This window comes from Paralichthys olivaceus, chromosome 22 (genome assembly GCF_024713975.1).
Source record: "Paralichthys olivaceus isolate ysfri-2021 chromosome 22, ASM2471397v2, whole genome shotgun sequence".
In the NCBI taxonomy this organism is placed as follows: domain Eukaryota; kingdom Metazoa; phylum Chordata; class Actinopteri; order Pleuronectiformes; family Paralichthyidae; genus Paralichthys; species Paralichthys olivaceus.
This window is the reverse complement of record NC_091114.1, coordinates 8,837,453-9,397,292: the sequence shown is the minus strand read 5'-3', so window position 1 is coordinate 9,397,292 and position 559,840 is coordinate 8,837,453. Positions and strand designations below refer to the sequence as shown.

The 559,840-nt window shown below is 42.8% G+C and overlaps 6 protein-coding genes and 1 long non-coding RNA gene across 24 annotated transcripts; 2 read left to right on the top strand and 5 right to left on the bottom strand.

The window, feature by feature from the left end:
• The first annotated feature begins 1,346 nt into the window (after nucleotides 1–1,346).
• sec24d (SEC24 homolog D, COPII coat complex component) lies at nucleotides 1,347–17,205 on the top strand. Of its 2 annotated transcripts, none has more exons than XM_020095523.2 (23): nucleotides 1,347–1,491; nucleotides 2,394–2,600; nucleotides 3,035–3,137; nucleotides 3,427–3,563; nucleotides 3,738–4,022; nucleotides 4,401–4,522; nucleotides 4,854–4,965; nucleotides 5,987–6,114; nucleotides 7,271–7,409; nucleotides 7,556–7,671; nucleotides 8,357–8,481; nucleotides 10,250–10,441; nucleotides 10,639–10,732; nucleotides 11,529–11,645; nucleotides 11,764–11,934; nucleotides 12,509–12,605; nucleotides 12,709–12,854; nucleotides 12,944–13,082; nucleotides 13,585–13,703; nucleotides 13,853–14,032; nucleotides 14,233–14,424; nucleotides 14,932–15,021; nucleotides 15,350–17,205. In XM_020095523.2, exons 2-23 carry the CDS (start codon nucleotides 2,450–2,452, stop codon nucleotides 15,488–15,490), a joined length of 3,096 nt encoding a protein of 1,031 aa, XP_019951082.2. In that variant the 5' UTR covers nucleotides 1,347–1,491; nucleotides 2,394–2,449; the 3' UTR covers nucleotides 15,491–17,205. The 2 variants fall into 2 exon arrangements, with proteins under 2 accessions (XP_019951082.2, XP_069374799.1); XM_069518698.1 differs by lacking the exon at nucleotides 1,347–1,491 and adding an exon at nucleotides 1,637–1,787.
• On the bottom strand, nucleotides 14,486–136,105 carry kcnip4a (potassium voltage-gated channel interacting protein 4a). 7 transcript variants are annotated; one of them, XR_011239890.1, is made up of 10 exons: nucleotides 44,131–44,436; nucleotides 28,176–28,300; nucleotides 22,526–22,595; nucleotides 22,032–22,102; nucleotides 20,770–20,877; nucleotides 20,035–20,139; nucleotides 19,845–19,907; nucleotides 18,433–19,743; nucleotides 14,912–14,991; nucleotides 14,486–14,534 (listed from the first exon to the last, which is right to left on the bottom strand). XR_011239890.1 is itself a non-coding variant. In XM_069518699.1 (10 exons), exons 3-10 carry the CDS (start codon nucleotides 121,891–121,893, stop codon nucleotides 19,696–19,698), a joined length of 729 nt encoding a protein of 242 aa, XP_069374800.1. In that variant the 5' UTR covers nucleotides 121,894–121,909; nucleotides 122,653–122,824; nucleotides 135,872–136,065; the 3' UTR covers nucleotides 17,486–19,695. The 7 variants fall into 7 exon arrangements, 6 of the variants coding, with proteins under 6 accessions (XP_069374800.1, XP_019951087.1, XP_019951086.1 ...); XM_069518699.1 differs by lacking the exons at nucleotides 14,486–14,534; nucleotides 14,912–14,991; nucleotides 44,131–44,436 and adding exons at nucleotides 121,755–121,909; nucleotides 122,653–122,824; nucleotides 135,872–136,065 and having other exon boundaries at nucleotides 17,486–19,743; XM_020095528.2 differs by lacking the exons at nucleotides 14,486–14,534; nucleotides 14,912–14,991; nucleotides 44,131–44,436 and adding an exon at nucleotides 135,872–136,105 and having other exon boundaries at nucleotides 17,486–19,743.
• A 6,399-nt stretch (nucleotides 136,106–142,504) lies between these two features.
• Nucleotides 142,505–171,034, bottom strand: adgra3 (adhesion G protein-coupled receptor A3). The gene is made up of 19 exons (XM_020095733.2): nucleotides 170,049–171,034; nucleotides 161,599–161,670; nucleotides 155,818–155,889; nucleotides 151,510–151,581; nucleotides 151,350–151,421; nucleotides 150,940–151,100; nucleotides 150,155–150,368; nucleotides 149,837–150,001; nucleotides 148,843–149,044; nucleotides 148,539–148,688; nucleotides 147,863–148,021; nucleotides 147,608–147,775; nucleotides 147,253–147,457; nucleotides 146,905–147,113; nucleotides 146,598–146,722; nucleotides 146,178–146,301; nucleotides 145,370–145,515; nucleotides 144,997–145,092; nucleotides 142,505–144,310 (listed from the first exon to the last, which is right to left on the bottom strand). Exons 1-19 carry the CDS (start codon nucleotides 170,261–170,263, stop codon nucleotides 142,858–142,860), a joined length of 4,080 nt encoding a protein of 1,359 aa, XP_019951292.2. The 5' UTR covers nucleotides 170,264–171,034; the 3' UTR covers nucleotides 142,505–142,857.
• Nucleotides 171,035–172,388: 1,354 nt separating this feature from the next.
• LOC109634777 (cytosolic beta-glucosidase) lies at nucleotides 172,389–176,519 on the top strand. The gene is made up of 5 exons (XM_020095468.2): nucleotides 172,389–172,594; nucleotides 173,275–173,499; nucleotides 173,614–174,413; nucleotides 175,164–175,287; nucleotides 176,243–176,519. The coding sequence occupies exons 1-5, from the start codon at nucleotides 172,540–172,542 to the stop codon at nucleotides 176,446–176,448; spliced, it is 1,410 nt and encodes a 469-aa protein (XP_019951027.2). The 5' UTR covers nucleotides 172,389–172,539; the 3' UTR covers nucleotides 176,449–176,519.
• Nucleotides 176,520–216,981: 40,462 nt separating this feature from the next.
• LOC109644083 (uncharacterized) lies at nucleotides 216,982–268,800 on the bottom strand. Its single transcript, XR_011239926.1, has 4 exons — nucleotides 268,555–268,800; nucleotides 266,818–266,923; nucleotides 226,294–226,354; nucleotides 216,982–219,474 (listed from the first exon to the last, which is right to left on the bottom strand). It is a non-coding gene; the product is annotated as an uncharacterized lncRNA (long non-coding RNA).
• Nucleotides 268,801–278,664: 9,864 nt separating this feature from the next.
• Nucleotides 278,665–527,798, bottom strand: ppargc1a (peroxisome proliferator-activated receptor gamma, coactivator 1 alpha). 11 transcript variants are annotated; one of them, XM_069518839.1, is made up of 13 exons: nucleotides 527,311–527,798; nucleotides 311,154–311,333; nucleotides 298,001–298,192; nucleotides 296,892–297,017; nucleotides 294,447–295,782; nucleotides 293,493–293,538; nucleotides 293,224–293,297; nucleotides 288,598–289,819; nucleotides 286,177–286,269; nucleotides 285,103–285,223; nucleotides 283,214–283,335; nucleotides 282,720–282,871; nucleotides 278,665–280,289 (listed from the first exon to the last, which is right to left on the bottom strand). In XM_069518839.1, the coding sequence occupies exons 1-13, from the start codon at nucleotides 527,389–527,391 to the stop codon at nucleotides 280,186–280,188; spliced, it is 3,849 nt and encodes a 1,282-aa protein (XP_069374940.1). In that variant the 5' UTR covers nucleotides 527,392–527,798; the 3' UTR covers nucleotides 278,665–280,185. The 11 variants fall into 11 exon arrangements, with proteins under 11 accessions (XP_069374940.1, XP_069374939.1, XP_069374947.1 ...); XM_069518838.1 differs by having other exon boundaries at nucleotides 298,001–298,195; nucleotides 527,311–527,797; XM_069518846.1 differs by having other exon boundaries at nucleotides 295,428–295,782; nucleotides 527,311–527,791.
• Nucleotides 527,799–533,860: 6,062 nt separating this feature from the next.
• On the bottom strand, nucleotides 533,861–558,065 carry LOC109634901 (ATP-dependent RNA helicase DHX15-like). The gene is made up of 14 exons (XM_020095713.2): nucleotides 557,874–558,065; nucleotides 556,195–556,531; nucleotides 554,974–555,167; nucleotides 554,634–554,793; nucleotides 552,966–553,184; nucleotides 549,153–549,320; nucleotides 542,941–543,027; nucleotides 542,393–542,542; nucleotides 541,795–541,903; nucleotides 538,005–538,196; nucleotides 536,862–536,984; nucleotides 536,586–536,776; nucleotides 535,111–535,280; nucleotides 533,861–534,484 (listed from the first exon to the last, which is right to left on the bottom strand). Exons 1-14 carry the CDS (start codon nucleotides 557,876–557,878, stop codon nucleotides 534,367–534,369), a joined length of 2,223 nt encoding a protein of 740 aa, XP_019951272.2. The 5' UTR covers nucleotides 557,879–558,065; the 3' UTR covers nucleotides 533,861–534,366.
• Between the last annotated feature and the right edge of the window lie 1,775 nt (nucleotides 558,066–559,840).

Genomic DNA, 559,840 nt, shown 5'->3' with positions numbered 1-559,840 from the left:
ACTTTAACTTCAACAACTTCCACAGTCCTGCATTTAAAGAATTTGATACTGATTCTGTTCTGATGTTGTCACCCATGTTTTATTTTATTTATAAAATTGTTATATGTTTTTATGATAACAGAGAGTGTGGGCTGCTCAGGTGAACAGAGAAGACATGCAACTGCTTGGGGCCTCAAGCCAAGAGGGGGCCCTCGAGGGCTGACACACTTTTACTCCACAGCAATGTCTCATGACGTGGCCAGTGACTACACCCCCCTCTCTCTTAAACAACCAATGGCGTATTCACAATGACATCTCAGTAGGAAACCTCCCTATAGGGGCCCCGGTGTCATTCTGAAAGTTTGAAATAAAAATGAAAGCAAAGGAAAATGTCGGCAAGAATGTTGTATATATTTAGTACTATATTTGATATATACTTTATTTGACTGCATACTATGTCGTACTGTGTACTATGTTTTGAGTAATTATTGTGTTGCGTACATATATGTTCAGTTTTTACATATTAATATGTTCGGTCTACTTATATGTTTACACCAGGGATCAGAGGGCAACAGCATTTATTTCGATTTTGGAAAATCCACAGGTTTTTATGCTACATGTTTGTTTTTTTGAAAAATGTACTTATGTGATCTGGAAAAAAAAAAAAAGTCACACTTCTTAACCTTCTTTGGTGTAAGATACATTACGCTTATGATATTTGTATTGTCGATATCTCCATTAGCACATACTTCTTTAGAGTGACAGCTTTGTAGTGGTTCTGGTGGCTGGACTTTCATCTCACTGCAACTTGTTCTTAACTCATTTTTACCTTTTATTATTCTTATGCCCTTGTGTTTGGCTTGGATACATACTTCTGTTTAGTCTTATATATAGACTTGTACACAGACTTGCATACAGACTTTATAGACTTTGTATACAGACATATACAGTCTTATATACAGTCTTACATATAGACTTATATATAGACTTATATACAGACTTACATATAGATTTATATACAGACATATATAGACTTATATACAGTCTTATATACAGTCTTTCATATAGAATTATATACAGTCTATCTATGGTTATAGATCAGTGACATGTGCTGACGTGTATGGGATCCCTTTGCTTCACGCATGCGCACAGCGACATGTACAACTCAGTGTCCTGTGAAGCTGCTTAGAAACAGATCGCCATAGGGACCTTAATATCAACTCTTCAAAATAAAAGCACAAGGTAACATTTAAACGAGATCTTTTGATGCACAAAACGTTAAACCGTTTTTTCTAGAGATGTAAAAACTCCACGTTAAAGTTTAAAGATTCTTGTTGTCTCGTTTTATAGCGTCCGAGAAGGTTTATTCGCCTGTAGGGACTTTATTTTGAAATACGCCGCCGGAAACTCCGGGTGTCTCGGTTCCCTCGTAACGTAGCGACCGGCGCTTCGGTGGAGTTTGACGTGGCACTCCGCTTCTTCCACCGAGGAGAGGACCGCTGAAACATTCAGGTAAATAACGCTGCGACACTATTTACAACACGAAGCGCACACACGCGCACACGTGGACCCAGCACCCCGTTCAGCTCCACTAACAACTTCCCAGTGATTATTCTGCTTCCGGTGCGGAGTTAAAAGAAAAGAGAAGTAAAGTTTGTGGTGATTTCCGCGCTGCTAGCAAGATGTGTCCTGTGATTAATGTCGGCTAATAGACACGTCACGTCAGTGCACTCCTCTGATGTGAAGTTTAAGGTGAAATAGGAATCTGGTGAGGGTGAGGATACGAGGGTAAAGCTGGATGTGAATCGGTAAAGAAATCACGCAGGGATGCTTCATAACGGTCCCTTGACGTGGCAGAATGTGGGAAGTGGCAGAACGACTTTACCATTGAGCTGTAAACAGTAAACAACGATTGTCTATTTATCTCTTTCTCTTTCTCTTAGGGGGATGTGTATCGGGTGATTGGTTTATTGAGTTGTAATAAAGGGCGTCAGTGGTGTTGAGCACAGCTGTTGTTGTTGTTGTTGACCCAGCTGCGCCTAGAAGTTTGTAAAAGACTTGACATATTGGAGAAATGAAAGTTTTGCTGTCATTTAGGAGCCAGGACATTAAGACCCATAATCCACAACAAGTGTTTTTCAATGGCTGGCAGCAAAACAGAGAAGGTGACTCCTGCTGAAGATAATCTTCCTTATCTGTCAATAAGAAGCACCAAAGGTCCATGTTACACCAGAAATGGAGATTGCACGAGGTCAAACATTAGCTGTTGCTTATTTGGCTTGTAAACATACTGGATTCATTCAACAAATACATAAATAGAAACGCCTGATGCAAACTGTGCATGGTTTGTGTGATTTTTGTTCTACTGCAAACGATGAATTCTTGTCTTTAATGTCATCTTTTCAACTTCACAGAGCCTCAAAGCTCATGCATCTTGGAATGAGAAGGAAGTAAGGGTCGTTTCATCGAGATGAGTCAGCAGGGTTATGTCGCCGCACCCCCGTACTCCCAGGCCCAGCCAGGGATGGGGGGCTACCAAGGTGGATTCGGGAGTGGTCCTGCACAGCCCCTCTATGGACACTACGGCGGGCCACCTCAGGCCTTCACCGCTCCACCGACAGGTAGATGTCGTTTGCCCGCACATTTGGAATGGTTCTCAAATATCATGGTTGTCAGGCTTTCAATTAACAGGTCTGCTCTTGCCAGTGGAAGCTCTGCATTTCAGCTCATCAGTTGTAGTAAATGATGCGTTTTTCTCCATAATAGCAATAGAACCTTATAATTTCCCAGCTCTCCGAGATCACATTTGTTGTTTTGTGTGCAGGAAAGAAACCAAATTATATGTTTAGCAGAATATGAGAAATGGCTCATAAGATGTCTTAGTTTGCAGCTTGTAATTCATCTGCTATTCCACTGTGATACCCACATATTTAGAACCAACGGCACGAGCAAAGATACGGTCAATTTCTTGACCATATTTCATAACTACACACTGAAACAAGCTCGAAGTGAAGTGCAAACAAGCACTGAAATTATGTCATTTTACTCACTGCAGGTATGATGAAATCCCCAGTTTCCTCTGCCGCCGGGATGCCTCCGCCTCCAGCGTGCAGTTCGTACAATCCAAATGTCCAGCAGAATGGCGCTCATCCACAAAGGTAACGATGAATCTTCTCTGATATCAACACAAATAGGTGAAGAATGCGTAAAGGAACTCTGAGAAGTTGTTAGTTTACTTTGCTCAACTGCATAAGGAAAAAGTAAAGGTGATGATATCCCTTATCTTCTTATTGATAAAATTGTCTGAACAGATTATTTCAAAACAGCAAAGTTTACAGGCAGCTGTGCTGCTCATTCTACTGACATCATGCAGCTTGAATAAAATGTTATTAGCAGCTTTTATATATGAGACCACTACCTGCTGTAACTGTCCTTGTACCACCTCAGGTACCCTGCTCCACCAGCTGTATCTACTGCTTATGGACAACCCCCACAGCTCCCATACAACAGCATGGCCTCACCTGCCCCGCCTTCAGCACAACAGCTCACCAATCAGATGAGTGCTATGAATATGGGCGGCTATGGTAAGTTTGCTTTTTACAAATTTACACTGCTTCTCATCCTACAGCAACATATGTTCAATTTCTGGAGGATTATGGATTTCTACATGATCCATCAATGGCTACATAACTAAATTATTACCTTTACTATAGCAGTTCTACAATTAATATATTGTTGCAACTTTCCTCTTTTCGTAGCCCCAGGGCCCATGCAGAGCCCTCCTCCACCAACAGGCTCTGTAGCCCCACAGCCTTTCCAGGTGCCTCCTCCACCAGCGATGGGCCATCCGCAGATGCCTCCTGGCCCGCAGTTAGTCCACTCATCCCAGCAAATGCCCCCTCACATGGCTCCACCGCAGTCACCCCCAGGGAGCATGGCAGGCATGGGCAGACCTTTTCCCGGCCCGCCGCCTCCAGGCCCAGGAGGTTTTCAGCAGCCTGGTCCTGGACCCACTGGTCCACCAGGATACCCACAGCAAGCTGGTAACTCAGACTCTGCCACCAAACAAGAAATGTGTCCTTGTTTATTATAGTCAGATTGTTTTAGTTACTTGTTAAATTAGTTGCAGGGCTGTTGATACATGGTCAAAGTAGTAGTGTGTCATGATGTGTATTTTTTTTTTTCAGGTTGCTCTGCACAATAGAAAGTTTTTGTTTGTCAAATAGTTCTATAAACCAAAAGGATGACAGGAGAATAAATATTTGTCTTTCTGGTGAAGATGAAAACATTATCTCATGGGTGGTATTTGAGCGGTCAGATCAGAACTTATTCTACAGCTTACAAACAAAGCTTCATACTTCATCTTCATACTTTACAGTTAAACTTCTCTAATAGCCTGGATGTCTTGTGTCAATGTGCAGGTCAGTTTGGGGGTCACATGGCTGGGCCCCAGCAGGGCATGCCAGGGGCCTTCCCTGGAACACCGGGCGCACTGGCTGGCCCACCGCAAAAGAAACTGGACCCTGACTCGATCCCAAGCATAGTGAGTTGACAGCTAATCCTCCGGGGACCTCCTTCACATACCAACATACCACATATGTCATACTACATGTTCTGTCCTAAGCTAGTGGCTTATAAAATCTTCAAAAGATGCTTGACAAAGGCATGTACTGTACATATTGTCTTTTGTTAACATTATGGGTTGTTTTCAATCATTTTTATTAACTATATTTCAGGTAATGGGATAATAATAAAGGAAATGATCTAGATTTACAGAAAAATGGTTGGTGATCAAAGAATGTCATGGAGCTGCATTAATTACATTTTCATTTAGAAATATGGTATTTACATATTTTACATAAAATTTGTTTTAGACCCAGATCATTCAGGACGACCAGGCCAACCAAGGAGGACAGGTCTTCAGCACAAACATCAGAGGACAGGTTCCACCTCTGGTCACCACTGACTTCACAGCACAGGACCAGGGTAACCAAAATAACACTTCAAACCTCTCTAACTTTGTTTCACTACACATTATTAGGATAAAATTTAGCACAGACAATGATCAGATGTTGTGATATAGATTTCTATACGTTTTGGGCTACAACTGTTTGATTTCATAGGGAATATTCACTCTAAATTTGTATTCTTGTCTTTCATTTATGTTGCATTCCCAACTTCATTTAATCTGACCTACCAACATCTATGCTCATGCTTACACCTTTGCAGAAACCTCACTAGTATAACAGTAGACATATTGACCATGTTGCTGCAGAGATATACTCTTCTAAAGATTCAGGATAGGATTGTAATGTAGGATTTAGTGACATCTAGTGGTGGAGTTGCATTTTGCAGCTGCATACCTGTCACCTCACCCTCCCCCTTCCAAACATGAGAGAACCTGAGGAATCCTTCAGTTGTCATAAAAACTCAAAAGCTGTTTAGTTCGTCCAGGTTGACCTCCTGTAGGAAAACATGGTGGCCTCTGTAAAGAGGACCCGCTCCCTATATAAATATAAAGGGCTCATTCAAGGGTAAAGAAAACAACAATTTGTACAATTTAGGAGATAACACTCAAGTGAAAACATTATTATGATTATTTTTATATTCAGTTTCCACCAAGAGCCCTTTAACCTAAATCTTACACACTGGACCTTTATTGGTCTGGAATTTTAGTCATGTAATTTTCGATTTTTAAAGCACTGGATATTTGTAAATGATGGTAATCTGTTGCAAATGTAGGTGAAAATCCTTTCATTTCTATTGATACTTAAAATGTCTGTGTTTTTGATAAAAGTTGAGCACATCAGGTTCAATTGTTTTCATGTTGAATGTGGTAAATACTTTTCAAGTTCAAGGCTTTTACTTATATCTCCTTGAGGATTATAAATATTAACTATTTATTTTTACAATACATTTTAAATGCAGAACTAGGTGAAAGGACTCATTCAACTATGTGCTCAGTGATAATATCAAGGCCATTGACCGTTGTTTTTGCTAATCCCAGGCAATGCCAGTCCCAGGTTCATACGCTGCACCACCTACTCTCTCCCCTGCACGGCCGATCTGGCCAAGCAGTGCCAAGTGCCCCTGGCTTGCGTCATTAAACCCTTTGCCACTTTGCCAAAGAATGAGGTAAGTTGTGGATTTATATATATATAACTTGTATAACTCTATATATAGCATCTCCAATCACATGTTCAATTAGATCAACAATACATAATCACTTTCTAATAAAATCATATTGACCTCATGCCACATTGTCCTCCATGTTCAACTCTTGCAGGGAATGATAAATTCTAATATATGCCAGTGTCTCGACAACAGATGGAGATTTGTGGTGGTCAACCTTGTGTTAGAAGTGTCCACTAAATTAAGCTCTTTGATAGATGTCTCTTGGTACTACAAAAGTTAATTTGTCCGATGAATGACCCTGCTGTTGGATCATGTGTGGTCCAAGAATCCTGTCTTAGATACTTTCCCCCTACACTCACCATGTCCCAGGAACCAACTGGCCTTTTTAGGTAATGTTGGCTTTCTCTCATCTGGCTTGAGGCTAATTAGCTAATGTCAGATCTGCAGGGACCACTAGAGAAGAAAGGAGGTTTTATACAAAAGCAATCAAATGTAAGTGTATCGTACTTTTTTGATTTGCTTCCAGCCATGGAGCAGATTCCCACCAGAAATATAAGAGTGAAACTAAATCCCAACTGAGTTTGTTATACTCAAAGGAGCATGATTTTGTGTTTGGATGTTCAATTGATTGATTTATCATCCACCATATTTTGTTTACTGCACCGAGTAAACAGCTCTTAGATACTGTAGTGGTTCTACATGTGTGTTATGGTATTTCATTTCGGTTGAAGCAAATATTTTCAATTTATATTGTGTCAAACCACGCAGGGAACTTTAAATAAAAAGTCTTACACAGTGTTTGGTTGGCAAACTGGACTGTGGTATACATTAAACAGCTTCATGCTCAACATTCTTACTCCATAAGAGACAAATGTTGTGTATATGAAAGTGCAGTGTGTATGGTTTGGGTGCCATGGAATCAGCGATGCTTGAGACAGAGCAGAATTTAGTATGGTCCATGTATGGTAAATGTTGCATTGCTGAAAACACGGGCAGCATCACAAGAAATAAACCATTCAATATAATCTGTGTATCTGACTTGGTTTTCTGTACACGCTGAAGTATTTTGTTAAGTCATCGATTTCCTTTTAAAAAACACAGAATTAATTTGGTTGAGTACTTGATTAGAACTTATTGTGTACCTGTCTGTGTGTAGACTCCTCTTTATGTTGTGGACCACGGTGAGACAGGCCCCATCCGCTGCAACCGATGCAAGGCCTACATGTGTCCCTACATGCAGTTTATCGATGGCGGTCGTCGCTACCAGTGCTCTTTCTGCAACTGTGTCAACGAAGGTACAGTACTACGCAAAAATGGTATTTCGTCCTAAAGATTTAGGCAGAAAAAGAAGATAAAAATGTAGTAAATTTAAATAAAAACTCTATGAATACTGTATATTATGCAAACGTCGTGATTCATGTATTTTGTTGTCTTACCCCAGTGCCAGTCTTCTTCTTCCAACATCTTGACCACATGGGCCGTAGGGTGGACTTCTACGAGAGGCCTGAGTTGTCCTTGGGATCCTATGAGTTTACAGCCACCATGGACTACTGCAAGGTACAGCACTTCTCAATTGCCATTATAGAGTGCATTAAATAAACAGTAGAGACACAAGTACATGAATTCAGGCTGTGTTTGATGATTTCACACAGAGAGCGCCATATAAAACTTTCCTCAGAAGTTTGTCTTTTATGCACTGACACAAACTAAAAAAAGACAGACACAAATCAACTGTGTCCCCATGGAGGCTGCGGCTGTTGAGAACAACATCAGAGGGTCAGAGTACATTGGCAAAGCTGAGTCACTCGACTGGCCTACTTTTTGCTCTGTTTATTAAGACTTATAAACACTCTCTGTAGGCCAGTGATTAAACAAAAGCCTGCAAGGTGAGTGTCTTGTCATGGCTCGTAACTGTGGAAACATAACAGGGTCTTACTGACACACACACACACCACTGCCATTAACCTCTGTTGAGGAGTTCATACCGAGCACAGCCTTCTTACAGCTACACCATATAATTAGCAAACATAAATGAAAGCACCTCTGGTTTTTAGGGAACTAATTACAGAAACTTAAGGTGGAAGACTCCAGACCCTTAAAAACAGAATTCAGGAATAAAAAGAGTAATAATTTGTTTGTACCAGACACATTTTGTTCCTCATTTCATTTTGAAATAAGGTTTTTTATCCTGCATGCCTGTCAAGTCAAAATTAACTTCACCCTCTACCTTCATCTCCCGCAGAACAACAAGCGTCCAAATCCTCCTGCCTACATCTTCATGATTGACGTGTCCTACAGCAACATCAAAAGTGGCCTGGTCAAACTGATATGTGATGAGCTGAAGACTCTACTAGACAAGCTGCCCAGGTACACGATAACTCAGAAAAGCACACACTCATTCACACAGCACAGGGAAAAAAACTATATGTGCTTTATACTTATACCTCTTTTACACCAAAATGAGTGGGTATACAGGGTTTTAAAAACACGCTTAAAGGGCGATTAACTCCTTAACTTATCTTTTCCCTCCGTGAGTCATGTTTGATTTTTTGAATGCACTGAAAGCTGAGAATTCTTGTCACCTCCCTGTTTTTCCAGAATTAGCACAATCACCATATTCTCAAGAAACTGCACCATGATCTGTTTAAAATGCAGAACCGTATGCCGTTCACTCTCAACACCCACCTTGCCAAAATAGGACATCCCTCAAGTCCTAAACATCAAGCCAACTATTTGTTCTCATCAGCTGAATATTCCTGCATGACGTTTAGCAGATGGTCGGTATCGGTTGAGGAGGGCGCCACGGCTGCCAAGAACGGAAAATATTATAGTGCAGGCATGAGATAGAAAAACAAAACAAAACAAAAAAGAAATTGCTGTACAGATGGCTCCGCTATTTGTGGTAACAGTTGTTCCGGAAGTGAGATTTTTGATTGATCGTGGCAGGAGAAGATGATTTACTCCACCTGGTTCTTTCTCTTTGCTTTATTAACACCGGCAACAATATTTCTATATTTGTGTGATACCATGACATCATCTCTTCAGCTGCATTTGAATCTTCTCTTTTGTTTTTACAGGCCCTAAATTAAAGACGCTGCATTTTTATATGCTTCGTACAATTCTGCAGTGTTTGGCAGGTTCACTCAAAATAAAGTAAATGCAGGTTAAAGTAAATGCAGATGTAGAACAAGGCATGTAGACTTTTTTTTTTTCATTGTTGGTATTTCTAATCTCTATCTGGCATTAGAAAGGATAACATAAAATCTGAGTCTATTATTTCCAACAGCACCCATGACTAATGTTCACATAGGGGTCTGGGATCACAGTTAACCAGTGGCATACGTTCCACTCCGAACCACATTACATGTTCCCTGGTGCGTCTGCATGATTTAAGTAGAGCGGCTGACAAACTGCAGTTGGCAGTGTCAGCGAGGAATGCTTTTAAATGACTGTGATGGTGAAGAGTTTTGATGTGTGGAGCTGGTTCAGCGTAGCTACCAGTTCCACACCCGGATCCAGAGAGTTCTGGTAAACATCACAGTTTTTATTCTTACTGTTCATTATTGTTTGCGTTATATGTAGCACCGATACACAAAAGCCAAAATGAAGCGTACTATAGATCATATGCTGTATCTTTATATACAGTTTATATAAAGATAGTATGTATAATGATAAATCTATCGCAAGTTGTAATAGTGAGAAACAGAAAGAGCAAAAGAAAATAGCAGGCATGGGTCAATGGGCATAGTTGTTTTCTTAATAAACCAAAAATTACTTGGACATGGAAACACACTAATAAACAAGTCCATATGAGATGTTCTTTATATCCTGGAAGGATGTTTATACTTGACAATGTACCATGGCTGGGAAGTTGATTTTTTTAATAGCTGAAATGGTGCTTGAAAGTCATGTGCAAACCAGATTTTTATCTTGTGTCTTCTCTTGCTTTAAAGTGCCAGTTTCACCACATTATTCAGCTTCTATTTTTACTGTTAAGTTGCATTATTGCAGGAGGAATGACAGTAGATTCTTACCTCGGACTAAAGTGAATTTATACATAAATAGAATAAACATTTCAAATGATGTTCTAGAAAACACTCTGAAGTTCAGACGCTTGTCTCTTCTCCCTTACCAGAGAGGAAGGATTGGATAGCTCGGCGATTAAAGTGGGCTTCGTCACTTACAACAAGGTCCTCCACTTCTACAACGTGAAGAGCGCTTTGGCCCAGCCCCAGATGATGGTGGTTTCAGACACGGAGGAAGTGTTCGTCCCGCTACTTGACGGCTTCCTCGTCAACTTCCAGGAATCGAGGGCTGTTATCTGCAAGTGAGATGCAACTCATTGTTAGTCTGTGGAAAAACTGTTTATTTTCATGTTGAGAAGTTGACATGTTAGGCCCAAAAGTTTGATCCAGTTTATTTCTATACAAGTTTTACTTTTTGCTTCAAGGTTTTCTTTTAAATACTATGAATTTCAGGCGAATTGCTGAACAAGCCATAATAACCCTGTCCCTTTGTCTGCAGCCTCCTGGACCAGATCCCTGACATGTTTGCAGACACCAACGAGAGTGAAACGGTCTTTGCTCCTGTCATCCAGGCCGGCGTGGAGGCATTTAAGGTCAGCCACACTGTGACATCTGTCAGCATGAAGTGGAAGATTGGGAGGCTACAGCAACCTCCTTGAACTATGAGAGGCTGCTGTAGGTTTAGATGTGGAAGAATTCTATTAAGTTGAAAATCTTTTGTTAATTGTGTCTCTTTGCTCATTGATCCCCATAAAATGTACCAAAGCTAGAACAGGTAATGGTGTGTTTTTCCTGAAAAGGTCATTTTAAATCTGAACAAAAGACAAAAATACACTGAAACCACCCCCACAAGATTGTTTCAATTTGTCAAAATATATCAGATATTGTATTGTAGACAATGCCAACATCGGCACTTTTGTCTGAACTCGATTCAGCAAGTTTCTTTTTCCTGATGTTTGTGTTTACTTTCAAGTCCAGTAAACTTTCCCAGTGATATGAGGTCAGTGTTTGGCGCACACCAAAGGAAACATTCTCACAGCTTTTAATTGGAAACAGTTGTGATATTACACACTAGCAAATAGACTTATTTATTTTGTTATGCCTCTAGTTGTTCACATTTTAATAATAAACAGTCAGAGTAATGCACACGTCTTTATCTTCTCTATCAGTTTATTTGGCAAGCACAAGGTAATGCTCTAAAAATAACTGATTTTCATTATTAGAATAATGTGATCTTTTGAAGGATTTCAGTTCTGCTTCTCCTGACTTCATGATTTCACTCTATTGCTACAAACAACCCATCAGGAGAGAACACACTACACACCTTAGTTCGACCTCCTTTTGGAGATCTTTTATCTTATCCCTCTCTCGTCACTCTGCCACCTCCAGGCTGCAGAATGTAGCGGAAAGATCTTCATCTTCCACTCCTCCATGCCCACCGCTGAGGCTCCTGGTAAACTCAAGAACAGGGATGACAAGAAGCTGGTCAACACAGACAAAGAGAAAGTGAGTAGTTTTGATTTTTGTGTTGAGTGAACTTGACTGGAGGAACGTTTTACTATAACCTACAAAAAATCTGAGGGGACTGCTGACTTACCCAGCAGAATCGTCTGTTTTCTCATAGACCCTGTTCCAGCCTCAGAAAGGAGTGTATGAGCAACTGTCGAAGGACTGTGTGGCACAGGGCTGCTGCGTGGATCTCTTCCTCTTCCCCAGCCAGTACCTCGACTTGGCAACCATGGCTGACGTGCCCTCGCACACCGGAGGCTCCGTGTACAAGTACAACAGCTTTCAGGTACTGGATATGGGAGGCACTTTGCAGAATACAGTATATGGACAAACATTTTTTTCAGTTACTTCTTGAAAGTACCATACAAATCGATTATTTCACAGACAGGCAAAGGCATCTGCAGCTTAATAAAATCTTTCTGTGTTCACATAATAACTGGCAGTCTAATATAACTGCCCCAAAGGAATAGTGAACTAAGCATGGGAAACCACTTCAAACTGTACAACCACTCCACAGCCTCAAGCAATACTGTTCTGTTGAACACACATAGTCTAAACAAACACTGACATGCTTCATTAATAACACTGCAGTGTATGCATTAGACATAAAACACTCTTACTAAGAGCAACAGGATTTTAACACCTGACAAATTTATATTCATTTATATTTCTTACTTTTGTCCAGAATGACGTTTCAGTAAAGCTTTTCTTGGTATTAAATTAAATTACTTGTACTGAGGTTAATTTATGAGTCAGCATGGTCATGCTTGTTATTTGACAATACTGCCATCTGCTGGTTAGAGCTTATGCACGTCACATGGAAGACTTGCTGCTCACCCAGGTGCACTTCCTCTTTCCAGGTGGAGACAGATGGGGAGCATTTCCTGAGAGACCTAAGAAAAGACGTGCAGAAGAATATTGGATTTGACGCCATCATGCGTGTTCGTACCAGTACAGGTAAGGAACAGTGCAGGATTTTCCATCAGGTGTTTAATAAGACAAGATAATCCTTGTACTTTAAAGTTTGTCTTTCCTGTACTTTACATGTTTCTGCCTTCAGGCTTCAGAGCCACAGACTTCTTTGGTGCCATCCACATGAACAACACCACAGATGTAGAAATGGCGGCTGTGGACTGTGACAAGGCCTTGACTGTGGAGTTCAAGCACGACGATACGCTCAGTGAGGAGACCGGAGCACTCATGCAGGTATGTTATGTGTCTTTTTCCTTCAGTCTGTCAGAAATGAACTCTCCAGGGTCTGCTTCTATCTTCGGTCTGCCTTCCATTTCCCCCAGTGTGCCTTGCTGTACACCACCATCGGCGGCCAGCGACGCCTGCGCATCCACAACCTCAGTCTGAACTGCAGCTCGCAGTTGTCGGAGCTGTTCAAGAGCTGCGAGACTGACTCGCTCATCAACTTCTTTGCCAAATCAGGTGACTGTCCTTTTACATTTCATGACAAAAAGGAACTAAGATAGTTTCCCCCAAACAAATAACATCATTTTGTCTTTCAGTTCAAGTTTGGATTTAAAGCACAGATTTTTTTTTACGCTAAGGCCAAATGCTCTAATTTCCATCTTATGATCTATGAACAGTCGTTCCTATAGAGTGAGGGGTGTAATGTAGTGCAGACGTAGCCCGCTGATGCACAGCTAATGCGCACTGACTTCCGAGGAGAATGAATGAGCTGTGAAAGTAAGGAACACATGTTTCAGATTAGGAACAGATAACACATAGCCCGCCATAAAACCATAATCCTCACGTTCTGTTGCCTCCTTTCACTCGTCCTGCTACTCTTCACCTCCCTCTGCACCTCTTCCACTGCCCAGTGTTTTTTCCATAAAATCCTCCTTTTGCGTTTTATTCCACTTTCTTACTTTTTTTCTTCCCCATTCCCCCTCTCTCGTATTTGAACTGTTTTTCCGTGCCCACTCAGCTTACCGTGCCATCTTGAACCAGCCTCTAAAGAATGTGAGGGAGATCCTGGTCAACCAGACAGCCCACATGTTGGCCTGTTACAGGAAGAACTGCGCCACCCCTTCCGCCGCCAGCCAGGTCAGAGCAGAACCTGTAATGCAGGTTTCTTTTTAAGTCAGGCTTTGATTTAACGTCACAACAAGACATGTTTAGGTTTGATCTGTGTGTAATTGTAATTTTATCAACTATGTGATAGAAACTCACTAAATATATGTGTCCATATTTAGCTGATCCTGCCTAACACCATGAAGGTGTTCCCAGTCTACATGAACAGCCTGATGAAAACAGCCCCCCTGGTGGGCAGCACAGAGCTCTCCACAGACGACAGAGCCCATCTGAGGCTGTCGGTCATGGCCATGGGAGTGGAGGACACACAGCTGCTGCTCTACCCACGCCTCATCCCACTGGTGAGGGTACCATACATATTTAGAGACACTAACTTTGGTTTCCTGCTTGTTTATCAGTCATACTTTCGAGATAAGGCCATGCATATTCATTTATCTCAACCTGAATATTCTCTTAAATAAGTAATTTAATGCTTTTTTAATTTTTTAAAATGTCAGACGCTGTTGAAATCTAATAATCGGTGTTTTTTCTTTTTTAAAAGCACAACGTGGACATTGGAAGTGATGCTCTGCCCGCTCCGGTGCGCTGTTCAGAGGAGTCTCTTGCCGACTCTGGCATGTTCCTGCTGGAGAACGGCCACTCCATGTTTCTGTGGTTCGGCCAAGCAAGCCCCCCTGACCACGTCCAGAGCATCTTCAACCTGCCCTCCCTCGCCCACCTGCAAGGAAACATGGTCAGAATGAATTTAAATAGCACTTAGATCTCATACATACTTATAAACCAAATAAAACAGTACCTGCATTTAGAGGTATTGGATGAGACATGTTCTTCGCTCCGTGGTGCCTGGAGGTATTTAAGTATAGTGAGATAATGTCTGGATGTTCAGGGCAGTGTGCCTCGGAATTACAATCTTAGTTTTGACAAAATCCACCCGTCATATCTCAGCAAGTTGAATTCATACAATAAAAAACATTTGATGTACTGAACTGCTTCACATGTGTAACCTGTAAAGTGTTCCACACTGATGAAGTCACCAATAATTCAAAAATATGTAAACCTCGTGCAGAGTTCAAACAGAGACATTCATTGCCCAGACTAAAGTAAAACATGTTTTGGTCCACGGGGGAAAGGAGGTGGAAAATCATTAACAGTGTTTGAAGTTAAGTCAAAACTTATTTTCCATCCTCAAATTTAAGATATTTGAAATTTTGTGAACAAACCTTGAGTTTGTGTTTTTCAGGTTTCGCTGCCAGAGCTGGACAACCCACTGTCAAAGAAGGTCCGATCTATCATCAATGACCTGCTTGAAAAGAGGCCAAACTCCATGAAGGTAAGAAAACGACTATTGTCCAATAATTGTAAACCAGCAATTGAGTTATTAAGATTTCATCACTCAGTTAAAGACAAAACACTTTGATCGAGGAAAAAGATAAATACTATAGAGCTTTTCCATGACCTCTGCCTCCCTCTAGTGGAGTTAGTATGGAAATACATAAATAGCCTCAAGGACCCATTCTTTACCCAAAGCACAATTTAAGGATCCATATTTGAACCACATCAAGTTTGTCAGATGTCAACAATGCATCTTATATTTTCTTATGTCCATACTGTCCACTTGTGACTGCATTTTAATTGGAATCTATTTCCTCCTCACTCAGCTCCTCATCGTGAGGCAGAAGGACAAGCCAGAGGTGATGTTCCGTCAGTTCCTCGTGGAGGACAAGGGTCTGCACGGCGGCGCCTCCTACATGGACTTCCTTTGCCACGTTTACCGGGAGATCAGGCAGCTGCTCACTTAATCTTTCCTCCTCAAGCGTTCCCATCCAGACTGACCGGGCAGAAACACAGGATCTAATGGACCGTGCACAGATCTCACAGGGTCAGTCCGTTTGAAATTGTCAGGACAGTGCTTTCTAAGCATTTTATAAAAAAGACCGAAGAGGGAACAAGGATCCAGGAGATTCAACCTCCAGTGTCCACAGCTGCCTTTCCTATACACGGTATGATCTCCAAATAACGACTTGTCGCTTAAGGAGCTTCCAAGTAAATCTGTCAGAATTAAATGGACAACACATCTAGTGTTTCCCGCATGGATACTTGGCGTGATGGACAGTGGAGAATATAATATCAGTGCCTGCGGCTGAAATGCATTTTGGCAGAAGGCCCATTGGCATAAGCAATAGAGCATACATCTCCACTGTGTGTTCAAGTTGATTTCAGCCTGTTTTCATTTCACTATGTAGAATTTCAGCATCTGGATAAAATAAGGGTTTATTTGTAGGTGTTCGCCAGTATTCGTTACCGTCAGATAAAGACTAAATATTTAAAGAATTCTAAGAGCCTCATTTTAAAATATTAATTTCATTTAAACAATTTCGATTTTGTCCTGCATTTTTATCATTTCTTGTTTAAAATCAACTTTCAGTCGCAGTTATTTCATCATGAAGCAGAAACATTGGCAGAATAAAGTGTTTTTCCCGTCATCACACCATGAGTAATGAAAAGCATTTGATTCGCACATGCCCCCAACCAAAGAAAAAAAGAAAAAAAAGATTCTTTGACCTTTTATGGCCGACTTGATCTTCTCAATGTGCAGTGACGCAGAAACTGTTGATGTGGTGTTCTGAGATTACAGGGAAATGAACGCAGCTGTTCCTCGACAAAGGAAACAGAGAACTACACTTTTCACTGTAGAAGAGTCAGAATTGGTTGTTAAAAACTAAAACCATTTCAAATTGTATCGGGTTAAAGGACTTAACACGATGCCCAGGGGCCCAGGGGGGTGACAGGGGCCTGATATCTAGCTTTTCCCTCAAACTGCCACATCAAACTGTTATTTATTCTTGTTGAAAAGATTTATTTTGACAAACACTCACAAGCAACTTACAATAATATGAAAAAACAGAGTCAGCAATCTAAAATCTTCTGTCTGGACCGACAATCAGACTTCAGCTCATGGTTCAACCTCCCAAATGTAGTCACTTAGATTTATCACCCTAATAAACATGTAAGATTTTATAGTAAATGAGTTTCAGTAGTTATATCATAGTTAATTGCCTTGCTTGTTTTTTTTTTTATACCGGTTAATTATTTCTTTGTAATGCAGATTCTTCATTTGATAAATATCGGACCACCTTGTGTATGTGTGTGGCCCACGAGGCCTTTTTGTACATTAATTGCGCAACTTGTGTTGTCAAAGATATTCCTATCTGCCTTAAGTTCGTATAATACATGTAGTTTGACAAATCTATGTTAAAATGTATATGTCCTTTTGACGTCCACGGCTGATTTAAATCCATCATCAGTATTTGGTTTTATATGCAAACGTATCTCAGGTAATTTCAGTACCTTTCCATTTTTAGCTGGAAGCAGTGATTTGAGTTTAACTGGAAAGATGAATGTCCTGAGTTTTGTTGGAGTGGAATTGTGGGAAATGATGGATTGGCCTACCCTGTGCATTCATTCCAAACCCGAAAGAAAACTTTGTCTTATTAAATCTTTGCTGTTGCACAAACTGTTGCTCACATTTTCTCAACATTGACACCTGTAGTTTGAGATCAATGATAAAAGCTATGGATCTCGAGGTAAGAATAAGTTCTCCTGACGTCATCGGATGAGCTCTATGACCATAATTTAAACATGCAAATTGCTGACTGGTGGACATTTAAAATTAAAAACCCATTGCACACTATCCAATAAACATATAAAAGTAAAACTACAAAGACCTGATCTTCAATGAGCAATAATCTTGATGTTTTCTTTAATTTCTCCAAATACAGCAAACATACACAAAACATCTTTAGTTGTAGAATTTATTTTGTCTGTTAAATCCAGTCCAATTGGCAAAAACGATTTTGCCTCAGCATGTGTTATCTTCTTGTCAACACAAGGGGGCGCCAGACAACTGCTCTTCAGTCAGACCCATTAAAAGAACACATCCTCACACATGCTCTGCTCTTATTGGGTAATAAACTACTTCTAGGTTCATGGACGAGCATACAAAAACATTTCTGATAATACAGTCGAGGAACCGTTTCAATCAAACCCACCAACTCCACATGCACTATCATAAGAAATGCACAGCCGAGGAAAAGCTGCTGCCAGATCGTTGTGGTCTCGTGAGATCTTAATGTTTTGTCTATTTGTATGAATAAATACTGTGTTTGGACCTATCACAGTACTACAAAATACTCTCTAAGTCAAACACCGAAGTGTGTGATCAGCGACTCGGATGCTTTGGATCCTATTTACAGAAGAAATGTAAAAATGTCTTACAATTATCTTTTTCAGAAAATAGTATCTGCATCCGCTGGGATGTTTTAAAAGTGAGTTGTATCGTATAGGGATTCCCCCCCTCCCCTATTTTTAATACAGTAACGTACCGAGAATAAAAACATGAACTTACAGTTTTACAAACAGCAAGGCACACAAACACAAATAAACAGAAAGTCAGGTGGAGGTTATTTCGTGATGGAAATATACACATCATCTCCAGAAACACAAGTGAAGAGAATACAGTCGGGTAGAATGTGCCGTTTTCTTTTGAATTAATGAGCCAACATGACTTTTCTTTAAGTTTGTCACCTTGATTTCTGCTCATACAGAGGAATGATATTCTGTGTTAATCCTCTAAATGAAAGACAACATGATGAATCAAAACATCGACTACGTAAAAACCGATCATCAAGTGTACCTCAGATTTGCGGCTGCAGAAAGAAACGCCAGAAACACTTTTACTTACATAACTTGTCAGTGATTCAGTAGTTTCCAATGAGCGAGACGCAGTCAGTGAACTCCTACCCAGCTTGCCTTGTGTTTTGCACACATTTGCGGCCAATCAATGCTTTAATCAAAGGCAGCAGAGACCAATCAGGCTGAGTGGACGCGGGGCAGCTGGACTCGAGAGTTGGAAAGCAGCAGGAACCCGAACATGACGAGTATAATCCAAAGTTTGTACCGACGAACCAAACCACCTGCAGTTTTTCTAACAGTGAATTTTATGAACAGGTCTAAAAGTGAATGTTCATTTTAATTCTGTACAACTGACAGTGTTTTTATACAACTACCAAAACACCATATAAATAACCGAACACTCCTTAGTGTTAACTCCTCAACAGTGCTTCCAAAACTAAAAAGAAAAAAACCTACTGATAGATGGTTTACTTTACAGATCATATACATACACAGGGTTCAATGAAATACACTGAAAGCAGCATTTATTTCATGATCAGAGAGAAACGCCTAATGCAGCTACCTGTGTGCTTCTGTGGACAAACCGTCCGTGTCATGGTCCGATTTTGACATCAATATCCTTGTGTTGTCTCATCCTCGTTGGCAAGTAAACATGAACTAAGTTTCTCATAGAGTTCGTGTATATATATATATATATATTTAACTTCACCTGTAGTATATACAATTTGAAATGGTACATGGTGTGTGTTTTTTCTCTAAATGCGTCCTTCAAAAGAGCAAAAGAAACGAGACCACAAAGGAACACTCTGGAATCAAACACCAGTCTGGAATGTTGAAATATGATTTCCTGTGTGTTTTCTTTTGTTTTTCTCGTGATGCTGTTAAAAGTCACAGTGATTTCACTTGGCAGGACATAAAACAAGTCAAAGCTGCGAAGGATGAAAAAAACAAAAACCCCAGACCCTCCTTATTCCCAGTGTGTTTATAATATTGAAGGCTAACACAGTTTACAGACGCCGGTGAATAGAAAGAAAAAGACGACTCCGGAGACAGATGGTGGAAATAAACCTTGAAGTTGAATTTTAACCGTAGCTGCAGAAGACTTTATTTTTCGTCTTGAATTTTTCCAATATCGCGTTGGAAAGGCAACTGATTCCAGAGTGTTCACGAGCTCCTGCCCGTGGCCCACCGCGACGAACAATAGTTTAGTCTATGATCAAAAGTCTGCATAGCACACTGTACACAGTACGAGTCCAAGTCAGTTATTGGGCCGAGCTAAAGATGGTGTTCTTCTCCGACGCTCGGCCGAAAGCTAGAGAACATTTTCAAAGAGGTGCATTGATCTCATGATGTTTTCATCCTGCAGACAGACGGACACAAAGAGAGAGAGAGAGAGAGACATTGTAATGAGAAGCGTGCCAGCAGCAGTGGGAGCAGACGTGTCGGGGGCATCCAGCTTACATTTTGGCAGCAGTCGATGAACTCGTCTATGGTTACCACTCCGTCTTTATTCTTATCCATCTTCTGTTGTCAGAGAGAGGGAGAGAGAGGGAGATGAAAAGTGAGTTAAGCTCTGCTAAAGCCTCTTTACTGTGACAGACGTGGTGTATCCCTGCTCTGAGCTGCAGCAGGCTGCCGGTGCCGCACTCGCCTGAAAGAAAACTTCCACATGCTGACGAGGCGTCTCCTCCTTGAGGATGGGGTATGTGCATTTTCCCATCATGTCGTAGATGGCCTTCATGATGTCCAGCATTTCCTGCGACGCACAGAGGAGGGTCAGTGCACGCACATGTGGTGTTCGAAAAAATCACAGGGTGAGATTGTGAGCAGGTGTAAACAGGAAGTGAAACCAAGATTTACCTTTGACCTTTACGTCACTAAAATTCAACCTGAATCGTTTTTTATTATTCCCGTCATCGTTTGTGGACGTCGCTCCTCTTTTTCAAATGTCATTTTTACATTTCTGTTACCAGCAATTTGTTGGTCAGTCCATCGCTTTAGACTGAAATATCACAACAGTCATTGGATGGATCACCATGACAACGCACGACATAAAAGCTACAGCATAGACTACAAAAAATAGACCGCTCCTCTTTCTACCGCTATCCAGAAATGAAGCCCAAATATCCAAGATACAAACGCCACCATGCTGCACATTTGGAGCCAGTAAACTTTACACTCAATAAATAAAAAGGTAATTAAGAATCATCAAGAATGATCAAATATACACATCTGTCATTGATTGATTTTTCAAATATCAGTTTTCGAAGGCAGAGATCTGTGCATCTGCTACAAACCACCAGTGTGAAATCTAATTGCATGGCTGGCTCTTATCAGGGCTGTGTAGAAGAGCTACCTCTTATCATCAGTGTTTGAAGGGTCGTACCTCTTTGGTGATATATCCGTCTTTATTGATATCATAGAGGTTGAAAGCCCAGTTGAGTTTTTCTTGGACGGTGCCTCGCAAAAGGATAGAGAGGCCCATGACAAAATCCTGCAGCGACGACAAGAGCGGATGTTAGTGTGAAATATACACATTTATCACATAAACAATACAATACAATAAATAAAATCAATGAGTCCCAATAATATGTGGAATCTCGTGTGATTTCATTACATTTTGCAGCGATATGATGTCGAGTATTAATTAGGGCCGAATGACGAAACAGCAAGAGAGCAGACGCTGTAAATTAGAACAACTCATTATTCACATTATTAGCCGTCTCGTAATCTGCGTTCGCCTTCGGGGAAATCCTCGGCACTTTTCAACAGACGTTAGTTTGTGAAGCTCTGGTTTGGGGTAACGACCGGTTTTCTGTTCGTATAAGCAAATACATGCCCTTCATGAATATTCATCACGTGTTGACGGCATCTCGAGTGGAAACGCTCGGGTTGAATTAACATGATTGCGGTTGCAGGTTATGTAAGGCGGCAGTGGAATGCATTAAGGGGCTTGCATTGGGAAACTGTCGCGTTTGATGTGGAGTTTGAGACGCTGGACAGAGTTGACCTCTTGAAATTGGTGACATGTCCAACAAAGACGCTAATTCTGGACAATTCGAGGGTCGGTTTCTTTCTCACTGTCTTTCCCTGAAGTGATTTTACACATACACACTCACACTATATGAAAACTAAAGCCGTACTTGGTTATACAGGCGCAGGGTTATTGAAGATATTATTAAAAACTATGAATCGCTTGTTTCTGTCAGTTATTTATCTTAACGTAATTTTGCTTTAAGTCATTTTATATCTTTTACAATCGATGGTTCTTATGGCACAGTTGTGTCGCACAAATAACGCTGTCGGTTATAATGTTACTGATGAAGTGGATCCATGATCTGCATCGCTACTTTCTCATCTCCGAAGTGTTGGTGGGTCAGAGTTAGCGTACGAGTGTAGTGACGTACACACAGAGCAGTTCTGACCAGCGGGCCCCCCACCACAGCGTTGACTCATCCCAGGACGTAGAAAATGTGTTTATTTGGATTTTATTAACATTTAGGTGCATCATGTGACCAAATTCGCCACCGCACTTCCTCGAAACCACAAACTAAACACTTCCTAAAGGTTCTCGAGATATGTGTTCCACATACAGACAGACATTTTGTGGAACTATAAACACGGAGAACATGAAAATCCTCCACTTACCTCAAAACTAACAGAGCCGTTGTGATCCGTGTCAAATGCATTGAACAGGAAATGTGCGTACGTTGAAGCATCTATGAGGAGGAGAAACACACGTCACACTGATGTTCCAACTGCACAGCTGCAAGGACATTTTTTGGAGCTTTTCTAAACAACTTGAGACAGAAACTCATTTTTCTTCTATCATTGTGTGTGCTGAACCATTACACTGGTCTGCCTCCTCTCTTTCCTGACAGATGTATCAAAGCCTCCTAATGTTTTCTGTCCGGCTCCTCGGGTGGAATCTTTGCATAGTGATGAGAACCAACAGTGAGCGAATCACTCTTTCCCCTGTGTCTCCCGCTGTCCCTGCATTTTCTTAGATGGCACTTCAACTTCAAGTACTTCGGCACTTGATGTGAAAGCGTGTGTCAGTCCAGCACCCAGAGGAGATGTGAATTCTGGACCTTTTTAAAAAAAAAAAAAAAAAATAAAAAGACAAAGCAACGGGCACAAACCTCCTTGTGGGAAGAACTGCGAGTAGATGTCTTTGAACGTGTCTTCGTTGACGACTCCGCTGGGACATTCCTGCAAGACAGAACAGAATAACACAGGTCATCAGCATCTGTGTTGACGCTTCCCTCAAGTCTTTACATTGGATCGGAGTTTAAGATGTGCCAATCATGCTCCAGTATACAACTTACACAAACTTTAGTTTCAGTGAAGAAGGAGACATCTTGAGGTCTGTAGCCAAAATGTTAAATAATTTAATTTATATATTCTTGATAAGGGGATTGAAATTGATATTTCACTCGAGCTGTTACTGTTATTGTAGATGAAATAAATTCAGTATATATCTGTAACTGAATCCTGCTCGGGTCGGTGTTATTAAAACTGCCTCGACGGATGTCTTGTCCACAGCTATTCAAAGTCACCCACTTGTGGTTGCCTGGCAGCATTGAGTGGAAATGACTAGATGCTCTTATGCAACACTTTGAAGAAAAATGCTTTGTGTCTTTTCAGAGTAAAGTGCCATCCAAGCACACGGTGGACGACCTCGCTCAGACCGGCGTGGAGCTGGAGGCAGGTCGTCGTGCAGGTTGAAGTTCTGTGTGGTGCGAGGCTGCAGACATGATACTGAATCTCGAAGAAGAGGGAAACGTTCCTATCACATTTCTGAACCAGCGAGTTTGTGGCTGATGAGAACCAGAGCTGAAGGTGTGAGAAAACAAAGAGGAAACCTTGTTGTCTTGCTTCAAACAGGCAGCTTATGTTTCCTGCCAAGAGGAAGCAAGAGTCTCCTGACGATTCTGTTGTCTCGCACACAGAGTCGCACGTATTGTCGGGTGAGGAGAGGTCAAGAATTTCGGGGAAGTTACAAAAAGATAAGTGATTAGATAAGTTTAAAGGTTTTCTTCATAATTCATAACGGACACAAGTGAGCTGACTCTTCTGGTTTGAACTATGCAATCTGTTTTAAATTCGGATTTTAACATTTTGTGTATCACCACTGTCATGTCTGTATATCAAATACAAAGCTCCTGCTTGTCTTTTTAAATGATAAATGAATCAAACTCTCGACTCATAAAGCTATAATTGAGAAAAACAGAGCAGATCTTTTTTCCGAATTGAACGAGATAATATCCACTATGTTTTCCCGAATTAACAACTTAATTATCTTTTATTCAGAAAAAACAAAAACACTGTATAAAGCATTGCAACACACTCGTGACATTCTTTCTGCAACGTGAATTGAAAAAAGTTTTCTCAAACACTGAAGTTCCTGCATTTCACTTTGCTTTCACCTTCTGTGCAGTTCCTCTCAAACCAGCACCACCAGGTTAATCACCATGATGAAAGCAACATACAGTACTGATTCTGCAGTGTGGTATTGTTCTAATGCAGGAGAGGGTGTAGTGACACATTAACACTTTAAAGGTGGAATTAATTGACATTTCAGAAGTAAAATAAAACTGTTTTTGGTGATCTAATAATTTTCCTATGTATAAAAATTACTATGAAGTCAGAAAGTGACACGTTGTCTTCATGAATTAGCTTTTGCAACCAATAAATTAAAGACGTGATCAATAGAGATCAACCAATAATTTGTCAAGTATAAATGATAGATAAATGATGCATTGCCAGACTGGGGAACACAATACTAAAGCCTGTGCAGGGTGTTCATTGCCCCTCTGATGCTTTATATTTTAGCATCCTCTCATTTGCTAATTAGACTCACTCTCCATTTTACTTCAGTGTGTTTGGATCTTATCACTGGGTAATTGGGAATAAACACAAACCTCAGCTGAGTCTGATGGAAATGTCCCAAGGTTCCATTGTTTCTAATTATTGAACATTTGTTTAATCTGTGCACGGAAGTTTGAATATTACACAATTTACAGGGGGGGGGGGGGGGGGTATGTGCTGGATTTAGGGCAGAGTCTCCTTTACTGAATGCTAAACTAAGCGAATCACGTCCCGCCTGAAGCTTTGCATTCATCAAACAGATAGTAGAACTTTCAAATATGATATTCGAGCAGACAGTGCAGAGATGTCAGCACTGGGAGGAAATATCAAATTACATCGCTTCTCAAAGAATAAAGTTTCTCCGCAGAATCTTTGTACATGTGAAACACGACTTTTTGTTTTTGTTTAGCAGAGCTTCTGTTAATTAGAACGCTGTTTACACGGCTGCAGTCAACACACCGTCAGTTCAACACCTTGTGTTAAAGCAGCGCGAGGAGAGTCACGTAACAAAGCAGGGAAAATGAGGAGAGATGTGTGGTTTATACACAGATGGGCAATTACAGCTGTCAGCCCTAATACCCCACTGATGAAGTGGGACAGCAATAAACCAATGGCTTTGTTCCAAGCGGTCTTCTAACCTTGTTAAGTCATCGTCACAAATTTGAAGGAAAAATTAAAGGTCAGTAAAATTTTGCGATTGTTGAAGCAGGCCTCACACCGACAGCACAATTCATCTAATTGCAGTTTATCTCCTCTTGTCAGCCTCATGGTGACATTGGCGCCCGAGGCTGTTTTTCAACTGAGAGTGAAGCCAACGCATAAAACACACTTGATAAACGTCTCATGCTCGAACCAGCAAAAACAGGAAAAGCTTGGAATCAGGACCTCAGTCAAACACTGTTCATTCACATCCAGCTTTTGTTAACATGTTTTGTTGATGAGTAAAATGATCTTATTAAGGACATATAATCATTTAGGCAAAGTGACACGATCACCCCCTGGTGGCTGGCTGCAGCATAGGACATAAATCCCACCTCCTAAATGTCCTAAATGTCATGACAGCTGAAACTGGCTCACGATGGGTCGAGCTCGTGTATCGGAGGGACCTCTGTATCGTGGCTCCACTCCATGATACCATGATCTGGCGCCAAATGAGCAAGATGGCGGCATTTGTGTCCAGAATATTTTGGCTTCATTTCTGGACAGCGGTGGGGGAAGGCTCAGAGGCTCTGCAAAACCCTGACCGAGGTAAAAACAGCAGGCATCCTGCGGTCATGTTGAAATGAAAACTAAAAATTGGAATCAACTGGAATAATATATTGTTATGAGGAAATATGTTTGTTGTGCAAAGATAACAAATGAAGCTGCAGTCTTCCACTTGCCTCTGTATGATATTCACTTTTCTAATGTCATCGCCAGGGGCCAGAAAAAATATTTGTATTCATCTGATGTGCTTTTAATATTAGCTCACCCATTTAAATAATATCACACATACAATCTGTGAAATGCAAAACCAGTCGGACGTAAAATTTCTTCATGAGACTTCACGAGGGCGATGCAGCAATAAGCAGAGTGGGGGGGTGAAATAAACCTGTGAGCAGTGGTATCACCACTGAGAGAAAGTGTGTGAGATCTTAATCTTCATGCCTGAAGCAATGCCCCGCTCTGTGAACTGTGAAAGCCCAGCAGATTTAGCCAGACAGGAAGATATTGCCGTGTTATTTCCTGTAGTCGAGGTTCAAGGACTTTATGAAACAATAGATCCTCTCATACCTTTGGTCTGACCTTTGCTCTAATATCACCATAAGAGCAACACGCAGAGGTCTTGTTCTGGACGTATTGCGGATCTCAGGCAAAGCTCCGCCTGCGCTACAAGCAAATGACTCGTAAAGTTTGTTGTCAAGACAAACAACCTCGGCCTGCCACCTTCGTTCGAGCCATGTGATTTGAATAGAAAACCTTGGACATGAAGGACGAAGGAGCAGGTTTGTCATCACGGGACCGATGCCAGCTTCAATTAGTCTGGCTGGCCTTAAAAGCCTGCCTTTATTCCGTCAATGTCACTGGGTTGGGCTGTTTGACCCTGGCAGGAAAAAAAATGAGCTGCACTACGGACGTCTGATGGACAAAAGCTTTTTTAGTAGCTGCAACTTAAGCACTATTACTCTTTCTTTGTCCAATTTGGACCTCTGGCTCTTCAGCATCCGTCTAATTACACAGAGGAGACAAGTAACTTTGAATTGAACCAAAGTTTCGCACAATTCATCCTGAGGAGAACTCGGAACGCCTGCAACCAACTTCACTGAAGTCCAATGAAAGCAAATTGCGGTCCAATCAAAAAGTTGTGGGGCGAAGCATCTGGTCGACACAGCTCCCGGCTACATTGCTGAATTGCTCCTCCGCTATGAGCCTGGACGCAGCCTCAGATCCTCATCCGACTTTTAAATCTCCTCTCAACATCCGTCTTTTTACGAAAGCCTTTCACCAATTCTAGCACACGGTTTAATTGCAAGCGTGTCCTTGGTTTTTTACCTCCGCAGGGATGTTTTCCCCTCTTGTTTGTTAGTTGGCAAGATTACACAAAAACTCTTCCACAGATTTCCATGAAATGTTGTAAAGGAGTGGGGCATGACCCAAAGAAGAACGGCTTAATTTTTTTGGCAGATCTGGATCAGGACGAGGATCCAGGAACCTTAATCCCCAGTTTTTTTTTTTTTACGTTGAATCTTAAATATGGTTGCATGAGATGATGGGAATGTTGGGCCTTGGTAAAGGTACGCACTCTACTGAGAGCTATTCTAGTTTAGTATTTATCATTTATCTTAATTGTCCTATTTATTCATTTTCATATGTCCCTTGTATCTTAATTGCTCGTTCTACCCTTTTTCAGACCTATTAAGCACTTATTCATTTTCTTTTAAGAAATAATCCACAAATTAGCTCTATTACTATTATTATTTTTGAGGTATTTCAGTGGATAAGTTAAAAGTTTGACCTGCTGGTGGCGCTACAGTCATTAGGCTTCATCCTCTCACGAAGTGGGAAGTTTCATGTAAATCCATCCTGTAGTTGTTGAGTAGTTCTGGCTGCACCAAAGCGATGAAGATCCCCAGAGCTGCACGTGCGTCTGGCTAAAAATAAAATCCCAAATCTCTACTGTAAAAAAAAAATTAAAAATGGAAGCGTGTACATAAACATGTGAACTAACCACTCCCTCATCGTTAGGAGACAGGCAAAGTGTGTCTGGCAGGAAGTAAAGCCCTCATTAGTGCACCTCTTACTTCTTCGTCTCAAGTGGATGCAGACTAATGGGCAGGCTTTGCAGGGACGTGGCTGGAGCACAGTGCAGGCTCAACAGGAAACTGAGGCCTCATGGGAGTTTCCCTATCACAGGACTCTCGCTGCGCTCCTTTCTTTCTTTCATCGGCACACAATTTGGGTTGAGTTAATTCTGGGTCAGCTCATTACAGCGGGGTGACGACGGAGCGAAGGGATTTTCTCGAGGAGCGTGAACCCGATCGCTCGTCACTTATCTTCCTGAATCGGTCCGAGGTGCCGTATGACCTAATTACCCCTGGCACGGTGAACAATGTGCAGAAATTCCTGTTTTGCTGAGGTGAGCACGATTCGCCTTGATAACATTTTTTGCGCAAGATGCAGATGACTCAGCAAAATAGCATTTTATCTTATTGCTACACGAGGAGCAGAGTGGAAGTGGAATAGCAATGAGAGCTGGAGGGAAGGGGAGTTGTTTGAGGGGGCTCGAGTGGAAACACCCCTGCTGTAAAGGAATAAATCAAATAAAATCAAAGCCAAACAGGAATTCTTTATGTCCAGGAGGGAGAGTGGTATCCAGCGAAGAACAACACCCACAGAGGTGTACATTATATATGGTGCTGAGGCCGTGTGTGTGTGACTTACGTTCTTGAAGCCGCGGTAAAGGATCTGCAGCTCCTTGCGGGAGAAACGTGTCTGGGCTTCGAGCTGCTCCAGGCCCTCGGGACGATGGCGAACTGCGGATAGTTCAAGCTCATCTTCAACGCTATCTGGAGAAGAGGAGGAGGAAGGTCAGGTGTGAGCAGATGCTTCAAGCTTCAGCATTCTTTTTCAAGGCTAGAATTGGAGAAATCCTTCTATTTGCATATGTCACCACACAAAACTGAACAAAACTCAGTGTGGCCCGTTCCTCTAAACACTGAATACAACAGTTGGTATTTTTGAGACCGCAGACAGAGCCTCGTCTTGAAGGAGGGCAGCTGAACCCTGTGTGACACCGTAGAGCCAAGAGACCACGATTCACCTGCTGCTGTCGAGCTAATGCTTTCAATTCCACAAAAGTTAAGAGATATGTTGAGATATGTTGTGAAATATACAAATATGTTTTTTTAGTTTTGCAAAATGACAAAAGAAATGATCTTTGTATAATAACCCATTGTTTCACATTTTCAGAAAACAATTACAAGAGCTAAATTCTCTTTTACATGCAAAAAATGTATCATTCTGCTCGTGCTCGTTTGATGAAATCCTATATTGAGTGTATTCCCTCCCCTGGTACCAGGAAATGCAACAGAAAGTAAAAGCATCTTAGATAAGAACCAAAGTCATCACCACTTGCTTTCAGTAGTGGACGACAGCTTTTTGGACGTGGAGAATGGAAAGAGCCTCATGAGTCGAGCTCTCACGCCGCGCTTGTGGACAATCTGAGGGTAACCTGGGAAATACAGCATTAGGTCTTACCCAGACAGCTAAGTCAAGCCTCAGTGCATTCTGGGAAAAAATCATGCAAGAGGGGAGGGTTGATTAAATATAGACATGAGGCTACAGCTCGTGGTTTGTTCTTCAGGACAACAACAAAGTATTCCGTGCTGCAAGTGAAAATCTGCATCCGGCAGCTCCGAGAGGCAGCAGGAGATGAAATACGTAAAACTGGAAGTAACTAACTTAAAAGTTAAAGTATTCAGTAACTTGAATGCAAGCATACGCGTCTGGGGTGCAAGTGCTACAACATCTGTGCTACATTTACAGTAAGTATTTCTACAAATAGAGTCAGAAAACAATATTTGTCTACATAACTAGCATTGAATAGTTTTACTACATTTATGTTATCAGATCTGTAACAGTAGCCTGCTACACTAACAAGCTCACAATGACAGTGTTGGTGTTAGCTGATAAAGTTTAGAGTTCAATAACTGAGAATGGATTTTTAGGGAGAGATGCGGATACTGATATTAGGGAGTAAGACGCATTTTAATACTGATTATAGATAATTATATCAATATTATATCTACTAAAAATAATATAATATGATTCAACCATATGACAAAGAAATATTTGAAGCTTTCCGCTCTATAGTTTAACCATAAACTTTATCTTAAAAAAACATGCAAGTCATGTAAAAGTAGTGCAGTGGGTTACATGACTTATTAACAAGTGTCCTTATCCGTCATGGTCATCAGTGTCAAAGACGGGCTCTGAATACGATACGGCGCCTGTGACCTCACTTCAGGGTGTAATTTAACGCCTCATCAGGTGTCAGCTCCTTTGAACACATCCTGTCCCGCCCCTGTACTAAAGGTGACCCAATCAGAGGTCGGATTAGATGACCACAACACAGGAAGACCCCTCTTATGGTACATACTGTAAGTAGCACAGCCGTTGAGATGAGAGCTATTAACTGAAACACTTCACAGGCTCGCCTCGGAGCACGCAAGACCATTTCCCTTCTCACTCCCGGCTATTCTAAAAAATTCAGTGTGAGGTTTGATTGCAGTGGCCGGCGTTCAGATGGGCCCCCGAGTGCTGGAAACCATTTGTCAATCAAACCAGCACTAATTTTTTTAAAGCCACGGCTGCAGGTAAAAATACTAACAGAGCAAGAGCAAGCCATTTTTTCTGAGGAGTAATCGTAACGTCAAAACAGCCTTAATAAACCTGGGCCATAAAGGGAACGAGTGGTAACAATTACATCACTGAATAGAGAAGCTGTGAAAAGTGCCTCGTTTATCTGCAGCCCGGGCCTGGCAACGTTCGGGAGGTCCAGCAGGAAACTGGCTGTGAGCGGGAGAATAGCTCAGTGTGAGACGACTGAGCAGGAGAAAAATGATCCTTGGAAGTGCATTGAGCGAGAAGATTGAGTTCACGCAGCGGGGCGAGTAACGAGGCTGCAAAAAGAAAACACACACGCAGCACAGCAAGTTCTTGAGCGGGTACAGATTCTGTCATCTTAGTTCAGCGTGTTAGGAGGCAAATAATTGCTCACGTGAAAACGATTAGTGGATTATTATTTAGATTATCGATAAATGTATCAACTCTGTCCTTGTTTCTTTAAAAGTACATTTATCATAAACTGTCTGAATCAAGGTGCTGCATCCTTTAGAGAATGCAAATGCGTTCTTCTATCCCCGAGAAACGAAGGCTCCAATGGGTGGATCCTTCCCATACCAGCTTGTATCAGCAGGAGCTTAATACCATGGCTCCATCCGTCAATCGCTTTTTTGGCTTCATTTATAGATAATGGGAGTCTTGGGAGAATTTACATTGTCTATGGTTTTTATAAGATGATAACAAATGTATAACTTAAACTAAAAGTTTTAAGGCTGAAGGAAGCTTTAACATATTTATCCTAAAGCAGGATTTCTTGTTTTGCAGTCAAATATTTTTTTGTCAGCAAGCCCGCAAAGACCCCTGAAAAAAAAAGTTTCAAAGTCAACATCTACTGTAGTTCCAGCTTTCTTTTGTTTCCCCTCAATCACAGTCTGGAGTTAAATTCTGCACAGACAAAGAGCAGATGGTTAAAAGCTCTTGGCTCCAAACTGGCACCGTGGACACAATGACCAACATTATGGTTCAGAAAGAAGCTATAAAAGACACTGTTGACTCATATAATGACACAATAACTTGAGGATGAAGAGGTTCAGCGAAGCTCTCATCTGTTCTTGTTACCGCCCTGACACACACACACACCCTCCTGAAGAAGTGCCCTCGCTCAGGTTAAATTAGACAGATGCTGCTTTTGTTACCGAGCTTCATTAGTCCTGACAGCAGGCTGGCTTTATTTAGAAGTGTTACTGTACGACGGTGACATGCCTCGTAGCTCAAGGGCAGCGCGGTGAGCTTAGGTGCATTTCTTCAGCACGTGAGCGAAGAGTTTGGCAGCGTGGACTCTGATTGAGAGACAAACCATCGACGTCGCTGATCGGACTGGAAGCACGGCCGTCGGTGAAAAGCGAAGCATCGTGGAGGCGATAAAATTTGAAATGGAATCAAGAAGAATGAGTGACACGGCTCTTAATCAAAGAGGAAAAGAGCAGCAGTCATGCCTGGCTGATTAATGTTTGCCCTTTTAGTTCATTGACAAAATCGATCTTATGCTGCAGCGTGTGTGTTTGTGTCTTTGACCCCCCCCCCCCGCACCCTGTGCCACAAGATCACTGTTTTGCTCTTGTTGCATCACTTGTATTCAAATTTTTGAAAACCCTGGGGGTTGTTGTCCTGAAGAATCAAAGCAAAGGGGGTTCCGTAAACAGGTTACTGATTCAGTCATCACATGCACACACACACACACATAAACATTGCCATGCCATACTTTTGCCTTCTTCGAAAACACACAAAAAACACAGCTTGTGGATTGACTCCGACTATAATGGCAGGTTGTAGCTGGAGGAACAGCTCATCAGAAATGTAATTCCTCGCCACCAGAGCCATTTTTACCCTGCAGCCTTACAAGAGAATGAAATTGAACGCCGACAAACACCTCAGCAAAATATAATTACCAAGGGGACAGGGTACGACTTGTAGGCTTGAACAATAAAATGCTCGACTGCACGGTGTCGTCTTTAACAATGAGCTCGCGCAGCCAAACACTTGAACCCTTAAAAATGAATGTGAGATGATAAACCCTCAAAAAAATGAGGGTGGACTGATCAATCTGAGCACAACTGCAACATCTCCTCAGGGTTTGAGACTCAGGAGTCATTTTTCTCAAAGGTAAAGTCAAGCCAGAGGCTAAAAACCTATGGCCCTGAATCAATTGGTTCCATGAACTGAAAAAAGTGGTTAATAAATATTTGATAAACCTGTTACGTGCCCAAACTACAATGTTTTCATTTAAGCGCAGATGGCTGCGTAAAAAATCAATAAATCTCAGGTCAATTCTTGTGCCGAAGCGCACAGTTTGATGAACGGCGCCGCAGAGCTCGCTGCTTCTTTGTTGTATTGCGGGGGTGTGTGTACAGAAAGTGTTGACGGCCCCGGGGACCGCATGGGATCTGTGGATTTAATAGGGTATAAGTACGAAAGCCCCGTACTTGAAATGAGAATCGTTAAAACAGATTTATGACGGGGGAACGTCTAAGTTTAATCTTTGTGATATTGGCTGAGATCGTTTCTGATTTCTAGCTGTGAGAAGCCCAATGTTATTCTGTGTGCTACTGTGTGTTTCTGTGTGTCTGAGATGAGGTCTTGACTCTGAACCTTCGGCAGCACAGGGCCGAGGAGGCGGGGCTCGCAAAAGTAGGCCACGACTCTAGCGGAGCACAGCTTATCTTACCTTACAGTCGCCGGGCGGGGGCACCCAGCCTGTGAGCGTGCACAGCTGATCTAAAGAGCTTCAGCCACAATTAGCTCCGTGTTACATTTCGTGTACTTGACTGGAGTGTCAGTGAACTTGATGCTCGGACTAGAAAGGTATTTTTCCAAACAGGTAACATGAAAACCCCTTTACACGATAAAAACAGCATTTGGTGTTGAAAACTGCTTGTGACACCAAAACCCTGAAAGACACTAACACACTTATTATTCTCTCTCACTCTGTGCTGCTACTGTATTTCACCACTAGTGTGAACAAATTGATCCCAACACTAAAGATGCAACTCCTCAGTTTGGGAGGATAGATTTACACATAGAGGTACAGCGATCATTGGCGGTTCAAGGATTTTTCTAAATCTGGGGCCATAAAGGGGCCACAATTTACACAGAGGGGACAATTATATGTTATATGTATTTTTTACATGTATTGATCCGTCATCCTGATTCAAGGTGCACATTTACTCCTTGTTCACTGTTAGCACTAAAGCTTTGAGCAAAAAGCCACACATTATAATATATATCTAAAAAATTGTTCCTTGTTCGAAAAAAGCTCAGAAAATAAAAAAATGTATAGTTAAATAGTTATTGTTAGTATTTTTTAGTAAATGTCGAGTTTAGTAAAAAGATGCCAGAGGCCAGTGCACCCACATGTGTAACGAGACATCACTTATGCTGAAACACTGCTGTTAAAAGTTAGTGGGACATATGTGTCAAATAAGTCACCGCTGACCTGAACGTTTCTCGTCCATAATTTGTAGCTGATCGGTAAAACATTCCTCTTTGCCACCGCTTCCCATCAATAATCTCTCGCAGCTGATGACACGTCAGCCTGACTTCAAAAACTTCTAACCTGATCTTATCTCAGCCTGAGCTCTCTCCTAATATAGACTGTTTTCAGTCCTGGCCAAACAAATCAAACACCAATCTGTGGGTATCAAGTTCATCAGGAGGCCGCTCTGTGTCCCCTGCTGTCCATGTACGGGCAAAACATGTACACATCCGTCAGGTGTGGATGACTCAAGCATGCATTTGTTAGAAATGGTCAGAGAGCTACTTCCAGGGAGCTTTAAAGTGGATTTGAATATTTTTTATCATAGGGAGAATCAAATTGGAATTTAAACTCTTGGGTTCATCATTGCTTGAGGCACATTATGATAAGTTCACATTTTCTGGGACATTTCCCATATATGAGTGATATGATCTGGAAGTGGGCACCAGCATTGCTCTCCTATCACTCTGCTTCTTCATATGTCTCTTTGGTTCCAAATAGAAACTGTCCGACTCCATTTGAAATTCCCTCCCCACTATACGAGCACTATCCGTACAAATGTATAAATTAAAAAACTGATTAATAAATGAATTCAACACAGATTTCTTAGTGTCTTTCAGACTTCCTTCTGATTGATTAATGGAAGAGTGAGGGGGGGGTGACGTGTACAGCGTCCTCACACCAGGTATCAGAGACAGTGGCGGCCAAGTGTTAATCTCTTAACACCTTAATCTGTCTCCTGCAGATGTTGACACAGATGGTATCAAAGTAAAAAATGGGGGATTACTGTGTCTCAGAACGGCACCGAAAAGAAACGCACAATTTCAATGAGACATCCGGATTAAACCGATGAATCGATACTTTTAAATTCTACTGATAAGTAAGAATAAGTTAAAACATATCTTAAACTATCAATTAATATTTTACACAACTATATGTCTGTGTGAAGGCAAAAATATGATTCCATTAAAAATAAATGATGTCTGTAGAAAGAGAGGGCTTGTTTAATTGATTGATATTTAGTGCAAGTCAAAGCCAATGATTTGCCTCCTGCTATGTGGTCAATGCCTCTTTCGTGTTTGGATTTTAAACTCTCCCATTTCTAAAGGTCACCTCAGTATCAGGAGCAGTAAACACAAAGAACATTTACAGAAGGTCATATAGTGTCAGATGGTCAGTTACACCAGTGCAAATGCAAAATTCAATCTGAGCCAATCAGAGAAAGAGCCAGGAGGCAGCTTTTAAGCCCAATATTTATTGTGTCAACGTGCAAACAGCGGATCCGCTGCAACACCTCAGTCCAGTGTTTGGGCCCCGAGGCTGTGTGTTGTTTTTCAGCACAAACAGGGACAAATGTGGCAACTCGCGATTAACTGAAATTACAGCCGGCGAGCCAGAGGGCGGCAGACAATGAGGGTCCGACAGCCTCGGCCCGGTCGTAGATTTTCACCAAACCGACTGGCTCACCTGAAGTTTGGCACTAGTCACCTCCAAGCAGAATACTAACTTGGAAAACTGTTGCTCTGCTGCTGCTTTTTTTATTTATTGCTCCAATAATGTTACAGTCTGTTTGCAGTTGAGGTCTCTGGAAATTCAAAACATCAGGAAAATGAATTACTGCGATGTTTACATACATTGTTAAGACTTGGGGCGATTTGATAGAAATGCTGCAGTTGACTTAAAATGCATTTCATATATGGTCAAATATGACATATATAATATATACACATATTATTTAGGGCTGTGTCCGAAACAGTAATCACTGTATAGCCCACTATATTGTGAATCTGCCATTTTGTAGTGCTGCTAAAATATTCAGCGGAATGTTTTATTGCAAACGTTGATAGTGCAGACTAATTTTTCCCATAATGCATCATGCAAATAACATTACAACCACTGGTCATAAACCACACAATAAATTATGATGTGCTTCAATGTGCTTTATACCTAAAAGTCTCAATACTGAAGAGTCGAAGAAACATTTGAAATTTCTTTTATGGGATTTTACACTAGCTGGCGGACGTCATAATCTTTTGACAATGATGTAGTTACCAGAACAGAGAAAATACACTGAGTAGTGTTCGATTCCCTGTATAGCGAGTCGCGGTTCATGAATGAGGGGAAGTCAGTTGAATGTGAACTTTTAGAATCTCAAACTCGGTCTTAGCTGGAAGGCAATTAGCAAAACTGTGAGCTCAGCATCTTTTACCTCCAAGTTTTCAGTCTTGTTTGTTTACATGAAGTTTAGACATGTGGAGTTGCCTCCTCCTCCTCCTCCAGAAGTAAAAACTCTACAGAAATAATATCACATAAGTGAACCGTGAAGGTGAGTGGAAGTGCAACAGGATACTATGTAAAGTCTGCATATCCAGATTCGCCTGAATCATTAGATAAATCATCTTTGCAAATGCCAGCTTTGCCTTCCTTGAGGTGTAATAAATTCCCCTTTGTAGCACAGAATATTTTCTGATGCTCCCAAACAAATTATAGCCGACGTCCAGAATACCAGAGCTGCCAGCACTGGACATCTGCAGGTTGCTACTCAGCCCCGTGCGGTTCTTAGATCTGCAGATCCCAGTCAATAAAAGAAAAGTAATTCAAACACTGTCCCCACTGCGTGATGAGAAATCCTCATTTCATATCAGACAAATCATGAGGGAGGTGGATACAGATCCGCCATTCGTTCCCATTTAGCGGGCACGGCTACAAAGAAAGCCCTAAGATTGAAGCCGAGGAGAGTGATGTGTCAGTCCTGTTATTTAATAAAAACAGCCTCCAGTTCCCTGTGGCGGGCAGTGAAACCCACTTAAGAACAGAAAAGGAAAGACAGGTCACTGCATGGCCTGTGTTCAAACAAAAACCAATTGGGCGCATCACTGAGACCACAAACACCAACTGCCTGTGAGATAGAGCTGAGCGAAAACACTGATTTGCATTTTAAATCTTTTTCGTTATGAGTTTACTTTTGCTGGGACCTGATAAGTTTTGGGATCGACTGCTCATGATGGAAGACAGATCCAAATAAATCTGAGACAGGGAGTAGACGATGTGGAAACAGATTTTTGGAGACAGTGGAATTCAATTTCATAACTGGGATTGTGACTATTGGCAAGAGCAAGAACTGGAGAGAGTGTGTGTGTGTGTGATGAATTAATTATTACAGAGATATCGCTGTGACGCAAGGCAGGATGGGGATTCCTCTGTGATCCCATAAACGTGTGGACACTTTGCAGGTTCTCTCGCTCTTGATCAGCCTTTTTGGAACAAAATATAAATTCTTTTTTCAAAATAAAAGCTCATTCGGATGCTCCTTCTCTACTATGTTCCCAAATTTCTATCAATATAAGCCAACGTAAGTTCAAGTCAGTGAAGCCAAACACAATCAACTGATGAGCTCGATGCGAGGAATCAGCAGGTGACCTCATGTCGAAGACGGCAAAGACGCCATGTTTTCTACGTGCTGCTCTTTGTGTGGCCCAGTGTTTCGACTCTAAGGTTTAAAAATGAAACATTAACAGCACAACACCAGCATGAGGCCTAAGACTGTACAGACTGAATTCAACTGGTACTTAAGACTAGTACTAGTACATTTGCTGCAGTATCTTTAACGCAAAATACAAAGCTAGTCAGTTTAACCTGAGGAAGCACAGCAGCTGCAGGTTAGCAAGCCTGAAGCCAGCGCACATTAAGAGAGGTATCACATCTTTTACTCTAAAAAAAAAAAAAAATGGATTAATTAATTTTTTTGCCTTATGCACAGTAATTATTCACAGTTTTAACAAATCAACTTTGAATAATAGAAATATTAAGTGTTTTTAAGTTCAAGAGGCAACATTTTTCAGCCTGAAGAATAACATCAAATAGACATTTTTCATGTTCTTCATAAGGGAGAGTACGCTCCCCTTCACACTGGCCATAATGACACACCATCAGAGGACTGAGGCTTTTATTGGAATGTGAAAGAGAAGGAAAGACCACTCTGTTCTGTTAATTGCAATCATTTGTCACTTTCAAGTGTTTCAACACGTCTGTTTCCAAGAAAAAAATCACTCTGCTCTGCACTGGACAGAAAACCTCTGGCCTTTCTCATCGTATAATTTAAAAAAAATGATATGGTGGAACAAAGGAAGGGAGTTTTATCAGGATTTGGCCTAAAAAAAAATGATTGAGAGGCAGCAAGTTTTACTGATTCGTAATCAGTATTCAGAACAATGTTACCTCAGAAAATTGCATTGATGGATTGATCGATTTTATTCTGACAAGATACTTACAATTATCTCTCGCCACACCAGCGTTCTGGCTCTGTATCGGTTTTAATCCCCGTCCATACAAAAATATGCATATATCACATCAAAACTAATAGCTAACGGCACAACACCTGTTAGCAAAGACAATGAGCTCAGAAATGCTTGTTATCCACGTTTTTTGTTTTTCCAGCAATTGGTTGTGGTTTACAAAAAATGCAGCCTCTAACTTTTCAAACTAAAATGTGGCCAGCAGCGTTTTCAAACGTTTTTAGCTGCTCTAGAACTTCGGAGAAGTTTTGTGCCAGATGCCACGAAATCTGTGTGGAAACATTAGTCACCAGTATGTGCTTAAAAAATGCTTATGTGACAATAAGGCTTTTATATGTAATTAAAAGGTCATTGTGAGCCAGATTTGTGATTTATGGTCTACAACCATATCCAATTTCATTAAAACCAGTGGAGTGGTGTCTCTTTATGCTTTTCAGACTGAATTCTGTGCATCTTTTTGTGCATCCATTACTTGTTAGTTCATCATCTTTGATTACTCAGCAGAGGCTAATTATCATTTCATGAGATGAGACTCTTAACCTTTGTCGCTAAGCTCCGGCTTCACTGCTGATGATGGATGATATTTTATCAGACTCATCGCAAATTAAAACCCATCCCTGCGCGGCAAATGGTTCCACTGCACCATTCAAGTCGCTGGTAATGAGATCGGTTTACTATAGCGACGTGTCAGCGTTTTCTACTGCGATGGCTTTACATGAGTTCGTCCAAGTAAAGTTTCACACACAATGAGAGTCAGACACAAAGTAGCCAAAGGAGAAAAAAGTCAGTGTGCAGACTTCACAAGAGAAACACTCAAACATCCTTTTCAGCCGTGGAAATTAGAGGCGACTATAAAGCCTGGTAGTCAGTCCGTCTTAAAAAAAAAAGAATTTAAAAAGCTATACTGCTGGAAAGGATCTCCTGCATTATGCATGAGAACCTTTGTCCCTGGCTTAATTATGGAAAATATTGTTACTGGCTTCGTGTGGCAACATGGATATTCATTTTGTTGACTAATTAAAGTCCCGAACATGCAGAACGAGCTGAAATAGCCTTGATTGAAAATAAGCACCACGTGTGCAGCGTCAAAGCTCCCGAGACGGTCGAAGGTTTATGAAAGACTCCCAGTTCTTTCTTTTCATAACGACACTTAAGCTTTCAACCGCGGGTTATTTTATTTTAATAAGACGAACAATCACATTTGGCTGTGCGAGATTTGAATTAATGACGATCACAAAACCCAACGAGCTTATATTCACGTTTCATAATAGTGGAAAATATCACAAGCTGGCTGCTTTAGAGACACTGTGCATTATACTGCATCCCTGCACAGAGCTCATAATTAAATACATCTTTAAGAATACAACCTGCCTGCAGCTGTTTTCTTCCACCTTTAAGCAGCGCAATCATCCGTATCATGTTCTGGGCTCTGAAGCATCTGAAGTCCCTCCACCTACCAGGATTTTATTACCTGTGATGTTTTCATCAGAAGTGATTGCTCGAGTGATAGTTGACCTTGCTCTCCTGACTCAAATTGACAGGTCAAGTCCTTTTACTTCTAAAAGCTCCCCCCCCCCCCCTTCTTGAAAAGACACCAGAGAGACCAATAACTTAGGGCGCCCAGGCAAAGGTTAAGTCAATCATGTCACCGCTTTAAATAGGCATCATGGAAAATAGCCAAAGGGTAATTGGACCAGTTGATTGTTGTCCCTTATATGTAAGTTACAGCTCGCAGAGGCTCTGCTCGTAAAATATCTCCCACTTCACTACCTGGAACCGAGTCAGTGTTTCCATATTTAAATCTTTTAAACCCGGTGACTTGCTCGAGTATTAATGAGATTTATTTCCACTGGAAGTGTCGCCAATTAAATTAAAGTGGTCGGAATGTTAAATTATATTATCTTAAGCAATGAAAACGATGCTAACACTGAAACTGACTTCCATAATGGATGTTTGTCTCGACAAAGAAAACAAACCTGTGAAGATGCAGTTTATACTGTGTGTGTGTGTGTGTGTGTGGTGGGGAAGAATGTACACACTTCTGCACTTAACAAAATGAGGAACACACTTTTTACTGCATCACACTACACCGGATGAACAGCACCATAATGCAGGACTTTATGAGCAAAGATGGCTCAGAGTAAAGCAGTATTTCTCCGGCTGCAGGTCAGCTGTGTACCCACTCGATGGGATTATTATGACAGGCACGTCACAACTGCTGGATCACAACTAAATGCCACAAAACAACAGTGGCAGAAAGGTCATTTATCATTTCGTATCAGAAAGATTCAACAGGCTTCTGATTGTTTAAAAGTCTCAAGTTTTGCCCCCCCCCCCTGGTTCCTGCAGGGCTGGGTGAGGTTTCCTGCATCTGATACTGATCAACAGGTCGAGCTCGATCATGGCTGACACTCAACACCAAACTAAAAATGGGAAATCATAAAACAATGTCGCCAAAGCAGCACAGTTGTGAAAGACGACTTATTACCATGACAACAATCTGGAGGCCTAGCCTTGAATAAACAAGAAAATGAGTCTTAAAGGGATAGTTCACTGAAAAAATGAAAATTCATTCATTATCTACTCACCAATATGCTGATGGAGGGGTGGGTAACATGTCTGAGTCCACAAAACACTGATAGAGGACTTTCACTAAAATCCTATATAAATATATATGTATGAGGTTCGGTTTATCAGTAGTCGTCTCTGCGTGTACATCAATCACATTTCGGGGGCTCGGCTCAGCCCTGACCTCATCACTGCAGATACTACAGACACTTTACCAGCGAGTGAAAACAGACACAAAAAAAAAAAGTTAAATAAATAATGATGCTGCCTAGTGCAGACGCCAACTCTCTCTGTTGCCAGGTCATAAATCCCCATCAAGGACACAGAGAACATAAGAACATTGTTAGATGAATATCAGCCACTAAGACGCTCCCTGGGCTCCAACGCGATAATAACAAATGACGTGTCTGAAGTGACGCGCCGTTCCATTGTGGTTGGGGTAATGGTGTAATTGTGAAAATATGTGTGTGTGATTTACGGGGGTATGGGGCTGAAACAGAGGATTACTTGCAGATGATTAGTCTGTACCCGATGAGTCTTTGCTCAGCACTTTGCACTAATGACAGTTTTGTGTCAGTGTAAGTAGAAATGTGTGTGTGTGTGTGTGTGTGTGTGTGTGTGCATGTGTGTCTTTAGGACTTTTTCCAGTATCAACACTAACTTTGTCAGGAACATTGGACCTAATGGGGCCAAAGCCTAATCAGGCAAAACGTCATTTCTGAGGTTTGCTGTCCACAATGAATATTAGTCAATGCAAAGTCCTAATAAGGATAAATGCAAAAACCTGTGTGAACCAAAATGAGATGATAAATTCTGCCAGAGACAAAATTTCAACAAACGTAATCAGAACTCTAATGTAATAGTTGTGCAGCTGCAGTGAAACTGTAAAACCACCCTTGGCATAGTTACATAGTTAGCAGGAATACATGCAGACATCAGTCCAATGACATTCATAATTAAACTGGAAGCGGCCACTCTTATGCTTCTTGCCAAGGCTTGGCACACAACAATGCCCTGCAATGCAATGATCTGTATTTTCTCCAACAGGGAATCCTGCGAGTGTCAGGGAGGAGCTGCTAACAAACTACCTCCAGGTCTGAAGTCTTTACAGTCTGTGCAGTAAATCAGAGGATGCAGTCCCTGGAGAAGAGAGGGGACAGAATCTTTACAATGCTCACAGCTTACTTGTCCTGCCAGTAGACTCCACAGTCAAAAAAAACAACCTCCAGACAAACTTCAAATCTGCAGCCCAGCTGAGAAGCTCCCTCAGCTTAGAAGCTTCTAAAGGGAGACCTTTATCCCCCAGATGCCCTCAGTGGGGCTGCTCAGGTGGCTGGCGGCGGAGGGATGTGATCCTACTGGGCAGCTCTCAGCTGCGAACACGTCAGACGGTGTGAATGTGAAGCAGAGCGTGCACGCTCAGTGAAACACTTTCCCGAGAGGTTTTTATTTACAAAAAATTCAAACGCAGGAAACAAACATTTTTAGTTATTGCAGAAGACAACAGTCGCAGAAAGGGATTTGTGTTACAAAAATGGAAACACAAAATGACTGCTGGGTTTATGTGTGAATGAAGCAGTGGCTCAGGGGTCAGGACTGAGTCTTTGAAGCTAGAAGGCCCCAGATTCAACTGCGACCCTTTGACCTTCATCTTTTCCTATAATGGGTTGAAATGATTAGTTTAACAGAATAAAGGATGAGTTGAGAATTAATTGCCAACAGTTTATGATCTATCTATCTATCTATCTTTCAGTCTTTCTATCTATTTATCTATCTATCCATAGGTAGATTAAAGCTTAAACAAATCATCTGATCATTTCAGTCATTTTTCAAAAAATTAATATCTTTGACTTTGGTCATTTATGACATTTCTCACTATTTTCCATAATTTTATGGACAAATTCTTTCAAATTTTAATCAAGAAAATAATCAACTCATTAAATTGTCAGGTGTGCACTATAGTTGGAATTCAGGTGAATATGGGTTTTTCAAATATATGAAATTGACTGAATGATCGATCTGCTTTTGCACGGCTTTACTCTAAGAGTAACAACACAACTGCAATCTGTCATTTTCAAATCAATTCCCATCATCGTAAAAAAAATACTTATTCTTAACTCTGCTCATCTTTTTCTCTCTATGCCTCTGTTCTTCTCCTGGACGTGAAATCAAATGCAGTGAATCAATCTCTGTATCAACTGCTCGTCAGGAGCCACGAGCTCCGAGCGCGTCCCTCTGTAAACAATGACGCCGCCAGACACCTGAGTGGCATACTGATCATATCAAAACTCCTCTGACATCTCTACCGTCTCATCACGTAAAAAACAATCAACATCACGTCGTCGGCTGCTTTAGGGAAAAACGTGGCCAGACTTGCCCCCCCCACCCCATCGCACTGCGCTGTTTACTGAAGCATGTAAACTGTTAAAAAAAGGAAAACACTGCTCCCATGTGCCTTTTGAAATAACACAGTCACGGCCGACACACTGACACCTCCACCCTCCGTGTAAACACTCCTCTCGGGGTCAGGTCAGCTTTTTCCAGCTACTTGCTTTTACACATGGCCACTATTTTTATTTTTTTACTGAAGATGGACACAGCTTTGGAGACGTTTGACGGATGATCCTAATTAGAAGATAAGGCGTGTTTACTAAACAGTGATCTGATGAATGGGCTGGTTTTTTGCTCAAACTGCTCACTGTGCTGCTCGGCTTTATTTAATGAGACAACCGCAGAGGATCCAAACCAAACAGTTTATTTAGGCCCCAACTCAATCTGCGCTCCGTGAGCCAGACGGTGCCCTGAATTTCCCCCCGGGTGCATAAAGAAGATGTATACATGTGAAGACGCTGTGAGATGAGCGACTAATCACGCCGGTACACACGTACTCTTAAAGGTCCAGGGTGTAAGATTCAGGTGAAAGGGATTTTTGGCAGAAATTAAATATAAAATAATCCTAGTGATGTTTTCACTGATGTGTTTCATCTAAATTGTATGAATTGTTGTTTTCTTTACCCTCGAATGGGCCCTTTATATTTAAATACTTTATATTTACATGGAGGGGGTCCTCTCTGCCATGTTTTTTACTGTCATCCAAACTGGACAAACTAAAACCTTTTGAGTTTTCATGACAACTACAGTTCACCACAGATTCTCTTTCATGTTGGGAAGGGTGAGATGAGGAGTGTTCAGCCACAACATGCACCTTCACCACTAGATGTCACTAAACTCTACACACTTAACCTTTAAAACATATGCACAAAAAAAAGAGATGGAATTGACCTCAGAAGCTTTAAAATGACAAACGTATCTTTCATTCCTCATCTTTCCGAACCCAGGAAATTCAAAGACCTCCAAAAGCTTTTTCAATCTTTCTGACCTGACACATTTCTCCGACTCAACATCTTCCTGCCTCCAGTCACATCTCAAGCTCACACACACTTCAACTCAAAAAATGAAGACACTTCCTCATTCACAGAGTCTTTCTATAACCTAGATTAACATTCTCAAATAGCTGTTTTAAAAAAACCTCAGGTCTGTTTCATAGGAGTTAAAGCAACCAAAGAGAAACTTGAGTCAAGAGAACAGAAGTTGGATATTCTCTATTTCTGTCCTCCTTCTGTCCCTTCATTCCCCCATCTCTCCATCAACGTCTTACCCTCCGAGAAGCTGATGAGCCCCAGCAGGTGCAGCAGCTTGATCGAAGCAAACACCAGCACCACGATTCCCACCGTTTGCAGCCCCTCCGTCTCCCAGATTGCATTCATCATCGCTCCGCCCTCGGTCCACTCCGTGCCACCATATCCTGACCCGGACCCAGAGCCTGAGCCGGCCTCCTCACCTTCGGGACCCCCGCCAGGACCAGCTCTGTCACCTGGCCCCGCACTCCAGTTCCCCTGTACCCACTCCAGCGCTGCACCGGCCCACACGTCGGGGCCGGGCGCCTTCCGGCACCCGCCTGCTGCTGTTTAAATACGACAAGGTCAAGAATCAGAAAAAGGAAAGCCGGCCTTGGGTTTGTGAGAAGCCTGAAGTCATTTAGGGTCTCAAGGGGGACGGGGGTCAATGAGAATTTAGAAAAGCCGGCTCCAAGTGGAATTAAGTCCAGGCGTGCTGATCTCAAAGATTCCTCCTTTTTTCTTTTCCAACAGATGAGGAGACAGGTGAAAAAGCTGAGAGAAAATAAAACTCTGCTCCTGATAGTTTGTGGCTCCCTCTCGCTCTGACTGCCTCGCTGCAAAGTAAAGGGAGGGAGGATGAGAGGGAGTGGATATGTGTGAGGGAGTGGGGAGGGTGGAGGATGGTGAGACAGAGGCGGAGGGGACATGAGGCGCTGGAGGACGCACAGCCTCTCTTGAGCTATACATGTTCACATTAATTGCAAACACAAATACTGGAATGCAAATTCAGCAGTGAAACAATCACAAAAATGTGTCAGTGAATGGTCCTAGTGTGTCATCGTTGAGTTTCTGTGTTTCCTTTATGATTAAATCATGAAAATGACACAGTTTTCAAGCTGCAGAAAGAACTGAAGTTGCAGATGAGGAGAAAAAAGAGGGAACTAAAGCAGGATGGATGGAAAACAAAAGCTGTATCATAATACACTGGCTGTAATCTACTTTTCATACAGACAATATCAAACTACTGTTTCATAGGCAATATGCAGATTTTCGCCAAAAAAGGCTGAAGATCTGAGCAAACTCCATTGTTTTCATGCATGAAACCAGATTAGGAAGAAATAAAAATTCAGAATCAACCACGTGACTGTTAATTCTGCCCCTTCCAAGCTTTTATATAAGAGGGTTTCATGGGTAAATGGAATGTGGGAATGAGAGGAGTCAATGTCTTCGGTGGTTTTTATACATATCAATGTAAGTGTACGGTATTGATCACACAGCTTCATTTAATGTAACCAACTCCTTTCCAAAGGGATGTGAATGTGGCTGAGATGTAGTGAAGTAATGTGTGTGTGTGGATGATTGTTAGGAGCAAATGAGTGAAGACACCACCACCTACTGGTTTTGTGCAGACTGTCATAATCATAATCATCCACCTCGAGCCTAATTAATGATCTATAGGAAAGAAACAAAATGAATTTTACTTGAAAAGAAATATTATTCGATCGATGCATTACTGCGCTCAACATTACAGATTTTAATACTCAATATATTCAAGCTGGAAATATACAAAAACCACAATTTAAGACAGTTCCAATATTCAAACTGTTTATAAATCTAAAGCTTTTATTCATCTGCATTGAAATGAACTCCATCATTGCCACCTTGATTACAATCATCGCAGCGCTCGATTATTTTGAATGAAATTGGCGACTCGCCACTTACTCTACAGCCCATATGCTCAATAAGGAGCTCTCGCATTTACAATTACTCCACCGCTCGTCTCTGAACGGGCAACAAAATTCAGAAAGAAGAGATCTACCGTGAAAAAGTGAATAATTTAGTGCTGTGCAGTTTGAAAAAGAAAATATTATTCAGCAGACACATCCGACTTAATCTGACTCCCCCCCTGGATATGTAGGGACTCATTGGTATGTGAGGCTCACCCATAGAGGATGAGAAATACCCACCGACAATATGACTGTATGAATCAGTGCGATATATATGATGGGGTGGGCTCATCTCTATAAGGACAGATTGTGCTTGTAAATTTAAGAGTGTTTTTGTTCAAATAGAATTCAATCTATTATACAGTGATTCCTCCTTGGGGGAATTATATTGTTTATGAATGGACGAGTAATGTAAACCAGGAAAACATCCTTCGGAGACTTAAAATTGCAATTGTCCGAGAATTTCCATTAAATATTAAAGCAGCTTTAACAAGTATTTTGATATTAATAATGGAACATATTATCATCATTTAACTCACTTTCTTATGTCCTGCAGCATTTCTGTTGAAATTCATTCTCACTGATCTCTACTGTGAGATTTCCAGCTACAGCAGTCGAGCATATTCAGAGAAAAGCTTTAAAAACACACGTTATGGTACCTGCCCAGCTCCGAAAAGACAAAGTTAGCAGGTAGATAGTGAAATTCTCAGGAAATTAACCAGATATTTTACAATTATTTTGCTGGAATTTAGCAGGAAAAGAACCAAATATGTTCCTTTGAGAACATTTGTTTGCTTCTGCATATCTGCTGAATGTGTAAATAAGCAACAGTTTGCTAGCATCAATGAATAAGTCGACATTCCAGCTTGTATCTGCTGCCCCTATATCGTTACTGCAGATTGAACTCCTTTAATACGGCTCAAAAAGCACCAAAAGCATCGAAATGCCGAATAGAACTCATATAAGCAAAGAATTACCCAGCTGTCACGCACAGTGGAGTGTACAGAATATCAGCTGACTGCCTCAGTGTATCATGGGTGACAGCATCATTGCCAACATGTGGGCAACTGGCACGACATCAGTGAGGCCGCGGCCATCATCACACGTCCGTTCGAGCCACATGTACGGTGGCCAGCGGAGGCTTCGTTTTTCCCGAACCCAGCCAAGTTTTCCCAGAGCCACAGGGATCCATGCCCTCAGGCCTCACTCTGCCCTGGCTCTCCACATGGTCCCTGGGAGCCTGATGGGGATGATTGACCAATCATAACCTCTTCCCCAGCCTAGTGATACGATATCCAACCAATGAATTATTGAAGGGAAAAGGGTGGAGGTGAGAGGGTGAGACATAAGAAGAAACAGAGTGGGGGTGGGGTTTCTGTGCCATGGCTTTTCCATAACTAGAGGAGGCATTATTCCATAAACACTGCTGACAGGTAAACTTTACATCACACATCCTGCTCCATTAACACTATTACAGCTCGGCAGGTCTGACAGATGGACAGCCTAAAAAATGTTTGCATTGGTTGACCTGACAGGGCTTTTTTATTCTGGATGATTGTAATTACAAGATGGTTTCATGGTCAAATCAGAAAAGAAGAAGAAGATGTAGAGAGTTGCTATTGTGTGAAAGAGATTTGAGTAAGAGTGGCCCTTATCTATATCGCCCTGAAATCACATCAAATCTGTTTTAGAAACACACAAATACTGACTAGCCAGAGCTCATGATACTGTAATACAAAAAATAAAACACAAACTAATAAATAATAATGAAATAAGAAAATAAATATAAAATCCAAAATAATAAAATAAAATGCTTTACCTTGACTTAAACACTGGACTTTGATATTATATATATATATTATATGATAAAAAAAACAAGAGTAGATCTCTACTGTGATCCTGTGGAACTCTTGTTTTCAACCAGATAAATATCTTTAATAACATGGAAAAGACAATATAACTGGTATTTGTACAAAATAGAGAAAAAGAAAAGCATCTTTGCAACGTTGAAAGCAAAGTAATTTCATCATCTTGTGACATTTCTCTAAATTTCGCAACATAAAAAGACGTTTGAGCTTTTAAAGATATATATTGGTAATACATGTTTGACTTTTCAACATGGTTTTATTTATTTATATTTTATTAATTGTGAACTCTTATATATTTAATGGGTAAAAATAAATTTGGGGAACTTTTCATAATTATACAAAATCCAATCACTCCATGACAGTTTGCACCTCCCAAATCACTTCACACCATCATGTCTCCACTGAAGCGTTTCAAAAACTCCCTCCTCCGTCACCTCTGCTGGACGACGTCTCTGATTGATCAGAGTCTGAAATGTCAGGCGGCAGCTGTGTCACCATCTCTGTCGTTTCTTATCTGTGTAATGAACTAGTCTGGGTGACAAAACTCCAGCCTTTTTGTTCGTGTGCCTGTGTCGACAGACAGACACCGATCTCGGGAGAGATTACACCTTTTTTCTCACTCGTCACTGGCACCTGTCTCACCACTTTCCGTCCTCGGTATTCACAAGGAGAGGATCTTATCCCGTATGGTCTGAGGAGAGTTGACGCAGAGGACATGACCAACAGCAGAGGTCGATGAATCTGCCTCACCAACCGTAGGTATGTTAGATATAATGTATGCAGACAAAGAAAGGAGTTTGCCTCTTCTCCCCGTGTCTGCGTGTGTTTTCTCCGGCTACTCCGGCTTCCTCCCACAGTTCACACACATGCAGGCTGAGGTAAATAAGAGACTCTAAACTTCCTGAAGGTGTGATGACCGATGTCTCAAGTCAGGGGCTACAGCCATCTGTGGACGCATGAAGACTGAATCCTTCTTGGGCCACATAGACCGCGAAGGATGAACAGAAATGAGACGGTCTGGTCTACAGAGGATTTCCTTGATCAGCGTCACCAGCTTGTCCAGAGAAAGTTTCAATGCCCCAGAGAACCCTCAGCTGTTCAGTTGACTTGAAGCGTGATATGTGTCTTTGCTTCCTGGCGCCATTACTTCTTTGAAAAAACGGTACGTCACTGAACCGCAGTGAATCCTGGGATAAGTTGGGCTGGGAAGGATCCTCCTGTTGGGGCCTTTGTTTCTTGCGGAGGAAAGGATGCATTCGAAAAAGCCTTTCAAAATGGTTCAGCTTCATTTTCTCTGCTGTGATGCAATCAGTCTACAAACGCAGCCTCCGAGGGTTTTACTGGATATCTGTTATATCCTGACGAGCCTTGACGATGCTTTACTAATTTCCACTTCCACACACTTCAGAAACACTGTACAGCAACAAATTGTGATCAAACTAAATTAAACACCACGGGTGCAGGAGTGATCTAAATCAAACTGTGGCTGTGAATCTGAAACTCTTATGTTCTAAGCAAAGAACCCATGAGAGTATTGGACAAGTGTTCTCAATCTCTCTGGAGTTTCTGTGAGAGTAGAGGACCAGGAGAGGGGGAGCTGGTTTCCGATGCCGCCATCATCAATCACGAAGATGAGATCGTCCCGCTGTTTACACATCAGCTCCGTGTACAAGTGGGTGATATAATTAGGCGACACCTGCAGCGATCTGCTCAGGCATGCAAAGCGGCATCAGCGTTCTGCTTGTGTTTTCCGAGGCACATTAAAACAAGGCCGTCGTATTTACTGAAGCGGCGCCTGCGAAGGGGAAAGGCAATTACGAGCCGTGAACCGGGGCGACCCTCGGCGAAACAGCATGAGCAATCAACCGCAGAGTGCCACAGGGTGATTCTCATACTCGGGACTAACTTTGCGGACTCGGGATAATGCGGGGCTCGCTCCGCCAGGTGCGTTGGCATACATGCATACACAGGATTTTGCAGTCGTCAGCCCTTCATCACTACGTATCGACAGGTATGAGTCAACAGTTTCAGTTTGTTTTAACTCCTCAGTCTATTTCATGTCATTATAACAAATATATGTTTGAGCATTCCTGAATGCGCATCATTTAAGGTTGGATGGTCGTAAACACATGAACGTGCCCTCATTGTGTGGATCGATTTTGCACCTGAATTACTCCTCTTCCACTGTGAGAGCGTCAAAATAATAATTATTAGTCAAATCAATCAGAAAAAATGTTGATTCATCATTTCGGTCAATTTTCAGCAAAACAATTGTAAAAATGTTGCTGTGCTGACAGACTCTGACTCATCGTTTGTGGTGATTGGAAACGTGACCTTTAAATAATTGAGAAAGGCATTTTATATGTCACGGTTGAAAAAGTGCAGGTGGAAATAGCGAAGAGAATAATGGCTGAATTCCATTTAGCTGTCTCAGTCTTTACCTAGCTCCATATTTAGCAATCGTGTAAACCAATTCAACGAAATGTGTATTTCTTCCCCCAGCTCAGGCCTCATTGCATGTACATCCTTGTGTGAACATCTCTGCAATAGAAAGAGAAAAATCGGTGCAACATTACTGGAGAAAACATAGAAAAGAGACTGTGGTGTTCTATTTTCTCCAAAGGTACAAATACAACAGCACCCATAATGCACTGGGCTTTGGATGCTTGACCTGAGCTTTGTTGTGTTTACCAATACTAGCAGCAGAGTATATTCTACTTGTAAAAGTAAGAACGGACCTTTGGAACTCCACTGTGGATATTTCAGCCTTGGTAATATAACTGCACCATGTATAATGCACTGCAGGAGGCGAAATAAAATCTAGTAAACAGACTTGAGGTGAATAATTAAACTGCTTTTGACGTTTGTAAAAACATGTATCTTGTCAAACATGGCTTCTCTAAAGAATGTCAGTAAAAGCCGTACGTTCAGCACGAGACACGCCAGCCTTCACTCTTCAGCAGGACCCCGAGATTTTATCAACACCCCAATTCTTTCTGTACGATTAGTTGTGGCATAAAAGGGGAACGTCAATGGCATTGTCTGCAAATGGACAGTACCACAAAGCTGAGGGCAGCGTGCTCCAGCTGATAACATCGATCGGCTTTCCTGCTCGTCTTCTCCATATTAGCCGCGGCGTGACGGCTCACCATGGAGACAACATGTAGAGGACACGGGCTGCCTTGTGCAGCGCCGGCCTGTCATCTGATTTATGGCAGCGGGGTGCCTGTCAAACTGAACTTCAAGTGCAAAGGTCAATGGGCAATATGCATTAGTAGGAAGAATAAAAGGAGAGAAGACAAGCGGGGACATAAAATGGCAGACGGAACACAAGACGGCTGGAGCCACTGTCCGCAGGATGAGATACGGCAGAGAGGGCAAAAAAAAATCGATACAGGTGTTTATTTCTTAAAGGAATCGTGGATGTGGAAATGAAACGATGGAGAAGAAGGTTCTTCCCTAAAGCAACCTTTTGGTCCAGGTGTAAATAATCTTTTATTTACGTGGAGACGTCTATGAAGCAGAAATGACTAAGCAGCAGAGCAGGCACCAATTTTTAATGACCCTGAAGGGAAACACCGAGAATTCAAAGCAAATCTGACACCAGCATTTCATATCAGAGATTAAAGTTCAGTAAAAAGCATTAAATCCAATGGCAGAAAAAAACAACTTTTTATACTCAAAGAAAGGTTGAAATGAATATATATAGCTCTGTATGCATTGTAGACTTAATTAACCTATGTCATATAGTATGTTGGTACATATGTTGGTACATAATGGCCCCTTTCTAAATAAGGTGATCTCCAGTCTAATAGCAGGCATCTATAGTTTGGTAACAAAGGGGATAATCATGCCAACTACTGCAGTAATAAATAGCACCATATTTTTCGTGTGGCACACACTCAGGAAGTGCATTATATTGGGAGGTGGCAAAATTAGGTGTGAGGATTTTGAACAAATACAGAAATTGAGAGTGGAAGAAGCAAAGAAAGTTTAGTTCGTCGACTTTTTCCATGAGCTCGTTTTTCGTCGCGGACAAATCATTTCTGCGAGAGATCACCTGACCCAGACAATCCGAATGTTAATCGGAGCAGGAAAACAAAGGCTCGATACTTTATCAAATGCTCGATACGTAAAAAGTTTGAGTTTGTTAAATAATAAAAGCACAAGGTCAAAGCTGGTTGCTTTTGGTTTGAAGTGTTCACTTCAAAAGATGCACCACACAGAGCTTTGTTTCACCACGGCTCACATAAAGCTTTGTTCCGTATTCAGTCGCCTTGAAAATGATCTTCACCAAATGCAAATCAACAGCGCTGCTTTACTGTGTAAAGCTCGACGGCTCCGGCTCGAGTGATTCTCAATCAAGCTGCAAAACAATTTGCCCTCTTACAAGTGGATTTCTGCAGCGAGCAGCTAAAACGAATCACAGCTGTGCAGACGGGGATGCTGGGAAACACTCGCCGGTGGCTCCCTTGTTACTGCAGTGATTGATGACGGAGAGAAGCAAATGCCTGCGGAGACGCCACTGACTGTTTTTAATTCAGTGGAAAGCTGTGAATGTGCCTGTAATACCTGTCTGAGACCCAATTATCAAAAACTGTGTTAAAGTGTAGTTTTTAATACTTCATTGAAGGACATGTGACTATTTGTTTTTAAGTGTACAAAAGACAGTAGCCTGGGAGGATCATAAATCTCACAGCCCATCTGTGAAATTATGAGAAATTCGCCTCTGGGGGAAACTACCAATATTTTAGGGCGTCTAGTGTAGACAGCAGGTATCAGGGCCAAGACTCCATCATGGCTGAACACTTTTCAAAGTCTGATGAGTCCACAGGAGTCAAACTTTTCTCCCCACAAAACACGAACAGTTTTACATCCAGATGACATTCTTGGCTAATTTATCTGTGTATAATTGCAAATTAATCAATTAATCTCCTCTCCACAAGCCTGCTGAAACATAATTGGTCAAACTAGAAACCAGAAGGCTTAAGGCCCCAAAAATCATGCCCCCCCCCACCTACAGATTCTGCATATTCAGAATAGAGATTATGTTTTATCCCTAATCTGTGTATTTCTGGACAAAACAGGAAGCAGGATCACCTGAAGGGACCAAGCTCATCTTGGTAGACGATTTATTAATTTGCTAATTTTAACTGTCAGTGGAAAAAAAACCCTGTTGACTTCTCCTCTCCACACCCAGACTGGCAGCTGGTGTTGCTGGTTGATTCTGACAGAAAGCTTTGGTTCCCTCTGCTGGTAACTTTCATATGTTCCCCAGTGAAACAGTGTCTGGACAGTTCATGATTCAATGTTATATCTTTATAGTCAAGTAGGCAACACTTTGCTATGACCCCTGGGAGTCAGTGCCACCCCGCCTGGGGGCCCACAAAAAACGTTTCCAGATTCATTCAGTGTCATCCATTAAAATGACCATGATGTGGATATTCTTTGAGAAGGACGTCATGTTTTTTGAATGTACTCTGACACATGCTGGTATTGTTTATGCGTATTTTCATAAAATCTTTTGTTGGCGATATGAATCACATGATGGAGTAAAAGCTCCCAGCTATGCATTCATTTTTGATAGGATTTCCAAACTATTGTATTGTACAAGTAACAGAACTCCACAAAGTGTCATAAAAAAGCATCATCAAACACCAGAAGCCACCTCATGTCAGCACTTCACCAGATTTCTTTCATCTACTGCTGCTCTGACTGTACAGTACGCCTCTCTTACTCCAGGAAACCATGCGTCGTAGAAGCACCTATGCATGTGCATCAAGTCATCCTCTTAGAAGATATTATTATGATGCAAACTACATGTTTCATCTATTGTGCACGCCCACTGGAATATATTGAGAATCCTTTATGCATCCAGGACATGTGCTGTGTGTGATAAACGGTGCACGGCTTAGGCCTTTCTGCAAAACATCACATATGTATTTCAACTGGATCCATTCACTTACAGCTCAGCGCTTAATAACAGAAACATTTAGCATGTTGAATGAAGGCTCCGTATCTCTCTCTCTCTCACACACACACACACACACACACACACACACAATGTATAGCCTGATCCCTAAACACAGCCAAGTCGCTTCAGCTGAGATTTACTGTAAAGTACGTAAAACCTGCAACAATTGGAGGAGTCGCATGTTGCAGTCATGTCTTTGGATATGGTACAAACACAATAATATACAGTCAGGGACCATATGTGCACTGTATTTGAAGCAGTTGGATGCAAATGTTCTGTTAAAAAGTAAATGCTAATTTGTCTCATCTGAGAATAACACAAAAAACTATGAACGTCTGATGTGTGATTGGACTCATTAGCAAAAGCTGATCCCGTCAGCCGCCACGTGCCCGAGCACTGGTGCTACACCACTGTCACTCACTGTCACGGAGACACAGAGCCTGAAAAGAGCCATTTGCGTCCGGCTGTGTTGCAAGTCTATTTTTAATCAGAAACCATCCAGTGGGAGAGGACACCACAGAGCAGCTCAACAAATGTCTGTGTTACTTCAAGTCTGATTAGATTTTGGGAGAGACAGATTTTTATTCATCTGCAATCTGAAGAAAAACATCCACATTTCACGACATTGAACATGGAACCTATTTTTTTCTTTAATTGTCCCTTTAAAAAGAAACAGATTTTCCATTTTGCATCTCAAAATACCTGATCTGACTAAAACTGAATATGTTTGCATTCTTATAAACAGTTAAAGTCACTGCTATTGCATTTTTTTAAGGAATATAAGCAGAAAAACTTATTTCTTTGGTCACATCTGAAAAGGCCTCTACAGATGACTTCAACAAATACAGAACTGTACATGCAAACAACAATAAACCTGCAAAATCTCACTTTAATAACTTGCCAAGCCATATAGACCATCACTTTCCTCATAAAAATCCACAAATTTGTCACAATAATTAAGCCTTCTCCTCTTATTTGAAGTATTCAAATAGTTCTGGTTAAAATTAATTGGAACATGGAATAAGCATGACATTTATCAAAATGGTGATTAAAATGGAGCTGATTTAAAAATGAGGAGGTGAAACTCCTAAATGCCAGACATCAATCATCATGTTTTTTAACATTAACACAATTAAGGATTTAATCGAGATTTTTTTCCCCCTCATGAGTGATTTGTTTTAACTTCTTGTAGCTATTTCACTTGAACTTTTCCAAAAGCTGAGAACTGGAATCTTTAAAAAAATATATTGCGTGTAGTCAAAAAAATCTTAAAGGATTTGCAAGTTTAAATTTATAAGACAGTAACTTCAAATATAGATGTTCAGTCTCAGACACAAGCAGATCCTCACCACCACAAACAAACTGCATGAATATCTCAGCAGAGACCGAGCTGAGGGAAAGGGGCGTTTGTGGAACTCTCACAATCCCACGTGTGAATGTGATTGTTGCCGTTTGCGTCCTTTAAGTGGGCGTTCATTTCAACATATTGTGGAAAACAGAAATATATCGCTTCAGTAAAAACAAAGAGGAGGTTGGTTGTAAAAAAACAAAACCAAAAAACGATCCTAACTTTTTATTGAGTAAATATTAATAAATGACCAAAGAAGCACCATTAGGAGTTTACTCTAGAATGAATCTAAAGACATGTGTTTGCCTCTCACTTGTGGAAGCACAACCATAAGGCAAACAGCTTATAAACAACAGGTGGTCTCTGGTGCCAGAGAGACCCAAGTCCTGAATATTAGATTCACACTTTGGTGGGAGTGAATCGCTTTATGGCACCTTGACAAACCTCCAGTGGGTGCAGCTTCGACCTTTATTCTCTTCTAAGCTACAAAAACATGAGAAAGAAAGAGAACCCCCCCAAAAAAGTTCCACAATGGAGGAGAAGACGTCTTTCAGTGTCTTCAGTCAAAATCCACTTTTCATCATTTCTACACTGTTCCATTGCAACCAACTTATTAACTCATGATCAAAAGGTTAATTTCCAGAGGGGCAGCATATTTAATATTTCAATCTGCTTTTAATTTCACCCGTTTCATGCCAAACGTCACCATGGCAACACTCTCCGACTCTGAAGCTGCAGGATCTCCCCGGTTCCAGCTGCTGCATTCGATCCTCAACCGTCCCACTCTCATTTGGATAAATAAGTTAGCCAACCCACAGACGCTGCAAGCTTTCCCATCCAATCTAATTCCATTAAAATCTAATAACCATCAAAGAATAGAAGCAAAGTGTCGAAGATGCAACAGAGGCGACTGGAGAGTGAGATGGAGGGAACATTTCAAAACAAAAGAAGCATTAGATTTCATAATTCGGACAATTGTGGAGCTGTGGAGCCAATCAGCAGCAGAGTCCAGTGAATCATGCAAAGAGGGAACCTATTAGAATAAAAGACAGGACAGATGCAGAAGCTGACGACTGCCTGACACGTGACACACTGAAAGTTCTATGCAAAGACAAAGTGCAAAAAGTTCAAAAAACAATCTCCATAATTGGATTAGGATCTATGACTCATCTATTCTAATGTTTACATATCTTGTGATCCCAGAATATTATATAAAATAAATCAGATTCTTAGTTTTTCTTGCACTTTTCTTGGTGCACACTGTAAATTATTTTCACCAGCAACATCCAAAGAGATGCAACAGATGGAATCCCTGAATCTACACACTTTGAGAACCACATCATCTTCACACATCTGTACCACAGGGACGCACAGACAACTCTTAACTGCAGATGCCTCATAGACCAAATAAACCAGCTGCTTTTGAACTCAGTTGTAGATTGCTACTAAACCAAAAGAAAAAAGAAAACACGAATGGATTCAGCTGTTTCCTTACCGTCATAGCTGTCTTCTAACAAACCAAACTGCTCGAGCACCTTAACAAACAGGACCACGACCACCAGCACGGCAATCATCTCCAGCCCCTCCAAGTTCATAGTCGACATGTCAGACGGGTCATACGCTGCCCATGGCCAAAGACGTGTACGGAGCTCAGCATGCACCGCCGTCAGCGGGCCATTAAATGCCACTTAAGAGCCCCCTGCATCTCCTGCTCGTGATGAGGAGACCGGCGACAAGTCACAGAGAGAGAGAGAGAGAGGCAGGGAAAGGAGGGGGGAAAGTGTGGAAGAGAAAGGAGAGGGAGGTAGGTGGGGAGGAGGGTGGAATGGTGAGGATAAAGACGAGGGGGGCGTGAGGAGAGGAAACAGGCGAGGAGGAGAAAGAGGGCAAGAGGAGGGAGGATGAACCTGAACGTGGTGGGAGATGATGGACAGACTGCTGGAAACATAACAGGAGGATAAGAGATGCAGGTCATCCACCGGTTGCTGTGAGCTACCGAGTACTGAGGTGTGTGAAAAGGTCAAACCCATGGAAGTGGTGGTTTTCACCACAGCAACGATCAAAACACAAAATCTTCCTTAAAGTTTATCCATTTCAGTGCAATCCTGCTCTGTTGCCACAATCATGGTCAAGACTAAAATGTCTCATCTCTCACAAAGATGGTCATCTGAGCAAGCTAAAGGATTTTGACAGTCCCTGACGACCCTTGTCCTCGGCTGAGACCCTGTAACATTACACACCTGCTCCACTGGATCCTCTGAAAAGATGGATTTCAGATTTCAAAGGAATTGATTGATCAGGTGCTTTTATATGAGTTGATCGTCACTTATCTTAAACTTATCTTGCCAGTCAGCATAAGTTACCATGGTGATTTATCCTAATTATAGGAAAACGGACTAAACCTGAAGTTACCCCGATCACCATAAATCCTGCTTCATAGTCCAGGTCACTGGAGTCATTTGGTTATTCATTGCATGCTAACATCTATAATAACTCTAAAACCTTTCAAACACAATTTTTAATTCTTCACAAACTATGCAAACAAAAATCAACACTTTTTTAAATTAATATCCTAATTATATCAGGGTGCCAACTTCAAAGAGGTACAAACTTAGACTAAACAGTTGCAACTTTGACGTGTAATTGTCATATTTGATATTTTAGATGTTTTAAAAGAATGACACTTAAAGTTTCTATTATTTCTTTCTATCTATGTGCACTAAAATTTGTATTCTTCATTTGCATTCTTTGATTTTTAACTTTTTTGCTCAATAACCTGTCAAGTGTCGAAAAGCATTTCTCCAGATCCTCTCTGTGATGTAACGAGTTTCTCCTGAGGTCATGGAAAGTAGTTTTTTTTTAGTAATGCTGCAAACTAACAAATGGCAATGGAAACGTAATATTATTTCAACGGTTCTTTCAGGCGATTGAAGCACACAACTAAAAATGCACTTTGTGTCGCACCACTGCTAAAAATGTCCTCAGGGGAAGCACTGACCTGTTTACCTGCATTTTCTCTCAATTACATCACATTTAGCTTCAGCCGGCCTGTTCTTAAAAGGAACTGTAATAATATTCGTGTTAGCAAGAGGTTGACTTAGCATACGCTGCAATAAATCATGGAAGGTTTTCATTTCACCAAAGATTTCCTATCACATTAGAAAATAGAATTAATTTCACACACTAAATTGTATATACACAATTGAAAGACGGATAAAATGTTTGCAGGTGTGAATTAAAATGTCTATGGATGAATTCTATGATGAAATACAGTGTGTAAGGAAACAGTGTTTATAATCTTTGTGATCCCAAGAGAGCAAAATGGAAAATGGCTCAAAACAGAAACACAAATGCAGATTTTTGTTTGAATAACAGCAAAAATAATGATCCCACAATTGCTGTGATAATTTCACTGACAGGAATAACTCATGTCAAATATTTCCACCCTTCCGATATTAAATCTTGAATGATGGTTGTGACTCTAGAGTCCAGACTCAACAAAGAAGCTGTGGGAGGACAGATCAGTGTAAAAAAAATAAAAAAATCACAGCTGGAGCCATCACCTGCATTCGCGACCTCGCCGTCACCCGGACTTAAAATAAAGCGTGACACCTTAATGGTGAGGTGGCGAGGGAGAGGTCAGGGAGAAAGGCAACATGGCAGAGAAGAAAGGACTTGGAGGGAGCGGGCTGAAAACGTGGCTGCAGCCGGCAGCAGGTGGCTGCTGGAGACAAAGGATATGTTCATGTGGTGGCTCCTGGTTCTCAGCAGCAAACAGTGTATACATCAACGATAAGGTTTTATCATAACGTCTATTCCACCTTCAGGGATCCCTCACTGCCTCGCTCACATCCTATAGATACAGAAGCTGGCGTTTACAAAATTTATAGCCTGACCTGAAAGCGTCTTCAAAATGGGCCATGTAAACTTATGACATGTGTCTGCCAGAAACAGATGAAAGGCGCTGGTAGCTTCTATCAGATTTTTAAAATGAGCCAAAGAAAAGCAAACCGCAGCCCTTTGATGAAGGGCAACGATCCTTCCAGGACGCTCTTTGCATGCTTATCAAGAAAAAAATAAAGTGACATTGTAGCTTATAATTAAAAAAGCTGCCCCAGAGATAAAGCTCCCTTTTCAGATCCTCTCAGGGATGGAAGTGATCCCACACTCATCTTCACAGTCCGTCGGCTCAAAGAGAATTTTTAGGACAGTGAATTTACCATGGAAACAACCTCTGCGCTGTGAACGCGACTGGGCAGCTCATTTAGCCCACTATCAGTTACTTTTCTTTATTTGTGGCAGCTGAGCAGGAGCCAAATATAGCTCCTGAGCCCCCAGGAGAGAGTGTGTGAGAGTGTGAGTGTGTGTGTGTGTGTATGTGTGTGTGTGTGTGTGTGTTTGGACAAGACAGGACAGACAGCTGTGTAGGCAGCTCTGAGGGAACAGGGTTTAAAAAGGTGACAAGAAGGTGTAATGGAAGTTTCTCCGGAAAAAAACGCAGACGGTGAAAGAACCCCCAGGTGCAGTTTTGATTTCAAGCGATTTCGCGATGTGTTTCTATTTTAACGCCAATGTGACCTAATCGCGCAGAAATTTCAAACATCTGCTCTTCAATCACCTCAGAACTTTGCATAGGGTGTAATCAACCCTCCTGGCTAATGTCATTGAAGACAATCAAGGTGTCGTGCGTGTCATCAGCACTCAGTATGTCGTATCAATCAGTGCGTGATTGGGGATGAAGGTAATTGCCAGTTTGGAAGCATTGTGGCGCGTCGGGTAAAGCTCACGTTGGATTGTAGGTGCCAGAGGACGTTTGCAGCGACTATAAACATGGATTCTTCCATTCAGAAGGATAAGACTGAGTATTTTTTTATTTTTCTCTTTGTCGATTTCCCAATACCAGCAAGGGAAATGCCTCTATATTCGACTGCCTTTTTGAGTATCACAGTCGAAAATGCCGTGACAGGCATTAGCAAGTATGCAAATCTAAGACTGATCCAATACCTCGTCGTTTACCGTAGTTTTCTTTTGTCAGAAATTACTAGTGTCAACAAGGGCAACAGAAAAACTTCGGAAATTGCTTTCAAACTATAATAAAGTGACAATCACAGCCTTGAAGCAAAAGAGTATTGGAGCCATCGGGAAGAGAACATTTTCCTTCTCAGTCCTCCCAAAAATAATCAAATTAAATGAATTTGAATCAATCCACAGTTTACAATACATCCAAGAATCACTCAGTTGATGCCAGTTCGAGTAACATCTGTTGAAAACTAGTGAAAGGGAAAAGATGAGGTTATGTATGATTACTCAACAAGGGATTATCCACTTCATTAGCCCCCCTTCTCCCTATATATAGATTTATTTCAATTATCGTGATTGCAAGTGTGATTAGTGCACCTGCAGGTCCAGTAAAAATCTCCCCTTATCGTAAATGAACAACCACAGCCAGTGGAAGAGTGGAAGTTTCCTTTCAGGTAAATGAAGTTACTATTGAATTTCCATCTCCAGATAAAACAACAAAGCTGCAACGTGGCGTTTAAACAAGACGGCCCCCGTGGCCTGCAACCTTCAAACAACGTGGTTAATTGCAAATTAATGTGATTGGGGCCTTGTTAAATGTCCAGTAATGGATTGCGGTACAATGAGTCTGCAGTCAAATTTGTTGCGCGAGACATTTTCCTGGAAGAACGTAACCTAATATAAAACACTCACATGCAATGAAAGCAAACATTGTCTTTGTTGTAATGAAAGCGATAGTGGAGGGAAGGCAGGGTCCTGTTCCTGAATGAAGACTGAAATATGGAATTAATATAAGACAATAGATCTGCTTTGCTAAAGTATTTGTTTGAGATGATCTAAATCCTGACTCTGATCCTGGTTTTCATCACTGACGAGACCCAAATATAAGTACAGCTATTATGAGATTGGCAGTTGGAGAAAAAAAAAAAAAGAATCCATCAATATACACCAGTGTTGTTTAACCTTTTCTCAGTGTTTCTTTGATTTTGCTGCCATCAAGTGGCGACGACGAGAACGAACAAGTCAAAGCTCTGACGCAGGTGAACAAGAGCCAGGAAGTGATGAATGGTCAAAAAAAATGTAAAAGGTTTTACATTTGTCACCAGATTCAAATAATGTCATGTATAATATGTTTTATAATATCTTGTTATTATTTTACAATAAAGCTCTAGTGAGAAACAGAAAAACATATGGCTCTTTTTGATACATAGGAATTATTAAGGTATATTCTTTATGAATCAATTGTCTTTGATCAAAACGTCAACCTTTTCTGTCATGTGATTCACATAAATATACAGTACAAACATTATCCTGACATTAAATCAACTGTGTCATTGGGTATTATGATGGATTCAAACACTCTTACATCATGGTTATGAGTGAACCAGGCCTGCACCCTGGGGCATCAGTAAATCACTTGATTCGCTCTCAGTGTGAGCTGCCATGATTCACAATGAGCCGCACCGGTGTCCGTGCACGCTGGAGCCCACTTCTCTGCACCTATGGAGCGTTCCCCGAGCAGGACCCCGGTCATTCACTCAAGTTCTGAGTGAGCCCCTCTTAATACCTGGTCACCCTGTGGGCATGAGGTGATTAATTTCACAGAGCAAAGAGTGGAAACCAAAAAATGAGCTCGCAGCTCCAAAATCCAACGGATGTGCCTTTGCTTTTCCATTTAAATGCTAATTTAGAGATCTGAAAAACCAACAGAGGATAATGACACGGTGACTTTGAGCAGGGCTGAGATACATGTTTTCAGATAAAAGAAAGAATAAAAAGACACTAAGAGGGGAAGTGGAGGCTGCATAGGTGACCACTCCTTGTTCCCTCATGTACGAGTGGCCTTTGCACATCTGCACAACAGAGAATAGAGACATCAGGAGTATTTCTATGTTGTTAACTTTGATTTCAAATCAATGATATTTTACTGCTGTTGGTAGAATAAACGTGTTTCCAGAGGGAGACTTACATTCAGAAATCCACCTTTTTAAAATGCAAACTGAGCCTGAACATGAACATGTTGGAAAGTGCTTCTCGGCAGATTCAGGCAGTTCACGATTATTCATAAAAGACAATTATGTTCTGAATGTCATCTCCCCTGTAGTAATGACCACTGGGCATTTCCCAGAGTCCTTGGAGGACTTGTCACTGGCTGCTGGTTAACACTGTGATACGGTTCACTACTCGTACCTAAGGTGAGATGAACAGTGCTTCAGAAGCATGAAAGCTCTAAATGTTCCCTCGAATCTCCATCACACTGAAACGTCCGCCCGACACTTCTCAACAACTGAGTGAGAAATGCTTCAAGTGACAGATGGGCTGGGCAAAATGATGAGATTTATTTTTAAGCAGATGGGTCAGTTTTCACAGCAGAAACGGTTATTCTTTATATTTTAGAGGCTCAAGAAGATCAGCATTCATCAAGGGTTTTAATTAAAAACTGTTTTCACAGCCTACAGAGACATTTCACTTCAGCTTCACTGCATTTTCTGTCTTTAACTCTCAGTCAGTGAATCCGAAGCTCGGAGTTTGCTCAAGCCTGGACATGTGGCTTGTGAAAATTACTGCCCTATTTCAAGATGACATTTCATCACCTAAATACTTGAAGAAAAATCGTTTCCAAGCAACCCCCCACCCCCCACCCTGCTGCTGTGGGAGAACCATTCTTCTTCTTTTAAGGACCTATGATGCTGGCATGTGCTCTGTTCTTACACTGCTTGAGTCGAGAGATGCTTTTGATGCAATCATGGCATTTTATGAGACGTACTCGAGAAATGTGTGGGTGGGTATTTCCGGCACTGCACTCTGTTAGATCCATGGACAGTAAATAAAGATGGAAGAAATGACAGCTCCTGAAAAGTACTGGTCATAAATCCTGCCTCATCATGTTGGACCAAAAAAGTCAAAGTATGCAACAAATAAATGTTTACTAAAGACGGTTTGTGTAATTTTAGGTAGTTCTTGTCTCACTGTTTGCTCAAGTGTTAATTTTTTCTGGTAAGTTTGGGTTTAAATAGTTTTTTGACGTATAAATACGTCCATCTTTAGATACAGGCCACGGTCGGATCAAATCCGATCTTCCTGAAATAGGATTCCATAAAAATACTTGTATCCATTAACCACCATTTTTCTTTTTTTTGCTACAATCCAGAATGGGGTGTCTCAAGGGTCAATTACTGTTTTTTATGCGTTCCTATGTGGTCATCTTATTTGTGCACACACAGTTTGAGTATGCTGGGCTCTCTATGGGTTGATGCAAGAACCTGGATGTATATGTGTATGTATATGTAAAAGAAATTGTTGTTATTGGCTACAGCAACACTGACATTTAAATACTGCCATCTACTGGGCACTTGTTTTAACATTGTAAGCCTGTTGCTAGAAATCTTGACTTTAACTTAAGCTTTGACCAGCAAAGTGTTTTAAAATATTTTTTACATCATTTAAGGTGCCAGAATTCAACCTATGCTCAAATTTAAATAAAAATCTCATCATGCTTTGATTACTGGAACAGCTTATTTAGCTGCATATTTTAGACTTTATATATATCTCAGATCTTTCATCCCAGCAATAAGGGACTACTTTAGGTTCAAGATCTGTCTCAGCTGAAGACAAAGAGGGACAGAGCTTTTCCAAATCAGCCCTCAGGCTCTGGAATATCCTGCTTTTTGATCATCAGATTCTAGTTTTCTGTTTAGTAATTTTTAATGTTTGGTACTTTATGGACCTACTGCTGTGTTTTATGGGTTTCTGTTATTCATGTGGTCTCAAAGTGCTTCACATAGCAAGTAAGTGAGATAAGCTCCAAAGGTTTGCTTTTCCACACAATATTTTATTTTTCATGTGGTCAGATTTGGCTGAAGGTGAGCATGGTGATTGGCGTCATGGCTACACCCAAAAATGACAGCTGCTCTCCCTGTGGTCGACCGCAGTCTCCACTCAGGTTTGTAAACACCAGAAGGCCTGGACGGAGACGGGGCCAGAACTACTTGCGCTAATGTGACGATAAAACAGCTTCCATCTCAACTTAGTTTGCATTAGTTATAATTCTAAGCCGGCAACTGATTTAAAGTTTTTTGTACAAGTTTGAACACCAACATTAATTTACCAGTTGGAAGCCTGAGTCATAGTTAATGTTTTGCTGTTTTCCAGCTGCTCTACTTCTAAATGATCCTAACTCCTACACAAATCCACTCATCAACTCCCCACGCACACGACACAAACAGGCGACATGTTTGAAATGATACTGACACACGGCACGAGGCCAAACATATCTGCAGGCATCACGACAATGAAGCCGGCACATCTTTTCTCCCGGGTGACATTTAGAAACACTGTGGGGACACTCGAAGCCGGAGTTCGGCAACTAAGTTCCTCTGGGTGTTTGTTGCACCGTCACCTCTTGTCATGTAGATGAGTGCGGCTATGAAAATTAATGGAAAGCATTAGAGTGGGTAGTGGAGTAGCACTAAGATCTCTTTGACAAAGCATGTTTTATTATTCTATCCTCATCTAAAGAACCCTACATGCTGTGAGTCAGTGTGTTGCATAATTTGATAAAATATCAGGAGGGAATTTGATATAAAATCTGTTCTGACATGAATTCGCAATTTAATATGATTGAATTTGATCCTCGACAACGATGTTACAGTCACTGCTGCAGGTCTATATGAGCATCACAAAGAATTCATCAACCAACAGGAAGAACAACAACTGTCATTATCATTTCTTTTATTTTATATGCCATCTTAACCTCAATCTATTAATATTATTGGTCTATAAACTGAACTAAAACGTTTAATTTCAATTCATACGAAAGATTTTTTGGGGGGTTTTGACATTGATTGACAAAATATCTTGTTAAAGTAGATAACCAGCTACAATAATAAGCTTAACCAGGGATTCTTTGCTTTTCCACCGTAGAGCTGCAGGTTATCGTAATTATCCATATTTATTGATTTTATCTTGATACCATTGTTGGTCACATCCCCACAGCTCTAGGCTTTTCACAAAATCTCATCCACTGTATGGATGCAAAGTGTAGGCAAACCATAGCAGCTCGGCTCAGCTCTTTATTGGATTTAATCACAATCCAGCAACTCCTGCCAAACTCTATCTGACGCAACATGGTGTTCGCCTAACACATTTGTCAGCTGCCCAGACACTCAAGCGTAGCAACAGTAACCGAGAGGACGAGATTGTGGAGAAACGTGAAGAAATGACACCATTCTTTGGCTCCCATCAAACACTAAATGAAGTGATGTCACAATCTGTTTCAACATGAACAAAAAAAAACAACGCTACTATACCGTTTCAAATTACACACACTGTAGTACTTTGTAGAGTACATGTACACAACCTGGTGTATCTGATCCCATGTTCTGCTTTCTAGGTCCCTGTGAAAAGTGCTTACAGTGCACATGACTGGCTGCTCTATGATCTATTGCCTGAGAGAGTCGCACAGAGCCCCTCATTCATTTTTCTCTCGAGCTCTCTCAAAGTACCTGAGTGAAATATGACTTTTTGTTCTTCGTGTGTCACCCATTCTGTCTCTCTCCCACCACACACCACTAAATATAACCCCACGACAGTCCGCCAGCCACCCACTAAATATTTCACCGTCCTTTAATAAAAGTCGGTCGTCTTTTTTTGTTACAAGTTGCGACACCGGGGCTGATCTGCACATTATCACGGGGGTGGGGGGACACTGAGATGCAACATATGCGAGTCCTTTGGCAGAGAGTCCATATTGGCATGCTGTGTGTGCGCGTGTGTGTGTGTTGCCACTGTAAAATAAATCAATGCAGGGAAAAGCAAATGGAAGCAGTTTAGACGGAAACGTTCAGCCAAAAGGTGACTGAACTCCAGTCAATTTCATGGACTAGTGAGGTGGCGACGTGAACTCAGATGAGATAAAACTGCAGATTAATCAGGAAAGAAGTGAAAGTCCATAACACACACACACACAGAATAACTCACAAACACAGAATTGATCAGAATCTCATCAATAAGATGACATAAACAAAACTATCTCACTTTCAACCTTTCCACTTAAATAAGTTCAGCTGCTAACTTGCCAAACAGTTGTTAAAAACATATCAAATTCAATTTCCTCTCCGTCCCATATTGCCCTCATACCTGTCGTCTTGCGTCTCTGTTTCGGCTGCAGGGAGAAGATGACCATTAAAGCCCCCATGATCCAGACTTTCTCGCTCAGTGATCTGGAAGTCCTGCTAGATTTCACACACGCTCGCACTCCCACACGCTTGAGAGTGAAGAGGATGGAGAACCAATGAAAGGAGAAGAAGAAGAGGTTGCTGGGAGCTGCCTCTCTTGAAGAATATCAAGTCTCCTGTCTAAACTTCTCCTTTATATTCACCCCATCTGAGGTGGGCAGCACGGCGATCAGTGACGGGGGTGGGAGTACAACGTGCGCGCCTCTGTTGGGTTTTGAATTTTGACGCGCACCCTCTGCAGCCCCCTCCCTTCCCTCGTTCTCCCCGGAAAAAGCTCGTTGGCTGGAGAGAAAAAAAATATGCTACTTTGCACCAGTTGAGCACCAAGATTAATTGAGTGCTTGCAGAAGGAAGCCAGCAGCATGCTGGTTTTTAACCGACCTCTCTCCTCACACGGGGAGGGAGAGAGTAAGGGATGCAGAAGAGAGCTCATGCTGTACATCACCATCACTCCCTCGCTAGCTTTGCCTTTTAAGTGCTTATCCTGCAGGGAAAATCACGCGGTGTCCGAGAGTAAGAGCCGAGGAGTGAGGCGGTTAGTGGCTGCTTTAATATTCAAGTTACAAATGAGAGGTGAGCATCTTCACTGATCCTCCTGTTTTACCAGCTCACATGCATTCAAATACATCAGGGAAAAACTTCAGCGAGCAGTTTTCATACTCCACAAGAACTGCAGGTCTGCTGCCACTCAGGTCTTTGAAATCAGACTTTCCCATTTACCTTTTAATTAAATCAAATAACTACTCATTTCTCTATGCAACTCTTTCTTTTTTGTATCCTCTTGTGTTGCCTCTACAATTTCAATATTTCATGTAAAGGACTTGGAATTGTTGTTGACATGTGCCGTACAGATACAACACATTTGGCTCCATAACAACCTCATGGATGAAGTTTGACCCCTGCACCCTTCAAAATAAATAAAACACTGATTCCGTATTCATAACCATGCACAGAATCTCCTTCTCCCACAGGAAGGTTATTTTCCCATCATACACCCCATGAAGAAATAGTGATTGCCTCTTCAGAGTTGATCCTGCAGCTACTTATGTTGCAGACTATCTCTGACCGACTTAGAAGAAGATCCTGGGATTAATGGAGTGGAGGTCAGAATCACTCACACACCCTTTTTCCATCTTTTGCTCAAACCTTGTGAACTGCTCGCCTGATGTGACACATCTGAAAAATACTCCCCACGCCACCTACGGGCAATTCATTCATTTCATGAACTGTGTGACGGCAGCGCCATTCAGAAACGGAACGGCCGCAATCAAGCAGCAATTTGCAGCCATTCCATTAAACCACTTCCAGTTGGTGGCCGGGCTCTGAGGTGAAATGACGACCAGCGTGAACTCTCCAACTCTGTGGGGCAGAAGCAGTAAACGGTACACCTGCACACTCTGTAACAACAAAACACACACACACACACACACACACACACAAAGACGTTGCCATGTGAAGGTCAAGCACCTTAGAATCACCGACTCCCCGTTTCTGCTGTAATTGGGTTCTTATGGAGGAACCTGACCAAGCATGGATGCAATTACTGCAGGGTGACACCTGCATTATAATTCAAACTACCTCCTAGAAAAAAGGAGACTGTTGCACCATCAGTTTCCTGCATTTTATAAATCATGAACTGTTTAATTTTCACTAGTTGGCTTCTGACCCCAATATATCTATGAGCCTTTCATGGAAATATGCATATTAGTGTTCATGTTTCCCGATATGAGTCAATGTATAATAAATTAAATAATGCAGAAAATGATCTTCATATTTTACTTATAGTTTATTTTCCAAATGCAAGCTCTATATATTTACTTGTATTTGTGTTTTCTTTTCATTTGTAGTAATTTATTATTAAGTTAATTGATTCGATTTCTTTGTCACACTGGTTTATCAACAACATATTAGAAATCAAGGCTGCTTCTTTAAACATCTTTATCAGCTGATATAGCTCCACTACTACTATTTCTACTTTCCTACTAAAACGGTGTTGGTATCAGCCACTAAGAATTCTTATTGCTTGTGCTCTACTTTGGACATCAAGCTTCCACACCAACAAACAAGTTCTGATGATATCCTACTTAAAATAGGTGTTTTTAAAATAAGCGCAATATTGTAATTCCAAAAGTTGATACTTATTATCTCCATAATGTTTAATAACCATTAACCTTCCCTAGACCTTCACTTTGTCCACGATGCAAACAAGCTATAAATGATTTTACTAATGTTCTGATGCTTCTATACTATTCTGTGATACTTACCATGACCATCTACTATGTTTGCATGCAAATATTTGCTAACTAGCAATAAACACAAGGCTCAGCAGAGTCAAGGGGTGTTACACTACAGATATTTACTCTTAAACCAATGTATTCCACAAATTCAGATTCTGACCTGAAGATGGCACTAGATGTTAATTATGGGATCAACAAAGGGACTGAAATTGAACGTGAATTGGAAACAGATTTCTGTTCCACATCTCATGGAAACTGATCTATAGATTAAAAAGGTAACAGCACAAAGAAATGCAGCTGGAATATTAGGAGAATATTATATATAATATAAGAGAATATTAACTCTGGACTTTCAAAATATAACAGGTCAATTAAATATGCTTTGATTTCAACACCTTGAAATGTTAACTATCAAAACCAGAATTGCAGATGCATTTTATCGATGCATGGTTGAAGCTACAGGTCATAAAAGTTCAGGACTTTTGAGAAGGAACTTCTCACTCCATCTTCCTCTTGTTCATTAATTTATTTAACTGGCTCCACATGTTTTCTTAACTCACGTGGAAAACTGAGCTCAATTTAAACATTACAGATATACAAAACTCAGTTGTGGTTGGAAACACCATCGTCAACATACGTGAGAAAGTACAGCCGCTTAGCGTGAACCCTTAATCTGCGGCCCCGCTTCGAGAATCGGTCCAAATCAGCCGAGCATGTCTTTTCAAAGCGTAGCCTCATTATAACGGTGAAGTAGCGACTTTCCATTCAATTAGACACGCCGCAGAACATGGTGGAATAATCAAACATCTCTGGGGCAAATCATGTCTGTACATGCTGAGGATTATTCCACACGCCTTGAAGGAAACCATCTGATTAACTCTGGGATTGGAAGGAGGAGTCGCAACAGCAGCGCAAGTGTTTTATATAAGTGACATGAAGAATTTGAGAGCTTGCACTTGAACATGGAAATGCTCGGACGTCTCAAGTATGTTGAGATGTTCATTATCCTAAGTGGTGGGCTTCTGGCTCTTTCTTTTTTAACTTCCCATCACATATAACCTCTCGTTTTCCTTCTGTTCATCAATTCAATGCCACATACGCCACTTTAATAAAAGGAATTCTATTAGCTTAAGTAACTCAGTCCTACGTACTTGAGCACCATCACCACAGGAAGCCCACAAACTGCAGTCACCGCACACGTCTGGAGGTGACGACATGGTGCTGACGGTTCTATTCTTGAACTCGACTGAACTCCAGCCTCAGAAAAGCTGATTTAAAAGTTTGCGGCTTTTCTGCTTTCGTAAGGTCTCTGTTGACTTTCTCACAGACAGGGGGAAAAAGTTGTAAAAACTAAAATGCATCTGACCACAACTGTAAACTGCACGATCAGATACTTCTTTGTTAAATTATTGTTTTGAGTTGTTTTCTAGTGTTGACAGGACGAAACAAGTGGAAGATAAAACCTTAATTTACGAGGTAGACACTAATTATTAATTAATGCCCCTATATTGTTGTTGCAAATAATTAATGCAATGAGAAACTGATTTATTTTATTTTTTGTACCACAATAACTTAACTATTATTTACATATTCAAGTGCACACAAGTCAACTTCATCAAACCCTCCTGCAGAAGATTCTGTGCATCTTACCATTGACGGTACATTCATTAATTCTTCTTTTAAGGAATCGTAGGAACTTATTTTTTTGCACATTCCGCACATCCATGGTCTGATACTCTCTCCTTCCTCACATCACATCCACATTCCAACCCCAGAATTCTGTACATTGGAAGCCACACTACCTATTGTGGATATTGAAAACTACTATATTTATTTGTCCGTGATTTGAACTAGTTTCCCAACAGGGATCCTGAGTTTTCCTGCTCAACATGCACTGAATTTATTGTCCACTAAGTGGCAGCAAAGCAGTGTAAGAACATGTATCTTAATCAGCTTGTGCCTTGAGGAACGTCAACACCATCGCTTCTTCTGCACACTTGTACAGAGCAGATGTGAGTTGTCAAGCAATTCTTTCGGTACAACAGTCCACTGGTGTATTTCAGAGTGACACATACGAGCCACGGAGCCGACATCTGATCGATAAAACTCTTGTAGGGACGTGTCCTTTGAAAAACAGAGGAGGAGGCCCTGTCAGATAATTCATTAAGAGCCAGGACCTAAACTGACACAGCTGGTTCGATGTATTTATGTCACATTAACCTCGAGAAGCACGACAACGACGACCATATGAAATGAATCCAAGCTAGAGACACAAAGAGGACACACACAGAGACATTTGTCACTTAAAAATCCTTCTCAAAAATCAAATCAATTCAGTTTAGTCTTGAAAAGCTGCTTTTTGACTTCACTGATAATGACACCAAGAGCCAAAACACACATTATAAAGAAATATATTCATACACGTGTCCTACAGAGTGGCCTTTATTCTTTATTTGCCAGATGTGAGGCCCAATACTCAAGGGCACACACTCTTTACCTTGTATGTACATTACATCTGACACATATTTGAGCTGTGCTGCTCTAATCATGTGACACGCCTCATCCTCCACAATCCTTGAACATACACACCCTCCCAATGTGTGCAAAGATTTCCCATGTCTGCCTTTGCCTGTCAGCTCTTTCACTGCCCTGCATCTGCATTGCTGCCTGTTGAGATTTGCTCGACACTATATTAACAATGTCATTTCTACAGGACACTGACTGCGCTCTGCTGCTGCGATTAACATTTCAAACACGAGTTGTCGGACTGAAATGTTATTTATATGCTCAAGCCTATTTAAATCCTTTTTTCATTGTTCTAAAGACAAAGAGGAAGAAATGGCCTTGAATACCCTGCAAGTTGAAACATTGACTGTTAAACTATGATCAATGTATCAGTGAACAAAACTGAAAGTGTATACACATGACAAGAATTACAAAATATGAATTAAAAATATATATAATATAAATATAAAAGGTTTATATTTTTTTCTACCATGATCCATCGCTTTACAAACTTTTCTTAAACACAATATTAATATTTGTTTAACAAATTTTAAACAATTTACATTTCCTGTAATAGCTGTATTTTTCCATCAAATGGCAGTAGACAGAATATGGAACGTGCAATGTCACGTTTTGGACAGTAGAGGGTACAATTGATTTATCTTGAAAAACTAGCCAGTTCTCTGCAGCCTCCTCCATCTCCAAATACACATGTGAGGTAAACTTGAGTTTACAACAATCTCCAGTTATCTCGCTAAAAGCAACCGTGCAATTCTTCCATTTCCCCAAAACTAAACAGTTTTCGCAACAACACCACTCTGCCTTTCACCATGTGCACACAGACTTTACAACAAAGATTAGGGGCCCTTGACAAAAAGAGAAATGTAAATACTAGAGAGCAGACGTCCCCCCCCCTTTTTTTTCCATGACGTAGCACAAAGCAAAGCCAGAAACACACAGTGAGGTGTCAGAGCTCTTTCTAAAACAAACTATAAATCCTTCATTTTACAATATACATTAGAGTTTATTTCTGTGATCGTCAGAGAGCAGAGGAAAACCTGGGCAGCAGGCAGTGATGTCCTGAAACATTTCCAGAAGTGCAAGCAAAGCAGTGCTGCTTAAAGGGAGAAATTAAACGGGGAGGGTGCAGGAGCGTGGTGCAAAATTAAGCCTTTGCAGTAGCAAATCATCAGCAGAAGAAAGAAAGAAAATTGCTAATGAAGACTTCTCTTGTTCCTGCTTAGGGAGGAGGAGAGTGGACGCAGCAATGCAGGAAATGGAATTGTCTGGTTGGGAATAAAACAGAAATGCAGCCTTGTGGTCATCCTCTAATGCTATAGGCACTTCTCTGAATATTAATAATAATAAAAGCAGTCACTGATCCTGGTTTAATCACCTAACAAGAAAAACAAAAACAAATAAAAATGTACAAAATATACAAACGTTCACTACCGATGGAAATGTTACTGTACAGTGTAAAGTGCAGTGGCGCATGATGATTGCACGTGGACGTAAACTGTATTGTGCAATAGTGTAAGTAGACATTGAAACAGACATTTAATTTAATTTAGAAATTAACTATATTATACATAGTACAACAAGAAATGTAAAATAGGTATATAAATATAATATATAATATCTACAATAAGAGTTATACAAAGCAAACCCACCATCCAGACGGATGGATTGGAAAGAACCTGCTGTTTGTAATTAGGGATCATTTAAGATTGAGACAACATGAGAAGCACAGTGTGCACAGAGGCTGTCAAGAGGCGTATTTTCAAAGTCGCACTGCAGCAGGAGGGGACACAGAGAGAGAGAAAGAGAGAGAGAGGGTGTGTGCACATCCATGCTTTACCGTTTAGTTAACCACATACAGCATGAAGGATGGCGGCTCGCAATTAGGAGAATAAAAATGTCAGCACAGTCAGCACTTTCTTTACAAAGCCCCTGCCGCCAATATCTCCTACAGCACCGTCGTCCTGGGACCGGTGGCTTAATCCTAACACGTCAACGCACTACCTGCCCAGATGGTCTGAAACGATGGGCAGCGGGGCCTCGTGGCGCTCACGCACCTTGCTGCCATCAAACAACGCACAAGCCAAAAAGGTTACTTGCTTCCAAAGAGGTGGCACAAAAACAAAAGCCTCATATGCAAAGTGTGTCCAAGTTGTTTTCCTCTTTCCTCACATGAATTCTTTCCTTTTTTTATTCCCCTCCTTTCTAGGTGTACAAATCAGCACCACCTTTAGCCTGGAGCCACAATAAAAAGCTCAGGAGTTGGCCAGTCGTGATTTTAATCATGTTGTCCTTGTGCACCACCCAGAAAACTCACAGAGAAACAAATAACTCGTCTCTACTGCAGTCGGACTGCATCTCACGTCCTGCACCAGTGGTTACACAGGGCTCTCCAACATGGACACCGGCCAAGCGGTTACAGTCGGGTGCGAGTCTCGGTGGCGCCCACTCGAGTCGATCTGTCATTAGCCCCACCTGCTGCCATGTGCGCCCTGTAGGCCCGGTTCTTGTCACATTCTTTTATCACACGCTGACATGTGGCTGCTGTCGGCGTGCCACAGAGCCCGCAGTTACAGATCAGCACTCGCTGTGGCGCGCACGACGCGGACAAAGAGCAAGAAATTACAAGTGAAGCTGCAAGATCTGTGTTTTTCTACTCAGGTGCGAATCAGGATCGAACTTCTCACAGAGAGAGAGACGAATAAAAATCGGCACAGACGCTCGCGAAGACATCAAAATGCAAACCCCCTTCATCTCCTCTTATTGCGTTACAGAAAGTGCTCACTGAATCATAACTCCTCATTCCCGATTCCTCTCCAAACAAAAAACTATGAAGCTCACGGTGAGTTGTGAAGAGGATCACAATAACACCTGCAGTGGTGTGGTTGCCGCAGATATTCGCAGAGCACAAATATTGCCAAATAAGCAATCCAGATGCGAGATGAAAACATAATTCAATTCCCTGTTTAATCCCAGGACGTCCCGAAACCTCGACAGCAATAAATCCAGCTCCTGGGCCCTCCACATTTTAGCAATACTGTATAATGGATATTATCATTCAACACACTTCTATCTGTCCCAGTTGAGACAGAGAGGGAGCAGTTAAGTCCTCTGCACGAGGAGTGATACTATATACGCACAGTTTAATCAGCATGCTCTGTTTCAGTTTTGTTCAGTTGAGAGGAAGGGAGGGGGGGGGGGGTTATCCAGAAATTATACCGGGGAATTAGGAGAGCAGCGAGGGCTGAAATGTTACCTCTGCACCACTGGACGACAAAATGATTGAGTCCTGATGATTGTTTTGGTTGGATTGATTCAAAACATGAGCTGGCAACTTGCTGGTGCTGTGTCAATATGCTAATTGCAACTGGTGGAAATTATTTTTTTTTCTCAGTTGTGACCATTTCATATTTTGGTGTAAAAGCAACGAGGAGCAACGTGAAAAAAAGAAAATGCATAGAAATTTGAAGGATTATTTCATTTTTGAAATCTACGTCACAAAGACAGAGGAGGGATTCAAACAATGACACAGCTTTACAGAAGAAACAGGTAATGCAGCTGTATTAATAGCATGTCTTCTTTCAAAGTGTCTCCATCGCAATCTGGTGGCTGGATGCAGAATAGGTCACAGATCCCACCTCCTCCATGTTAATGGATGGGACACGGACCAAACTAGAGTAAAAGTGCACTTATAATCCTCTTTAATTAGGTCACTGATCCTATACAAACAGGAATAAAGCATCATGATTGACATGTGGGACTGACACTTGTGATTGGCAAGATGGCAGCGGTTCAGTGCTGAAAACAACACGCCCATTGGTAAGTGATAAGCTTGAACAATAAAAGAAAATCAAGGGTTGAAGTATAGTCACATACAGTGGAACATATGCAAAGTGGTAAATTCAAGTACATCATCCAGCTCTTCAAATATAACGTGATCTACAGTCTATAGTCAATAAGTGTTTTGTGGAACAGTCTGAGACTTATAAATGTTAAATCCTGAAGTGTTTCATCGGTGGACAGTGTGCGAGCGTGTGTCCCTGTGTGAACACTGGTTTTTTCATTGTTCCGTATAAAGACAAACTCAAAAACCAGCTGAGAATTGTGCATCCTTGGATTCGACGACCTTGACTTGGCTGCACCAGGGTCACAGACAGAACCATGAATGATGCATCCATCAACTACCTCGGGCCATGACCTCATCTCAAATCTATTCCGGCTGCCTCTGATGACAGCTCATCAGCAGCAGTGACAGGTGAAACACAAACCGTGGCAAAGATGGTCACACTGCGGTGATGTCCTGACGCCCGGGCGACGTACGTCAGCTCATCAATAATAAACCATAAAGTGGAGGGGAAGCCCTTTTTCCACGGGTAAAACAGAAGATGTGTTGCGAGTCAGACGTGTGCCCTGTAACCTCTGTCTGTGCCAGCGGCTATACGGTGACACTCAGGTATCACTGTCTCTCTTATGTTTCCCACATCAGGGACAGATTACACGTCAGCGCTGGGAAGATGCGGTGTGAGCTTCATCACCATATGGCAGCTTTCATTTTGCCGAGGAAAAAGTGCGATGATGTTTGGAGGAAACAGTCGATTTACTTTGGTATCATCATAAGTCTGATCTGATGAACTGTTGGAAGGCAGGGGAATGATTCAAATGTAAATAGCAGCAGTTTAAAATGAGATTAGAGGCGGATTCCTTGAAAACATGCGCAGACGGTTTAATTTTCAAGCCGAAGCCGAGCCAACAGCCTTTGGTCATTAATCCTCGTAGATCGAGAGGGGGGGATACTCGACTAGGTGTGTCTCATGCCTCTCCAAATCACTAAAGTCTGCTCGCATTAAAATACTTGGATCCTGATTGTGGATCATCAGTGGTTCCCCGCGTCTTTGAGCTAAAACTGGAGGACAATCAATATGGACATTCTACAAATATCCACCACAAAGTGCTCAGCTCACATGGACATGCAATTTCATGTTAAGGGCCTAAGACATTATACACCACTGCATTGACTCCTAATGCTTTCTATCGCACTTATGTGCTTTTTCTGCAGAGACAGGAACAAAGGCTGAACACTGAGTGCATCCTACCATACACGTCCTGTCAGGATAATTCAGCTACGCACATGTTGCACCGACAGCGAGGAACAAACGCCGCGATTAATGTTGTTAGTGTCTCTTCACAAGCTGAGACCGAAGGAAGAACATTTGCTTCACCAACAAATACATACAAATACGTTTTTAATATGCGGCATTCTTCTACGAGACAAAATTCAACATGGAGAAAACTTTAATTTATGATAGTTATCGATAAATTATAGTTTCCCCCATGTTGAATTTTTTTTGTCTTGTAGAAGAATGCTGCATATTTAAAACTAATTTTTAGAAACCATAGAAACCATTGTCTCAATTAAGGGGTTGCATCCTTTGGAGGACGCGCTCTACCCGAAGGAGGTGGTCTTCTTTGTTTCTGGGGGATGGAAGGGTACATTTGAACAACCCTAATAAATGAAAGAAAATATTGAATCTCAAGCTGTGCAGCCGAAACAATGTTTGAACTCACATACGTTTTGAAATTACCTTTCTGCTGGGAAACTGAAAGTTTACAAAGACGCCAAACATGTTGGTGAAACTTTGGAGAATTTTGCGCAATACATGCTGAATATTTCCGTTTCATGAAATGGTGCAGGCATATGAAAACATGGAGTCTTGAATATTTTATTTTAACACTGCAGCATTGAGTAGTTGGAGTAAGTTGATAAAGAATAAGATTATTTTAGAATAGTAGGAAAGTCAAATATTTCCAACTTTAAATCAGCTTGAAGTGAAAAGAATAGGAGACAGTGGATATGGCAGATACCAAAAATCCAATTACTTCTCCTGATGCTTGATGTACTTAGATCCCTATGGTGTGCAACATGAAACAGTAAACCACCTATGCATCCTTTACACTGTGAGCCATGCATAACCAAACTGAATTAATCACACAGCAATCCTCTGTTGTGTAACCGCTAACGTACACAGTTTCCAACATCTAACGCTGACCTCGGCATCTTCAGCTCACGCTCAAAGTCAAGATAATACGATAACCTTTACGTCTGCACGGGATAGACACCACCTTTAACCCCGTCGAGTTAACTTGACTGGCAGAAACGTCTGTTTGAATTATGCATCGCACGGTAAACACTGCGCTCTAACAGTGCACTCCTTTCCCCGAGACGTTTCGGTTCAATACAACGTGAACATAAAACGCGGGGCTTTCCCTCAGGGACGGCAGTTAATGGCACAGAAATCACTCTGTGACTTAAGGTGGACAACGGCGTTTGGATATCGACGCTGGCAGCTGTGGTTGTTAAAGGGATGTTATGAGTGGGATCTGTCTGTAAGTTATGCAGTCACGGCTCATTGATGATCCATATGGGGATGTGAGGGAGCATGCGGTGGGTGGGATTATTACAGTGCAAAGGGTTGTCAAATTGTAGATTATGGATTACTTAATGGGCCCTTTGGGCACAGACTCCAGTATTCAAGGGGTCAGGAGGGGCCTTGGTCAGAATATAGAGCAGTAATATCTTGATTGTGCACATTTGTTTATAGTTAAATGCGTTTTTGTTAAGGTTGAGTGCCAAAAAAATCTAATTAAATGTTTGGCTCAGTCCATTTTTTCCTTTGTTTTACAGCTGCACTGCAAACTGAGGCTGAAGTTACATTTGCAGGCAGACTGGCAGCGACTAATTATTTCCAGCGTGAACTGAATACTAAAGTACAGCTACAGTTCTTCAACTCAACAGCAGCAACTGTGAAATGTTACTGGTGAAGACACAAAAAACTGCAAAGAGACAATTATGGTAAAGACACAAACTGAGGACAATCAAAATGATGTCACAGACACAAAACCACTACGGAGAGACACAAAATGGTAAATAAAAGAAATAGAAAACTAAGAACTATATAGAGGTTTAAAATGACTAGAGAGACATGTCACCAAGAAAGAAACAGAGACAAATATGCTTACACTGAGGCGTAAAAAGACTAAAACAGATGCAACACCTACACGGTGTGATAATGAACACTAGGAGACCTTCAGTGGCCTCATCAAGATGCAAAAAGACTATTTACTACTTAAACTTCTCACTTTTTCCCCTCTCTTCGACTTTGTAAGAGGGTTTATGGGCCTTTTACATGTCAATGCCTCTGAGCCACTTAAATCATGTGCTCGGCTATCAAATGAATGCAGCATCGCACACACACCACTCCTCCACTCACCCCCACCAACTCTGTGACAGATACAGTAGGTAAATACATTCCAGTGTGTCTCCACTCTCCTGAGGGATGGATTCATTTTCCCAGCCAGGCACCAGAACATTGTGGGCTGTGGCGACACTTGCACAGTCGTTGGCTTTACACGCTTTTTCAGTTTTAAATTAGAGCACAACGTTGGAAACCATCCCGATTCTGTTGCAATTATGCAACCGAATTGGATTATGCTGTTCGCAGGAGTCAATTACTGGGGCCTGTTCTGCAGGTTTACAAGCCTCGGCGCATTCCTACAGAGTCGAGCGTGCGCGAGTCTCAGCGGCTGCTCGAGTATTAACATGATAATAATTTTCAGGGAACAGGCACATTTGGTTCAGGGAAAATTTCCCACTGTGGTGAGCAGCAGAATAAACATGGATGTCAAGGGACCATAATACAAACATACACCAAGAACTCAGTTTTATATGGGGTATGAGGAAAGACGTTTTATAATAATAATATAATGTAATTTGGGGCTGGGTTGTGAAAACTGTTTTAGCATCAGTCAAAGTTATTTTGCAGAATTTTTGTTGATGATGTCGTTTTATTCACGAAAGGTAAACAGGCATTTAAGTGAAACAAGTTGGAAAAAGATTATAAAACATAAAACACTTTTCTTGCAGAAGAGTACCGAGGTACTCTGACTCAGAATTAGTACTAATGTGGACAACTTTGTTCACTTGCAACTTGTGTAACCTCTTTCACATCTTCTTTGGTATTTTCTTTTCTTCAAGTAATCATTTCTTTATATCCTCATTTCTAAGATTACCTATTTTGAAATGGTCTCTTTTGTGATGGCATTTTGGATTCACCTGAGTGCACAGGCACAGTGTCCCTTCACTTCATACTTAAAACCAAAAACTCCTAGCCCCCCTTCCCTGTCTGGTGCGTATGTCAGGAAAAATGAGTGCAGCGCGAGTATTGAGACATTTGCTCAACCTCAATCTCCACAAGTTCCATGTCGCTCTTCTCGTCTATTGAGTCCCTGTTACGGCAGGTGTCTGAGGCTGCAGTAACATTGCACAACTACTGTGCAGACATCCATAAAGCATCGCAGCAACTCCTGCTCCAGACTGCAATTAACATCCTCATCATTTCTCCATCGCCCTGCCTTAGCTGGAACAGTGCAGAGAGGGTTAAAGTCTGCATCCGCAGTGCAGCCGCCTACAAGCATCATAAAATCCCATTTCATGGTCAAGCTGTGGCGTCACAGCACTGTTCTTTATCTGGGCTCGGGGTCATCAGACAATCGATGATTTTCATTTTCCATCTTCATAGCTCAGCAACAGAAATTGAGAACATACAGAGACTCTGGAGAGAGTGTGTGTGTGTGTGTGTGTATAGCAGGCATTTAGGCACGACTACATGGAGGGGGGGGGTGAGCACCAATTATTTCAGATTACAACTTTTCAATTAGCACGTTTGGATGTGTTAACAAAGAATAGTGTGAACAAGGAGAGAGAAATGTGCACAGAGATATTTCTGTGCGAGTGGATAATGTTACAGCATCTCTGAGCGCAGCTTTAAATTATTAGATGCACGTAGCATATCCAAATATCTTTCTTTTTACATCCCTCAAGGAGGTTTTCACACTTGTCCGTTTGTTTGTTGGACTGTATGTTTGGTTGTAAGCATCCAGGGATTTGTTTTTGCTTTCTGAGATGTGAAATCTATTGAATACCATGTTTTTTATTTTTTGAAATGTTCTTTGTCTCCATAAAATTAATTTATAACAATACAAAGAATAATTAATTTGCTGACTTTTGTCTCCTAAATTTTTTACAACTGATCTTGACACTATAAGATTTTAAAAGAAGCTAGACAATGAAATGTAAAGCTAAAACAGAGCCAAGCCATCTCACAAGAAGCCAGGATTTACACCAAACTGCCACCTCTGAAAGAATCTTGCACAGCGAGATCTCCTTTACCACCCGCAGGACTGTAAACCTTTAAGCTGCAGCCAAGACCATCTTTTATTCTTGCTCAGACATGGCTTACGCATCAATTATTCACATCATACCGTTTGCCCGAAGTGGGGGAATTGAATTTAAACCCAATAAGATCCAGGCGCGAACACAGATCGCCAGTGATTCATGGCTGAAGTTACTCAGTGTGTCAACGGAAGAAGGCGAGGGCCGAGTTTCGCCCACATTCTAATATTTCTATGAAGTAATAATGAGAACACAACTGTCATGCTGAGGTCATGAATGAGGAATCAGCAGAGGCACTTTCTATGGTCTCATACATAAATCTAACAAAATAATCACAAATCACAACTGCATGGACTGTAAAAACATTATGGACTAATCTCAGCAAATAGCACTGCAAATAATGTCTTATGTAATAATGAGAAGTGTAAATATATTTTGGTTTATTATGAAACTGTCTTAGGGGCAAATTACAATTTGTCTTTCTCATTTACTTGTTTTTTTCTCACAACACCCGAATGCAACAGTTTCCATCTGTATATAAATAACCCATCATCCCCTGTGCTGGTGGTGCGGCAGGCAGATACAGTGCGACAGCCCACACATGCACAAGTCCCCTTGAAATGTACAAGTATTTTTGCACCGTTCTGACAAAGCAGATGCCCCAACAACCACCAGCAGAAGCAACAGAAGCAGCAGCAGCCTCCCTGCCACAGTGACATGAACTGAACCCACTTAGAATCCCAGTGAAAGGCACTGTGAAGCCTCTGCACCGTCCACCTGCTGAAAAAAGATGCACCCTGACAGTTCTGGGTTAACGGAGGAAATAAGCCACAATGCACTGGGATAACGGAAAATGACACCAGGGAAACCCACTCCGGTCAACATACATACATGCATTCATGCACACGGACGTAAACATAAATCAACTTTGAGCGCTTTTCTCAGCACATATTTTGATAGTCCATTATATCACTATATGGTTGACTGATCAGACTTGCAAAGCAAGGGCAATCAGCATTACCATAGGTTACACCATGCACGCAGAGATAAGCAATCAGAGCAGCAGCATGTTAAGTGACTCCATAGTGAAACTGCTGGAAAGTCTCCCGATTAAAACTACATTTACAGTTTGGTTTAATTTTCCAAATTCAACGAATCCAATTAAGGCAATGTGTGTGATTGGTGTTTCTTTTTAATTTTGTTCCTATTTTTACCCAAGAAATCAGTTTAGGTGAATAAGCAAAAAGGAAAAGGGAATAACACCTTACCTGCATTTATTTTATTCAGCTAAAGAAATACAAATTTAGCCCGAGGACATTTCGAGCACCAAGGAGGCGACTTCTTCTTCCGACTACTTTTTCTCTTTCTGATTATTTATCATTATTCCAGAGCAGCGCCCAAACAGAGTCTATTTCAGAACGTCCCAGCCTGAGTCAGAGCACATTGATCGTTTTGTTTAAAGGACAAGTAATTGTGGGCGAGTGGTGTGCTCTGATTGCCTCTGGGCTTCTTCAACACACATTCGTCTGCTTGTCAGTTGAGGGCAGGGACCAGAAGTCGGTGTGTGGGGCGGGGAGGGAAGCCTGACAGGAAATGTGATCTCGTTGTGGCGTGGCGAGTGCTTCCTCCTTGTCTCTTTTGTGCGAATTTGCTTGGTGATGAGTGAGTGAATTTTCTCACCGTAACGCAACACTGGGGATCGATAACGAGGCCTCCATTGTGTTTGAGTTTGTAGCGTAGCGGGCTGTCACCGCATGAGACTCCTTTGTCGATTTCCTGGTCACAAAACGTTTTTTCTTTTTCTTTTATTATTCTTTGTCTGCTGTAGAAATGTTAAGTTGTACTCTTGTAGAGTAAATGTTAAAATCCCTGAAGAAAATGTTTTTATTAAAATAAGTTACATTATTTATTCAATGTTCACTAACACAACAGGTTTGAGAGTCTCACAATTTCAATACTACATATGTCCTGTACATTTGCAGAATTGACAATAAAGCAAACCTTGAACTTTTATTACTATTATTATTGTTAATATTATTGATTAGGTAATGATGATATTGGTAATCATTATTTATGGTATTGTACATATATATGTATGTATATTATGTATTAATAAACTTTTTGTATTTTTCTTTTCTGTTTTATCCATCCACCATTTTTTCATTTATGGTTTTATCAAACTGGCTCGTATTCACTGTTGTCCTTGTATTGCTTTGTCAATGTCTTGTCTCCCAGAGTAAATAACAAAAGACTTGAACAATCTAAGAGGTCGATTTCCTACTTTCAACAGAAATACAAATCAAATAAATAATCTGATTTCTATAGCTTTATTTATCCTCTTTGTTTTAGGGAGAATTAACAACTCTACTTGCCAAAGCAAATCACTTTTTAATCAGCATGAATGACAGTAGGGATCATTCAACACCATCCTTTCATCTGACGTACTGACGACGTGAACAATCCATAACAAACCCATCTGTTTCAGCCTGAGTGGAATTTCACACATCCTATCGCTGTCTTTCTCCACATGCTGTGAGTGTATTATTCGCCTGCAAACACAAAACTCTAGGTAGGTTCTACTACAGGAGATATGGCCTATATGAGACACAGTGACAAAGAAAGTAAAATAAGCTTCAGAGGAAAATATCAGCAGAACAAAGGCACCGTTTTCAAGCTGCTCACATTCCACCTCCAGTGTCCTGCAGCGACAAGGCTGAGTTTACCACAGGGGAACCTAATTATACTCGCCCATGGTTTTCTCAAGGTGAGATGTTGGGACACTTTTCCTCAAGGCTTCAAATACCCAGAATCATGAAGGTTTTTTTTATAGCTTCCATTTTTAAACCCTAACATTTTCCAGGCCTCAAAACACATATTGGATCAAGAATCTAACCCATTTTTCATGCACAACACACTTGTGTGCAGAGATTAGCACATCAAAATCTATCCCATCTCACCATGATATCTTGAAATAGAACATGGAAAGATATTTCTGGTATTTACTTAATCATTTTTAGAGCAATATTATGTTATGAGGGCTGCTGCTCTCAGTTAAAACGTTCAGACAAAACATCTCTGTGCTGCCTGCCCAGACCTTATCTCTATAAACAGATTTTTTTGGGGTCAGAAGCTGTCTGGTTTCTGTTTCCAGTTTGACCAACCACATTTAAGCAGGCTTTGGTTGTCTGCAGGTAAAGGGCCCGGGCACACATACTCAAATTAATCTTAATCTTATATATTCACCCCCAGTTAACTTCTAATCTGTGAGAGCAAGGAGGCAAATAAAACATTTGCTTCTGGTGGCAAATCGCAAGGTGGAGGGTGGAGTTCAACTGGTGAACTCGCAATATTGCATTCGTGCATGTGTGACCGGGCCCAAACAATCCATTTGAAGTGCAAAAGAACCCAAAACTTTTTTAAAAAGTATTGCCTTTTGTGTTTTGTGTGTAGAAACATCAGTCAGAGGCCCCAAAACAGAGTTAACAAGAGAGTGGGTGTCAGAATGAATGGATGTTTAAGAGTTAAATGATTAGTGAGTTAGTTAAAAAATATATTTAAGCAAAGTTCACAGATATCCCATCGATTATCCCGGTAGATTAGATTGAATACATATCTGTAGCTCAGGTGTAACATATCAGATAATTCAGAAGAACCGGTTCCAAGCGACTCACCTTTTTCATTGAACCTTATCAAAACGCATGAGTGTCTGATTACACAGACAACAGCAGTGTGAAACATGGAAGAGAAATCCTACTGCACCACACTGAAACCCCACACCGCTGCCCCGGCAGGAGAGACAATACCAGCCTCCCAGAGAGGGCCTTGTCTTTGATGGCACTTTCCATCAGCACATTGTGGAGTACACTGCTTCAGTTGCAGCCACTCAGAGTACACTGGCACTATAGTGTCTGCCGCTCATGCACTAAGTCATTCCTCATCGGTCGCACCGAGTGAAGTGACAGCCTCTAAATCAGGGAGCTAATGAAAAGTTAAAGAGGAACTCTAATACAAATTCATAAAGGGTAATCTGAGGTGGGAGAAGTTAAAGTGGGCAAGAATGTTAATTTGATTGGATTTGAATTCTAACTTACACAATTAAAGATCTCAGAATAAGGCATAATACATTATCCCCAAACTGATATAATTCCAGCTGGGCTAATACTTGCACAGCAGACACATGCATAAATGCATGCAATACTCTCGAATGCAGACAGCTGTTATAAAGTTGCCTCAGGCAGGAGGTTCTATATTCAAAAAAGGAAGATGATCATCCATCGCATGGTGAGTTGAACGTCATCTCAAAGACAGATGGGTGAAACTACATGCTGTGACATGATAGTAAAGCGGAATAAAGTTGGTTTGATAAAATTCTAATTGCTACTTGCTTGAGTATCCTGCTGCTCAGGCCTATAATTCAAAGAACTTTAATTTCCCATCATGTAAACAACACAGTGGACCACATGTTGGCCTCTCTCCATGATCATGGGTTATAATTATTTTATGGCAGGCCAATCAGCTGCTATGGGCACACACACATGTTAATAATACATCTAAAAATACAGTCGTTCAACTGATGCATATACAATTACACTTTATTTCAAAACATGCTGGGGAAGCTTAATTTACTTTATGAACCTGGTTTGTGTAGAATAGCACTTTGCAATTAAGTTTAGTTATAAGTTCAACAAGTAATTATACATGGAAGCTTCATACTCACAAATTCAATTCAAGCAGTGAAGTGATGAGGAGTATCAATTATCATTGGACTACTTTCTCATTAAAGCCAATTCTAATATTATTTATATTATGCAAGTATATAACACACATCACTTGCTGATCACTGTACAAAAATGGGAATCAGGGGTTTTAACATATCCTCATACATGTCTCCTTTCCTTAAAACATAATGTCAACTTATAAATTTCACAGCACCCACAGTCAAACATTTTGCTGCACAAATTAAATAATTTAGACAAACTGGATCAATAAAAAACCTGTATACTTATATTGCACCTTAGAAAAACAGCCTTGTGTGTAGTATTTTCATTTTTGATTGTTTTTAGAATCACTATTTCTAGTCTTACATTATAACTTTCCTTGTGCTGCTGTGTTAACTGTGAATTTTCTTCACGTAGGAAAAATACAGGTACATTTTATCTATGAACTGACCACTATGACTAAGAGAAGATGGACTATATGTGTTTCTCCAGTCTGTTTGAGGGGAGTCACAGTCATATAACATGATTAAAAAAGAAAACATCTTGAACTGACCCTCAGGGCCTGTTTATGCCAAAGCTCTAATTTTAGGCCGTCACAGAAGTCTGAGCTCAAACTCCTCTTCTGCCTCAGTAAATAAACTGTTTCATCTGAAGTGGGGACAAATTTTTATTGGAATGATGAATCAGCACAAAGATCTAGGAAAGTTTATTTTAGGAATGTTTATTTTGTATTAAGGTGCAATTCTAATTTAATATGGCTATTTTCTTTCTTCCATGTCTGTTAGCACTGGCATGGTTGAACGGTTGGCTTCTCCAGTGAACAGTCACCTCAGAGAATAGTTTTTCTGGCTCATTCCTTCGCATCACGACAAAGAGGAACATAGGAAGCAAATATTGCTTTGTGTGCATCTCTCTTTACTCCTGCAGCTTTTCCATCTCCGCTCCACAGACTCCACTCAATTCACTTGTGCAAAGCTCAGATTACACTCCCCCCCCGCTCAAACAGGAAGCTGTTTTTTTATTGTCTGCAGGAGATTAAAACTGTACACCAGGAATCGCCAGGATGAATGAGTGTAATGCAAAAAGACCACAATGGGATAACCTTACAGAGGTGTGTAACCTTTCCTCCTGGTATCATAAACTGGTTTTAGACTTAAAATTCAAGTTTATGTTACACATAATTGGCAGCATGCTTAAATATAACCACCTGTGGCAATGTTCTGATATCATTCTTCCCTTCCCGACACCGATTCCAATATTTGAATTTATCAAATCGGTACCAATGACGATCCAATAGCATTGCATTTAAAAAATAACAACTTATCTAACATATTTCTACAGCTGTTTACTCCTTATAATTTATGGAAATGATGATTGCTATCATTGTTGTATGATACACACAGAGAATGAATGACGTACAGCTTCTTTCATCTAGTTTGACTGTCATAACTGTAAAACAACACAGATAAATAAATTGAGGAATACACGACAGTGCTAGCTCTGTCTAATGCTACAGTACCGGAAATCACTTCTTCTGCGCCTGTTTTGGAAAAAGAGAGTTGCAATTTTATCTGGGTGAAACTAAACCTAAAAATCAGACTGTTACATGGATTTACGTACTCGCAGATGCCCGACCTGGCACTTTTGGGATTTCTGAGGCTGGGATCTGAATCAGGACATCTGTTATCTGCTGGGATGATTGTTCTGGCCTGAATGCCTGATAAAACTACAGCAAAGCATCAATGCAGAATTGTCACAGGCTGAGCCACAAATATCTCCCTGTGTCTCCACTGTCCTCAGGCTGTCTGACATGACCTGGTTATTACGGGCTGTCGACATTCTCAACAATGTTATTAAAACTGTCAATGATAGAAACAAAATAACGTTCTAGACACTAGCATTTGTCCTTATGACGAGACAAATCAGAATTTATTTTCAATTGGCCTTCAAAAACATAGAGATACTACCATTGCTGTGCCAGGTAAAAAAAATCTAATCCAACAATCTAAACTTTACCATCCCAACCATCTATTTTTCAATAAGTTAAATAGCAATTACTCATTGCTCGATAACATATAAGAATCAGGCGAGAGAGATTCACAGATCGAAGGAGAAGGCACAGATTTCCTTTGGGGCCACAGTTTATTTTTTAGGAGAAGAAAAATGACAGCAGGAGGAAAAATAGGCCAGGTGACCTAGAGGAGGGGCAGGAGCAAAAGGGTGATTCATTCTTATTAGGTACAATTTTAAAGTATCAAGGAGCCTGTCAGAGGCAATAGAATGGTCAGTGTGATCTATGGAGTAGTGCGCATGAGGAGATACGGGCCTCATAACCACACTGGCTGGAGCTCAGTGACTGCTGAGGCAGAAGTACTGTAAATGGAAAGAACACAAATATCTTTTCCTCCGTTGCTTTGCATTTAAATTGAATCTGCGATGCTTCCAGCGGAGTGAGGACGATTTTAAATGACGCAGCGGTTCCACGGAGGATGCTCCGTTGCCCGACGTGTCGTACATCAACTCACTGCTGCGTTCACACGTCGAGCTGCAGCTGTTTTATCAGTTTTAACGCGTTGTATGTGTTCTCAGCAACCTGCCTCCCCCCTCTGACAATCAGGTGATCTGTAAGGAACTCTCCGAGAGCTTAGGAGTAGATTAAAAATCATGAAACACGTTGCTCTCTCTGCGGGACCTGGCACAGATGAGATAAGATACAGATAAGATCAGAACTGGCTGCTGTTCATCACACAAGTCGTAAATCAGAAAAGATGATCTAATTAATCATGTGTCTGAGGCTTCAGTTTCTTTCCAACAACATATTCATCATACAATATGCAACAAATGTGGGATCATGTTTTTGTTTTAAGGTCCAGTAAATACACCAGATGTCTGACAAGAGATGAAAAAATGGCAGCTGAGAATATGATTTAGTCATTTAGGCTGTGATTATTCAAAGAGACATGCAGGGGGAGGGGGCCTGGTCGAGAAATGTGATGAGCGTGGAAATGCTTGTTTTGAGGAGTGTGAATCAGTGAGGTCATGGAAATTGATTGTAAGGGTTTTAAAATGAGTGACAGCTAGGATTTATTCAAGAGCGAGGCTTTTTAGTTTGAGAACAGGAATGGATTGATTGATTTCACGTTCGGAATTCTTCATGCTTTCACTCAAAACCCCTGCGCTGGCACTTTAATACAACCTGCTTGCGCTTGGATTTGCTCTGCTTGTGGTCAAATGTGCACTGGCACTCAGATATTTTGTAGCCTGGACAGATTTCCAGTGCTCCAGCTGCTTCTGTGCATAAAAGAAAAAACGGATCTCAGATTTTTTCTTCTTGCGCTTGGTTTTATTTTTTTCCGCAACAACTCTGTCAAAGATCCTAAACCAAAAGAACTTCAGGTGTAGTGTTGACAAATGAAATTCTTCCGCTCTAGTTGTGCTCTCTAACTGTAAGACAAAGGTCTTGAGTAAATATAGAAAAAGCCACAGGGGGAGCCAAGAGACAAACAACCTTTTAGAGTTTCCAATCAAACTATTAGAACTGTGGGGATAAACATGGAACCAGAATTTTCCTTTATGGCTATAGGAATCATAAATAAAAATGTCTGACAGGGATTCTCACAATGGACAAGACACAACTATCAAAACGAAAGCAGATCTCAGCCCTGATACAATGTTGAAATATGAACACTGTATCTGACCCAGCGTCATAAGGGTAAATGCATGCTGAAACACTAAAATGACCATTAAACAGAGCAGTAAACACAACAGACAACACATTACACTCCCTGCATTTATCAATTAACACGTGTATTCTAATGGAAGAATGCGCTCCCCTTCGTAGTGCTTTTATCAGAGCGGAGAGCCTGTTTACACCTGCCAGGTGTTGACACAAGGTTAGCCAGGTAAGTAACGAGGCCAAGGGTGGATCTGGCTGCAGAATGATGGAGAGGGAGCTCCATTTTCTGCATGGCTGTCCATGACTGGCTGCCCCGGAGAGTGAGCGATTACCCCGGTTAGCAACAGAGGTGTGGAGAGATGATGATGACGGTGTGTGTGTCTGTCTCTGTGTGTGTGTGTGTGTGTATCTGGGATAAATCTTGCCATGAAAACAGCCACACACACCTCTGCCAGACCAACCATGTCCCTCTCAGACCAGGCTGTGTGTCTTTAGGTTGTCTTGTCCTTGACGTACAGCTTGTAGTCATTTTTTTCTAGGTTGAGGTGCCGAGGATGGGCTGACACAACAACAGCAATTCATACTCACACACGTACATTTCTACAACCACAAACTAGAGCTGGGTCACTGTCGTGATAACACTGAGGTTTTACAAACTGGAAACATGCCAACCCCTTATGCATGCAATATACCAGGACAGTATACACTGCGAATTAAATCAACTTTTTTGATAATAACATAAAACACTGATGCCACACTGCAGCTATGTAACACTGCCCCATTGAACTGTAGTTTGTGTGTGTGTGTGTGTTTGTGTTCAGCTCATTCCTGGAAATTAAAGGACACAAGGGCTTGACTTTTACTCAATGACATGTGAGAAACAAGGCTTGGCCACAGTGACAGAAACTAAAAGTAATTAACAAGTAAAACACACACACATTTCTCCTGACACACTGCACTTTATCTACTTAGTTGCAAAATCTCACTAGAAATAATAGGTTTTTTACAACCCTATTAATACCCGTCCAAAACTACAGGAAAAAGCACTGAAGTGGAAAACCATTTTAAGTAATACTCAAACCATTATACCCTTACCGCAGATTTGATCATAAGTCACCCTGAGAAAGCTGCTGCATTGTGAAAATGTCAAAAACTACAGTTTACGGGAATAATACGTTGTCATTTACCTCCTGCCTCATGCCCATCTTTTCATGCCCCCCCACCACCGTTTCTCGCAAACCTCCGCTTTCGGTTAGGGAGATTGATCTGTTTGAAATTTCAATCAAATAAAGACACGGGAAACCATCTGGGGGACGGCCAGTTTTGTTTTCAACAGGGGATCCACACATCCCCTGAGTAAAATGAATAATGAAAAGGAAAAGGTAAAGCAAAGATTCCTGTTGGACTGCAGGAGAAAAGTCTCTTAATAAAGCATCGATAAGTTCTACACTTACTTTCATCACTTCTTTGGGCATTACCCTACAACACCAGCGACATGATTCCTGCATGATGAAAAGGTTTATAGCTAAAAGCATATTAATGGTACTAAGCTTCTCGTGTTTCCCTCGAGTCTCCACTCTGACCCTCAAAGAGGTATTGATTCTCTCTTTGTTGGCAGGGAGCTGGAGCTGCGCTGAAGCCCCAGTAATTGCCAGTTAACGGTGCGTGGAGAGGACATCGTCTCTCGTATCATGGGGCGACTGGGGCAGAGGGTTCGCTTTTTGTGAATACGTGGCTAAGTCGAGCGACGGCGGACAACGCTTGAAACAAAGCGCCTCGAGGGGACCTTCAAACGAAGTGATAGCCAGTGTGAGAGAGGAGGTTGAGAAACAGGGACACAAAGCTGGAGAGAGCGAAGGGAAGATGTGATATCAGACAGGAAGGGAAACTTTTTAATTTAAGTTAACAATAGTAATGATCACTTGAGGGAGAAGATAAAAAAAAAAAAAGTGCTGGGGTAATAGAACAATTCTCCGAGGTGATAACAACAATGGGCAATGAAAACAAATCCACACAAAACAAATTAAGACTCCTGTGAATATTCTGTCGTCTTAAATGGCCACAACCTCGTTTTAGCAGTTCTTTAGTGTTGAACCAGTGGTAAAGGGTAAATTGACTGTACTTAAATAGCACTTTTCAAGTCTTGTCAATGGTTTCTGTCGCTCTATTGTTTCTTTTTTGGGACTTTTTCTTCACTGACACCAACACACTGACTTTCCTGCTGAATTCAGTGAGCGTGGAGATACACAGAAGCTCAACCAACCCAACTAAAAATAACCCGGCCATTCTTTCCACTTACAAGGACTCTCGTGGACGTTGTGGTGGTGGACGTAGCAAGCACAAAGCCGCACCTTTTGCTAATGTGTCAGTGTGCATGTGGTTGGCAATAAATGGATTATTTGCATGCAAGTTTTTCTACACCTAATTATCAGATTGATCAGTTTCATCATCATATCGATTACTATTCCCTTTGAAAAGTCTAACAAAATAACCCTGATGATGTCGTCAGGGGTATTTGGCTTTGTAATGTCTCTGCCAAATCATCCTTAAGGTGAAAAATGCATATGAAACAAAAAACAACAATCCTTGTGAGAGAGTGTGAGAGCACAGTACACAGAAAACCTTAATTCGAGTCGTCCCTTGACAGACAAAGCTTTAATCACTTTGTGACAAGTTCATCATCACTTAATGTTTTATCTTACATCTTGTAATTAATAACAAGGAATCCAACCGCAGGGGCGGTGACGCACAGAGGGAACTCTCTGCAACCGCAGCACTGCAGAAGTGGTGACAGTTTAACCTTGTAATATTTCATGTGCAACCAGTCAAGCCGATCCTGACCTCAACAATAGAAAGGTTGAAGAACATTTCCGCGATGGGTTTTACAAAGAGTTACTCGCTGAACTAGATGGTGACATTATTTTCCACTACAGTAAGCACACTCTCGCCTTTTCCTCTTTTAAATAACACTGGGCCACATTGTCTAGCAGCATATAAAAAAGGCATTGACAGGCTGCCACTAGTTTTCAGTCAGGCAGAGGCAGCCTGACCGGACAAGGCTGTGGTTTAGCTACTGTAGGACGCCAAGCACTGCGTGTATTTCCCCACTGACCAGAGGAATTTGTGCTGCTCTGGTGTTGGACAGCAGCACAGCAGCAAAACCAGAAACCATAAAGCAGAAGAAAGCTGGGACACTGTGAAACAAAGACATTGAACTAAGCCTGCTGGGAAACCTGATATGCACACAGAGATCACAAGCGTCTTTTTCTGCTCTGGCTACGGGCAGTGAACCTTGGGAAAGGGGTCATGTTGTAAGGTCACACTGCAAGGTTAAATGAGACCTGTTACCAGATGACACTGATACTTGCTGGATCAATACAGCATCCTGTCCTGTTTCTCCAAGTTTGGCTGTGTTACACGTCAACAACACCATTTTTTTGGTCTTGAGTCCACACAGTAGTAGCAAATATATACCACGGGATGTTGGTAGTAGTAGTAGGTAGTTGTGTATTCCAAGATGTATTTATTTTCTTTTTCAGTAATGACTGTCAAACTAGAAAATAAAAGAAGTTCTAAGTATTCAATACTAGTCATTTTAGATTTTTAAAGATTTCTCCACCAGATGGGCCTTTAGAAGATAAGGGAGCATCCAACAGCAAGTAAGAAACCTCTTGCAGAGCATGAACACGAGCATTAAACTACAGATTGTGATCCACACAGATGCTTGTCAGGCGAATCAAACAGATTCCATGTTAGTTCACTGGGTGTGAAAAGGAAACATTGCGCAACTTGGACGGACCATCTGTTATTGTTGCACCTGTCCAATTGTGACATGGGAGACATCTATCATCTGCAAATAGATTCATGATTTAATTAAGAATAGTAAAGATGCCTTTTGGTATTTTAGAAAAAAGAAAACAGCACCAAAGCAGCTGCAGAAAAAACATTAAAATAAAATTGTAGATGTTCCCTTGGTCCATTAAACTTTGTAGAAAATCTGTGTCCATTTCTACGTCACATCTGCATCGTCTTATCTAAACCACAGCTGATCTATTGCTGTTAAGACTTGGGACACTGTCGCACAGACATGATGCCAATTGAACCTGCCTGCAGGTATCAAATATTCAGTGTTTGGTCAGGGATTATGGGCTTTGAACGTGCTGTCCTCAGGGGACAGGTGGAACATGACCTGCCGATTGCCATCAGGACACCAAAGAGAGGGAAACAAAGACGGGCCCTCGTGTCATCGGTCATGCCTACGCACATGTGCTCAGTAAGTACATTCTGAAAAGTCGCAGAGTGCATCGCTTCTCCCAAACAAACATCACCGGTGAACTTGAATTGTCAAGAAACAAAATCCCATTTAGCTGATTTAGCAATAAAAATGACTTGAGGGGAGAGGGGAAAAATGCTTTGTCAGCATTTCCTGCAGCCTCACACACTCGAGCTCGTAGACATTGCAATCATTCAGCTTTGATCCATTATAAAGAACACAGGGAAATATTCATCCTCTCCGGACTCAAAATAACTGCATTAACGAGCTGCATCTAAATACTCGAAATCAATGAACACTGCTTGAAATATTTATAGGCTCATCAAAGCACGACTTTTACCAGTCTTGCAAGAAAAGTCGAGAGGAGAGGTTGAGTCGTGATAGCAAACGATATGCTGGGAATCAGTTACCAGCATGTGAGCCTGTCCCCATGTGAAAAAAAAGGATGATGCATTACCCAAGTTGAAAAGCCTGACAGCCAAACACTCGGGGAGGAAACCGACTGTGACGATGTGGGGGAAAGATTCCAAAAAGGGTTTTAAGAGCGAGTGGCAGATTTGAGAGGGCGCTGCAGTGCGAATCAGCTGAACAGAGGTTGAAAAAGACATGTTTAAAGTAATCTAACTGCACAAAGAGGATATTTACTGGATAATGAGTGGGCATTGAAAATGTGTCTTTTCAAAAGAAGCAGCTAAATCAAAGAGGTTCAGGACGACTCAATGACCCCTAATGGATACTTTGGTGGACTGGAGGCTCAGAGGAAGTTGGAGGAGGTGAAGATTTCCCCCGGTGTGACCATAGACTGCATTTAAAGCTGGACGACGCGTCTCTACTTCCTCCCACTATCTGAAACGAAGCCTTCTTGCGCATCTGGAGCCAGAGTCTGCACTCGAGGGACGGAGCCACGGTAGCGATTTCCCGTTGATACAGTACATGTCAGTCTCAGCTGTCAATCAAGACATGTCACCCTGTGTGTATAGCAAAAACATCAGTGTGACTTTAACTACCTAAATTGACAAACCATTTTTAAGAAGAATTTATTTGATGTGTACTTTGCCTATTTAGTTGGGTCCATGCCCTATCCATTAACATGGAGGAGGCAGGATTTATGTTGTGATCCAGGTGCTTTGGCTTCACTTTTGGGGACCACGTCGAGTCGCCTATCTTTATTAACAACTATGGGTGCAAACCATGTTTTCAATATTTGCTGAAATTGTTGTTACAACGTTGAAGCCTGTGTGTCAGTGATTTGTTTCCCCTTCCGTTTCAATTCAAGGCCTCCTGTTCACGCAGCAGTGTTAGCATGGATGTGAATGATGGCTAAAGGTTTCACATATGTCTCTGAGACAGCCGTGCAAGTGCAGTAAATCTGTTTTGATCAATAAGCGACTGCCCTCGCTCACCAAAGACATTAAATTTGTTTATTACAATAGCACACATAGCCTGGCTAGCATTAGTGTTGTGTGAACAAGAATAATGACTCTGAATTGGCCCTTTAACATACAGCACAGCTTGTTCATAGATCTATATGAAGAATAAGCATGTGGAGAAAAATCATCCATGACATTACAGTACATCACATGGGTAATATCTGCCGAGGCCTGCTCTTACATCACACACATTACCCTCGACCTACGCGCTATGTTTGTGCTGATCTTGGGGACTAAGCGATCAATGAAGCAATGACCGCAAGGCTGTGTTACGACAATGAACATCTCAATTAAAATCACATGGTCTGCTAACTGACTCCATCCATCACTCTCTTCCCCCGGTAACCTAAATAAGGCTGAGCCAGCTCCACTCTGGTCAAACGCAATTTATATTCATCTGCGGCACAAGCTGTGTAAGATAACTTCATACGCTGTGTTTATGGAGAAATGGATCCATTGAAGTGGAAATTGTCAAATGAATGACTGGTAATTGGTTTTATAATTATGCCTCCGCAGCGAGGACGATGACGTTATGTTTCAGGGTTGTCCATCTGTCTGTCCCAGTATCAAGAATGCAATATCTTGATACTGTGACTGTAAAAAAATAAATAAAACGACTTTCTTCAAATTTGGCATATGCGTGCATTTGGAGGCAATGAGCTGATTTTGGTGGTGAAAGTCTCTGTGGCCTTGTGTCATGCTCTTCCTACCATAACTCGTCAATTACTGTGAACCTGGAGACCAATTTATACAATAATTGTGACTAAATATCATATGAAAAAATGATTTAGAGATATTTTAATTTCAATAAGTAAGTAAGTCTTCACTACATATTATTACATCATAGGTGCACATTAGTCTGGACAGATTTAATTTAAACAGCAGCTTGGTAGACACTGCTCGTACAACTACAAGTTGGGAATTCTAGTTAAATACAGTATCATGCTTTTTTGCTGACATGGTCAATATAGGTCAGATGAGCGAAACAATATTTAGCTTATCGGAACTGAAATTGGATTGTTGTGTGCCTTCCCCCAACCAGTGCAGTTTCCGTGATTTTTTTTGTACAGATTCATCTGAGGTCACCGCAACCTTTACTTTTGACCATTGTGATCAAATCAGGTAATCTTGTGTGACAACTGATCAAAAGTTGAAGAAATTCCCCCAAGGCGGTCATAAGATGTCACATTCCACTGTGGCTTTGCCCCTTCACTCAGCCCTCCATCTTAATAAATAATGAATTCAACTTTTTTTTTTTTTTTGAGTCCAGGTGAACATGTGTGGCAAATTCGAAAGAACTGCCTTATTGAGGTATCGCGTTCACAAAAATGGTGAAGTCCGACAACCTGCAAACATAAATAAAGCCACTTTTAATCACTGAACTTATATACTTATATATTTACTGTATAATCAACATACTGTTGCTACAACCATGTTTACTTCTATATTCCATTCATCTAGTTTCCAAGCTTCAGGCGTCAAACTAATATTATTCTAACAATGTGGTCAATAATAAAGACTCTGTTTCTCAACCTCAGCACATGTACAGTAATTGACCTCGGTCCAAAGGGAAATATGTCCAGCCTTGTATTTAACGTGTTCAATAATAAATGGGGACTGACATGGACATTAAACATCCTAATTTTGCACACAAGGCTACAACGCGCCATAAGGCAATACAACATTTATTTTTTAATCAATCATGGCTTTGAGGGCACTAAAGGACAAAAATCCCTACTGAATGTTCACTAATCATGTTATCACCGTGTGGGACCTGCAACGCGACGTAAACGACCCATCCGTCGCTATGGAAACAAAGGGTATACTTCCTCTGGCACATACAGTAGATGGATTTCTCCAAGCTTGGTATCTCCCAAGAGCATATATTTGTAAGTATGATTGGAGAGCTGAATCTATGTAGCTTTAAAAAGGGCAGTGACTTCTATAGCCGTCTCCCATCCTCCCCACTTGTTCTCTCTGTGTTTAAGGTCAAGGAGAATGTGGCAAAGTAGGCCATTGCTTTCCAGAGACCATCCTTTCCTTTAACTGATAAGTCCTTTCTTACAAAACGCGAGAAGGAGAGAAAAATAATGTACGTCTCGCATGTGCAAAAGTACGTTGGAAATCATTAGCGTGTTCATGTCGCACCTCTCTGGGGCTCGACACCATCTCACTCACACACGGCGTGACAATCAACAAGCTCCTCGAAAGCGAAGCTCAGCTAAGGCAGGAAAGAGAGGGGAGCCGCTGGAGGCAGGGGTGTCGATGTGCGCTGCCAGTGGAGTCACATCATCGCTGCAGCTCACCAGTATAAACAAGCCATGCGGGAACGAGAATAAACCATCACAACACAGTCCGCATGGCATAAGTAAGTAATGCTTATCACCAGTGTGATGCATACCAGTGATGTTTGCCAGTGATCAGAGCTCCAGCCACTGCTCTTAACCCTTTATCCCTTGGTGAGCCCTTCATGGAGTAATCTGTCAGTAATCCACTATAATCCACGATTAATCTCGTTAAACCCTTTGATTGACTATCTGCCTTATCAAGCTCTTGGTGCATGCACACTGAACAAGAGGGAAAACTAAATCTATTATCCACTTGCAGCATGATACAGGTTGTATTGCAGCGTGTGCGTTCACTGTGTGCAACAACCTCCACTTATTCTTTTCTTTAATTGGAGGGGGGGTTGTTCAGGAAGACTTTGCATCTGCATACAGCTCCACATCATTACCCTGTGTGGTGGCAGAGCGTGAAGCAAGATATTGTTTTTACCCCTGTCCGTGTGTGTGTACAAAATAAAAGCGCAAGGATGGATTTTCAACAAACTTGGTGGGAATATTACTTGGGAGGGTATCACACATTTTCCACCATATATCTGCGATTAATAGAGCTAGAGAGTCGAGCTGAAGCTTATATTGACCAGAAAAATATTTCTAATCAAATGGTGTCATGTTTAAAAGGGATGAGAAAACACAAGGAAGTCAGAAAATGATATCATGCATAATTCTAATGCATTTTTTAGATATATCTGCATCCTACTGGACTACAGAAATGAAATATATATGTAGATAGAAAAAAATATAGATAGAAAAATAATTGCTGCTCATATGGTAGGAATGATCTCACCATGAAGTCAGAAAATGACATCATATAGTGCAGTAATGCAACCATAACAGAGACGAGATCTACAGCTTTAGTATATTAACCAACCATTAATCTTCATATGGTCTAAATTACATATTGATATCATTATGAAATGGCACACAATGGAATATAAAACAATCTTTTTATATATATATACAAGTAGCACTGTCTGATTTGTATATACAGTTCACACAAGGTGTATTGTTCCTTAAATGCTTTTCATTTCTGACTGTTTTTTACTGTCTGATACAAATAATCAATCATCAATCAAGCTTTACTTGTATAGTCCATATTCACAAATCACAATTTCCCGCATAGGGCTCAACAAGTTGCAACACTGACTGCAAATTCTGTGCTGAAACAGAACTGACCTCAAGACAAAGCTGTTTTTTTTTTACAGCCGTTGCAGAGGAAGATTCATGAGTCAAGAGTCATGATTTCACTCTGCTTCCAGTCAGTCTGTCCCTGTTCGATATCATCCAAACATGCAAAAAATGACAATAAATAATTCAAGCCCTACTGGAGAACTTCACAATTCTCAAGCGAGGTCTGCAGGCGTCAATGTACACGAAAGTTAAATACAGCGAGGCAGTGAGGGTGTGCGAGTGCTCCAACAGATGATGATGGAGCATTTTATCCAAACATGAGTAAAGTGGAGAACTTTGCTGCTGAACTCCCGAGAGGGTAAAACAAACAGCTCAGCAGATTAAAGAGAACCAACCGCACGTGGAAAGTGAAATCTGCATCTGAAAGTCCGACCGGGAGTCTTACCGGTGTTGAGCGTGCCCGTGATGAGTCTGAACAGGTACTGTGCGAACTTGAAGATCTCTCGCTTGCACCTTTTCCTGCAGCTCATCTTTGCTCCTTGGGGAGAGGGGGGGCTTGAAAAGGTCAGGACTCTGATTTCAGGGTTTTCAAAGAAAACAAAAAAGAAATCCAGTGATGCCTTTTATTTCAAAAAGGGAAAATCCCCGCTGGTGCAATTGTCCTCTTGTTCTCTCCTCCGCTCCCTCTGGCTGTCACAGCGTGGCCCTCACGTCTGGCAGGAGTGATGAGCATGTGCGGCTGAATGTGTATCCGTGGATCCAGGATAAGCTCTATCTGATCAACGCAGGGATGGTGCTATTAATATTTGCTTACCGGCCGTTCACCTCCTGCTCTTTGAGGAAAGGTGGTGAGGGGCTTCTCTCAGTCCCTTTAACCTTCCTCCCAACACTCTTTCTTCTTCTCAGGACTTTTCCTGTCACTCCTCTGGAGCCAACACTCTCCTCTTCCTCCCTCTGCGTTACTACAGATCACACACGCTGGCTTCACAATACAGTGGTGATCCAGCGAGCCTCTCCCCCCTCTCCCTAAGACACACAAACAAACACACACACTCCCACACTTGATCTCATAGTGCGCCTGCTGCTCGCTCTACTCAGCACCATCTGTGGATGTTTTACCCTCGCTTACGGTTGCCATGGAGGTGTGGCCTGATTGGCCCAAGAGGAGGAGGAAGAGGAGGAGAAGAGAGATAGATAACACATACACATGAGGAGGAGGAGGAGGAGGAGAAACAAAGGGGAATTAAGGGGAAAGTGCCCACCTCTATGAATCAGAAGTGACAGTACATTATGGCTCATGTGTAATTGAATGTTATAACAATGGGGGACGTTAACGACCTGTGGTAACGCTCCACTGTTGGGTCATGACACACACATGAGGACGTGACAAATGTGCTGTATAGATTTTTGAAAACAGAAGGAAGACGGAGTGAAAAAGCGACGGAGTGAGTGAGATTTTCTCTGAAGAAATGTCAAGGTCGGTGTTAATAATGACTGACGGGCTTCTCCCGGTATCTGCGATGACGTGAGGATGAGCCAAGTGCATCATCTTCACCGCTAATTAGCCGGCGCAGCGCCTCGATTGCACTCATCTATCAATGCCAAAGTCGTCCCGAATGAAAAGCCGGTCATTAACTCAAACCTTAGGCCGCTTCCATTCGTAGTGCTGCGGTGTATCTGCTGGGGAAACATTGATAGGGTTTTTTTTTCCTCCCTTCTCATTATTACACATCCATCAGGCCGACAGGTGCAAGGTATGAAATGAGATTGGACTTGTATAAATCGGCTCTGAAAGCCGGGCTGAGATTCTACAGGTCACTCCGCAGAGAGGCAGGTCTATTTTGGTGAATCCTGCTCAGTGTAGAGTATCTGCAGACTCTGACCTTGGAGTTCTTGTCAGTGTGTTATACGCACACACACTCTCTCTCTCTCTCTTGACGGGAAAGAGCAGCGAGGGGATTGTTCAACGGGCGGGAATAAAAAAAAAAAAAAAAGGAGTTGTCTTGAAGGTAAGATAAAGATTTCAAGGACTTGACGTGTTGTGAGAAACTTCTTTCTGGGTCAGAGTAGAGAACTAGTGCAGTGTCTCAATTGGGTGAATAATTTACAAGGTACCTGTGGGGCGCAGCAGTGTCTCTGCGACCTGAGTTGCTTTCACAGATACTGGAAGGGGACGAGTCACAAGCATTTAAAAGAACAAGCTTGGAAAAGATAAAATATAAAAGCCCTGCTCCCCCTTGGACCATGTAGTTTTTAATGAATAACTGAGGAGTTAACTTTGCAGTTTTTTCATACATATTGGTTTTAGCCAGGGGCAGTAGAGTTTGTTGGCTGAAATGATGACTATCACTATCACAGACATCAATAACAGCATTTATGTTTGCCAATATTTTGCGATATGATTTTTCTTTTACATAATAAACAATGTAGAAAAAGATTATTTGTATCTACATTTCACATGGACCAAATGTCTATTTTCTGAACTCAAGTCTTCAGTACATATATTGGCTGTGTTTGCAATTCATTTATAATAGGGGTTATGGGTGAACTGTATAATATCAGGGTTTGATTATGACATCTAAGGAGTTATAGCAAATATTTTGGCGTTGTAAATACTAAAAACAGAGCTTAAATACAAAACTAAAAGGGCAAAGCTACGGCTGGAAAATTAGAATCTTCAATAAGATAATGCATGCATGAAGCTGTTTTGCATTTCCTGCCGTTTCAAGCTTGTTAGCCCCAATATTACTTTTTACAAAAGTAAAATGTGAAGATAAGACAGTTATTTTGTACTGATATAGCCATTTGTAGATTATGAAACACAGCTTGGCTTTGTGAAGCAATGCAGCAACAGCTTTAAGAAGCTGTGAAGCTTCTTTAGCCATGATCACATGTTCAAGTCTTTCTTTTAAAGGAATGGCAGCTCCAGTTGTTGCCACAGACAGCTCTACAGACTGTATCAGGATACACATGCAATCCCCAAGTGTGCACTTGAGTCAGTGCACAAATGCATGCACACTTACATTTAGTCCAGTACCACCCACTCTCTGACCCCCGAGAACACTTAACATCTGTGCAACTCCATCGCCTGTCACCTAGACCCTTGTTTCCATTTCTGCTCATGTTTCCGATAAACAAACGCACCCCTCAAGTCTCTGCGACTTCCATAGAGGCTCCTGGGAGCAGCGTCATCATGAGTTAAATGAGGTTTGTCACCTCACTACCTCTGAGGTGAGCAGATGGCCTGCTGCTCACTTGAGCGAATGACAAGTGAGCAGCAGGACACTGACCGAACACCGCGTACACGCCGCTGCAGGTAAACACTGCACTTGAACTAAAAGTCGTATTTTTTTTTTTCTTCCAACAAGTAAGTCAGGCCTTCCCCGACCACTCGTGAGCGGGAAGTGTGATGTGCGAGACAAATCGCCACATTCCAAGTCCATATACAGTCAGGAAAAACTCCTGACACGAGTCATGTTTACCTTGATGAGTATGGTCAAGGCAAAAAGCAGTATGGAGGCTGAGGTCACATCAGGGTACAAGACAAAACATGTCTGTCATGTTTGTATGACAGTGTAGAGAGTAGCTCCTTAAACATTTTACAGGGAGTAAACCAGGTAGGATGAACATAAAGTGGAGGACTCACTAATGACAGGGACTAATCCTGAATTTGCTCCAGTGACACAGGAGAAGCAAACATACATTCCAAACAGGCAGGTAAAGAACAGGAACTGCACTAACTGAATCAATACTGTGGAAATGTTTTTTATTCATATAAAAAAACTTAGTAAAAGTAGCTCATTTTGAAGTTACACCCTTATATCTGCTGTCTATAGGGTCCTATTCAAACACTTTCAAACACACAATCATTATTTCGACATCAGAGACAGACGCGGCCGATGACCATCAAAGTGTTGTCCAAGTACTCGTAGCCTTGACGCACAATGATTTGGCGAGACACTCGGTTGTTAAGTACCCTTGAGTCAACCAGACGAGTTTACTGGATGAAGTGTGAACTGGTTTCACCTCCACTCCTGTCAGCTAAAATCAAACTTATATAATATTAACACCATCGACTTAGCTTTACAGCCTCCTTTAAAAGTTGGGTTCAGTTGAAGGGAACAGACACAAAGTGAGTGGGAGCTTCAGGTGCTTTGGATGTTTTTTAAATTTTACAAGCAGAAAACAACAGAGAGCAAATTATGCATCATGTTTCGCTTGAGCACAAATGTTTCAAATCAGAGTCCGAGACAGACCTTGAGTTTGTGTATCCCCAAAGCTTTTCCAGAATTTGATGGAACATGAGCTTTTTGTGTAGCACCCAGCAGCAATGACATGAAAAAGGCTCCACTGAGGGAGAGGTTGACAGATATATTGATCCATCTAGAAAACAATGACTGCAGGTGCCTAAGGCTGAGAGCCACCATTTCCACCTGGAGCTGTTTTCCCCCTACTGCGTTAAATCAGCTTGGTCGACCGGAAAGCAGCAGAGAGGAGCTTGTCATCAAATATTGTCGAGGACAATTTACAACCAAAGACATCTCTTGCAAGATTTATGCATGCAAAACAGCCGTAAAACGTCTGCCATTACACACAGGCTGCGAGATAGAAAGTACCAGCTAGATCTGCTGTCACACAAACCACATCATGAGGAGACAAATGTAAACCACTCTCAGGATCTTTCAAGTCCCCGATACGTCTCCGTCAGGGAAGCAGGTCAGAAAGCAGGAGCTTGTGGGAGAGTGGCCACTACATTGAACATTAAGAGCTGAGCCACAATCCATAAAGTGCCCATCTGCAGTGAAGTGTACTTCACCGTGTCTGATAACTGCTGAACGCATTACACATTATAGGCTGCTGACGATATCCAGAAAAAGGTCCTGACAAAAATCTGATATCCCTACATTGGCAGATTAAAAGTGCAAATGATTTCTGCAGTGGTTCCTTGTTTTTATCAGCATCATGTTATTTCCATGAAACTTTGTGGAGGGGTGTGACACGAGTCAAGGTATAAAAGCCATTATATTCCGGAGTGGAATATGCAAACATATCCAGGAATTTCTCTTTCCCAAAAGACTGAAAGACAGGTATTGGTACATGCTCTCTTAGTTTAACATGTAAAATAAATTTTTCATATCAGCGAATATCAGCAGACATAAATGCCGATACTGATAAGTCTACAAAAGACTCATATCAGCTGAAAGGGGTCGGGCTTGGCTACAAGAAATAAAGGATAAATTGTTTAAACTTTTGGATTTTTTTTGTCGCCCAGAGGACAGGACGTGCTAATAGTTTGTGCTGGTATTGCGTGAATGTGAAAAAATAATCTTTATCCACTCATTAACCCACCGCAAAAAATAATTTGTGTAGGTTATTGCTGTGTCATGAATTATTAAGTCTTGATATTGCTGACACTGATTCTACTTTCTAATTAATATAAATGAGTTGCCGTAAATTAACACTTCTGCGATTTGCATCTTGGGTGAAACAGACATGAAGGATCAATGGAGATGATTAAACTGTTGTTTCCACAAAATAACAAACCTCATTAACAGCAGAGGAACAGTGGACCTCTTTAAACTCTACAGGTGCGGTATCTGCCGGCCGCGGTTTGACGAGCTGCGAGCAGAATGTCTTAAAGTACCTGATCACTGAACAACAGCGTGCACAGAGATTAGCCATATCTGCGGTGTTCAGCACCTGCAGCCGGCTGAGCCGAGTCTTGGTAAATGGAGCAAACGCCAACATGCCGTCAGCGAAGAATGACGACTTCTGAGGGAATGGACGTCAAAGTGCAGAAGATACAGGTGTTTTTACTTCATATGTGGCGTTAAATATATACTATACTATACTACTCTGAACATGCAATACTAGACTTAATGAGGGAGCAAATCAGGATTCTTTTAATAGGCAATTATTTTCTATAAAGTATCAGAAATTAGTAAAATGGTTTTGTCTAACCAATTATTCAGACCGAATAGATTAAAGAAAAAGATAATTAAAAAGATTAAAGAGAAACCATGACGTCCACAGACAAATTCCCACATTTGCTTCATCAGCATTCCTGAGCAAACCACAAAAGAAATAAGCTCTTGTTAAACAATCAAGCACCGTTTACTAAAAAAAACCCAATAAAACAGAAGCTCATCAACATGAGTCATTCCACTGCAACACTCTGCTGAGTACACAGAAAGCTGGGAGGAGGCTCTGACTGCAGCATCAGTTGTGTTTACTGGTTTGTACACAGATAAATCCTCACAGACGTCCTGCATTAACATTTCCACTGCAGCAGTGAGAGGAGCAGTGACTGGGAGCCATAGATATACTGTAGATTCAGTGTGTTGCATTGAATTACACATTGAACAGGCTCTCTGCCCGGAGGTGCTTACTGAATACACAATTTTATGAGCCTCAGAAAAGAAGGTGGTAATGTGATGCGTCGCTGCCAAACACGCACAGTGACAGCAGAAATAATACATAAATAACTAGACATATTAAAAGGATTTCAGGATCTGCTTCAGCAATGTTGCCAGTAAAAACCTGGATCAAAAGCTGCCAACGCAGTTTTCAGCCCTTTAATTAGTGTATTATAGTGACTATATCAACATTTGTGTGACCTCATAAAACACTGCTTTAATTCTCTGATAGAATTGAAAGGAGTATTTGTTACCGTACAGTCACTAAATAAATATCACTGCACTAAAAATATGCATTTTGATACACAAAATCCAGATGACCACATAATATTCCCTGTACATAAACACTAGCAGTCCATTTTGTTCATCAAGAGCGTTTGTTAGCAGGATTACACCAAAAATACAAGAATACATGAAATTACGTGGAGGACCCGAAGAAGGACCAATAACATTTTGTTGCAACTCTGGATCAGGGCATCAGACCCAGGATTTGTTTTTCTGACTCCACAATGAGATTTTTAGTTTCTAACCCGAAAGTAAAACATGGGTCTGCAGTGCAGTTTTAAAGACATGATGTGGCTGCAGAAGTCCACAAACACTTGTCAAACCTAATAAGTCATCAGAAGAATAGTTTGGGCTTCAGTATCAAATGTAAAGTTTTGTAGGGTGCATTTCTTCAAACACTGAGTCTGGATTGCATGAGCAACAAAAGAAGAGCCCTGCAGGACAAAAAAAAAAAAAAAGCCATCGAGCCAAACAGCTGCTGGAGCAACCTTTATGAAGAGCACAGCTGATGTCATTAGGAAAAAGGTTAGCTCATTTGTTAATTATATTTGGAAGAAAGAAAACTACTTTTTTGACCTTAGATAGATAAAGATAAAGAATTCATGAGGGGGCTGGACGCGCGTCAAAGCTAAGTGGGGTCTTATTGGATCCCGCGCTGCACAAAATACGAGCACCAGCTAATAATCAATACACAGTGATAGATAATCGTTCCTCCCTAATGAACAAGACCCACTGAGGAGCTCGGACAGAGTTAACATGGTCACGCATCATTGCAGAATCCACATTCTTTTGTATAAATTATAAATACCATTGAAATATTTGATGCAATACAAAACCAGATCAACCTAATATTCATCTTGTGAATAAACATTTGTGGTGATTTTGTCTGTTGTAAAAAAAAAATAAAACTAATCACGAAAAAAATACATGAAATTAATAAATTAAAGACAGATCTAAATTTCTTGATTAATCTTGTCTTCTGTAAAATTTCTGGAAATTGTCGGTGAAACAATTAGGATTTCCTGGACGAGGAGACATTTCCAAATTGCTTGTTTTGTACAAAAGTCTGAAACTTAATATCGTCGGATAATTACTACACGCACACAAAAAGAGCAAATCCTCATGAGGAACCAGCAAATTGAGTAAATTTACAGCATGACAATTAAGTTTCTTTCTACTAATGCATAAACACAAAAAGATGATAATATCTCAAGTGTAATGTTTCAAGCAATTAAATATTGAAGCATCATTCAAAATAAAGAAGGGAGGGAATTGAATTCAATAAAAGTGGAGTTGACACTGCCAATCTATAGTTCAGACTATAAGTCTCAGGAGTAGCAGATGATGCTGGCGTGATTAAATCACATGGCTGGTGAAAGACGTCACAGTGTAAACACAGAGAATTAGCTAATTCTGCTCTACAGGTTGTATTTACAAAGGAGGGGCAGGAGAGGGAGAGTAGCGGAAAAAAAACAACTCCATTTTCCATTTTTTGGTGTATTATGTATTTATTACTTATGCATGTCTCAGCTCCACGTGTCACCTTTTGACAGACGACACTGATAACACAGTCAGAGTCCTGAACCAGGTGATAAATGAGGCCGTCCGCCTGTTTTTTGCTGGTACGAACCCTTCTCTGAAACATCGTTGACAGTAGCCTCGACAACGAAAGGTATCAATGCAGATAAGAGCCGAGTCGATATCCGAACACAGCGATGAATTGCTTATGACTTCAGTTTACTTATATCAGTGCAACAGCTCCCTTGGGAGGCTGCATGGAAACATACTGGATGTCTCCACATACTAAAAATCAATTTCCCTGCTTTGTATGCATTTTACAGAGAACTGAAACACGGTGTGTTCATCACAGTGCCGTGATGGATCATCAAACCGAACATATGGCAGGGTGAAAATGGAGCTAAACACATATGGAGATGCCCACTGCATTCAGTCTTTACTCATACTCATTACCAGCGTTAAGAATGAGGTAGAGCTTGTATTGAACAGGTCATTAAGGGAAAACTGATTTAATCCCCTTCATTATAGATCTACTGATGGGATGCGAAGGCACAGTACGACGTAAAAAAGACAACACACCACTGTATATCTTTATCATTACTCCTCCACAGGGGAAAAGACATTTTATCTACGCTCGGGTATACGACCGAGGGGATTAAGGTCGATGAAGGCTCTCAAACAAGATGCAGATAGCGGTGGCTTGCTTTATGTGTGCAGCTGAGCAGGGGCCTGAAATGGAAACTGCTTATTTCCAGAGAAACTCTTGCCCCCAAACAGGATGAGCCTCGGCTTCCAAGATGAACGCTTTAATTCTTCTAGAGTGGATTTTAATTGAAGGCTCTGAAATGATAAAATTGACTTTCAGCTCTTTTTCCAATGGGGCATTAGTATTAATGTTTGCTGGCAAAAGCTTTCACACTGCAAGACTTAAACGCTCAATTCTGAGATACTCATCACCCTTTTTTCTGTTAACACACACATTATGATTTTCACTTTTGTTGAAACTCTTCAGAACCAGTCCCGAAGGCTCTTAAGCCATTTATCGAAATCCTTATGAGGTCTAACATCTCATTACTCCTCCATTGAACAATGATTACTCACGAGTGCAGCCAATGTTTTGGGCCTTTTCACACCTGAAAGTCCAGCTCAATCAAGGGTCATGTCTCGGTAATCTCAATAAACACATTCTGTATGTGTAATATATTGAATCTGTAGCTCGGGACAAGATTTTGCAGCCTGAAGCTTTCTGGGGGGAACTTGACACCACGGCTCCATCCCTCAATTGCTAAAGACTCGAAATATGCAAGATGGTGGCGTTTATATCTGGTATATTTTAGCTTAATTTCTGAACTTGGGGACTTAGTGACCCATTGTCCCTCTTTATTTACAGCCTATGATCCAGACCCAGTGAGGTCTACACATAGCTTCACCCCCTTTCAACCTTGATCACTTCATCTTCTTATTGTACACGACAATAACTTAGTTCACTTTTCAATTTGAAGTCTCCCCTGATTGAAATGGTCATTTTTAGACTAATGTTCAGTTTTTGTTGGTTCCATCATAGATTTCCTTGCTGCATTTCCATCTAACTTGAGCGTGTATCCGACAGTGAGGGCTGGCGACGGCAGGAGGGAATGAAAAATGAGAGAGGGAGGAGGAAATCACAATGTACCAAACGAACCCATCAAGCCCAGGGACAGTAATGAACTTCTTCCGCTCTACCTCAGCCTCATCACTCAGCGTGATTGAGTGAGCGGTCAGCGTTGGATCTCACAGAGAGCAAAAGCAACAATGATCAGGAGAGTGTCACTCCGACATATTTACTGTCCCTCAGGCCGGCCGGGTGTTTGAATATGATGTCACAGCGAACACACAGACATCATGAATCTCCAGATATATTCTGCAGGCGACTGAATGGAGGGAAAAGGGGGCAGAGTATGTCACCAGGGAAAGGTAGATGTCATTTAAATGATGGTATATACTGTAGAGTGCTGCTGCTGCTTGAAATTGAGTTGGTCCAGGATTGAATGTGAAGGTGATATCTCACAATATCAGTTTTTTATTTATTTTATTTACTCACTTCTGAGACCATTCCGGTTCCAGATATCAATTTCGGGAACTCTGTTTATCTGCCAATTCATTTTAAAGCTGCAAAATGTGCCTTCACATATACACATACTACACACACTTTCACAAAAACATATGAAGTAGAGGGCTTCTCGCCTCCGGAGATTTCTGAGGGCCAACAACTCGGAGGATAGACAGAGAGAGAAAGAGAGATGGATGGATGAATGGATAGAGATGGAGAGAGAGAGATAGGTAGGAAGATAGATAGAACATAGTTTGGAAGATAGAAGATGAGAAGAGAGAGAGAAGAGAGATTGAAAGACAGAGAGATAAAGTGAGCGATAAAAAGAGAAAGACAGATGAAGAGATTGAGAGAGATAGATAGATAGTGAGAGATAGCTGCAAGGTCCAAGAGGGTCTAAAACGCTAGGTGGCATTTTGAATTGAGTTCAACCCATATATTTACATTTCTTTTTATGGTTTAAAAATGTATTTCATCAAAGAATAGTCATGTAATTTAGTTCAGATTAAGTGTGCAGTATAAATACATTGTAATAGCTGAACATAATGTATAATCTATAAGGGCAGTGCACTGACTTGCATCATGTCTGGGCTGCACAACACAATAATGCATTTACAACGTGATGAGCTGTGAGCTGAGGTCCTCAGATTTATCCTCAGATTCTCATTCCCAGCTCGGGAAACGCTCAAAATGTTCTGGAATTATAGATGCAAATCTTGGGTTTGAAAAAAATCACACATTTTGTGGAGCATCGATCTTGCCGACCAGACACCTGGCTTAGATATCAGTCTGTTTAGAAAGCTGCACAAAGCACAGTATCTTCTCCACAGATTTGGGCATGCTTGTTTTAAATACTGGGTTACTTTGATACATTTTAAATAAATTCACACAATAAATACACAAGCGCACACATCCAGTTGTATATGGTAATCTTATGGGAGTGGGTTATGTAAATCTGCGTGAGTAGGAGCCAAACGTCTTTCAATCTCTCAGGAGCAGTGAATGTGAGGCTAAGCAGAGCCAATGAGGGGGTAGAGTGCGTGTTAACAAGATGATGAAAGCCAGGAGAGACCACTGTACATGCACACGATTCATATCATCTCCAGCACAGCCAGGAAAATATTGTCGCTGTTTTATTTTGACTTCTTTCCCCTTGTAAAGTCCTTGAAAACTGAATTTTTTTCCCCCCTGGACAAAACCTGAAAGCACAGAAACAAAGGACACACTGAGCATCTGGGTGTATCTGGAGTGTGAACATTAATACTGGCACACTAAATCATTGATAGTGTGCCGGAGCAAATTCACCAAGGCCACCTTAAGTTGGCCGGCTAATAATGTGGCAGAAGTAGCCCTGAGCTTTGATGGAGAGGAGAGAGAGAAATATGAGAGGAGAGCGGGTTTACTGCTGTGTGGCTGCTTTTTATGACATGATTCAGTGCTCAACCACAAAGGTCCAGTAACTGCCATTGTTATGGAGCATGCAGAGACTATAGCAAGTGACGGAGCACTTTAAGGACTGTGGGGTTTAAGCACGGTGAGCATGCCATGAGCAGTGGCAGTGTGGAATAACATTTACTACCACGCGTGAAGCCACCTTTGGACAAACCTGTGTTTATTTAAAACTCATGGTGCCACGATAGGAAAGGTCTGTCACCTGTCCTGAGATGTGGCAGGAAAGAAATATATTCCAGTTAAATTATGACATGCTCATCGTGTCTACAACTTGTAATGCTCTAATTCTTTTACACACGACACAACTCTATTCTCTCTTGCAAAAAGCTATTTACTTAATCACTGCCTTGAAGAGGAGAAAAATAAAAACTTAGTCGCTGCCGTGGGAATGGGCAAATTACACCCACCGCCATGCAGTACAAATGATCATTAGTACTGTAATTACTGGGAGGCCATCAACTTTGAAATTCATCAGGAGAAGTGGATTGCCAGAAAGCCCTCCAAGAAATAACAGGAAGTGCATCACATGGGGATTTCGTGGTGGGTTAATTCGTTCGACAAAAATGTGGCACTCCCTCAATTGGGGAAGAGTCCGTGCCTCTTTGGAAACAATTGCAGATCACTCAGCACCGTTTGCATGAGTTGGGATACATGGATGATGTACTGAATGTTTTTTATAAACCAACTACTTTAATGCTCTAACAGTCTCTTTCAATAATGTAAAGATGCAGTGCCAGTCCAGCCCCGCGTACAAAAGTCTGACTGCGCAATGAACAAAAACCGTCACTCCAAAATAGGAGTTACTTAAGCAGGTTCCACAATGTCAAACAAACACACAGCAAGAACTCACGCCGACAATTTATTCTGGTGAGTGAGTCTGTTAGTGTTGAGATGGAGTTAACTGTCATAACAAATCGTATATTGTGCCATGCTAAAAAGCTCTGCAGGCCGGCCGAGAGCCTTCCCTTTTCCATGACCTCATTTTATTTGGTTTCTTGCGCGAGGCCTGGTCTGGTTTGTTGACCTAATTTTCTGGAGGGTCGCGCCTGCCGATGGACCGACATCCACAAACTGCAGCAGTTACTTATGAAGGAGAGGCGTCGTCCGCCGGGAGCGCCGACACTCTCTGCCCCCCCCTCACACCCCCTACCCCCAGTGAGAACAAGTGGGACTGGTGCAATTAGCCGTGCTGCAGATATAGAGGTTGCCCTTAATGTGTTGCTGCTCAGGTGAGACATCCTCTGCCTTGTTTTCCTGTGAAAGTGAGAAAATCCTAGAAGTGTCATTTAAAAAGAATGCTCTGGATTGTGTGGGTGCTGACGAGGGACTAAAAAGACACTGATTTACCCGCTGTGCGGCAAGAGAGGGAGCGTCACTATGACACAAGAATAACAGTGAGCTTTCTGTCTTATCAATGTTATTCTCCAAGGTCAAAGCAAACAAATTTAAATGAATTTAAAACGTATCACCTTTGCGCTCGCCGTCCGAAAAACTCCAGACTTTTCAAATGCCGATAATGGAAAACTTAGGAAAGGCTGCTGGTCCTGATTTAATCTGACAACTTTGAGGAAACAGATGTTTGAAGACGTCCTTGGTCCAAGAAAAGAAATGCCTGCTCTTGCTTTACGCCATTGTCGTTTATCATTGTCTGCAACTCCACAACCGACTGCAGAGAAGCGGCTGCACATGCATGCCCAGAGCGTGTGGAAGGTCAAGTGAGTTTTCATTGGTTTTAATATGGACGTAGATTCCGTCTTATTAGCAGTTAGAACGATCTTAAGATTTAAACTACATACTATAAAATACACAAAGTAAAGTTAATCTGTATCTAACAGTGTTGTTGAATCTCTTTTTGATAATGTGGCAAATAATTTCAAGGTATGCATTTTAATACTTGTGTCATCATCAGATTAAAATTTCTATTTGTACAACACTTAAGTTAATGACCAATAACCTGCAAAACAAATGACATTCACATCAGCCCCTGTTGTGCTTTGTGTTTAAGGCTCATGAGCAAATATTGACATGTTGATGTTGAAGGTCTTTATATAATGAATTTCACATCGGAAACACAGACTTTCTTCTTGTTAATGTTTCGGTAAAAATGAACATGAATGGTTATTGTCATAGTTTTAGAGACGGACACATCAGAACAGCTGCAGCAGATTGTTCAAACAGATTTGTGCTGGAGACTCAGAGGAGCTGGTGTTTCGTTCTGTTGCAGTTTGCCAGTTTCAAGCTATAAAATGTGACTTCCTCTGCCATTTTGGATGGAGCCTCCACCTTCAGCCATCTGTCTCTACAGTGCACTGTCCTTATCTATCCCGTCCACCGCTTCCCCTGCTAATTACTCCACGCTTTCTCTCTCGTCTTTACCCTCGTCTCAAACGTCTCCTCTTCACCTTCTGCCATGTATCGGCTCACAGATACCCCTCTCGGCCATGTTTCTCTGCACTGCCGGGCTTGAAACGTTGTTTCCACTTCCACAGCATGTAATCTTGCTCGCCATTCTTCGGCTCAACTGCAGGATATTGGCAACACTGGCACATAAACAGAAAACTTGGAGAGTTTTCAAATGGCAGAAAGCATTAAAATCCCCCTGGAAGGTGGGAATTACTCCCTCAGAGCCTCCCGGAGTGAGATTTTTATTTTAATAGCATTTCTGACTGAAAACATTTGCTGTTTCACATAATGACACAACTCGTTCTTCAGTTTCTCCGGAGTAATATGAGTCTGACTTAACTTTTTCCAATTTTACATCCAGAAAACAATAAAGCAAAAAAGAAAAACAGAAACAAGGCAATACGATATGAACCACTCCATCTCATGTTCATGTGTAATGACTAAAGCAGACCTTTTACTTCCTAATGGATTGTTTGTGCTGCAGTTATTGCTCCTCATTTATCATCACCATCTATTTGAGCAAAGCAGTAAATGTCAAACATCTCCCTCTCTTATAACCACTTCTGGCTGGTGTCTTAACACAAGCAAATATGGAGCAAATTAAACCTCTCACAACCAGAGAGTTAATTCTGTGTTTTTATTTTCAAGAAGTGCACCATGACAAATAAGTCCAATAAATCAAATGGAAACTGAACTTTCATTTGAACCGTGCTGCTTGTTTAACATGATGTGTTAAACCTAAGTTCCTTCACAGCTTTGTCATGTCTGTCTAAAATACACGTATGAACTTTATGACTATATGAGGTCACAATCAGGGGAAGAACTACTGCTCTAACAGTTGTCAGATCTATTCACAATAATATGAGGTCACCGTGACCTTTGACCTCTAAAATCTAATCAATTCATCATTGAGTCCATTTTCGAAAAAAACCCTGAAGGCCGACTCTAGAAGTCACGTTTAAGAGTCAAAAAACATATTTTGTGAGGCCAACTGTCGTCCATAAAGTTGTCACCGTCCACGCAGACAGTCAGAACTCATAGTTTTAACTTACATGCAGGTGGCTTGCAATGCACACAAGGAAAAGCATTTGAAAGCTAATGCATCCCCCGATCCGAACATTACATTGAATTGTTTCTGTGGCAAACGCTGCAAACAAAGTTAAAATGCCCTACCCCTCCACAGAATTTCATGGGAATCAGTTCAGTAGTTTTTGCGTAATCCTGCTGACAAATAAACAAACGCGGATAAAAACATAACCTCCATGGCAGAGGTGAAAATGTATTTTGTTAATATTCTGTCAAAAGACAATTAAACTGAATCTCTATCGCACTTAATGCTTCAAACTCTCCAAATAAAATTACAATCTGCTTGCAAATAAATTGTCACATCCACAGTTGCGGAACCCTACTGTCTCATCCAATCACAGGCAGACAGGTGCACTGTGGGACGGCAGCTTCACCGAGACGCTCCCAGTAGGACTTCTCAAAGTGACAGGTTGTTTCAGCCATCTGGGACTGTACCGACACCTCGCATTGGACTTGTCACCAACAGGGCATGCGACATGTTTGTCCTGCCAAAATGCAGCATCGGAGTCATGGTAAAGTTCCCTAATAGATTGTGTTTGGGACGTCTTGAGTTGATCTTTCAGTACTACTTGTCACATAAAAGTTTGTATATGAGCAAACCCAACTTCCCTGCACCAGCTGTCAGAAAAACTTTGCATTATGGTTTTTGCTTTCCTCAGATTTCCAAGTGATAAGAGTTTGAATTTCTGTCGCCTGCTACTGCGGTTTATGGTAACTACTGTTCTTCGATTGACTCCAAACAGCTGTTCCTGCTGCAGTAAAGATAACATTTTATTTCCCATGTGACAGATGTTCCAGTAAAGACACAAACAAAGCCAAATCATTAGAAAAACCAAGGGAAGAAAAATCATGGGCAATGGGGGGGTTGTAAAAAACACTGAATAAAGCAGTTTGACAGAAAATAAAAATAAAGCAAAGCTGCAAGCGGCGTTGAACGGGCACTAACATCCACATGCATTTTGGGGGTATGAGCAGTATGCAGGCTGACGCTACCACAAGACACTGTGCAAATTAGAAATTCATGTTAATCAATTCACTGGGTGGCGATGGAGAGCATGCACCCAACATGCATTTTGTTGCTGTGTAAACGCAAAGATGACAGCGACATGAGGTGTGCTTCCTGTTGCCGGTAGGTGGCACTGTGACTGAATATTGGCAAAGAGATTGAGGTGCAACACAACTTGGTCTACTGGGGGCAGTGAGATTGGACTTGTATTCCATACAATGGGAAAAAGAAGGTTTTGCATGTTGCCCTCTCTTCAACCATAAATATCCATAAATACCTAATAACAGTCGGCCTGAAAAACTTACATCATGGTTTTATTAGATGCTATCTCAGGGGGGAAATATACACAATAAGTAACATGGTTTTTTAGGCTTGGCAACGCTGCTAAGATTCTGCTTGACAAAGTGGAACGGGAGATAAATGAGACCAGGACAGAGACAGGTGTGTGAAAGCCGACTGACACATAAGCAGGAAAGTCGTCTCTGCCCTAAAGCATCCAAAGTCTCACAAGGTTTCACTGCACCGGGTATCAATCAGGAGGGCCTATTTATAGTGGGCCCAGGCCACCGCCACAATACAAACACTTAACTGAAGTAGGTTACCGCAAACAACGGCATCACCTGTCGACATGAAGAGAAAGGACGACGTGAAGAAAGGAAGGCGGCCGGGTGAAGGGGAAACAGCTTCACAAATTTGGCTAAATTAATCTGAAGCTAGTGTCGGAGCATTTTCGTATTCTGCTCCACTAAACTGGAAGTATTGTTCAGACTTTCTTGGCCACAACCATTTTTGGTTCAGTTTATAAAACGTGAGACGGTCGAGAAAATCCTCAAAGTTGTTCATGAGCTTCAATAATATGATGATCAGCAAAGATATTCCCTTGCAATAAACAACAGGGAACAGGGTTTGTTTTTCAGAGCTGAAAGAACAGCTATCAGTGGGTTGCATTATGGGAAATGAAGGATCAGTCATTTTAGTTGCAGCCTTTACTGATTTGATTTGGATCAATTTGACTTTCAAATTTCCCCAATTTTGTGAAAAATAAATCCACTGATTTGTCCGTGAACAGAAATGTATTCACCATCAAGTTTCATAATTTATCAATCATTATTGTAGGGCTGCAACTAACAGATGATATTCTATGAAACGTTAAAAAGAAATCAAAATATCCCCTAAATATTCGGTTCGCAATGATACTTGTACTTGAATCACGTGATTGTTCAAAAAGTAATTGATCACTCAGCTAATCGTTTCAGGGGCTGAAGCAGGTCACAGGCCCACACGTGGCTCCCTCTCAGAACAGACAGTTCCCACGTCTGTGGAAAAACACCTGCATGCGGCAACAGATGCATCTTTAATGGCCGGTATAGAATGGGTTCCTGGTATAGCTCTGACAAAAGGACGCGGCTTGGTTGCAGCAGTGACCAGTCACATGTTGAACCACCCGCGCTGTGTCCAATTAGGGGGATGGAGTGTGAGTGTTATTGACTGTCAACGGGCTACTTTAGGGCTGTTGTACAAACAACACAGTTCGCTGGGGGTTGCCTATTGTCCAACTAATCCCTCGCTGTTAGCCGCTAATCCCTGTTTATCAACACATGGGTGTGGGCTTTAGCCAAGTCTGAGAAAGAGAATGCCGGGGGTCACCGATGTGTGACATAATGGAAAGTGCTTCTTCAGTCATGTGTGCTTGGGCTGAGTGATATTTGAGCCATTTATAGAACTGTTATGGAGAGTATTAACTCTCTGTTGCATGAATTATGATTATTGTATTGACTTAAAAGTGCTTAAATAGTGGAAATATAACAAAAAGTGTAATCGTGGATAGTGGGCTACGTTAAAAAATATCCTTTTATTGAAATGAAGACATAACAAATCAATTGTATGCTTAGTCAAATGCAGTGCCCAGACTTTATTTCTAATTTCTCACTGGTATTTTGAATATATGACATTAATAGCATTGTAAAAAAAGATGGCTACATACAGATACCCCCCCCAGCTTGTCAAAGTAAACAAAAACGTCTAGTGAAGCAGATGAACATGTCAGTGCTCCTCTTAATGCATCTCCCCTTCTCATTTACTGATATAGGACATCATCTATATATAGATGTAAGATTGTGAAAACATATATCAATGGAGAAGAAGGTGTAAATAGGATTTCCGGGTCATCAAAGAATGTTTGTGATATGGCAGCACTATGCAATAGAGGGTTAACTGCAGTGCACAGTCAGTGCAGACCTTTTGTGCTGTTAACAAAGTATTGACAGCTACAAACATATTCTCTGCGCTGACAAAATATTAACCTGATCACTGGAAAAACTACACGAACGACTTATCGGAAACTCCAACAGAAGACGATCCAGCTTGTGTGACAACAGTCGCTCTCCACAAGAATGCAGACAGGCAATATGAGAAACATGCCGGCCGATGCACCTCTACACATTAGCTGTAAACAGTGTGTAGTGTTCTCTCTCTGGCTGTCACCAGAGCAGTGAATAAGATTAATGCGAGGGAGAAGCATCCCTGTTGGATCCATTCTGCAGCAGCCATTTCAACCACATATGAATCAAATGCATGGGGGACATGTCTGCGTCACAGCCAGCCGCCGGTCCCTGTTGGATCGCTCCTCTTGCTCTATCTTCCACAGTGAGAGGCCGCACGCTGCCTCGCCTTCCCCATTAATCCATCATTGCCTTTTCCCATTTCCAACGTAGCCCTACAGAGGCCTGCACTTTTGACCGAGGGGGAAATAGATTAAAATAGATTCAAGTTGGTTTACTGATGATACACGCCAGATACATGTCAACATGGGTTTTATGTCTGTAGAAAAAATTTTAAAGAAGACGTAGGGGGCCGAGGGGGGCAAGTTATGTAACCGATGTGCGCCTGAATAATGCTGGAAGCACCTACGACAGCTGCAGCCCCGGGAAGGAGAGGCTCTGGGACTCAGCCCGTTAAGTAGCATTTTGCGAATGTTCTTGGAGACTATGGCTGCAGTCAAAATAATCTCCTTTCCTGAGCACTGTTCCTTGACCCGGAGGGAAAACATCAAGGAAATCTGACTCCACTTAAAAACAGACTGTTGTGCACAGACTGTACAGACACTACAGTTACGTCCCCTGCCCTCAACAGAACGACACCTCGCTGAGAAAAAGTGTTTTTAGTTCATAGACATGGAACATTTTACCATCACTTACTCACAGGAATCAACAACTCAAAAGGTTTTATTTGAAAAATAATAAAACGAACAGAGCTTAAATGTTGAAATAATATAATAACTTGAGGTAAGGGGTATATATGGACATACATCAGTTCTGTCAGGAGAATAACAGCAGAGTTTCAGTTTCATTTAGAGAATTAAGCTCTTATTATGGTGGCCGCTCAAATTTCTGATGAAGACAATTCAGACGACCGATAAGAAGGTGACACCGTGAATAAGATTCTCCAGGTGTTGCTCTGCTCGATACTTGAGGAGAGGGCAAACTTTAAAAATAAAACCCTCATTAAGCTACAACAGCACGGAGCATAAACTATGCAGGGACAGATGCACTGATGGGATTGGAGAGTCTCTGCCAGCAGCACTTCTGTCTGCAGAGGAGGCTTAAAGAACAATAAGATTCAATACAGCCCATCGTACTATGAAGAGCTGCTATTCACTACTTTTTACACGTATTGATTGGTGTCTGCATTTAAAAACAATACTATTCATCTCAATGGTTACTCCGCTTCAAGCACTACTTCACTTCTTCAAAATAAAATGCTGGCATTCATGAGTAAAACATATTTTATGGTGATCCTAAAAGAGATTTAAATTAAAGGAGAAAAGGGGAGAATGGAGCCTTGGACACAAAATCCATTTGAACTTGAGTCAATTTTGAGACGCTTGAGTTTTTAGTCTTACAACAAACAAAGCCTATTGAATTTTCAGTATTCTGGATGTTTCTGTGCTCTTTGAAGGACGAGACCCTGAAACGCTGAAAAACTCAAGGTGATGAGATTCTGCTGCTTTGTCTCCAGTCGGTATCAGGCCAAGCAGAGCAGTGGGGCATGTAAGTGGATATGCAGAGAGAGAGAGAGGTGGGAAACAGCATGTCCAGATTGCATGTCTAAAGATATGTTGATCTGGCGGAGCTGAAGAAAGTATCGACTGGAGAGCATAAAGGTGTAGCGGCTTGAATCGGAAATAAATGGAAATACATATGTTTTATACAGGTGACATACCGACAAAACGCAGTATAAATACATGTACTGTGATATGTAACAAGTGGTATTTGCTTATATACTTTGTCACATGTCAGTACTGTGCCACCATCAGCAAAGATCCACATCCAAGCAAAGCGGGTGCATATGGGGACGTTGAATTACTACTGCAGTGCAGACACTCAGAGGATTTATGACAGTGTTGAGAGACATGTGACGTATCCATGGCGACTGCATAGCTTGCCTTTTGTATTGCGTTGTATATAACAGTCACATTTAAATATGATAAAGCCTGGTGCACATCCACAGCATGCTGCATCATTACCAACACACATTTGTCATCTTTAAAGTGCCTCCAGGCTGCAGTTTGACGCTGCTGCAGAAAAAGTGATATTCTTATCATGCGACGTTCTTCTATACAAATAAAAGGAGTCGTTTATCATTTAGCACTGATTGTTGCAGATCCAGGATTGGGGCTGCGTCCACATTGGTGAGTCACGGAGACAGCTGATTGTGGATTACATACAATATGGTTACTCACATATACCATTATCATAACAACTGCCACTGCTGTTACCTTCATCTCTCTCAGACATTTTCTTCTGTATAACTAAGCTACTTTAAACACTGATACAGATTTCACCAGTACAAAGGTGGTTTTTAGTAGTTTTTCCACTTGTTGAGCCCCATGAGGCAAATTCTGATTCATGAATATGGGACATACAAATAAAACTGGAATTATTAAAGTTACTTTAGATTTAAATTGGCAAAATTCAACATTATATTCAAGGCCCTGCTGCTGAACTGATCCACATGTAACGAACTGGAGATCATCTTGTTATTCTGTAGCTTGCTGCCCTCTGCTGGTGGTAGAAATAAGGTGCAGTGGATATGTCAAAAGCAAAAGCGTCACAATTCCTGGAGAGTAATTTTAACAACAGCATCACAACTGCAAATTGCAAAGCTTTATCAGGCAATAAAAAACAAAACTTACTCATCAGATGAATGTAACAGTTGTATGAGAGTAAGATGCACATGAAAAATCTCTCGTATTGAGTAAAAAGTCTGCTTTCCCCTCTGAAATCTTTATTAATAAACTTGTTACGTACAAATTTATCTCCAACAGCTCTATGTCATCAATCTCCTCCGTGGGTAAATCAAGTGACCCATTTGAGTGCGTCACAGAGACAGCAAGGATATGCAAAACACTCTCAGAGCAGCCGTCTGTCCCGGGGACACAACACAGGAGCTTGTGTATTTCGAGAAACACCTGCTCTAGTGAGCACGCTAATTTTCTGGAGGCTGCTCCAATATCCGGAGGGTGCTTATTGCCACCTGGCAGGTTTATAGTGTGATTATCTGCACACTGGGAGGTTATTCTAAGCGACGCCAGAGAATTTGATTATTAGTTTGGGACGCCCCCTAAGAAAAAGAGGCATCAAACCAAAATTATGTAAAATTATCATTAACGTGTGCACTTAAATCCACATTTTTCTTAATGTATGTTGTAAAAATAGACAATAAAATGAGGAAAAATGAAGAAAAGTTGGTAAAAAGTTATTGGCCCCGTTAGTGCTATATATTCCTGTGTTTCTGTTTTACCCATCTTGATTTAAAGTGGTATGAAAATGCAGGAAAAAGAGGCTTCAAATGCAAATAATCTCTTAATTAATGCACTTTCTTGACGTCTGTTGCAAATACAGACATTACACAGAGAAAAACTTCTTTCCTTGCGGTTCCTGCAGCCACGCCCCAGGACAAGGGAGTAAAAAAAGAGTAGAAAAAAGAACGAAAGCCCACACAAACGCTCCGACACAAACACCTGGGTCCAGCTGCGGCCGCCAGCTTGCATGTTATTAGTGGGACGGGTTCAAGTGACAGCTGTGATAAAGGCCAATCAGAGGCAAAGTAAGAGAAACGACACTGATTACGTGATGTAAAAGCCACATCTGCCCTAATGACTCCGGCCTAATCAATACAAAATGAGAAAATCTTTCTTTTTTTTAATGCTTCTTCTCTTATTCATGAAGAGAGCAGCGTTTTTGGGGAGTTGCTGTTTTTCCCCCTGCAGGAGAATCTTCGCTGCAGACGTCATTTAGGGATCCCTACAGCGAGACTCATGACTGTTTAATAGCCTCCTAAATCATGACGCAACACAAACCCATTTGCCTGCACGGCTGGCGGGCCACATCAGTGCGGGACAGCACCTGACATTTTACACAAAGCTTCGGGTTTGACGGTTCTGCTCGACACGCGATTTAACACACTCGTGGGGATTAAGGACGTGGAACCGATAAAGGGCAACAATTGCGGAAAGAAACTGAAATCTCAATCTGCATCTCTTTTAAAGTACAAGAAACATGATGATACAAGAAAAAGTGAAAGAACAAGAAAGAGTTAAGAGTTAAAATGAGCACTGATATAATTCTACAAGGGTTTAACTCCTGCTCGAATGTATCTAAATGTGATTTAACGAATGTTTTCTCTCCCTACAACACTTTACCTTCTCTTTCAGTGGCTGAGACACTGAGCTGTAAATCCTATTCTATTAGGCTATATGGCCATTGTGAATATATTGTATAACTGGAGAAGTAATCAATAGATCTGGGTTTAAAGTGGATTCATTTCCTCAAGCTGCAGACTGTGACTCACGTTCCAACCATGGTTCCAACGCATTCTGGACATTTTTCACAGCAGTAAAATCATAAATTGCTGTTTTCCTATCGGGTGAAAGGCAGAATGATCCATACAATGTTAATGTGTTAGTCTCTGGGTGGGTGTGTGTGTGTGTGTGTGGGGTCAAAGGTCAGGGTAAAAAGTGCAGTTAACGCGAGGAATGCAGATTCTGTGCAGCGGTTTTTCACACGCACACGATTTAAACGCAATTTGGTGTTCTGTGTTTTATCCAAGGACGCTTCGGAATGCAGAGTTGAGGAGCCGGGGATCGAACCAACCCTCTGGGGTGACCCACTCTACCTGCTGAACCACTGCCACACCCAGTGATGAATGGGTGCAAGCATGTGATAAATATCGACCCTACATTCAAGGTTTGCCCCTAGTAATTCACCCAGGGCTGAAATCCACCGACAGGTATGTTAATAATGAATTTATCTGTTAAATATTTTTCTCTTCTTCTGTTAAATGCTGATATTTGATGAGTAGCTGCTTTACAAAAGCCTCGGCTGTTACCGTAAATCTATGATTATAGATTAGTTGTCGAAGGGACACTCGGTCATCTTGCTTCATACATATCAATAATTAATCTAAATGTCAAGGGACCCTACTTTTCATTATTTAACAGACACCAGATCTAATCTCCGTCCAAAACACTTCCTCTCAACTTCTATCTCATATTATCAGGCAGGTACAGACTGGATCAAGTGTCTATCAAACAGGAGCACAATGCAAACTCATGGAAGAAATCGCCTTCGGTCTGCTCACTTCTGCAGCCGCTAATCTGTGTGGTTGTTTTGTACCTTTGGCGTTCGGGGAGGCCCAGGTGATGAGGCGCCGCACGAGGCAGCAGTTGAGCAGGACCTTCTTGGAGAAGCGGTGGTCTTTACGGAAGTGCTGCAGGTCCTCCCTCCACTGGGTCCTCTTGGACGGTGAACACATGGCTGGGAGCTCACTACTGTGAAATATATTGTGGCGTCACTAAATAAAGTCTGTGCACAGCGAGGCCAAATAACTTAGGCTGTAAGACTGCAGTGAATGTAATTCTACATCGTAAACACAGACGTGATGATTATTATTAACCCCATTATTCAAATGTTGACCTCTTAACATCCAAATACCTACAGCCACTGTGGCGCAGAACAACGTGTCACAAGTTGGTGCACTTGAGAACCAAGATATGCTAATTTGGAGTGTGTGTTTTGCCTCGAGTTATGCACTATGATAATGAAATGCGAGACATTTCACCTTGCCCTTTTGGGAATGCTTGTCTAATGTGTCCCGAGCTGCTGTGTCTAAAATGACTGGATGGAGAAAACTAAATACTCCACAAAAAAGCAAAGCACCCTGAAATGATCCTTTTGCTTACAACCAGCCACACTAATAGATTTCTAAATGAAAACTGCAAACGTCCCGGACTGTGTCCAGATGATCGAGAACAAAAAGAGGATTTTATGACACTGGTAAATAAACCATGACAGACTCATAACCTTCCTCAGTCCTGCAGGTCAGTGGTATAATTACAACCCCCCGCCCCCCGAAGGTCCCGTTTCAAGAGCAAAAGTTTCAGACGTCAACAGATCACAAATCATTCAGCTGCTCTGACTGGAGAGTTCTTTTTAAAAAGCACAATTTCACATCCTTCCATGTGCACAGATACAAGTGCTACCAACACCCCCCCCCCGATGACCATCATCTTACCTTTCAGGCTAAAACACGACGTGCACGCTTCCTCTCCGTTCCTCAGTCTGCCAGTGATCCTCAGGTTTCACACAAGCACTTTCCCTATTCCTGGGCTGATCAACAGAGTGTGAAAGGGGGTGGGAAGAGGAGGAAGAGGAGGAAGAGGAGGAAGAAAAGAGCGAGGACCGCTCTGTGTGAGAGAGAGAGAGAGAGAGAGGAGGAGTGAGGGAGGGGATCTCTGGGGGACAAGCAGGCGTTTAAGTTTCAAGATAAAGGACCGCACGTATGTTTTATTCAAATATGAAAGGAGGAGTCAAGGATGCCGGTGGCTGTGTGTTCACAGAGAGGCCCTTTGATCGTCCTTCATCAGCCTCTTTGGACCAATGACATCCTTCAACACACAAACACACTGTGCCTGCTCCCTCCATTAGAGCCAAGAGAAAAATCTATAGGAACACACCTCTGTAAGACTAGAGCTGGGTATCAAACAAAAAACCCTGTCAAGTACTGAAACAGGTCAAATTGGAGCACATGTCACTTAGAATCAACTAATTCCGTTTCAAATAATCACATTTCTGAACCTGAAATTGTTTTGAGGGTGAAAATGCTCTTAGCACTATAAACTTGAGTAATGAGCATATTCATTATATCATTTATATCCTCTAGATGCTCCAAGATGGCAGCAGGGAACCCATTGGTTGACTAAACCATAGACTGTGTACAAAGATGGACGACTAGTCTCTCTCCACTTCCTCCCACTACCCGGGAATGAAGCCAAAATATCCCGGATACGAAGGCCGACATCTTGCACATTTGGACCCCGAGTCTGCGCAGCAGCAACCGCGGGATGGAGCAGAGGTCGTGAGATCCCTTATAAAATAATTTAAAAGGACAAACTCAAATTATTTTGTTATTCTTTTTCATCAGCGAGCGTAAACTCCAGCTGAACCTGCCCTCTGATCCGTATGTGCACTAAATGTTTAATATAATAATTAACAAGACAGTTATTCATGGCAGATACTTAAAAGATAGCTAAAGTAATTACAGACAGAATTGATGAGGCACATGAGACTCAAACTGGAAGACATTTGTAAGACATATGTCTACAGAAACTACTTAGATGTTTGGTGTAAGATGATGCACACCATACCACAGCCATTACCACATGCACTTTACTGCCATGGATTTATTACTGCACTGTTAACATCTTCCAGAGTATGCTGGTCATCAGCGCTGCTTCCAGCAATCTTTTTATTTATGTTACACCGTGCAGCACAGTAAAGTGTCATAAATTTATGTACATCATATGCAAATGATTTGTTCCGGGTCATCAGCCAAATGGGCTTCGGCTTACATTTAAATGCACATACCATTAATTACTGCACGGTGATGGATGGCTATGCTTGAGGGGAGGACAGCACTCCGAAAATCTAATGACTTCCCTCGAGATGAGCAAGGCATCTTCTGTACCCGAGGAGACAAAGGGGAGCTGGGACAGTGCCCTGAGTACAGCCATCCTTTTTTTTTTTCCTGCTTGCCGAGATGCACGGCTGATTGAGACGGGTGAACAGATCGGTCGCAGTGTTACGGGATGTTATGGTTTCTGTGGAGACACTTGTTAGGTGAGCACATCCCGAGGGAGAGGGCTTGAATTATTTATGTTATATTCATGTCACTCGAGTACAAGTCAGCTCTAGGACAATGTAGCAGCTGACTTTTGAGTCAAGAGCAGGTTTAAGGGCAATCAATACAAATCAGTGCTTTAAAGCAAAACTTTACAAACACACAAACCACCAACGACATCCACAAACGCCTGCGTCCGCGTGTGAACCGTTTAACTTATCGGTTTCACGCTTGGCAAGTGTCTTGTTAAGGGCACAAGGAAGTGCAGAGTGGGATTTGGTGCTGGTAGCTCATCTGGTCCTCTGCAGGTTTGCTGCTTGCTTGTCCCTCTCCTACTGAAGCTGGCGTATCAATAAAAGGCAAAAAGAACACGGCTAAAATATACTGAATATATATGCAGCAGCTAAGAAAGCAATTTCACAAAACCAGAGCATAGTCTCAACAGGAATAAATGGCAACAATACATGTGCAGACATTAGCTTATGCACACAAGCAGCCTCACAAGTAACTGATACCACCAAGCATTCACCGATTAAAGGAAGCCAAGACGTCGCACACACAATCGGATCATTTACACAAGCAGCAAACGCTTTGCTTTGCTTGTGTCAAAGCAAAGACGTGATAACAAAGAATCTCGGCGAGCTTGGGAGATATTTGTCCGGCTTGTTGTGGTACGGTGCCTTCAGAGCACACACAGGAACGGTCACTCCAAGAAGCATTTAATATATCATCAGTAAACAGCACAGAAACAATTGTATTCCTCTGAGGTGACGATGCAGCTGCTGGCAGATGAGGCCGCTTGGAGCAGCAGCAGCAAAACAGAGGAAACAAATAAAAAAGCAGGCACAGTACTGACGACTAAATATAGACATGAAGTTGATCGTAGGGAACCGATACAATTAATTGTTACTCTATAAATCTATTAAAGACGTGCACTGATTAAAGTCAGTTCATGGATTCATAAAGTTATTGTGGTTTGGAAAGCTGCTGTGCATAAATAAAAATGCAGAAAACAACTTCCCATTGCATGCATCATTACATCATGCATATGTAAACTAAGCAACACGTGTACAGCCTGTGGGCAAACACATAAATACTAGATCTCACCTTTTACTGAATCATTTAAAGCATTATGTCCATTTACCACTAGTTGTAACTCTTGATATCACAACATGGATCTTATTTTCTTAATCTCACTTAACCACCTTTTTCACATTTGAGTTTCTTGCCTCATTGGACTTGGTGTTGGATGTGTTTCTAGATTATTCTGGTGAGTACAATGCTGGTGTAAGCAGCAGAAATCATCCAGATCTGTAAAAATGATATGATTTACGACACTTCTGTGATATTTTAAAGGAGTCAATTTTGAGTTTCGTTCCTCTAGTGTGTTTCATTTTGATTTCCGTGTATGTAAGAGGACTACAAAGTAAAAAAATCCTCAGAAAAAGGGAGCTCCTCTCCTCAACAGGAAACTCTGAAGCTCCGCTACTTCCATTGTGATGTCACATGACGTCTTAAAGCCATAATGACACAGGAGCTAAAGAGAAGTGTGAAATGTTGCAATGGACAGTTTGAGGAAAGTGATGCGTTTGCATTGTGTTTTCTGTTGATGTGCTTTTGTGAGACTGCGGTACCAAAGAGCAAAAGTTGTATTAAATTGGGTAGAGACTATTTTTAGCAAACTTTCAACACAGTGGGAACTGGCACAGCTACACACAATCTTGTCCCCTTAAAGGCCGACCGTTCCCCTCGGCTTTTCACCTCAGTGCTGCTGGAGGTTTCGGAAAAAGCTGAATTTTCAGAACCCAGCTGTCTCGGTATAAAATGATGGAAGACACACGTCGGACACAACCTCCTCATTTGAACCGAGCTCTGTGATTCCACCGAGCCGTGCGAGGATAATGCAATAGGCCATTAGAGCAGCCATTACCGATATCCAAGGAAGTGGCTGCACCGCGGCATCAGCAACATAACATGACATCAGCACTTTTACATCTCAAATGTTCTCCACCACATTAATAAGTAACGTTCACTAACTGTCCTTATGACTCGTGTGGAGTGTAAGTGCTTGGACACACAGCAGAGGAGTGGAGATTCCTATATGTTTAATCTTTTGGAAAATTAAATATAATAATTATTGATACAGGTTGTAATAAAACCCACATGAGAATATAAGACTGTCACTTTCTATTCAAAATTAAATCAATGTGAACGTTCATATTCAACTGTAGTGTTCAAATTCAAAATATATAGTCTAGAAATGAATCAGACCAATCAATCACGTCACCAAAGCATCTAAGAAGCAGCGTGTGGAAAATTAACAAACTGGATGAGGCCGTTTGTCGTCTTTGTGTCATGCAAATGCAAATCTGCAGGATCTCCATCTTTCTTGGAACTTGTTTGACATAAGAATTATTTACGAGATGAGAAATAAAGATTTTTAATATCTAGATTGAGGGAAAGGTTGTTTTTTTTCCATTGAATATATTTTTTTAAGTACACTAGCCCTGTTTACTTGTAGTATAAATGACACAGTACTAATACAGATTATTATGTTATCTGCAATTACACTCAAAACCTAGGGATTCATAATTATAACTTTTTCATCTTCATCACTTTCAGAGAAACTTTTATTTTTTTCCTTTTAACATTCCTGAACTTCAAATCATTACCTCATCCTGGCCCGTCTGTAAAACTTTAAACATACACACAGCTACAGCCACTGAACGCTATCAGATCCACTGTCATGGGTTGGAGACATAAACCGAGAGTGCTCATTATTCTCTGTTGCAATAGCTTGCAACAATCTCCTGCTTTCCGCGCCGCCGTTCCTTTCCCCGGCTGAGATGTCACGGTGGTCAGGAACCCTGTGGTTCAGTGTTAGCGGGTCAGCCGCAGCAAGGGCCTGACAGAAGACACACTGAGCAGGGTGCATCTAGGCTGTCTCTATGCCCCATGTCCAACACACACACACACTTCCTCACACACCCACTGCGACCTTGTCCTCCAAAAGTGGCTGCTAAAATTAGCAGAGTGCATGAGGGGGAAACATCCCTGTGGATTAAATAAACTGCACTGCAGTATTTACAAATAGATGGAGGGATGTTGGCTCATCGTGGTGAAGCACTGCATTTATCACACCTCAAGTTCTCATTTTTGAAACACAAGATATCCATGATGGCCTTCTTGCGGAAGCGGCTGTCGTTCCCTTATTTATTTCAGATGACCTGAAATCGATACAACCCACCTCTTGACCCTCGTCCACGTAATGTGAGAGGGGGGAGATGACCGTGGCCATGAGAAAGCTAAGATCAGATCAGATTTACAAGAAGAAAAAAAAAAGGGGAGAAGCTTCTTTCCGAGTCTGGTTAAAGAGCACCGCAGCCCCAGAATGCAACTGGTTTGTTGGAATTACGAGCGAGCACCATTAGCCTCAGGTGGTAAGTCAAATCGAAAAGGTCACACCAGATAATAAAAAAAAAGTCAACCTTACTATCTTGCTGATACAGTTACATGTCAATCACATCATTTGTTCATTATCTTGTTTTAATTATGCACCAGTATTAATTATTGCATTAATACGTGTTCAGCACTTTCTAAAAACGGGTAATCGACGGAGCTCCTGAGAGACGGCAACTCAGCGGAATGAAAACCAATCATGCGGACAGTCCGTCAGTTCCCATTTTTCCCGGCCTCTCTCACACTCGCTCCCTCCTGCTCTTGTTAAATGGGCTGTGGCTTTATGGCCAATGTGGCATCCTGATTTAAAAAAAAAAAAATCTGACGAGAAAAGAACTTAACCAGAATCTGATCCAACACACAAGTCGGACCCGTCACCATTTCCCTGAACCTCCGTGGGTGTGTGCCGTGTGTCAGTGTGTCGGAATGGCCACGTAAATTCCTCAGCTGCAGCACCTGCTATCTGAAGATAACGGACGCTCTCTTATCGGTCAGTGTGTGCAGAGACACTGCGTTGGTGACTAAACAAGCACCTGGAGGGATTCGGAGGTGTCGGAGGATGCGTGTAGTGGCAGTAACCAAGCATACAGCCTTTATCAGCAGCCTTATGGTGTCAGGTCCCTTTTCCATACTCTCATGTTCAGCTCATCTGACAAAAGACAAGTGCATAACTAATGTAGACTCAGGATCAGGAAAGTTTGCTGCCATCTAATCGATACTTTAAGCCTTTTCCTAAATAAATAATATCAATCAATTCATCTATTAAGGCCGGGCAGGTTTTCAATATCAATAATTATCACAATATAATTATCATTGACAGCATCATCGCAAAGGAGTCTTTAATCTTAACACAAATAATAATATTGTATTTATCGTGATAATTATCGATTAATATGAAAATATCTATCCTGATCTAGTTTTTGGCCATTCTACTAACTATCTATGGAAAATACTTGTTGGATGCCTGAAACTCAGTCAATCCAATTAAATGATTACTAATAATAATAATGATACAAAATCTCTACAGTTTGGACTGTTTTTTGTTTTTTGAAAATTATCATGATAAATTCAATAAATAAATAAAAATCACTGATAAGAAATCCCCAAAACTAGAGGATTGGCAGTATAAAATACAAGCCACGTATTTTGTTATTTTATATCAACTTAATATATATCAAATACGTTAATATCACTTCCAACAAACAAATCACTTTATGCTTGTTCTCCTTGTTGCCTCAAAATCCAATATAATTACGTCATCTGCACTAAACTATGCACAAATATCTTGATCTAAAAATAGGATCACTTTTAAAAGCAAAAAATATAGTGAACACTTACAATCCTGAATTACTCTATACAACCACTGGGTGTCAGCATTGCACGGTGCACAGCTGCCACACAGTTGACAGATTCTTTCCATGATTCATTCAGTGTTGAATTTTAATTTGACATCAGAGAAAAATCTTCAGATAATTATTTGATCCATTAACAGTCATTGTATTTATATGCAAACCAATACTATCGGTCCGGTCTATTTTCAGGTCGAACTAAATGAACAGGACGGACTCAGGCTGGCTCATATCTGTGTGCTTTGCGTGTCACAATCTCCCGTTGGGACTGGATATGTTTCATATTGTTGTGGAGTCTATATTAAGTGCTGGCAGCACCATATAGGACAAAGGCTTTTTTGGAGGGACTTAAGCCCAGAATAGCCTTGTGAGCCCACCCACTGGGACTCGAAGGAAGACAGGCGGACCCTCCAGTTGGCCACTTGTGCCCCGCCTGCCTCCACATATGGCCCGTGTGATGTGCGGCTCTGACACCATTTCATCTCGGAGTCCTTGGAAAGACTCACCCGCCATACGGTTGATTCCTCGACGCAGCTTTATCATCAGTTTTGTTTTTTTTGCTTTTACAAGGCAGCTCAGAGCAGAGAGTAAAGTGGGGATGTGATAAAGTTCACAAGCTGGAAATGAGCTCAAAAGCATATTTGTTTGTGGCTATTTGTTGAATGAGACACAGGCACAGTGAACACATACCCATGATTACTACAGTAATTAGTGCAGGTAAGAGTTGAAGGCCCAGGATCTCTTACCTTATAGAAACAAAGCAGAAAGAGATGACGAGTAAAATAAGAACAGGACAAAAAGATTTTAAAGTAAAATTGACAACGCACTAAACACGACTTTCATTCTGACTGTGACATGAACAGGGGACTACTACCAGCATTACTTCAGGTGCAGGCTCAGGATGAAGAGCGAGTCATCCTCTAAACAGAAGGTCAGCGGTTTGATCCCAATCTTATTCCACGCATATCAATAATCCATTTATCATTTACTCAGCACTTGTCACCAATGGAACTTCCTGTTTACACTTTATATCATCAGACTGCAATCAATCCAGACAGAGAACTCTTTTTTTTTTCCAGACAAAACTTCACTTAATTGGTCCAGACACCAAAGCACCTTTCACACATTCTGAAACTAAATGGACCCGTCTCAATCAAGTAGGTGTGAAGGTGCTCTACATCCTAGAGAAAGAGAAAACTAACAGGACTCCATCCATCTATCTCTGGTTCGGATAATGTAGAGTCATGAGGCGCTGGCACACATCCCAGGATGCACTGGAAAACAGCCAGGTTACACCTTAAACAGGTCGGCAGACTATCACAGGACCTCAGTTTGTTTTTCTTTTCACAAAGCTATAGATGATTACACTTATTGGTACAATAATACAGACGGTCCGCGGTCAGAAAGCAGATCACACCCTGCCTACAGGGCTTTAATCGACTAATACTCCTTTGTGGTTAGTGTGATGAGAGATAACAATAAATGGTTCATGAGCTTTATGAACTATGACAAAATGAAGCATGTCAGATGAAACCAAAGTTTCTTTCTTCTTGGAAAAGAGGTTTACCCTCAGCATGACCTGGACACAAACAAAGGAAGAGACAGGTTTGCAGGCTGAGGCCAAAGGTTCCCGCCCGGTTGGCTTCGGCGGGTTTGGCTCTCGGTCCGAGGAAGTCAAACAGAGTGAATCTGTGGCACAAACAAGCCTGCAGGTGGATGTAAAGACATGAAGGACGACAGCCCACTTCTTTTAGCCTCCAGCCATCATCAACAAGCACCTTATGCTACACCACCAGCCACAGAGCGCCTCCTCTCACAATCGCTCACCCTCTGTTTATCCATCTCTCTCTCTGTTTCCTCACTTCACTCTCTTTTTATTTCCACATCTCCTTCCCGACAGTCTTCTCTGGCCCGAACTCCACAAGGCAGATGGTCCGTGTGAAAATACGCTCCCCCACCCAGCCCCCCCGAAAGGAAAAACAAACGGCCGGTCCAAAGCAAACAAAATCTGTCGGGGGACGAGAGGGAAAGTTCACTCCGCAGTTAATCCTGGTTTGGCCAGAGGGCGGCTTTTTATCGACAGGAAGAGGAGAAGCCCACAGGTGGTTTAAAGAAGAGGGGACATTTCTTCTTGTTAAGTAATCCATTGACTCATTTTCAGTTTGCTGCCAATTCCATCTGATGAGCCAGATCTGACTGTTTAGTCCAATTGTTCAACTGTTGATCTATTTTTAAAGGCAAATTAAAGCTGGAGAAAAGATCCCAAATAAATGTCATTCTTGTTGATTTCTTGGTTTGTGTATTTTAAAGTTATATTAATTTTTGAACTTACATTTTGTTTCGGCCTTTTTTCCCTTTACCGTAAGACCATGAATAGACAGGCATCAATTTTAAAGCTGCGGCTGGACGGAACAAAATGATAAATATATCCCGCTCAAATTAAAAATTCAAAAATAGATCCAAAGCTTGGCTAAAACCGTCTCTCCATAAAAAAGTATTTTTTAATTTGCATCTAAATATGTTTTTGTATAAGCTTTCCTTCATACTCTGAAATCATCATATTCAAATCAAACATCACACCTTTTGCAGGAGAATAAAAATAATAAAGTTTAGGTGGGTGACACGTAGCTGGGTTCAGTCGAGATTTGCTCTGAAAAGCTAAGCACAGCCTTTAGCTGTGTGACAGATTTGGAGCAGTGATAACTGATCTCAGGACGCCTGGCTGACGGAGACAACACGCACGCGTCACATACGAGTCTCGATGCCATAAAAAGCAAAACTGATATTTAAGAGCAGACAAAATACACTGGGGTTGTTACTGGACCAACTTCAAACATGCGCATTGGCTTTTTGCATAGCCTGGGGTTTTCTAATTAATTAATTCCATAAAGTAATAAGTATATTTTAACCCCATTTTAGAAAAGTAAAAGACATAATTCCCCAAAATGTATAATGTTAAAGTGTTGCCCTTATCAATAATCTATGAAGCAACTATGGAATTCTCTACAATCCACGCTGAGATATTAATGACTCAGTGGAAACATGAATAAACGCTGCAGATGCTGTTGCATCAAAGCCAAAGTGCATAACTCACTGTCTCAAACATTAAAATCCTGACTCAGCACTGACATCCTCATAATGGATCATTTCAGGAAAGTCTGCTTGTTTTCTGTGTCGTTTGTTAAGTCACGCATATGTGAGCGTGACCTTAAAGAGTTGTCACCCTCCAGCTTACGCTTGCAATCACCAGTCACTGTATTATTCATCATTGCTCTCGAAACAGCCTCAGTCGTTTGTGGTATGGACTCAACGTGGAAAACATTTCTTTGAGTTTCTGACCATATTGATTTCATCACATTTCACACATCATTACAGCAGCAGCAACCCTGACTGACTAAATTCTCATCCCTCCACCTCGTCATCAGACCAGGCTTTGTTCTTTTCAGTCATCAACTATCACATATGTGAGTCTGCTTTCTCCTTGGAATGATCTTAAAGCCTATTTTAATCATCGCATAACATTTTGTTTCTATTTATATCCAGTTTTTTTTCTCAGGTGTAACAATACAGATGTATTTTTGTGTGATCTTCAAATAGCTTTTAGTTGTTTTCTTTGGCTTGTCTTCAATTTCTAACTTGTGACTGGCTTCTGATCGGTATTGGTCTTTTGGTTGTTGTAGATCATCACCTCAAAGTTGCAACAGAAATATTGTTTTCCTCTGCGTTTTTCTGTTATTTAGCAACATTACGAAAAAAAATACTGGACCGATTGCCGCAAATCTTGAAAGATGAGGTATAGGGCAGGGTGCGGATCCAAGAATCTTTATTTTTTTTCTAAGTCATTGGCGTTTTCCCCAAGTTCCAAGGGAATAATTCATAGATCTAGATAAAAATCAGGCATATTGATGGTTTTCTGCTCACTACAGAAGTAAAAGGTGGTTATTGTAACCTTTCTGTCACCTCCAACCAGTCTGCTCATCCTTCTCTGAGCTCTCTAATCAAACAAAGCATTTATGGACACGCAGTAACGCTCAGTAGACATTTGAATTCATCTTTGGCATCATTCTGAGGAAACTGTTCTGCATTAAAATCCCTGGAGATCAGCAATTTCAGAAACCCACAAAACAATCAACAATCGTGGGTCAGAGGCTCCGAGATCACGTTGTCTTCACGATACTGATGTTTGATGTGAACATGTATTAAAGCTCATGACCTGTATTTGCATGCACACATACTGCTAACTGCAGTAATAACCAGGTGCACCTGAACACATCTTCTACGAAGTGTGTCTTAAAGTCCAAAACTTGGAGCTAGCCATGGTGCTGAAAAGCAGCTCAGTCAGAATAACAAACCTTCGGGGCTGTTTTCATACGTCCTCCATCTGAATCTCAGGGACGTGGTAGTAAAGGAGGGAAATGTCTTGGGGAGCCTCTGGCAGGCACCGACAGAAGTTACGAGCCGAGAGAGCTTCGAGCTCAAGCTACTGATGCAAAGAATCGCTCCATCAAGGAAGCAGCTCTTGGGAGGATCCACTCACGGCTGGGTGAATGTAGCATTTTTGAAGGCGATCGGTATTATTTATAAGATTCTTTCCCCCAGGAGGGACCAGGATGTGGTAGCCCCCTGGTGGCAAAGTGGTGGGGGGGCTTTAGAGATTGAGAAATGAAGCATGTAAGGTAAAAAGGAAACGTGCGAGTGACAGGATTTGTTTGTCTCTACAAGGAAACGGACACAGGGCAATGCGTCCAAAGAACTGACTCTCTGTGGGTCAAGTGGAATTAAAGCCACTTGAATAATGAGGTACGTAATTTAAGGCACAAATTACAGAGAGGAATGGAGACAATGACCTTTCTGCTCGGGGTAAACTATTTAAATTCCAAACTTTTCATGTAAAAATACAACAGGCATCCATGTTTTTTACAGCAAAGTAATTAATATCAAAATTAAAAAGAGAACACCTCAGTGTTTACACCCAATTACTGCAATATCCTACAAGAACATCATGGGAAATAAGAGGGAACGGCAACTACAACAGTCAGATATCTCAACCACAACTAATTACTTATTCTGGTCAAAATCATTTTGTCAATGATGCATCTGCCAGATGTCACTGCTGTGTGTTGAGTTTTTAAGGGTAAATTATCCAGATGTTTCGAGAATGTAGAAAACTACGACACCTCTGGAAGGAGGCACACAACATAATACAGAACTGGACTGATCACCAGACCCTATATCTACAGAGCAGAGAAATACATCCTGCTCAACTGGAAGCAGCAAAATCCTGAATGAAAGATTACAACTGGAACAACACACCTACAAACCTACACTGACTAAAAGAAAGAGTGGCCTCTCTGTGAGAATGTTGAAAATTGATAAAGACAACATTTTGTCCTCTATGACTATATCCACAATATTAATTCTCCCCTGTGCCATCTATCAACGTCTACCTCTGTATGTATGACAATATTGATTCCCATTCTTTATGCAAATGGGTAAGAATTCAAAATAAAACATTTGCTGACGGAATATTAAGTTTTACCTCCCGTTCACATCTGTTTAAAATCCTGAAGGTATGACTCCTCTGCTTAATTAGTAGTCGATTAGTTTTGAGCAAATGAACATGTACCTGAGCCAGGACTGATGAGCAGTTAATCGCTCCTCTGGCAGAGAGGAAGTGAGCAGCCTGAGGGGAAAACTGTGGACTGTAAGTGAGAGATCATTACTGTGGATGCTGGCCAAGTCGTGTGGAGGTGGGGGACTCAGGAGAGGATTTGTAAGACTGAATCCATCACACTCGTTTTCCTTGATGCATATTTCCACATGGGGGCTACAGCTGCAGATAAACATGAGCCCTATCTTCACTGCAACAATATCATACACAAAAAAAAGTTTCATGCCCAGTTGATCAAAATCATTGATAATGACATGAACAAAAAACTGATGTCAAACTGACCAAAAGCCAAAACCATGTGTCCCTTTCAGAAGAAGGCAAAAGTCCGGACACGACTCTTCAGGTACACAAGCATGCGAAGCTACACGTTGAACATGTGAACAAAAATAACACCAAACTCCATTCAATAAAATATCAATTTAATGTTGCCTTGTAACAAACAGAGACCACATGTCTGCTGTGATTGGATTTAGTGAAGAAAGATGAGCAGTGACGATCACGGCCTGTCACTCATCAAATCTTTACTTTTTAAACGTATTCATTGAATTGCCAATGTCAAGTAAATATTGGTCTGAGTCAATGTTAGGCATCAGTGTTGAATCAGCCATTTAGAGCCGGACCGATACATATACTGATAATATCAGCGGATATGAGTATGTTAGAGAAATATCGATATCTGTGTTTATGTTTGCTGATTTGAAAAGTTTTATTTAACTGAGTGAACAATGCAGGGAAATGTACAAATGTCTATTTTCTTTATCTACAGTTCATAACGATTCCGCTTTAACTGTAAAATATCAAGCCTCAACTTCAGACGATATTTTTTACTGCTTTATATCGGTATCTGCCCACAAAAATCCATATCGGTCTGGCTCTGAAGCTATTTGCGTAATATTTTAAAAGTTTATCGCAATTGCGTGTTTGTTGTTGCATCAATTAGAAGCCGAATCAAGGAGCAGTGCCACGACAACGCTCACTACAATGTCAAACTGGACCACGTGTGTATTAAGCGAGGCAACACTCAATTGGCATTTTTACGCACGGTGTTTTACGCGCGTTTTATTTTTTTTCCTCCAATGCTAATAATTAGCTAAATTAGCGGCGGACGCGACAAAGCGTGCGACCACCGTCCTACCAGGTGAGGAGACAGCCGCGTCCACCCGGGCAGAGACGGTCTCCACTCTGCGATCAGACATGGTTTCCTCCGGAGATTCACTTTCCTGGCGGATGGAGACACTTTGCAGGCGGATGCGACTTGTTGTGGCTCCTCCGACTCCCAAGTTTGTAAGCGAGTGTGTGTGAGTGTGAGAGAGCGAGAGAGAGAGAGACTCAGCAGCGAGGGAGGGAGGCTGCTGTTCGTGCACACGGCTGTGTGTCGGGAGCGAGCACACGTGGGTCAGTGCTGCAGGTGTGTGTGTGAGATTCTAGATTGGTCACATGCCATTGGTTGTTCATGTTTACTGACGTATGACGTGTTTTTATGTTATTTCACCTTTGTTCGGTATTTGCTGCACATTAGCTCAACTCTTTTTTATTTTACTCTGTTTTATTCTTTTACTTCTCTTCTGTTTTTATTATTTTTATTTAATTGTGTTCTTCTTTTTGTATCTTTTTTATAAACATATTATATTTTAATCTATATTGTATAAAAAGCACCTTGAGCTGCATGAAATGTGCTATACAAATAAAGCTGATATTATTATTAGCTTTTCTTTTTATTGCACATCAGCTTAGCAATTGTTTATTTTTTTCTTTTACTTCTCATCTGTTTCATTTTACAGCAGCACAACTCTTGTTTCAGTTTGCGTCATGTTATTTTGTTCATCCTCTTCTCTTCCGTTTGAAGTATACAAGTATACAATATTTATTTTATTAGTTGTTACTTTATGATTTCCCAGTGTTAAGAGACAAATTTGGATTTATGATTTGTCCCACAATGGATCATCCCCACATTTTATACAAGAGGCACAAACTGGAGCAAGGTCCGGGGCAGTTCAGTTGATTTATGGTGAATATTAAACGGTCTTGTTATTGTTTTCTGTCAGTTTATGGTACAGAAGAGCTTTTGACCAAAACCCCATCTGACCCAACCAACATCCTTGCCCGACCTTCTGTGGATTAGTGGGAAGACATTTCCGCAGCCAGCTTTCAGAAACTTGCGGACATCTTTTCCCAGAAAAGCGGAGGGGATATAAATGTGCACAGTTCACCAATCGCATATCATAAAACCTTCTGGTTTCCACATTCTTCCTCATATAATAAATTCCATCATCTCAGATCTGCACTTTACACACAACAACACTTCCAAGCTCATAATGTAGCATTTCCATCTACTGAAATAATGGTGTCTCCTTTATAATGTGGTTTGTTTGGCAGGCCCCAGGCAGCAGTAAAACTTTTACACAGCGGATCCCAAAGTGGGCTTCAGAGATCACCGACGGCCCTCCAGTGTTTTCATCATAAATGATTCCACTTGACAACTCGCCACAAACAGTTTAAACAATTCTGCACCAAGTCAAAGTCTTTTCTTTCCCTCTTACTTGCACAAGCTGCTGTGTGAACAGTTTTTCATTTCAGATCGTCTGTAAACACCTCGGAAAGAATTGATTTTCCGCACATGCCGTGGCTGCACAATGAAACAAGCCCATAATAGCCAACAATAAAAGCCAGGATGAAAAGATGAACCCAAAAATAAACCAGTCGGCTTCTTAGCAAGTCAGGACGACTGTCGGCTGTTCTGAAGATGAGAACATTTTTAACAACAGAGCGAGTTTTCAAACGTTTCCTTTGACTGTCTCCCAAGAACATAATGAGATTGGAGTTTTCCTTCCCACACTTTAGTGACAGCGTCAGACAAATCATCAGACAAGAGGCCATTTACACAGCTGGTATAAAAAGACATTAGTGACACTTCTCAAAAACAGAAGCGTCTCGTTAAACAATTCTGAAGAGCGAGTGTCATCATTGAACTTTGGTGGGATGTGTATTTTTAGACATATCTATGTATGGAGTATATGACAAGCAGCTGATTGAAGTTCTGGTGCTCACATTTCTCACACATGGATTTCAGCAGATTTATGAAAATAAAAGGGAATCAAGATTTAAAAACCATCAGTAATTCATTAAGAGTTGAGGTGATGGTTGTTAACGTCTTTCTAATAAGATTTACTGCACTGAAACAAAACATGGGTGGCCCTGAATCAATCAGTCAATCAATCAATCAGAACTAACTTGTAGAGCATGTTTCATTTAAACAGTGTTATGCAAAGTGCTTTACAATTTAAAAGCCATAAAAATAGCAAAACGCTTGTACATGTCCTAAATTATATTGAAGAAACAACAAAGAAAGAGAAAATGATGAATAATAAAATACAAAGAGACTAAATTTCCAACTGATGTTGTGTGCAGAATTAACAGAAATGTGCAGTATTCATTTGAGAGTTTCAGAGAAGCCAGCAAAGTGGATTTTGTCGCAGTCAAACAGAATAAGACACAGTTGATAAAATAATATCAAATAATGATATTTTTGTAATAATTCAGCAGAAAAAACTTCTATTTGCATTGACTCATTGTTTGAAAAGCTCATCCACACGTCCTGAGAGCCTCATTTCGAGCCCAACGGTGCACAGGCAAGACGAATGCCCTCCAATCGACAGCTCTCACTTTCCCAGTTGTGCATGTGTGTGTCAGTGTGTGCGTTTTGTGTGAGTGAGGGCCACTGTCTGCATCTGTCACCGCGAACAATGACGGATGCCATTTTTTTGAGGCGCCTATAAATAACGGAGCGCCTGGACAGAGGGATGAAGCCAAAATGTGCTCAGACAGACTGGCACAGGTAGACGGATTGCAATGTGAGGGCATTAATGAGAGGACCGGTCCGACAGCACATGGGGATGAGAGCTCTGCAGATGGCTTGATGTCATCATTATGTGGCAGAGTGTGGTTGTGTGACTCTGTGGGAAAAGATGGGAAGCAGCATTGAGAGAGTGACAGAAAATCCCTCTTCCTGATAATTATAGGAGTTTTTAAGTTGAAAGATCAGAAACTGCAACATGTCCAAGTGGGTCAGATGTGAACTTTGCTTTCACAGTTGCAGAAAATAAATCTATTTCTGTCCTCTCTGTCAAGTGTATTATATATATTTAGGATTGCACAAGGTCCCGACGGTGAGTTGAATGACGAGACAGTGCCAGTATCCCTTGCATTCATTTACAGGCACATTCTGGTTCCACAGTGGGTTGAGGCATCATTTCATAGTACGACATGTGAACTCTTTCGGACACCTCATCGGTTTGAGCGAAATAAGACAGAGAGGTGAAGAATTCAACCTTTTCAGGACTGAGCACTAAAAAAAGGCAATATCAGAACCCATGTATTGAAATAGAACAGGAACAGGCCCAGTGTCTGTCTGGTTCTGAGCTTAAACTTAAAGGAGAAATATGACGAACATGCAGTAGAGATAGAAAAGACATTTTCTCACTCATTATCTGGTCACCCCTATGCAGTGTGAAGTGTTTGAGTCCACTGAACACTTCAGGAGTTTCAGGTAAACAGAGTTGCAGCTGCAATTGAAGTAAATGGCGACCAATTCTTCAAACGTAAAAAAACAGAACAGAAAGAAACATAAAATGCCTCCATGCTGCTGCTGTGGTGTCGTCCAAGTGTCCTGACATTCAAATTAGGAAGGAGACAAGGTCATTGACACTGTGTTTTTAGCCAAATGTTCTCTGTGATCGACACACAAACGCAGCTTCAGAGGAAGATATCAGAGAATTTAATTATCATCATTAAAGACACAGCCCCGTACGAAGGCATTTCTTTTTCAGGTAATATGTTCCACCAACCATAAGGACGCTTTGGATGTAAAGTAGAAATCAAACTTGAATCCGACATGTCCTGTGTTCGCCCCCTGAAAACAAACTGAAATCTGACTGGAACATTTGAAACAACCTCAGCTCTCTTTAGAATAAACAGTATTTTTTTAAACTTTAAATCAGATCCATAACGTTGGATGCATAAAATCTCTGCTGCATCAAGAAAATTTGAAAAATTGCAAAAGATCATGTGCTTTGGCTTCAGTGAAGATGTGATTAAGGCATTTTAGAGAAAAAGTGCAAACTTCAGTGTGCAATGCAAACATTAGCAAATTCCCTGACCTTAGCACAAACATAACTTTCATACTGATTGGACTTTACCTCATGTTTAAATAAAGTCCAAGCAAATTTACCAGATGACATCAATTGAGCATTTATCTCTGCAGACAGCTGCTGGACAGTGATCATCACAAAGTCGGCTGCTAATTCTGCTCAAATCTATAACTGTCAGGCCTGGGAAGTTTATTTTGGACGATAAGCACAGGTAAAAAAAAAAAAAAAGAAGAGATTTCTTTCCCTGGACAGCCAGAGCCACATAATTACAGTCGGCACAGTCAGATGGTTTCACTCTCGAGAAAGTATCAATCTTCATTCCAGTGGCAAGTTTTCACAACAGAGCCAGATGCTTCCTCCGGGCGCCACGAGCAGCGATTGGAAAATGTAAACAACACATCATTCGTCTGAGGCCGCTCGTCCCTGGGCCTCCCGGAGAGGAATTGTGCTCACATATGCTCCGCAGAGCACACAAAGTGGAAATTGGGCGGAAAAGTATGAGAGAAATTGAGGAAGGATCATCTCGGTATCTGAAAACAGACACTTTGGCTTTGGGCGCCTGAGTGATTCTCTCATCACCGATTGAGACGTGTGATCTGACCCCAAGACTCCTGAATGAGCCTTTGAGAAAAGATTTAAATGGCTTGATTTGTTTTATCTTAATTCATTATCGATTTCTGCCCAAGGTGTCCCTGTCATCTTAAAGCAGGAGATACCATCACTCCATCTGCCTTCGACGAGCTCCCCCCGACACACACACTGCACAAACACCCTCCCACCGATTGTCCTCCGCGCCTCGCTGACAGCCCCAGATGAACTTTATAACAGATGGCGCTGCTGAAGAACCTTGGCTATTATTTGAGGCTCACTCTTTCGCGCCTCGAGGGAATCGGAGAGGCTGCCACCGATCAGGGCGTAACTGCTCTCTACATAATTCAAAAGTCTTATTATAATTTGTCACATCCAAGATGGCTCTGCGATATATATATATCTTTGCCCGAGTGAAATATGTCTTTTACTAATATGCCATTAATGAGAAATTGGAGCGTTCGGAGCGGAGCTGTCTGTGCCCGGGATGAGCAGAAGGCCACTGCTGCTGATCAAGTGTCGAAATGTATTTACTGCGTGACCTTCGAAATTCAAGATGGTGGTTGGTGGCATGTGGTTAAGATGGCGTGATTATATGATCACAACAATAGTCAGTATTTAATAAAGCTAATTAAGAATTTCCCCGCTGAGTAAGCGAACATAGAAATACTCGGTTAAACGGCTACTTTCTCGTTGTGCGTTGACATAAAATTCCCCAACCAGAGTGACTTAGTACAATTCCTCAACTACTGTATTCAAGTACTGTGCTTGAGTACATTTACTCATCAGAAGCTAAAGTTTATTTTTCTCCATGTTGTTGTGTAATAACAGTTGTGAGTAAAGTATTTCATATCACAGCTTCCCCACTTCAACAGAACCTCTTTTTAATAGATATTCACTGACACTAAAAAGATGAAATAAAACAATCAGACTTAATGAATCTAACTTATTGAGCTTGGTCTTGTTCTTTCAAACTATAACTGTAATCTGTATTTGCCTAAAGTCTGATTGTTACCATTACAGACATCCAGTGCTGTTTATTGATTAAATAAAGTGCTTTATTACCTACATTGCAGTAACATCTAGTGGTTTTATGCTGCACTGATTAAATACTAAAAGGAGACGGCACGTTATGTGAACTTAAATAAATATTTCATTTCATGTTCGTATCAAAGTTTATATTCTTATCAGTCTACATCTTTGCTGAAGTCAATAAAACGGTAAAAGGAGTCTGGTCAGCTCAACAGACTCTACATTTGATCTGTGTTAAACCTCATCTACTGTATATTAATTGTTGGTGATCGGTTTTAAGTCACGCTCTTGCATTGTGTGTGATTTAATTTTCTTGTGCTGATTATCTTCACTCTGTAATGTTTGTTTTGAAGAGATCCACATATGAATAAATCTTCACGTCCTTACGTCAAACTTGAACCGTCTGAGGCTGTTGACACAATCGCATCTTCAGATACGCGGCACTCACGCAGCAAAAAGTGATGCTAATCCATCTCCAGAGCACTTAGCAGTCAAAGCGTCCTGTGAGTCTGTTATATTCTCGCTCCCCGGCAGCGATGTCAAGCTGTGAGTGGGACTTGAGTTCGGCTGTCAGCTGTGGAGGAAAAAACTCAGACTGGAAGGAGGTGGAATAGCTGGTAGACACACTTCTCTCATTATCCCTTCTTCTAGTGGTAGCTTCAACTTGCCCCTAAGAGTCAGCTGTCAATCACAAACTGGGCATCAAGTCGGCAGGAGCCCACATTGAACGCAGCGCTCATCAAATCTGCCTGCGGGTGTGCAGAAAACGCCTATAGAGCCTGCAGCCACAGCCAGCCGCAATTAAAGTGCTGCTCCGGAGTGGGAACAGCAACTCGAGGCCACCTGAAGGTCAGTGAAAAAGCCAATTACCAGCTTGTCATACAGTATATTGTCAGCTAGAATAATTCTTGGAAACACAAGGGCTCTGACTCACCTTTGCACTCACAGCACAGACCCCAGTGAGGAGGCTGGCGTGTTCTCACAAGAACAAAAACTTTCAATTGGTAACTTCTGTTTTATTATTGTCGGGACAAACTAGAAAATGGAGGAAAAAAACAGCCCCGAGGTAAAACGTATGCACGGGGCCACAGCTCAGACCATGCAGTTTCATTTACACAACTCTCAAATGGAATAAAAGAGATTGATTAAAACTTACAAAAATAGAGCATTTACAAAAACATATCTACAGAGACAGTTCAGTGGCAAAAATGTGACTAGTTATTTTTTTTCCATTAATTAATTTCAAATCGACTCTTTCCAAGAAAGAAATGTACAATCAAAAAACAAAAAGAGACATTTCACAGTTTAAAGACGAGAGCGTGTCAGTTTGCAGTCTTTGGGACGGAAACCGTCGCTACACAGTAGTTTCATGTTTCCACAAACCAGTCTTAATACTGGCCTCACTCTCCGTGTTTATTAAAGGCACCGCTTGTCCATTTTCTTTGAGTGTGCCGCCATTTTGTGTGATGAGGTTGAGTCCGTATGACTTGGGTTGGCTTTCTAGTTCAGCGCCGCTCGGCTGGTTTACAGTACCAGAGTCTTTACTTGAGCATGACGCTGCAACAGAAGCGACGTGCTCAGTCTCTACTGTCACCACTGTCCCGTTCCCCAAGGTGTCGCTGCCGCCGCCGCTGCCTCCTTTGTCGGAGTAGCGGGAACGCCGCGGCAGGCTCGCACTGTCACTGCTGTCCTGCTGCATCTGGCTCTGATGCCTCTCCCTGTACGCCATGTAGGCCGCCCGTCGGCTGTTGCGTGCTGCTAAGTCATAGTGGTGGTGCCGCCTGTGGGACACACTCTGCACGCTGCCGTCCACGCTGGTGGGCACGTCGTAGGCGTACTCTCGCAGCACGGTGAGACGACTCGCTCTGTGTGCTCGCGCTCTGTTTTTGTGATGTCTGCTCGTGTGTCCGTTGGGGGCAGCTGTTGGGTTGTTGATGTTGTTCATTGGGCAGAACTGCACCTCAACTGGCGCCACGTGCATTTTAATTTCATTGTCTACTGAATGCTCGGTAAGGCTGTTGTCCAAAATGGCTGCACCGTTGGCTGTCACCGGGGCCGAGGTGGACTTGCACTGAGCTGCCTCTGCGTGAAGATTGGTCAGCTTGCTGCCGTGGGTGGAGTTGCGCACGCTCGGTGCGCTCTTATTCGTGTAGGAGGAGTCTGCACTGCTGTGGCCGCCCTTTGTTGACTCCCCGTCTGCCTTATTAGCGGATCCTGCAGTGGATGTCATCGCCACATCTGGCTGAGACAGAAGGACATCCTCCTGAGCAGAGTAGGCCCGCCTCCCAGAGCAACAGGCCTGGGACCAATAGCGACGCATATCCTGTCTGTTTGCGCAGTGATGTGCCAACATGAACGCCCCAAGTGCCAGAGCAGCCACGCCAAACAAGCAGGTAAAAGCCAAGTCATAGGGGTGGTCCTGCGATACAGCCATGGCGCCAAACACCCAGAGGGCTGCATACAGCCCTAACGCCCCCGCTGCACCCATGAGCTGGGCAGAAAAGGTGTGCTCGTTCTCCAGGGCGGACAGCGGCACGGCGTGGGGAGCAGACATCAAAGAGGACAATGCCTCGTGAGGGTGGAGCTGGAGAGCGAGTGGGTGGCAGTGGCCGCGTTCTGGCGTAGACTCGGCGTTGGCCGGAGTGAGATGCTGCTGCTCTTCGGTCGGCTCTTTGAGCTCGTAGCGGCGCTCTGGGTGGCGCCGCAACTGGAGCAGGATGCTGAGGAAGTACATGCAGTCCACAAAAATGATGAATCCGACTGGGCCGTAAAAAGCCCCGATGCTTGGCTCCCATGCCATCCAGCAACTGGAGAGGGAAAAACAAACAAGACAAATTAAACATTTTAAGATTCTTGAAGAGTTTTATTCTCATTATATCAAGATCTTTGAATTCTTAAATGTCAGCAGGGCTCATTAAAACAATACTTTGCCTCTTCATCTTAATTTGTCACTTTCATTATTTACTTCACAAACTTATGGTCTGCCTGTGAAAAACTTTTGCCTCTCATCTTTACAGTGACCGTCCCGTTATGTTTAATAACACAGGCTGGATTCATCCTGCTTGCGAGAGAAATTAATTAAAACTCAGAAGACTTCAGACAGACACAGGTCCAGATTTCTCAATTAGTCAGCCACATTGCACAGTCCAAACAGCTGCCACAGTAGAGAGCGGGCGGGGGGAGCTCGCTCTAAACTGGCAGCAGTTGCTCGTTGCTTGGATGCACATACCATTAATAGGCCTCCGTAATCAGAACTTCAGGGAATACATCTTTTCAACCCCCGTGAAAATATCCATTATTTACTAAAACAACGCGGTCTGGCCGGTCGATAACGGAGCCACTCTGTCCTCCTGAGGGAAGAACGTAAAAGTGCCCATGGGCTCGGATGCTGCCTTATTAAGAGCCATCGTCTTGATAAAAATGACGAAGCATTTCCATGAGCACAAACTGAGAAAAGGGAACTTTAATTGCTTCTTAAACAGAGACTACTTACTATGGCGCATTGGTCCGGCTTCCATAGTTTTTGATGTTAGCTGCTGCTGTGATGCCACACACAATGATGGGTATCCCTCCACCGATTAAGTAGAACCTTGCAGAGAAAGCACAGAGTTATTTCTGTGTGACTTATTGAAGGACAAGTTGATATGAACTGGACACAGAGGTTCAATACTGTGTAAGGCCTCTATACTGACACCATGTGGCCAAATAAATAATACATTCAAAATAAAATTACATATTACAGATTGACTGGGAATTGTTTGTCCATTAGTTTGTCTGTACCAGTGGTCAGATCTGTCTTCCTGTATCTTATAAAGTACTTGATGTGAAATTCAGGAAGTCCAGAGTCAGTGGTGGTGGTGTCATACCTCAACATAGGCCGCGGTGGCGGTGGAGGCTCATCCAGCTCCTCGTAGCGCTTGGCCTTGCGTGTCACCTGTTTGTAGATGTTGCGTGCGGTCACGCCGACCCACAGCGCTGTCGCCAGAGTAGAATAGTGCAGCAAGATGCCAACCTACAAGAGACCACACCATTGTATGTATGACGTTTACTGCAACAAATGAAATGTTATCAGACACCTACAATAGAGTTGTTTACGCTCCTGCTGTGTTGTGTGATTTTTTTAACAATAAAACCCTGGAGAAATTTAAATGGTCGTTCCTTGAGCATTTTCCAATCAGCCATATTCAAACCTGATATCAACTTGTGTGTCTTAGGTGATCCGATCACAAGTGGACGGCTCAAATTCGTCCTGGGCCACATTTCAAGACCCCCGACTCCACAACAAACATCCTCTGACCTGCTACGTATTTATAATGACTGAAAATATTTTCACATTCATGTCCCAGACATTGATTCACTTGTGGAAGCCCACTACAATTTCAGCATTGATTTTTTTTCATCCAGGTACTTAAAAAATGAACAAGTAATGTGTCTCATTGCACCACACACCATGAGAGGTGGTGTACAACTGCCTCTAGCTATGGAAATGGTAGCCTGTATCTTTCCTTGTATCTTTTACTGAGTTTCCCCCACTTTTATGAGTGGAGTGAACTTAGCCGAGGGCAACTTCTGCAACTTTTTTTCCCCCTTGAAAACATCCAAAGCGCTTGTTCACTTTCAACTGAGAGCAGACGTAGCAGGGGTGTTGAGCTTGTGCAGGCGGTGTACACTCACTGCTTGGCAGACGCTTGCGTGGCGCGTCTGATTGATGCCGCCTACAAAGACCCCACAGGTGAGGGAGATGTGGAAGCAGAGGTTGACCAGCATGTGCCAAAACTTGCGGCTCACGCGGACAGACCTGGAGATTAACAGACATACAATACATCACAGGATTAACAGAAAATTGTTGGTTCTATCAAGTTATTTTGAATGATTTTATAATTTTTATACATCTGAGTCTGGAAAAACTAAATATTCTCAAACTGTATTTAATTATTCTGCTTGTTTAGAATATTTGCTCCCATATTTTATGGGAACAGGTCAACTTCATTTTTGCTATTCACATTAATTACTAGTTACAGTAAATCTTGTGTACTAGGTATGAGTAACTAGCAAAACATGAATAATCAAACAGCAGTGGGCAGAAACTCTTACCTGTGGTGATAGATGTAACTAACAATGATGGTGAACAGACAGAGGAGGAGGATAATAGTGGTGGCGTAGATGACTGGGTGAAGGGGCTGGATACTTGGAGAGAAATGCTCCACACTGCTGAGGTCCTGCAACAGAGAAGAATATTTATTACACCATGATAAGACTCAAAATTCATTCATTAGTTCTTTATATAAACACACCATTGTTTTGGTTATTATGATTAAAATTATTTCAATACACCATCTAATGCTGCTTTGCTGTTCTCTTAATGAACACATGATCCCGAGGAAGAACGGCCCGGTCTTACCATGAGCAGGCCGTAGTTGCCAATGGAGTTGCAGGATATGGTTGTGAAATTGTCGTGGTGGCTCAGGATGTGGCAGCCGTCGCTCTGCCATCCTCCCTGTCCTCCCACCAGGCTCACGTTCCAGTTAGCGGACATGGGATCTGAGCCACGGGCGAACCGCCGCAGGGTGACGTTAACAGGGGTCCGCAGAGCATGCAGGGACATGCCGTCTACATGCCAACACAGACAGGGGGCATCAGTATAGACACAAAAACGTATATCTTATCTTATAGTGAAATGTTCTATTTCACCTGAATAGCTATTTGGTTTCAGTGGCTCTATGTGTCAGTGATTTCTCGGATTACTCACCTATTTTGGCCATGATGACAGGGGTCGCCACACTCCTCTTCCCTCCATCCTCCAGTTGGGAGGAGTTACCAGTAGAGGGGAAGAACTTGCCATTGCGGAAGGCGAGTAGGTGGAGCTTGTAGACTGTGTCCTCTGCCTGCCCGGGGACTGCAGCCTCGGTAAAGAGAGACTGAGGAAGCTGCAGGGAAGCCTCTACAACCGTGCTCTATAGAAACAGTGAAGTAAGAAATAATATAATAACATATTTACAATTTCTTGATATGTTTTGCAGTTAAGGAATTTGGGATTATATGATCCTATCAAACAATCTAAATAAAGTGCTAACAAGGCGTAATTATCTCTGGTGGGAGCTGACCTTGTGAAGGATGCTCGAGAAGGAGCTGGTGGTGTTACATTTGAAGGTGAGCTGGCTATCCTGGTTGGGCGTCCGCTCAGGGCTCGGCCTCTGGAACAACATGCAGGTCATGCCGTTCCAGTCGTTGGCCCTGACTGTGTGGGCCTCGAGTGCTATGTTGGGCGATGGCTGCGAGGACAAAAGGAAAAAAGTGGATTATGACACAAACCCTCGTAAAACTAAACATTCAAGTGCAATCCCATCGACGAGACTAACCAGGGAGAAGGCTTGTGCTGTTGCCAGACGGTAGACGGCGATCTTCTGGAGACAGGCAACGATGCGGGAGCAGGCCATGGCTTCACGCTGAGCCATCCACAGCACCCTCTCGTCGGCCAGCATCACGTTACTGGCCATGCTCAGCATCACCTCACCAAGCTGGGATACAACAGAGAAACTTAGCAGAAGCTCAACACGACACACTGGAGCAGAAACACAAGACATGTGAATGTGTTCAGCCGGCATCTTGTTTGAATCAAACAGCACTAAACACATGCTTGAGGGAGATGCTCGACACGGCTCTTGAGACGATTGGAAACACACGTCGAGACTGGTGCCGCCCGACTAAACTTTAAAATCTCAGCGTGACTTGCCTGCGGCACTTACAACGTGCTAGCTCCTCGCTTCTTCATTAAAAAGATGTTACTTTGTTTGAATTTGTTGACCTCCAGCTGTGCCGCAAGTCATCAAAAGACATCCTTTCTCATTAAACAACATGACATCAAACAGATGTCGAGCATTAATCTGTTCGTCTTTCGACAGGGTAAGACATGAAATAAATGCGTCACATTCCAACGTCAACGTAGGCTCGTAAAAAAAAAAAGTGTGTTACACAAGTTTTGTAACTTAACTCTGATATTAGTTTTACAGTGAACAAGACCACTGCAGTACTTACATCTTTAAACTTCTCAACAAACTTGCCAAACTTCTCAATCATCTCGGCCACAAAGATAATGTCCATCTTGTCGGAGAAGTTGGCGGCATCGATTGTGTAAACCAGCAGACGTTGAGCCCTGTGAACCACATTGGTCTCATTCAGAGGCATCTAAAGGAGGATATAGGAAAAAATATATATTAGGTTTGAATGTCGGCTGTGCAGTTAAGGGCAGCTCTTATGTTCAAAGACAAGCAAAAGATAAGACAGAAAGCTGAGGAGTGCAGGAGACAATTAACACATGTCATATTGGAGAATAATGGACCTGGTTGATGACGTAGAGAAATCTAGTGACATCTTTCTGGAACTGGCAGCGGGAGTAATCGTCCTCCGCCCACAGCCCCTCTCGATCACAGAAGCGCCATGCCCGCTGCTCTTCGCCTGAGCTGCCCGAGTAGGTGCCTGCACTCGATGAGAGTTTGTTGCAGGGGAGGTAGGCTCTGATCCCCGCCAGGGTGCGAGGCCACCTGGAAAGAGTCAAACACAATCAGTCCTGCTGTTTCTGATCCACTTATTTTCTGCTGCTGTCAGGCTTGCATTGAATGTCCCATGTGAGAACAAAGCAGGAATGTGCGTGTTGATGATGTTTGGTTAAATCCCAGGGTGAAAAAATACACAATGCAAAACACATCGAAGACACTGACAAAGATGTGAAGAGATCTTTTGGTGATAAGGCCAAAGATGTGCTGTAAACAAAAACCCTCTATCTCTGCGGTGGAATCAATACGTTATGTCCTGCCTCCCTGCATGGTGCTCCACCCCTCACCTGAACGCTCCGCAGATTTCTGTGTTGTTGGGAACGTGTCTGGGAATCTCCTGCTACGTTTTTTGTATGTGAAAGTCAAACCCCAGAGAAAGTCTGCAACCAAATTGGCAGAAATTATCTGGAGTACATGTCGAAGAGCGCCTAAAAGGCGTGAAGATATATTACAAACAGCAGTGTAATGTTATACTTATAGCTGAAGCCATGAAGAAATTCTCATGTTCAACCACAAGGGGGAGCCACAGTGCTTGATATGACAGCAAAGGAACATTCAGCGGTAAATGCATTAAATAAACTTGCACTCTCACTTTTTTGAGAATGGATGAGTGTATCCTTTTAGTTATTCAGTTTGGAAAAACATGAGCTCAAATGAATAAATAGAGAGTTATTGAAGGAGTCGACAATATTACATTTTATATAAAATACAGGCTTTTACAAAGGATGCAGTTACACTCAGTTCTAAGATATTAAACCAGGAGCTCTTTTTCTGACTGACCTGAACTCTCCCTTGTTGTTGGAGACACGTTCCGGATCACAGTACTTGGCAGAACTCTCCAGCACCACAATGTGGACGGTCCTGGTTGTGTTGCCCCTGCTTGTTCGAATGCGGCACTCCCAGTTCCCGGTGAAACCAGGCTGGATGTTTGAGATGTTCAACACACTGATGTGAAAAGATAAAAATACAAAGATAAAGATACAAATCAGACTAACTTTAGAAATGTTTGCCAACCTAACAGAGATTTTATATCATGGAGCAAAATCTACCTGTTTATAAAGCCTTACAGGAAATGAAGACAGATTTAACAAATCATACCTAGCAATCAATGAGCAGTTCTGCACCATGCGCTTTTCGATGAAGATGCCCTGGGCAGCGTCTGGCTTGACAATGCGGCCGTTCTGGTACCACAGCACCTGCATGTCCTCGGCCACGAAGGAGGCCTGACACTGGAACGGCAGGCTGTCACCCTGGAAAACCACCTGATGCTGGGACGGAGTCAGCTGGAAGGAGGGCAGCTCAAGCGGAGCATCTGAGGAAACGAGGGAAAGAGTCACATTTTGTTCATATTTGTCACAAGTCATTTTCAACGCCATTAATTCTGGATGTGATGCCATTTCATTTCACAGTTGGCCCCTTTTGGACACATGGGGAAGCAAAAGCAGCATGTTGAATTCTCAAGTGCTATTTGTCATTCATGTCAGGCCACTGGCTCCCGCTAGATCTATGCAATGTATTTCATAATTCCTCAGTGTGGCGAGTGCCAAACTGATAAGACGTGAGCAAGTACAAACAAAGGCCTGGGCAGCCCTTCCCTTATCACTCGTGTCATTGCACAAGCCCCGGTTCCCCAGACACCAGCCTCACTGATACCAAAAGAGAGAAATTAAAGAGACAGTGCAACATTTCTGACAATGCAATCCGTGGAACTACTCAACATGAATTATTTCAGCCTTTTAAAATGTCTGCGATTGGACAAGCGGCACAGAGATCTGATGAAAGATAACATTTCAGAGGGGTGTATTTAGGCTGCGTTACATCTTTGTATGCAGATTTAAGTTTAGCTCAGGTGTGTGTGTGTGTGTGTGTGTGTATGTCCGTACCACAGGTAAGGAGCTCCGGTCTGACGGAGGTAATCAGCTGACCCTGAAGAGACTGCGGGTAGGAGCACTTGGTGTTCTTGACGGCAATGTTCTTCTCTTTGATCCAAGGGAGCAGCCACAGAAGGTTGCAGTCGCACAGCAGGTAAGGTGTCTGAAACTCCCTGTGGATAAATGTAAAGAAACACACACACACACACACACGAACAAGGGGGATGTCAGTTTGTGATTGGGCGCTAACTAATATCAATGTAGGTTATTAGTTTCCTTGATGGATAACCCTAATTTTCCTGTCATGTTTTATGGCTTAATCACAGTTTTATTTGCATTGCTGACAGATGTTAAATATACAGATGTCACATACACACTGACGCCTGCGTGTGATTTAAGTGCAGAGCGAAACTGGAACTTACAGTGACTTGAGAGACACCAGGCTGTCAAAGGTCCCCTGAGCCAACGAAGAGAACATGTTCCCAGAAAGGTTCCTGAAAATACAAAAAGAAAGAAATGTTGTTTCTTTCAAACCAGAACACGACAAAGACATTATTATATTACATCCATAACATGACTTACAGTCTGATGAGACTGGGGAGGCCCTTGAAGATATCTATGTTCAGACAGCCGATGCTGTTGTTGGACAGGTCTCTGAAACGCACACAGAAAAAACGATTTCCTGGTTTATTTCTTATTTCAGAAATAACACATGATAACTATAACCTTTAAAATACCAACAATCAGTGAGCAATAATAAGGCTGAATATGTTTTAGAGGAAACAGCAAAATGTGGCAAAAGTTGCCTGGACACGAAAATGTTTATTTCTTCTAAAGCCAAGTTTAACAGAAGCATGTTGAGGCAAAGAGCCTGAATATTCAGCTGACAGGTTTACAGCGTTCAAGGTGATTCTCAATAATGTGTGTGGGTGGGCCTCAAGGGGATCCTCCGCATCAAAGACAGAGAAACACTTTGGGAGGCGATTAATCACTTATTATTAATGTCAAACACGTCAAAAAGTGTGTGTTTCTCCTCTGGTTGTGACCTGACATGATGTCTCTGGCAAACATCAGACACAAGAGTCAGAGGCTCCTGACGCCTCGCGAAAGGACCGAACATGGAAAAGACTGATCCTTCGTCTGTGAATTACACCCGGTGTGCAAACATGAAGTGAAACGGCTGCAGAGAATATTTACAGGCAGCTTTGATACAGTGGTTCACCCAGCTAAGGGGCCAGGAACACTCAAAACCCACAAGCAGAAATGTACAAGTCCAATAACTGAGTAGTGTTTGGATATCTTATGATTGACACGATGAAAATAATGATATGATTAACACAAAAAAGAAGAAACGTTTCAGAAACACATATAGCTGATTCTTTCACGTTTTGGTTTTTAATTTGTAAAATGTCTCTTTCGGCCTGTACATAACAATCAGTAAAAGACCTTTAAATGTAAATTTTCCAGCAAGGTTGCTGCTGCATTCTCACATGAGCTAACTGGAATATCATCTGGGCATTTTATCAGGCAAGAAAAGTTCTGCAAAATGTCTTGGACTTAAGTTTAGGTCTGAAAGCAGCAATGACAGTTCAAGGTGGAAGAAGCTTGACAGTAGCTCCAGCACACGACCCTCCGTGATCCAACAACTGAAAAGTGCCAAGAAAGAGCCTGGGAGAAAAGACAGAGCTTCACCTCAAACCACCACATGAACTGTATCCCGCGGTGTTTCAGGAATGTGATACTGACAGAAAGTGTTACCAGGAAAATCCAAATCACTGCCTGGCATATGCTAACATTCGAGCATTTATGTAATTATTGGTGTTGGTCCTCAAGGTACCAGCTGCGGACTTTACAGTGTGAGGTTATTAGTTCCACTTGGAAGAAAAGAGAAAGACGTTTCTTTGCAGGCTCGCCAATTTGTGCAAGCGCTGTGTTTCAGATGAAGGATAACACAGGGAGAAGTGAAGGGTGGAGGGGGCTCCCCTAGCAAGAGACATACTTTTATCTCACTTTATCGCCTGGATTCAAATACTAGAGTTACAGCTACATCAAGGGACTATGGTCAATACTTAATAACATTTGTGAACAAATATCATATATTTCCCCTGTATGGCTTTAGAGCTATTACCCACAGTGCTATCCTCTTTCCATCTGCTTTTACTAGTCGATGAGTGTTCATGACCAAAGACTCATCCCAAAAGTGTCTTTTATCCGCGGGCATGTGGCAAGTTAACAGCACAGAGGACTGCTTCACTGCAGTGCTTCGGTTGTTGTGGAGGATACGAGGAGCAGAAGCAAAAATAGCCCCAATGTGATTAGGCTCCAGTCTCAACTGTTCAGCTGTTGGTGGAATGCAGAGTAAAGACGGCAGAGGCCTGCGGGATCCATTGGATTTGAGTGTTCTGTGTTTTACATCTCAAACTGTGTGTGAGGCGAGTTACAGGAGACACAGGTGTGTCTTTTCCCTGAGGGTGGAAGTACACCTTATACTCACAGCTGATGATTTCTACATGTTTTAGATTTTAACTGGATGTGGATATCTTTTTAATATTGATCAATGAGGGCTGCGCAAAAAAATGATCAAAAAAAGAAATATCTTAAAATATATTATGTGGCATTTGTTATTAAAGGTACCACCCAGCCTTTGGAAACAGTCTCTTCTCAGGGTCTGGACCGAGGTTTCTCTACAGGAGTCATAGTGATGTCATCAGGGTTACCGCAGTTTGGGATCAAGGCTTCCAATTTCAGAAAGCACTGCACATGACACTGAGATTAAAAACTGGAGATGGTTTGGGAAAAGCTGGAATTTAGGTGCCAACAAAGGTCAAATAAAACAGGCTATCCAGTTGCATTATGGGAGATGTAGAATGCAGTGTCTCTGGAGTTTTTCTAATACTAGAGAATTAAAATTTAAAATATCTTGACCACTGTTTTTTCTCGGTTTGGCAGATATTTCGGATATCTGAAATTTTTTACTACCCAAAACATCTTTATCTATTGCTCTAGTTTGCATATAAACTAGAATTAATTGTTTTCTTTCTGTATGTATCTTGCTCAGTCAGTCGAGAGGTGAGGAATCTGAATAACAGACGTCCCCCTAAAAAGCTGTTTAATTCAACAAGATTAATGTCTGATGTGTGGAGCCCCTTTTATCCCAAACTTCTGAAGCCTTCTTTTTAAAGTGCCCCCTGTCACCGCTCCCTGACAACACACAGAAGATAAATAGGTTCTCCAAATGGCATATCTTGAAAGGAGAAGAAAACTAATTAGGCAACGCTGAGGAGGGAGGCGGACGCACAGATGGAGGAAAATTAGCTTGGCCAGAGTGGAGTCCAGGATAAAGACAAAAAAAGAGAAAGGTAGAGGAGCATGAGCCAAAGATGTGTCAAATTAATGTGAAAACACGCAAATGTGTACTTTTTATTCATTCCATTCCAATTTTCCAAAAAGTTGAAAAAAAAATAGGGTGGATGTGTTGCTGCAGATGCCAGCGCCTGATGTAGAGCTTCTGTGTTTACATTCCCATGGTCCGGCACTACCTCATCATCCCCTTTGCTCGTCTTCTTCACTCCGCGCTCCCTCCCTTTCACGGCCGGGTGAGTGACTACCCTTTGAAATGAACTGAGCTGGGTGGGGCCAATTAAACTTTAGCCTGTAGGCAAAAACCAAACCCTGCTCTGGAACGAGTGCCGAGGAGTCGCAGATCAGCGTGCGGCAGTATAGACTTACTGTACCAGGCTATTCATGATGAGTTTAATATGCAGAGGACACACAGGCAGGCAGGGATCCAGAGTGTGGAATGAATATGCATTGAGGGGGAGAAGGAGGGTGGGGGAGAACGAGGCCGGGCCTGAGCCAAGAAGCTGACTGCCTTCCTGTCTCGCTCGTACTGCTCCACAGCAGCAGCCAAGCTCAAGTTTGTGTTGGCAGTGACCGGGTGCTGTCGGGTGATTCCAATTCATGCTGTGTTCCTGCTCTCTCTCACAAACACACACACACATACATACATACATACATACACACACAACTGTACACTTAAGCACACAATCTCTGACCTCCCACACTGACACACCACATATCTCAGATGGACTCGAGCTTTATGTATTTTCTACAAATCAAAATTATTCTCGCATGATATTCATGGTCGCCACACACACACGCGGTTACATATGACCCTCCTAACACAGTTTTTCCAACTGTGTGAAAGTATATAAGGCCTCATAGTGTCTGCAATGGTCTCTGGCAGAGCTCCAGACAAAACAGGGCTGTAGAAATAGACTGCTGCTCCAGCGTGATCCCTTATGGACACTGGATACACTCTCGACCTGCTCCATCATGCAGAGCACATTGCATGGATAAAAAAACAACAGCTGAGTCAAACACATTATCTGCAAAGCAAAGTCTTTTCTGAAAGCGGCAACTTGGGCTCCGACCAAATCCTATGAAAAACAAATTGTACACATACTGCCCACAAAGCCCAGACACTATTTTGACTGTTTAACTGTGGAATCTTGTAAAACCTTTTAAATTACTGCAATGTTTTGCAAAACAACAGTTCTACCAGTGTAGAATACCAAAAGGAAATGGCTCTAACCACATTTCCACATGACAAACAACAAGTCGAACAGAAGAAACAAATTAACATGGATCCATTGAGTCGCAGCTTACAGAAACCAATATTCTCTCATGGCAAATAATTAAAGCAAGAACTACAAACTAAACTAACTTTTGGATGCAATAATAGTAAAAAAGCAAAACTACTCTGTGAAGTCCCAGAGGAGCTAAATGTGTGAAAGTGGAGCACACACATACACACATACATATATACACACACACTTGCAGAAACCACATTAAAGAGAGCGAAGCTGCAGAAGCTTCAACACTACTCACAGTCTTTTTAGTGCCTGCAATCCAAGAAAAGCGCCTGGTTCAACACGACTGATAATGTTACTCCGCAGGTCTCTGTGGGGGAAAAAACAGAAAGAGAATTGTAGGTCATGAGCAGTTCAAGCAGCAAGAAAACTGAAACTGCAACAATTTAGCTTTAATGTAGATTCATCATTAGAGAAAGTTTCCACCAAAAATGTTTCTCTTTTCTCACTCTTACTCGTTGGTTGTCGGGCTGCCAATCAGATTAAACAAGTCATTTGTAACAATACACTGTACTCTGGGAAATGTATGATCTGCATTTTTTCACTATTTCCTGTCAAAACAGTAGAAATAGAATATAGCTGCTGTCAGACATGCACTGATCACTGCACGTTTTCCTGACAATTTCCAGAAGTGCTGTATGTGAGCACACAAAGTTAGTTGCTCTGGAGATAAGCTTTCCCTGCCAGTCCCCTGGATAGATATCCAGAAAATGTCTAAGGGTGAGCCCATGTGAGCAGCATAACAGCAGGGAAATATCCCAACAAATCCCAGCGAGCAGGTGGGTGTGATCCGATTCTATAACACGACGGGCACAAAAGAACTCTCAGGATAAAAAAACAGGAGCCATACATGAAGAAGACAATGATAAAGATGTCAGTTTGAGAAGATGTTAAGATTCAAGAGCTTGTGGTGATTTGTATGTCTTTGCATGATTTCAGCCAGATTAGGACCTCAAGCTATTATCATGACTTTAACGAAACAGACTCCCAATTAGAAGGTAATGTAACCCTTGAATGTGCCAGCCATGTTTTGAAAGTAACATTTCAGTTTGCAAATATGAGACGTGAGAGTGGCAAAGAGGGATTTGCATTACCATGTACAATAATACAAATGCTCTGACACTCACAATACGGTGAATACAAAGGTGAGTGTATCTTGCAAATGCACATTTTTATCCAATGATAACATCCACCCACCCATCATTACTAGTTGATGTCACTGACAACCTGGCCCTTAAAACAGCTTCCTAGCACACGCACACACACACGTGCCTTGAGGTTCAAAGGCTTGCGGTCGAAGAATTCCTGCAGCTCTCACCTGCGCTGGCACTGACTAGTCACTCATTACTGCGGAGGTTCAGGAGGCTTTCCAGTCGCCACCTGAACCCACACAAAAGGCCTCTGGGCAACTCTGACCGTTTGATGTCGAGAGGCTGTCATCTGAAGGTGGGTAGGTGGCCACAGATAAGTCATAGACAAAAAATGTTTTAAAGCTTTTGATGTGAGGGAGCGGAGTCTGGCCTCTCTGTGCAGGAGTGGTGAAAGAAAGATGAGAAGGCAACAAGAGCTTCATAACCAGTTAGAGGCACTTTTAGAGAAACTAAAATTTGAGCCTGATATTTTCCTGAAATTTTCTGAAGGGGCTGTATGTGGCGACGCAAATGTCCCAGTCACTTGCACTGGACCTTTTCTGGAATGTTTCCTGTAATCCCCCTGGTGAAATATCTGAGTGAGCCCATGTGAGAATAGTCAGTGATTGCGCATGATGATGAGGTTTCTAACACGCAACAGATGGAAAACTGGGGATAAAACTATTTTTGGATTAAAAACAGAGATGTGCAAATGCCCCGGCAATCTTCCTGTTGTTAGGAACGCATCTGACCCGGATGATCTCCTGCAGCTTTCTTGATATATGAGAGGCAAACACCGGATGATGTCCAGACTTCATATATGAAAATGGCTTTATGGAGATGCAGATGTTACAGGTGAAGCACTTTCCCTGTGTCCAACTTCAGCAAGCTCCTGGCTGATGAGTCAAGAGAAAACTCTTATGTTGCATCATTGTTTGAATCACTGGTCAGATGTGCACACAAAACTTTGACCAACAGCAAACAATGCTGCTAGTGATGAAACTCTCATCATCAAAACTAATTTCACCAAAACTTTTGCATTTGTCTAATTTGAACTTGAATGCTATTGTTACTTTAAAAAACAACTCGTTTCCAACAAGAAGCTTTAAACAATTTTAACAGATATGTGTGGGTGGTCTTCACATATCAGAAGTCAGTAACAGTGGTAAAAATGAAAAATAGCCTTAAATACCCACTAATACTAACAACGCAAACACTAGTGAATAAAATATGGGGAGTCAGAGAAGGCCAGTCCATGCTTAACCATCCACAACTGCACCTCAGGATCCAAAGACCGCTGACCACACATGACTTGGCACCTTTTAAATCTGTTTGCAGAGAAAAATGCCAGGTTTCCCCCAACATGCACGAATTGAAATAGTTGGCTGAATATTTCCAAATGCTTTCCAGAACTGCTCTTGAACTGGTACCAAACCGAAGGGTGGTTTTGTAGCTGCTGCCATTTTTGAGGGAACACACTGTCTTCCAAAAGGTGTTGTTCATATTAAACTTCAAACACGTGGCACAGGATAAAGTTTAATTGAACTCCTCCATTCCAGGTTTGGGATCCATATATATAAACTAAAAGATCTTTTGGAACATTGAAAATTATAGACTCTTGCTATGTCTCAGATTGTAAATACTACACTTTTGTACAAGAATTCTTTTAAAGTTTTATTTTGCTTTGTGACCGAGGGCAAGCGTTTACAAGACTTATGTAATTTAATGCAAACTGGCACTTACATCCTTAACTTGTGGTCAAACCAGATAAAGTTAAGCTGCAGCAGCAAAATAACCAAATGTGTTTAATTGAGGAAAGATGCAATCTGCTGTTTACGACTTTAAATTTCATTTGTAAAAAGGTTGTGTTAAAAAAGTTGCATAGCCTTGCTTTAATCCCACTGGTAATGTCCATTAGAGCCTTGTCAACAAAGTCCATCTTTCAAACTTAGTCTGTCTCCAAGAACTACTGTAAAAACTTGCATTATATCTATGTATAACTTGCTTAAACACTTACTTCGACAAGTAATGTGCCATTCATGAATTGACAATCAGTTCTTCAGAAAACAGTACACACTAGTGCCGTTATCCCTGCTCTGTTTTCCACAATAGGCATTCCTCCACAGCAGCGGATTTAGCGGGGAATTAGCATGTGATGGTGGCCTAGCTTGGCTCCTATTTCTATGAGCTGAGTGATAATGGGGATTCTGTGTGGCTCATTTCCAAGCAGGGACACCTTTGGCCCCCGACAAAATTTAGCGGTCTCTGCAGTTACTTTGCAATTTCACACAGAGTTCCAAATAGGTGTAATCGATTCTCTACCCCCCTCTCTGGCACCCACAGCCTCTGTCTCTGTCCAAATGAGGAAGAGTTTCTTTGTGGACCGAGAAAAGAAAACTGAAAAGCTGAGAAGGCGGTAGGAAGGAGGGGTTGAAGATGCAGAGCCTCGGCACATTCAAACAGACTCATGTTTTTTTCTCCTCTTTCAGAGTTTGAGGGGGAAAGTGGGGGAAGTGTGATTGAAGGTGGGAGGGAGGCTATAGGAACATTTGAAAAACAGGGAGCCTTCAGCATGCAATGTGTGTGTGGGAATCCTGGTGTTGACACCTCTGGCCTTGGCTTGGTCTCATTACAATGACAAAAGCAAGCAAGCCATCTAGCAACCTCGCTTCACTGGTCGAGGGTGGACTGGAGAGGGGTGGGGTCTGTGTGAGGCACAATGGGAGCTGCTTTCGGAGGTAAACTTGCCTGTGGATTGATGCAACGACAGGCAAGGCCCATTTTACAACCAAATCGACTGGCCGTTCACAGACAAAGCGCATAAGTGCCTTAAAGGCTTTCTTGGTGGGGGGAGATCAAAGCTTTTTTTTTTTTTTTTTAAGTACATTCAGCACACAGCCTCTTGTTTATCCTGCAGGCCTGGGCTTTAACAACATCTGAGCCTACAGGGGACTTTCTAACAAATCTATAAACAATCTAGGCTTATCTGGCCATATCAATGTGGGCGTCAACTTGGGAAAACTCATGCAGGACAATTTTACGAAACAAATTGTGAACACAATAGGCTAAGAGGAGGAAATGCTTCAAACGCTTTTTACTGATAAGGTACAGAAATCAAAGTATGTTCAAGAGATCAAAGTTATCTTCATTATAGCACCTCGATAACATACCTCAAAATTTGACTACACTCTGGCACACTGTGAATTTTTTCTTTTCTTATACAACTTATAGGTCCTTGTCTGTCTGTATATGTTGTGTCCATTGTTGTTGTTGTTTGCACTATTTGTTGTATGTTATATGTTGTGTGTTATATATTACTTGTTGCATTGTTTGGTTGACAATAAAGTTCACTAAGACTAAGTATGGCTGCAAGTAAAGAAAAGCTGGCTCCAAGGAGAATGACGGCTGTAGAGTTGATGAGGTGTGTTTGTCATGTTTTCTAGCCGGAACTCTGGTTGATGAATAATTTATCTTTCTAATAATCAATTTAATAATTCTATTTATCATGACAGTGGATTGTTCACCACAACAGGTGGTGAACTACCGATTCTCCAGTTCTGGCTTCTGAGTCAAGCTTCTCTGAACTTTGAATAACCAGGTGAACAGCTGTTTGTGCAGCAGTGGTGGTTTAGCTTCAGGGTTTTGTGACTCCCTTTCAGCCAGTCTTTACTTGTTAATTTACTGTAGGTCACTTCCACAGTTTCAGAAAAAAGGCTAAAACCAACATTCCCACAGGCCACGCAAACAGCCCAACATTGCACTTGACAAGTAAGTACAAAAATCTTCTTTCTAAATTACTACCACAAGGCTAAAGAGCCAACATGGCCTCATATACCGTGAAGATTTCTGGTCTTCTGAACCAAGAGAACGACAGGGAAAACATGCCCTTAGAATTCCATATCAGTGTAGTCATGTGTTATTGTAGCCTTGGGTAAAAGCACGGCCATTAACGGTCTGGTTATTTTATCTGCATGAAGCCATTCCAAAGTGATAAATCACCCATGGCCCATATGTGCAGGGCCCAGAGCCACTCTCTCAAATTCTCGGCAGGAAGGAAACACGAGTGCTGACAACCCAATCTCCAAAGGAAAAAATCCCATGACATGAACAACATCTCTCCATTGTTTAAGGGAAGCCCAGAGAACATACAAATATATACCAATAAATGTCGTCACTGTGTACTAATTATTTCCCTTTCCGCTCACTTGCTTCTTCCATCAATGGTTTCTACAAGTGACATGACTTCACAGATTTGTTAAATGCAAGCGTCACTTAATTCTGGAGACACAGTCAAGTTGTCTGTATGTTACTCCCTGTGAAGACAGTGGGCCCCAGCCCCAGAATACCCAAGCAGCTGTATGTTGAGTATGTCACCAGGCAGACAACAACAAACCCTGGGGGCTATACCTATAATTAGCCTTTTCTCATACCACCTCCAGTCTTCCAACACAGACCAATGCACTAGGCTAAGGGGAAGTGCTGTTTGGACATCTACTCATTTTCTATGACCTGGATGTTCATGGCATGAAGCCAAAGTGTGTTTTACAAATGTCTTGCAGAAGCCGAAGTAGAGTGATAGATGGCTCCTGCTAATGCACTGGTGGATATAATGTGAAATACGGAGACTGTAACATCAAGCCCACGAAATGGTGATTTTTCATAGATACATACAGTCTAAATATCTGCTTTGCAATTTGTAAACAAGAACTTTTTGAAGCTAAGATTAATCATTTTAAATTCAAGCACCAACGTCAAATGTGAAGGTTTGTTTTATTAATATAAAAGTGCTGTAAACAAATAGCTAAGAGATTACACTTGGCACAGGCATGGCTGAAAACACAAACACATATGTGCTTTTAGCAGGAAAAAAGGAAAGTATTTTTACTTACAATTTTTCCAATGTAGACAATCCAAAGAAGGATCCATTTCTGAGCTCTTGAATCTTATTGTTGTTCAAAATTCTGTGGAGAGAGAAAAAAAAAGTCAAGCTACAGAAAACAAATACAGCCACTGAATTTTTAGTTCAAGGATAAGGAATAACATTCACAAAATATATTCTCAGTGGTTGTAAGATATGAATGTATTACGGCCGACATTCACTGTCTGATACAAACTGCTTTGTGCCACAGCTCTAAAAACAGCAGCCAGGAATGCGTGTTAATTAAATTGTGAAGGTGGATTCAAAAGGATCTAGTGTCTTTTTCAACAAGTGGAACAGGGCCACGCTGTTTCTTGTTGACAGATAACAATATTAATTCTCACTGTGTGTCCTCTATAGCCACACTCAGCTTTTCAGCCACAGAAAGTTCCCCGCTGCCAGGAAAAGATCAGAAGAGGGGGAAAAAAACAACTTAAAGTTCAACCCAGCGTTCTCTTTTCAAGTGAAATCAGTGCAATCAGTGCAGTCTTGAGACAGGTAGCCAAAATGAGATCGAGTGATCTTTCTGTGAAGCCTGTTTTACTTTAAATGAAGTATAATGTTCTGTAGCAGCAGTGACTCACCAATGATATCCCCCCCAGCCTTTTTTTTTTTTTTTACACATAAACCACCACATTAAGTTTATTTATTTTCACAATAAAGCCCTTTTCCACGGGTTAACTAACCCACTTGGACATATTCTAACATCTGGCTTTTTGTGGGGATGGATGAAATCTGTATTCACTCCCGGGTGAAATGACTCTGCAGTGGACACTGGTTTTTTCTGCTCTGGCACAGATTAGTGATGGAAACAGGACACCCAGGTGAACACAGTAATTTGACAAGATAGCGAATTGAAAGAGCTTCTTGGTTTTCTGTGACACTTGTGACGTCAAACATGAGGCACTGGGGGACAAAGAAAAATCTTGACATATCCCTGACAGTATAATACAAATACCTATTTTCTACTTTTCACTATAAAAACAAGAATTGAGAAAACCTTCAAGTCCAAGTGTGAATTCTGGATTGCTTCCTCCCTGGGTAATAAACCCGATTTTATTATCCAGTTGATTCCTGGTGCACAGCGTGAGTCTTTTCACAAAGTAAAGCTCCACTTTCTATGCCCATGTCCCTCAGAGTTCAAGACTTTCTCCCAAACTAGTCCCACAGGAGCTGGAAAATCAATGGCACTGTTAACTCCCAGCAGAAAACCCAAGCAGGGACTTGTGGTTAGCATGTTTCTGGCCAGCAGGGGAGGGGATGTGGTGGGTGACATACATGCTAGTGGCACCCACAACCCAGGGCCAGATTGGAGTCATTATGGGGTGTTGAGGGGTTGTTTTATTACAGGGTTGGACAGAGGAGACTCGCTGGAGATTTGCTGCTTGGCTCCCTGCCGCTCAGAGAGGGAGAAAGACAGACTGCGTACACAAACACTTCCTGTGTTTCGCTGCTTGTGTTTTGCAGCCTTCTGGATGCTGAAACGGCAGATGTTAAAACAAGACGATGTACAAGACTGCAAATTCTATCACTGCCTGTGTGCAGACATGATCTGATAAGGGCAGAAATACAGAGCTTTCCCGAAACTGGTCGCAAAAGTCTAATTTGTGTAGAAGAATATTTGGCATACCACATGGATGCATTTATCATGAGGGCTCGCTGAATTCAGGAATGTACGGATATAGGGGGTGGGCAATAACATTCATGCAGTTCCTCTGTTTTGTTGCTGCATGGACTGCTCATGATCTACAATTATTTTCTTTTTACAATACAACAGCAATACAAACATGTAATTTGTGCTGCTGATGGTGTTCAGGAACTGATGCACAAGACATTAAAGTAGCATCTTGAGTTCAACACATAAATAAAATGCATCTATAAAGGCAACTCTTCCTGTTCGACGAACAAACTTTTATTAAGGCAAAAAAAGACAGAGCAATGACAGAATCCTCATTACTGAAATTAAGTCATTTGAAGTTGCACGCAGCAACAGACCTACCGTCTTCACAGGAAGTTGTATAATTAAGTCTACAGACTCGAAAACTAATTGACAATAACATGTCTTTGGAATCATTTTAGTCTGGCTTCATAAATTCCCATTTCTGGCCCCGTGACTCGTAGGCTTGTGAAAATAAATCTGCGAAAGAGAGTTCTCTTGAGAATCATGAGCCCCTTTCCTGCCCTCCCTGTCCCTCCCTCTTCCTCATGACAGGAGTGTGACCTCTGCATGTTGGAAACTGCTCTCGCTCCACAGCTGAGTCTTCTTTACACCCACTGCTTCAGCGAGAAAGCAACACCACAGCTAGTAATTTGCATATAGAAAAGCCTCAAATCAGCATGGATCATGGCCATTTTACTATCAGTATCTCCACTGCCCTCAGGGCGTCTACAGCTAGACCGTCTGCTTCCTAACCGCCTGTCTCTGGATGGCGGCCTGAGGACTCCTAGACTAGAGAATGGTCAGGAATTTCTTTAGCAAGGCCTCAAACGACGCAGGAGAGGAGTCTCCATTATCTTGACGCATAGATAAGACCTGCTTGAGCTCGGGCCAGGGACGTGGTGCAGCAGGGGGCTCCTCCAGAATCTCACATTCTGTCTCCTGATACAGATGCTATAAATCTCTGTGACATTCAGGGGAAACGCTGCCTCTGAAAAACTGGAATTTCGAGTAATGTAAAATGAATTGGCCTAGATTTCATTTTGCCTTCAAAGTGAGTAAATATGACACCATTGGAGATAGAGTTCTTTTTCACTTGAGAAAATACAGCTGCAAACAGGTATGCCTCTGGCTGAAGGAACATTATCCAGAGGATGACTGCAAATGGCCAACACTGGCACTTAGTATTTTAAAGGACAAAGCTGACTGGTGCGCTCTCAACACCTGCTTTGTGCTCAGGAGGCTTTCAGACAAAGAACTCCCGAGAGCCGAGAGCTGTAAGCCTTCAACAGGTTTCCAAATAAGTTTCAGGCTGCAGTTGAGCTCATAAAAAATCCTTCTAGAGTGACGTCCTCTGAATATAGTGGATGGAAAAGTGGGCCTCGGCTCAGGTGGAAAAGGGAAACGATCCAGTGGCTGAGGTGGTGCAACTTGCCATTGTGATTCATGCGGTGATCTAACACTTTACTGTTCCACAAATGATGAGTATGAAGAGATTTCTGTAAAATATTGGGATTTGGGAACTATTACATATGAAGGCAATATCATAATTTCAAGTAATTCACCAAAACTGCCATATATTCTCTTTTGGACCGTTCATCTTTGGAAGTCGTAGGCATTGCAATTTCTCCTTCACCATCAAACAGGCAAAGCTTTAAGCAATATATGCACCTTATAGCTCTCTGGCTGAAAGAGCAAATGATCCCACCATGCAAACACTAGGATAAAAGAAGATTAGTGATAAAATGAACAAAGACCAGACTACAAGGTATCACCCTGCCTGAGCTCATGTCAAACAAATTAAAATGAATTGCTCGTGTGGGAATCACTGACACTCGGGGCAACTTGGCAAAGTCAGAGCTCAACAGGTCTGTGAAATGAAAGGTTATGAAGAGACTAAATCTGCAGCTGTCAGTGCCTCGCCTTTGGGATTTTGCTTTCTTCCACAAAGCACCGCAGAACTCCTGTGAAAAACACGGGAGCATTCCTTCAGACCAACTGAAAGCAACAAAGACACGTCCTCTTAGGACATGCATGACAGCAGACACCTGCGTTCTAGTTACACAAGCACTTCAAAATGGCTCCCAGCATGACATAGTTGCTTCTCAATGCTGGGGAGAATAAACAAATGGGATGATTGACAGAGGTACTGATCGCACATTCCAAACTCATGTATCTATGTCAACTGACTTCTCAGATCTGACATCCACAGAGAAACTGTGTCTCACGGAAGCAAAGTCTCACGGAAACCAGATGAGAATGTAACCTCAACTCCCAGTTTGCACTGCCGTTAAACAAGACACTTTACTGCACTCCGACGTGTCATCAAACTCAGCGAGCTTTTCCTGCAGCGAGGGAGGAAATCCCAGCTTTCTTCCTGAAATTAATCCTGTGCTTCTCTGTAAAGGCAAAAGCCAGGTGTGCTTATTTGCACTGTCCAACCCAGGTGCTCCTGTGAATGAATCCTGGCTACACTAAACAAGCCCTTCAAAGAAATATGAGCTGCGTGAGCACAGAAAGCTTAAATGTGGACAGTTCCTGTCCTATGTGGGTATGTAGGATAAAACTTTGACAGACTTACACGCATTTACACACTCGCACAGACTGCTCACACAACCTGATTTATCTCTCCATGTGAGGGAAAGGTTAAATTCAACTCCCTTTTTATTTTAGCCATGGCCTACACTGACATAGGAGGGCAGGTCAGCTGTAAACACATTTGTGTCATTTCCTCTCGGATTACTTAGGCATGTGGTATCATTCGGAGAGCACAAATGCAGGAATGCATCACTCATTTTTCCCCCTACAGAGAGGCATTCAGAGCAGAATTGAACTGAATAACTACATGTATTCAATCCCAGGGTATGCTAATACCAGGCATCATTTAGTTGTGGTGAAATAATAGCCCCTCAGCTGTGTGACTGCTCATGTATAGACAAGCATGGTTAAAATAGAAGATGCGGTAACGGCAAGACCCACCATGTGACAGAATTTGGGGTAAATCGTCTGGCATGTAGTCAAAACAATTATCCCCCGGTTCAATGAGTTCCCCATAATAGTTGAGAAAACTCTCAAAGACGTGTGCTTGTGGTTCACATCTTTTTTTAACTCATCTAAAAAGCCTGGGCTTCATGTTTAATTTGTTCTTAAAGCCCCGAAGAAGGAAAACAGGAAATCTCCAGTACAAAGAAGGAGGTTAAGTGTGATGAATGGAATGGGCCTGTAATCACATCTAGCGTCTACTGCCATTTCTGCTGAAGGCCTTTAATTAACAAGCACAACAAGGTGTGTCAGCACACAAATTGGAAAACAGCCAGATGGAAATATGTGAAATAACATTACCCCAAAACTGAATAGTGGAAAAGGATCCAAATCTGGTTAGATACAGGGGTATGTGTTAATCATGTTCATAGCCACAGAAACCCAAAGGACTTGTTTCAAGCATTCAACACAATTTCAACACTCTTGGGTTGCGCTTTAAATGTCTTGAAATTTGACTAAATTACAGCATCCTTAAGTGTTGCATAATTCAATATTGAGAAAAGTAGTCAGTGCCAAATATGGTGGATGTACTTTGGCTTAACTAGGATAACTAATGTTCCACTGCAGTCCAGACCTGCTACAGAATATCCAGACCTGCTACAGAATATCCAGACCACAGTCAACCCCACGGCCACCACACTGACTGAGGAGGCTCCTAAATTCAACCCAAAATGGCTGTTTGATTGCCACTATTGTCAACCAGGAGATGTGACGAATGTGCATCCTCAAGTTTGTTTTGTTGTTTTCCTCCAGTCGATGACAAACAAGAATTTCAAAAGTGGAAACTTGAAGGAGTTGCACTCTTTGTCATTTGTGCTCTCTAATTACATCCATGGTCGTCTTTGGAGGCTATCCTCCACGTTACAGTGCTTAAAGCTCAATGCTACATCATGCGGTTCCATGCTCGTCCTCCAATCCATCACTGTCAGAACAATGTGGATGACTGAAAACACGCAGACAAGGCGAAGAGCGGGACCAGAGGGAAGGCTAACAAAATGACCACAGGAGAGATTATGACTAAAAGAGAAATTCCAGAAATATCACAGAGGACATTGAGGTTATTAAAGACACCACAAAGAGGAAGGAAATGGGATGAGGATAAAATAAATTCAACACTTCACATCCACGTGTCTTTCATGCAAATTCATATTATTTAAGGTAAGTAAAAACTGATTTGCAAGCACATGATACTTGGGTGATCCAGGTAGAGGGTGTCTACAGTTAAATTTGACAAAGTCAGAAAGACATGAAGCAGTGTTTGCTTCATAACCACTTCCAGGCACTGGCCTTAACCACCATAAGTACTCATCGCTCACCAGCCACGTATTGTTAACTAACTACTTATCCACCCAGCAGGGCATTACTTTAGCACATAAACTTAACCAGATGACAAGCACAAATAATTTGTCTCATTCAGTCTGGCAGAGTATAGAATTTGTCATGGTGATCGTTGATGTTGACGAGCCCAAAAAGAATTTCAGATACATTTGTTTTAGGTTAAATTGAATCTAAGACTTTTTAAAGGATCCACAGCAACCCTGCAGGTCCTCAACCCAGTTAGCTTCTGTTTATTTTAGTGGCAATGCAGATTGGTAAGTCTTCTTCTTTTAAGTTTTACCACTCAGCTGAGGGCTTACCTGGGAATGGACGCACGGTAAAGTGAAAAATCTCGTAAACCCATGACTTTGGACAATGCTTCAAAGTGGTCTACATGTGATTTGTGGTTAACAGGTCAAAACATGCAAACGCACTGCAATGCGTTTCTAGCTCGTAACTTGCTAGTCAATCCTCCCCCTTTCTGTCTTCCTCTCACTCCCTGGAGTCTATTATTTGCTTTCTACTCCTGCACTGAGCCCTAGTATTCTCATATTCCCCCCCATCACTCACCACCACCACAAAGCACAAGTGCTCTGTGTGCACAGCTTTGAATTTCTGGCCTTTTTACTAGCTTTTTGTATCGATTGTTGTGTTCTGTGGGACGCTATGATACGTCTAAATCACAGTGGAATTTAATCAAATCAGGCTGAAAGCTTTAGAAATCTGCAGTAACATTTGCCGAATGAGGTCATGAAATAGTTTGCGAGGAAAATCTGCCAACCACTTGAGTCAGAATGTGTTTTGTCCTTTTTGGAGGCCACACACAGACTAACAACTGACAGCAGGTAAGGCTCACAGAAGCACATTATCAATAACAGCACTGGTGAAAACTAACTCTAACCCCATCCAACTGTGTATAGCCCAGCCAGGGGGGGAAGCAGCACAAGGGGTAATTCATAGCGTTCTAATCTATTACAATGCCTTGGAGATATGGCAAGAGATTTCATGTCGTAGCAGCCAAAATATCTTCCTGTGTATGAATCACGACACTACAGAGAGACGGACGGTTAGAGTTACATAGGGTTTACATTTACACTGTTTCAGTATGCACCTGTGAAAGAATGATATACGGCTGACACATATAGCTTTGGTGTACTACTTGTCATGGCATATATATCTTTTAAGAGATTTACACGTGTGGTGATAAGGAATTTCCCCTAAATCATGAATCACTCGATGTGTGGCGGTGAAACTAAATCTTTTTAGTTTGTAATTAGGAATGAATGATGTGGCCAAAAATGATATCCAGATGACAATTTAAAACTCTTTACACTGTGTTTGCACATAAGCAATGTATAGATATTTATTTGTCATATTCAATATATCAATGCATTGCCTTTGTTGTATGTCCAAGCACATTGAGGACAGGCTGGAAAGTCAAATAATGATCTACCTTAGATTTGTCAGATGTTTCATCAAGTTTAAAACCACAACCTTTACACTTTATAGCAAAAATGTGACATTTATCGCGATCCCTACCAATATGGACGGAACTACTATCTTGATATAAACTGCATAGTCCCTATGTTTAGGTGATTATGCACTTTTACCAGTGCAAGATGATGCACCTCTGGTACACTCACCATGACTGTCCTGCTAGGGACGCAGCCCTGAACGATTATCACGATAATTACCAATCGACTGATACGAAACTTTTTATCTTTTTAATTTTTGGCCATATTGTCCCTGTGGTTAGGTGATATTTTTCACAGAGTAAGATGATGCATCTCCTATATACCCATGATGACCATCTTCTTGGGGAAGGAGTGCGGGACATTTAATGCGATAATTCCCTAAGTGAAACTTTATGTCAATATAATTTTCAGCTAAATCTTCCAGCCTTAAATTTAGGTGAGTGGGTGTTTGTACTAGCGTAAGATGATGCACCTCCTTGTCCTGTATACTCACCATGCTGTCGATATTTCCCATCAATCGACATCGGTAATTATTGCGATAAATGTCCCAGACTCCTTCCTAAGTTTTGGCAAACTCCTCCAGCCTTAGTTTAGGTAATCAGGTGTTTGTATACTGTGAGACGATGCATCTCCTGTACACTCGTCATGATTGGTGAAGGAGTCCTGGACATTAATCCCAAAATTTACCCATATTAAACTTTTTATGTCAGTATCATTTTTGGCTAAATCGTCCAGCCTAAAGTTTAGGTGATTGGGTGTGTGTACTGGTGTTGAGATGACACACCTCCTGTCCTCTTGAGGAAGGAGTCCTGGACATTTATCCCAACAATTCCCTTTATTTAACTTTTTATATCAGTGTAACCCTCCATCCCTAAGGTTTGGGTGTTTGTACAAATACAAGATGATGCCCCCACCCCCCTGTATACTCACAGTGTGACTGTCCTGTTGGGGAAGGAGTCAGGGGGCAGCACCTGATGGAGCTCCATGTTGCTGCACACCACCTTCCTGTCGCTGCTCGGGCTCTTCCCTGCGCCTTTCGAGCGTTCATAATATGATTTACAATCAGATGCGAGCAGCACCGAGCCTCCACCTCCTCTGCTGCCACCACCCAGCAGCAACATCACAAACAACACCTCCACCCTCATGTTCGCACACGACCGGGTCGAAGCCTGGGATCGTTTCGATATTAAACACAGATTAGCGGGTCAAACTGTGGAGGGAAAGGTTGCTCGGCTCCACTGAACCTTCCTCCTCCATTTCTCGCAAGGCTGTTTTTCCCTTTCGCTCGGCGGCGTTCACTCGTCCTTTGTTCGCCGAATCACTCGTCTATAATCCCCGTCCCATTGTGGGGAGGTGTTCCCTCCCTCCAGGTTTTTAATAATCCACGTTTTTAAACCTGCTCGAAGACTCCTAGAGAACTCGCCCGGGAGCGGAGAGGGTTTCTTTGTTGCCCGGAGCGTGGGTCCCGGTCACGGTGTTGTGTTTCCCTCGGTGGGAGGCGGCGGCGGCGTCGGAGGTCGTCATCCCAGGTTATCCGCATTAACTTCACTTTTTCCCCGTATGAACACGTACTCTCACGTCCATTACTCCAGACTGTATCCTGAACCCGAGCGAGTGAACTTTCCACTCTCCGGTTTTCCACAGGCGCCGACAGGAAATTAATCTGGAGGAGGAAAAGGAAAAAGTGCCAAAACAACAACCTCTTCAGCTGAAACTGGGCTGAAAATGCTCCCAAACACTAAATAAAACTTCGCCCGTAAGTTTCAGAAGAGTCCCCGCCGCGGCTGTGTCTCTTTCGGCTCCTCCGTGTCTTTGGAAAGTGTCCATAAAAACTCCGGTCCATTGAGAAAAGTCCTCCTCTGCTCCCATGGTCCTGCCCCGGGCTCAGACTCGTCAAGTCCGCCGGAGCGAGGAGCACATCCGGGCCGAGCTCCAAAATAAAAGCCCCCCCCCTGGACCTGCTTTGACACTTTATATATTTTCACCTATACCTAAAAACATTGATCTCTAGGGGTTTTTAAGCTTTTACTGAACAAACACCAATCACAAATAATCTAAGAGTAAGGATCAAATGAATAAAGTTTGCAGAACAAGACACAAAACTGCAGTTCACAAGCTTATATACAACTTGATTCATCGCAAATAATTGAGAAACATTCAATCACATCAGTTTTTATACTTTATACTCCACAGATGCTGTCTTTTGATACTTTAACTGCTGTATTTTACGTGCACTGTTAAATACAGGAATCCTGAAAGTAACTTTTGAGTGCTATTATGCTTTTGTATTGTATTGCTGCTATTACTTAAGTAAACGGTCAGAATTCTTCCTTCACCTCTGGTCTCAGTCTTGTTTTTCTTTACACATACAATAGCCATGATTTGTTTACCCGTCCCATTCATTTTCTTGTGTTGTGACCAGGTCGAGTGAGTCACTTTATCCTTTAGTAAACTGGACCAAAGGAAAGCATTGAAGTGAGCGATCACAGGTCATGGAACACCTCCAGGCTAAATGCATTCACCTCCACTTGTCTTATTGTGTTCAGGATATGTGAGGCTTGACATTCATTGAAAAGCAACCTTTGACCTTTTTTGTCAGCGTGCAGGATGTAACATTGTTGTAACAGCTGAATGGACTATATTTAGAAAGTTGAATGTGTATAGATTTTTATTTCAAACCTGAAACTCACCAAGGGACATCATCATAACCCATTAGAAGCTATTAATAAAATCCATTATGAGTTAAATTTCAAATCAAATCAAATATTCAGGATTTTTTTTACTGATATTCATCAGTTAAGTAAAGAAGAGGAATAAAGATGAAGAAGACGACAACGCATAAAGAAGAGGAATAAAAACAAAATTAAGAAAAGGGAAAATAAAGAAGAAGACGACGAATAAAGACAAAGAAGAAAATATGAGATTAGAATAAAAAAGACGATGGATATAATAACTCAGGCAGGGATTAAAATTATTTTATAAGATTATTTTAAGTGAAGAAATAAAAGTGGACGTCCACGACGTGGTGGTGACGTGACCACGCAGCAGTGATGATGATACGTTCAGTGCTCCTCAGTAGAGTTGTAATATCGAGACGTAACAACAACTTTTAAGCACAATTAAATGTCCAAGCGTTGTAAATAAAAGTAGTTGTAGCTTATTGTTAGCAGCTGCAGAATAAATGGCTACACTGAGGGTCTAGCAATCACACAGATATTGTATATGGTCTGAGTTAGTTGGCACCTAATATCAATTTGTCCGAGGTGAAGTAAACACCACATCCCGGAGCGGTTGCTGGTCGGAGCATGTTTACGGAAGAAGAGCGTTTAAAATCCAACGTGATTGAATGTTTCTGATGTAAACCGAACATAACACGATTAGACATTCGAGCAACTTTGATTTAATGTTGTGATTCTGGAAAATGTTCCCACGTGGCTTTGCGTGGGGAGCGGCCACCGCTGCGTATCAAATAGAAGGTACGGTGAAGTAAACACAAACAACAACACGTGGTCAGTCTGGATGCAGTAAACAGCTCTGTAATACTGATATAAGACAACAAGTATTGAATTTGTTGAGGTAATAACTCGTTTCAGGTCTATTTTTAATACTTCAACACTTAAGATTTTAAGGATCTTAACGTGTGCTGTTATATTTTAAGTATTTTCTATCGCGTTGTTGTCTAACATGAACTTTTAGTGTATTTATTCGAAACATGTTGTATTTAATGGCATTAGACTGCACAGGTTTGCATTCACTCCCTATAAATGTTGTACACCAGGAAAAAAAAATAGCATAAATGATCTCAAACCAGAGACTTCATGCCTGAATATCATGTGATTTTCAATTATGACCAATACAGTATTAGTATTGTTAACTACATTACCTCTGATATATTATTATGCGACTCACAAGTCGCAAATGTCATAAAAATACGAGTCAAAATATAAGGCAGCTGATTTAATAGGAATTCACTGGAAAAAAAATTAAAGCAATATAGACTGACTGGGACATCACAGGATAATGATGCTCCTGGAGACAAGCTGCAATAAATTCACAGACGTACTCAAAGTCCCTGCAGAAACATTAGTCATTTTTCTTTCTGTCAATATCCTTTCTACGTTTATGAAACCCTTTGTGTGTGTGTGTGTGTTTTCAGGTGGCTGGCAGGCCGACGGCAAGGGACCAAGTATCTGGGACACATTTTGTCACAAGGAAGGCAGAGTGTTTCAGGAGCAGGATGGAGATTTGGCGTGTAACAGCTACGAGCTGTGGGAAAAAGACCTGGAGTGTATCCAGCAGCTTGGACTGACGCACTATCGCCTGTCCCTCTCCTGGGCCCGCCTCCTGCCTGACGGGACCACCCTGCGTGTCAATCAAAAAGGTATTTCCATATTCCTGTCACACCTAAATCGAAAACGACATTATGGAAACAGCTTATGTGTTGGTTCTGGTTATGTTTTATCATTAACAACAGTGCTGCCTCACTGTCTGACAGGTGTACAGTACTACAACAAGGTGATTGATGACCTGCTGGCCTGTAATGTGTCACCTATGGTCACGCTTTACCACTTTGACCTGCCTCAAGCTCTCCAAGATCAGGGTGGCTGGAAATCAGCGGGTATAGCGACCATCTTCGACAGCTACGCCAAGTTCTGTTTCCAGACATTCGGCGACCGTGTCAAACTCTGGATCACTATTAACGAACCACGCGTGTGCGCCAAACTGGGCCACGAAGACGGTGTCCATGCTCCAGGGTTAAAAGAGCCGGGGACTGCTGCCTACCTGGTCGGCCATAACATGCTGCGCGCCCACGCCATGGCCTGGCACAGCTACAACTCCCTCTTTAGGCCAAAGCAGAAGGGTGCGGTGTCCCTGGCCATCAACAGCGATTGGCTCGAGCCGCTCCGCCCCGGCTGTGAGGAGGATGAGGCTGCTACTGGACGTGACCTTGCATTTACGCTAGGATGGTTTGCCTGGCCCTTGTTTGTCACTGGAGATTATCCAGAAATAATGAGATCTGCCATCGACTCTCAGAGTGAGAAGTTGGGATACAGTGGCAGCTCAAGGCTGCCCAGGTTCTCAGAGGACGAACCTGCCATTTTAGGCACTGCAGACTTCTTTGCATTGAACTACTACACATCCCGTAAAGTCAAGGCTGGAGGAGGTCGTGTACAGATGTGTATGAAGAGCGATCAAGATGCAGAGGAGGTTATGGATCCATCTTGGTTTATCTGTGGGGTGTCCTGGCTGGCTGTGGTGCCTGGTGGCCTAAGGAAACTTCTTAAGTACATTAAGGTAAAATTACAACCCAAACTCAGGTTAATTTTACTGAAGTTAGTCTAAGACATGCACTGAACTCTGTATAATCTCCAGGATTTTTTTCATACAGCCGTATGTGAGAATGCAAATGTCTGAGTCAGTTGCTCCTGACATTCTCCGGAGTTTCTTCTGCCAGGCGCCTCATAAAAAATGTCTAGACAGTGTACGAGTGAGCCTGCGTGAGCTGCAGGATAATACAAATATCGAAAAAGAGGACCCATGCATGCGTTCTTCATATGTTAAAGGGAAACTTGTGTCTGCAAAGAGATTAAGTCCACATCTCTAAAAAAAAAGTGCCCTCACAAGGCTCATCCACATTCACACATATTCAGTTGAAAAATTGAGGAGTCATTTTTCTCTGCTCTCTTAGCATCAAACCGAATTGACCGACAAGACAAATCACCTTCAACCAAACAAGGAGAACACTCTGACATTTGTTTAGTGTCTTGCTATTGATTTCGTATGCAGTAATCTCCTTTTAACACCTCCAGAAACACACTGATGCTTCATTAGTGCTGTCACATTGAATGAAACAGTTACTTTGCTGAAAAGTGTTTGCAAACGAGCAATTTCCTGCTGTTGTGACTTGTCACAGGCCATTAGTTTGAGCTTGGCACCGTCGAAACGCAGCTAAACGGCACACTGTAGACCAATCTGTCTCTCCCTGGAACGTCTGACAGCTGTGATGCCTTGTTTGACAATAATATTGGCCCTGTGACTTCACAGGACACGTTCAACAACCCAGCGGTCTACATCACGGAGAATGGCTTCTCTCAGGTGGGGCCGGTGCAAATCGAGGACGTCCAGCGCGGTGAGCTTTTTAAAGACACCATCTTGGAAGTGGCTAAAGGTAATGTCTGCTAAATCCACACGGGAGAAATAAAATAAAACAAGCAAATTGCCGTTAGCAAACAGTAGTTAAATGTCAGTCCTGCAGCTGCCAATAAAAATACTCGGCAATTTGCTCCTGTAAAACGAATGATATTTAGCAGGACCAAAGGTAATGTGATGCACCACCAACCCTCTTATGATCAGGGGTGTAAATTCAGATCTTCAAGCCCCATCTCACAAGTTCAGAATGCAGAGATTGGTTTCTGTATCGTCAAGGTTTTTTGATTATACCTCACTTTTCTAGACACCTTGAGGGAGAGAAATGAGCTGAAATGTGCTTATTGCAAGCTCATTTATTCAAGGGTATATTCATATATATGCAATATTCACCCATCCACAGGTTGGTGATCCTGTCAGTGTTTGCAAAGATATTGTTGATATAAAATTAGTTCGATTTCAGATGTCCCTGAGCAGGTTTTGCTTAAAAATTAAAAAAGGGTTAATTGCAACTTTGAATATCAAACCATGGATGTGCAATACTTTTTTCTTCAGCTAAGACAACAGAAGAAAATATTTGTATTGTTTGTTTTGGCGCCACCATCTGGCCAGACTGTGTATTCTTTATTGCTAGAGATATGAAAATGCTGGCTCTTAAAAAGGCCATGATAAATAAAGCTAAATAAAATAAAGCCCATAGTTCATGTTATTAGTTGACATTGTCTGACGAAAATCCCTTAATTTAAGAATTTTTCCCTTCCAATAATAGAAACCACAATTAATGCACGGCTTGCTGAGGTGATAAAAACAAGCTTTTAACCCTGCTCTTGATTTAGAATACTTAATAATGATGCTTATCTTGTCACGTGTCATGTTTGTAGTCGTGGTTTAATTAGATTGCCGTAGCTATCTGAGCAGAGAGTGGGAGCGTGCACAAAATTACAACTCATTCTCCGTGTTTACACTTTCTTTTGCAGCTATAGAGGAAGACGGGGTCGTCGTGCGTGGATATTTTGCATGGTCGCTGCTGGACAACTTTGAATGGGCCGACGGATTCAGTGTCCGCTTTGGATTGTTTCACGTGGACTTCTCAGACGCAGAGCTGAGGAGAACCTTGTACCGGTCTGGACGGGAATACGCCAAGATTATCATGAAACACAAGACAGAGACTGATGTACAATGACTATGGAAGAAAAGGACTGAATATGCTGGACTTTTTTTTTTAACACAATCTTAATAAACGAGCAATGTTTGCATGGTTGTTTTTTTTCTGAACCAATCAGGACCAAACCTGAAAGCACCATCATCGTCTCTGAATGGTTTTTCAGTTTACTCAGAGAAATTGGCAAAGGAACAGTCAGAGTGAGCTCACTCTGCTGTCTTTGTAGGAAATCTGACTTCAGGTTGTGAAGTAAAGACATGCATTGAGTGTTGGACTGATTCAATGCAATGTAAATTAGTATTATATTTCATATAATGCCCAATTTCCTGTCGATCTGCACAAGGCAGCTGCTGTACATTCAAGTCACATTCGCACACATTTATACACTGTCTGTACAGCCGTCGGGGGCAATTTGCAGTTCTCTATCTTGCTGGAGGAGCTGGGGATCGAACCAGCGACCCTTTGGTTAGTGGACAACCCAGTCTCTACCTCAAACCATATCACCCCCACTAATAGCCAATTTAATTTGTGAATTTAAACATGCCAATAACAGTACCTGAGGGAGGTGCCTGACATGAAAGAATCTCCCCTATTTAAAACTAAAAAAAAGGAAAAGTTCCAGAACAAAGAAGCATAAGCTAAAAAAGTATTTTTTCACCAAATAACCAAAAAATCAGTTCTATATTTGGATTAATGCTTCTGATTAATCAGAATCATTATTTCTTTGATTGTAGATTCTGATCCTATTTGAAATCAGGGGGGAAATCAAATCACATAATCCAGCACATTTCGTCATCCTTATTGTCATTCAACACAACGTCTCAACCGCTGCACCTATCACATGGGAACGGACCCATAATAAGATAAACTACAACAGTCAGCTCAGTTATTATGATGCTGCCAGGCTGCACAGAGCACACTTGAGTTGACTAAGAAGGGGTGCCAGCTGAAAGCAACAGATGTCCTGCCACAGGAAGAGAGCGGGGCGCCATTTGTGCTTCCCCGCGGACAGCTGTGCAAACTCTCCACTTGAAGGGAGAATAGAGGGGAACAAGCCGAAAAGCCTCCTGCAGGATTTCTCTTGATTCCTCTGTGCATACTGCGGCTGAGGTGGGATTATTTATATTGAGTGCTGAACAATGCACCGTGGATGTGCACGGCAGGCAGAGCCATACTCATTACGCTGTAGCACAGTTGTGTACAGATGATGAAGAGGAGGATGTTGACAGATGTTTGAGTTTGATGGAAAACCAGTAGAACATGAGTAAACAGAAAGAGGATCAGACTCAGTGAGGAGTTTGGAAGCATGTTTGTGAGCCTACAGTGTCACCCTGTGGTGTCTTGCAGAGCTGCACTGTTGTACTGTACCACTCCTCAACAATGTGCCCTCACGTGCTGCATTGCTTTGATTAATAAAACGGACACTGTTGGCCTAACAACAAACAACTAAAGCAACTCCCTAACCACAATACATCACAGATTTAACACAATTAATATTTATGCTCCGATGTGAAGGAAAGTGTCATTTATATTCTGCGTTGGGAGACTTTGTATGCATTAATAAGCATGGTGTATCGTGACATCCAGTTGGCTGTGCATACTGTTTTCAACAGATGTGAATAATACCCTCGTGGCCCTCCTCCATCTATGTCAAACCGAGTGAGATTCTCCTTTGTCTTATGATGAATAACAAGCTATTGTGAAAGCATGAATAATGCTGCTGCTTGCATTAGAACTTCTTCTTCTTCTGCTTTGAACACAAAGTTGAACCACATCTCACACTATAAACACTACATTAAAGGGACAGTTCACCCAAAAATGAAACTCACTAATTATCTACTCACCACTATGCCGATGGAGGGGAGGGTGAAGTGGTTGAGTCCATGAAACACTTTCTGAGTCTCAGGGGTAAACAGTGTCGCAGCCAAATCCAATACAGTTGAAGTAAATGCTGACCGAATCTTCAAACGAATAAAAATGACAGAAAAAAACATAAAATGCCTCCTTACTATTCCTGTGGATGCATCCAAGCGTTCGTAAGCCCTGGCGGTCAAATCCAACTCGCAACTGTATCATTTACATCATGTTTTTAGCCTAATTGTCAGAATTTTAATGTTGAGGTTTATAGACACTTGGATGAAACAACAGGAGCAAGAAGGAGGAGCATGTTTTTATAAACGCTGTTTACCCCTGAAACTCCAAAAGTGTTTTGTGGACTCAAACACTTCACCCACCCCTTCATCAGCATAGTGGTGAGTAGATAATGAGTGAATTTTCCTTTATTTGGGTGAACTATCCCTTAAATGAACATTTAATATTTGTAGCTCTGTGGGAAAAGGTGCTGTTGGTCTTTGAGTCTCTGGAGAGTGACTGAAACACAATAAAATTCCTGAACAGATGTAACTTGTCAGGGACATTTGTGCAAAAGGATAAAAATCAAATATGTAAAACTCAAAAGAGCACAGATCGAATACTGGGACAAAAAATGTTTTGAGCGAAAGCAGGTTTTGAAGCGTGTTTCCCATGATTCATCAGTGCAGCCTATGGGCAGCTGAATTCCCAGCTAAGAGTTGATTAGTAATTCCACCGACTGTCTCCCAGTATTGATGGATTCCATCCTCCTCCATCAGTGGCTCGGTGTAGCTGCATGGGTGAGAGAAGCACCGTTGCTGCCGAATTGATTGAATGAAATATGAGCGGGAAGTTGCAGTGCACTAAAGCGAATGTTGAAATTAGCCACTTGTGGGGACCTGAGGAATAATGCCTATTGCAGGTTACGAAAGCTTAAAACATTAATTAGCATTTAAATAATTCACTCTTCCCGTCGCTTTAATAACACAGACGTCGAATATTCTAAATGTTTTATTTTTTCCTGATTGGTTCGTGATGTAGGGAGTCGCAGAAGAAACCATTTCTAAATGTGCTTTCCAATTAAGCGCCAAATATATCATGTGTATAGATAAGTTGCTTTTGACAATGAATTAGCACTTTTAATTGTAACATTCAATCACACCCACTGGCGGAGATTTACCCCGAGGAACAGTGTGGCAAATTACCAAGAGGGGCCCATTTGTATTTCACCAAACTTAACTCATTATATTTTGACCGCCGATATGAAATATTCAATAACCAGGAAATTAATCGACTTATTACAAATTAACTAAATAATTCAGCTGATAATAAAGTATCTCCATTGTGAATTATAGAGAAATAACTATCTTCTGTGTCGTGCGGTGCTTACAGGTGCAAAGGGTATAACTTCTGGCAAATAATTACCTTATTCTATTTACTGATTACACTCACACGCATATTCCCTGGAGAAAAGGTATAATTAGATTGTTGCTTCGGTATCGAGATGAAGAGACACCAGCCACTCCCTGCCTCTGGAGCGCAGATACAAATCTCTCTTCCCTTTTTCGCTCGCTCTCTCCGTCTTTGTCTGGGTCTCTCAGTCAGCTGGCGAGGGACCCGCGAGAGGCCCGAGCCACCACTCAGCCAGTCCTCTGTAGTTTTCTTTCTTTCGTTCTTTCCCCTTGCTCTTTCCCCCTCGCTCACTCTCTCTAACTCATCATCTTCTCCTTCTCCTAATCGCATTGCTCATTCTCCATTGACAAGAGAGTATGAAGAGAGAGGAAGAGAAGAGAAAAAAAAAACACACACACCACAAACTTTCTAAATCCCATTGACCTACTTAGGCAGACATTTCACTGGGAATTCATATTAGTGCAAAAGAGTTAGAAGAAGAAATGTTTTCTCATTTTTTCCCTCCGTCTTCCTCGCAACCCCCCCTCATCCTTTTTCTCTTTCAGCTGGAAGCCATTTTCCTCACATCCCATATTTGATCCTGTGTGAGCACTACAGTGTATTATACAAGTGGATAAACGCCTTACCATGGCATAACCAGCGGTTTGGAGCTCTGGCACCACTTTTGACAGTGGCGTAAGAAAGCGTGACATCGCAGTTCTAAAAAAGCACTTTGCGAGGCCTCGTCTTTTGATTGACGGATTTTGGCGGCGGAGAAGAGATTGAAAGGGAGGAATATTGCCGGGGCCTTGAAGACAGGAAGTGGAATTATGACAGCCCCACACAGAGAACTAAAGCGGGGGAGACGAAAAGAGAATAAAAAGAGGTGAAAGCAATTCAAATGTTTTATTTTAAGTCCCTCCCTGAGGGACTGTGGGTGACCCCGCTAACGACTGTTGAAATTCTGACTCCCTTGAGTGTGATGGCACCACGTGATGGGAGGGGGTTCGTGGACCTGTCTGAAAAATTGAAAGCTCCTAGAATATTCAGCTAACCCTGTGCGCTCAGCTGGGTGTCGTGATTGGAGGAGGAGAGGTGGTGGGGGGGCATGCAGAGATTGGTATTCAGGCGCTATATGTGTGTGCTGGGTAAGCCCAGCGGTGGCGGCGGGAGAGAACCCCCTCTGCGTGCGTGTGTGTGGTGGCCAATGAGCCGAGCGCAGTGTCTCATGGGAACGGTGGCAGGAGCGCGAGCGAACAGAAGTGAGGATGGGGAAAGAGACAATTTATGGAACCTTTAGAACCGAAGTGAATAACTGTGATGGCGGAGCAGTTATCAGGCCTGGATCCAAGCAGAGAGACTAATGATGTGAATATAACCTCGTGCTCCCAATATGCAAACACAATGTCATCAACAAAGAAAGAGGGAAAAATCCATCTTCTCTAAATCTCCTCGGAAACTTTAGAGACAAAATGGTTCCTTGTGGGTTCTTATCTGTCCGAAAATTATCAAAAGAGGGCGAGTTACAGTTTAAGTTTCATTCTACATTTACCTCAGCCTTTAATGTTAAACTTCAATCCAATATTTCAGGCAGGATTCCTTCATACTCATGTATTTTCATAGTGCGGACCATCATTCCCATTGGTAGCAACTTAAATGGCATTTAGGAGAGCGCATACCCCCGTCCCTTTAAATTCAATCAAGCGGCAGTTAAATGATCACACTCATCACAATCACTCGTCTAATATTGTCTGATCGTGGTTTTATTTCTTTAGTAATCCAGAAAAAAGCTGAAACAATATTTTGCAATGTTAAAAATAAGAGGGAAAAAAAATCCTGCATCCGCCCCCTGATCCAGACCTGCACCAAAAACTAAATGTGTTCTTCCCTGAGCCATCCCACATCCTTCCAACACATTTCATGGTAATCCCCCTTGACGGAGGAAGTTAAATAACTTTTAAAATAACTATTTGTTACTTTGAAATTGGAGTGATTGCTATATTTTCATTGTGCTATAACATATTGCGATAGTTTGAGAGTATGTTTGAGGGGTTTTTGCTGTAATATTCGAAAATTGGTTTGGAGAATTCCTGGTTTACTGCCAGTTTTGAGTTTTTGTTAGTTTATCCAGTATCTGAATAGACTAAACTTTAAGCTTGTTTACAGTCCAAACAGACAAACTTTATTCTTACTATTTTGACGTGTTCCCACATGGTTTGGTGAATTTTATCCAAACAAAATTGATGGGCGAATCAATGAAAACACACTCCACACTGCAATTCATCCCACTGTTCCAAAAATGCACTTTTTTTGGGGGAAAAAATAGGCGGTCTGTTTTCAGATATTCCCTGAAACAACAAGTGGTTCCTTTGCAAAACTCCACAGCTCGTCTTTGTTTAACTGCAGATGCTTTCAGTTCAGGCCATTTCAAGAGGAAGAGGAAAGAGAGAGCGTATACGCACGGGGCGCGGAGCAACAGTGCACGCGGACTAATTAACTCTAAGTGTTGTACGACATGCTCCCTCCTCACCCGCGTTGTCACTCAGGGTTTGAGTGGCGCTAATGAGAGAATTATCTAGCCTCGGACCCTCGTAATGCATTCAAATGAACACCAGCTGACCTGACCTATGAGATGGCTTTTTAATCTCACCACTTAATACCAATCAGACCTGCTTTCTCATGTGCCCACACTGGGAGGGCCCTCTGCTCCAAACGCTGCCATCCAATTTTTTTTCCTTCTCCTCACTGTTGATCTAAGGGAGAGTATTTAATTGTGTGTGATGACTCGAGGGCCTCTGCTGGTATTATGCACGGAACCTCAGGTGTGCCGGATAAATCAGGTGCATATGGCTCCCGAAGTGTTTGCCTGGCATCAAAGTGAAAGTGTTTTGGGTGCATGTGCGTGCTTGTGTGAGTGTAAGCCCCTTATCATGAGAACCCAGTTGAGGATTAAAAAGGTTAATAAGGTCACGAGTTTGCAACAAAGTCTGCGACATACAATGGGGCTCTGGCATTGTTAGATTTCCATAATCATCATCCTTTGCTGCCCAAACCTGTGACTCAATTGTTGTGCTCATGGTGTTTCTAGATGCTACACAAATGTTCTGCAGGGGGGCGGATGGGGGAATTTAATAATTACCTGCTGGTGTTACCAATTTAAGCATTTATACTTGAGCAAATAAGAAAGTGTTTCTAATTGGATCAAGGTATTTTCAGTGTGTCGTCTTGCAAGCTGAACTGCGATGGTTTTGTTTCAGCAGCACGGCGCTGAACTTGTGGGCAACATGAGCAATAAGTCCTCTCAAGTGTTTGGGCCGCAGCCGTTTTTTGTTTTCGCCAAGCGCTCGAGGCAACAAATAGCGGATCAGTCGGAGTTCAAGGCTGCTCGTGAAATGGTTGTTAGCGTTTCAATGTCTTTTGGGTAGACTGTTATTGTTTTAAATCTTGCGGCGCGCCAGGGAGTCAAACGCAAGCTCAGGTGCAACATCTGCAACCCTCCCACACTTGCAGCATGCACGAGTGTGTCAGGAAACGAGGGAGAAAGCCATTGATGAGTCTAATATGCAGCGGTTTTCCACTTCCCTGAAGTCATTAGAATCTATATTTTTATATTGTTCACAAGCAGTCAGGATTTGCCTGAATGGGGCCCAATTAAAGGGGATTTAATGGGATTTGCTTATTGCTGATTCAAAGGGGTGGTTGTGATAGCGTTGGTAGCAATTTCACTCTGCAATAAATATTTTAGTTGTAGTTGAAGCATTAACTGGGGAATAATCCTGTTGGAGAATGCTGTCATCTTAAAGGAAGCGTTGGAAGATGTTATGCTGAAACTGCAAAAAAGGCTGTATATAATCATTACGATGCTGCTTCCCTTTGTTCCCTGCTATATGGATTTACTTTACCTTGATTTTAACTTGTTCGGATCAATGCAGACGGTATTTTGATTGTGCGATCAAACCTTACGTCAAGAATTTTCCTTTAATTACAGTGAGTGAAAAGTTGTTGTAGTGCTGACTTGTGTATAACGCACACAGAATTCAGCGATGTCCTACCAGGCTGGGCGCGTGTTGCCCGCCGATAGCTAATTGTAACAGTGGACAATAAAGACCAGATGCTGCGTTGTGTCCGGCCTGTGTGTGGCAGAGCTGCAGCTTTTGTCTCTCTATCACAACTCAGAGGCCCATTGTCATGCAGGCGCTCAGGTAACGGGGCCCACTCGTCGCTCATCCGCCTGACGGCCACTGCTATCTGCCCTGACTGTGACTGATGACGGGAGTGGGTACGCGGTCCATGGCAGACAGGCAGGAAGGAAGGCAGTGTGAGGCTGGTGTGATTGATACCACCCTGACTGACTGAGGGCTGGGTTAAAGGCCAGTGGGCAGCGCTGCATCCACTGACCGTGCCTGCTTGCAATGCGGGGGCTATTGGGTGGAGCGGCCAAGCAAGCAGAGCAGTGTGAGGGAGATGGATCAGTCATCACCTGGACGGCATGACAGTGAGAAGAAAGTTAGGGTTCATAGACTGGCACTGTGTGAATATATGCAACGGAGGGCTGACAAAAAGATGCGGTGGGGTGCAAATTCAGAAGTAGATTTGAAGACTTGTTATGAAGAGCTTTACTGTGACTCTGAAACAGCTGTAAAAACTGTGTAGAGGTCCACTTGGGGCAACTGAGGAGTTGCAGGAGGGGAATGTGAAGGAGAACGAAAATAGAAATTCATCTTGAAATCATTCACGTTGGAGCAATAAACAGATTGGTGCGGAAGACGACAAGATTCAGGCAGCAACAAGAAATGAAATACAGAAGTGAAAGTTGAGTGGTAATATTTTTCACAGGTAGAACAAGAAAAAGTGTAAGGCTCATTAAGCAAACAGCAATTAAAGAATTTTAGCTCACAGGTTCATTTGAGGAGTGTTCAGTGTTCCATTTCCAAAAACAATACGACAGCTTGGATAAATTCAACTTGCCTGGTGACAAAAAGTCAGTTTACATAACAAAAAATGAATGAAAGAAATAGGGAGTTGTTTTCAGACATTAACTCTGGAAAATGTGAGAAAAACTGGGTCGCTGACAGTTTGCCTTTCAGACAAGAGCAGGAAATTGTCTGGTACATTCCGGTGAGAGGTTGGGGCATTTTCCTGCTGTATTCTCACACAGGCTCACTCTGATATTTTCTGGACATTTTACTTTAGGGCTGGCAGCAAAAGTTTGCATTCTCACATCCAGCAAATCAGGAATCTATCCAGAGTTCAGTGCATGTCTGAAAGCAGATGTAAGCGACAGCATTTAGAATAAAATCATGGAAGCTCGAAAGGTTAAAAGGATTTCTCAGGTGAACATTTGAAAAAGTTTAAGGAAGTCTCAGACACCCTGAATGTCGATTGGTGGTCGCATGTACGTTCCATCTGTGTATCCTTAATGCACAGAGGAATGTATGTCCTCATGCGTCTACTGTCGGAGGAAGATCAATGCGTCCTCATTGATGTTGTCTTGCCCTCTGCACGTGAAGTGAATGGAGGGGGGAGGAGGAGGGGGGTGGCGGCGGGTGGGACAGTGGGACGAGAGGTGCGCACTAAATGGATGCGATGCAAATGGCACCAGAGGACATAAGAATCAATTTAGCTTATTGAAACAAATGAGACCAAGTCAGCCTTGCCATGGCGTGGGTTTTTTCCCCCCCTATTTTTTTGGCCGCCCCCATTGTTATTGTAATTAACCCACCCAACCCAAATCCCTGACCCTCCCTTTCACATACAGAGCCAACCCCTCACCAGCCATGTCTATGTCTGCCTGGGGTCCTTTTACCCTAATGAAAAAGCCTCAGAGGTGCCCAGGTAAAAATGTAGGCGCTGTAATGGTGATTCATGGCCCTGGGTGACATGTTAAAAGGCATGGGAGATCTGCCTCGGAAAGCATTTAGAAAAGGGTATTCCACATATAAGCACCAACCACACACACACACACACACACACACACACATACACACACACACACACACACACAGAACCCCCCATACCTCTAATGACCTACAGTCATTCCCCACCCCCTTAGCATGCTCTCATGTATATAAACTCCCCTCTACCCACATTCAAGAAATCCCAATAACCAAAATGGACTCCACGTATCGCTGGAATGACCTCAGGGGTAAGTGGCTAGCAGAATGCCTATTTCATATAGTGATGTGTGACGTCCTATTGAAAATTTGCCATTCTTTCCTGTAAGGGTAGGCCACTTTCCTGCCTGAGCTCTAATTCCCCAGTGTGGTGTGGGCATTGTATAGGGGTCTTGGGGGATGGATCAATAGTTAGAGAGAGCGATGGGGTCACAGTGGAATCAATGCACTGGACAAACGACCTCCAGCTGCCGCCTGCACCTTCCAAGCTGCTTGACACCTGAGGTGATCTTTACTGAAATGTCCTCTGCTGAAATGCCACAGGGCCATGGGCTGCTGAGCAGTCACTCATGCAGGGCTCCCAAATCAAGTGGTGTATGCAGACCGGGTCTGCTGTCATCCACGGTGAAAGGCCTTGGCTCAGCGTTACTACATAAACAAAACTCATGCACCTGAGAATGTCAATTACTTGCCGCCTGCCCCTTTGGACGGCCCTGTGCATGATGGCCAAATTGGGATTAATTTGGGGAGGATGGGGGCCGGCGTGGAGGTGACACCATGTCGTTCCACCCCAAAGCGAGAGAAGTGGCTGTGCCGTGGAGAACAGGAGCAGCGGGCCGGCTTGATTGTTCCCCTATTACCCTGCACATCGTTTTGCATAAGTGGCAAAAGGCGCTGATGAAAACAAGTGGTGGTTTCAGGTCGGATGCAGACACCCAGAAAATGAGCTTTTTTCCCCCCTTTCCCTTCTTACCCTTCCGCTGGGCCGCATAATTCAGTAGAGCCATCTTGTGGAAATGTCATCGTGTGGCGGCGATGGAGCAAACAGTGTGACAGAATGCCGTAACGCCTCTCGGGCCGGGGCCTTCGCCACGCTTGCCACGCCCGAGTCGGCCTGACCTTGCAGGTGGCTGATATATGCAGCCACATTGGCGTCAAAAAATGGACAACGGGTGCCTCTTCCTTCTGGAAGGTTGTAGCCGCTGCCAGCATTACTTTTTCTTGTCTGATTTGGGTTCATACAGAGGTGGTGCATATTTCAAAGAGAGGCCGTATATGTTTATTTGCTTGAGGATATGGATTTATTCTCATTTTTTTCTGCTTTTCTTTTTTGAATAGAGGTCAGTTCCCCACCGTGCTTTCCCTTTTATGCACCCACTCCCTATTCTTCATTCATCTTACCTGCTGACACATCTGACAACACGCTGCTGTATTATCATCCCCCAACCCCCTGCTCTATACCTTCCACAGCAACACGGGGCCGGCTCGACTCTTCCACCCCTTCTCTTTCTCCTTTAGAAAACTGATTATAAATGGTCAATTTGAAAATAGACTGGAAAGTCCCCAAGGCTGCTTGCCTTGTCAAATTGAAAAGGGACAAGGACAAGTCAGCCGACTTGCCCCCTGTCCGCCGTCCTGATGTTTCTGAGGCAGGTGTTCGAGCGGGAACATAACAAATTCTCCCCATGAGGCGGGCGAGGTGATGACGAGGGAGGGTGGGGCAGCAGCGAGCTGAGGATCTTCAACATCTAGCCCTCAGCATTTATATCACAAGTCCCCACAAAGAGTCTATGGATCACTCCAGTGGGCTGGTGTTGGCAGTATCAGGAAAAGCCATAGGCTGTCAGGGAGTATGTGCCTTTCATATTTCACTGTAGACAGCCTTCCATTCTCCCGGCCTCACTCACAGCAGCCTTTGAGGATAATATCTTCAAATCTTTCCTTGCCATGCTGAGAGGCTATTTTTAAATAGATATTTATTTCATTCTCTCAATTTCTCTTCCTCTCTCTCCCCTCTGACCTGCAGGTATCGCTTTACTGCTTGTGACCAGTAGAGAAAACCTGCACAAAATGGAGAAAACGCTTGTGGCGAGGAAGGGATTTCTGTCAGCACAAATCTAAGAGTCTTTTTCTCTTTTCATTTTCCTCTTCCATTCAGCTGTCGAACAGGGTCCTTTTTTTATCCCTTTGTTACAAACCAATCTCACCATTCTACCTTTAATTTATAGACCAAGATAAAATAAAGAAAAAAGAAGTACACTGAGGATGAACTTGGCAAAAATTAGCTTTGGCCCGTCACCCCATTAGTCTCATCTCATCACCTGACACAGTGACTAAAGACTTGATTTTATGAGTGTGGAGTCTTGCTGTGATCTGCCGTGACTTTTCTGTGTTAACAATAAAGTCCCCGTCCGATTAATCTAACCAGCGAGATGGAAAGCACTCTTTGATATAGCCGCGATGTCCACTGCGGCATGATTCATCAGAGGAGACCTTGTAATCAGATGGGACGTGTGCCTTCTCCCCAACACGTATCTCCTCTCTCTCCAGAATACATTAGAGGAGTGTGAGCGACGGAATCATCAGATACCGGGAGGTGAATTGAAGTGGTCATGAACCCAGTGTCAAACTCAAATAGCTGAATGGCGATAGATAAAACAAACAAGGAACGTGGGCTGCTTGCAGAGGGAGGCGGGGAGCCTTGCGTCCAGGCTGTGGAGAACTTTTAACAGATAAGGCCCTGGCTATAGCGCTGCATCGCAACTGCGCTATTATCGAGCGTGACCCCTGCTGGAACTGTAACACATGACCCCAAATTTATGTATTGCATGAACTTTCTCCCCACGTAGCGTGACATGAGTTATATTTCATGTTGAGTTGTGAGCCTGCTTTCCCACAGGATGCACTGTCCTCCTGACCCACTGCAAAATAAAAAAAGGTGGATGGAAATTTATGTGGGGCAACGCTCCCTTTAGGCTGAATGTTGCTATTAGCAATGTGACCATGCTTCAGGTTGAATACTGTGGGGATGGAATACACAGTGATAGAATACACAATAAAGCTTGTCCACTCAACAGCCTTTTATTCTGCATCCTTCAAAGTAGGCTGCACAAATTGATGGCTCTTCTGTCTCAAGCAATATCAATATATTAGATAAACACATGATGCTTCATCGTACCCTCTCTCCTTTTTCCCTGACAATTGTCTCTTGCACAGTAAGCACGTTGGAATTTGTTGTCTGTTATGCTTTATCTTATTTCATCCTCTCTAACCACGGCTAATAACAGTTTTTTCCTATCTTCCTCTATTTCAGGGCTAAGCCGGGTCTTAGAGCTAGCCCACCGTTTTCACAGAGGCAAAAAAAAACTGCTTGGGTAAGCAGGGGAAGGATTCCTCTGTTGCTACTTCAGGTTGTCCCCTCTCTCCCTTTAGCTGAGATTTCTATCCCAGGCCCTTATTATCACCAAACAAGCACTTTTTGATGATGATAAGTAATAGCTACATCCCTGTGTGTAGGACTCGGCTTCTCAGGGGAGTAAGGAGAGCATGCTGGTCATTTTTCTTGCCCGTTTTGGCGTCCAGCGATCCTGGGAAATAAACAGGGGGCTGCGTGGAAGAGTAAAGGGTGGGGTGGGGGTTGATTGTGTGTTTGTGCAGCAGTATTCAGGAGGATTGAGCAGGCGATTGTGTGAGAGTAATGCTTTTTGATGTTTTTACAGTGGATTTAACTGGTTTCCGGGAAAAAAATACAGAACAAACAACAGACTTATTACAAGGCTGAACCAAAAGAGTCCATATCTCTTAAGCTCCTTCTCCACTGGTCAAAAAACCCACTAACACCCACTAACATCTGGCTTTTTTCCGCAGTGGGAGAGAATACAATCGGCATTTACTCCAGGGTCACATGACTCCGCAGAGGTTTTTTCCAGCTCCAGCTCTGATCAGCAATGATGGAAACATAGCACCTGGGTAAACACGCTAATTTCTTCTCCTTCTTTATTTTGGCAGTCACACGACACGCTGCAGCTTTTCTGGCACCATGTTATGAGTTGCATTGAACTTCCAGGCGTTGGTGCTCAAATAGCCGTGGAAGTTTGTGTACTTTTTTACATCCCGGGAGCATCAGCGGACACTGGCAAGACAGGGAGGTGTCCACCGTGTTTGTGACATTGAATGTAATGGGAAAAAAGACTCCTCTACTGCCAATTGGAAAGACATAATCACCTTTTTGGTGAGTTAAAAAAAAAAACATATCGGCTAATTAGAAATTAGAAAAAGTTAAGCAAAGTGGAGTATTTGTAAATTTACCCTTCATGATCTCTGGTAAAATAAAATTAGATATTTCAACATGATCCAACTTTACAGCATGGCTGTCAAGCGGTATGGATAATCTCTGTGATAAATCCCCAACTTGATTGTTTGGAGCCACAATGACAGAGGAGGATCACATCAAAAGAGGGGATGACTTAAGGGTCACTGCTTCCTGACAGGACTTCTTTAGCCACTAATAGCGTGGTCGGGTGACAGGGATAGCACAAGAAGGAGGATGATAAGCTGCGGACAAAAGTGAAGATGCACTGCGAGAGAGCGGACACAAATAAACTGCATCTCGGGGCCTTCTAATCCCGCAGACGAGCTCGACAGTGGCCTGTCAGACTTTGCCGACCAATTTGAATGCATAGCGGGGGGGAACATCCCCCCCTCCTTTCAATTCGGTGGGCATCTTGTTTATTTCCTGCTATAACTGCCAAACACACCCCTTCACACAAAAAATCTATAATTCAGTCGGATTTGTGAGGCAGTTTTATATTATGGACTGCTAAAAGAGGAAAATAAGGGGTGATGGAGGGAATGAAAGAGACGGAGGATGGAACTGAATGAAAGAGAGGCATGTCTATAGAGGGTATAGCAAAAACAACACAGGCATGTGGACAGGACGGCCCTTTGTTGGTTTGACCGCTATAAAATCTGTGGCCTTGGGTGTGGTCTGCCAAGTACGCCACTCAACAGAAGTGGTATTCAAAGCAGGAGGGTCTGGACCTTCCAGACCGTTATATATGAGCGGCTCTATCCTCAAGCCAATGATGCCTGTGAGGGAACTACTGAAAATGTGGGCATGCTTTTACTTTGACAAATGTTTAATATTTTCTAAGCGGTTATATTCAATGGGACTGAGAAGCCTTTGGCCACCAACAGATGTCCTTGTTTGACAACAAAATGTTAACTGTCTAACTGTTTGATAGCACTTTAATTTACACTTGTACATCCATGTTTAATGTGTTTTAGAAGCTCTTTCAAAAACATAAAAGCTTGGCTGTACATGAACACCAGTGTCAGGTCGAAATATACAGCTATAGCTCTGGAGTGTGTGGTCACTTGAAGGTGGTGGCTCTCCACCATCCTGGTGACTGTCACTGTGAATCCCTGAGCTGCCACTGAGCAGCCTGACCTTTGGCTCTGCCTTTTAAGTGCATTGATCCACCGGTCACTTTGAGCCAAGATGGCTACCCCCCTTCTCTTGCTTGCTCCCACCCAGTTAACCTGAGTGGACACTGTGACTGTGGCCCCTGATGTGTGGTCGCCCCCATAATATAGAGTTCTGTGCACGGCTCAAAAATGTCTTAAATAATAATGTATTCAGAAAAAAAGGGGTGGAGGAAAAGGTTAGGCCAGATGCAAGGGGGTAATGCTGTCTAATTTTAGATGGTGTTAATTGTGGCCCTCTCAAGTGTCTTCACTGCCACCTTTGACAAAAGCACCATTCATAGGCAGAGCAGCTATGCAGGCTGGCAGGGCTCCTGCTTTGCCAGTTGTTGCTGACACCTCCTTGGCACAGCCGGGCAGCGGCTGTGGCTGAGGTGTCTGCCTCCCCAGTGAGCATACCTCAGAGTTCACGTTTCTATAAGCAGAGATTTAACATGCTCTTGTCTGCGTATGTCATACATGTTGGTTTCATGTACTGGATTTCAAAAATGGCAGCAGGGGCAGATGCTGAGAGGCGTGCCGTCATTTCTCTATAAAACTGATGCGGTAAAGGCAGTGCGTTAAACATTGTGGTCTTTATCTAAGTGAGGTGCATTTTGTCACTTAAAGGCCTGGGAGTTTGCCTCTTGGATCGGCCCCAGTAAACATGTTCCCCTGCAAAAGGCAAAAGAGGTGTGGCACGTGCAGCACAAAGCAATTCAGCACTCTAACACCCTGTCACAGGGCTCACATTTGAACTATTCTTTAGTCTCGGCAACAGTTCCAGCGGGGTGTAAATTGTGTGCTGCTGTAATTAATCCACATCAGGTCACAGAAGAAGGAAAAACGAAGGAAACGAGTTGAAATATGAGGGGCCTTTGATGATAACACCCCCCACACACTCACACACACACACACACACACACACTCACTCACGCTCACACAGACACACACACCCCTGCACTATATTGTTTTGCATTCCTGAAAGAAATCTGGGACCCCCAAGGAGCTGTGGCCCTCCTACAGCACTTTCATGCTTCTATAGCCCTATTTGTCCCATTGTACTCTTTCTCCACTATAGGACAGAGACAGCCTTCAAGCGGGGGCGGAACAAAATATATATATATCTTCAAAAGATAATTCATGCTGGGCTCATATATGTGACCACAATATAACCCCAATTTCAACTTGCACCATCAAATCAGTAGGGTAGAAATAACTGAAATTAAAATGTGCGATCCATATAAAATATATAAAGCGCTATAAAAAAAAAAATCCTCTCCCCGGCTACAAAAAAGTTCCAGCAAAGTTATGATGTTTGGAGAATAAAAGGCTCTATCACCAATTTTCAGGTTTAATGGAGGTGAAAAGGTTCATTACACTCCCACCTTTGGTGATAGTTTCGTCTAATTCTGCAGCTTTTTGAATCAGAAGGATCTGGTGTCAATCATGTCGACAAATATGAGGATGTAAAAACAGGAGTGGTCGCATCTGACCAAATCTTTTTAGCATTCAAATGAAATCAACACAAAAACTTGACTACAAACTAAATACCGAATATCGAAAGTGCAAAGGATGGAAAAAATATCCCAAATCTCATTTTGCCATGGTAGCTCTGTGTGGCTCTCAGGCAGGGGTCACCAACCCGCTGCCTCCGAGCTGCTTCCTCTCGGGTGGCTTCCTCGCTTTGTCAACATCATTCATCTTTATCCAACTGTAAAAGAATTGCAGCCCATGAATCGAGCAGAAAGAAAAAGTGTTTTTAGTTGACACTATGTCAACTAAAAAGTGCGTCATATGCTACATCACGGCCTGATGCTTCTTCGCCAAACTCAATCGTAGTGGCTTGAATGGGTGTAGCTATAGATTCAAAATCTCCCAAAAAAGCAAACTCTCAGCGGAAAACAGAGAAGTTAATAGTGTGTGGACACATTTGTTTGCTTTCAGCGCCACTGCTGCTGGCTTATCGGGATGTTTGATCTGCAGCGAGAAGCTAGCAAACAACAAAAAATCTAATGTTGTAATGTAAAGACGGTTCCGGAATAAGCAAACGGCATTTACCGAAAAAAGTATCAGGCTGGGGAGTGGTTTGAGAAGTGCTGCGAAAGCAGAGCAAAGGCAGTTTTCATTCAGAAAATTAAAGATTCGCCCCTCACTGCAAAGATCGTCAAAGTGTGCGGCCGTAGAAGTGGCAACAAACACTGCAGCAAATCGAGGTCATAAACCCAGCTCCTCACACTCTGTCACCTGGAATGAGACATGGGATGAGGACAATATTGAGCAGAAGGCACCGCTAAACAGGTATGTAAACTCTGAGGAGATACCATCAAAAGGCCAAACTGAATTGTTTAGCGACATAGTGTCCGTGGCTACAGATGGAGAACTGAGTACGAGAGGAAGAACAGAAGTGATTGGATTAAAAGCTCCTTAGTTCATTGCAACTTCCACAGTCTCAAACATTCTTCTGCAAGTTTATGATGGTGATGAACCTTGTCGTCCAGACGGGGAAGAAAGAAACAGCAAAAGGCTAAAAACACCTCCAGTTCTGTGCAGTGACACGAGGTCCAGATCTAAGAAGCTCTACAGGTCTATAAACATGTGTGTCCAGTCGAGACGTCCTAAACAATTTGCTGCTTGTGTAGAACATGTGAAAACTTTCCTGCAAAACAAAGGCCACACGGATCCAGAAGTGGAGGATCCCGATGAACAGAAACCTGACAAACATCCCCTCCGCCTCAGCTTTATGTGAAGACGCACCTGACTAAATGATCTGCAGTGATGTTCAGAAACATAAATCCTATCAAACCACTGCGAACAGTCGCCTTCATGAGGTTATTATTTTGCAAGACATTATCTCTCCTGGGAACGAGTTGAGATTTTCTCAGTGAAGTGAATGACACAGAGCTGATATCATTGTGTGACGTGTTTATCAGACCCAGACCGTTGATCGCTGATGAATTGCCTTGTACAGAACTGGACTTCTCTCAAAATGTAATTGTTGAGAATGTTTTTACTTTAACCATTTTAATGCTGTGTTTATCATATTTTTTTATAAAGTAGGCCATTTATTTACGACCTTTGTTCATCATTTCAATTGCACTAACATAGGGAGGACTCAAACTAGGCATGCACAGCTATAAAGTCTAAGTAACCCTACCCATGGTGGATTTTTCTCCATCACAAAATGTATCCGTTTTGTGTTTTGAGAACATATAGCATTCTCACCCAGTAAAGTAGTATCAACTATTTTCTTTAGTTCCATTGTTTAGCTCCAGACAGATATTGTTTTTCTCTATGGTAAAAATGGCTCTTCAGACAGCAAAGGTTTCTGACCCCCTGCTCCAGGGATACCAGTGTCAGTGCGAGGGTCCAGCACAGCTCCCACACAGTGAATCCTAATCACGTCAGTGATTGCCCGACTTTTTTCTGTAGCACGTCCAAGTCATTTATCTTGTGAAATATCTCAACATCTACCAAATGGGCTGACATTAAATTTTGCACAGACATTTATGGTTCTGATACAGTGAATTCTAATGACTTGAATTCATGTCCTGACAACTGTCGGATAGGTTGCCATAAAATCTGGCATAGACTTTCTCGTCTCTCAAGATGAATTTTAGGAACTTGGGTGATCCCTTGACTTTTTATCATCATGTCAGAACTTAAGGGAGAAATATCATGCTTTTTAATATTTCTTTCCTACAGTGTGTTATATATGATTTTTGTGTTTTGTTAAAGGTCTGCTTGATTAGACTCTGCCTTGTTGTACAGAGAAGAAATGTGCTCCCTTGGCTTTCCTTGTGAGTGAATATGTGCATTCACTATTGTTGGCCCATATGTTTTAATAAATAAACCTTTAGGTACGAAAGGAATCTATATAATAGACTATTGTTACTACCTGAATCAAAGATAATCTGACAAGAAACTTGTGCAGCCAAAGATTGAATAGAGTTAAGTAATCCTGAAGGGCCTCATTTTATCTACTTCTTTTTTCCCCAACCTTACAGAGCTTCTCTAGATTTGCTTCATTATTACTTCTGCTGAACATCTCCTTCTTAGTCTGGTGAACAGAGAGAAGAGCAGTGGGGGAATTCGAAGTCTGTCAGGGGGGAGAAATGAGCGGAGGAACCACGGCGTAGAAACTTTTTTCAGGCTCCATTTAAACTTTGAACAGACACGATAATGTGTTTCGCTCCAGACTCTCAAAGGATGAGGGATTTTGGGTTTCAGCTCCTGGCCCGGTGCTCATTTGGGCCTTATTAATCTAATTACTTGCCCAATTGTACATGTTTAACATCGCCCTGGTCCTCTCTGAACTCCACTAAGAGACGATGCCTGAACTCAGTTGGATATACCTTTATAAGGAAAATTGCTGAAGCCTGCAGATAGTTTTGGGGGGAGAAAACGCTAAATGGCTGCAATTCATCACGCGATTACACCAATTATGTTGCTGGAATTTGGACGGGCTCAGATCACAGTACTCTCCGTCTGGGATCCCTGGCAGCCAATCGCATGAGCTTATGAGATACTAAGACCCATTTATCTACCTTTTGAGGAGTCTTAGCCAATATTAATGCCCCCGACCGTGATTCCCCATCATCTGCCCCACCCGGTTGGTGACACCAGCGGTTTACACGTGGGTTATTAATGGTCAATAAATATTCACTCAGTGTTTAGCGGGACTTTGTGAAGCATTAGCAACATACGTTCGTGTCGGGCGGGGAGGCAGCCGGGAGTTTTTTATTTCTTAACGTGACAGCGCAATGGTGTGGCTAACCTTGAAGGATGTGGCCTGATGGGGAATTGGACCTTGGTTCGAGGCACTACTTTTATTCCCCGGCTTTTCATGACTAGCGAGGCAGTGAATGATGAGGCGCTCGCGTCAGACCCCCTCGTTCTTATCTTCTCAAAATGCAAGGGGAGGGGAGGGGAGGGAATCCCGCTCCCCTCCATGCGAGCAAGTGCACTCGCTTTTTGTCATCAAAACTTAAATAAACATCCCTCTCCAAACAAATTTAGAAGAAATAAATCTAAGAGAAATGAAAGTACATTGTGACAAATGACTCAGCTGTCTCTTTCTGTATAATTTTTCCTTTTTTTTCCCACAAGTGAGCAGCAACCAGATCTGCACAAATCCAAATATAATCAGACAGCTTCCTGGAACACGAGCAGCATTACATACACCTCGCTCACCGTGGATTAAATTGCCATTGACAAAGTCTTGTTGTTGCTCTCTCTCTCTCTTCTGGATATGATTTGAATTGGATTCATGTGGACACTTCTGACACGGTGAAATGGAGAGAGGAAGAGAGGGAGGAAGGAAGGAAGGGAGGAAGGATGGAAGGAAAACCGAGCTCCGAAAGACACGGGGGCAATCAGAGATAGAAGGGGGGGGGTTTTGACAAATCAGAGAAGGGAGTTGAGCCATCGAGAACCAGAAGAAGAGAAAGGGGGTAAAAGAGAAAAGAGAGCGTGTCTGAGTGTTTCACAGGTTCATTCTGATGCATGGAGACAGACAGGAGAATAGATTGGTAGCCTTGGGTGGATAAGGACAGAACCATTCCCCAGAGAGATGGATTAGACGAGGGAGTGGAAATAAATGATCGCAGATTTTAATGGCCTTTTGGCTTGCTGCGCCCTCGTCCTCCCTCCCCCGTTACCATTTCCTGCGTGGGGGGAAGTTTTACAGTGATGACATTTCCACATGCCAACTGTCTACTTTGTGCAGTTTAACTCTCGAAAACAATCATCACAACAATGTTCGGCGGCAGCGTAGGGGCTCAGGGGACGCAGGGGACGCGTGTGTCCTCCTCCAGTCACAGATGCAGGACGTTTTTTTCTAAACTAGAGCACAGGTATGGGAAGACAAAGCCAAAGGAAGCTTTCTCTGGCTTATGACAACACTGTAAATAAAGTAAGTAACAGAAAATGACAGTTCAGTTTTCTCTTTCACACGAGTTTTGTCCCAAATCTTTGTAGTTCACAGAGACTTTTTCTTTTGAGTTTTACGGTCCCAAACTTTATTATCTTTTATTCATTCTTAATGCGTTCCTCTGGTGACCTGTTCAGCATGCACCCTGCCTCTTGCCCAATGTCAACTTGGATTTTATTTTCATTCTTTTTACTCATCCTCTATTTTTCCAGGAAGGTTCCACCAAGATACATTATCTCCTGTGTCAGGGAGTTCTGGCCAATATGGGCAGCAATGAAGTAAAAATATAATATGTCAATATATTAAATATAAATAAGTAGGGACAAATTACAAAAACACACACAAAACATAAAAAAAAACATTGCCAGTAGAGGAGTTTACCTCAGTTTGTCCCCGGGACATCATATTCAACGTCATGAACACATCAAGAACTAAGCTGCTCTCTCTCACATCTACTGTTAAAATCGTATCTCCAGTAGACGATGGATGGATGCAGTCTCAAACACATTTCCAGCAGTTTTCAGAAAAAAAAAGTACTGATAAACTCACTGATGTAAATAATAACTGACTGCATGTAAATAATAAAATAAATAAATAAGCAAGAACATTAATTTAATGCAGTTTTAACTTCAGTGGGCACAACGATATTATTACCCGGCTGTGTGAAACGGAAAATTGGAAAGATCTGGAATTCCTAATCACGTCTTTTTCTTTTTTATAAATTACCAACTTGCCTTAAGCTGAACCATCAATGGAGCCACTACCCAACATAAAAATAGCAGCTGGTCAATGGACTTAGTCTCAGCGAGGGATGACAAGCTCCACCTATATTCCATTCACAGACAATGCTGTATACGTATATCTGCTCATACAGTCATGTCCCCCTAAGAGTGAGGACACATGCGGCGACGATTATTCCCGTCTCTCGCCTTCTCTTCTCCTGTGCCAAGAGGTGCGAAGGGCATTGCACATTAATGACATACTGTTCATATTACCCTGCTCCACTTTATCTCAGAATTCAGCACCACATTAATCTTGGCAATTTTAAGATTATATATATATTTATATGTATATTTAAAATACAGGCGAGCCGGCACATAAGTCAGTATAGCAGAATAATATACTTGGCCATTAGTTTTTATGGAAATATAGCCTTGGGTTGAGGAATAAAAATGGGTCTCACTCCTAATTTCTGTTATGATAAGTTCCATACCTGATTGCCTCCATAAGAGCCAGATCTGTCTTCATAAGGCCTTGTGAGGCTCCTGACAACTATTTAGCCCTGCTAATCCATTTGTTTGATTTATTTCTTACAGTATGTGGCTAATGTCTTTTAAAGATCTCATAGCTACAGTACAGGGAGATGAAAGGAAACCGATTGCTGACAGATAGCATCAGATTTTTGAGCATCTAATCATTCTTGCATATCACCCTCTCTTCCTCAGAATTCTTTTTGGTTAATAAATGAGACGCCTTGATGAGCACGAGCGATAAGGATGCCATTCTGCGCCAGTCTCGACGAGATAGTGATTCCGAGGGCGAGATAAGCATCATCTAAATAATGCAATGCACTACTCAAAAATAAATTGATGACATGAAACAAATCGCAACACTCCGGCTGCTTAAACTCTGCTCGAGAAGAGGAAACAAAGCCTGGTGAGAGCTCTGAAGGAGGCTTTGGTAAACTTTGCTTCCTCACTCAAACACTTGTCTCTCACTTCCTCTTCCACCTTTCTGACTCCAAAGCTGCTTTCAGATGTGCACTGAACTCCAGACATTATCTTGAAATAATCTGCAGGGGCTGCATGTGAGGATGCAAATGTTAGTGTCAGTTATTCCTGACAGTTTCTGGGACTCTTGCTGCCAGCGTCATAGGAAAATGCCTGGAAAATTAGAGATTTGAGAGGTTTTGGTGGTTAGACCTGACAGAGGTGTCGATGTGCTGCCAACAAACACACAGGATTTCCACAGCAGAGCAGAAACATCATGTCCTGCCTCCTGGAAGTTCAGGATATCGTCATGCTGCGTTCTTCATATGTGAAAGGCACACTCTGTAAAATGTCTGGACCTCATTTTCCATGGCTCAAATTAGAGTTCCTGTGGAGGCCTAGCTAGAAGGACCTAGCTTGCAGGTTGAAGCCAAATCTCAGATGACTTTGGGTTGGGGGTGAGGGGAGGGGGTCTCCAGCCCTGTCTGATCGGGAACATCCGTCACCGTCACTGACCAACGACCAGAGCTCAGCGTAGCATATGGAAGGTGGTGGTGGTAGGGAAGGGATTGGTGTGTGGGGGTGCAAAAGGGAGCGATAAAGACTGATGGGTGAGGGGCTTGCGCTCCTCTATCATCATTTCACAGGTCTGGGACTTTGAGACAGCAGCGTCTCACAGTGGGGATCACCGCAGGTTCGGGAATGGATGGGAGATGGTGGAAGAAGAAGAGTGGGATGCTACAGGAAAGAGGAAAGCAATCAGTTTGGTGGACGAGACTGAAGTCGGCAGAGAAGCACCTCAATGGAAATGTAATGGGGATTCTTAGTGACATGCCACACTGCTTTTCCTCAACTTCCGCGCAAATACAGCTCGGTGCAGGCATGCGGATACATCGAGCACAATGTCAGGGTTTATCCTCCGAGAAACATAAGGTGGGGCAAAATATATATACACATGCACACATGCAAATGCACTCAAAGCCACACACGACTGACTGTCCCTACAGTAAATACACAGCTACGGGTTTGGAGTGCACACGCCGTCTTGCACATACACAGGTGCTTTCACTGCTCGTGTGCACTCACACACCTACGCACAGATTAGGCTACTGCTGGGACTGAGGAAAATGGCTTTAGGGAAGCCATGGCAGTGGCTGTGGTTTCCCGTCTCTGGCTTAGACACAGCCACGTCGATAACTAATCCTGACCTTTCCCCAGCCGCCAAATTGAAAAATAAGAATAAGAAAAAATAAAATAGATGGCGGATGCTATCGAGACGGCCTCTGCTGCTTCCTGCGGGTGTAAGACGTGGCCCATCTATGGATCAAGAGGAGGGGGAGGGGAGGGACAGAGGACAGAGGATGGGTGTTGGGTTGGTCTTATCTACTTTTCACAAGGTCCCTTCACATGAGCTGAGAGTAATTCTATCCTTGGTTAGCCCCACTGGGCCAATCTGTACCTGGAGAGCCAGTCAGGAGGTAGATTTCATGTCCGTCTTTGAATCACAGACACAAAGCAACATTTTGACACAGACAGCTGACAATTAGCTTATACTGTATATTATAGGTAATGTAAATAAATTCAGATGTTCCCCCCTGGTTCTCTATATGAGTAGACTAACCACACACACACATCCCTGCACTGTCATACCTGTTAGAGCTCTAAATTACCTTTGCCACAAGCATGGCGAGTGTTGCCGAGCATCTCACCGTCGTGAATATATTTAGTTACATGACCCAACCGCCCATGGTGCGGCACCAAGGAAGTGATGTGCTCCCATTGGACTATGAAGATATTTGATTTCATCACATACACCCTGACCCCCCCCCCCCCGGGAGGATGGGTCCAGCCATGTGTGTCCACCATCGGAATAATTGACACATAAACTCCATTACTGTTAAAGGCCATTACTATCGAGTGCATGTGGGAAAGTATCAGCAGAGAGACACAGATGAAATTCTCATTGCTCCTAAACAATCAGTGATTGTGCACAAGTGAAATCGAGGGGACGGGATGCAAACGTATTGCATGTGGAAATGACTAAGCCATATTAGTTAACGATAACAAGAAAATGAAGCAGAAACAAAGCACTTGGAAATGCTGCAAGAATAAAACGAGAGGGGGAAGCTCGTTTGAAAACAGGAATGAAATCACTGCACTCACTTGCTCAAATGGAGCCGTTTTTTCCTTCTCTGCCCACACAAAAGGAGAAAGTGTGATGTGTGAGGAGCCTCTGTGCCGAAATGTGCTGCGCTGATTCATTCCCTGCAAGTGCACACAGACACACACAGAGAAAACAAGAGCATGCTCGTGTGGATGTACAAGGAAAGTTTGCACAAAGATACAGACTCACTTCTAGCTCTTTATATCTTTTGCACACATGTAGACAAACATCTGATAGATTAAAGAGCCCTTTGCTCCACCTTGCACAACACATATGCACATACTGTAGATTCACTTCCAGCTTGGTACAGTTTGCTGATATTTCCACAGCATCCACCAGGGGGAGTGGTTGTTTTCAGGCTGTTTCAAGTCTACTCAAAGTGAACCTTCTTTCAGCACCTATGTTGCTGTGTTGAGGCCTCAATTCAGGTCACTGCAGCAAGGCCAGTAGTTGATGCAAAATAGAGATGGTAAGTTTTACAATCATTGGCCAATCCCAAACTACCTCTAGGATGAAATGTGACTGGAAAGGAGGCTGGGAAATAAAAGGAATGTTGCCTGTGAGCATTTAGATTACATGTAAATTCAGATTTTATACACACAGATGGAAGTAGATAAGACAAGAAGCAGCAAAATGCATATTTTTAACATGCAGATCCATATAATATGCAGCGAACTGAAACTCAAAACAATTCAGTGCACGGAAGTAGAGAGAAAACTTTATGAGATAAAGAATTTGTTCTGCATAGAACATGTGTAACTATTCTTCCTTTTCTTCTTTCTGTTGGCAGATCAACAGGCCCTGCCTCTCATTGCAAATGTATCGGTGTGTCACGCCGCAGAAATCAGTCCCCATCTTTTGATGCAAATAATACACATTTGTAAGACTCATTAGTCTCTCAGTGGGTAATGGTGCCAGACGGCAGTAAGAAAAAAACCACAAGGGCAGGTAAAAAGAATGGGAGAGATTAGAGTCTTAACTTCTCTAACACACACACACACACACACACACACACACAGTTGAACATGCAAAAACTAAATGCTAAACTGTTCCCGCTGCAGATGCTGTGCATACACAATCACCTGCAGATTTATGTGGAATATAAAATATAAATAGCCGAGCTTTTCAGTTGTTAAATTACAGAAGGCACCGAATGGTAAATAACTACTGGGCAAATAACTTAAATACTCCCTTTGGACAATGTGGCGGCCACACTTTCGACTCAGTATATTAAAAAAGTAATGATTGCAGTTCCTTAAAATAAAACCACGCAGACGTTTAGCATTTTATTTTTCTATTTTAGGTGCAAACGCTTTAGTTGAGTTCAGTTTTGTGTTCAAAGTAAGAAATTATGAAAATTTCCTGTCAGTGTCCGTGGAGCCAACCTCTTCCTGGCAACCTGGCTAAAGGCCGAGACTGGCCGATTGGACTGTACCATCGAACTACAGCCAGGAAACGCTGGAAAATAGCCAGACTTTGCCTTTCACATATGAAGAATGCAGCAGGAGACTGTTAGGGATTCTTTAGCTGCTAAATACTCCACTTTTTTAAGCAGGGAGTCCCTAACTTTGTCCATGGTTTGGTGACAGACTGGTTTGTACTGTGGGTGCATCAGCTTTTTAGCTAAAACAGCTGAATGCTGTGATAGGAAACAAGATTAATGAGAGCAGGGAGACTGAGCCGGGCACAGTAAAGTTAGCTGGGGCTGTAAAAACAAAAAAAACAAAAAAACAATGAGCTGAAAGATGCTTCACTGAAAGGAACCACAGATTTGGGCTTTGGTTCTTAGGGTCTGTCTCTCCAAGCAGCAGCTTTCACAGTATTTTCATGACATCTGTACAGCTGGTGGAAAGTTGGAGGTGACATAAACCTTAGTTCCACTTGGAGCTGAAAGAACAAGGCAAGAGAAAAGATCTGTCTGTATATATACAGCTGACATGAGCCCTGTTCACAAGTAGAAGAGGCAACAAGTCAAATGAAAGAGAATGTAAAGAGCCTGACGTCCAAGCAGGAAGCTCATCCCATACATCATCCAGCTTCCCAGGCTTTGTCAGAGAAGGTCACTGGAGTAGCACCCTCCAGTGGTGACATTACAGCAATTTTATGCTGTGTTTTACCTCTTTTTTAATCGAATGTTTGCCTCCAGCAATCCACAGCATGGCTAATTAATTGGAGTAATTATTTGCTTAGGCAGACAAAGTGAGCGTTTTGTCTGTGTTCGGCAGTTTTCGACAGGAGAACATTGTGTCCGGATGAGGGCAACGGGGATTGGAGCCGGATAGCCGGAGGAGAAAAGTCAGGATGACGACTCGTTGATGCAAGAGCTTATTTTTCCTTATATTATTATTATTATTATTCTTTTGGTGTCTGTGTGTAGGAGTGTGTGCTGGGCCATTGTGTCACCTTCACAAGGATTTGGGAATGTGGAGCCGGGCAAGTCTGAGGCGATTTGATTTCGCTGATCCTTTGGACTGGTCAAGGTTCAAGAAGAAACAGTAAGAATAGAATGTGAACCATCGGAATCCTGGAAAAGGTTAAGACAGACACAGTGAATGTAACTTTAACTCACAGGTAAACCCACCACTAAAGCACATATGATATATTAAACACCCTCTTACATTGATTAAAATTGTGGATTTCTCAGGGTTTGAACATTATTGCAAACATTTTGGAAAATGTAAGTACATGAGTCAAGAAGATAACATAACATTAGATAACATAAGATAACATTAGGCTAATCGTTTTAATGAAGAATTGTTACATATTATAGCTTTAAGTTTGGACGTTCCTAGACAGGTTTTTGGAAATGTTACCATGGTGGAAAAGAGTCAGAGAAACAAATGAGATAAGCAGGAGTATGTAGTGAATGATGCAAGGCTTGTATAAAGACAGCACTTATAATTGGAGCGAGTTCGGTCGGAGGTTGTCCCCGACACACGCTCCATCGGCCTGCAGACGGCCCTGCCGCTCACTACCAGTGCATTTCCTTTGGCTCAGCCACAGCGGTAAACGTTACTGACACGACCGTATATCCCTACCCATTACACAACTTCATGTGCCAATGAGCAGAAATAAAAGTGGAATGAACTGTACATTTAGCAAATCTTAGCGGGTCACACATAAACAAGCAGTCTCACACACACACACAAACACACACACACACTCGCACTTCTGCCTATATTGAATGAGCTGGATCCTTTCGAGCACTCTAAATCTGTTCATCTGTCAAAGTGTCAGAGTCTATGCATCATCCCTGAGTCTCACGGAGCGACACAAACACACACATGCACACACACACACACACGCGCACACACACACGAGACGGAGAACATCTCTCGGCAGCAAAGCAGAGGGCTTTACCATATTTTAAATAGAGCAGGCTTGCTGAGATATCAGATTGCTCTCCATCTTATGGGAGACGGTCGCTGCTCTTGTGTACGTGGGAGTAACAAAACATAAACTATTTTCAGGGAGCCTGTAGAGCCGTACAACACCAGCCTCTTAATACCGAACAAAAAAAATCAAAGGAATAAAACAGATTCATGCTTCCAGAGTAGTCAAAGTCATACCGATGATGCTGCGCCAAAGAAATTTATTTACCTTGTTCATAGACTCACAACAAACAAGACAAACAAGGCAGAGATATTATTCAGCCTCAGTTTTTTCTTGTTGAGGTGAATCCTCACAAGCAAGTAAATGTGTCAAAAAATACATCGAAAAATGTTATTTGAGGACAAAGAAATACTCGTCTCTGCCAAGGAACTTAAAACATAATTTTGGTTTATGACAACTTGGGTCTTATCTTTATATTTTTGGCTGTTGTTTCCATTGGATACAAGAACATTGTTCACCAGGTACATTTCTGAGAAGCGGGAACGTGGCGTTGCTATAACTCAACAAGGCAAAAGGCAGGAGGAATCAGATGATTTGCAACAGTTTAGCACGTAATCTATCCACGTTGTTTTATTTGGAGTTAGACCAGAAGTGAGCACAAAGGAAACTAAAATTGCACACAGCACAGCTTATACCTCTGCCCACTTTTAGAACAGCTCTGGTTCTGGAACTAAATTTCCCATTCATAATCTCCATTGACATTTCAGAAAATCGTAGTTTTAAGCCTCGAGCAGTTGTGACAAGAAAACATTGGATAGTGAACAAAAGAAATATTGGAAAATGGAAGAAAAAGCAAAGGCACAAGACCTGTCTACATAATTTTTTAAGAATGAAGGGACTACACATCCCATAAACCATTGTGTATAATCCATTTCCAATGACTTCCAGAATGTCTCTTTTTAAATTTGACCTTGTTGTAGTGAATTTCATCCCCTTTCCTCATCTCTTAAAAGTTGCAGAATGTAAAACTGTTAAACAGCACTCTCCACGTCTTTCTTAAAACACAGCTGATATCATATAGATTTTTAGTTTCTACAGGAGCACATAACTTTGTTTCGCAATCTCATAACAGGTGGTTAGTCTACCTTGGATGGTTATAATATTATGGTTCATAATCAAAATCTCAATTTTTATTTCCAATAGAAATAAAAGGATCGTAGTTAGCAAAGTCCATTTCCTGCAGAGGATCATGGGATATAATTTTATTTGCATCATTCCCATCTTCAGGACTTCGCTCAATATCTTACTATGTTATAATTTCCAATAGGCTTTTTGCACGCTACCTAAATGATCATGTTGCTGTTCTTTAAGTAACTCTACTTGTGAAGCACATGAATGTTACGAAGAGATGCTCAGTCACCCCAATTGGTATTCCTCCGAGGCCTGGATGTAAATGAGAACAGTACTCGGTGTGCGAACGTTGAGAAAAGGGCACGAGCCTCTGCGCAGGTAAGGGCAGCCATACTGTCGAACCAGCTATAAACAAAACTGATTCTCATGCTAGTTAGAGGGAAAAAGTAATTTGCAATATAACACTGTCAGTGGAATCAGGAAAACACAAACGCCTTCTGTTTCTTTCGGCCCCTTTGTCTCTCACTCCCCACGCACACACACACACACACAAACATACAGTTTCTGACGGCCATAACTCAAAGGTCACGGGCGCCCTGGAGCGTGTAGTATCTTACCACACCTCAGTGGTCCAACACAGCTCCCAGGTGAGAAGGGATGCTGTGGGCTCAGCATGCTGATGCAAGCAGGACTCCTAAAAGAACAGAGCGGAGCAAAGTAATTTGTTTGTGTGTCATTGTCTTTGATTGTTGGCAACTGTATGTGTGTGTGTTTCAAAAATACAAGCTTTCCTACACCAGGTGCTTTTATAGGTGGATATTGTCACGACCAACAAAAACACAAAGCGCTGCCATCACTCTAATTGATTAAGCTGTTGTGTATCGCCACAACACCTCAGAGTCACAAGGTTTTGGCGTTTTGACAGGCTCCATCTTTCGCCACAAAAAGTCAGCTACGAGATTACGAATGGTGTCGGTGCACGTTGGGAGAATTTGCAGTCGTCTCTCTGAGGATTTAAAGGAACAGTATGTAACTTTTTGTCAGCAACAGCGCCATCTGCAGCCACATATGGCGATTAATTTCATCAGGCTTTGTGTCCGAGCGATTAAGTTGTTTTAACGCAGAGCAAAATCAAAGTCTATCAATCTCTTGACCAGAGCTCTGACTGCGTAGTCGCACTCACTGAACTGAAACACAACTGAACTGTGGGTATTTCCCATGAGCCCCAACTTCCTGAACTGATACATATAGCAAGATCAGGCATTCAGGGTGAGGAGTGAGAATGAGAGCGACACCATTCTCCCTGTAAGTGAATCATCAAAAAAGTCTCATCATGTGACTTGAACGTTATATTATCGATTTGATCAAAATGGACTTAAATTGTAAACCTGATGTCAAATTCCTGACCCAGGTTTCGTGCATGTGTTATCTGTATAAATAATAAAGCAAACAGTAAATCTAATGTCTCGCTTTTCCATGTAAGCAAGGCAATCAGTTTGAAGTTTTTCTCATAGCTGTACCACTGGGACACATTTTATTTGCAATAAAAGAACAATGCTGTTCCTTTATTTGCATGCCTCCCAAATAGACACATCTTCAGCTAGGAAGGATGTTGACTTTTTGCCTGGGACATGCAGCTTTAACCTCAGTCTTTAAGTATGATATCATGTATGTATCCATCAAATGAATGGATATTAATGGAGAAATGGAGAGCCTATTGCATGGTTACAATTTTAAAGTTAGGGGCTTTCAACATTAAAGGGACACACAGACACACACCAACTATATCTGTCCATCCATACATCCATGTGTTGCTCCTTTGAGGGTTGCGGGCAGAGCTAGAGCCGGGCGGGAGGTGGGGTACCACCTGGACAGGTCAGCCAGCGCATCGCAGGGCTGACATAGAGACAATCATTCACACATATGGTCATTTTAAAGTCTCCCATTAACCTAACTCCAATCTGCATGTGGGAGGAAGCCAAGAGTACCAGGAGTGAATGATCAAAAAATGATTGACGACCCGCTGTTTTGAAAACCTCTGAGAACTGCAAGTGGTAAATCTGCCATAGTTATCACTGTAAACTGCCATGCAACACCACAGAGCTTGGCAGGAGAAGCAACAGAAACAAAGGGGTGCAGGGCTTAGTGGGCATTCAACTTGGGCTGTAATAGGCCATTGGAAAATGTCCAATAAGTTTTTCACAACCTTAATCTCTCCCAGTCTGTCCTCTCTGTTCTTGCATAGCACTTCATTTCCCTGCATCTTTGTCTCACTCGCTTACTTCACTCTTACTCTGTTAACCCTCTCTTTGGCTCCATCCACGTTGTCATAATCACCCCCCCTCGGCTTGCTACCTCTCCCTCCTTCTCCATCTCCTCTCCCCTTGTGCGTAGTAAGATGAAAATGTGTGTTTGGGGTGTGGGGCGGTGTTTAATGTCAGCCTGGGCCATGATCCGCTCTGAGGAGTTGATTTGCTGTGGCTCAGCGCCCCTGAGGCCGATTAGCATTCCGCCGCTAACTCTCCCAACTCCCTCGTACTGTATTGCAAGCACAGCCGCGCGCAACACACACCTCCACTGTCCTTTCTCACTTCATTTTTACAGTGGTTCCTGCCACCCCACGCCAATAATGAGCCCAACAAATATCAGTGTTGCACTCACTCCCAGCTATCCCGGAGCAACTCTACTGGAATAATTTTCTGCACAGAGAAATGCACTTTTTTCCTTCCACTTCTGTGTGCATGGTTTTCTTATTGCAACCATTTGGTGACTGTTGGCTCAACGCCACTGCCCCCTTCCCCAGCACAATAAGCTCCAACAGGGGCCTGAACTTGCCAAGCTCCCGGTGTTGAGGCCCTGCACGCGGCTACTGATATCTACCTTTCTCTTCTCCTTTCTCATTCTTCTGAGACGGCCTTAATGACAGGTGTGCCAGGACAGCGCTGCAGCATCGATCAGGGAGAAATGACCAGATTAGTCCCTTGATGGGTCTGGGACTACGGATAAACTGCAGAACTGGGTGTCAAGATGCAATGGACCAAATAGCGTAAGATAAATCACAGTTTGGAGTTTCAGATAAGGCTTTGGACCGCTGTTTCCAACAAGGTGCAATAAAATAACAGCGGGTAACCTGTGGATAAGAACACTGTGCTTAAAAGGTTGTTCACCGACGTCTGGGTAGAATATCTGGACTGTGTATTTCACTTTTCCTTCTTAAAACACGACTCAAACAAGTCCTGGATTTACAATATTTTGATGCAACTGACTGCAACTCTCCTGAAAAAGTCCTCCCAGCTTGACTCGAGTTCAGCTCTTTGGATAAAAGTGCATTCATCTTCCGAGGCATCATTGCTTGAGCGTGTGGCAGCTCACTGTCAGTTATGCGAGACATACATCTCATGGACAAATTGATACAGAGTGCTCCTTTATTGAACTAAATCAGGAACAAACTTTAGTTTTATTGAATACACCCCAGGTGCTCAATAACCGTCAGGCCCCATCAGATGACAGAAGCTCTCTATTGAGCAACACAGATTAAGTTTCTTGACTTGAGCCTCTCCAGCTGAGAACAAAGATATATATCTGAATCATGTTGAGAAGAGAGGCTTAATGAAAAATAAGACAAAGAAAAATGAATGCAGAGATATATCGATGTCGTATTGGCATCTCGCAGGACTCTCGCATTAATGTTTGTTTTTACATGTTGAATAGGATGCGGCGGCTCAGAGAAATAATCCTAATGAGGAATACAGATGTACAAATACTAGATGCAAGCAAAAAGCGCTCAATCATCTGCGTCCCCCTCTTCCGTTTGCTTGCACATGTGCAGAATGAGAGTGTCCCAGCATTGCGGGGCAGGCATTAATTCACCTGAGCACTGTTGCTTTATTCTTCCATACATCAAAATAAGAAGAGAGTGTGTCTTTTTTTCTGTCTGCAAGTGTATGTTTACAAATGAGCGCTTTTAATTCAAAAGAATGACCCAATTCTTAGGTGGTGTCAAAGACATGATGACTAATGCTTTGCCTGGAGACTTGCTGCAAGTGATTGGTTTTCTATTGCATCAAAATCAGAGATTCATAGATCATGATAAAGTGGTGCGACCGGGACAATGCTTCATTAATGGCCAGAGAGGGACACGAGCTCGGTGTGTTTCTGAAGCAACACCCTTTTTTTTCTTTCATCTGCAGCTCAATAAATGTTGTAAAATAAATCTACATTCAGTTTGGATGAAATTTGAAGCAAATACAAGGTGAAGGGCACATTTTTTAACAGAAATAGTGAACTTTTATTTGTATTGGAATAGACAAAGGGTTTGAAAAATAGAAAAAAGCTTATTTGGAGCTTCTGACTACAGAGCAGTGAATTTTTGAGTCTTTGTCTTTTTGTGGACATTTTATCTACAGCAGCAGGGCTTGAAATCTGCGAGGGGAACCCTCTTTGGCTTGATCTGTGCCCCTGCTGTCTGTTTGTGTCTTTAATAAAGACGCTGTCCTCACTTCCTGCCGGCTCCCCTCTGATTCACAGCTCTATTTACAGTTCCTGCATGGCCCTGCCAAATAAGGGGCCCTCAAATTGGGTAGTTAAAAGGAGCTGCGGACGGAGAAGCGCATTTTATCACCAGATATGCCCAGAAATCAATGCACCCTCTCAAATGGCTGTCTCTTTATGGACCGTCAGGGAAATATGAGTGGAAATAGAGAAGCTCGACGGCAGTGATGTGATATGACTGAAGGAACCTCATTCTTGAGTCTCGCCTCCCAGTTGAAAACAGACATTAACACCAAGGGTCCCATTGGTTAAAGCTCCCCTCTCTCTGAGTCCATTGTGTGCAGTCATGCAAGATTTTGTACCTGATTACTGGACATAAAATCACAAAAAAGAAAGTTCACAAAGATGAGTTAGGCCAAAGTATAATTTGTATTTGGAACATTTATAGGCAAGTCTATAATGTGATTATAACAGGAGTATTCCAGGTTGCTGTGTCGGGTTTTAGCAAATGAAGAAACAGAAAGGTTACGGCAGAGGGAGATGTCAGGAGGAAGGCTCTGAGAGACTAAAGCCAGGGAGGAAGAAGGCGATGCAATTTTGTGACTAATAAATGTATATTCAAGACCCATTGGCAATATAAACGTTTCCATATTTACTTCCCAGGTATTGGAAAACAATTGTCAATGACTGATGAAACAACATCCTTTTCAGTGTTTAGTTTGCATTTTTGTGTCTGTGTCCAAAGACATACAGAATGGGCTTAGGTTCACTCTATTCATCTAAATTGACTGTGTGTGTGTTGGCTCTGGAATATAGACTGGCGATCTGTCCATAGTGTACCCCGCCTGTCACCCAATGTTGCAGGGACTGGCTCCTGCACTCCTTACGACCCTTGTAGACATCGATAATGGATAATGGCTGGATGACTGTGTTTGCAGCCTTTTCCTGCTCTTTCATTAACATTATGACCTCTGGTTATGGTATTATGACAATTAAAGAAGAACACTTGCCATGTTTTTAAATTAGTCAACAAATCCTCAAATTCTTTGGTTCTGCCCTCAATATCCACACTAAAAAACATTTTCTGATCTGATGCACCCATTGGCAAGATCACACACTTTGTCACCCTCTTCTAAAACTAATATAATTTATGCTTAGTGTAATGAATGAGGCATAATGAATGAGAAATAATTTGCCGTAATTTTGTCTGCATTTGTGCACGCCTTCTGAAAGCTTATGGGTACGGACAATAAAAGGAGCAGTACCACCAGAAATAGTGGGGGGGCAGTGTGGCATATGGTTCAAGTGAGATGATCACAGGACCTGAGGAAGACATTTTCAACTTTTTATGTAAAGGTCACATTTTGGGTTGAAATAATATTTTGGTTAAGGTTAGGCATCAGTCATGGTCATAGCACAATCCATTGACGGCTTTATCACCGCAGCTCAACCGTCGTACTCAAAGCTACTTTCTCCTTTGCTACCAAGAACATACACACTGTTTACGACAACTCATTTTTGCCCATCTAGGAAGAAAAGTGCCAATTTAGTTGAGCGTCTGAGTCATTTGCACCGTGTTCACTGCATGCATTGAGCTCGCTGACACCGACAGTCATTTGTTTGGCAGTTTCACTGTTTGTAAGTACTAACAACAGTGTGCTACAGCAGCACTTTGGAGAGTTTTTAAAGTCAAAGCAGTTTAACTCACATCAATCACCGATGCCACTGCTCCACATGAACACCTGGAAAGTGCTCGTGTACTTGATCGGTGCGTTGCCGCTGCTTAAACACCGTTGCTGCGGGCCTGTTGAACGGCCGCGACGACTCAGTGGCAACTTGCTCTTTATTTAGAATCCAGTGTCCCTGGTTCACACCCAAGGTCACTGCATCACGCTATGGATGCTGGCTGCCAACGAAGTAGCCCTATCACTCATCAGCCTTAATGAATAGGGTGCGGAGTAAAAATAGATACAAAGACAAGCAATCAGAACGCGAGCTTTCACAGGCAACAGTGCTATTGGCACTTGGCGACTTGCACCACTTATTATCAGCCCACATAGCTGTGCCTGCTCCTGTCCAAAACTGTTATCTTTAGTTTGTCCATGGTTATTTTAGTAACCATGTATTTTGCATGGAGAATGAGAAACACCGATCAGAGAGGACACAAACACACACACACACACACACACACACACACACACACACACACACACACACACACGCTACAGTTACAAAATGTTATTTAATCCATCCATACTTATATTTTTCTTCTGAAAGACCTGCAACTGGATTTAACGTATATGGCTTAGGCTGCACAATAGCAGCTTAACTTGCTTGGTCCAAGTTTGTTCTGCTTTACTCACAAGTTATCAGGCATTGATATTTTTAACTCTTGGCAACACAATTTCTCTTCATTGTGCAGTGACAGTCTGTGTGGGAAGTAGTACAATTTGAGCCCATTGGAAATGTATTGTCAATAAATTGCAGGGAAAGAGTCAGAAACATAACTTTAAATCAGCTACTGTATTCAGTATATAGGGTATTTATTTATTTGGTTAAGCTCTCCTTAAACTGTGACCGCTGCAGCCAACACAGCTCACAGCCTGAAACTTTTACTTTGAAGGCAAGCTGTCTCTGTTTCTGTCTCTCGATTTCATTGTACAAGTTGGACTGAATTGCATTGTACAGCTTCATTCTTCTTCATTTGACGTGACAACAGCACAGGCAATCTTTAACAGCATGTCAGATAATAACATCACACGCATCAACATTCATTTGCATCTGTAAACGAAAGGCAATGAAATTCTGAATTACCTCTGAAAGGTGACTCTTTTTTAAACTTGTATGTGAACAATGGCAGATAAATTATACTTCGTGCACAGACTGGTGACACTCAAGACAATTAAGACAAACCATATATCTTACACTGTGGCCGTGCAAATTGGTATTTATTCATTTGACACAGACCAGCAGCCCAAAATCTTTCAGACCATCAACTTAACTTCCTGTGCATGTATGAATATGTAGACTTTATGGCAATTTTACAAATATGATTTTTATGCCTATTTCTGCATTCTTGTGGGATCAATAGCTTTCTCAAATGCAAAGGAGAGTTCACAAATATTAACTTAACACAGAGCTGTGAAGCAGCGTTTCAATGCCCTCTCTGGTGGAAACTTGCAAATCTGTTTCACTTTGGACCGATTACAGTGATGGGTGTGGTTAATGTGTGCAACAACCTGTAACCACACCCAAGACTTAAATTTGTCAGGACCTGCTGATGCACTCTGGAGAACACTTGTGCATCGCTGTAGCAGGATGAGCTGTTAAACCACGAGGGGAAAGTAAAAACAGGCTTTTCAGGGGCTGTTAAGTTTCTCTGTAAACAGTATCCTGGAGTTTTTTTGTGAGCAGGTCCTTCTTTTGTTCATATCGTGTTCACACAGGTTACACTGTGTGTGCATGTGAGCATATGGCGACACAAAAAAACTCTCCTGCAGCCATTTTCAGACTATTGCTTTCACAACAAATTCAGAATACTTCTTTGCAGAAAAACTCCACAAGGCAGCTTTAATCAAAATAACTGATACTCTCAAGGTTTGTTTGCCATCAATCAAAAACTGCACTTGGAGCCAGTTAAGCCTTGGACCCAGAGGATAGACAAAATCATACTGGCCCTTTTCCAAAGAAATCAAACCTACAGATATTCTCTGATGCAAAGATGAAACAGGCAAATAACTGAAACTATGTTTAGTACAAGCAGGGGTGGAAAGTAACACAGTGCAAATACTTAATAACTGTATTTTACTTGAGTATATATATTTGTCCGATGACTTTAAATATCTGTACTTTCTACCACTTACATTTTCAAAACAAGCTCCTCACTGCTGTTTGAAGGGAATTATACATTTTTTTATTTTTGCATCAACGAGCACTGCCTTCCCAACTTCAAGACAGCTTTTCAACCTAAACAGCAAAGAGTCCTTATTGCGTACCTCCTCTGAGTACAGGTATGCAGGTGAATGAAACTAATTTGACTTTATTATGGATCAAAAAAGTACTATTCCTTGTCGCTTGCATGAGCACTGCAGACTCTGAGGATCGTGCCATGTACTGAAATTGTGTCCTTTGACAGTGTCGTCGCTCCCTTTACTGAACCCACATTGGTCCCGAGGCTTTGGAGGTACAGGATGGCAGATGGCCGGCCCCCCTCGCGCAGCGCCTCCACCAGCTTGGACTAGCACACATGTTCCCTCAGTGCAATTAAGTCTAGCTGACCCCTCAGAGCCCCCTGCATCAGTGGGGTGTTTCCGTCACGTCCCTCCATGCAGATGCTAGCGCCGGCGTGCTCGACGTGCAAGCCCTGGCCACGCGTGTCACACTGTGCACATATGGCTTCTCCGTGTTCAGCATGTTTAATAATGCTGACATGTTTCAGGAGATAACATTAAGGCAGCAGGAGACCTCCACAAAAATTGACCGTCCGCATAAAAAAATTAAGCTGTGTGATTTCAGCGTTAGAGACTCGCGGAGTGCATGAGAACGCAGACGGTGATAAAGTAATAATATATCGCAAACAAGACTGAGGAGCGTGGATCATGCGTTATCTGTTGGGTTATGCATGGCAAAAAAGGGCTTTGCTCACTTGTAACTCTTAAATCAAATTCTCTATTTTGATTGAAAAAACAAATCACTCACCATTTTCAATCCGACTCCTGGAACAGCATCTCCCTCTCTCTCTCTCACTCCTTGTCCATATATACAGTAAATATATCTCTGGATTTGCATGCACAGACTACTCTGAGGCATGACAATAAAAGAAGTGGCTTAATATATCAAAAAAAATCTAGCTGATTTATTGAGATGTGAAGTGTTTGCACGCAACAACAAAAAAATCAGTCCCATGCCAAATAGTCTTCGTAAGGCTTGACTGCTATTTACTGTCATGCGTCTCATTTTAGTGTTATGGGTGATTATGATGGGGAGGCCTGTGCAGCCATATATTAGCATGCGCTGAATGAGCTGTGGGACACGTTGCCCCGTGACTGTGAGGTAAATGAAAGCGACTTGCTTATGCACATGCATTTACAGCCCGACATGAACTGGAAATAGCCTGCGATATTATGCGGAGATGTGGGGCTTTGTTGCTTTCCATACATTTGGTGTATTTATGATTGATCCCTTCCATCTGTCTCGTGTAACAGCACATCCTTTCCCATCAGTCTGGACAACGAGCTTCCTGCTGTCTTTTTTAAAAAACGCACTCGTCAGTCTTTCTCTTTGAGATATGCAGAGCAGCTGACCTGTTGTTGTCTCGACTCCGGCAGAGGAACCTGAATGCATCTGTGTTGCTGTCACTCTGTGGGTAAATTGCTGAGGTTCTCTCTGTCCGGGCTGCACGGCCTGGATCTGACTGAGGCTGGTTTGGTCTGCTCCTCTCATCCAATTAGGAAATTAGTTAAAACCCTTCACTTGTGCTGGGACAAGCTGACAGTCGCACTCACACATGCACACAAAGGTGCTGGCTACAGCATCTGCCCCCATCACCCGGGCTATTTCTTAATTTAGATCTCAAGTAGGATAACCGGTCAAAACACACATACAAACACACTGAGGGGATAAATAGACCGTCTGTCTCCCCACTTCCCCCTCTGTCTGCCACATGGTGCAGACACACATCAATTGATTCGGCATCTCTCTTCCCGTCTCACTTTTTCTCTCTCTCTCTCTCTCGCTTTCATACACACAAACACACACACGAGCATGAAGACCCTCCCTTGGGGATGAAATCACACACACACACATACGCACACAAATATCGGGTGGCTTGTTGCTGGAGTGGACAGGCCTTTGTGAGATAACGGGCAAACGCAGTCTGACAGGCTCGGCTGGGCCATTATTGAATTGCAGTGAAGACTATATTACTTTAGAGTGAGATAAAAGACTACATACAAGACGGATGGGTGGGGGACATCAAACAAGGCTGTGTCCAGATTGTGCCAGGAGTAATCCGGCTGGAGGCAGCGCTGATTTCCCCCAGGCCAGGTGCCATTTCTACTTGAATAATTCTTATGAGGAATCCAACAGCAGCTCCGCCTTTGTGCCATCATTTGTATCGTCCTCCAGATTCCTTCCATCATATCCTGTTTTTCCCCCCCTCCTCATCCCGGTCTTGCCCATTCTTCCATCTTGTTTCTTGGATTGCCGTTGCACAAAACTTCAATGTTATGATTGGGATTCTTCAAAATCGTTTAACTTCACGTGGCGCGTCCTCGGCCGGGAGGGGGGGGATGTCCCCCGACTACAAATATAGAGGAGAAAGCCCTCGGGGGAAATACTTGTGATGGTGTTTGGGAGGTTTGGCCGGGAATGCAATATGGATCGCAGGAGAAGCCATCTGATGTTTAGGAAACATTTGGCACCTCGAGTCATCTGCTGAACCTGTTTGTGGTCTGAAGCGTCTTTGATGTCTAGACAAAAGCAGTGTAAACAGATGCTTTGTGTTGCACTCTGAACATCTTATGCTGCAAAAAGCCTGACAGGTATGATGATTATAACATTGTGAAGTACGGTGATCAATACTCACTTCAAAAGGGGAAATTAACAACTATAAAACAAAGCAGGAATCACCATATGAAGCCTCTTTTCCACTGTTCTGTTATGTGTTACAAGGTGATAGCGCCTTTTTGTCGCTGGCAGTGCTGAATGGCATTGGACTCGACAGTAATGCTGGCATGTCATTAATCAAATATATATGCATGGAAATCATTTAGGCGCCCAGCCATAGGTTACGCTCAGGTGGCATGGAATAAAAGAACCAGGGTGATGAGACTTTTTTCTTACCACCAAGATCCAATACGATTCCCACCGAATTAAAAAAGAAGACTGTCTCCGACATAAATCCAGAGTCCACATTAATAAAATATCAATGCTCGGTGGTATGGGAAAAATCGATGTAGCTCAGCTGGTCCTCAGAATTACAATGCAGAGTTATGGCAATTTAAGAAAGTTGTGGACATGACATGTTTGTAGGATGTCCTCTGAGGGACACAATCAGGTTGCACTGATGTTCAATGTGGTTGCTTTGTCAAGACTGCCTGTAAGTGATTGTCTGTGCCAGATGCTTATTCAGTTCATCCTTGAATGTGTTCAAGAAAGACAAAAACACATCTGAGGACTGTTTTGGTCTGTTCTTTTATTTATTACCAACATGCACCTGCATGAGACCGCACCACAGAGAGGGAAGTAAATCGTCTCAGTCATCATCCACAACTGTCGGGCAGAGCGAGAAATTTTGATTTCTTCTTTTTCTTTATTTGTACAGTGGCCCTGAGAGTTCAATGCACTGCAGCTGAAAAAGACAAAAATAAAAAACTTTTCGAGGAAGCAAGTTCTGTTCTGTGCAATTTGTTTATTAGGTAAGAATGTGGTTGTGTTGCAGATATTTGGTCAAATTGTTGGTATTTGGTCATGTTGTGAGAATTTGCTCTTGTTGTGAGGATTTGATTGTGTTGTGACTCTGCTTTTCTGTACTTCGTTGTGTTGTGAGTATTTGCTTGTGCACATTGTCAATTGGATGATATTTCCCCATTCGCATGTGTTTTTTCTATTTCCATGTTTTTTTTTAACCTGCAGTGCGTTGAGCTCTCAGGGCCGCTGTATATTGACTGTTAGGCAACCTCTGACAACTGTAGTTATGACAAGAGGAAATGAGGAAGCTCAGTAATATATTCGGACCAACATCCTGGTTAGGTGGAGATCAAGATGGAAGGTTTAGTGGACAAAACACAGAAAAAGGACTCATGAAACGTTTGGAGATGAGAAATTCTGTTATGCACATTTGCAGGTAACTTTTACAGCCATTCCCTAAACCTGTTCTCTCCCTGTACACACACCAGTGTGAGATTCAATGTGCACCATAGATTGAGGTCCACCTTTCCACATTCTGTACTGATTTGACTTCCCAGTACATTGTTTGTGTCATTGATCACAAGCCGTATGCCCTATGATCACTGTGGAAGAACAAGGTAAATAAACATTGGTTGTTCTCTGATTGAAAACTGGTTTGTGTGTTGCCTCTCCCACCAAACAATCCTTTTATTGAGCGGCTTTGGAGCAAGACAGCCCCATTGTCTTATTTATTTGCTGACGTGATTCACAACATGATAATAATAATTAACTGAGGTTATTAATTTTTAATGAGAGACCTAAATGGTGAAGCCCCAAGGGCCTATAACCTCTGGTTTTAATTAATATGTGGTGGGTGCACATTAGGCTTTCAATTAGAGTGGGGGAATGGCCAGGCAATCACTGAGCGCTTTTAATCCATATGCTCATCAAGGGTCTAAGTCATGCCTTTTTAATCAAGCACTCCAGACCTGAAAAGAGACAAAATGCATGTCTATCAGTCATTCAGTGAGTAAAGCTAGAGCGATTCTGGACTTCAAGAAAAGTGCGTCCTTTTTAATGAGCTTGGCTTAAGACAGTAACGTGGCATGAAACGGCGAGGGAATTCAGAGAGGAGGGGAAAAAAAAAAAAGAAAGTGGAATTCTTCAAGAGGAGCAGCGAGGGGCGGGAGGTGGGATTAATGAGATGCAAATTAGTCCCCATTTGTTCAAATGCTGACAGCTGAAGCGCTGCTTTGACAGGGGACACTGTCAGTCCAACAAGCCCAAATAAACACTTCCCTGTTTCACCACTCAAACAAATGGCTTTTCCCCTGCACCGAGATGTGGCACATTCTGCTGGCTTGCCGCAGGTGACTTCATGCCATTCATGAAAATGAGATTCCCCGTGCCACGAGGAGACACTTTGTATGCATGCCTGTTGGACAAGTGTGTTTGTACATCTTGTAAAACAATACCCGCGCCACCATCTCATCCCAGCAACACACACAGACACACACCTTGGCTAAATCATGAAATTGCCAAGGTGTCCCGAGCAGACGCTGCGTTTGAGTTCAATTTTCTCAGGTGCCAGTGCGGAGTCATTGCTCAAGGTGGCCCTGACGGAGAAAACCTCAATACTAATCAACAAATCTATTTTCAGGAACAGACCCAATGGATAAAATGGCAGTTAAGTGGTTTAAACACATTCAAACATGAGTAAAAAAAGGCACAGACATCAACTGTGGAATGTTCCATCATCAAGCTGCAACCCTGCATTAAAGAATATTACAGTGTTGCACAACTGGAATCACCCGGTGTTTGTCTGGACTAGTGAGAAGAAATAAAGACATTGAGACGGAGCGGTGACACGGGGGGGAAAAAGGCGACTTATAGACAAAGAGGAGGTCGATAGATACACAGACAGGTAGACGGCGAGATCGGGGGGCGTCGTGTGGCAGCTAATGCACACCAGCAATTATGGGCCATCATAATCACAGCATCCAGTGACAACATAATCATAGCACAATCAGGTGGCGAATCAGAGGCAATTTGCAGACTATCTCCACAGTTTGGAGGGGCTGGCGAAATTCCCCCGTTTGTGTGCAGCAGGCTGAGAAAGCTTAATTATCCTGATGAGGGGGTGGCAGAGAAGGGACCGGCGACCCCAACGCGCTCCGAGCGAGCGATGTGACAAATGTCGGCTGGTGCGGAGGCCTCCACACCTGGAGACACAGGTCTGCATGCTATTTGAGAATTCCTGGCGGTAACGCGGCGCGACGAGCAGGTGTCAAATCCATCCTGATTGAAATGACAAGGAAGAGCAGATGCAATGTTTGTAGATCGGAATGTGACCTGTGATTTGCCATCTTTCGAGTGTTTGTAGGTTTGTGTGTATGTACAATACAAATATGTTTATATGCATGAGCACTTAAAGAACTGTGATGATGAACTTCAAGAACATCTTTTTTTATCCTGCTGCAGAGGGTGATTATCTTGTCAAGTTCTGGCTGCAGGCCGAGATGTGAAAATACTGATAATCTCAAAGTGAGAATTTATTATGTATTCATACATATATGGGGAACGCACAATTTGAAATCTACGAGGAGACAAAAATAACTGCAGAGAAGGCTCACCAAATTTTCTGTGTTCACTGAAAAATGAAATACCTTTGGGTTATGTTATTAAACTTAGAAATGAACAACAAGGAAGCTGAATTAATCTCCACCAAGAAGGGGAGCCAGATAATTCCAGTTGAGCAAATTGAATTGGAATGTAAATGTTAAAAATGATCCACACGCTGTCCCTGGGTTCCCGCGAACACTGGCTCCGAATTCAGCCTGCGCCTCTCTCCTTTCCGTTGCTCAAATATGTGGATAACAACAAAATTAATTATACATATTAATGCTTGCTTGCCAATTCTTCATGCGCATCTTCCCCCCCCCTCCCCGAAAAATGGCTTTCTTCAAAAAGCACCCGTCCAGAATTTGAACCAACTAATCTCTGGTTGCCTGGAGAGAGAAAACAAGCGCTTTGAGGGAATAAGTTACATTCTGTTGCGGCGTTTACACGTGTGGCTGAGCACAGAACTTCAGAGCTGGCATTTCAATCAGGAGCCATCAGAGGCATCCTTGGCAGATAAGAGGAGCTGCACAAGCGCCTCCGCTCAAAACTCTAATAGTTTGTTTACGCAGGAGATGCACTCTATGGGAGCTACACTGAGGCCTTCGTCTTACTGTACAATATTCTAATCAAAGGGGAAATTTGTGTAATGTGTCGTTTTTAATGTCTTCTTTTAAATATTCAAGTCATTACATTAAACACTTAACAACCTCCGATATGAGGGATTTTTAGTCTTAGGTTCACATCACATCCCCACACAAGGGATTGTGTGATGAACCAGAGGGGTCGCTGTAGAATTGCCAGGACAGGAAATATCCAATTCTACATTCCGCTATGTAAAATTATCTTGGAGTTTTTACAATTACCTCAGTATGAAGCAGTATGAGCATGTTGCCAGCAGCTGGTCTTGATACAAAGATTGGAAATGGGGTGAAAAAGGTTTGCTCCTAAAAAAGGTAACAAAAATGCCTACCAGCACATCTAACGCTCGCTAATTGGGGCAGGCGTGGTTCAGGAGAGTAGCGGGTTGTCCGCTAATTACAAGGTGATGGTTTGATCCCTGGCTCCTCCTGTCCACATGTCGAGTGTCCTTGGGGGAAGACGCTGACTCCAAAGATGCTCCGATTGGATGGCCGGTGTGGGTGTGTGAGTGTGAATGTGTATGAGAGGAAAATTGTAAAGTGCTTTGACCATTAAGGTTAAAAAAAAGTGCTGTATAAGTGCAAGACCATTTACCATTTAATTAAGACGTTATCTCTTTTATTTTTATGTACAAAAGCCAAAAGTGTAAAAGTGTCAAGTTGTGGTTTTATGGGGGTTTATGTGCCAGACTATTTCTCGGCTGAGTGCAGCCACTTCCTCACCTGGCATCGCCGGACCCATTTGCATTTGTGAATCTTTGGGGGCTCTTGGGCGTTATCAAAACAGAGCTGACCTACAACTAGCGGAACATTCAACATAGCATGAAGTGACTTCAAAAACTTGTGTTCTAGAGAGAATACACTGTACAGACCTTGTTTCTTCTCTGCAATGCCCTCATTGGTTGCTCCCCTCAGTCAGTCTTTGTATCAAATTTGCCCCATTTTAGATAAATGGTTACGACTGGCCCATTTGGTTTCAGGACGGATGGAAGTCAGTCTAAATGGGAAGTTGGTTGCCCCCATGCTGTGAGATGGAATAAACATGAGCTCACTGATTGATCTAGTTCCCAGGTTGGTAACTTCCTGAAGTTCATGAGATTGATAGACAAGTAGTATAAAATAAAGTAACTGACTGTGAATATGCATATTTCACCCCCAAAAAACTTTACTCGTCCTTTAAGGGTCATAAAAAAACTGATTATTCATTGCAGGCTGAGCTGGAGCCAGTCCCAGCTGACATTGGGCAAGAGGTGGGTTACGCGCTGGACAGGTCGCTATCACTAACATACAGAGACAAACAACCATCTGGAGAATCTGGGGAACAGACATGAGGAGAACATGCAAACTCAAACCAGGACCCAAAACTAGGAACTGTCTTGCAGTGAGTCGACAGAGCCCTGTTGATTGTTAAATATTACAGACTATTTAAAAAGATGAAACTGGCTAATCTGTGTAAATCCGGTGGATTAACTTGTTGATGTGTCTGAGCAGAACTTAATTTGGGAATTACTCACTTTAGAAGCAGTTGCGATGACTGCAGGGAGCTGGTTCAGCACCCACATGCTCACCAAACCTACTGAATGTTTTTGCTCTGATGATTTAAGTTGTTTTTAAAAGCATTTAGAAACAGCTATATTGCTATTTTTGGCAAGGACGGACTATTTGTCTTCAATGATTAAGAGAATAAGGAAAAAGCTTCCACTCCCACTCTATAGCAACAACAGCTAAGGGAATCTGTGCATATTTTATGAAACAATAAAAAAAAAGAACTAAATAAAAGTTAGATCTTCATTGCGGTCAAGGCAGTTTGCTTTTGCTCTTCAAAACTCCTTTGTTATATCAGATATATTTCCTGGACGGCTCCCAATATCCTTAAGGCTTATTGGAGCGCTGCATCCACACAACTCACAGAGGACGGCCAAAGATAACAGGAAAAGTTGGACCTCTTCCTAAAGTGAGGCATTACCGAGGCCCGCCGTGTTGTGCACAGGGGATTCGTACCCACGGCATTACAGGTTTATATCACCTGGTGTAAAGATTCATTGGCATGATCATTGGAATCGACTTTTAAGTGACCTGCTCGCGATAAAAATGAGGCTAATTACGCTGGAATGGGAGAGTGTCACCTTTGTGAAAATATCTCATCTATTGATGCCTTGATTTTAATGACACGCGTGACCTTTTGCGAGTCACACCCTTGAGCGGGACAAATACAGAGAAGAGAAATGTCTCGGCTCGTCCCTGCGAGCTCCAGGACGCTCAGTCTTGCTGCGAGCTTGCTTCATCTCTCACAGTCGCAAAAAACCTCCCACAGCACCTCTTTTGGTTCATCACTCGATTTTCCACCTACGCACAATCTCTGAAATTTTAAATTAAGAGTTACTGGGTGTCTACTTGAATTATTTACAGCGGATCATTGTCGAGTATGATGTTGTTGACAGGGATAAATGTGTTAAGAGAATCCACTCCACCCATGCTTATTCTATGCTGCCTAATTTGTTTTTATCATCACAGGGCTGGCACCCACCAGCACATGATATAAAGCAGCTTTTTATAAGCATGAGAGGCTTTCAACATGATGTCTGCTTGTCATCATAAAAACCGACAGGAAAAAAGAGAGGGAGTCGAGGGAACCGAATGTGTGGCTGAGGGCAAAAAATTATACTTCTGCCCAAGATATTATAAACCTGAAAACTGCGACAAAAAAAAAAAAAAGTTTGCAGATTTATAGGTGTTCCTTAAAACTTCATTATTCTTAACAAGAGCAAAATCTACTAATGGTGTTAAACCAAGTGAATCTCTATCAATCAAAGTCTCTTTTTTCATCATCTAACTGACGACTAATTCTACAACAATCCCAAAGTGAATGAAACTGTGTTCAAAGTGCTGTTCCTATGTCAAAGTAAAGACCCATTACAAAACAATTCTTTACATTCTCTGGACAAACTGCAGCTTCAGACCTCCATCGTTCTCCATCATTCTGTGGTGCAACTTCCACTGGTAAAATCCAGGGACTGAAAAATTGCTCTAAAAAATTCTTCTACGTTCATAATTAGTCAATAAATGCTTTTGATTAATTAAAGAAAAATACATTCTGAGTCTAGGCTATGTACTTAAGGGATATATATATATAATGCTTGTATTCAGGTCCATTATTTTGATTTGCAGCCAAATCCAATACAACTGAAGCAAATGGAGACCACTTCTTCAAACCTAAAAAAACACAGAAAAGATATATAAAATGCCTCCATACTGCTCTTGTTGAAAATGGCGTCATTAACACCATGTTTTCAGCCTAAATGTCCATTATTTTTATTATTCTCTTCACGAGTCGCGTTCATGTTTGCGTGCACACACCACACAAGCTCTGTCCTCTACGCTCGCCTCCGCAGCTATCACAAGTTCTCGCTGATCTTGTCTCGTTACCCTTGGGCATAAGATAGCGAGTTGATAATAAGGGAATTTTCATTTTTGGGTGACCTACCCCTTTAAGTTCCTGTCTCTTCAAAGTCTGCAGAGAATTGTCGACATCAGTCTGACAAAACAGAGACAATCCTGTCTAATGCAATGCTGACTTTTTGAAATGGTACAAAGTAAACTAAGAGATTCAAAACAAAATGTGTTTTGGTTTGTTTCAGTTATCCTGAGCTGTCACACATAGAACACACACACACACAAACACACACACATTGAGTCTCAGTAAGGTGAAAAAGCAAACGTCTGTAGTCGGGGGAACTTGACTGATGGCTGTTTTGAGCTAAAACAAAAGATATCTGGGAGTTAAAGAATCCCAGAGCTCAAACCTCCACGCCTTTATATGAGCAGAATGTGTGTTAAAAAAAAAAAAAAAAGCGTGATTACGGCAGCGATACAAGTTTTCAGTTGTAAAACCAGAGGCAGATCAGTGTGTGGGTCAAACAACATTATGCAGATCACATTAGAGGTGATCTGAAAAATACAGCTTACCTTAATGTGATCCCATATATTGCTACACAGACCATTACAACAACTCAGCTGCCAGATAAATCAGCAAGCCCCGAGTCGGTGGCCACCATCATTTGAATGACACTTCCATGTTCAGGCAGAAATCACATCCACCTCGACTAAATTGACGTGGACCAGTTTTCCATATCCGAGGTGCTCTCCTTGCAGCAGTCAAGAATGTGTGCATCTGTTTGTGTGTTTGTCTTGTGTGCGACCGTGTGTGTGTGTGTGTGTGTGTGTGTGTGCGTGTGAGATCCCATTTCTGTATCGTTTCGGTGGTCTGATACGTGCGTGGGACTCAAGCCCACAGCGGAGAGTCAATCTGAGACATCTATTATGCACTTCATCAATCTTTTTGGACTCTTGACATTTCACTAGCTGAACAAATTGTCAGTTATCAAAACTCAATTTCAGAAATGACATGTCGAAATTCACTCCCCCTGCCGCCCCCCGTGCCCCTCCTCCGCTCTCGCTCTCTCTGCTCACGAGTGCCTCTTTGCATTTCCCCGACATTGCCACCACTGGTGTATTTTCTCCAACAACCGTGCACACGTACACACACTTAAACATGTGGCCATAATCACGCACATGTATGCACATACAGTCGAGAGGACAAATGAAGTTCAGTCCTCACCCCCCTCACTCCATCCCACCTCTACCTATCGCTTAAATAGCTTAGCGATGGTAGTTTCGTATGCAAAGAGTTAATGGCTGCTGGAGTTAATCGCTCCTGGGCTACTGGCGTTCCTGTTAGCAGATAAGGCTGTTTATAAATTGATTTGGTTATGCTTCATTGATAGTAAAAAGGAGCCCAGCTTTATTTACCGAACAACACACGCACACGCACACGCACACACACACACACAGCTTGCCTTATTTAGATGCCTGTACAGTGCCTGTATAAGTATAGGTATAAGGTTAAAAGAGCTGAGAAAAAAAAGAAAGCAAGAAAGAAAGAGAGAAAGTGAAGAAAGACAGAAAGCAAGTGAGAACGAAAGCAAGTGAGAAAGAAAGAAAGCGAGAAAGACAAAAAATAAAGAGTGCAAACGAGAAAGAAAGGCAAGAAAGAAAGAAAGAAAGAGCAAGAAAATGAGCACGAAATGAATAAAGAAGGAGCAAGAAAGAAATTAAGAAAGAGCAAGAAAACGAGCAAGAAAGAAAGAAAGAGCAAGTAAGAAAGAAAGAAAGAGAGGCAAGAAAGAACGAGAGCAAGACAAAAAGAAAAAGAGCAAGGAAGAAATAAAGAGCGCAATAAAGAAAGCAAAGAAAGAGCAAGAAAGAAAGAGAGCAAAGAAAGAGAGCAAGAAAGAAAGAAAAAGAGCGAGTGCAGTGACAGGGTCAACCTTGAGGAAAGGATGTCGGGAGAAAATCATTAGAGGAAAGTAAAGGTGAAAGCAGGCGACACTGAAGGGGGCCTAATCCTCGTTCACTCCCGATAATGAAAGTCATCAGTCACATTCTTATGCATACTAATGACATGTGCGAGTGCGGCGACACACGCCAAAAAATACACATACATGCAGCCTTGTGATGTAAAACAGCGCAAGGACTTCTGTATCTCGTTCAAACAGAAAAAAACTTGCAGCGTGATTCCTCCCCTCACGTGACGCTCCTGTTTGTTTTTCCACAGATTAACATTTCAGAAACTGCTAATCTCACAGACTAATCTGAAACCTGTGTCACCTGCTTCGTTCGGTGATGTCACCCCAGCGTGTGATAAGCAATGGCTTTTTTTTTTTTTTCTGTCCACGTTGTGAACACAACAAATACAGTATTATTGGCTCTGACAAGCATCCAGCTGGATTTGAATTTAAGTCTCATACATTCCTCTTACAAGTAAAGACAGGAAAAAAAGTTTATATACTGTACTCACCGAACTGCTGTGGCCAATAACCCTCATCCATTACATTCAAGTGCTGCACTGGACCAGGATCCTGAAATTCAACCACAGTTCATTTAATTATTTAAACCAGTGTTTGTAGGACTGTGTCACATCAATATGTCTTCCATGAAAAAAGGGCTGCTCCTGGATGGAGTCTGTGAAACATACGCTCAGTTACTGTGAGGCAGTGATTTACAAACCAAAAACTCCATCGCGATTTACGTTTTATAATCTTTTCTGAAAATTCTACCAGGTAGATCACAAGGAAGACTGTTTTTTTGAAAACAATCTGGGCCTTTAACAATACACGTGCCAAGTGACAGCCAGACAGAGATTTCTGGAATCAGTGCGTATAATCCCAGACAGATGTTTGTATTTCTCTTTCCCTCTGGTGCTCCAATGTATTGCAGTGCTGTGGAAATAATTACCCTACCACAACACGTACCGTTGACCCTGTGTTAACTTCCCTGTCCCCTCCTGTCTCCTCCCTGACCAGTTGTCAATGAGAAGCATCTGGTCCTTTAAATGCTCGTGTCTCAAGATAAGAAGGATTTTTACACTGTCTTGTGTTTGTATTTGTGTAATTAAATATCATGGTTGTGCTTGTTTTAAAGGTTTTCTGTAGTTTAATCCAGTCAGAGGTGGTCAGTCCCCCTATAGGACCGCTTCTCCTAAATAACTGCATTACCCCACTATCATATACTTCACAGGTAACATGGACACATTCCATTTGACTATCTCAACTGATCACGAATAATAAACATTAATACAAAATACAAACCACAATAAATCACAGTAAATATCCTAATACACATAAAGTGGTTCAGGCTGTCTTAAATATAATTATTAGAGGTGTCACTGTCTAGTTTTAAAAACTGTAAATTGCAATCATTAAATCACAAGTATATTATCTTTATGCTGGATTCACCCTGAATGCCATGTAAAGAATTAAAAATCAATATTAGACATTTTCATTTCAAATAGAGTTGGACAATATAAGAGAAAGACTGTAGGAAAGTTGTGACTTTTCTTTCTTTCAGGCATTTACTGAGATAATTATAGCAGCTGCATGTGAGGTGAACTCTATTTAGTGCTTTTCAATCTTCCTTCAAGCAGCCAGTGTGAAATTTAATTTAGTGTTGCGTCTGTCCACGTAACCTTGACAAGTTTTTTTGGAATCGTTTGATTAGTCCCCTCTACTTAAAATTGCTCGACTGATTTAATGACATTCGTGTTCCTTCATTAATAAACTTTCATACTTTCAGTGCTGTATGTGTGATCATGTGTACGTGGAGGTAGGATGCATCTATGCAGGGTAATTGCAGCGGAAGATTGTCGCACTTTGCATCAGAGACGCAGCAGAAGTTTTATCTACTGAATGAATTTTAAAACCACACTAGGTACAATACAGTCGGCCAATAGCACTGCACCCCAACCTAACAGCACTGTAAGGACACAGGGGATTGTATTTTAGATTCAATCAAGTGTTGTGCAGCAAAGTATATTTAATTTCCCTTTGCTGTTTTTCTGCAAATTTATGTTTCCTCTGAAAATATCCTGACCTTTCCTTGACACTCACAATAGAAGCGCTCCCTTTTTTACACTAAAAACCGGCTGCACAGGAGGTACAGTAGCTTACAAGAGGAGCAGCTCTGCTCGGGGGACACTACCGGCTCGAGATTTATGATGATCAGGAAGCTCATCAGAGAAAACGAGGAGGGGAGGAGAGAGAGAGAGAGAGAAAAAAAAAGAAAGACAGAGGAAAACATTCACGAGAGGAAAAGTTCCAATAATCATAAACATCCGACTCGTATTCCCACAACGCCTAGTCCTGTGCGGAGCTCATTAGCATTCAGCGGACCCACCAGATTACTTGGGGCACTCTGTAATTTGCAATAAAAAATAAAGATGACGCCAAAACAAAAACAAATCTGAGCCGATACAAATTAGGAGTCGCGCGCTTGGTTAGTCTGTCAAAGAAGTAAATTTCCTCACGCCGCGTGAAAAAAAAAAACCTCAGGTCACCAGGCCCGAGTACAGATGGGAGAATTAATGAGCTGGCTGTGTGACTTTGCTCCCCTCGTATTTTTTTTCCTCCGTTTTGCCTGGACATTGTATCAATCTGCATTTAATTTAATGTTGATTTGGTGCTGGAAAGTATTGCATGAAAGTGATTGGATTTATTTTGATTATGAAAAGGGAAGATATTTCCTCCTGGGAAAGGTGTATAACCTAAATACTTTTTTTTTTTGGGAAAGAACAGCATATAGCCTCTTTTCTCTCATCTTGCATAGTGAAGACATAATTTCACATTTCACACATTCCATCAAGAGACTTCTTTTACTGCAAAGCTTTTATATTCATCACATCTCCACAGTCGGCCTCAGCTGGTTTATCAGCCGCACCAGTGATGTCACCCAATCCTGGGATGTTTTAACGAAGCCAATCCTTTTCCCTGATGCCAGCGATGGTCTCTCAGCATGGAGGCTCCAGCTGCTAGCTGACACTCTGATATGCAAGTCCCAACTCCGCCGCGCTCCTCGCGCTGACGCATCACTCGGACTTTCAGATTACTTGAAAGGTCCACGCGGGTGGCGCCGCATGGGGTCTAAATGGCACCTGCCCAGATCTCAAAACCTACCCAACCTCTGTTTACAGTGATTCAAACATGCTGATATGGGAAAGATCCAGCAGAAAAGAATAGAAAAAAAATAAAAGTTGGAATACAGACCATAATAGGTTAGGGAACGAAACACTTGCTGATGCTGCACTAACGTGGCAGATGGGAAATGAAATTGTCAGCTCTTTCTGCTTGTGTCCCTCTATCTGTTCACCCATCCATCCATCTAGTGATCCAGCGGCAGAAAAAGCAGGGGTGGGATCGTGAGCCACCTGAAGCTTTAAGGTCAGCTCTCATGGGACGTCACCCTACTTCCCCAAAGACGGTGACTCGCTTACAAAGTCCTAACCTGGCAGGCTGACCTCGCTTCATCAGTGTGCTGCACATAGTGCAACACTGAGGGACTGTCAAACGCTGGACAGCCATGTCCAACCTTTCTGCTTGTGTATGCATTAAACGCTTTTTTGATACTTGTAACTGCAGAGAAACATGGTTGGTTGTCTCTCAGAGCTGCATGTTAACCCACTAAGCTGCTGTTGTCATTTTTTCTTCTCGTGTTTGGTGAAACCAACATGATGGGTCAGTGGAAAAAAGGGGTTTTGGACCCTGATCCTCTGTGTGGCGAAAAATACTGTAACATATACATTTTTTTCTACTGTGATGGGTATAAACGTAATAACTCAACTAGAATAACACTAGTCAAGGCACAACAAACCCAATAAATCTAATCAAGCTGCACAAAATTTCACACAATCATATCAATTCTCTAAATGTGTTTGATTTCTTTCATCACAATCCATGAATTAGTTCCTAGGAAAACAGTGAAAATGTTCTTGCAATGTTAAAGAAAGTGAAAAATTAATTCCTGGACACGTCCCCTGATCCGCACCTACATTTAATGAGTTCTTTCCTGAAACATACCTTCTACCAAGTTTCATGGAAATTGGTGTAGTTGTTTTTGTGTTATCTTGTTTACAAATTAAACACAAAAGGATGGGGGTAAAAACATAACTTCCTTGTAGCATCACACCTATAACATTATATGCAATCCCTTGAGCTGTTTCTAATATTAACTTTAATTGTTAATCTCTTACAATCCTCAGTTATTCAACATATAATACAAGTGACTGTATTGAAGTATTTAAATGTATTATGTGTGTCTTTCTATCTATTCCAACAATTGTACATTATTTCCACACAACTCTAACATGGAGTTTACTGAAACAGTTGGACAGCCAGCGCTGGCACAGTCACCTTCACATAAATCCCTGACATGGCTGTCTCAAGATATTTACAGATAGAGAAGGCGTCAGGGGACGGCAAAGTGCTGAGATAAACCTTCCCTCACCCCTATTCATTTTTTATATCAGAACCTATAAATATAAACATATACATTCATATTTGCCAAATCGCTATGGCGGCTGAGATGCATGGCTGGCGACAGGAGGAGGAGACGCAAGAAATAATCCATCATATGCACAGAAACTGAGATAGCAACCCTAAACCTCTGTGGAGATCCCAGGCTGTCTGCTGGCCTGAAAAACAGGACTGCATGGATGCTTTCTATAGGACCCTTGAGCAGCTCAAAGATTATGGGATGAGAAAAAAACAAAAAAATAGCCTCTTCTTCTGTTCCCCAAGCTTGGCTGAGGTTCTTATTGCCGACCATGTATCCATTACTGCCTTCCTCTGGTGCCCCCACGTCAATACGGCCCAAAGAAAATCTGGTGTGGCGGCACCTTCCATTGACAAAGCATGTCTGGGTGGGTCGATAGTGTATTAATATGGGACAATGGTGCAAGCCACGTGTGGCTCGCACCACTAGCCCATATCGGAGGCTCTAGCACGCCCAGTGGCTGTGTGAATGGCCTTGAGCTCCACTGGGGCAGTGGATACTTCTTGCATGTGTGTGTGTGTGTGTGTTTGTGTGTGTTTGTGTGTCAGCGAAGACTGTTTTCAACCACAGAAGTCCCAATAACTGACTACCAGACCAAAGAGGGAGAGAGAAAGAACAAGAGAGAGAAACATGGTTTATCGCTAACAATGCTGCTGTCTGGCTGTGAAGACTACAGCAATGTAACAGAGAAAATCACCTGCCTGTTCTGCTTGAGTTGTGGGTTTAAGAACCTTTCAATGTATTGAATAGTGTTTCCACCCTAACTGGCAGGTTTTAATGTTTTAATAGTTAAAGAAAACTGCAACAAATTACAAAAATCTAGGTTTTACTTGAAACAAAACCTTTTTTCGTGAAAACAGTTTTTTTCTTAATTTGGGCCTAATAAGTGGATTTAAGTAACACACATTTAAACAAATTGCAAAGAAACTGATATTGACACGTGCAATATGCAACAGCCACTAGGGGTCTCTATATCTAAACAATTACAAAAGACAGTGAAGCAGCGTGGGATCATGGAAGTATTTGTCCTCACCACTATTTCTTGTCCTGTAATCTTTTCCGGTTGCTTCATTCCCCCTGTGCCTTTGCCCTTGACTGGGAAAGCTTCAGGCTGCAATGAATAACTGTGATCCATTGCGGGTGACCAATACAAGCAATTGACCGAGAAAATAGCCAACTGGCAAACTGGCAGGCAGTGTTCTCTGACTTACGTTGTTTGACACGGAAGTTTAAACAGAGACGGACAAGGCCACGGGTAAATTAAAAGGTGACCAAACTGAAATGTCCTTTTATCTTGGATAAAATTGGGGATGTCTCTGGGTTTGAACATCATTAGGCACATTTTGGATAATCTTAAGACGCAAACTAATCATTTTTGGATATTTTACTGGGGAATTGTTATCCATTATGTCTTTAAATCAAAAAGAAAAACATGACTCAATTTATAAAAGCCCATGTTGGTTTTAACTTTATTATAGGGGTTTATTTATGGCCCTGTCAGAGCAAGCTGAGAAAGCACATGCAGCCATGTTCAGTCATCAGCAAAAGCTTGTTTTGGCCTAAATAGGTTTTGTCAGTTCAATCCATTTCGTGTATCTACGTCACTGTGTTGCTGTTAGATCACGACCCGTTACTGTGTCACTTTTGTCCTTGCTTAATTTGTTTAAAAGGAAAGGAGTAAATCATGTTTATCACAAGGCCTGTGCAAATCTGCGAAATGTGGATGCACATAGGCACATATACAGTGTCAGTGATGGGTTGTGCTTGTTTTTAATATAAGATAAGATAGAAGGCCAAGACGAAAACCCTTAAAACCAACCAGACAGAACAAAATTACAATAAACACACATGTTCCGTCACAAGGTTCGATGTCCTGTCTTGTGCATGCTTGCAGACACACACGTGAGGTTTGGAGATTTACTACGGAGTACCTCTGCCACCACAGCACTCAAATCAAAGCTGTCAACAGGGACCCTGGAGGAAGGGAAGAATCAAAAAATATCTCCTCGCGTTTCCTCCTCACCGTGACCTGTGTGTGTGGAGGATAGTTGGTGTGAGTCCATATATCCATTTGCGTGTGTGTACGGGTGTGTGAAATGTGCAAAAAGATGGGAGAAACCTATCAGCTGGCTATGTGGGAGATCGTCAGGATGCGGGCAGAGCCAGATTCACCTTCTCTCCTTGTGCCTGGCCATTATTCCTTGGGAAATATACGCCTTTGGATGCATGGTGGCCAGAGGCTTGTTTACTTGCTAAACAACCTTGGTAGCAGAGTGGCGTTTTCATTGATGCGGCAAGGAAGATTGACTGTCTGCCGGCACTGGGTGGGTGTCCACAGTCCCCATGCATTCTTTACTATCCCTGCCAGCTTGCCTGCCTCCCATTACATACCAGCTTAACTCACAGGCAGAAACACATAGATGCCATTTGGGTCCTCATCTGTGAGCTTATATGCACATATGCAAATATGCGTGTGCGAGCGTGCATGCGCGCACACAAGCGCCAGCCCATTTTCACCTAAACGAATTGGCTGCTCCACACGTGCATGATATCTATCCCACCCCTGAATCCAATTTCCATGTTGATGAAACTGTGAATTTACAGTATAAATGCATCTAAACACACTGGTGTGCGAGGTGTCTATTATAATACAGCTGATGAGTGATTGCACGGTTTTCACCATCCCATTACAACTGTAATCACTGTAATCATTTGACCCTCTTTTGGCCATTTCAGTGAACGTGCAACCTTCATACCTGGCAGTATCTCTGTGTGAAGCGGTGCAGGAATGACTCGGGGAACGGCGCAAATTGATTTAGGGAGGCAGGGGAGAAACGCCTGCCAGTTCGCTATCAAAGTTCATGCATTGTATTTACCCGAGCCCGATTACCTTAACAAGGCACATATATCACATAATTAATCCAGAAGATTACCATCAAAAATCCATAAACCAGTAACATGCTTCCTTGCGCTCTGCCATTAATTATATTTGCGGCGCTGGGAAGAAGAGATTGAAAACAGAGACGCAAAAGAAAAAAAAAAAAAAGAGAAAGAGGGATACACAACATAAAGAGGCAGCCACACACCAAAAGGCAAATGGCACTTTTATCACACACACTGACTGTGCTGTAATTCATCACTGATCAAGATTACTTTGCATTATAGACACATTTTTATCACGCCGTGACATGAACATACGAGTCCCAGCATGAAGATTTAAGCTGTATCATATGGTATCATTACTTCTCTCACAGAAACACTGAGACCTATAATATGCATGGTTACATAGACAATAGTACAATGAAAATCAATATGTATACACACAGCACACTCTGTTACTGATCAGGATTTGTCAGGTTGTGTGAATTCCATCTCTGCTGATTTAGATTTTAAGGCGCAAGGGTCCAAGTCGGAAGCCCATTATTTTCTGACTGACGGATAAAGACATTGTCGGCAAGGCCTCCAGGCATCGCTGGAGGATGGTGCTGGGACTCGTTGCCTGGCTTTGATTCCACTTCAACCAACTTGCTCTCTCTTCCCAGACATATATAAATATATATCTTTTTTTTTTTTTTTTTTTTGCCCATCGACTGACTTTGTTGCATTTTTGTCTGTCAGGGTAGGAGTACTTTAAAATAATCGTACATCTTTCAGAAAAGTGTCTGCCAGCCTGTGTAACATCTTTATCACTCTTGGTGTCGGGCCGGCTTCGCTAGCCTCGCCTATGGCGCGTTCAACAAAAGAGCGAGCACCTTGTCAAAAGGTCACACCCTCGGGCACAAACAAGAAGACAAAGCAAGATGGAGAAGTCAAATCTTCCACACTGGGGTTGGGATTTTTAAAACCCTCTCGAGCCATTTCTTTTTCTTTTTTTAGGAACTTGGAACCTGAAGCATCAGACTGAGATGACCGCTTTCATACAACAAATCAAAGTTACAGGTATTCTTCTCTTTTCCATTTTTGTTTTAGCAAAAGTACATCTGTGCCTCTCTGTACCCTTTTCACCTGGTGTCCCAGTTTCATACCCTCTCTGTCATCTCCTCCTATATAATTTTGTCTTTTTCTGCAATGATCTCGCTGCATCTCCATTTATTTCCCCACCAGCAGCATCTTTCTGTCTGTTGCCAACACTGTGACTTTTTGCTTTCTGTGCGTCTCTTTCCTTTCTCCTCTCGTCTCGTCTTTACTCATACGTCTCTTCCCCTCCCTCTTCTTCTTTCTGCATGATGGTGATGGATGGGGCTTATGGATGAGTGGGCTGTGAGAGGGACTGTGATGAAGACTGGCCTTGGAGGGGAGAAAGTGAGAGTGAGAGGTGTGTCTGCGTTTGTGTGTGTGTGTGGTGGGGATGTGGGGGGGGGGGGCAACATGAAAGAAAGGAAAAAGTAGGCTATGCAGAAGGAAGGACAGATAGATTGAGAGACGCAGTGAGAGGTGGAGGAGACAAAGAGACAAAGACGGGGAGAAAAGAGGAAGATGAGTGGGTGAAGATGGTGATGGGTGTAGGCCTGGGGGCTGGGCTGTTAAAGTTAGAGGGGCTGTAGTGACCCTCCTCCGTGCCTGAGGCTGTGTCTTGGCAACAGACCTCGTCCTGGGCTGATCCAACATGTGATGAGGTGAAACAGACTTAGGAAAGCTGCATATCCTGCAGAGATGAAGTTGTATAGACTCTACAGCTTAAAAGTCAAAAAGGCTTTGGGAATCTCTGTGTACTACTCTTACTACATGACATGTTTTGATCCCAGCTATTGCCTTGTGGACAATGGGTGTCGGATCACAGAAGAGTTTTACCAATTCCACATGAATGTATACCCGGGTGGAGAGATCCACCTGACTGGTTTGAAGATATTCAACAAAAACATATTTCCCTTACTTGGATTCTTGGCATTTATTGGAAATAAAGAAACTGCTAAGAGCACTAAAACCTAACATAAGCAGTGACGTGCTGATGTACTGCTGTGACATCACTGGTGGCCGAGGCTCTAAACCATCCCAGCCACACCTACAGTATCAATGACTATGTTTACATGGTCACCAATATCCAGAAATTAACCCAATCAAGCCAATAGACTGAATAAGACGACTCCCTTAACCTGAATTTGAGTGTTTTGACTTTAGCCGCATTATAGACGTAGATGTATTCGTCTTAGTAGCACTATAACATCCTATTTTCACAGCAGAGCTTTCACAGCATTTCGACATACAGCAGTTACCAACTGCGTGATGATGCATGTGCTGTGTTAAAACAAGATGGAAAAATAAAAAGGAGTTTTAGCTTTTGCAAAAACAGAAAGAAAACAAACTGAAGTATTAATGTTGGACGTAATGAGGTGAGTCATTACTCAATAGTCTGTCCATGTAAACATAGTCATAGATGCTGGCTGCAGTCAGAGGTGAAAAACGCCTTTAAACAGATCAGTGGGCACAGACGGTCACTCAGCCAATAGTGATCAGATTGGCCCATAAACACTACAGCTAGTTCAGCTATGCCCAACACCTTTTCAATGCAGTTCATAGTGGAGTTTGAGATTCCTTCAATCCGGTTAACTTACTTTTGGTCGTAATAAAAATCAAACGTTGTGGCTGTTGTAGAACCTGGGAGAGCTCAGGATGTGGAAGACTAAACCTCTCGAATTGTGATGGTCTGGATTCTGTTTTGCTTTGACAGTTATGGACTCAAATCCCCCCAAAATGTATAGGACAGGAAAATAGTCTGCACTAAGTTTTATATGATGGATTTAAATATAGAAATACTCATCTAGAAAACCCATAAATATGCACAAAAAGAGACAAAGCTCCTTCCTATAAAGGCAGAGCTCCGGTCAGGACTGGAGAGATCCAACATAAGGGGCATCATCTGATTTATACAAGGCACAATAACGCAGAAGAATGCTTTAATATTGAATGAGCAAATCTGTCTGACTCTGCCATGTATCTTTACATCCCATTGCATCCTACACATAAATGAAGGGATTTTAAGATGATAGCTGAATTGTAAAGGCCCGTGATTTTCGACACAGATCATAAATACGCCACATTCTATACTGACAACGGCATAGCCCATCCATCCACCTTCCTACTTACATTCTATTACCAGGCAAGGAAATAAAGGATCCCTTGAGATACCCTAAAGGCGATCCATTTAGAGAGGAGGGGAAGTGGTACACTGGGAGATTTTTGACCCCTGTCACCCATCTCCCCGGGCCTGTGGGGACTGCAGGGGCTCGCATAGCTCTGTCACTGACAGAGCCCTGGGGTCCTGACACTTGCACAGCTCTGCGATGTGACAATGAGAAACAGGAGGAGGCCAAGAGTAGGTTCCTGACGGCAGACGTCTTTAAGTCCCACAGCTCCAAGACAGGTGAAAAGGGTCAAAGTAGGTTGGATGGGAGGAAAATGGTGCTCACAAAGTGTTGGAACCATTCAAGGGTTTGTGGAACACTGGGATTTCCAACACATAATTAGACCAGGACCTATAGTTCTCAAGTAGATGTGAGTAAAACTGGGATTGGACTGGTATTCATTTATCTGTTAGACGTCTTTTGCAATATTAAAAACATAACATATCATCAAGTATGACGTTTGCTTAATGAATGCCATAATGCTCCTGAAAACACATCATTAAACCAGCAGATTTCTTCTTTACCCTAATGATATCATGTGCGTCTTAGCCCACATCTGCATGGTGCATGCCTCATGGCTAGTTGGGCTTGCTCCCTAAACAAGCCACATAAAGCGAGACAAAAGAAATGGAAGCAGTTAACCAATCACAGCAGAGTGGGCCAGAGACAGGAGCTAAAAACAAGATTTTTAGACAGAGGCTGAAAAGAAAGCTGCAGCAATGAAGTGTATGAGGAAAGTGATGTTTCCTCAGTGTTTGAGCAAGTAAACTTATGTTAACCTATACATTTGAATATGAGAATAATAATCTTTATCAACACCATGGTATCAACATCAAAAGCCTGACAAGAAACAATAGTTTCGTGTGTACCGTCTGTATTAATATTATGTAAAACCTCAAAATATATTTTGGCCAAAACTGATAAAAATAAGATATTCATGTGCCTCTTTAAAAGCCTTACACTAGTTTAGCCTGAACCAGCACTTTTTGCACTGTTAAGCCAGCAGTCCAATTTATCAGCGACATCCAAGTGTGTTTGTGTGCCTGTGCATGCAGCCATTTCCATCAGCTCCCACTAAAGTCCACGCTGAAAGTCTGAACAAACATCTATCAGTGGCGACAGGCGTCTTCCCCTGGGCTTTCACCCCAGCACCCAACTGGAGCTGACCTGTCCAATCTTATCTAGACCCGGAGAGCTCTGTTTGCCTTCATCACAGGGTCCCCCAAGTGTCCAGCTGCATTGCCGCCGCCACCACCACCCCCTCCTTCCTTCCGACTGCCAACCCTCATCAGGGGATAATCCCATCTGGCCCACATCAGTATTGACTTGGAGGCCGTTTTATTGTTTGATGACTGACTGACTGTATACAGTCACGTCAACGGCAAAGAGATGACGTTCGACTTAATTCTTGAATCTGTAGCTCAGTTAGTTCTGCAGAGAATTGACAAGCAACGTGGATTATTTCTTAACATGCATGAGGAATATTAAAAAATAAATATCAACATTTGAATAATATTGTGATGCAGTACGTCTATAAATCTAATACCTAGAGGAGTAGTGATTATATCAATGAGGATGTGGGGTTTAAAGTGTCTAGTACAGGTTTGTGTTGAGAAAATATGAGGGTGAGAAGAGTTAATTAGCATTGTAAAGTGCATCTAGAGCTTGTCTGTGCATAACCTTGTAAGGCATCGCATGTCTGTTTGCATGCTACGCAGATAAATCAACGAACGGAATGCAGTTTTGTTTGCTAAGAACATCGCTATATCAGTGGCAAACACAAACACAACAAGAAACAAAGTAAGAGGCAACGTGAGCTATTTATTAAAACCCGACGATAAACATTGTCCATCAGGTCTGGCAGAGGGAAGCCGTCATATATCATCAGATAAAAATCTTGTCTTGTGCAGTCTGTGCGAGGACCATAAAGAAAAGCTGGTCAACAACAAATTGTAAGAGGCAACAAGGATTTATTTTGTTATTACCATGATTAAACCTTTCTGAAAATGTAAATCTTTCCAGGGCTAAGTAACAATTAAGGATTCATTGTATTTTCTAAATATTTGTCATGTTGGAAAAAACTCTGAATTAAAAAATTAGGATAGTTTCCAACTTTGGAGGTGCAAGTTACACTGAGTCTTTCCTTGCCAGAAGTGGAATATAGTGGGTCAATATGGCCTGGCTGCTTCCTGGCTTTTCATAATATACTGCTAAATGAGATGAAAAGCTGGGGCAGTGGGTGGCTCCGTGTCAAACCAATGTGAGTGTGTGTGTGTGTGTGTGTTTGTCTGATCACCTGAGTGTCAGGCTAAAATGGGGACGTTCCTCTTTTAACTGCAATGAGCTGAAATGGCGAAGTGGACCCATCCCTTCTCATGCTCCAACATGATCTAGCACAGGTAAGCCCATTAGCATGGGGAAAAGGTCACTTTGAGAAGTGGAAATCAAATACAGGGATTTGGGCAGGGCCATTAAGCCACCAGGGCTATTAGTATTCATGTGGTGCAGATTAATGGAAAATATGAGCCCTACAGAGGGGCCATAGTATTAAACTCGATAAGAGCTGATTTGTCCAACCTCCGACATCCCTGTTTTCCCACACCTTATTTCTACTCTCTCCTGTATTAATATTAATGATCATATTTTTTTTTTCCCATTTCAAGGCACAATACTGTCAGATTGCAGCATTGTGTGACTCAGCCAGCTGCCACGGCCACGATTGGTAAAGGAGTGATAAATTGTCAACCAGGGCGGCTAACATTGCTAGCCATGCATAACACTGTCAGAGAAGCAATTGGTAATTACATAGGTTAATATTCTTTAAGAGGTGAAGATGCTTCATGATAAAATCTTAAGAGTATAATGCCTCTTCTGCTAATTTGCAACTGTGGCAGCATACTGTAGCAGTCTGGGGCTATTTTAAAGATGGGAAATCTAACAATTAATTATTAATTAAAATCTAGGGCACTTGATCTACGACTGGACTCCTATCTGCCCCTGGCGCAGGTGCTGGGGCCCTGAGCTGGGGGGGTTGCCCAGAAAATGGCTGGACCCCCCTAAATTCTATAACGGGCTATGAATAGAAGACTGCCACAACACTATCGTCAGAAACCCCCTAATAAGGCCCCATGTCACAAACTTTCAGACAAAAGCTTTGTGCTTTTAAAGCTTTGGTTGAAGATTAGAATATCTACATGTGTGTGTTTGGGATGGGGGTGGAGGTTTGCTCTCGAACTTTACTACTTTACTATTATTTATGTGTGTATAAACGGTTTGGACTTTGTTTCGATAGAAAAATAATTGTTGGTAATGTATATTTAATACATTTTGCAAGTAAAATATGTCACCAGTCAGTTACAGCACACAGGTTGTGTTCGTGTGTTTCTAAGTCAGTGGAAATGTATTTAGCTTTCTTTGTTGCCCATCTCTAACAGTTTCTATTGGCTGTGACACAGCTCAGGTCATGGAGACTGTATAAAAAAAAATCAGACGGTGCTCGTTGCCACTCCCGGCAGATCTCCCTCCGTCTCCCACCCCTCCACCCAACAGTCGCCCCTGTAGCCCTCCCAGCACACCCCGCCTTCCGCTCCATCTGTCGGCCAATAACCTGCTGGAGCCTGCCATGCCGTTAGCGCACCTGTGCCTGCCACCTCAAATAGAGCTGTTTGACGCACGCAGGCTGCATGCAACCACACGCAAGCACAAACACACAGCGTCTATACCTCCGGACACAGAATGTGTGTACACGCTCTTTGGCTGGCATGGATCCTGCAGGACAGGCTCAAGTTGTCAGCTGAGAAGAAAGTCTAGTTGCTAAATCTTCTATTTCTTGGAAGTACATCAAAGAGAATGTAGTTTATTGTTTTAAACAGGAACCTCCTCACTTTTTTCATGGGTTGTCGCCACAAAAGCACAATGGCCCCCCTCAGGACACGGCCTTACTACGCCTTCACCTTACACATCCTATTCTTCCATGCACATGGGCACACATGCCACGGAGAGACGGTCGCCTCCTTCCTCATTAGCTATGAAGTGATGGCTGTGGTCCCCCGAGTCTTGGCCTCGTTTCCCCCTGTGCCACACTTGTGCCCCCTCACCAATATGTTCCTCCACTCCCAACCCCCATCCACACATGCTGAAGTGTCTCACTGTATCTCCATCAGCCGTCTGTTTACAGCCACTGACTAGTGTCTGAAAACAATAAGGGCAGTTTAGAGAGCACACACCTCTGCAAAGGCCCAACAGTCCCATTATGAAACAGCACTTAAAGAGCTAGATAATATAGATCCAGATTTTTATTTTACCTTCTTCAAATTTGTATATACACATAAATATCCAGCCCCTAAACATGCTTTATTTTTTCTTTGAGATACATAAATTTGTCTAAATAAAATGGTGTAAAACACACAATGTCAAAAAAAAGTGCAAATCCTGCATAATCTTCACCCTGATCCGCATCCCCACAAAAATTTAATGGCTTCTTTCGTGATCTATCCTGCATCCTTCCACTTAGTTTTGTGATAATCGGACCAGTAGTTTTTGCATAAACCTGCTAAACATCAGACAAACAGAAAAAAAATAACCTGAAAAATTAACAAAAGGAGGAAATTAAAGCAGCAAATTCATCAATTCATCACTTTCTGCATTAACAATTTGTTGATTCAGAACCAAGTCCCTGAATTTGCTGCCTCTGCAAAGGGCGTCATGTTTTTTCCCCTGAATGTTTGTGTTTGTCAGCAGGATTCCGCAAGAAATTATCCAATGGATTTCCAAAAAACTTGAAAGAATGGGACATGGGCCAAGAAAGAACGCATTACATTTTGGTGCAGATCTGGAGAAAATCTCTCATCACTCACTTTAACACTGCAATCTTTTCTCACAGGGATCTTGATGAAAAAAAAAAGAATTGGGCATATTTAAGAGACTGATATTTATGAGTGTAAGCAAATCAGCAAATCTGTATCAAGCAGATTTATATAGTTTCAAGGAGACTGTTAGAGGAGGTTCAGATAAGTGGTATTCCAGTTTGACATGCTTCCACGTGTGTGACCAAAGACCACTAGTGAGCAGACAGTCAAAAGTTTAAACGTTAGAGCACTTGAATATCAACTCAGTGCATCCAGCTGCATCCAGTTCTAATACTTTTACAGATTAGCTCCAGTTAAAGCATCCCAACTGGGTCTTGAATGGCACTCCTCCAAACACAACCGCTTTAATCCCTCCACTCGGGCAGGAGCATGCCGCTCAAACATCTGCCACGCGGTTCAAATGTGAGTCCAGCATTTTAAATGATGCACACTTGGAAATGACTCCACTCGACAACTTCTAGATTTGAATCATGGGAACCTTGAAGAAAGTTAATTGTCAGAGTCATCCATTCATGTAAAAAACATGATTAAGCCCATAATGGTCATATTTGAAATCAGAAAATATAAAAGGAACGTGTGCTAAATGGCTACCTGCTACATTATTCTTGTTTGGACATATGATTGGCTATGGTGTCTTTCGTTTTCATGGCTTACAGAGCAACATTGTGCAACTGGATGTGTGTACGTGAGACAGGATACCTTCGAGTACAATGGGTGGCATTTACCTCGATGGGAAGCCGATGCCCAAAAGCCAGCTTTTGAATGACAGGCCATTAGTAAAACATCTGTTCTACTTTCTGAGGAAAATGTCAAGACTTGAGATCAGCTGATGAACATGAGAGTTTGATTCAAATGAAGACTGCACTCTCAGGAACAAAGCACCATAAGCCAAATCACACACACAATCCACAGAGAGACAACAATTATTAGGTTCCTTTGGGAAATCTGAAGCGGCACCTATTTGCGTGGAGAACTTGAACGTGTTTGTTTCTCATCCATTCACACTTTTTTTTTTTGGAATGAAGGAGAAGGAAATAAAAGGCCACAATTAGTCAGCATTAGTCGTCAATGAATAATTGATTTGCGATTTGTAATTCAGATCAGGCCACGAGCATATTCCCGCATGGAGGCCTTGGCACAACAAAAGCCTGTCAGGGCAAAGATGTATGTTTAAGTAATGCAACAGGAAGCCACAACATAGCCCCAGTGGAGACCGATAGTAGCACTCTGTGTCAGCACAGCAGCCAACTCCGCTCCGTACCTCCTTTGTATTCACGGACGCATTCGTTTTCAATAATCAAAGAGAAATGCTTTTTAAAGAAGTGAAATCTTGTAGTTTTACTCAGACGTCACTCAAACACAGCTCGATGCAGTGCAGACATTTATCTTTGCACTCAGTCAGGATTTGCCTTTGTAAAACAAAAGGAACAGTCTCTATCATGAGGTTCCACTGCTCAGACAATTCTTCAGTGACGGTTAAAGCAAAAACCCAAACTATCAGAACTGCAAAGCTCAACTACAGAGCTATTCTCTTAAAACATACACAGTTGATCTGTGCATATTATGTACTGTGTATAATTTGAACTTCATTCATATGTGTACATATTTATAGGGCATACACTAATTTCCTCTAACATGTGGCACCTTATAGGTTACAATATCTCCCCTGGAAACATACGCATACATCAATGCTGTCTCCTACAAATTACTGTTTGTGTTTTAATCCACCAAATATAGCACAATATAATTCATCTGCCAAGTCACAAATTGTTGACTCTAAACATAATTGCAGAACATTTGCTGACAGCATTTTTAATTTGTTTTCCTTCAGCTTGAGAATAAAATATCAGCTTTAAGCAACTGTGGCTGGTTTAGGCTTCAACGTCGCAGGTTAAGGTTAAAGTAACGCTGTGGTTTGTGTTTAATATAGAGAGACACGGTGAGTTGAGGCACAATACACAGTATATTTACTGTATTAACTTTTAACAGAGACCTTGATCTTTGCTGGCTGTATGTACACATACATTTCTGTAGATTTATAGAAGACTGCAAAACCGTTTAGAAAGGCTCTGACAAATTATTCACCTATCTGTGTACAGCAAATTATGCAGACTGACTCTGCATGACAAGTGTGTACATATATTCCTACACAATCAATAAACATGCACACACACAAAGTTTTCACCTCCATCCCCGAGATTTCCTATCTAAATATACATATATCCACATGTACTGTGTAAAATACAGAATACCAATATTGATACATTTCCATACAATGGGATATTTATAAAGATGGACAAAATGTCAGCTCCCAAAAACGGAAGCCAAAGCATCTCAATTGCCCCCTGGTGGCAGGCCGAGGTTAAGGTCATAAATTCTGCCTCCTCCATGTTAGTGGATGGGACATGGACCAAAGTCAAAACACATGTAAAATAAATTTAACTAAGGGAAGGCTTCCCTCATTAGTCCTTATATATATATGTGTGTGTGTGTGTGTGCTTTTAATCTATAATCAGATTTTGATTCTTTTTTTTAAAACAGGATAGATTTGTTTATTTAACTCAAATCATTTCTTAAAAACAGTCTGAACGCTAAATTCAAAACCTTGAACTTGCCTGTCGTTGCTTATTACTTTGAAATGTGAAAGGTGCTCACTAATCTGTTTCATGACTGAGCTGATGGCTTGAGAAAAGAAGTCTTCTGAAAGGACACTTAATAACAATGGTATGTCATAGTAATATTTCACTTTTTCAAATTGCTCTGCGTCCTCAAAAGTTGCTTGGGGACAGTTTTGACTGCAGTAGATGTCTTCTTCTATTGAAGGACCAAATGTTCGCTGTGTTGCAAGATGACCTCTCGACAGACGAGCAATCACAGTTGTCAGCATTCCTAAGCCTCGTGCCTTGGCTGAGCTTGCAGACAGAACCAACAAGTTTCACTCAGTTTGATAAGAAGGTAATACTGAGGAAATAACCTTGCCAGGTTACGCCTGTATACTATCATTGAACCGCCACAGCACCAAACAAGGAAAATGGAGACAACGGGATAGAAACATCTCTTGTGTCCCTTTAATGGGGAATTGGTAATTTTCCCTCTTTGCTGTCCTCAGCGCAATTCGTCCCTCTCGCTCTCACGATTTAATAACTGCCACTATTCCTTATTGAAAAGGATTTTTTTGGGGGGGGTGGGGGTGCGTGTCAAGTAAAGGCCAGGGTTGTCACTGAACTTCTCTTCCTGCTGCAAGACAAAGTCTGTTTACTTTTTCAATCATTCTCTCGCTCTGTGTCAGGGGAAAAAAAAAAAAGCAAAAGCTCTCCACAGAAACCTCCTGTCCCTCCTCTGTCGGCTCATCTCTGTGCCCCATGTACTACACTTGTTCTCTTTCATCCACTTTGGGTAGTTTAGTGCTCATTGATATTCCGTCGGTCAGCGTGAGCGTGTGATAGAACTTCATCCCATGGAGATTCAGAAGTGGCCGCTTGCAGATTGCTCCTGACACTGGCTGATGATGATTTCACAAAGCATGGTGCTGATGAAAAGGTTCACGAGTTGGGACAAGTCTCCCCCTCCTCTCGCATCCTGTCCAACACTAATTGCTTTTGACATCTTGCTTGTTTATAGTGTACAAGTGGAATGGTAGTTTGGTATCATTTCAACACCCACTCCATCCCTCTTTATGCTTCTACACTGATCATTGGTATGTGTATTCATCTATGAAAAACAACTGGTGAAAGTTAAAGATTTTTTTCGTTATGCATTACCTGGCTTAGACAAGGTTTGTTTTCCATAAGATATTTTCTTAAGCCCTGAATAATTCTCAAGCGTTTTTTTCAGTATATAGTTGAACATCAGTAAAATATACAGCACTGTTGGAATTTTAGATCAAATAAAACATTCTAGTCACTAAACTAATACTGAATGAATTAAGGTCAGTAGTTTGGATATCACAACCTCTGCTGCTTGGACTTTGGCAATTCTGTATAAAATCTCTCATTATACAGGAGGTCAACACTAGAAGATTTTGTGCACTTTCAAACCGACCTTGCTTGATCTGTACCTTTGTTTAGATCAAGTATAGGTTGACTCAGTCCACATAGGTGATGATGACAGGGTGTATGTATGTCATGCAAAAGTCCTGGCGCAATGTGAAACCAAAACTAACCAGATCAACAAAGACATGGTCCAGACATTCAGGTGTCCAAACACCCTAAACGACCTGCCATTTTCTTTTATATCACATATCTGATCAAATACATCACTTTTATAGGTCCAAAGGAATGAATCCATTTCCACACATATGCGCTCTTATTCTTTCAGGGATGCAAGAGCATTTAGTTTGATGTTTCTGACCTAAATCTCAGCAGCAAATCTACTTTTGAAATAGCAGCAACTTTGTACGTAATCGAGTACACTTTGTCCCAGTTTGCAGAGCGCCTCTGAAGAGCTCCAGTATCTTAAAATACAGAAAATAAAATACAGGTAATGTCTGGGCAATCCCCAACCTCCTCACCCCCCTCTGTCAATCAATAGTCTCTTTCATCGGCAGGGGTTGAGATATCATTAATAATATCTGACACGCTCCTATAGTGGTAATAAACTGGGGGAATCTGGTATGTAATGGTACAGTAATGGCACCTGGGCAGGGTGTTACGCACTCGACAGCTGCTGATGGATAAACCCTAGGTAAATGGATTTGGGCTCATCCGCGAGAGGAGAGGAGCTGCTGCTTTTGGACTGACTGATTTTGAGAGCTGGAGTGGGTGAAAGCGGCCGGCACAATTGTGTGGAAGTGCGGCTTTTCAAATCGGAGAAGTGGAGCCCGCGGACAGACATGTAGATTTCAGCCCCGGAGCAACAACATGTGCGAGTGTGAGTGTGGATGAATGAAAATGTACTCTGTGAGAGCGCTAACTGGGGCATGTCAAGGCAATTGTCATTCCTTACTCCCCGTTGTCGCCATGAAGAATGATTTACCGGCTGGTTTGCCATTTTATCTCCTCAAAACATAGACAAACACGGACCTGAGGATTGTTCAAAAGGCCCAAACTTCTTCCATCATTTCAGAGGCCTCAAGAATATAGAATTATGTGATTGATTTCTAGAGATGATGAGTTGTCACTTTAGACAGTGGGAATCAGAGGAGAGGAAAAAGTTGAGCAAAAGATGTGAGGTATTTTTACTCCTCTGACAAGCTTGAAATATGGTCTATTCTGGTTAACCAAAAGGAACACATACATTTCTACATTAGAAAGAATTCCCATTATTTCTCTCTGAGCCATGAAAATCAATTCTAAAATGATTGCTTTCAGTGACAATGGGGAGAGAGGAGAGAAAATAGTTGATGTGCCTTTGGCTGGTCCAATAGATAGAAATAGAGGTTGTTTTTTCCGATTCTATTTTCTCACGAGAAATGTGTTGAAAATGGGGAATGTCTAACTATTTCACTTGTTCCTTCTTCATTCTCTTGTCATCTTTCAATGCGGCTCTTTGTTTATTTCACAACGCGAGGACCCAAATCTTCCAGCATTACATGATTTCGCTGCGGTTTCCAAATCCAGGGGTTTGTTCTATTGGCTTAAACCTCTTTTGATCACATTATGTGGTTGGTTTTTTTTGCAGGAAAACAACAAAAAACAGATTCTCTCACTTCATTGGCAATGCTCATCAGCGTGTTTTGCATTGTGCCGTCTTTTCCATTTAATGAAGCATTTAGCGGCAGATTAGGAAAGAGCTTGTCAAGTGTCAATTTAACAGATTAAGTAACTTCTTAGCCTTGATACAAAATAAGACATTTGTAAATATAAATTGCAGTATTGGCTCCTTGCATCATGCCTCAAATTCAAAATATCGTCCCCAGTAACTTAAAACCAATGTACTAAATGTGTTGCAACACGCTAAAAACACTTCTGTTCCTCAAGTCAATAACACATAAAGTGTTCCAGCCAATAGCACCTTCCATATCCTAGATATCGTCCTTCTATATATCAGCGTTGCATCGAAGCATACACGATGATGTGCCCAGTGCCATGTTATCGCCCTTGTCTAAGAACTCCATGTGACCTTCTTGTGTTAAACACTTCACCTCTACCGTGCACCATGTCAAGTGCTTTCTCCGAGGGCAGAGCTACTAACCCTTCGAAAGGCCACTTTCAGGCAAAAGAAGCAAGAGGCCGTCAATTCACTTAACTGCATTCTTATTTCATGAGTGCTGGATAGAGTTTCATGGCTTGGTCCTGCATGTAAAGTGACCCGGCCTTGTGTTGCAGAGGCAAGCTGTGTCTAAAATAAGCAGTGGCGGAATTGCCTTCAGAAAGCCACGGGAGACCCGAGTCCCCTCGGTGATCTCTCCGCATTGATACTCTTCCTACCATAGAGAGGCTTTCAAAGGTAAGGCTGAGTTCACTGAGGGAGATATATACAGAAGGTAATGGGCTGGGTGTCCGTTCTGTATTCATCTGGCTTTATATGCGGTGAGCCCAGTGTCCAAGGAATTATATTCAAACTGGACAATTCCACCCCTCGCAATTTGCATCCAATGCAGACATCCACGGTCAGTGCAGAAAGTCCAGGGCTCTGCATGTAGCCAGACAGGTTGTAAAGGGTTAGAAATAAGAGTGCATGTATCTTCACAGAGCTCTACTCAAAGAGATACTGCACATTAAAAGGTTCAGTGTGTAAGATTTAGGTGAAAGGTTATTGGCGGTAATTTAACATGTTTGTTTCATCAAAATGATATGAATTGTTGTTTTCTTTAACCTAAAAGTGGCCCTTTATATTTAAATACTTTATATTTTCATCGAGGGGGGTCCTCTCCATGTAGGCCGCCATGTTTTTAACAGTAGTTCAAACAGGACAAAATAAACACCTTTTGAGTTTTTATGACAAGTGAAGGCTGCCACAGGTTCTCTGTCATGTTTGGAACATTACATTAATACTGGTTTTCATATCACATTTATTATTATAATTTATTCATCAGTGGTTCACCGCTCACTGAGTCGGGGAGTGCGAATCTGGAGAGCGCTCTAATATTAAAAATCTATGCTAAAACTAAAAGACTAAACCACCACAATCATTTTCACCAACTGTCTTTGCTCTGCCACACTGCACTTCCTTCTCAAGAATTTTTTATAAGTAACATTAGCAACCAAAACTTAGGGGTGTAGTCAAACTATTCACCTTTTTAAAAGCTTAAACACAATCTTTAACCGAACGTTTTAGTTTCCTAACCTGCCGTTAACGCAGCAGGGTAGCGGTTTGTCAGAGAGCACCTGCTGTGTTTTAGTTGCTCAAACCAAACCATACATAAACTGTATTTTATTATATATAACCACAGTCTTTCCCTAACACGTACCAGCACTGTAATTCCCATGTGCATATTACAGAAAGTAACACAAATTTGCCTGGATGTTAAATCAACACTGAACGTAATCAGGAATCTGAAAATCAACATTATGTCTGCTGCTACAAGAATGTTTGAACATGTGTGTTCGACACGTGTGAGGAGGAGCTGACGGCGAATTGAAATGCTTAAGCCACCGGAGCAGCCCTGGCTCCATAGCTCATTCCACGTACGCTCATCTGTTAAAGTGCTGGCGACTGACACCCTCGAGGAGCCATTGCTGCCTCACCAAGGGGGCAGCAAAATAAACAAGGCCTTGCCCGAGGAAAGAGAAAAGCAGCAGGGAAAAAAAACAAGACTTATGGACCCTTCACATACGTGAAAGGGAGAAATCTTGGTTGTCTGGGCAGCGTATTCGGAGACAATAGGGCGAATGTAAAGAAAATGTTTGAGATGAACCTACAAACCTGTTTCCTCACATGCACACACACATGCACACACACACGCTCAGTCTGTCTTTTCATGGTTTTTCTTTCAGTGTGCGATGCTCAGTGACCTGACTAAACTGACCCCCACCTCTTCAATTTAACTCCCCATCCATATGTATATTAAACATAAATGAGATGGACCCAATATCTCACTCAAGGTTTCTTTGACTCCACCACCACATCCTGGACCTTCTGAGCCTCCTTAGCCTGTTCCTGCCTCACTCCAATTTTTTTTTTCATTCTTTTCAAAGAATATTCAAGGTTATTACTTTCTCCGAAAGGCCACTTAGGATGCATGGTGGAAATATGTTGACTCGCTTCGATTTTTGAAGGGTTTTGAGTGTTTTTCTAATCCACTGGTGGCATGGTTCACTACATATAATGTGGCTTTCAGTAGACCTGAAGGGAACACATTTATAAACTGAATCTTCAGCCAATGGGGCTGGTAGGGATGTATTTGCCTCCTGAAGCATTAAAGTGGAGGGAACGCCATTTGCGGTACTATATTATACATTAAAAATTGAGATGGGGTGACTTTGCTCTGCTACTGACCTCTATCAATATTTGATTGCAGGGAACAGCAACTAGTAAACAATAGGGAGAGAAGGTGATAGAGGGGAAAGGTGAAGGGCAGGGCACATGCATGAAGCCCACGGAAGTGCACACTTGGAAAATGTTTATTCTTACAGTCAAGCGTGATCCACTTTCTGACAGTTGGAAAGTGTTGGTCCCTATGAAATAAAAATGAGGGGTCATCGAAGAGAAAACATTTCATACCAGCTCATCAGACATGTGTCACATTCTTCTTTTTGGTCCTTTTTAGAAAATGACAAAATGTTTTGAACGTCCTCACCTCAAAGAGGATTGTGGGTGGTTTGTTGCCTGACAGCTTTAAAATGCCAACTGAAGCAAACTCTCTAGAGGAAAGTACAGTGCCTCAAGGCTGCTCTGACCCCATGACCCAAGTATAATGGATGATCTCACTATTCTTTGTGTGCAAATGCAAAACCCATTTGCATCAATGGATGCATCTGTGCGGTTTACTTGATCCACATGTCAAAAAGATGTCATCACTGACATGACCCTACAGGGTGCTCAGACCAAACAAGCCAATTATTCCCTGACGCAATTGCACACAATGAATACACAAGACGCGATTGGCCAGGAATTTGAACCTGGCGACGCAAATACACGTCTGTGTTGATGGGAATTTACATTAAGCCGTTGAGTAGGTTCACTCACCATTTTGCAAGACGATACAGTATGTTAATGACAATCTAGTGCAGAGACGCAGATTAACTTGTGTTTATTGTGCACACTGTCTAACACATCATCACAAATTGAAAGAGCCACAGACTGGGAGCAGCCTTCACTGTGAGGACGTGACCCTTTCAGAGAAAAGCGTTGAAGCCTAACCAATCATCAAACGTTCCTGCATAAACAATAAACTATATATACAAATCTTGCAGGTGTGTTGAACCTGAAATCTCTCAAATGACCAAAAAGAGCCAATTTCTAGAAAGGTCTTAAGAAGGTTTGGGTCTCAGTTGCCAACGGTTCAAATCTTCAACACAGCCTCGTGTTCATTTATAGTAAAATAGACAATTAAACACAAAAAGCATTGGGGGCGTGGATACTGTGTGACCGACAGTTAGTTCCATCCAATCAATGGGTGCACGTCGCAGGTGTAGGTGGGCGTGCTCTCAGTCGGGCCCTGGTCCACACAGCCTCTACTTCCACCTGCTGTAAGTGACAGCTGCTTCACTGAGCTGCTGCAGCTTGCAGATGTTTAACGTTCACACTGACAGCGTTGCCGCTGCTACACAGCCACTGTTATCCCCCCATCTTTCTACATTGAGTTTACCTTTGATTATGGCTGTCCATAATAGACCATTTCATTATAAGCAGACTTTTGTTTACCTTTAATTAACACAAGCGAGAGAGGGAGAGACAGAGAGACGTTTTCAGACATGACCTCTGGTTAAAATCTGAACAATTGGCCACGGACTTTCCCGCAGCTTTCCTTTTACACATGCACAACATAGCAGGAGGTTCTCTGCACAGACGCGTTCACAACAGCATCAAATCCTCTGCGTTATTCAGATGAGAGGTTGAGCCACCAGGTGCAGCAGACAGAGGCAGGTTCTTCTTTGTGTCACGCCCGACCCCTCCACAAAATTTCATAGAAATCAGTTGAGTACAGTCTTTGTGTAATCCTAATCCCAATCAAACAAATGCAGATGAGAACAACCTCCTTGGCAGAGATTCACTGATCAATTTCAAAGCTACAAAGTGTTTCTGTTACATCCTTCCTTTTTATGAAGGGGAGATGAAAAGCATTGCTGTGTTTTGATCTACCTGGAGGAGGAGTATCTGAAAAAAGTATTTTTGAGGATTTGTGTCTGTGCTAACTGACTAAAATTCCTCCACTGTCCTCGACAATGTAACCAGCCCATGTCTGAGGTATATCAGCCCGTCTCACATAAACTGACAAACAAGTGCTTGCTTCTCTATGTATGATAAAATTAGAGATCATCTCAGAGGCATGTGGAGAGGAAGAGACAGAGGAATGGGGGGGGACAAGTTAATCATCCCGGAGTAGCTTCTCCCATCAGCTGGCTGTGACTTTAATCAAATTATGACCTTGTAAAGCATGCACTTGTCATTTGGGACCCTAATCTCTTTGCTAATGACTAATTAGCCCCATCACCTGTTCGTCGAAGCTTCCATTACACCCCCAACAAAGCCTTAAGATAATGGAATAAACAAAAGGGGGGAAAAACAATGCTTCCCTTACCACACACAGAAGAGAAAAAGTGGAGCAGACAGACATCAATCAAAACCTGGGAGATTGATTAGAGACAAAATAGCTTTTTGAATTTTTTTTCCCTCTTTGTGACAGGAGGCCACTCTTCAGTGCTCAGGAGGACAATAAGGATACACAAATTCATTAGGAGCAATTAACCGAAAATAGCAACCAAACACAGGTGGGAAATGGAGAATTCAGCGTGAGGTTACAGCATCACCAGACACACAGAGGTTGTGGAAATAATCTAGCAGCCTTGTCTCATCAATAATGACAACTAAAGCTGGGACAAAGGGCTTTGGACCAAGTGAGGAAAAGCTCACTTGTTTGTTTTTGTGTTGGGCCTTGTTACGGATTAACTCATTTGCCTCAATCTGAGGCCGCACACGTGCAACATCCTGGCTTTTGCTGCAGCTCTGCGAGAAGGGGGACGGGGAGACTTTTAGTTTGTGCCATCCAGCGCGCCTGTGCAGCTGCACTACTTGGCGGCGGGCACACAAACAGGCGGCTCCCATTCATTAGGCCCTTTTTATTTCAGAGACGCTCTTCTGGGGGGCTGGAGCATCTGCCTCCACATCAGTGAGACCACTGGGTGGGGACGGGGCTGGCAGAGACACACTGGGTGGAAGAAGATGGAGAAGGTATGCAGGGACAGAGAAGAGGCTGGAAGGGAGATAGAGGCATCGTGTAGTTACACAAAGCAGAAGAACAAACTCAGAGCGGTGCACAAAGAGGCTACTCCAGCAGCGAGCCTCATTATTTGCTTGTCGCGTCTCCTCATCCTCCAATCAGAGGAACATCTGGCTCTAAAGAATAATAAAAGAGCTCGGGCTCTGTGTTCACACAAATGAGCACATGCACCTCGACGACTTATCCAAAGGGACCCATGGGATTCGGCGTACGCAGCTGCACAGCTGTAACGCAACAGTGCGGTTTTTGAACAGCTGTAACAGTTTTTTTATTGATTCTCTATCAGTTATGTTGCTTCACATGCATAGGTGACATTAAAAATCCACATGTGAAGTTTCAAATTGAACATTTACTCCACATCTTAAAGATTGTTTCTCTTATTACCGTCTGTTATATTTTGATGCGCTCACCTGTCATCTCTGCCCGACTCACGCGCTTAAGGTTCTGTGGTCGTTTCACTTAGTGCCACTACTTAAAACAAAAAGTTGCTGGTGTTGCGGCAGATACCGTGGCCTTTGGTTGTTTATCTTATAGTGATGAATGAGGCATGCCACATCCCCAAATGAAGATATCCCACAGGCCACCACCACTGCTGTAATGAAGCACTTCAAAATGATACGGCCAGGCCCCAATAGAGGTTGTACTAAATTTGATCTCATTGAATTTCATTAAAGTTTACGCCAGCAGGTGCAAGGACAGTGGCTGTCTGTTGCTTTTTTTCTTTTGTGTGTGTGTGTGTTTTTGTTCTGTATGTATAAATCATGACACCCAGAGGGTACCTGCGGGTTGTCTCAGAGGATAGAAATAAATAAAACATCGGCTATATCTTCATACAAATCAAATTTGATGAGAAGTAACGGGGGAATGTGTAGTAGAAAGAGTTGAACCTGTCAGCTTAGATTGTGTTGGGTCCCTTCAGCATTTGAAATTGTGACATAAAGGGGCACAGCGGGACATTGATCTATGATTTGGGTTGGAGATGAGAAAAAAAAAAAAATATATATATATCCAAAATACAAGGAAGCTAATCTGAGACATGCTAATGGACTATTTTCTCTGTATATCGCTGTAGTTTTAACAATAAACTAGACTGAACAATATGCCCTTTGCATTGGAGAATTCATCAGGCTGCTGCTGTCTGCCTGCCAACCGCTGTCAACACTGTTTTGAAAGATAGTGGCACATTATGGAACTTGGAAAGCAAATCAGCTTCATTATTTCCGCAATCAGTGGAAATTAATATCCACAATTAACCTTTATTTATAGCAGACAGTTCACCTCTGGCCAGGTCAGACAAGCCATTTGCATGACATTTAATACAGATAGTGTTTGAATGCAGCGCAAGGAGCTATACATTAAAAAACAGCTGAAATCTAAATGGAAACGGTGCAGTCAATGGAGCCAAGAGGCGGAAAATATCGGCGCTTTGTTGAACCAGGCTCAAAGAATACAGATACATGAAAGAGCAGGGCGGCTGTGGATACAACAAACAAAATGATTACGCATTTTAGAGCAATTTCTGGGTCCTGCGGTCATAATCATTTTGTCGATAGCCTTCCAGTGTGCAGGTGCGCTGATACAGATGGTTTTATGAAGATCCATTAAAAATAATTTTGCTCGTCGCCAAGCCCAGGAGGGGCCCAACCCAGCAACTGGGAGACAAGCCCAGATGCCTGCTTAGGCTACAGTGTGACACCAACCAGCACTGCCCGTGTGAACCGCCCCGTCGTCACAGGACAAGCCGAAATAATAGACGGTGGATACATAGGAAGCAAAAGTGTCTGTGAACACCTCAACAAACAAGCTCGTAAATGCACATAATGTGTAAACGCATGCATCTTAAGGCAAGGAAGCAGAAAGCAGCTATTTTGAGCTTGCACTGGAATGATTGCAGCCATAAAGAAAAAAGTTCTCGCAGATGCTTTTAAAGAATTGCCGAGTTTAAACACAAGATTGCTGATTTGACTGTCACTTTAGGCTATTCCAAATAGAAAAATACTTTCTCGCCCTGCTCCTCATCTCACATCGACACAAGCCTCAGCAAAGCAGCGCTGCAAAACAAGGCAGCTGGTGAGCGAGGAATCTTTCTGACGTGGTTGTCCTTGGTGGCAAAAATTTGATGTGTTTTGATTAGACTCCGGTGGGGGGGATTAACAAAGGCTAAGAGAAATCAATGTTCTTTTAATAAAGAGGACTTGGGTGGGAAGGAGACAGACAGTTCTGTTCATGACAGGGCCTGTCTCTGCCTTATCTCCCGCTCCTCAGATCCCCTAGACAGGCAAATATTTTAACTGTAAACACCCCTGGCTCGACAGCCTGCGTGGGCTCCCTGTCAAACTTTTCCACTTGCTACTTACTCACCTACTCTCTCACGTGACACAAAACGTGCTCTCATGAATACAAAACCACTCAACCCAAAAATTACACTCGTGAAAAGAAAAAACACATGCGCACACACTTCTAAATAGGCAAAATCTGCTATAATTATCCCTCAAAGCTTCATGCACACCCATTCTTGAGTACAGAAGGCTGCATGTGATACCTGCATCCTCCAGGTGCCATCCAAAATCCACTGTCATCCAGATTAGCCTGGACACCACCAGATGCCTTGGAGCCGCCAGGAGAAGAGCGGCGTGGCGTGGTGCGGTAAATTCCGATAATTAATCCCAGATTACATCCTATGCCTCTTCATCAAACAAAGTTAGCTACAGTGTGCATAGAGGTTGCAGAGAAGTTTGCAAATACTTGTTTTGCAACTGATGATTTGCTTGAAAATAAAGAGGCTTGTTATTCAGAGAATAAGAGAAATATGGGGATCGAGCATGAAAGTCAAATACCTGGGGAGCACAAAATCTCAACAAACATGAACTTCACAGGAATCAAAAGAGATACACGAGTCAAATAAATATTAATAACTACATGTATTTTTTTCCTTTTTCAGGGTTTCAAGCCATCGTGCCAAGAGAAGTACAAGGGAGAGAGAACCCACATCTGGACTGTGGAATTCCACCAGCAGCCTCTGCCTCGAAGGATTTATTTCATTGGTAAAGCCGAGGACCAAATAAGCCTTTAACCACTTCCGCTACAGTAACTTACTGACACTGAACTCACCACGACGTCAAAATGGATCACAAAAAGACAAAAGCAGCCAGTGGCCGGTTAAAATGAAAAAGTTCCACACGATGTCCACACGGTTGACAGGTCACGGGTCGTATGTTAACCACTCCGAATTTGACTTGGAGATAATAGTGGGTAACAAGTCGGGTCCAGTCCGGAGTTTTCAGGGGTGCAGGTTTCCAAAAATGTACCCGAGCGATGGAAAGGCGTACATGAGTCAGTGCAAAGTAAGAAAGATAGATCTTATCACAGGAGGCAGGTATAAATATCTAGATTAACTAGTTGCATCTTACTACATTTATATTTTAATTCAAAATATCATGCAAAGGACATGTTCCACAAGAAGTGCACAAAATGTTTTGGATTGACATTAAAACAATGTTTCACATCTGCTGCTAACCTGCACATGGCACATAAAGAAAATGTAGGGTCTCAGATGCACGGGGAGAGATAAAAGCATCTCCTCAACAGCACGCTGTATCCACCGCATACTGAGCAGCAGCCTCTTTATCCATCAACTGAAGTTTCTACTCTATCATCAATAAAACTTTGAGGCAATTTGCAGCCGCCGAAAAAAGTTCACGCCACATTTTCATAGTCTGTGGAGGTAGATTTGTTTGAAAACTAATGGAGCCGCTGCTCTCTGGAATGCTTATATTTTGTCTGACCTTTCCAGCTCAATTTCTTCTCCGTGACTATCGAATCTAAATTAAATAAATGAACTACATTATACATTAAAAGGCATTTCAATTAAAAAATGGTGATCCCTTTGATGCTGAGGTCTGGGTGGTTGATGTGCTTGAGAAGCCACTGCGCTCGCCCCCCCCCCCCTCCACCAGCCCGAGAGGCCTCGAGAGCCTGTTTACTTCAGATTAGGTCTGCAGTCATTTCTCACTGGGGAGGAAAAATAGAGATGCTTCCCTCTGTCATTCTTCTAATAAACACGACTCTTGCAAACTCACAATGAAAGTCTCCATCCTGTAAAGAAGAATATGCGCCCTTTGAATTTTGTTGCAAAGGAAGAAAATAAAGGTGCTTGCATTTGTTGCATCACTTCCTCGCTCCTCTGTCTTTTCCTTCTTAGATATTTGATACGGAAAAGCATCGGTAAGTCATCTGCCGAACTCGACGCCCCCGCCCTCCCCGAAGACAAGCCAAGAGCCTTGGAATTAAGTCAATCATTTAGTCGTAACAAATTAATTAAAAGAATAATTAAATCATTAACACATCAAATACGGCAATTAGAAATCTTGTCCTACATGAGTGAATTTGAGTGAATTTAATGGTGGAAGCAAATGGAGCAATCGGGTGTGCCAAAACATAATTTTTATTTAATGCTTTTTTTCACAATAACATGCACTTTGGGGTAACCCTCCACTATGGAAATGGTTGACTAATGTTATCTTCTAATGATATGATATAAAAAATATTAAGGAGGGAATTTGCAGAACTTTAATCTCAGTGTAATAATAATTGACGATTACATTTTATGGACGGAAGTATATTTATATCATGTTTAGAGCTTTTATAACAACTGGGCACAACGCAACTGTCCATAATGGCTCCCACCCCTCCCCTCCTTGTTGCCTAGTAACTGCATCCAAATGGGGGGGTAGGACGAGAAGGGGTTCAGGAGGGCATCAGGGAATAAAAAGGCTTCTCCGCCCAAACTGCCTGTTGGCTTATAGGGAGCTCCACAGGAAGGACGGCTTGGTCAGGTCAGTGCCCCTCTGATAGCGAGCCAAGTCATAAGCAATGTTGTGGAGCTGGTTAATTCCACGCTGTAATACCCTCCATATATCTGCTGTCAACAGACATGATCTTTAAGTTCCCAACCTGCTGATGAGAGCACATTTGAGTAACACCGCTGCACAAATCCGGTTAGAGGCACGCGAGTGATGGGATGAAGCCGAGATGATGAAGATGAAGGAGATCAATGGAGGGCTGCTCTTGTTCAGGCAGCCATGGAAGTTTTATATTCATGTTATGTTAAATCATATATAACCGTGACCCGGCTCAGACAAGCATTCAGACAATTTGGCTGTTGTTCATTTTGTAAACAAACGGCCCAGCGTCCTGCGACACCACAGGAAACCTAACTCCAACCATCACCTCCTGCATCAGCATTTAGATTAATGTGGATTTACAATGTTCTTTTCCAATCTTTGCTGACGTTAAACGTTTGTGCATCTCAGACAAGTAGAAAAAATTATTTTCTCGTAGACTTCTTTGGAGTTGCCCTCTGCTGCTCATTTGAGCTTGACCTCCGCAAAAAATTAAATCTCCCGGTGAAAAAGCTGCATCACACACATGGAAGAAACAGGTGAAGATGAGTTTGTGGTGCTAAGACGGTGTCTGGGTGATGTAAACGTGATCACATGATCTCCACAGCAGAGTTAATACGTCACTTCCTGTCTCTGTCTGCTGGGCCAGCGGCTCCACCTCACGCCTGAATGATGCGGAGGATTTGTTGCTGTTGTGCAGAGAACCTCAGGCTGTGTTGTGCATGTGACAGGCAGACTTCGGGTAAACTCCGTAGCTAATTCTCTGATTTTACCCGGAGGTCATGTCTGAAAACAGCTTAAGCCTACGTCAATTTTTAAACAGTGTATGGTCTACCCCCATGGCCCTGACACCAACACTACCACTGTTTGTTTGCACCCTGAAATATTGAACGTGGATATACAGTATTGTGTTCGCTATAATGAACAGTTATCACTACTTTTCCTTCCAAAAAGAATATAATACACCAGCCACACCAGTAGAACCTGCACAAACAAACAGACTTGGACAATGTGAAGTTGTTCAATGCTAATATGGATTCTAGATAATGGCCACACTGAGTTGGAGTAAAATTTATAGTCAATTATAGTTGCTAGTTTATCTTTGCTGAAGAATACACGGGAGCCGGTTCATCACAGACATTCTCAAAGACACACAGCTTTTCATGGATATTTAATACACTAATGACGGAGTAATGAGTCCTGGGGGGATGCTGGTGCGAGAGTAGATATGTTGCACAGGTATTCACTACATGACAGAGGGAGAGAGTAGAGAGTCAGACATAAAAATATTGGTAGAAAGCCTCGGGCTTCCCATTACCGTTTTGAGTCTATTAAAGAACACAACTTTTTTCAGGTATTTCTAACCACAAAAGCAACAACAACATATTTTTCTTTCAACGTGTAAGTGGAAATCAGGTGCTACCAACACACTATACAGCCAACACTCGCTCTCCAATCTCTGTGTGTTGCAACACTCAGATAGTGATCAAATGGCTTCCCGAGAAACCCTAATGCAAACGACATGACACCATCTGGTTTAGAAAGTTTGGCACGAGAGCGGAGATGGAAAAATACCTCTTCTATTCAAAGTTGCAGCGGAGAAAAATCTCCCGACATAATCACATTACAAAGAAAAGTGTCTCTGACAGGGCATGCGCCGCCTTTCACAGGCATTATTCTAAGCCTGGCGTTTTATATTCTGCGAGACAAGCTCAACCTTGCATTATGAGATGTAAAAAGCTCTGTGAGCATCAGGGAAGGGGAGTCAGATATAGTGGTAGTGGCTATAAGCACCATATGTTCCGGCAGCAGCATCACCTCGACAGCAAGGCAACACAAGCACAGAGTCCTGAGGGCACTCAATACCATCAATGGTCTATTTGTGTCTACATATCGGAGCAGAATGGGAATGATCTCGTCCATCGATCCTCTCTAGTCTAAATATTTTTAGAAAAGCCATCGAATATATCGGCTGGTATGTTCTGGGAAGCATTAAGACAGAAATGTGGCTGTCTGAGTGTTTGTACATTAGTGGAAATATACAATACATGTCTGTGTGGCGCTGTGTGTTACATAAACAGTAGCACCTGGAAGAATGAGTTACTGCCATGTCAACAGAGCTGCGGTACAGCATAGTGACTGTGTTTTGATCCTCTACCTTTATCTACCATGTTACATCTCTGTAATTTATTATGTTGAATCATCACAAGTTTGTCCAACAAGCACCATCTTTCTCAGAAGTCTGTGGCTGATTCTTCAAGAGCTGTTTAGTTTATTACCTTTGTACTATTACCCAAAGAAAGTGTGGTGTTGGATTTGGTGCAATTCGGATATTCAATACCTTCAATATTAATAAAAATTGAACAAACGGGTAAACAGACATCTGAAATAGCCGACATGCAACGTAAAAGAAAAAAAAAAGAACAGTTCAGTAAATCATTCAAACTTATAAATGAGCCACACACACAAACAGTCATAATGTAAAAGGCTTAAAGGGATAGTTCACACAAAAATGAAGATTCACTCATTATCTACTCACAACTATGTCAATGGACGAGTGGGTGAATTGTTTGAGTCCAATAAAAACACACACACTTCCCCACAATTGAACACAAGGTGAAGTAGAGGAGTAGAAAACATCCCTCAGTAAGCTACAATATCTTACAAACTCCAGTCAGAGACACATTCTCTGTCGCAGCCAGGCCGAGAGAAGTTGTCAGCTCCTTCTTTATAGTTTTATTACAGCGTGCCAATGTCTGTCTAAGTTATGATTTCAAACCACAACAGAAGTGAATTTGAAATGAATCTTAATGCATTTAAGAATTGAAATTCAGATGTTGAACTTAAAACTTTAAGACCCGGCAGAAACCCTGGATTCAGCGGAGGCCCACTAGTTCTTTAGGTACCGTCACAGCAGCAGCCATCCATATTTCAACACAGCACACCACAAAGCACACACACAAACAAGAGGTTTGAACCATCTTTCTCATGCTGTACACACAACTGGGAATGAACACACACACACACAGTTACTCTAAACAGTTCAAATGGATGTTTTAGGAAATTGATCTCTCTGTGTGGTTATTCTATTGTTGCCTTTTTAATGAAACTCCTGCAAATTAGCACCCCCCCCCCAAAACATTAAAATGCAAACATATTGGATTCACTTATAGAAGAGGCAACGCTCAGGTTCTAATTGCCCAGATTGAACCGATAGCTTGTAGCATGCGTTGTGTGTAATCTTTCTGGAAAATTGCCGGGTGCCGATTTAGCAGATATCCCGAGGAGATATGCTTTACCGCATGATAATCGTACTGCAGGCGAGTTTTTGTGCCTAAAATCAAAGTGGTTCCAATTCAGTGAGTTTAAAGACATCAAAGTATTTACTCTGAAGGAGAAAAAAACCAAAGATGGTTCTTTTATATCGCTGTGGCCAAATGTTAACACAAAAGAAAAACAGGGAACATCATATTTTCACTTTGCACTAAAAGAACGCACACATACACGCTTAAGCATTTATAAGCAACAGACACTTAAAAAAAAGACATGTAATATAATGCAACACAGAACAATGGCTCCAACACATAAATATTACACTGTTTTGTCCTGGCTTTAAACCGTTTATGATGGCACATTGCAGTTCATTGTTTGATTATGCCTCAATGACCGGAAGCCATTTGTGTGACAAAATACTATTAATATGCTTATGAAGGGCTGAAAGGGATCAACACATTTGAATAACACCCCCTAAAACTAATGTATTCAGCATCTTTGAAGTGTGCGAGCTATACAAATCGGGTTAGATAAGGATTTTTCCAAGTCCAGGAGTATTTCTAATGCCTCTTTTGTTGCTTACTCTTCTGACTTCTAGTTACAGCATCAGTACAGTAATAAATGCTTTCCTTAATAGAAATGTGACATTACTTTTTGCCTGTATAAATGTATATATGTAAATATAACCACAATCCACGCTTCAATTGAAATTTTGATACGACAATAAAATGTCTCAGTGTTAGGTAAATGTACATGAATATAGAAGGGATTGTGTAGGAAATACATGCAGCCCTTTTAAAATTTATAGTAGTATCCAAATTGCAAGAGAAATGAAAATCGACACTGGACGACGAAATGCTTCTTGGGCCGCTGTGTTTTTTGTGCAAGTGCATGAACCAAGGAGCTCATACACAGGTCAGAGTTCACAGGGAGAGGCATTCAGATTGACGAGGAGCAAAGAGGAGAGCATACAGAGGAACTAGATAAAATATCAAACAAGCTGATAGAGATGCACAAGTCTTGATGATCAGAAAAACATTTGAATGGTGAGGAAAAAGATCAACCAACAACTATTTTCTGTGTCAAGACAAAGTGTAGTCGGTCTGTGTTGTGATATGAGCTTCTCTTGTTCTTGGTTGCAGTTCTGGGCGTGAGTGCATGTACAACAGTCCCTCCCTGCATTTAAATGTAAATTAAGGTGGCTCCAATTCAAATTGGCGGTGATGTAAACATGACGCCCAGGTCAACATGCAAATTTTTGCTAAAATGCACGATGCTGAAGATCACAAGCATTTTACAGGTCTGCACAGCTAACTGGAATGTGTTTTAGTTGGTTCTCCTGTGAATTATCCAGTTGTATTTCAGGGCGCTTCGAAACGCTACATGACTGTTCCGTCAACACCATGATGAGAGGGGAGGAAAAGCTGTTTTGGTCCAAAATCTAAATCTTGTGGAGTTGAATACCATATAAGCTTCAAAAATGTTATGTTTACTGTATATGTCTGTTTCCCTTGGTGGCATTTTAAAAGACTTCATGTGATGTGTATGAGGAGGAGATGCTGACAGTGCTGACCTTTCAAATGAAGAGAAGTAGAGCGTCCAGGAAGAGAAGGCCATTACATTAGCCCTGTCATACCATCATGTTTCTAATAACTTGTTCTGCTGAATCCCAGACAACGCTAAACGTGACTATATTCGTAAACATCCGTACTCCCACTAACAAATCTGGCCACAATCGGTGCTTGCCACTTCACAAGCTGCAAGTGGTCTCTTCACCACTCAGCTTCCAGCTCCACCTGCTTCACAGGGACGACCTGGATGAATTAGCTGTGTCGCAGTCGGGTGTGACCCAGTGAAAACACTTATTCTTTGGCTTTTTGTCACACAGAACGCTCCAAAATACAGAGATGGAGCCAAATCAGTGATCCAGGATTCTTTTAATTCGGGGACATTAGACAGAGAGGCTGTTTATATGTCCAGCATAAACTTGATTCAGTAAGATGCACATTTAAGTTCTTCCTTGTTTACTGTTAGCTCTGCAGCTTTGAGCAAAGTCACACATCATTAGAAAATTATTGTTGTTGAAGCTCTTGTGTACCTCAAAAAAGCTTAGAGAATAAAATTCTGCAAAATTGTCATATTTATCGTTAGAATTGTTAGTGAGTGACTAAGTCAAAGAAATGACTACTGGCCAATTAGATTTAAGCTTGGGCCAGAGCCCCCCTGGCCCCGCCCTTGGATCCACCCCTGATTTGAACATAAAGATAAAATGGTCAGAGTTAGACAGTATCACACTTCACTCCAGTGAAGGGATATGATAAATGAACTGCTGCAATGATGCAACACAAGATACAGAGCCAGCGTATGTCAATAACTCTGAATTAGCTCCTATAGTGCCGCCTGGTTATGGCTGCAAACCTCATCTCAGATCTATGTCAGAGAATCACTTCCCCGCCTTTTCTTGTGCGTTTGCGTCAGTTCCCCCTCGTTGGCTCGCTGATGGACTGCACCGTCGCCATGCCGGGCACGCACGAGACAACTGCAGACCAACAAACACCCACGACATAAAAAAAAAATAAAAACCTCATGTGGCGACGCGACATGATTAGGGTTCACGTTCTCGTGGAACCTCATTCACATGCACGCATCAGCAGCGAGACGTCTACTTAATGTGAACAAAATTTTGTAGCGAGGGGTAATGATTTCATCATGCCACCGTAGCAGCTCATTGGAATGCCTGTCAGATCCTAATCCATTTGTGGTGATGAACCCGAAAAGCATGCACACACACACACACACGAATAAACGTGCGCACACACCAACATAGACACGTTTCTGTGTCAAGCTTATCATTTGTGAGAAGTATCATGTGCAAGGATATCTAGCAGCCTGATTCATGGTCAGATATTCGTGAGGATTGTTTTTAGGACACACACAAACACGCACACACACACACACACCCAAGAGAGGCACAATGCACATCTCTGAGCAGACCATCAGTGGTTGTAAAACTGTAGTGTCGTAATGTTCCCCAGCCTTGGGGGCTTATTAGGAGGCATAAAAGCTGCATGCTACCTTCATTCATATTCTCCATAAACACCCTGCCACATCTCAGCTTTTTTTTTTTCTGCTGCTTTCCGACTCTGGGCAGTTGGAAAATATAAGCCTCTGCGCCACTATTTTGTGCTGCATGATTGATTTGCAAAATAGGCCTGTACTGGAAATGTATCTGAATAAGGCTAGGATTTGCCTCTGTGTGTAAGTGCAAATTGCAGTGTCAGATCTCCGCGTGGATGTTGTTTGTCAGGCGTAAACTCAGCATGGCGGCAATTTTTATTCCTCTCTTTACACCGATGTCTGTATAATCTGCAAAAATAGGAGCGGTCGTTGATTATAGTCGAGGGGAGAGAAAGGGCCGGGCAAATTGACATTTCCAACTTGGAAATTCTGGGTGAATAAAAATGCACAGTGCGCCCAAGATAGTTTTCAGTTATAAGAATAGAATTATTCATTCCCCTGCGCTGTGCAAAAGTTCAGCATAGGAGAAATCCACTGCAGCTCAAGTGCAGACAATTACAGAGGCCAGTGTGTCGTTGTGGGAATCTGATTTTGAGAGAGTATTATCTGAGTTTGAAAACAGGGCCAGGCCACGGAGATCACACCTCTCATCTCCTGCGTGTGGTGCAGCAACATTGAAGGCAGCCAGAATCACAGCCACAGCTTCTTTCCCCCCAATTCAAATCAGACTGTTGGTTCAACTTAAAACTAGGTCACTACATGACAGGCAGAGGAGGAGGAAGGGAGAGAAAGTTAGTTTGTTTATGTGGGTGTGTTGTGAGTGTATAATGTGAGTGAGATCTTGGGAGGGAAATAGGAAAATAAAATGGAGGGAATGAAAAATGAAGATGTGGAGTCGGAAGAAAATAGGGAGAGGGACTGGGGCAGAAAGTGAGTCCATTGTGTGTTGTATGAGCTTCTCTTAGGCTACAAGTCTTTTTGGACGCCCCCCTACGCCCCCCTCCCCCCACCTCCTCATCTTCATAGCACGGGGAACATCTGGCTTTAAAGCAGCCCAATAAAAAGAGCCACTGGGAGGTGAGGAGTGAGCGAGGGAGGAGGGGGGAGGTGTGAGAGAATGTGTGAAGAATAGATAGATAGTGATGCGGCGATACAGAGGCAGCAGAGAAGACAGTGAGACGGTGTAAGACTGTGCTGGGGGGCTGTCATAACTGCAGAACCGCGCTCTTTCAAATGACATCCTTCACCAAATCATATTTCACACATGGCTACAAAGGCCACACCACATTTAGAGTACGCCATTCCCTGCAGGGACGCCGCCGACACTCCGGGTTTCCGATTCTCCTCCCCGCCAAAAAAGAAAAAATGGCCACTTGCTAACAGTGCGTCTATATTTATAGTGTGCAATAAAAGATAGTGACAGCGCCCACATGCAAAAGTACTTGTAGCTCGACAATAATTCAGAGGGAATTTCATTTGCATGTATATAAAAAGGGGGTAGAAGAGATTTTAGAGTCAGTGCAGTGCATGTTATACATACTGGGAGAATAAACCCACTCGAATGTGGAGGTTTTAGCTGCTTTTCTTTCTAAAAATACACCAGAAATAGTTGTTTAAAAAGGGAAAATAGCCTTAAAGTAAAGGGACTTATACAGAGAGAGAGAGAAAAAAAGTTTTCCTGAAAGTATTGGCGATTCGTATTGATCGCAGACTTGTCGCAGTATTGGACACAATCTCTCCAGCGCTACGTGGCTCCCATCAAAATGACATGAAATTTAAAAAGAAACAGTATCCTTATCTTCCTTTGCCGCAGCACAACTGTGAGCGAGACCAAACCGCCGCGTGAAAAAAACAAAAAACACGGAGCTGATGGCAGTGGCTGGGCTGTGTGGCTGACAGAATGACAGGTATTTTTGACAGCCACCTGTCAAGCCGTTGGAGTGTCACGCTCAAGTCGCAGTGTGATCACTGTCATTTGCAATGCTGAACAGGTTTATGTGAGGTTTTGTAGGTAAACCAGGCCGGCTGCTGTCAGGAATTCATACTGATGCGAGGCCACTGATTCAACAACCTCTCTGAGCAAACCACAGAAAATACAGAATAACAAAGATTCCAGAGTAACTTCAAATTTGCAGATAAGAAACAGACGACAGTGTCCATGAAACTGCGAAAAGTATATGACATCCCTGGTTTTTTTTCTCCAGTTGCATCATGTGCCTGGAAATCCAACAGGCGGGAAGCAACAGATTTCATTTGCATTGGTGCTCTAGTCTGTGCCTCAACAATCCTTGCTCCCAAAGTAGGTCAGCACGAATCGGTGCCTCCGAAAATAATAACAAAAGGTGAGCCCCTCGCTCTCTCAGGGGTGAACGCGCCGCTTTCCCGCGACTCAGATGCTTCCTACTGTCAAATGTGCCACATCAGCACTCTCCAAATCTGTACAGGCATTATACTGGGGCATATTAAGGCGCAATATTGCATTCAGTACGGCAGCTATTGTAAAAATTTTAACAAGACAATGGCGGATACACACACACACATTGTAAATATGCAGAGTTTTTGTTAGAAGGAGCTGGGGCTGAAATTGTAATGATGTTAGTGTGTGACGGGGGGTGGGGGGAGGGGCTGCCACGAAGACCGAGTGTGCCGCTGTAGCCTCATCCTTTTTCATCAGTGTGTTTTCCCAACCCGAAAAGTGAGTTGGAATACACAGTTTATTCCTGGGGGGGGGGGAGCTTTGAGCAAACTGCAATTCATCTACAACAGTAAGTCAGGGGCACTGTATATCACCTCAGCATAGACACGCTGTCCTCACACACAAACACAACAGAACGTCCTCTCTTACTCACAGAAACACACTGTGCCCTTCCTGGCTTTAACTCTGATTCATACACACACATACATTCTGTCAGTGTTTGAACAGTACATGTAAATGTCCAGAGACCGAGCTTCATGCACGGTTAATGTGTCTGCTGTCCGGATGATTAACGTTACCTGATTCACGCTCCCAAACGTTGCCCAAATTCCGCTCTCCTCCCGCTTCACCTTGTGTCGGGCTCACTCGTGGGCTTCAGGTAAAAATAGCCGCTCCGTCCTGTTCCTGTCATAAAAAACACAAAGCACAGGAGAGACTTTAGGAGTCAGTGGAATTGTCAGAATTACACTGCAAGTGTGAACAACGGCGCAAACACGGGAGAAAAAATGAATATTTTATTTGCAATGACCTGTTCAAATTCAACAGGACGTGCACTAACATAGAGAATCTGAACTTTACTCCGATATCACAGCAAAACGCCCAAAAAACTTTTTGCCAATTTGAATGTGGTTTGTGAATTTTGACACATCTTAAGGCTCAGTTATGCTCAACGACTTGTATATGGAAACGGACGGAGCCCTCTGTGCATATTCTACATTACGTCTTTTGAAGGCTTATGGACAAAAAAGACAAAACTGGGCAGTACCACTGGGATTCACAGGGGGGCAGTGGAGATAATACATAAAGCAAGACGACCATAAGACATGAGGAAAAAACTTCAACCATGGCAGAACTTTTTGATGAGAGACAAAACTTCTGCTTTAGCCTCTTTCTTAGCCTCATCTCAACTTCTTCCACCATCACCATGTTTGTTGTCAAAAAGTTTCAACTCTGCACCACCCTCTAGTGGATGCACTGCTTAACAACCAACATAAAGGTCGCACAGAAGTATGTGGGCAGTGATGGTTCCACTGTTTGAAACGGACGTATTCGTTTTCAAAGGCAGCATGAAGGAGCCTTTAACAGTTATATTTATTTACAGATTTATTCCCAAAGTATTAAGTTTGCATTTTTTTTCCGTCTCTTCGCAAGCAATTACGTGGCCATATGTAGCCGACATTTAAAGAGTAATTAGTAGCTGTTAATGTTCCTTCTGTTCACACTGTCCCTGAAGAGATTCCGATCTTCAGGAATGTGCACGTGACAAACTGTGACAAACTGATTCCTCAGACTGAGTCAAAATTAAAAGCTTGTGACAAACTGTGATAAAATTTACCAGAGTTCATCCAAAGCTGATAAGAAAAGCTCAACTCTTTAGGATAAAGATAGATATATAATATAGAGTATCGTATAGCTGCAGTCTTTTTTGTAAGAATTCCATTTTGGTGCTACGGTTCATTCTGTCTGTGGAAACAAAGATTTGATATCGTACAATGAAAAATTTCAACCTGAGTTTCTCTAATGTCACCAAAGGCTACAACATATCTCTCCGAGCTGTCAAACGCCGGGTGTCAGGGGGGAAAATGGGCGTCAGGTGTGACATTTGACTGTTTCATCCAGTGCACTGTATCATGGTGGATGACAACCAAAAGTCGGTCCCTGGCACCACCGTCCTGATGACCTCAAACAAGTCGTGAAAGACGAGAAGCTATGAAGCCCTTGTCCTCGTATGACCCGCCAACTTATTTAGTTGTTGGGGAAATAAAAAAAAAAAGAAGACAAGTGAGTTAAGAGCTCCCAAAGCTTCACTGAGCCTCAGACGAGTGAACTGACAGTCAGAGTCTGCAGTACAAACACACACACGGTTTCAGCTTCGAATAGAAACTGCTAAAAATGTGACGCGTATTAAAACATTTAAAGAATCAGCTTGTTAACATGTTAGCCCGAAGCTCCTGATAAGGTGATATACAGTATATCAAAGCTTTTTTTTTTTCCTTTGAGTTTGTCAGGTATCAAGTAACACAGTCCGACTTTACCTTTGACAACTAATGCAAAACAGCTTGGGAACGCTCCCAGAATCCTTGTTTGCCATGTCAGTGATGGGACTGGATGTGAAGTCGTTGCCTGTGGCCAGAGTGCACGCATTAGGAGTGAGTGGAGGCTCTCCAGCATGGCATATCTCTTTATGTAATGCAATAGCATCTGCTGAGGGCGTTGACATAATCCCAAAACTGAAGCATCCAGTCGGCATGCCAACAACTCAGCAGACAAGGGATCTAAAATGGGAGTCTGCAGCAGACAGGGAGAGCAGGAGAGAAAAGAATAATTGTTTAAAAGCTGTTCTTTGAAGGCACTGGCTTATGTAGAAAAAAAAGTTTATATGCCTTAATTTGTTTTCTACCCTGTAGCTTATGCAGAGAACTTTATATGAACAGACATATGGCTTATATTGATCCAAACTTTTCCCTCATGGTACAGGTATAGCGACAATAAAGACATCTTGAATCGTGTTTAACTCGTCTCCCTGAAACACTGCCAGCCAAATGTTTGTCCTCACTCTTTTTTACTGCTTCGGATTTAAAAGCTTGAGGGTATAATAACATGGCAAGAGCAAATACATAAGGAGGCTTTTGAAAACCCTTGAGTCAAATCTGGGGGAAACAGTAATTCAAGACCAAACAAACAACAGGAGACTTGAATAACGTCCAATTAAGTCGCACAAATCTGAAAAAAAAAGTGTGACCTTTGTGAGACTGTGGGAAAAATCACATAAACACTCAACTTACTTAACGGTGTTGGATCATGTTGAGGCTTCTTGCTTAGATGTCAACTAAACGTGTGTTCTGAGACATATCACACTTCTGGATGTTTGCAAGTTAAATATGAAATCACGAGTGAAATAGCCATCAGCTACAAGTCGACAAGTTTTGATTGCTAACTTCCCCTCTGCAGAAGTGTGTCCCGTCAGCTGTGTTGTGTTCATGTGGGCACGCCGCCACTCTCCAATCAACACTGAGTGAGTCCAGGTGCAAGTTTGTCCTTCCAAGTGCTACGGAGCTGAATCGATATCAATCCACCCACCAAATTCGTTCCTGCTCACTCGCAGCAAAACTCTTGAATTACAGTATATCGCCCTTATATCAAAATGGTGTCAAATTCATGGAGAAGACAGCGTGTCGTGCTCACGTATCTGTACAGTACTCTGTGTGTCCTGCGATGTCCTTTAGCGGGGGGGAATGTTACATCCTGTTGCCCTTGTATCATGTGTCTGCATTCAGTTCTGTGTGTGCCTGGCTGCACCAGTGTCGGCCATGCAAATTCCTGCATCTGCTTGTGCTGTAGTCTGCCGTGAAATTGTCCTCAACCTCAATGATGGAAAACAAACGTCCTCGAAGCAGCATGTGACCACAATTCCTCAGACTGGTTCAACATTGAAAGCTTTATTTGCATTCTCACTAAGACAAATTACTCCAAACTATAAGAATGCCACTTTTCACTCACTGACACGTGCATTATGTCCAGAGGCAGCTCCTGTGTTTAATTCAATTGCCTCTCGACTAACATGACAAACCGTCTTGTCACATTTAAAAATAAGCTTTCACGAAATGTGAAGACTTCCCACAAACTTCTCTTTGTCCTACAACTTATTGCCCTGTCTCTCTTTAACAAGAAGCAGGCGTGCTTGAATGGAAGAATGGCTCTGTCCTTCACACTGTCTGATTTGCTTAGGAAAGGCGCTCACGTCTAATACTAATCTGAACGACAGCAGTGGAAATCTTGGCTCAGTTTCAGAGGCTAGATTGGGCCTGGCCCAATGACCTTCTCTGAGAGAACATGGAAAGTTTGCCGGCTCAATATGTCACGGCCAGCATGAGCTTAGAAACAGAACAAGAAAGGAGTGATTAAATGGGTTAGATCCGTGGCTGGCTTTGGTGGATGTCAGGAGGAGTGCAGCTCTGGTTGTACTATGAGATTATCGTATATTGTATCAGGGTGAAACTCTCGCCATCATGTGTGCACCCAAATTTACAAAGCAGACAATTGGAGAAAAAAGAAAAGTAGAAGATCACACTATTTCTACACTCAAAACATTACTCTCCTTACTGAAGTCGACTGAGTCGTTTTGTGAATGCAATGCAGCAGCTGTGCAGCACTGCAGCATTTCAGGTCACTGTGTATGGGCGCAACAAGTCAAGCACATCAGTGGCGATCAATAAAGCCAGGCCAACATTATACAAAATGACAAATCTATGATTATGTTAGGAGCCAGACTTGTGAAATTTCCTTTTGCGCATCCTGCTGGATAAGAGCAGAGCCCCTCCACTGAGAATCTCTGTTTTTACTGACATAAATAACTGATAATTGAGAAATTGGATGTTTCTTAAGGCATAATTATAGCAAGTGAAGTAAGTTTAAAGCAAATTAGCCTCACAGGAAGTTGAAACAAAGTGGTAAAACGAGGTTAATTGAATTGTAAGCCTTGTCACAGAAGATTACCAAGTCCAAGAAACACCACTTTAATTGCGTTATTACCATGTGGATTAAGGCACGGGGTATTTTTGCCTGGTAATTATAGCTCGACTGTCCGTGCATTTTAATGCACTTTAGTCAGGACGATTTGGACAGAAATTTTTGACAGTGTGAACACAGAGGAAAGTTCCATTGCAAAATGTATCTTTAATGCTTCGGGATAACACTGACATTTGAGATGTAATGGTGCCCAGAAAATAAGGATTAACTGGATAAATGGTGATAATGAGTAATTAATTTGACAGGACATCGCCTTGATTTGATGCTATTTATGTATCAGAGGAGCGAATCAGAGACTCAACACACTGGTCATTCTTTCTTTTTCACATTGTACGTCAGCCATGGAACCTTTACTACAGTAAACCTCTGTTCTCGAACACATCATCTGAATTTATTCAAAATGTTTTCAACATTCACATATCACAGGTTATAGCATACGAGTGATTATTAACAGTAACTATGATATGGAAATGTTGTTTGTCAGATGATCACACAACTTTGATCCACTCTGCAAATATATCAACTGAATGGATAGATCAGCATGAATATTTTTAAATGCATTAATTTTTTATTATTCACTGCCTTTAACTATAGGTGGATTTTATTCTATTTTTATTTCATAATTTTTAAAAATTTTATCTCATTTTAAAAACAGATTATAATTTGTATTTATTTATTCAACCCTTTTTCTCAAGCCAATATACCAGCTTTACATCTGCGTGTTAGCATTTAGCACAAAGCTCCACTGTGTGATTACAGTCTATGGTGCAGCCTCATAACAAAACAGAGAAGACCACACAAACAATTCAGGGTAAATTAAGGGAAATTCAATTCATTTAACTAACAGTAACTTCTACATAAACGGAATATGGGTTATATGATAATATCAGTGATGTGTTAAAGTGGAAAAAGAAAAGGTGAATATAAAAGAGTTAACAAAACACAACTTGCCGTCTTGGAGGAGAAAGAGAAACAACCGAGGCCTCCAGCCATCTTACAGCAATCAGAAGAAATGAGTTCAGGTGTGGCTCTTCATCACCTGACAATGCCTTGCAGTTACAGCCACTCACCAGTAGGATGCTGCAGCCCCCTCAGCATCCCCTCACCTCCAGCTTCCTTGGTGTTAAGCCCTTGTGAGAGATGGACATGCAGTCTGTGAGAGACAAAAATTTAACATTACGCTACTTTTACTAGGTGATTTCAAAATGATATGAATCGGTTTATAAGTGCTGAGGTCAGAAACTCAAAAACAACATGTCCAGTGATTTTCCAAGTTGTTCCACCTTGAGATGACGCTCAAAGGAATATTCCCAGAAGGGGAAATGGGAAGTGGGAGGGGTCATCACATATCTCTGCACTGTTTCTGTAGCGATTGGTAAAGAGAGCGATCGTTCTTCGAGATGGAGCGTTTTCAGTGGAGCTGGGGTGTTTACATGGAGTGTTCATGTCACTGAGGGTGTATCTGTGCTCTGAAACAACAAGGAGCACAGTCTCCATCCTCTTCTTTTGATACTTTATTGATCTCCTGCTGCTGTCCACAGACACACACTGTATGTTGGTCTGTTCAAACAGTCACACAGTAACCTCTTTGGAACTGCAAGGAATTCCATCTTCTTGCTCAAGGGCACTGCAGGGCAGATGTTTGCACTCACTGGAATTCGACCCTCCAATCAAGCAGCGGCCTCCCTACTTTCTCCTCACACTCATGACTTCAAGAGCCAGGGAACCCAGGACGCTTTGAGACTATCATTAGCCTAATGGACAGGAGCGCGGGATGGCAAGAATGAGTGATTGCATTACGGTGCCATTTGCCGCAGACTGTGCATTGACATAAATAGTGCAAACAAACAATAACTGTCCATGTGGCCATTCCGCCGTGTTGTGACAGCTTGCCGTCTGATACATGGGTTCATGCCGAGGTCTGAGAAAGAGGGAGCGATGCTCTCGTTCACTGCTTGTGCCGGAGTAAGTGCGATTGTGTGGGGGGCAAAGTAGCTGGGAACTAGATTTAGACACAACTCTGCGATCCACCATGGCCACTCTGCTGAAGAAGAAAAAAAAATACAAGAAGGAGATAAGAAAGAGGGGCAGAGACAGTGAGAAAGAATAGTAAGGGAGAGAGAGCACTCAGCTGTTCTCTCTTTCCAAACCATCTTGTCAGGGATGCTTGAATGGAACCATTATGAAGACCAGATCAAACTAGCAGAAGACAGTTTAAAATAAAGAATAAAAACAAGATAGCTAACCTTTCATTTTCTAAAGCAGTTGTTGCCCAACTGAGGACACAAGTGGACACAAGGTTAATTTGGGGGGTCAAAGGTTGATTTGGGAGATGGTAAATAAGAATAAAAGGATTTTGCATCCCAAACTTATCCAAATATTTCTAGTTTTCAAATAATTTTATGTTTATTCCTGTAAGATTGTTTTATCTCCTACATGCTGATTTATGCTCAATGTTAGATACAGAAATGAAGGAAGCCTTCTGTCTATACTCATTTTTTCCGTGTTTGCGCACAATTTCCGAAAGGTTACGGATACAGATGTGACGGAGATGAGGAAATAATTAATTGATTTAACTGCTTAAACTGGTAACAAGCAAAAACCTTTTACTCCCATTAATCTAAGAAGGTTGTGGTGATAAGAGGTGTTTTCTTCTGTAAAAAACTGTACTTCTGTAAACTTCTGTAAACTAATGCTTCATTTTATAATCCAGGTTTCATGCTACTGTTATCTGCAGTACATGGTGTTTTAATCTAGTCTCTCCAACTGCCTGTAAATGACTTATTTGTATGAAGGAAACAGGCATATTTGATTTGTCAGTACTTTGAATAAAGTCATTAAGCACTGAAGTCATGAAAATTATGCTAATTGTTATTGATGCTACTCCATGATTGCCGAATAATTACCGACGATATGCTGCTCACATCATCGCATTTACGTGGCTCTCTGCAGCAGCTCGTTATGAATGGCCCCCTGATGCCAGGCCTATCAGGACGCACTCTCACCACCTGAGTGCTTGTTGTTTGATAGCAGAGACATGTATGGTTTTAGGCCAAAGTGCGCCACCACTGCAGCCTTGTCACGTCGAGTCAATCCCACTTCGTCTCATTTCCCTCTCTCCGTCTTTGGTCAGGTGCTCACACAGAAAAAAAAAAACCAAGGTGTCTGTGTCCGAAACCTTAACTGTGTCTGTCGGCTCGCTGTCCTGCAGGTCACGGTGAAGACACATCCTTCCTCTGAGGCCCCTCGTGTGCGAGAGCTGCCGGCCCCTGCGATCTCAGAGGCCCGCCTCGGCCTTGAGGCACAGGAAGCAGGTGAACACGAGTGCACCGAGGCAACATGGATCCCTTAGCAAATGATCAAAAGGCCAAATTACCAAATGATTGCCTTCTGGATCTCATTCTTACACTAATCCATCAACAAAATCTATATGAACACACAGCAGACACGCACACATCATTACAGACACTAACAGTGGAATCTTTTAGGTTTCCCTTTTTTGTTGTTCTAATTAATACGCCACGTCTTGGGCACACTCGAGGTAATTAACATTGTTTTTTGCCAGCAACACACAGCAGATGGTGATTGAAAATAGAGGGATGAGTCGCTCAATCAACCACCATTTGTCTGTAGCCATTAATTATCTAGCGAAGAATACGTTCAGTCCCCAAAGTTGATAGTTTGGGGGAGCGGGGGAGAATACTGTCCTTCTGTTCCTCATTACTCTTTAACAGCAGAAACTGCTGAAACTAGAATGTCGGATAGGGAGACTGTGATTTTAATAGCACTGTCATTATCGTCCCCCATAAGGTGGCATACGATAGAGGGCTTGTGTGTGTGTGTGTGTGTTTGGGGGGGGGGGGTGCTAACAAAGAAGCGTTTCGATAAATGGAAGCAGAGCAACATGTCGTGGGTCATTTTGCTCATGTTTTGGACAAAAATGCAGTTTCATGCAAGATGATGGGTCCAGAAACCGCCACAGGAAATCTTTTCTTATGATCCAACGAGAGCAATCGGGTCACGTGGCCGTCATTACGCCACGGGCCATGTGACCGAAATGATCATCCCCGGTTTGTACATGCGGTCTGATTGGTGCGTCTTCCCCCTGAAGCTACGACAGCCATGATATCATGCCGCTTCTCCCACCAGCTCCAGCAAAGTCTTGTTGCTTTCGCCTCAGCACTCCGGGAGCTCTGACGTCTGCCTGGCAACAGATTAGTGTTGCGCGCATAGCTTTTATGAAATCATCTAAAAATAAGATAGGGGACGGAGAGAAAGAGGGCAAGAGAGACAGAAAGTGGAAAGGAGTTTGAGCAAAGAGAAACCTTGAAGGGACACTGGAGGCAAAAAATAAAAAAAATAAAAAGAACTCAGAGACACCGCAGCATCACTTCTTTTATTTTGTCCTCACCAGCAGCTCCCTATAATCCTCCATCTCTGGCACCACTATAATCTTGTTTTTATTCTGTCTGCCAGCCTCGTAGTCAGAGATAATCAGTGTCACCAAACTTTAATTATTGGATAGAAGAGGAGATAAATGTTGTTCCCTCACTGTCAGTCGTTACTTCATTGATACAGAAGGGAAATTTGTTCTCTTAACACAACGCTGAGAATCTAAAAGTCCTCTTTACAGTGAATTACCGGAAGGATCGCTCATGTTCCACCCCATAGACTTTAATTAACTAGTCTCAGGTAATCTAATCTTATTATCCAAGGCTGCTTCTTTTACCACACCCCGACCTGCTTCCATGATACCAAGACAGGCAGAACCGTCAGGATGACATTTTGCAGGATTTCACTTTCCAGTTTCAAGCCACCCAAAATACGGAAAAACAATTGAAACATTCTTGCCACATTGTTAAAAAAAAAACAAAGACCTGAATGGTCAAGCGGCGTGTTCGGGATTTCAGCTTCATCTGACACAACCGCCACTGCTAGATGCCAAATAAAATACAGAGCTATACACGACTCGGGGTTTGTCCCACAGAGAGCCCAGCCCCATCAAACCCCATTATCTCCAAGGCTACCACTTACTTCTAACTGGAGTGGAGATAGCTGCTTATCTGCTGGTTAATAATAAAAAAGACACACAACAGATAAAAAAAAAGGAAAAAAACAAAACAATCCTATCGTGATAGAAAGAGAGAGGTGAGTGAGAGAGAAAAAAGCCGACAGGGAGCGGGGGGGAGATTTCCAGGGACAGTTTCATTCTGTGGAAAGGGCAAGCAGAAGGAGACCTCCCGCTGTAATGCGGCAGCCATGCCGAAATGAAAGCCAGCCGCTCTCTTCTCCGGGGCTAAACAGCGGCCTTAATAAAAAACACAATCAGACCCCCAACCTTAAAGTTTAATGCACATTCTTCCCATATTTCTCTTTGCGCCAGTGAAAAAAAAAGGGAGTACGGTCGGAGCTCCTGGTGTGATCCCAGCTCTGAGGCGTGTGTGTGTGTGTGTTAAAGGGAAAAAAAGAGGGGGGGGGGGGGGGGGGGGGGGGGGGCTGTTAGAGTCATAATGAAGCCCCACTGAATATCAAGCACGCCATCAACTCACTATAGCTCTCCATTGTGCTAATGAAATTGTTCCCCCCAACTTTTTAATTAACTTGCAGACTCATGGTGTGGAGTCAAGTTGTGGACACAGACAAAGACTAGTGTTCTCTCCCAGGTGATATGAATATCAAAGAGGGGAGGCTGCCCTGAATTAAGCCCAGTTTCTTTATTAGCGGGGGAAACTTCAGAGAGAGACAGATGTGGCGAGGACGGTCTCGTGCCGCTCCTCCCGCGTCCGTCACTCGACACTTTGATACAGATGCTCATGGGCGACAAATTTATTGTGGGATCCAGATTAACATGGATTATTGTCAGAACTTCTTCTTTTTCTCAAAACCCTTCCGAGGATGTCTCCTTGATATCACTGAACGCAAATCATCATGGTTTAACAGCGCCGAGCAAAAGTGGTACAACAGCGCTTGATTAAGGGACAGTCATCACACGGGGAGGAAGATAATAGGGAAGGCACCAACAGAACTTTTTTTTCAAACACATTTCCCTTTATTGGCATGGTGAGGCTGATGAGAATTGCAAATAAAAAATAAAATTCACAAGAAAGTCGTACAATAGGTAGAACCACAAAGGCATTGGTAAGGACTTGGCAGAAGGCAACGTGGATAGGACACAAACAGGTAACAACCCACAGCGACTCCCCCGGGACACACACACGCACGCACACACACACACGCACACACACACACACACACACACTGGCCGAAAAACACAAACTCAGACGTACATAGATACATTTGCTCATACACATATTGTCCTTCCAAAAGAAACATGATTACTCAACAAAGCAGTGGCAAAGTCCTCAGTAGGTCACATTATTAAAAAGTCCGCCACAGTTGAAATTTGAACCATAAGGTGTTATAATATATTGCTACTCTAGGCAATTTACAAAGCTTTTTTTTATTTTTTTATTACAATGATTAAAGCCACATCTATCAAATGGGACACGACACCATTACCCAAACGCTATACAGACAGCAAAAAAGTAAAACAATGTCTTAAAACACAGGTGAAGGGTTTTCTGTTTTCATATCCTTCCTCCTTTGACCAATTTTTTCCTCGTTGCATCATAAAAATTAGCTGCTTCTTGTCTCCACAGTCAAATCCCATGAAAGGAAGCCTGTGATCAGCAGAAGCTTTCATACAAGTTTTTTTTTTGGCCTTCCTGTGATGGAAGCCGCTTCTGTCGTTACTTGGCGCGCTCAAAACGGGATATTAATTGAACCAGAAGCCGCAAGGTTACCTTTTATGTCATGTCGACAGCGATGTGATATCTGGACTGTGAGTGTGGGGCGGGCGGTGGTGGTGGGAAGTGGAAAAGTCGCGCGGCATGCGATACGTCGTTGAGTAGTTTTCCCTAGGCTTATAGAATGTCATTTAAAATCTGCCAGTTAAGACAGCTGAGAGGCAGATACCCAAAGTGGCGTGTACGCTGCGGCACCGACCGTCCTCCTGTAATAGCCATGCACTACACAACAAACAGTTTCAACTCCACACGTTTTTAGTTTTTTTTTGTCACACACACAGCGGAGAGTTAAGAGTCGGTCACGTTTGCACAGGTGTCACAAGGTAATGCGTGCATTACAATCACATAGACTCAGCTACATCTTAAAGGGGAGAGCGAGGGGGAGGTGGTGGTCGGAGGGGCGGGGACATTCAAGTGTTTACCGCACACAGAGAGGTCACGTTGACGAAATGGCGAGATACGGGAATGGAGTTGTCCTATAGCTACCAGCGACTGGGTAATGGGTCACGTCCAAAAATCACACAACAATAGGAGGTAAAATACAACTTTGAAAAATAAATTATTGCTTTTTATATAGTTTTTTTTTCTTTCATTTATATTATCATTGTTATTAATTATCTTGTAATTATTGTGAATAATATTAGTAGCATCATTATATATATATATATATATATACACATATATATGTATATATGTATATGTATTTTGTACATCAAATACAAGATCTTAAAAAATTCAGGAAAAGGAAATTGTAAACTTTTGTTTGGCATTCACATAATCAAGCATGAGTGGAGCGATGACAACAAAGTGTTTAGGAGCGGTACAAGAAAATTCCTGCAAAATCATTTTTATTGCTTCATGTTCTGCTTCTCGAGTGTGTAAAAAGGAAAACCGACGACGCGCTGCAGCTCTGACTGACAGCGGCGACAGAAATCACTGAAAACGATGAGGGGCTGGCTGCCGGAGTGATTCGCTGAATGTTCTGATTGTTTCGGAAAGGCATAGAAGGTCGTATTATCCCCCACCAAAGCATTTATTGTACACCCTGTCTAGTGATTAACACATTAAATAACACAAATCAACGGACAGAATAAATAGCAAATAAATCTCATGAGGTGCGCCACATGAGATGGAGCCCATAAATATTTTTTTTGTTGATTCTAATATTAAAATAAATAGATAAATATGTGTTTTGTAATGATTGAAACGATTTGAATGCAGTTTTCTCTGTCAGTGAAGATAATCAAAACAAAACCATACAAAGCAAGGAAATCAAACCCAGATATATATCTATATATGTATAGATATAGATATATATACCTACATATATATACTGATTGCTTCAGAAATCATTAATAAAAAATGGGGTACCTTTTTTACAATCATGAAAAACACGTTAAAAATGCATTTTACACTGGTTGTATAAGCAAAAACACTGATTGAGAAACTTTATAAACAGAGAAAACTATACATGGTTGACTGTTTTTGCCCAACAAAATAACATAAAAAAAGACGTTTGTTCACATGCTCCCTCAAAATGAGCAACTGGACACATCTGGTTCTTTTCTTTTTTTTTTTTACAATCATGTCATGTCTTCTAAACGTCATGTAGGTGTACAATATGTTTTACAGTATTGTAATTACTACAGATCGACATTCTGAATTAAGAAATGTTCTCCTCATCTTTAAAAAAGGCTGCGTTTTACAGTGCATAGCTGTAACAAATAAAGAACTTTATCCCATATGTACATAAAATAAAAATATTCCTTTTTAGAGCATTTGTAAATACACAGCTACATTTCTCCTTAAAATGTAGACAACAATGTTATCTTGAGAATCTCACCTCCAAGACACAATTCCCTTTACTCTTTGTTTGTAATGTAACACCAGATCCAAACACCAGATTTAGAAGAAAGAAAAAAATCAACACCAAATAAAATAAAAAGGAAGAAAAACAAATCTGGCTGAACAAGCTGCATGTTTTCACCCCCAAAGAATTGTGGGCATTGTAGTACTTGGAGATAAAAGTAGCTTCTTCTTCTTCTTTCACTGATGGTTGTACAGCAGTAGAGTGCACAGAACAAGTGCACCGGGTTCTGAGGGATCACTGGCTTTCCCACAATGCAATGTCTCTCCCCCACCCCGCTCTTCAGCAGCTATGTTCATGTAAACTTTATTTTTGATATATTCATTTATATTGATATAGGTCTATAGACTTAACTCTTATATACTCTATGACATAGAGTGTAAAACTTCTGGTAGTCTCGTCTTCAAAGGAGCGAGAAACAAGAGTGAGGTATAAGACGTCCCTCTCAGGTGCCACTGCACTGGTTACCTTCTCAGGCTGCGCTGCGCCTCCCTCAGCAAGCTGTCAAAATCCATGGAGTCGTACTTGCTTTTCGTGGAGGCTGGATCAAAGTCGTCCGAGTGGGAGTCTGCAGGGGGACGAGCAGGATCGTGGTTAGAGACATGATTGTTTGAAAATGCACATGGAGATAAAAAAAAAAAGCAGATATTCTTTGTGTTCCCATGAGACTTTATGGTCAGAACTCACAGATTCTTGTATGCTGGTTACCTCTGCCGACAACGTTATGTTTTCATTCGGTTTGATTTAATGCAAAAACTATGCTACTGAGTCCCGTGAATTTTGGGGAGGAGTTGGGGCAAGACCCTAAGAAGAAACCATTGTTTTTACTTTCTTTAACATTGTGAGATCGAGAATAATTCATGGATTTTGATTAAAAAAACAGCAAATTCAGAGGACCGATAATAAATATGGAGAGATATAAGTGTGTGTAATTTGGTGCAGATCCAAATGTGGATCCAGGGAATATTAATGTGGTTACATAATGGGACTGACCACTCTCTGATTGTTTCCTGTCTTTGGCTACAGTTTGTATAGTTTTGCCAAATTCCCACAAATCCATGAGTGACATGAAAAAAAGAAGGATCACACACAACCCACTGTAATTATGTACAGTAGCAACCCATTTACTACCAAGGAATTCATGTAGGGGAAGTATTTTTTTCGACTCAGAGGCCACAGATGTGAAAGTGTATCCTTGTGCTATTTTTCCTGATCAACCTGATAATACATAAAGAGTATCTTATCTCTGCCAACAGACAGCTTCACAAATGGGACCCCCAAAGGGCCCAGCAGCACACTCGGAGCGCTGTGAGAAATGGGAATGACCATGGCAGCTAGGAGACGCCAGTCGTGATCTAATGCTACGGCCGAGGGCTAGATTGCGTCACACTGCGCACCTTGAGGGATGAAAAATCTCCTGGCGCTCTACTTAAAACTAATGGACATGTCTCAGAAAACAAAAAAAGAGGAGGAAAGAGGCAACGAGATTGAGAAGACGAGGAGAGGTTTGGATACCACACTATTATAAGATCCTCCCGTCCTCTCAATCTCTTTATCCTGCGCTATCAGTGTGGGGACGACCGAAATAGCCCGTTCCTGACAAAGAGGCGGTCCAACGAAGGCCCTTTCCATTCCGCTAGACTGATTAGTCAATCTCGGCATAATGTCTGTCCTCGAGGCTTTGGGATTAGCAACCGTTTGTCCGCGCTTTCAATCCCTCATCGTGTTTGCTCTTAAAAAGAAGATGGCTCGGAGCATGAGTCTTGAGAATGTATACTAACGGCTTCATCTATTGAAGGAAAGTGCTCATTTTCTCTCAAGTGACCTGTTGACCCTGGTTTGTTGAAGCCTTATATATTCCTGACCCCACATTCTACACATGTCAATATGTGTCTTATATGTCGCGTAATGGAGGAGACGATCTTTTGTGGCCGTGCTTAACATAACGGGGCTGGTCTCGCTTCATTTTCAATATGGCTGCTCAATTATTGCCACCACTGCAGAAGAAAAGAATCCTAGAATACCCTCTTTTATCCACATGTCAAAAAGAGGGAATCTTGCCAGAGGAAAAAGCCTTGATTTCACAGATCGCTTGCATTATTTATCAAATGCGTCATCCAGCCTTCAGCTTTCATTTGAGCAAAGTATTCTATCTGGGATTTGGTATCTGACCAATATGGAAGCTGTGCACGCATCGGCTACATATGTGTACATTTACTCCATGAAATTGCTTAATTAATTCTGCTCTGCTCCAGCCTTCCATGATCCCCTGACTCCTGACAAACCAAGTACATACGCACGCTGTGGACCCTCCCCCTATGTAAATGACTGGCCCCTACGTGCCACATCAAGGCTCCACCACATTTCCGCGCCGCAACAGCTGGCGACAGATGGGAACCTCGCCCGAGAGGGAGGAGGGTTTGCTGGGACTTAACCTTGCTCCCACCTTCTTCTTCCTCACCTCGTCTCCTCTCTCGTCTTTGTTCTACATTGTCTTCCTCCTCATAATTTCCATCCTTGCCTCTGAAAGTGATTCCCACACCCACGCAGCACAGAAGAACACACCGTATGCACAGCTGCACACGTGCTTTCAAGTGCTATTGTTCTCCCTAATGTCTTGCTTTTTCATATCAACACGGCTGAAACGAGCGTCCCATGTCCGTATGAGTAATGGAGTCTGCCTCGTTTTCCTGAAGATACAAGCAGCGGGGAGGAAATGGAGCTCTATTCTCTGAGTGCTCACAGGCTGACCTCTGACCTGTCTTTGCCCTTTTGAGCCACAAATGCCTGGTGGACACATTCAAGGCTGCACCAGCACAGAGATGGGTTTCTTTTGATCTGGAGGCATTACTCAAGCCTCGTTTTTATTTTTTTATTGCTGTTTTATTCCCCCTCCCGCTTTCCTCTTCCCCTCTTTTCTCTGAAAGTCCTCAGAGCGACGCAAATATACTGCCTGACTGCGGGGGTCTGATGCAGAGAACAACAAAGCTGCACTTACCCAAGTCCGTGTAATGTGATTTGCTGAACTGCTTTTGTCCGCCAAAGCACAGCTCGAACTGGGGCTCGTTTGACCTGCGTAAGGTGTGTCCGTTCTCAAGGGCGGCGAAGGCGTCACAAGTGTAGCGGTACGTGATGAAGCCAAAATTGTCCCTGGTCAGGAATAGAAAGCGAGACGTCAGGAATGCCGCTGCAGGGCAACAATAACTAAACAGGAGGCCTTATCATAAATGACGATCACGCTATTTATATGCAAAGGAGAATCAATAAATGTGTATCTTTGGGGCTCTGTAGGCCGAGAAGTAGATGAATCAGGATGCGCTATGGACCTGCAAATGCTTAGTCTTTGTCTTAAATACTCATCTTTGCTGTAAGTTTTGCCTGTTGCATTGAATTATTATTATTATCGTGAGAAATAAATGTCTTCTCACACCCTATTCTAGACTAGTGAATTATCACACACACACACGTTCACACAAAGTCCTGGGGCCTTACCCATCGTCCCTCAAGTTCACAGCACATTCTTCAATTTCGCCAAAGACTTCAAAGCGGCGCTTCAACTCTGTCCGGGTGCAGTTGGACCTCAGTCGCCCCACGTACACCACCCGTCTCTCCTCCTGCTCGTTAAGAGAGAAGACAGAGCAAAAGGGAAGGAGATTAAAAGGGGAGTCTGTTTTTCTTTTTCCCCCTCTCTTTTCTTCACCGGGCCCTAATGAATTGGTCTTGATCACTCCTGTGGATACCTCCGGCTGACTCCGTGCCCTGGTTTTGTCCCCCCCTCGTCTCCGTCTGTCTGTTGTGTTCCTCAGTGATTGGTTCGGCTCGCTCCCTCTTATCTGATAGAGCTGCAGTTTGGAAGCGCCTTCAATCTGCCCTGGCACCACAATTCCTCTTTCTCTCCGCAACTCATCAACCAGAGGCAGAGTGATTTTTATCAAATGATGCCATGTCTTAAGTGTGGGGCTGCTTCTTCTTTCATAAGGGCCATGGGGTGACTCAGCCTTACGTACAAAATAGTCTGTTTCTTTCTTTGCCGACGTTGTAGTCAAAGTTACAATACACAGCAAACTCTCAGGACTGTTAACTGAGAGGTCTCTTCATAGTGTCAGGATATTATATCCAATAGAGAGGGAGCATTTAAAGCAGCAGTGGTGAGCCACGGGGCAAAAAAACATGGATTTCCATGAACCTCAGAGGACGTGGGGGTCAAAGCAGAATAATTTAAGAACAAACTGCACCAGGCTGCAATTATAGCTTTTGAGGAGTTTAATTGCATCCGCTAATCATATAATACAGCACAAGCCCGGGGCTATAGTGTATCACTACTGTTATTTATTTATTCATTCATTTATTTGCCATTACTGGGGCAAGTCCACTGAGGCCTGTTAGAATTTTGAATGCTGTCTTGAGGGTGGAAGTATCACACTGTACATGTAAATCAGCAGCCGAGTGCGAAACTCAAAGTTCACCTTTGCCTTGCTCGACTTATAGAGTCGCTGAGAAAAATATAAATTAACCACAGGTTAGTGTTTTTATGCTTTTTTCCCACTCTCTTTAAGGTTTTAGACAAAAAAGAGAAGTGTTTGCTGAATTAAGGGTTTAGGTGCTGACAAATGATAAATAAGCAGTCTTTTCTCGATGGCACCCTGAGGGCTGTGTGTGTGTGTGTGTGTGTGTATGTGTGCAGTGAGACAGACATAAGGCTTTCACATCCTTGGCCTCCAAAACCTTGTTTGACAGCTTGAGCTTTACTGCTCGTAATTGTTTGTCTCTCTGTCTCCGAAAACGTATGCATGCCGAGCCACGTTTGCATTACTGCATCGTTTAATGCTCGCTTTATCAACGGGTGGCGTTACCTCACTGGGAAACCTGAGTAATTTCACACCGAGACAAGCAGAGTGGAGATATGGGAGGAAATATGTATTCGCTGCATCGGGCTGCATTTTGAAACAGATAAAGAAAAAGGAGAAGCGCTCGACAGAGAATCAGTAGCCATTTCCTTTTCTGTCCTTTTCTTGATCTTAGAGTTTCCACTATTTTAACATTTTACCCCCGTGGTGTGATTAATAAGAGTCGACAGTGTTTCCAGATGACAGAGATGTTAAAAATACACAACCCGGAGATAAAGAGGAAGGGCCTGTCGCCTGAATCATTCAGTAACTCACTTTGTATGTATTCTTTCAGGAGAGAGACACTGTGGCACATGGCACGAGGCTGGAGGGAGTCTCTCTCAGTAATGTGTGTGTGTCTGTGGGAGGTTTTAATGTTTGTTTGCAGCAGTTTGTACATGTGCCACAGCAGTGCATGTGGTCTTTTATCAGCGGCAGTGGGACAGATGTTAAGTACAGCGCAGAGGAAAACGAGAGGAGCGTTCGTTGACTTACTATTGCTTTCTGCCTCTGCCTCTCTCTCTGCTCGGCTCTTTCGAACTCCCGCTTCTCGTAGTCCCGGCGATACTCCTCCCTCTTCAGCCTCTCGTGCTGGTACTCCTCGTAGCTGTCATACCTGTGGAAGACAAGATACACGTGACATCGACTTTCTTGCTCGTCCTCTAAATTCACCTTTCCTGTTGACGCGAAGAACAACCGCCTGGTATACACAAAGGAGAAGCCGCCCCCCACCCCCGCTCCCCTGTTTGCTCAACACTGATTGTTGAGGAGGGGGTTGAAAAAGGAAATGGACATGATAATAAGACGCAGCTGATATGATTGCGGAGCCCGCAGGACAGGCCCGCGGGAGTGCCGGCGAGCAGCCTCGAGAGCCAGGCAGCTGCAACTGTCAGCACAACTTCACATGTCATTACTTTCTGCTTAGTTAGGGCTTCATCAAGAAGGAAAGTGCAACTTTCAAACCCTCCAACCACCCCCCCAACCGCAGAATAGCACAAGATGTGTCCGTTAAGTTTTCGACTGATGAGCGACTCTCTGGCTTGTCGGGTGTCATTAGGCATGTGGGTGCCAAATCAGCTCGCGTGCTGAGATGGTGTCAGTCTCCCTGTCTCTCGCCTCCTGCACAGTGCCAGTACTTCTCTGCATATGAAATTGTCCCCTCTGCAGTGGCTTATGGAAAACTACAGAGGCACCAAGTTGAATAAGCATCATAATACAGCTGGGAGCGTCAACTTGAGAGTGAAGTCTGAATGTGCATCAGTGTGATTTGGGATTCTCTTGTCACTAGTCCAATAAAACATGATCAATTAAACATATTTGCCCTGAATGTTTGTCAAGCCTGAAAAAAAAAGGCTCTCGGTCTTTATGTGAAAAGGGAATCCGAGAGAAATCAAACTGTTCCTGAGCGGTGACAGTGAGAAGTTTGTGACTGCTGCTTTTATTTTTCAGCCTCTTTCCCTCATCTTGCGCTCTAATAGTACATATTTCCATGCAGTTAAAGCTTGTGACTAAGCAAACGTTAATAAGACTAAATGATTAGAGCTTAAACATTTCATTCAAAATAATCACCTTGGCCTGCGGCTGAGGGGAGATCGAGACGGAGGGTGGGGGCTCTTGTGAGTCCTGGAGCGGAAGGTGCTTGAATCTGTGTTCTGACGAGACCTGAGGGAAAAACAAGAGGAATATTTTTACCATCGTCATCTCACCCATCAGGAAAAAAATGTTGAAAAAGGAATAAACGTGACACATTGGTTAATCTCTTCTTGGCTTTGGAACCAACTTCTTTGATACTTGCAATAAGATGTTCAAAACTAGAAGCTCCACTTGTCCTAATCTAACCCACGGCCACGGGTGGTGTGCATAATATTATGCAGATCTTTTTTTAAACACACCTGACTTAGCATATACATGCACCTGCTATCTATGTTGAATGAGGAAATGGTCAATACTAGGCCCTGGTGGCCTGACTGTAGAGCGTGTTCCCCTGCACTCCTTAAGCTTGATGCTTAATTATTGAAGTGTTGCTGAAGAAGGAAGACCTGAATAATGGAGGGAGAGAAGTTTGGGAAGCTCAGTGAAGCAAAGCAGTGCCGCTTTGGAAAGATCGAGGATCTTGCACTGTGAAACTTGAAGAATTATTTTGCTGAAGCACTCCCTTTCTTTCTTTCCTTGCATGAAAATATAACAAGCTTCTTGTTCTGTGACTTTCAAAACTACTAGCCCTATCCGGTATTTCTTTAGAAAGCTTGCCAGAGTCAGGTTCTGATAGAATAGCTTGGGAATATTAGGGTTTAATCTGTGAGCACGTTGGTGTAGAACAGAGCCCAAACAGTATAAAGTGAATCTATTGGCTCTGTGGAGTAAACTGACCTTTAAATAATCAGGCAAACAAACTGAGTTGCTGCAGCGGAGTCGTGAACTGAGCCACTCAATGAACTACGACTGACAAACTGAATTTACTTCCACCCTTCTCAGTAACTATGCTTCGCTTTTATTCTTCTACCACCAAAAAAAAACCCCAACAGAAACCCCCTCGGCTCTGATCAAAGGGAAACATGGGAAATGTAGTTCTCACGCAGCACTATGATGATAGGAGTCTCATTTGAGAAGGGTTTCGAGACTACATTCCCACAGCCTGGATTTGACTTTCATCTCTGGGGATGTAAAAGAGGAGGGTTTGCCACTCAGTAAAAACAACAGCTGCTGCTTAAAACAATAGCCCCGGCATCAAACAGAAGCGAGTAAGGAAGGGAGTGTTAGAAAGACACTCAAATATACTGTAACTCCCTGCCTAGAGATGAAAACTCACACTGTTCAAAAGTCCAACGCCTCTGGCACCTTTCATGTTCTGTTTTCTTTTTCTTTTTCAGCTCATTGTTCATTGCACCATCCAACCAATCTTCTCCCCACAGAGAAATCAAAGTGCCACCTGGTTTAATAGGCAGAATCTGGTTTGCATAACGACTGCAGATAATGTGGCTGCTCCTGCACTTTTCAAACTAAAACACAGCCTTTCCAAGAGCCAGGTTCAAACCAGACATTTACATCTTTCCTGAGAGATCTGATCACAGATGAGACAGCACAACATCCACACATTCAGAGGTGGTCACTGACCCATGGGGCCACATTCTTTTACATGTGTTGACGCAGATCTGTCCACAGAAAAACCACCTAATCAGTTTTCACAATGAACCAAACTATTTTTACTCTCTGCACCGTTTCCCCCAAATTGATTTATTTGTGGCACCTTGCCACAATATCAACATTGACTGATGCCACATATTGATTTTCTGTTTTATTACTATTTGGAATTAGTAAAATCTTATTTCGCTGTAGAGCTGTGTACAGAGCATTGATTCGCCCAGCCCCTCCTTGCTCCACTCTCTGTCTCTCTCTCTCTCTGACTGACACACACGCGCAAACACACTGATTGCCTGTCATAGGTGGACTAGCTTAATAGAACAACACATTTTGGTCTTTGCACACAGCAATGATGTACATATCTATTTGTATGTAGATAAGGGATAAGAGAGCCAATCATAAGAGGTCACCGGAGACTCATGGAGATGTGTTCTAATGTCAAGCGGGAACTGATGTACTCCGAGCTGTCCATTCTTGATTGGATCAGCCAAGATGTGTGTTAATCCCAGGTATAAACAAATTCCAGATGCCAGACATAAATGTACCCGAAGTAATGAGTTTTAAAACTAAAAGATATTACTGTGGATGTAGCCTTGCTAAATCTATTCTGCATTTAGTCCAGGTAAAGCTTTGACTAGCAGGAGGTCAAGAACCCATGCTAAGAGTCTCCAGGGTCTTTTCTGTCTGACATCAGCTCTGACGACTGATCAGGCCTGTTTAACACTCCCAAGCTAGACCCCCTGCCAGCGCTAAGCCCTGTTTAAACTGCATGGGAGGGGAGCTGCCAAGGTTCAGCCAAAAGAGACAGAAAATGTGCACGTGTGTGTGAAAGAGAGGGAGAGGACTTACCAAGAGGAGGGACGTCTGTCAGGTGAGCTGGAGAGGGAGCGCCCTCGGTAGTGTGAGGAGGAGCTGCGGGAGCCAGAGTGGGAACGGGAGCGGGTGCGGGTGCGGGCGCTGGTCCAGCAGAAAGGCCTGCCGGGCGAGAGGAGGAGAGAGGAGGGTGGGGAGACGGAGCCTCGCGAGGGGGAGCAGCTGGATGGTGGGGAACAGGAGGGAGAGCAGGGGGGGCAGTCAAAGAGTAGGTCCAGAGGGGTGCCCTCCCATGGATAGAGGAAACGATTCTCGCGGCCCTCACCCAGTTCAAGCTCATCGTGGAAGGGCAGGAACCCTGGATGCAGGAAGCTGGGGCCAGGCTGCCTCTGGGAGTAACTGTCATCCACTCCCTCCTGAAGGGATGCAGCCTTGTTTGATTTGCTGCCTGGTTCTTTTGCCTGACCACCCGGACTACAGACGGCTTGTAAGGGGGGGCCAAAGTGCTTGTTGAGTTCTGCTCTAATTTCTTGGTCGCATAAGAGCTTCCGGCTGGTGGCAGAAGGGTGTGGTTGGTCCCTGTCAGTTGCGACCTCTTGTGAGGGGCTCTGGGTGGTTTGTGTAAGGGTCTGCTTCCCCTGGACCCGTACTGCTCTTCCATCCACAGAGGCAACATTCTGCTGCTCAGCCAAAGGACCAGATGAAACTGATGAGGGAGAGCAAGAGGATGAAGATGATGAAGAGGATGGTGGCATGGCTGAGTCCTTACATTCGACATGCCTGTCCTCCACTTTGCCTGTGGTAGGCATGGGAGCAGCAGCGGCACCTGAGGTGACTGTTATTTCCGCTGCTGTAGTCATGGTAACAGTGGCTGTGCCGCCGTCCTTCTTAGTGCTAGCTGACGCTTGGCAATAGTCATGGTCACTGTAGCTACGGGGCGCCGCCCGCTTATTGTTGCTAGTGCTGCAATGCTCCCCGAGACAGCCCACTGCCGTGCGTTTGGTGGCAGAGTAAGGGAGGGCGGTGGACGCTTTGCTCAGCTGGGCATAAAGCTCAGTCTGTTCGGGACCCTTCCTGTTGGGGCCCCCGCCTGAGGCACCTGGGGCCGGGGCCAGAGTGCTGGGGCCCAACTCGGTCAACCTGGCTCTTTTGCATGCCAGGGCCGAGGAGGAACATGAAGACAACTTGGTTTTGAGCGATGCTTTGAAAGGATTCTCTTGACTGGCTTTGTGTGGGGGCGTGGTAGGTGGTGTCAGACCTGCGGGAGGATGAAGAGACAGAGGTTTGTGGATTGGTGTGTGTGTGGGGGGGGGACAATAAAATGAAAATGGAATCATAATGCAAACCACTCCAAATACCCCCCTTGCTCATCTATAAACTCCCTGGTCAGTTATGGACAGTGGATACAGATACATGCCTGATTAAAATATTCACTTTCACTTGGCCTAATCCTGATCTCTATTTTATTGCAATCTTGAAAGATTAATGTAATGCTTGGTGTAACTTAATATGGTGGTGCTGTTATACGGATGACTTGCCACCACCTTCCTGTCTGACCTTGCAAAGATCCCTTTTCTCAAAAAGAAAAACCACAACGCAAAATCCGGCAGAGGACAAACGCTATCCATGCATCCAATCAAAAAAAAAAGTACATATATCATATCTGTGCCTGCCTCACACAAACGCCTGGACAGCAGCCAATTCATCCAAGTAAAACAAAAGCCCTTTTAAAATAACCAGCACTGACATGAAGCCATGCTTGTTTCAAGATGATCCAGCACCATCTCTCGAAAACAATGCAGGAAGGTCCTGCATGTCAATACGCCTAATGAACATGGTGATGTTGCCATGGCGAGATGTCTGCTATGTCACGAAGGCGCAGGAAGGGCTGGCGAATGGGTTGTCATTCTTCTCAGATGGCATATCCCTACTGCTTGTGCCCCCTGTCTCTCCCCCCTGCCTCCTACAGATTTACAACCAGACAGATGGCAGTTATATGGCAAGTCCTGAGATGAGCCCACTTTATAGCATTGTTAATGCACTCACACAAACAGCCGCCACCATTACTCTCATTCTCCCTTTCCTCCTCCTTGCCTTCAGTCTCGTATTCTCCCCCTCTCCTCACTCTTCCTGTCTGCCATCTTCCACAGATCAGTCTCCGTTTCCTCCCTTCCATCGCCGCTCCCCCGGCGTCTTTTCCTGTTTCTGTCTCGTGCAGAACAAATGTGCCCCCACACGCACTCGTCACCAACAGTCTCTTGCTGGAGTCAAACTCAGGCACTTTGAAACACCTACGCTCTCTCCTCCTCTTTGCCTTTCTTACAATGCACATCACTCTTCCCCTCGCTAGTGAATTGCACCAAATGACAGCTATTAGTATCAAATCCGGTGTTGGAGTATGCACCGGGAAGACAGCTTGGCGAAGAGCGGGTGGGAGCCTGATACATAAAAATGCAAGTTTCTGAAGCCACTTGCTGTGTTTGGAATGCCTGATCCATCGAATTATCTTCCAACTTATTATCTGGATGTGTTAGAAAGTAGGACTGCAAGCCCCCGCTCTTCTCCACCCCCCCCTTTTTCTCACATCCTTCTCTTCCTCCTCTCAATTCTGGTGATGCAGACGTAGACATGAACGCACTATGCCAACGAAATGAGCAACGAAAAAGCGGGGGGCGGGGGGGGGTCGAGGTGCTGCACAATGCCTGAGGAACTTCTGTTTCGCCAATGAAGCACCATCTGTCCAAAACAATGTGTGTATGGGGTCATAAACTAGGAGCCATTAGCGATGGAGGTGAAATAAATCAGAATTAGATAAATATGTGCCTCTCAGTCAATCTCGCTGGTGATGGATGATCCGCAGACACCAACACCAATCATGTGCCCACCGGAGAGAAAATGATGAGGCAAGTGAGCAAGACAGAAAGAAAGAGGGGTATTTTATAATCTTTGTTTTTTTTCTCGTCCAGCTGTAAATTGTGAGGAGACCTCGGAGCGAATAACAACTCCAGGCTTAAAGAGTTGATCCACCAGTAAGCCGTGCAAATAGCAACACACAGACCACCCCAGTGTCATGAGATACAGTAATTAAAGACAACACGGCAGCACAGGGTAAATCTATTAGCTTGGCAGAGATTAGGCCTGAACAGTCCGATCCCCGGGGGTCTCACTGCCTGTTGTGTGTCGAGAAAACATGCAACCAACAGTTCAGTGGGTGCTATATATAGTATTAAACACAACAGCTCAGCTCAACTCAGGTACAGGTCTATATTCAACTGATAATTAAATTAATATTTTCTATGAAGCAGCAGTAATCACCATTACTACAACTCATCATAAAGGCATAAAATAATATGTCACCGGCAGCAGTTCATGGAAAATTCCATCACTGAGTCGTCCACCTGCCTTGAAGGTGGAGGGTGGGACCGCCCCCTTGGCTTCAACCTGGTTATCAGTAACAACTGCATGATATCTATTCAAGAGGAATGTTAGTCTAAATCTGCAAAGGACATGTAACTCCCGACCTAAAAGCTTCCCCCTCTGCTTACTGGGATCTATATCCATCTGTCTCATGCAGCACAAGACTCAAAAGCTAATCCCTAAGTAGGAAAGGGGCTCAGTAACCTGGAGCTTTCCGGACTAATGACTTTCCTGCTAATATTCAATCCTAAATTTGCGCAGAGCGGGTCACGCTGTCAGGTGAAGGACTTTATTTGACCGTGCTTGTAAAATAGAAGCGGTGGAACAGAACGGACGCCTGATATTTGGCCACAGGTCAACAGGCTTGCAGTAAAACGGGAAGAAATATTAACTGTGCTCGATTGCCCCAGAGCTTAAGCAGCCCGGCTCTTTCCCTTCTTAAGGTCTCAACAAGCATCACCTTTGACCCCACAGGCTTGGCTACACAAAAAGAGTTAAACGGCACTTCAACCAAGGTCAGAAGGAAAAGAGTCAGACCCCCCAATGCTGCACATTTCCATCCCCCATTAAGCAGAGGGCGCAGACATCATGTATGGATCAGGACCATTTCCCTGGTTGGTAAATAAACACCTGAAGAAACCAGTGTAACGTTACATATTTTGAGAGGTAGAAGGGCTGCCATTTAGTTTTTATTGAGATTGAGATTATTTAGATAATTAATCTGCGGCTAAAGGGGATCATTAATCATTTCCACAGATAGAAATGATGTGGCCCAAAAATGCAGATTCTGTTCATGTTTGTCTTATAATGCATGCTAGGTGAAGGAGGAAAGATGGTACAGATCACACAGGCAAAACTAGATTACGTAGCAAAAACCAATTAAAACAATGCCATTTCATTTCTCCTGTGATGTGTGAGCTAAGTAAGCTGTCAGTCAGAGAGCATTAGGATCTGATAGAGGTAGAAGGAAAGCATATTAACGCTTCACTAACAGGAGAGGGGAGACGGCGGAGGATGGGAGGGGTTTGCTAATAAACCCTGGAGAGATTGGAAAGCCTAATCAATACTCAGGCACATAAATGTTCTCCTAGGCCTTCACCTTGAACTTTAAACTGTGATGGAACTATCAAGATGTTGAAAAGGCAGAGTTAACCCATTACTAGCAGCAAAAGGTGAGGATTTCCACAGATCAGTCTCTTTTTTTCAAAATAACTACATTTGTTTATACAATCAGCATATGCTCACCTGGGGTTCCAGCAATCTCCACACTTAATGTGCATTCAATGGTTTTGTTCTCAAACGGTGATCCCTTGTGGTCACTGCAAGACAAAAAGAAAGGGCAACATTTTATTTTAATGTGAGAGTGAGACTTTTTAAAGATTTTGTGATCTAAGAAAATGGAAATGAGTCACAAAAATGCCTCAAGTTGGATTCTAGTCTATATAGTCTTCTTTGACTTTTTGTTTGTTGTTGCTTTTTGCCTAGAATAATGTGGAAAAACTTCACACACTTACTTTGGAGACTCTGGGGTCAAAGGAAGTGGCAAGGTGGTTGGTTTGGCTGCAGAACACAAAGGAGCATGGGTAATTATTGATCTAGGTATAGCACTCATAGCAGAAGAGAACAGGTCCACATTCTGCAACTGTTAATCTCAAGCTGGCCTAATAAATGCAGGTATTACTGAAAAAATAAAACACCCGTTCCTAGTTAGATAAGTTTATCTATGGACACTATAGTACCAAGCAAATGTTTTTAGATTGACCCCTCTCTAACAATTTATTCTCTTAGGATAGACTGTTCACTCTGTGAGGCAGGATGAAGTGATGGCACATGTTTCGCAGGTGTCTGGGACACAGACGAACCCGACAACAAACAGATTGGAATGGAGTAAAGACATAGAGAGACAATGCCACAAACAAGACACATGACAATGGGTGAGCCCCTCCTTGGACATTAAAGTCATCATCGCATGCACCAACAGCAGAGGAGGGGAAAAAAAAGAAGGAAGAAAGGAGAGTCAAGGAAGCTTGTGCAGTTGCCCGAGGCTCTGGCCGACTTGTGCTCCAGCTAAGGGAATGTGGCTTTAGTAGCACAACGCTAAAGAGCAGCACCCGGGCTCTAAATGTACATATTCGGCAGACTCAGCTCAATTAGCAAAGGATGGTTCAAGGGTCGACTTTATGAATACAAGACGTACAGTAGCAAGACAAGGCTCACCCCTTTTCCCACCCCCTCCTTTTATTCTTTAACTTCACTAGATTTCAATCAAAGAATGCCTCCAGGATTAACAAAAAAAGCATTGGCAAGCAGGCTGTTTGTTGTCATTGTTGTTTATGCCCTCAGAATGACTGTTAGATTCGAATTAGAATAGGGGTTAGTTGTGAAGTCAAACTGGGAAGTGGTTAGAGCAGGAGAGGGAGAAGAGAGAGCAGAGATAAGGCCAGTGGGGGGGATGCAGTCATGATTACCTAACAACGGGTGGCCCTGGTCGTCGGGGTGCTTGCTGAGCGCCTGTCTGTGTGGGTGCCCTTGCCCTTGTATGATGCAGGAAAGGGTGGGCTCTGCATTTATAGTTTCTGGGAAGAGTGGGCTTGGTGGCCCCTGTGAGAGCACCGCTGCAGGGCTTCCCGTGACATGGTCATCATCATCAACACCATCATCATCATCATCATTATGGTCAACATCCTCCCCACAGCCCCCCTGGATTGGCCAGCCCAGTTCTAGTCCAAAGCCAATGTCTAGCCCTGGATCTTGTTGGCTAACCCAGCTCTCTAGGTCTAAGGCAAGAGGTGACAACAGAGGCCCTGAGTCAGGCTCTTCAGCTTGACTTACTCCCCAGTTTTTAAAATCACTGGTAACTCTGAACTCCTCCTCCTTCACATTTGAAACTGCCTGGGATGTACTCTCAGACCTCTTACCTGCTAATTTGCCCTGAGTGCTGGGTAAAGGGGTGATCTTAGGTGGGACAAGGTGGGCCAGATACCGAGCAGGCCTCTGTTTGGAGGTGAGCAGCTGGCTAAGTAAGGGGTGCCCCAGCTTCCCATCTCTTTTCTTAATAGTCACTGTGATGTGCCTATGAGGTGCACGGCTGGTACCACTTCTCTTGCTACGGCCTTGCCTGCCAAAGCCCTCACTAGCCTGAGTGGCGCCCGCAGCCTCTCGGCAATGCTCACAGCTGTGACTCACCTCTCTTGGAGGGAGGGAATAAGAATGCATATACCTAATAAACCTAGCGGCGGCCAGGCGGTCCGCATCGCCTGGCAGCCTTCCTTCTTCACTGGGCGGCCCGTGCTCCAGTTTGGGGCAGGCATGGCCGCAGGTGGAGGTTCTGTGGCCGACAGGGATAGAGGCACCCTCCGACTCCTCAACACCGCCATCGTGAGTGCAACGCTGCCACTTCCCAGCCCCAACACCAGCCACACTACACTCGCCTGCAGCCCGGCTCTCACCTCGCTGGTGATGCTGCTGCGGCTGCTGCTGCTGCTGCTGCTGCTGTTGAGATGGCACAGCTGACTTCTTCTTGGAGGCGGTGGAGGAAGACGAAGAGGTGGAGGACAGGGAGGAGAACGAGGAGGTGGATGATGAGGACGGCGAAGAGGAGGAGGAAGAGGCGCCAAGACCCAGGCCACTCTTGTCTCTGCCACTGGCACCACCCCAGGTGCTCTTGGCTTCACTGGCTTTGGTGTGGAGCAGGATGTCATCGGTGGCCGTAAGGTATTTCAGCAGCTCAGTGCAAGGCCGCCTCACCGCGCGGTTCTGTGTGCTGGAGCCCCCTCTCGCTTTGCCATTCCAGGGGCTCTCCGTCTGCGCAAAACAGCAAGAAAGAAAGACAGAAAAGAGTATTAAGTTTGCTGAAATAAAAAAGTTGATAGAAGTACAGTTGGTCCAATAGTAAGAAAATGTTGTGCTTTAATTTGGCACAAAAATAAAAGCAGAGAGACAGAGATGGAGCCAGAGAGAGGGCTAAAGGAGTGACTCAGGCAGCCTGAGCACAGCGGTTGCCCAACTGTCTGGGAGGCGATGGTGGGAGTGCGGTCCGCCCATCATCTTAATTGCGTGGCCCTCCGAGCACCACCGCACCACTCTGTACGCACACCATGTCCTCCGGGAGCCCTCATTCGCCGTGCTCCAGAAATGGATGACTCAAAGGCACGGTATGAAAATAGACTCTGTGAGGTAGGTTGTCGCACTACATGTGCAAACATAGGACGCACACTACACAAAGTCTGTGTCTGTGTTTACCACACAATATTATCATACAGAAGCTTTTTAAAATCTGAGGGTTTTATGCGCTGGGGAAAACAAAAATGATCAGTTTGCAAATGGCACTGAACATATGGTATGACAAGTTTAGACATGAAACCTAACAAGATTGTTACAACAACTGGAATCAAATCCTTTTTACTTTTATTTCTTTATATTAATAAACCTAAGATACTTACACTGACTTGATCTAATCTTAACCAACCGTACCCCTTAAGAGAAAAAGGCTCCTTTGAGAGCCATCTAATGGGAATATAATATTTTGATCTTGTCATCTCAAGGCGTCAATCTTGCCACTAGAGTGCCTGACGCTGATTTTTTTCTAATAGGCACCATACCAGGGCTGGATAAATGGTGGAGCTAATGAGACAATGGTGCCGAAGCATCGCCTTGAAAGCCCAACAGCAATCAGCCTGTTTTCATTACAGGGCGGCCCCCTGGGAGAGTCGACTGGAGCAGTAGTCTAACATCTTCCAAAGGCGGCCACCAAAACAAGAAGAGAGGAGAGGGAGAGCAAGAAACCGGAGAGGAGAGAGGAATAATGGAGTGAGGGAGATAAACAAAAAAAATGTGTGTACATGAGTGAAATAAGCAGCAAAGCAGTCCATGTGTTTGTATGCGCGTGGGTGTGTGCGTTTGTGTGTCCCTACCTTGACGACGGCAGGTGGTGGTCTGATCCGGTGGTTGCTGCTGGCTGCATGGTTCTGTGCCTTGCCACCTGTGTATTGATTATAGCTGAGCTGGGAGTTTGCAGGCGCCAGAAGGAGCTTCTTCAGCTGCAAGCGGACCCAAACAGAACAAGAGAAAGTGGTGAGGGAGCAGTGGGGGAGAGCGAGCGTGGGTTATGCAAATCCCCATTTTCTTTCAATTAGACAGCCTGCGCTCTTGTAAAATAGCACCAGAAGAGACCACAGTTAGAAAAGATACTATCACTCACACATTTAGAAGATTACAGATTTTTAAGCAATTTTTTAATATGTGACAGGGCAGTTTAAGTCATTTTTTTTCTTCCTTCCTGTGCAGGTGTTTTTGTGCACACAGAGTCAGTCCTCTCAAATGTGATTGAATAAACACACTCGGGTATGTGGCTTAAAGGTCATCTGGAAGGGACCGGCATGGAATAAAATGGACGATAACGGAACATAACAAAACATTTTAGGTCAAAGCCTTCAAGCTGGAGAAACGCCCAGATGATGTGGTTCTGTGTAAAAATAAACAAGACAGCACAAAGGTAACCAAACGGCTTCTTTTTTCCTTTTTTTTTGAGAGGCCTGTCTTTTTGCCAAAAGTGATGACTTGGTCACAGGGGGATTAGTTGATACCTACTGAGAGTAGATGAGATCAGATCACTTTCTTTTCCTCGCCCCTTTATTGTGTACCAGCTTGATTTCTGGGCCTGTGGCACCGTCCCACCACAGCGTTCATATTAGTGAACCGGTGCCACAATAGTGCCGTTACGTAATTAGCGCTCAATAGCAAACACACTGATCCATTTCATTAACTCCCTGCATCCGCATGCTCTCGCTGCACATATAGTGAGCACATTGTGACAAATGTGGCGGAGTATGGACTAGGCACTGCCAAAAGCAGAATTCAAAACTGCCAGTGTTGGTGCCCAGCTTTGTTGAAGGGTGTTATCTGGTGTCTGCCATGGACTGGACTAAATAAACAGTGTTTGCATGGTGGGAGGTCAGGTGTCAGTTTTGATGCTGGACTAGTGACTTGGAGAATAATGAGAAAGAGGAGCTGCTGGTCATACCAGGGAAGGCTCCTCAGGCTCTGGGGTGCGCGGCGAGCCGTCGGGGGAGGAGGGACAGCTCCGGTCACTGGCATTGGTCACGTCCCCATCTGCCAGGGCCTCAAACGAAGGCAATCCGTCCTCATCCACCGGGATGCTGTCCAGGGTCTCTGTAAGCACTGCCAGCAAGTTGGCCTCATTTTCTTCATCTATCTTCTTAGGAGGGTAAAAAAGGGGGAAGACAGAGACAGAAAAACAGAGAGACAGGAAAAATAGGACATTTTATTCAGGGGAAGTTGCATCTCTCCTTTTTTTTTCTTGGGGTAAGTAAAGATAGTGGGTGGTTGCATGCAGGCTTGCATTGCTAATAGAGTGGGAAGAGTTTTTTTTTTTTTTGCAGCTGAGCTGGCTCTATTCTGGCAGTCTTTTTAAAAACAAAATTCACTCCGCGCGCAAGTGAGTCAAGCCTGTCACTCATATTTTAAACACGCAGCTTACTGGACCAAAATAATATCTACCCCAAGAAACCCATTACCAGGGCTGACAAGTAGCAAGTATCCAGGGAGGACAGGAGTGGATTGGGGTGTGTTGTGGTATACAGAGGGGTTTGTTTGGGGGTAAAGGAAACGACAACTGGAAGTTGACTCTCCTTTTTTATGACGATCGACTTGCTGAGAAGATGTGCACAAGCAATCCTCAGATAAGTAGAATTACCACCCACTAATGCTGACAAAATGTAAAACATTTGAAATGTCGGCATGACAGTTGATGCTCACAACAGTCGGGAGGTTCCATCAACATTTCAAGAAAAATAAAGCTTGTTCTTGCCACTCAGCTCCTCTTTGACGTACCGGAGGAGTTGTTTTCTTGCTGCAGCTGGCGGTTTAATGATTGAAATTATAAGTGTGTGTGTGAGAGAAATAAAGAGAGGGAGAGATGTACATATAGAGATGGATAGTGAGAGTGAGGGATGAAAGATGGGAGATGCCAGCTATTGACATGGGAGTTTTGCTGTGGATAATAACTATGCATGTAAGGAGAGAAAAGTAGACAGATATTAAGACTGAGGGGGTTGCAGCTTTCCTGACAATGGGTTTGTGTGTGAGTGTGTGTGTGTGGGCCTTTGCACAGACGAATGACAACTTGTGACAAGTGACAACAGGAACTGTAAGTTCCAGGGCCATAAAAGCCCAGGGGACTATAAGACAGAGGAAAGATAAACAGCGTCGGCACCGTGGGATGTTCTGTGGCTGGTCCAACACCAACAAATCCCTTTATGCACACGACAGGATTATCATCGCTCGCCAACGGAGTGCGGTCATCATTATGCTGAGGTGGCCCCCAATCTCTCAGATACCAGCGCGGCTTCTCTAAGATTTTGAATCCCACATGCACAAAATTTACCCACCCACTTGTGTCCGTCCACCCCACTGATTTTACCCAATTACACACCCACCGCGGATGGCACAGCTGCCGATTCGCCAATGACATGGTGGCCATTTTAATGCTTTCCCTCCTCCAATTTTCAGTTATGGCACACATTGACATCTTGGACGCGCAGGTAGCTAGCTAACAATGAGGAAAAAATTAATCTGATCCTCATTGAGCAGATTTCTCCTAACAACATGAGCACTCAGTCATTATTAAAAAATGATAAAGTGGACATATTTCACTGAGATAACACAACATAGACTGGGGGCTGTGCCAGATTGGCAAGCAAATGCCTTGCAGGAAATTGCTCTGTATGAGGTGGCATGCTGTTTAATTACTTGCAAGGAGCTTCAAATCCACTGTGCTGGAACCCCGTGCTACCGAAATGTTCACCATTTTCCAGCATCCCAAGTTATTACCTGAGCGCTAAGGAGGTAGGTATTAACTGCTGATAAATCCAGAGCCTTTTCTCAGCCCAAACATATACATCCTCACAGGAGAAATTGAAAGTGGGATCATTTTAGATTATTACAAATGAGTCTTTAATAAGCCAGAAATGTATTAAGGTGCAAGCTAACCAACCAGTCAAGCAATGCTGTATTTAATTGTGGCTTTATTCACCTCTCTCCAGTAGGTTCAAGACTGTACACTCAGTAGAAACTATAGCCTTTGCCACTGTGAGTCAGTAGTTGCATTAAAAGTTGAGCGGGGGCTGTGCGAGCTTCATTATGACATGGTTCGAAGAGGTTTGGGGGAATTTCTGAGGCTGTGGCTGAAATGTAGTGATTTCAATCTTGTTTCAAAAACCTCCACCAATTGGCAAGCTCCCAGCGGCACACTGTATCCCTGAAGATAACCCAGAAGGGACTCTCATATTCTGAAAGAGACTCTTGTAAAACCCTGAGTTGTGACGATCATGCTGCAGCCGCTGCTGTGGATCTAGTGGAGGCACTCATAGGCCAAGTGGGGATTTGAGAAACTTGGGTAAAGAGCAAACCTCAGTGATCATTTCTACTCCGGAGGGAGCATGATCTATTACTCCTGCACAGGAGGGTGAGCCAACTGATGGGCCACACCTTGTGGAGTATCCACACCAAAGTCAATCTACTGCCAATGACTCACTTGCCCCTTGTTTATTTATAAACAAAATCTGTGTGTGGGTGGATTTCAGGAGCTATAGCCCCCAAAGGGGGTGACGGCAGGATAACCTGGCAACCTGCTCGTTGCCATGTCCACTTATATTGATTAGTACAGCAGCTGCTGAGAGGAAAAGAGGGCAGGAAGAACAAAGAGAGAAGAGAAAAATTGTCTCGGCGGGAGCACTTTCTCGCCCATCCCGCTTAATGGACCTCACCGAATTAAAGAGATCTTAACAATCCTGGGCTAATTGTGGGATCACAATATATTAACCCCGCTCCAATTCTAAAGGGTGCCATTTTGAGCCTGCTTTATTCCAAATGCTTCAATTAGCCATAAAACATGCTGGCAAGTGCTGGCAGAGCTTCTCTCTCCCCTCCTTCACCCCAGCTTCCCCAAGTCGGAGAAAAAAAAGGCAACTCCAGTTGTTCATTATTAGTTGAGGCCCCTTTGTTATCAGCCAGCCTGTCTTTGAGATTGCCCTTGCCTTCAACACTTTTATTGAGTTCCATAGCACAGCATTGTGTTCCAGCAGATACTATTCACACAGCTGATAACGGAAGGTGAAGGTGCTGTTTTAAACAAACACTCACTACTGAACACTGGGGCAAATGGCCAAATTAAATCTGCTAATTGCTTCTTGAGGAATCCAAGCTCCTGAGCAAATGTGCCAGGGATGAAATTTTAACGAGCTTTTCGGGGCAATGCATCATTTACATGTTAAAAGGAACCAAATGTGTTGTGAAAGTGCCAGAATGATAGACCTGATCGCTGAATAAGACCAAGATGAGGTTTCAGCAGATTAACAGCCCTGCTGTTATCTTCAAATGAGAGGCAGAACAAGTGGGAGACACTCTGGATGTGGAAAGATATATCTGTTTAAATGGGTAAGCTGGTATTTAAAGTACTGTTTATTGTCACTCTCTTTCACTCACTCTCTCTGCAAATAGAGGAATGGCGAGCACTTCAGACAGAAAATATTCGTAATAAATTGGCCCCCAAATTGCATGGTGGGGTTAAATCTGCGCCTTGACAATTTAATTGCATTGCTTCATCTCAGCTTTTATATTTTGTGTCTGCTCTCTGCTCTGTCGAAATTTCAAAAGCATTCCCTGCGATGAGGTTAAGCTCGCCAGACCTTCTTATATTGGCACAATTGTGGCACAATCAGAAATTGTGGGGGGTAAATGTATGTGCAGCAAGTAGGAGTGGCTGTATCAAGCCGTCACATCTCAAGTCTGAACAAGAAAAGCAGCCTTGGATTTGATAAACAAATAATGTCATTCTGTGTTATTACCCACGGCCCCCAGATTTCAGAGGAAATAAATCAAAGTCAGCCATGGTGCTCAGGTGTTAGTCAGGCCTGACACATCGGCCGGTCACACAGGCACAACATATGGCAGCAGGGAAGGAGGGAGGAGAGAGGCAGGGAGGGTAAGGTATGGCGGCATGCACGGCGGAGAGACAAATCATGGCAGCCACCAGAGACGTCTGGTCATTTAGCATGAGCTCACTGAGATGTAGAGAGGGTGATTATGGCCTATACGGAGCAATGAAACCATACATAACACTGTTAAGTTGTACTGTGTCCCTGTGTGTGTGAGGTGGCACTGACGCAGTCACAAAACATAAAACTACATATAAAACCTCTTCACACAGCAGCAAACTGACGGCTCTGATTGGCTCTCGTTTTTACATCTGACTACATAGTCAACAGAGCATCACATTATTCTTAAAGAGCATCCCTAGAAAATGATCCTGTGGACTAGATATTGAGGGTGTAAGGGTACTGGACACAATAATCACATCACACTAACTGTTTGTTTCTGTATATGTCCTTCCTCTGTTATTGCTACCTTGTGTGTTTGAGATACTGTCCACGCCGAGCACCAGGCAGCTGATTTCAGCCAACTTCAACCTACTTAGCTGTAATACCACAACTGGCCCTGTGAAAATCCCTCCATCCTGGCAGGAATTCAGTTTTGTGCCACCGTTTAAACAAAAATGGAAACTCTCTGAATGAAGACTAAGTGCCGGTATAGAGGGGCCGACTGTTTTCGTGCCAGATGTCTGTCTCAGCTTAGAAGGCCATGCGAGTTATAAATCAGAGAGGAAACGGTCCGACCTATCAATGAGGACCGGGATGTGTGTGTGTACAGAGATGATGCATCTCCTGGGAACCATTTGAGACTGTTAGAGGCCTATCAGATGAGCTGATGGGGGTAGAAGAGAGGGGGGAAGGAGAAAGTGAGAGGGGGAGATATCCACGAGTGAGTTTGAGCCAAAGAGAGAAAGAGAACTGTTGTTACACATCCTGACAAGAGACTGGATCCAATTGAGACACCTACCCAAGGGATGTTAACAGTGCTGTTCTTTCTGGTTCTCCCTGGAAGAAATCTGCTAAAACTAACCACCTGAACTCTGCCACACATCTGCTGGGATCAGCTGAGGCTGTCACATGCCTTCACGCCCACCAGGCACCTTTGTTCCAACTTTGGGTCAAACATCACGCAGTCGGTTGCGCATGTTTCTACGAAAGCACAATGGATCCCTGTGATCCAACAGCATAATTCAGTGCATGCAAGTTTGTGTTAATATGAAATCACACACACTCTCAAACAGCTACCCGAACAACTGACAGCCTTACGGGGGGGGGCCTCCTAGTGGAGCCTCCCCATCTACAGTCCTGCCCTGAGCTGCTGTTGTTTTCCTCCTCCAGCCGTCCAACAGATGGTCCAAGCCACCGTTTGCTAACACCGCAGAGTGGCACACCATCGTAATGACTGGACACTCACTCTTTTGTTTTTGGCAGCCGCTTCCCAATCGGCTTGGCACGAGAAAACACTGATTGCTGTGATTGCTCTGCCTCTGACTTGCTCTGGCGGTCGCAGCAGGAGGGAGAGGAAGAACAGAGATTTGGAGCCGAGAATGAGGAATATTCAGCAAGATGCAGAGATGGGATGAGGAATGGTGCTTTCCTCTGCTTTTTTCCGCCTAATGGCATGCAAATAGCTATTTGCTTAAGTCGGCAGCTCTGAATGTGCACCACTAAGCAAGGGGCCTTTGAACATACTGTTACACTGTTGATAATGTGTCGGGGGAATGCAGGGAGGGGGCAGACCAAGCTCAGAGTGAAAAAAGGAGCATAGAGACTGTTTCTAATGTCCATCTTGCTAAAATAGACACTGTCACGTTTCCTGGCCGGAATGTGAGTCTGTCATCAGCAGTGTAGCTCTCCATAAAAGAATTACACACACACACACACACACACAGAGGGACGGTCACTTTGGTTTTGACATTTACATAGATTTGCGAGGGGAGCAGTATTGAGGAGACATTTTTTATTTTTTGCACAGCGGACTCAATGTTATTATCCCCCACTGACACCACCTTTATATACTTACAATCACACCCCCCCCACACACACACACACCTGCACACAAATGCTGCTCCTGACCTTTCAGGGCCTGCCAAGCCCATCGAGGGTTTGTGGAGTTTCATTTGTCACAGTAATGTCTTCCTCGGAAAGATGCCAATGCAAAGAGGGCCGGGGCACGGTGGACAAGATATGGCGGCTTTCGGTGTTTCTCTTTTGCGTGCACGTGTTTGTGCATATGACAGAGGATGCAATATCACAAATTTATGGTAATTGAAATGGCAGAATCTTTTGGGGGAAATGCAGTCAATTTGATTCTGCGGCAAAGAAGGTCACCCTATTCAATTTGCACTCAACGCCATACGCGGTGCGACAGGGAAACACCTGAAAGCAAACGATCTTATCGAGGCCTCACAGGCTTCAGCACTTACCCGCTGCATAAAAGCTATTTGCTGATTACTAAATAAACGCATTATCTTTTACCTTGACTTCTGCGTGCACAAGCGGGTGCCTTGTCGCTCCTGGATCCAGGTAGGAGGCGGCCGCTGCAGTGTGCCTGCCTCTTATCTGTGTCGTGACTTTGCGAGCATGCTATCTGAGCGGTTCTTTTTTTTAATCCTGCGCACTTTCAAGTGGCATATGTGTATGTGCAGCACGTGTAGTGGCAGTGGTCAAACATAGAGGACTTCACAAGCCTTTGCATGTCGTGTGAGAGGATTTGATGCGGGGACAGAACAAATCAAAGCAATTGTGGATGCAAGTCGATATGATACCAACTACTCAACACTTTGAGAAAGGATGAGGGGGGCCTGAGAGCTCTCTCTTTTAAGCATCAACATTCAATGTTGAGCCGCATTTCATCTTAATCTAGGATCTATTCTCCGCGGAATGCTGATCATGTTTCACAGCTTCTGCCTAGCCGAGCGTACCCACCACACCTGCACACACTAGTAGACTGTGTGATGTCTGCCAAATGCTAAACTATCAATGACCACTGACCACTTGACGACAATCGTCCAACACTCAAAATCCCTTCCCAATCTACCCATTGACTTATTAATCAACACTGCCCACAGCCACATGAAAAGAGATTTGTCTGACAATATAGGATTGGCTGAAAATGGTCTTGTGAGAGGAGCTGATCAACAAGCAGACAATTTTAGAGCTTTTGACTTCCCGAGGTCAACAGCTCTATCAGGGCAGAAACAATTTATCACTGATACACCAATTCACAATGTCACATGATCAGAAACACACAAGCTTTAGCTGTGCTCATGCCAAATAACCACGTATATGTCAGACCTCCCGGAGTTAAGCTTTTACCTGTGTCCATATCCGTCTACGAATGGCATGACTTTGATTCTAGTCTTATTCTCAACCAAATAAATCTGCACTTGCAAGTTTTTGTTTTACAAAAAGTAGCATGGGAGGAATTTTTGTAAAAAAATTTTTATCTGCGGAGATCAAATGTCTGTAAAAGCTTCTGCTTTCAGATTAGACTCAGCAGCTACTGATTGGGCAGCAAGTGAGTCATCCAAGCATCCAGTCACTCATGCATCAGCAGAGCCTCAGAGAGCCTCTTGAACTATTTGAGGCCTGTGCAGACTTAAATGCTTCAGGGGGGAAATAAGCTGGAGCTATAAGCATGCAGTGCACATCATAAAGCTTAGTGAGAATGGAGGTTTTTTTTCTGCATGGATGACAAAGCTCTTAAAAATAGACTCTCAACCAGGGAGAACTAGTCCTTCACATGTACAGTACAAGATTGCAGGGCGCACGGCCAAAGACGTGTCAAAAGGAAATTACCAACATTAACAAAATCGTGCTAGAGTAATCAGATTAATCTAAAACTTATATGCAAAATGTGTTTTTCTTCAATTAATCCTAGAGGGCATCATCAGCTATAGTCAACATGAAGATTGTCTACACCAGCAGATCTTGTCTTTGTTAGTCTCCACTGATTTAACATCTCACCTTGATGTGTAATATTAACAGGTTTACTCTATGACATCAGTGTAAAGTGCAAACAGAGGTGACACCAGGTGTGGTCAGAGATGCTGCCCTTGCATGTTTCTGGTTTTAAATCACTCTAATATCTGCCAGCAGCTCCTCCTTTTCATGTTGTCATTAATTACAAAACAGTTCTTACAGCAATATTTACCGTTCAGAATGAATAAAGTTCTTTCAAACATGCGTTAGAAGAGACAGAATGTGGCTAAAAGTACCGGAGCAGAAGGTCTGGCCGGGGCTACTGGCACTGCTGGGTATATGCTGGCAAAGAACTCACACACACACAAACACACACCTGGGATCGATTGGCCTTACCTGAAGAGGGGGAAGCAGCCTATCGCTCAAAACTGATGCTTCACCGTTCATTACTCCATTCTTTCCCCTCCCTCTGTTTTTGTTGTTTTGTCTCCACCTGCTATTGCTTTCACTATTTCGTGGCCTGACACTCTCTCTCATCCGTTCGTTTCATCTCTATGCAAACACCATCCTGCGCATCCTGTCTTGTTTCTTTGCACAAGAGGACGAGCATAAAAGCATTCTAGCAATCCATTGTTTATACCTTCCTCCCTCTCCAAAGTAGACGCTAATAAATAATACAAAGAAGAAGACTGGTCTTATCACATGACATCGCAGCAACATGTTGCTGTGTGTATGTGTGTGTGCGAGTTGAGTTGTGGGGGCGCTGGATTATTGGCTTAGTGTTTTGGCCAGGTTAAAGCGAAACAGCCCTGAAAGGCTCTTAGTAGAGATTACCCCAGGTACTAAAAATAGTCAATTCCACCCAATACACACACACACAGACACACATGTGAACGCACAAAACAGAAAGGCATGATTGTGTTGTGTCGGGCCAGAAAAGACCACTATCTGATCTTTGTGCAGGGGTGTCTCAATTACACAAAGATGCACCGGCACACGTACACACAGGTGGCTCTGGTGTGATGAGAGAGATGGGTATCCACTGGGGGCAGGGGATCAGCTGGGGCAGGAACACCAAACCATGCCTCAATCAGCAGCAGCGGCCTACTGGGAATGTAGGTTTGTGTGTGTGCATGTGTGTGGGGGGGCAGACAGGCAGCCAAGCAGCCACCACCAGACCAAAAGATGCTCTCTTCCTCTTTTACTAAACATTCCCGAGGGCACTATTTTTTCTCTTTTTTGGCCATACCCGACCCCCCCTGCTCCCTTTCCTTTTATTTCTTTTTTTACCCCTCGCTCCTTTTCCTCCTTCCAGCCTTTCTATCCAGAGGCGACTGTTGAAGGCCAGAATATATTTGTTTAGCTGCAGCAGCTTCAACTTTCCATCAGCCAGGAACAAATGCTTTGCCTTGGGAGCAAAAAAAGACAGAGGGAGGATGGGAGGGAGAGAGACGGGATGGCAGAGCCCACAGTGTTGTGGGGCGACGTTTTGAGAGCCCTTGTTGTGGAGTGGATCTGACAGACGCTCCGAGACGACACGGGCCCGGACAGCCAAAGTCTGCATCTCTCTTCTATACGTCTGTGCCTGCTTGTCCGCGCTCCCTCTCGTTTGCTTGAAACAGCATCGTTGCCGGTGTGCCTTGGACAGTGATGGAGGATTTCTCCCATCACGACGTGGAAACAATGTATCAGCACAGCAGAAAAAACTGGAGGGAACTCGGGATGAGGAAAGTATAGTGTATTCTAATAGGACTCACTTGAGAAAATCATATTATACTGTGGAATATGATAATTCATACACCCTTTGGTGGAGCGGTGAACTGGTGCGGGTGGTGTACTCTCAAATGTCAGCATAAATTTGCAAAATAAACGTAACCGGCATTCAGCAGGGAGTAGGAACAGGGACAATAAGGGTCTCTGCTGTCTGTGTTTATGCGTGTGAGTGTGTGTGTGTGTGTGTGTGTGTGTGTGTGTGTGTGTGTGGGCGTGACAATTCCTCTCACAGGGTCTACGTCTTTGCTCCTGTCTCAGCTCACAGGAGCGTCTGTCGCCAACAAGTGCACGAGCTAATCTACGCTTACACGTGTTTTTGCGGGGGGATGAAAGAGCTGCTCGGGGAAAACGTTTTCATTGCAGCATGTTTTATCAAAGCCTGCAGAGAGTGACCCAATCAATCCAATCTGCCGTTACTTAAGAGTAAGCGCCTGAGCATCTGTCCAAAAAGGCACAAACAAGCGAGACGAGATGCCATAATGCCTTTCGAAATCTGATGTAATCACACACCGTATCCTGTTGTTGGAGTAATATAAAGAGTTTGCATCACTGCCTCAAACTACATACAGTGTGTGAGCTCACGTGCACACAAACAGCACGTCCCTATATAATATGAGAGTAATGCTTTAAGCCTCGGCATCTTATTTTACTACCTGCAAAGCCTACAACCTTTTACGTCCAATCCATGGGCTTTCATTCGACTGGCACAGGTCCAAGCTTCTCCTGGTCTAAATGTTTGTCTCTTTCGCTGCCCATCTGTCCCCACGTCCTGTCATCTGCTGGCCTTTTTCTGTTTGTCTCTGCACCCCCCCCCCCATTGTTTCGCTTCTCTCTGTCCACACCTGTCTCTTCCCCCCCCACACCTGTCCGTCCATCATCAGGTACGGCAGCGATATGCCAACTCCGTGCCAATATTCTTGCATAATCACGTACACCGACACGCGGCCTCCGACAACTGTAAATGCCTTGATCTGTATATGTGTGATGTGGCCTTCCACATCCCAGAACGACCTCCACCAGGGGGTGGGGGGGTTGTCCACGTTGGAATCCAAGAATCCAAATAAGTCAAAACCAACAAGACACGTTTCCATCAATCAAGCGTTTGAAGCTCGACATGAAACCCAAGCAGGGGACCTGCGGTTAAAGAGACATTGGGTCACGCTTCTGTGCTGTTATCTTTGGCAGTACATTGGGAACTTAGTGGAGTGACCACCCCTTAACAACTGCAACCCGAAATAGACAGTGGACTTTCACAGTCGGCCCTGTTTTGAAGAGGTGTCAAACACGCTGTGCCAGGAGCAATAGCTGTTATGTGAATCTATGTGTGTGAGTGTGTGTGCGCTGCAAGAGAGAAGGGGGGGGGGGGGGTTGTATCATTCCCCACAATTCGTGTCAGGGACAGTTGGGACAGTGGCAGGGAATGGAGCAAAAGGCCAGCCAGAGGACAGTTTGTGATCTAAGACCGTATCCTGCTTAAGGAACAGAAAACACACACACGGACAGAAACTCTCAGAAACCTTATACAATGTGCAACACACAATTTCCATTGTCCCCCCAAAGCCCAAATAAGATTTCCTCTGATGTGACAGCAATATTTCCGTTCCCAGCCGTACTGCATAACCAAGTCAAGCTCTGTTTACTTATTTGCTTTACTGCCTGTCACATGGAACTATAACCTGAATAAAAGCCGCAGCACAACACAAGAAAAACAGTCTGAGCTGCAAATCATTTCAACGGCCGTCTTGAACTCATGAAAGTCGGTTCAAACAAGAGTGTGTTGTTCTATGGCCAGGGGCCTCCATGTGACAGCTGCACCCAGCTGTTACACATGTTACTCAAGGCAGCCTGATAATCCGCTACCTGATTTTTTTCCAACCGCACATACAAGCTGATTTATTAAGTGGATGTACCCACAAGAGAGGGAAGGAAAATGGAAAAACAACAACAAAGAAATACACTTGCAGGCTTTAAATCTGACCAGTTATTAGCCCATTCTTTAATCTTCAACTTCTTATTGGATGCTTCTCGGCTCTTTGTACAGGCCAATCAGGGAGGGGGGGTACAGGAAGTACAGCTACAGCCCCGGCCCTCTGATCCTCGCCGAGCAGCAAACTTTCCCCTGTCAGATTAAGTAGGATTAGCCGGGTCCTGCCGTATGATGAACTGAAGCCTTTCCATATTCTGAGCATAATACAATAGCATGCTGGCTTGTGGGGAGTGTGAAAACATTGCATACTTGCTCCAATGTACAGTATTTGCATGGATGCAAACATGTGCACATGCAGGGACACATACAGAAGTCAGAAGTCACACGTGACTTCTTGCGACGAGCTAGGTCCCTCATCGCGGTCCTCAATGGGTGCTAAGTTCCATTGTGTTGCACACACATAGACACGGGCACATGAACACACTGTCACTGGTATTTTTATCCATCCCCAGAGCCTCGGTGGCTTCAAGCCATATCACTCTCAGACGACAGAGGAGCCTCGGTCACACCAGCTAGTACTTAAGGCCCCCCCCCCCGCACACTTTATGTGCGTATGTGTGTATTGGGGTGGCCCACAGAGGTAGAATGTGTGCTGATATAAAGGGACTCCGAAAAAAAGGTGGTGGCAGTGGTGGGGAGGTTAAACGTGGAAGGAATTTAGTCTGTTATCAACTGCTGCATGCAAGACCACTGAGGAGACACACACACACACACGTTAAGACCCTGAAAACGCGACTACATGACAGGGCCATAGGCACAGACACACAAACATACACTCACACACACACACACTGCCTTCTCAGACAGGGTTTTTCCTCCTGAGGCGAGGCAAAAAGCATCCAATCTCAGTCTTTCTTGTCTATCTCTGGCACTGATAAAGGCTTATAATGAACTGGGGACTGGAAGTCAGTCCCCAGACCGATGGCTTTATGGCCCTGGCCAGATCATCACCCTCTGCGGACTTTGTTTGTCACCGGGTGAGAGCAGAGAGAGAGAGCGTCAGAAAGAGAGAAGGATTTGAGGAAACAAGTCAGAAAGAAAACTCAATCGAATGGGAGGACGAGAAGGGGGGGGGGGCAAAGATTAGAAAGTTTTACACTCCAACCTTTGTGAAGTGTTTTGCAATACGGGCATAACCAGAGTTTACCACTGGAGCTATCTGTTAGATGTGTGCCGCATTACTGACTCAGTGCTGAAATAAACTCTAAGTTTTGATAAGGTGGATGAAAACAAGGGGACCAAGGTTCTCCTGGGCTTATCGCTCATCACTTTATCACCCCTTTTTCTACTTGGGAGCTATGTGAAAGCATGTTTTTAAACTGGCAACTTTTTTTGGCTAGCATTCAAGAATGCGATAGCGTGTTGTGTTTGCTGGAGCGTGTTACGATATCAGCTCAATCCCGACCCCCACCGTAGATGCAAATATGCTGCATAATCAGAATGAAGCAACTCGCCATATCATAAATGCTCAACGAAATGACTGATAAAGAAATGGATAGTAAATACTGATGCTGAGATAAAAAACAAACAGCTGTACTTACCTCAAAAAGATTGGATGCCTCATTGCCATACTGAGTGGAAATGATCTCTGATTGGTCGCTGTACCATTTGAGGCCACCCAGGAAGCTGTCTGCGTCTAAGTCACTGACATCCAGCTCTGAGAGGTCGAGTTCAGGGAGGTCTGGGCAGAGGGGCTGGTCTTCACCAACCAAAGCAGCGCACTGGAGAGAGATAAAACAACAGAGGTGGTCAGACAGATGCTATGTCTCCATCACGTGCAAAATCTCACACTGAATTTCTGGAGCGGGTTTGAAAACAATGGGATGAAAAGTAAAAAGTCCTTTTTAAACCTGCTGGTGAGTCAGAAAACAAAGGAAACTCATATATTTTACACATTAATAACAAAAAAAGTTTAAATAGGTCTTCCACTTTCATGTGACACACTTACAGGCTATCATTAATCAATCCAGCCTTCATCGCCTCTCTTACTATTGTTCTATTGATTATTAACAGAATGTTTTCTTGGCTGCAGATCTCAGCGAGTAAAACCTGCAACCTGTTTCCATGAGCTTCGGTTGCACTTTGTCCTCCCACCATCACACCGTCACTGGCCTTTGTGCTACTCTGTGCCGACAGTTGACATGTTGTATTCACCAGCCATTTTTTATGTGACCTAGACAATGTGTAATGTATGTAGCAGCTGGTCCTGCTTCCTCAGCATGCAAATCATCAGCTCTGATGTGGTGGCAAGTTGCATGCTCTGAGCTGTAAATCAAGCATGGGCTCTGGTGATAGGAAAAAGGTGTTCGAGAGGAGGGGAGGGAATGTGCAACAAGTTTGGCTCAGCTGATTCTGCAGGATCATTTAAAATGACAGTGGAACTTGTATTTGTTGATGCTCTACAGTATTTGTGTTTTTGTCCTGCAAAATTATACCCATCATTCTGGATAAGGGAGTATTTTCAGTTTGCAAACTATAGGCAGGCAATAACAGTTGAAATATGCAGCAGTCAGACAGAGCTGTCTTTACACAAGGTGGGCGAACTTTGAGCTCTTAAGTCAGGGATCATTAAAAAGCAAAGCATCGCCAGAGTTAGAGGCGTGTTTACGCACTGTGCCTGCTTGCGCACATGCAAATCCAAGCCCGAAAAAAACACTCCATGTCTGGTGTCTAATAGGCAACACGCTCCTAATTTTGTTGACAACACGTCAGCCGATATAGGAACATGATGGCCAGGGTGCAGGATATAAGATAGATATCCTCGGGCGAAGCCGGGAGGCATTTGGCTCGCGGGCTGGGGAGGGATGAGAGTCGGGTTCGGTTCAGGACAAAGCTGAGCGGACTGATGCTGTGCCAAGTAGGAAACACCCGTCCAGACTCCCGGTGTCAGAGTTCATCCGTCTTCGGAAGCGCACCAACACGAATACACGATGATTGAAACTGTGATGAGACGAATCCGTTATGTTGCAACTGCGAAAGCGAAGGGGACAGATTCGCTGCGTCTCAGGCTTCCCTCCCCCCTGAGGTGATCCACTCTGACAAGGCACGGCGTGGAAAAAAGACCCGTTACAAAGCTGTTAGGATACTCAGAGGCTGTACGTCCTGCTCCCAATTATCTTGAGGACTTCTTGGTGAACTAATGAAATAGCGCCACCAGAGAAGCGATCAGGGCTCACCACAGCGCGCCTCTGATTTACGCACGCATCGCGCATAAAAAGCACCCGGAGAAGCACCGCTGACCCGGGTTAAAGTCCGGTTTTTGAAAGAGCGGGATTTCTATCTCACATTAATAAGTGTAAATGCGCACAGAAGGATCCAGAATCTCACAAGGAACGCGATCATTTGCTGGATTCCCAACTAAACGCGATCGAAACCCTCTTGGAGAGAGTGACAGATTGACTCGCCGATTTAAGTGCAAAGCAGTTGATCTGAATGAAAACCAATACATAAACCTGTCAGGAATAATAAGAATCTCACTTTAATTGAATAAAAGCAGTTTATCTTTCTCATATTCCCCTCCGCAGCCTACAGTTACGCAGCCAGACTGCAGCCACACCATGTAGATATGTGAAAACCTTCCTGAAGCATCACTTAGTATACTGTCAGGTAAACGTCCGCCCGATTGAGCTGGACGGACCCAGTACATCAGGAAACAGGAGAAGAATAAGTATGTGGCTTATTTTCATGCATGCACCGTGGAAAGGGATATATGGACGAAAAAGACGACGGGAGCGAATGTGAGGTATAGATTTGGATAAATGGATAGAAAAATACGCAGAAGGTAAAATGAAATGCGCACGTAACATGGAACCGTCTGGCTTGGATGCGTTGCTGCTCTCCGAGCCAGCGCAACGTCCCCTCCGGCCGGGATGTTGGCACGCAGACGCGGCCCCGGCACGGATTGTATTATGATGCTCCTGCATGCGCAACGCCAGATAGCGGTCCCCCTCTGTGTGGACAACCGTACAGCCCCCTGAAAATAGCATGCGCCACAGCACAGCACCAAAACGATGATTATCGCCAGCTGGATTTTCGTGCGTCAGCCAAATACCTGACTTTGAGACATTTCAGTCATTTCGGCCATTTCGGCGTCAAAAGCTTCTCCGGCGCCGGAGCGCGCACAGTCCGCGGCTGGAGAGAAATCCGCCGGGCAGGATCACTCGAGCAGAGATCCTACGAGGGAAAGAAATGGGTCCCGAGCCTGAGCACGCATTACAACAACTACATCCCCGCACATTCCCTCCACTTGTCATATATCCCCCGTGTTGTATATCCGCCGCATCCTCAGCAGAGTCCAGACGCGCACTACACCGGCACCAGCAGAGAGGAGGAGAGCGTAAATGTGGAAATCACGGATGGCAACTGCTGTCCATCGTTCCAGGGAGGAGGAAAAAAGAAAAGTCCAAAGGGGCTAGAGAGATGGAAGAAGTCGGATTTTGTTTTGAGTTTTTTTTTATTTTTTTTTAAGATGCGCTCACCTCTAATTCTCTCCACACCGAGTCCTGGTTACACCTGTCCCACGCCATCCAGCCACTGAATGACGGTCCGAAAAAGAAAAAAAAAAGGAAAAAACAAAAAAAAAAGGAGAAAGAAATCAAGTAAAAAAGAAATCCACACACGCTTCCCACTCGCTCTCACACAGGCAACTGCTGCCCCTCGCCGAGAATGAACCGAGGGCACCTGTCTTACAACTGCTTTCCATCACATGACAAAGCTATTAAAAGTAGGCAGGGGAGTGACTCCGCGTCCACACTACTCCGCCAGTGACGCGCACCGAGCAGGCGGGGTCTGCCTGCGCACATAGTAAAATCCTTTCCATGCACTGCAAAAAAATATAACATGTCTATTTCTATCCATCCTATAAATCTATCTACACATGAATCCGTGCATCTATCTCACATATGTTGGAAGGAAATTACACATTCTTCATTTAGGTTTCTGGAAAAACATTCATGTTACATTTTATTCCAATTATGGACTTAAAATCTTTTAGAGATAGATTTCTTAGAGGATCAGGATTTGAGTTTGAATTCAGGCTTATGATCTGATCTTTGTTGGGATTCGGCCACAGATTGAATCTTGAATATTCTGTTGTTGTATTAATCAAAGTATAAAATGCCAGGAATGCAAACATCCAGGATTAACGTTCTTTCTCTTTTTTGTCGCACAGTCACTGCCTCCATGGATACCAATCGCATTTTAAGTTTAAAAAGTGTGACTCCAGGTCTATGCACTTCTTTTATATTTAATCAATCTATCAGACGGTTGCTTTCAATAGACGTCTCATTCATCTATTAGCTCGGTTGTGACTGTATCTTAAAATGCCAGCGTCCTGCGTCTAGAATATCAAAGAAGGTAATTCATCCTTTTGCAAAGTATTTCTTTGTCCATTCAGAGGCAATAAAAAGGACAGGTGGCAGTATCAACCGTGTATACAGTGTCAACAGGACGTGTATAGGCAACACTACCTTGGCAAAATGAAAACAAAAGCTTTGTGGACATTTCAAACAAGAGTGGTTTTGTCTGTTGGGTGGAGTGACAGGCACACAGCCGCAGGAATTCTCTTTCTTTTTCTAAATGTTATTCTCTTTCCCTAATCACCCCTTTAACACCATTGTATATATATGTATAAACACCATTACAGAATGTCAATTACAGTGACACGGTTGTGTTAGATTTATAATGAATAAAAAGCACTTGTAAAAGTGACAGCACAATTTTTCTTATCTTTTTAGAGCTTATTTTAGGGGAAAACTACTCTACCCACAATACATATCTACAATAAGAAACTTATTCAATGGAAAATGTTAACCCCAACCTAAATTTTCGTCTTGTAAGCCTATAAAGTCTGCCTGAGCGTGTGAGGAGCAATTGTCTCTGTAAATTTGTGACCCACGTTAACACGAAACTGCACAGAAACCTGTAAAGAAAGGTTTTGTTACAGGAAATGTAACTTGTACAGCCTGTGTAGCCATGCAAGTGTAATGCCCTGTGGTGTGTGTGTGTGCAGCAAGACGTTGTATGCTCGTGAGTATCCGAGGCCATTTGTACCACTCAATCCATACATCTGCCTCCCCGCGCGTGCCCAGAGATCCTACCCAGAAGCCACGACGAAACCCGATCGGAGCAGGTGGTGTGTGCAGTGACCTCACAGAGCCCAGATGGACCAGTACTACAGAGACTGTAATAAAGGGGCGACGTGGGAGCGACACGGAGCTCTGCGGCGGCTGCGGAGATAAAACGACGACTGGGGGATGAAATGCAAACGTGAAGTTAAAAAACAGCCTCTCTGGTGTTTATTTATTCAACAGATGTAAGAATTTGCAGGTACAGTAGCTGCTGTTGGGGGAGATCTTTCACAACTTAAGTATTAGCACTATAATGAACACAGCAGTGTTTTTTTTTTTTAAAGTGAAAAGAACAAGAAAGAAAATAAAATCTTGGCCAGAGATACCTGCTAGTAAATGATATTTCTCTCTTTCCTGAAGCGGCATGTGAGTCACAGTCAAAAGCCTTATCTGATTGTACTCTTCATGCCAATTAAGACAACGGAAGCTAAATATAGATATAACATTACGATTTCCTTTCTTGAATGGCCTTTGATTCCTCTTTTTCTGCAAACGCGCTCATGCTACGGGCTGGATATTCATGTGTGTATGCAGTGGCTGAGATTTGTAGATATAGGAATCATTTGAAAAGGAGGAAAAAAGGGGGGGGGGGGGTTTACAGCTGTACAGGTAATCTATGAAATGCCTCAGCTTTTGTTTCAGTTGCAGAGAGATGATAATGAACGGGGTAAGACGTGTGGGGTAGGCCGTCACACGCTGTTGCTGAATGAGGAATAGGTGGCGTTTAGTAGCCCACATCAGAGGAGATATTTAGGCCAGCCAGGAGGAAGGGGAGGGGGCTGACATCGCCGTGCGTTCGATCATTCCGCTTCCGAGAATGGCCTCGGGTCCCGCTTTCACACTGCCCCTGCATTACTCGCTCTTATAGATATCACCTCTCAAGGGGACTGAATCTATAGGATGTGAGTGTGAAAAGTTGCTCACACCCGTTTGATGCACAGCACATTTTGGCGTTTGATGGACCCTCCCTCCGGGGGGGCTTCGGACGCCGTGAACAGCGGGGCCTCACCTTGCAGACAATCATGGATGGAGGGCTAGAGGAAGTTAACGTATGACTCAATCAAATCCAAAATAATTTAAAAGGCTACCGCTGGTTAATCGTTAAATGGTTCACGTGTCAAAAATGACGTGTCGGCTGCTCTGCGAGGAGCACGCCCGGTCTCACGTGCAGACGAACGACTACTGCACTTGCTAGAATCGGGGGGCCGTGCTGCTGGCAGTTCTCAGAAAGCAAAGAGCCTTAATGATTAAACAATTTCTCCCAAGGGTTCGCTGACAAGTGGAGTTCTCAAAGACAAAATGGCAAAATGGGGCTAATCCACAGATAATTATCTTTGTGTGAATATTTAACGTGGCCTGACTCATGCTACAGAGTCTCCCATTTGCATCGCTGGTGTTAGACTGAGTGTGACATGAGCGTTTTCTGTTAAGAGCTGGATTTGTATCGACCCCGTAGTGGTAATTACGGTTACATATTTTAATCTGACATAATCTTTTATTTTGAACTGTCTTCTTTTTTTTTTTGCGGTCCATTCACACTTAAGTGGCCGTGTTTTCTTTTTTTTCCCAGTGAATTGTGTCAGCGGCCCTCTGAGAGCGGTGCTGCCGCACAGTGTGGGGGGATGATTCATATCACTTTGTTGCATGTCATTGCTCCCAACAGAATCTATCCTAGCATCTGGCCATTTTAATACATGGTGGCTGGATTCATAAGAATTAATTGAGGGCAGAGGTAAAACAGAGTGCCGCATCTATTCATGTATTGTTTCGGGGCGGTTCAAAGGCGGCTTATGCTTCGTGCTCTTGCCTCATTTGACGTGCTCGTGGATCTTTGGCGCATGGGTCATTTTTCCACCCGATAAGTCATATTGTTTTCGCCTTATTAGGGGACAAAGGAGGAAGTGGTCACATTTCACAATCGTCAAATGCTCTACAATAACATAGGATGTAATGCCATACAGAACTGGCCACAGGAAATGTAAATGGATACACAGCGCAAATAAAACGCTTCTGATGTGGTGTCAAATGATCACAGGAGGTTGCTCTAAGAGTGAGTTTAACAAACTCATTCACATATTCTTAACATTTAACATCATTTCACATTTTTTAATTCTTTATTTTCCGTACATCTCACACAAGGGCCAAACATTTATGTGGCCTCCTTAGACTCCAAACTCATTCATAATAAGCAACAAGATAAACAGTGTGACGCCACAAATTATAACTGTGCTCGCCCTTTGACTTACAGCAAAGCGAGTGCATTCTTCCCTTGTGAAGATTTTACATCCCCTCTGTTTGTAGTGCCCTTCAGAGAGCCCGCTGCCTTTTTGCCCTGCATGCGAGCGTGTAATCCTTTCCATCAATGAACTCCACTGTGTCATTTAGCCACTCTCAGGATGGCGGCTACTTTCCCTGCAGAGAGTCCGGCCCACATTATTAAGGCAAATGGCACAGAGAGGCTCGGGCCAGTTAGCCATGGCTGAGCCTTGGAAATGAAAATAGCATCAGTCCCACGCAGGGGCTGGTAAACACAAAAAAGGAGCCTGGGGCGCAGCGCAGGACGGTTCCACCCTCCCCTCCCCTTCTTCGGCTGTGCCGCAGACGAATAATATCATGGTCACATGGTGATGTGTGGTGGAGTCTCCCATAGGAGCCCTGTGTTGTCGGGTTGTTATTTGGCTTGTTTAAAATCACCAGCGAGTCATGCAAGATGCATGTGGAAGGTGGTGGCAGAGAGAAAGAGGGTGCACCATGTGCGCGGGCCTTGTGTGTAATGCGTCTCAGTGTAGTATCGAGCTAAACTAGCGCTCTGGGCAGGGACTTGTGAGGCACTTTGTGTTTTGCTTGGGTATGGCACTCACAAGGAATATTAAAATTTATGGACCATGAGGGTTTGGGTGCCAAACACACTGACATAAACAAGACGTGCGCGCCGCCTGTGCTTAAAAATGCTACAAACCCAAACTTTGAAATTGCTGTAAAATTCCAACAGATGCCACATGCCCGGCGATGTAACTAGAGGAAATGAGATGCACTTGTGTGGAGGAGATAGTAAAAAATCTTTTACTGAAAACGCACAGGAAACTAGTGCTTGTTGTCATGGCCCATATATGCAGGGAGGCACTTTTCCAGATTTTATGTAAACTTTAAACTCAGTGAGTCAAACGCCATGGCCTGTAAAACACAATGATGATGATGAAAAACATTACAGGAAGTACCTCTTCCTGAGATCGTGTTCGGATTGTGAGCTGGATGTTTACATACATGCAACAAAATTCATGTTTTGGACCCGAACATCGAGCAGCAGCAGGAGTCGAAATGTGAAAAATACATTAATGATATCTCATCACTGGCTACGGGCAAATGTAGGTGCATCTTTTCTGCAAACGGCAAAAAGCTCCTGTGAGTCACGACGAGGGCCCAGAGCACAACAGATGTTGCTTGATTTCTAAAATAATAAGAGAGGCACGGGGGTGAATACCTTGACAGCGCGGTCCTTATGTACTCTTTGCGCTGGAGGAGCGCCAGGGAAGAATTGGGTCAGCTGAAGTGCACTGTGCCTTGTGGAACTCCGAGTTAAAACAGCATCAGGGGAGGGAGGAGGGGCGGAGGTGGGACGGTGTTGGTGATACATAGGTAGAAATTTCTGGAGCAGCACGACCAGTTTTTTTTTCTTAGCTCTCTCTCTCTCTCTCTTTTACTCTTGTATCATGGAAACACGAGCAGAAACGTTACACCCCTGAGTCCAGACTGCAGCCTAATTATTTTGAGCAATGAAAAGAGAAGGTAAAAGGGGAATGAGAAGGGGGGGAGAGAAAAAATGCATGTGAAATGCAATTCTTTCATACAGCCTGCATACGGGGTGTATAACCATAAGCCTGAAAAAATCCTTACGGCACAATAAAACTGATTGTATCATCACCTTTTTTTTTCCCCTTACAGGGTGCATTTCTACTAGTCTTCCCTTCACCTCCTAAAAGGAGCATGTACTGCTGGAGAACACAGTGACGGGAGGAGAAAAAAAAAAGAAAGGCAGAGCAGGGATGAGAGGGAAGAGAGGAGGCACAGTCAATACCCATTTTTGCCAAGGCAGCCTGGTGAAAAAGAGCAAAGAGACAAAAGGAGCAGATGGATGGAGATGGAGCTAATGCTGAGTGAGAGTGTGACAGGGAGTAACAAAAGCAAGAGGGAGTGAGCCACTGAGAGAGATAGAAAAGAGTTGGACAAAGACAGGGCATGAATTGGAGGCAGATATGGAAAGAGGGGAGGAAGGTGGAAGCTAAGTACAAGGAGGACTGATTGGGGACAGGAAATGTGCGCTTCAACAAAGGGTCAGGCCGCGGGGAGGACGAGGAACCACCTCGCCGCGCTCCACACCCGCTCCATCTCTCGTGTGAAGATAAAGCACCCGTTCGCCGGGGCTGCGAGTCCCCGCTGAACTCCCAGCACCGGTCCTACCGCGTCCACTATCTCTGTGTTAATCTAACAGTTACCACATTCCCCTTTCCACGCTAATTCCGGTCACGGTCTGAGATCTTCCTGCTTACGATGGGTATCTCACACGTGCTACGTATTCATTTACAGGAAGGTTTAGATTTTCACACACTGACAAACACACACACACACACACACACACACACAGATCCTTCCACTGCCAACATGACCTTATTGCCCCACCGCATGACTGTCTCGTTTTGGAAATAAAATTGTGGTGCACCTCTCTCTCCCTTGTTAGCGATATTAAATTGGAGGAGATAATGAGATGCGGATTTGAAGATGACAGAAAATAATTGGTTTTGATGTGTGTAAAATCTGGATTTTAACTGGACATGATATTCAAATGACTTGGCAGCTGTCCATCAAATGTAAACGTGTGTGTAAGCACATTGCAGATTGCGCTAAGCAACAACGTTGGCTTTTCCTCATGAGTAGGCAGTCTCAGTGTATTCTTGGCAACTATAGCTTTTTTTTTTTTTTGTTAGTTTTTTCCAGTCAGATGTTGCCACGCCTGCGGCCCGTTTCCACTTGTCTGGAAATAATAAATGATTTCCATTCCTGCTTTTACATGATATCCGACCATCAGCAGTTGAAATCAGAATCCACTGTCATTCAGTCAGTCAACCCTATGCTGCCCCTGCAGCCTTCTCCTTGACCCTCCCATAATCCCTTGTTGTGGTGCTCTGCGTCCACCGGGACTGTCATCGCCGCCACAATAAACAGGATTAATCAGAGCTGGCATTGGGCACTTTGGTCCAGATGACGCGTGTAATTAAGGAGTAATTGGCATGTCATCTGTACATGAGGAAATATGACATGCGCGAGCCAGATGTACTAATTGTGCCGCCCTGCAACAAGCAGCGCTCAAACAACTGTGTCCTCAAAGGCTTTTTGTTTTTTCATTCCGAAGAATAACTTCCTTTGCACTGCTGACACTCCCGCTTTCTGTAACATCTTTATTCACCTTGAAAACTCCTCACATTTTAATCCGGCCGCTTATTCCTTTATTTACATGCTAATATACTTAAACGCTAATTTGCTAACTTATTCATTTATTTACATGCTAACCCACTTACTGCCACTCGCATTCAGCAACTTGTTCATTTATCCACATCCAGGATGACGCTGTTACTTTATTGAGTGTTTATTTATGCACGTAGGAAGAGACTTATGTTCTTGCCATCTTAATTAAGCGGCCCCTCTCTTTTCAGCACACACAAAAGGATGGGTTTATGCTGCTCAATATATACTGTAGCTGCACACAATGGGAGATGGCTGAGATGCCCTTTCGTGTTTGGGGTCACACTGGCTTCAACAATAGGCCTGAACTGCCCTTATCTCTCCTTGTAAACGTGAAGCTCCAGGATAAGTCCGAGCCCGATTTCATGGCTCATGTGGGAGATGTTAGGATGGAGCATAACTGAGCGGAGAATTTTCTTATTTGCTTCTGCACCTTGTATTTCCTCAGTTGTTAGGGAAGTCGGTAATAAAAGAGAAGTCCACCGCCAGGCGTTGGGCGGATGCTCCATCTAAGATCCCGTGAAACACAGCAATGACACACGCTTATTTATCATTATTTCATATCTGTATCTGCAGCCATTCGTCAGAAGAAACGCTATTTTGAATTAGAGGCAACATTAGGTATGAAAAGCTCGGTCTGCCTCTTCTCTACAAAATTCAGTTAGGATTATTAAAGGCACGTCAAAGCAAATTAATGTTATGGCTCATGCGTGTTTCTGAGAGAGTTTTAAAGATACACAAACGAACAAATAAAAGTTTGGGCTGAAACCGGGCATAGTCCTGCTTCCAGGAGGGGCGAGCTTGGCAGGGAGTGGGGTCAGTGATGCACTTGGCTGGTAACCTCAGATAGCTGCTGGCTAATTTGCAGCATGCCCCCAATTGCAACAGAGAGCCGAGAGCCATGCTGAGGGGGAGAGAGTGCGGCCATAACGGCAAAGCAAATGGCTCATAGAGATATCCCAGTTGTTTTTCATCACATCAATTTCACGCCTGTGCCGCCAGTTTTTCAGAAATGTGACAAGATGGAGACAGGGAGGGGAGGAAAAAAAGAGAAATAGGGGGAAAAAAGGATAAAGGAGATAGTGAAAAGGACGAAAACATTGAGCTCGGAGATACATAGGGCAGGCAATGTTAATCTCAAGGCCCGCTCCTGGTGCGAGTGATTGCTGTCATAGCTGTCTCACAAACAAACAAATGAGAATATCTCTAAAGCTAATATCGTCACTGACAATGTTGCTCAACCACTTCTCAATTTACTGATGCAACACGGGAGTTCTTCTGGCAATGTCGTTCACTCTCCCTGGTATGTTTGCAAAGAATTGCATTTGTTTTTACTGCATTGAAGCCTTGGAATGTGAATTCAAACTTGCAGCTTGTCAGTGTGGCATCCCAGAAGCACAGGTGACGGTCGGGCTGCTTGGCACTGAAGTCCAAATGTTTTCCTGGAATCTTCCACAGGGGCTGCGTGTGAGCAAATGTCCGGACATTTTCTGGAACTTTTCCGACCAGTCCAAAGAAAGATGTGCAGAAAATGTCTGAATGATTCACAGCGAGGTGAAAGTCACAGAGCAGCGTGTTGATGACTCTCCTAACACACAAAGCACGTGTAACTGGAGGGATACAAAATATCTCAGGATGAAAAAAAGGTGTGACGTCAGCTTGGAAAGACAACAACATGAGAGAGCTTGTGGTTATAAGGGCCGACGCTGGTGTCGGTGCTGTCACCAAAAACACAGAGGAATTTCTGGGACAGGTCCTGCATTAACGACCCCAGTGCCTCGACTTGATGTTCCGGACATTTTCCCGTTGTTGTGAACTCATCTGACTGGGACAATCTCTTGCTGCATTCTTAAAATGTGAATGGAAAACTCCGGGAAATGTCCAGAGCCAGTTTTCCAGACATTTTCTGGAGTTCACGTCTGAAAACAGCTTCAGTGTTAATCCAATCACCAGTGAGTTCTCTTCCTCAGTAGTGCTCTTTGGTACCTTCATCTTCTTTTTGACACAAAAGCTTCCATTACCTCTATACTCAGTACTGCGTATGAGTCACTCCTCTGAGGAAAAGTACCCCCGCTCAAAAAAAACACTTAATTCTACCAGGTGTTGATGTTCTAACCAGGTTTTATCTCTGGTACAAACACGTCTGTTTATACAAGCAGATATTAAACCTGACAATTGCTTTATGGTTTCCTGACCAAACACATTTTACAGCAGTTTGCATAATTTCCCCTCTTTCATCAGTTCGAAACTGTGACAAGAAACGTTGAGCGCCGCTATGACTCATCAGCAAAGCATCAACCAGAGATAGTGGCACATTCAGGACCTCTGCAACTGTGGGGTTGTGCAATTATTAAAGTGAATGTGCAACTGCGGTGGCAAATTTACACCAAAGAACAGAAAGTTCTTAATTTTGCGTAACTGCAGGATATATTTGGTTTATATGTGTAAGACTCATTCACTGCAGATAAACAGCAGGAAGTCCAGGCCTAATAAAAACTCCCTCTTCTCACTGAGCGCCTGATGGAGCTCGTGCTTGGGAGGGGAACAGTCAACAAGACTCCAACTCATTGGACAATCTTCCATCCAACATAATTAATGACAGTGCATTTTTAATTACCCCTGTGCGGCGGTAGGCACTACAGCTTTTGTTTATTGAGCCCCACTGATACCCATATTAACAAAGTTAGGTTAATGATAGAGGTATTTTACTTAATAGCATTTTTATTACTCCCGCTAAGAATGAAGCAATTAATTAACAATGGGTGAATTAAGTTCCTCTCCTGTAATGGCCTACCAACACAGGACATCATTACCAATCGTCAAAATAATTCATAAACCAAGGAGTCAGGTGGCAGGACAGCAGTGGGGAAAAAAAGATGAATATTCCCTAAATGCATACGCCTGAGTTTTCATTTTAGGATGGAATAAATTAGGGATATGGTCCGTCGGCGCCGCTGGATCAAAGATGCAATGCGCTAAGTCGCAGATTTCACGTAGGTGTCTGGCAAAAAGAAAAAACCCAGAGAGAGAAAGTTTTGCCGCACACGATGAGCAGGTGAGTGTTATTTGAATAGATAAAGAAGTGAATTAAAAGATACACAGATAAATGAGGGAACAACTAAAAGAGAAGGAGCGATGGGGAAGTGACGGAGAGGAGTGATGTTCAAGAAATGACATCGAATAATGGACCTCAAAGACATATATGAAAGCACCTAATCTTTTAAGCTCGCATTTGAAGGTAATCTTCCATTAAAGAATACTAGCTATTTCTTTGTGGAGGAGAAATGCAAAGACAGCAGAACTGATGGGGGACTACTGGTGTGACTTTGAATAGAGGTAAAGACCGAAATGGCAAAAGGTGCAATTTCTCCAGCGCCGGACTTCTGTGGTAAATTCTTTTATTCTAAAAGAACTACTAAAACAGAGGCTGCTGAGAAATATAATCCCCCACCCCCAACCTCCCAATGCCCAACACACACACATGCAACAAAGAGGGAGAGATTAAAGCATTAATTCGGTGAGAGGGAATAGGATCCCGGCATAAATTTAGAGTGAATGTTTGGGGTTATCTTCTCTGCTGACTGCCGTTCCTACTCTGTGTACTCCATTGCACTCTGCATGCAAATGTAAATCAGGGTCACACCCTGTATCCTGTTACATATCAGGCTGTAAACTCTTGTTTTTCTTTGATAAGCTCTGTTTATATGTGTGTGTGTGTGTTCACAGTTACAACAGGTGCACCTCTGTGTGTGAACGTGGAAATATACCAAACCATCCATGTGCATCGTGCTCTTTCTGTACGTGCGTACATTTATATGGCCTGGTGTGTCTGTAAATGTGGGTGTTTACATCTCAGTGCATTTCAAGCTGCACTGCTCGCCTGCAAAATCGCACCAAACAGGGAGTCGTGTTTGTTTGCTCGTCATTGCTGGGTGGGATGTACTTTACTGGGCACACCGGTATTCTCCTGGCGTCACAGTGGATACCAGCTGGCGGGCACTGGGGCGCCGCGACGCATCGTGCCAGTGTCACAAACGAAGGGGAAAGTGTGCCTCATCATATAGAAAAGTAGTCTGGCAGCCTCCAGTCCTCATTAAAAATGCACTAACGCTGAACGCTCCCATTAATCTAAGCATGCTGTATTTAGTGAGGGTAGCCTTGTGTACAGTCTATAAAACACGGCAATTAAAGCAGGTACTTTTGGCTTCCTCAAGGCCCAGCCAAGCATAAAGGGCCAGAAATGTGAAAAAGAAATCCTGCAGTCGCTATACGTGAGAAGAGCCAGGATGTAGTCCATAGCTCTAAGATAGATATGGAACTGGAAGATGATTTTATCTTGCTCCTGCCTGATAATAGAAAGAAAGTCTGTTAATGTTCTATCACCTCCATTGCAGATAATCATCTCTGAGGTATCAATCTCTATCCAAGATATCACTCTAATATAGACAAGAAAATGAGGATTTCATAGTAGAAACACGTCTTTAACCTAACATGTGGAGGTAAAACGCCACTGGGATACTCCAGGAGTGAAAAAATTGGAGAAAATGCAACGCAAACGATCCATGCCACAGAGTTCATGTTGCTTATTTAGGTTGTTTGCATTGTGTTAACATGCTTGTCAGAGCAGTGCAAGGTGGAGGACGTTTGGCATCTGTCATGACATAATTATGACTCCTGGATAAACTTCTTATAGCAGTGGGGTTCAAGGATGAGAGGCTAGTCATGACTGCGTGCTTTCAACTGACACCCGAGTAGGTTACAGTGTGCAGGGATCACATGTGCAGATTTGATGATGGCTCAAAGGGACAGAATAGCTTGCATTGTATCGTCCCATAGCAACAACCTTTTCTTTCCTATTTCTAATGACTAAAACTTGGACACACGCACACATACATGCACACATGTATATATATATATATATATTTATACACTTATACATATGTGTGTGTGTGTGTGTTTGGTTTGGGGTTTTAATGCACCTGCCTTCAAAAGAAGGCCAGGCTATCAGCGACTTAAAGCTGGGGTCTGAGGTTTGAAAGTAACCTCCTCTGTATTTCTTCTGTATAGTATTGGATGGTGAGGTTTGTAGTTAAAAGTACTTATTAGGAGCATCATTCCAAAGGGACGGCACGGTGCTAGTTAGCACCCTGCAAGAAAGTTCCCGGTTGGAATCCCAAAGCCAGGGCCTTTGCATGTTCTCCCTCTGTCTGTGTGGGTTTTCTCAGGAGACGCCATCTTCCTCCCACAATCCAACGGCATGCAGATTGGGTTGGGGCAGATTGAGTTGGAGATTGATCACAGGTGTGAACGTGAGTGTAATAGTTGTTTGTCTCTGTAGGTCAGCACTGTGATCTGCTGACGACCTGTCCAGGGTGTACCCCACCCTGTGTTCCCTAGGATTGAATCCTCGAAGGATAAGTGGTATAGATGACGGATGGATCATTCCTAAAACTGCAGTCAGAGGGGGGTGTGGATCGATATTGCACGAGCATTGTTGCATCACGTGACGGTGGTCATATAAGAATGACTTATATGCAATTATTTCCTCGTGTGCATGCCAAGCCACAAGGGATAAAAGCATTAGCTACATAAATGGATAATGAGGCCATGCTCATTATTAAAGGATACACTGTCCATAAAGTAGCATTAGAGTCCAAAGAGGAGAAAGAACAGATGAACAGATGTATCAGGGAGACAGCCCCCCCCTCCCCACATACAAAGTGAAATCACTCTAGAGACTTCAGTCCATGTTGGAGAGGCTCCCATATAAACAGGTGGGAGTTACTCTGTCACCGTGTGCTCTTGTGAGTCATTTTATGAGCGAGGCAGGCTTGGCTACGTAAAGCTGTCAACATTTCCATACCCTAATAATAATTACCCTCGATTTACCCTCTGCCCCGCAGGCAGCTGGAGTAAACAGGGCAAGGATATAACCACCTCCATGCTAAAATGTGATTTCTCATCAGGAGGTGGCCACATGGTAAGCGAGATAAATCATTTTCTATATGTATGAGAACTACGGCGAGTGCAAGATAAGAAGTCAACTCGGTCCACTGTTGTTTACAAGGTTCCCTTTTTATGAATTTTATTTATAGTGGATCTGACCTTGAATAAGATTAGCGAGTCAACAACATGAATTCACTAAGTTGCATTCACTGATAAGACCGCACTGCAGAGTTGTTTCATAATAAATATCTTCAGCGGGTAATGAGAGCAGGACACAATTAGGTTTAACAGTGAAACTGTAAAGTGCAACTACTGTATAATGACTAATAGCAGTGTGGTTTTAATGGCTGCTCCTGCTGCTGCCATGCACTAATTCAAAAATTATTATTTGGTTCCTTTTCTTTCCTGAATGGAGGCGCACGCCATCTACTTTGGGAACACTAAGCGTGGTATCACTGAGAGGCAACTCAAGTAGCCAATTATCACCGAAGCTGTAGTAATTTGAAGACGAGTCCATGCAGTCCCCGACATTTCAACGGCTTTCATGGTTTAGGCATCAACAGACTCTTCCTCTCTAAACTCCTGGTTCAGCTTCTTTAAGTGCTTCTATAAAAACTGACCATGTAACTACCCATATGGCTGAAGCTGCAAACGAAACAACAGACACTTCAAACCCTTTCAGAGCTTCGACTGGAACTGATGCTTTAACCGCTTCAGGGCCTCAAATTCATCTCCCATTTAACATCTCACTTGCTGAGGAAACATTTTCAGACTTTTAATTTTTCACTCTGAATGTTTTTCCAATCGATGAAAAAGAGACTTTTCAACCCTGACAACAACTGGCATTTAAGTTCTCAGCTATAAAACTAAATGATACGCAACAAAATTACAGGAGGGCGAGCGCGAACACTGCTTAACATACACTCAATAACACCTAGTGTATTGTAAGCCAAATGAGGTTAAATAAAGAGAAACATGAAACGCTCCTACATCTCAGCCAACCGCCACCTGCATGCGTTGCCCTGCAAGATGTACGAATGAGAAACTGTTGTGTACAATTCTGCAACGTTAAAGGTTCTGTGTTTGGGAATTGAGGCCTGGAAGCATTTGTTAAAGTATGAAAAAGACAATACATATGTCAACGTGTTTTTCCACTGTTCTGTTCTCCAACACTACATCTCCTTGGGGACTGCCAAGCTCAAACCACAACTGTTCCTCAACCATTTTCACATCGAGTTGGCGCAGACTAGGGCAAGGCAATTTGGCTCTCAGGCCATCTATACAGTGCCTCGTCTGGGAATGGATTTAGTGATTCTGATCTTTTTTTTTTGTGCCTATGCTCTTTGTCTCTATTGTCAAGACTCAGGGAAAGAAAGAGAGAGGGAAAGAGAGAGAGGGGGGAAAAAAAACAAGTTTGACCGAAGCCCAGTCAATTATCTCCCAGGTGTTTGACTGAAGTGATTGTAAGCGATCGCGGCAGTTCCCACGAGCCCTGGACTGAGACGGGCTGGAATTAGCCAGGAACAAAACCCAATTCAGCAGAAGTGAAGAAACAGCAGTTTTGAATAAAACCAGGCAGAGAATGCAAAAGAAAAGACTCCCTGCAGAAGATAAAGTCGAATCTTGGCTCCTTTTTTCCCCCTCTATTCCTCCATTCCCCTGTTACACACAGCCTATCATATAGCCTGGTCTTTTAAACAAACTGCGGGGCTGGAATTGTGTCTGTGGTGCTTCCAATACCTTATTGTGTGGAGGTTAATTACTGGCAAGGCATGAGAAAATTACATTCTCAAAATAAAGTATTATGATTGGCCCCTCCACCAGCTATTTTAAGTCATGCATGGGCTTCATGCGAGATAGCTGAGAGACAAGATTTTTAGTCTCGTTCGATATCAAGTAACCTCGTTTCAAGTTCTCTAATAAAGTGACTATTCTGACTTGCAAATTACCTTTCGTTCCCAGGCCCCAAACACCATTTCCTCACGAAGATTAAGTTATAGCCTGTACTTGAGCGCACACGGTGTTGTAATAACACAGGGCACTTTTCTATTGATAGCAGTGAATTTCCTTGTGTCTTTTCACGTCTCTCCCTGAGAGAATTCAGTCATGCTGAAGGGCAGCATTTCTGTACGAGGAAGATACTGTGGAGATTGACATTTAGAAATGGAGGGGGAGGAGAGTACTGGATTTTCGAGCATGACCTGCGGTGGTCTATAAGGTAACATATGTAGGTCTATAGCCAAGTACATTCCTCAAGTCAATTCTTAACCACCGAAGAATGGTTAACCAGGCAAGGACTTTAACTCAGCCTTGGTGAAGAGTCTAAGCAGGAGCCCTCTTAGCTTTGCATTAATCTCATAATGGGAGGATTCAGTTCCCAGGCAATGATTGTGTATTTTCCTCCCTGCTGGAATCGTATTTACTTTCGCCTTCCACATGAGATGGCCACGTCAAGCATGGTTTACGTTCGCTGCACTTTCGCTCGGCTGCTCATGCTGCATGCCAGCTCACACACATCACGGCTAATAAATATGAAGCCCGGGGAGACGGGCTTCGCCTGACACGGCAAGGCTGGAGGTCTCCGCCGAACTGGCAACCCGGAGTCCGAGAGCGCATCATGTGAAAGTTAGCGCTGCTTTTGACTCTGATGAGCATGTAATATGCAAACCGGGTACAACCTCAGGGTCTATGAGACATTTGCCATGGTCAACATCACCCCAACAACCCCCAACACCCACCCAGCACATACTCACATACACATACATGGTGCTCACATCCATACATATCCATTAGTTAGCATTATGTCCTAGCTTTCAACTTTCCTTGACATGTTTCCTTTCATTCATAATAATGCTTATCACTCCTCACTGTGTTTTATCAAACATGGTTGAACCCCCCCACACACAGAGGCAGTCACCCCTATATGTTATGTATTTGGCCTTTTTATAAATTAAAGCAACACAGAAATGCTGCTTTCAAACATTCACTGGACTCTGCAGTTCCTCTGTATTTTCTCCAGAGGAGGTTCATGTGTGAACGCAAAGGTGCAACAGATGCAAAATTGAAAAAGAAAACACACAAATATCTCTGGTGAAAAAGTGGTGACACACGTGGAAATCACCAACAAAGATGTCTAGAGAGTTTGTGGTGGTAAGAGCTGACGATAGTGACGTGGTGCTGTAAACATGATCACGTGATCTCGGCAGCGGAGTTAACACGTCGCTTCCTGCCTCTGCCTGCTGCACCCGGCTGCTCCACCTCTCAACTGAATAATGCAGAGGATTTGATGCTTTTTGTCTGTGCAGAGAACTTCCTGCTGTGTTGTGCATGTGTGAAAGGCAAACTCTGGATAAACTCTGTAGCCAACTCTACGGATTTTACCTGGAGGTCATGTCTGATGATGGCTAAAGAAAAAAAGAGTTCCTGATTCTCAAGGTGGTCTCACACTGAGATATGGAGGACCTCCTAAAAAAAGGGGAATTGAGGATGATTAAAGGTCCACATGTCAAAGGTCAACACCTTCATGGGTTGGTTGTGGTTTGTGAAAGCCTGCGCCACACCTCCACTTCTTGATGAAGTGTCAGATCCTGCAAGAACCAAGTACCCCCCCCCCCACCCCCACCCTAATTACTCTACAATATTCAAAGTGGTCCTTTTCATCAAGCTCATTTGGAGTGTTATCTCCTACCCTCAGCAGTGTCACACCCCACCATCAGTTTTAACACATAGAGAACCTTTATTTGCATAGATTTAAAATTTGCTCTTGATGTATTTTGTAAACATTGGGGTGTATAGACAGTTCTCCCATCCACTCTACCATGGTACATCTAAATGTATCTGCTTGTACTTTTAAAAGAAGCAGTTTTGAGTAAGCAGTGAGTACTAATGCGAGTTTCAGAAACAATAAAAGCTTATGTTTCTCACCAAAACTGCAAATTATGCAGCATAAAACAAATAATTCTTACAGCATGTCCAGGACTAGTGCGGTTCTACAGTGATATACATCGTAGAGAGAATGATCCATCACATGTATTATGTTACAACATGATGTTGTTGCATGTTAATGATAATCCACGGGTCTCTTGTATTTCTTGCTTTCAGTAACACCCCTGGTAATGAGCAGCCATTGCCACTGTCTCAAGTGCGGCATCTGCCAGTGATTGCTTTAGAACGGTGTAGCCAGTTCTTTGACATCAGTGAACTGACAGTCACTCCCACATCCCCGACAAACAAGCAGGCGATGATCTGCTGAGCGCTGGTGAATCGACTGCAAATTACAGAACAACAGACTTTCACTCTCTGTCTATGAGTGACTACGCTGACAGTAACAGTGCACACCGACACCACAGAGACGGATCAGATGTGGTTCCTCTTTAATGCAGTTTCTTTAAATTAAATGTGTGAGACTTCTTCAAGTAACAACTAGAGCAACCAATCTCTTGTAGTTCCTATGATATGTTAACAAAGCTACCAGCCAACAAAGATAAGCACGTTTGCTGTCATGTAAATTATCTGTGACAAATCATGGACGCAATATAATGACAAATAAAAACACACCAGGCAACGCCAAGGGTGTCTGGCGAAAAAATTAAATATTACTAAATAAAGACTATGTTAGATTATCTGGCAAGCAAACACAAATGTGAAATATTAAGGCCAAATATGTGTTAATATGTACCAAGTGTTCAGTTGAGAGAGAATGAAAAGTGGATACTTGATATTGAAGTAATAATATTTGCTCCATTAAAGGAAATGAAACAATCAAAATGAATATAATATGTATCAATATAAAAATAATATTCAACACTTGTATCATTACTTAAATGGACAGCATGTGTCAGATGACGGTGAGCTATGTTGATCTGCATTTATAGCTTTAATTCTGTCAGTTTCATTTCTCTCTTCTGTGTCTGTCAGCCTCTTCAACACCTTCACACAGGCACTTCTAACAACAGACAATATTGACAACTCTTCTGTGACAACAAATGGACAGACTCATCAAACCCACATTAATTTCTATAGAGGCGAGTGTTTACCAGGCGACAAATAGAGATGGAGAAAAAAAAAGGAGCATTAAATAGAAACGGTCTATACTTTGATGCACAGTGGTGGAAATGGAAGCTGGGATCGTGTCAGCGGGCAAGACAGATTGGCAGAGTCGACACTGGCTGAAGCTCATGGCTTTCACAGCCATACCCAAAACCTGTTTGTAACATCTTATTTCCAGCATGTAGCCGGGGGCCACTTCCGAGTGTCTTAGCAGGCTGTGCTCTGCAGCCACACTGGTGTGAACCCCCTGATGACTGGCAGAGTCCTCTGATCTGGCTCCTCACACTCTCGTCCACACCCTGGGGATCAGGGATGAAGGACCCTTTTCTCTGCTCAACCCCATGTCCCCCCCCCTCTCTTCCCTTCTCCCCTTCCGAACATCTCTCGAGCAAGCTCTGTTTTAACAACTGCCTGCTTCCATCACTTAAGTCTTTTTTTCTCTCCCTTCACTGCTCCTCCTCTTGCACTTCCTCCCCCTTTCATCTCATCTTCTTCTTTTTCCTCCCTGCCACTAGCCGTCGAGTGCAGCCAAGGCTTTTGTGTGCAGAGTGGCTCTTTATTGAGTGTCACGCTGGCCGATAATCGCTGTTAGCGGTTATCGCCCCTCCACACCAGGCCCATTAATTAGGCTTAATAGTCGAAGAGGCAACTTTTAAGGATGCGCTTGTACGGCAATAAGGCCCCGGTTATGAGAGGCCACTTGTTTGCATGTGACTTCTGTGTGTGTTGTTGTTAAGGCTCGTGTGCACGCACGGTTGTTACAGTGATTGTCTGTTTGTGTGTTTGTCGGCTTGGCTAATCAGAGGGAGCCAATTGTAACTGACATGTCTGTGGTTTATCTAGTTGATGATGTGGCGGGTGAACAATGGTGCCAGAAACAATGAGTGGGGGAGCAGTGTCAACCGAGATTACAAACGTCTGAGGAAACAGTGAGAGCCCTCGGGGATGTCAGATCACCATATTGTAGAGCTAATGAGATGGCGACACATTGTACACAAAGGTGTTGTAAAATCCTTTCTCTGTGATGGCCAACGATACACGCTGTGACATTTCCGCAGGGTCATATTGAGGTGACACACAGCGACAAGGTCTTCAGAGTTAACCCGTCTCCTAAAGAATATAAGCCAGGGCTGTCGTTTGAAGCAAATGCTACAGATGGATCTTAGAATGTTCGTCAGATAGGAAAATTGCATTGTCAACTTTCGTGACACAATATGTCGGTTTGTTGCTATTTCGAGCTGGTATAATCTAGGCGTAAACATGTCAGTTTCTCAACATGGGCGACTAATGTGTTCTTTTAAAATTCCCATGCCCAATAAAAGCCGCAGCAGCACGTTTTCTATGAGCAGCTCCAGTGAAATAAACTCCAAATATTTGTGCATGCAATCAAAAGGGGCTTACATCGCAGACAGCACGTCCTCAAACAAATATTGGCAAAAATGTTGGGGAGGGATTTTGTTAATTGATGCTGTCCTCTTCCCCTTTTAATCACATAAGCCCTGGATGAATCTTAGTTTAATTCGCTGATAAAATGCCTCTTTTTCCAGCCGTTCTCCAGTTCGTGCTGAAAGCTGAAGGGATCAGGTCTAATCCAAACTTCCCCCTCCCCAGTCCTTCCCCGACGTCCCCTGGCTGGTCAAGTCTGGGCTGCTCGGGAGGACAGGGGGTGCGAGGAGGAAAACTGGCAAGCGGAGGTGGGGGACTGTTTGTCGGACCTGGTTATTCCGCTCCGTGGATCCCATCAGGCGAGTCGTGACACGTCTCGTCTGAGGCCACGTCCCACCTGAACGCAGTGCAGGCGGTTGGACTCAGCGAAGGGGAAGAGTGTATATAACTGTCTCATCTGGTCACATTCAGTTTGCATCCCAGGAGCAGCTCGTTATATGAAGTCTGACTCTGCCGACGCCTCCCTTTGTGAGTGGTCAGCATACCTCTGCAATGTTTTATCAAATATTCTTTTTGTTTGACTCCACTGTTAAAATAAAACGGTTCAAACTAAGATAAGCTTATCACCCCAAAGGCTTCAAGCTGCAGCTCAATTTCCATTTTTTACTCATGTTCATTCAACATTTTTCTTGTTCTCATTGAATAAACTGTGCACCCTCTACATTTAAAAACATCCAAACCATTTTTAGCCTAGAATAAGAATCTGTCAATTTAAGCAGAACCTTTATCGCAGCCAGTATTTCTCATTTTGGAGCCCTCCGAGCTCCAGTGAGGCTCTGTCTGTGATTCCAGCAGGGAAGCTGTATGCGTTAACAGTTCCACAACTAACTGCTCCGTGATTAGCTTAGAGAGACAATGCAACCCTCTCTCCCCCAACCCCTGAGTCACGAGCCAGTCCATGAGTTTTGTTTGTGCATATATAGACAGATTCAAGAAGAGGACGTATGTGACGGGGTGACAGAAAAGATGCGGGGAGCGGGTGAGGCAGCATCCCATTAAAGAGAGAGAGGAGTTAAAGGGAAGTCTATGGTGGGACGATTTATGCATGTGATCAAGCTGATTTGCATCGTTTTACACCGGCTCTGACAGACATGTAGCACATGTACCAGCAGGCATACCTGACTGTGAACTCGTTCCTATCTTTGTCGAACATTTGAGTGCATGTGTGCCTCTGTGTGTTAGCACGTGTGCTCATATTTATGTCTTTGTTTGTATTTATATTCAGTTGTCTCACCGTGACATCCGGACCACAGCATGAATGCAGCTGATTACAACCGGTGCTAAACTTCTCTCCCACCCGAGCAACCAACACAAGGCCGGTTGTAAACCATGCTTCACATTCTCTGACCCTCACAGTTTGACCCCTCTGCTCCGAGCACAGCTGTCTGCATCATAAACTATATTCCACAGCAGTGTCGTTGCTGTGGAATGATCTTTCTTTAAGATTACAGGGAAGCTTTGTGTTGATTTTCCGACAATAAGCAATAATGTGTGATTTACTTTTTGATGTTTGATAACCTTTGGAGTGTAAAATTGTGATTTTCGTGCAGATATATTTTGGAGAACAGATTATTTTTCCATTAAAATGTTTTCTCACAGTTCACAGTTTGATCTTTAAGGGGTGAGGTCGTACTTTAAGTGTAGAGAAAGATCCCTGATTCACAAGACAAACTCAAATTAAAAGAAACAATGGATCTGAAAAGCCACTTACGACAACATCTAGTTAACATGCGTTTCTCCATTTTGTCCTCCTTTACACTTTCTCTTGCCTCTAATACTCTCATTTGTCACATATTAGATGTCAAGCACAGATGATTACAAGTGTTGTTTTTAAGCTGCGATAATCTCTATTTTGTCAGATGACTTTGTGTTCATAAAATATTGATAAAACAACTCAAGCAGGAGTGCTGCTCGCCTAGTTGACAGGTAGCAGTTATGGGTTGAAAACAAATTGCTGTTTTATACTTGTGCAGTTGTCTTAACAGCAGAAACAAAAAAAACATGTAAATGAGAACAGCTGAACCAGGGGTCGGGGACCTCCGATCTCTGGGCCGCATATGGCTCTCAAGACAATTTGATCTGCATGGCCCCAAAGACAATTCAGACATTAAAAAAAAGATAAAAAATACTCATGACAGCAATTTTTCCTGTGATAAAAACAACAACACAAAATCGAAGACTAAAATGTCCTTCCGGATGGTTTCTTCTGGTTGTGTTTGTGCTGCATGTCAGGTCACGATCAGGGTGAAGGAAACAGGCTTGTAACTGTCATGTATGATCAGTAAAAAGCATCATCAGGACAAGAGAAGAAGATGTCCTGCTTACAACATCTACTTGTGTTTTTTAAGTAAAGGGCAACCAAGTGTGTCTGGTTTACAGGGACAGAGATCGAAAAGTCCCATCTGAAGCCAGCTGAAAACATGCAGCTGAGCAGTTTGGACATATTCACAATGTAACGCAGGCAAAGTTTGTGCTTTGCAAGCTACTAGCTAAGTAAGTATCCATTCATAATAAGCCATCATGTGAAAGTTAGTGTGATAATGTGTTCAATAATTAAGTGGCGTGCTAAGGATTTAATAAAAATATAAAATAGGAACACCTTTGAGCTGAACTGTGAGTTTGATTATATGTAAGATATAGTTTAGGAAATATGCTTATTTGCTGTTTTCATGAATATAACACTTTTATGTTTGTATGGTAAATATGAAAATGCTACCAACAGCAGTGTTAGCTTTCTATAACAACTAGAAACTATAGAGGAAAGACAAATACGTAAAAAAAAACAAAATTTAAAAACAATCATGACTGATTTTTACAGTAGGTTATGTGAGTGACTTTACTGGTCTGCCTGACACCAGTTTGGTATTGATCTTCTCACGTCCCTCTAAGGAAGCAAGTGAGCATATTTCCAAATTTCCAATGGGTGATTATAGTAGGTGACAGAACAGATACACAATGGGTTTGTATATATATATATACCAACAGTATTTTCAGATGTGTGACTGTGTGTGGACACAGAATGCAGCTGTGCGTTTGTGCTCATTTGTATGTGTTGTGTGTGTGGAAGAGGGATGCACAGAAAGTGGTGGTGGGTTCCTGTATGCTATGTCAACACTGCAAATTGGCCACAGCAGCATGTTTCCATGTAAACACACATGCTGTGTTTGACTATATGTGCATATAATTTAGCAACGTGCTCCATTGTCAGGAGGCAGGTTATTATTCTGTGACTTTGGCACTGCTATCGCCGAGTCCACATTCGTTTGCCCACATGACTCCGCACACGAACCTGGGCGGACATGTGAGAGTGCGTGTGTTCCATATTTAAAGGATATGTCTGAGTTAGTGTGTGAGTGTGTGTGTGAATGTGTTCGAATAGAAAAGGTTCAAGTTGACAAACTGCAGACGCCAACACTACTGGAGTGAGAGAGCATGAGAGGGAGAGAGAGAGTGAGGGTGGGCCTGAGCAGAAAGGGTGGGGGGAGAGGAGGAGGTGGGGGTGAAGTGGAGGGGAGGGGTCTAAATCTGTGAGAAAACGTCTAATCCCTGGATTGCTGAAGCTTCGGAAATCCTAGAAATAGATTAGGAGCTTCACTGGCCCAGCCGCCTTTAATAAGGAGGCCCGTTTGGCTCCAAAGTCATGGCACAGCACTTGCATAATGTGCAGAGCCGCCACTTCTTGTAATTATCGTTTCCCCTATTTGGAAAATGATTCAATAAACACTGATCCACGGTGTCCTGCGCATACTGACAAGCTGCAGATGGAACACGCAGAGGCCGCGGTACATGTGCGACACCGGCTCTGCTCCGGCCACTAATCCAAATACAGGAGGAGGATGAGGGGTGCGCTAATCGAATGAGGACTGACCGTATCGACGGGAGGATCTGTGAGCGGTTTCTCTCCAGCCGGGCGGCCACTGAGCCGAGGAGGCTCCCGATACATTTAGAAAGGTCCGCCATCAGATATGAGAAAGTTGCAACGCGACTCTCGACTTTATCTGCTTTCACACATCAGCAAACTTTGGTCCTTTTTTTCTTTCCCCTTTTGGCATTCTCTGCCACCAACGTTGTCGCTGATATCTTTTTCAGAATGAGCGAGCTGCGAGGCCCGCGGTGGGGGTGGGAGCGGGAATAAGTCATCTTCATCTATTTGCCCACAATGGGATTGTATTTTCCCCTCTCCACTGGCTCTGGTGCACGAGACCATATATTTCTGCTTCTCGGCAGGAGGCCCGACACTGTGCAGAGGCAAATGTGTTGAAGTAAGGATTTGATCTGGGCTTGCAAAACAGGAGAAGCAAATTTCCTGATTATGAAAAATGAAGCATGAACACAAAGATGAAGTGATCTCATCGTGAAATCCGGTTTTCCAAAACAGCTCCAGCTATTGCATCTTTTCAGTTTACAGATTAGTCAACTGTGACAGCCGATGAACTTGTGATTTGATGCACACGGCCTTAATAAGTGCATTTGAACATGACATGGACACTTGTTGCATCATGTCATTCTGAAAAAGCCTCGAAAGGGTAAAGGACCAATCAATATGTTCACCTTCTGCTTTTCTTTGACAAGAGGTTACTTTTTTATCTCTGATGTCCAGAAGGTCAGGAAGGAAAAATACAGACTATGGCGAAAGAAGCGATCACAGCAGGTATCATGTCTCTGTACGACGATTTAACGATGGTAAAGCTGTTATTTGTAGGTCAGCAATGCATTTTTCCTGTTCAAGGGTTTCTTTTGTAAATCCGCTGCAGTGAATTATTTTGGGATTCAAAAGTGACCCAATTACTTGTCACCCAAATCCTCACAATCACAAGCAATTAATTCTCATCTATTGACACATCCGAAGCTCCAGTGGACAAGACTCCACCGCCATAATGGACATGTCAAAATGACAAATATTAGCTCTCCTCGCCCTCAATCAATTAAGAAAACTAGTCAATCTCGTCATCAATAGCCCAGATAGTCGATCAAGAGTATCAATGACAGGGTCCATGATCCGCGGCGCTTTGCGGAAATAAGAGATTTCACTCCAGTATAAATAACTGCTGCCCTTCTGTTTTGCTCTCCTGGCTTTGTGCTGTCTCTTTCTTTTTTGCCAAAATGAGGGTAATGTGCTATGAAAGGTATCCCAGATTTCACACCTTCTGGGGCCCTGAGAGATGGAGCGACCAGCTGTCCATATCACAGCGCCCGTGTTCCTGGCTACCCCCGGCCAGAGAGCCACAGGCAGCCAGAGAGGGGGACGTGGAGGGTGCAAGAGGGGGAGAGAGCGGTGGCGAGCCAAGAAAAAAAAAGAAAAAAAGAACCAACTGGATTTTGCCAGGTAGAACAAAACCCCTGTGAAAGAGCGCACATATTTGTTGTGTTTACAGACATATATGTGTGTGTGTGTGCAGGTGTGTGGAGATTTACAGCCAACTTATTGAGTCATGAAAAGTGAAACTCTCCTTCTTGCTCTTTCACACACACGCACACACTTGAGAGGCCAAGATGAGCCAGGACTGCAAAATGCCAGAAAAACAGTGACCTCAGCATCTTGGAAATAGCGTTAAATCTGGCAATATCATGGATCACAACAACTCAGGCGCAGCTTGCAACCATTCTGTGACATTGCCCTCGCTCAAACTGTCCAAAGTAAGATATCCTCTTACTTTCTCTGGCCATGGAACTCTCCCCCACCTGCACCCACACACCAATCTTAAAAGCGGGTGCCATAACACTCGTGTTGTGTACTGCTCTAGGGCGCAATTTTCCATAGACTTGCTCTATATTGCCATTTCAGCGAGTTGGATGAAAATGGTATGGTTTCAGCTGGGAAGATGGAATATTATTGTAAAAATAATCATAGCAGCGCTTTGGTTTCCACCAGTTATAGTATTCATGTCACAGTGTCGCTACATTCCCGCCTTTAAATCCCACACATCTGCAGAACCCTTCCATGTGTATACTTTCCCATATCTAAAATGCCAATGACAAGATAGGAAAGACAATGAGCTGATTTGCATGTGATTAACAAAAAAGGTCGCTACCCAGAGTCTTATTTAAAATGAGATACAGTGCTGCATACAGGAGTATCATTTTCAACATGCATATCCCTCAAGATTGCTGGGGACTTTTTGTCTCTAAGATTCAAGTTAACTTCTCTTCTCTTTTCAATAATACCCTGACAAAAATGTACTCATTTCAAACAGTGAGTTTTTTGTCCAACATCTAATGTGTCTTTGAAGGCTTGAAAGAATATTCAAATAAGTTTTGGATTTAAACTTATTTGCCCCCCCCCCTAGAGGTAAAAGAGAAGATCAGTGCCACTTTCATGAGACAAGCTGAAGTGTAGGTCATGAATGCCACCTCCTCCATGTTAGTGGATGGAACATGGATCAAACTAAAAAGTCAAAGTACGGTATACGTCAAATTTTCATTTTTCCTGTAAGTTTGGTTTTAATTAGTTCGACAGAGTAGTCGGGCTCATGATTGTATCTGTGGGACATTGATTCCATGGCTGCATGGCTTCACTACTATGCAGACTCTTGACTCCAAATGAGCAAGATGGCAGCGTTAGTATTCGGGATATTTTGTCTTCATTTGTGGATAGTGGGAGGAAGTGGAGCATCTCGTCCATCAGTAGTTTCTGCACAAACAAGATAAAACTTCTGTCTTTCCTTTGGATACATGTTTTCTCTACTACTACGTTTATGGTAGTATTTGATCATTTCATTTTCGTGAGAGTGAAAGATGGTAAAACTTCCTTTTTTACTTTTTGAACAGAGGCAAGCTGTCTTGTGCTAAGCTAAGCTAACTGGCTTTCGCTTCATGTTCCCCATATAGAATCACAGTGACATCAGAATTGTTAACTACTCCTTCAAATCTTCATAAATCAATTTTTATGCTGCTGTGTACCATGCAGAACAATTTGGACCCAATCAGTCCTGCTTGATTTGATAACAGGATTCAAGAGGACAATCACGTGCAAGTACTTTTCACAATAGTGAAATCATCACATTCATACCACATTTTAGTGCTATTAAAAGGTATTTTGGTCACCCTCTGTATTTGCAGGTACAACTATATATAGACTCACATATTGTTAAACATACGCGTATATATACAGACAAATAAGAGTATATGTTATGGGCTCACTTGATTAAATACTTGTGGATTTATTTCTTGTGACTTCAATCGGTGGCAGGTGAATCTGTGATGCCTTTGCCGAGCACTTAAAGCTTCTTCTGAGCATAAATAATCACACATTACTTTTCCGAGTGCTGCTCTCGGAGACGGTTCGTCTTTTAAATGGGTGCTGAGGTCAGTGGAGATGGCGGACCTAAAAGTTTTCACCTGGTGGGAGCCGGGCCATTTATTGATTGAGAAGTGCTCATTGGGCTATATCAGTGAATGATTGACTGCATGCTAATCCCGCCCATGAGCGTGGTTCAGCAGCTTCATTTTACCCCTCACTGCTTTCTGGTGGTGATCATTTATGCTTCATTTCTGACAACACACTTTCTATGTGAGAAAATGAGGGGAAAAAAGACGGGGGGAAACCTATTTGCTGCACTTTAAATCACGAGGATTAAGTGTGTAAGTGAGCGAGAGAGCATACAAGAGAGTGGCGGGGGAAAGAGAGGGAGCACAATGCGATTCCAATCACAAGTGCCAGAAAATACTGAGCGAATGAGCTGCAGCAATTTATTCCAAAACAACACAAATCTTGTTCTTTTTGTTCAGATGAACGCTGGGGTTTCAGGCTCGAGAGAAAGACGACTATAGAACAAACACAGTTAGAAGACAAGGATGCAATGCCAACAACCCTAATTATATGCTATTCATGTTCTCTCTCATCACTTTGCAAGAAAATGAGAGCTGATGTAGCTGTTTTGCGGACGGCTAATTGTGAGAGCAACAGTGCGCACCGCCAACGCATGCGTAACTCTCAGAGGCTATAGCTGTGTGTAGAAAAATAAAAATAAAACTCATTGAGCGGCCAGGGCACTGTTCAGCGTCAGTGCCACTGTGGCTCTTTGGCATGTTGCTCTGCAGCCACTTCAGTAGCTGTATGCATATGGTGCCTGTTGTTTTCAATCACCTGGGGAGGGGGGCTTTCTTTTAAAGGACTGCAGTGGCACTGCCTTTCATATGTGCACCGATTGTGGAGGCTATTTTGATTCCCCCGGGTGCTTAGGCCAGACAACCTGCTGCTCATTCCAGTCACAAACTCAGCCTGATAGAGGAGGAAGCCATTTTAAAGGAGTGGTCAGGTTCAGTGGGAAAAAAAAAAAACACTTCAATAACCGTAAAAAGCCAATCTCTGTAATATTTCTTTTCTTTTCGTGCCCTTGTCCATTTCTGTCTGTCCTTGTGGTTGTCTAAGAATATGTCCCATCAAAGTTCTTCGCCTTGGGGTGAAGTTGGTCATGCACACACAGTGAGAAGCACATCTCTGAAGTCAATGTGATCCTCGGGCTCTCTCACTACCCCTGCAGTGTGATGGGGCACAGGGTCCCGGATCCCAACCCACGACTGCCAGAGTCTTTAAGTGGCTTTGAGATGAGAGAAGTGATAGAGGCTAAGCCCTTAATAGCCATTTCTCTGTAATCTTTCCTATGAAAGGCTAAACTATGGGGGTATTGATTTGTTTGAAGAAGGGGGGGAAAAAAATGGAGGAGCGAGTGAGAAAAGTACTCCATCAGGACGGGGCATCTTGAAATGTGACAAAGCTGTTCAGCGGCCGAGGAGATAAGCTCAGATTGAGCCCATTTTATCCGATAAACGCTGCACAGTTTGCTCCGCGAGAGCAAAACAAAGACAAACTCATCAAATCCAAGTTGACAAGACTCACAAACAGTGGTGCTCTTTCTGTCTCCTCTCCCTTTCTGCCTGCACTCTAACATGGCGGTGGTCGCATCAAAAGCCTTTTTTTTTTGGCGTTGGCTTCAACTTCCAGTCAGGCGCTCGTGTTAACAGCGCATCTATTGTCACAAAACCTGCACACAAACCCTGAGAGGAGGCCGCTATAAGGGAAAGTGCAGCGTGTGTGGCGGGACTGCTTAAGTATCACAGGTCTGTTTCTACTGGTGTTATTTAGATGACTGCTTTCCAAATGATGCTAAGCAATGCTTCATTTTATATCTCACTGCACACGCCAGCACACATCTCCTGATAGATACAGCCCTGAAGGATATGGTAATTGAGCTATTATTAGATATGGCAGCGATAGAATTGTTTTCTTTGTAGTCCCACAGAATACATATTCGTCTGTTTGATGTATTAAGGGAATGTACAGTGCGCCCCTCCTGCTCGGGCATGGCGAATGATTTAAGAACCTACACAGTGTAATCCTATTACGTACGGTTAATACTGTATGCTCCAACTTTTAAGGGCAGAATTTCACATCAGCATCGCACTGATGATTCTGCAACACCGAGAGGAAAGCGAGGAGCCGCCGCCAGGATCTGGGACTGTTTCCTGAGGACGTCTCCTTGCAATGTTAGTTCATCTGTCGCCCAGGGAAGGGCAGGTGGTCTCAGACTTATTTCTGGCCTTCTGTGTTGATTTTCACTCTACCTCGTAACCCCCCCCCCTCCCCACAGACAGCTGTCTACTTTCTGAAAAAATAACCAGGGCCCTGGTCGGCTCCGGCCAAAACCCACACTTCAAATCGCACCTCGGCCATAATTAAGACAGCCAGTCTTTACACCGGCCCTGCTGTCTTCCAGGGACCTTCCAGGGAAAAACATGTGATCTCGACAGTGGAATTTATGGAGCGGTTACTGCAAAGGCATGACCGCCTCTGGTTATGAGCCTAGTTTTAGGCAAATCCAGAACGTGTCCGAGTGGAGAATCTCCTGCAAAGTCTGGAGAAAATCCAGACCCAATTCTCTGAAGTTCATGTCAGAACCAGCTCCTGTTTGGGCTATAGCTTCACTTGCAGGAATGAGGATGGATCTGTTTTATTAATCCATCATGAGCAGGGAGATGAGCAGAGCAAGGCGGTTTCCTTGACATATTTATAACCCTGATGTCCTGTAAGACACCTCACACTTCCAGAGGGCCATAAAAAACAAACCCTCTCTTTAGTTTTTGGTCAGACAGTGGCAAACGAACTCTTCCCTCTCTCCTGTCTTTCTCTCCAACAGTCATTAACCCTTGTGTTGAGTTTATCTTCCACACACACAAGGTTCTTGACCCCTTGGCCACCAGAGGTTACTCATTACCGCATGTGTTTGTGTGTGTCTGTGTATGTGTGCGTAAGGGGAGGGGGCCGACTGTGTCAGGAAATGATTGTCTTTCCAATAGCCAGCAGACTAAGACTAGTCAAGTCAATAGGCTCCATTAAAAAGCCACTGAGTGGACTGAGGAGGGAATTAGCAATTAGACATTTATCATTTACAATGCATTCACCCGAAGTGTGCAACCATGCAACGTTGAAATGATATTAAAAAGGGGAATTAATGAAAGGTTTAAAAAGGAAAAATGTCTAAGTGAAGCTTATTTGCAGGAGTTTGTAGCAGTTTGAGACACCGCGGGGCATCAAGGACTTTAAATATTCATGAAGCCAGAATGGGTGTTCCTGTTTATTTGTAATAATCCCCAAGACAATTCTCCACAGTCCATTCAAAAGAAAGTGGACAAATGGTGGAGAAGAAGAAAAAGAGCATGAACAGAACATAAGGTTTGGGAATTGTAACTACCCTCATTTATGCAGAGTCATGTGCGTAAGCGAGTGGGTGGTCGGGGGGTTGAGCGTCCCCGTGGCAAAAGTCCACAGCGGCCTGAATCTGCCGGAATTATTGGCTAACTGGCTGTTTGGCTCTGAGAACTAACCTCCCACAGACGTCACCGGCACGAGGCTTACGCAAACATTATAGTGGAGCGATGAGCACACGGACGTACAGTGCACTCACACACACAGGTGGAGTCAGAGCAGCCAATTACACAATCTCACACCACTGGACGTGAGAGGGAAGAAGATCGCTTCTCCCTGCCATATACTCTCTCTCTCTCTCTCTTACCACACACACTGTAAGGACAGAAAAATCAATACTGATCATAGGGCCAGCTGTTTTGGGCCTATCACTCCATTGTGATGTTGAATGTGAGGTGATTCATGACAGGCCACGCTCTCCCACGCCTCACAGAACGACTGATGGATTCCTCTCTTTCTGCTATCCATCCCTCCTTCCTCTCTCTCTCTCTCACACACGCACACGCACACACACACACACACAGGGTTCGAGGTGATGAGACAACACTGCACAGAAGGGGTCTTTATGCAAATGAGATATGTGATCCCCACCACACCCCCACTCGCTCTTGCCCATGTGCAAACCCATGCGTTATGGATAGCAGGGAACCCGAGGTGCTTAATACAGACTAAGTGATGATGCTGCAAGAGAGAATGGGCGACCCCCCCACTCATCCACCTTTTCCTAGATTGGTAAAAGAGTTTCAATAACAATCAAGCAATAAGCTGTAAGAAATAGTCCTTAAAAAATGTCCTCTTACAGCCTCTATAAAATAAAAGAAACAAGCGTAATGTGATTTAATATTTCAAAAAAGCACATAATATTTTGACCTGTATTTGTGTGAGAATGAACAGTTATTGTCTCACAGAGCAATATAGTTATAGTGCTGGCATAACAGATGATTTCTGGTGAGTGCATTAATATTTAAATCAACTGTTATGCGGTCAAAGGTGTGCATTTGTCGAATGTTTTACAACATTTTAAAACGTGACCAGCCAATCAGATGAAGAATGCCGAGGACTCGCACGTTTGCTCCCCCCTCTCAGGGATGAAACCGGAGCTCTGCGCCCACTTGTGTTTTGTTATTGTATATTAGAATGTCAATGTGCCTATGTCTTGTTACCCATACAAAGCAGCAGCTCTGGAACATAAATACAGGCCTTGAGGTATGCTCGAGAAAATGTCACGATACGGTAAAAATATCAGATATGAAAGGGAAGAAGAAAGCAATGGCTCCGTCAGTCACAACATTGGCATGGTGGACGAACGCACACACACACACACACACAAACACACACATGCACGCACGATTGCTCACGCTCATTCAAACTAAATCACCTGGAAATGGCCCATAGATTTCTTAACACTGCAGCGTGACATGCAAACACGCACACACAAACAGACAGAAATGGAGGCTGTTTGTTCATGTGTGCGGAAGACACACACACACTACTTTTGACATTTGGGGATTGTTTGTTTTGGTCGACTTCAGGCGGCAACCCCACCTGTGGCGATGATTCTGTTTTGGGTCCTGACTTGTCACACTGCGTGAGAGGCGTCAGGAGGAACGCCCGAGGCGGAATCTGCCTGAGGTGTGCCCATTTGTAATTGGCTAAAACACCAGGCGGCCTGTGGCCATTTGTCAGTTTGAATAATTGATACAGGGACTGGTCACACTAGCAAACACTCTGGCACTTGGGCTCACATTTATATGCAGACATTCCTCTCTTTTTTTCTTTTTTTAAAGCACCACGCGTGTAATTTTCAATGCAATTCCATGCGATGTTATGAATTATGTATCCAGTTTCATTCAGATTAACATATAAAAACACACATTAGTCCAACTAATCAATTACGAGACGTATAGAAATGAGTGAAGATACAGGCAAATGGAGATTAAATTGGAGAGATAGCCGGTCAAATTAGCTGCTGCTTGTTAGGGAGGAGAAGATGAGATTCTTGTCGGCCGTTTTCTTGTTAATAAGGGCTTCATTAATAACACGCTCACTTTTCATATTGTCACTCTGAGAAAATCATGAGCCATTTAAAGAAGAAGAAGGAAACAACCTCCCTATTTAGCAGAGGCTGCTCCGACAGTCAGAGCTGTCAAAATCACTCAAAACTCCTTTTCCTCCCCCACAACCCTTCATTTGTTGACATGCCCTTTTCATGCAGCACTGTCAACAGAAGGGATAGTTTTGATGGGTGCTTTTTTTCTTTCATTCACTTTTTCCTCCATCTCCCCCCCCCATCCTCATGTCCTAATTAACTGCCTTTTGTATCCCCGTGTTTTCCAAATGAACGCTGTGATTCTCCATCTCGGTGTTATTTTTGTCACTAATAAACGAAGGTTGCACATGCATCGCCTTGTAATTAGCTGGAGAAAACGATGCAAGACTGCAGCGTTTTCGGCCTTGGTTTGTTTTGGTGTGACTCGGAAGGAGAGAGGGAGGGAGGAACGGAGAGAAAGAGAGAGAAGGATACAGAGAGGAAGAACAGCCGGAACCCTGAGACTCCCTGTTGAGAGAACATAAGCTACGTTGCAGGACTGCAGAATATGCAGCCCAGCCACTAAGGCCAGATTAGCAATGGCAGAGCATTGTATTGGCCTCAGCATGAAAACAGTGTGCATGTATACACCCTAATGAATCCGTCATTAAATTTGAAGTGGTTGGAAATATTCTGGAAATGAAATCACGACCGTCTGCCTTAAAGGGCATACGTCTCCTTCCATTGAGATGACTTTATGCATTATTGTGTTGTTATTTTTTCAATTTACAATACAGAGTATAGTGCAATATGTGATCAGTGCATGGTTAAGTTGACTTTCTGTTTGACATGATTGGACAGAATATAAACTAATATAGGCTTAAAAAAAAGCGGGTCAAAGTTTTCAAACTGCTGCCATGTTTTTTTTTGTACATATAAAAAAGAAGCTTTATTACACAGGTTAAACTATAAACTGTTTATTGAAATCATTCATTACTTCATCAAATTGTTATATAAGATGGGTTTTAAAGAAGCCTCAGGGAAACAGGATATTCTATAAACCTGTGATCAATCAAGTGCAATCTGAACTGATGATTATTCAATATCAGCAATTTTTTTCTGTGTCTTCATTTTGTTTCGCTTCATTTAAAAGTAGCCAGAAAACTGTTCAAATCAATTTCCCATTCACCAAAAAGACATCCTCATGTGTTTAGGTTACACAGATTCCTCACGTTTGATTTGATTGAACTTTCAGCTCCTTGTCTCAACACTATACACAAACGGGGATGTGATCACACGGACACAGTATGCATGGTGCTCACCTGTCATGATTTTGTTTGCATGCGTGTGTGACGCATGTGCATATCAGCATCCGAGACACATTTGCAATTCACAGCAGCCTCCCTCGCGCATTGTCCCAATTGCTGCCTACTTACACCGCTCCTTTTTTGTGTGTGTTTTCCTCTGTGCATTGTTTTGGCCTGCAGCTATTGTATCTGTTTAGATTGACTGGTGGTTTGGCTTTGCCTCTTGGCTTCAGGATGGGGAATGGGCTTGCAGAGAAGGTGGGAAGAAAACAGAGACAGACAGGGTCTTGATCGCCCCCGCTACCCCCTCCCCCCCACACACACACCTAAATATTACCCCACTATGTACACCCCCCCACACACCAAAACAAACAGGACATTTCCTTTCCTCTTTATCTCTTTGGTCTCACGCAATCGCCTGTCTCTCCTTTGCAAGTACTCCCTGCCACTCGCTCCTCGCTTTTTTCCTCTTTTTTTATCTCATTCCATACTCCTTTATTCGCTCCTCTGTCTCTCCTCATTTCTACCCTCTCAGGTTTAGCAGAGAGGAGGAGTGCCAGTGATTAGGAGGCGTTAGAAAGAATGGACGTGCTGTTCCCATAAACCGCTCTGTGCTGTCAACACCAGCTTTGGTGGAATGGAATCAGATAAAAAAAAAAAGAATCACTGAGTGCGTGCGTGTGTGCGTCTGTGTGGGTATGTGTGTTTGTGTGCATGTGCGTGCAAGAAGGGGGGTCAATTAGGAGTGTAGACACCAGCACCAGTGAGACACATGACTCTTTTGCGGACTACTGTCAAGTCAGTTTGCCCTTCAGCTGAACTTTGGCTCACTTGAGCTCCGCCGAGCTGGGCCAGACGGAGATGAGAGGTGGGGAAAGAGGGAGAAAAGAAAAAGGCTGCTAAAGGACCGACTCACAGTGGTGGAATTAATACCCCCCACCAACCCCTCCTCACGCGCATACACACACACAAATATTTGGCAACATACGGAGCGAGTGATGTGACACTTTGGCAGGGGACTGGGATGGGGGGGGCGTTGCAGGGATCAGTTTGGCAGAGTCTACCAGGGCAAAGGGAAGCAGAAGTTCCAACGGCATTATCAGCTGCCTGCTGTGATTCTTCCCTTTCTCTAGCCGTTCATAGACTGATATTCTTCTGAGCGCAATGGCAATTATGCTATGTAAACACCACAGAACACGCACATGGGGATTTACACTTTACATTAGTCAAACCTGATTCTAAATCTGGAGCATATTCCGTCTGCAAAAGTGAAATGTGAGGAGTAAGATCTTATTGGCATGAAACAAAGATGAGTAACTACATCACTTCATGTTGCTCCAATGTTCCAAAGTCGCAAGTCATTGTTTTTAACTAACTAGTAACTCAAATTGAGTAGCATAGAATTATTATAAAGCAATAATTGACAAGTGCACTGAAATTAGAAATTATGCAGAGTCACAATCTAAAAATTATGTTGAGTTACATTCAAGTCATTATAATAACAGTAAACATTAGCAGAAGTGTCAGTCGCCACTTCATATACATTAATCTGCTACCGGTGCTCTCATTTACTCTGAATAAATTGTTGTCCAGCGCAGGAGGAGACCGCTGAGTGGCAGAAAACAGAAGCCAGGTTGAGACCCCAAGGACATTTTCACACACGGAACAGGGGGGACTGGAATTGAACTAACAACCCTCTGGTTAGCGGACAACCCACTCTATCTCCTGAGCCACACATTGTCATGTTGACATATTCAAATTTCCATTTTTTCTGAGTATTCTAAGGAGCTCTCGTTCATGCTGAGATTCAAAGCTTTGCATTTATTTAATGAAGATGGATAATACGTCTGTGTTCTGCTTAAGGGTGTAAATGTTAATATGGCTTTCTTTTTCTCTATTGAAAGATTTCTTCCAAAAGAGGCATTTTGACTAAACTGATACTAAACACAAACACATGTAATGACAAGTCGAACATCTGTTCTGCAAAGTGAATAAAAAATCCTCGTGGGAAATGTGCTCTAAACTTTGACAGACAATAAAAAAGCTATGGGACACTCACAGTCACAACTACTGTTTGCTTTGTTTATTACTGTTTAACCAAGATATCCTTAATTTGGCATCATCATGTGCATAACTTTCGTATGTAAATATTGTAATAAGTCTGCGTTTCTCACATACACACCGTATCTTCTAACATTTGCACTTCACATCTGCACTTTCCACAGTTGTGTGGCTGGTGTTTAGTGTGAGACTGTGAGTGTTTCCTTTTTAATCTTCCTGCAGGTCCCACATGTCTGCCTGCTAAGTGGCCCAACTGGCTCTGTGTTCCCTCATAGCCAAATTAGCAGGACATAAAAGACAAAACACTACCTGTTTGCTGCGTATTCTCATTTGCAGTGGCCACGCATCATCTGCTTAGAGAAACCAGAGTGAACCATTAGAATATCAAAGAGGCTGACATTTACTCAGAATGTAGTTCTGTGCGTCTTTAGTGTCTACTACTACATTGTCGTGTTCTCCAGTTTCCACTCTCGGTTTCTTCTTCTCCCACTTTTTCCAAGTAGCACAACCGATACAGGACGAACACACCTATTTGTGGTGCAGTTAGAGCTGCCTGCGTTTGCAGGTGTTGGATTCATGGTGACAGGGGGGAGATGGAGGGAACAGAACGAGATGAAGCAAGAAGGCAAGGAAAGAAGGAACAAAGGAAGAATGACAGAGTGAGAGTGAGTGGCTCTTCTCTCATGTTGAGGGAGTGGAGTGTCAAAACAGGACTGAAGTGAAGGAGTGCCATGAAAGATTGAATGCTCAGTGAGACCCCATGTTCCACATAGCATGAACAGACAGACAGAAACAGACAGACGGAGAGAGAGTCACGGTGATAATGTAGTCTGAAAAGGCGTAGAGGGACTGTAGGCTCAAGGAAAACACCACAGTGGGAAATTGTCACGCTGCAATGGATAATAAGACTAATATAGCATGGTTATGAGTCCAAGTTTGGCATCTTAACTTCAAGCCTGGCTATCAATCCCTGCAGTAAGCTATTCCCTGACTGTCTCCTATTTGCTACTACCCAATAAAGCTGCACTGCCATAAAAATAATCTTTAAAAAGATCATCAAATAGTTATGGATTCTCATAAGCTCAGAATTCTCTCAAAACCTAAGGATGTAAATCACAAATCTAACGTGGGCATTTCCGAAAGCACTCCACCTGTTCTCTTGTGACTGATGCTTATACCTTAAGCCACTAATTGGCACTTATGGGGAAACCCTCCCATGTACACCCCCCCCCTCCATCACTCCTCAGATGCACACATATACACGCAGGACATGGATTGACCTCATTCATAGGGCTTGGGGGGCTGCATTAAAGGGTCTCTCACTCTCTCCCTGGTAGACTGTCAAAAAACGGGTGGTCACTATAAGTGAGAATCATGCCCTAGTTTGTCTGGCTCTGTTGGGAACCAAGTGGTCTTTTGACAAGGCTTTTAATGGATAGGAGTGTCCTATGTGGATCAGGACCTATATCGAAGCAGCTCTTTGAGGCATGGTGGACACTGCCTATCAAGAAAATCCTATTATTATATTTATACTGGATGCTTGTAGGTTTATATTGGGCCTACAATAGAGCCCTGGGGAACTCCACCTATTCTTTGTCTCCTAACGAGTCTAGACCATGTTACCTGTAGTCCACATAGTTTGCGTTTTGGTAGCCATGGTAGCCATGAGAGAGCTAGTTGTGTTTGTTTTGGTCTTCATTACATATTTCTGATGTTTCATGAGGCACATGTGTCATATGTGATTCAGGGCCTATGTTGAAGCAGCTCTGTGTAGCTTGTGGACACTGTCTATCAAGGAAAAACTATTATTATATTTACACTGGATGCTTCTGGTTTGTGATTGGGCCTGAGATTGAGCCCTGGGGAACTCCACATATTCCTCATCTCCTGGCTGGTCTACCCTGTGTTACCTGCAGTCCACATTGTTTGCATTTTGGTCTCCATGATCGAGCCAGTTGTGTTCGTGTTGGTCTCTGTTTCATATTTCAGATGTTTCATGACGCGCAAGTGCTGCAAACATGCCAGTTAAAACGCATGCAGCCCATGCCAAGACACACAAAGGCACACACAGTTACCCACACTCAAAGAGCATGCAGCCATAAATCATTTAAAGCACAAGTCTTCTATGAGAAAAGCTTCGGATAAAAACAGCCCACCTGCGTCTGGCTGCACATAGATCAATCATGTATCACAAGAAAGTCAAGGGAAGAGTGGGATAACAGAAGAAGTGGGGGTGTGGGGGCTGGACTTCTCAGCTTTGAGCACCCGGAGGCAAAGATCCCTCAACTGGTGCAGGTTCTTGCATGAGAGAGAGCAATGTTATATGGAATGGTCATATATAAGGTTCCTACATTTAAAGGCCCCAGCTATCTATGCACACAATACATAATGCATTGGACGTTCAACCCAGTGTGCAATTAGCAGTGCTTACACGCAACCAGTGCACGCATCATGCCTCAGCCACGATGACAGTGTTAAAGCATCAGACACTCTCTCTCCCCCACTACAGCCCCCTGTTCTTTCTTCATCTTGTCAGAGGGAGAGAGGGAATGAGGATAAGATAAGGCCAGGCTATCTGCTTGGTTTGCCCTCCATTTGAAAGGGGCAACACGGCACTACGCAGAGTAGGAAGGAAAAGAGGTAAGGTCTATCGTAAAGCATGCTTGTTTCAGGTTAGTGAATGGACAACAAGCGGTAATCCTCTTTTCCCAGGCCTAAAGGGGACAGAGCGATAGTGTGGGGAGAGCTGGAAAAAGAGGAAATGTCTGCGAAAGAAAGATAGATGCAGATATACAGCATGGGCTGACCAGGTGCAAGGAATATTTTCCTCATGAATATTTCAAGTGGAAGTATTTCAGCACAAACTTTTTTATTAATGAGGCAAACAGTTAAAATTAATCTCAGTCTTCTTAACAAACATCTCAGTGGCAGAAGCTCTGTTGAGCCATCAATTATGAACCCCCATCCATGAGATACTGTAGTAAAACAAGTTCCAAAATACGTCACCGTTCCTTTTTTGGATTTCCTCATCTAACCCCTCCAGACTTGCAAAGAGCCTGTGCTTCTGGAAGAGAATCAGTCTCTGTTCTTGGACTAACTGAGAAGCAGAGGTAGCATTCCTTCAAAAAGCCCGTTCTCCACTGCCTGCAATCTATAAAATTGCTGGGGAGGATCAATCTAGGTCTGAGGACGGGGCTAGAGTCAGTTTTCCCCTGAGTAGCAGGGCTGTGTGTAGCCTTATCCCCTGATGGATGTGGAGAGGGCTAGCTTTAATCCTGGACTAACAGCCAGTTCTCTGGCCCATGATTGCTGCACAGCACAGAAAAACAGCCCAAGGGGCAAAATATAGTCTTCCTTTGATACCAAGGGTTCCAGCTAAAATTTATATTTGTGTGTATGACTATATGTGTTCATTCATGAAGGGAGGGAAGTAAAAGAGAAGAGAGGGTGTAAGAGAAAGGCTGATTTTATTATTTGTGGGTATTGGGTTTTTGTTCACTCCTAAATTGTGGCCATCAATAACAATCTCACAGAATAATAAGGCATAAGGACATCGAGCAGACAGAGCGAGATGGCTTTGATTTTACATTAAAGCCAGGACACGTGCACACACACTTTACAGCAATGTTCTTTTGAAACATTTGTCTAACCTATATTTCAACAGAGCATACAAATATATAAAAAGGGACATCCTAAAAAACTGTTTAATATGCCTTATTTATATTCATTATTAAATACTACAAGTATTTCTTTAGAGACAACAACTTGGTTTACGATAGGCTTCAACAACTAATAGGTCTTGAAAATAAATTGCCGCTTAGTATGTGGCTTTGGGTCACTGGTGAGAGTCTGTCTCTAGTTCACTTCCAAACCAGCACCCTAACAGTGTGCCATTATGTCTAAAACATGTCTGTTAAAATGTAAACCTGACATACCCATTGTGTAGTGGCCAGCTTTCAGCATGAGCCCTAACAGACTCAAAGCAAATATTTATGGCCACCTTCAGCTGCTTGACCTATGTTCTCTCTGACAGCTAACGCTTAACTTTTGTTTATAAAGATGTGGGCTGCAGAAGCTCACATTTGGCCGTTACCAGGCTGAACAGACAGCAATAGGTTAAGCGCTTTGGCTCATGTTAACATTGGAATGATGAGGAAGAGGTGTTTGTACCAAGGACTTCATTTGGGATGCTTGCTTGCTTCAGGCAGTGTCTTAGTGTCATTATTCAAACTGTGCAATGTAGGTAATTATTTCAAGGTGTAGAACATACAAGATAGTTGTGAAGTAATGCTGGTGAATGCACGGTTCTGTGTGTGCTGATTGTATGGCTTAATTAAAATATGGTTAAGGTGAGTTACATTTCAATGCAGAGAGAATTAATGCAGTTTTTCTTAATTATAAAACCTAATTACTTAAATGTGGCAACCCCCTGGGAGCAAAGAAAGCCCCTCATGGCAGTGATCGGTGATACAGTCAACTTTGGCTGGTGCCTTGCCCAGCGACCGTAAGTGGCATGCACCATTGCACAGTTATATGTCTGCGCCAACAAGAAACCCCACCCCCTGCCTTTGCCCTAAAATATGCCCGTTTAAATGCACTCACCAACCAAATGTGTCCTCATGCACAGCGGCCCGTGCAACCTTTAGAACACCTGACTGTCATCACTCCAGCTCACCCAGGAGGGCAGTAAATGAGAAAAATATACATTTTAATTGAGCTACTTAGAGTGCCTTATGCCCTTGTGCAGGCAAAATGACTGTAACTTCCATACACACACAGTGTACAGTGTTCTGGATCATCCATCTTTGCTGCCGATGAAGCTACCTTGCCCGAGGGTGCAGCTACGCACAGCAATGCCTTCCTTTGGGGACAGGGCCACTGACACTTCGAGTCACCTTTTTCCAGTTCTATTTCTACTTCTCTCCCTTTCTTTCCCTCCTATAAAAACTTCCCTTCCTCCTTCATGCTGCTGCAAATAAACAGCGAAAAGGGCTTAAGGGTGGCCGAGTGGCTGATTTCTTTTTTCTCCACGCTCCTTCCCATTTCCTCTAAAGTTACGGTCCCCAAAAATGGGCTTTAATGGGAAACTGAGGACAAGGTAAATGGGGACTTTATCTGGCCATCAGCTGGCAGTTAGAACTGCAACGGAATGGGCTTTGAAATCTCCTTAAGGCAACTCTGAGGTGGAGAGGAAGGGAGACAGCAAGGTGGGGTCAAAAGAAAAAGAGAGAAAGAGAGATAAGGACTATATGAGGGGGAGAGTTAGGACAGTGAGAAAGAGACTGCGGGTGATGGGAGACAAGGGAGGCCCGAAAATGACTGTATGAGCAGAGTGTGCAGGGGTGAGAGAGGAGGGAACGCAGATATGATCGGTCAGTGAGGACTAGAGGAGGTCATAGTTGGATTAACCTGCATGAGGATTAGACAGCACTGGGAGGGGAGCCTCGGGCTTACAGCAGCTGTTGCCGAGGGTGCCAGTCATTTTTCACTTGGAGATGTTTGTGTGCATACATTTTGGTCAGCAGATAAAGTACGGTGGATATAAGGTAAAAAGTTTATTGAATTGTACTTAGTAGAAGCACTCTTGAAAAGACCAACAAGAAATTTGTTCTACTGACAATTATTGCCCTTGTAGCCAAAGTCTGATGAGCCCCACTGTCAGAATGCATCAACCTTACATTGTGTTCATCATAGCCAATTTCTTCTTGGAAGTTGGGGTAATTTATTGGGTTTTTTAAGTTGGAAACAGATGAAGTGGTTGCTGAGAGTGCGTAAGTTTTTGATGGTGGAAATGAAAATAAAGAATTGTTACTGCTTTTGTTAACATTTTTCTGAACCAACTGGGGAAAACTGTTGACACAATTACTGGCTGAATGGGAGACGTGGGCAGCAATTCATTGGTCTGGAACCAGGCAGAGTTTACCTCTCTACTGCATGAAATAAAACTTTTAAAAACACATAATTTCGCTACACATTGTTGCGCTGGGTGAAAATACAGCTGAATAAATGAACAACTTTCTGTTGTCTTGTGAACGTTCAACGTGACTATAAGTGTCCCACTCTCTTTAGAAATAACTCTTTAAATTAAACGATATATTCATGACCTGTTTTTAAGGATTTACGTCTTCAGTGGGAGGAAATAAGCTTGGGGCCTTAGACAATGCAGGGAAGTCTTAGGAAAACTTAGGAGCATGGACAAAAGGATAGTTGCTTTTCTTCTATTCATAGGATTTGATAACAATGGGAAAAGTATTCAATAAAACCAGCGTTATCCTTCAAGTTATTTAAATAATAGGTACAATTACCTTGCTGTAAAGTCAGTCTGAAGTTGCCTGATGCTCTTTTTTGCATTTGACTTTAAGTTTCTGTCAAGATTGATACATGTGGCCGAATGTCAGCCTTCTCACAAATAAACGCGAAAACAGTTTCACCAGCGCCCTCCATCATCTGTGGAGCTGTCCATCTCTCTCGCTCTCTCTTATCTTTTGGACTCGGCTACAGAGGGGCTCTGGGCTATGTCATCTTGTCTCTAAATATATATACACACATACACACACACACATGAACACACAGATGTACACACAGATCTTTCCTCCATCACAGTAGGAGACAGTGGGTTTGGCTTTCGCTCTGATCTCTCCATGCAGCCTCCGAGCCTTGGAGATAGGGTCAGCTCAGCGCATGATGGCCTTCCAATCCGTCTCTGATACAAACAATACACACACACACACACACACAAAGCCCCTGAACACACACCGTCTCTGAAACTCACACATCACACACAGCACGGGTCAATAACCAGGGCATACCAACAGCAATCACAGGACTGCTGGACGTGGGGGCTGTGTATTTGCGTGACATTCGATCGGATGGATTCGCCTTGTTCTTTGCCAGTCTCCCGGGAGTGGAAGCCGAGGGAGGGGAGCGATCTGTGGCATTCTTTCAGAGATGATTCTCTGATGATGGTGGCCTTGGCTCACAATGGGTACACTACGGGTCCCGCATTGAAACAATTGCTGCTCCACAGGCTCTCTGCATTCTCTGTTGACCCAGGGGGGGGTGGTTTGTAAACCATTAAAGGTTTGGTTTTCATTGTGTGTGTGTGTGTGTGTGTGTGTGTATACATGCACGTGGGGGCCTTCAAGATGCTGTACTATGTGTTTGTGTGTGTGTGTGTGTGTGTGTCTTTGAACAATGTGTTTGGGAAATACAGAGAGAGAGCTTTTATCTTTATTGTCAGGGGATAATCACACAGCATACCCTTGAATATCCTGTGTGATAAAATCTGATGCGACACTGCGGGATAGCAGGGATGATTGAACACTTGTCTTAAAGAAATCAAGCAAATCCACCCTCACTCTGCTTGAGTTGGGGATACAACACAATGCCAAATGACTGATGTTTGGAGCGTGAGGCAATCGGGGAAATAGTAGAAACGGTAAAGGACAGGCCAACATGCGCTACCCTCTGAACACACGAAACCTTTCTTACATCTGGAATGATTTACCTCAAGCAATTCTTTCGTGACTGGGATCTTGGAGGAAAATTCTGCTATCTCCCTCTCTCTTTGTGTACTCCTGAACCAAACAAATAAAATGCTGTGATGATGTTGAACAAACAGAAAGGGATTGCAGTTAAATAAGGAGCCGACTTGAGATTGCTCATTTGTGAAGGTATTTCACAGATGCTGATTCTCTTTTTCTGTTGGTACTTTTTGATCCTCAAAGGGAATTTGTCTCTAAAGAAAGGTCAAAAGTTAGCGTTCAGTATGGAATAGCATTATTCTAGCTGTTAGGGATGCTTCGCTTCACTTTAAGACAGATTAGCAGGGATCAGGGTTTTGAAAAATACAAGTTTGTACAGACTTTGGTATTTAGCAGGCAGAGGAATTTACTGAGCAAAAGTTGTTTCAAGTACACAGGAATAAATCACATGGTATTTTTTATGGGTTAATTTATCTGAAACAGGAAAACTAATTGTGAAACTGTCAGTTATTAACCTTGATCAACAACAGATGAAGTTCACGACAAACTGTGTAAGTGGAGGTAGATGTGTGTGATTTGGTCTGCTACCAGTGTAGGTTATGTTTCTCTATAGGAGCACCATACTAATATGGTTGAGTAGGACCTTGGTAGGACCTCCATTTGTTCTAGTCTGAGTGGTTTGTGGCATGGACTCCACATGATATTGGAATCCATGTTGACATGATTGCATCACATTGTCACTGCAGATTTGTCAGTTTCCTGCTTTACAACATCCCAAAGTACTGAATTCAGATCTGCTGACTCATGATGTCTTTTTAAATACCCAAACCGGCTTTGGCAATCAAACAATGACTGATTGATGTTGAGGGGCCCCCTCCAGAAAATAACATTCCCCACACCATTACACTACCATTACCTGACTGTGGAAACACAGCAGGTTGTGTCAATGGATCCATGACACCAGGTTCTGACCACACCATCTGTGGCTAACAAGAGTGAAACCCAATGTGGTCTCCTGCTGCTGGAGACCATCCAGCTCAGAGTTGAATGTGTTGGTCATTCTGAGATGCTTTCCCGCTCACCACAGTTGTAAAAGAGCGGTTATCTGAGTTACTGCAGCCTTCCTATCCGCTCCTATACCAGAATGGCCATTCTCATCTGACCCCTTTCATCGACGAGAGAGTTTAAAAATCCCTGGAGATCAGCACTTGCAGAAATTCTCAAACCAGCCAGTCTGGCACCACCAATCACACCTCGGTCAAAGTCACTCAGATCACATTTTTTCATGATTCTGATGTTTGATGAACATTAACTGTAGCTCCTGACCTGTATCTTGATTGTATGTACACAATTGAAGAACTGCATAAATAAGCAGGTGCACTGTTCCTAATTAAGTGCTCACTCGTGCTGTGTGTACATGCAGAAGAGAAAATAAACAGCAAACATCACAAAATGACCACGTCTCTGCCTCTGTGTGGATTGTGACACTTGATTAAATTGAAACAAGAGGTGGAAACACTTTCTGTGTAAGATAACAAATATGTCTGACTGATGCATGATGAAATGTGTAAAATGAGACATCTGGAGGTTTCCTTTTAATCTAATTGTGAAGCTATTAAAAATGACATCTTCATGGAGAGTAAGTGTGATGTACACGAGGTGTAGGAACAAGCAGATTAGGTATTTTTTGTGGAGAATGTGTTTGCATCAACCAGAGGGGACGTTTGAGGGACACAAATGGGCTCCTGGTGTCTTTACAGCACAATTACTGTTAACAAAGAACGAAAGTTAAAAAGTAAATTATTGATTGACACTGTTTACAAGTTTCTAGATGAGAAAAAAACATTTTCTTCAGCTATCACCAGCATCTTGGAGGGGTCAAGCAGCCTAAAGATGGCAGCCAGTGCCCATTAGCATGCCATCTGCAATGCGTAGAGATGTGAGAAAAGCCGAGCTCATAAAGCCTTGCCTCTCTGAGAGATTCTCCACGCTTGACCTTACGGATAATACTTCCGCCAGATTTTGGAGTGCTTAATAAGTAATATTCTGCTAAAGGCCAGCAGGTATTTGGAGCAGGGAATCATTATTGAATGAAGCTCAGACCAGGTTTATGGTCCCAATTATGCCACGCCGTAAAAGACTGATACTGGCCGAGCGAAAAGTTTCTCCCGGAGTTTCCAAGTTGCTGAGACGAGACTTCGGATTAGAAATTCATTTGAGAAATATGATGTGAAATTATGATCGCGAGCAGTTGCATCATACTTACAGCAGCTTTTATCTCTGGTCAGATCAAGGCTAATGTCTGTTTAAATATGCAAATTTCAAGACGGAGCGCGATTGGAACAAGACACACAATGGCTGCATCCGCATAATGAATTTTAGTTTTGGTATCCAGAGCTATAATGTAAACTGTCATTTATACAAATCTAGATACATTAAGATTTTTTAAAAACATAATCACTTGAATGGATCTGGGTACTATCTCAATATGTATAGATGGATTTTTCCCAGCGACAGTGAGTGTACACAGCAAATGAGTTGTAAATATTTCATTTTGATTTCTGGGTTGAGGTTTTATTATTGATGATGACGGGGGTGCGGGCCTTCCCTTGTGTGGAGATGAAGGTAAAATAAATATTACTCTCACTCCTCTGGTTAAGATAAGACCATGAATGACACTGAGGTAAAGTTCAGTCTCTACCTAATATCATCTCTTCCTCTGTTTTACTCTCCTGTCATCACTATTTCTTTCTGCTGGCCCTGAACCTGCACCTGGCCCCACACTCGCCCCCTTTTTCTCTTTCATGGTCTCATTTGTCTTCTTGCGTCTCTCTCTGCCAGTCTCTGTCACGCTTTCACCCACCTCTCATATCTGCGCCACCCCCCCCTCCCTCCGAGGAATGGATTCAGGTGAGCCAATTTTATCTCGGTCATGCCTCTTGTTTGCAACAGTCAATTCGGGAAAATGGCCTCCTCTCTTCATCGAGGGCCTTTTCATTTGGACAACTTGGCTCCTTTGCCCTAACCCTGAAATTACTTTTGGGCGGTTGTGAAAAGGGTTATGCGTCAATGTGATACCGAGCCGTCTTTTCATGCTGAACTGACACCGCTGTACAGTGGCGATGGTTCTGTTTGGCCGAATACAAGACTGATTATGGAAATATAATTAGCTGTGATGCAACTTCTGCTGATAATAAGCCCCACTTGAGCAAAAACCTTGAGCAGCCTGTTGTGTGATGATTCATTTTAACACCATGGGAAGTCACTGATCATGAAATGATTTATTTTTGTAGACATTTTATACGTTTGGCATAAATTTTATGGCCAGCAAGTAAATAAGAGTTAGTGCACCCTCTTTGATTGGATTTGTTGTTCAGGTTATTATGTTTTACAAAATATAAATATGATGTTTTTATAGGAGGATTTTTGCATTTCATATAAAAGTAGAATAAAAAAGAAAATAACAAGACTAAAGCCTTGATCCCTTTTCGGCTTTAAAATGGACAGATGCAGAAATGCTTCTACATCTGTTACAATTAGGGGTTTGCATAAACCTGTACATCAACTGACTCAATCCCATATGGACCGGGCTGTGATAAGACAAAAATGTTGATATTTAGCTGAGTTAAAGCTCTCAATTTGACTATTTTACACTGGATGTGTCTGCAATCAGGGAAAACAATCGATAACCATGCATGCAATGGACAGGGTAACAATCTCATCACTCTGGCTTGGATGGGTTCGGACAGGGAAACGCAACCTAGGAATGATGAGGAATACAGAATATTATTTTATTTTCAGACTAATTTATTATTATTGCCATATTTTGCTGAGATTTTGCACACACAGCGATCCACATGCATGATTACAGAATCCAAGAATTGGCTTTAAGAGTCCAGCTATTGAGAAGTTTTAGTCTGGACAAGCAGTGACTGACAGACAATCCTGAGGGATTATTTAAAAGACACATATTTCTTCAGTATCTTTCATTATCTTTCATCAGACGCTCATTTATTCCTAGACTCCCTGCAAACCCTTAAGTATCTAGTCTGCTACAGTGTGTGGCCGAGCAATTAAACGGCGAGCATGGAACGTGCAGGTGAAAATGTTGCTGCGTAGACCAGCGCTGCTCAGAAAACTGCAATGGCAAACAAAGTGAAAGCGGTTGTTCCCTTGACATGAAGTGAGGATGATGTAAGCAGCTCATTAATGCTTTGATAACATTTTCTGAAATGGGAAATAAATTGGGCACAAGAAACACGGCAACCGCTGTTCTAAGAATATTCCCTCACCTGTTCATAAGCCTTGACATTTCAGAAAAGACGGACCTTTAGCTCACCAATCAGGTTTCACATTAGGTTACAGACATGAATACAGCCCAATGATGCTGATCCAAGTGTGCGAGTATTCTTTTGATTATGCTCCTCGAGCTGCCTGCCGCTTCCACTCCTCCCCGTCTCTCCCTCGTTTTCTCCTTTTTCATCTCGCCCTCTGAGAGATCACACCCTGTCCACATGCTCCAGCCATTAGCTAATAATTCTCTCAGATCATGAGTCGTTTACTTCACTCACTCAAGCACCGCCATGTTCGTCTAATGGTGATGACCCAGGGTGTGTGCGCATGACAGAGACTTGCGCGTGTGTGTGTGTTGGCGTGCACGTGCTCATACATACTCCGCGGGCGCATCTGTCACCTGCACCGCCTTCACGTGCCATTGACTGCAGGAAATGAGAAGCCTTCGCCTCTCAGCCTCCCATCCTGTGGAATGGGGGCTGAATGGCGTGCGGCTCTGACCGGAGGCAATCAGAGTTAGCTTTAACTGTGGAAGCTAATGAGAGAGGGCCAGCGCTGTGACTGTGTAAAGAGGGTGCGGAGCCCAGTTAATGCAAACATGCTCAGTTGATTTTGACACATTGCACACACACATACGCACGCGCTGGAAACAGATGAGCTATTTGGATTGTATTGGCATTTAGGTGGGGAAACAGTGGGGGAGGGAGCGTAAAGTGTTCAATAAAATACTTCAAGTGCCCTCAATAGCATCTCAAATACTTAGGCAGGGTTCTCCCTCAGGTAAAATATCTTCAAAACGGTAATAATTGTGTGTATTGGCTATTTTTGGCTGATCAGAATACAACCAACATGACGCTCGTTCCCTCATTGAACATCTGTGTATGCACACACACACACACACACACACACACACACACACACACACACACACACACACAAACACACACACACAAATAGTGTGTCCCTCAGGGAAATCATACCATTCTGCAGGACTGCATGTGTCACATGTTGACATTATATCCTTATCATTACTTGACGCATTGGAGTGGAATTAACGCAATCCCCCCCCCGAACATTGGAAATCTAGACTGTAAATGCTGAAGTAAACAAACAATGGCGATTTGAATAAAAAAAAAAAAGTGGGAGATGCAGACAGGCAGAAAGAAAGAGAGGAGATGAAAACACCCAAACACTCCTCTGCCCTCACTCAAAGATACAATCACAATCAGGTAACACACACACACACACACACACACACACACACACACAGCCAATTCTTGTTTGTCTGATCCCCTCCTCCGACCTCACTGATTCTGCCACTAACGAAATAGGGATAAGGAGAGAGAGAGAGAGAAGGGGCGGGAGGGAAAGAGGGAGGAGTAGAATGGCATTATGTCTGTCGGTGTGGATAATTGAATGTTGGAGCGTTTTTCTCCGAGCCTTTGTTGTCCAATCAATACAGCAGTTCCCATGGGAGCTAATCTGTATTAGCAGAATTAGCCTGCCGGCTAACTCAGATGTCTCAGGCAGACGGCCCCCTCTTTGCTGTCCACTGGAGTGATGTGGCGATGCACGACTACTGACAACTGTGCGAGTGGGTGGTACGAGGGTCATGCTGCACTGTCGAGGAGGACAGACACGCGCACGGGACGATGCTGTTGTCAAATCTCAAGTTTTAAATCAAGATGAAAGTTTGTTTAAATGCAAAATCTTCAACCTCATCCCTGTTAGTCTGTGTGGGATAAAACAGTCACTATGGTCCTGGTGTATCAAAGGATGCTCACTGGGCTCACGGATAAAAAGAAAAACAACAAAGCGTGTCACTGCCGCAGCCTTTTCACAACTTTGCCGCAACTCGGCCTGCCTTGAGAGGGAAAAGTGAAACATCAGCCTGAGATAATTAACGCCATCAATCACGCAATGTGCTCCGTGGTTCCAGGTACGATGCTCTGACTTTGACAGAAAATGATGAATATGAATGATGGGAGACGAGTGGTGTTTATCAGCAGCACCTTTCACACAGGTTACAGACACAGGGGAGACCGCAGCGCTGTGTTTACAAAGCTCAACATGGAACATATGAGAATTAGTGGCGTGTGTGTGTGTGTGTGTGGTGCACTTTACTATGCACCATTTGAGTTCAGATTTGTGTTCCACTCTGTTTTTTGTGTGTGTTTGTGCATGTGTTCATGTGTGTGAGCATTAAGAACAAGCGGCCTGCTCGTGCTAATGAGAGGTGAAGGGAGACAGTAATTGAAACCCTGGGGAGAGTGGGAGACGGAAGTGGAGGGGGGGGGGGGGAGCAAATGGAAAAAAATACACTCCTTGTACTCCTTTATTTTCACCGTGGATCTCGGCAGCATGTTTCCCCAAGAGACACAGCCAGAGGGGAGAGCGCTTTCTTCCTCTCCCTTTTCCTCTTAACACATTTCATGTAGTGCGGTCACACAACAAAACACACAGGCAGGACCTGAGTGAATGACACGAGACGCCTCATCTTGATTTGCATGAAACGGAAAAACTGTTTTTGTCGCTCCGAAATTCTGCTTCTACACTTTCACCGAGTTGCACGGGCCATGTGAACTGCTGGGTGGAAATGTTAATATTGAGTTGCAAAGTAGGGTAATTTAGGGTCATAAGTAAAGTCAAGTTAATTTTCTGCCGAGACGTGTGAGGTGAATGGCAGCTGGAGCGTGGAGCTCTCGCTGAGTGAGTCATCTGAGTAAATGATAAAAGTACCTTGTTTTTGGAAAAAAGAAATTAAATGTCTGTGTGCGTAAAAGTGCAGTGAGAGAAGTGAACTATGACTCGTAAAGAGCATTTTCACAAGGAAGATACAGTCAAATTCACGTGTGCATGTGTGAGCAAATGATGGACTAAAGCTTTAGGTTTATCTAACTTAGAATTTTTAAGTTGGAGCTGCATCATTTTGCATGATTACAAAGTAAAAATTGTACTTTCGTTAATTTACTCTTAAGTACAAGAATGTATCTTTATCCCACATGACAGCTTTTACTGACATTGGTTTTTGGTATATGGTTTGAGGGCCGAACATGAGAAGGCAGCAGAACAGACATGGTTCAATTTTGAAACACATCACATGTATGTGTATAAAAATACACATACCACCCTCCATCATGTGACATTCACATTTGAAAAATTAGGAATTCTGGGGGATTTTAACCTTGTTGCAATGCATGATAAGATTATAAACCAACAATAAAGGATTTTATTAAACTAAATAACTTAAATCAATGATTCAAGTAACCAATCCACTGGACATTTTGTCAGTTAAACTGATAAATTAACTATTTCGACTTGATCTGACAAAAGTTATAATAGCAGCACTTTCTCAATTTCTAATAAATCACAGATTAAAACTGAGTTATCATTCAGATACCTTTGTTGAAAGAAGAGAATAGCTTCATTTGTTCAATTTTGACTTTAGATGCTGATAATTGAAGTTTCTACGGTCTAAGAACCTCTAATTGGGAGAATACAAGATTTATTTTTTACAGTGAGTGTATAATCAGATGATTATTGGATTAGAGGTCAATAATAGTTAGAATCAGCAGCTATGGGGCCGTACTTTAATTGCAACAATGAAAGAACCTGAAATTCCAAAGCCCTCTTTTGCATCTAATGGATTTGATATATTGGCGACATACGCGCCAAGCATCGTGTGTCCTGACCTCTCTCACCATTTGCTGATCCAATATGTACAGCATGTCGTGTCCTACAAGACCAATTGGGCCCCGGTACTATTTCAGCCTGGCTGTGATGAACCACAAGCTTGGACTACTTGACCCCGACCATATCTGGACGCTGCGCTGCCTGCAACCGAGGGCCGAGGTGTTGTAACATTGTCACCACGTAATAACTCATGGCCTCGCGCCATGACACTTCACACACATACAAACTTGAGCAGCTGGACAAGGCCTTGGAAACTGTGTTTATCTTACAGTTGAAGCTGCTGTTTCTGTCCTTTATTGTGATGAGTTGAATTGAATGTAGTTGTTGAATGCCTTTTATTACATTTATATGATGCTTGTTTGCAAATGGTTGTATATTTATTGCTAATCATCTATTCATTTTAATAATTTTGTGTACTGTTATTAGAATATTGGATAATTTTATTGGATATGCCAACACACACATGCACGCACGCACACACACACACACACACACACACACACACACACACACACACACACACACACACACACACACACACACACACACCATACCCTCTGACTTACAATCCTATTCATGCACATACACAGGCATACACACACTAACCAACGCATACATTACATTAGAATGTATGTGTTACATTACATTTGCAGAGGCTGTAGTAGGTGTTGTGAATGAACAAATACTGAAAGCTGATAACAATGGTAATGCATATTCCCAAAACTGTGTTCAATTCCAAAACCGTTACTGTACGCTAAATTATATATTTCAAACAAAAAACATTTTTCCCCCCACTGACAATGTAACATTTTCACTATTTAGCGTCTGAGAACGCTGACATGATTCTGTAAAGAGTGAAAGGTAGCAAAAAAAGAAAAACTCAAGTTAAACAAAAACTTCTTCTAAGGTGCCAGACACGTGTCTCACAGGTGCCACAGACAAATTAGCCCACCATTAAGCCAATCGATTACTGGCACAATGCCAGTCTAAGAGAAGAAAGACTCGAAAATTCGTATTGTGTGATCGGCTTATCTGACAAAGTACAAATATTACTGTGATTTTCATCAGAGGACACATACAATCACATGCACAAATTTTTGACAGTTAATAGTGGAGAAAGAGAAAGGCTATGACAATCGGACCATGGCTGTTACGGACATGTGGCAGGTGCTCTTAACTATTCGGCTACAGGAGCGCTCCATTCACACGCACACTAAATTCAAACCGTTTTTTTTTTAAAGCAGTGTCCTGCCCATGAGCTCATGCAAGCTATAAGAGGGGAGTTCTGGACCTAAAAGCAAATATGTCCCTTTGCTAAATAAGACACAGTCACACATGTGCACACACATCCAATACAATGCATACAGACAGCACTCCCCTGCAAACTTTCCTGGATGTCATCCAGGAAGTTACTTCAAACCTACAACTACACACAAACACAAATAGACACACTGTATCATGGTGACAGTGGTCATAAATAAGTTGCAGCCTCATACAGACACAACAACTTGTCACCGCTGGATTGAAAAACAACCTCAACTGAAAGAGGGTTTCATGGCTCACTGTGGATCAAGTCTTCACTGAATTCAATTCATGCTGCTTTTAACGGTATAGGATTGTGTACTAGGATACTATGAACCACGGACTCTATATGATTAACATATTATTTAAATGATCTCTGGAATTAATGGGGCAGGTGCAGTATCAAGTACGTGTATTGTAAAGCAGGTAAACTGACAAGGGAATATATGACTTGAATAATGGGCAAAGAGACCTTTTGTTTCAACCCCATTTGCCAAGGACATTGCCTCACTTGTCATCTGAACTCTTGCTGGCAACTGCACACCAACTGCAACATTCTATGAAAATAGAGACTCATAAAACGGTGACACTGCAATCAAGAGGAAGGCGTGACAACACATCAAGGGTCTTACTTACAGAGGACACATCATGAGTCATAATTCAAGGGATATTTTAGGTGAAGGGGTGCTGGCCAAAGTCAGACGGTGGCATGGTCTCATGGAAAACTGACAAGAGGGCAAATTCATAGACGCTATCTTACACATGCTCACATGCTCTTTAACACATGAGTGATGGCATGTATAGTGCCACATGTCAATTCAAATATAGTCTCACAGTCAAGGCAAAGCATGAAACCTTTAAAACCTGTGAGTGTAAAAGCAGGATACAGTTGCTACCTCCAGACGCTCTGATCACCCAGTTCCTCCAGCCACAGCAGCTGGGACTGCATCCAAAAGAAGGGTCAGAGTCTTACTTTTACAGGGCCAGTGCACACGTTTGTGCATGTAAGTTTATGCATGGTGCAAGATAGTGGCCGCCAGCCATGCTGTGAGCTGCGAAGCCAAAATTCCACCATGCATCCAGTGGTAATTTATAAACCCACTGGGTAAAGCTCCGATCAGTCACATACTCTGGATTCAGAACATTGCAAGTAAAGCAGTGATACATGTTACCCCGTCCATAAACAAGATTTTTCACAATGGGCACATTCCTAAAGATCTGGTGATGTTTAATTTTAAGCTTCAACACATTAAATATGATCAAATGGAAACCAATCATATTCATCAAAAACCTTTCAGCAGTTGCTGACACACAGAAAAAACAAACACCCCAGTGTCATAAAAGATGACACGGCCCTGAGGCTGCCATTCCAACTTTGAAAACAAGACCTTAAAATACCAGAGCCCTAAGTAGAGGTTGGTGTTTTATGTCCGTTTGCAGAAGGCAAATGAATATGGGACATATTTAAAAACAACCAGAAAGGTCTAGGTCATAAATTAAGGCCAATGGGGTAGAGGCAGGCCAAGCTTGTGAGAAAAGGGTACCCTTTGATGCAAGGTGTTCCATGACCCCTCACTGTTGCCTTACACTTGTGTCTGTTGCTTCCACTGGAATGAGAACTAGAATTTGGAGGAGTAAAATCATTAACACATACACGCACAGACTCCAGCCAACCCTCTGTGTTTATAAAAACTGTTTTTGCAGCTGCTATATAGTACATTTTATTCTTGACAGAGGATGCAGTTAACCTCCATCGATATAATGGTTTAAAGAGATACTACATATTTAAATGAGAACTCCATCAATGCTAGTTTTAATAACTGTATTACCAAATTAGAAATAAAATCGACATTGATTGATTGAACAGAGCTCATAGCCCCACCTAATTTTTTAAACCATCTTGGACCTACAGGATCAATGCTTACCCAGAGTCAACCAGTTGGGACGTCTCTACATCATGACTTATTACATTTAAATAAGCTACATCAAAAAACAAGGGAAAATCTGGTGAGTCGTGCTCATTTTCAAATCCATGCTTAAAACAAACCCCTCAACCACCACATCTTCTACCATTCAGAGACGTCCCCTGTCCACTGGCCTTTCTCACACTCGCGCAGTTTGAACCATCTGTTGCAGCGGTTCGAATGGCTCGGTACCACTGGGCTCCTCAGATATGATGACTTCAGCCCCAGCTGTCTCAGCACCAGCCACCTGTGCAGGCAGTTCAAAACATCTGGGGACGACTGTGGTCTCAGCCGTCAGAAAGCTCTCTACCTTACAGAACATTTCTGTTGCGAAATTGTTTGCTGCAACTGTCTAGAAACCCAAGATAACTTGGCTGTGTCTGTTGGGTACGTTGGTTTCCTGGGAGACACTTCAGCCAAAACGTGAGGGGTGAAGTTACACTCTAATAAAGACCACAGGGGAATAAGAAGGCTGTGGGATGTAGTGAGGAAGTGGAATGAATGGGGCACCCTCCACCAGTCTCCTCTCCCTCCCACCCTTCTCAGAACTGATGAAGGACTTAATCACTGGTGCTACCTCATCAGTCCAATAATCTAATTAGGGGGAAAGGGAGAGTGTCGGGATGGATTCATACTTTGGACTGTGCCGCGCCCCCTTACCTGCCCCTGCTGCCATTGCCGTGCACATTAATCAGAGAAGAGGAACCTCCTCTTCTTCTACTCCTTTAAGGGGGGGAAGAAACAGACGCACTCTCCAAAAGGCCTGTCTTACATATTTCATTGCACATTACGGATGTCTTGCCTCAGCTCCGCCGAAAATTCATTAAGACCTTTATGAAGTGGAGAGGAGAAAGGGAGGGAGGGAGAGGAGAGAGGGAAAGAGTAGCAAAGCAGTCTTAATATGCATCTGTATATCTGGCCTTCCCTTTTTAGAGTTTAAGCACAAGTTTAAATGGACTACGCAATGGTGGGTTTAAGTGCCACTTCTTCTCTCTGAATTTTTAAAATTATGCACAATACAAGCATATTCTCTTGGGCAGTGTGTGGCAGTTTTCACCTAGGAGGAGTTCCACCATATACCGCCTTATCGCATATTGAAGGAGTGCCTTCACTTCAGGAGGAAATGGTACAAACTTGTATCCTCCGCAATCAGAAACTAGCCCTTTATGTTTGATCAGGAGCTACACATTTGGTCTCAGAAGGGCCCATTACTGCATGTGCCTGTGATGGTGCTTCAATGATAAATGGTATGGCACTTATAGGTAAAGAAAATAAAATACTGCTCCTATATCTCTATGTTTGAGTGTTTGCTGACTTCCACACTTGGTTACCAGTTATCCAATTGTATTGGATTTGGCTGCAACGCTGTTTACCCCTGAAACTCCAAAACTGTTTTGTGGACACTTCACCCACCCCTCTATCGGTAACGGTGTGAGTAAATAACGTGTGGATTTAAATTTTTGGGTGAACTATCCCTTTAAGGATGTCATGATCGTTTGAGGAGGTAATACGTTTATTGTGTTTGCTACAGATGCATTGTAATGCCAAGTGTGTAATTCACCTGCTAAGTTGCACAGTTGCGGCGCTACGTATCTGTGGGGGTGATTGTCAGGATTAGGGAGGAGGTGGGTGACACACACACACACACACAGAGAAAGGAGAAAGCTCAGCTGATGGCTGATGCTGGTGGCCTGATTGCTCCGGCCCAGCGGCCCACTGAGCAGTGATTGCCACAGCTGGGGCCTCCGGGACAGATTCCTCCGGTGCTCCCATAGCTCAAAGCTGACACCTCCCACTAAGCACTGTCTGCCCAGGCCAACCCCTCACCACACCATTTGTCCTGTCAGATGGAAAGACAGAGGTTTGAAACCAACTTATATCTTCTCCCACTGATTTGTCCTTTTCTTTTGTCTCCCTTGGCTTGCCCATCAATCATTTTCAACCCACTTATTCATTTTGTGTATCTGTTTTCTCCTCTGTCTTCTCCTTCTGAGTCTCACTCCTCACCTCTTCCACCTCTCTGTTTGCCACATCTGCCTTTTCAACATTCCTTCTCCAATGCTGCCCTTTCGCCCGGGGCTCACATTCATTTATTTGGATCGCTCCCACCTCAGAGGGAATAATCCACTAACTGGTTCATTCATACGGATGACATCATCAAATCCCTCCGTTGCCGTTGGCTGGATTAATCCTGCTCATTCTCTTGCACTGACTGAGTTCATTATTGAGGCACAAATCCAGACGGTTTAAAGAGTGCAAAGGGGTCCGAGCTACTACTGAAGGAGCTCCAGGGGAAGAGGGGCTGAGACAGATAGTGAGAGAGGAAAAAAGGAGGAGGAGGGGAAGGAGGGAGGAAGAGGCAGTCACTTCGGGCCATGGTCAGGGCACAGAGTTAAAGAAAAACAATGGATTTTTGGATCTGCTTTTATGCAAGGCCAAAGCAATTCAACTTACATACTGTGTAGTTTAAAAGAGGAAGGTGAGGGCAGAGACTGGGGTTCTAAATTTGCATTGCGCGTGTGTAACATATACAGTCCAGCCTGACAAGCTACAAATACGTGTCTGAAACATAATGCTGACATGCAACATATTACAAATTAAAAATGATGTAAGGTGCTGTATAAGGGAGGAAATAAACAAGATCAGTTGGGTTAAATGTTAAGTTCCCCAGGGCATTAAATAAGAAAAACATAAATTGCTATTTCACAACTTTACTTAATTTTATCAGGTGTACATGGCACTACAGTTTGACGTAGTTTTCTAGTAGTCATTAGAAACAAACATCACTTGCATATTCAGCATTTAATTATAATTTGGTCAACAAGGTTTAAATTTAGAATAAGGATAACATCCACAGTGGTATCACAAACAATCAAAAGTAAAACAGAGCCTGGAACTATGCAACATAATTAAACCACATAACTATCTGGTGGGAGGCAATCCTGGCATGGCCCGATCTATTTTCTGGAATTGTAGACTATTAGCGTTTTCTGCTTTTGCATTGGGAGCTTCATTAGTCTAATTTAGTTTATACAACATGAGATAGCTACAGGCAAGAATGAGAGGAGGGGTGTGTGGAGGGATAGACTACATGTTTGGCTCCACAGGTGGAGCGTTAGCAGTAACATAGCTGATCTACCCACATTCAATTTAGCTGTTGTGGGTAATCGTCCAGGGAATACAACAGGGGAGTTGATAGACTACACAAGGTTTAGGGGGAGGGAAGGTGGATGGGAAGAGAATTCCAATGGGTTGGTACTTCTTCATACACAGAGGACGTCAGCTGAGTATAGGCAGCCCTACAGTGTAGCTCAGGACACATGTGGCAATATTAGGCCCAAGTGATCACATCTCAACACGTCCTCAATTCGCCCAGGATGGATTCACACCTTTACTTAAAGCTGCGCCTTGAGATTTATGTTAATATCATTTATACACACAGCCTAACGTGCATTTACGTGCTAGAGAGATCCAATACCAGATGAAAGGATCCGAAACTATCGGATACTCCAGTGACACGAAATATATAAATATAAGCAGTGGTATACGATATGCATGTGCATGGACTCATTGGTAAGTGTAAGTGTAAATGCATGCTGGACAAATGGTGAGAGAAGACGGGTTACAGTGCAGTCACATCACTGCCTCAGTAATCAAATTAGGCAACGTTCATGCTTTTAAAATGAGTGGTTGTTGTTAACATAATTAATTTTTCTCTTTCTTCTCGAAATAGTGACATAAGAAATACTCGGCTGTAGTATTTAGCCATTCATTTTGAGCAGCAGACACTGATGACTGTATTTGGACAGTTATATATCAACTTGGCAAGAAATTCAGTGCAAGCATTCCCAGACCCCTGTATGATTGTGCAATTTGGTCGGTTCCCTGACATTTCCTCTAATGCCATCATCAGGCCACAAAATTTCCTCTTGACACTTGGGATCATGCCAAGGTCTAATGTCTACAGATTTTCATTTTCAAATCTTTATAAATCCAATAAATCACTCTATTTCTGGCCTTGACCTATTAGTTAGGTCATCATCATTTCACACTTTCAACACAAGAAAGACCCTAAAATTCCTATTGCTTTCCTGTTGCTCTCAGACCAAAATGTCAATTTTGTGCAATTTCTCATAATCTGTCAGCCAGAGTGCTATGACATTTGCCAATTGCATTTTTCTAACTGTGCCACCACCATTAACTCGCCAAAATTGGCAGTTTGTTGCTTGGTCCATCCAACAACTGCTGTGGCTTGTGAAACACTGCAGCGTTCATGAGGGACCATTAAATGCATAGTTTATAGTGCATACAGTTTTAGAGTGTTGAAAGTATTGTTATGTGGGTTAGATGTGAAGGCTTATATATGTAGTGATGACTGTGGTTACCATAGAAAATGAGGCAAATGAGGATAAAAAATAACAAAAGCAAACCATATCAATCCATTATCCAAGTTTAGAAGTTTTTTGTTTTGTTGCATATAACGTTTTTCCAGATTACACAAATAAAATCAAGCATTTCTCCCATTTCTCCACATGCTTTTCAAATACATGTAGCAAAAGAAGCATCAAAAACCTGTATATTATACATGTGCTGTTTTTACAACTAAAACACAAATTGCCGCAATTTCTGAAACATGCTACGCATTTTAGAGTCAGACTGGGTGGGTGCGATCAGATGCTCCCAACCGCTTATCGAACTGTTGGAAGAATTTCTAGTCTGAACAATTTGAAGCATCGTCACAAGTAGATTCCCCAAACTCAGCACATTTTCACTCTTTCTGCGTCTGCAATAAATGACAAAATACAAGAGTCGGAATGTCGTAGTTGATGACTTGAAGCTATTTCACAGCAAGAAAGAAAAAGAGGGAGAGAAAGGTTGTGTAGGAATAGCGATCAAATTTCTTCTTCTTTGTTGAAAAAACCCTCAAAACAACTTTGACGTTTAGTGTGAGCAATCAGGTTGCGTCAGACGATCGGACCGCACAGGGCGAGCACATAAATCGTGAGCTTTGGCTTCACATATCAGACGATTTACTCGTAGAGTGTAAGGTGGAGTTTGACAACATCATTTATATAGGTGCACAATATATGTACAGCTTAAGAGCCGTTTCTGGTAATTTGGAAAACAACACTTCTGTTGAGGTTGTTGTGGTTGGACTGGCCAGTCGTAGGTGATGGAGGGAGTGGTTGATCATCCCTGTCTAGCTGTCCCCTCTACTCCCCTCCCTTCTTCCTCTCCCTCCTCTAGTCAGATGACACACATTGTGGCTGATCTGTCAGTGTGCAGGCATCATCGGAGCGGGACATGCATGATGTGTCAGAGATAGAATGTCACGCTGGGGGCCCCTGGATGGAGAGAGGGGTGAAAGAGGGGGGGAGAGATGACAGATGAATCGAGATCAACAAAAGACAGTGGTACACAAAAGAGGGATGGAGGGGAAACCGGTGGATTGAAAGTGTAAGGCAGAAAGAGAGACAAGGACGGAAAGAAGGGATCAAGTGAGAGGGGGATAAGCACACGGAGACAGATAGAAGGAGATTATTTCGAATGCCAATGCTGCACACTCGGAGCACAGGCGTAAGGGCGGCAAGGTGGCTGCTTACACAACACAACACAAACAGACACATGCACGCACACAGCTACATGTTGCCAGAAAGACCTGCTGGGCGACTGCAGAGACATGAGTCATAGTATCCATATCACTACGCCACAACACACACCTACAAACATATTGTGCTGCTTGAGCTCTGCCGTTAAAGGCATTCTGACATTTCCCTGACAGAACAGACAGGATCTGAGGGTGCTGCCTGGCTGTGTTAAGGCGGCGAGGGAAGAGCGGTGGCTTTATGTCTCTCTGGTTGGTTCAGTGCAGGAGAGCAGGGGAGTTATAGCTGACCTCTTACAACAAAGGCAGAGTCGCTGTTGGGTTTAAGTACACTGTTGGGCTCAGTAGAGACATAGCTAGTGGGTGCGTTTACTAATGTGTGTTAGCGGAGGTAGGAGTGTGTTCAGACAAGCATGTGTCGGTGTGTGTGTGTGTGTGTGTGGTAGCGGGGATTTAATGGGATTTCCAGCTCAGCAGAATGCGCCTGCTCGTCTCAGGCCACCACTACCCCCATCCCCCCCCCCGACATGTCGAAGCGTGTGCGCGCACAAACACACACACGTCGCATCGATCCGACCGCCAGCTGCAGGGTCATTCATCAGATGGCTGGACACACCCAGGTGTGTTTTACTGTTGGCCAATGCTCAGCAGTGCATTCGAGGAGCAGACAACCATCGTCGAGAACACACCGGAGGAGAGAGAGAGCCAAAGAAAGAGGTGGATAACGGAGGAAAACATTTTATGGTAACATAAAGAGTAAGACTAATAAATCAGACCACTGACAATTGAACCAACAGGTATTTTGTAAAATAAAAGTAAATAAGACAAAGCAGGAAGTAGGTAACTAAATTAGTCATTTATGCAATATGAGGCAACCTCTTCAACAAAATAAGTTTATATATGACTCATTTACTTTGCCAAATACCTTTAGATTTTAGTTTTTTTGGAATACATTATATATTTGCACAAAATTCATTAGGAGCAGTTTGGGGCAAAGAATGGGACCCCAGAGCCCAAAGACTTCTCCACTGAGACAGGATCATGGAGGAAAAACAAATGAAATACACCGTGGGTACATTTCACAGATATGTTCATTATAAATGGATCCTGTTGTTCATAAAAACAAACAAACAACATAATCTGCTTTATGTTTCAAACATGCAGTTTATGTGCATATTAATGTTGTTTTTAGATGCTAGGGTTCAACTGGGATTTACTGGTGAATGGTGCCAAACCATCTTCCTCCAGTCCAACCGACCTCTACCCACAATCGTCAGCAGTATGTGCCCACCAATAAGTGCAGGTTTCCTAGTGTGCTTATGATTGTGAGCAATGATTCCTCACTTGTTGGTTCAGTTAAAACAAAGTCTGATCCTTTTTCCTTGTTAGTACAGTTGATTAGGGCCGGTGTGAAAGCTGTTAGTCAAAGAATGCTTGACACAGTTTTGCTGCAGACTTTTCAAGATCAAAATAGATGAAATTTGAGACCTTTGTCAAGTACGACGGATATTAAGGAATATTAGAGTCTCAGAATTACTTCGATTTCACCATCATTGAAGATAAGGTGAAGAAGCCAAGTAGAGAGTAACCAAGGAAATGCAACATTATCTTTCAAACCACAGACAAAGAGAGTATCCGCAGTCTTTCCCACAGCCGAGCGTACTTTAGTTCCACGTTGGTCATGTTAGTTATTTTATTACAGCGTGATAATCAGTGAGAAAGAACTACAACATGATAAATTACAAACTTTGCATTCTGCCAAAACATTTCTCCAGTAGAAAGTAGTGTAAAATAAGCGTTGACATAATTAAGGGGTTAGGCGCAATAAAAATACCTGGAGTGGAGGCACCCACTGTATTTCAGAGTAGAGTAGTGCAAAGAATTCAACAATTTTTAAATCTAATTTAATATAGTTGGTGATATTTTTTTAAATCATTCAAATTTGGCTTGGTGGTTGTGACAACATTTCCTGTGGTGTGAGATACCAAGAACACGGATGTATTACTGCTTTACGTGGACAAAACTTAGGACACATATCTGCTATTTCTAAACTTCTTCACAAAAATAGAAAATACAAATCCTGACTCCTAGTTTGGTACCACCCTGTTTTTTTTATGGGATTGACAAATACCAAAGATATTTAAGACAGATTTTCGATCTCTCGTTTTCACCGCTCAGCCCTATGCTATCAAATCGCTGATCCTGCTGATGTTGACTGTCACATCGCTGAAACGCAAAACAACACCCTGATACACAGCAGTCTCAACCTCCACCCTAATGACGGGTTAACAATTGCCCCCAACGCCATAGCAACAACTCCTTGGCCTTGTCATCATTGTACCTCTGATTCAATTACCTTGACCTCGGCGGGTGCCTGGGCCTCCCTCCCAGTCGTGCTCCTGTAGCCGGGGAAGGTTAATTGAAACGGAATGCAACATTAATTTCCTTATTAATGAGAGCAGGTGACTGGCCGCTGACTGTAGGAGAGGGTGACCTCACAGAGACTTTTTTTTTTTCTCTTTTTAAACTTTGCCTTGTTAGGAGATGCTTCTTGACAGATCAGCAGAGTGCGAACACGTCGTAAAAATGTACCAATATATTTTCGATATATCTATATATATGTCTATCATATGTGCATCAACAGTTTTTGCACTGTGCCTATTTGTGCATGTGTATCTTTGGCCTCCAGATCAAGCTGTTAACACTCATACAGTGGACTCGAGTCTGCTCTGATACCAAAGAATGTATATGGCATTGAGATATACGATCAGATAACCATACCTATCCTCAAACGCACTGTGTCCCTGACACTCAGCCCACTCTGGGACTTGGGTTACCTCCATCTTGGCTCGAACACGACTGAAGATTAAAAAGTCCATTGTTCATGGACTAAGAGAGTCATTGTCAGTGCTTAGCATCCTGTGCTGGATTTCTGTCTTAATGTTAGTTTGGCTATTAGCTTTCAGTCTCCCTCTTCTTCTTCCACTGCAAAATAGAGGTGTCACTTTTAATTTGAAATTTGAATATTCTTTTGAACTTGGGGGGGGGGGGGGAGTTCATATCAAAGTATATCGTCTCGAAGTGCATCAGACAGTCTGAAGCAGTTTGGATGCAGCTGATGTTCATCGTGTGTATTTAGAGGTCAACCTCTCTACAACCGTGTGATTTCACCCAAAAGCCCCAGAAATGTTTCAACTTAAGACCAACTTTCAGTCATCTGCACCCCCACAACGCAACAATTTTCCACGTGTGTGCATTCCGCTGCCTTGCGTCCCTCATCTGTCAAAACATGATAAGATATAAAACTATGCGGTGACGGAAACAAGCAGCCTCCTCTTCAATCTCCTTAAACAAATACCAGGCAAATGAATGAATTTTGAACAGCCACCGCCGCCTCTATCACAAGACGGATCTCTGCTTTATTTAATTCCACCACCTTCAGACGCTTTTCCGGAGGACACAAGAAACTTGTTCTAATAAGATTTTCCTGCACTTGTTTTTTTTTTTTTCTTCCCCATTTTGCCATCGTCTTCCACCAGACTACTCTGACTTCCTTGTTTAATCACAGAGTCTATTAAAAAGGCAATTAAACATCATGCAGGTAATATGTATAATCCATTGAACAAATCCTGGATCAAATATGCAAATAGTAATAATGGAATGTTGATTAGTCTGCCATTTTGCCTGCACTATTGATTCAGTAAAGTTAGAGCGAGACCCTGTGCCCTCACTGTGGCATGTTGCCTGCTTTTTGGGTCATGTAAAGTGCATGGATATGTCTTTTATGCTCAATTTATGCGACACACTTTTAAAGGGGATTCTACATTTTCACTCAGAGGCTTTCTGGGAGTATTGCTGCACATCTGGCTGAGACAGGACCTTTTCTAAGTGCACAGAGTCTGCAGGAAGTCTTGTAGTGTTTATTCTCCCTGAGGCAAACACCCCAGAGCTACGCAAACATGAAGAGGCACACACCGTTTTAAGGAAATATCATTTTAACTAAGCCAGAATAGGGAATACAAATGTGTATTATGAAATTGAAGGTGGTGGGAGGTGAAGATAAAGACAAATTGATGTTTCATCTCTCCGTGTGTGTATGTGTGTGTGTGTGTGTGTGTGTGTGCATATGCAAAAACCCCCAACTTTTACTATCTTGCATGTTTCTTGAGTTTCACTGGATACAGGGTCCGGAGATCAAACAACCCGCATTGCAATTAGAGCTGCATCCAGATGATTGCAGGGTAAATACGTGCTGCTATCGCTCTTCCATTACAAGGGATGAAAAATCACTGCTCTCTTCATCATCATAAAAGGCCGCACTAGACACAAAAAAAGTGCAATCAAAGCAAGAATCAAACACCACAACAAAAGCTTTCACCCGAGTAACAGGATGGCATTTAAAAAATATTTGCGTGACTGATGTTTATGCCTGTCTGCCCGGTTGTGTGCAGCGGCGCTGGAGCTGACAGAAGCTGCACAAAGCAGAGGCACAGATCAACAGGTTATTAGCATAAGCCCAGGACAGTACCTGCAAAAAAAAAAAACACATTGAAATGTGGAAATAATTCCACCAGCCCAACTCCACTTCACACAAATGAAAATAATAATAATGAAAAAAATGACTGGTTTATCACTTCCTCAGCTTGATGCAGTTTCTCTTAGGGGGCTTTGCCGTTTTGTTTTGAAAGATTAAAAGTGGAGGAGTACAAGCTGGAGGGAGAGGAGGAGGGGGGAGGGTGTTTGGTGACAGTGGATGTAGGGAGGAAGAATGGTGGTGGTGGAGGATGGGTTGGGGGGTTGGAGGGGGATGTTTGTGTTATTGATGTGCAGCGCTGGCTCAGATAAAGGATTGGTGGGAGCCTACCAGCTCCTATCTGGCTCCTCCAGCCAAAGGCCTGTTTGCTTTCTAGGAGTTGTCGTCGACCAAAGTTTGCGTGTGTGTGTGTGTGTGTGCATGCTGGGAGGCTGGAGAATGGAAAGAGAGATAGTAGGGAGGGTAAGCGTGTAGATGCTTTTTTCGGAATTAGATTCTGCTTCCCTAACAGCACAATTAAGGTACGATTGGAGAGAGAGCGAGACTGGGAGAGAGACATTCTCAGGGTTAAGCAAGGATAGTGTATAGTAATGGACTGAGCGCGGTGTCACAGATGGAATATGATTACCATAGATCCATTTCTGTCTTGCTTTCAAAAAGAAAAAAACAGGAGGGGAGAAAAACAGAAACGTCCACGTGGGCCGAAAATACTCAGAGAACAAATAAATATGGTTACTAAGGGAGCTTCATAAGACCTTGATGAAGAGACAGCTTTATCAAAAAGATATGTTTCATAGATGGGACTCTTGATTTATACAGACAGGGACCCGATGATGAAACAGAAATTACTGGCTGATTATGGAGAGAACGAGAGATGGAGGGATGGATAGAGCAGCAGACTGGTGGCTGGGTCAGCACAGGGAGAGCTCCACCTGCTGAACCACCTAAATGAAAAATATTCAACCTCCAGTCTTTAAAAGTGATGGATTGTGACTTGACAAAAACTAACATGACTTGATTACATTATAAATGTTTAGTTCAATTTTTGCCTCCATTCATCACAAGAAGGAATTTCTTTTTGGGGACATTTTTGAATTGCAATTAGACATTTTCTAACTTTCATATTCTGATATGATCCATTAAAAGGATATAAACACTTAATCAATATCAACGCATATTCCCATTAAAGATGTCGATTCATTTTGCAGTTTCCACCAGCATAAAAATAAACGGGGAAGGTAATATGTGATAAAAGACAGCAGAGTTTTTATTCCCCAAATATTTTGATGTATCTAAACCTTTAATCATGTTTGTAAGCGATTTTTGGTTTCATATTTAATTTTTAGTTCAGCCATGCAGGTGATTGACAACGGTTTACTGAGGGGTTACGAATTAAAGGGGAAGGTAAGTGAAATTTATTAAAACAGAGAAGTTATTAGTGACACAAATCGTCACTAATGGTCTTCAAAATCATAAGAACACCACTTTTTTAATGTAATATAGGAGTAACTTAAATAAATAGCAAGGAAGTCTTACATCAAATACCTACTCTTTAGTGCACATAGTTTTGATGAATATGCTTAATTTTATACAATCTACAAGTGTATGCCCTTTGGTAAATGTTACATGTGTTCCTTCACCTCCCTGGATTTAGGTTTAGCAAACAGGATAATATTTAACAACATGGAAACAATACTTAAAAAGCAGACTGCATTTTTTGCTTTGCTATACGGCTTTAAAGCTCATACTGTACATCCCGTGTTTAGTCACAGGATGCAAAGGTCAGCAGTGCCAATGATTTACTGTTGTAATAAAAGCAATGATTGACAAGGGAATATCGAAGTTCTGCAGCTTCAGTGAAAAATTTTGTGGCGCTCAAGTGACTATTTTAATGTTTTATGAAAAAGAGGATGACAGCTTTTTTCCAAAACTACTCGATGCGTAAGAATGGAAAATTCTGGTATTTAGTTTCATTAATAATTCACCTTTTTGTTGTTATGGCAACTAAGGTTTTGTCTTTCTAAAGACCAAGTTTCTCCAAAATTTTGTGAATGAGTCATGCCTCTAAAAGAACGACTATTTCCCCTCATCCTGTTCTACCTCTCCCTCCCCTGCTCCCTTCAACGTGACTGATACGGGCTCCGTGCTACCCTCCATTTGTTTGACCCTGCAGGAGGGGAACTGATGTGCTGATCCATCAGAACCGCACGGCTCCATTTACGGGATGGACCCCTGCCTCTAAAGCAGCTCTTCCAGCCGGCACCAACAGCTGCCCGGCTGTCTTAAAACACACGTCCACCAAGGGCAAGGGCAGATCCCCAACGGTAACACGGAAGCTTCTCCAGCTCCGACTCGAGCAGCTACAAGAGAACGCTCCGTCAAAAACAATGGAGCGCACCACATCTCAATGTCAATCCCAGGGACGTGCTGATTGAACATGTTGGCTTTCTTTCCCATTGAGCATTGGTTTGACACTAACTTATGAACGTTTGAAAGTTGCAATCAATTACAGCACTGTCTGGAACACAGAAGGTTCAGTAGGTTTATGCTGAATAATTAAAAGCACTTGCAGATTTCTTGGATGGGTAAAATGTAAATGCTCCCAATGCATCTAGGCCACTTTCACAAGTGTGAATCTTCAGTTTAATACTAACTCCAAGATATTTTTCTTAGATGTTCTGTCCCTTAGCTTCTCCATGCAACTGTCCCATTCAAGTTTCTCCTGTGCTGAGTACGTCACAAGGCAACACACTTCTGTGGGGCCCCACTTTTCCAGCCCATTCATGGTCTCGCTTTGCAGTGGAAGAGTAGGGCATACCATTAGGAAGCAGACAGGGGTGACATGTGCCTGTGTGTGTGTGTGTGTGTGTGTGTGTGTGTGTGTGTGTGTGGAGGAGGGGGCGGCCCAATGTTGCGTGCCTACATGTGGAGCAGAGCAGGAACTGATACCCTACCGCACACGCACATGCACACTCAGTTGGAAGAGACTCAACCAGTGTTAGCAGACTTTCCGATTCCACACTGGCAGCTCAGTCATGGGATTGAAACTCCATCCACAATATGGAAAGGGGAGGCTGGACAATCAGGAGGTGCTGGGTGGGGGGCACATGCATCATAGATCTCCATTTACACTCAGCCAACACAAGGAGCCATAGAAAATACTGCTACTTTCATTGCAGTGGCTATAGGTTATTTGTGTGGTCAAGAGACACATTTGAAAACAAAAATAAATATGAAATTAGTGGCTTCGATTTTCTTAAAAAGTTTGTTGTGTCTGCAGGACGACATAAGTGGGTTTGTTGCAACCGGCCGACACCTGCAAACGTGGTGTCCTCTTGCCCCCCTTGTTATGTTTTTGCATCGGCATCGTCATTGATTCCCCTGAAGTTACAGCCCTGGTAACAGTTTTAACACAGTGCAGACGGGGGTGTTGAACATTAACATGTCTCTTACACCAGCTGACTGATTCACCCATGGAAACTTTGAACTCGAGTGCCCCCCATTTAATTTCCCTCGCACATGATGCTTCTCTCTGGTGGAGGTCCGAGCTTGGCTTCACTTTCCCATGCCACCATCACAACCCCCCCCCACCAACCCCCTTTCAGCTGACTGTAACTCTAGCCTCATCCCAGGGTGTGTAATCTCTCTCATGTTCCTGTCTCTCTCTATCGTTGTCTAATCAAACATGCCCCCCCCCCCCGCGCCACTTCAGGCTTGACACCGAATGCAGAGGGCGGGGGGGGCAGGTGCAGTGACAAGGTATGTTTCCATGGCGGCAGGAATATGCCACTGATTTTTTTGGTTTCTTTTTTAGGAGGCTAAAGACATGGCATCCACTGCCCCCCCCCCACACTATCTGCGCACACTGCTCTCCCTGTGCCTACATTTGGCTCCCCTCTTAGGCCGTGTCACGAGTTGTGTGAGTAGCAGTTGCAGCTTGGCTGGGGAGATGGCTCGTCACGGGCAGAGGGTTGGGTAAGAATCTTCCATTAAGGCCAGCCTGCAGTATGTAGCACATGATTTGACTCAGAGTAGAAGGGAATGACTCAACAGCACATTCACTGCCAGATAAGGAAGAGCCACATATGCAACACCTCCTTCGGATGATATTGCTACCCTGCCATAAAAAAAGAGATGTCCTACTTTCCACATTTTTCTCTTTCTTCCAAGATCCTTTACAGATTGCTGTTTTTCCCCCTCGCATTTGTAAATATGCTGTAGTCACAACATTATGCAGATTTCTGAATCATTTGGATATTCCAAACTGGCCCTAATCAGATGGAGGTTAAGGGTGGTGCATTAGTTTGAATTGCGAACACAACCTTCGAAAACACATGAGCAACAGTGCCACCGCTGAGAGTGACAGTCAGCATCACACAGGCAGCGCACTGACAAAACTGTCCTGCCGTCTCAGTGTCATCTGTCAGTGATGTGGAGCTGCAGGAGCTGTGCAGTTACTTTGACCTTTTGCGAACTATGATGTCATCCAGTCATTTACATAGTTAATAGAGCTGTTGTCTGGAAGTGTGGCTGTGTGTGTGTGTGTGTACGCACTGGGTACAACTGCTCTCAGTATCTTTGCCTGTCACATGCGAGCTGTGTTTATGTGACACAATATCAAAATCGCATCCGCGTCTTTTGATTTAATCAAAGTGTTAGCACTAAGGGGAAATTGCACTTGTAGTAAATTAAAAGACTGCGCACACTTTGTATTGAACCTGCAATCTTCAAATATCAGATGAAGCAGACTCCATAAACTGCCGTGTGAAAACAAACACTCCTTCTCATTTCATCCACTTGATTCTTCCCACTACTCCTCATCACTCTTCAAAGGCGAAGGTTGACTCTCACAGCTCCAGGGTGTGCTTGTTCTTCGGCACGTCTGTATCCCTTGCCTCGTTACTGAGCTTCACAGACAGTGTAATTTCTGCCTGACACTGCCTTGAATGTGCCGCTGTCAAGCCGCAGCACGGAGGAGTGCGAGTTGAGGGATGCAGGCTCAAAAATGTCACTTTCATTCTCGGCGAGATGAGAGGGAGAAGAAGAGCGCGGGAAGGGGCTCGGGAGGGGTGGTGGATGGGTGGCTGGAAGAGGCCTTGGAACAACTGTTTAAATCATGACAGGAAAATGACCACAGCCTGAAGAGGGATTCGTGCATAACACACACACATACATGCACATATGCAAGAGATTGCTTGTCTGTATGGTTTAATCTGCACAACTTTTTTCTCTTCTCTTGGTGTAAGCATGTCAAAGAAAATTATCGAGGAGCTCATGCAACTCCTGTATATTCAAAACTTAAGAGTGTGCGCTTGTGTGAGAATGCACAAATACATCTAGAACTGTGTTCGTTATCTGTACTGTAAGCTTGTAGGTCCATCAAGTGTGTGGAACAAATTTTAGTTTCTCTCCATATGTGCAAGTGCATGTGCCCGTCTGTGCTCCAGCATATCTGGCCGTGACTACAAAGCCCCTCTGTTCTTAGCATGAGCTCCATCTCTGGGCCTTGTCAAACAAACGGCTCCTGGCGCCTCTCTCCTGGGTATGTGCCACGGCTGCTGCCAGGTCCGCCATGGCTTGTGGAGCCCCTGTTTCTGGCATCTTCCGAAGCGCTGCTAAGCATTGACGGAAGTCCCCTCCGTCCTCGTTTACATTCATTAAAACGGTAGCGCTGGGCTCCCCCAGAGCGCTGGGAGTCTGCGCCAAGCCTGCCGCAGCCGATAAACCGGGGCCACCTCTCACTGCCCAGTTGCTTTGCTTTCTTCTTTTTTCCCTGTGCTGCACTCTGTCTGAGATGGCGCCCCACAGCACCCCTCTGTGGGCATTGGACTCTGGTCTGTTGGCAGGACTCTGTGTCCGTCTTGGTCTTTACTTTGTTTTTTTTTTTTCCTTTGTTGTTTGTTTTTTGGAGTTTTAAATGGTGCAGGTTGTCACCGTTCCAAGTCCTAAAGGGCAACCATATGAAACTGCATTTGAACCTGTTTCACTGGATTTGGTACAAGCCTCAACTGAGCAGGTAAAGCACTGAGCACAACTTCATAAGCTAAAAGCAGACAAACAGTTTCCTCAGTTCTGACTTCCAATACAAAAAACAGCTGCATTTTAGAGCCACTTAGGAACAAAAACCATGAGGTTGATCGTGTCCAGCCCAAAAATAACTACAATAGAGCGTATACCTCCGCCAAGGTAGAACAGTAGCCTAATCAAGCTACATTAAATTGCACACACTCATAAATATTAATCCCCTAAATATGTCATACAGATTTTTCTTATCAAGATTCATGAATTATTCTCTGAGAAATTGGTGAAAAGAAACAGAAAACCTTATCACACAATGTTAATGAAAGTGATTGAGAAAATAACGACCAAAACATAATGGGTTCTTTCTTGGCCCATGTCCCACCCTTGCACCACATTTTGTGAGAATCTTTTCAGTAGTTTTGTGTAATCCTGCTCAAAAAAAATACAAAAGAAATACAACCTGCTAAAATGAAAACATTTGTCTATTCAGTACAATGCAAGACGGATATTTTGAGCAAATTGACATTCACACTGCAGCACTTATGAAGGATGACTTTGCAGGACTAATTGAGTAACCAACTATGATTCTTTTTGACTAATTATATAGCTGGACAAGTTGCCTTGAGAGGAGTGGGGGTTATTTGTGACAGAGGCTTTTGGAGACGTTAGGTCTTGGTTTGTGACGCGATAGCTCCTGAGTGGCCGGGGAGCAGCGGTTACCCTGTTTCTCTCATTTCACGCCTGGCTGGCTAAGATTCTTCATTGTCAACATGATAACCCTTTGCTCAACCTCCGTACGGAACATGGAGATGACAAACATTTGCTCGACACAACACAATGACCTCTACATCAGGGGAAGCCGCTACCGGGCACATTCAGAGCTTTGAGGTGAAAACTGAAGCAGGTATGACAGGTAACGTGCCAGCTCTGCTCAGCCCGTAGAGTCCTTAATGCCAGAAAGATTCGAAATGAACCTGACTGATCACTAACATCACGAGCTCCCCGCTCCCCTGTGTCTCAACTGTGTCTTTGGGGTCATGTTGTTGTACCAAATGGATGTTTGTGTGCGAGGGGGTGATGGATGAATGAAGGGGGGGGGTGGGGCTGGGATGAGGAAAATAAAACCTCTGGCGAGATGGGAGGATGCCACTCTGGAGGGAAGATCAAGGAGCGCGCTGCTGGAGGAGAGACGGGCCCTCGGCTGAGGCGAGAGCAGGCAAAGTTGACAGAGTAGCTAAATAGAGAGATGAGGGAGGCAAGTGTTAATTACAAACAGCGAGTAGGGATAAGGAGAGGGATTAGGTCAACCATGGAGCACGGAATTAGAGGAAGAAGAGGGGGAAAAAAGAGCTGACGTTAATTAGCATTGTTGGAGGGGCAGTCACGTGTTCGTGTTAACCCCAAAGAACTAAGGCTAGCTGTCATAAGCATTCATATATTGAGGGCCCAGTGCAACCAGGCCATTTTGGTAGCAATTACGTTGGCCTGGCTAGTGCCGACATGCTGGGACACTACACACAAAGATAGTCACTCGTGCTGCATGGGCGACAGAGGCCAAGGGAGTGAATGATTGAGGAAAAGCGACTGGATATTCACTACAACCAGTCTTAGCATGTCATTAACTTCCTCGCCATCCCTCCCCCCGACTGGACATTATGAGCTTATCACATTGAGCAAAAGGGAATAATTACCCAAATACTATCCACCATAGCCATCTTTAATCAGAGGAGTGTGTAATTACTGCCACACAAATGACTTCAGTTCATTACGAGGCTACCGTAACATGTCCAACGATGGGTTGTTCATCATTCTAGAGTGTATTATTTACTAGCGGCGCAGCAAACCAGGGATAGATAAATACACAATTGTCATTAAGGAGGAAAGGAAAAATGGATGCGCTGGTCAGACGAGCATTTTTCAAAGACGTGCATTAAAAGCCTAAAGTGCTGAGAGACATTAGAGGGCAAGTGAGACGATGGAGGAACCCCAGGCGACTGATGGCATGTTTTAAGAGCATCTTCCACTTGATTAACTCCCTGTTCTCAGGAAAATCTAATTTCTGCATATTTACATTTATATTTGCATTCATTTCCTGACTTACTCAAATCTGTTTATGGCGGTGCTTTATTTCTTCCCTGGCAAACTGCTCTGGAAAGCATTTCGGAGGCTTGTTGTTTTTGTCTTCTTTAAAGTACACGTGATGTGTATTTTCCTGGGGTCCAGTGGCGCACTAATCTTCTGGAGCCAGATGTGCTGGTAAAAGGCAAGCCACAAAGCCTCCACCACTAGACGTCTCTGCATCGCTCCTGGCCAGATATGATGCGGCATCCCTGGGGGCATTAGCTGAGAGCTTTGCTGGGCTCCAAATAGAACTATGCTCCTGCTCTGGAGACAGCAGCATAATGGAGCAGTGTGAGGGAGGAGGACCAGTCAAAGTTGAGGTCTATCATGGAAAACAACTGGTACGGCACTTTCCAAAGTAATACACGTGTGTTTTGTTATGATAATGACAACCAACTTGTTTATTTAGCCATGACAGAGAGGCTGAGCTCTTGATAGCACGTGATAGGTGTTCCAGTATCCTGATCAACTACTTTTACCTTATCACTGAACTATATTTGAAAGCCCCATTAATTCTTAATCAAAACTAACTAACCATTAAATAAGACTCTTTATCTGTGTATCAGGGAACAGGAAATGAATGAAACCACTCAGCAAACATATCAGCTCAATTGCTGAGTGGTGAGGGATTTTTCCAACTTCGGGTCTTCATTGCCATCGACAAAGATGCATTTCTGAGCTGCTTTTTATCCCAGTGATTATTGTGCCTCGATGAACCAATCAATCACAGCAGCATAAGGTACTTTTTAGAAAAAGGTGTGCTGAACTGCATCTGGATCTACATCCACCATGAAGCATTTAATGCCCTGTGATTTGGATGGCTCGCACAGCAATGAAACAACAACAAGCACCAGCAGAGGCATTTTCATCCCGATTGAATGGCGGTAATTGTCGAGTTGTCAAGCAGGCTTTTGTGGATGCAGACGGAGCTGGCAGAGCCATCAGTAGAAAATTACAGAGCAAAAGAACAATCAGATTCCTCCTCTGTTACTTAAAAAGAAAGAGTTTCCCAACAACAGGGGGATTCAAATAGAGATGAAACCAACCCAAGAGGGAGAGGAGACTGTTTACCTCACGTTGTCTTTGTCTTGAGAGGGAAATGTCAACCGGAACCCAAAAAAGGGGGGGGAGAAAAGGAGAAAATCAACTCAGGCCGCCATTGCTCATTCCTCAAACATCTGACAACAAATCATTATGCCGTCACTGCAATTGATTAACAGTCACCTGGTAATTGATATCAACAAAGGGAGGGTTGTTTTTATTTCAAGGCTCTCGCAGCCAGGCCTCCTTTTTGCCATGAAAACATTAGAAACGCTCTTTTTTTTATTGCCACTTGTCTCTAAAGCAACTAGCTCGATTCATCAACCGGTGTTCACGGCAATGGAATTAAAGCTGCTCAAACGAGATCCCCTTTAATGGCCTGAAGTTGTTGTAACTAGTACCATGCTTGTTCACCCTTTGGCTGACCATCCCTCTGAACCAACACGACAGAAAGCTCAGTTAAGTGCTGTGATCTCTTTAAGTTGATGGTGTTTTAATTGAAAAACGTGTGAATTTCGAGGGTCACATAAAGAAAGCGGTTTCCGTCCTGTTTCTTCCAATTACCAAACATTGCTAAAAAAAAAAGGTCTTATTCGTAATTAGTTAATCACAACTTTTGAATTGCTCTTCTGTTTCTCGGCTCCAAATGGTCCAAAATGCAGCTGCCAGACTTTTAACTAAAACAGGGAACAGGTCACACATTACAACTGTATTGGCCAATCTTCATCGGTCACCACACATTCTAAGTTATAAAAAAGCCTGTCAACATTTTCACGGGGTTGTTAAAAACTCACTTATTCCCTAAATATTTTAACTTGGTCTAGTCATTCTGGTTCCATGGTTTTTGGTTGCCCTCTGGGGTGTTTTTATTTTTCTATTGTTTGTGTTTTTCCTATTTTTTATCTTAATGTTTGTTTTGTACAACACCTTGTAAGTTTGGTTTTGAAAGGTGCTTTATAAATAAAATGTACCTACTTTACTAAAAGATGAGATCAACTGTAGCTCTGTTACATAACAGTGAAGTTGCAGTTTCTCAACAGAATAAAAACTATATTTCACGAATATCACAACCTGATCAGTCCATGTCTACACTACATGCACTGATTACTATTATCCCTCCGATTTCGTTGCACAGCTGATTGGGTTTAATGTGTGTGTTGCATTGTGTTGACAGGTAGCTCACATGAGACCTTGAATGAGAACTGAGGACCTTTGTTTTTTATTTGTCACCACCTGCTCCAAACATGAACAGATCTGTGGTGAAGGGCACACGCGTCACCTACTGCAGTTACGAGATCTGTATTTACTCGCCAACGGCAAATGATAATCTGAACCGTACAGTAAATACCCATCTGTATATGAGGTGGCCTGCCTGTCTCGACATCTGGCTCTCACTGAATTACAGCAGGCCTCCATGCAGAGCGGAAAACGGGGGACCCAGCTCTGAATCCCACAGGCTGGAAAACAGCGATGAAAGGTTTGTCTGTACCTTCTGTACATTACAGCCTTGCTCCTGGGGTTAAAGTATGGCAGCTATCCATCGCAGGGAGTCTCCTCGAATGGAGCCCGCCACGGGGGCTGAGCAAATAACAACACTTGGCCTGATGCTCATACATATGGCATCCTGCATTATTTTATTCTAGGGCAGAAAATATGCTAAACGGAGAGTAAGAAAAAAAGTAAATTACATGTTACACAAATAAATGTAAAACTGTGGTTTTTACAGAGTGCTTACCCAAGTGTGTAGCTGTTTTTTTGTGTGAGTCTGTGTGTTGGTGTGTGCGCATTATGAAGAACAGTGACTCATCAGTGTTAATGTAGGGTTTTAACGCTTCATTTCATTCAGTGTTGGGGGTGGCAGTCGCCGTTTTCCATTTCTGTAATTCTTGCTGCTGCCACAATACAATGGAGGTCAATGGGATTTCATTTGTGGTGCTTAAAGCATTAAAGAGCTGCATTTAAATTCTTTTTTTTTTTAAATGCATCATCGTTTTCCAGAGACACTGCACCCTTTACTCTGGATAATCCACTGAGCATCCAGCTGACAGATACAAAAGGACTATTTCTTTTGGAGAAAGTAGTTCCTCCGACAATAAATGTTTCAAAATCTCAAGGAAATAAAACCATGGCTGTCTGCACAATAGCAGATTGGGAAAAGAAGGAAATGAAAGCACCAGATGCAGATGAGAGTAGTGGTCCTGTCGTATTGAAGCTCTTGACATGACTGCTTGCTTAAGTAATAGCCAAATGGCCATCAGCCACTACCCATAACCCCTACCCCCTCACTCCATCGTCCTATCCCATCATCTCCCTGATGGACACTCAAACCCAGTGGTAACCCCACCTCCCCCCATCCTCACGCCCTGTCAGGCTCGAAAAGCAATCTTAGCATAGGTGGCATTACGTTCACCAGGGCATCAGTGAAACCGCGGACACTGCCATGAAGATGGGGGGGGGGGGGGGGGGACAACACCGTCTACTGTTGCTAGGGAACAAAAGAACTTGAAATCCATGTGCATTTCTCATTGCGGTCGTTCCTGGCGAAGGGATACGGGTCGCCACTCGAGAAAGGTACATCAAAGGGCAAACAAATTTAGCCAGGATGTGAGGCAACAGGAAACATCGGTTTCTTCCAATTGGTAACGCCAGGATCGGAGAAAAAGATGAATAGAGAGGGAAAGAGAGAGAGCGCTTTAGGCCATGTTTTAGCGTGAAGAGGCGGCCCATTTTGCATGCCTGGCTTATCAGGTGCAGAGGTACGGCTGTGCACAATGTGCAGGTATGATAAATAAAAATGTTTGGATGTGTGTATTTTTATTTAAGTCTGGGTGATTTTTGTCATGTTGAGCAGTGAGTGTGTTTGTGTTTCGGCTCAGAGAGAGAATCCTGCAGGGGTGCTGCTCCACGTGTGCACACACACACACACACTCTCTCTTAATGTGCCTTTACTGCAGGTGCTTTATGATGATCCACAAAGCTGCTTGAAGACAAGTCCTTTACTTGTGTGTCACATCAAGTGTACAATGCGGTGTTCATTGGGAGCGACACGTCAAAAGGGTTTAATGCCAATATCTGGCTCCATTCTATGGCGAGTGCTGAAAATCAATACACCTGCTTTCTCCTTTGAGAGCATTTGGAGCAAAACAACACACACACACACACACACACACACACACACACACACACACACACACACAGCTCTGCTAGCAGTCTCCCCAGACACTGTATTGCCCCGGGGCTAAGCTACACCTGTCCACCCGCACTTAGGTGGCTACTAATATGTTTGATCCAAAGTGACAGGGTCCCCACCTTACAACTCGTACAATTTTCTGTTGAGGGAACAACTTTCAATTCTTGGCCTGACTGAGGTTTGACTGAGGTTTGTTGTGTGTGTGTGTGTGTGTGTGTGTGTGTGTGTGTGTGTGAATATAATCCCATATAATGTATTTATTTGAGTCATGAACAACACTGGCATGAGAGCCTCTGGAACCAATCACTGCTTAAAGAGACCAGAAAACACTAATGTGGTTAGAGATTTAAAATCTAAATGATATTTACAATTCCCCTCACCAAACACATTTGTCTTTCTTGTGGCTGTGGACTTTAAATAAAGTAGCTATTATGGTTAACACAGTCAAATGTCCAGATCACAGCGAGAATTACACCCCCCACCCCTCCATCCCTGGTGGTCTTATTTTCTACCCGAACGATCCTGAAATTCTTTTTCTCTCCACTTTTAACCGCACTCTGTTTTCTGCGGCTTGGCACCATCTCGCTCCATCAACCAAAAGATTTATCATGTCCTGCAAGAAACAACAAACAAGCCGTGTGCGGTCGTCCTGCTGTAAGTGCTTCTAATTACTCCTTTAAAAATCCACCAACAAGCTATTTAATGTCCACATTCTCATTTTTTCTCATTCCCCTCCACGCTTATTGTATCTTGAAACACTGCGAGCAATTAGTCCGAACGACTTTATTCATTAGGGGCCTTTTCCTAACGATTATTAAACTCAACACAAGTCAGAAAGTAACCGCGGGGCTCTGCGTGGTGGGAGAGAGGGAAAAAAGGGACAAGGGGAAGGGAGGCGGGGAAGGACGAGGAGGCTTGAGGGAGAGAAAAGAAGAGAGACAAAAGGATGAGGATGAGAGGGTGGGAGAGATGATGAGGATTAAAGGAGAAATGGGCCACGACAATCATGGACTAAAGTTGAATGTAGATGAACGTATAATCGGGGACAAACTGTTTCTCATCCCGACAAAAATGAAGGAAGTGAAGACAAGGCCGAGCTGTCCACCAAGAAATTAGGACAGATCATTTGCATCGTGGCAGGTGGATAATCGTCCCCGTCAAAATCAATGACATAAATCATCCACACAGCCCGCAAACACATGTATAATGTAGGAAACAAGTGACAGACGGCAGATGTACCTATAAAATCTCGCGACAAAATGCACATGCACAGTAAATAGCCTCGACGCTTAGAGGAAACGTGTGCGCGCCCCGAAAGACTTGTGCCCGCAGTGCAAACATGCATAGACTTTACTGTGTCCCCGCTGCTCCCTCGCTCTCGTCAATCCACACCTGATGTTATCTGTAAGGGAGATTTATACACTTGCCGCGGTGAATTTATGAGAGACAGCCTCCTCAGTCAGAGGGACGTCGGCTAAGAAATTGCTTTGTTGGAAAAAAGAAAAAGCAGATTTGAAAGATTTATTTCTATCTACACCAAGGATGCATGATATATTCAATCTGTTTATTTGAGTGAAACAATCATTTCAGGGAGGGAAGCCTACGAGAAGAGATAAGGCCGAATTGTGTTTAGCGCCACTACCGCCTCGTCCCCCCCATCCCCAGCCCCTACAGTGGGGCCCGTGTGCACTTTCTCAAATCCATTTGGTTGTCATTGTTTTTGTTTGCGGCAAACAGAAAGAAAGGGGGTGGGGTTGTTAGGGTGATGAATCATTTTCTGCCTTTTGTTTGTTTTGCTTTTTTATTGATAGATTGATTGTTACCTTGGACATGAGCGTTGTGATGGAGGATCTCGGCACAAAAAAAGCACAAGTGGCAGGCTCCTCGCCGTCACTTCACCAGTCAGACTGGGGCGCACATAAAACATGATCAATATGGCCCCCTCCCATGCTATCCATTCATCTATTCATTGCTTTCATTCAGTCTCTATACGCGTGGCTGACAAAAGTGCAAAGACAGTCCTCCTGTCTTATACAATACCACCATAATTGAAGGCCATTTTTTACTCGGCCTCCACACACAGTGCTTCTGTGCTCAAAATGAGTGAATATGGGATTTGACACACACTGCAAACACTGCAGCTAATAGAGAGGAGACGCTCGAGCTTTCGGTGGTCCTGACGTCGGATGTCCTGGGAAAGAAAAGGTCAGGGTTTGATTGAGTAGCCAGTCACTGCTCAAACAAAGCCAGTCTCAGAGGAGGCAGAGGACAGGCACAAAGTTAGCATCGCAGCCCCCCCTGGGTGCCCACACATGGCTCTCCACTTCTCTCTTAGATGGGAAAGAGGAACTGAGGGCATATGGAATAGTAAAGGACAATCACCCTGGACAGTCAGCAAATGCAAAAGGTATATTTTTCTATTCGCTTGTTAGCCGCATGAATGAAAGCGGCAGTCCAAGATGGTGGAATCCTTCTTGTATCGTGTTTTATTTATGAATTATTCCACATAAGAGAAGCAGAGTGATTTGTGATTGGTTGTGAAACAGATGTTTCACAGAGACCTGCAAATAGATTTCACTGTTTTGCCCTTGTATCACTTTAAAAAAGTCAATATTTCTCCAAATTATTCACCCAGGCTAACGAGAACCTCTGCAAGGCTCCATAAAATATATTCCAAAAACAAAAGGAAGAAAAAGAAAAAGAATGGCAATGAAATAATAAGTGGCAACATTTCGCTGCCATGATGCCATGGTGAAATTCCTCTAAAAGTCATGATCACAGTCATGATCACAGTGTTCGTGAAGGTTGGAGGGAGCACAGCTTATTTTTCTACAATAAAATATTTCTGGAATTGTTTTGGATGTTCCGCTTGTTGTGATTTGGTTTCTTGTTGTATTTTCCGGCGTACAATCGTCACTTGGAGATTTCAGGAGAAAAATGGGAACAAAACAGTATAAAAACAACCTTTAGAGAAAAATGAAGCTCACTGCACTTGAGTATTTTCTTCAACTCTGAACAAAGCTTTTAATACCCATGTGATTAAAACACAGTGCAACCTTTGTCGCTCTGGGGGGAAAGTTGCTCTAGCCCCTCCGTACTTGTTGGGAACTTCTGGTGTCAGGTGACCATGAAGGGAAACCTGAACCCCCTCTGTGGTGGAAGGACTGTGATGGAGCAACGGGCAAATAAGTGACAAATCTGAGCCGAGGCATTTGCAGAGAAAAATGTGTCATGGCTCGCATGCCTCAGCCAATTAAAGTGTCTGCACCTAAAGTAGAATTATAGCATAGTTAACCATAATGAGTTGCAAAGTTTAAGATGGCTGCCTGGAAGACATAAAAGAAAAGAAATAGACGCTGAGTTTGAAGCAGTCAGGATCAGATCGAATGCTCTTTCTCTGCTGTATCGATTTACATGTATTAAGTGTTCAAACAGCTGGCCGCTCACCTGTTATTTACCCATGTTGCCTCAGTCTTCCCCGACACATGGTTTTGCTGTCTTACTCCAGCAATGGGAGGGAACTTATTATATATCAAGTGACAGCTTTTAGATTGTCCCATTGACAGCCAGGTTTGAACACTGAAACCTTCTGCTGCAGGTTACAGTACTTGTATTTCTTTCATTGATTTAGTGTCCTGACGTAATTTCTTAAAGCCAAACTCAATTTCGCATCTTGTTCACTGACTATAAAATCTTTGCGCTTTGATTAGATATATATATGAATGGGCCTGTGCTTTTAAAAGTCTCAGGCTGCATTTGATTTATGTCAGCAGATAACTGTTTAGAGTAAATCAAGCACCAGTTAGGTTGTAAGTGCGGCCTGTGTGCCGTTTTAATTTTAACACGTCTGCCATCTTTTGCTCTTATATTTTTCATGTATTTTCTGTCAAATCTGTGCTCGGATTTTGTGTGTGTGTACAGATGGCAAGTTTTATCTGGGCGGACATCACCCTTCAGAGTGTCAGTCCCCGGCGAGCGGTGGATTTGTTCTGGCCAAGGTTAGAAAAGTGAAATCCGGGCCTGGCAGCGTTCCCTCCCTGTCAAGTGTTCCTCGCGCTAATCTCCTGGTTGGGTCAGTGCAAGAACAATTAAATGAGGAGAGCGTCGTGGTTCCTCCAGGACCCTAGGGCCCTGTCGCATGGGCGGGAGGTGAGCTCGACACCACTGGTGGGACTAGATGAATCATTAATGAATCAGGAAGTGGCGACCGAGCTTGTCGGCACCCCAGTAAACTCTATTAGACCACACCCCATTGCCTTTCACTAATGAATAATGTATGACGCCCTGCTGGTTCCAGGTGTGACTTGACACAGCAGTTAAAAAAAGTATATGAATATTCAGTGGCGGGTGGTAATGAAATCAAAATGTTCAGTATGGGAGTCCATTTTTAGATGGAGTCTATCTCTGCTGTGCAGAACTGGTAGACTGTGCTGATGGAGAGAAATGAGAGGCTTTATATGCACTGACAGGGCTGAAATTTTGCCCTGCACTTTTAATGGTTTGTCTGACAGCAGATGGAGATGTCATTGTGTGCGCACTGATGGAGGCCATTTTGTTTTGGCAAAGCAGCGGTGATTTGTTTGTCTGGGAGGACACTGATGAGCGGGAGGACGGAGAAATGACCCATCGGTCAACACTAAACAGACTTCATTTGGTTGATTGAACAGAAGGCTTCAAAATTGCACTGTCAAAGAAGGCATTTGCTTTTTGAGCACGAGCCGGTCTGTATGTACAAGGCTTCATGTAATGTACTTAAGAATGCATCAGGTGAAAGATGGCTGAGAGATTCAACACTGTCACACTGCGCCTCTGAGTACTGAACATGTTTGGTAGTTTCTCTACCAGCTGCTGAAAAACTAAAAAATATCCTCTGCTATATTCTTCTATGTCCTGACATCATGCTCCACTAATCCTACTATAGACGGCCATGGAACTGTGGCATTTACAGGGTCCATCAAGTAGCAGACATACATGAAGAAAGCTTGTGAACAAGAGAGCACCAGCCCGTCATAGACAAATGGCCGAGCCTCCGGTTAATGCCCACCATGTGTGGAACAGGGGGCCCGCAGGAGGGCAAATGTGGCTGCGAAAAGCACGTCCCAGACACCCCGGCAGGCGCGTGGGGCTCTAGCTGCTGATTAATGTCATACTTTGGCTAATTACCTCCTCAGCGGACTTTAGCTTTAATGACACGAATCATCAGAATACGTCAGTGTGGATGGATAGCTGGTTGAGGAGAGGGTGGGTGGGGGGTTGAAAGAAGAGAAAAGCAGGAGAGATATCAGCGCAGCCGAGCGTCAGAGAGCCATCGACTGCACCTTCCCACTCCATTAGGTCGATTCCAGCACACCCGCCACTGTGCCGTCCGTGTCTGAATAATAACTGCCACTTAGTTGCAACCCCACCACCCCGCTGCCCTTCCCTCAGTCCACCCACCATCGACTGGCTCCATTTGGTACCCTGTGACGCTTTCAGCCAAACTCTAATTTACAAAGAAATAAATGGCCTCCATAATAACATGAGCCTTAGTGGCCCAATCGCAATGAAAATGGCTCAACCTCCCACAACAATTCATTCCGTCCGATGCAACTCGCAGACGCAGTGGACGGCGTCTCCGGCTGCTGTCCCGCCCAGCTGATGAGCTACACGTGTCTGATTGGCTTGGCGTGCTGTCCTCCTGTGTGGTCATCCAAGCCCCAGTGGAAGAAGTGAACTCTGATGGCAAAGCTAATTTGGATATTCTCTCAAGCGTGAAATATGGAAAAGAGTTGCTAAATGAGCAATTAATCCCACAGAGATACCGTGTACCTGCAAAAACGTAGATGGAAGAGGGGAAAGGAACAGTGTTGAAAAAGAGAACAAAGTACCCTTTAACTTTACTTAATGTAACATATAGTTTAGTGATGTTTCAATATGATGAACTTTAATATTCTAAAGAGGAGGATTGCCAGAAAGATGCACAAAGTTTGCGCACACACGTCTTTTGTCATATTTTTGAACTATGTTGTGCCATTTTGCCTGTGAAGGTTCTGGCTAATTGCCTGTGGATGACTTTAGCCTTTTCATTCTCTGAGGACCTAATTGTAATGTATTGATGTGGAGGGCCACTGGGCTCTCCTGAAAGTCTTATTTATTTTTGCCATTCATCAGTCTGTTAAATATAGTCAATACCACTGTCAGCGTAAATTACATGGCCCCGCTATAGAGGCAACTTTCCGCGGACCAGGGAGGCGAAAAAGGACCCTGAGCTGGTGCCAAGAAGTGTTCTCAAATGCGACACTGATGCTGATTCAGAGCTGAAGGGAGGCGATGAAAAAGGGATGAGATGGAAAGGGGTGGCCCTTGTCTTTTAGCTCTCTTTGTGATGCGGGAGGAAAGGGTTTATCCCAGTGCCGCAGACAACAAGCGCATGGCTTAAGTGTCTGACATGATGACATGTAGCTGAAGAAATGGTTCTTCATCCCTCGTCTTGTCTTTCTTAGGGACACAGAGAAGGAAAAAAAACGAGAGAGCCGTGTGTGACCAGATTTCAGAGCTATACCCAGCTCTGGCAAAATATTGGTTCACACTAAGAAGTGAATCTCAAAGTAAATGTTTGCCACTTGCGACTCTGTAATTATGTCTTTAGGCGGTACACTCACAGTGAACACATACACAGTATTTACATATTAGCCGTCAACTACAGCCGTGCAGGTTTTGTCCTTGAAGTAAAGTTGAATTGGCTTTAAAACTTATTTCAATAACAATCTGCACAAGACTGCCTCTGTCGTCTTTATTCAAACAGAGAGGCTGTGGATAATCTCTCTCATCCCACACACACACATGCACTGACACACACATACACTAATAACTAGCAATCATGATAATCTATAACTGCACTCCAGCCGAGTCCCTGGACAGGCATTACAGTCATGTTGCGGGCCAATAAATAACGGCACAAATAAAGCGCCTGTCCATTCTCGCACCCAGTGTGTATGCAAAATAGGTCAATAACACTATCCTGGAGGTCATTGCCAGACCGTTTGCTCTTTTATCGACTGTACTGCAATTCCAAAGGAATTAGGCTATGTCACAATTCATCGTAGCCGCAGCCTCTGGGTCTTTGACAAAAAAAGGGAGCCTTCTGTGGGGATGACAAAACCTATTTGTCTTACAAGGTTGTGTGTGTCTGTTTTGTTTCTGCTTCGCCTTCAGTGACCTGAATCAAAATAGAAAAGAGGCTTTCGTGGTGTGACTTTTATTCTAAGTTGTTGCCTTTTTGCCTGGTAGAGTGTTAAAATGTATTTCTCTTCTTTGATGGCATGAGTTTTCATGACCAAATCCGCCTTTTTCTGCCGCCAATAAATGGGATACTACCTCAGATTACTGTTGTATAATAGTCTAATACACTAGATTTTTGTAGCAGGTCAAGAAATCAGTCACTTAAAGTTGCTGAACAGGTTTCCATGAGTATATTTCCAGGTTATTAATCATCTCCAATACTGTATAACAGAATGAAAAATGCATCCCATTTGTTTCCCCACCTGTTAAGACATGAAACTTTTTAGATGACCCATTCTGCGCTCAGATCCAAAAACAAAGAACCCATTCAATAAACACTCTCCGGCCCACAGGTCTTCATTAACTTACTGGTAGCCTACTGGCAGCAGGATCATGGGACTGTATGAACGAACAGTAGGTGTCAGTTTGCAACATCACCCACAGCTCTCGGCCCTGCCAAAGGCCAAAACACATGGCTTGATGCCCAGTTTAAGATCATGTCCTTTGCTTTCGTCCTGCTCTGCTCATAATTAGGAGTGATAGAGGGGGTGAGTGATCTCCAAAGGCAACTGTCACTGCCCATTTTATAGTCTTGGTTTCCTGTAGACATGCAGTACCCCCAAGAAAGAAATCTACAATCTCTTCTCAAAGCCAATTTGAGGAACCTTTCCAGGAAAATTGATTTCACCTTCCAAACTCTACATTTAATGTCTTCATTCAACCACCAAAATCTTATCAGGGAAAAAGGCAAACCAAAAAAATCTATATCCAAGCAGACATTGCGCGTGAGGCTGGGTACACCCTGGATAGGTCGCTAGAACACTGAACAGACATACAGAGAGAAACAACCATTCCCTTTTTCGAGTCTACAGTGAAATTTAACCCAATCTGCATGTCTTGAAATGTGGGAGGAAGCCGGAGTACTTGCAGAAAACCCACAGAGTCAGGGCGAGAAGATGCAAACTCGAATGAACTCTTGGCACATGGTGTATATGTTGCACATGTACAGCAGAATGTTGGGATATTTTATGTTTATATGGACTCTTTCCTGGGTAGTGTAGCACTTGCATTATGTGCAAACGCAGATATCCTTTAAATATTCAAATACATCATAAGAAATGTTTGAGATGACACAAATAGAGAGAAAAAGATGAGATAAACCCACCAAAGGTCTCATCCTCTTTGTCACCACTCTTTCACTATCTTGTTTTCCGACCCTTTCTACCTGTGCCAAGTGTTGGCTGGTGCTGCAATCACTAAGCTAGTGGCCCTGTTAAGAAAAGCCGACAGACAGACTGGGGGAGAGTGTCTACAATGTCTGGTGGGTTTTGATACTGTCACAAGACATCTCTTCCCTGCCCTTTCCACCATTCTTCTTTGTCCATTGCTCTGCTCGCTCCTCTCCCAGTCCCATCATGATGGCCTGAGCATGAAGGAGCCATCTGTCACTCCGTGCTCATTCCTTCTAGGGTCCTCAGAGCCCACCGCTCGCCTCTCACCCGCCTTTGCTGTCATGTCCGCTGGCTGACGGGAAAGTGACGAGCGGCGACAAACGTCCCCAGCTTGAGTCTGTCAGTAACCCCCCACCCCACACCCTTTTTCTGCTCCTCTCCTCCCTCCACATGAATTCCCGCACAAACACACACACAGAAAAACCATATCAATGCACGCACCCTTCCAATGTTTGAAAAATCTGCTTGCTGTATCTATACGGACAGCCTTCAGAGAGCTCACGTTTAATTGATTTTCTCCATTTTGCAACAGCATGACATTCTGACAAGGGAGAGGGTGAGCATAAGAATAGAGGAGGGAGAAGATGGAGAGAGACAGGCAGAGAGTGGTATTCCCCCATCTGACCATTATGAGCGGCATGTCAAACGAGGGCAAGAGACAGAGGCCTTGACATGGGCCGGCCCACACAGGGAGAGGCAGCGAAGGGCGGAGGGGGGCGGGGGGGACCACAATGGAAGCAGGGGAATAGATAGAAATGGGGATGTGAAAAGACAGGAGGGCAGTTCAGACGAGGAGGGAGGAGTGCGACTGTGAAGGAATGGAGAGAGACACTGCAAAGAAAACAGAACGAGAGTGGGGAATAACGTGAGGGGTGGGGGGGTGTAGAGGAGGAGGACAAAGGGCGCCCCTCGCAACCTCCCATCGATCGGGTACAGTTAGACCGGCTTTGCCCGCCCTCACCTCCTCTCTCCCACCGCCTCCAGAACGCAGGGGCCAAAGTGACAGTGAGAATCTAGTGATAGCATTTGATTGTCAGCTGAAGTGGCAGTTATAAATTTACTCCAGGATAGCCATTTACTCTGACGGTTCGGGGGGATTGAGTGAGGGTGGCGTGGGGCGTGGAAGGGAGAGAGACGGAGAGAGGGAAGATGAAGGTAGAGGGGTGTCTCTGGGAGGGGCCCCATCATCCTTTGTAATAAAAGTGCTTTTATGGGTGCCACCAGCAGACACAAACCCCTCCTTGCACAAACGCAGGCATGTACACACATGCACACACACACACACACATGCACGCACACACACGCACGCACGCACGCACGCACGCACGCACACGCACGCACGACACAAAACCTTTGAAAAGCTACAAATAGCTGCTGTCTCAATTCAGACAATTCAGGGCTTCTATCTGACTCAAAAAAACAAGGAAGGTCTTAACACGGAAAAAATGACCTCTGCTGTCGTTTACTGGAACATCTGTCTTTGTTTACAATATCTCCCTGATATTTGGAGGCAGGGGGGGCTTCTGCGGTGCGGCCATTTCACCGCTCCTTGGCCATCTCCCCCAACCCCCCCCGACCCCCACTCCTGGTGGATTATTCCTTCAATTTCTTAAAAGCCGAAGCCTCCGTGGGATGGTCCAATCGCAGGAGAGGGATGTGGTGGGTTGGGTGGGTGTGGGGGCGTGGGGTGGGGTTTGCGGGGAAGCAGTTGGCATTTACAAATGCTGTGGGTGCAGTGAAATATGGGAGCCATATTTCAACATGTGTGAGGCTGTGCGTGCACACACACACACGTGTACAGGCTGACACCTCCCACACACGGAGCACACGATTCAGAAGGAGCAGATTATCAGTCTGCAGGAGTCAGGTGCATTTGTGTGTATGTGTTTGTTTGTGCATGCGTGTGCGATGGGTGAGTGGGGGGGGGGCGCTTGCATGGGTGGGTTCGTGTGCACCTTTGACACCAGCTTGACAGGCTCTTAATTGCATCCAGGGCCCATGATGCCTCTTTCTTTTGGCGCACACACACACACACACACACACACACACACACACACACACAATACAGGATCCCAATGTTGTCGAGGACATGCAGGTATTGACTTCCATATTTCTCCACTGCAACCCTGTTAATTATCCCAAACCTTAACAATCAGATCTAAAAAATATCTAATTTGACAGACTTTTTTGTATCTTTCAGGAATATTCGGACGTCAGAAGGCAGAATTTTGGTGTCACACACCCACACACACGACACGAGCAGGAGGAAAATGAGACGGCAGAGAAATACAATAGGTATGTCGAGCTGAAGGCTCAGGCTCTACCTAGCAGCTAGACTAAAGACTCTCTCCACTTCTTTTAGAAAATCTTATTTCAGAGCACAGCTCCACAAGAGCTCATGAATGTCGGCATCAGTCCCTCTTAACGCTTAAAAATCCCATCACATTACATATATTCTTTTGCGTGTGCAGTGATTTCTGAAGCTAATAGAAATCGCTGAATCTCAGACTTGCGATCGAGATTTGATCTCTAAAAGAAAACTGGCAAGATTCACTCCCTCCCAAAAAGCCAAGTTTGGTCTCAGTTAACATCTATACGATCATTCTGCACAAGTTTAGTTTGATTCATCTCACAAGTGGCAAAGTAAGCATATCCTTAAACGAAGCTAGAGTGTGCGTATTCAACAGGAGACACTGAGGGGTGCTGAGCGTGCTGCAGTTCCAACCACTACTTGCAAGGGGTGGTAACTGCAAGATAAATTAAAATGGTTGTTTCTTTCAATGGTTAAATCAACCTGTATTAATAATTATTAATTTTATCTGAAAGCTTTAATTGTAAGCTATTTCCTCACATTTCCCCACCGTGTATCAACAACAAGAAAGATGCTTTGAGAATTTGCAGACAGTAGCCTCTGCACCACCAGGGCCACCTGCTGTGCCGTCAACTGATGTAGAACGTGGTAATTTGAATGAATAGAAAAATCATGCCTGGTGCACGGCATTCAATATGACGTCCTCTCAACACACCCAGCTCCGGCTGACTTCCAGCATCCCATGTATTCAGCAATAACAACACCAGCCACAAACGCACACGTGCTTGTTAGTATAGCGTTGGAATGTATCTCTGTCCGTCTGAAGTCTGTGTAGGAAGAACTGAAGTCGGACAGCGCTGTAATGGCATTCCTGGCTAGCTCCAGAAAGCTGTGGCACAACAAAGACAGGTACAGCTATAAGATAAACAGGAAATGTAATTACTGCAGGGTTCTATATAGTTTACAAGCACATACACATTCATACACCTGTAGTACACACACACTGCACATTACACTCCAGGTATCTCTCTGCACACCATGAGAGAGAGAGAAATAATGGTTTTTTTGTATCTGGTTTGCAGCTAACCCTAAAATGACCTGTGCTGTTAGCATCCCTCTCCCTCTGTTGCTCTACAGCTGGCTATATTGGTTTAAGAACTATTGGACTGAAGTGAATATTGGATTCAATATGAATAATAAGCGTGGTAATGGAACTGTGCTGTTGAGGAAAGGAAAAAAAACTGTATATTGTATGTATCAGCAATTTAAGGCTGATCTGAACTATTATTTTTAAACCTTTGTAGTTGTCTGTGTTATTTGCTTGTTATTAAGTTAAACATTTCCTGTTCACACATGTACATCTATGCTACCTTTCATTCTCTTTTCTAGATTTTCAGTTGCACAAGACTAAGCAAGTTTCTTTATGGCAACAATCTTTCACTTGAAAGATGTAATATGCTCGGTCAGTTGTTCTGATGTATCCAGATGTGGAGAAAACGTATAGAACGAGGATTACTGCACGTTTACAACACCTTAACCTTTTCCTTTGAGTCAGGTCTATATACTCTGTTGAAATGCTCGTTTATATCATTGATCTCTAAAATATTGTTAACACTCGACCTTTTATCAATGGATGGGGGGGGGGGGGGGGGGGGGGGGGTACTGCACAGGAGCTAGTACTTTTGTGAACATCCAATATTTTTGATGTCCTGCAGTCATCCTCAGGATCCTGGATCTTTGCCCAGATGTCCCACCGGACTCGTACTGTACTGCAGTCCTCCATTATTGTTTTTAGTAGTATCATAGATAAAATAATATGCTGTCAGTCAAATGGGTGACTATATATTCTGACAATATGTAACTGGATTTTAAAATCTTTGCCACCGATAAAACAAATTATAAAAAAATAAAATACCCTCTATAATCTCCTTCCGTTTAATATTCTACAGTAGAGGAGAGAACTTCATTAGGGGTAACACTCTTAGCTGCCTGTATAATCCATTGTATGGATTACACAAATTTTAAGATTTCTAATCTCTGTTATGGATTAAGAAGTGGATGGTGGTGTTACTGCGATGGAATACTGATCACTTATGAAATAATAATATACATGCAGCACCTTGTAGGAGCTATAACCTTTTATCAGCAGTGTTTTTTACTTTCTTCTTTCTCTCCTATGATACTCTTCATTGTTGATGCTGCTATTGGTAACAAACAGAACAAAAACAATGAATACATATATAAATATATAGTATCAGTGCATGGACATATATAAGAGAAATAGATTTTTGTGGGGTAATTTCTGAAAATAAAAGTATTGAAAAATGCATGTATGGTGCACGCTCTTTTAAAAGTGAAATAAGATGGACATTAAACAGAAACATCTTAAGTTCCAGGAGGAATCCACTGTATCTCATAATGTCGATATTAACTGCCTAAAAAAAACAGCACTCAGCACCACAATAACATCTGTGAATGAACTCAGCCTGCACTCCTATTAAAGCCACATTAGAATCTCGACATTAGATTCCTCGTCTCTGCGGAGCGCCAGTCTTGTTTTTCCCCCCGCTACGTGTTTGTACGAGGACAACAGAGGAGGCGGTGTGTGCTGGAGGGGAAACTGTTTGTTTAATATGGATTCAGGCGCTGGTGCCTTGCGGGCCTGTCCACTGTGGGCCTCCCAGATGTCATTGTAATTTCATTAGCTGCCGCAGTGACAATGAGTGCCGTGTCGCATCAGCACATCAAACCCCTAGACCGCCAGTACCCCGCGAGCCGGCGTGGCGCGCACACACGCTCGCACGTTACAAGAACACAGGCTTAAGTTTGTGCACATGCATGCGTAAACACGGAAACCCACTCACTCACTTTTCGCACTCTCTCTAACACGTTCCCACACTCTTCCCACCCTCCTCCCCCCCGGAGCTTTTTTCCCACTGGTGGGTCTCTGGTGGGCAGAGGGAGCGGGATTTCTTCTGGGGCTTTCCCTGCCTTCCCATTTTAGAACAGCAGAGCTGGGAAGGAGGACATGGTGGAGGGAGAGGAGCGGAGACGATTGGATCGGCTTTGATATATGGAGCCAGCTTTGATGGTCTCTCCCTTCTTCTCACTATAAATAGCTAGCTACAGCTTTAGGGGAATATGAAGAGAGTGCCAAGAGGAGGAGGAAGGGAGAATGAGGAGAGGAGAGATCCCCTGGAGATAACGTTTTGTGCTCATAGGTGTATACATGCATATGCACACACACAAACATACACACATGCATAACAATCTGACATAAAAGAAAAAAAGTTTCAGCGCCAATTCTCATCGGTAAAGACATGAAAATGTTTGCAGTCTGACAAAGTGGCAGGGAATGAAACACAAACATCCATGCATGCTGCACGTGCATGCAATGTAGATGGAGAGAGCTTCAGCAAAAATGTTCACCATGGTCTTTGATACCAGCTCCTGAACAATGCTTTACATTTAGAAAACAACCATGCACAAGTCGGACAGTATTTATTTTAGAAATGTTACCTGTTAAAATCATTCATAGAGTTGGAGTAGTCTCATAAGAAGACAGCTGTAGCCCGATCTTGGACATTTTCTGACATTCACTGATATCTAAGCAATTCCATCTGTGACATGTAAGTACGAGACGAGGCCCCACAGGTCCCTGTAGCATGCTGCACAGTAGAGGGGTCACGTTCCTTAGATGCAGAGGTGACAGTGTGAATGGGAGGCAATGTGAGAATCAAAGCTAGTACATGCCAACTGTGTAGACTTCATCAGTTCCCTACATTTACTTAAAATCTGCTTGTGATAATCTATCAAAGAAAAGTATTTGTATCATTGTAAATGTGGGTTATCAACTCTAGGTAATAAAATTTGCAAGCAGGAACCGAGCCAGATTTAATATTTCATTGGCCTGAAAAAAACAACAAAGGAAATCAATCCAGGACAATGAAGAATAATCAAAATGAACATTTTGTAAATGCTGCTCACAACTGTTTTTCTAGCTCAACCATTAGGTTGAGAGGTATAAAAATCTACTTCCGCAACCAGAGGTCTCTCACTCAAAACAATAAAAAGAGACCTAGTTTGATGATGTTGTGAGGCAGTGTGGGATCATGGGAGTTGTTGTCTTCCCCACCATTTAGATGAAAATCTACCTGATGCTTCTCAAACACAAATCATGTGTGCATGTGTATTTATTCATTTTATTCCTTAATGCATTATGAGTGACCAACACAGGGAAAAAAACTGCAAACTGGCTAATTTGATAGCAGCAAGTAATTCCTCTGTTGATTTTCATCATCTTGTCCATGTTTTTCATTCTCATTGTGTGATGGACTTAGTATGCAAAAAAACTACTGCATATAACACAAAGGTTGAATATGATGAGAATATATCTGGCTCAAATGAGTCAAAATATCAGAAAAGATGCAGTTATCTACAGGAATTTAAATTGGAAACTCAAATGCATCTTTCTTCTTGTAACTCCAAATGACTCAAATTGAGTTTGACTAAAAAGCCTTTCACTGCCACCAAAAATCTATCCAGTTCAATCAATAGCGACGTGTATTTCAAGTGTGATCAAAACAAACCTTGAGCTCCATCCTGCATTCCTTCTGTTTCTGTCCCATCAGACAGTGGCAGGGAGTTACCCAGCATGCAATGCAAGCCTTGAGGGCCAGCATCCATCGTACGTCACTGAGGCTTAACAACAGGTTGTCGCTGACACAGCCTACACAAGTCGACTCCAGCGACCACGGAGCGGCTCAATTTAAGACTCGCGTTACTCTCCTCCCCTTGCAGCGAGCCCTTCCACTTGCCGGCTCCCCTTCCCTCTCCTGCTCAAACCAACACACGTGTGCACAAATCAAATGTAAACATGCAGGCGGCGTGACTCCATTAGCCACAGGGGACAGGCGGTGGCAGCTGTCTGCGCTCCGCCTCACTTTTACCACCAGGAAACAAATGACCAGTACTTTCGTTTCCCCGCCCCGCCACAACACTGTCCCACCTAATCACTTGTCGTCGGCGAACATGACAGAGCTGTGCCTGAAGTTATGACTCCTGGATGATGACACACTTAGAGGCCCGGCGAAGGGAAGTTAGCGCTACGATAGATTGATACATTGGTCGCTTCTCTGAGGACTCTCACCTCCCCCTCCCCGCTACCACCACCAATAATTGACAAATGAGTTTAACTGCCACCGTTAAGGGCATTTATAGTATTGATCCAGCGAGAGTCAATAGCCAGTGCTATGCTCAGGCACTCATAATATTACTTTGAGCAGTGTGCACACTTGCATACGCATAAATACATGCACAGCGGCACATGCACTCTCATACAGTGTCTGAAAAACAAAAGGGAGGAAAATCAATGGACAGTGGTGCTACTAAGGGAAAGACTAATGTTCCTAACTAATGAAAATAAACACATTAGCGATGTACGGCGTTAACCGACCTCTGCATTGACCTCACTCCATCTTGACACAATTAATCCCTCGTTAACGGGGTAATTGTTTGCCACTGCTCATATTTATTGTTGATCACAGTGGCGAAGGTGCCCGCTGTGTCCAAGACCAGGGTGAAGCCCATAATCAGTACACACACACACACACACACACACACACACATGTGCTGTTCATGTGTGAAGATAGCAGAGGTGGTCTCGAAGCGCCTGTGCCCCAACTTGCCGAGAGCAGCGATCAATAAGTAGAGGGAGCAAGCCGGCACGGGCTCTAATTGAAATGAATTTGGCGGCAGATAGATAAACGATTGGACATGTAAAGAGAGAGCGGGGATAAAAAAAAAAAGGGAGGGGAACCCGGGGAGGGGAAGAGATTGAGATTTTTTTTCACCTTTTCTCTCAAAGGGCGAATGTCTGGGGAGTCTTCAAATGAGAAATACGGTCACTTTATCATTGGCAGTCACCAATAGGAATTTTACACAGGGGCAAATCAATCATTCTAGGGTTTAATATGGAGCGGGATGAACAGAGGAGTATTTGCACAATGTAATAACACCGTTTCTACATCCTGTCCATTTGGTCACTTGAGCTCGATTAACCCAAACAACCATTACACCTATACCACTTGCATCTTTCTTGACATTTCCACTACTATCTCGTCAATACAACGGATGAATGTAACCACTGACCTTTCCTCGCCGCTGTGCAGAAACACCTTCACACAAAAGCCACACAAACCTGGACAGATGAAAATCATGCTTATCATTCACTACCCTGTCTCTATTGTGACCCCCTAAAACAGCTGTTTGTGTTTTTATCATCAAAAACACAATCTTGCCTGTAACGTCAGATGATTGACAGCTCAGCTTTCTGTGGGGCTTACAGACATGTTGTCTGAGGTCAGCCCTGTCGCCGCGCACGTGTTCCTCTTGCACCGGGGTACAGCCCCGACAACCATCTGATTTTTGTGTGCCGACACGCCCGTCGTGATGATTTGTGTACAGAGAGATCAATGTGACATTCCTGAGACTACACAGAGGCAGACGGGATGCTGCGGAAGGTAAGGAAGAGGAAGACCAGGAGAGACAGAGTCAAGGAAGTAGAGGGAGCGAGCGTAGGTACACATGTATAAGATCAATGGCGTGTCGTGCACTGTTTGTGTAGCAAAGAGAACGCGCCCGTCAACCTGAAGGGACACCCATTGTCTGCTCTTCTAGGGCAGACGCACTGAACCGAGCAGTAACCTACATCCTGAGACACACTGTAAATGTACACTTAGATGTGAGCACGCACACTCACACGACATCCACTGTAAATATAGCATCCTGCCGTCACTTCACATTTACTCACCTTGTGACGCTGCCTTTGTATGACTTGTATTGTAGGAGAATGATTGGATGGGGGGTCAAAGGTTAGGAGAGGCTAATGATGCAGAAAAATACTGGTAATTATGAAGACTACAGCTATGGATAAGGACGACAACTCCCTAACTACAATAACAAAATAACACAAAGCCTAATTATAAGAATGAAAAGCATATGAAAGCATTTGTTTGACCATTTCTACATTTTGAGAGTTCATTTCAGAAATCTTTTGCCTATTTTGGGGTATTTTACAAAACAGTGTGACAATTAGAGTATGAATGCAGAGAAGCTAAATTACCTGAGAGGGGAATGGAAGGTGCGTCGATGTCAAAACCCACCAGTGCCAAGTAGGAACATGGAAAAGAGAAAGCAGGAGAAAGGGATCAATAAATGTCAATGGAAAGGTAATATTTCATTAGGAAATGTGGGGAAAACATTTGATTGGTTAACACAAAGATTAAACGCTGCATCAAAAAGAACAATGGCCTTTCTATCAGTGATAAATTACTTGACCTTTGACTTGATCTTAATTGATTCATCGTTGGTTTAAATTGACGTGTATTTGTTTCAGTAATGATGTTCTTTATTCCTAATTATTAAACCAATCATTACATTTCTCTTGAAAAATAAATAAATAAATAATTGACCAATCATCCATCTGCGGTCTAAACTGCCTTGACAAGCTGATTTGACCACTATACCAGAGGCTATTTGCTCCGCAGTAGCCACGGTTACGAGAGTGACCACTTTGCACGGGGGCAGCCATAATTAAAAGACACTGTGCTTTAAGTCCACAGCAAAACGAAGCAAATTAAGCGGCGGAAAATGAATTACCGCGAAACTCCAAAGAGAGGGATGATGGATGACAGCTGTCTGCCACTCCTGACAGTTTTTACATTTGACTTTCTAATTAATGTGGGGATTTAATGTGTTTGTTAATTCTGTCAATAGCAATTATGTCTCTTTTGGCCGGCCTTAACACACGCGTGCGCCTGATTTTATGCTAATGTGTCGTTCTGTATGTGCCTGAGCCGCGACTCTGCCAAACGAGCTTTGGCTCCCCGCGGAGAAAAGCGCCACGCTGAATATACATAGCGCTGCATATGAATTCTAGACAGCTCCGCACTGTTGTATGCTTAAGGAAATTGGCAAGCGACTTGGGGAAGTGAATGGAAATGGTTTGTTGCATAAATGTTGGGGAAGGATCGTGTTTACAGAACAATGCAGATTAACTGATGGTGCTTTTAAAAGGAGAAAACAGAGACATAAATTATGCTGCAGCACTTGGCACAACGCTTGCAGCTGCTGAGGGTTAAGATCGACTGTATATCACTTCCACTTGAGTTTTCTTTTTTCTCCATCACATTATCACCCACACGTAAAAAAAATGACTCTTTGATTTGGTTTTCACTTGTTTAACCTGCGTTTTTCTATAGAAACTTTGTCCAAACAGTTTGAGCGTGTGGTCTGTGTAAAAGTTTCTTGTGAACACCAAGTCCTTGGGTAAACTTTTGTAATAAGGTTGCAGTCTTGGTACTTGTTTGAGGGGGGACAGCAGCAAACCCTGCTTAGTCAGCACTCAGTGCCCAAGGACGGAGGGGCCGTGGTTGAAGAAGACGTGAGGAAGATAGATTTAACTTGCTCTGGGACAAGTCCCTTGCCACCACCCACTCCTCCTCTCCTTTTTTTCCCCCCTCTTTCACCTGGCCCACCACTCTCTAGTGCAATATCAACCCATCGTCCACCCTCTGCCTTCCCCCCCACCTTTCACTTCCACACACAGGAACACACAGAGGACATCAATCACACGGCGGCTGTTACTTCAAGTGACTCACTTGTCTCACTCATAGGTTCTTCTGCTGTTTGTCCTCACTTCATTTCAAAGAAAGAGACACATGCAAACAAACCTTTTCCAGATTTACTCTGAGGTAAAACTGAAATAAAGCACAGAAGAAGCACTGAACTATTTAAGTATGTCAGAACTCAAATGTCCTACTGAGAGGCTCCAAACTTTCTATGAAGTTTCTCCGGCCAGCCGCTTAGTAAAAACTACGGAGAATGTCCTAATGTGCTGACGTGAGAACACAGCAGGAGATCCTCGGTATGGGTGTGTTGATGACTTTTCTAACACGTAACAGACGAAAAAAACTTAAAAGCGGTGACAAGAGGGCTGTAGGTGATGAGGGCCAATGCCTCCTCTCAACGCTCTGGGGATTTTTGATCTGTTGGGAACGAGTCTGAGCAGAGAATCTCCTGCTGCATTGTTCATGTGTGAAAGGCAAACGCCGGAGAAAGCCATGACATAATTGTGCGGAAATCCTCAGGAGATCATGTCTGAAAATGGCTATTATGTTTACAACCCCCCTATGTGTGTCTTTTTCAGCCGGTATGATCAGCTGATCGTGCATGTCGGCCTGTTGGACCTTACGTTTCTTTACCTCAGCCTGTGCAATGGTATCACAATCAATAGAACCAATGATCTGAAATAAATCTGTTATAAAATATAATTTTCCTCTTTTAACATCTGTCACAGACTTGGCTTAATGCTTGACGAATCACAGGATTGTTGATTCTGTGGCTGCCGTTGAGGAAACATTACGCTTACTCAGACAAGTTCCTTTTATAGCACACAGGGTGTATTCATAATCATATCTTAAACAGTCTACTCCCTTTAGAAATAAAGCGAGGAAGACAAAGGAGAAAAGGCAAACCGACAGGAAAGCATTTTGGGGAGCTGTTTTTAGCTAAAGAGGTCTCATGTTGGTATGGAAGACGAGGTTTTGGAGTTGAAGAAGCGAGAGGGAAAAGCAGCAGTACCTTGCAGACACAGTACATTACTTTTTCATCAGCACATGCACTCCCCTAAGCTTTGGTCCATGGGGGTATGCGTATTGAATCACAAGCATGGCCCGGGTTCTTTCCCCTGCTCTCTCATATACTGCGTACTGTGGGAATGGAGGCCACGGTAAACTCATATAAGCCTAAAAAAAAACCCAGCAGAAGCTGTCAAAAACCCGCCGACAAATACAAATAAAGAGTGGCTGGGAGATGTGCATACGAGGCATAAAACACGCACAATAACACAAGCGCCTGGGAAAAAAATGACGCCGATACTGCTTTCAAATACACAAAAAACATGATCAGTCGCATTTTCCACTGTAATAATCTTCATCATGTCATATAAAACTATTATAAGACTAATAAGACTTAATGAGGAGGCAAATAAAAGTGTGACCAAACAAATCAGGGGTTGCAGGGGGTTTACAAGCCTTGAGACTGAGGCGGAGCGGCCGCCAGCGCTGCCGGACGTGACCGCCGTGTCACATTTACAACTTCACATCAAAACCTCTTTGTGTCCTTGCCAATGTTATCAGTGTGTAATTACCACTTACTTGTTCTTTATTACATATCTGGCTTTCTTGATAAGGCCCAAGAGGCCGTCTCCCCACGTGTGACATCAAAGTCTAGCTGTTTAAATCTACAATAATAACCCCACGGAGCAGGTGTGATTATGGGAGGTAATTTGTCGTACATATTTTCACTGGTTTCCTGCAGCCTGGAGAAATGCTTCCAGGCTAGATATGAGAATGTCCATTATTGCTACTTAAGAGAGTGGAGAAAAGGAGCTTGTGGCAGAGCTGGGGAAGCGGATGAGAAGTCAATCAAGACAGGAAGGATGTTCATTCTCTCTCTCTTCTTCTTTAGTGGGCCATAAAAGCTAACGGGCCCGGAACAGCGCTCACCTCGGAATCGCCCGATCGCTCCCCCCGTCCCTTTTTTTATTTTTTTGCCTCCTGCCTCTCCTCCCTCTGCCCCTCCGACAAATTGGCAGCCTGGACGGAGGTGAGGGTCATAAATAAGGAAAACGGTTGTCACATGCACGTGCTTGCATGCGCACACACTCCAGCCGTCTCACATGCATGCACAGCTCAAGGCACTTTTTCTCCTTCCACGTCGTGGGTATCCACGCACAACACACACCAGCGCACAATGACGTGCACGACGCAACTGAGGTCCTCCCCAGGAATGGCCATCGTTCATTTTTCTTTTCTTCCCATTGTGTTACCTCGGGTGTAGAGAGGAGAAACGTGAGCAAAACTTCTAAAAATACAGTCCTACAGGAGGAGCCGGTGCCACAGCAGAGGTTAAACAATCCGAGAGCTGCAGGCAATCATTCAATTTAAAACGCACCAGGAGCCCTTGGGGTGTGAGGGGAGCGGGACGCATAAAGAAATTTAACAACTCAATGTTTTACAGCGCACGAAAATGAGATCTGAGTACAGGAGTGGGATGGGGCTGCTGAGAGCGAGCTGTGTGGTCCGTACACACGTGCACAAAAACCGCCAGACAAAAAAACAAAGAGGTCAGCCGTTGAGGGCTGACTCGAGCTTGTGACCCCTCTAAGGTACGCAGACGCCACAATGCAGGAGGGAGAGGGGATGACAAATCAAGTCTTGTGAGTTTGCCTGCTTTCTTTCTTTCTTCCAGCCCCACTGCTCATGGTCTCTCCTCTCCGTCTGTCACCTGTGTGTTGGTCGTTTTTCTTCCATATTTGATGCTTTATCTTCCTGCGTCATGCAGGGAATCAGATGAGTTTGACCACTGTAGGTAAAGCTGGTCGACATGACGGCTTCCCAATTCCAACTGAAGCCAAAGCATCTGGATTGCCTGGTGTCTGGCTACGTAAAGGACATAAATCCCTCCTCTTCCATGTTAATAGATGGGACATGGGCCAAACCAAAATGTTAAACAACACTGACATATGTTCAAGTGTTCATTTTTCTGGTAGGTTTGGTTTAAATTAATTATTTGATGCCATAAAAACTGCGTGAAACATCTTCATTCACAGCTGAGACTGACTCCTTATTGGTCAAGCGAGACTGCTACTGCACTGATTCCTAATGTGCAAAATGGCGTTCTTGTCCAGGATATTCTCGCTTAATCTCAAGATAGTGGCCGAAAGTGGAGACGTAACATCCATCTTTATATACGGTCTATGAGTTTGACATTTTAGGTAAGAAACCATCCCCTTCTTGGTTTGGTGAACATTCATTTAACACTAACAAGAAACTTAACTCTACATGAGTAGGAGCAGCATGTTTACAGGTTACTAGTTTAGCTCAGTTTAATAAAACATCAACACTTTTCACTTCAAATGAAAGAAAGCGGCACAGACGGGAACTCGCCCTTGATTCAACCTGAGACGAATCAAGGGAGAAAAAGAACAATCAGGAAAATCAAAGGGATGAGACAAGACAGCAAGTGACAGACAATAAAAACAGACAGACCGGGATGGAGAAAATAGACAGAGACAGGCTGATAGAGGCAAAGCTGGAGAAAAAGACAAGGATACATACAGAAGAAGACAGGCAGGATGAGCTGAGATGCAGACAGACAGGAGGACAGACAGACGGGCGGGAAGGCAGACGCTTTAGTCAAGCCTAGGGAGGACACAGTGCAGCTAACCAGCGAGAGCGCGAAACAGGAGTGTGTCACATGCGATGAACGCAAGCACACGAGACGGACTGTATTTTTAAAGAGCTGAGAGGACAGTAGGTAGTGTGGGGTGGGATAGATTCAGGTGGGGGACGGGGGAGAAAGAGGGAGAGAGTGGGGAGCTTGAGCAAAATACAAAACATTTCTATTAAATTTTTACTCTGGCTTTCTTTCAGTCGAGTTGAATTCAGAGGCGCTTTAATTCCGAGTGACTTATGTGTCTTCCTTTTTCTGCAGTTCTCAGACTCAAATATCGTACTTCTTCTTCTTCCTGTTATTTGTTCAACAGCCACATATATTTACAACTAAAAATATTTACATTAATACTTTAAAATCCTGCAAACATGATCAGGCGTATAAAGCACAGCACTGTTATAGATCAAACCACACAACAGAATATACGACAGTTGAAATTAGCTCTGATGTCACCGCACGCAGCATCAGTCATCATAATTTGATATTGTTGTATGAGCATAAATAAAATATGCACAGAGGCTGTACCTGTATAAAAAAGCACAACACCTCTTTGTGTTCTAGTGGTGGAAGAAGATGTAAAAGTAGAAATACCACAAGCTCTGGAGGAGATATTTATCAAACAGTTAATTCATCAATAGATAGTCAAAATATTAAATCAATTTACTCTCAGTAGACACTCAGTCCATTAATGCATGAATTCAAAGTTAAACAACTTTATATTCTGTCTGGTAGTTTGGTCGATAACCATGTAAATAATTGATGGATGTAAATAAATACACAAATCCTGCACTTCACCTCTTGTTGGGGTGTTTTGTATTCTTCTTCAGTTAAACAGATATCATGATTTATTTTAATATGATTGTCTTGCAATATTATCACAGACTCAGTTTAACAGATCTGTGCGATCAAGTCATCTGCCAATCTCCTTACCAAATTCATTTCTTTCTCCTTGTTTTGTCTTATTTACTCCTCATCAGTCCTTCCTTGTCCCCTCACCTCTTTTTTTTAATACTCTGCTGCCTCATAATACCAACTCTCTCCTCTTTCATCCCATTTCACTCCTCTTTCACCCTGCAGTCCTCCCAGTTACTCTCTTCTTTTATCACCATTTCTCTCCACCACACTTCATGCATCCCTCTACCTTAAACCTCCCCCATTCTCCCTTTTCTTCGCTCTCCACGCATCCATCCTTCTTCCACATCTATCTGGTCCCTCTGCGCTCCCTTCAACACGTCCTCCTTTCTCCATCCTCTCCCCTGGCAGCGCCCCCCCTGGCAGAGGGCCTGAGTGTGGGCCTGTTTCCGCAGCAGGCAGCCGGCCGCTGCATGCCCGCATTGTGAGCCGGGTGAAATGTGCTCCATTGTGTCTGTGCGGCGCTCACCCCTCGATGTGGAAGTGGTCTGAATGCAGGCTCGTTAACCAATCAATAGAGCAGACGTGTCTAAAACCTCGTCCTTGAAACCCCGCTCTGCTTTTGTTCCATGCATAACAAATGAGCTAAGCGGAAGAAAACATCCCATCTTTTTTTTTCTCTCTTTCCAGTGCAGATTTTGCCTTGTTTCACAATTTGACAAACCTGATTAGAATATTCGAAAGAATCAAACGGCACTGGTTTTATTCTACGTGAATCACAGGATGTACAAGGTAAAAACCAGAGACTAAAGTGGACCTTGAGCTTGATTGGAAAGACGGGAGAGTTATGATTGCACAGGAAGGGAAATGAGTCATCCCCCAAACAGATGAATAGCTTTAAACATAGCCTAATAGAGTTCTCTGATGTGTGCATCAGGTATATTATCCCTTTTAACCTATAAAAGGATGTCAGCTCAGTTCTAATTCATTCCTCAACATGGTGTCAGAAGTGGGACAGGAACATTTTGATGTTAATTGCAATAGTTAAATGACCTGTTTTGAGGTGCTTCAACTCAAAGTATAGTACACTTTGTGACACCCAGCGTGTTTAAGCTGCTGGATATGAGCCACTTGGCAGCATCCACCTCTCCCTCACAGACGCAACCAGACACAATCTTATAGACACTTGAACATGCCAAGGGCACTTTGTCAATGTGCTGGATACAGGACCATTAGCAAACAACGGTAATGTAACCAAGATCTCCTTAAGACCAATAAAATAGATAAAATCACTGTTGATACGACTGCTTTATTGCTTTTTCTGGCAAAGGTCATCAGGATTTGCCAACTGTTCTTTAAAATGTTGGGCAAAGCCCTCGAAGATGTAATCATTAAATGTAGAGTAACATAACTCATTGCATTACTTTCATAAAACAGCTCCAAAGCTTCCACATCCACAGATCCCATATTGAGTATTTAAAGTGTAGAAAGTATAGACCATATATAAAGATGGTTGACACATATCCACTTCCTCCCATGAAATGAAGCCAAATATCTTGCTGCAATCTTGCGCCATTGTGTAACACTTGGAAAGAAAGACCATGTACCAAAAATATCAAGTTACTATGTGCGCCCATGTGAGTATTTTGTTTACCACGGGGACTCCAGCAGTACAGTTCAGACAAAAGGTGAATGAATGAACAATTCAATAATCATCCTTCATATCAACGTTTCCCAAGCTATAGCTCCTGCTCCAGATTTGTACCACTTTCTACTGGAAAAACATTTAAAAAGTATATCTTAAAAATGTTTAAAGATATTTCTGCTCACAATTTAACTTCAACTCTGTGTTTATCTGTTTATGTTGTACTGCTGCTGGCCTATAACAACCCCCATCAACTCTCATAATAATAATATATTAATAAAACGGACTTACTGCAGTAAAAGTACACATTGGATACACAGTGACTGGGAACCACGAAAAACGATCTCTGTATGAAATCATTGCCGGTTTCCGATTTACTCCCCGGCATCGAATCAATCCAATCACCCCCTGAGACGTCTAGACAAACTCTAATCACTCACAATTCAGAGCAATCACTTTCATCCCATGATGCATTTCTTTGGTTATGGGACGGGCCTCTTTCAGGGTGACTGTGTCACAATCATCCAGGCGGCAATTAGAGCAACAAAACAGCTTTGAAGAGCATGACAGTGATTCGATGGTCATGTGACAGTGAGTGGACATAAGGTGTCAATGATTATACAGTGTACTTACACCACACACTATGTGCGATACAATCTGTCAATATCTATATCATCTACTTGATTCAGTTTTGGAAATGGAAGGCCAAAGCTAGGACCATGGAAGAAGCAGTTTTCAGGAAGGACAAGAGTTTTTCTTTATCAAAGTTTTAACCCGGTCTAAACCTTGACAGCTTTAGACGGATGAAAATAAAAATGAAAGAGGCAGAGGAAGCAAGAAGAGACTAAAGCAAAGGAAGTAGGGAGGGCCCAATGCAAGACCAACAGACCTATAGACCTACACTCTTCTGTCTCAAGAGTTGCCCGAGTTTCACCTTCAATCCTTCTAATCTTATTTTAGTGGAGGAACAAGGCTTCTGCCAGTTTACGCTGAGAATTCCTCTCCAATAGTGAGTCTGAAGCTCAGAGGGCTCGACATTTGTCAGAGAAACTCCTGCTCAAGCCTCAGCCCCAAACCAGAAAAAAAAACCTTTGTCAAGCCGCCAGCATTTTTCATTCTGCTGTTGTTGTGTCTCGGTCTCACCTAAGGCCATTAAACTCACAAAAGAATAAATTACATTAATTGCCAGTCTCGATGAGAACAGCTGGGCTGAGGTGCAGAACAACAACGATAAAACGAATTAAAAGGAAATAAACCGCGGGTAAGAGGAGCCGCTCCCCACTTTCTTGGGGTGGGGGGCATCCTCGAAACAAAATGGTGGCCGACATTGCGGTGTGGGCTCTGGTTTCGGTTGTGCATGAAGAGATGCTGCGGAATGTATTTGTCTTTTCCGGGTTGGAGGTGTTCTCCGCACCCATGCTGCCCCAGTTCATCTTGACACCCTTCACCATTAGGGCCCAGGTGCATAGCTAATGAGGGGCTGGTGAACCACACACCTGGGTGCTGCGGGGAGGAGGCAGGGGGCCCAGCACCTTGACTAATGCCCTCACCCCTGTTTCTACCTTTTCCATCTGTCTCCATCCCACCTTCCTTTTGTTCTGCCTGAACAAACCCTCTCCATTTCCACATCCATCAGACTTCAGCTTGCCCACTCATTTCTCCAAAGCGCTCTCTTTCTTCAATGCACGTCTCCCGTGCTGCACTTTTCCCGGCCGTTTGTACCTTTGGCTGAGGCTGCCCCGAGCACTTGGCTGAGACATACCTCGGAGAAGAGCTCGTTAGAAGTTGTGAGCTTAACCCCTGATTGATTTCTGAGCACGACACAGCGAGGGAGCTGAGATGTAGTGCAAACACCTCTTCTGATGACTGTGTGCGTGAAGTAAAGAGAAAACGAGACGAGGGTTTGGGGGGGGGTCAAGAATAAGAGAGTGAAAGAAAAAGAGGAGGGAGAGAAGACAGCCGGCAGAGGCAGAAACTGACTATGCTCTCTTTTTCTCTTATGTGCCTTTATTTTTGTTGTTGTTTCGTGAGCATTGAGGGCTGTGCAATGAACTGAGGAGTGGCTAACTCGCTCCAATTTGTCAGGAGCTCTCTGAATGTTGTTTGGGCTGAGGGTTGGAGGTGAAGAGGGCGCAGCCGCTGATGCCAGCCCTCCAATAGTGGAGTGATTACTGGGCACTGGGCCGTGCTGAGCCGGGCTGGGGCGTCAAAACATGCTGTTGCACTTCACTAGACACTGCTGTATAGAGATATGTGCTGAGACCTATATGCTCTGACAATGCTTTGCTAAATTTACAGAAACCACACGACGCGACTGATTATTTGCCTGAAGACAGAGCACACTGTAATATCTTCACACAAACTGTTAAAATGGCTGTTCAAGACAAAATAAAGAAAATCAAGTTAATGTAAGTCTTTTTTCATAAGGAACTCAAATAATGTTAAAATAAAATAAGGGAAAGTTCAGTTTGAGCAAACAATGTAAAAGCTTGAAAGTTAATCTGGCTCTAAAACACAAAAAGTTCAACTGTGGAACGTCATAACAAATATTTTATGTCAACGGGTGCACTGGCCCCCTCAATGTGCCAGTGCAATGGTGTCACTTAATAACTTTTTTCAATGCAGAGGAGACAGAAAGAGGAGTATACGTTTGGTTTTAAGATTTTCAGATGCCTCTCTGTTGTCCAGTTTTAAGATATTAGGTCAATTTACTCAACTCATCATCTCAAATTTACTCAGTCTCAAAGTTTCATTGCTCTTATGATTGATTTTTAGGCAGTTTTCAAGAAAAACCCATAAAACTGTTTCTGCTTTCCCAAGATTTTGAAAAACATATTTTTGTGTTTTGTGAAAGGGGATTTGTGCCTGTGGAAGAGAACACATAACATCTACAGTATGCACAATAAGCCTGCTACTTTACAGTACATGTATCTTGCCTCATGTACTCAGGCTAATGGAAAATTGGACAACACCATTTACACTGAGAACAACCCAGCTGTATCTTGTTAATGGTTGAATTAAAGCGAGTGACAATCTATATTTTTTGCCTTTTCTTTCATGCACATCTTTTGGTGCCACAGTGTGTAAACGGTCTTGTTCTCCCGTCCCCGCGTGCACGCACCTCCTTATAGCAGCTTGTAAACAACCGCGTGTAGATCAATTCCCCGTAGTAATTCTTTGTCTTTCTTCCCCATGTCTGCATATGATTATTGATTCTATAAAGAGGAACCCTTCAATTGCATCAAGGCATTTAGATTTGCATTTATATTCTCGCTGTGATGGTGTTCTTCTAAAGCAATGAAACCTCACACTTGCCTGAGGAGGGTGAGCGGAAGGGGGGAACAGAGTTTTGATAAGGCTGCCGTCATTCATTTCAATTTCCTTATCGAGCCTAAGTACCTTCTATGAATTGGCCCTTTAAAGTACACAAATTAGAGCCATCAGTTATGCTCGTATGCGAAACAAGGATGGAGAAGCGGTGAGGGAATGTTACCGAGGCAGAGAACAGAGTCACAGGGAGAAAATTAGGCAAACTGCGGCGAGAGAGGTGGAATAAAAATGAGGGGGAGAAAGACAGTTTTAATGAGTGTGTGTGAGACAGTGAGACCACTGCTGTGTGGGCAGACCTAAAGAATAAATGTCTCTAATGCCAGATTCCACAGGGAGCAGTCAGGGTACAGATCTTATCATTTTATAATGATGATTACTCAGGGTCTATGGAATGAGCACCCACTCAGGGGCCATGCCGAAAAAAAATAAAATATAATAAAATAAAGTTGAGCAAACACGGCAGGAAGTAAAATATATGCTGAAGAAAAATTACAGGACATTCAATTGCAGAGATTATGTTTTTGCTCCCTAATAAGTGTGATAAAAGAACAGAAAAAAAAACTCATGCATTTAAATATGCTTCTTAGCCTGGTATGTTTCCCCAGTCTCTGCGTCATTGTGACTCTGGCAAGAGACGAACCCAAACAATACTTCTATACCAAGTCGTGTTTGTTTGCTTTACATATGAATAGCCCACTTTATTTCTGGAAGTACACCAATCACTTTTGGACCATTAAATTCTAATTAGCAGAGATAGAGCCTAAAGCCGCACAAAGAGAGATAATATTATAGACGCTGGGAGAGAACTGCGAAAGGAGAGAGGGAGAGACAGAGGAGACTGTTGCGAGAATGACAGAGACTAAACAATGGCACATAATAGAGGAGGCCTCAGAGCTGCTTTGCAGAGGAAATTAACCACTTCAATTCTTAAGGTCTATTAACTCACTCTGTGAGCTCTCACTTTTACATTTTGAGGCGCAGAAATATAATTTTTCCAGGTTCCTATCCTGTTAATCAAACCTCAGATTTGTCTCATGACCCCTGTGAACGTCATGACCAGCTGGGACCCACATGGTTTTAAACATACATAACAAACGTCAAACTTTTTATTAAGTTAATATACGTAGAAAAAATTTTATTATCTAAATGTTAAAACTGAAGATACAAATAAACATGATTTTAAGCGTCTTACCCAGTGGTGTAGTGAAAGGAAACAATGATTTGACAACTGAACAGCGTAAATAAGACTTTTGCCTCCGTGCCAGGTGACAAAACTCACTGAATTGTAGAATGCTTGTTTAATTCGTGCTGTCGGCCAGTCCGCCTCCATCTTTGTTTTTATTCTGAAGTCGCGTTAGATCATTCAAGTTTCTGTGAGTTCCCCAGTTTCTGGAATCATTACTCGCAAATTGTTTGTTTAACGCCAAGTGTGTGTCCCTGCATCTTGACATCTCCCACAGTCTCTGGTTAAGACTTTAAAATCCTCTAGTTTGCAGCATACATTCGTGCAGTATTTCCCAGTTGTGACAAAACCAGAATGATAATTCAATACTTCCAAAATTGAAGTGTGTAAAAAGTCAATTTAAGTTCAACTTCATCATATCAGTAGTGTTTTGTGGTTTCAGAGAAGTTTATCCAGAAGTAATCTGATAGTGAATGTTGTCTGTGTGTGAACGAATCAGCCATCAATCTAACGCAGCACATAAAGCAGCCTCACACTTTGGTAGCCCAGGCTCCTGGGGGTGGGCGCAGCGTGTGCCAAATAGCAGGCCTGATTAATACACTGATAATCTGGTCCATAAATACTGTAGACATGCCAGTCTCTGTTTTGTATTTTATGTATCTGCCTTTACTGCAGCAATAACCGTTGGAAGGCTGTATTTCATGGCTGTTCAGCCGCCAAACTTCTCTCAGTTACACTCTGTCTCTTTCTCTCGCTGACTTACACTATCTCTCTTCCTCCCTGGCCCAATTCCACTTTGATGAAGAGTGAAAGAGCATGTTGTCTAACACTTTTTGGCAAGCGGTGAGAATACAGAAAAGACTGAGAGGAAGAGGCAGCTTTCACAATACATCAAGTCCTCTCCTCTGCAACACCTACAGTTTGCCGATACCTGTGGGTCTTTGTCCGGCGCGAGTCGCTGATAAACACAGAGGAGGCTGCCAGATTAGAGGAGAAGGTTGGAAAAGAGCCCACCCACTCCATTCATGAGGAGAAACATTGCCAACCAATAACATGGGTCACCGGCTCCCAGGCCAAACTGTAGCGTGACAGAGAGCTGGGAGCGAAGGTGACAAAGGAGGAGAGGCTTTTACCACATCCGCAGCAGAAACATTCGGTGCTTGCTACAAAAGGAACGTGGCGGCGCTCCCTCGTCCCAATCCCCCTCTGACTGGAGATGTAGCTGCGGGGTAGACATGCTCTACAAGACCTCGCCTGAACCAGATCCGTCTCCCACATTAGCATTCTCAAGTGAATAAATAACTGTGATGATGGTAATGCTGCTCTGCATACTTAATGGGAGATGGTGGGATGCCAGGTCACAAAACACCCACCCGAGTTCAATGAACAAAAGCTGGAAGACACATGTTGAAAAACTTATTAACGGAGAACAAAAAAAAGAGGCTAAAGGCCAAAGCTGGCTCGTTTTAGTCGTCGAGGTCCCCCAACAAACAATTTATGTAGTTATCATATACTGCAAAACACAGGCATTAATGATGAGCACAATACTCTTCATTACAAAGCATGAAAACATCCCTTTTAGTGGCCACTGGCAGTTCACTGGAAACAAAGCTAAATAAACAGCTTCAACCTCAGCATGATCTCCCGACTTGACCACTGTTTTAATTACAAAATTATAATTATGGTGAGTGGGATAAATGTGTCCACTGGGTCTGCAGAAGAATGGGCTTTGATATTCACATTTTTATTCTGTAAGGGCAGAGGAAAGGGTTTGAAATATGGCCCCAGAGCAATAATTAATTTACTGTATCCTGAGATGTTGCCTTAATTTATTGTTACCAGTTTGTTTTTCGATTTGAGGCGAATGGCATTGCTGAAAGAGAGACGGAGAAAAAAAATTTCAATTATGTTGCTGGAAAGGCAGCGACAGGAGCCTTTCAGTGCACAAAGCTGCCCTGTGACTTGATGAATGGCCGGCCTTTAATGTTATTGGGGATTAAAGATAACTTCTGAACGATCAACGGGCCAACATATAGGCATCTCCTCTTTCACCGGCATAATAAGTTCTCAGCTGCCACTGGTTTAATTACCTCCTTTTAAAACTCAATCCACGTGGACCCCTCTTTAAAAAAAAATAAGATGGCAGGAGGATTAAGATGAGGGGGGCAGTGGGGGTCAGGTATTCCATTGATTACACGGTACCATTAAAGATCAAGAGAGGAGGCACTTAGAGACATCCATCAGGCTAAGACTGAAGCGGCCGTAATGATCTTCCTGTACACCATAAATAACACTGATGTGTAGCTTCCATCTCACCCACACCACTCTGGCTTTGTTAGAAAGCAGCTCGGCACTCCTCCATCCAGGCAAAGCCCTCGGGGGAAACACCCCCCCCCCCCCAAATTCCCACCACCCACCTGTGCTGCTGAGCAAGTTCGCAAGAAATCCATCAGGACTGTGTCGGGATGAACAGATCATGTTAGCTACTCCCCAGGGAGAGAGGTCACTGGAGTTATGAGTCACTACTGTCATATGAAAAACACTGCGGAGGCGTGTTGGGAATGCCAGATGAGCATCTGAGATGCACATTTAAGCTGCTGCCAGGTGCTGATTGCAGGATTGGCATGAAGGAATCACACCAGATGCAAAGACTGCCAGTTTTATGCTGCACCCACACATCCATGCTTTCGGTTGAAAATTAACAGACTGACCTTTTTTTTTTGGACCAGACCTTTTGACCTATTTATGCTATTTTTTATTTAAATTGTGCACCTAGAGGATGCTGCTAAATTTCATTGTACACTTTGCGATGACAATAAAAAGGATTCAACTCTGATAGGGTCACGCCTGATATCCAGACTACTCCAGAGTTTAGGAAAGGCATAAATGGAGGGAGATGTTTGGAAACAATGTAGACCCTCACATCCGATTTCTTCTTTTCGATCATGACATAGCCTTCGCTAAATCGTCAGGCTATTTTTATATGATCCCCTTCTGGAATAAAAACAAAGATTATAATCCTCAGCAACAAGTCTACAACACACTGTAGATAATGAATTACAAAAGTTGCTGACCTCGTTGTGTTTACTAATAACATGCGTATGATGAGAGGTTTTATTCGCGCAATCTACGACAATTCCTGTGTCCAATGTGAAGTGCATGACCAGAGCAAAACACTTGTGTGCACAGAGATACTTAAATTTTAGTCTGAAGACACCATTTTCAAACCCAGCGTCCCCCGATGAACGATCTTCACGAAGCTGCACGTAAAAGGCAAAATAAACTCGCTACTGCCAAATCCCATCCTTCTCATGTGGAGATGATGTGTTTGTGACATATGTGAACTAAGAGCAGCATGAGAGACATATGTTTCGGGTCCACAGCTCTGTGCGAGTGCTCCCAGTGGACTGGAGAGCACAGGGACCACATGCTTCCACCCTTGGCTCTGCCACTTTGTTTTCATCTTCTCTTGTCTCCAGTGGGCTGCTGGATTGAAGATTGGAAAAAGAAAAAAGAAACGTGTTGCAGGCGGAGATCTTTATTGGCTAGTGATGAAGGATGGCGGCATGCAGAATGGGCGTCTGTTGACACCTACTGGGGGCTGGGTTGGAGAGGGGCACAGCTGTATCTGTAGGTGCAGGGTTAATGGAGAGCACAGTGTGAGACCTTCCCCACATTACACATTCCAACAGGAAATCAAATTAAGTTGCTGGAACATCATCTGCTCTCGGCAGATTTATCCACCAAACTTCTGCTTACTGAAATGCACAAGGGCAGCTTTAACACCGCTGTGTTCCGCGTATGTGACTGTCAGATTGTATGCATTCCGTTGTCTTCTATAGTATCCACAAACAAAATTATGAAACACTGTCCCTGATTCCCAGCCTGCTGTGCTTTTGAGGTTATTCCTCTTCTGAACAATGCGTCATTGATCAACAAAGCGGTGCATCGCCCTGGGTGATTGCATTGTTTTCTGTAGTGCAACAACGCAGGCAGGGTGGGATACAGAAGGAACAACAGTGAGGTGAAATCATGGGCGCGCCCTAACAGAGAAACAGTGAATAAGACTTCAACATAAGATCCCCTGGGATTCATGGTACAGCAGTTGACCCTCTGCTGGGGTAGCTGTAGGGTTTCCTCACAGTATGCCCCCTACAGGCAGAAGAATAGAGTGGGTCACAGTATCTCCTACAGCTCATCACGCTCTGTATGTGTAGCTGGATTAAAGACGGTGATATATTCAGCTCAAAACAATGAATCGACCGTGCAGCACGGGTGAATGTGTGCATGTTTTTGTGCATGCCTCCCTAGTATCAGCACGGGTGTCCTTCACTCTCAGTGCAGTCTGATTTGGGGCTCCGCAGAGGCTGTTCATTTGAGCAGATGCATGTCAGCAGCAAGAAAAAGTGCTCGGGACGGGAAAACAAATCTTCAAATCAAATAAAAGATTAGAGGATATATAAGAAAGGAAGTGAGAGAGAGAAGAGAAAGTGGGTAAATTAGAGTACTTCAAAGAGAAACGTTCTTTTGTATTTTTGCTCTCCTCATAAGCAAATCATTTCCTTTACTCCCGGCTTATACTGCAAATAATGAAAGCGGCAAAATCACAGATTGCTAACATTTCTTTGAACAAGTATTTCCAAATGCATGCAGGGTTTGTCCTTGCTTTTATGACAACCTGCTCAAGTAGTGAGATAAAAGCTGTACTGGTGCAACACTGTCAGATCAGGGTTGATCCCCCCCCCCTCTAACACCATGAGGCTGGCTGCAGGATGCAAGCTCAGAATACTGCTACTCTTGGCAGGGGCTAACCCAGAAAAAGGCGAGCAGGCAGGCAGGCTGGCTGCTGGAGATTGGGTCTGGTGGAAAGCAGGTCACACATACATCAGAGACCAACGCAGCGCATTGCCTGTTACAGCTTAATATCCACAGAAGCCAGAGCCAGGACATACACACCGCCACAGATAGAGCGAGGGAGCCGGGCAGAGGGAGAGATAGAGAGATGGAGACAGAGTCGACAGAGGAAGCGGACAACTGGAGGGAGAGGAGGATGCGTAAAGTGAAAGAACTGCAAAGGCAAAAACAATATATAGCTTAAAGGGAATGGAGAGAAAAAGAGGGAGGAGAGGAGGGAGAAAGTGATATGATGGGTTTGGCAGAGATGTAGCTGACATGAGAGAGGGAGGGGGGAGGAAGATAGTTAAACGCTGAGGGAGAGGACAAGATGTCAGGAGAATAAAAAAAAAAGCACAGTTAAAAGAAAGGTTAGTGAAATTGAGAAGAACAGATCATTGAGCTCAGTACATCTACAAATGTTTATTTTTGTGTAGGCTGGTGATAGATATTTAACTAGAACACCATAACAGTCTTCTCATGAAACTACATTTAAATCCACTAGATCTGGATTTTCATTCAGATCCGCACCAGATTGCAGACACTCATAAATATCAGCCACCTAAACATTCCTGACTTTTTTTTAATCACTCTTTTACAACTGAAAGAGTTGAAAAACGTCCTATCTCACAATAAGAGAGTGGAAACTCCTCGATACACCCCAAAATTAAGTGAGGCCCCAGCCCTCAACACAATTTCAAGGAAATAATTTTTATAGTTATTTGTGTAATCCTGCTAACAAACACACAAACGCAAATGAAAACCTAACTTCCTTGGCGAAGGTAATCAAAGGGATAAAGGAACACAGAGTAAATAACTCAATAAAGTCCACACATTGTGGTTTGTTGTCATCTCCAAATTAAAATCCTGTCTAGTTGTGAAATAAGAAATAAGAGCAAATGACGCAAACACTCACTGTACTCCTGCCAAAACGATAAAGTCATATGAGCCCCATCAAACTGCTGCAATGTTACCAGACGTTTTAGCTGTGCTATAGAAAAAGGACAAGAAATAGAAAGTGCAGTAACTGAGAGAAAATAAAGGGACAAGTGTGGTAAGAGTGTAAAAAATGCTGACAGGCTTTATTGCTGGAGTAGAGGTTGTGAAGGGGGTAAAACAGAGAAGAGAGCGACTGAGCATACAGGAGAAAAAGAAGGGAGAGATAGAAGAGGATGTGTGATAAAGGAGGGGAAAGGAAACACAGACCCAGCTCCTGAAAGATGAATACACAACGGGGAAGTAGGCTTTAGTCCTTCTTGCCGGATCAAGCCCATTCTCCTCATCAAATCACACATGGGCCAGAATAGACAGAACAGGATTTTAGGGATCCAAACACAAACAGACACACAAAACTATGTACAAACACTGTGACCATATAGACATGTCAAATAATGGTGAAGTGTTTTTGCCAATTAATCAACAGACAAAAAAATGTAACTCATGGATAATTTTGATAATCTATTAATTATGGTTGCTGGTTGTAGCTTTGGGGTTTTCGGCTCTTCTCCTTTCTTTTTTTCTCCACGTGGTAAATGAAATATCTTGCAGCTTTTAACTGATAGTCAAACAAAAATGAACAATTCAATACTTTATTTTATAAAAGATTAATCTCAAATGAAGAGATTAATTGATAATAACTGCTGTCATTTAGTGCAGCTCAAATCCAAAGATATGAAAAACACAGTGGATTCAATTCTGTCTTCAGGGGCTATAAAATTGCAGCACATTAGTATGCAATAAATATTTATCAGTTATTAATCTTGGATTAGCGTCATGACAACACCTTTACTGTTGTATGCCAAACCCAACAGGGATTAAAGACCAAATGGATGCATTTACATTTATTTGTTTATAACGCTCTACTTCACGGACGCACAATGATCTACAATCATATCCACTCACTTACAGACATGCAAATTCCACATTCACAAATTAAATAAGAACGAACCCCAGAATACCTTCTTTATGGGTGTGTGCGCATGTGGTCATAATTGGGTGTGTTTCTGTAAGCAGCTCTGTTGTTGTTGTTGCCATTACACTGTTATGGGACTGAGAGTGGTCCCGGGCGGATGCACGTCTGTAAAGCAAACCATCGGTGACATCCTAAGCACGGCTAACGTGGTTACTGCTGCAGCTACACAGGCGAAGAGCCTTCCCAGGATACTCGGCAAGCCACGACAACGCACCGCCACAGACGGGGCCAAATGAGATAGCGCCGGGGCCAAATCTAATCAGGGGGACGAAGACACAGCACGAGAGGAGACGGCGCGGCGTAGAAATGGAAGGAACAGGGAAGAGGAGGGGGGGGTTGTTTAGAAGAGGTAAACAGAGGGAAAAGGAGGCCGAAGGAGAACAGGAGGGGCGAAAAAGAGAGAGATATTGAGTGGGTTGACAGAAATATACTGAGTGTTAAGCTGCCAGAGAGGGTGAGACAGAGCAGAGGAGAGAGACTTAGGCAGTGCAGGGGAAAGGTTTGCATGCACATGTGGGGAAAGCAGGCTGAATTGTTTGTGAAGTAAATGGGAAACACGCCGCGTCCCACCTTCGCAACCCCCCCCCCCTCCTCGGCCATTCAGAGCCACTCGCGCAGCCTTTTCTCAGCCAGCGCCGCACAATAGCTAGCTGATGAACCTGGGGCTAACGTGCCCTTTGAGCTTGGTAAAGGCAGAACGCATGGAGAGTCCTTAATGATATCAGCCCTGCACAGCAAACACACCGCTCTGTAACTCCTTCACTTCCCTCCTCCTCGCTCCAACCTTTTTCCAGCCCTTCATGGAAAAGGGAGCAAGCATCGCATCCCGGCTCCAGCAGAAAAAGGCCACAAGATCCAGCACAGATAGGAAGCATATGTATTGGCACATCATCTCCCTGCAAGAGCTTCAAATTGAATTTAAGCATTTTGTTTTTTAAATGAAAATGCTGCCTGCATTGATTGTGGCACTCCTGATAGGTAGATTGGGGAGAGATGAGATAAAAAAAAGGGATGATTTTGGCAGCCTGATGCCCTTCACTTCCTCTCTCTTTAGACACATGGTGAGAGGATGAGGCTGACATCAAGATATATTTCCAACACTTGCCAAGAAAAAAAGAGAAAAGGAACAAAATAACAATATGCAAATCCCAAGGTTTCCTCACATATTAAAGATGAAGAACCAGATATGGGTATATTGTTGGGTTGGCACTTCTGTGGCATTAAATTAGAAGTGCGTACTTGAATACAATGCAAGAAACGGTTGACTGAATAATTGATTATGTGCAATAAAGAAAGGTTAAAGTATCACAACAAATGAGTCAACCGACACCTAATCTTAAAAAATGCGACCTCTGAACCTTGATAAATACATTGCATAGCCAATTAAAGGCAAGCTTCTGTTAACACGGGCGCCAGGGTGAAGGAAACAGACACTTGCCCGGGTCAATCCGTGACAGCATATGCTTTCAACTACAACTTTAACACGACGAGCTTTCCTTACCAATGGGCTGACAGAAGCGACACGTACCACAATGCAAGGAAACTTGAATGAACAAGGTACCAGTCCAAAAGAACTAGCATTCAATACTCTGTATTTCAAATCACTTTGTATTAGGGTGTTCATCGGGCCAACGGTTAAAAGTCAACGATATGATGTATTTTAAGTGTGCATCAATCAGCATCAGCGCAAACACAAACGAGATGCAAACCCTTGCTTCACGAGCTCTTTGCCAAAAAATATTGTGGGTTCCCATTATCCAAGATTGCACTGTTTTCATCGAGTCAATCAAGCCATCAAATCAACCCTGGAGATGTTTAAAGTCTGACAAACATAATTTACCCAAGAAGACCAGCATGGGAGCTCCATAAGCATCCTCTCCAAAACCTTTTGAGTGTTTGAGTGATTACATTTTCATTCCACTCAAGTTTCTTGTTCCATTTTTGGCACCATCTGCTTTTTTTTATCCCTTTTTCCAACGATGCTCAATATGCTGATGCTAATAAAGCCTGGATTTGTGTTGTTTTTTTTTTTTTGTTCAATTTGCTATCAGAATAAAGCTATCAGCTCAGCTTAAGGGTCAGTTCTATCACCGCCAGACACGAGGGCTTAGCGCGTTACTTTAATTCATCAAGGTTTGATTACTTCTGTGAAGATTTTTTTCCTCGGCCTGATAACCTGATGCTCCCCAATTAATGCCTTTTCACAATCCTGCCGACGCCGACATGATCAGAGTGTGCTGGGCCTCCCGCATGTCTCTGTTTGCTTTGCTTTGTTGGAACACTCTTAGAAAGTTACACCTTGGGAGATTTTTTTTTTTTAAAACCGTTTTCACTTTCCACTCTATCAATAATTGCAGTTCATCAAACAAGATAAATTAATCTCTCTGGCACGCTGGCAATGAGCCCAGTAAAGTAAAGAGAAAATAAATCCAGTCTGAAGCAGCACCAACCATGCTATTTATTTCTGTGATCCCTGACAAGACATTGTCCGGGATACAACAAAAGTAAAAATTACAATTTGACTAAGCTGAGGTTTCAAGTACATTGGTAGATCTTCTGTATACTTAGAGAAAAGCACATGACATAATACTGAATGAAGATTTCAATATGAACGTACAGTAGACCACAGAAAACAGTCTAGCATTATACTTTCATTCCTTTAGAAAGATGGAAAGCAGCGACAATATTAACTCTTGTTTTGCCTGAAATCATCATGCTAACCTGTAGCTTTCCGATACCAAATCACTACCTTACAGTCTGCCCTGAACACGCAGCTCAGCTCAGAGGGTGTATGAAACCCCTCGTGAATGATGTATTGCTCACATAAATTGTATATAAAGGAGGAGTAGAGAAAATACGAATGCTGCCGTCGCAGCGAGGTCCCACGATTCACACACTCGTCCGATCGTGAATCAGTCTCAGCTGTAAATTATGACGTATTATCCTGTTTTTATAGCATCAAATAACTAATAGATAGTTGATTTGATTGTGATCATTGCTATGTAATGATCAATACTTTCATTAAATTGGTAAAAGCTGCACAAGATTCCTTTAGACTCTACTGACTCGTCTCTCTCTGTGCCAAAACACACACACACACACAGTGGCATCAGACACTTGGTCTTTTGTTGTTTGTTACTATAGATCCAGGAGGTGAGATACGATCTGACCTGTCCACTTGTGATCGGATCGAATCAACAACAGAACACAATTTTTACAACCCAAATGATGGGATTCAATTAACTTTAAATTACATAATAAACACAATGTTAAAATCCCCTTCTGGACCGGACACAGGGGCTTTCAAAAGGACCTCAATTCCTTGGTTGTATCAGGGTGAAGCTACAGGAGTTGAGAACAGGGACTAAAGAGCAGGACCGGGCCAAAACAATACGAACAAACAATCAAAAAGATGTGACCCATTTAAGGTTTAGCTCCTTGTCACTACATAACCACAAGCTCCAGTAACTATTATCTAAAGTTGCAATACAGTACATGCCCTTAGCATCCCATTGAGCTCTCTCTCACTCATCACTATCACCACCAGAGATGCACTGGATGACTGCTTGTCTGACCTGCATTTGCCAGTTTGATGCATTGGGCTGTGCAGCGGGAGCGGAACAAGAATAACAATCTTGACAATTTTGACAAGTATTCTAATGCATGTGGGCACGATTCAGAGACGCACAAAACGGAACTTGTTGAAGTTGGGGTAGAAGTTGCCTCTGATAGAGCCAGGTATGACTGACTCTTCAGCTACCCCACATCTCTTCGCAGCTCCAGCCTCCTGGGTCAATCTCTCAGCTTCTCAACATAAAGAGGCGGCTTCTTCAAAGTCAGCAATCAAACACTCACAGCACAAAAGCACATTTATCTTCTGCAGCTTGCATTAAAATGGCACGTATTCATTTGGAAATTAAATTTGCCCACCAAATTAAAGAGTGGAAGAACATAATGGATGGATGTGGATTGTCAGGGGGGCAAGAGAGCCCCTGTAAATAAAAGGGAACGGGAGGAGAGTTGAAAGAGAAGGTAAGCTGAGAGGTTTGCTGGATCAAATTACAGTATTGTCTTATTTCATTGGGGAAGAGTTTGTGTGGGTGTGTGTGTGTGTGTGTGCAGGCTGAGTGCATGGCACTTCATTTTCGAGCTGATTGTGTGCTGCCCAGTGGCGCTGCCCATTGCCTGACTACTCAGTGAAAAGCCGACACTCACTTCCTCCTCTGCTTTTCTGCTGCAAATAAATCAGCCGCAAAATCAGATTACGATCAGGAGAGATTCGAGGGGATGATATAAAAAATACAGAGCTGAAGGGACTTTGAAGCAAAACCCCAAAAGCAGCGAGACTAGAGAGAGGAAAGAGCGAACCTTGTCTACAAATTACATTTTTACTAGGTAGTAAACAATTGTGCAGGCTTTCTCAGGGTATTTGTCTAAATCCAGCACAGTATAAGGGAAATGTTTTCATACCTCCAGGAAAGTTAGAGGCAGGCTGCTGTAAAGTCGTGGGTACATAAAGTCAATCAGTGAAGCTGATTTGAAAGGTTGCACTTTTATGGAACACAATAAGTTGCCAAAATACACAGTAGTTGTTGTTTAAGGGTTCTAAAGACCAGAATTACAAAGGCACAATTAAAGTGGCAATAGACAAGCTTTTTGCTTTAACTTATCCTTATGAAGTAATGTTGATTGCACAATGTAATGGCTGTAGAATAATGACACCATCAGCATTTAGATTGGTTCCCTATACGCTTTGCTCTCACTAAGCAATTCTGTCTGCCATCGGGCATGAAATTTCACAGAAAAATGAATGCTCAATTTATGGCACAAAGGAAGTGCGTCTTCCACTGCACAAACAAAAGAGAGGATAAAACTTTTGTTTTCCCTGAGAGCTATCTATAGTTTTCCCAGGGGAGGGGAATGGCGGATGGTGGAACAAGCAGAGTTAATGCGGTAACTGAATGGGGCAAATGAAAAGCTGGCCTGTTGTCAGAGGAGGAAAAACAAAGGGAAGAGGGCCATGGTCAGACTGGGACAGAAATTCAGCCCTGGACTTTTTTTCTGTGGTGAAGTGAACCCAGTTCCAGAGCAAAAACACAGCATGCTCTCATGCACACGATGAAAGTCAGACACAGAGAAGGACAGGAAAGACACAGGGGGAAACGAAAAATGTGAATTTTTTGTACTGTTTGTACCCCCGCTAGCAGATGTTAGTAGAGTAGATTTGTCACAATCGTCCAAATTGTAGCGAGCTCTGACTCTTGATTAACATTGGGTTGGCATAATTTCTATAGCTGAAGAAATCCAAGAGAAGTCGATTCACCACGGGGGTGGGGGGAATATGATGCTTCTTACATACGACAGATGCAAAAGTGAAAAAGTAGAAAACAAATATCTGGCGGTGAGTTTGAGCTGATAAGAGCCGACAACGTTGCGGGGGTGCTGTAAACATGATTGGCTGGAGTTTATATGTCACTTCCTGTCTCTCCTAACACAGAGAATATGATGCTGTTGCCGAACGTGTCTGTGCAGAGAGCCCCCCCGCTGTGTTGTGCATGTGTGAGAGGCAAACTGCACGAAGACCACATTTTCTGCTTGATGCCTTTCTAAAATAAGCAGAGGTAAAAATCACAATATTCTGTTATGGTCAAGAAGTTTATGAAACAGAAAGGAATCTGGCTTTTGCAACAGAGGAGAGAACATTGATTCCAGTTGGAAACGCTAGGCGGACAAGATGGCAGTATACACTTTAAATGAAGCTAAATCAAATCAAAGGCTTAGATTAACAATTGTCTACATCCCAGCATTGGTCTTCAAGTCAAAGACCATAGTTTCGCAAAGATAATTCCACAAAAGCCCCACTATTTCAGATACTTAAAAATATATCACAGAAATTGGCCTCTACTATGGGACCTCATAAATATGACCACATAATGAACATCCGCTCTGAGAGTGAGTGTGATAGGGGCCATAAACCCTCTAAACTCATTCACACAGTCTGAAGGAACACCATTTGTCCTATGAAGGACATAAAAATATCATAGTAGTCGTCTTCATCTCTCCTTTGGCACCATCCACCTATCTACATGTCTCAAAGGGCTTTTGAGTAATGCATTTCTATTATTGTACCTTGTGTAGTGTCACATTGGTGGCTTTATCAGGAAGTTGTTGTAGGGTGAGGCTGGAAGTGGGATGGAAGGGTTATTTCGTGGGCTTGCCTGGCATTAATCTCTGTCACTTGTCCTCTCTGATTTATACTCCTCCCAATAAGCCAGTCTATGGCCTCCACTTCAATTGCTAGTTTGTGATAGTGGCTCCATGTTCAGCCTTCGTCCGCACCCCCGCTTGACACTGAAGGCTTGTTCTCCAAACCGGTGTAAAATAAAAAAGCATGGTAAAGAATTAAATTTTGCGCACTGGGAACAAGGAAGACAAGATAATACGAGCCTGGAGCTCCCTCCAACCCCATATGAAGTAAGCCATTCTCCTCTTAAGTCTATTACACCCAGTGTGGCTTCTGCTTGACGACTTTGATCAAGAGCAATTAATCTTTCACCGGGAGTGAGAAACGCAATAAACTCCTGGGCTTGGATACAGTCAAATTTTATACATATAGAAAAGAGGTTTTAATAGGTAAAAGAGGAGAGATCAATCAGAACGAGCTACTGATTAATGAACGTGATGGCTCCAGGCTGTATGATCAGAAAGACTTAACGGCAAACTCCTCCAATCGTCCCCTTCATCGTTCATTAACAGACCACCAGGATGGGCAACCATACCAGCCACCTACCGTCTAACAGCCTCCCACCCCCAACCTCTGCTGTGGTCCGTATATTTCCAAAGTGTTTAATTACAGATGATTTATCACCAAACTGTCGTTTGCTAACTGGGCCCTTCCGTTCTCTCTCCCCACGCCACTCTCCCGCTGTGTTGAGGGAACCTTCACATCATTATGAGAGAGCTCATTTATATTAAAATGAGTATTACCAGTTAATTCGCTCCATACATTTTGGACACAGCGTGTGTCATGCATGAGCTTTGGCTCACACCTGGTTTGTGGCGGCTTTGGCATACATCAAGTGCTTTATTGCAGGAGAGTTAATGCACATTTGATCTAGCTGTGATTTCCCATAAAGATTAAAGAAAAACATGGAGCATAACACATATATCATGATTCCATAGTGTCCTTGCAAACACGATAAGGCTAAGAGGACATTAAACATTATGCACTGAATTAAACATAGCACACTAAAGAGCCATTTATGTTGAATCTCATTTCCTCAGTTGACCTCACAGCTGTCAGTCATCCTCAACAGTCAAGGACAATTGTGATGTTTTCCTCGACGAAACAAAAGAAGTTTAAGAAAAAAAAATGTACGCTCTTCAGAGCTGGCTCCATCATCCCATAATCCTCCAATTCCTCTGATTGTATTCACAGAGGAGGCAAAACATTAACTTAGATCCAAAGAGACCACACACTACTGCCAACAACTTACAAGCAATCCTAATGGAAACCAAAGAAAACTCACAGAAGTATACGCCGCTACCTCCACAACCATGTAAATGAGCAGCAAATCCAGACAGCCCAAAAAAGAAATGATTCAAGTTGGGACGGGAATAGCTTCCTCCCTGTTCAGTGAGGGGAAATAATAATGAGGGTATTAAATACAGCCAGCAGATGAAAAATAATAACATATCGATTGTGCACGTAGCGCTTTCAAAGGAGCGTAATGGCCTGATTCCTGGTATTGATCTGTGAGTAGGCTCAGGGAGGAGTAGCTATCCGCCCCTGTAAGACCCCCAGTGAGAATGAGATTGGTGAAGCCATCTGAGGTTCTGCCTCTTGTTTCATTCCGCACAGGCTTCATTTCGAATGGGTGTCTTTTCTGAGAGGATGTGAAATGAATGCTGCCAAAGTGATCTGGCACAATATTTTCCATCTTCGGATCATATATATGTGTAACAATAGGACTGTTGGTACAATACATACGGAAATGTGCTTTTTGTATCATGGCAGTACGAGAGAAAGAAACATTTAGCAGATTATATCTACAAGCTGGTACAATCAGTCCCCTGAACATGCCTGAGTTTTTTCATCAGGATCCATGAAATCAGTTAAAAAAAAAGGGCTAATGAGAATGTTTAAGAAAGTGATAAAGAAATTCCTGGATCCCTTTGTCCAGATCTAGCAAGTGTTGATTTTGCATACGTGCTTAGAAACAAACAAACAAACCAAGAAATAAATTTGCCTTAGTGAAGTAGACGCAACCGTCCGACAACATGAAATTTAACCTCTATGTTAAAAGTAAGCATCAGATGTGAGAGGATACGTTTTCAAAGAGGAGAGATCAGGCAGCATTTCTGCTCCTTCACATTACACAGTTTTGCATTCATGGAGTGTATGTGCGCTCGAGACTGTGCAAAAGGTGGACAAAATTCCATCTCCAGCTTAACACATATGATCCCTAACCTGCCTCTCACAAACTGCTCAAGTGATCTTATTTCTGGCTCAAAGAAACAGAAAAATCTATATCTCAATTTGGTACACTACAGCTCCAAGTGCCCTGAGAGAAAACTGAATTAAACTGCGACAAGCTGATTCAACACCCTGAAAGATGAATTTAAGTAGTTGTTTCTGAAATATGTATTTGCCATGTGCAATGTTGGGCTTCTCGGCAAGAGGAAAACGTGATGGGACTTTGCAGCAGCCTTTCGTCTGGAGCAAGGTGTGTTTTCCCAGAATAAAAACGTGCATGCCCGGGAATACATTAATCATAACAAGGTGACAGCCGGTCTGACAGACGAGCAGAGGCACGGGAACAGATTTGACGCTGCTTTCTATTCCTCAACATGTTCAAAAAAGCAAAAACTTACAGGGCAATTAAAGGAGCGCTGATAGCCGTGTCAGCTGGATTAGGGGGTGGGCATGAAATTGTCACATTGTGCGTCAGGGGTGCTCTGTTAACAACTCGGCCCGGCTTTTGCCATGGAGTGGTGGAGGGGGCCCCGATGGAATGTGACACTGGAAGAAATACCTTCAAGTCTGTGCAAGGCCGGATTAGATTAGCACACTGGAACAGGTGGTCTTTTATTGGCTGCGTGATACTGTCAAGGATACGATGAAACTGGATGCAGCATGTGCACATGTGCGGACAAACACACACACACTGATCATTCAGGGTGAAAGTGGCACAAAGGCTTTGTGCCGGATACCAAAAGGAACCACAGCTTGCTCACGCCTGAGTCAATTGTAATGTGAGAATGCAGCACGTGCAGTTTGCTGGTGCAGTGACTGTTACGCTGTTACAAAGAGTAGAAGAGAGGGGGGAAAAAGAAGCCATGTCAGGGCTAATGTGCTTTGGGCACAAAAAACACTGAGGCGTCCGCTGAGTGACAGAAAATCCAGGGATTGTCCAGCCAAGGCAACAGCCACGAAAAACACAATCTGACGAGTGAGGGCAGGACGGCGACGGTGGTGACAGTGAGGCTGTTTGCCAAAACATTCTTTACACCCACCAGTATATTTACTCCCATTTACGAGAAACATATTAGCCATGAATAATACATGTGCTGATGCAGTTTGCTTCGGATGAATTACACAGTGGGGCCGCACCAAATACTGTTGCATATCCCCATTTGAACATTGAGGCATAAACATGCAACGAAACACCTCTGCCAAACTGATAATGGGTAGCCCCTCTCTGAATCTGGCTGAAGTAAATTTACTAAAGAGGGCCAAAAACAGGGGGATCCAAATGCCACCTTGGCGATCCAAACAATGCATCCCACATATGGGGTTATCTCTGAGTAAGCAAGAGACAGATTTGAAATCAGGCTCGCAATTGTGTGCAGATTCCCCACAGAAATCTGTCATCCTGGGAATGCCAAAATGTGACACAAAGGCGGAGGGCAGTGGTGCTCTTTCAGCGGGAAACTGCTGAGGTGTTTTGATGTGGGAGAAGTGCATGGAGTCTGATGAGGGGCTCTATTGAAACCAGATCACAAGGGGTGCCATTTTGTCAAAAGCCTGAATGAAAAGCGTCGCGGGAAGCACAGCCACTTCATTTCTAGGACAGACACAGATTCCTGAATTCAAGGCTTCGCAGTAATGTGACAATTCAAACATTCAGAGGAGCCAATGTGTTACAAGTGTCTCCAGACAAATAACTTGTCGAAAGTATATTCAAGCTCAAGAAGTTGACATATTAATTTTGCTTTTATATTATTTACTTGCTAAAGTGGCCCTACTTGCTTCGAGTGCTCTTCCTGACTTGTTGGTATGCTTTCTATACATTACAAATTCTCTTAAACATTTTTTTTTTCAAATTTTACACCCGTGTTTTTATTATTTACACTGTTGTATTGCTTTTCTCCGCTGCTAAACTTGTCACATGCATGCACACATGGAAGTGTACAGCTGTGTAAGGTTCAGTTTGTGTGTGTCTCTCTATGGCCGTTCTGTCCTCTCCCCTCTGTCTTACAACCGAGAAAAGCAAATGGTCAGTCTGTCTGTGCGACGAAGACACAATAAACCAATACAGTGGCTGTGCCAACACATTTAAGAGAAGTTCAAAAGGCGTCATAGCGTTAAAACGTGCGATTTGTGCAGCGTCACAGAGCATTGATGACCACAGCGGCCACAGCAGTGTGGAAATTTGTGGAGACATGTTGGTGGGTGTTGTTATACTGATATGTTTTTTTTATTATTACCTACTCAGGAATCTGGAATCTCATTTTTACCATGAACGATGATTCAGAGCTCCCCGTAAATATCTCTGTCTGCTTTCAGGGAAGCTAATGTCCTTTTCATTTAATTCGAACTATGCTTCTCTCAGAAGGCATTTCTCACTCTACTCTTGTGAATTGCATAATGACTAGATTGAAACATGCAAATTCAACTTTTAGTCTATTTAGTCTAAAGATGAGGTGTGCCACTCACAAGCATCACGGGTCAAATTGATTTGAAACTCTGTTAAAGTTTTGGATTAAATAATATTTCGGTCCAAACTTGGACCAGAGTCTGCCTCTGGAGTATATCTGGACAAGTCTATGAAGGAGTCCAAACTTTTGCCAAACTTTTCCATTATCCAATTAAGCTTATAGAAAAGTTCTCAAAGGTACAGATAACAACATTTAATTCAAGCATTAACTCCCTTCACAAGCAGAATGAGATACAATCTTTCTTCTTAAGCTGCAAAACACTATGATATAGGGAACTAAAAACTAAACAAAAATGCAGGGTGTATACTTAGGGCAAAGACTGCTGACAAATTCATGTTGGGTCTTTTGGAAGAAGCTGAGGTACTGCCAGAATACAGGAGTCCTTCAGTAATATTGAATACAGTCTTTGACTATAGAATATTATGGAGGTAGAGATCACATTTTCTCCTGATGTGCAAAAGTATGGAATGTGCATGAAATGTTTGGCCTCCAGCTAAACACATAGAATCCAAAATGCGTGATTAATTGTTTATTGCCACCTAATGAAGAATCATGGGCAAACATGTTTTAAATGTACTGCACCACCTCTTTATCTGTGAGGGCTTCATAAACATACCCACTGAACTTCCCGTGAATACTCATGCCCTAATACAATATAGGTGCTTGTTTGAGTTGACGATTAATAGCCGCAATTTACAGCAAATGGGCTTCTGCACAATATGTTTAGCAAGGCTAGATAAAATGGGTCCCTGGCCACTGATGTGGAGACAGATTAGGTTTTTAGTCAGCTATGATTAAGGCATGAATAGGGAATGGGAGATCAGACTTTAGACCTAGAGAGTTTAATGTTGCCCACCTGTTATAAATGAGCAGTTAAACAAGTCAAGCGTTGGTGGTCCCAAGCCAATTCAAGGGCATAAGCTAGCTACACACACACACTCTACCATCAGTTCTCTACCTCTCCTTTTTTTTAGCCACTGCAGACCTTTTGGATTTTCACACACTCTTGCGGCTGTGAGAGCGCGCAAGGTGCTGCTGCACGCTTGGCAGGTCACTCGGCCGACGGATGGTCTATGGGTCCCCCCCTGCATGAGATCCAAGAGAGAATCCAAAAAAGGAAATGTATCACTGCAGGGAAATGAACAGATCTGCTCTGCTGCATGTACAACCAAACCGACTGCACTGAGTGTGTTAAGTGGTAATAAACGACTCTAAAAGTACCTTTTTTGCTTTTTTTTCATAGACTCATCCTCATCCAGGGTAATGAATCACAAATCTGCATGTTCTTCACCACCGACAGACCCAGTGTTGCCAAAGGCATCTTCGCACTGTACACTGTGCATTTTAGTGTTTAAAAAGAGCATCTCTTACATCTGCTCCACGAAAGTGTGGGCTTCAAAATTGGGTCAACAGAATGTTGCTGCGTTTTTCTCTCGTCAAGGAGTCTCTCCTTGTACCTGCAGGCTGAAAGTACTGAACACGTTCTCTGAAGTTTGACTTTCACGCACTCTTTAAAGTATCTGAAACCGCTGCTTTCTGCGTGAGTGCTCATGTCCGCTGCCGAGTGTTGTCCTCGTTTACTTCTAAATGGGCTTATTGCGCTGCGGAGGGCCCTGTAATTTAAGTGGTACAACATGTGAGAGGTGTAGAACAAAGAACTGGGGCTAGCCATGGAGAGGGGCTACTGTGGTAACGTGGGCTATAAGGTTAAAGCAGCAGGGGGAATTCATATGTCTTAATGACATTATAATGAATGGGAAAATATGGAACATCATTTATTAAACAGAGTCAAGTGTGTCAGGGAAGCACAAGGACTCACAAATGCATTAATTATCTCGTAGTCTCTCTTCATGGACAGGGGGAAGAAAGCAATGGTGGAGAGGTATGACAGGCCCCAAATGGACATCATGAATTACCACAGGGGGGCTTCAAGACGACAAGGTCTCGTCTCACTCCTGCACTCACGCGGCAAGATGTCTTTTCATGTGTCCAAACCGTCATAGGGTATTTGGACAGAAAACCAGAGTTGCCTTTTCTCACTTCTTCTAGACAAGAAAGGAGGGAAATGCCCTTTTTTTTAAGATTGGATATCATACTGGCAAGACATGGCTTGTTATTTATCATACCTGTCACACGATAAAAAAAGAAATAAAATGAGGAAGAAAGAGAGATGCAAGCTGAAGTCCTGTTTCCACACTTACTAAGACCAAGGGCGGAGGATGGAGAGACAGAACAGTCATCCATTACTATCAGTCTAGTTCAAAGATTTGTGATCTGATCGAGGAGGGTTTTTATTTTCTCTGCTGAGTTTTCTGGTCACTGATGAAACTGATACAAAAGCATGGTCTGGTGGGTGTCTTGTCTAGCGTAGTGTTTCGCGCTGTTGCTTCATTGTACAGCTGTGCACGGTGCTTTATGCCCCTTCTCTCTCTCTCTCTCTCTCTCTGTCTCCTGGACACATAGCCCACGGATACTTCTGTCACAGTCGGACTGGCCATCGGGAGCACTGGGAGAAATCCCATCACATCAGTGGGCTGGTGGCCCATCAAAAAGTCCATAAAGTTTTTACTACTCAACAGGCAGGCAGCATAACATTGGCAGACTCTGTTTTAGCTGTGCATGCTCCCAAGGTGGGCATGTAGTTCTCAGCAGGCAGGCAGACCTCAGAGTAACACCGCCACTACAGCTCCTGCAACAGATAGAATCTAATTCTGTGGGAAACACTACATGATGGTTAATTTTAGTTCTCAATAAGACATCCAACCCCGCACCCCCACTGATTCAATGCTTTGTAGAACCTTGCTTGTTATTACTGCCACACTGCACCAGTCAGTATACATCATGCCTAAATTTGAAATTGAGTGTTTGTGTGTTAGTAATAAAGAAGCTCTATCCTGCCCTGGCGTCATCCAGAGTGACACATCCCAGTGCAAATAGCAAACAACACACAACAGCCTGTTTTAAGCTCTACAAATTGGTTAATTCTTCACACAATAAACCTGCCAATGCAATTTGAGGGAATATAGACCAACTGAATGCACTTCAGAGCTCAGTGAATCTACAGCTCAGTGGCTAAATGTTATGGCAATACCAGCTACCCATGAACAAAGACTGTAGCAGATTTTTTTTATTTCTAATCTCTTGGGTCTAGTCATCTGTCAGCATTTCAGTATCTTACTCCTGTGGGTCAGCTGAGTCAGAGGTCAAATGCACACTAGCTTGACACAAACACAACAAAGGCTCGGTTTCCTTGGAAAAGTCAATGAGTGCAAGGTGATGGAGGATTTCCCAAGTAAAAATTGATGCAGTATTGATGTGAAGGTTACATACAAGTGGAGATGTAATTAAAATGACATGTTGACAAAAGTATATAGTATTACCTTTGTAGACCATTTTATTTAGTTCTAAAAACGCTACTCAAAGAGCTCAACAACTTTTTAATCCTTATCTTGTTTGTTTTGATGTTTCCTAAAAATTGGACAACAAAATGCCCATGCCAACATTTTAATGCATTTCATAGTTAAACTTGATCAGATGTAATGATCTCAGCTCAAGACTTAGACTCAAAGAAGAACTAGCCTGACATGTTGTGAGGGAACAACTCCCAGAATGCTCATGTCAGTCAGAAAATGAATAAATGACACTGGAAATTGCTGCAATTATTGCCGACTTAAGGCCCGTCTGTGGGCCCTCGGAGAGTTAGAGGAGAAACTACAGACTCCTTCAAAGGCAATTAGTCTTCATATTGTAGTGTGTCCATTCAGCTAGTGTTCTTCCCACTCATGGGACTACACATGTGGACATGGCTAATAGTCTCTGTTAATGAGCCAATCGTTCATTATCAATCTTCTGGGAGGCACAGTGTGAGAGCAGCATCCTGTTGACACATTTAGAGGAAATGGCCACCGCATGCCGTTCCTTACGTATGCACAACACTGCAGTGCAATTGTCACTGAGGGCTGCGAAAGAGCAGCTTGATTCCATGTGTCCTTGTGGAGACAGCTAAATTAGACAGATTTGCATACACACACACACAGGGACACGCTCACACTGTTGGAATTCTCGCCTTTTCTTGAGGGGGAATGCCCTTTTTTGTCCCTGGCCACCTGGTCAAAACAGAAACAGCTGACTTGTTGCTGAGACCCGCAATGGTAATAAATCACGGACACCGTCTCCCAAACATTCATACATACAGTCTCACACAGCAGCAGGCACAATCAGCCCATCCCTGTACACCATGCCAGATAGCATCTCTGTACGTTTTATGGCAGAATAGCTCACCATTTTTTTCATCAACATGTAATCTCTTTGTTGTCTCTACAAGATCTATCAGCACAGAGCTCATTGTGGATGTTGGACCAATACCTACATTTACTCTTGATGCTGCTACATTGGCCATATCAGAAAAAATACATAGTTTCTCTTAACCTTTGCTTCTGGGTTTTTCTTTGCACTGTCCTCCATGTATGCTGGATGCAGCCGTTTCCACAAGTGACTCACAGTAATTTGAGCTCTTAAAAGCCTTGTACATTCCTGCCTTGCTCATTCATTCTCGCTTTGTCTACCATCTAGGTGGACTCTATTTTAGCAGTAGTCCAGCCTTCTCCATTGACCTTACAATGCTTGACTAAGGACATTGGGCCTCTGGCGCCACTTTGTTTCCTCCATGTTTAATTAAAAGGTGAAGAAAGTCCTCTGTCCTGTGATGATGGTTTGGGTACATGATTCTCTGCCAACCGAAAACCCCCTCTCTTGTGTCTCCGGACCGGTGCCTGTGACTGCTCACATCCCTTCTCTTCCGTCCATTGTCCTAAGACTGAAAACTTTTTTTGACCTTTGCGCTTTCGCCAAGGAAACTGTCCATCTTTCAGTTTCCCTGTAATATGCTGAGCTCCACAGGATCAGATAATGCAAGGAGACTTCTTTTCTCTCCACTTTGTTTATAGACTAAATGTCTTTCTTGTCTGAGAAGGGAAGGAAGCAATCATCATCGTCTATAACATAAGTCGCCTTGTCAAAACCTGTTTAGAACACATCCATGGAGGAGCCGTGCTGAGAAGAGCACAGGGGTGCACTTAGTGTCATTGCCGCTGGGGAGGGGGCTGTCGAGCAGCGGAGCAGCGAGGAGGGGGCTGCTGTTTCATACGTCTATGGCAATTAACGCTGATGTGACACATTCAAAAAAGGTCTCCTGGGATTGACAAAGCCACGAAATTGACTTACCATTTGAGCACGAAGCCGTAGGAGGAGAGAAAAAAGGCATGCGGCTTCATCTTGTCATAATGAATCTGGAAACTATTCCTGTTGGGTGCGCTGCTGGTGTGATGATTGCATTTTATTTCCTGTATATGCCATCAAGTACCAGTGTGCTTACAGGGACATTGTGTAGCTTTTGACAAGATGGGGTGGGGGTTGCCCTGAAGTAATGACTTTATCGTGTGGTTCTTGTAACTTACATGACAAACAAAACCGTTGCTTTGCTGCTTGCTATAAATGTCTCCTTAGGCCCTGGAGCGATACGGGAAGAAAGACAGATGTTTCATTTCATGCCATGTTTTCAAACTCTTACACACACACACAAACACACACACTGTGTATCTGACAAACCTCCACTCAATCCTGAATGATGAATGCATCTCATTTCATTCCCCTATGCAGTACTGGACTCGCCCCCCAGCGCAGGGGGCAGGAACTTGGTGTCCATAAAGGTTCAGCCGGTGATTCAGGCTTTTAAGGAGTGTTCAAAATGACAGGAGTCATTGGGTGGCCAATTTGTTTTCTCATGGGGGGGGCTTGTTTGTGGCATTCGGCTTTCCTCAGGGAAACAAGGGCAATCAGCTGAAGCTTGTCGAGGACTATGAGAGCTGGTGACCTCTGACCTTTGCTGCGCAAGTCACTGGAGGTTCCCAGCAGAGGGCTACCATTGCCACAGAATACAACCTTGCATCACACTGCCTGCTGTTAAATTGCACTGCTCATCACATGCTCTTGAACTACACACATTTCGATTTGTGGCTGCACACGGCAGGAACAAATCGGGGATGTATTAAAAAAAGGATTAAGTTTAAAAATGGCAGCATATTCATTCCAATAAAAGCTGCTTACCCCTCATCTTTGTCTGCCCGCACACATGAACGAGATGGAAAAATGTCATTTAAAACAATAAATTGTGAGGTTTTAGTATCAGTGAAGAAGTGAAATAGAGTTACCAATTAAACACTATTAATTACATGTTGTAATTGCACATTATCACTACGAAAACTCCCAGGTTGAGTAAGTGAAGTGTTAAGCTTGAGTGTGACAGAGGCGATGAAGAGAGATGCTGCCGGGGAACCCTTACACATGTAATGTTGGTCCACAGGAGACCTCTGTGCAACTAAAGGGGAGGGGTGGGACGTGTGTTTGGTGGCATTGAGGTGGTTGATGGGGCAGATGTCTTCTCTGGGCGGCCATGCATACAGGGCCTGGCCCGGGGGATGTCTACCCACTGTGCATCAAGAGCAATTAAACACAGCTCATGCCGGAGTTCACTGACGCAAACAGGCCGTAAAAAGGATACTCACACGCAAGCAACCTTAAAGGACAGGACGAATGGGAAAAACTACTGCGCCACAGGCTCAAGTTGTACCAAATGAAGTAAATGCAAGGGAACAAAAATAATCCAACATTTTGTTCTGTAGAAAAGTGAAGCACATCTACAATTACAACAGCTTTCAGCATTGGATGGAGATGCCTGCCTCTTGCTGCAGGCTCTGACCTAATCTGCTGCATTGTGTAGCTGCTCTTTTAACATTCCTACAGCTGCATACCTGCCCTAAAAATCTATATAGTCAAATTATAAATGGATTTCAAGATACCTTAAGCTGGTGCATATTCAGTCAGAATAATGCAGGAAAAGAACAGGAATCACAAAGAGATCAAATTACCCCTAATTTATAGAAAATATTATTAGTCCCATTAAAGTAAGCATTATTAACTACAGCATGTGAATAAGTGCAGTTTTCAGTGTATATGTAATCAGATATTGCAAATTGGGTTCTCATTAACGTGCTGTATTAATTTACACGTAGAGTATAAATTCTGAGTTGCTGTGCTTCGCTGTCAGCAGAATCAGCCAACACTTACTTCAAGATCCACTTTGCTTGATGGTAGTAAAAATAGCAGGTTTTGGGCAGTTATTGAGCTTCAACACATTCATTTTTGGAATAAAACTGTGTAGAAAATCTGCATGGTGAAGAAAAAGACCTTTACAACTGCACGGCAAATCAAGAACTCTCTCCAGATTGTAGAGCGACATGTTTCCTTGTCGGTGATCGAGAGAACACTTTAAACTCAGAGGACTCACCACAAAGATGCAAACTCCTAGTTAACCTCAACAACAGAGAGGTCAGGCTACAGTTCACAACAACACAAGATCAGAAACCTGCAGAGTCTACAGAACAAATTTCAACAAACATCAACCTCTCTGTCAAAATGATGGAAAGAGGAGAGTGTGAAGAAAAGAGTTACAGCTCCTGACCCCCCCACTGTCTGTGAAATGTTTTGGTGGTGGTTCTGCTACGGCGGCCAAAGGAACTGGCACGCTGGCATTCACTGATGATCCCACTGCCGATGGAAGCAACGGGATGAATACAGAGTTATACAGGAGCATTCTATGTGCTCAGATTCAGTCAAATACTTCAAACTCACTGGATGACATTTCTTCTATTCAGCAGGAGAATGGTTCAAAAACACACAGAGCTTTTCAAAGTGGGATAAGTAGAATATCTTCGAGTGGCAGAAGTCGCTCACATTATCTCAGTTGGACTGAGCTGGAATACTCTGCTGAAAACCAGACTGACGCTGGTGGTGGGCGTGCTATTCTCATGGTGCTGGCCCAATCATCACCACAAATATCCCAATTTTATGTTGGGGACACAAAACACATCCAGAATAAACCCCAAAAACAGATGAGCACACACCACATTCACCAGCCACCTCTGCCTCAAATTCAAAGCACAATTAAAAAAAGATTCTATTGGCCGATGCCTCCGTTGCTGCATGAAACGACGATCTATGACCAATTTCAGCCGTACCGAAAGAACCACAATGCATTTCAGCAATGTGTGACCTCATCCTCTTTAAAGTGAATAAGCAGTGTTTCTGTTGAAGTCCAGCGTTATGGCAGAGAGACAACACAACGACCACTGGCTGGTTGCTGCAGTGAGGACCGGGCAAAGCATCAAAATGGAAGATACAAACTTTCTGGCGATATGTGGGTCAATCACTTTAAACAACAAATGGTTTCTGAACGGTTTCTGTCCAATAACTTTCCCAGCACTCCATCCACAATGAATAATATCTCCCACACAATTCTTTCCATACTGATGTAAACCCACTCAAATCTAAGACTTTATATTCACTGTAGTATCCATTATGTTATTTCAAATTGAATGCACATGAGTACCTGGAGAACAAAAAAGAAACTGTGTAACTATACTTATGGCCTGGATTACTCCTCCACCTCAATCTAAACAAAACTGCTTTTTTTTATTTCCTCTGTCGCTTTGGTTATCTTTAGAGGGCTTCCAAATTAATTCAACACAGTTATAACTAGATTCAGTGGCGTGCGGGAATAACCAGCGTTCTACAGCTAAATCAACATCAGACACTAGGCTGGTCCTCTGGGGGCGCCGTGCAGTGACTCACTGTTTCTCAGTCAAAGCAGTGCGCCTCGCCTCCAGCCCCCTGTGGAATATCTCTTAATGTAACTGGCATCTTCATTTTGGCTCCGCTCTGATGTTGCATGAGAAATCAAATCCTCTATTTTAACTCCGAAAAGTAACAAAGAGTGAGAGACCAACAGAGGGAAACGGTGTAAGCTGTTAATGCTATGTTAATCCCTGTCTAAAAACAGCTGAAGGTAATGCAGAGCGAGATAGCTAGCAGGAGAGGTGAGAAAGGAGATGGGGGGGTGCAGGGTGGGCATTTTTAAAAAAAGAGGAAACGTCACAGTAAAGTCTTTCAACCAGTCAGTATTTTCTGGAATGATTTTAAGCCTATCAAGACTTCATGCCTATTCAACCTTGTTACTGTCGCACAGAAAAATGTTCTTTGAGAAGTAAACAAATCTATTAAGCCAACAACTCAACAAAGCCAAATGTCTAAATACTGAAAATTTGTTCTGTTAATTGAATAACAGCCACACATTTTTAGTTACTACCAGAATTCAGTTGGAACTTGTGTCTGTTTGTAGTAGACATGTTTGCATGGACACAAATATTCTGATATCAACTTGATTAAAGCAGCTTTCGGACATTCACTGAAGTACCAACATTGTACTGAGATTTATGGAGGGGCTGTTTGTGAGAAGGCGAATGTCCGAGTGAGTTGCTTCATGACGTTTTGCAGAACTTTCCTGTCAGCCCGCAAGTAAAATGCCCAGAAAAATCCTGAGTGAGCCCACGTGAGAATACAGAAGGAAATTCTATAAGCAAGTTACGTAAACATCTTTCTGAATAACAATAGTGGGAATATTGCATGTTAATGTAGTCAACTATTTGGGTTGAGGTGAGTCAGGAATCAAGTTTTAACTAAGTAATATTTTTGGAAGTTTGTCAAAGAAAGATTTAAAGAACATTAAGTGCAGTTACATTGGTGTTACCATTATATTGTTCATATTACACCCTGACGATGCCACAAATAAATAATAATCAACAGTAATGACATTTTCCAGCAAATAAAGTGCTGTACACAAATGCCGTTTGATTTGTTCATTATTAATTGATAGACTCGTTAACGTACAAGGCCATGACTTGAGGGTGTGTTACCATGGTGAATCTACGTGCAAATTCTACAAAGAAGGACAGATAATGTGACATGGGAGCCTCTCACACAGCAGGGGGATGAAAAATCAATCAGCACCTTCAGGTAGCTGCTTAAAAATGATGAAAATCGGGGACATGCAAGGTTTCAATGGAGTACACGGCCTTCGGATGCACCTGTCTGACACTGGTAGCTTTCTGCTCATTAGATGAGACTTCAAGGTTTTAGCCCTCTTTTATAAACACGTCCTACTTTAGACACATTAATTGAAATCCTAATAAGCAATGACACATTCTGTCAAATTTGACACCCGCTGCATGTAGACATTCCACATCCACTGCACTCCAATGCTCTTCACAAGGGATATAATGCATCTAAAACAAATTTGCATAGGTGCAATTACTGTGCTAATATGTTTGAATATATAAATATTTAATATTGATGATATAAATATAATTATTTATAGATGTTATTTTCAGTCAGTGAGACAGTTAGCATGAAGTTGTTTATCAGTCATTAGTACAATAACTTATTTTGCTGGTTCAGAAAAATGCTATCATGCAAAATTACTATGTGAAAAATACATACATTTTCCCCTCTATATCCCTATCATATGTGCAACCACTGCTCATAAAACAATAGAATAACATACTGTAGGTAGAACAAAAAGAAAACTGAACATTATTTTTATGAGGACACATCGAGCCAAGCAACGGAGCATGAATATTCATGCAAACCACAGCAAACTCTAAAAAACAGCTTTGTTAGTGAAACCAAATCCCAGGCTCATGTTTGAGAAAACGAGTGGACTCTCTGGTGGGGGCTTGGATCCAAGCCCGTTAAGACGGTTGCCACCAGTGGTGGGGAACGATGCTACAAAAGGCTGGCATCAAAGAAACAGTATGGCTGAAATGTTGTTTACCTCTTTGGCAGGCGTCGGCTGGGCCCTGCAACAGGTATCAACAGTGGGTCAATAACGAGCCATCATGTATGGTAGCTGTTAATTGAGGCACTGAAGTGATACATTTAATGTCCCCAAGTGGGAATTTAATGTCCTTTAGTGTAAAGAAAACTGACGGAAGGCTGCAGTTATAAATCTTCCACAACAAGTCGGACTTAAGACATTTTACAGTCACTTCTTAATAGATAAAGATACGTTTCTGGGGACGAACTGTGGTTTTACAAATGAATAAGAAATAAAAGCTACAGATCCAGATGTTTACAGTTGATCCAGGCCTTTACACATCCTGCAGACTAGAAGTTGTAACTGCAGCTAAATACCAACTTCATAAGCATGATTTTTTGTGCAGTTAATTTATTTGTATGTTCTAGTTACTTTAAATCGATGTTTATTTTTATTTCATTTCTATTGATAGGTGTCACAAATCCTTTATACATCCACTGTGATTAACCATGTCAGAAAAGGAAACATAAAAGTCTAAGCAGGTGAATATTTTTAAAGGCACTTTAACAGGAAACTGTGTGCGTAGTTTCCGTAGTAGATTAATGAGTAGTAATGAGATTTCTTTCAGCAGTAAGGGATTACAAAACATGAGGTTACTCCATTAATGTTACAGTTCAAAACCTGTCAATGTTGTTCCTCTGGATGGACTTAACTTTGTGGAAACAACATTAAGGCAGGCAGGATATAAAACAACTTCAAGTGCTTGCTTCTAAGTTGTTTTATGCACATGTGTCTGTTCAGCCTCTGTTAAGCTGCACGCTGTCACGAGAGCTCAGCCAAAGTAGCTGAATGAACTCTAGCTCCTCGATAAACCCAAATGTGTTGTTCTCCATTTCTATATATCTTAAAAGCGGAATATAACACATGTGCATGTGGTCGTTAAAGGGCTCATTTGACAGAGCAGGGTTTAGGAGAATAATTTAAAAAATGATGCACCGTATTTAACTCTACATGTTTAATGAATCTCACTAATTTGCACAGTAACATAAATACTTCATCAATTAGTAAATTCATAATACATTTTTAAGTAATTTGCTTAACACCAATGATGTGGGTATTATTGGAAATTCCTTTAAATTATGTTATTCATGCCTTACATTAAACCAACCACTAAAACTTAACCAGGACCACGTAAAAAATGACAATTGGCCTCATTAGGACCAGGTTTTGTCCCTATGAGGTCTCCTGGTCCTAGAAAGTTCAGTGTTTATGCAGGTAAAGATCCTCAAGAGGGTAAAAATTGAAAACACACACAGATACTTGAGGAGGAGCCAACATCAGACATTAAGCAGCAAAATAATCTACAAACTAATCATTACATACTGATTAACGTGAACTTTGTACCATCATCTACTGTACAGTCCTAGAAGAGAGCTATTAAAATGCTGCTCATTAGCTGTAGATTATTTACAGATTCTGATATGTCCCTTACTCATCAGTAACTCAGGATGAGTGGCATCTTAATGTGAAGTGTGAGAATGACAAAAGAATCCGAAAGCAGATTCATCTGGGAGGAACTGATTCGTTAGGCTTCTCCTCTTTCCCCGTGCACATGAGTCGAAACAGGATTTAACATCTGCTCAGAGTCAGAGGGGACTTCGCTGGGCGTCTTCCGACCACAGGCTACCCACCAACTGCACCGGTTCACCGTGTGGTAACCTGGCTCATGTGTGTGCAGGTATATCATGTGTTCATATATATATCATATCTGTGTTAATCTGCATTAGAAGAACAAGCGGTGTGCACACATATGTGTCTATGCATGCACTGGCAAAATAACAGAATGTGTACATGTGGATTCATGTCTATGTATTTGTTTTTACTGTGTTGGTGTGTATGTGTGTGTCCACATATACTTGTACACTATACTGCATGTGCCAGCTGTCCACTGCTGCCCTCAGGAAGAATGTGTAGTGGGGATAAGCTCCTTCTCCTGGCTTCCAGCGGCTTAACTGCAGATCTGTTCCAGGTGTGTGTGTGTTATGTGGATGTGTGTGTGACCTGTGCAAAAAAAATAACAAATGCAGAAGAGCCAAGCCCCCAGCTCGCCGCCCAACCACTAACAACATCTCTGTCTGAGAAAACAGCAGCAATGAGCCCGTGCCGACATAATTATGTCACACTGAGCCGCTTCGAGTTGAAACACAATCGTCAAAGCTCTCCCACTGCTCAGTCGCAGCCTCTACAGAGATAAGAAAACATGGCCGTGCTTCATCTCACGACTACAGCTAATTATTAGAAAAACAGTTGTGATCAAAGTTAACTCGGTTTCATCAGTGACGTCGGTGAAAAGGAAGGAATGCAAGCGGGTATTCAAATGACAAAGATAAATACACGATTTCAGCTTTGTTATGAAGCCTTAAAGCTCAGTTGCGCTGTTTTGCCCGAGGTAAAGGCAGGGGAGCGGATTATGGGGTAACGATATTATAGAGCTGATGCAGCACGGTGGAGATAGAGCTTGGCGTGTAGGAGGGTCTGCTGGAATGGAGATGGTGTGAATACTGGAGGTTTCTGACCTTGGATCACCCCCTCTAAACCCACCATGCATGCACGGTTACCTGTGAACACACACACACACACACTTTGCAGCCCCCCCCACACCATACACACACATACGCACAAAGGGCCCTGAAGCTGTACTCGCGATAAGCCAACAAGGGAGAGGGACAAAGCGAGGTGCAGGAGGAGGATGTGGCACTGGCACTTGCAGGAGGCTGTTTACTTGCATTGTTAATTTCATTAGCCCTCCAGCAAACACTTCAATATTTAACATTCTCGATTTAGCCCTTTCCTTTTTTACCAACCGCCTTCCATCTTTTAACAGGGTTTTGCCACCAAAGTCCAACAATTAAACTGAGTGGCCAAAGGTAATCTATCAGCACTCCAGTCTTACCACTTAATATAGTGGCACTCGATTTGCACTCAACTGAAGGAGGCCAAACCTTGTAAAAGCCACAATCCTTTTAAATGGGCAATCAATTTGGCAATGTGACTTTCCAGCCTGGTGTTTCTCGGTCCTGCTCGTATAAACCAGCAAGTAATGGCAAGCATGTGGGGGCACAATGGAGAGACAGAACAATATACTGTATATATACTGCGTGACACCTGATCCAACTCTGAGCGGCACATATGCCAAAAAAAGGGCGGCTAATTAAAGAAATGTTTCGCTATGTCTTTTAAAAGTATCCAAATGTCCAGGGTCAATGCCATGAGGGGGTTGTTGGGTAAAATCTAGAATGAGAATGTGAGCTGCAGTCAGTGTATTAGCATTAGCGGTCACATACACAGAACGCGCTGAAGAGTGTGACAGCCTGCTAATGGCTCTGTCACAAAGGGACCGGAGTTTAGACACAGCTATAATCATGATCTCAATAAGCGTGCCCCCCCCTACCAGCGCACCAGCTCAGTCGTGTCCCCTGATAACCATACTCTGACATCACACGCGTGCAGCCCCATGAAATCTAACTGCGGCTCAAAAGATGGCTTCGCATACTGCCGACATCTCCAGGCGGGAAGGCAGCGGCGCGACTGCTCCGCACAATCCTGCGGTACCGTGTCAACTCAGAAGCCCTGGGTGAATAACATCCCGGCCTCTCGTCTAATCCCCTCCCCTCAGCACAGGATCGTATTGTAGGGGTCTTTTATACCGATGAGGCCACAATTTATAGGATTTTTTTATTTCTTTGTGGGGCGCTAGCGGCACTCCCGAACCACCGATCTCAACTATCTCGCCCCCCGTTAGCTGATTTATTTAACAATTCACATGTTGGTGGGTAGGTGTGCTGCATGGCGAGGCAAACGGAACTTTTCATTTCCCATTGAAAACAAATCTGACTGCAGTGGGCAGAGAATAAATCCAGACCTGTGAGTAAATACATGTAATCGAAGCAGTGGACTGTTAAAAATGCATCAGGACCTGGCTTTTTTCCATTATGGGGGATATTTATCTTGCCTCCTCAACATAAAGGCCAAGGTGGAAGTCGGGCAGGCGGGTGGGGAACGTGTTTGTTTTCCTGCGGTACAGTACTGTGTGCAAGCTTGTTTGAGTGTGCAGGCATGTGGGTGTAATTGCTGCCTGTTATCATTAAGCAAGCTGGAGCGATCGGAGGATGCACAACAACCTATGAAGGGCAAACCTGGGGATATTGTGCGTGACATTGGACGTCTGTGGGTAAGTAATGATCAGAGCAGCACATGACAGCCCAGCCTTAGCGGCGACAATGGCGCGTCCAACTCCTTACCCACCTTTTCATTAGTAGGGAACCCTGCATATTCACCCGGGAATATGCAAGTGCTGCTTCTTCTCTCTAACAGAGCCATTATATGAAACGCCTGCCTGGGTGTTTTAACACTTCAGGAAATAGTCATTTCTAATGCTGAAGAGGCCAAACAGAGGATTTGTTCTTCTTTTTTCTCTCCAAGGGTCATTTCCTCGTCCTTTGGTGCTGAGGCAGGTTCAAACCGGGGCCACGTCACCTCGAGTAAGAGCCGAAATAACCTTTAATTGAGGAACAATCCCCAATAATTGGATCGGGGAGTGGTGGATAATGAGTAATTGTTAACTACATGAGACAATTCAGTCGAAGCTGTGACATCAAGATGGCAGAGGCGGGTGAAAGAGAGCAGCAGCAGATAAATATATATATTTTTTAAATACAGTCTTTGCAGTGGCCCTTTGGCAGCTAAATGGACGTATGAATTGTATTTGGCTTTAGAGAATGAGGCTGGTTTTGGTTTCTTTTTGTTGCTGCTGCAGTTTTCAACAAATCCCACCAGCAGACCAGAAACCAATCCATTAGTCTGTCTCTTAGCACTTTTCCGACACTCACTGTGACAGTCCCATGCCTATTCATTCCTACTGAGAGCATACATGTTAAAAAAAAACCTGTGGCAAATGTGTACTTTTATTCAAACTGTTGGACACTGTAGTCCTTTAATGTACTCCTCAAACTATGATTTTCTTCACTTCCTTTGGCTCAATGGAAACACAACAAAGTTTTAATTTGCAAAACTCATAATAAAATAAGATTCTCATAGATTTAGCCTGAAAATCTCCCTATATTCATGAAATTTAAATTTTGCTTCTTGGTTTTTATTTGTAAGCAAGATTACACAAAAACTACCGGACGGATTATCATGAAATTTGGATGGATTGATATTAGTCAGGGAAGAACCCATAAAATTTTAGTGCAGATCCAAACTATTTTTCGCAGAAGTGTATGAAATTAAAACTTTTATGGTTTTTGTTGAACATACTTTGAGTTTACAAATCCTACATTTAAACAATACCATCAGTAACTGCAAAATACTATCATACACATTAGGTGCTCTAGTGAGTAGAAAATCAGGACAGTGTATAAGATTTACTACAGTATATGTCACTACATAATTACAATGTGGTGTATTTGTTTTTAATAATTGTCTATGGTAGTGAAGAATGGGCGTTTTCAGTGTTTTGCTACACAGACAAGATAGATTTATTGTTTTTTGTCTTTGAGGGCCTTTGTTGACTGTATGAAAAATACAGAACACTGTCAGCTTCACTTTTTAAAATCAGGGGATGTGTCATGTGTCTGTGGAATTACCAGAACCAGGGCATGCATTTTTCAACTTCATCACTTTGTAAACATGTCAGCGCTGCAGGTAGCGCACAGATAAATGTATTTGTAATTTGTAATTTAATTGTTTGCAATAAATAAACCTTTGTCCCTCAAACAGATTAGGCTCCCCTCAGAATCTTTTCGGCTCGACTCCCGCTTTGATGAAACAGGGCCTCGCTTAATGACGCCGTTGATTCATATCCTGTGGGTATCGCACCGAAAGGGAGAAAAGAGAGAGAGAGAGAGAGAGAAAAGACTCAACCCACGGCTCAAGTCAGCGGAGCCCCTGCCTCCCATCTAGAACGGCTAAAGAGAAAATGGACAGACAACAGCAATTCTTGTTTTCGCTGTCATGAATAAGTTATATCAACCTCCAATGTATGAGGGAATATGAAAAACTAATTACCATTTTTTCCATTAATAGGAACAGAAAAGTTTTGGGCTAAGTTCTCAAACTGCAGTAAATTCTGTAATTATGGGCCTTTTCTTGTTATTCTTGTTTGGTAAGACGGGAAACTCACAATGAACAATATTCACTGGATTTATAAGCACCCAGAGAACTCTGGTTGTAAGCTGATAAAGGAACGAGCTGAGCTGGTTTGGCGTTCTTGGGCTAAAGACAGATTTTTAATGGTAATAGGAAGCATTTATATAGTCAAAGTCTGGCTTTGTACTTGCTATTACAAAAAGTTAAGACAAACAATAAAATCGACTGGTGGAACTTCTTTGGTTTGCAGAAGCCCATATACAGTGGTATCAAACATCCCACGGCTGCAGGCAAAAAAAACTGCTGCACCATGAAGCCACATGATTGGATCGTAGGGCAAATATTTCTTTATTCATACTGAGTTGATGTAAACAATTTACATTTGAAACCGAGTCTTGCTCCGATATAAAAAACATGAAAATTCTACAAGTCTTCCTCGCTGCTTCGGACGCCTCGCCAAGACAAACGCTTCAAATCAGCTGAGAAATACATGAGAAGCGAGAGCGCACACGTGAACTTAACGTGACTTCCCTTTTCTGAATGGCAAAAGTGGGTTTGCAGTGCTGGAGGAAGCGGGGGATTTGGTACACTAACCCCTGCATCGATCCAGATCAAGCACTGGCAGAAAGCAGTGGGCGTTGGGAGCACAGCCCCTTTGATCAAACAGTGGTCATGACTTCTTCAAGAAGCAGCAATCTTCCACTGAAGTCTGGGAACAGTGTGGAAGTCCCAAAAGGGATTATGTCTGAGTATGTCAATTATAGTATGTACGCAGAGCTACCCAAGGGCAGGATCTGCCAATCTCTGCAGCTTTCTGATCCCACCTTGGCTCAGAATATAAGGGTCTGTTGTGTCTGTGCCAAAAACAGCTACAGTATACATTTATACAAAATGTACGACAATTAGAACATTTATCACGGGAGTGATATACTGTTTCATAGAGAACATTATGCCACCTGCCTTTGTTTCATCTTATAATTTCAGTTTATTTATTGTTTTAGTACATATACATAAGTCACCCTGTATAAAAAGCTTTATAAGATCTAACTAATGGCTCTATTAATAGCACAATCAATCAACTAAAGCTTCACACCTCACTTTTAAGCTAAATATAGACTTTGCTGGTGAGTCATATAGTCAAAATCATGAATAAATGCTCCTCCACACATTTGTCTGCTCCTAAAGTTCAATAAACAAGTTCCGCAATTGTGCATGTTCCTATAGTCATTCATAAATGGTCATGAGAGTTTATCATATATATTCACAATAATTCATCAAGTCTACAGTTGTAAATGATGTTGAATATTTAATATATCTATCGCAGCTAAACAGCAGCAGTTTGCTGCCGCAGGAGAATAAACACCAGACTCATAGATTCAAAGAGTGGAAACTTTGGGGAAAAGTTGTTTTCAGCAGCAGCAGCAAGCAAAAAGCAAATAACTGATCACGACAGTCAATCTGTACATTGAAGGCGAGAAATTTGACAATTTTGGCACAGATTCCTAAAATGTGAGGAGAAAGTAATGTAATTGAAGCCTGATATTTTAAATTACACTTTATTATAAATTATAAATAAAAAGAAAACAGGAGTACAGCCAAATATACGGAAGTTAAATTAACAGAATTAACATATTTTTTATGTAAAATATAAATATAAATGCACATTGTTTCAGCATTGTGTATACTGCATATAAAAGTTTTCATACTTTCCAAAATTCTAATTATAAAGTGATTAACAAGGCAATAATTAAAAACAAATGAGTCATACCACTGCCTGTATACACTTCTGCATAACATTACCAGTGTAAATACATACATTTCAATTCAAATCAATCAATCCAATGAGAAAAAGCAGCAGTCTGAAGCGTAATGCTGCAATAAAGGGCCTGAGCCCCAAAAACGAGAGAACTTCGTGCTTGTTCCAACACCGAGCAGGTCTGTGTTGTCAGCCAAATAAGATCAGTGTCTCAATTCCTGAAATATGTCAAGTCACTGTACACTTGGAGCTGATCCAACACCAGATTAAAAAATGAAATGAAGATCTTTTTTTCCTCTCCTGCTTTTCCTGAGTAAACACACTAATCCACACTTTGCTGCCTCGTTTCTCGGGCTCTTAATTAAAATGCAAGCACTCCTTCTTCAGGCGGTTACCAATACTTGATGCGCTGGATTACCGGCGGTGAAGTCGGACATAATTTGTTTTTAATAAAACATCGGAGGGATTAAGTCGATGGAGTTTACTGAGATTTGGCTCCGAGGAACCCGCGTGTCTTGTAAATGCTGAGCACAAACAAGCCAACAAATGCTCTGGCATCTTTAATAGGCATTTAATTGCTCTTAATATAGAACAAATGACTGTAATAACAGGGATTCCTTACGTAAATGCAGCTACTGTAAACAGAGAGAAAAGGCGCATACTAATGGGTGGCTTACCTGTATATTTGCATTTGTTTATTCTAATTTAGGATGGAATGGTTGAGTATAATGTTGGGAAGAAGGAGTATTAATTTGTAGCCTTAATTAGGAGTTTTATGGGTTGCCACAGTAGAGAGCTCATAAAACGACAGCGTCATCACTAATTCAACATGGCAGGCTTGCAGAACCCCATCTGCTGCCCAAGAAACTGTTAATAAAGTCACAATTATCTTTTTGTAAGCACTTTATTGAGAATAAAATTTGCAAATTAATTAGCTACGAGTCAAGTCCAACGGGCGCGAGCAGGAGGAGGAGGAGGGAAAAAGGCCACATCGCCAACAGGCAGAGGCGATGCCGTTTGATGCGAGAACGCCGTGCAACCAAACACACCCAGCGCGCTAATGATAATTCCGGGTTTCACTGCCGATGATTTGAAACAAAGGCTTTGTTTCACTTTTTAATTTCGCTTCACATCCACTTACAGGCGTTCCTTAATGAGGCTACACATTTAACCACAGCCTCCCTCCTCTCATCACAACAAACACAAGTGAAAAAGAAAATAAAGCAGTCTTCGCAGCCGGTAATTGAACAGTGTGTTAACAGCTGGCTATCAAAACCCAGCAGAAAAATACAGTTCGCCCTGTAAAGTTGAGGATCAAGCATATTCATGATCAATACTGCCGGTCCAAGAGAGCACTTATCTGCTGCGTTTACATTGTTGTTAGTTTCTCATCAAGAACACTCTGGCTGCTTTTTTTGCCGCCTTTTCCAGGCTTTTGTCAACACCAGCAGTGACAATAAATGGCCAGAGTAGAGGCCAGATAATTTTGTTAATCCCCTTTGCTTAAGACCTTGAGGAGTTTAATTCATGGTGATTGTTTTGACTCCCCCCCCCCCTCGCCGGCGATCAATACTGACCGTTTCAGCACTTTTGGCCGGGCCCAGAAGCAGAAAGCCCTTGTCGCTGTGTTCTCCTTTATAAAGAGCGCTCATGGACATACGCTGTATCCTTCAAAGTTATCAAATGTGCAGACAGATGGTGCACACACTCACACAGAGTCACAATCTACTGTATGTGACTGTAACATATATATATATATATATCCTGGTTTCTTTTTCCCTGCTGTAAATGACTTAAGAGGGGAAATAGTGGAGCTGGTGATGCTGGGGGTAGAAGGTGGGGGAGGTTATTCTTTCCATCTAGATTTTCCCAAGCGCTTATCAGTGACCCCCTGCAGCTCGATGCCCTCCAACCCCGTCATCAACACACACATGACCTCTTCATTTTAGCCGGCAGACGGGCAACATGAACAAATATCTCTGCAGGAATAAAGGAGAAATGAGCATTCGCTCACATGATACTCGTCCCAGGAAATGGAGCAGGGGAGAGGTTTTTAACTGTGGTGGGGCTGCGGAGTAAAAAATGGAAAAGCAGTGACACTGAGGTTGCCAAATTAGCCACTGTAGCACCATTTATTTCCCATTTAAGGCAGCGGAGAGGACGCCCCAGAGAGAGGAGACCAACAAACACTTTAAACAGACGCAAGGAAGCGGATGTGCACGGTAATTGTTCTTGTTAGCATGATTTATGTTTCATAAATTCTCCGCTCATCCGGCATTCCCTTTGAAAACAAAAAAGATTAGATTTTTCTTTTTTCAAACCTTTATAATGCTTAATTACCTGGGCCTGCCCGGCGGTTGATGTGTTGATGTGTGAAACAGTGGGGCCATCACCCCATGTCTCCTGTGTTTTTTTAATGAAATGCACACGGGTGTCTATGCATAACCAGATCTGCAGTAAGCAAGTGCTCAAATTAAGCGCGCCCATCGCTCTGACAGCAGCACCTCTTAAGTGGCATTCGGAAAATTACCTCATACATTTTATTTGCCGGCATTCTTTGTTCGCAGGGCGGTAATTGACAGCGGTGTAATGCAATTGCGACTAGAATCGCTGAATGTGTTTTTAAAGTCAATAACACAAAATGTAATGCCCCGCTGAGCAAGAGTTTCGGAAAACAATTATGATCAATTTGTGTGCCGAGGGCGGCCATTTTGAATCAGCCTCATACAGAGACAATGGGTGCCTCTCACTCGGCGAGCTCATAAAACAACTTCATCTGTATTTGTGCTTATGGGGAGATTGAGCAAAGACAAAACAGACGCATGCTGTGTAACTACACAACCTCGTGGCAGTTTTGAAACCATTGAAGTTACTGGATGGAACAAAACAAACGTCGCCCTTTTGATAGGAGGCAGGTCCACTTAGAATCATTGTTTGTCCAATACTGTACTTCACTCTTGTCCTAAAGAATTCAAATTCAGTTACAGTCAGTTCTTTCCTGAACTCCTCTTCTGTTGTGTGGCTCAGCATTCAGTTTTTACACCACACTCCCAACCCAGTTAGCCAGGAGAGTGTGTTTACAGCAGCCTTCTCTCCACTATTGTGAGGCGGAGATCCAGCTTCTCAAGTGTGTCACTTGCCACACTTCACAGCCCCGGCACTGCATCCTGGCTGAACGGTCTGTAGGACACGCCACGCCATGCCACCCCCTTTCTCTCCTCATCCGCCAGCTGCCTTTAAGTGACCACTGGCCGAGGAGGCACAGCTGATTTATCGACTCGAAGGGAGGAAGCAAGTTGGGTTGGGCCTTGATGTGTTTCAGGGGTGTGATTATAATGGGAACCTTGAGGAAGGAAGGGGATTGATAGGGATTATGAGTTTCCGAGCCTCTGTTCATCAAATGGACGTGTGAGCATCATCTCTGGGAGCAGAAAAACAAAAAGCTGTCTCTCTGTTGTGTGCCTTCAGAAGACAGAATTCCTTTGAATGGTGCTTTGGCTGAGAAACTGGAGACATTATGTTTCTTATCAAAGTGTAATTAAGCAAATGCATGAGTATTACAAATCCTAATATCTAAATACCCTCATAAAAAGGAGATTACCTCTTTTTAGCAAACCATAAAAAGGGCATATATTGTAATAACTGAACATAATTTGAGATAATTATATAAATGCTAATGACAACAATTGAGGAAGCAATGCAGTGATGTTTAATGTGGTTACGAGTCAATACCCATAAGGATGAAAACTCAGTTAATATTTGATTTTAAAATAGTCATGGGTTGAGTGTGCATTGTCAAATTACTCATTGTGATAGTGTGTCTGTAACTAGAAGACATAAACATTGGGTTGTATGTTGTGTGAATTGTATTCCTATTCAAGTTCTACTTATTGGTTTCTGTTCTTATTGATTCCAATTGAAAAAAAACAAACAATTAAATGATGTTGATGGAAATTTAATTGAAACAAGAAAATCAGCATAATCAGTCTTTTCTGGCAGATGCATGATCATTCTGGACAAATACCGACAAATACCATCTCGATCAGCTTGCTGACGCAATCAGAGACTCAAGAAATCAAACACTGTACATTGCTCCAAATCAATGCCATGCTACATTGAACCTGACTTGCAGCTAATAAATGTCCTGAATTTACTGCACTTTACCTTGTTGTCACTTTCTCTGTGAAAAGTACAGCGAGACATTTTACCGCTGTCCATCATCCGCACCGTTGCTTGGACAGTAATCATGCACGGTAAACTCGAGAACAAAAAAGAGATGCCATTAGGTTGATGCACGACCTGGCAGGTAGCCACTTCCTTGCAGATGTATGCAGCAACAACAAATAACTATATATCTTTTGGGAATAAATAAGCAGAAACGAAATTCAGCTATTTCAGCTCTTGGGATTCAGTTCTAAGTTTGAACTGGGTTTCACTTCCCCAAACTTGTCATAGAACATAATAAACTTAAAGAAGTACTTTTAATGCTGTAGTACAATAATACAATCAATCAGCCTTCTCATTCAATATTATTTGACGTATTCTTTAGTGAACACTAATATTGTGCTGAAATTCTATATATAATTATTATATTTTAGAGAAAACCCATATCAGTGGATACCTGGTTAATAATGAGATGTTTACGTGCTACAGTTTTGCAACTGTTAACTACATATTTAAGAGCGGCTATATAACCACAGCGTGTGCTTGGAAGCTGCAACCTGTTAGTGGTCTACTCCGACTCAAGGAAGAGGACCATCAGTATCAGACTGGTCAACATGATCAGATTACACTCGGATAGCTTGGGAGACAGCGCCATCATGTTTTTTTCTCATTAGACACTATCAGGTGGCATTGGCTGACAGAGCAGGCGATGGCTGCATAACCTCCAGACTCCGGTTGCTGGGCTTCCCATCGGCGCCGGGGGGGATGAACCCTCTGACCTCATCACTATGGTCACCAGCACGTTCTTTATCAGATGCTTTCGTAGTCAGTGGAGATGTAACACGTGGATGTCATTCACAGACTGTGGTGCGGTATCTCCCTTATCAGGATGGGCAATCTGTTGTCCGTGTACCAGACAACAACGAACAATGCTGATGAGCTCAAATATGCATACAGGCATGCTGGGCAAGTGTTCTGTGAAAGTGCATCTTGAATCCCACAAGTAAGGCGTGCTATGAGAGCAGTTCTCACCCTGCACCAGAGATCACAGGATGGCCAAAACTGCCATTCAAGAAAAAATAAAAAACATTCAATATCCAACTTTTAAAGCTGTTTCTTCTGGGTCTCGTCTCCTGTTGTCTTAACTCAGAAATAACTGCAGTGGCCTGCTCTCTCAATGGCATAAGACAACATCATAAATCTGTTCCATGATCGTTTTGAGACTGTTTGCTTCCTTCCACACATAGCATTCCAGTCTGTGATAGCATCAGTATTTCAAAAGTTAAAGAACAACATGTCCAAGGGAAGTGAAGCTGAAGAAAAGCAAGTCTGGATGTTAACAGTTGGGTTGAGGCTTTCTTGTTTAAAATTGTGTCAAGGGACCGCGACTACAGATAATGACTATTCATGGTTCTGATTATTGTTAAGAAAACCATTCTGTTTAATAGATGAATGAAAGTAAGACTGAAGTAAGAAGATGACCAAAGTTCACAAGCTCTATGACAGATTGAAACTCAAATTGCATTGTAATCTATCCAAGACAATTCATTCAAAACTATGAATATCAACTTTACAAAAAGTAAAGTGAGTGGATCGTTAACCCATTTAGATTGCATGCAACATATGCGTGTATATATCTTTAAGAAGAGGTGCTTCCGCCTTTAGAGCTGGATGAGAAATGTGCACGTTTTATATGACGTCAGCGTTTTCAATGCATGTGACGGATGAAATACATCTTGATTCACTAAAATACTTGTGGGAAAATGTAGTTTGTTTATTTGTCAACACTCTTATTCTGCAAAAAAGTCTTGAAAGTTACATTTCAGACAATGCCCATGATCTAAATGAGGGGACTGACACTGAAAAAGACTACAGCAGAGTTTAAGGGGAAAAGGCAATGACAATCAAGCAAAAATATTTAAGCAATCAAAACATGTTTCAATCTGCATCAGAGGCAAATAAATGAAATGTTCTGTAAGTGTTGGCAATCCTGTTAGCTCTTCAAAAAAAACCTCATGTTTTACGTGGTTGTTTTCAAACACCGTTCAGGTTTGAGGGGGTGTTTTAATTCTGTGCCATAGGTCTTTGGTTTAAGGCTTTAAGTCAATTGGATTCATACTTCTGGGACCACAAATATCCATTTTCAATGAGCTGAAATACTTCAGTCTGGAACACAAAGTCATCAGATAAACCCACATTGATCCACCCTATGGAGACATTGCTAGTGTGGCTAAAAATAAAAGAACCTCATGCCTTTACTTTATCATTGAATACTGTGGTATGCCTAAATTAGCAACAGAGTAAAATAATCCACAGAAAACTCTTACTTACAGAATGTATGGGATGAAAAGGCCTTATAGTAAAGCTTTCACACTTCAGCTACACCAATTTAAGACTGCCAGAGTATCACAGTGTTCATGTTTGGAGCCAGTAAGATTGGATTGACATTAGCAGGTATTGCTGTTGTGGCCATGTCAATAACCCTTCAGTCTGTGGGGGGGAGCCACGGGAACATTTTCATTCCCTGATCTAATTAGCTGCCGACTAAGCTAACTCAACCCGGGCAATCCCCCTGGCCGCTGGAGCCACCAACAGCAGCCAGCCGGGAAGAGGCCAGAAGGTGGGTTGCCACCTCAACTTTGTACATTGATTACAGTTGATCCCTCTGGATTTTGTGCTGGGTTGCGCTTCAAATCCACACCCCTTTGAATCCCATATGCACACTGTAAACACACAAAGCCAGGCCTGACACTTGCGCCATAGGAACATGGGAAGTGAGCACTTCAAATGCTCAGTACAACAGCAGCAGAGGCCAAATAGATCCATGTTGATCGGTGAATGATTGTTTTTGTATGGTGGAGGAATTCCAGTCTGATTGGCAATGCAGAGCAGAGAAGTTACCATTTGGATGAAAACTTTAAAAGATTTGAATCTGCACCTTCCTTGAAGGGCGAGGTTGTTAAAGCTCTGAAGTGGATTCAATATGCTGCTGAAATTGTTGTCGGTGAGCTGCCAAGTAGAGTTAGCATAATTTCCAGCCACCATTTATCCCAGTTTTCATCATTTCTTCAGCCTCAGCTCCATCAAACGTTCCCCACTCTTTGTAAAACTTCACAAACACTGTAAATTGTAAGTCCTCAGTGTCAGCAGTTAATTAGCGGTTAACACACACACACAATCTGCCCAGAGACAGATGAGTGCACATCAAAGACAGAGTCCAACAAGATGGCTACTTTGGTTTCCATGTGTTTATCCTCCAGCTGCAACACCCCGTCAAACTTGAGGGCAGTCTGCCCGTCCTGCTGGTCAGCCGCTGAACGAGTGAATCCACGGGAGCAGTTGAGTCACAACGTCAAAGTGCAGGTTAAGTGCGATAAGTGAAATGAGCATATGCCAGGGGGAAGATAATGACTAAAAATGACTTTCCATCTCCCTTACACAAAGAGAGACAGGTACAGGGGCACAGCTGCTGTGGAAGATTAATGGTGCTGCCAGATGTAGGGACTCTGAAGAGGGTGACCATCCCCGTGTTGCTCTTCACCGCGGTGGAAGAGGACAAAGTGGCCGTCGGAGGAGCATGAGACAGACACAAGCAGGAGCGTCAATTCATCACTGCGTGCCGAGTAAAACATAACATGACAGCAATGTGCAAAAACTGCCAGAGATGACAAGCTGAAGGTATGCAGAAGTTCTAATAATGATGTTTTTTGCTAGCAGTGATGATTTAAAAGCTATACTCAAATCTCTACAATACACACAATAATCCGCAAGTAATGAATCACCTTGCATTGATGACACCTTGGCAGTAATGCTAAACATATTTAAAAAGATTGACTTCAATTCCGCACCTCATTTCACTAAAGCTGTGTGACACAGTCTGAATGCGAGGCAACAACCAAAAAACCCGACATTGTCACAGCTGGCTTTAACATGAGTAGAATTATTAGAGGCCAATATATGAAGCACATTTAGTAAAGCGAGGGAGAAAACAGAAATAGAGTCATTCAGTGAAGCACAGTGATGCCTCTTTCAAGTCACCTCTGACTCACCTCCAGGCCACCTGAGCGAATGACATGCCATCACAGCACAGTGTCAATACTGCAATTTGTTTTTTTCTATTTCCTCCCTTATCAAGGTTAAAGGGGACAAATCAATCATCTTAGCCACTGCGAAAGGAGGAAAAAAGCACCCTTCTTGTCAGAAAATAAGGATTATAAATAATGCGGTAGCAGTAACCAAACACTTGCGATACAAATTTCTCAAAAAAGCAATTAACTCTGCAGAGGGGAGGGGAAGAAGAAGAAGGGAAACCTGAAACAAATGCCTTCTGAAAGCCCTTCTGCCAAATCTCCGATGTGGGGACACCGGTTCCTTGTTCTCAGTACAGAGAGAGTTTCAATTACATGCAGTTTGCCCTTGGTTGGGCTATTTCAATATTTTATGTTGATACATTACCACTGCAACACGCCTTCATTCATTTTCATTCAGGAGAAGGAGCTTTGAGCAAAAATTGACTCTTTATCAAGCCGTGCTCGGTGTTATATTATTGTGTCTGTCTCGATAGAAAATAGATCATAGAGAAGACAGACTGCCTAATACATAAATGAAAAATGCACAATTACTTTTTACTTGGATTCCTGTGGAGCCAAGGGTGGCATTGAGATTGCTCTTGCATGGCTCGCGCAATATCAGTGACATGTCTTGTGAATGTTAGCATGTAATTGGTTCAAACAAAACGCATGCAGTGATACACTGAGGATAGATTTAACACAATGCAGGGTTACTGGCACAATGTGTGCCGCATAAACCAAATAATAGAAAAGGGTATTTTCAGTACACCGGGGACAACTTTAAATGGGCATGGCACCATGTGATACCAAGGTGTGCCAGGAAGGTCAACACAAAAATGTGTGACATACGACTTGCACAGACAATGTGACATTTTCATGCACAGGCCACTTGACAAGCAATGACAGATATGTGAGTGCAGGCCTCTTGTGACCTTTAGAGCACACTCAAAGACTCGCTCCAAGAATTTCAGCTGTAACGCCGGCCTTGAATTGTCCGTGAGTAAAGGCCACAGTGAGGGTTAATATGTCCCGTATCTTTGCATGCAGGTTATATTGTCCAGACCCTTTGTTTCCCACCCAAGGTTTCATTAAGCTCCTTAGCGGGGAAAGCAGCCAGATTGATTGGCCGCTGGTATTTATTGGGCGCTGATGGCCCAGGTGCTGTGGAACACAAGCATCAAGCTTTGTTTTTATATCTGGTTTATAGCACAGCTGTTTCTGCTGAGCCAACGCTGTGCTCATAATCACTGCAAAGACACTCAAATCATCATCAAAAGCTCCTGAAATGCAAATAAAGAAAAGGGAACGGAGAGAGAAAAATGAGAACAAGTCTGAAGCGGCTCCCAAATCGCTAAAGGCACGGGGCTAAAGGTCAGCAAGACGTCTCAGAGGAAAGTTTGGAGCGCAGTCGAAAAGTCACCGAAAAACTCAGGGGATCCCCCCCGCGACTCTCAAAAGTTTGTGACTCTTAACGGCAATTGGCTCATTAAAAATATTACACACCACCCTCTAACAGCAACATCTTGCTCGGGGAGCCGTGCATCCTCTGGAAACATTATTGGAGCATGCGGCAGGTCCACTGGAGTGCCACTCTAATCATTGTAATGCATCTCTGTTCTTTTAATTAAGGGATAATGTCCAATTTCATGACGTTTATGAGGTTATAACATCCATTAGCCTGCAACAGATGCCGTGGCTGAATAGCTAACTAGCCTCGAGCTGAGCCACACGGGTCCTCCTCCCAGCCAGCGAGTCCCACTGTCCAGCACTTAATGGTGAAAGACATTCACTGTTTCAGTCTCCCTTTTTCAGATTCTTATTTCACATACTTTGTCTCCTATTCTTTCCCTGTCCATTTCCTCTTGCTGCCTTGGAGCAAAAATTGGAAGGAGATTTAAAGAGTATAGCTATTGAACTTTAAACAGCTTATAGCCATGGAACATAAAACTGGCATTTAAAATTTGTGATTGCAATTAAACGCAAGTTATTCGCAATGAGAATGTCAAAAGCAGTTCTAATCATTTTTATTGTGCCGCTTAATTATTGCATTGCACTTTTTCCTCACCCAAGCCAAATGCTTTCTGGGTGCATAATTTCAACCTTTAGCTCATCTTCTCACGCTTATGCCAACAGCAAGATGAGCAGTCTGCTCGGCAGGCAGCCCCTCAATTTCAGCAAAATGAGTCTGCTTCAACCTCTCCAACACTCTATATTTTTTGGGCCTAGAGCCAGCCCTCCTCTCAGCGGTGACCTCAATTTTCTTATAAATACCTTTTTTACCCATCGCAGTGAGGGGTGAAGGACACAGGCAACTCAACGCATCAATTGAGATATTATTAGTCTACTGTGGCACCAAAATATGAAATATTTTTATCCGTGGTGAGAATTAACAGTGGTCAAAAGTTAAATTGACAGCTGATGCAGACGCAGTGGCAGCAGAAAACCAGCCACCACTTGGGGGATATGTTGTATTCTCCTGAGGTTGTGTGATGACAGCATTTGGGGAGAATTCAACACTAACTTTATTGAAAATCATTGTACCCTATGTGTCAAGTCTGGTAAAAAATAAAATAATAAGTTTGATAACCCCAATCCCTGGATTGATGGTTGGGGGCAAATCACCATAACTCCCCTGAGGCTGCTCTGCCAACCTCCTGTGATGGAGACGGACTGGAATTGGCAATGATGGTGCCAGGTCTCGGGTCCAAGGTTGGAGGACGGGGGAGTGAGATAGACGACTGTCCCCAGGGCAGGGTGAGGGTCTGCTGGGCAGCTGTCCGGTAATTAGTCCCCTCCCTTGCGCTTGCCCCCTGGCATCTGTCAGGGCAGCGGCTAACAGTGCACGTGGCCCTCATCCAGCTCTCAGGACGCAGTTCAGTTAAAACCATTAGGCTTTATTTAACCACACGCATCTGCAGTTAAACACACACCTGGTCAAGTTGTGTGATAGATATGATGATGTATGTTGAAATAAACACAAATGCACATAATAAATTTAAGTGCGATTGTGCAACCTCCTCTTCTTCTTTGGTCGTTCTAACAGTGTGACCATAAAATAAATCTAAATATATGCCATGTGGGATTAGGTCTTCCACTCTCAAACCTTCTCATTATGAATAGCTCCTGTGGGGGTTAAACACTGTTTGTGCAATGCTCTTCATACCGAGCTGCAAAGTGCCTCCGATGCAACGGCTGGGTTTGAACCAAGCATTTTCCACCACAACATTAAACAACAAAAAAAGCTTTTCCCCGGAGTTCAATTCCTACAAAGGGCTTTTAAAAAGCCCTCTGAATGAAAAGGATGCTATGCACCATCAATACCTCAATGTGAATATCCTGTAAAACATGCTATAAGACGACAAAACCACTTTACTTTGACTGCACTTTGTTTGGCCCTGCCTCTGGCTTTCATAAAGCAGTTAGTGCTTGCCACACTTGGCTGAGTATTAATGCAGTCACAGGACAAACACAACTGTACCCTGCAGATACAACTCCAGAAATCATTCACTGGTCAAGTCTCTGGTCTCCTCACACTCTTCCCTTTCTTATAATTTCCCTTCTTTGCCTTCTCCCTGCATTTCTTAAACTCTGGATCAGAATATCTTACATGGTCTTACTCATCCTCCTGTTTCTTCTGTCCCTGTCAATATAAAAAGTTATCCTCTGCTTTGTCGCCTGCAGCAGTTTTTAGTGCGCTCACACTCCCTCTTCCTCTACTTCCCCTTCATTTAAAGTCCAGATGTAAATCCTTCTCTGCTGGTGTGAATGCTTCCCCATAAGTTTAGTGTTCTACACACTAGGTTTGGCCTGGAAACGGGGAATTTTCTCAGAAACAGTCAGTTATGACAGATTAATCAGCCTTTCTATGTGAAGAGCTGCTTTTGGATGGGGCTCACGTCTCTCTGGCTTGCTCCACTATTCTTTTCTTCTTTTGGTGTCAGTCTCAACTCCCTCCATCCCTCCTTCTCCCACTGTGTCGTCTTCCACGGTGCATCAGCCAGCTTCAGTCGCACTTGGAGAGAGAGCCTAAGTGTCCTTGGGTGAAGGGGGTTCCCGAGGAGCTAATGGTTAGCGCGGTATGACTAATGGGGAAAAAGCGTGACAAAATAAGACAAATGGTTTGGACCAACTTCATTACCTAAGTGACAGCTTGACGGTCCTGCTGTATAATATGGTATTTTTCATCTGTGACTCATTTGGCAAAGGAAAATGACAGCAGGAGCAGAGACTAACTTTTTTTATTACATCAAAGAGCTGCTGATTTTATACCTGCCTGAGCAGCAGAAGTAGTTGTGCAAGTTTGGAATTTTTAAAGGTGTTGTGTGCTTTGAAAAACAAGCATCTGTACGCAGAGCGAATTTTGGATTTGGAGAACAGATACAGTATTCTGATGCACTGGAGAGACTGTTAGGTTTTCCAACATCAAACTACCAGGCAGATTGGCACCTACAGGCTAGCACTGGCATACTGTTTACTCACCAACCTCCCTTTTTTGTATAATACATCTATGGACAAGTTCTCAGAGGAGACAGAAAGCACAGTGGCACATGGAAACCTTTATAATGCATTAGCATTCAACAAAATCAGACTAAGAGACGAGGCAGGAGTCAAGACATTAACTCTTATTCCAGTCAGATTTGCTATCAAAAAAAAAAAGGAGTGAAATATTATGAATCACAACCGTAAGAAAGATTTCCACAACCAACTGACAATTAATAATAAAAATCAATTCCCAAAGTCTGCATCTTCCTTTGTGATAAAACGAGTCAAATTCATGACAACTGTTTCTCACTCCTCACCGAAGGTTCGCACTAAATAAAGCTTCATCTGCTCAATATCAGGCCGCTTAATGTTTCATGAAAGAAAAGGTCATATGGTCCACTGTAATCTCAAGTCCCAGTCGCTGTGTATCAGCCGCTGCCTCTCTTATGCTATAGCATACATTATTCAGCAAGTACTCTAGAGGAATGCTATGGTTTGCCTCACTGTCTCCCTTTGAATTACACAAACTCTGATATAAAATTGCAAAGTTGGCCGAAATCATGCACAATTTGCTTTCCATTTGTGAGTGGACACTGAGACGAAATAAGTCTGTTACAAAAGATGTCAAAATAGCCTGACACTTCAAAAACCAAGGTTTATGTCTTTGTTGCATTGTTTACAGTTGATCCAGTTAGTTTTGGTTTCACATTGCAAATTAGGGAGAGTACTTAGGAATTTTGTATGACACATATACTGTACGTCCTGTCATCATTACTTATGTGGGTTACAAACCAATCAATGCCAAGTATAACCTATACTATAGGTATCCTTCCATGGTTCTGTGCAACCTCGACTACCAGCAGTGAATGCAACCGTGTGTAATTTGAGTTTTAAAGGATGTTTGTATGGACAGAGATGATTTCTTATACACAGCTAAAAAATTTGTATGTAGGCTGAAATCACTGAATGTTTGACCTTTTCTTTGCAAGTGTGGATGTTGGATGACTATTTTTACTTTCCTCCAGACATTTCCACTTCAATTTCCACATAATATGACATGTCTCTCTAACCGAAATCTCACTCTCTGTACCCCAAACAAACTGGCTATCTGCATAATTTAAATTTGCTCAGCATTTCAGACGAATTAGAATATTTTACACCATCCATGTTGTATTAAATCAAACTTGGTTGAGTTACACAGAATATCCTTTTTCTCCTAGGTCTGCTGACTGTATTCTACTTTCAATGGAATATCTCCCAGACTCATTCCTGTGTAAACGCTGCTGGGCCTCGGCTTGCTGCACGCTGCATTAAAGCCAAGGAGTCATTGCCTCTTCTGAGGGGAAGAATCCATCAAAACCACCAGGGAATAGCTAGGTAGAGCAGCTGTCTCCTCGTAAGGGAGGTGCAAAAAAAGTGGCAGAGTTGCAGATTATGTGTTATTGTTGAGCTTTCAGACCTTACTTTCTCTCTCATCCCCATCTTCCAACTTCAACTGTACTCTGCTATTTTTGTCTGCAGGCCCATCTTTATCACCGATGGAGCCATAACAGAGCCCCACAACTCAGGTCAACAGCAAAAGGCAGCTTAATTTTTTCTTTAGAAAAGGTCAGAAATATTTAAAGAAAACATAAAAACCAGGTATAGATTTTTATATGTAACGTAAAAAAACACATCAAACGGTGGCGGTTTTCTTTGTTATTAGCCTACACTCAAAGATCCACTGGTCTTTCAGACACAGCTCACAAGGTGGCTCCTAAATAAGGGAAGCAGACTCAGACTACAGCAGCAGGCCACAATGGAGGAGGTGTAAAATGAATTATTCCGAGGTCATCCCCCCTTGAACTAGACAAGACAGACAAATCCAGCAGGTGTTCTGGACACATCTGTCCATGCCACCGAAAACAATTTTTTTCTCCCTACAAGCCTTACTTTCTCCTTATATCTTTTTAGTTCTGTTCACAGCTACCTGACAGGCATCCACCAAGATTTATGAATTAAAGGTTGAACTTATAGCATCACGCTTCCCACTCCGAGTCCATCCCGCCGTCGCCCTCCCTGTGGCTTCAGCTGAGAGAAGTCAAGACTTTTCAGACTCCTCAGCAAAGCAGACGGGTCACTGCCCAGTGCAAGCTGGGAAAAAGAATCCTTTCAAAATAGAAGCGCTGAGGTCTATGTACACAGTCTCAATGTGTAAACATCCTTTCAGAGGCCTTCCCTGAAATGATGAATGCACTCAGCTGGGACAAGGGAGGAAGAGAGAGGAGGTTCAACCAGACAGCCCAAGGTTCCTATTATCACATCCAAGAATTGGGTCAGCATAAAATAAAAGTCAACTCCAACGGTAAAGTGTGCTCTGCGAACATGTGATGCATTTGTTTGAAGGTCCCAAAACGTTCCAAACAAAAAAGAAAGAATGGCAGAGAAGAGGAAGAGGAGAGGGAGTGGTGATAAAGCGGGTTGTTTCATCTCTGCATCCCTGTGGGGAAATCAGAGAGAAATTGCTTTTATAAAGCGAGGCAGCACATGAATGTATTTCTGAGTCACTTAACGTAATAGATCTATGACTGCTGGTTTTGTGGAAGTGGTACATTTTCATTTCAAAAGGGTAAAATTAAGAACAGTAAGTATGACCTCAACAATATCTTTGATCTGTCCTACCTGTAGGACACACAGGCACTTTAAAACTGTTGCTGACTTTTAAAATCTCACGCGAGGAAGCAGAGGTTTTCCACATTGATTCAAACATTTATGACTCTGTTCTGCATGAGAACTTTGAGCCACCATCATTTTCCTGACCTGTCTCATGTTGGCTAATTGCCACAGATAGGCTGAATTCTCCCCCGTCTACATATTTCAGCTGAGCCTTCTCCCTCGGATAGATTACCTGCACACTCGCTGTGTAGTTTATGAACTGATGATGGGTTGCTACTGCCACACTTCATGGGAGTCATAAATACATGTAACCATGGAGTGCATTATTTTGGTTTAATAAGGCACATGCAGTCCGCCATCTAGCTGCAGACTAAAACCACATTTATACAAATAGATCTTTGTTTCATCATTTTGACACGAAAAATCTCCGTCCACACCAAATTAGTATTAATCCCCTCCATATATCACAGCTGAAAACCAGTATCACACGACCATTCATGTTTGCTGGCCATTTGCGTGCTGGTGTAAACAGGAGGCAGGTTGTTGTTTACTTACAGAAAATACCATGTGGGAGAAACAACAATCGTAAGAAGAAAGATGAGGGATTATTTCTGACCAAGTGTAAAACAAAAGTCTGAGTTTTTGGAGTCAGGTCAAGTGTGAATAATGTTGAATCTCATGTTGGGGGGAGAAAGGACTGTGTTGTAAATGAGAGATTGTTGTTGTAGGCTTCCTCTTCTGTTGAGGAGTGATTCTCCACTTTAATGTAGTTAGCCTCCTCCACTCCGCTCAAACCTCCTAAAGAGGAGTGAAGGGTGACATCAACTTTAAAGTTGAGAAACTGACATGGTGTGTCCTACCAGATATTAACCTCAATATTTGCAGAGCGCTTGTTTCTATCTTTAAATTAAACTTTGCCGCAGGTTGCCTTACTGTTGTGGTGAATTTAAAGGTGTGTGTTTGTGTAGTAGTTGTGTTATGTTACCTCTAGATGCTGCCACCTGCATATGACAAAGTTTGTCAATCACCACATTCACGCTATCAAGTCCCTTAGGCCTTCAGCTAAAATTCAAAATACCACCAAACAGGTGCTTTTGCTTTTTGTTTTGAAACCAAATCCTCCAACTTGTCTTCAAATTGTGATAAGACTGCTACGCTGCTGCATGGAACATCATCCGCCTTCAGGGGGTCCATAATTTGATTCCTGCATTACTGGATTATTATAACTGATTCCCTGGTGTGTTTTACGTGATGTGTACATGTAAATGTTGTAAAAATCATGCAAGTTGGTACAAATAAAGTGTTTCCAGAGCATTGAATGGACATTCAAGTTAAATATGAGTACCTACAAATTTAAAGTACACAACTTGAGTAAATTAATTTTGTTAATTTCCACCGCAGCACATCAGGAGTGCATCAGGAATACTGAGAGAAAATTGCATTTCTTTTATCTTTTTTTTTTTTCCCACCCCTGCAATTAAGATCAAGTCTTTAATGGAAAACTTGGTGGGAAGTGAAACACATCAACATTAATAATTAAGAAGCCAAAGACAAAAGCACAACAGTAAGATGGAGTGATCAAGAGGCTACTTGAAATCTTCAGCCATGTTTTTTTTCCTTCAGCTGGGTAAAAAGGTCTTCACCGCAGCCAAACCTCATCTGTGTTGTGTGAGTTTCTGCACTGAAGTGCTTTTTAATCGCTATTCCCCGGTGAAGCAGCTGAACGGGCTTCCTTCCGACTACCTCCCCTACAGTATACCCCAATGACCTGGCATTATAGTGGACTGGAGGGCTGAAGCAAGAGGATTCATGAGGGGAACACTACATTTATCATTAATAATATTCCGTTATCTATGCCACCATCTCTGCACAACTAGCTTTTTCTGAAGAGCAAAAACAATCCCAAATGAATTCGAAGCAGCGTACTGTACATCTACAGTCACTTCGACGCAGCTCAGCGCTGAAAAACAAGCACCACATACTGACACATTTCATACCAGGGGAATACAAATTAACCTGAGTTGCCATCAGCAATTAAGCCTAATTTCAATAACGTTCAACATTTCATATTCGTGTGTGCTTTCCCATTAGCGTAATCAAGCGACAACAAATGTTTCCCTGCATGATAATGGCAAGCTGCGTCCTCTGTGTGTGGATAAATTAAGAAAAACATACAAGTACTGATTAAATTTGGCCCATCAGGAGAAAGAAGTGGGTTGATGGTTACACACCTCCAAGACGGTGAGTCTCCCTCACCCTGATCTAATAAAAGGACCAAAGAGGAATCCCGAAACGCGCATATTCAGCCAACCTTGAACCCCACTAAACCCCAGGATCAATCGCTATTCAGAAACGCAGCACTGTTAATGATGTTACTTCACTGATGAAGTGACATTGCTGTTAAAAGTTGCTTTACATTAAAATTCAGTGGTACTCTTGGTTGGATCGAGAGAGGCAGGCATAATTAGAACTGATGGGCTCCATAAGCATTAATATAGTGGTGCATCAGCAACATGGCCCCTTACAGCAGCCTCTCGAGCTTTCCATTCCCAGGTGGGAGATCTCATGTTATCCCAGTGCTGTTTTCAGATTATTCAAGAGGACGACCTGTCATTATCTCCGTACATCGGTCCGTCTGTCATTCTGTCTGTCTGTTTGTGGAACGCAAATCTCAAGAACCTTTTAATCAGCTTCACACTTGGTATGAGTATTGTTAAGGGTCTGGGGAAGTGGGGTGTTAAATTTAGTGCAATTTCAGACATGAAAAATGTTACATTTCAATCAAATTTCAATAAACAGACAAACAGCGCCCTAACAGACTGTAACCCAAGATGATGATGATCATGATGATACTTTGTCAGAAATCCTTTGACATTTTTTTGTGTCATATAGCAGCTCCATTTACCAAAGCACAACAAAAATCAAGACTGGGAGCAAAAATATATTCATTTAAATGGCAAAAGTACATTTGATCTTGGATTAAATTCCATATTTAATTTAAGGATTGACTGATGCACAAAAAGAGTTCAGTTGTGGAACCGGTTTGTTGGTAACAATCTATATCCACTGTTCAGGACATGATTGGGATCAGAAACAATGTTGTTGGCCAGTCTTTGTATGTTACTATGGTAGGCTGACTCACTGATTTTTTCCAGAGGTCAGTCTTTGAGCAGATTTTAATTTGCATGAGCAGTTTTGAATTTAAAGTAGTGGACCAACACTCAGACAGTACCGTAAAAGTACATTACAGTACAGTGTCCCTCCACCACCACTTAACAGACGTTTGAAATATCAACGCACAGTGTATAAAAATATAACACCAGTTCAGTAAATCATTCAAACTCCCACACGTGATTATATGGTTGATCATGAATCAATTCCGCAGTTTCAGGAAGAATGCTGCAACCAGCATTACTACTGGCCAAGCAAACAGCCCATTCCAAACAGACATTCTCAGAATGGGCACCGCACTAGTTACAATAAAATGACTGAAATCTACCCATTAGCCATTTCTATGTGATCACGCTGCATATCTACTGCAGGAAATGATGAGTTGGCAGAAGCAGAACCTTTCCACTGAAACCTCCCCTGATAGAAGCATGTGTAAACACCAATCATATGAACACATATAATATGAGATATGAACACAAACAATTTTTAGGTATTGATGTCATTTACTGAGATGTCCGTTAGCTCTAGTCAATTTTTGGACATGTCACACAATTCAGTTTCGCAGTGAGGAGTGACCCTGGAAACCAGCACTGGGGCTAATGGCCCTAATGGATGAGACAATAAACATGTGCCTTTATAAACCAGCCAGAACCTGTTACTGTGGCAGCAGGGTCTCAAATGACACACACTCAACATTAAGCCTGGCCAGTGAACGTGTGTAGCATTGTGTGATTACATTAGCAATGTGTTGTACACTGTGGCTCTATGAGGTAATGCTGGGATGGTAATTACCGCCATTCCACTTTGCTTGTGTTGCACAATGAGAAAAACATCTGGTTCTGGGGTCACCTATCCACTCTTGGGTGAATTTGTCCATCATAGAAAATATCAAATACTTTCTCTGCAGCTGCAACGTGGTGTGATATGCTCGAATGGCAGCACTTGCAGAATTCTTGCACATGAATATATACTGTGCCACAATCTGCTTTTAGCTACACTGCAGAGATAAAAACCAAGCTCTGACCTATCTCTCGAGGCAAGATATATTGACGGAGTGTATCTCCCGCCAGGTGCACACACTGGGAAACTGATACAGTGCCTTTAAGTATTTCAAACTACAATCAAACCTTTCTGCCAAACCTGTGCTCTTGTGAGAAAAATCAAAATCAAAGCCTCTTTTCCAGGTTAGTCTGATGAGAGAGGAAGTAGCAGGGCTGACATTATCAACCTCAAAGCGTGGTCAGTATTTATGCACGTGGTGTACAGCGGGGGTGATTGAGTAAGTCTGAAATACGAGATGCTAGTTTGAAGGACAAAATGCCTGCTGGAGCTCTTGGGAACGGTAGCTGTGAATGTGTGTGTGTGTGTGTGTTGGTAGGTGGGCGGGTGTCTGCATGGGTGTGTAAATGAAGAGGTAATCTCAGGAGTGAATGCCTGGCAAAGAGCTAAGAGATGACCTCTCCAAGGAGGAAATCGAGGAGAAGAGGGAAAGGACTATAAAAACCAAGGCATGATCAAGTAAAGGAGGAAGCAGAAATAAGGTGGGAGCTATCAGGAGGGAAGAGAGGTCAAGGGGACAGCAGAGCGGAGGGTAGGAAGAGGAGTGGGATGGGATTGGTCCATGATGAGGGCAGTCTGACTCGCGGCTCTGATTACAGACTTTGCGGAAAGCTGTAAAGACTGCAAGGCAGACTTCACGTTCCCCACAGGCAGAGTTTTCTCTCACCTACAGCAAATGACTTCTGACTCATCAATCCCAGCAGAGTGCACTTCCTTTGCCCGTGACAGGATGGATGGGCTTTGACTTTGACCACCATTCTGTTTATTTTCATCAGCTCCACTCTGGATAGTACGGATGGTAATGTTGGGGGAACAGTTCACCACCTCAGTCCAAATTAAAACGTCACAACAACTGAAATTTCATGCTGGGATAACTCCACTGACTCGTGGGATTCACACATTTCCTGTTAAACAATTAGCAGGTCAAAGTTTTTGACATTTGGAACCTCTCATCTCCTGGATGGATTGGCACTCAATGATGCATGATGCCCAGAGAATAACTCCTACAAACTCTGATGATTACCTGACTTTTCTTGCATCCAGCATGAGACTTATGGTGTTGAGAAAAAATGTCTCTTACTCTATTTGATAGATTTCCATAAAGTTTGACATTCTTGTCTCTCTCAGCGTCAATTAAGAAAGAATTGTGTTTAAGGATCTAATATGTAACAATAATCAAAATGTCTAAAATCGACAAGACCTATGTTATATATTTTTTACCTGATCCAAAATGTTTCTAACAATGTTCAAACCAAGAGAAAGCCTCAGTTTTATTCAAGGTAACAGGATGTTTTATTTTGGTCACCTTTTTATTGCATCATATCTGCTTTACCCGCAGCATTTTCCCGTCTCTGCTACAACTTTCGGAGCCAAAAGACGTCTGATGCAGGAAAAACACACTTCACACTCACCAGTTTTCCACTTGGCTCTTTTTTGCTTCCACTGTTTTTATTGGTCACAATTAATTGGCATGTGTAGCATAATGTGAATACAACTTAATCACATTACCTAATCTGTGAACATGATTTCAACCTGAGTAGTGTCATGTAGATTTTCATGTCATCAAACAAGGTCTATTAATGTTGTTTTAATTGAGTGACCCCTAGTGGCATTGAGAGTCCTCCAGCCAAAAATTGTATGTTTAATAAAAATAGGCAAAATAGACCGCCTCGGACAAAGAACACTCTGGTGAGGCAAGGTGAATGTTTGCTGCCAGTGTAATAGTGGGGCGTAGACACATTTCTAAAAACCAACCCACAGCAGTAAAATAAGTGTCAATGAGCATTTTTAGATTGGACTAAAAACAAATAATGCAAATGCAACGCCACGTTCGCAAATGTACAGTATGAACACATAATCACCGGTGGAATAGAAAACATGCAAAGCCTTACAATATGTATATGCTTCTGATTGTTTGCAACAGAAACAAAATTGTGCAGTGTTATGCATAATTGTGATGCACAGCAGCAGCATGCATAATCAGGCCCCCTTTTTTTTATGTCTGCCGTGACCCGGTTAGTGCACTCAATTTCACATAAACACAGGAATCCTGCTCCTCGACATATTCCAAAAATATTTGTTGTGGCTCAGAAGAGGCACAACAGCCTCCTAATGTCTCACAGCGGGATGTCATGCGTGTCCGCGTGCAGCCTTTGCAAAAATGAATTCCAATGTTGCCACAAGGGCCATTTGTCGAAAAAAAGACTACTGTACGCCGCCTCATGAATATAACATTATCCTGATCCAGCCAGGTGAACTGTGGTGACGCGACAACTACTATAAAAAGATGACTGTATACATGGCATGCCTCACAAACACTCAGTCTAATCATGCACTGAACATGCAAACCAGTCGGGCGAGCTTCGCAGAGGTGTGCATGCAGTAAGAGAAGCAGGAGGATGAAAAGTGAGAAATGAGAGGGAATGCCAATCCATTAATAATGAACGCTGACCAAACAGAAGAAAAATAAAGACAACTGGGGGGAGAGGGGGGGATCACTGCATTTCAGCAAGTGCTCAAAGCATCGCCTGTAATCACACAGTGCTCCCTCCTTCCCCCCGCCTATAGGAACCTGCATACGAATGCATTAAAGCGAAGGAGTCACAGAGAAGATTATGAATAAGAAAGTACCGCTGTTGATTATGCATTTTCGGTGCGCGAATACAATTTACAGCTATCAGGTCCTGTGATGATTGAATGCCGTCTGTTGCCCCCTGGTAGTTGAATGGGGAAGGAAATGAAGATTGGCGTGCATGGAGGGAAGACGGCATTTTCATAGGAGGGGAAACTGTGCGCCAGACTATCATTCCTGGTCCTGTTTTCCCTTCCAACATGATCCATCAGTCAAGCAACTGACGAATCCCTCATGAGTAGATTACACAGTGGCCCAGCTTTGCTGAATGCATAATATTTATAGTACCATTAGGGTGTGTGCGTTAGATTATGTGCGGTAGTTCCATAGAGGGAATCGCGGAAGGAAGTGTCTTGTGTATTACTTGATTATCATGAAACGAGAATGAGGCCTCAACAGTGAACAAAAGTCTACGTCAAGGAAGTCTGGAGGAAAAAAAGAGAACATAAAGTTTCCATTTCAAAGGCAACAAACTCAGAAGCAGCCGTAACAACATAAAGCGAGAGCTTTGCATTGGAACCTGTTATAGGAGAGAGCTGGAGAGAGGACGGTAGGAGGAGTGAGAACATTAAAAGGCAGCCATAATGCATGTACACATCACGCTTTAGCTCTTATCTGTTCCAAACAACACATCTGTTCAAAACAACAGCATATGAAAACACACCATTTGAAGAATGCAATCAGAGATGGTTAGGTTCCCGTGACAGCGAGGCACCCCTTCATCTCTCGCAAACAGAATCCTTCTTCCGCGTGGCAGGAGGCGGGCGGCGGCGGTGGCAGCTGCGATTTTCGCAAGGCCCTGCCTCAACAGCACGTCCATGCTTTGTGGAGTTCACAATTATTGGTGCCCATGTGTGACAATATGATGTTTGCTGAGAGCTGCTACAAGTGTCTCCAGTAATAAGTTGGCATGCGGCAGAAACAGAGTGGCGCTGCTCGAGTAAACAGACAAAGTTATCTCTGATGAAATACCAAACGCACAGCAGGGAGTCGCTCACAAGCAAACTCCAACCATCTGAGATCCTCTATTTGATGTAAATTACTTTTTGGACAATTTGAATTTCATACATACATGCTGATTTTCAAATGTTAGTTTCAGTTCCAGACAACCCCAAGACATAAACAACATTAATGCCACAGTCTGTTCAGTATATCAGCACTTTACATGAGTTTTGATCATCTGAGGCTTTTGCAAAGTTGTGCCGAGCCGCACAAACAAATCTGACAAGTGCGACTGGAATTCGAACATGGTAAAATAAAGGGTGGGGGGCCTCAGGCCAGGTCAAATAACGCCATGGAAGTTTTTCTTTAAAGTCTGGGATTCAATCTATAACACGGGCAAAACTAACTGATGATCAATCTGCTAAAACTCAAAGCTGCATCAGTTAATATTTTGATTTGTTCATAGATGAAAAATAAATTGCACTTTCTATTTCCAAAGTGAAAACACAGTCCGCCATAGTCCTGACCTGTAAACCTGAAGACACAGCGAGCAATCATTATTTAAAGAAATGTCACATGCATCATGTCGTGCTGCACATGTGGATCCATTGTTGGTGACTGTGGCCCAAAGATATGCCAAAACTCAACACTGTGCAGATGAAATATGATTATATGCAAATTAAATTGAATCAAAAATGCAAAGATGTGTCACAATGATTGTGTTGCTATGGATACAGAGACTGACAATTAACTAGTTTAGATACTTGAGAGCGTTTAAGAATTTTTTTTATGGAATCCATAAAACTTTCTCATTAAATGCAGACATTTTATTAGTTTTGCTGCACTGGATCATGTTGTAGATATTTATCTCAAAAGGGAAATAATTAAGTCTTGATTTAACATCAGCACAGTTTGCTAATAGCCTGCACTGTTCAGATTTAGCTTGACACTATACTGACTGATACAATATTGCAGGGGTGACATTAACACTAGATGTTGTCGTATCCAACTCTGCTTATTAATCATGTCATTAATCAGTAGATTAATGTTTTAATCGATTAATTTATAAAATTCTTAAACCCTTTCATTTGGTGTCGTAGAGACTGCCCATCTCTAGTTACTGTGATATTTGGGAGTTAGGGGGAGCAGCCACCTCGTGCCATAATGATCATAACCAATTACGAATCTTCCAATCACCCTGAAGACAATGCGGCAAAGTTGGTGCTCGCCGCTGCCCAGGGTGGCTGAAGACAAATTTCACGCTAGGTTAATGCTGGCCAATTGTATGCCACTTTCAATTAATTTCATTTTCTCCTCATAAAAGCTTACAATTGAGATATTTTGACGAATTTTAAAGCTAACCATGCAGCGACTTTCCCTCTCTCCATTCAAACTGGGTTGTGACAGGAGAGGTTGGTCCACCCAAAGAATCTGGTATCCCCCCTCCGCCCCCCCCACACACACACACACACACCCTGCTGATTGAAATCAAATTAGCTATTTTGCTTCCATGCTTACATTCGCAGATTGCATGTTTAACATTCAATCAATATTTGGTGTTGTGGCACAATAACTTTTTGAAATGCAATTAGGTTCATGGCACGGGGAGATGTATGTAAAGTGTTTCGGCATGAATGGACTTGATTCAGGTTGTCCAGAGCAATTATCTGCTGAAAGGAATGGAGCAAACCAAGTGGCAATTTGGCTCCAGCTCTAACACACTGTACTGTTATGATTACCTTTAAAGTCCCCATTGATTTCCTGATGACATTATGACTTGTAATTTTCACAAGCAATCTCCATGCAAAGACGCTCGCTGTCCATTTCAAAGTCATGATTTCAGTCCTCTCCCCCTCATCCTAAGTGTATTTTTTTTTTCCTGTTCTCTCATCTTTTACTCTCCTCTCTCTGCCACCCTCTAACTCCCCCATGCACGCACACAAACAGATGGGAATTTCTTAGAAATTAAAATCCCATTTTTGGCTCCAGTTCAATCCCTTTCTTTATTTTTTTTCCTTTCCCCAAAGCTTCTGGCACAGAAATGGGCAATTCATGACGGCAAAGCTGAGTGAGCACACTAGTGCACACATTTACCCATGGCAACGTCTTCCAACAGGACGAGGTGTTTTCATCTCGTGTTTGATGTGATACAGGTATGGACGTTACCCTTTGTAAGCCCAGACAAGTGCACTGGAATATTCCACTAGACTAAACACTCTTGCGTGACCATCCTCTGTAAAAGAGTGAGAGAAAGTGATGAAGAGGAGCGGGGGAAGAAAGCGGCACTTCACAGTCAAGGTAATGCATGTGAGTATTTACCGTGCCACTTTGCCAAAGCATCCTCCTTATCTGGTGTTAAATAGACAGCCTTGTTCAAGACATGCAAGACATGAGAAGAGGTTAGATGATAACCTCCATCTCTCGCCCCTTCCCTTATAATCAAAGTCGCTTGCCACTTGCGAGTGTTGCACTTGCAGCACGATTCACTTCTCGATAGCCCACCACCCCTCTAGCAATTACAGTTCTGACAGCTCCACTAAGACACGCTTCCCCGCTATAATTACCCACGGCTTATATATCCAGGATGGGTATGTAAGTGGGTGTGCACACGTGTGCCGGGCCGAGAGGGGTCTGGACTTGTAATAATGATCATTGGGGAACGTAGTCGTCTAACAGGGTGGCATGTTTGCGCTAAATAGAAAGGAGATCCCCATTAAGTTCCCCTCACTTTTGCTGGGAGACTGCTGACGGTGTAATACAGCACTGGTTAGCAGCATCCCTTGATGTCTGTATTTTTTGATTTTCTCCCATTGCAGAATAACAGTTGGCAGATCATCAGTCCAGACAGAAAGCCGGTGTACGTAGCAGCTTTTTGATGAAGACAGACTGCACTGATGAGGGTCAAGCGTTTAGCTGCGGCACAGGAAATAAAATTCTGAAAAACTGCCTCTTGTGATTGAAATAAAGGCGAGATAAAGATGACAGACCGCTTTTGGGTAAATAGGTGAGGTCCTTCTGCCACTCCTCGCCTGCGACCTCGTCTGATGAGATCACAGTTGGGGCTGATGATTTCGTCAAAGCCCCTTAGCAAGAAATACAAAATAAAAAAAGATATCATTGCAAATTCGCTCAAGTCGTTTCCAGCGATCGAGTGATAAAGTCTGTGTTTCCTCCTGCAGGCTGGGGAATATTCAGCTGGTGTGAGTATGTTTCATGATTTGTCGGATCTTAGCATTAATATAAACCACTTGTTCAACAGTAATACAGAAGCACAGCTGCATGCATTTCATTATGGCAGCTGTGCTAGCAAACGTTAACTCAGCTCGACGATGCAAATGTATTCAGGCGTTTCATTTCACAATAAAAGAGCATCAAAAACCTAGTCACAGCACCACCTCCCCTCCTTCGACCGCGACACATGCCCCAGTACAACATTACGCCTGCGTTTCCCCGGGAATATGAGTATCAAAGTAGGGCCGTCCATTTGCAATGTGTATTACCCTCGAGATCCATAAGATGATTTATCTTTACACCATCTCATTTCGTCACTCCACCGTGCAACCATTCAGCAGCTCGCCTTTTCCCTCCGTTTCCCTCCGCTGTGCTAATTTTGTCACATTAAAAAAGAAAACGCAAGGGGAAGACACCGTTCAGACAAATTGTTCCTCTGTTCTTCTCAAAGCTCGACAGAGAGCCGGGGTTCATGTTGCCAAACCTGCGAGTGTAACTCTTAAGCCCACCGCTGACAGAAAGCTGACAACTTTACAGAAAGACAAATGGAGTCGACTTTGATTTCGCTTGCAGTTTTTCTGCTGCTATTTTAGTTGGAACGGTGTCTGCTTCAAGACAACAAATGATGGTAGTGCAGTTTTTGGAGTTTATGCCCCCCCCCACACACACACACCCTCTGACTGGCTGTCGCTGTGGTTTTAAATCAGGCGTCATAACCCCTTCTCATTAAAACCCTCCATTAGACACGTGGCCCTGAAAGCCATCCAAACACAGCTTGTTTTGACCCCTTCACATCCCCTTTTTCTTTGTGAGCCAGCGAGACGAGCAGAAAACTCGTCTGCGGCTGGTGCGCGATTGACAAGGTAATTTTAGATGTTCTACTGAGGGACTTTCTGCAGTATTTTCTCACTGCAGAAAAAAAGTCTGAGCAAAGGCACATATATATTTGAGATGTTTCTAATCCCTACAATTTTCGTCTCTGAGCTCAGTCCTACAGACGGGCTCTAATGCAGCATTTCAGTCTCAATTACATTTAATGGCTGGATTAGACATCTCGCCTATTCATTTTGCATGTTACGCCGTGGAGCATGTGAATCAAGTTGGAACTGCGGGGGGAAAACGCTGCTTGTTTTTTTCGCGACCAGCCTCTGAGGCGAACGAGGGCTGGCTGCCAAAACAGGCGATGTTTGCCTCCATCAAAATTCCCCAAAGTTAACCTTCTAACAAGAAAGGTGGAAAAACCGACACGTCTTGCATCTCTGCACAACAGCTCAAGACATGTCATACTGCTTTTCCCCTGCTTCCATGTTCTTAGCAAAGTGAACTATACGAAAGAAGCCATATTGGCAAAGTGCTGAAGTCATGGGTCCTTTTTTGCCCGAGGATGAAGTGAAGTCTCACTTTCCCACAATGCTGTCAAAAGCCAAACGTTTTCTGTTTAGCCTGTGTGTCCCAAAAGGAAAGTCGAAATTTTACATCATCTATACTGTCATTAATAATCTATATGGCTTTTTAATGTTGAGGATTTAAAGATGTATTATTTTTGACCTGCTACCTCAATCATATCTGTGCTATACAGCCCCAATTTAGCTTTTATCAATAAAAGATACAGGAACATTATGGGAAATAGACTCGCTGATAATTAGATGACAAGATTGATAAGAGAAAAATAAAAGACAATCTGTTGAGGAAAAAGATTTTCTCCAGGAGTTTATTTCACCTCCTAAAACCTGAAGCATAATGAAACTCTCCTTGTGGCATTATAATGGCTTTTCTTCCTCATACTGTGATTGGCATGTGTGAATATGCTGATATGGCCTCACAGCGCCACCTGCAGCTGAGGAGCCTTCTCCAGCTACTGGGCCCCACCCACCAGTTGACTGAATATTTTTTTTAGGTTTCTGAATCCGTTTTATTCAGAATGACATTTCCTCACTGCAGTGTTGAGGTAGAAGTAGTCAGCCATGTTTTGGCTGTTACAGAACAGTATGTAGATGGGGTCAGCAGTGGGATTGCTTTGCTTAACATGGACTTAAAACCGGGGACAAACGTAACAGAATCCTCGTACAAGCACCAATAAAGCTTACTAAATAAAACACTGTTTATTCTGTACTAAAAAGAAATCCAGAGTGTAAAAAAACAACTAATCACCACAAATCATTTCTAGGAAACATTGGTCCCCCGCTCGCAGCCAAGAAAAAGTCTGGCACAGAACCGCCTATAAAACAGCCAATTGTCATTTTCACACTCCTGGTTTTGACCTAGACGCGGGAGTGGTATCAGTCTGCTCCGAGAAAGCGAACGAGCACATTGCCCAAATAAACTCAGCGGGTGTGTTGCTTTTTATGGCGCTGGAATCCCCTCTGCTTATCATAACACAGTTTGTCATCGGCACATGCATATGTGAGCAGTTGTGCGTCGCCGCGGTGCCTGAGTCATCTCCTCGCCGGACAACTCGCTCCACGTGACATCGTCGGATAAGCAGCTCGCTGTATGTAATAAAATGAGACAAAGCACCACGATGCTCAGTCATGCAAACGCAGAACAACTATACAAACAGGCTCTTTTGTTTACTGCCACTGATAACTAATGTCTACAAGTTGCAGAAAATTGAAAAAGCAAATGGCATCGCTTTTTAGGCAGCGGGTGATCAAAGCGCAGCAACATTTTAAAACATCAAATGGAAAAAATTAAAAGGCTGGGTAATGAGAGTAGGGTTATTTCTGGTTATTTGGTGTGGACACATTCATTATGTAGTATGGTGTGAGACTTGCTAAAAAGGTCCTCAGACTGAAAACACACACATTACTCAGTCTCCATCTGCCTGAATTTGTCTTTTTCTGTCAGGTTTATCACAGCCAGGGCGCCGCACTCCGTGTTAGTAAATGCCACAAGTAACAAGTAGACATTTCAAACATTTAAAGTGACTTATGAACAAATACTACAGAGCCCTATATCCTACATGGTGGGATGACAAAACTAGGCATTCCTTTGGAGGAAAAAAATAAAATGAGGTGACTTTAGTGTAACCCTTTAATTTGGTTCATTCTGGGATGGGAGGGGAGGTTGTTATCATTCCAGTTCAAGTAATTAAAACATCAATCTGCATGTGCCAAAGAACTGCTGTTTCTCTCTCTCTCTCTTTTTTTTTTGCCTGCGCACAAGGTCTCCAAAGCATCAGCACATTACAAACCAATTTCCCTATATCAGCTTATATTCACATTTGATTCTGTCGCAGTGCTGATGGGAGTTGGAACACGGGTCTCTGTACACAGGAATCTAAATAACGTTATGAAGCCTGGCACAGACCTCATTTATAATCCAATGCCTTGGCTGAATTCCATTATGAGTTTTTTCCCCTCCTTTATTTGTGGGAAATAAGGGAAAACTGAGATTATTATAAAAATGGCATCAACATACAGTAACTGCTTGGAAGCAGTGGCTCCGGCGTGAAAATACTATGTGCACAAAAGGACGCCGCGGACAAGGTTTTATAAATTATCCTCCCTTTTGGGGAGAGCAACAATATATTAGCTTTGCTTGCTGAACTTTTATCACAGGCTATTGATACTTGATACCCACAGGTCCTATATTGAACTCGGGTCCAGCTGCCTCATGTAAGACAGGGAGGAAAAAGGCTGAAATTACATATTTCTCTATGGTGCAAGCAAGCAATTAGGCTGAGGAGGCCAACAACACAAATGAATCTCAAACCAAACATGTCTCGCGTCATAGGCAGCTGCCTGTATCACAAACACCTCAACCCCCTGCAAGCCAAATCAACATCTGGAACCAAACTGATAAAGCATTTCGAAATGCAGGAGCCACAGGCAAAAGTGCTTTGATATACTCGAAACTTTGCAGGAAAGTTGAGACAACGACTCAGGTGTCACAAACGCAATGTCACAATGGTGATGGGGGACAGTGCCCCCCGCGCCGCGAACAGAAACCTTGGAACATCTGGAGAATCCCTTGGCGAGCGTGCGGCAGCCGGGCCGGGAGAAGATGTCAGACCTGAGTGACACACAGATGTGTGGCCTCTTGGCCGTCCAAGGCTACAAGGCTGGGATAACTCATTAATCAGAGGACCCCGCCAGCCGGAGGGTGCTACCGCCGCCAAGTGCCTCCCTGCACACCGCCGCCGCAGCTTGCAGACATAAACACATTAAAGCCTGCGACGCATACTGTATATTAATTGACATATTGCATACATCTCCAGTTCTTTTCTGTCACAGTCCCAGCCTGAAGCTCTCCGATAATTGGCACAAATGACCACAACAGACGATTACTGACGAAATCCTCTGGTGCAAACCACAAAATATGATCTATTCCCTTTATCGAATCAGGCACAAAACAACAAGCTCGGCACTGTATATCATCATTACTGTACGCAGGGGGGAATGACAAAGAGTTACCTGTCACCTTGTCTTGGGAAAAGGCTATTTAATTACTTATCAAATAGCCTTCAATGTCAACAGACTAAATCTGTTTCATAAATGTACAAGTAACAATTTTTGACTTTTTCCACTTCCCAAGGGGAGGAAAATCAATTTTAATCTAAAGTCCTCAAGCCGTTCCATATGTATGTCCCAGTGCAGCATACTGTACATCATCTGGGGCAATAAATGGCTGTGTGACAGAAGAGAGGGGGGAGAGGGGGAAGGAAAAAAAACAAAAACATAATTGAAGTTGTTGTTTGCATTGCTTAGTGAGGCACTTTTTGCTGAGCGCTGCCAGACTCATGTTATATTATATTGTCAACATTCCTAATGAGTTGCTCTTATAATTTAGGATCCGGGCGGCTGATGGAAGAAAAGGGTGCAAGAAAAAAAAAAAAATCTTTGTGTCGCTGTCTGCCATGTTGCGAGATGATTACAACCGCTACACCCCCTCCGCTTGGAAACAACCCACTCGTTCTGATGCCTTTCTGTACAGGTTAGTCACTCCAGTAGCTCTCCACAGCACTTGATAAATATATATAGGACTGTTATGCAAATGTGAGAATGCTAATGCTCGTGGAGTGTGTTCAGTGCGTATGACACAGAAGTTGCTTTTCTTAATTCATCTCAGATTACATTTTCTGACCCTCAATCCTGACAATGCCATTCGGAGGGAGGATTTCACATCCAGTTAAAAAGCATGCATATCTATATATATACACACATTAATAGAGAGCGTGAATTTGTTTATTTCTGTCTAAATGCTAAAGGGGCCAGCTCCTTTCATCACCAGTCAGACACTTGGCAGGCAAAATCCCGACAAATTAGCCGAGAAGACGATTCGGCCTTAAGCGTCGGAGGAAACTCGTTCGAGGCCATCATCTAGAGACTAATCTATTTATCACACTTGGCATTAAGTTGACCGAACGGCCAGGCCAATGCTTCAAAACATTTGTTGGTTGTTACGTATTGAATCGCTGCATTACACAAAGCTTTTCTGCATATTTTCTCTTTTTTCTCCCCCCCCCCCCCGGTGATGAAAAGTCAGGCATGTTTATACATGAAATGCCCAGAGAATATTTGCTCTGAAGGGTTTCCTCCGTGAATCACAATCGCCCTCTTAGGGAGGAGGGGAGTGGGGGAGAGAGAGAGACGGAGAGACAGAGAGAGGATGGACAAATCTGCTTACTTTGGAGCTTATTGAGCAGAATGAGTCATGCGCGGAGATGAAACGTGACTGCAAAGCAAAAGGTAAAAGGAAAGCCTGACGAGAACAGAGGAGCGACGAGATGAGATGGAGCGAGAGAGAGGGAGAGAGAGAGGAGGGTACAGAGAGGTGAGACAGACAGGGGAGAAACAGACACGCAGCGACAAAGGGGGGAGCACGAGAGGGAGCGGGAGTACAGACAACAAGGCATGAATATGTGTACACGCATGCACGTGTGTATGTGTGTGTGTGTGTGTGTGGGGGGGGGGGGGGGACTATAGGATGAGTGAGTGGAATAAGGGAGGGATGGGAACATTAAAGACCAGATGAAATTAGTTCCATCAGGCCACTCTGATTGTTCTTTTTATAGTGTGACCTGCCACCGGGGGAGCTGCTGCCTTCTGGGAGTGTCACAGCCAGGGTTGCTGACACACAGCACTTTCAATATCACTGACTGAATTGTTCAAGGTGTCACTATTGATAGTGACACAGCGCGCTGAAAAGGAGCCAGCCTTCACATTTTGTTTTGCGCCCCCTCCGTCTCTGCCTCTGTCGCTTTCGCCGCCCGCCTCTTATAACGGCAGCCAGTGTAATTGGTTTCGCCCAGTTTTAAAAACAACTGTAAAGCCAAGTGGTGAAGTGGAAGAGTAGGGGGGGGAGGGCATCTGAGAAGGTGGTGCTCTCTCTTTAGCTTTTTTTTTTATGAGTGAGCAATGTCGGTGTGGCAGCAAATCATGCGGCCTTTACCCCTCCTGTCAATGTCACGACCTGTGGCAAAAACCTCAGGCCTGCATTGGATTTCCACTCATTCAGGAGGAACAATGTTTCCAGGCTACTTCCACATTAATGACTCGGGGGCCTTTAATTGTCAAAGGGGACCGAGTCTCAGGTACAATAGACCGGAGAGAGGGAGCTCTTTTTAATGCTATCGATTATTTATCCTGACCTTCAGCCGGGGTAAAAGAAAGGAGAAGTCAACAGAGAAAGGAAATGTTTCCCGAGCAACTGAACACCTCTGTCTCTGTTTCACCATCTTTTTTCTTTCCACACCATGTTTTATCCTATCCTATCCTTAAGCCCAGCTGCTTCTCCCTCTCCCCTTCCCACTATAGTCTTTAAAGCTCGTCCAAAAAAAGAGTAATCCCCCATAACTAAACCCCCCCCAAAAAAAAGGATAAGGTAGCCAGAGCACTGCCTTGATAGCAAACAGCAAACCCTTCTTTCTTCACGACCACTGTGTGGGATCATCGCGCACAGGGAGATGAACGCAACTATCAACATTGCTGAAGTGGACTGCAGCAGAAAAGTACTGATCGTTGAATCCAATCCTTTTAAAACATGAATTAATCAATAGGTGACATTAATCTGGTGCTGTTTACATCAAATCTATCATCTAATATCATCTGAGGTTGCATCTTGGGGCAAAAAGGCCAGCGGTTTATCGCAGGAAGTCCTGCTTTTATGATTGTGTTAACCATATGCTTAAGAAAATGAAAATTCGCCAACCATCAGGGGAATTACAAAAGGGAGAGAGGCAAATTTCAAAGCCAGCAGTTAAGCTTGTTGACACATTTTAATCTAGGAAAGCCAGACGAGCAGCTTCCAACCCATGACTTTGTGGGGAGATGTAAAGGCTGGAGAGTGCTTGAAACAGATGTCAGGCTCTTTTTTTCTTCCCTCGTCCCTCTGAGCGTGATATGGATGCCATCAACATCACGGGCTGCATTCATAACAGAGTTATTGAACCTGGGCTCAGCTCAATTGAAATTCACCGCCACGCCACGCTGTTAAGGCTCTATCTTAAAACATGCACCTGGCTACGTACGGAAAATAAGCTCGTTACCCGCTGGAGGGAGATGAGGAACCCCGCTGGCTCTCTGCACCTCGATGGCCACAAGCCTTTTTTCCTTTTCAGAAAAAAAGGAGTTTTCTTCTGGAAAACAAGGGGGATGCAATTGATTTTCAATTTGCATAATCCATTTGTGATTACACGGAAGATTTTCACTTCGGGTTTATCGCAACTCTGCCAAACTTTGATGTGGTCAAACATGAGCACAAAAATATTTATCAAAATAAGACGAGTCCGATTTCAAATGAAAAGTTCAACTTGCCTCATGCTGGGTTTGACAAAAGAAAATCACATATGTTAACTCCGTCTCACGATAAGAAAAGGTTTTATTATTATCGAGCATCATTTCTACTTGAGTACATACAAAAGGAAAATAAAGAGCTTGAGTACAAGGACGATATAAAACTAGAAAGGAACTCTAGATCACATACCTCCACCTTAAATTCAATTTAATAATTCACTACTTCGCAAACTCAGCTCCTTAACCTGTTTAGACTACATGCAACATGTCTGTATATACCTTTAAGACCAGATGCATCTGGTGCATTTGCATCTATCTAATCCATGTTGCATGTAACTGAGGAAAAAGACTGTGATACACCGCAATACCTGTGGTAAAGGTGAAATGCATTATGGGAAATATAGTTTATTTGTAGCACTCCTCGCCTGCAAAAAAGTTTGACAAAGACTGACAATCTAAGATTGAAGGGAGCGGTATTGAAACAGATTTAAGGAGTGTTTCACTGATATAACAATAATGTAGAAAATCCCTCAAAGCATATCATGCATAGGAAAGTTCCAGTCTAGTTGCTGTGGTGTCTGAGTGTACCTTTATTATTAATAATATCCGCATCACTACCTGTGTATGACCTTTCATGCAAAGATGCAGCCCGTACCATCAGTTTAGGGCCATAAAAACTAGATGAGGACAGGAACACTGAATCAGCTGAATTGACAAAGCTGCTTCATTGCCACACAGTGTGATTTCCAGGCTAAAATATTGTCAGTATTTAGTTGCTCATGTCGTTGGTCAAACACAATCTGTGAAGCTTGGAGATTTGACCTGTAATTAGCAAGTTCACCAGCGTCCAAATCGGGCTTCGTAAGCAGAGCTTTTAAAAAGCAGCAGGGGAAAAAAAAAAAAACTGATCGCAGAGAAGTGTTAATTGTTCTTGTTTCCTGGCAGAGTCACTGGAAACTGGGTTTAAATATTTTGCTGCAGGAACGGGGTCCAGTCAGTGCACATGTGGATGGATTCTTTGTTGTAACACATCTGTATACATCTGTGTTTACGATACTGCCAGTTTTTATTTCTGTGATTTATTTATTTTTTGTTATTTACTGTTGCAGAAAAAAATACACCAGGAAATCAAACACAGCTCTGTGTGGCATTTTCCAGCCTGGAGATCACACAAGTAATCAAAGTAATATGTCGGTTAAATAAAAGTTGAAATGAGTTTCCTGGTGCCAACGCTTCAGTGCAGGATGCAGAACGACCAGGGTTCACTGGCTGAGTAAATAAAGTGCTGCTGAGGGTTAAGCTAGGACACAAGCATGTACATTTCACAATAATAAAGAGGTATCCAAAAATCCATCTGGACTTTACTTAAAACTGTTCTTGTCAAATAGTTTGATTGTGACAGGGATGCAATCAATTCATCGCAACACAGGGTTTGAAACTGTGTGACAATGAACCAACTGTATTGTCACTTTTGTGTGAAAACCTGTTTGGAGTCAGTCAAGACTTCTCCCAAAGCTTCTCCCGCCTTTCGCCTTAATCAAAAACCAGTTCAGAAATTGAACTGTCACACAGGAGCTTATGCGGCGCACATCTCCGCACTGCTTAAGTTATACATAAACATTTCTGCCATGGAGCCCAGATAAGCAATAGGCGTGCCTGGGAGAGATAGTGGAGGTCAGTCCCCTTGTCCATTCATACTCCCCCCCTCCCCCTGCTGGCCTTTCATGCTAATTATAAGATTTCTCTGTAATCCAGTGCAAAGCCACAATCTGCCGTACGGGGAAATATTTATACTCCTGGAAACAGCAAGCCGCTCGTCTCCTGCTGCACATTCCCCACACTCAATGGTTAATGGGTTCTCTCCTGACCTCTGCTTGTCGGGGGTCGCACACTTACACGGTTACACAGACTTATGCAAATGTGGTCAGCTCTCCCGCCGTGTTTGTGTGCGAGGCGACGCGTGTATTGTGGAATCAGGGGCGTAGCACCGAGGGGGGGGGGGGGGGGGTCACAGTTGGAGGTTTAAATCCCAGCAGGACAGGTTAACAGTGTAACACAGCCTGAAGGTCAATTATCTTTACTCATTTCATTGTTTAGAGATTAGTCGACTTAACTTACTCGGATATTTGCCTTTCGAACTGCCCACGTGAGGTAGTTTTCTCTCAATTACTCAAAAATGGTCACCTCGCCGTAACAGGAAAACAGCAGCGGCAGAGCTGTGGATAATTCATCAGAGGGTTTCATCGTCCCTCACACAGAGGAGGGCCGGTCCGCTCGCTGCCAGCCAAGGTCTGGGTCCACCAACTAATGGCACGGTGCTTCAATTAGAGGTGACAGAGACGAAGGTCCTGACCCCCATAAACCTCGTCAGTGGAGAGCTGTCAATCAGCGCGCGGCAAAGGGGGAGGTCCCATCGCCTGGCAGTTATTGGCATGATGGGCGAGACCGGGTCCGTTGTGATGAGGTCGACATTGACCCGTGCGCTTATCTCCGATCAAACATCTGCTGCTGATACAGGCGCGGGGAGGGAGGTGCCGGGGCGGAGCTGAAGGAAAAGCGCATCAGTTATGGCTTGAGAACATGACGGCGGGGATGAATGGATGGCTTTTCAATTAGAGGTCACCTGGACACTTCCCTTTGTCATGGGCATGTGAGATTCAATTTCCTGATTGCTCGAGTCCGTCCTCATGCCTCCCTATAGAAGGAGCAGATATTGCTATGAAACAGAAAAGGGGAACAATGTTCATTTCATCTAAGATGCGAGCGTTGAAGTTCAGTAAATTTGGGGACTTGTGTCGCATGTTTTGGAACCGTTTGAGGCCGTGGCATGAAATGATTGAGCAGAAGGGTTTTAAAGTCTGTGAGAGATGCTTCATTTATTCAGACAATGGTTTTAAAATGCATGAGGTGCAGGAACAAACAGCAAATCTAAATGGAGATGATTTCTGAGATTTCACATATAACAGGAGGCAGTCAAGAGATCACAAAAATCTTACAATGACGATAAAATGCAGAGAGGTGGTATTACCCTCAGGTCACCTGCGGGCTCTGACTTCCGATCTGAATTTCCATTCGATAAAATTTTACTCGACACATACAGTAAGACAGAAAAGACATCAAAGCTGGTTTCCCTCCAGCGTATTTGCCACAGAGATATCGAGACAAGATGTTCTGATCCATATACGAATCAACCATCTGAGCTTGTATATGTTGTCACTGTTTGTTTTTTTATGCTCACTCATTACATATTGTTATAAAAGACAACGAGGAGAACTGATCGCAATTCTGATGCAAAAGTTGTATTGGATTTCGAGAATAAAGTTGCAATATTGCAAGAATTAAGTTGTTATTTTAGGCTATATGTCATTTTAGAGGCAGAATATCAGAAGATCAGTCTGTTGCCTGAGTTAATATATAAATATAATACTTTAAATATTGTGTTATTTGTGAAACCGATACAAATCTTTTGTCACATCAGCACCATATTATCATAAGTATCAGGACTTTTAAAGGATGTACAATAAACTGTCTATTTCAAAGAAACAAACACAAAGACTTAGAGGAAATGTCTGGTAGTGGTCGACTGTGAGGTAATCGATATGTCTGCGTGATATTCAAAGGGGTTTGATAGTTTCTCTAGAAATTGATTTGTAATCAAGATTTTGTATCCAGGAGCGGAACAGAGCAAGGGTTCTCCCTGCTGCTTACTTCCTCAAAAAATACTTTTTCTTTTTGTGATATTATAACTTAATTCTCGAAATCTCATTTTTCTTTTTTCCTTCAATTTGGCCCCAATACAAGATTTGAGCTTTCAAAATTATGTTTCATGATATCAGATAAATTATAAGCAACAGTGAATAAGCAACTCAACATAAAAAAACGTTCCAGTATCAAAAGCAATCAAAGTGAATGTGTGTACATCTTTTCAAATGCCACACTTTGCAAGAAAGCCCGGGAAAACTACCTTCATCTTGTGCCAGCGCAGGGGTACGGAGGAAAAAAGTAGGCTGCAGTAAACACAGTCACTACTTCAACACAATCGCAGAGGAAGAGAACAGTGCCAGTTAAACAAATGCACTTCAAGCGCTCCATGTCTACTGACCTGCATTTCCCTGCTATTCCCATGCACCTGGATTCTGGCTCTGCTTCCTTTTTCTTTTTTTTTTTAATGTTGAATTTTGAGAATGTGTCTCTTTGAAATGCTGAATGCATTTGTTCTTTTTCAAAGTGTGGTTTTAAATTTAAGCCCTGAGGGGGAGGGAGATGATTTTCATATGTAGCAATTAAGTGAATGGCTAAATCACTACCATGTGCACATATTTAAGAACTGAGTAGTTAACGATATAGAATAAAGATTATCAATGCTTCCAATTCCTTTATAGCTGAACATTTTTTATGATAAATGGATAACATTTTTGATATTTTCCATGAGTAAGTTGGACGGTGGGTAGAGAAGAGAGGAGAGTAGTGAAGCTGTTCTGTTGTTGGATCTGTGCAATGCTTTACCGAATATGATCTCACACTCCAGGCATTAGTTCACACTGATTATCCTCCTACCTGGGCTGTGTTGTGACTTCCTGCTCCTGCAATATTGTTCGCTCTCACATCCCGGAATAACTCAGACAAGGTGTTGTCACTGACAACACAAACTATCCTCTCCACATTCTCAGCTCCAGACGTGGAGATTCCTTGACACTGACAACCATGCGGTAGTGCTATGACAACCTGGTAGTAAGGCAACATGTGTGTGTTTGTGCATCTGAACACTAGTAAGGGGGTGTTTGATGGAAAGATGATTGAGTGGATGGAACGTGGCAGAAGACACGCAGTCGTCGTCGCTGTTACTACGAGAGGTGTGTGATGTAGTTGGTGTGTCCGCAGGCGACTTGTTTTTCTGTCCGTCTTTTTAACTCTGCGCCGAGTACGCCCCGCTGTCCCACTCTCCCTGCAGAACTCCCTCCCCCCACTCCTCACCCCGTCCCAAAGCCCAGCACAATACATCAACGGGTGTCCGGACGGCCGCTCTGTAATAACTCTGCAATCTCTGGAGGAAGTACCCCGTCACAATGCATGAAACAACATCTCTTTTTAATCGATTGAGCGACTCGAAACTACGCTTGCTGACAAACGTTGCCAACAACCACCAAAAACACGCCGAATGAGGAGTGATGCAAGGATGGAGGACTGCATTAACGTCTATTCGAGCGCAGACTCTGATCTTGGGAGAGCATGAAAGGAAGCGGAGAGAAAGAAGACAGTGGGGACAGAGATGGAGGACAAAAAAGAAATGAACACTTAATCATTAAATTTGCCCATTCTAATTTTGTTCCCTTCCATCACTTTCAATTATTAAACACCGCCTTTAAGAATGAGTTACTTTATAACTACAGAAAGACCAATAGTCCCTAAAGCTGCATGTTACATTAGTAGACTATGTGCACAGCAAACGACTTTCATTTAGCTTTACAGCTGACTAGCTTTTATGTCCCTCTGAAAACTATCCTCAGAGCCAAATGGTCACGTGGAAGAGAATGATAGTGGGGGTAGAGAGGGGATAAAGATGGATGTGAGGAGGGAGTATATCAGTCCACAAACACAATGGCTATAATTAATCATCAGCTGTGTTATTTCTTATCAGGAGATTATTTAGGGGAGGAGGGGGATGTGAGATCCGAGGAAAAAGGCTAAGGTGATACAAGGAAAGGTGTGCATTGGAAGTGCGCCATAACCGCACAGAATATTGTGTCAGTGGTTTTTTGGGATGCTCATCATAAATATAATCAGCAAGTAGGTTTAAAATAGACTTGTCTGTTTTAATTATTATTAAAGGAAGGAAGAAAAGACACGATACATTTTTAGTGCCTTCTAAAATAACATGAGTTGGTTTTCGCTGGGGCAGAGCAGCAGGAGACACGACATGACGTAGAAATTCTGCTGCGGAAACACAGTGTTTTTGTTTACAGCACATCGACGTCGGCCCTTATCACCGAAAACTCTCGAATCTCGTTGTATTTCCAAGTTGACATCGTCATCAGCTTCTATGTGTAAGGCTGCTCTTATTATTCTGAGATGGTCACATTTTTTCCAGTTTTGCAAACTCGCTCGCCGGGAATATTCTGGTAATTTTCCTGCTATTTTATGGGGGGACCAGCAAGAAAATGTCAGCAGCAACTACTTCTGATATTTGTGCATTTTTGGAAGATTTCAGGAAAATATCAAGACTTCAGTACAAGTCTGAAAGCAGAGTATAGAGTCAAAAGGTAAATCTGAACTTTACATATCAAGAAATAATGAAAAAAATTCAGGCTTTGAACACATCCTTAGTTAACAATATTCACAGGTTCACTAAAGGATGAGTCGTTGACCACTGCAGGTGATATGTCACAACTTGTGGACGAGTGGGGGGGCTGCAGCTCATTCACATATGTTTGAGACCACAGCAGCACAGAGAGGTTGACAGGTAGGGGAAAAGGAAAACGGTTTTAGACGATGAGATATGAGATTACAGCAAAAAAAAAAAAAGGAAAGTAAAACACATTTTAATCAGTACTGGTCCAGATCTATTTAAAATGTATACAGGCCCAGGTTTGTTGCATCAGTACCACAGTCATCAGGGGAAAAGCAACACTTTCTGATGAAAGAAAAAACATTTGTTCAAAATGTCAGCACTGCAAAACTCAGAACCATCAAATCCACACGGCTTCAACTTTAGTTACATTGAAATTAAACTTTGCAAGATCTCAAGGCAGAAAATAGTTTCTCAGATTGACAAGAAAAAAACCCTGAGGCCTTGTTTTGGTGGAACATTTGCACATCGGGAGGCGATCATTGTCATTAAAATGGATAATTCCCTGCAAAAGAAAATGCCACAAAATAAAGAAAAACAGTAAAAAAGACATATGTCCACTGTGATTGCACTTTTCAAATCATCAAAAACATGCTATTTTCAGCATGCAGGTTGTTAGCTCGGAGGTTGCAGTTATTCCCTGTAGTTAATGGGGATTATGAAAAAGTAACAGCGGAGAAGAATGCTGTGCAAGACATGTGAGTGTTGACCACGACGAAAATCACTACAATAATTAACGAGCAAATCTAGGTTTAATCAAGGCTCCTGTGGTCTCGGGCCAAAATCTCACAGAAGAAATGTTTATATTTGCAGTGAAGAACTACAATCAATACAAAGCATACATACTAGGACCCAGGGAGCAGCTGATGAGTGCCTGTCACCTTTAACTGACCTTTAAGCAGCTTTAATTTGTCTATCAAGAGCAGGATTTGCAACAGGATGACATGTATCAACCAGCTAAGCGGAAGTAATGATTGCAGAGGTATAATCCTGGAGTGGCCAAATTTAAAATCCACATAAATAAGAGAATTCTTTTCAGCGAAGGTAAAGAGATTTGAGGTATTTGAGCGGTGGTGGATCTCGGGCTGGCTATCTCGGCTTGTCATTTAATTTCTCGCAGCTCAGGAGAATGTAAGCGCTCAATCAGTCCCCCCGGTGCAGTAAATCAGCCAAGGAATAGCAGAAGTAATGCCTCAACCTCCTTTTGGCTAGGTGGCGCTTGACTGTTTCACCATCAACATGGGATCAAGTACCCTCTCTAATGACTAATATCGATGCCCTGTACTTACAGAGGCACCAAGCCTCCAAAATGTCAACAGTGGCATTTTATGTGCTAATGCCATATGGGTGCAGTGGGCTGTTAAAAAGCTTTTCCTCCTGCACGCTACGCTCAAATGCTAATACCTCGGCACTCTCTGGTCTGCTTCATTTTCAGTCCCCGTTATGCTAGATTAGCGGCTGACATCTCACAGCGAGCGGCCAGCTTGCGTTGATACAGAGGAAGGCGTTCACGGGTGGCCATTGTGACTCAGCCTCGACAGATTGGTGTGCCATACAAAGTGAGTACATTTAGTGCCCGGCACCGGCCCCTTCCGGTTCAGTTTCTGCACGGTGGGCGCGGTCGGTGCGGGGCCCCCGAGTGCAACCTGTGCTTGTGCCACAAAAGGAAAAATTATATAACTTCCATATTTTGCACCCAGAAATAGCAACGTGGGCCTGGCACAGAGTTGGGTAGCCCTGCGTGACGGCACCCAAGTAGCGTGACAAAACAAAAGCTGCAGGAGACATCACTCAACTTCAGCATCTTGCTTTTCAAATTTGCCTCCCATTTTTTCTTGCTTATTGTCGAATGCAGACCTCTGCATTTATTCCCGTTTGGCACAAATCGAGACCTATTTCATATTATACTGCCTAAAGTCACAAAAAAAATCTTTAATCCAGGTCCAGTGGTGGAAACAAGTAGAGTAGGATTCGGTCTAATGGCTTTGCTCTTTGACAGGCCAACAGTCTTTGTTCCTCATCACACTCCATAACCCAACTGACGGCCATGACTCATTTTGTCACTCATCTCCCACACAAAGGCTGTCCTTGCCCTTTTGCCCTGTCAACTGACTCGCTCTAAATCTTTCTGTAAAGATGGCAATAGTGCCCAAGCTTTCCTCCCAGAATGGATATGAAATTAGGTAGATAACCCTTGGAGCGCTTACTCTTCCTGCCGTTCCTTGCACACCTGCAGGTGTGCCACCCCCCTCCCCACACACACACACCACTCGTTCCCCCATTCGGCCTGTGATGTGACAGGAACAGAGCATTCTGGTTCTCTGCAAATTGCAGAAAGTAAAAAACGCTGAGGCCCGGAGAACGGCTGTGTTTATCTGCTGCGAGATCTGCAGATGAGCTGACTGATCTAAAGCAAGCAGGGCTCGGGGCAAAATGAGATTTCTAATCCTAAACAAATTCTGAGGCAAGGCGGAACAGAAGAGCAGAGCTCCCTTATTTACATAGGCTGGTATCACAAACACAAAGTGACAGGGAGGGGGATCCAGGCAGGCAAAATGTCAACCTTGTTTGAGTGACCTCATAATGCAGATTAATACTGACATAACCTGCCATTTAGACAGGATCGCACGATCCTGCAGGTTCAGATTATTTGAGTATCAATAGCTTGTGGGCCCATTCACAGATTCATTAGGCTGACCGACTCTTTACAGGAGAATTTTCTTTGTGACACCTGAAAGTGAAAATGTCAGTCTAGCGAAATGCGATCAGCTTCAGGAGGCCAGTGTTCTGGGCTTCAGCCACATAAATTGCTCTTTGGGAAAAAAGCCCCACTCATGTTACGTGTACACTTTATACATTTACGTGTGCAGCTTAGTCAATCACGCTTCCTTCATAATCAGCAACACCCGCCTCTCCACTATATTCCATCTTGATTAGATAACGTACAGTATAATTGTGTTCATTCACTGATTGTACATCTGCCTTCAAATGGTCAAGATAACACCTACATTCAAACTCATTGTGAGTATCCAAGCATATCCATCCACTGAGGACACGTTGCAAAGAGTGTAATTCAGATTTTAGAGCTACATTAATTACAACAAAAAAAAGAATCTGATCTATACCAAATTAATTACGCCTCGGTGAGTGAATGCTGCGGGAGTTACCGGCCAATCAAAGATGGTCTTAAATCATCAGTTGTTCTACAATACCCCCACAGCGAGCCCAATGAAAGACTACTGCAAATTAAAAAATGACCATCGTTTATTGGTCACTGCTTGAAGCCAGCTGCCTCAGAGGAAGCCCCATGGCTGTTCCTGGGCCTGTTTGGACCAGCAGGTCCCTGCTGCCACGCCAAGAATAACAGCTCATGCTTTTCTAATGAAAACAAATTTACTGGAGGAATACAACATATTTCTCTTTTTGAAGATTCATGTGCAGGTAATAGGTTTGAAGAACAGTAGGGATTGACAGACTACTTTAAGGAATGAGAACTATCATTAATACTTTAAAGTTACTCTTCAAGTTGGTAGATAAACAGTAGTATTGAGTAATGTTTGTTTTTCATTTTGTGAGTAGTCGATGCTCATACTGTTTATATTGTCCTTTGAAATACTGTACGTGTTCTTGTATTCTGCTGCTGTAGATATTAATATTTTTTGTGATCAAGGATAATTTATTATAGTATTGGTTTACTGGACCCTTCTGACAATCGCCACCATAAGACAGTGGAGGGGTTTGTGTGTCCTGTGGATCCTGGAGGATGTGTTGATGGGGGGCAACAACCTCTGGTAAGGTCTCCCAAGGCAAACTTGTCACCAGACTAACACTGATTCAAACAACCCTCATGAATGATTCTTTTTGGGAGACCATTACCTCACCAGAGCCGGGGAAATCAGAGGCCCATGCTGGTGCCAGACCTGGGAGGGGAGGGCATGCGGTGGCTGGGCCTTGACTCATGGAGTCCTCTGAGGAGGAGGCACAGTTTGAAGGCCCGAGGGGGGAGCCTCACTTGTATCTCTGGTGTAGAGGTCATTGTCACACCTTAGCAGCAAGGCGCCAGGTGTGGATGAGATTTGCCCTGACATGCTGAAGGCTCTGGACACTGTTGGGCTGTCCTGGTTGACACGCCTCTTCAATGCCACATGCAGGTTGGGGAAAGAGCCTGTGGACTGGCAGCGTGGGGCTGGTGGGGTCCGTATTTTGAAAACGGGGAGTGAAGGGTGAAAACTTGATGGTGGAACCTCATATGCTTGCTGGGGGAGAGGTGATGTCTGGACTAGCTGCTGCCCTGATCAGACCCTGGATTGATGGAAAGGTAAACTGTATTTTGCCTAAACTGTATTTCTTGTATGACTTTTACTTATATTGCAATGAATTTAAATACATTTACCTGAGAAAATAAACAAGCCCCTAAAATATGATGTATTTCTATTACCATATATCTGAAGAGCATAAAAAAAGTCAGACCAGCTGGAATTATATGATCTGACCAAAATGATCTGCCTCCATTTCTGAAAATGTGTGATAACACATGTATTTTTTGTGTTGCCACAGTGTAGTGGGACTCACAGCAGCAACAAATGCCACAACATAGCAACCATTACCAGGCATAACGTACAGTTGGCCGTTGCCCACCTCCCACTTAGAGCAACAGTCCAGTTCAGATGACTCAACCTTGTGACCCACAAATAGAAAAAAACAACAGCCGCTTTTCATTTACATGCAGCTGGTGCCGTTTCCACACCATGAGACTTTGGCACGAGCTGCTGGAGCTCCGCACGCCCGCCGGGGCTGGCACCAGTTTCCTCGTCTAAACCATTGCAAAAGTCCAGCCGTGACGCAAGGCAGGAGTATTTCGGGATGAAGTGTGTGGGTTCCCAAAGAGCGACTGGAGATAATTTTAACTGGATGAGCACGATTCCTTTCTATTCCAGCATTCCAGTGGGGAAGTTATTTCTGGGTGATGCTTTACAAGGCACCAGGCACAGCAGGTGGAAAAAAAACTAACACGCAGTCGGAAGAAACAGGCGCATCTGAGGTCCTGCTGCCGCAGATAGGTGCTAAAACGCTTGTATCCTGCATATTCACAACCAAGATTTTGGCTGGAGAACAGGTCTAATTTTGTGGGTGTAATATTTTTTCCTGCTTCTAAAATAGATTCCTTAGTCATCATTGACAGTAAGTTTACATTACAAACTTTGAATGTTGTAATAAGGAATGTACAACCCATTATACTGATGATTTGGATTATACTGTTGTTTTTGCAAATGAATATTTGTTTTGCAGGCATTTTCTGCATACAATGATTAATTATAGGGTGAAAGAATCAATGTAAATTGAACAAACAGACGATTCTGTTGGCTCAGTGACATGCTGCATATTGCAAATATAGATGGACACTTTCACTCTAATTCATTTCTTCTTCTGCACAGAGACTCATTACATTATCAGCTCCTTCCTGGGCGCATTGCCATGTCCTAGATTTACAAAGCACAGCTCGCACACTTTACTTGTGTTGTCTGAGCAAAAGAAAGAAAAAAAAAGGTGAACATTCCTATAAAAAGGAGCAAACAGTTTTGTCTGTGGTTCACAAGCTGCCCGTTTCCGGGTTTCCTGTTGCAATGCTTTCTGCGGACATTGCATTTTCTCTGTTCCTGGGTTTCGTGTAAAGTGATCCTGGCACACCACTGTTCCGGACCGTCTTGAGTGATCCATTACTCAGCCGTGCCAACTGCACCCTTTCAGGTCTTCCAGCTTTGGCAGCTTGAAGAGCAGGCACACAATCAGAAATTTCATCCCGGGTGCTTCTTGCAGTGTATTTTTCTCCTGGAAATCAGTTTCTTCCCTCCAAGTTCCAGGCTCGTGCTCATTTCAACCCCACAAGACAAAAAAAGGCTCCATCTCAGTATTAAAAGATTTTTAGGTCACTGCAACAGTATGTAACCCTGACGATCTCCTGAATCTGACATGGTACTTTTTCAACGATTAGTGAATGTGTTGAGCACGTGTGTGTGTGTGTGTTTGAGAGAGTGAGAGTGCGGCCCAGTGCTCCACAACTCGTTCTCCTAATCGTGCGGAAACTCAGACTACTTGCAGGAGCAATGAGGGAGGTAATGAGAAAGTAATTTTTACTAATTTCGGCAAGCTCCACTTCCATTCTGTATGATTGTGTGTGCAGTCTGCATCATTACGGGCAACATCTGCAACAACTCGCCATGCGTACGCCACCGAGAAGGAGTGGGGGGGGGGAGGAAGGGGCAGAGAAGTAGAGGAGAGAGACTACAAGCTGGTGACTGAGCTGGAAGAAAAACAAGAAAACGAAGGCCGCCAATCCTCCATGCTCATACTGCCTCCTGTTGTCGAGACTCTTAGTCATCAAGGTGGTTGTGATCTGAGACAATGAAGCCCTCTGTCGAGATGTGTTAGGTTTTTTTCTCCCTCTAAGTCCGCCGCCAAGCAGCTGCCGCTAATCTCTGTTAGCAGAGCCCCTCTAAACAGCTGACTACAGCCTTTAATCTGGTCCCACCACAATCATTACCTCTGGAGCCGGGGTGGGGGGGGGTTGCTTGACACAATTGCAGAAGAGTAAACAAATGAAACCTTATTTGTGTCCATTTGTCTGCCATTCCTCTGGCTTTCACATAATCTCATTTGAATATTTGTGGAGGAGCCAAAGTTGCTATCATTTCATCGCACCGCCACATGCATGCTCCACAGCTCAGGCCCGCGTTTGCCCAGTCTGCCTAATTTGTTGCAGCAGCTCTGAAAAACTTTGGAAATTTCTAACTGAGTTCCTGTAGTCGTCTGTAAACCACCACGGGAAAACCTAAGAAGGATGTTCACATAACCTCATGGAGCCATCTGTGGCCCCTGTTGCTCCCCATAATGGCCCCCGACTCAACATACGCTCCTGTTTGCTTTATCACTTCCATGTCGTGCCTGCACGTCAAACTAACACAAGGAGGCGGCCACTTCGGATGACAAACACCGGAACAAATTTGTCTTTGCAAAACACGGCTCGACGTGTCACCGCCAGACAAGCTCGTCATATAGCATGTTCGTGTAGCGGAGGCATTTCTCTCTCTTTTGGAATCACGAGTCTCTGGCTCGGTCCCAGTGCTTATATGAAAGTCTGTGATTTGACTCCTCTGCCACGAGTACATGAGGGAACAGGTGTCCGTGAAATTAAAGTCAGGGGGGTTTTCAGAAGTGTGCGAGGAAATGCAGAGAAGCCCTCGTGCTGCGGACTGCAGATTACCTCTATATAGCATGAGAGCTGCTGGAGAGCTGAGGCAGCCCCCTGTGACGAGCCCACGGGGCGAGCGTTACCAGCAACTTGACAATGACTTCTGGACACTTTGTTCTTAGCTCCTCTGAGGGGGAAAAAGCTGGACTTGTGTGATCATCACAGGGGTTTGATGCTTGCCGTGTTATCGGAAGATGCAGTACTTTGCCATTATTGTGCCCCTGCCTTATTATAGATTCCATTAAGATGGCAGTTAAATTGGATGTCTCCATCAGCTCTGGAGCATGTTGTTTGTTTTAGAGAACGGGATGCTGAGTCACAGAAGTATTATTAAGTCTTTCAGAAGATAACAGATGAATTAAAGTGACAAAGCAAGCAAGAGGCGACCGTCTTTTTCCTTTTTCCTACTCGTTATATTAAAAAAAAAAAGACAAATCAAAATACAATTAAGCCACACTCCATATTTAAGATAAGAGTTTTTTTCTAATTATTTTTAGTTTAGTGAAAATGTCTCCAAGTTTGAACCATCAATAACTTTAATGTGATGTCAAGTAACACAGCAAAGTCACTGATAACAGGCAGGAGAGTGATTGGGTAAAAATGTGTCCAAAAATCTGTCTGTTAATAAGGAAAGTATGGAACGTGTTGCTTGGAGACATCATAGATGCTAGTTGTAGTTACTGTATATGTTAAAACCCCTTTGTTTCTATTTATAATACTGTGTAGTGTAATAATGTGTATGTGAGGGGTCACTGGTAGGTTGGGTAGTTTTCTTCAGGTCGACAGAGCCTGTCTGAGTCTTTAGCTCATTGCTTTAGTTTTACAGCCTGTAGCTTTTCTGCTTTGGTTCACTCTCACCACTTTCATCAGCACTGGGATCATTCCAGCCGTAGCAGGCAGCTGCTTTCAGCACAGAGAGGTCTGATAAACCCACTGTTCGCTGCCTGCTCAGCACCACATGTCAGACAGAGAAGAAGCTGGAGAACATAGAGGAGCATTTAGCCACAGAGGAGATTCTCAACAGTTGGTGGAGACCAAATCAGAGCTAGAAAAATAAATAATTGATCTGTAATTCATTAAGTGGATCAAATAATGTTATACTGCATCGGCTGGATGGTAAAATATCTGATGTCCAAACATGATTATCATAAACACACAATACAAAAGTCCCTTTTTTTACATTTCATTCCTCAACTCTTCTTTTATCTGCTCTATTTTGTTTTTAATCTAAATTGGAGATCAACGTGCCATTATTTATCTATTAGCTGTTTGGTTGTTGTTTTAAAAAAGTTGTGTAGTCGGGCTTAGATTTCTTGATCTCTATAAATAAAATATACAGATATGAAAATAACCTCTCCAGGCTGATGTGAAAAAATGCATTTTCTGTGTTACATTAAAAAATAATTGGGGAAAAAAAGCAATAAGAAAAAAAAACAGTGAGCCAATAGTGAAAATACAGTTATCAGACTCACAGGCTCACACATTTCAATTTCATGTACTGATCGTTCCCACTGATTTTCCATGTGCATACAGCTTTTCAAAGCATTCAGCATGTACAGTATCTAATTCTGTAACTGTTGATAATACTAGCAATTACATTAATAACATAACAAAGGTCCTAGTGCCTTGTAAATTATGAATTAAAGCACTAATATTTTTCCTTTAAACTCATGTAAATTCCTTGATCATATTTTCACTGAAGCTTGAAAAACAAGTTTAGGTTTTAATTAAGTTTAAACCTAAATGTAAGAAATGAAATATTAAAGTTTTCTCATGGATATAAGCAAACACACAGTGTCATATACGTGCACCCTGCAAATTATTGCAGCTGAACATTTTCTGACCCACATAAGGTTTGAAAACAAGGTGACAGTCCAAATGATGAGCAGATAGAAACTCTTATGTCATCTTAACAAACAGGACATTTCTTCACGTGAAAGCAAGACAACCACTCCAAACACAGAGTAATCTACTGGAACACACCCATGCAGCCAATCTGATTTTTGCACCAGAGCCACTTCGGGCTTTTAAAGACATTTTCCCTGCATCGCTGGGGAAGGAACACATTGTAAATGAAAGATTAGTGCGATTGTGTTACATTATTGTGAGGTTCCCCTCTCAGCTTAGGCTGATTTGTGAGCCCATTGAGCGATGTTGCGGGCACACTCCTTTAGTAATAGATGTACTGGGCCTTGAATTGTTGTGCAGTGGAAGCAGTTCAATTAATACAGCACCACCATAAAATAACTATTGAAATGACAAACGGGTAAGTGAATAAGCATTTACCTCTGCGGGCGCAGGGAGGGATGTGTGCCTGCTGAAATTTATGCCAGCGAATCAGGCGCTTTTGGGGACGATGATGCCGTCAACTAAATATATCCGGCTGTCACACACAAGAAGGGGCAGGTAAAAGATGGACCCGTTATCTCTCACACTATCGACTGATGATGGCTCATTTGAATATTTACAGCTGCATCTAAGGTAGATAGAATGATCTCCTATCATTAGGCCACAGCCCGTCAGTGCAGCATAAAGATGCATCAGAGACAGCCGTAAAATTCAAGGGAGAAAAAAAAAAAGAAGAAGTTGGCATGCATGGTGTTTGTCTCGCACACAGTGAGCGAAGGAGAGGCCTCAAGGTGCAAAATGCACCCGGTTGGCCATGTGGTGGGATGGAGAACGCCCTCTCACTATTGTCAATATTCATTTCTGGCAGCGTTGAAAAAAAGCCAAAAGGATACATATGCATGAGGGCTGGAGGAGGTGGTAGGAGGGAGAGTAAGAACTCCTGGTTTTTAGTCAACAAGCCCACAGTGTTCACTGCATGCTGATTAAACACTCAAGTGCAGGAGGACTAAGTCATGTCTGACAACTGCCGTGTGAGTAAGAGTTTTTAATTTGAGCTTTGCCACATCCAGGAGAATGTCTGGTCTTAGTCATGGCTGCTGTTTTTTCACCACTCGCTCTAATTGGACTCAGACATTTTCAACTATGTAGAGCTGGTTATTTTTGGTGTTGTGTGTCACCATCAAATATATTTGGTTGTGGTTGTCTCCTGTCATTACCCAGTAAGACTTAATGCTGGCTTAATGGTTATCATGAGCAAGGGCTGTCATTTGCTAGGATGAAAAAAAAAAAATTCTCCGGTTGAAGGTGAGTTAATCCTGGCACCACTTCCAAGAATTAGATCAGATCACATGCACGTTTGCAGCGGTGGCGTGTAGGAAAATGGATGGTGTCCAGAGTGTAGTTTACATGGGTTTCAATTAGCAGTGTCTAAATGAATTAAGAGGTTTAAAAGCCATTGCTGTTCTAGTGGTGGTATTAACCTGGTGCTTCTCATTAGCCACCCCTGGCTGATAAAGAGAGTAAGGGGAGCGGCGGTGCAGACAGACACCTCTCGCTGACAACGGGTGACAGAGTGGATCACACTGCCTCATGAATAGTAATGGCCGCCAACATGTCCCACTCTCCCCCGTGTGAGGAGTGACGGATTCCTGTGTCAACAGGGCCCATGGCTGGGGAAAAACGACTGACAACTGACTGAGACATTCTGGGGGGAGGAGGAAGAGAGGGGGAAAAAAATCCAGTGCTGACATGAAGGGTGCATCATAAGATTGTTTGTCTGTCAGAGCTGCCTTCATTGCCTCCCTGAGAGTCAGTAAATAAACGCTGTTTGCAGGGAAAGGAAGTGAGACTGGATTGTTACCCAGTGCCCTTTGGGTGCGTGAAGAGGCGCTGGCACATCTCAATAAATCAGACTGAGCAGCCGCTCTTAATGCACTCCACAAACTATCGATAAGGGAAGGAGAGGCAAACGCGGCTTTTCTGAGGAGCGATGTCACTGATAACCTGGCGGGCACACGCTCTTCCTTACTGACCAGGTCTTGGCTGATCAATAGCTGCACAATGCCTCACTTGGCAAATGCACAGGTGAGCAGAATGTCGAATAAGCTGCAAGAGCAGAAAAAAGACCAACTTTCTAATGGAGGCAGAAGTGGCAGCGCTGGCTGACACGTCCAGTGCTTTAGACAGGAGGCACAAAAAAGCTCCACTGAGCCAAGCAGTCGGACATCACACTTCAGCCAAGTCTACAGCCTTGAAACGTGGGAGAGGTGGATCGGCACCTCTGCTCCGAGTTGTCTGGCTTTTTTTGATCAAAATGTCTTGTTATTGTGTTGACTGAAATGTGAGCACAGCTGGGTCCACGAGTAGTTCATTTGTTCCCTGTGAACTCCCCTGGCAGTGGACGGACTTTAGAACTAGTTGGTAGAGTAAAGGTTACAGGTTGCACAGGCAGAGACTAATCGAATCTGTCCATAGAGTCCAATTACTGAAAAACTCATGTGCAACATGTCTTGGGCCTTTTAACACAGCCGAGCATGAAACGTTTGAAAAAGTCACTCCATTCACAGTCCTTCATCCTATTTTAAAAAATAAGCTCTACTTCTCACATGGCTGCCATGTGTATTTCTCACATCCAGGACAAAATTATCCCTCAGCATTTTCTCTGCCGCACAAGGTAACCATGTCCAAATAATCCAATTGAAATAAAAACATTTATTCCTACACAATGGTGTCCTGCTGTTACCTGAGTGACAAATACCAAACTTGCCTTGTGGCAAAGTCACTGATTAACCTTTGTCGTGTCCCTGAAGTGCGGTCACCTTGGTTAAGTGTCTCCCTGCACAGGTTTACCATCTGATACAGTTGTACAATGTTAAAGTAAAACTTTCTCCTGAACTGCTTCTAATTTTTCAGTTGCAAACCACTTTATGGACGTGGCTTTTCACCATCTCACATTTAGCATCTTCCCCGCAGCTGTTTCCTCACTTTGTATCCAGCATCCTTTCACGTTGTGTTCTGATTGGTTAGTTTGGAGATTTTGACAAAAGAAGTCTTTGACCATGTTGCTGCATATTTGCAAACCTAATTGTCTATATCTATATGTGCATGAAAGATTTAAATCAGCTGATATTATCGACCAACAAATAATATAGATATAAGTCAAGCTCCAATTAATATGGTCAACAGCAACATAAATGATTTAATACAAGTACTAAAAAGGACAATTTGAGGATCTTACTTGGTGCAGCATTGGTCCTGAGCCCTAAACAGCACATCACACTGATATTTCACTTGCTGTGACAGCCAGGGATGTCACATCCATAAAGATCTCTTGTGAAAGAAACCACTGTTGTTAATATTGGATCTCCCCTCCCTCTAGATTTTTCTTATCACACACAAAATGTGCAGCGAGCCTGACATGTCACGGTGCTGTTCGTCAAACAGCCCTCAGACTGAATGTTTTTTTTCCCCCCCTGATCAAACTGAAATGAACTATATTTTCAGGCGATTTGTTGTCACAAATTCATCACATGGATTTGATATGTCTTGTGCGAGCTGTCAAAGCCTTACTGGTGGCAGAATGTTTTTGTGTCTTAAATGAATGATAAAGTGCACGACAACAGCTGAGAACTGGGGCTATTGGGTAAATAAAATGGTTTCAGTAGTCAAAGAACTGTGGCCATAGAGCAAGACTCTTATATAAAGCTTGTGACAAACTGCACTGACGCACGCTCCATTAGATAATCTTTGACTCAATTTGTTTCTATATTTATGTTTTGAGTCATTTCAGTCGGCGGAATGGAAGGAAAATGTTCCTTTGAATTTGATTTTCACAGCAGAAAAATGAGGGGATGCTAATCTAAAATCTTAAAGACCATATTAAAAGCAATGCAGAGACATTTATTCAGCAGTGTAATTCATTATATGCCATTAATGTTGGATTTTTTTTTATTATTTCCACATTAATGTGATCACTGCTGCAAGTGAGTCACAGCAGTCGATCGTAGGTGTTTGTACACAACTGGAACAGAACATTTTGGGGTGTGTGTGTGTGTGTGTGTGTGTGCCTGAGTGTGTACGTTAGGCTAAAGAATAATGTGGGGGGATCATTCTGAATTCTGAAAAGCTGAGATTGATTTCCTGCATCAATTATTCAAGTGTACAGCCTGTTTCGGTAATCGCTTTCATATTGTCTGCTAAACGCAGAGTCGACATGGTATGAGGCTGAGTGCGTGCTCAGCAGGAAATGATGCCCCATTCATGGGTAGTTTTTTTTTTTTTTTTTTTGAAAGGTGGTACGACAGAACTTCAGATCATACTGATCAGGTGATTCATATCAACTCTGCGTACTTTAACGTACTGAGCTGAGGCTTTAGATCTATTTTTAGATTTAGATGTGGGTACAAATTTTACTGACTATTTCACCACCGCAGATTTCAGGGTATTTAATGATAAACTAATTTATTAAATTATATCCACCGGGGACATGAATGCTCCAAATATTAGGGCAATCCATCCAATAGTTTAGTAAAAAACACAAACATCAGGGAGAAGACAAGGGATCACAAATGTCACTACAATTCATCCACTGGGAACAATGACTGTGAGCAAATCCATGCAGTAGATGTGGAGGTATTTCACAGACAGAGTCAAAGGTTGACCAGCTGGTAGCACGAGAAGAACCGTCAAGGCATCACCAAAGTCTTTAGAGGAGAAATAATTTAAAATAATGCAATCAGAGGTCAATGAGGGGCTACAGGACCCACTTCAGCAAAAGCCTTGTACCTGCAGCCATAGTGGAACTAAATAAGACATCCTGCAACCAATCCAGCTCTTTACTGTCACTGTCCTTCATTGCTATTGTTATTGTCTAACGATGTGTACATTGTGCAAGGTGTTGTTTGTTTCATGGGTCTTGGTTTGTGGTGGTGAATACGAGCGTGAGACTGAATTCCCCCATTTAAGCACAATAAACTAACCAACTACTGACATATGTTTTTTAGTTTTTCTTTCCTCTAGTGTGTTGCAAAGTTTTTATGTGATCTGCGAAGTTACAAAGGCAAACGTCAGTGGTTTAGTCTCAGAAAACACTGAAAACACCTCGTCAGTAGTCCAGCTAATACTTTAACATGTACCAATCAGAGCAGACTGGGTTTTATCAGGGGGTCCTTAGAGGCAGGTGCAAAAAAACAGGCGGGAAAAGTACGAGGAAAGTGATGAGTTTACTGATCATTAGAGCATGTAAACAAAAATTACAATTATGAACCTGGTTATGAGAATATGTCTCTTTAAGAGTCATCCTTTGGACAGTATGGACATCTGTACCAAATTTCATGGTAATCCATCTTATATCTGTTGACATATTTCAGTGTGGATGAAATTGGAGGAGCGACAGCGCCATCCGTAGAGCCACACCGCTGCTACTACTAAAAGGATGAAACATTTTCTCCATCACATCTAACAAGTTCATTCCACTTTCCAAAAATGATGATTGCTAGGAAGTAAATTACATAAACTTCCTCCTTGAAAGACTGAGCGTGTGCATTACTGAATCTGGGGCGTAAATGTTTATTTTTGTGTGTAAATATAATTTGTTTTTGTTCTCGTGATATAATCCATGAAGGACCGAGAGTAGAACAAATCACGTCGGAATCATTTGTCACAAGCACCCGACAGCATCAGTCCTGTGTTATTCTATTTAATCACAGTTAGTCAATCACTTCTGCGATCACTTTTAATCTTGTTTTTTGTCACCCACTTTGTTTTGCAGTCTGATTTTGGCCATCAATAGTAAACAGTCATATCATTTATTGTCTGGTTAACAGCAAGCGCAGAGGTTGATGTTCTTCTCAGGGAGGGGGTTTACTCTTCTCCGGGAGCTGGACGGCTCCTGGTTAAGGAATCAATTTGACTGGACAGCCTTACAAATTGCATAAAGAGGCAAAGTTGTCCTTGGAGTGCGCCACAATTGATTGATGGCTCAACACACTTGTACCGTAAATCCTCCCGACAGAACGGAGACAAATCAGTCGCCTGTTCTGCCGCCCCCACCACCAACCCGACAACACCCCCCCCCATTTGCCCATCTCCCCTCACACTGCCTCCCTTCCCTCGAAAAGCCACGATTTATTCAGAACAAAGCCACAATTTCTCTCAACCTTTTTGTTTTGACACAAAATTGTGAAAATGTGCACAGTTCCACACAAAATATACTTATCAGACACTTTATATGTAAATGAGTGAGAATTGAGTGACAGTGAGTTCATGTTATGAGGATGTTACAATTTTAAAAAGCCAACGCCTGTGTAGGCTAGATGAAACTGAATGTTTCTCCCCCCCATCCTGCACAATAACATCATCTTGTGATGTGAAAAACAAGGCATGGCCGAGCACACAGTTTAAAACCCAAAGTTAACAGCACTTGGGAGATAAAACAGCTTCTCTTGGGGGTTGTGCTGTGCTAAGAAAATGGCTATCTTCCCTGCGGAGGCCACACCACTGTTTGTTTCTGAGAGAAAACCACTACGGGCAACTTTTTAAAGCACCCCCACTAATCAGAAGTGATCCGTTCACATGTGCTATCCACTTTCCCTGGGGATGGAGTGGGGGAAAGTAAAAAGAAAAGAAAAATAAGTGCAGGCTACTCACACACACACACAAACACACACACACACACACACACACACACACACATACTCGAGAACAATGTTGGAAATAAACATCCAAAGGGGGTGGAACATGAACTAGTATGAAGATTTGGTACTAAACTTGCTCAAAAACAGCACTGTCTATATTAAATTTATGCATTTTGCCTGCGTGAGAAAAGAAAATACTTGCAAACATGCTTGTGCAGAATTCCAAGCAGGTTAAGTGCAAAACATAGCCAGAAGTAGAAATGAAACCAAACAACTTCAAAATAATCCAACGATGCTGCTCAAGAAAAAAAAAATACATTTAACTCTTTCTATGCACACAAGGGGGCAGAGTGGGCAAATGTGTTCCCCGCCAAATGAACACCTGACAACTGGATGATACCATCACGCCTGGGGCTTGTGCAAGTGGGTGGTTATATACTGTAGTATTTCTTATTAAAGGATGTTCATGCTGGTGCGTAGGTGCAAGCAGGTAAAGCACAACATAAGCCATCTGTTCAGGATTAAAACGAATGCTACCATTCCCCCTACCACGGTTACTAAACACAGGGAGGGATTTGGAGAGAGTTAAAGTCTAAAGTAGACGCACAAGGGGGAATATTAGATTCCTTCTGTTGTATGCATGTTAGTGTCCTCCTGATTCTCAAACCGTAACGGATAGGTATAAATAATTAAGCAGCCTGTTGCCCTGAATAGCCAGGGAGCAAAAAGAGAAGAGAGAGGACAGAGGGAAATTAACAGCGATCATCCCGCTTGCGGCATTTTAAAGCACCACAGCATTGTCATAATTAGGTCCTCTCTCTAGGAATCACCAGGAATTTCTTCCAGGAGGACAAAAGCCTTCCCCTCCGTCCCTCTTTCTCATAATTAAAATACGGCCTTCGCTGCTGCTTACATGAAGATGCAGCATGCGCCGTATTCTCTGTCACTTTAATGAGAGTGATGAAATGCTATGCTAGCTTTGGCCGTTTATGAATTTTATGGCACAAATTGTGGCATAAAAGGGCACAAATCGGATGAATGACAGACGAAGGACAGCTGCCACATCGTCCCTCCATTAAACGCTGCAAATGGCCAACTGTGGCCTGAGCAGTTAATTAGCCAGAGAGGGCCTCATCAGAGTGTTGGAGCTGTGGTCCTCCCCAGGTAACGCACTAATAGGAGAAGCTTGTGGAGCCACAGATGGAGTAAAGAGTGAGGAAACAAGGTTGGCTTTAGGTTTCTCATAAGAAAGGTTCAATAACCTGTGCGAAAAAGAGAAACTGTATTCGGATAATCTTTTATTTTTATTATTTGATTAAGTTGTTCTGCAGGACCCCCAGGAGATCAAAAGATTTATCAAGAGCTGCTTTCAGACGAGCACTGAACTCTGAATATTCTCCCAAAATTATCCGGAGGGGGAGAGTTTGAGGCTGCTGTCTTTTCCGAGATTCTCCGACCTGCCCCCCAGTAAATATTCCAGATAATGTCTGAGTTAGGCCATGTGAGAATACAGAGGGCTATTTCCTGGAGGATTCACTGCAAGCGAATGAGCGTGTTGACAACGGTTCTAACACGTAACAGATGAAAAACAGGAGCCAGACACGTAGAAGACACCAATGAAGATGTCAACTTGGAAAGACAATGAGATTCTGGAGGTTTTGGTGGCTCGGGCCAACAGCGGGGGTGATGTGGTTTGCTGTATACAAAAACATGCGTCTCCGCAGTGTAATTAATACGTCATGAGATTTTTGTGAATGCATCTGACCAGCGAATCACTTGCTGTGTTGTTCCTATGTAAAATGCAAACTCCGCACATAGCCTGCGCCCCATTGTCCGGACATTATCCAGAGTTCATAGATGAAAAGGATGCTAAGACAATCAAAGGTGGAGGAGTTTAGGTTACAGTATTTTCTTGCTTGATATAGCATAATCTTGAAATATACAAATATACATTTTCTGCATAGGTGCAAAACGTGAATGTTTAGATATAATGTCAACTGTGTCAAAAGGTCAGGAGTATGCGTAATTTGGCTTTGAGCAAAAAAGGAAGGGAACCAAGGGACTGTTGTGATCACAGATGGTAAAATGGGGAAAAAAACAGAGCAGCAACATGAGGCAGTTGCACCTAGAAGTCAACAGAGGACAGACTCTAGCATGTGTCCTCTGTTAGTACGAGACAGTGGAGAGCTCACACTGGGGCAAACATTCACTGAGATAAGGCAAACAAATGCCTTAAGCACCCTGAAGTTAACCAGAAAAGCCTCTGCATGCATATCAAACAGGTCCCGCCAAAATAAAATCCAGCCCGCTCCTCTTATGTAATCTTCCGAACAATCAGCCAGCCAGCATATCTCACAGAGGAGAGAGCGTTAGAGAGTGAGGAAAAGACAAAAATAAATGAAAGTCAGGCTGTCCTGACTGATGATGTGATGCTGTAAACAGGGAAGCTTTTTTCTAACAATTAAAGAGCGGAGGCTTATTGATTTCCGATGGTGCTCTCAAGTGACTTGCTGGCTGTCACAATGAAGCCCGGGGTAAGGTGACCATGTCTCTGCTCAATGTGATAAACCTTGCATGTCATCAGGCAGGGAGGACAAGGTGTCCCCCTTCCCCACTCCACTCTCTCTGCCTCGCACACGCTGGCTGCAGCGTTTATCCACGCTGGGATGTGGAATTATAGGCCACTTCATTTAGTAATGAAGTCACCGAGGAGTTGGCAAGTGCAGCCAGCCCAGATGAGGAAATGAGTCAGGGTTAAGAGCTTTCCAGTGCAAACATTTAAAGTTCAGGCGCTCATAAACATGTGAATTTTGTGATCTGATGACACCTCGGCCACGAGGCAAGCGTGCTGCCGGATGTGCGGCTTTGCAGGTGTCATGGGAAGTGGTGGCGACTGAGATGAGAGGTCAACATTTCAGTCTTATCCCGGGAACAAACGATCATAAATCAGAAGACGAGCCGTCAGTTGAGTAGATCCATGATGGGCCAACCTGCAGTTGCTAACGCAGGCACACACACACAAATAGGAGGAAAACAGAGAAAACCCATGCAGATTGATTGGCTCTTTTAAATTAGTGGCAGTGGGGTTATGTTGATCGATTCAATGGATAATTGACTGATTCTAGTGTTGTTAGAAGGCGAGTAACGACTACATGTCAGCCGCTGTGATGCGACACAGCCCGCGGGCATTTTAAGTTGTAGACATGGCTTGGAAACTGAGAAAGGAAGTTGATAACATGCAAAAGGAAATCATCGTCAGTTTTTGAGAGAGAGAGATGAGGACTGTGTTAAAAAGGAATGTGATGGCTAAAGGTCATTACCATGTACTTGGTGTAAATGTGTGAAAATACAGGAAAGCACAGAAAACTTGGAAACTTGTACAAACAGCAACGATTGCCAAAAACCCACAAAATGGAACCACTTTTAACACAGCCTTGTTTGCCAAGCTTATTTGCCCTTGTATTTTAATGCCGCATTGTGGCTGAAATGCATGTTGAATATAAATATCCTTTTTACTGTCACTTTAGTAAAAGTTGATTGGAATTATTATGGTGGAGAGTCCAGCCAAAGGGAAACAAAAGGCTTCTAATCTAATTTTCCTCCACCTCTACCAGCAAGTCGCCATTCTCACAGGTCTGCACCAATCAATGGATTAATTTACTGAGGAATTAAAAAGTCACAGCCATGGAGGAGTTGAACTCCATATTCGGAAACCTTTCCACTTAGTGACACAGCAACTTGCAGCTGTCCAGAACTGCCTAGAAAAAAAAAACTGATTAATACTATTCAAGAAAAATGTGCAAATGTATGAAAGATACGGAAAAAGAAGGACCCCTCCCCTATTGTAAGATACAGCCGGAGTTATTATGCCAATAGGTGGCCACTGAGTGGAGGAAAGGACACTGATGCATGGAATGCAAAACGATTTTTAATTATTCTTGGGAAAAGAGCACAAGCCCTTGGCTTGTTTACCACTTTACCGGAAACAGCTTATGATTGCTTTGTAATTATCTCCTTGATAATGTAAAATTTACCCCCCACCCCCTTTCCGTCCACTCCTATCCGTAGAGCACCACGCTAAAGTGATCATGCATTCATCATTTAGCCCAAATGTTTTAACTTTTATTCAGGGGAGGTGGAAGGAGGGCTAATAGATTATGGGTAATGAAGCAGCTCCAGCAGTAACACAAATAGGACTTGTTGTGAAAGACATAGGCTAAGGCATAGCTGTGCTACAGTCATCAGTCTCTCTTTTGTCTCGTGGTAAGTTGAGAGCCTCACCTTCACCCGGAGAGCACATCATTTCCCTTCTGTGAGGCTTAATGAGACATTAGCCATACTAACAAATGGTGGACGAGAAAGTGAAAGTGACTTTCCAGGTAAAGGCCGTTTGCCTGACCATAATCAGTCCCCAAGTGCAGCTAAAAGATGGAAACAACTCACAGTCTCCGTCTCAACAGCTTGCAGTGGCTTTTATGACAGGCCTCCCAGGGCCCATCGAATTGCATGTAACGTCTTAATATCCCTCAAATAGAACAGGTAATCTGCTTTTGTTGTCAGCCAGTCTGCCATGATACAGACAATATAGTCTGTCCATTTTGGCTTGCAATTCAGGGTGTTGCCCAGAACTAAACAAAAACAATTCCCTGTCAACTTGGGCACATATGTGAGAGCATACGGCTTCATTATAAGCTGAAGGTTATTTATAGTAACTTCACACGCTTCAAAAAGCAACACAGAGCACTGCTATCATCTACCAAGAACTTGCAAAGCAGTATCAATGTGAATCTTGGCGAATCTGTTTTTTCTGAAACTCAGAATTGTGCATCAAAATACTTCCTTTTGTGCAGCATAGAGTGTTTTGGAGACATGGGATGAAAGACACAGTGGTGGATGGAAAAAGAAAGGAAGTGACTAGCCGGTGTGTGAAGGGGCCCTGTTCCCCCGCCGGGCCTCCCAGCTCAATTAGCTCAGCTCATCCTGGCTTTCTGCTGATGGGGAAATTCAGCAACACCAGACTGTACCGCACAGTCCAGGGAGTCTGGCCCGTTAGTGAGTGAATGAGTGAGTCAGTGTGCACATTATGTGTTCATGTCTCACATGCCGATTTTGCATTTGTGCGTATATGTGCGGGCTGGGTCGTCTCTGGTAGACTGGAGCCCCGCTGTGCTCTCGATATCAAACACCTCAACCAATTAAGATACACTCATCATAAAAAAAGAAAATCCCTTTAGCCACTTTCAGTAACAGTCACGCAAAACTTAAAAGAAGTTTGTCTGGATTCACTTAAAAAAAAAAAAAAAGAAGACGAGCTGGAGAGAGACCAAGACCAAAAAGTCAGAGTTATGGATTATGAAACTCCCGCCAGACTAGAAAGGTTATATCTCCATACTTTACTGCCAGCAACTCCAAGCTGCACAAGAAACTTCTTCATGTCGAAATTTTGAACTTTCAGTGAAGCGTAAAAAATTCAGGAAAATCTTACCAACAACCTGGAAAAAAAAAAGAAAACTATTTTCTTCAAGTCTGTGGCAATCAAACTGTGTGCTGTCCTCAAAGCATTTCAGTACAGTACAAACAGTGACGGTACGGTAGGTGGTCTGCATCTGACATGTGGCACATAAATCACAGAGATGGCCTCTGGACGTTCTCTGGATGACCTCAAGGAGAAAAAAAAAAAAAAAAGGAGGCCAAGGTCTGAAGGAGGCAGGGTGCTGCTGTATGACAGTGTTCCAGTGTTTGGAGGCGGGTGGCGAGACCTTTCCTGAGACCTGATGCACCTGAACGTCTCAAAGGCAAAGTGAGATGGAAAAGAACAGTCGTGACTTAAAGAGCTTGGCCAGCATAACTCAAGGCCAAAATCCATTTAATCATACAATAAGGACATTTCTGAAAAAAGGGCAGAGTAATATTCCTGAATGAAACACCACACACACCCCGCCCCCTCCTTCTCCACTTCACATGACCACACAAAACATGTTACTGTCCACACACTCATCTCATCTGCTGCTGTGACCAGTCCTAGAAATGAATACACCTCTCACACGTGCCTTTAAAAGCTGCCCAGGAATGCTGCAGTGCACCAAGTAACTAACTAAACAAACAAAGTAAATACACTGATAATGCCAATGATAAACATCCAAGGCGAAAGCGAATGATGAAGGTCAGTAATTGGGAGAAGGTGGGGGGGGAAGATAGAGGCACGGTGTGGTTTGTTTTTCTCTCCTGGCAGGGGTCCATCTGGGCACGTGCGGCAGGCTCCGGGGCGGTGTAGGAGCACGTCTGTGCAGAGGTTAAGAAAAGCAATTAATCGGCAGCGGAGATAATCAAAGGAGCCTTCCCCTCCAGAAACCTTGGCGAGGAGGGGGGGGGAGGAGGGAGAAACAGAGAGGCAGACAGAGAGGGAGATGGGAAAATACTTGTTTACAGGCGCTGCTGCCGCGATCAAAAGCGCAGGGGTTCAGCTCTGCCACCGGGGCCCTCCGTTCCAGGTGGAATTGATAACACTTCAGATGTACAATTCAATGTTTGTGAGAGTACTTTTACCTCCCGGTGAGGAGGCCAGGATTTTTCACAGTCTAAGCTGCATTTCCTTTCATCTCAGATTTCGCGAGGTATCAACAGATCGTCGGTGGTGAGGAAGACGTTTTCCCACACATAATCAAAGAATGCAGTCTGGAGCGCATGCAAGCCCCCCCCGAGTTGATGACGATTCAGACATCACAGGTGCAACAAGGCTAAAAGATTAATAGCGCTTGAGACTAATATTTTGATTGTAATAATTTATCTGCGGAAACAAGCAAAGACACGAATGAAGACTGAGAATGAAGCTGGAATATGTTCCAAGGTGCATCGACACTCTCCCTCTCTTAACCGATATACACAAAGTATTTGGTCCGTTGAAGAGATTTGACTAAGAACTAATTTTACAGTTCCATGGGGAATCAAAGCTCGTTGCTCCTCCTGCTGGTGCAAAACTCCCTCTGAAATTCAAATAAAGTTTGCGAGAGGTTGATTTATGTTTAACCATTAAAGGTCTGGGGCTATTTTTGAAATGCTTTTGAAGTGGTTCTTGTATACCACATAAAAAAACTACACAGCCTTGTTTGGCAGCCTTTTTATCAGCACAGCATTGGATGTATTACCAGATTTTTTTTTTTTCACCTTGAAATAGTAAATCTACTTGAAATACACTAAAACTGATGTGGAAAATGATGTTTCTGTTAATGATTAAGATATTGAAATAAATACAATGACCCATCCTATCATTCATACATTTAATTATTTTTTACATTGGATTTAAATGATCATATCATATAGCTCGTCTGAAGCTGAAACCAACACTCCATGTGGCTCCATGTTTTCGCTGTAGAATTTTGAACCAGCCGTGCGATTTGAACACGCAAGTGACTTCTGAGGGTTAAGAAGCGGACACTAGACCTCCTTTACTCTATCTCCTCTTCTTCGTTCAGCGACTTCACTGTTAAATCTTTAGATATGACCGTGGAGAGCTGCAGTCGCATGTCGTTATAAACATACTAACCACCAAGAGACATGTCTGTGTGATGTTGTTTAATTATTTAAAAACTACATCTGCTACATCAATATTGCGTGAAAGAACCATGTTGTAAATCCCACTAAGCAACATCAAAAGTTAAACTTCAAGATTCCTTTTTAATATACGTTTTAAATGCTTTTATTTTATGTCTTTGTGCATATTACAAAAAGACATGATTATTTGTATAAACTTAAATATTCACAAACAAAAAGACATTTTTAAAAAGTGCCAAAATGGAGCGACTGTACATGATTGAGTTACAGTATATACACATTCAAAACCCTGGCAGAGAGTGAGCAGGTCAGCAGTGGGTGAGTGGCGGCACTTTCACAAAGTCTTAATTAGATAACTGCCCATTCATATCTTGGCAATATGCTGCAAGGGAGCGACGCGCAACACGCTCATTAAACTGCCGTCGGGCCCTGCTCCTGTGGGCTGCTATAAGAAGCAAGGTGTTCAGGAGACACACACTTGTTGATTAAAAAAAAAAAAAAAAAAAAAAGTAGGATGTGCCAACATGGAAATTAGACTTATTCCTCTGTGGGTAATTGCAAGAGGTGGGTGTAGTTTTAGGTACTGTACACAGAGCAGTCCGTTTCTGAACGTCTGAGCAGGATATGAGACTTCACTTCAAGTTTCTTGCTTTCAACCATTTTAATCCCAAGTGGAATAAAGAACTAAGTAGAGCGCATAACTCTGCCAAGGCCCCACAGTCCCCTTATGAAACCACATTTAAATTCACTAGATCCAGATTTTATATCAGTCCCCGAAATATGTCTGATTTTTTTTTCCTTCAAGATCAATGAATTACTTTCTGAGAATTCAACAAAAACATGAACTCAAGCCAAGACCAAAAGCCTGTTTTTTCCCCAGAAACACAGCCTGTATTTTCAGCAATTGATTTTCTAGTTGCACAATCCATTTGTGATTGCACAGTTGATTTTCCTGCAACTCTGCCAAACGTTTATGTGACTAAACATGAGCATGTAAATATTTATCAAACTAAAATTGGTCCGGTTTCCAAAGAAAAATCCAGATTGCAGTATGCTGGATTTGGAGAAAATAAATAAAAATCAGGACAAGAAATGCCAACTTCTTATATTCGAACTTGTGTAGGTACAAAGGGAAGCAACTGAGAAAATAACAGAAAGAGCACAAGCAGTATAACAAATATTAAACTATAATGCCACTCAGATACCGAATACCTCAAACCAAGGAAACACTCCTTAAGAATCAAACAGCACCAAATTTCACACACTCACACACAACAAAATATCAGCAAATCCTCAGTTTACCTCACACTGACACCATCAGCTGCATTTAAGTACAATGTTAAGGTACTTGTACATAGTATTTCCATTATATGCTGCACCTCTACTCCACTGCAACAAATATTACTTTGCAAAAAACTATAACCGGCTGCAACAAGAAGGCACAGCTCGCATGTCAATTCTTCTATGAAACAACAACAGCATGATAAGCAATAACAAGGTTGTTTGGCTGAATACTATATATTAATATAAGAATTACTCCAATTGGTGAAAAAGTAGTGAATTAGTATGAATTAAAATCAAAATGTTATAAACAATAAGATAGTTTTCAAGTCAGTAAACCAGTCTTTTTTTCCAATGTGTGGCAACCACAACACAAGGTGGGAGTCGGGCTGTAACCAACAACTATTCTCGTAAATGATTAATAGACTGGTTTATTAAAAAATATTCATTTGAACAGAACTTTTACTTGTGTGTGTTGAAGCCAGGCAGTTGGGTGTGGTGGACAGAAGCCAAGATACACAAGGTTTCTACAAGTCCATTAAAGCAGAAAATGTAATATTCTTATGTTTATACAGTAAATTATCTAAAGTAAGTACTCCTAGATTAATTCACAAACTCAAAACTCTACCATATTTCCATCCCTTTCTTACTGCAGTGCCTCCTCTAAACCCTTCAGGCTCCTGACTTGCGTGGATTAAATACTGTAAATAAGAGCACACATAAAGGAGCTTTCTTTAAACCAAGCCACTGAGCGAGTAGTGCTTTAACTTGAGCCTTGCTGTGATGAAACATACGTAGGCAGAGGCAGACAGACATAAAAAAAAAACGCATTAGTCCTCACTGCATCTGAGAGCACGCTCTGTTACCTGCTGAGCTTTTTTTGAAAAACATCTTGAATGATAGGCTTCGCCCTTTTTTTGAGGTGGATTTGCCAAGCGCTGGCAGACTTTTTGTCCAGACAAACCGGATACATTGCTTTTGAAGAGCGGCGAGGGCACGGACTGGGACCGGAGAGCCGAGGATTCAAAACAGACACCAGCAGGAAATGTGTGATGAAACTTTCAGCACCACGGACAGCGCTGGTCCAGAAGCCTGACAGGGAGAGTGTGTGAGACGGAGGCACCGAGCGGGAAATGAACAGGAGTGACGTGACAGGCAGTGAGTTCATTTGGTAATTAGGCAAATAAAAAACATGCATTTCAGCCATTCCCACCCCACAATACACAAACACACACACACACAGACTCACTCACAGACACACACAGACACACACCCCTGCAGCAAAACCCAGCTTTTCCACAGTTTCCCCCCATCTCTGTGTCTTAGGCTGAATAATGCAGGGCCTTTACCCAGAGCTCAAGCATGAGTGGATAATCTGGCCACAAGGACAGGCTGTGTCAACATTTCCCTTTACTCCCTTATTTATTTATTTATTTACCCACCCGCCGTAGGAGCTGGGGAGGGCGAAGGAGGATATGTGCATGGCTAACAACACGTTGGCCTAGCGGATGACCTGCTTTCCGAAGGTTCCCTTTTGAAGGGGTAGAATGCAGACTGCGCCGGACTGAATTTTGGGAGATTACATTGCAAGCTTTTTCAGAGTAGACCGGGATTCTGCCTGAGCGAGCCATTTAACACAGAAATGAAGGGCCCCGCCCTCAACTTGCAAACTCCCAGAAAACCAAAGTAAAAGTAGTTTAAGAAACTTGCACCAGCTGGGAAACATGAGAGAACTCTAAAACGTGTTGGAAGGAATTACGTATCATGTCAAATTCATTCGAAGTGACGTTCAAATGACTTGTTTTGTCTGACAGATATCCCAAGAAATTTAATCCAACTGAAAAATAAATAAATAGATAAATATTCAGTGAATCGTCACATTTGGATAGCTGACTTTAAAAATGAATTGATCATCAAAGTCACTTTATGTTGTTCAACAAATAGATTAATGGACTAATTAAAAAGCTTTTTGTTTCCGCACCACAAAAAAGGTACAAATAACATACATTTTCCAAATCCTGTTTCCAGCTGTGTCAAACGTACATTTTAATGGTCTCTCTCTTTACGAACAAAGAAGTAAAGTTATGAAGGGATGATGTATGCGAAACCTACACACCATTTTTCTTTCATTGTGGATTTAAGTGCCTCAGGTTTGTAACTGAGTGGCTCCCAAGTGATGAGCCAAAATCCATTTTGCAGCAAAAACAGCTGAGGCTTAATTGTTGCACACTTAAAAAAAAAAAAAAAAAAAAAAGCCATTCATAGTGACTTTGCATTTCTGAATCATGTTTGGGGGCTCTTGTTTTTTTCTTGCATCTGAATAACTGTCACAATGTGACTCTTAGTGCAGCCGATTGCAGGCTCTGGCTTAAAAAGAGCCTAATCCTCTTTAATTTGTGATTACTTGTAATTCTAAACGGCAGCCCACTAAAGCAGGAGATTTATTGTTTAGATGTCCTCCTCCACTGTACAGCAACCTGAATGCTGATAACAGAAATAAATATCCTGTATATATATATATATATGTGTGTGTGTGCGTGTGTGCTCTCGTCGAGGCATTGAAGTAAATTGCCATAAAAATCACTGTACAAATATTTTGGCATCAATCACTGAGTATAAACTGCTCAGTAGCCGGGCCCACTTCGCTTTCATTGGGAGTCATTTCATTTCATTTTTGTGGCCGATGACTTGAGCCTCACACAAATTAGAACGTGAGAATTAAGGGGGATTTCGTACTGCACGATAAGTGTGTTTTAAAAGGCAGAACTGATTAAGCTTGAGGGGAAGAGGGAGGAATTAGGTAATTATCTCCAAACAGACACCGCTGCTGCTCTGCTGGTGTGGGAACAGGCCCAACGCTCCAGGATCAAAGTCTACTCTCAACAACAACAAATCAGAGACTGTATATAAAGATGAACAACGCTTCTGCTCTTCCTACCATTATCCAGGAATGAAGCCAAAAATACGAACATCGCCACCGTGCGAATTTGGAGCCAGAGTCAAAGCAGTGGTGAGGTACCACCAATACATGACTAACCACGAGTCAGACTCAGATGTTAATCATTAGGTTTTACCCAGTACAACATCAAATAACTAGTTAAAAACCAACTTACGGTAAAAATAAACACTGGAGCATACATCAGTGTGATAAGAACAATCTTCAACAATAGAAACCATCTTCAAAGTTCAGTTTTTTCATGTGTACTTTGACATTTTAGTTTGGTCTGTCTCTTCTGTCTATGCAACAAACTCAGACTAATAAAGGTTTGCCAATACTTGTTTTTAAACACCTTAACTGGCAACCCAGAAAAAAACCAACATCTTAGGTTTCTTCAAACAGGAAGTGAAGGGTTGCCACCGATCTATTGATAGAGTTCCTGGCATATGATATTCATTTTGTCTACCAGGTTAATTCATTATTGATCTCGAGGGCAGGATGTTTGAGCCCTGACAGAGCGCAGGGGGAAGTTGGGAGAGGCAACCTCTCAGAAAAGTCGGGCTCAGCGCTGCCAAATGTACAAAAGTTATCGAATCTTTACAATAATTTGGCTCCAGGAACGATCAACAATACAGAAATTCCCATAATGTATAATACTCTGATCTTTTAGTGACACTGTTAAGGGTTAGAAAAGTTCTAAAAGTCAGATATTGATCCTGCTCTTGTTTACGCTTGTTAGGATCATTTACCTGAATATGGATCACGCATCTATATTTTACAGATCTCTTCTCACGTGATGTTTTCCCAGCCAATACTCGAAACTTGCATTCTATCAAAGTAAAATCTATCTATAAACTATTTGTTTATTGTTTTCTAGGATATGACCTGTGTACGTTAATACTAGGGGGTGGGGCCAGGGGGGTATCTGATATCTGATTGGTCCCTGATGTACCCCTGTCCTGTCTATAGTATTTTTAATAAATAAATATGTCACGTTTACTTCAGTTATCATAGTTCTACTCTGGAATTGTTCACCATTTGAACTAAGGTCCGCTGCAACTGAGTCCTCTTTTAAATCCAGACTAACACTAACACTATCTTAAATCATTATTATCATACCTATACTTTTACTATTTATTCTACTTCTTCTAATTATGTGTATCTCATTATCTTCTCTAGATTTAAATCTTGTCTTCTGTTTTATCTTGCCACTTATGATCTTATGTCCTATTTTTTGCTTTTATTTTAAGCACATGTTTACACTTGTTGTCTGAAATGTGCTATATAAATAAACTTGACTTGACTTACTGACAAAGGCTTTTTTTCTAAGCTTTTTTGAAGTACACAATTTGTTTGAACAAGGAACAATATTCAATATTTAACCAATGTGTGTCTATAGAGCCAACAGTAAACAGTACAGGAATGCACCTTACTGAATTCGGTATTGTGAACAGATTTTGGGACATATAATTGCTCCCTTTGTGTAAATTGTGGCCCCCTTGGTGGCCCCTGATTTAGAAAAACCCAAGACCCGCCACTGATTCTCCTCAAAATACTTCTAGTACACACTTTGAACATGCTCCATGCTAGTAGGACAACTTTTCCATTTGATGTGACCCCACAGCAAAAACTTCCTGAGCTCCAGGTTTGAGGCTGAGCAGGCTTGAGTGTGAGGGGGAATGGAGTTCGTGAAGTTTGCACCTGCTCCTGTGCTGACTCACTGAGAATCAGAGGCTGAGTCCTACCTGCTCGTAGCAGCTCTCCCAGGTGAGGTTGAGGAGGCAGGCGGAGAACAGCTCGTCCTCGGTCCGGGCGTAACCGTCCATGGCGCGGGTGAGGCGGCCAGGCGCGTCGGGTGGTGGAGTCTGCGGAGGCTGAGTGTTCCCTCGTCGAGCGTCTCCTTCTCTTCCTCTCCTTCTTCTTCCTCTTCCTCTTCTTCCTCTTCTTCCTCTTCTCCTCCGCCCGGTGCCGTGTTCTCCGTCACACGCGCAGCTGCGGAGTCGCTGGCTGATGTTTCTCCTCAGTCACGTGGGCGCGTTCTCCCCTAAAAACGCGCTGCTTCCCAGGGGCGGTGGTTCCCAAACACGGGTCCGCGGACCACCCAGGGTCCAACAAGGGCACCCCCCCCCCTCCACACAGACACACAACACGATGGAGATTACGTTCGTGTCTCTGTAGCTTCTCCTCATGAAAGTGTTATTAGTGTTGTCCCTCTCAGTGTCTTCGTCTCCTCCATAGCTTCTGTTTGCCTCCTTGCAATCACATGTGGCTCCAGCCCAGCTGCAGTCCACTTCCTGTTGCAGCCAAAGGATTTTTATAATTCGGCATTAGAAAGAAATGTCTTTCTGAAAACTATTAAAAACATTTTTTCTTTCAATTTGAAATCTTATGTTTTCAGTCACAATTACTTTTTTAATTTCTTTCAGTTTCAGATGTTTTCTCACTGTCTGATCTTTTTTCACCAATTGAGAAAAACTTGATTGTTGCAAAGACAACATTTTGGTCTTAAACCTAAAAAAAATACAACAGTTTATTCAAATTAAAAGGTTTTTTTTTCTGGATCACTTCTTATTGCTGCTCCAGCTGCTGTTAGCTTCTAATTGGCTCCCCAGGTATAGAACTAAATCAGGGACATTTTTTTAATTTGGAAATAGATCAATTGTAACTTGAATTTTTAATTCCAAAATACTAGTTTTTCAACACTCAGTTTGTGAATTGTGTGAATACACTGTTGTATTTTTCAGAGTTCCAGGTCCAAACTTATCACTTTCAAAATTGAACAAACATTAATAAATTAAAGACAATTAATTACAAATAACATTATAAAACCACCAGGGCACGCTCGATCACTTTAGTTTTTGAATTACTTTTTATAAAGTTGAATTTAAGAGCCACATAATGACTTGTAAGTCAGAAAGTTTAGCACTTTACTTGGGACTAATTTGTAACTTACAAAACAATTACTTTGTGCCTCCTCTGCAGCCTATACTTCACGCTAAGGACTTAAACACTTTAATGAAACAGAGGGGGGTAAATAAAGTGCACCATATAGCAATTACAATGTGATTTTGGACACAGCCCTGCAGATCAGTGCAACAACAGACATTTTCTTGGCAAACACTAATTACAGCTGCATTATATCAAAGTGATCCAGTTTCCTGGCTCACAATGAAGCCATTGTTAAAATGATCATTTACTAAAGTTTCTTCCTGCTGTGTTGAATCTAAAAACACAGCTGTGTGCACACAATCCAAAAATCCAATCCAAAAATACATGACTACTAATGTCTTCACTGAAAGAGAAGCAACTTTGAAATGAAAAAGAATAAATGCAACATGAGGGAACCCTTCAGAATCAGCCTTGTGGACCCATGGTGCACAAACAATTGTTCCTTTAGACATCGGGACACGTGCGTGTTTCTGATCCACGCCTCCGTCATTGTCCTGTTAGTATTGCAGCACCTGTTACTATGGGGTAGCTGCAACATTTATCTGTAGCTTCAGCGTTAGCAGAGGTCTTCATTGTATTAATTCAAGACAAAACACTGAAATCAAAGTTAAAAATTAGACATAATAATTCTGCCATGCCAGTAAACCAACTGTATTTACCTGACCACGTGTGTTTGATGTGATATAATGTGTGTTGCAGCATCAATACTTTATACTATGATGATTCCATCTGGTCTTAGTAGACGACACACAGTAGTCTGAGAAAAAATAATCAATACGAACTACAGACGTTTTGTTTCTGAAAGGATTGCAGCTTGAAATAATGCCAGAATAGATGATGACACCGTCTAACTGCTGGAAAAACTAAGCTAATCTAAAATGGCAGTCAGTAGAGTACATACCTCCACCGAGGCCCAGTAGTCCCCTTTCAATTCAATAAAGTCTCACCAAATTGCACATTTAGTTCCATCTTGAATTGTTCAATAAATTGGTAAAAAAAAAAAATGCCTGGATCTTTCCTCTGATCGGTTCCACACCAAAATTAGATGGATTCTTCCCTGACACGTGTTGCATCCTTACACCAAGTTTTGTGGTAATTATTAAGTTTTAGAGTAATCGTGCTAAAAATCTGATTTAAAGTTGCTAAAGCTTCATAGAAACACTCCGATTTATACTGTCTGAACAAAGGTTGACTCACAATAATGGTTTTAATACTGAAATGCCATTGCAGTACCCTGCACTTTAAAGAAAATAGTTGATACTCCCATGAAAATCTCCCTGAACTGAATCGTTGTCCTCTTACTCATCTGTTACAAATCAGTCTCAATGGACCTTTACAGTACATCTACTGTGCGTAATGAGGAACAGGGAGTGTCCTTGCACATAAACTCACTAAAGCATTATATTATGGATACTTTATTTATAATGATGGGGCTCATGCATCAGAGAGACGAGTGTAAGCTGAAAGCATCAAATATTAAGGTCTCAATCTCAACACAAGGTTTTACCGATAATGAAATATGAAAGATATTTGTCATTATCACTATTTTCTGCATCTTTTCAACAAATATTTTTTTTCCCCTTACATGTTGGTTAATTGCATTTATTAGCCACATACACAAGAGAATGAGTTGCACGTTTAATCAAACCCATTATGCTTGATTAAAACAAAATGTCTGCCTCATTAAGGTTTTATAATGTAGTTTTATGTTATATTCATACAGCCTCAGACAAAAAACTCTCGATTGAGTATATGTCGACAATGTGAGTAATTGTAAAGCTTTGTTTTCTTTCTATACAACAAAACCAGTAATTTTATGCACTGGAATTTGCTTTATCCACGTGCAGTCATGCTGAGCACTGAAAATCTTTCAAGCTCGGTGAGGACCGCGTGAGCGTGGCTGCTCGCCGAGCTCATTTGGAGAGCTGTCTTTTAGCACACTATTTATCGTGACGCCAGGCGCGTGCAGTTCAACGGGGCCTTTTTTGTTCATCAGTCCTCTTCGCCTCCTCGTTTGATCAGACCGGTTTGCCACGCATGATCTGCGCCCGTTTGAAGTGTGGTCAATTGGCACAGCGGCGTGCACTTTTCTCATCCTGCAGAAATTGTCGAGGATCCACTGCAGCAGTGCAAGTGCAGAAAGGCAGAGGATGACGGGCGATGTCCCCGACCATGCAGCTATTGGCCATAACACAGCTGACACATTTCATAGTGAATTCTCAGGAGGCTGTCAGCAGTCTCAATACTGCAAATGAGTAAAAATACATTAAACGTTCAGTGTGTAAAATGTGGGTGAAAGAAATCAAGACAAGAAATTGAATATAAAATAATCCTAGTGTTGTTTTCTCTAGTGTGTCTCATCTAAATTGTAGGAATTGTTTTCTTTATTCTAGAATGAGCCCTTTATATTTAAATACTTTATATTTACATTGCGAGCGGGTCCTCTCTACGGAGGCCGCCATGTTTTTTTACAGTAGACCAAATGACAACTGAAGTTCACCACAGGTTCTCTTACAAGTTTGGAAGGGGAGGGTGAGGTGAGGGGTATTCAGCTGCAAGATTACAACTTTTGAAAATTGTCTTGTCATGTTTCAGTGGGAATACAAGAGGGAAAAAATATAGGGTGAACCAACTGGGTGCCTTAAGAGAAAGCCGGCCCTGATGTGGAGGTGAAGAAAAGAAGTGACGCAAGCAAAATGAAGAGCAGTTTGTTCTTTAGCCTTATCTGTCACCATCGACCATAATCTGTCCCGTGTTGTAGATTAATTTAAAGATTAGCGAGTGCCATGCATTTGCGCAGTGGGGGAGTCGAGGCACAGGAGAAATCACAGATCGTATAGCCGGCTCCTCTCTGAATATGTGACACAGCTCAGCTCGCCCCTGTGTGTTCCGCGCTCCTTTTTCTCTGATCTGCCTGTTCTTCTGCCCGGTGACACACAAAAGCTTTTCGCTGAATCAAATCAACAGCCTGAGATAATTCAGTGTGACAATGTAACAACTGCGTTAGTGTAATTTCTTGTGGGGATATTTCGATCATTCACACACGTCCCATTGAAGGCTGCGGCGGTGGAATTAGGTGAGAGTTCAGGGCAATGCGACAGTGTCGCGAGGGAAATAAATGAGGTCAAATCAAATAGTTCCCCCCCGCCTACAGGTAGCGGCGGCATGTTACTGCACAGGTGCCTTCAGTAGTTGCATGATTCATTTCAAGCTGGCAGGCCCATTTTAAACATACAGTCTACAGGCCACATCTCCCCTACATAACCAATCTATCAAGCCTAACCCAGCGGTACATGCATATACTCCCATATCACAGAGAAGGCTGGAAAGCAACTGTCATAGATGGCATGATTGAATTGTTCCCTTGCACTGTCACCAGAGGGGCTATTATTTCAAATTAGCATACAAATTCAAACCAGGACAGATGGATTTGTCACATTCCAGTCGCCATCTTCGTGGAAGATTGGCTGTGCTTGTGCTGCGCGATGGAGATAAGACACCTGTCTCGGCTGCGATTGGTGGCGGCCCCCGGTCGAGGAGAAGGGCCGGTGTGGGATGGGGAGGAGGAGACCGGGGTAGGCGGATGGATTTCCTGAGACGCCGTGGTGTTCGGCAATAAACTTCCCCCTACCCAAGGCCTCAAATGATGATGAGGCACCATCCAGGACTCTGTGGGTGGCGGGAGATTGAGCTGGTGATTCACACTGTTTGGAAACACGCCGAACAATACCTGTCTGGTGTCGGTTTGTGTTTGCTGCTTCTGTTGAGTTACTGTCAAAGAGCCACATTAAAATGGCCCCTAACACCAGCACAGGGTGCAAGAATAGGTGTGGAACTGCGATGGGATGGAACATAGAGTGCATTATCACATGGTTCAGCTCTGGATATCTCCTTAACCTCAAATACCTTTTGGGTTTTTAGTAGCTTAACAAATGGTAAACAGCAAAACTCATTGCAATTCTGTCAGAATCCCATTTTTTAAATCAATTCTAAAGATTCTTACGTACGAAAATCTGACACCCACGGACAAATGATTAAGCACGACAAGTAAGACCGCATGCAACCGTCGTGTGCGCCCACATCAGACACTAACAAAATACAACTTGGAGACATAATGATTTTCATTTGTAATTATGGCAGCGTGAATCAATGGGAAGTATTGAGCATGAAAAACTGTTCTTACCTCAGGATCAATTCCATATAATTTCCAGATCAGCTCAAACTAATGGGTTTTCTATTGGCTTCACTTTGGAGGGAGAGGCTTATCTCTCCGGCACCATTTTGTAGTCCTATGCACGTTTCCCCAGCAAAAGGCCATCCACTTAAAAACTTGTCTCCCAACAGTCCACAAAAAATATTAAAGCACACATGCTAATTTCCTGACTTAGCATATTATACAATCTGCAGGCTTGATTTAACACTCCCTTAGCAGGTCTAGTATCTCTGCCTGCCTTCTTCCAGACTCTACAGAGATTCTGAAAAGTGCTGACGGCTTCATTCCTGCCTCTTATCTTGCATCAATGTTTTGTTGATTTGCTTATAATTCATGTAAACTTGAGATGCAGACAGAAGAAAGTAAAGGTATGACGTCTTTTAGGCTCAGGTGTATTCATGATGAGAAATTATATTAATTTCATGGTTCCAATTCAGAATAGTCGGTCCGCCTGGAGACGTAACAAGTAGAACTGAAGTGATTAGTCGATGCATGGTTTGGTTGATCCACAATGAATCGAACACTATTTCGATCATGGATTCATCTTTTTTTAGTTGTAAAAATGGATAAAGATGCTTTATAGTTTTCCCAAGCATCTTGTCTGATTACGTTGTTGACCTACGTACCGAGAGGAAAGCTTCCGAATAGTTCCTCTCTTTTTTGTTAATGATCACAAGCTTGTTGTTGATAACATTTTTAAAAAGTAAGTGGCTCGACTTACACAGAAATGATACGATTCAAGTTGCGTCACTAATTATTACTGTGGTTATTCTTCAGATCACTGCTGTGCTTCCAATCCCTGCTTCTCCCGACTGCAAGCTTTACCTTCTCCAGAAAGAGAGAGACCAGCACAAAGCAGTGGAGCCAGAACAGGCTCCGGCACAGCAGGGATTTCACACTGATCTTGTTCCGAAACATTTGTAATTAACATTCCCCCTCACTCCGACTGTTTCTGAAGCTATCAATATCCCAGTAAGAAGATTTAACTTCCCTGAAGAGCTAGGAAACAAGCTGGATTTGGCAGGTCAAAACGTGATCGCTCACACTGCATGTGTGTGTGTGTGGATAAGGGTTAAGTGAAAAGTTTATGCGTAGATTATTGTGTTATTTACATGCTGACGCTGGAAAAAATATTTTACTACAAAGTCGTTTTTATTAAGTTGACTGGAAATGTGCCCCTTCCACCGTGACAAGAGGACATTACATTATGCCTGCATCAAAATACAGTATAAATTACATTTGATCAAAAGCTTGTCTAAATGGACGAAATGCTGTTTTGAGCAGTAGATGCAAAAGAACAAGCAAGAATTCCGAGGTGGAATTCCTTATCACTGATGCCTTTAAGAGGAATGTTGAAATTGACTTACTATGATGATTCATAAAGAATTCCTGATAACCGGTTCCACAGTCCATTCTCAATAGTGCTTTATGCTCTTTGCTCCGAAGACAAAGACACATGTCGGCCGGAGAAAGCAACTGTTCATAATTCATCAATCATTATGAAAATACATTAAACACAGTGAGACAAAAATAGACTTCAGGATGAGATTGTTGGTGGACATAAGAGAAAAAAAGACACGACGCTCAAGAGTTCAGATTTGACTTCGCACAGATACTGAGGATGCACATGCAAACCCTCTTAGTACTGAGAGTATTCCTTGGATGAGAGTTTTGCAACGATTCGCTCCAACTGTCTCTTTGCTTCACACTGGGGGAAGTTGCTCATCTCGTAGTACTGCGGGGCAATTTTCACCAACCTAGGAAGGAAAGGAAGGAAGTAAATGTTAGTCCCAAATATTGTCTTCAGCATTTACCTGTGGGAGAGAGCTCCTTCCATATTCACACAACAAATCTGACTGCACGAGGTCAATTCCCCCACGAGGGGGAAGAGAAACATGTCGCACAAACACTTTTTACTGAGGGTGTGTGCTGCATATGAGCCTGAAGGGTTTAGACTGGCTTCTTTTGTTTATTAGACTTAAATCAGTTGTGCTTGTTCAGCTCAAACAATTCACTGATTACCCAACAAACTGACAAACAGAATTGATTGACAATCATTTTGGTGATCAATGATTTGTCGCAGAAATATTTGAACTGTCTTTGAGTCCAGACTCTTAAATACAATTATTTTCCAGTTTTCTTGTACTATACTATACGTTGCCAACACACATAATTAAATGTCCATATGATTAAAAACTAAATAGAAATATACAATTAGAAATGATTCCGTTTTTAATGTGGAGGGTCTAAATTTTAATAATTTAAATTTTCACAAAATAATGGACTTGAATGAAATGCTTTGCACGTTACATTTAGATAAATGTGATAATTATCTTTAAAACATGCCGACTTCTTCAAACATGCAGCTACAACTGAATCTTACCACTCTGGTTTGATGTCTGTGCACGTGCGGATGTAATTCTTGGTGGTGAGCACAAACTCATTGTAGAGCACCCACTCGGGCTTGTGGTCCAGCACGGTGGAGGGGTGCAGCTGAACGACTTGGTTGTCCTTCACCGTGAGGTAATGGCCAGTGCGCTCCAGGTGAGCGATCTGTTTACAGCATAGGAAGAGAAGAGGGTCGTTACAGGATCCCTGACAGAGAGGGAAAAACTAAATGCCCACAAACACTGCCTTTCTGGTGCTTGATCTATTTATTGTAGCTACTCTGGACCTATTTTAACCTGTGTAAATTAATAACACACTGATTTAAAAAAGGAAAAGTTAAATGACACAGAAGACAAACCTGTTTGTAACCAGGCCCTGGCTTTTTTTCCTCTACTTTGCAGATACTTGGTGAAGCTGCAGTGGCTGTTGTGATTAACCAAGGCAATCAGTCTCAATAAAGACCTTTCCAAACAAAGACATGAACTCAAATGCTGTGAAAGCTCTAACATGAACCGCAAATTTGTCTCCGAGATAAAGGTTAATGTTGACAAATATTTAAATATTAACACCATAATTCAACTTGTCAGGTTGCTTGTTTCAGGTAGCCTTGAAAATGGCTCCTCGCAAAATGCCATTTGTTTCCTTAAGGGAGGCACAAATTGACATGATTTCTTGTTATGTGTTTAAGACAAAGCAGCTGTGTGTGTGTGTGTGTGTGTGCGTGTGTGTGTGTGTGTGTGTGCATGCGCCTATTACAATAAACATCTCCGCTGCAGTGAGTACAAATGTTTTGCACGAAAACACTTGTTTTTCAAATGATCAAACTCAACAAGTGCAAACTTCAATGAGCATCAGGTTAGCGGTGGAAAATGACTGCATGTACTTAAATCACAAACAACAACAAAACAACTAGAATTGCTGCCTGGTGATTGCTCTCCTCGGCCTACCAGTCAGAACTATCGTCACTATCTCCCCCTGTTGCTCCTGGGTTATGCTGTTGAATAGGATTTTGGATATATAATGTCCTCTCTTCATCATTAAACCCATCAGACATTTGTCTACAATGTGTCATAATTAGCACATTAATTCGGGAGTTATGAAGATATTTTTTGGCGTTCATCTCGAATTTGGTGCAATTTGGACACTAAATATGTTCAATATTAATAGACCTTGAATAAACAGGTGACCAGCCCTGTACCAGCAGCAACAGCGCACTCACGACAACAACTGATTCTCCAGTTCAGGCGTTCTGAGACGACTTCACTGAACTTTGAATAAACCGGTTAAGAGTTCTTTGTGCAGCAGCTTCAAGTTTCTGTGGACTGAGACCTGCAGTGGGTCTTTTCTTGCCACGGCTCAATTACTCCAGGTCACTTTTTCCAGAAATAAAAAAATAAAGCTGTAACCAGCATTGCCACAGGCCAAGCAAACAGCCCATAAAAAAAAAACAGCCCTCTTAATGTGACTGACCTGCATGAAGAAGCCAGTGACCAGCGCTCGGCGGATGTTGATGTAGTAGTCTCTGCTGTTGAACTCAGTGCTCCGTCGCGGCAGATTGAAGCGGTCCATGATCCTGGACAACTGCTGCCGTACGTTGTCTGCCGACATCAGCGAGCGGTAGTTGACAAAGTTCTCATAGCACCACTGAGTGGAGTCGTGGTCTGTTTGAGAAAAGGGTCAGATTAGGCAAATTTGGCAACATGAATCGTAATTGGCTAAAAGTGAGTGCGCGAACAAGCCACTCACTTTGTTTGAAGGCATGGTAGACGTTGAGTTGCGTCATGTGGTCTCCGTCGATGTGGGCGAAGCGCATCTTTGACTCGTCGGCCAGCTTCTTAGCCTCCGTGGGTCGGACGAAGCACTGTGGGACTAAACAAGGTTGGTATAGGCCGCAACACAGCCGCCCATAGGGATAAGTTAAGCAAATCCCACAGAGAGGAACAAGGCCTCAGCTGAAGAGAGGCACAGAGCACTTCACAGGGCACACTGTACTCGCCAAGTGTTTATGGTGGAGAGGGAAAGGAGGAGGGTCAAAGAGGAGGGGAGGAGGATCGGTTTCTCCATCCTGATGCATTTTTATACCAGATATGGCAAACAAGCCCCCTGTCTTACACACCTGATACTGAAGCAAAACAAAAATAGAGCTGTGTAATTTACCCAGAGGACTTTGCCCTCTCCCCTCTTGCGAACTTGCTCTGAATTGCTTAACGTCAAAGCTGCTTGATTACAGCTTTAATAGGAAAAACCCCTTTTTATCGAGCCTCGCGGCTGGCTGCTGTGGCGGCATCGTCCTCAGGTGTACTTTTGCTGCTTACTCTAATGAACTCAGCAAAAACCTGCCATCCTGAAACACCTGCTTTAAGTGCACGCCACGCACACCTACTTAAATCCATTTCCCCACTCTCAAAGACCCTCGCGCTCCCTTCAAAGGCTTCAAGATTCATCTCAATGAGCAGCATTCTGCTTTGAAAAGCCTGAAGCACAATTACTGCAGGAGTATGCTGGTGCTGCTCCAGCTACACCTATACATTTTGTCCAGACATGTATTTTCCCCCCTTCCTCACAAGTAATAGCTGACATCACTGACTTCATCCTCTGCTTGCCTTGTAGTTAAGTTCAGTAGGACACATATTCTACGTAGATCAACACTTCAGGGGTTGGGATTGCTCATACAGATAAAGTCAACTGTATGTAGTATTTAAATGAGAGCGTACAGTATGTTCAACAATACCTAAAAACACTTCACTGTTAGATATATGTCTAAAATAGTTAATAAAATACGTGTTGTCCTCTAAGCTCATTGGTCATTTCTGAGGCACGGTCCATGAGAACAGGAAATGGAAAGAGTAGCAGCTCAGACCCACACAGCAGGCCGGCCCCAAGCATTACCTGACAACATGGCAGTGATGGAGAGGATCTCATTCGAACAGTTGAATTCACAGCTGGCGATGACCATCTTGGCCAGCTGGGGGTCCAGGGGGAACTCTGCCATCATGGAGCCCAACTCAGTCAGGTCGCCATCGTTGTTGAGCGCTGCCAAGTAGTTCAGCAACTCCAGGGCTCGCATCAGGGTCTCTGGGGCTTGAGGAGACAGAATGGGCGAAGACAGGCCATTACAAAAAAATGGTTCCAAGCCCATGGGCAAAACACACAGAGATAATGAACATTTCTAAAACAGTCAAAACTTCTTTCATTAGAGCAACTCTGCAGAAGAACTATAAGGTACACACAGGATTGATTGATACTTAGATGAAGGACCGCATCTGCTCTAAAAACATCAATCTGACTTTTTTCCAAAAACACTTAATTAGTTGAAGTAGAAATGCAGCCAGCCTTTCTCAGATTCTTACCTTCTCAAATGTAATAACTTTAAAAAAAATTTGATTATTGATCGAATTAAATCCTCTTAATTAAACGGACAATTTTCCCAATAAACTAATCAAGAAAACAATCTGCAGATTAATCAAAAAACGTACAACATGCAACTGGAACTCGCAAAAAATGTGTCTCGAACATAATATTTATCTGGTTGAGAATCTAAGAAATCCTGCCTCATTGTCTTGTCGTGTCCTCACAATTAATTAAATTGCAATTAATGCTATTATTATTTTTTTTTTTACCTTCAAGCAAACTTTTTTTTTTCTTTTTTACTTTTAAACTAATTTCCTTTAAGCCAGGAGATAAGAGTTAAAATGTGATTCTATGACATGTGGTTCAGCTGTTTTTGCAACCATGATAAAACCAAATACTATTTGAGAAAAGAGGCAGCCCAAGAAAAAAAGAACTGTGACAACAATAGAGTTCCATCATCTGCTTGTACTTGGACCTTTAATGGAAGACAAATGCGAGTTAAAAAAAGATACAGCCACTCAAACAATGGCAGGCTTGTTTGCAGGTTTTGTGGCGGGGTGCATGAGGTGAATCAAAATGAGAAGGCTCTCCGTGTGTGTGACGGCCAGAGTTACGCTAGACAGCAACTTAGTGGAGAAGTAAACATGGCAGAGCTCATTTTTCATCCTCCGCTCAGGCAATCCTTAACAACTAATGCAATTACAGGAGAACTTTCTACTTAATGCTTCAACACAAAAGGCTTCCACCGTTTGGTTAAAAGATTTTTCCTCCAGATGCAATTATTGACCTTTGGCTCCCGAGAGCTGAAGCCTAATGACCAGTTGCATGTTAACTGAAAATTAGCTTCAAGCTCTGGCTGTGGTGCTCGTTCACTTTCATTTCTCCCAAGTGCTCACAAAAAAATTCAATTTCAAACAGCAGGGAGGCATTTTTTTATGATTAACAAATATTGATTTGGGGCATCAAAGCTCTTAAAACACAAAAAACACAAAGTGAGTGCTGGCTACATTACTTACCACACCAATGGCCTGAGCAGGGGCTGCACAAAAAGTGTAAATCTGATTTCCAAGTACTGCTAGCATGATGAAGCAGTGTGGAAATTCAATCTATACACAATGCGGCTCATCAGAAAGTAAGTATTGACTGCCTCAACACACAAGAATCCGATATATTAACCAAGGGCCAGATCAATGAGACGAAAGGCTAAAGGTACATTAAACCACATTGGCTTTGAAAGGTACTTCTTTGGAAATGTCATGAGGCAAATGAATCCCACCCAGCCAAGTCCCTGTGTAAATCGCTACTGATTTCTTTTGGATTTTCCATTTGGTTGGCTGGCTCACGGCGTCGCTCACGCCGTAGCTCCCATGTTTAGTGAGCGAGGAGCAAGGTGGGTAAAGAGAAAAATGCACAACACACTTGAGCGTTTCACAGTAAAAAGGAAAATCAAGGATCCATTAACATTATGGACAAGCTCGAATGGGGAGAAAATAACACCGGCATTTAGGGTGAACCATCAAAGGAACAATATCTCAAATCAATTTCAGATTAGATGAAATTTCAACTGTATAAAATGGATATTGGCCGAGGATTATAAAACAATGTGACTTCAGACAAAGGATTTTTGATTGTGACAGTTAAAGAACCTCTCATCCACCCATTTAGGATAGAAAACATACTGAAAAACCCTTCAAACTCTATTGTTTCATCTCTGATGTGTCGACTCTCCAGCGACGCTCCTTTGACCTGTGCATTTACTCTGAGGGGGGCCTTTGACACAGGGTATCAAAATTGATCCACTGTAACTAGATATCATGAAGTGCCTGTCCAGGAGCTCTCACAGAAATCACTGAGACAAAGCAGACATCATTCGCTGCACTCAACTAGCTCCAGCCTCCAGCGTGCTCAGGAGCTAGTTAGGAGGAACCTTTCTCCATGAATGGATCAAATAAATAAAAAGGTAATCCTCCCCTTTGCCTTCACCCCACTGTTCCCAGTTAGACTCGGCAGACAAGGCCAATCCTATATGCCGGAGCTTACCCGTACGTTTTGTGAGAATTGTGGGGGTGGTGGTGGAGGTCAGTCACGTTTCACTGGAGGAATATAAAGGGAAGGCAATAGCCAAGGTGATAGCGCTGCTATTGATGTAACCAATTTCATTCTCAAAATGGCGTTTGCCACAGTGGACGGGGAGAGATGGGTTTAATCTCAGAGGTGAGATGAAAACTATATTATGGTGAGAAGCGGGGGGGTAGGGAAAGGAGGGGGTGGTCTCCTTGGGAAGATGTACGAACACACACTCTACTGAAGAATGCCAGAACTTGGCTCCACAGCGAGACGCTGTCTGTATTCTGGCAGAGAACCAGAGTAATTCTTATTTACAAGAAATAAGAAATACAAACAGAGGCTGCCGGGACATCACTACCTTTTTCACTCTCTCATAAAAACTGCAAGATTCTACTGAGATGTCTACCAGAGTTCTTATCCACAAATCTCAACATTCACTACTTGCTATCTGCCAAGATCACTTCATTTACGCTACCGAGCTCCCAGGAGACACAGCTGACCCGGATTTGATACCGCACATCAGAACCACACTTCAACGAAATGCTGCTCGATTTCATAGCAACTGCATTTGTTTTGATTCAAATGGAGCCATAGATCAAGATCTCAATTTTATTTTATCATGATGTAATAATGCTTCTGATTATAGTCATGGTTGCTTTGGGGAAAGAAAGTATAGTTTGACACAACATAAAACATTCATTTAGCAACTATGCTTTCAGAAATACAACAGAGGAGCAACTTGTGTCTGTTTACGGTGCATTCAAACTCTATTTATAAATTTCTTTAAAAGTCTGCCAATAATAACTGCAACTACATTTCTTAGCACAAGTCCATCGATCTAACACGTCGTTGGGAGGAAGCCGGAGTACCCGGAGGAAACCCACCCAGACACAAGGAGAACATGCAAACTCCACACACACAAGGACCCTGTCTGAAACAGGATACTCAGCACAAGTGCTTTTCCAAAATAAAATACAGATATCTGCATTTCCCCTCCTGTGTGAAGGCAGTTTGAATCCAGGGAACAAATAGTCAGTAGTGATGGACCCCACTGCCAACATTATGACATAGAGAATTGATTACACAATGTAAATGCATAGGAGGTTTTTTGGCCATATCGTCCCGCTCTTGGTTTTACCATGCAAAGCTTTATACTTTTCTGTGGAGCTGAATGTTACATAAAACAACGGAGAGCTTTGAGCATTAATGAACAGAAACATGTCTTTCTGAGCTGAAGAAGAACTGTTTTTTTCACACTAACCTGGTGGGTCCATGAAGTCAAAGTGCACCAGGTCATCAATACCCAGTTTCTTCAGCTGCAGCACCACAGAGCCCAGGTTCGACCTCAGGATCTCTGGATAGGTGTTGTCCTGCGCCGGGTAAGAGGAACAAGGAAAAAAACCTGAGTCCATTTAAAATGTATAAGTCAGCGCACTTGTTATCTCCTCATGTGTCGCTCATATGTCAACCTGGGAGTCTACAGCGTTTGAAGGGCTATTAAACTTATTTTTTAAAATTCCATTTGCCCCTCAGCATGATGTGAAAGAATTACCCTGTTAAAGAGGAGAACTGGGCGTCCGCACATCATTTGTCACAAGGTGGCGGATTTGTTAGTATGGTTATGAGGCAGAGTGGGGAGGCTGTGGTTTAGCAATGAGCTCTTGGAAATAGAACTCAGCTAAACTGGGACTTGTGGAATTGCAAGTACTACATAACAGAGAGCTTTACCAGCTTGAGGGCAGCTCCAGGGGGATACAAAGTGCTTGTGGCATTGAAGATTGTGAGATATGACAATCATACGCTTGTTTACACCTCATGGTATTTAGTTTTTTTTCCCCCTAAACTATCTTGTTGCTTACCTGCATTTCTGTCTTGTAGGCTTTCTCAGTGTAAAGGCGGAAACACTTTCCTGGGCACGTCCTTCCCGCACGACCTGCCCTCTGCTGAGCTGAGGCCTTGCTGACGGCTGTCACCAAAAGCGACTCGACTCGGATTCTTGGGTTATACACCTGACGGGAAAAGAAAAAAGACGAATCATATTTCAGACGGATAGAATTTATTTTTTCAGGGATAGATATAAAGCTAAATGGGTGGTTAAACATACTAACACCCACAATGTGCTGCAATACCAGCAGCTAACTAAAAATGTACAACACATCCACACAATTCACTACAGTGCATAAATCGTCTCTTTTTTACGCCATGTGTAGGACTTGGCTCCAGGCTGGTGAAATGTCAGAGGAATAAATAACTGGCTTTTCCATCTTTTGCCACTGTCAGGTGTGCACTGCTGTGTTTATCTGGGGATTCTCAGGCAACAGACGCAGATGATCACTGCAGATAAAGGGTGGTGGGAGAAGATGGTGTGTGGGGGGTGAGGGGGGGAGAAGATGGGGGGAAAGCTAACCTTTTGCTTGGCAAATCCGGGATCAATTACAAACACCACGCCGTCGATGGTAAGGGACGTCTCTGCGATGTTTGTTGACACGACGACCTGTGGAAATGAGAACACGCAGGTGAGGACATGATCTGACGTAGGGGGGGGTTTGGAGGAACACACTGGTATGCACGGTCAACAGTTATTTGGCAACATGCAAGTATTTAAAAGCAGACAACTCAACAACTTGTACACATCAAAGATGTCTGGTTTGCATCTGTGAAACATTGTAAAACAAAGTGCAGAATTAAAACTGGAAATAAGAAATAATTCTTTCAAATGAAGAGGAAAAGAGGCCGACAAGTGCAGTTGTAACACTTTGCTGCAACCTGAAATGTATTCCCTGATGTGAGTTGGGAGGAAGGAGCCTCTGTGATGCTCTCTACACACATTGTCTAATGTAACCCAACAGGGCAGTACAACAACAGTTTCTGCAATCAGGTTCAATGTGCTTTCAGCGAATTTGTGGAGAGCCGGCGAGGTGCTCAGTGCCCCATCCAAATGCATTACCTCTGTCCTTTGTGTTATGTGTGCATGCAGTTGGAGTTTCTGCATGACTGTCCTCAGCACGTTGCTGCTTTTGTTGAGGTGTCAGCTTCCCTCACTTGGAAAGCTCTTTGTGGAGTTCTTTTTTTTTTTATATTGCAGGAAATAGTTGATGTAATGGTTCCAGCTTTTTAACACGTTGCAGGCTCAACGGTGGTTACTGCTTTCCTGTGAGCATCTTCTCTCCCCTAAATCACGGCTACTGTATTTCTCTCATGTGAACACTGCACATGTCTCGAAATTTGGAACACTGGTATCTGCAGACGCAACAACTGTGCATAGCCCATTGTCGCTGATTTGCTCTCACTGTGTGCTACGCAAGGCTGGCTCTGTCAAAGCTGTGCTTCAAGTATCACCAGAGGAAAGCAGCATTGCAGTTTGCATTAGTTTGCATTTGTACTTGAACACAAAAAAAGTCTTCATCGTAGCAGATTTGCTCTAAGTTGTGTCGGAGCTTTTGAGATTCAACAGTGACTTGTTTTATACCAACACTCCTTCGTTACCTCTGCTAAAAAGATTAGGTTTTTGCCCATGCCTGTCTGATTTTCAGTCAGATTACGCAGTTCATGGAAGGTTGGAACATAGGCCAAGAAAGAACCGATTACATTTTGAGGCAGAGAGGTGAAGCAAATTTTTTAACTTTGGGTTTTCTGACGTTTTCCCCAATTTACGAGGCAATAATTCATGAATGTGTGTACACTTGTTTGCATATTGATTGAATTTAAGGAAACTGTTGGGCTATTCTAGTTGCCCAATGTGGCACAGAAATATCAGAACATGAAAACTGCACACATAGTCCAGCAAATTTAAAACTGGATCTATACTTTTACTTAGTCCCCAACCAGATACATAACAGGGTAGATATATATGAGCTCTCCTCCCTAATTTCTCTCCTCTCATCCTGACCAGTCCAGTTGAGGTTCCTCCCAATTAAAACAGTTGTTTTTTCCCTCTCCACAGTCACAAAGGGTTTGCTCATTGTAAGAACTATAGAGTTTCTCTATAATATTGTAAGGTCCTGAACTTGTATGTTGTGATTTGACTCTGTACAAATAAACTTTAATTGAGCAAGAGCTGCTTACATTCACTTTCTCACATTGGGCAACATCGTGCTTGGCATACAGAGCTGGAATTATATCCAGAAATAGTTTCAATACTTTTTTTAACTCATGGGACAGAGTGCAGCATTTCAATTTGCAGTGGAGCTGGATTTGACAGATGAGTGTTTGACATCCGAGTCTGTCTTCAACTTCTTCAGTCGCAACAATCCCCACTGGCATCAGAGACTAGCAGGAAAACACAAGGTGACCAGTTACAGCTCTTGTCTCGTCTCTTTGTAGCTGCCACAGCCCTGACGTGTACATACATTCTGGTTGTTTGCCAACATGTAACATCTTGACAAATAAGCTACGGTATAGCCCACAGTAAAACTACAAAAGTCCAGCTTCAGTACTTTCACGTCAGTGTGATGAAAAGCAAAACTGGTTAGTTAAAGCAGCATTATATCACAACAACCTAATGATGTCAGTCAATTCAAGCTTCAACAAGCAAGACAGGCAGGTTGTGCAAAATATGCTTACTGTGTTGGGCATAAGGAAACCTTAAAAATAAAACAACAACCAAACAAAGAAACAAATGCTAACGCAGTTCTGATCATCTGAAAACTGGGGAACGTAAAAGGGTAGTGATGATACAGATGGTTTATTGGACCCGTCGCGTGCCAGCGTGGTGTGGGAGTTGATTTAAGCATCAGGGCAGATGTCATTGTTAACTGTCTGTGTGCAGAGAAATACTGCGCAGAGGAAAAGCTGCTTGGTTTCTGAAAATAAGACGGATGGGGGAAACTGTGAACCTGCACCATCTCTCAGTCTCAGATCTTTTTCTATTACAATTATCCCCTATAGCAAGACTGTCTATGAGAAATGACAGCGGAATTGGAGCTAAAAAAAAAAAAAAATCAAATGACTCACATCACCCTATGGGTCTCTAGCTGTCAGCATATACACAAACAGGGGAGAGGAGGGAAGAGGGGAGAGGATGGGGGAGACAGATTTGCAGCTGCTCTCACGCGAACCATGACCGCCGCTAGGGTGAGTTCTCCTTATATAACACTGGGAGCCGACTGGACAGAGAAATCCTTTAGATTCATCATAGCACTTCAGAGTGTGGCAGCCGGGTCATAGCCCACTCTACCGGCAACTGCCACTCCAGTGTCACAGCTCAATGTGGAAGTGGGTGTTTGTGAAAAAGCAAAAAAAACTGCTTTCAACACTTGAAAACTCTTTTCCTTGCTCAATCACTCAACATCCACCAGGACAGGAACAAGCTGCGGGCTGACCTAAGCACTCATTTTGGTGGTAGCCAGTCTGCTTTCTTGGTAGTCTGCATAATAAAATGCCCAGCACAAAACCAAACAGTCCTCTGTAGTCTTTGCTGATGCAGGTCCACAGAACCAATTTTGCACACTTGACACACTTTCTTTGTGGCTGTGCCTCTTCAGCTGCCTTCAAGCTGTGAGCCGTAGAGACTTTTAAATCCCACCTTTTAAGTGAAGATTCTTCACCAGCTGCAGAATGCCCGACTGTTTAGTTATTAATGCCAAGGAGGGACTTTCTTCACCCTCATTCAGCCCTTGACCTCAAGTAATTCACCTGCCCAAAGACTTATTCCCCTTAGTATTCATACAGACGAAAGAAGAGGAGGCAGTGAGCATCTCCATATGAAACTGATCAGACAGGTATCTGGTGAACGGATGTAGAGGTTATAACCTCGGCAAAGAAGGTTATGTTTTCACCCGTCCGTCTGTTTGTTGCTTGATTTGTTTGTGAACAAGATTACACACAAACTACGGCACTAATTTCCAAGAAACTTGTTGAAGGGATGTGGTATGGGTTCCGGGAAGAACCCATTACATTTTGGTGCTGTGACGACCCCATAGTCGAGTCCTGTGTATTGTGTGTGTGCTCTTTGGGCTACACCCAGCCCGTGTGCTGCCTCTTTTGGGATTCAATTTACAGTGGAGCCACTCGATTGAATTTAAAAGGACTGTTGGGGGTTATCAGGTTTTTTTTCAGTTCATTTGCTATGTTGGACATTTTTTAATTGCACAATATCCAAAAAGCAAAAAACAACCAGGTACAAAAAAGTCATAAAGTTCCTAAAAGCTCAGCGCAAAGCTCCAGGTTAGAGGTTGTTAAGTACCTGCAGTGTGAAAGCACCACCACAAGCCCAAAGATATAGAGGCGTCACATCATTGTGAAGGCAATTCGCCACACTGTGGAAGTCTGAAAATAAATTGGCTGGCCAAACAAAGACGGACCAGGCCATCAGACAGTGTCTCATGACAGACACTACATGCCAGCGTCCCAGCAAGGAATGAAAGGCATGGAATGCTTCAAAGTCTGGTTAAAAAAATGGAATAGGTGAGGCTGCGCTGCCCTGTGTGCTGGGATACAGTCAGTGCTCCAGCAGATGCCACACATGACACCCTCTCACATTTCATGATCATATGGGTGGCCTCATTGGCTGCATTGATTCTGAAGGATTATCCAGCCTAGGGCCATTATACTGAAGGCAGACTGGCTCCTTCCAGTCTGTTGCTGCACTGGATAATCCTGGCTTCTTCATCAGTAATATCATTACAGCATCATCTCTGCATGTTATTTCTGGGTTATTACCTGCAGGAGAGCAAGTACTATGGCTAACATGGGCGATCTTTCATGTACCTTGCTGGGAGACACAGCCCTGTTGACAAATAAAGCCTCCCCCCAACTGGGGAAAGGAGAACGTGCCTCGAGCTGCGTTGTCACACCCACATTCAGGGCTCATTGAAATGGATATAAGGAGGAATTAAAAGTGACATTTGAGGGACTATTCCAAACGTGACAATGCTAAAAACAAACCTAACACTCATCACAGCACATTTGTTGGAGACAATCTTTGAGATGCTGCAAAGCAAAGTGAGATTATAGTCTTTGTTTGTAATTAGTCAATTGCTGCCTTGGCTCCAAATGATTAAACTGTTCAAAAATGGAAGATCGGTGGCTTTCCTGGAGAAATGGAGCAATGACGAGCGAGTGCTTTATGTTAATTGAGGGGTGCCTAATGCAGTCGTTAGCATGCGTAGCTGCAGACATGACGAACATTAATTCTTTTTCGCTCCTTCCTCTTGGGCTGGCTTGAATGACATCTCTGCATTTTTCACTTGATGAGTCGCTCAGTCAGATATGGAGGAGAAGCACATTTACTTCAAGCGCGGCAACTTTAGATGCGACCTCGACCAATTCAACAAAGGCCTGTCAAATGTGTCTTGAGGAAAACAGGGTGTGGAATTAAAAGCAGTGGCTGGGTTAAGAGTTGAGGGGTCACAGTGGAATCACTACCTTCTGTTTACATCCTGAAGTCGAATTTAGGAGAATTTAGTAAAGAAGTAATACACCATGGCCGGGTTTCCTGCTCAGCAGAGTAGCAAATACTGTGGATGACATTTGACTTTGAAAAAAGATCTTTACAAACCAACACTGGGTAATATCACCACAAAGAATGCTGAGCGTCTCAAATCTGCACTACACAACCAATGTTGACTCAAACAGCAAGACTGAAGAGTTGAAACTATAAAAAACAAGTTTGTAAAGGGAGAACAAAATTAAGAAAGTGAACCGGTTCTTTCGTTTACAATACAATTGCAGAACTGACAAAAAGCAGACATCAGACGCATGCTAAGCTACAAACCAATTAATGTCAGGTCAAGGTAGACGTACCGCACGTAGGTGATAAAGACAGGAAGTACGCAAGTCATAGAAGTCTTCAGCACGCTGCTTAAATTACAGTGTGAAACCAAAAGTAACTGTTTTTAAAGTCAAATAATATTTTTAAATGTTTAGGCTTTTAAAGTATCATAACTTTGACAGGCCATAAATATTTTCCCTGCTCATGTGTCGGCCTGATCTGCCTCAATTAGAGGGGTTGTAGCAATGAGTCATTCATCAACACCGTCCCTGATCAGATGCTGGAGTGAATGTTTGCTCATTCACTGGCAGTGATGGTATTCTGATACTCTGTCAGATCCCTGGCCAACAGTGTGCCAGCGCAGGTGGTGTTGCGACTCTTGGTGATGAGCCCATCTGAATAGAAACTGTCACACAAAAGAGAGGAAATGTTTTGTGTCTGTATCAATAAGAGGACCTTCCAGTCCTCTGAGATCCTACAGCCAGAAAAGTCCTGTTTTTGGTCAGCTCAGATCACCTTGGACAAATCTGACAGCGAAAGGTCTTAGGCCTCCTCTCTGAGCAGCAGCGGGGCCTTTGCAAATGTAGTGGAAAGATAAAAATGACTGAGAATGCAATACTTTCCTCAGGCTCAGAGGGCGTGAGTAAAACCCCAGTTATAATTTAGAGCAGAGAATTGCATGCTGACAAAAGCAGCATATGTTGTGTGAGTCAGTTCTGCACTAAAGCTGAGAAAGGGAAAAAAAGTTTCAGTCCCTACCTTCCAGCTCTCTTCTTCTAGCCACCTTATTCTCCATCTGTTCTTCCTACATCAACCTCACTCAATTTCTCTTTCACTTACCCTCTCCCTCAAACTCCCTTTCTCAACCTCCCCCTCTGAGTGTTTTTATAGCAACAAGGCAGTTATACCTTCCTTCCGATTGCACCGTTTGGTTTATTGGGTGGGGGTGGCTCGAAGATCCTCTGCTGTTGCTGCGGAGGCAGAGTGGAGTACAACGGGATGATTTTGATATCGCCAACTTCAGGCCCCAGGTCGTCAACTTCTCTCTTGATTCGTTTGCAGGCTTCATCAATTTCCTGAAAGACAGAGCGCAGCACTTAATCGTGGCATCATTCGTGTATGCAAGCAGCAAAACCAAACAGGTTCTGGAAAAAACCTGGAGAAACAATGGCGGTGAGCGTGGATGATTCAGGAGGGCGAAGAGGAGGCAGCCGGGGAAACCGTGGTTCCCTGCTACAGTACATTTGTTCTAACTATCGCTCCATCTGACAGAGGAAATTAAACCTGGACTGCAGTATGCAGAGCTCCCTGTGGCTCTGTTGTCAAATGCAGCAATCACAAAAAACATGGACGTGCACGCTACACAGGCAGACACACACAGACACACACACACAGAGACAGACTCAAACAGGGTTCATTATTCCACAGTGCAGTATTGTAGAAGGGAATGTGAGATGAGACTGCAGCACTGATGCATAACCAGCGGCAAATCATGGCAGATCAGTTTAGTGAAGCTGAACGTTCTAGAGCCGGTGGGCTGGCAGACAGACAGAGGACCCGGGTAACACCAGGAATAAGAAAGCATGATGAGTGAACACTGGGTTAGGGCCTATTGTCTCAAGGCCTATTAGTAAACTATAGTAGATGTACTAAATACATTCAGATATTCCACAGGCAAAACTGTATCACTTCAATAAGTGTTTTATTTTACCTACCTCTTTAGACATACACACATTTTTAATGGGCCAGAACATCGTAAAAACGCTTTTCATTTAAAAGCAACTTCCGCTGTTCAGGACAATTGTCTTTGTTTTCCTAGCAACAATCATTTAATCCTCATAAAGCAGCAGTTACTATGTGTGTCACAATAAAGCTTATACTGTTGCACCACCTGCAGGCCCATGGGAACAATGCAGCGGCTCTTTCAAGCGTCACAGTGAAAACACTGATGAACCGGATCTCGGATTCCCACAATTCTCACTCTCTCAAGTGGACAGATAAAAAGCATCACAGCTTGTGTTATCTTGTTATTTTATATTTTGCCTGTAAAACGTCTTTGACATTGTCGCTTCCTTTTCTGAATCATACTGTGCATAAATTAGTTAAAGCCCAGTTGAAACTAATAGGTTCGTACTACTGTGTGAAGCCAGTAACACTCGCCTTGACATGAGATAACACCGGGTGATGTTTCCTGTTTTCCTTCTGGTCTGAAAGAGTGTTATTAGCCCCGTTTGTCCCCTTGTTCATTGCATTAAGCCAAACCCTGCTGATGGCCATGTGCCTCTTAATCAACACACTGACAAGTGGGAAACAGTAAATCTGAATGGATTGGTAAAATTATCCTGGGTATTAATAGCCTATCAAGCCTCTGGATGCAGCAGCTGCCATGGAGAAAAAAAATGGACCTCTTTGCCAAAGCGCTGGAAGCAAGCTGGCTGTCTGTCCCTCAGGGACATGAAGACAGAGTGTGTGTGTGGTTGTGTTTGTGTGTAAAATGTGTGTATGCACACATCGGGGCAGTTGGCCAGTGTTGGAAACCTGTCCGCCAGCTCTCCCTACGACCCCCAGAAGCAACAATCTACAGCCAAGATAATAACCGACACATTTAGGAACTCCTCTTGACTAGCAAACAACCCCCCTGCCAATCCCCATGTTTTGATGTTAGCTGCTGTGGGGGAAGCTTAAATATTAGGACTTATCTTAGCTCAACAGCTGTGATATGTTTCGACTTCCTTGTTTGAAGTTGGTGCTTCAGCTCTATTTGTTTGTGGAAGCATATCTCAGAGAAAAACTGCGGAACAGGAGAACCCAATACTGTGCATTTTTTGTTGGCCTGTTCTAAATTAAACGGTCAGATGAAGAGAGTATGTGGCTTTGCCAGGGATCTTCCTCACAATCATTAGTCCGCATCAACATCGCTGGGAGACTGAAGAGGTTAAGAAGCGCTCGAGGGGCGTGCTGCAGCACCCTTTGAACACCCATCTCTGCCAGACCCACCACACATTAACTTCTTTAACCCAATTAGGACCGGGTGATAATGAACTCGCCGTGGGAGTGCTCTCAGTAATGCTTCAGCTAGACACAGTGTTGGGCAGGAGGGGGAGTTGCTTGGAATATAACTCAACAAATTACATCTAACAGCAAAAAGATAAAAAAATAAAAAAAAAATAAAAAAATGTCTCGCATTGGCTGTGAATATCCCAAACTTTTCTACACATTCACAAGAGTGACGATAAGTGTTTCAGGCCATCCGAGCAGCTGGGATACCTCTAAATCTAAAATCAATTACCAGCCCTCAAAGGAGACCACTTCAAACACCATGCCCTCTAATGACTTCATCCCCTTCATAACAAGCTGCATATTGATCACGCTCTGACAAATGAAAACTGACATAGATGTACTGCAACATTCGAGCTGCTGTGGAGTGACAAATAATTACTGCTAATAAACATACCGTCACAGTTTAATTGGGAAAGTCACAAAGTTACGAACATAGATTGTATATAAAGACAGCCGGCAAGACTGCTCCCCAAAAGTAATAGGTTATTTGATGCTAAAAAAGTCAGCAGAGCACAACCGTCAGCTGAGACTGGCCCACAATTGGTCGAGGGCATGTGTAGGCGGGACCTTGCATGCTCCCATGCTGGATATTTTGGCTTAATTTCTGGAAAGTAGGAGTCCTCCATCTTTATTTATAGTCAATGACCATAAGTCACTAAAGTGGAAATACTGAAACAAAGTCCAACGTGTCACTTAAATATTTGGATTTTGTTCACACAAGTTATATTCTACTTTTCAACCACAACTTGTCACATGTTCTCTTAAACCGTTTTGTCAGAGTAGTGAGAGAATAATCACAGTAGCATAGGCGCTGTTGGCTCTGACAATCTTCTCTTGTCAAATGTTCGGGAGATTGAAACATTTGTCGGTGCTCTTTCTGTGTGTGCGTGTTTGTCCACCCAGCTGTAACCAAATTCATCATTTTGGGCATGAACCCAGCCCTCCATTACATGTCAGTGGACAACATTTGCAGAGAGAGAGGGAAAATAATAAATGACTTAATTTCAGAGATTTGTGGGAAGGCCAAAATGTGGGTCACTCATCTTTTTCTTTTTTTTCGCCTTCCCGCTGCAAATCCTTGTGGTTTCCCAAACAGGTACAGTCGCATCCATTAACATCTATAAGTCTGAGGATTAATAGTTTCCTGTGTAGAGTGTAAGTGTCAAAGTGTATGGGAGGTAACTCATCTACGTAATTAGATTAATTTGAAGTCTCTTAACTTTGGGGATGTAAACAGTTTTTCAACAAGTTTGTTGGGACAGAAAAAGACACAATAATGAATGAATCTAGAGCTGAAACGAGTGGCTGATTAATAGATTAGTTATGCAGAATAAAATCAAGTGAGAACAATTTTGATTATTGCTCATTTGTGTAAGTGTATGAGGCATAAATACAAAACATTTACTTGTTTTACATATAGTGAATTGTGAACATTCTGATGGGCACAGTCAACGCCTCAATGATAAAAAGACCATATATATAAATAACCATCTGAAAACAATCATTACCTGCAGGCCTACAAATATTGAATGATAATTACATATAAATATAGAAACTTCAGCACCAACAAAAATATTTCCTGTTTCAAGCCACCACAAATCCAGAGCAAACTCCATGAATCCATTATAAAAAAACATCATCAAGAACATGTGGACTTGTACCTCTTGTCCAGTGAGGAAAAGCAGAAGGTCCCCTTCATCCACCTCACACATGTGGATCTGGATCACAGTCCGGATGGCCGCCTCCAGGTAGTCGCGTTCTGGTTCCGGTGTGTAGAAAATCTCAACGGGGTGGGTGCGTCCAGGGATGGTCAGCAGCGGGCAACTGTCGAAGTACACCTGGAACTTGCCGGCGTCGAGCGTGGCGCTCATGACAATGACCTGGGCAGAGAGGGAAGAGAAAGACGTTTGTTAAGAGACTATGTCGTCATAAAGGAGGTGAAAGAAAAGATTAAAATAAAAGCAAAGACAGCAGAGTGTAAATGACTGTGGCAATTAAGGGAGGGAGCACTCAAGTGAAGAATGAGTTAACACTAAATATGGCTTGATGGTGATTGTGGATGAGGACACAGGCTAAGTGGATAACAGTGCAAACACATACAGGATAGATGAAGAGGATAACGCTCTGAATAAAAATTTAAGGTGAGCGCACTGGCACAAACCCAAGATGGTGCTGTAGTGCAGAAGTGGACATTACACTCCAAGTCAGTGACTTGTGACTTGGCGCTCTGTGTAGTCACTGACCTACACCGAGCCATGACAGACCTTGTTCCTGATATTGGGTACACAATGTTCTCTCCAGAGCCATTAGATAAAGCGCATTAGGATTCTGATGGGAAACACGTCTCCCATTTTCAATCTCAAACATTTTCAGGGGCCAGCGTCTCTGCATTTCACTTTACGCTCTGCGAGACATCATAATTGCTCTTAATCAAGGCAAATTAAACTTTCAAATTTGGTAGGGGATGGGGATGAAGGAGATAGAGGGGTGTGGGTGGATGATCATTCCCAATAACCTAGACCTCATTTAACAGTCCGCGAACAACAATCTAACCTTTGATTCCACACTGACACACAACTAGTCATTATCCATCTGCTGTATGAGAATTATTTCTGGCACACGCCGCCTATAAAACTTCTGCCTGCCTGTACGCTCCCATCCACACAGACACATTGCTGTTCTTCCCCTTGGTTGATTGGCTTAAAATGGGGCCGACTCTGGGAGCAATCTCCGCTCGTGCTGCGGTGCAGAATAGATGTGCATTTCTGAATCTAACGCCAACATTTGTCTTTCCTCAATACATACAGAGCTGTCAGACATGGGGACACTGTCAGGAAAATTGTGAACAAAAGGAGGGAGCAACAAAAGAGGGACATAAACACTCATCCCACGAGGGAGTAATATGCAGAACTTTAAATGTATTTTAAGCATTAAGTAGGAAATTTCGGGAAACAAATCAGATGTCTGTCAAGAGTACTTTCAACACCAAAGCTGCTTGCAGTCAGGACATTTTCCAGAGTTTCTGTATGAGAGAACACAAGCGTCCAATTCAGTTGCTCTGGAATTTTTCCAGAACATTTGCTGCTGGCCACTTAGTAATGCCTGGAAAAATGTTGGAATAAACCGCAGGAAAATTCACAGCGAGTGAGTGGGTGCGGTGATGTTTCTAGAACAAGTCAAACATGACACTGGACGAATACAAATATCTTTGCTTGAGAAAAAAAATGAAAGTAAATGAACAAATAGTCAAATTAACTGAAAATTGAAAGTCAATACAATCCACTTACAACCACATTCTAAATTAAGGCCATAAAAGAAAGAAGATTTACCTTGAGGTCAGGCCTCTGGCGGACCACCTCCTTAAGAACCCCCATGAGGATATCTGTCGCTAATGTGCGTTCGTGGGCCTCGTCCAGGATGATGACACCGTAGCGCTCCAGCAGGGGATCGTTCATGGCTTCCCGCAGCAACATTCCATCTGTCATATACCTGGGAGAAAAACAACAGATCCAAAAAACTTTATCACCGCGCACAATTACATTATCTGGACAAGACCCTGTTTAAAACTAAACCAATTAGCAGAACATTCCACTAGAGAGACTTTCTAGGTGGTCAAATACATTACACTTTACTTCCCATCATGAATGTTTTTAAAATGGGCTTTCTTACTTGAGTACAGTCTTGGCAGAGCTGCAGTCCTCAAACCTGATGGAATAGCCAACCTCTTGGCCCAGCATGACATCCATCTCATCGGCCACCCTCTGAGCGACACTCATGGCTGCCACCCGCCGGGGTTGGGTGCAGGCCACCGCTCTCTTTGGACCCTGCATGGAGCGCACCATTTCCACACACCACTGGGGGATCTGGAAGACAGTGAACATGTTGAACTCTTGAAATTAATAAGCAAATAATAAACTATTATATAGTGATACAGCTTGGAAGTGCATTGCTACTCTGCAATGTCCTGCAAAGCGAAAAAAACTGTACCTGTTATGATTTCACTGAATGCTCAATATTTGAGCTTCATAATAAAGTGGCTTGTTAAGAGAAGCATAAAAGTAGGAATCCTTACTTCAACTCTCACAAAGTTAATTTTTGTCCTGGAATAACTGTCTTTGAATAACACTTCATCAGAAGGGAAAAAAATCAGAATGACAGGTTTGGAAGACATAAACATTTCACATACAGTATTTCAATCTTGTTTAAGTATTTAAAAGAGATGACCATAAACACCATGTTTGGTAGAATACTGAACAGGGCTGCACAATTCATTTTTTAACAATGTGATCTCAATTTATATTTGTGTACAACCTAATTTGTACATGGCAAAGACTAAGCTGCATTTAAAAAATAACTGAACACAGTTTTTTTATTTTTAAAAACGTACTGCTGTTTTAAATGAACAGAAATCCAATATGTCAAAAGAGATCCATAAATCAAGCCCCCTCTACTAAACATTGTATGTCTGTGGAATTCATAACTTTAGAGAAAACAGATCAAGGCATCGAGGCAAAACACACTGCAAAGATTGTGCAACTTCATTGATGGTTTACATTCCCCTCAGGAGGACCTCAAGGCTCAATCAGTGATTTACTTTAATCTTCTCTCTTACAAATTTTAAAAACACACAATCAAGCTCTTTCACGAACTTAAATAAAAAGAAATCTAATAACCACATACTGGGAGTCAACTCCACAGAGAACCTATTTAAAATGCATCATCTGCTCACTGCACCCTGTTTTTTATTTTATTATTACACCAATTTTATCACATAATTTCAAATTTTGATTTTATTTGACACATTCTTAGTCAAGTCGCATTTAAAGTGTATCTGTAGGGGCAACTGCAGACAACTAAGTTCTTGGATTGCTGAACATTCTGCCTCTGTACCTGTGTGGTCTTTCCAGAGCCCGTCTCTCCCACCAGCACAAAAGACTGGTTCTGCATCATGATTTCATTGAATTTCTGTCTGTAATCCCAGACAGGCAGCTGCAGTCGCTTCTTGAGGATCTCATAGTATCGTGGCGTGTGGGGCAGGTTGGTGAAAGGGTTGATTTGCTGCTGTATGGGGTTTGGCTTAAGGTAGCCTCCACTATATGCAGTCGGGTTGTTGTGCACCCCAGATGACTTCACGTCCCTGTCTCGGTCACGGTCTCGCTCCCGCTCCCGGTCTCGGTCACGGGCCCTCTCTTTTGACCGATCATCGCGGTCTCTGTCGTAGCCACGCCTGTGAGAGGGGAGATGCATGCAGTTAAGATTTGGTGAAGCACTACTACAAAAACTAACTGAACTCACCACAGCACAGAACTCCAACTGGGTGTAACATGGATGCATGCGTGCACACACATATACATAGATTTTGGCCTTGGAATGGTCCAGTGAAAACACAACAGGAGATTCAACCAAAACAGAATAGGGACAGAGCACAAATATTATCCCTCATCCACAGTGGTCAAAAGCACCGCCTAATCAAGTAAAGCATGCAGTTGTCATGAATAAACAAATTGACCACACTGCATAGCAATTTATTTGACCTATTCCAGAAGTGCTGCCTTTAAAGGTTTCCTCAAATATTGTTTTTACAGTGAAGCTGGCTACATGTGGGCCAAATTGTAAGAAATGGTACATGGAAGGGTGAGAATGCATTTGATAGCTGAAGCTCTGATTCATTTGTCTAACAATGCATATTCCACTTCAAAAAGACCTGTCTATCTGGCAAATGATAAAATATAAGATTCAGTGATGGAGGAATGAGCTAAAGCGTGTTTGGATGATGCTATTTTCTGCGATGCTGAATCCAAAGTGACACAATATAGTGTTTATTTATTCCAAGGGCAAATTCATTATTACTTCTCTCTCTAATAAGGTCAAAGCGGAAACAGTGATCCTGAGCTTGTACTATCGGTGTCAGCCCACTACAATAGGCCGTGTACAGACACTACAGCCCCTTCATGATCCCATACTACCCGCATTTAAAACGCATGCCGCCGATTTGGGGCTTAAACACGAGCCGTGACACTGACACCTGACTGACAGGGCATTTCATTTATGCTACGCGGCTAACATTAGCCTAGCACAGCCCTGCCTGCAGCCCCAATGTGCACATCCTCCTTTATTGTGACAACAACACATATCGTGACAAATGCACACACTGCTGTGTTGATTTAGCATCATAACATGTGCGCTAGGCTGGGAAGCAGCTCTCCCGGCTAGCATGTAGCCACGTGCAAACCAGGCCGGTGGCTGGCTAACTGTTTGCTACGTTAGCCACATTAGCTAGCCACCATAAACGGCGGACCGTCCTCTCATCCGTCAGTGCTAACTTGCTAGCTTGACTTGTGGAGGGGTTAGCTCGGCTAGTTGGCAGCGGGGCAACGACACCAAACAGGCTAAGCTAACACGCTACAGAGCCGCGAGAGGACCTCTTTCTACGGGTCGACTTTCCAAACGTTGCCGCTCGGACATCCTGCCCCCGTCCACAACGCGGGAGAAGCGGCTAATTCTCTCACGCAGTTTCCCCTAAGAGGAACCGTTAACACACCGGGGAAATGGCGACCGGAAAGTCTTACCTCATCGTTATTATCCTTTTAGAAAATGAGTCGAAAGCTGCGATTGACGGTAAATTCTCCGCCCGGGTGAAGTGGCGACAAGGGGAAAAGACGTCGATCCTACCGACTCCTGCACATGGTGCTGTCTGCGGAAGTCAGAGGCTGCGCTGCGGGTACGGTGCAGCAGTGGTGTCGGGAGGAGGAGGAGGAGGCAGGGCGGTCTGATGATGATGTACACACCAAACAACAACACAGCTTTATTATGTATATTGCATACTTATAGTATTTTTTTATATTTCATTTTTGTTATATTTTACATTTGTACTTGCACACCACTGCAAATCCCATGTATGTGTAAACCTGCTTGGCAATAAAACCCGATTCTGATATATTGTTTGTACATTATAAACAGGTGATCAACATAGATTATATATATAGAGAGGAAGCAGGTTAAGTATAAGGTAATTATTAATTTATGATTTATGGAGAAGGTCTGCGATTAAACAAGTTCTCACTCCTTTTCAAATATTAAATGAAGTGTTTGATTATTTTTACCCTCATCACTGTTTATAGATAATATTTTTTCAGTTTATTATTTCTTCACTGGTTTGTATAATTTGTCTTATTTTTTGGTTCACATCTTCAGAATGAATAAAAATGAATGAATGAATGGATGCTTGTACTTCCATCCTAGTAAGGACACTCATTGGCATACTGCTTTAACCTTAACCATCACAACAAATCCCTAACCCTAATCCTTTTTCCAACCCAAACCTAACTCTAACCCTAACCCTAAAACAAGTCTTAACCCTTAAACAGCCGTCAAAAGTGGGTCAGAAAAGCCTAAAATCAGGAGTTTACATTTACTTCCATTCATTTTGGACAGCCTACCAAAAACCTTGTCCCTTACCTTAACCATAATTCATTGTGGGACAAATATGCCATATTCAAAAACTGACAAAAAGGCTTTGACAAGTGAAAACTCTGCACCCAAGTAACAAGTGAAAACCCAACAAAAAAGGTTTTGCATAATGTTTTGATAAGCTGAAAAAACATAAAATCTCCGCAAACTTTATTTTGTATTTGAGTTTTACTTCTTCAAAACTGCAGCACTCTTTTCAGAGTGTTTCTCCAACACATATCCAGAGCTTCTACTTTGTTACGGCTCTCCCAGTGCATCTGTTCGTTTTCTGGGTTTGATCTGAAAACTGGTGCACATACGTTGGAAAAAACTTAAAACCTTGAAACTTAATTTTGGTGTCATTTCGGAGTTGATTTTACGACACCTACTTTTTAGAGACTTGACCACACATTTATGATCTTTTGAATAGCCTTATTTTTGGCAGTGTGTTAACACAGCTCTGATATAAAACTCTAAAACTGATGTAAGTCAGGATGCTGGAGGAAGAGGCATTTGCTCCTAACCTTTGTTAGCACACCCTAGATTCAATAACTATTATACTGCGATATTCATTCTTGGGCAGGCAAGGAGAAAATGCAAATCTTGTATGGAAACATCCAAGAGCTAAAATTATGCTTTTTGCCACATTCAAAAAAATGCTGTTTTTGCAACTCATGAAGTCCTTAAGTTTGGAGTTTTCTAAATGCATATTTTAATCTACTTTTTACATGTGTCCATTCCAGTAGGAATAGCGTGCACGTATTTATGCGTTCCCTTTTTTTCTGGACTCAACACAAACTTGATCCAGGCTGGAAGCTGCAACCATGAAAACTGAGGAGCATGGACATTTTTACTTCTAGTTTTATTGCAACAACTTAAAATCCCCCTTTCAGCCTCCACAATTATAAAGTGATGAATAATCTGTTACTGAAGACAATCATTGCCGTTGACACAGGTAATTACACAGCCTGGACATTGCTAACAAGCTGCATAATGGCGAATGGCTCATTGCTTATAGCAGGGGGATTGATGGTGATGGTTAAGGAGAAGTCAACGTTAGAACGAAGTCATAATGCTCGAATATTCA

What these genes read in the sequence shown, in the direction of transcription:
- sec24d (XM_020095523.2), top strand. Translation starts at nt 2,450, where the DNA reads ATGAGTCAGCAGGGTTATGTCGCCGCACCCCCGTACTCCCAGGCCCAG. An exon ending in CTACTAGACAAGCTGCCCAG is followed by an intron (nt 8,482 to 10,249) that starts GTACACGATAAC and finishes CTCCCTTACCAG; the next exon opens with AGAGGAAGGATTGGATAGCT. An exon ending in TCGAGGGCTGTTATCTGCAA is followed by an intron (nt 10,442 to 10,638) that starts GTGAGATGCAAC and finishes CTTTGTCTGCAG; the next exon opens with CCTCCTGGACCAGATCCCTG.
- kcnip4a (XM_069518699.1), bottom strand. Translation starts at nt 121,893, where the DNA reads ATGTGTTCACCGTCCAAGAGGACCCAGTGGAGGGAGGACCTGCAGCAC. An exon ending in GGCCTCCCCGAACGCCAAAG is followed by an intron (nt 28,301 to 121,754) that starts GTACAAAACAAC and finishes CCTCTTCTCCAG; the next exon opens with ATAGCGTTGAAGATGAGCTT. An exon ending in GCAGTTCTTCCCACAAGGAG is followed by an intron (nt 22,103 to 22,525) that starts GTTTGTGCCCGT and finishes TCCTCCTCATAG; the next exon opens with ATGCTTCAACGTACGCACAT.
- adgra3 (XM_020095733.2), bottom strand. Translation starts at nt 170,263, where the DNA reads ATGAGGGTGGAGGTGTTGTTTGTGATGTTGCTGCTGGGTGGTGGCAGC. An exon ending in ACCGGAGCTCCTTACCTGTG is followed by an intron (nt 150,369 to 150,939) that starts GTACGGACATAC and finishes TCGTTTCCTCAG; the next exon opens with ATGCTCCGCTTGAGCTGCCC. An exon ending in TTCTCTACGTCATCAACCAG is followed by an intron (nt 148,689 to 148,842) that starts GTCCATTATTCT and finishes ATCCTCCTTTAG; the next exon opens with ATGCCTCTGAATGAGACCAA.
- LOC109634777 (XM_020095468.2), top strand. Translation starts at nt 172,540, where the DNA reads ATGTTCCCACGTGGCTTTGCGTGGGGAGCGGCCACCGCTGCGTATCAA. An exon ending in CCTGCGTGTCAATCAAAAAG is followed by an intron (nt 173,500 to 173,613) that starts GTATTTCCATAT and finishes ACTGTCTGACAG; the next exon opens with GTGTACAGTACTACAACAAG. An exon ending in CATCTTGGAAGTGGCTAAAG is followed by an intron (nt 175,288 to 176,242) that starts GTAATGTCTGCT and finishes TTTCTTTTGCAG; the next exon opens with CTATAGAGGAAGACGGGGTC.
- ppargc1a (XM_069518838.1), bottom strand. Translation starts at nt 527,391, where the DNA reads ATGGACGGTTACGCCCGGACCGAGGACGAGCTGTTCTCCGCCTGCCTC. An exon ending in AGCCTGAGGAGCCTTCCCTG is followed by an intron (nt 297,018 to 298,000) that starts GTATGACCAGCA and finishes GTCCGCTTGCAG; the next exon opens with CTGAAGAAGCTCCTTCTGGC. An exon ending in TTGACCCCAGAGTCTCCAAA is followed by an intron (nt 293,298 to 293,492) that starts GTAAGTGTGTGA and finishes TTTGTCTTGCAG; the next exon opens with TGACCACAAGGGATCACCGT.
- LOC109634901 (XM_020095713.2), bottom strand. An exon ending in GCTCTGGAAAGACCACACAG is followed by an intron (nt 555,168 to 556,194) that starts GTACAGAGGCAG and finishes ACTGTCTTCCAG; the next exon opens with ATCCCCCAGTGGTGTGTGGA. An exon ending in CCGGATTTGCCAAGCAAAAG is followed by an intron (nt 542,543 to 542,940) that starts GTTAGCTTTCCC and finishes TTTTCCCGTCAG; the next exon opens with GTGTATAACCCAAGAATCCG.